The sequence below is a fragment of the Scomber scombrus genome, chromosome 12, assembly GCF_963691925.1.
Source record: "Scomber scombrus chromosome 12, fScoSco1.1, whole genome shotgun sequence".
Classification (NCBI taxonomy): domain Eukaryota; kingdom Metazoa; phylum Chordata; class Actinopteri; order Scombriformes; family Scombridae; genus Scomber; species Scomber scombrus.
Genome location: NC_084981.1, coordinates 11,477,369 through 12,012,358, shown reverse-complemented (window position 1 = coordinate 12,012,358; position 534,990 = coordinate 11,477,369). Strand labels below are relative to the sequence as shown.

General features: G+C 38.4%; 2 protein-coding genes across 5 annotated transcripts; one reads left to right on the top strand and one right to left on the bottom strand.

Moving 5' to 3' along the window:
* Positions 1-6,863: 6,863 nt before the first annotated feature.
* Positions 6,864-9,270, bottom strand: LOC133992289 (uncharacterized). Its single transcript, XM_062431008.1, has 2 exons — positions 9,129-9,270; positions 6,864-9,029 (listed from the first exon to the last, which is right to left on the bottom strand). The coding sequence occupies exons 1-2, from the start codon at positions 9,268-9,270 to the stop codon at positions 6,877-6,879; spliced, it is 2,295 nt and encodes a 764-aa protein (XP_062286992.1). The 3' UTR covers positions 6,864-6,876.
* A 163,246-nt stretch (positions 9,271-172,516) lies between these two features.
* Positions 172,517-429,572, top strand: LOC133991452 (neurexin-1a). Of its 4 annotated transcripts, none has more exons than XM_062429858.1 (23): positions 172,517-173,228; positions 189,927-189,944; positions 191,913-191,942; positions 193,177-193,224; positions 264,300-264,601; positions 267,118-267,162; positions 268,230-268,391; positions 273,554-273,995; positions 279,176-279,559; positions 286,868-287,071; positions 289,221-289,247; positions 295,153-295,275; positions 296,107-296,488; positions 297,604-297,794; positions 299,693-299,866; positions 301,194-301,220; positions 303,689-303,808; positions 340,942-341,123; positions 386,507-386,678; positions 393,331-393,420; positions 394,794-395,113; positions 416,540-416,627; positions 429,268-429,572. In XM_062429858.1, the coding sequence occupies exons 1-23, from the start codon at positions 172,517-172,519 to the stop codon at positions 429,570-429,572; spliced, it is 4,548 nt and encodes a 1,515-aa protein (XP_062285842.1). The 4 variants fall into 4 exon arrangements, with proteins under 4 accessions (XP_062285842.1, XP_062285844.1, XP_062285843.1 ...); XM_062429860.1 differs by lacking the exon at positions 301,194-301,220 and adding an exon at positions 192,712-192,723 and having other exon boundaries at positions 267,118-267,141; XM_062429859.1 differs by lacking the exon at positions 301,194-301,220 and having other exon boundaries at positions 267,118-267,141.
* Positions 429,573-534,990: the final 105,418 nt, after the last annotated feature.

Genomic DNA, 534,990 nt, shown 5'->3' with positions numbered 1-534,990 from the left:
AAAAGTTTATTGATATTTTTACTTAATTTCTCTTAAAAAAAAAAAAAAAAAAAAAAAGCTTTGATAAATCTACTGTCCACAACCTGCCCAGCAACAAACACACACAGTTAACAGCTAGCTGGTGAACAAAGTGGAGCATTTAGCAGCTAAGGGGGCAGATGTTTCCCTCAGGATTTGCGAAAGGAGAGTGCATATTGCTATTAAAAATCATTGTTTTTGCATGTCTGCTGGATGTGTAAATAGGCAACCATTGGCTAACATGTTTGCTGCATCAACATCATACAGCGATTATATGGCAATGTTGTTTTTATAGTTCGTTGCACTGTGACCAAAATATCAATTGATGCATGTTTACAATGTATCCTGTTTGTTACATCTGTACACAAAAAATGTAAAAAATATTTTTAAGCCCATTAAAGGACACAAAAATGTATCCTAAACTGAAAAAGACATGCTCCCTACAGCAGGCTAATCTATGAAAATAAGGCTACCTAGTAAAGTTTGAACCTCAGTACCCTGAATCATTAAACTACACACAGCACACTCAATCAAAATCGAAGAGACACAAAGGATCTCAGATATCCTCAGTCCAGCTTTCTCTTGACACACTGCTCATTTACAACTACTTTAGAGGCCGTATGTACGTTGTTCATCTAAAAATCCCAGTTAGCGTGAATTATTCTTTTATGTTTTGATTAAACCCTGCCAGTGAATGAATACTTGAAATCAGGATTTTATTAGGTCTCAGTTAGGGTTTTCTAATGACAGACGGGTCAGTTTTAAATTTAATTTTATTCTAGTAGAGTAGCTTTTAGTATTTTCTCATTAGGAGGGAGAGATTGTTTGTCCACTGTTAAATCAGCTTATGTCACAGGCTACAACAGTATACAACGTGCAGAGTCAAGTTAATATTACAATACAAATGACAAGAAAAGTGAAAATTTTATCTTTAAAAGATTGTTTTTCTCTTTGACCTATTTCTATTTACTAACAGTGAACTTTGTTTTTGAAAGTAGAAAGTCGTGCACTCTTTTTCTTTAGTCCTGCTGTGTCACACACGCTGATAGCAGGGACTATTTCAGGACAAATGCACAGATAACCATTCAGGTGAAACCTATAAACACACTCATCTTCTGCCTGCCAGTAAGGTCCAGGAGGCTTTCAATTTTTTATCATCTCAACACTTTCATCATTTTTACTGACCACAAAATGCCATTACTGGCTAATGCACACACACACACACACACACACACACACACACACACACACACACACACACACACACACACACACACACACACACACACACACACACACACACACACACACACACACACACACACACTTGCACACCTTTGATCTTATAGCCTCGGTAATTCTGATATTTCATCCTTGACCCAGTTTGAACTCAGGACCTGCAGTAATGTGCTGGACATGAATGGCTGCGTGGGCAATCTGCTCCTCCTTTCCTTCTGTTGTTTTTTTGGATCAGTTATGCTGTTGTTCTGGAGGACAGCACACCACAACTTGAGGCTTGGCTGTGTTTCCAGTCCCTGATATAGAAAGGAGAACCATGATTGTGGGAGGCCCACCCTCTAACCTGGCTGTACCCCTGGCAGCCAGAATGGGCCAGCTGGTACTATCAGCAACCCTGACAGATGACCTGCTGAGTGGATACTTTTAGCTCATGATTCACTTATCATTATACAAAACACCATACTGTATAAACCAAGTCTTCTCTTGTTACATTAGCACCCTATATTGTATTACATATAACAAAAAATGCACAGTATCTCATGCAAGGATACTGTCCAGAAACAATGAAGTTTAATCTGAAAAAAAAAACCAAATTCAATTGTGAATGGCAAATGTCAGGTGTTAAAAAAAGGCCTATTTTTACCCATTCTGACCAATTATGGCCATTGTTCAGCAATCATGCAGGAAGAAATCTGTTGTTGAAGAGGAAGAGATACTAAATTCAGACAGTAGCTACAAACAATAAACCATAAATCTGCACAGCCATAAGTTTGTGTTGTGTTTAATCTCAGGGCACAGTCTCGCTTCCTCTCCTGGACTCACTCTTGCTCTCTTGCTCTTTTACAGTTTGTTTTTGCTATCTCTGTTACAATCACCACCCACACAGATAACCTATGGCATGATGCCATACACTGTAGTTCATACACGTTCTGGGGGCTGTTTCAAGGCATCCTGGGAAAAGTAGAAAGTAAGTAAATAAAGTAAAGGTGACATTTAGGCACAGAGACTACTCTACGCACATCAGATCACAACCTGATTACTTAATGCAACGGCATGCATTTTAAAATTTTATGTAAATGAAATGTTTATTGTGTCATGATCCATTCCTCGTGTTCTCAAAGGCAAAACCCTTTCTTTATAAATGATAAAATCTACATTTTTACATCATTTACATCAGATTCTATCATTTGCTTTGTAATTTTAGTGTTTAAGTATTATTTGCTACGACCCTTAAATGCTCTTAGGTTTTTGCAATTAATCAATGATTGATTATTCTTTGTGTAGAAACTCAAACATTGAAAAAGCTTTGTTGATTAAAAAAATGTATGCATAAGATAACAGGTGAATTGATTTATTAAGTATTTGATCTATATGAACAAGTCTAGTGTAAAATACAGCGAATGTGACAACTTAATTGAATTTTATTATATTTTTTATAGGACTCAAACCAATTAAGACTCTACTAATTAAACTTCTCAAGTGTATTGTATCCTGGTACTCAGAAAGTAGATGAATCTCTTCCATGCACAGTAGCCATAAAACTCAGTATTAGGCTGCTGTCTGTTTAAATTATATTCTGTCTGTTTATATGATCTGATGTGGTATAACACATTCAATTTGAACAGAGATCAGTCTGAGCACAGATTGAATTTGAACTGCATAGATATGAATTTCTCAGGCTTACACTGCAGCTGCATTTAAATTTCTTGAATGTAGCAATTTCGAATCGAAAGCAAATACTCGGAATTGAATGTAACAGGCATTGAAATGCACCAACTTACAAACAATTACAGCAGTTTCCTCAATTCATATTCAAATTTCTTTCATTCAGACTGAACTCTAAGCGCCGAACATCTGGAAGGAACTTTTGTTCCCTGAGTGACTGGAAGACAGCTGCCTCCTCCAAGGCTGCCAACCGTGGTCTGACACTCTTCATGTAGCCAACTGCAAGCCATGTGGCACTGTGCCTTTCTCATCTCCTCAGCCAGTGAATAAGTCTTTTTAACACTCGGTCAAAGGGATGCAAATTGCGTCTTATAGCTGCTAATACTGTGGTGAACAGAGCTCTCAGACAGGTGTGTTACCTTGCAGATAAAGTTAGTGAGAGTGGGATGCTTCCTAGTATGGGATTCAATTTGTGTCATAATAACAGAACAAAATCTCCCAGTGACAATATTGTAATCAAATGTTTCACTCTTGTATTATTTTGTTTTTGAACTCATTTCTTTCGGTTTCAATTTATTTTCATTAACCGTCAACATATAGGCCTATATATATTTTTTGTTTGCTTCTAGTTAGTTTTTGTGCAGTTGTTATGCACAGTTCTTCATCAATTTCAGACATTTTTTGTATAGAACAGTACTTTAGCTTTGCAAAGTTGCAGGGGAAATACCACAACCATCACGAAACATTATTCACATTAAAAATTATTTTCCAAGAGTGACCTGGCCAAGAGTGCAGTATAAACATTGTTGCAACAATAAACACAAACAATACAAACAGACAAATACAGTAGAACTGTCACACAAAACAGTGAAAAAGTGAAAGTAAACTGGACAAAAATCCAGTCATAATGTATAACAGGTTTTGATTTAGATTTCAATGGAAATTTATTTTTTTAGGAGCAGTCAGATTTACCAAGAGTACTATTTTCTCGATCCTTTAAAATTGACAGTAATCAGCTCTGACAATTTCAGGCCCCTCTGTACATTATTCCTGGGTCCAAGGGCCACTAGTGGTAAACCTTAAAGCAAGTTTTAAGGATAGGACAATCATTGGCTGAGAAGATGACTGAGGCACAATGCCACATGGCTTGAGGTTGGTGAAGCGAAGTCAGCTCACTGTTGGCAGCCTTGAAAGAAGTGGCTGCCTTCAAGTCCATTTTAATGGCTGCCATCAGAATAAAGCCAAAAAAAGTCATGAAGAGATCTGCTCAGTTCAGTGACTGGCTGCAGCGACCCAGGGATTGAATCTCTTTATAATAGCCTGCTGGAACCATGAATGATGAAAAGTAAAGTCAACACTTGTCAAAAAGGGGACATAATACAAGACTAAAACATCCACTTTAGGTCTCCTTTAGAGTTTGTACACTGACCCTTAAATGTACTTAACTGAGGAGTCAACGGAAGAAAGAAAGACAAATGCAACTGTGTAAATGCAGCCACAGCTGACAGATGAGGGCAAGACAATTTATTAGAGGCTAACAGAGGTGACCTTGGAAAGAATGTAAATTGTCAGAGATGAATTACTATATATTTAGTTATTCTAACATATATTTTTAAAGCTTTGAGCAGATGTTACAGATAAAGATGCTTTTTTGACAGTATCCAAAAAGCCTACTTATGCCAGATGAAGATCTTGCTTCCGAGATCACTATACAATACAAAAAGATAATACACAGATAGGCCTAGTATTCTTTTTTTCAAGTGTTTATGTAGCATTCATGTAGACATGGGATACAATATATCATAAAATAGCTGTGGCACAGTTGGGCCACACTACATTTCTTTAGTCCATACTCTATACCCTTCTTTTATCTTTTATTGGATATTGAGACTTTGATTCAGTAGTTATCTCCTTAGACACATCTGCATGTGAAAATGGTTGCTTTGAAAACAAATTGAAGCCCAGAATCAATAACAGAATTGTTAAATACACCCAGGGACAGTTTATTGAGCTTTCCAAGACCCTAAGGAAAGTTTCTGATGTGCTAATTTGATCACAGTCATACAGAGCCTAAGCAAGTGTCAGCAACATGAAAGCAACTGTCGGGAAAATCCAGCACATGGAAGCTGTGGCGCACCAGTTATCAGTGAGCTTGTTTGTTTCTCTAAGGAGATAAGCATGTATGAGGGAGGATATCCATAACACCTGTGAACATATAAATGTCAGATGTGGCACAGGTGCTCAGGGTATAAGAGCTGAAGGTACGGGTTCTCTACAATAATGTAGGAAATGTGTTTTATATTGAGTAGAAGTGCCACATTAATTTTCATGTAACTCAGAGCAATTTTTGGCTTTACCTGATTTAAAATTGACACACATATGATATTCAAGCATATCATAAAAACAGCATACCACATTTGGAAGTGATCACAAAAGAAACACAGGCAATTGCTTAAATACAATCTGTGCACATTATGATACATGTACATTTCATTGCAGAAAGGGGAGGTTTTATCCACTACTATACCGTAGCAAAACTCTAATAAAGAGCAGCTGCAATCAGGTGCAAAAACTTTAGGTTATTTACATAACCCCGGTTCTCTGAGTAATATGAGTGAGATGTCTCACTATGGGATGCACGCCTCGCTGCAGCCCTCAGAAGCATTTATCTCATTACGCCAATCCTGATTGGCTGGTGAACGTGTCCGTCCGCCACAGGTAGTCCCACCTACCTTAAATAGCTCATGCGGACGGCACCACCCTCATTCAAGATAAGCACCTCTTCTCACTCGCCCAAGCAAGAAGGGTAGTCTGGTGAGACATCTCACTCATATTACTCAGAGAACCGGGGTTATGTAAATAACCTAAAGTTCTCTTTCATAATATTTCGTTCGATGTCTCACTATGGGATATGGTTGCTCCCGTATTGCCAGACAAGCTTATCGAGCGTCCACCAACCCACAGGGAAAAAGATACTCTGTTCCAATCAGGACAGCAAAACCGCGCGTGCCACGCACGGAGCGGAGACGTCCAGCATATAAAAACGGACAAAAGTGAGAGGCGAGGACCAACTCGCTGCAGCACAGATGTCCTGAACAGAAACTCCCCTGAATAAGGCCCAGGATGCGGCCAAGCCCCGAGTCGAGTGCGCCCGCAGACCCGCAGGTGTCTGCAAACCCTGACTCGTATAAGCCAAAGCAATCGCCTCCACGACCCAGTGGGACAGGCGCTGCTTTGTGACAGGTTTCCCCTTATGAGGATTAGCCCAGGAGACAAACAGCTGATCGCTCCTCCTGAAACCCTTAGTCCTGTCCATGTAAGTGCGCACCGCACGGACTGGACATAACGCATGTGACCGCTGCTCTCCAGGCGAGGCAGCAAAGGCCACAAGGTCAATAGGAGAACATGAGCCCACTACCTTAGGCACAAAGGCCGGGTTGGGCTTCAAAATCATCCTCACATCCCCCGGGTAAAGCTGAGTGCATGATGGATGCACCGAAAGCGCATGGATGTCACTAACCCGTTTAGCCGAAGCCAGAGCCAGTAACAACACTGTCTTGAGAGACAGGTGTTTCAAGCCTGCTCCCCCCAGCGGCTCAAAAGGAGGACCCTTGAGCCCCTCCAGAACCACAGCCAGATCCCATGGTGGCACCAGCGGTCTGGACACGGGGAGAAGCCTGCGCGCTCCCTTCATAAAACGGCAAACCAGCGGGTGCTGGCTCGCTGTTTGTTTCCCAAACCCCACGTGACAGGCGGCTATAGCTGCCAAGTACACTTTAACTGTGGAGAAGGCTTTTCGTTTGTCAATCAGGTCCTGTAAGAATGACAATATCACACCTACTGGACACTGAAAAGGAACGTGGCCATTTCTGTGACACCAGTCCTCAAACACTCTCCACTTACAGTCATACAGAGACCTAGTGGAAGAGGCTCGAGCACTTTGTATAGTGGAAATCACACGCTGTGGGAGTCCCACAGCTGACAAATTGAACCACTCAGGGGCCAAACCCACAGCGCCAGGCGTTCTGGGTGCGGGTGGAAAACCGTCCCCCCCCCCTGTGATAACAGGTCCCTGCGCAGCGGGAGCTGCCAAGGTTGCGCGCACAGCAACCGATATATCTCCGCCAGCCAATGCATTGCAGGCCAATGCGGAGCTATCAGAATCAGCGCGTGGCTGTGGTCCCTCACTCTGGACAGAGTGGGGGGTATCAGGGCCAGGGGAGGGAACGCGTAAAGAAGCTCGTGCGGCCAGACGTGCGCTAGTGCGTCTATGCCGAGGGGAGCATCCAGGTTGCGCAGAGAGTAAAACAGCGCGCACTGCGCGTTTCCTCTTGACGCGAACAGATCCACCGCGGCCCGACCATAACGGGCCCATATCTGTTCCACAATCTCTGGGTGCAGAGTCCACTCCCCGTATACCGGCGCGCCCCTGGACAACAGGTCCGCGCCCGTGTTCAGAGCTCCCGGGACGTGCGTCGCCCTCAGGGAGAGGAGACGACCGCAGCTCCACAGGATCAGTCTGCGTGCCAGCATGTGCAACTGACGAGAGCGCAACCCCCCTTGGCGGTTGATGTACGCTACCGTCGTCGTATTGTCCGTCCTCACCAGGACATGATGGCCCATGAGAGACGGAAGGAAGTGTTTCAGGGAGAGGAACACCGCTGAAAGTTCCAGAAAATTTATGTGAGACCGCTGGAGGTCCACACTCCAGCGGCCCCTCACTGACCGGCCCTCGTGAATTCCGCCCCACCCTGTCAGGCTGGCGTCCGTAGTGACCACCTTCCTGGACAGGACAGAGCCCATGGGCACCCCGCGGGTCAGAAACGACGGGGCTTGCCAGTGGCGCAGTGCCCTGACGCACCCCGGCGTAACCAACACTCTCCGTGCGCCATGACGCACGGGATCCAGCCCGCATGAGGCCACCCAGAGCTGGAATTCCCGCATGTGGAGGCGACCGAGACGAACCACGAGAATGGCTGACGCCATCAGTCCGAGTAATCGAAGACACAATCTGAATTGAACAGATTTGCCTGGATGGAAAAGCGCGAGACATGCTCTGAAAGCTCTCACTCGCTCCGCCGAGAGGCGCGCCGTGAAAATCACCGAGTCCAGGGATAATCCCAGAAAGATTATGTCCTGTGTCGGGCACAGCATGCTCTTTTCCGCGTTTATCACAAAACCCAGGTCTAATAGGTGCCGTGTGAGAATACGCGTATGCGCCATGGCCTCCTGCCTCGATTGTGCCAAAAGTAGCCAATCGTCCAGATATGTGGCCAAGCGAATGCCCTGCTGTCTCAGTGGGGCTATCGCCGCTTCCGTGCACCGGACGAACACCCTCGGGCTTAAAGACAGACCGAATGGGAGCACGCGGTACTCGTAGCACGTCCCCTGGAAAGCGAACCTCAGATACTTTCTGTGGGGAGGATATATTGGAATGTGGAAATATGCGTCTTTCAGATCGACAGAAGTGAACCAATCGTTCTGTCGCACCAGGCGCAGCAGGGATGCGTGTGTGAGCATCCTGAACTTGTATTTCCTGAGAAATTTGTTCAGAGCACGTAGATCCAGGATAGGGCGAATACCACTCCCCCCCCGTTTTGGGACCAGAAAGTACCTGGAGTAAAAACCGCTCTGACACTGTGCGGGAGGAACGACACAGATTGCTCCTTTGTTTAACAGTGAGAGGATTTCCTCTTGCAAAACACGAGCTGACTCTCCCTGAGCCTGGGAGTGTATTATGCCGGCGAATCGAGGGGGAACAGCGGCAAACTGCAGCCTGTAACCCCTCAAAATCGTCTTCAACACCCAGGGCGAAGCTGCGAGCGCAGCCCACCTCTGCCACCTGCGGCAGAGAGGTGAGACGCGCTGCAGCTCTTCCACCATGAGAGGTCCCAACCGCGGTGCGGTGGCGCCCTCTCGTGGTGGAAAACTGACATGGCCTCTGGGCGGTGCTGTGCACTTTGGCCCGGGAGGACAACGCAGTGACGGGGACCTCACTGCCCTCACCCCGGGAAAAGCCGCAGCTTTCCCCGGGGGTGGGACGGCAGGTGCCGCCACCGCGCTGTTTATTTTTATAGTTTTGGCTTTTATTAGCTGCGCCCTCGGCACTCGGCCCGGATGCGACAGCGGGACACATTTTATTTTCTTTATGAAAACTTGTGTGTGTGTGCGTGCTTGTGGACATGGGAGAGGGGCAACCGCTGAACCCTCTGCCGTCAGATGTCCGTCTCTCCCGGTCTGCTCTGGCACGGTCCGTGGCAGCTGGGAGATGGGGGCGTGGGGGGCCCCGGAGTGCACGCTCGGAAGCCAAACAGGTGGAGCTGGAGAACAGGGAACTTCCAGCTGCATCACCGGTGACGAGAGGGGCGGTCAGGCCGCTCTCTTTTTCTTCCTGGCCTGGTGGCTGGTAGCTTGCGCGGGCTGTGCCGGCGGAGCTGTAGCTGGGGCCGAGGGCTTCTTGAACCAGCCGGGCCGACCGGGCACGGGCGGCGGGGCGGGCTGAGGCTTCGGATGTTTCGGTATTTTGAACTGCGAAACCCGGGAAGCAGCCTGCGCGAATGATTTACGCTGCGCAGGTGGAGAGGGAGCTGGGGGCTTGCGAGGGAGGCAGAGCTTGAGAGCTTCGTCTTCCTTCTTTTTGGCTTCACACCGTTGTTGCATCGATGCTAGGGCGGAACCAAAAATCCCCTCCGGGACAATGGGCATGTCCAGGACGTCGTCCTTCTCTCTGTCTGACAGGCTGGCGAGGTTGAGCCACCGCGCTCGCTCCTGCAGAACCATGGTCCCCATCGCTCTACCCGTGGCCTGGACCGCGCAGCGTTGGACACGGAGACACAGGTCGGTGATGACCGGTATCTCCTCCCACGCAGCTGAGTCCTGAGTTTGCACAACATCCTCGCACAACTCAGCCTGGTAAGCCGTGAGCAGCGAGAGGACATTGAGCGCTCTGGCCGAGAGCGCCACCGCCTTGTACGCTTTCTCAGTCAGGGCTGACTGAAAACGGTCGGACTTGGACGGCAGGCTGGGGCTCCGGGAGGACACCGCTGACAGCTGGGGGTGAAGGTGAGCTGCAACAAGTGGCTCCATCGGAGGCATGCGGAGCAGACCCAGGCTCTCCATCGCCTCACAGTCGAGGGACGAGGCCCCGGGAACCGGGCTCCGGCTGCTGTAGGGGCGGTCTCTCCATGAGCGCGCCACCTCCTCCAGCAGCTCCGGGAAGACGGGGAGAAGTTGCTTCGTCGCGCTCTTGGCCAAGGGCAATTTCTTCCCCTCGTAGCGTGATCTGGTGATCTCAGCTACGACAGCGGGCCAGGGGATGCCCAGCCGGGCAGCTGCGCGTTTGCACACGTCGAGCATGTCCGAGCTGGGGGAGGGAGAAGCTGGTGTGCTACTCTCGTCTCCATCCCGAGAGTCGACGGAAGCTGCGGGCTTTGCAGCCCGAGCCGGTGTGATGAAGATGTCATCCTCTTCTTCATCCTCTGATATGAGGAGATCCAAGGCGCCATCATCATCTTCCCCATAGTCCAATTCCAGGACGTCTTCCTCCAGCGGGGGAACCGCGGCTAGCTCGAGCTGGGAGCCCCAGCTGGCGCTAGCCTCCGGTGTCGCCACCGCAGCGACCCCCACCTCCTCTCCGCCCTCGACGGCGGCGCCGTCGGAAGAGAGATAGGGGTCATGTCCAGACAGGCTAGCCTGGCGGGCTAGTCGTCTGCGGAGACTCTTGATGGTGAACACCGCACAGTGTTGACACGAGCCGGGGACCTCGATAGCCGCCCGGGCGTGTTCCAGCCCAAGACAGCACGAGCAGACCTGGTGTGGATCCATGCTCGATATCTTATTCCCGCAGCGACAGAGTCTGGCTCCGGAGTCTCCGTGCCCTCTGGTGTGAGGGGTTTTAGCCTCCATTCCGTGCGAGCTGGTGTGCAGGCAGGGAGCCGAGGCAGTTAGCTGGTGTGCTAACCGTGAAGAAGCCGAGAATTAGCTGGTGTGCTAATGCCCGGTGCTCGAGTAGCCGTGGTGGGGCGTCGAGAGCAGTGCTGACCAAGCCGTGGAGGGCAGGAAAGCACTGAGTTCGATCTGGTGTGACCGACGAAGCAGAAAAAATGTCCTAAGCTAGTAGCGCCCAGCGACAGAAGCTAAATAAGATCCGTCTATGGACAGTTAAGCTAGCTAGCTCTGGACGCGAGATATGCTCCGAGTGAGAAGAGGTGTTTGAATGAGGGTGGTGCCGTCCGCATGAGCTATTTAAGGTAGGTGGGACTACCTGTGGCGGACGGACACGTTCACCAGCCAATCAGGATTGGCGTAATGAGATAAATGCTTCTGAGGGCTGCAGCGAGGCGTGCATCCCATAGTGAGACATCGAACGAAATATTATGAAAGAGAACAAAAAAATTCAATAGAAAATTATGCATGTATTTTTCTTTTTTTTAATAAAAACAGCATGTCACTACTCATGTGAACACTTCTAATACTGCCTTTTGTATTTGAGCACACACTGGGCAGGGCTATGCATGTTGTAGAGTGTGAACACCGTAATTCCCTTAAGCACTGTGCGTTACAAAAGGCTTTATGAAAGAAAAACCCAAAGGACCCATCAGGAAAAAAAAGCCAAAGCTTGGTTCTGTGTGAGGAGCTGCAACCACCTAATAACAAAGCAAAACAAGAGGAACTTTGATAAATAAGATATGCTAGCTCAGTCAAACGGTCAGAAATGCCCTCCTCTTTATATTCAGCTGGGCTCTGACATTAAAGGTAGAATAAATAATAAATCTTATTTGAACAGTAGTGTAAATTCTACCAGTCTGGCACTGTTTATCCCAATGCTCCCTCTCACTTAAAAATCCCTCTTCCCTCTTGTCTGAGCTGTGGATTTTTCTTTTCTTATGTCTTGTTAGTCTGTTTTAAAGACCATTATCAATGAGATAATTATATAATACAATAAGCACACACTAACATCATTACAACTCTTCATATTATGTAAAAAAGCGACAAAAAAAAGCAGGAGTGTCATCCTCACATGGGTTATGCAATCAATCATCTATATTGAACTGCTCCTTAAGAGGTGTTGTGGCAGTTGTAGCCTTTTCTATTTAACTTGTGTTGAGACTGATCATATGGAAGTTTTCTCCTCCTATACTGCTGGATTCCAGCTTGTGTTAATTCACAGTAAAAACACCTGATGTCCCAACTGTGCACACATTCCTAGCTAGCAAAGTACGCACAATCTGTGTGTGCGCGTGTTTTGACAGCTCAGCCTCACCGAAAAATATGCTGTTTATTGCACAGAGAGGGAGTGCATTGCAGCATGTATGTTCAGCTAACGGAAACAGAACAATTGCAGATGGGCAACTGAGTTTTTATATTTTAACTCTATAACATGAGATTGAAGATTTGTCTTGTCTTGCTGCTTCTACAGTCGTAGCACTATGGAGAGAGTCAACACCCGTATCATCAAGCTTTGAGCAGAATGATCATTGTGACAAATGTCTCCATTAGTATGCAGAATTAAAGACCGTACAAAATGAAAGACATAGAAATGTGTCTCACTTAATATTATCTGTAGGGGTGGTGCCCCTTCATATTAAATCAGGAAATCTGCTCTTTAAAGTTAAATGTTTTCTTTTTCCCCTCTAATGAAGATAAGGTATTCTGACTCCGTAGTGATTCAGCATCTCACTGAGATGTCCCGTAAAGCTTGTAAATACCAATAGGGGGCCTAAATCCTGAGTTAAATAAAATCTCTCAACATTTGAATTGGCTGTCAAATGACACATATTACAGTTGACAAAAATGAAATTTGACATCTAGAATTTAACTTCATGGTCACTGACAGATTAGAGTGTATATATGTAGCAATTTTGGATGTTTAAATTTATAAGCTCTCGTTCTCAGGGGCACCACCTCCGTGTTTAGGAGGAAATATTTATTTACCTTACTTATTAACTAATTGGTTAATTAATTATGTTTAATAAATAAATACATTTTGATAAATAAGTCAAATTTCTGAACACTTCAATAGATCCCCTTTATCACTTCAAAGAATGGACACACACAATTGAGTGGATTTTATGGATTTTATTAACTACACACTACTAATAAATGATGTATAAATAAATGTAATGAATAACTTGCAATAACAAATGAATTAATCAGATTGTTACTCAATATAGCGACATGAATAAAAGATGATGGTGAATGATGAATTTGGATGGAGGATATGTAATTATGTGGAAGCTAAGAAACGTATGAGTTTTACTGAGTTTTACTTTTAACAAAAATTTTAATTTCTCGATCTGACATCAACCCTTTATTAATGCAATATTTGGATCCTACTTTCATCCATGGAGGGCCTCAGCTGTCCGTCCTTCAGAACCACATGTACGCACACTAAGTGGAAGATCTCAGAGAGCGTCGCAGGTCCGGTCGGGGTGCTGTGAGGATGATCCGGGTCGGCTGGCCTTCTTTCAGACTGCCTGGGCTGGTGGTTGTCTGACTGCCGACTTTGTCCCTCTCAATTATGATGAGTCGTAGGGTTGACAGTCGTGTATCTGCCGAAACGCTCTCATAGGTTGATGACAGATGGAGGAAAAAGTCCAATTTAACTCGTTTACTGTTTAATAACTTTCTGGAGAGATCTCAGCGCTGGCCACAAGTCAAAATCCTCAAAAATGTCAAAAACAGGCTGAATGCAAAACTTAGTGACGTGTTTACTTTCAAGGCCTTTTCTCTTTACGTTTGCTGACGAAAAATACACGATTACAAAAACTTAGAATACAAATTGGCACACAGCTAAGATATAGAGTAACTAAAGATTACAAGAATAATTTAAGGTGACAAAAGTAAGATTGTGTGTGCTGAAGAGAGGAGAAGATGAGCAGAGCAAAACCTGAAGCACAGCAAAACTGGTTTCAGAGGGTGCATCTGTTTTTTCTCCTTGGGAGGGCTTGTGTGTCAGCCAATCAGATTCATCACAGCTACTTTGAGGATCTAATGTCCAGCTTTCTACCGCGAAACTTTTCATAATCATCATTCCTTCATTATTTGATCCTGATTATGAAATGCATATTATAATACAGAACACAGGATGTATTATTCTGGCATTGCTTTGACATCAGCTTGATTCATCAAGCTGCCATTCATTAAAACCTGAAAATAATTAAAATGATCAAGCATAACACATTGTTATTCTACTTATTCCATGATAGGTAATTGATTATCATCATAATGTAAACATAACATCAATGTAACACTTTCTCACATTAAGTTAACGTTCTCGTACCAACATTTGTGTTTATGAAAATAGAAAGTATAATGACAGTTCTTCTGTCATTATACTGTGATCGCTGAAATAAATGCAATAATGGAGGTTTTCTTTAGGTAATTGATGTTGCTATAAGTAATTTGTATTGTGTTTAAACCACACTATTGACCAAGATGTATTTTTATAAGTTTTAAAACACTTTCTTTCTCTTTCACACTTTTTGTTGAGAGAGAGGGGGAACTGTGCCTTTTAATTTATGACTGGTGGTCTGTGTGACTCCAATCTGATGGTAGAAAAGGGGAGTGAAGTCTCTCCGATAAGTTATGACATCCGAAGGAGACACCCAAATCTGTCTTATGTTACTTTTATGTAGTTCTTGTCACTTTGGGTTAGGTTAGGGTTTCTTCATGGAATGTTAATGGATCTTTGTTTGTCCAAGAGAGAGACCGTGTCAGTCTCTATATCAAACCTGGTCCAATTTACTCATCTCAGGATCAAAGGCTACTCTGACCAGATGATATTCTGAGCCGTACTGATGCTGTGTCGGCTACATATACATAACATGGGGGCTTCATTTTAAGTTACAGCACTCGTCACTGGAAGCTCTGGACTAATGGCAGCTGACTTGAATTCAGAAAAATGTTTAGGTCTCTAAAGATAAGCTCCCTGTTCATGACAACTGTATGTGTGTTTAATTTTATTTCACAGGCAGGGCACTACCACAGTGACAGTGGTATTGTGTTAAGGTATTGTAACAATGGCCCAGATTAACAGAATATAGGCATAGCCATAGCCGTTACTGTAGCTGTCGCTATTTCAGTGTGTTTTCAGTTCATGAAAGTTAATTGTAACATTTTGGTCACTTTTGTTTAGTAGTATATTTTTGTTTTAATGGTTTCAAGTCTGTTTCTCATTAGCGAAAATGTGCATTGGTATTATGACAGTTAACCATTGGCTGTAAATACACTGTACTATTTTTTACATTCTATGCTTACCAAACATAAAAAACCCACCAGTCATATAGTTTAGTAGCATTTGAACTGATAGTAACTGTACTGTTGATTGTCTTATAGACATTTTTCACAAACATTTTGACATAGTAAAAGCATAGGTGTAGATTTAATAATAATATATTTATTGAAATTGATTTTACTGCTCCAGTTTCAGGGTCCCGGTATACTGGCTCATTTTCTGGCACATTTGGATGTAACAAAGGCATTGTTAATGTTATGAGTAAGCTTCAGAAACAGAGAGTACATTTCTAGAAATAAGCCCACTACTTTGATGGGTGTTATGAGTTTGGTCAGTGTGCCTGCGTTACACAAAGAATACATGATGAAGCTAACTTTCTGAACAAGTTCATTTAAGGATTAAACCCCACTTTGAAAAGTTCTACTTCTGTCAAAAAGCAATTTTCACATATAGCTACTTTTCATATCCTCCGAGGTATGACTTGCTTTCAGAAAAACAGAGTCGAATTGACGAGAGGGGGAAAATATGAACCAATGTATGCAGATGAAAACCCCACAAGGTCCAAGGAGCCGCCTGGTGTGATTGGCTCCATTAAACACACATAATTTCTGGGCCATGTACACATCTACAGACAGTTTTATGAATTATTCATTAATGTTTTTCTGTATTATAACCTTTTAAGTTGGTCTCCCCTTCTCAGATTTGACATTCATATTTAATGTTAACATATACTGTACATGTTAACTCCATCTGTATCAAATTTGGTTTAAAATCTAAACAAACTTACTGGATCCAAGAAGAAGAAACTATGAATAACCAATCATCACAGTGTTTTAGGAACAAAAACAAACTCCTTTTGTCCCCAAGACAGGAAATGTAAATCTCTGTCCTTTTTCATGAACTTTGCTTCTATCTTTGATAACGTATCTCTCCATTTGGTGTGTAGTGAACTAGGACTGCCTTTTCCTGACACACTGCATCATTCTTCCATTTAATCTCTATCAAAGAATGCAAAAAGCAGATCACTGACTAAATCCAAGTGAGATTCATAAGGGGCTGTATAGTACAAAACAGTCTTATCAGTAGATACAGGATATGACTTTCAGTGCTGTTAGAATGCCATATTAAATAAAGAAGATATAATTCAGATTGTAGGATTAACACTGAGGTTGACAGAATGCAGGAAAAAATCCCTACAAAGGGCTATTTTTCTATTATTTATCTTTTGTAATGGAATGATTTGCTGGTTGAGAAGAGTTTTGAGGTCACCTCTTTGAAAACTTTTCAGCTCAAAGTTTCAGAGCTGAAAAAAATCATTTATATGATGATACAGTATGAGATTAAAATAAAAAGAAGTACTTTATTTGCTGCCAATTTATGAGGATACAGACGTCTGAGAGGAATGGATCAGATATCAAGATGTAACCAGGAAAAATAGAAAATGATATTATTCTATTAAGAAAAGACAGCAGTAGAGTACTTTAAATAAATCATTTTACAGGATATAGCTAATTAATTTAGGGATTGAGAACAAAAGAAAAGTCTAACTGACAGAAAGTAAATGAGATTTTCAGTTGAAAGTTTCCAGATATGACAATGAATGAGCTTATCTCAACTGATTATACTGAATCCAAAACAGAGACCCAAATATAATCAGCTGGACAGAACTTGATTTATTAATTCACAGACATTTCAGACAAATGTCCTTCCTCACTGAGAACTGGCATCTAGATTGCAAATGGCCAAGAATGTCTGTGCTGTAAAATGTACCATATGATGTTTGTAAAATATGTACAGTATTTCATAAAATAACCCATTCCTCTAAGAATGATTCAATCTAATAATTCTAATTGGATAGCATCACTGGTAAATATAAAGGCAATGTCTCTCTTTAGATGCAGAGTATTCTGTAAGCAAGGGCAACAGTCTGATAATACTAAATGTCCTTCCTCACTGAGAACTGGCATCTAGATTGCAAATGGCCAGGAATGTCTGTGCTGTAAGAATCAGTGAGAGATATTTTACTCCAAACCACAAATGTCAGCCTCATAGTGGTGCAAGAGGAAAAGAAAGATCATCAAAATCATGATTCATTAGGGAGGATGACTGTTTGTGTAAAATTGTTGTGCCAATCTATCAAATAATTGGTGAGATATTTCATTCTGGACCAAAGTGATGCACCAGCCAACTGACCAACACTTACAACATTACTTGTGTTAATGGTGTTCTAGTGATATCATATGGCAAGCTGGTAAAACAATATACAAAACTGGACTTTCATCCATCTAAATCTTGTACTTGTTTTGCACAAGAAAAAACTTCAGTGGCTGAGGAGCGCTGCAAACCTCATCCTCCCTCAGTACATTAAAAATGTAAGTCTTTACTTGAGTAGTACACAACAGAGAGCTCCTCTGTTGCCTAGGAGGGGGAAGCTATAGCATGGTTATTTAGGGATCCTTTACGATTTCAACAAAGTGGAGTGGTTCACTTATTGCCTGGGAGTATTTTGACATTGAATTGAATGATAAATAATTGCTTTCACACACCCTCTTATACAACCAAGATCTGGGATAATATACATATATATATATATATATATATATATATATATATATATATATATATATATATATATATATATATATATATATATATATATATATATATATATATATATATATATATATATATATATATATATATATATATATTTGCATGTACAGTAAAAGGCAACAAGGCAGGATTTGAATCTGAAATAAATGTTTACTTCTTGTTGCTGCAGGGCTGCTGATGTGCCGAGGATACAGAGTGACAATCTCAGTTTCCCAAGACAGACTTCATCAGTCAATCTGTTTGGGCAGGATGAGGAATGAGATTGGAGGAAGTGTTACAATTTTTATACTTAACAGCATTAGTGGCAGCAGAAGCTGTCTGCTTCAACAGAAATGTGAAGTCGAAAGACTCCGAGCTGCATCTACTTGGAAAAACATTCTGTTGTTGTTCTGAAAAGCTGCCAGGATCAAAGACAGTCATTGTCACTCTGTGGCATCACCATGTTGCTGAGGTAGAAAGTATTTTCCATCCATGAAATGTTCATGAAGCCTCTACTACAAAACCTGTTCCCACTTTCTAACCTGTACAAATACAGTAAAATGTTCATCATTTGGCTTAATAATTTCACAAAATTGGGCCAACTCACAAATGTTAGTATAGATGCTTCAACCTTGCAACATTGTCAAACAAAGGGGGAAAAATCTATTTAACAAGCATGAATTAAAGATCCAAAAAGAGAAGTCACCAGCAGTGAGCCACAATTTCATATAATGCTGATTCTCTAAAGTATACATCATGTAGACAAGGCACTTTTTTCAATATTTAATGCACAGAAAGTAATATGCTGTATATTAACTAGGGCTGATGTGTCTTAACTAGAGGTTATGTGTGGAAGCATTTTAATCATTCAGCCCCATTGATGGTAAAATCACAGCTAAAGGTAAGATGGTTTCTTGACTTTGTAAATTACAACTGCCATAGAGTAATGTTAAGTTGTCACTAAAATGATGCAACGAAAGCACAGTGCCTGAACTGAACAATGTTAATTCTACAGTGTTGTTCAGGATTAGGCTACATGTGTTGTTTTTGAATTATTTAAAATGAATTACGTGTTAGCTCTAAATGATTTAAACCAGATTTTTTAAAAGAAGTCACAGCTTTAATTATAAACAAGAATAACATTACTATTTCAAATAAAGAAAAAAAAAACAGTAAAAATATTACAAATAGCAGAAAAACGCATTTCCGTGGTATTAATAGTTTATATTTAGTGCTTATTGCACCATTGTCCAACATTGTTTCAGTAAACATCTCATCTCGCGATCAATCTCACAACTAAACATCTGGTCTTTCAGTACGCATGTGCTGATGCACAGTGGTTAGGCATTCAGTTTTAGCCACTTCCTAATAATAATCATCCAGTTAATTACCTGAAGTATGTAAACATATCACATATTTTGTGTTGTCATCGTTTCAGTTTCAAATTCATCAACACCAAATCAATATTGTGCAAGGGTTCCTATAATGTGCAGTAGTCAGTATGAAAAGGTTTACAAATCTATATGTGAAGATTTGGATACCTGTGCTGTTCTTTTGTTCTCAGGAGAGCTGTGGCCTCAACTGCTTGCTCGGATAGCAGTTGGAGTAGAAGCAGGCTCTGTTCCACTGGGCTCTGAAAGTAGCGGACCGGATCGATACTTCTTTGATCAGCTGCACTAGCTCTCATTTCTCCTGCTTCAGCTCACCAGGGGGGAAACAGGCTTCTTCATCTGAATTGTAACCTTCAGAAATGGCTTTGCTGAGTTGTTGGTAAGCTGTTGGTTAAGCTTCCTGCGTCACTCGCTTTGGGCTACATTACCGCTTCCACACTCTCCTACATGGAGCTCAGAACAACAGGGATCCCACTAAACCTACGAGCACCGAAATGTGGTCTGTCACTGCCAGGGGGAATGCATGTGACATCCACAGTAGCTGCAGTTCAGAATGAAATTTCTTCCAAAAGACTGCCCCTGAGTAAACATGCCTTGTTTGTTTACACATGAATAACCCATCCCTCCTCATGTCTGTGCACTACGTCAGTGACAACAACCTCAACTGCTGAGCCATGTACAGGTTACACTGTGTACAGAACTGGCATGACCATTTATCAATATAGTGGTTTTATCTAAAAATGCAGAAAAAGGGCAAAAGCATGGATACAGTCAGGGAGATAAGTTCCAAGTCACTGATTTATTCATTCATAGGTTAATTCATCCATTCAAGCCTGGCTTGAATGAATCTAGTTAGAGTAAGAGAATTTAAAGATTCACTAACACATAAATAAAGTATTAATTATTAAACCTATCCCTGTCAACAACAATTTAAGACTGCACATTTCAGATAACTGTATTATTATTATGATCACAAATCTGTTTTCCCGGTCATTTAGTGTATGTTTCAGATTTATTGAGATATGATGAATAATTGACTGATATGCAAACTCTCTGGTTCAACCATAAGGTAATTTATTTACCATTAATTAGAATCCATCTACTTACAGTGATTGATTTTGTATGCTTATTTGATTTTTTCCCCCCACAAATCCTTTGTGAGTTATTCATGCATCTGGTTGGTATTAGTCAATATTTTTCTTACTGTCAACAAATCCCATGAATTAGTCTGCGTCACTTTACTTTCTGACTTTCCCTGCTGGTCAGTAAAATCATTTATTCATATGGAATACACACATCTTTAAGAAGAGGTCAAACATACTGTAAATGATGCCACCTTTAAAAAGGGCTCTGTATTTTCTAAAACAGCTGGCTCTGTGGTTTTTAGGAAAAGTTACTCAAACAGGAGTAAGTTGTAAATTTGTTGGGTAATATTTTCAGTTATATGTCATCCAATGTGACCGTGTGGTTTATTTATGCATGAAATTTTGTTATTTATATTATCTCTAATGTACATAAGGTTACGATATTGTAACTCTAGTTCTATAAGTAGGTGGAGCCCTCTACTGGACTCTATTGGTATTACTCTCCACCAATCACACCAACGCAATCGCCTACTGAAATTTGGATGTAAATAGCTTGGTAATCAGGACATGCACTGTAAAATGTTACCAGGATTTTACAATATTTAACTGTAATATTTCACAATAAATTACTGTATTATTACTTTACAGTCTTTAACTGTAATAATCACAATATAATACTGTAATTTAGTATTTACAGTAAATTACTGTGAAAAAACTGATACCAGGATTTCACAACATTTTGCTGTTTTATTTCACAGTAAAATACTGTATTCAAACCATCCTCAGTGATAACACAACACTTTACTGTGAAACTTGAATTGCGCTTGAACCGCGCTGCATTGTGGGATCAAGAAGAGACAACAGGTGGATAAGGGTGGATACCGAAGAGCTCAAAGGTAAGGTTAACATCATTAGCCTAAAATATTAGACAGTTTGTCACAACTTTCTATTAGTTGTGTGAGTTAGTAAATGAACCATCTTTTGGATCAAGGTAATGTCATTTTATGCTCAACTTTTTTGGCTGTTAAGTCATTTCAAAGCCGTTTTTCTCTGCCTCACAGATAAGTAACTTATATCTTTGGAAAGCTCTAAGTATGTGTTTTCATTTAATGTTCATCACATGTCATTTGGAGGGATAGTGTGTGAGTTATTCGACCGAGAATATGCGGTGTTTTCGCCGCGAATAGGCGCGAAAGTCAAAGTTAAAGTGAGCTAACAATGTAATATAACAATGTAATAAATCTGTAAAACTGAAAGTTGTCTTTGCTTATTGTTTACAGGTGCTTCTTGGGCATTATCCCTGAGATGGGCTCCAAGTCGATGAACAAACGTGGAGCCATCAATCAACATGTGAGCACACTGCAAAGAAAACTTGTTGACTTTGAGTGGTCAGTGTAAAATGTAAATATGAAATTGTTATATAGTTTACGTAAATATGTTCAGAAGTTATAAATTGTTTATATTGTATTGTTGTATTTGTTAAAAGTTGTAAATTTACGTGCGTTGTATGTGTAGGGCTTTATGTTCAGAGACAGCTATGGTAAACTGTTGAATTTAATAGTTGGATAATTATTAAAAAAGTTCAAATGAGTATTGTCTTTGTTTTCTTTGTTCTTGTTTTGACTTTTAATTTAGCAAATCCAAAGTATGTTAGTGTGGTAAAATCACAGTTAACAAGTCAAATTTGCAATATTTTACAGTATCATTTAAATTGTAAATTTACAGTTTAAAAAGTATAGGAGCGGCTGTGGCTCAGGATGTAGAGCGGTCGTCCTCCAATTGGAAGATTGGCGGTTTGATTCCCGGCTCCTCCAGTCTATATATCGATGTGTCCTTGGGCAAGACACTTAACCCCTAATTGCTCCTGTTGCTGTGCCAAAGGTGTATGAATGCGAGTGAATGGTTAGCTTCCTCCTGATGTGCAGGTTGGCACCCTGCGTGGTAGCTGCCTGCCATCAGTTTATGAATGTGTGTGAATGAGTTGTAGTGTAAAGCGCTTTGAGTGGTCGAAAAGACTAGAAAGGCACTATTACAAATAGTGCCTTTCTAGTACAGGCAATTACTGTAATTTACATACAGCAAGATACTGTGAAGTTACAGTATACAGTTGTAGTTGCTTTGTATTTTACTGTGAAATATTTACAGTACATTACTGTGAAACAAGTGCAGTAAATTACTGTGAAATATTTACAATAAATTACTGTAAAATTACTGTGAAAGTAATGCAACTAGTAGCCAGTAATTTACTGAAAAATTTTACAGTGTGTCTACTGATTACATGTGTCTCACATAAGGCAATGTCTCACTGCAGCTCCAAACCTGAAAATACATCAGTGGACAGTGTAGGAACGGCAGGGTCCTTAGGTAGAGGGCTTCGCTTGCCACATCACAGTTACCCATGGAGCCAAGCTGTGCTGACTGGTCCAACAAATGATGATACAAGCAAACGCAGCAAGAGACAGACCTGTTTTTGTGTGTCGCTATGTCAGATGGGATGTGTTTCTTTTTCACAACATTGCGTCCAACATAGCGCTCATGAATGAGCACAGTGCTGAGCTTTTTCTAGCTAGCAAAATCTGTAGATGTCTGCTTCCTTGACAGGGAAGAGAGGCCGGAGCACCAGCAGAGTAAGTACTTTCTGCATTGCGCAACCTCTGTGACCAGCTGGATGAAGCAGCCTGAACTGCTATCATCCGATGCTCAACACTAACTGCTCACTGCTGTGGCCAGCCAGAATGATTTTTCAAAATATAGCGGCTGCTGCGTCCTGCTTACTACAGATGCTGAGTGAGCCAGCCGATTGAAGAAACCGGAGGGCTGCAAGGGCCTCTTGCAGTGGGGGGACACCGGGACAGCCCTGCAGTCTCAGGAAACCAGTCCCACCACTGGTGACTTTGTTTTCAGTGGCTCCTTCCAGGAAATTTCAACACTGCCAAATGTCCGGGAGAGATGGTGAATAAAATGCAAGTTGAGTTGTCATAAAGCTAGCTGACCAGTTCGGGCGGGATAGGTGGGAGTGTCATAGGTGAGAGTGCTACAAACTCCACCACCATGGCCATAACCTTCAGGAAATAATGGCGAACTAAAGTTGGATTTCTGAAAGTCAGCAGACAGAGATGAGAGGCAGTCATCATTGTCCATTGGTAAAGCTATTCAGAGAGTCTCAGCTGAGATGTTTGATGGTGACAGAGGGCCTGACAAAGCAGTGAACTCGTTGTAGAGATGAGCCTCGAGCTCTGGCTTGTTCTTGCCAGTGGACACAGGGCAGTGGCTGCATCATGCCATTCTCTGCATGGTCCTATCCGAGGCACTTGATGCAGATGCCTGTGAGACCGGGTCATTGTGTGAGACACATGTAATCGGTAGGCATGCCCTGATTGGCTGGCTATGTACATGCAAATTTCAGTGGACGATTGCGTGCATGTAATTTGAGGAGAGTATTACCCATAAAGTCCTGTAGAGGTCGGAGGCTATGTGAGATAGATCATGTACATTAGTAATAATAAGGCTAGAGTTTAATCACTTGAATGAAAGTATCAAAATCGACATTGCATACCTAATTGTTTCCAAGTACTTAGGTTATGGCAAACATCAGCTCATACCAACACAAACCAAACACGCCAGTTGTATTTAGGAGTCAATCCTTGCAAACACATGCATGCTGAGAAACACAACATGGCAGTAAGTAGGTATTAAAAAGGAGTAAACATGATCTGTGCATTCCCTTTGATCTCAAATGAGGTTGAGTCTGTGAACTGAATACTGACTTGTCTTTCCTCCAGGCAGAACAGTTCATTTGAAAAAATAGCTGTCAGCAATCTAAATAACAGTTGTTTGTGAGTATGAAAATAGCACCTTTTACATTGCAGCCTGTGATTTATGTGAGATCAAATGTAGACCCTGCACCCGCCTGTAGTCAGTATGTGTGTATAACCAATGAAATGTCTCTCTACATTCAAGTGAATGTGCCTGTGGTGTGTTAATATCTCAGTTTCAGGTGACCCTCCTGCTTTCCTGAATAGCTGCTGTGCTGGTTCAGTGGAGTTGAAAGTCTATCTGATTTAATTGATGGAGACCCTCCAGAATCAATGAGGCTAGGAAAGCAGGACAGCCCCTCTCTTTGGCAAGCCAGGAGGCCATCAGTGGGGGAGGCAGGATGAGGGCTGTGTGTGATGTTCATGCGTGAATCTTGGGCTTCAGAGTAATGGTGTGTGTCTACCCCGGTGCCACGCCACATAAACTTAGGACCTCCCTGTCAGATCCAGACACAGGGCCAACGGCAATGCACAGGAGGAGTCTGCGAAGAACAGACTCAACATCCCAAATGCTTATTCGTTATCACGTGGGTGTCACAATGCTATGTCAGGAAAACTTTTCCAACACTCTCTTGCTTGCTTGCATGCTTTACCTTAATCTTATCAGGAGGAAAAATAGCTTTTTATAAAACTGATGATTATTTAATTCTAGTATAAAGCTTATTTCTTATGGAAGGGATGTTTTCATTATTTTATCTTTAAAATAGTATGGACAGTATAATGTAAAATGGATCCTTTGTAAACCTAAAAAAGCCACAGTTCACTGTTTTTCTAGAAACAGTGGATCTCTTAAAGTCCTTGAAGAGCAAATAGGGAGTTGAGGATCCTCTGACAGTCACACAATCGAGAGAATTACAGAGTGAGCACAATCATCTGGTTAGAAGGCCAGCAAGCAGCACTGGCAGTATCCTCAGAGCTTCTCACTGCAGTATCAGCAGTGTCAATGGACTGTGCCCAGGCAAAACATGGAGCATCTGGACAGCCTGTCACACCATATCAAAATGATCAATGAGCAGCTGCAACAAACCAGAGAACTGACCTGTTTCGCACAGGGTGATCAATCAAGAACTGGAATCAAATATGTATCTGTCTGTCTGAAACCCTGCACAAAAATTCTTAATAAAGTTGGTCAAATCAGCTAATTCATTGTTCTGGTAGTGCTGCCATCCTGACTTAACAAAACTGTGATGGGAATTATGATAGAAACACAATTCATTCGTTGCAGAGTTGAAATTTACTCCAAGAAAAAGCTGTGATTACTTGAATGAATAATTAAAGAAAAGATGTACTATGTGTATCAGTCAGCACTTCTTTGTAACCTTGGCAAATGAGTATCTAAGCAAGACAATACGTGCTATATTATACATAATAAGAGGCAAGTCCTCCACATTTAAAACAAACAAACAAACAAACAAACCAACAAAAACCCATCCCACCATCAGCAGGACCATACCAATTGTCAGTGCCTTTCAAAACTGTAACAAATCACTGTAGCAAATATAAAACGTTTGCTAAGGTTTAGGGACAAAAAAACTTGGTTGGGGTAAGGGAACGATCATGCTTTGAGTTAAAATTGCTATGATAAGGGGTGAAACAATGGTGGTCACTGTTAGGTTCTAATACTAAGTATTTCCCAACCATATGTCACTTTAGGCATTTGCTAAATGACTAATTGCGTTGTTTTTCTCTCGAGAACAGTCTCTAATTAACTTGGATTCAGGTGGTTCTTGGCTCCAATATTGTAAAAATCTCTCGTATCATCATCTGTCGCTTGCATAGCAGAACAAGTAAACTATATACATGACATCTGGCACTAACATACCATCAGCCTGAGGCTGACATGCTGTGGCGCATGTATAATTACCTGTCTGCTGTGTAGCTGGTACAACAGCCAAAAGGAAAGTGAAATAGTTTAGTTACGTCAGTGATGCTGATTTGAAAGAGAAATTACAGGAAATGTGGTTACTAAGGCCAAATTACTGTACTGGCAATATATATGTTTATTGGTCCAGTCAATGATATAATGCAAAAATGAAGCTGAAATCCAGAATGCAATCAGGAATAAAAATCTACCTTATTGGTTTCCCACTCCATGAAGCCTACCAACCTCCATAACTGATCAGCACCATTCACATTCAACCATCCATTGGCACAGCAATCAGCAATAGAACTGACCCAGCTATTTGCGAACATCTCTAACATGGAATGTAAAGCTTTCAGATAGATGTTCTTTCAATTTGTTCACGTATCCATAAGCAGATTTATGTGTTGTTCAAATAGCATCTGCTGTTATTTTAAGATAACTTCAAATGAATGTTTTTACATGTCATGAATTACATTTACATAAAACTGTAATGTCTAAAACCTTCCCTGACCTCGACGTTGGCTCTCTGAGTGGGTAGACAAATATACCCAACCTCTGCATTGCCAGAGGTGCTCCTGAGGTTGAGCTTAATGTATAAAGATGGGGGATGTGGAGAGCATGTAGGATGAGACGTTCCTGAGTTGCACTGGGCACATAAATAAGGGAGCAGCACAAAGCTATCCCCCAGGACTGCTGTCAGTTGGCATCTTAACACGCTATATACTAATGAGAAACAATGCTGCATCACGCACCTTATGCAACATGCAACACCCAGATGGATTGGTTCTTATTTACAGGCTTACAGTAAGATGAAGGTCTGCAGCATGATGTTCATAACACACATGTAGCAAGTAAAATGCTGCTATTACCAATAAAAATTGCCTTGTAAAGAGAGATGAAATGCAATAGATTGCCTTTTATTACTTGTAATAAAAGTTGCAAGAGAGGAATATATACATGGACACATACAGGACAACACACTTTACATTCTACATAATGAAGATTTAAGCTCCCTTTGAAAACTAAAGAGACAGTTTTTATTTACTGCTGAACTTTTCAAGAGAGTAAATGTAACTGCACTATACAAACTGTATGGGATGAAATACCAAATTAAGTAATGAATATGAAAATGTATGTTATCATTGCAGGATTGGGTCCATTACTTCTAACATAGGGTGTTTTTTCTTTTTTTTTTTTCTTCTTAATTTTAGCAAGTTGTCATGAATCATTTTACTCCGGGGCAGTCAAGTCCTCTGTTACTGTTACTTTAGAGGAAATTTTACATCCAGTTAAATCCAAAAGTTAAAAGACACTGACTTTGCAGTTAAAAACTTCTGAAGTGATATTACTGTAAATATAGATAAGCAATCAAAAGACTCCATTCATGACTCACAAACTAAACTGAACTAAATAAATATGAAGAAATTGCTTGCTACATAATGAGAATAGAGGTTTGAGAGACATTTACAGATAGCATATGATAGCATATTTCAGTAAGATGGCGCCGGTGAGGATGACTGCCATGCTTCAAACTGTAAATATTTCATTTTCAAATTGGTGCTCAATTGGTGCTCAGTGTCTCATTTCACTGCCTTCAAACTTGCCACCCACTGTGTTGCTATGCCTGTGACAATAAAAGCTCTCGAATCTTGAATCTCTCTTGATACCCAAAAAGACTGCACAGCTTAATGAGCAGTCATGTTTAAAGTGAACAATTTTTCCTCAGTACAGTTGTTGAAAGAGACCCCAAATGCTTCATCTTTCTACCATTATTTGGTATGCCATATTTGTATAAGATGCCAATATATAATTTTTTATGTTCTCTCTGTTAACACTAGATCTTGGCTTTTACCCAGTCCTGGTAGTTGTGGTCTTTAGATTTAGGAAATGGGCTCCAACACTGAATTAGAGAAGTGCTGTCCACAGCGTCTGACTGCATCTGTCTAATGCAGCCACTTTAGCTTGGCATATCTGTTCGGATCAAGGTTTCAGGAGCAGACATTGGTGGCAGCAAACTCCCAGTTAACATGCCTCTATGAGCCAGCGTGGCGACCCCCTGCAGCCAGCCACACATCACTGACAACATGACACAGGAAATACAAAGGCAGACGCTGAAGTACATTGAGAGGCTCACATTTTCGGCTACAGAAAAAAAAAGCATATTCAGCCAAACTAAAGCAGATGTGCCAACTAATCATATTAATCCTACATACATGAATTTAAACCTTATATAAATGTGTTGCACAGAGACACAGACACACATTAACAGCCATTCTTGTTCCCAGTGTGTGCAAATGAAACAGATTGTAATGGTGCCAAATGCAAAGAAGAATTGTAAACAACTGAGATACAACAACAGATCAAGATTAATTCAATTAATTGAATGGAGGCTTGGATTGATGTGATTAGCATAACCCTAATGCTCACTGTTGATGGGGTCTCAAAGGAACTGTTCTTGTATTTTGTTATTTGAGTCTTGAAAATTCCCCAGTGAGGCACAGGCAATGAAAAAGCAATAACTGCTTTTCACAGCTTCAGATCAGTGGAGCTCTGACGTGTGAGATGACATTGGTAGAGAGGGCTTGGCTAAGGGAGGAAAGGCTGCTTAAAGGTCCATCTTAGAACTAGACAGCAATGAATTATACTTATTATACTTTCAAGAAGGAATGTTTTGAGTCTATACCATGAAGAAACTCAGTCATTTAAGTAAATGCCCCAAAACGACATATGATTAAGTTCAAATGACAAAGCCCAGCAGCTGTAGGAATTCTGATTGGAGCAAAGGAGGAAAAAGGTGATGCTGTTATACAGCAACAAAGTCCATATAAAGAGGGGGTCTGGGCACATGGATGGATAAACAAAACATTGAACTTTAAAACAGAAGACTCTTTTCCCATGACCCTGATCACCCTCTAACCTTTAAACTTAACCTACATAATTTTAACCCAAACCACAATGTTTCTTGAACCTTAACGAAATAGTTATTTTAACCCAAACCTTTTCCTAAACTTGCAAGCTTGTGCCTAAACCTAACCAGACCTTAACCATAGTGTAACTGCCGCACATTGGCAGTTTGTTTAGTTTGTTAACCTCCCGTTTTTGGTTCCTACTGTTTATAATGGCATTGGGGCGGAACTAATTGCCGCCGGCATATGTTTCCTACACCACACCTTTAAGGGACGTACCTAGCCAAACAGCGCGAAAGAAGCAGCACAATCTCTAAGCTAGAAGTTAAAGTTAAAAGTAAAAGCACTTAAAGTAGAAAAAAACTATAAGGGACAAGGAATAAGCATACAAGAAGATTCCCTCCTTAAGTAGTAAGCAGTGGACGAGGTATGTTTATCATTTATTTATGTCTAAGAAGAATGTGAACGATTGTATTGTGTTGCATTCCATTGCATGGTTTGTGCGTGATAGTGATTTGCATACGATGTAAAGTTGTGAATATGTTTATGTAAGTTAAGTTTGTAAATGAACAAGTTAATATTGACCTGCGGGCTGTATGTGAGGTGTGTGAAGTGTTTTTTGGTGTAATGTAACACCTGTTGTGCTGCTGTAAAAACGGACATTTGCATATTGTGAATTGTATTTATTTGATTTATTTTTCTCTTTAAAGCTGCAGTTGGTAAGTCTTATAAAAGTAACTTTTTGTCATATTTGCTAAGACTATGTCCACTATGTAAAGACAGCATTACATGAAACTAGTAATCTGTAAAAAAAACAAAAAAAAAAACAGGCTCATTTAGCCCCATCTATTGCTCCTACTGCAAATTGGCAAATTGCCAGAATCCAACCAAGAACCAACCAGATCCAGGATGGTGTCTGATGGAGTGTCTGACAGCTGTCAATCACTGCTCACGCGCACACAGCCCCTCCCCCTTCCTCCTCAGCTCGGGAGAGCAGCTTCAGGAATGTAGAGAAAGTAATGGCGCAGCAACAACAATCAGCGAGGACAAAACTACCGATACCTCCGTTACCCACAACAGCATACACGGTCGCGTGCCGTCGCGCGCACGTCAGCCTCCTCTGGGGGAGGGTCTTTGGAGGCAGAGCAGGAGTGCAGCGGAGAGGGAGGGGAAGGGATCTGAAAGTTGTACTTCTTCAAAGTTACAGACTGCAGCTTTAAACCCAGTTCTCACGGGTTGGTTCGACCTGGAAATAAAACCCTGTTTTCTAACAAAGACCTCTGGCCTCGTGTGTACTACTTGGGAGCTACACATAGCATTGTCATGTCATAAAGCATTGTATTTCATCAGTGATTTGTAACAGCTCGGAAAACACTATGATGTCGTCCTGCCACATACTGCTGATGGGGGCATTGGATCAGTGTTATTCTCGAGTCCATGGATTTACTACTTATTTTGCCATTTAATTTTGAGAACCTCTTGACCATGAGAACCAGTCAAGATGGAATGCTTACTTGTTAGGCCAGACATTTGTTGCCTCTCATGGGTCTAGGGGTCATAACAAGCCACCCAGACCAACAAAGGGTCATGGGATTGGGGGTTCTTCCCACTAACCTAAATTAACATCAGAACTAAGCCTAACAGAAATAAAGCTGCAAAAACAGGATTACCGGAAGGGCCTACTACTACCTCATAAAACAAAAGAACCAACAAAAGCAGAAATCTAAATCAAGTCGTTCACAAACATAAACTGCTGCTGCCGAGGCCGGAAAGTAAGAAGAGAATGAGTCAAGGTTCCTGCCCCCTCTTCAGGTTCGGACTGACAATCTGGCAATTCTGGCAAATGACAGATGGGCCTTACCACCTAGTGGGCCGTAAGGCCGCCAGCAATGTGGGAAAATAATGATGGGAACAAATTTAAATCTGCCGGCTGCAGCCCACTAGATGTTTGAACAGAGTATCTGATTGGGGGTTACACAGTCCCAATTGTAAATAGGCTACCTATACTGTAACACAGATATAGCAACGTAGATACCTTGTTCGCGATTTGATGTGTGCCTGTGTGGTCGCCATATTGGGGTTTTGAACAGTCAAGAGTCAGAGTAAACTGCTTGGAAAAATGCTGCAGGCATGTGCATTAAAGGATTACTTTTTTACAAGAAACTTCCAATTTTATTGTATTTTACTGTTATGTAATTTAGTGTATGTAAAATATCGGTTCAGACTATCCTGAAAGTGACCTGATACCCATTATAAATAGCCATCATAATGATGGCTACATAATGAAATCATGATGCTGAATAATTATGAAAGCACTATGTGACAAAAGGTTAAACATGATTTACTTAACAATTACCTAATTATTTGCATAATTTACTTAACAGAAAATTACTAACTGTTTGTGCTTATTACACACTAGGTAATGTTAACCTAAATTAGTTAGATCTAGTAAGCCATATTTATGCTGCTAGCTTAATGCACTGGCTGTGCCATTTAGCTACAGTACATGCCAGAAGTTCTTTTGAGATGGCCTTGTTTTTGTCGGATGTTACCCAAAGATCCTGGACTATGAAAAGCTTGGGCAAGCTGTTAGATGGAAGGATTTTGAGCCAAACAATACTACAGTTCTTTGTAGCTGCCATTTCAAGGCAGATCATTTTGACAGAACTGGGCAAATTGTGTGTGTGAAGGAACGTATGATTCGGTTTTTGTCTCCAGACCATCTGAACAAGGCTAGTGTATTTTCATGTCATAAGATTATAGTGTTCTTTGTGGTAAAGTGTATTAATACATAGTGGAATGATGAGCATACAAATGATCGATTGCTAACTTAGCTGGAATTGCAGCTAAACGTGATACTCAAAGAAACATCCTTTTTTGGATTTTTTTTTTTAACTTAATTTGAAGATTCCCAAAACCAGGCCAATTAGCACATCAACAGAAGCTGGTGAGTGATGATCCCATATCTTTGTTTGAATCTCCCTAAGCACTGAATTCATCAATGTCCATAAGTGAAACAAAGCAGTTCTTTTTCCCACAGGCTCGGCCCTCTACTGGACTCTATGGGTAATACTCTCCCTTTTGAGTGCAGGGGCAAGAAGAGGAGGCTGCTGCAGAGAATAAGTGAAAGGTGCATGACAACCTCAAGCAGTCAATACTGATAACGTTAGCTCATTTAGTGACCCCCTCCAATATGTGGAATGTGAGCACAGCTTATCAACTTTGAAATTAATCAAGAATAGCTTAAGGAGTGCTACATTGTGAAACATTCATGCTTATGGCTACACAAAGATACATTTTTATGACTTTGGACACTGATGGAATAATCAAGAGGGTGGCAGAGTAGAACACACTGATGAGACTTCTTCTCACCTCCTAAGGCAGGACCTGCTATTCTATTCTATTCTATTCTATTCCTTGCTTAAGGCTGCTGTGCTATGCTGTTTTTTTAAAATGTCGTCAGCTGGTTAGTCACTCTGGGTCCAGGGTGCAAACGTGCTGCTTGTCACAGCCTGACAACAGCGATGAATGAACGTTCAAATTGTGTCTGTAGCATGAAATCATGACTGTTAAGCCTGATGTGTGAATTGAATCAGACCAACTGCAAACACAATGTCAGATGATTCACTTCTAAATAAGTCTCACATTTCTAAATCATCATAGGAAAGCTTTTGTCAAGTGTTAAAATTAAGTTTTGGCTATTTTGTTTCATGATGATAGCATTGCATTATTTCATGGACAACAATCATGGCATATGATTGTTATATTTGTTAAGTTATGGATTGTAGCATGAGAATTGGGTTGCCATATCTGTTGTCAAATGAGTCAAATCCTAAGTGTGTCTCTTGGGATGCCACATTTTCCTCTAGGCTATTTCTTGCCTATTCATTTATTTATTTATTACAATATTTACTGTACGAAGAAAGGAAGTGGCAATTTATTGTAAATGTTGTAATTTGCTACAGAACAGGTTTACCTATCTTCCCCCATTTTAACAATACACAGTCCTTGACTGCTAGGAGAACGCAATCATGCAAACTTGTTTCCACTATACCTAATTGCCCTGCTGATCTATCACAGGCAGAACAACTGAAAGAACATGAAGAGTAGGTTGTCTAACAGATCATAAACCTGTAAACTGCACATATCAACCAATTAATTAAATTATTAAAAAAACAACAACCTATTAGTAGAAACATTTGACTGAAAAGGTGATTATTTAACACACAAAATGATGATGTTGGAATATGAGGACCTAGTGAAAAAGGAGATAAGCAGCCTTTTCACAGCATGTAAAATTTCTTCAGACATCCTATTATATGTACAGCTTCCAATTACCTCTTGGAGCTATTTATACCCACCAATGTGTGAAGTTGCAAACAGTAGCTTTATATCAGTCCACTGACTTGTGTTGGTACCAAGAAGTCTTAGGAAGAAATTTAGAAGTGTTGTAGTGGTAGAATGATAGGAAGAGCAGCTGCAGATCTATGGGTTTTTCTTTTTGGATGGAAACTTGCCCACTGCTAACCTTTTATATCTATAAAGTGTAGTGACACAAAGAGATGGAGCCACTGGCAAAGACCAGCTTTTGCAAGGAGAGAGTTGCTAGAGTGTGGGCTGCAGCGGGCAAACACCAAGGCTGCATGTGCGGTGACGCGTAATAAAGACGTGTCAGAAATAATAAATGTTACATGTGATTATCAGATTGTGACACTGTTATTCTTTTACTAATTAAATACAAAAGGATTTTCTTTTCTGCAGATTACAGGAATTATAGGGTACACTAGGCAGGCAATCAAATGACCGCAGCCTTATCAAGATAACCTGTAATAATCTGAACTATTCCAACAATCCTTTGCCAAAACGTTTGAAACCAGAAGTTATAAGTCATCTTAAATAATGAGTTTTTATGTGTTTAAGATATATTTATACCAGCACTTGGAGGGACACAAGTATATTTTAGCATCAAAGACCAACTTCTTCATTCTTGTCAAATAATTTAAACAGTTTCTCTTATAATAGCATATTCTGCACATTAAATTCTTCTATTGGTAGTTTTTTTAAATATTTGAGATTGTGTGAGTAAATTAGTCTTTTACGACATATAAAGAACAATTTGGGGTTATGCATTCACATTATTTTATAGTTTGTGAAGTACATTAACTCTAAATGAAAAGTAATTTAAAAAGGTAGTCTCATTTCCACAGCCTCACCTCTGAAACTAACATACACACATATTCTTTGATGTGTAACAAGGAGCAATAAAGCCGTTTGGGGCTGCCACTTCTCTGTAGCTTGGTGAAGTGTGAGACTCCTGAACTGAACAAAAAAGACATTGAGGTTGAGGCTGCTGAGGTAGGTTGTCAGCTTTGAGGGGTGTACCTGTGAAAACTGGTTTAGATGACATTAGATGAAAGTGATTTGGGTAAAAACTCCTTTGGTGTCTCGGAGTACGGTCTCAGGGAAAGGTTCAAGTTGAAGTCAAAAACAATGGGATTGTCATACAGTGTCAAAAAGACAACGGTGCAACTTTATAGAGTAAAGACAAAGCGAACAATTTAAACAACGTGTGATAAAAGACTTCAGGGTGAAACTTGTTCCTTAAATTTTGTAGTTTGCTTAACATCATGTTTAAAGGTATGATATGTAAGAATTGGCCACCTGATCCAAACAAAAAGGGGTCAGCATATCACCTTACTGTATTCAGTGAATCTGTGCTATGGTGTTGTATAGGTATCAATGCAAAGGAGACATGAGAGCCAGCGGTAAATTACAAATGAGCTGCACAGATCAGAAAGCAGTTGCACCACAGACATAAGTTACAGCATAACTCTCAGTAAATCATAAAATGTCACAGAACTCACTGATGGTAAAACAACAGTTCTTCTGCCACACAGCACAACATTTTCATTAATTGCATGCCATTTTACAACAGTAATTCAGTAGCGGACCTAATTTATTGATATTTTTCAATATCAATCCGGCTTACTATGATGTGCTACGATGCTAAAGATGTCACTTTATAGCACAGGTCTAAAAAAAATATTTAAACTTAAGCTGCAGTGGTGTGAATAATTTTAATTACACAGTTTCAGTTCATTACTCATTCATTTATTCATGTATTCACTGTCTTTACCTGATAATTACTTTACTTGTTATTAAGAGTCATGGAGGAACGGAGCTAATCCTGGTATGCAATGGGCAGAAGGAAGAGAGGCCCTGGCTGACAGTTTGCTAGCTGCAAACATACTGTGGTTCATTTACAAGTTGAAATGATTATATCGTCTGTTGAAGATGAAATAATGTAATGTAATCTGCTGTCAAAAGGGGCTTAGGGTAACCAATCATACAAAAATAAATCCAACATTTCTGCCTTGAATTGGAAATGGAGGGACGATATGCACAATATAGGGGGGGAAAATCATACATTCATCTCAAAACTTCTACACATTCATCTGACACCAAGGGCATTTTAGATCAAATAACAATGTCTCTCCCTGATCAGAATGCACCACCCAGGAAGCTAAGATGTGACACCTGTCAGTGACAATGTGTAGGCAATGTCAGTAGCTGACTGGTTATAAGCTTTGGGCTGTGAGAGGCAGGGCTGCTGAGCCACCATGTTCTGGAGGCCTTTGATCAGTCTGCATCCCTGGCCAGTCAGATGAACAAGCACCGAGGCAGAACAGGCCCTTTGAAGATCTCAATCATCGGTTACTGATAAGGTTATTATGTTGTTGCTCTTTGCCTTCAAGGCCGTAATCAAATGTGACAGTGACTGCCCTGCTGCTGCTCCCACAGGGAGGCAATGAGGTGTACAGCAGCAGGATTTTGACAAGGGAGGCTGAGGGTGGGGACACCCAAAGAATTATTAGATGTTTTCATTTTGGTTGCAAAAATGTGGCCACCATCTGCAGCGCTAGCAACCAATTTATGCATGTGTCTGCGGGCAAAATCTTGCTAGGTGTCAGCTGGATACAGTGGAGTTTCAGTGATACATGACACATATGGCAACAAAATAGAACTAAATTTCTACATCACAGCGTTAAGAAAAAAAAATCATGTGTTTAACATGTGATATTTTGTATCTGCTATGCTTTAGAGTTTTTTTGAAGGCAATAGGTGTGACGTGTTTCACACACATCATTACACAAAATGCTTATCAAACTTTTCTCCTATTATTTCCTGTGGCTTTCCCCTCGAATAATACCTGTCCTTCAGGAAAATCAGTCTTCTAACAGCGGGAAGGTTTTTATTTTCAGTAGTACAACAATTTTAATAAATCATGAACCTCTTAATGAATATGCCACACATGTGTTTGGAAATGTGCGCTCAGTTGCCTGTCTCTCAGATGAAGTCTTATGCATAATTCTCTCTGCTGCCTCTCTGTGTAAAATCAAACAAAATCAGTCATATTAAGGGTAATTACTATTTGCACCACCATGGCTATACAGTGCTGTGTGTTGTATGTTCTACTAATATTTTTTTTAAAGGTTTTTCCTGCAGCAGGTGTACAATACTGAACAATTATCCAAAGGTTGCATGTATTTGCTGCTGGATGCTTGTTGTTCAGGCGTTCATGTAGCTTCCATGGTGCTAGCCCAAGCTCATTTCTCTTTCATCTCTTTTATATTAAAGCAAATCAATCTTTCTGACATCAGAATGAGCTCAGAGAAACAGGAGAAGAATAACAAGCATGGAAAAGACTAAGGAAAATAAGAACCAGTTTTCCCTCTAATCTTCTCCATCATACTCCTAAAATCCAATGGATTAGGCCCTGCACCCCTGAGCTCACTATCATAGAGGAGACTATTGGTGCATGAAACATCTCTTATCACCTTCATTTCATTTCTACTATTCATGCCAAGCTTTTCCAGCTTAGACTCCGATTTTCTTTAAAATGGAACACATTTCAAAACTAGACACATGCAGGAGTTTTATGAGGATGGGAGCAATATTCACTTTTGAAAATTAGTGCTTTGAAAGAGAGACAAAAAACACAGAGCTGCAAATCACTGCAGAGAACAAATAGAGGATTGTAGTCAGTAAACAATACTCTTAGTCAGAACAGACAAACATGAGATCAGGAGATCGGAGTGAAGCCAGACAGGGAAGAGCTGAAGGTCACCAATCCATCATCTGCTTGTTAAATAACTAAAATGGAAATCAAAGAACAATAAAACAGGGAATCAATAGCAGCTGAGGGATCAGGTCCACTGCTTTGACAGGGATTATCAACCAAGCTCACTAACTTTTAAATGGCAAGCAACGGCAGAGCTCTGGCAGCAGCGCAACTAGCCACAGCTATTTCATGCACATTTCTCTCCCCTCTGTCTCGCTGTTCCTCGAGGCAATGACCTTTGCAGTAATATTTCCACAGACATGCTGTTAATGGACAGGGCTGACATATAAGTATGGTTTGCTAAGTGTGACATCAAAGATTATACAACCACCACAGTCACTGACAGTGTGTTCATGTGAGAAAATAGCGCCTGTGTCTATTGCAGATTTTAGTCTCAGGGCAGTTTGTTTGCTCACTTGATTACATGATTAGCAGTAATTAGATAATGACCTTTTAATTATGTCATTGCAGCGTGAATACAGAGTTGCAACAACACAAAATTTACTAGTGCTGCTTCTGTTGATAACGACGGGCTGATTGTTCTCTTTTTCCAGCGTGAATATTCATTTGTCAGGTGAATGCTTTTAGTTTAAAACCCAATTTCTTCACTGGTAAACATTTCTGAGAATACTTTTGATATAGGTTGTGCTCAAATTGGTCTCAATTTGTTAGGTATTCATATATTTAAAACTGCAAACATACCACTGTGTTTTGGTCTTTTCATGATATCTGTGAACAAGTGATTTTTTTTGCAGCAACATCATATGTTGTGATGTGTTTACTATTATTATGCAAAATGTCTAACTTTGTAAAATACAGTTATCACAAAGATAAACTGCAATGTAAACCATTTCACATACATGTCATACATGTGAAATTTTTGAGGCATTTAAATTTTAATTCATATCAAATATACTTGTCAAATCATTTATTATCTATCTAAGGTGCAGTAATGAGTAATGCATTTCATTAAATTCTAAAATTGTATCATTTAATTTTTTATCTCTACCTAAATGCGGCTAATTCAAGTAATTTTTCATAGCCGTTACATAATTCATCCAATTTATCAAGGGCTGCTCTCTACTCCCATGAATAATGGCTAATCAATATCAGTAATGATCATTAATAGTTTGCATTAGCTTAAATCTTATACTGGTTTGGTTGAATGAGCAGCCTAAATAGGCATTTGAAAGTTGTTGAAAATTCAAACACTTGCAGGTATGGGCTTTGTTGCTCTCTCTGAAAATGCAAAGTTTGTTCTTTTACTATTGAACATGTTTACAGTGCTGATACCAGTATAGCATACAGTATTTAATTATACATACACAATGTAACAATTATTACATTGTTTCTGGTCTGTCATCAATAAACAGAACATGCAACGATAATATGACCACAGCACTCTCCTTTCATTATTAGTGTAACTGATGTTTTCTTTTTCGAACATATAATTTAAACCTGTGCAAAAACACATCAGCATATCATAAAGTCACATATAAACTGAACTAAAGTAATTTAGTTTGTTTAAAATAAAATAGGTAAATAAGTAGTACCTGGTCCATTTATTTGCTCTCAAGTTACTTAATGCGGACGCTCCAGTCAAAGTGTCCGGTCAACAGATCCTCAATATTCAAGTGAGAATGCAACACTTCAGTTTGCATTCAGTTTGATTACCGAAAACACGGAAACTTAATTGCACTCATTGTTATGCGTTGTCACTTCACTGGTCAACATGCTGCTGAATATCAATGAGCTCCTGATAAATCATGTCTGTGCTAAACACTCTGAGGAAGGGAAAGGCAATTGCCCAATGTTGCTCCAAGGACACGAAAAGCTAAATTAGACTCTAACATGTGCTAAATGGAAATAACAATGAGAATAAGTTGGAGATTGGGGTTGCAAATTGTTTTGTAACAAGCCCTTCTTGACAAATTGAGTGAAATTTGGCCCGCATTGTCTAGTTTGATATCTCTTTTCTTGTAAGGTGCATGGTTCTCATCATTTTTGTAATTTATTTTACTAAAGCTGTTTCAATTTCTGTACACTTTAAAATAGTGAAGAATCTGGAATAAATGATACTTTCCAATACAATTATTGCTGACAAGACATCTGTTAAATGCTTTAAATTTACACCAATACAGACCTACGTAAGATGACATGTGGGATGTGTTGACTATAACATTAGTTTCCAACACAACATACATCTGAGTGCTCAATTAATAATTTATTGATAGGCTACTGTATTTTGTTTCCTGGAGTAAACAAAGCTCTAAAGCTGGCAAAGTTGCAGTTGCCACTGAGACGTGTCGATTGGCTTGCAGCTCACCTTGGTGATGATGCCAGTTAGTCAATCATTTCACTCTACTAGACAGCTGGATGAACAGTGAAGTTAGACACGTATACCAAGTGCAACACTAGAGCATGAAAAGTGATTTCACCTTATTTTATAGTAGTTTCACGTTAGTAATTATATATTTAGGAGGGGAAAAAAAGTTTTCATTTAAAAAAAAAGTAACTAAAATAACGAAACAATCTTACTAATCTACCATTTTATCAATTTCCAAAAAACAGTAATTTCAACGTTTTTATTATTTGCTGTAATTGTAATGCGCTAAATGACATAACATTTAGTTTTATTGACAGTAAACTGAGACTGATATAAGGCCACATAGACATTTATAACCACAAAGAAATAAAATAGAATTAATAAGAGTTTCAGTCAGATATTACTGTACGTATTATTTAAGTCACTAAAAGCTGTTGTTGCAGAGACACTGCCCTTTTGCTGCCTCAAGTTTGACTGATGTTCAGTTTTAGTCTCTTATAATTAGTCAAAGCTAATTAATTAAATTGCACATTGTCACCAAAATATGATTAAACAATTTCTTCCTTGTAAAGTATTCAGTATTCAGATGTTTTCAGCCATGATTAGTGTCTGCAGGTCTTCCTCTCAGGCCTTCCTAGAATACACTTCCCACTGCTGACTATTAATATTACTAATTGAAGAGATTTTAGTTAAATCAAAGTGAAATTGTAAAAATAAAGGGAACAAAAATAGGTGTCTGAAAAGTAACTCCCGTCCCCAGTGGAAACTATGTCCTTGGAGTTGTGTCACTCACAAATTATAACACACAAATGATGGTCGTATGGTGACTCATTTGACTAAAATGTTACTTTGCCTCATTTTTTTCTCATCAGCGATTTTGTTTTGCATAATATCTCACAACTGATGTGTTTGTTGTTTATCACATGAAAAGTGCATCCTACAATTAAACACTTACATTTATGTTATGCAGTTGGCTAGCTGTAGAATAGCTACCTCCATATATCTGGCTTTGCAGCTCAACTGTCAGATTAACTTTAGAAACAAACAAGAAAAATAAAAATATTGTCAGCCATTTCCTTAAAATTAGGAGGCACTGTAGCAGGCACTTTGTAGGAATATATCAGGGATAATGCAGACCATCAGAGAAGCATTCAGGTCTTTGGGCCAATGGTCCATGAGCTGTTTAATGAGGACTCAGGGATTCTCCCTGCACAGCTCAAAGGGCCATATGGCTTACAGCAGCTGCTCGCTATGACTGCTGATCACATGTGGCGCTCACAGCTCAGGGCAATCATAACTATCGCACCACTTTATGGTAGCTATACACTTAAGGGCTCAGAAAATATGCAAAACACTCACATTCAAAAGTCTCAGCATCATCAAACTTTACTCTTTAACTGCTTTCTTCCTCTTTGCCACGGCACATTTTAATGTCTGATGGAATAGCTACATCCGGTATTTCCCGCTTTCTCTGTTATGTTCATTTTCCCAAATTTACTGTTGCTGCTTTGTACAGGTGTTAATAATTGATGGAACATACAATGCTTGACTTTTATGTCAATGATTCACGCTGTTCTGGGATATTCACTGTGTCTTTCACCCACTTGTTTTGTGCACAGCACAGTTTAGCGTGCCTGTCATTTTTCCAAATTTTCATCTGATCTTTTTTCTTGTAGCTGGGGAACAGTTGTTAACAGTTGTTTCTCTGATATAATGCTGCAATGATTGATGTATTCCTGTATTTTTTATGTGAAGATAGCTTTCTAGGACGTAGAGCAAGCTCACTTTCCATCAGTGCTGGAAATAAAAAGGCACATGCAGTACCTAATCAAGAATGCTATCATGCATCTACTGCGCACAATACTAAATTCAGCCTTTGCCACGCATACACAAAGCGGGGCAGGCTGTTCTACAGAATGACAATGTCATGGCTCACAAAGAGCAGAGTGCCCCATTTTCGTCAGCCAACTGTGGAATTGTAAGATATGAAATGAAAACCCCTCTCTCTTGCATCAATATAGTGCAATTATGGGCTACAGAGAAATTGCTCATGCAACCAGGCAATCCATACTTCTGTCACTTCCCACATCTCAAATGCAATCAGAGACACAATAGAGTATGCTAGATACCAGCTAACACATCTGCACACTGTCTAAACAGCATGAAGGACCTGCTGTCCTTTACAGTAAGTGACCATATGTAAATGCATTCATTCTGTGAAAAAAAAAAAATATTGTTGTAATAAAAATCATAAAGGAAAGGAAGGAGTGCATGAATACAGTAGTGGGAGCGTCACTTTACATGGTTCCTCAAAAATCATCCACCAGAGAGTAATGAAGTCAAAGCTTGATCAAAAACGTGGCGAGAGGTTAAATGGAGCAGAACTAAGCATCTGGAAACAGCAAAAAATAGTTCCCTCAAGGTGCTCAGTAAAACCACTGGAGAGCAGGGCCAGGGCCAGTCTGCTTGGGCTCTTCATGAGAACATAACAGTGATTAATGTTTGCTATAATAATATAATATAATTAAATCATTGTTTGTTTTGCCACATGAGGACACCAGTGTGACTGTGCAAGGCATTTAACAAAACTCTATTTTTCTTTTTTTTGGGTGATTTCATGTTGCTGTGATTGTTGTCAAGGGGCGGCTGTGGCTCAGGAGGTAGAGCGGTCGTCCACCAATTGGAAGATTGGTGGTTCGATTCCCGGCTCCTCCAGTCCACATTTCGATGTCCTTGGGCAAGACACTTAACCCCAAATTGCTCCCGTTGCTGTGCCAACGGTGTATGAATGTGTATGAATGATTAGCTTCCCCTGATGTGCAGGTTGGCACCCTGCGTGGTAGCTCCTGCCATCAGTGTATGAATGTGTGTGAATGGGGTGAATGAAATGTATTGTAAAGCGCTTTGAGTGGTCGAAAAGACTAGAAAGGCGCTATATAAGTACAGTCCATTTACCATTTACCATTTGTGATTCCATGCTCTCCATCTATACCTGGGTCAATGACGTATAAGGATTTTCAACAGGTCAATTTTAAAATAACTAAAATGGGAATATCTATTGCAGTAGTTCAAACATTAAGAATGTAAAGTACACATAAAGTCATATTAAAATAGTAAATTAGGTGTTTTATGTGTTTTTTCATCTCAATGAATTAGAACTGACCTTAAAAAAAGTCATGTGGTGCGACCATGATCTATCTTAAAATAAATGAATTTCCTTAACTTGCTTAAATATTTTTTTACAAGTTTTGAGCAATATAAAGTGTTTAGAAACAAATTATTTGCATGTCTATTGAGTTTTTGTAAATAATAATCTCATATTTATGTTCTATAATGTCACAGTTGACTTCTTAAATGTATGCAAGACTTATTTTTCCTGTAAATTGCTTAAAAATGATTTTAAGAATTAAAAAATACAATTCAGTTAAGCATACTGTATCAGTGATTAATATTACTGCCACAGAAAAGTGATATTTCACTCTGACTTTAATACAGTTATTGGTATTATTGGTCGCACCACATGATGAATGGTCGCACTAAATGACATAAAGACCTCATATCATTAAAAATCTATTGAAAGAAATAAAAAAAACAATGACTTTAATACAAAATAGAATTAAACCAGTGGTTTTATTACAATTTCACAGAATTTTAATAAACTCAAACATTTCATGAACATTTTTTAAAACATAAGTGCAGCACGCATTCATGGCTTTGTCATGAACAAACTTTTCATTTAACTTGACAATGGAATAAGTCAATTTTGATTATTGAATCATTTAGATCAGAAATATTTATTATCTAGTCATCATCAAGCTGACTTGATTTTATATACTGAACCTTTCCATACTGTTTTCTTCATTGGTAGCTGAGACAGAAATGCAAAGTCATGCCATACATCTATGGTGTATAATCTATTTTACTTTGGACTATTGATATATTTTATCTGCAAAAGTATTGAGATACACCTCTTAATCATTGAATTCAGGTGTTTCATTTAGACCCATTGCCTCAGGTGTATAAAATCAAGCATCTAACCATGTAGTCTGCATTTACACACATGTGTGAAAGAATGAGTTGCTCTGAAGAGTTCAATGAATTCAAGCCTGGTAAGTTAGTTTGTGAAATTTGTTCCCTGCTAGATATTTCACTGTCAACTGTAAACAGTATTATTGAAAAGTGGAAGTGTTTAAGAACAACAGCAACTCAGCCACGACTAGTGTCTAGTTCATCACAAAGATGGGGTTGAGATTATGAGCCAGGCCTTCTCATCCAACATCGATGTCTGATCTCAGCAATGATCTATTCCCACAGCCACTCTCCATAATCTTGTGGAAAGCCTTCCAGAAGAGTGGAAGCAGTAATAGTTACAAAATTCCATTTTAATTCCTGTGGATTTAAAAAGGGATATCATGAATGCTCATGTAGGTGTAATGGACACATGGCCCAATACTTACTCTATACTCTATATAGTGTAGATGAACATGCATACAAAAATTACAATCCCTCCAGGTAATGAAAAACATACAAGAGTGATATGTACTTCATGGTGCTTTATTTTTGGCTTTCATTTTTAACAATTTTTACCTTTCTCTTCTCCTAGCAGGGTACACCGCTCTTGCTGTAGGCTCAGAATTAACACAGTGCCAATGGCAAGCAGTTTTTACCTTGCATGGGAGTGCGATCTGGTAAAATAGATTATAACAGTTAGAAATAAATAATGCATTACAAATAAATGCATAATTGCCAAAGTGACATTGCATTTTTCTCATGATATAAAAAAAAATTAAACATAAACTGTTGCTTCTGAAATCTTAGAAAAAATGACTCAAATTGCATACAAATATAATCCAAATAATACTAAAATAAAAGAATTAATTAAATAAATCATTGACTGAATATAAAAGTTTCTAATCTAGGACATATCTTTCATTGAAAACACTCTGCAATGGTCGCACCACATGATATTTGGTCGCACCAAATGATATTTTCAAGTTCAGTCAAAATTTACAGGCACATAATTGACCACCTAAACAAAACAAGCTAGCTTGCCACAAAAGGTCACTATGAAATTTATAATCAAAATATATATTTGTAAAAATAACGTAATATTTATTGTTTTCTTGAGGTCATACCACATGATATCCAAATATGGCAACTACATACCAGCCATTGAAAAGCTTAATTTTTTCCATATTTTAGAAAGAGTTACAAACCTGCTTGTTGCATCCATGGGTCCTTGGCAAACTAGTGTATGATGCAGCATCCTGCCTTTGAATGATTTTCATCATAAAAGTCCCAGAGTGGTTGTTTCTTGATGGTCGCACCACATGATATTTCATAAAATCATCATCGTCAGACAAAGTTTGTTTTTATGTTATGATGGAAAAATAAATACAAATGGTTTGCAATGTTGTACAGTACTGTACAACAGTCTGGAAATCATGCCAAACAGGGCAGAAAATACATTTGAATAGATTTGGAGTAATTTCAAATAAGTTTTCATAACAGCAGTCATGGCCAGACGGTCGCACCACATGATATTTAGTCACTTTAAATAACAGAAAAATTACTAATAACTTGTGGTTTTTGAAAACTTAAAGTGAGTACATATAAAGGAAAGCTACTACAAATGTATGGGATTTTTTTTATCCATTTAAAACATTTTCAAACTGAATAAAATGCAGTCGGACTGAAAATGTAGGCGTCACGTCATTGACCCACCTGCAACATCTATGCAGGTATTCAGTATACATATATATACATACATATATATATATATATATACACATGTATTAGAGCTGTCAATGTAACGCAAATTAATTTTAACGGCACTAATGTTTTTAATGCACATTTAACACGTGCACATGTTTGTATGGAAAGCCCAAAGTGCTATTAAACGCCAGTATTTCATCACTATTTAAAATTATGTTTTATAATTTTATTCCTGGTTACTCTGAGCTAGAAAGACAGGCTACATTATAACTTAAAGTTGAGTCATATAACTAATTATTAATCAAAGTTGAACCTGCATGTGATGCCACTGGTGACATCTTACTTTAAACTCTCGCCAGTTTCTCTCCGCATATAAAGAGTTCTGCTACTTCAATAAAGCTGGTATTTGACAAAAAACCAATTCCTTCCCTGTGTCTATTCATTTTATGGCGTCCCTGTGGCTTTGGGGCTTGATACCCAATCTCGTATATATCCTAGTATATGTGTGTGTGTGTATGTATATATACATATATATATATATATATATATATATATATATATATATATATATATATATATATATATATATATATATATATATATATATATATATATATATATATATATATATATATATATATATATATATATATATATATGAGTATATGTGTGTGTATGTATATATATTATATACACACTAACCTGCAGTTGTTCCACTCCACTAATTCATCAATGCTAATTTGCTGGGTTAATTCATTCAAGGGGTTCATTAAGAAATGTAACTGAACAAATTAGCATTGACGTGTGACCCATTGTCATCAAAATGAACCACGGTGGCAGCAGGTGGAAAGATATGGACGGCTTTGATATCTCCTGACCTGGGCATAAGGTTACAAATTAAGTCAATCTTCCAGTCAAAACTCCATCAAACAAATCAAATTTGTGCTGCTTGTATAATCTTTATTTTTTCAAATTAAATAAAAAGCAGGTTTTTTGGTTTATTTTTGCTTCAAAACACAGAAAGTCTGGCAAATTTACCAGGCAGATATGAATTGTGTTTTACAAAATTCCCACACAGACATCTGTTATGTCCTTGACATTCAACAGAGTACAGCATGTGCCCTATTTATTGCCATGCATTATGATATTCCCTTTGTAGTATTCCAGCTTCGCCTGGAACAATGTATAACTCCTCTCTTTTCACTCTGTTCACTCATTTTGCAAAATAACTGGGTGCAATTAAACTGAGTATTGTCATATTTCCACACCAATAATTATGATAATTATTATTATGATTATTATTATTATAGACTCATTTTACAGAGCAGATTGCATGGATTCAATCAACATCCATACCTTTACTCTGGAAACAAGATTTAGCACATTCAGAAAAACCCGGTCTGAAGCTCACCTGACGGACCACCGAATGCCTAATATACATTGGAAATAGCTAATGTTATACTAACTGACCAATAAAGACACAGACTTGTCTCCTTGAGTTCATCAGGAGCAAGTTGACTGAGTATATCCCAAATAAAAAATATTGTATTGTTACTGAAGATCACTCCTGATGGCCCAGTTTGCTTTGACCCTATCATAACACTAACAGGAGAGTCTTTGTAGGTCAGTGATGAGGATTTTTAGCTGGGACAAATGACCTAAATTATATTCCGGTAAAACTGATACATACTGAAAAATACCATTTAAAAAAAAAAAAAAAAAAAAAAATCTCTGTATAACTTTAGAGAGGTTGACTGGATCACTGAAGCCAAACAATGTGGCAAGAAGGTTGGTAATAGTTTTTGTAGAACATCACATATTATTTGCACTGCTGCCTGGTTCTGTGGATATAAGGCAATGAATCTCTTTAGCAAAGTCTTCAATATTTACAGAGCCTTAGTTCTTTTGGGGGAAAAGATAATAGAGAGAGGTGGAAGAGAGAAAATTTGATAACTGAAAGAGGTATAAGAAATGTCATTTCCTACCAGGCAGTAATATTTCTCTATAGATTTATGTGAAAATAGTTTGGCTGCTCTGGTGGCCCAGGGCAGTATGCCTGACCTACAGTACACACTCTCACACTTCAAGAAATCAACACAGCAATGTCCAGATGAAGTTATTTCCAAGAAAGTTGAGTTTAAAAGGAGAAACTAAAACTTTAAGTTAATTAAAGCATTTTCACATAGCATTACACTTTTTAAACTTCTAAGTAATTAGAAATGCCTGATGAACTCATTTCTCAATTATAATCAGAATGTTTCTCAAGGTTATTACTGACTCAAATCTCCAAACAAAATAAACACTCAAAAATCACACGAAATCAATACAGATTGGTATAAGATAACATAAAATTATTAAATCAAAATTATTTTAAACTAAGATAATGTATAAAAAGAATGATCACTATAGCTGCTGCTCACTTGACCCTCAGCTAAGCATTTAAAACAGTGTTGTATTTTCTACAAGGAGATGTTTTGTCAAGTATGAGAAGCAATTCAATGGGCCACTTCTCAAGGGCTGCACCCAAAGAAGATACTGGAGCATTACATTTACTGAAGCAGTTTATTCAAGTGCAAATGACTAATGTTTTGAGACTCACTGTGTCTTCATCAGAGTCAAACAGTAATGGCATGGATTGAAAAGTTAAATACCCTTCTCCAGTTTTGCAGAATAGTCTCTCATTGGTTTATAAGGATGAGAGGTAATCAATCAATAAACCAATAGATTAACAGCACTCTTTCAAAAAGGGAGGTGTTGCCTCTACTATATTTTATCAATTGTTTTCCCAAAGCATTCTACTCTAGTTAGATTTAATACTTCTTTTGATTCAATTTACCACAATCCCGTCCAATAGACTACCGAAATTCAGAAGGGGTTTCTCTTGGAGGCCAAAGGAAGCCTGGCCTCACCATGAATATATTGTAATTAAGAATACAAAATGTATTATTTTATTATTTATTATTATATGCTGGTGTGGCGAGCAAAACATCGGACGTCCTTATTGTGATTAACCTGGAACAAGAGGTTCCAGAAGACCTGAGGGCCATTTTTAATAGAAAATGTAAATCATTTACGTCTTGATTAGTTATCATCCATTTTTTAACATAGTTAGCCAGCATTAATATTCTTTGCTTGCTTCTTTAAATTGTTTTTAATCATAAATGGGTGAAAAGAAATCAATTCCCGTGTTTCAAGTTTATACTTAATTTAACAATTAGATTTAACAAATCTAAAAACAAAAAGATTTAATTTCTATCTCTTTCCCTGTGTTAAATATTTTTCCATTTATTATATGTGAAGCATTTTTCCTTAAATTCCTCATAAGGTACTAAATATGAAAGACGCAAAAGAAGTAGAGTAAATGTTTTTCCTTTTTGCTTTGACCTCTGCACTGTTAGTCTGTCAAACTGGAGAGACTTCTGGAAAAAAAACTAGAAAAAAAACCCCTCAAGGTGATGGATGTTACTCTCAAAAGTATTATCTTCCAGAGTTTTAGGCTGCTGCAACGTTTTTCACATGGTAATTTCCTCTCTGATAAGTGGGGGTTCAGAAGTAGAAAAGTGACTTCTCCACTCAATGCTGATTTCACCACAGAAGCCAGATTCTGCTCTTAAGCAACTAAGAACATAAAACAGTTACAGAAACTTGTATGTAATGAAAATTCTGTCAATACACGAGAAAGTACTCGTGTACTAGATTGCGATGACAATTCAACTGTGACCGATTTAAAACTTCCACTATATTTTCCAGCACTCACAGAGATGACGGCAGTGCATATGAAAGGACTGCTGCTGTTCTTTTCATGGTAGATGTTTGAAAGGATTGTACAGAGAAGTGTTACAGAGAAGAGAACAGGACAAGGACAGTAAGGACACAAATGAATTGTTATGCACAACACTGTAACTTATTTTATGACATTTTGAAACTGATGTGCACAGTTACCATCAGTTTGTCAAGGAGTTTCAAGATGCTTTTATAATTTCCTAATACTTTTTAACATGTACAGCATCTTTAGAATATACAAATAAACCTCATGTAATGTTATGTTCACATATTTACTCTTCTATCCCTCCATCTGTTCCTCTCTTCCTCATGTCGTTGGTGGGTCTGCTGTGCATCTTTCTTCTGTAGACAGCAGGTGTCAGGTATGATTGTCGGGGGCGAAGAGAAGATCTTACTTTGTGGCTGTGGTACTCACTAGGTGGCGGGTCCCTCCAAGCCACCTAACATTCCCATACTGTACAGGATCTACATCTCCTGCCTCAGGAGGGATCCTCTGAAGATAGACTACCCCCCTTCTCTTAATGATTTTTCCCCCACCTCCCCCCACTGGGACTGTGAGTCATACCCTGTCCTTGTTACTGTCTTTTGTCTGATATCTGCAGATTACTATCTGCAGGTTGCCTCTTTCTTTTTTTTTCTTCTTTTGGATGCGTTACTGTAGAATTTGTTTCAGTATTATGATCATGATTAGTAATCATCCCCCTTTTTGCATGGATAGTCAGGATACATATTATTTGTTTGCTTCTTTAAAATCTTTTTTAATCATGAAAGGGTGAAAAGAAGTCATTTCCTGTGTTTCAATATTATACTTAATTTAAGAAATACCTGAAGAATACTTGGGATTTGGGTATTGGCTAATACAGAGTACCGATCCAATACCAGTGTTTAATTAATAAACTGTATGACTCACTGTGAGGAAGAGACCAGGATCATTCCTTTCTATCGTTCCTTACGGGTAAGGCAAAATCAGGCTTGACTTTGCTTTCCTAACTTTTTAAAACAAAATGTAGAAAATAAATATTTGTATTTGTTTAAGATGATGTAATATAATCATGAAGTAATGACTGAGTGATTCAAGTCATTTGTTTGCAGGAGGAAGGGAGTATGTTCAAGGCAGCAAATATACAGCTGATTTGGGTTGCTAACATTTAGCTTCAATGATTCAACAACATTGCTCTTGGACTGCATTATGGATATGTGACATTATCAAGATCAATGCATAGGCTAATATTTAACATTACTACACACACACACACACACACACACACACACACACACACACACACACACACACACACACACACACACACACACACACCCCGTTACTGTTATGAAAAGAGGACAGCTATTGGCACACAATCCCTGAACGGAGCGTGTGTCTGTGTGTCACTGCTAATCTGTTTAAAATAAACTTTAAAAACTGTAAATAATATGGGATTTTATGGATTGAGTCAAGGGAACCTACAGAGACATGGTGCTGACCAACCGAAGCAGGTTCTCCATCAGAAACACAGACATCTGAACAAATCCAACTTCCTAAGGCAACTGACAGTATAGCAGAAACATCACATTATTTATCGGAAAGCTGAGTAGTTTCAAAGTGACGGTGACGCGACCAAGAAGGGAATGTAATGCTTGAGGGGAAGTGAGCTTGAGGAGCAGAGCTAATGCTAACTGCCAGCCGTTGGTTAATAATGAAATGGAAACTTGACTTTTATTAGTCGCTTACTTTCATATAACCATCATGGTAATAAAGTAGATAGTTGAGGGATTTTTAGTTATGTTGCATTAGATTTAATTAGCGGAGGTGTTTAGCCATTACATTTAAGGCCATTCGTGACTGGTTTTCCCTTAGCAAGATTAGCTGCAATAGCTGGTTACACAGGCTCCTTAGAACAGCTGCTATTTATTAAAGATAGCATCCAAAACAACTTCACATAGTGTTCAGTTAGTGTACACTTTGTTGTCTTAAATTGAAAGACAAAAAAGAAGAGCAAAATGTTCTTGCTTTTTGCGTTGACTTCTGCACTGTTACAGAGACCAACAGAGACTTCTGGCAAAAGAAAAAAAAAAAAAACTCAAGGTGATGGATGTTATGCTCAAATGTATTATCTTGCAACGTTTTAGGCTGCTGCAACGTTTTTCACATGGTAATTTCCTCTCTGATAAGTGGGGGTTCAGAAGTAGAAAAGTGACTTCTCCACTCAATGCTGATTTCACCACAGAAGCCAGATTCTGCTCTTAAGCAACTAAGAACATAAAACAGTTACAGAAACTTGTATGTAATGAAGATTCTGTCAATACACGAGAAAGTACTCGTGTACTAGATTGCGATGACAATTCAACTGTGACCGATTTAAAACTTCTACTATATTTTCCAGCACTCACAGAGATGACGGCAGTGCATATGAAAGGACTGCTGCTGTTCTTTTCATGGTAGATGTTTGAAAGGATTGTACAGAGAAGTGTTACAGAGAAGAGAACAGGACAAGGACAGTAAGGACACAAATGAATTGTTATGCACAACATTGTACTTTATTTTATGACATTTTGAAACTGATGTGCACAGTTGCCATCAGTTTGTCAAGGAGTTTCAAGATGCTTTTAAAATGTCCTAATACTTTTTAACATGTACAGCCACAGGCTTATTATATTTTTGAAATTTTCATTTTATTTTTATCTGGTTTTTCAATTTGTATTTTTTATTTCAGTTTATTTTTAGTTAGTTTAACAAGTAATTAAGTAGTTTTAGTTTAGTTTTTTGTGTGAGAATTCACTAGTTTAGTTTAGTTTTTATTTAGTTTTAGTCTTTGAGGTAGTAGGAAGAAATCCTTGATTTGTAGAAGCTGAAAAGGGTGAAATAATGCCTGACACTGAGGTAAGGTTTGCTGTTTGTGGTGCAGCTGTCTGACTGTGAGCTTATATTAGCTGTCTCCTGCTTCTCTGTGAGAGCTACGAAGGTGGACTTTCAAATTAGTGGGATTTTTCCTTTTTAGCTGTATCCCACAAATGTTCCCATCATTCCTCATCACAACACTTTTACTTATATCTACCACGGGGTCGTAGTCAAAATATACCCATATTAGACTGTGACGTTTTCTGCCTGGAACAACATCTTCTTCTTTCTAGAAAATCACAAATTCTTCTTGTGCGTTATGTGGCATCTGGCATCTGCTATGCTGCCACCTGTTGGAACAAGCCCCTTATCTCAAGAAATCAAACTGAACAGGACACAGTAAAAAGAGAGACAATGAAATGACAACAAAAATGAAGCTGATTTTATCTGCAATTCAGTAAACTGTCATTTTTATTTTTTATTTCAGGTAACTAAATTATTTTTCACTTCTAGTTTTAGTTTTGGTCTTAGTTTTTGTTAACTATAATAAACCTGGTACAGCACTTTAGAATATGGGTCAATGACGTGACGCCTACATTTTCAGTCCGACTGCATTTTATTCAGTTTGAAAATGTTTTAAATGGATAAAAAAAAATCCCATACATATGTAGTAGCTTTCCTTTATATGTACTCACTTTAAGTTTTCAAAAACCACAAGTTATTAGTAATTTTTCTGTTATTTAAAGTGACTAAATATCATGTGGTGCGACCGTCTGGCCATGACTGCTGTTATGAAAACTTATTTGAAATTACTCCAAATCTATTCAAATGTATTTTCTGCCCTGTTTGGCATGATTTCCAGACTGTTGTACAGTACTGTACAACATTGCAAACCATTTGTATTTATTTTTCCATCATAACATAAAAACAAACTTTGTCTGACGATGATGATTTTATGAAATATCATGTGGTGCGACCATCAAGAAACAACCACTCTGGGACTTTTATGATGAAAATCATTCAAAGGCAGGATGCTGCATCATACACTAGTTTGCCAAGGACCCATGGATGCAACAAGCAGGTTTGTAACTCTTTCTAAAATATGGAAAAAATTAAGCTTTTCAATGGCTGGTATGTAGTTGCCATATTTGGATATCATGTGGTATGACCTCAAGAAAACAATAAATATTACGTTATTTTTACAAATATATATTTTGATTATAAATTTCATAGTGACCTTTTGTGGCAAGCTAGCTTGTTTTGTTTAGGTGGTCAATTATGTGCCTGTAAATTTTGACTGAACTTGAAAATATCATTTGGTGCGACCAAATATCATGTGGTGCGACCATTGCAGAGTGTTTTCAATGAAAGATATGTCCTAGATTAGAAACTTTTATATTCAGTCAATGATTTATTTAATTAATTCTTTTATTTTAGTATTATTTGGATTATATTTGTATGCAATTTGAGTCATTTTTTCTAAGATTTCAGAAGCAACAGTTTATGTTTAATTTTTTTTTATATCATGAGAAAAATGCAATGTCACTTTGGCAATTATGCATTTATTTGTAATGCATTATTTATTTCTAACTGTTATAATCTATTTTACCAGATCGCACTCCCATGCAAGGTAAAAACTGCTTGCCATTGGCACTGTGTTAATTCTGAGCCTACAGCAAGAGCGGTGTACCCTGCTAGGAGAAGAGAAAGGTAAAAATTGTTAAAAATGAAAGCCAAAAATAAAGCACCATGAAGTACATATCACTCTTGTATGTTTTTCATTACCTGGAGGGATTGTAATTTTTGTATGCATGTTCATCTACACTATATAGAGTATAGAGTAAGTATTGGGCCATGTGTCCATTACACCTACATGAGCATTCATGATATCCCTTTTTAAATCCACAGGAATTAAAATGGAATTTTGTAACTATTACTGCTTCCACTCTTCTGGAAGGCTTTCCACAAGATTATGGAGAGTGGCTGTGGGAATAGATCATTGCTGAGATCAGACATCGATGTTGGATGAGAAGGCCTGGCTCATAATCTCAACCCCATCTTTGTGATGAACTAGACACTAGTCGTGGCTGAGTTGCTGTTGTTCTTAAACACTTCCACTTTTCAATAATACTGTTTACAGTTGACAGTGAAATATCTAGCAGGGAACAAATTTCACAAACTAACTTACCAGGCTTGAATTCATTGAACTCTTCAGAGCAACTCATTCTTTCACACATGTGTGTAAATGCAGACTACATGGTTAGATGCTTGATTTTATACACCTGAGGCAATGGGTCTAAATGAAACACCTGAATTCAATGATTAAGAGGTGTATCTCAATACTTTTGCAGATAAAATATATCAATAGTCCAAAGTAAAATAGATTATACACCATAGATTTATGGCATGACTTTGCATTTCTGTCTCAGCTACCAATGAAGAAAACAGTATGGAAAGGTTCAGTATATAAAATCAAGTCAGCTTGATGATGACTAGATAATAAATATTTCTGATCTAAATGATTCAATAATCAAAATTGACTTATTCCATTGTCAAGTTAAATGAAAAGTTTGTTCATGACAAAGCCATGAATGCGTGCTGCACTTATGTTTTAAAAAATGTTCATGAAATGTTTGAGTTTATTAAAATTCTGTGAAATTGTAATAAAACCACTGGTTTAATTCTATTTTGTATTAAAGTCATTGTTTTTTTTATTTCTTTCAATAGATTTTTAATGATATGAGGTCTTTATGTCATTTAGTGCGACCATTCATCATGTGGTGCGACCAATAATACCAATAACTGTATTAAAGTCAGAGTGAAATATCACTTTTCTGTGGCAGTAATATTAATCACTGATACAGTATGCTTAACTGAATTGTATTTTTTAATTCTTAAAATCATTTTTAAGCAATTTACAGGAAAAATAAGTCTTGCATACATTTAAGAAGTCAACTGTGACATTATAGAACATAAATATGAGATTATTATTTACAAAAACTCAATAGACATGCAAATAATTTGTTTCTAAACACTTTATATTGCTCAAAACTTGTAAAAAAATATTTAAGCAAGTTAAGGAAATTCATTTATTTTAAGATAGATCATGGTCGCACCACATGACTTTTTTTTAAGGTCAGTTCTAATTCATTGAGATGAAAAAACACATAAAACACCTAATTTACTATTTTAATATGACTTTATGTGTACTTTACATTCTTAATGTTTGAACTACTGCAATAGATATTCCCATTTTAGTTATTTTAAAATTGACCTGTTGAAAATCCTTATACGTCATTGACCCATATACAAATAAACCTCATGTAATGTAATGTTCACATCTTTACTCTTCTATCCCTCCATCTGTTCCTCTCTTCCTCATGTAGTTGGTGGGTCTGCTGTGCATCTTTCTTCTGTAGACAGCAGGTGTCAGGTATGATTGTCAGGGCGAAGAGAAGATCTTACTTTGTGGCTGTGGTACTCTACTAGGCGGCGGGTCCCTCCAAGCCACCTAACATTCCCATACTGTACAGGAGCTACATCTCCTGCCTCAGGAGGGATCCTCTGAAGATAGACTACTCAGTTCAATTAATTAAAATTCAGTTCAGTTCAATTTAATCGACCGTATTGGCATGAAAGTTTTAAGAACAGTGTTCCCAAAGAGTAATACAATTTGTCCAAATATAAGGACGGTACAAAATAGTATGAGCATTAACAGAGATTTAAAATTATATATAATAATTTAATATACAGTATATCATAAGCATGTTTTGTGTATGTGTGTGTGTCTAGGTCATTCACTATCTCTCAAGTTTTGGCATGTTAATACATACTCCTTCACCTTGGAGTATTTTTAATTTTGATAGGTCATTAAGCTCCTTGAAATTTAAAATTTAGGGTTGAACTTTTTAAGGCAAATATTCCATATTTCATTCAATGTTTTCCATTGTAGGGGGAGGTGTGTCTCTGTCTGGTTTTATTTTGGTTGCCATTCATTTTTTTGCCGTGCTTTTTTGAGGTCACTGAGTCTGTACTTGGTTATGATTTGTATCTGCTTGCTATCTCTGACAGTAGAAGGACATTTTGCCAATTCATGATCTCTTTTTCGATCCAAATAACATTTTAATCTATTTGGCTTTTAGTTTCTTCTTTACAATGTTCCTAATAGGTTTATTTACATTGTGTTATAATCTGGTTTACTGTAATTGGTGTTTGGAAAGAAGTGTTGGTGTGAGACTGGTCAGAGTGTGCCTGAGAGGAGGCAATGAGCATCAACTGACATAGGACACTCTTTTTTGGGCTCAGTTCTTGGGGCTGGAGGGCTGGATTTATGGTGATTAAAACATTGTGTTCTCTTTTGAATGTTAATTATCAGTGTGTATCAGTCTAATTCTGCTCTACATGCATTTATTGATAATTTTCTGTGTATGTACACAATGTATCTGCAGAATTCTGCAAGTAAAGATTCTGTTGGATATTTGTCCCATCATATAGCTATGATGACTGAGTGGGTCCCATACTTCTCTAGCAAACAGTGTTTAAATGGACAGGATGACACTGGTTAAATCTGACAATATTTTTAGTCAGATTTTAATTGGAATTATTCCTCCTCCTCTTAATCATTTCTCCGTCACCCTCCCCCAGTGCGATTGTGAATCATACCCTGACTTGTCACTTTCTTTTGTCTGATCTCTGCAGGTTATTCACCAAATCCTCACACTGCTTGATGATGTGTATTTAAAATCAAGGTTGTTTTTGTTTTTGTTTTTTTTGGGGTGGTGGTGGTAGCACCGTCCTGTGGTCAAAATTCCAATATGTCCAAAACTCGAACATGTGATGGATGTTTAGCTCAAAGCACTGCTGTTCAGCCTCACAGAGCTGCTAGTATGGCTGTAGGCTCTTCAGACAGATTTACTAAGAAGATGGTGCAGTGCAAAGGTGTGCTGCGGTTCTCCTGGAGAGTTTGCAGCTGCAGTAAGATGGCAGGTAATTATGCAGTCAGCTCCTGGACTGAGACACCCTCCAAACCCTTCTGCAAGTGAAGGAGAGTTCACAGAAAATACATTTTAAACTAGTAGTCTTGACAAAAACATTTGACTCCTATTATTTGCATGATCCTCCTTTAAATGCGTATGCAATGAGAGGAGAAACTCGCCCTGCAAACACTTCACTTATCACCTGACATGCAAAATGCGACTCCAGCCAGTCTGTTAATCAATACACTGCACATGCTTGGGGCAGAGTGCATCAGATCTGCACCTAATAAACAAGCGCAAAAAGCCTTTGTAAATCTGCCCATTAGTCTTGTAGTCATATCGGACGCCGTGATGGTATTGTCTAGAAAATAACCATAAAGAATATTCTGCTATGTCTCATACACAATATATTCAAGATGGCGCCTAAGGAGAGGAACATACACTACTCTTCTTTTATAAATATAGCGTTTTGCACACAGTGTGATACTTTATATCACATGGCATGATATCAGTCATTAAATGACAGGGTTAGCATTACATTTCTGAAGTTGTTATATTGTTATATTGACCTGTGACACACAGATGGGACACTGCTGTCTTCCTCTGGTTCCTGCATGGACCTTGTAGTGTTTTAAGTCCATCAAACCTTGTGCTGTCCCTGAACCCCTGCCTTGAGGAGAGGGTACAGGGTTATTTCTTCACCTATAGCAAGGGAGGTGAGAATACCATCACTTTAATTGACTCACATTTTCCTCCTCAGTTATATTCAGGATATTAATTAGAAACTCTGGCCTGATTTAATGAAAGGTTAGCACTGGAGCAATGGCTTAATTAGTGTAGAAAAGCCCATAACCAGACTGCTCTCCTCTTTTTCCCCCCTTTCTGTCTGTAATCTGTCAATTAATTACAAACATGATGGACATACAGGAATTTCCTTCATGGTTCCCCTGAAGCACACTGTTTTTATGAGGCAGTCTCTGATTGGACTTGTTTTGAACCGCAGATTTGAAGATAGCTGAAGAGTAACATCAACAACATTCAGCAGATCACTGATCTCTAATATCACTTACCTGATTTAATAGTGTCCCTCGTGGCAACACAACAGTTCTTTAATGGAAGTAACACCATGTTTACAACAACAAGTGCAAGTGTGATTGGCAAGCTCAACAAAGCTGAGCATGATGCCTGTGCCTCTGAACTGCTTATATGCCCATGGAAGATAAAACCAGACAGGAGGTGCGAGGTGCTTCTGAGTGCTTCATTGTAAGAGGCTATGAAACTCTGGTGTCTGGTACCCAATAAGTGCCTTGGTGGCTGGTAAATTGGGTTGGTCATTGACTTTTTTCCCCCCTACTTCCTTTTAATTGAGTTTTAGTTTAATCTACATATCAAAATAATTGCACTTGTAAGTTATACATTGAGTTTATGAATGACCTAAAGAACAATAATACAACAGAGTATAAAACAAAAATGTGACAGAAGAGTGAAAAAGAAAACAAATGGAAATACAGCACCTACAAAAACAAAAGCAACCCCCCACCCCCACCCCCCAAAAAATGTGCAAACAAAACAAAACAGTTATTCACAGGTCAATGAGATCAGACAAGTAGTGTAATCTACACTCTGAGCTTTTTACACAGCTAAAATACATGATGTCCTCACCAGCACACCAAGAATAGAAATAAGAAAATCACAATAAAAATACACGATTAACTTGGACCTACAGGGAAATCCAGTTGCTTAACATACGAAATAAACCCCTTCAATATATATGTTTGATTTTTTCCAGCTTGACGCAATTTAAAATATCTTTAATAGAAAAGGTATGATATTTAATTGCAGATGTCCATCTGAACACGATTTGTCGTCTCGCTAACAGAGTGAGAAAGGCAACCATATTCCTTTTAGTTTTGGTCAGATGCAGTGTGGTTGGAAAAACCACGAAGAATGCTATCATGGGCTCCAGTTCAATCTGTAAACCACTTATATTTGAGAGTGTATTAAAAATGTCTTCCCAGAAGCCAGCTAGAGGTAGGCAACCCCAGAATATGTGAACATGATTTGCGGGCGATTGGTTACATCTTACACAGTTAGAGTTCACATCATCATAGATTCGGGATAGCCTTGCTTTGGTTCAATGGGCCCTATGAATAAGATTACATTGTATAAGACCATGCCGATCACAGATGGAAGAAGTATACGCCCTCCTGAGTGCCTCTTTCCAAACACATGTATTTCCTTGCCTAGTTCCTCTTCCCAGGCCGATTTAATGTTATTAAATGACGTGGTTTGTAAAGTGAAAATATTCCTATAAATTATTGTAAGGGCATCTTTCAAAGTAGGAAGTGGGGTAAGAAAAGTGACAAACTGTTTCAGCAGGAAGGGTGGGAAATCTGGGATCTATGCCATGAACATAACTCCGGATCTGTAAATAAAGGGCTCTAGACTGTGACCACATTTTTTGAGACAGTGTGAGTGTTTTTTACTACTAGGCGCACACGTGCGACCTGCAAATTACAAATATACTGACTTTTTTATTCTTAATTTCATGTTGGAAATACAATTAAGGAGTCCGCCAGTGTGTGTGTGAGGGGGAGAGCCCTGGAGTGATTAGTCAATTTCGCAAGTCACGTCATCTACACTCCTCGGTGTGTCACTGTGGCAGCCTGCTCGCCGGTAGTTGCCGCGGCAGCTCCTTGGCAGGTCAGTTAGACTAGGCAAGGCAAGGCAGTTTTATTTATATAGCGCATTGCATACACAGTGGCAACTCAATGTGCTTTACATAAAACAAACATTCAACAGAAAAAATTGGAAAAAAAACATGGAATTTGAGAAATAAAAATACAACCCAATCATAATAAACACGTACACCCCCCCCCCCCCCCCCCACACACACACACTAATAATAAAAACAAAGTACAGAAACATAGAAAGAGAGAGAAATAAAATACTATAATAGAGCATTAAAAATAAGATTGCAGCATAAAATAATGATTTGCTTTAAAATCATTAAAGGGACAGAGTGCAAATGAAAGATTAAAATTTAAAGTGCTTTGAAAGAGGTCAATCATAAGCACAGGAGAAGAGAAGTGTTTTTAACCTGGATTTAAAAATATTCACAGTTGGGGCTGATTTCAGTTCTGCTGGTAGTTTGTTCCAGTTGTGTGCAGCATAACAGCTAAAAGCTGCTTCACCATGTTTAGTCTGAACTCTGGGCTCCACTATCTGACCTGAGTCAGTAGATCTCAGAGCTCTACTGGGTTTATATTCTATTAACATGTCATTCATTTATTCTGGACCTAAACCATTCAGTGATTTGTAGACCAATAGCAGAACTTTGAAATCTATTCTATAGCTGACTGGGAGCCAGTGTAAAGACTTTAGAACTGGAGTAATGTGCTCTGATCTCTTTGTTCTGGTCAAAACTCGGGCTGCAGCGTTCTGAATGAGCTGCAGCTGTTTAATGCTTTTTTGTGGGAGTCCAGTCAGAAGACCGTTACAGTAGTCTAGTCTACTGGAGATGAAAGCATGAATCAACTTCTCCTGGTCTGTTTGAGACATAAAACCCTTCACTCTGGATATGTTCTTAAGCTGATAGAAGGCTGTTTTGGTGATTGATTTGATTTGACTGCTGAAGGTCAGATCTGAGTCTATCAGCACGCCAAGGTTTCGGACTTGGTCGCTAGTTTTTAGAGAGAGTGTCTCGAGATGTTTACTGACAGCAATCCTCTTCTCTTTATTGCCAAAAACAATTACCTCAGTTTTGTCCTGATTTAATTGAAGGAAATTTTGGTTGACTGGTAGACTAATAGGTTAGTCATCTGTAGTTCATATATATTAGTGCTGTCAGCGTTAAGGCATTAATCGCGATGTGATTAAGGGCCGAGCATAACGTGTTCATTTTTTAAATTGCGTTAATGGATCCTCACTAGCCAGGTTTACATGGAGACTTTTATTCATTCCGATTGAAGATTTCAGGACAACTGTTTACATGTGACGTTATCTATTCCGATCTGGTGTTTACATGCGCCACCGCATTTAATCAGAACAGACATTTTGCAGCTGCGTGCAAGCAGATTGATGTAAACATCACGTGATTGACCAAAGATGGAGATCTGTCAACTGATTAGCACAGTAGTTGCTGTTGTTTACAGTCTATCCCGGCTTCGTTCAGTTTTTCATGGACTTTTTTGAACAGTTCAGTTTTTTCTTGTTTTTCTTCCATCTAAACGTGCAATAATATTTAAGTCTTTTAGTGTTTGAGGTAGAAACAAGCTGTCCGCCGTGGACCAGTTGCTCTGCTTGGAAGCCGCCATAGTGAGGAAAAGTCACTGCGCATTTAGGCTACGTCAAGGCGGAGCATGCACAGAAAGAACAAAGTGAGACAACGTTCTGTCTCACCGTTTACATGATAACATTTTACCTTTGTTCGGTTTGGGAAAAGGAATATTCTACCCTTCTGAAACTGAATGAAATTCCATTTGGTTTGGGCCTGTTTATTCCAATTGAGGTGTTTACATGGAGCATTTTCATTCGGTTTGTGCTTCTAAACTGATTCTAATCGGAATATTAGGTTCCATGTAAACCCGGCTACTGACTCACTGTCACAGATTGCCATTATAATCGACCTCTGTAAACTATGCACAGTGCACAGCATGTGTTCATATGTCAGGAGTCTTCCTGCTGCTGTCATATTCCTGCACTTTTTGCACATATTGTTGGACTTTCCTTCCAGTAGCAGATTTTGATAGGGGTGACATAGGCAGCTGTCCAGGGTGGCACGGGGCACACACACCAAAAAAAAAAGAAGATCGGTTTTCTATCGCTCATTTGCACATCATGTCTTCTTTTTATAACGTCACTGTGTGGCTCATTAACATTGTTGTTCTAGTTTGTGAACTAACAGCTTCTACATGCTGATAAGATCTCACAGTCAGAAGCAGGAGATGGTAGGTAAGAGCAGCAAGGAATCTAACCTAAGTTTGTATGGTAGCCTAATGATGCAAAAATTAAAATGAGTCACACTTCTGAATAAACCACAATTTGTAAGTGTGTTCTATTTGAAATGAATCCAAAACTCAAATTCATAAAGTAATTTACTTTGCATTCATTTGATTCCTAATCAATATACACTGGTAAGAATTGCTTTACATTGTTAATATGGACTATATTTTTTATTTTATTTATTTTTAACAAAACAACTCATCAGGAGCGCAACATTCAATTCAAAAGATAAAAATAAAAAAACAGAAAGAAAAATTTGGGTATAGTAAAATATTGAACATGCAAATTAAAATATGATCAATTGCGATTAAAGAAAAACTAGTCATTTGACAGCCCTTGTATACATAGTTGAGATAACCACTACATAGTGAAAATATGTTCACATTTGACTGCATATGTGCTAGTTATCGTTAAAAATTGGGTGTGCAAGAAACGGATAATGAGAATAATTATAATAATAATGAACATAATAAATGTCTAAAAATCAAAAATGGTGACAATGTGAATAATTGTGTTGCAGGGTGATTTAAGGTTTGACCCTAAATTTTCTGCTTGTGCTCTTAACATTTTCAGTCAGGGGCTATAGTCTGGAGCCCTGAAATATCTTAAAAAGTAATGTCAAATTTAGCCAAAGGTTGTTGAAATGGAGCGAATATATTGTTGATATAAAGATCTCTGAAGTGGCATGGCTGGACCATATTGGAAAAGTTTGATGACAAATGGTCTTGGGGGTTTTCCATCCTGATGTCGGCTGCGGAGTGTGCTGTGGACCCGGTCCAGTGGCAGCTTGTCCTCCACATCGAGCAGCATCGTTCGCGGACCCTCCGCTCCCTTCAGTATTCCAAGGAGATGTATGTTGTTCCTCCGTAATCTGCTTTCCAGATCCTCGCATTTGCTGTCCAGGTATGTGACTTTGGTTAGAAGTGAATCGACGTTAGCCTCTAGCTCGCGTATGCAAGTGCTGTGTCAGTATCACTATGCTTCAGCTCAGATAAGGCCTCTTCGTGCGCATCAAGCTTGCTCTGTACACTCTCAATGGACTTTTTGAGCTTGTATTTGACTCATGATATCTCTGACCGGAGGTTGGTGGAGAGTAAAATGGACTCTCATTTTACTGAAGAGCCCATCATGGAGTGCAGCAGCTCGGCAGTTAGTGGTTCAGTAGGGCTAGTGTTAGCCGCATCAGAAGTGGTCACAGGCTCACAGTGGCCTCCTCTTGCAGACTGTTTTTGATCGGGTGGACAAAAATAAATATAACTTTGCAAGTTTAAATATATAAATTGGTCATTAACTCAGGAGCAACAGCACCCCCCATGGTCATTGACTTTGATGTGAAGGTCCAAACAAAAGTCCAAAGATTTGAGATACTTGGGACTATATAAACAAATCCCTAAAAAAAGTTCCAAATTTTACAGACATTGTCTTTCTTCTAATCTACGCTATGTCTGTCAGTAACAGTAACCCTAACCCTACAGTTGACCAACCCCTCTCAAATCATTCTAGACTGGTTTCTGTCTGTCTATGCAAGCAGGGAAATGAAGGTGAACCAGGGATTAAGTTAAGCTCTTTTTCTAATGTCATTCGTTGCTTCACTATGAGAAATGCAGATCGCTCCCAGATTGCAGTTTCCCAAAGCCATAAACAATGTTGAAACAGGGTAGTGATCTCACAAAGCCCTAGCGCGTTTGCCCCTAGCACTGCTTGTGCCAAGGATGGCCACACCTCTTGTGCCCTCAAACCCTGAGGTGAGCTGCAAACCCATACATTAACAAACCCTGCTCTCTCACCCTGGCTGGGGTGGGGGAGATCAAGCAACAGGGGAAAAGGCATAGAGCAGCATGTTTGGCCATGGGTGGCCCAGAATATCCACTCCAGAGGTGCTTTTATGTCCAACATGGTTGCCTCCCTCTCTGACAGGGAGGCATCCCTTGTCATGGTTAACCAGGATGACACTGACCTCAGCAGAACACCTGAAGCGAGAGTTGTCATGTCCCTTAATGGTTGGAGACCTGCCACACATTCAGTTATTTTCACCTTGTGGCTAAGGTGATGGCTTGGACACAGGTGTAATGCTGCGACCCAATGTTAAAAATCCCCCATTGTTAGAAGCCAAAAAGGTACACCAGATATTACTATAGCCTTGAGGCTGAGCAGATGCAGGCATTGTCTGAATGATATGACTTTCACCAATCCTAATCTGCCCTCCAATAGCACTGCGCACTAACACAGTTTATGTTGAGACCCAAATATTCTGTACGTTATACTCTGCTCTTTGGGATCCTTGGGATGATTTATCAATTTAGCAGACTCCCTGACTGCCTGTTCCTAAGAGTGGAAGTACATCAGATAGTCGTCTATGTACGAAGATATTCTGAGGCTGCTGTTACTTAACAGAGACAGCGCTGACTCCACACACTTGTTTTACAGATTTGTGGCTAATCACAGCCCGAAAGGGATGGCTTGGTATTCATAGGCCCTGCCCTGATAGACAAACCTAAGAAATTCCTTGTGTGTGGGGATAAATGAAAATGTAATTTGGGAGATTGATTGTCACAAACCAATTGCCCAGATTGACTTCACAACAGGGCACTCTGTGTGTTAGCATCCTCAATGTGTATTGTTGTAGGTTTCTTTAACACATGAAGATCTAATAGGGTGAAGGGATGTGCTTTTCTTCGGAATAAAGAAATAACAGGAAAAAAAAACCTTGCTGAGCCTGATTGCTTGTTTGTTTAACAGGTGTGTTATTTGTTATTAAGACTCTGAATATCCCTGGCCACTGAAACTAACAAACCATTGAATCTGGTTGGTTTCATAGCAAACTAGTCTGTACCGCTGAGAAATAGTGGACAAAACCCATGGGTGAACTGGACTGGTCTGCCCACTTCCTGAGTGGACTCTTGTAGTTGCAGTGCAGTGATGTTACCTCTGGGACCTGGAGTCAGCGGTCTACCTTCGGAGGAGCATGTGGGGATTAAGGGGGCGTGGGATTATTTTGTTTTAGGGGAAGACTATTGCAGTTGGCACTGGCTGTGAGAACGCAAGCTTCATTCAGGCATGAGAGGTTCACATACAGAGCCCTATCACCTGCAAGTCAGAAAGCTCTCCCTGTTAAAGATGTAGTCTTTAACGTTGACAAGCCTAATATGGGGGGTGTGCCCTGAACACAGTGGACCTGTCTGTCACTGACAGATGTGGTGTCATTGGAGCTTCCATAGTTTGTCACGCCAAAGTGATTCCACTGAATGACGTTAGAAGAAGAACTGTTGATATTTTTGTTATCACTTTTTGCAAAAAAAAACAGGCCGAGCGGAGCAGAGAGGGTGAACTATGAGAAGAGTTCAAATTTGACTTGAAGTAGGTCTGGTGTGACATCACTGTTTGGCAATGGCAAAGAACAGAAATGCCTCCATAAATTTGGGGAAATGCCAGGAGAGGAGCAGATTATGAGGCCATAACACAAGCCCGTCAGTGCATTTAAGTGTTAATTATTCATTTTTCTTCCCTCATAAATTTTAACTGCAAGCTTTTGTGATTAAAACAAAATATCTCCACAAGAATATCCTTTGGGAACTGGCATCCTTTAAGCCCTTTAAAGAATTGTGAATAATGATGGTGCTCTCATAAAAATGATCCCTGGAGGATTCTGTCTATTTTTACTCTTCACTACCCTCCTCAGATAGGCTGCTGTGTTTAAGTGAAGTCCATTTGTGTCCAGAAAGAACGAACAACAAACACCAGGCACTTAAAACACAACAACAACTGAACTGTATGTTGCCATAAAATATGCTACAGCCTCTGGGAGCTATAATTCCCTAATGATCAAGTTAGTGTACATTATATGAGCTCTATCAGGTGGAGGTGTATAGACAACAATTTCCTCTTAATTCGTTTAGAGGATGGTTAATTTGATGGCTATTCAAAGACAGTAATAATCCACTTATCCTCACACAGCTAATCTCCAACAAATAACCCTCCTCCCCTTTCTCTCCAGCACACACACACACACACACACACACACACACACACACACACACACACACACACACACACACACACACACGCACACACACATTGGTTAATCAGGGACAAAACATATACATATATTTCTTTTTACTATGCTCACTTGATTATCGAATCGTATATGGGTGACCTTACACTACACTTTTTTGGATTGTTGATGTTACTGTGTATTCACAGCCACACGTCTAGTGCCAAAGTTTGTCTCCCTGTCCATCAGTAGCTGCCACTAGATGTCACAATATTAACACCGGGCAGTACGCTCACTCAGCACCAAAATACCCAGACTTGAATCATCAGTATTGTTATGTAAATGCTGCTAAAGGTAAAACACTGTGAATCTAGCTCTTTTTCCTCAAGGCATACCTCCTACCTTTTTTTTTTTCCTTTTCTTCCTCTTAAGCCAGCAATTCTTTAAATGCTAGACATAAAATGTGCGGATCAGCTATAAAAAAATAAAAAAAAGACGGCAAAGAATTTCCTAAATATAGTGTTAAATGCAATTAAGTGATAACATTGGCAAGGAGCTGGCACAGGAATACTGTGATGACCCTAAGAAAGTAGGAGTGTATCAAACCATGTCCCTGCTTTATCTGCCAACCTAAAGATTTCATGTCAGTAGCAATATGTGGCTTTGATGACTTGCCCCGGGGGAGCTAACACATCTTGCAGCTGTTCCAAAGACATAAACTGATAGATGCTGATTCTCTACTAAAGCAGACCAGTGCTAATTAGCGTAATACTATGGAACGATCGTTTGTGGATTAAGCTTGTATGTGATAAGAGATTCCCTTTTGACTACATGGTGAGAAAAGGAGATTCCTTTTTGTCCACGTAGATTTCAGTCGAGGCTATTCTCCACTGAATTCCATGTGGACGTTACGGCTGTTCTTCAGAACTTGGCCACATTTCCATAACTTTTATTTTCCATGCCTGCACTAGGGTTTGCACTGACCCTGTGCGTCCTCTGGGATCTTTGATTATTCGTACCCTGAGACCTGAATGCAAAAACAGTTTCTTTTGATTGAGAGGCTGAACAGAACTATATGGGAGGCAACATGGACAGTTTCAAGGTCCGTTTTGCAGCAAGATGTTGATGTAACCTTTTTGCCTATGCAGGAGATTAAAACCAGCGATGACAGCTTTGAAGACGGGACCAACGCTGGATAGAAATCTCAACCATTCCGGTCATGACATGCATACATACTGTAATGTATGAATGCTCCAATGCCTCATAGTAAAGGTTGTTGCTCAAATACAGAACATTGTGATGTGTCCTAGTTTGAAGGTTCGGCAGTATGCATGGTGTGTTGTTTGTGTGATGGTGAGCATCCAGTGTATAGCAGCCAAACGTCGGTAACCTAATTTCACCTTTTGATTTTGCTTTCACAGTTGATGTGTCGGTCAGGAAATAGCTACGATGCAGCAGTGTGCCTGAAGGAAAATACTGTAATAAAGCACACTCTATCAAACTAGAATAATATAGTGATGGCTTTCTTCTTTTTTGAAAAATATGTAACTTAATTTATCATTTTCCTTTTTCATGGAAGCTGCCTTTTGTGTTTTAAAATGCAATTTGATGGTTTCCTTTATGCTATTCTAGTAAGCTTTTACAGCTGTAACCATTTTTATCTCCTTACAGTTTTATAAAGGACACAGATAACTGAGGTAAACAAAACAGTGTAATTTCTTTAGTCACAGAGGAAGTCAGTGTTTAATTTTTCTTATTCTTATCAACCAAACACAATGTATATAGTATGTGAATTGTTAAATTGCTCTTACAAGAGAAAACAAGTACATTTTTTCTCTGTTGAGCAGCTTTTGCATTTGTAATTATCTTTATTTGCATTTCTTTCGCAATATGGCACAACACTACTACTAAAAGTTTTTTTAAGGGTGCATAATGTGTCCACATTTAAAACATGAGCCTTTAAAAATATCAAATGGCATTTTAATATGCAATAGGTAGCTTTCATAGAAAGGGAAATAAAAGAAGACAACACTGTTTGAGGTACAATACCTCTGTTATAGACTGCACATGTGCTAATTATATATCACTAAATATACAGTACAAGATGGTAATGTTTATAAATACTTAAGTTATTAATTATGTAAAGATAATGGATTATTACTTTACATATTCTACAGTTCACCTAGCAGTACAGGTCACCTGAACTCTCTCTAATTTTAATGTCTGTATTACTAATGGAAAAGTATTCTCCATGACATAGCATTTTAAATGGACCTGACCGAATAGTAAATGAACCACATCCATCTTTGTGACACTGCATTGCAGGGTACTTTCCTCCAGAATCATCTCTAGATGACCTTGCTACTTAAAGTTTTCCGTTGATTCACCGTCTTATACCTAAAGGTGAGTTCATTTAAACACCAGCAAATCTGCAAAAAAAACTGATGATTTAAACAAATCTGTACAACTCTGACACATTAATAAATTGAGTGAAGCTAAATTAAAAAACATTTTTGTTATTTATTTTGACTCTCATCTTCAGATTATATTTTTATCAGCAATTTGTGCAATTTGGGGCTTTTTTGGGTTGTTTATGTTGCAATGTCAATGCTTGCAATGTGTCTCTGCTTACCATGTCAAGTAACAGATTGTTCTTAAAGGAAAAGGCTGGCTCAATTCTATATTTATATTTTTGTCAACTAGTTTAATGACAAATGAAAACCAAAAATGTTGCCTGTCTGATAAGCCTGATATATCTTATTCCTCTGTGCCATATCTAATTTGCCCCAAAACTATTATGACACATAAATGAGCCACTGAATTACATGTTCCTTCACTTTAATGAACATGGGAACAGTAACGCTCACTACTGCACCAATATGTATTGATCCGCAGCTGAAACAGTAGCCGACAAGGAGACACATGTAACATAAGAAAACATGCAAATTAAGAAAATATCTTCATCAATTTGACAATACATGCACAGCATTTCAAAAACACGTTGCAAATACCACAACAAACCACAGAATTGTTTCGTGATGGACGTGATGAACACATCAATAACTTGTGCAACGTTCAATGTTTTCTATCTCACCATAGTGGAACAACAAACTAAAACATTATTTTCACCAAAATGAGCCGTTCTCCAATCTGAAAAAATAACATTGGTCTCGTACAGCTGGCTGTGAGATGAGTACAAGGAACCATCTCAAAAGTGCAACAACAAAACTAAGTGTTGTGGTATAAGCAACAGGGGTCCATTGGTGTGTGAAGTGACTCTGGGGACACTACATAGTATAAGAGTGAAATTATTGAATTTTGCCCCGAAGTATCTCTTTTCAGTGTTGCACTTTTTAGGTGGTCCCTGCACACTTGTCTCACAACCAGCTTGAAGGACAGGTCGTTTTGATGAAAATTTGGTCGTAGCTCATTGTCTACCTTACTACAGCGGAAAAGAGGCTTTGTTTGTGTTTCAACAACATCTCACTTATGAGTTATAGACATATTTATTAATCGTAAGTGTCCTCAGTAAAAACTTCCATTGTCATTTCTGTAAAATGTTGAGGTATTTGCAGCGTGTTTTGTAAATGATGCGCACGTGTTCTCAAATTGTTTTGTTTTGAGTTTTTTTTCCTAATGTGCTTGTGTTTTTTACATGTATTTTCTTAAGTTGCAGCAAAAGCTTAAAGATTCCTTAAAAACTGCAGTAGCCTGACAAAATGACTTAACTTCGTTAAAAAAGCAAAGTAAAGGTCTTTTTAAAAAGATTTGTATCTTCAGTAGGAATGAACATTCCTAGTGTGTCACAGATGGGTGGGGAAATAGGAAAGTAATGAGAAATGGACCAATGCACCAGTGAGTTTAGTATTTTCATTGGCAATTAGAATATAACATATTAAACAACTTCCTTCATATTTCTATTAATGCTCATTGACTCATAAGCACAATACTGCATCAACAATTTGTAGTATTTCAAAGACATGTTTCTCTCTCTCTTCTCCCTCGATATTGTTAAGGTGATCTATCAGTTAGGCGCTGTTATCTCAAAAGGACACATACTGCAGTCTATGTCAAGAACAGAGGGAGTTACCGAGGTTTATTACTGAATCCAATTATGTCCTAGAAGCCCAAAACAACCTGAATGTTGTTGATAGATACATGTATATACCACATAAATATTCATGCTTTTAATAAGCAATATCCCCCTTGAGCAACAAGAAAATTATGAGATATACACTCAAATTTTTAAAAAGCCTCAAAAATGTTTTTCTATCACTTACCCAGAACATAACAGGTTTCCACAAGAGACACTTGTCCTGAAGGGACCAAAACTGTGATATTTTCCCCCAACTGCTATAATTTGAAAGACCTTGTTTTGGGTTTGGGTTAGTCTCAAAGACATTGCTGTAAATAGTTTACACTAAAAGGCCATTTTTCATAAATAGAGTTTGGTGCACACAGATTTTTTCAAGTAGAGCAGGTAGTGTCATGTTAAACATTGCACACACAGTATTAAGTAGCATTTCATTCTATTGTGAAAAACATCTCATTCAACTGAAAGGGGCAAAATAACAGGGGAAAAAAATGTTATGCAGAATAATGTTAGGGGATGTTATTCTGGTGGTGCACAAGGCTTCGTCTCTGTCATGTATATGAATATTGGATTCTGATTAATTGACTTACATATACATTGATGACTTACAATTTGTTTTTTAAAAAAGTGTTATTATAATCATAGTATAAAAAAAATCTGTCTTTTTCTATGTATCTCCTTGTTCATTTCCTGGTGATGGTGTGACTGAATTCCCTCCACTCTTCACAGAATACTGATCAATGCCAAAATCAAATGTTGAATAATGAAGTGATCAGGTTATAGTACGTCCATAGAAACAAGAGGTACAGCCCAGGGCATTTCTGGATTTTCTTGTGATGAATTTTCTTTTAGTTATTATAGAAATACTCTATAGAATATGATATTCATACAGGTCAGCACATTGGGTCGGATACTTTTCAGCAGGATCTATGCCTGCCCACACCCAGGCTTGAACCTGTGTTGTCAATTTCTATACAGCTTTTCTACACAATGAAGTTTCAGACATGGATATTTACAGCTAGTAAAGAATAAGAAAAATAACAAATTACGTTTCTCTGCTGAACAAGTTGACTTGGTGCTCTAATTCACCCTTTACATGAAATTCATTTTTAATGTAGATGAGTTGAGACAAATTTACCATCATTTGAAATGTGATACTGTGGCCACGCTTAATTACATTCAAATATTAGTCATAAGTGGTGGTAATATTAGTAAAATACCAATCTTGGTAGGGCATCCTTACTAGATCAAATCTTCTCATTTTGTCACTATGAATTATGATTTTTTCCTTATCCTGCAGAGATGAAAAACAGGGAGTAGACAAAATAATACCATAATACTTCTCCTAAAAGATCTTTTTAGTCACAGTAACAAGCACATCAAATACAAAGATGTATCATATTAGCTTCATTCCCAGTCAATCAAACATTCATCAGTTATAAAAGAGGTCTGACAATCTGCAGTTTGATGTCAGTTAACAAAACAACACAAGAAAACCAGCAGAACCCGAGTAAAGGCAAGTCAGGTGTGCTCAAATTGCAGGTTCATCTGTCAAAAAACTGCCAAATTATCTGTCAGAGTAATTGAAGGGAGGCAGTCTTAAATATCATAACATGGTAATACAAACTGACAGGAACATACTGAATGTATGGTATTTGTATCAGTGTTTGTTTGTTTTTTATCTATGATCTGCTTTAAAGCTGTCCAACACTTTGTCTCATCAGTCCACGGTTCACACATTTCAGAGTGACCGTATCTTGAACTCCAACTGAAGCATATGGTTCAAGCCTCAATTATGCATGGCTAAATCTTCCTTCTTTTAGAGGGAATGAGCACAGAGTGTTATTTTAGTATAAGGTGACCTCTTTAGCAGTGATAACATTTCATGCGAGAGCCCCTAAATATTTTAAAATTTCCCTTTCATTGATGTTTTACTTTTGACAAAGGTCACAAGACTTTCAACTTTTCTCGTGGATGTTTTTTAAAAGCAAAGTGTCACCACCATTTTGAAATACCTACTGTGTGACAGACTGATTTAAATATCTCCTTTTCAGATTCGCAGATCAAGAGTGGGCTGGCATCCTTTGAAACTCTGCGGTAATGTCAAGGGAATTTGTACCAGACTCATCCAATTCAAGATTTGAATAGAATGCGTTGAATAGCTTCAGCAATCCACTGGGCAAAAGCTTAAAGACACTCCAGAGTGCTGGAGGATGGTGTAGCACAAGCTCTATAATTAGTGTGCTGAGTAATACATAGTTCGATGTAGAGGCCATATAAATACAGAGAGGTGGCTAACAAGTCAAGATTCAAGTCAACTTTATTTGTAGAGGCTGGAATCACATACAATATATCCACATCAGAAATGGTTACTAACCCAGCCAAAGCTGTCTATGCTTTTAAACTCCACTAAAAAACTAATTTCACATGAAAATGTGTGACATTTTGAAATAGTCATTTCATCCAGATATTCCCTTTCCCCTGTCACACAAAATAAAAAGAACGTTTTTTTCCAAATAGCCCATAAGCATTATAAACCTTAACATCAAGTTTTCCCCTTTTATTTCCCGTTGAATCCTCTCATTCCACATTGCCTGACAATATCTTACATATTTTCTCATCAGCTTGTTCCAGCTCTTCATTGAAGATATATAGAAGCTGTATATGATGCTTACACTGAATGACATATTCAAACCCAAGAGTCAATGTTTTTATGGCTTTACTAGTCGATCAAGTGGCATACAAAATGTTTTACACACCATTTTATACACATTTCCCCTGAGAACTTAGAATTACATATTTGGTATTTGTGGAAACTTTGGGATCACCGATGGAATTTGAAATATAAATTGCCTTCTACTCATAAATATGTTTTTGTTCTGGATGTTGGAGCTTCAGAAGGATGTATGTGCAGAGTGTGATGCTAGAGACTGTGTTCACTTTCATCTGCTGAAAGTGGACAGTTTCTCTGTGTTCACCTCAAATCTGAGATTAAGGCATGTACATACAAGAATAATTTGTGATATCACAACAACTAGTTTGGAGCCAATCATGATTTCATATTCAACTTTCATCAGTGTGATGTGGAAAGTTAAATGTTCCAGTGCAGAAACACTTTACATTTTAGTAAAGTAGAAGATTCGTAATGAAGAAGCATAGATTAACTTTTTTCTAAAAGAAAAAAACACACAACACAAATTCTTCCTCAAAGAAAAGCATATTTATAATATTGATATAAAACAATAGAAGGTTAGTTTTTGGTCTTTGCCTTTTCTACTTATTTTGAACATAATTATTAAGACAGAGACTTCATGTACTCTCATTGACTGTGTTGAAAAGAAAGTAGAATCAAAGAAACTCCAGCCACACAATTAAATTTTAAAAGTCCAACGGGTCTTCCATTAAATTCCCAGTGTGTCCAAACACGTCTGCTTGCCAGCTGTTTACATATTCAACAATGCACGATAATTTAGACTCAACCATTCTGTGCAGAACATCAGCCAGCCATGAATTAATTAAGGCTTTCTGCTCTGATAAGTACCAGCCAAGAAGAGAGGGTGCTGTGTTGAGTCTCACAAGAGTGTGTAATCGTTAACTCTGTGTTGAAGGGAATTTTACTCGTCAAGTTGACATTCTCAAGAACGCCTCAACTACTGGCAAAATATGCATGCATGTCGTGCCTGATCTGAAAGCACTGAATTATGAGTTTTCACTGTAACTATTTGAATTCCTAGAAATTCATGGTTTTAATTGATTGCTGTTAAATGCTGTCAATGGTGGGGTAGCATCACTGTCAGATTATTTATCCTACCTTGGTGTACACAGTATTCAAATTAAATAATTCTTGTTTCCTTTCAGTGCAGAGAGAAATGATTGTTTGACAGATTGACAGCTTCATGTTCACATTGCACATCCAAAATGCTCTTACTGAACCTGAATAAGCTAATGGTACTAAGCAGTAATATTTCATTATTTGCTGGCTTCACTATACAAAATTCTGCCAGCATGTGTTTTTTTTAGCAGGACGACCAAGCACTTACACAGGATACTACAGCTTAATTACAATGTCTTATTTTAGTTTAGTTTTTATTCATCATTTATATAATTAATAACAACACTGTACTCACCCAGTTAATTGCTTAAAAGGAAGTTAATTGAGGCAAGAAACATGAGCTGTCACACAAAAATACATATATTGCTTAACCAAACTTATTAGAAAGAGATAAGAAAGTGATTGGTGAAATGATTGCCATTAATAATTAACTGTTTGTTGTAAACACACATCAATGGTTCCTGTTTTACTGTGCCATGAGTTATTATTTAAGAGATAAATGGTATAAGCACTGATACATATGACCAAAGTTACCTTGCTGTAGTAACCTGACTGTTGTTGAATCAAGTATTTTTGTGGATAGATTACATTAATAGGCTCAGCATCATATTAAGTGTTCACTGAAATTGCATGTTCTTGTGCTCTGATCACTGTGCAAATAATGAATTCAAAAGGGTATCAGTATCAGTGCACGCACCTGTTCTTGTGTATCTTTGTGTGTGTGTTAGGGGGGTTGCAACTCAAACAGAAGCCACTTTAATCTTTGTCCTTGAGAGTAATCTTGCCTGTGTGCAAAATGGCTCACTTTATCAACTTGGTGGCAGCCTGCCCTGCCTGGAGTCTGGAGGCAGCAGAAGCAGCGGCAGCAGTGATGCTTTCCTCATGACAGCTCTGAAAGAGCAACCAGATGATCACCTTCTCCATAGGGACCCTGTGTGCTGAGAGAGGACAAGGAAGAGACTATATGTTTTACTACTACTGATCAAAGTCTGATGTATCAGATGAATGACCTGTGTCAATAGAAATCATTTTAATCATTGGACAGTTTCAGGGCATGAAGGAAAGCAGTCAAGGTCGCTGGGTATGTTTTGATGATTGAGGAGTTTTTGAGGGGCTGATCAAGATTCTTACAGGTTTTGTTTTGATCTTGGTATCAGTGTTCTCCATCCGCATTGCACAACAGGATGAAAGCCAAGGGCATAAGGTGACAATCGCTTGAACACTAACTGGCAGATCAGTTGCAGAATTGACATTCTGAGAAATACTCTACCATTCTCCTCCTTGCCAAGAGTTAGATGAGAAGGTCAATACCACTCTTAGATTTGGATGCTAAATGTGAAGCTGGAGCTGTGAGATGGTTAACTTAGCATTAGTTTAAGTGATTGTTTTTACACTTAGGTTTTTCTACAAACTAAAACAAAAAATGTGAATTATTGAGCTTTAGAGGGTTTTTCTCCTTGGGAAGAGCTAGGCTTTTTCCCCTTGTCCAACTGGCTGATTTTCTTCTTCCATAGTAGCTTCACATTTAACTAACTATTCAATTCATTTAAGCAACGAGCATTGATTGTGAAATTTAAAAAAAGAAGCAACTTGAACTGGAACTGCTGTGAATTTTAGCCAGTACTGTTCCACTTCAACTTTAATTATCTCATCGCTCAATTAATGAACCTCCATAAGACATTACTGTCTTTTCTCTGGCATGACACCACCTAATGGCTCCCTGTAAGCACAGTACTGTAATGTTCTCTTTGCCTTCACCCAGCTATAAAAAATAAATGTGCTGGCTGCGGATCCAGTGAACCTGCTCGAGGGCCAAAACAGCTGTTTTCTTTGTTGCTCCTGACCAGCTTGCCCTCCCAGCTCCCAGCACCTACCTACAGCATGATGACTATGTCTTGACTGCTTCTGTGAATGTTTAAATTGTATTATCACATGATCTACATCTTTCTTGCCAAAATGATCAGAATGTAAATCTTAACAAAATTCTTATAGGTTAATTTCTTCTTTGTATCCTGCCTTTATGAAACAAAAGCATTTGAAATCCAAATAATGGCATGCTTGTGCCTTTAAATGCAAAGGCTGCATTAATATGGTCCATGTTGCCTGCAGCTTAGGCTAGTCATTAGCCTCACCATGTCTTACACTGTGAGGCTAAATTGGGTTAAGGAAAACACGCACACAACCAGGTTGAAAAACAGTGGAGGGCAGCCTTTAAATCAGGTCATCACCAAGGCAGAGTGTGTGTGAGATGTGCCTTTGGAGCAGATTGCACTCTGCTGGCCTGTATCCCATAACAACCACCTTCCAAAGGCAGCGGTCAAGAGCTCAGCATGGACACCCCTGTGGTCACCCTTCATAACCCCTTTTTGAGGTTAAAAGAGGGTTTGATCAAGGGATCTGCCTCCAACCCCCCCACCCCTGGTCAAATGCACACTGTGTGCTTCTTCATGTCTGAGGCTCCCAACGGGTCCTTTTTGAAGAGTGATCCCAATTACGTAGCACTGAAGCTGGAAAGATGGAACGTGTCTCTGTATAGGATCTAAGGTGTTTTGTATTTTTCTATTAACACTGAACCCTGCTGTGATTGCATCAGTATGTAAATGTGAAGCAACATTATACCAGCCCTATGATTTATCCATAAAGAAATCTAAGAATTCCTGAGCAAAACTGTAATCTTTAGCAACATATAATCATATTTACAGAATCTTTATTGTCCTTCGCTTCTCCAGACATACACACACTTAAAAACTTCACAGACATACATACACTTAAGAACTTTCTCTGCCATGTATTAGAGTATATGAGAACAAAGACAATAAATAAGTGGACTTGTAATAATAAATGGTTGGGATGAAATTAACAATAATTACATATCTTAAATATACATCATAAAAAACTGCAGCAGCCATTATTACTTAATAAGTCGTTTGTTTTGAAAGATGACACAGAATAGAATAAGATCTCTTAAAGAAGTTTTTCATTGCTGTGGGTGCCCCTGTATGTGAAGGGTCCTGAACTATTAATGTGGCTTTCCTCCTGGTTTGTAAATGGCTGCATTTATATAGCGCTTTTATCCAAAGTGCTTTACAATGTTTCTGCTGCTCACTCTCCCATTGAAACATATACTCACACACCGGTTCGGGTAAGCTACCACACAAGGTGCAGACGCAACCATGAGGAGCAATTTGGGGTTTCAGTATTTTGCCCAAAGACACATCGACCTGCTGATAGGAGTCGGGGATGGAACCCCCAACTCTCTGATTGGTGGACAACCCACTCTACCTCCGTCTCTTTGTGTGGTGGATGGATGGACTTCTTTGCTTATGTCAAAGCTATACAATTTCCTTAAAGAAAACAATCTTTGCATCACCTTAAAAATGTACTCTAAGGGCCTGATTTACTAAAGGTTTGCGTTCGTAAAAACGTGTGCAAACTTGACATCACCCGCAAAAAATGTGCAAGCTGATCTACTAACGCAGTGCACTGAGGTTTGCGTCTTTCAAATGTGCAAAATAGTATGGGCTGTCCATTTAGTACGTTTGCCATAATGAATATGTAATATGGGGCGTTTCAACCCTAGTGTGCAAAATACAGGGAGGAGAAAATGCAAATATGTTATTTAGCACGCGCATTGTGATTTACAAAACCTGAAGGTATAATTTCTGACGCTAACTGCGTCTATAAATAATACCTTTGAAGGGCAGGTATTAACCTGCTGCGCACTGCGCACAGATGACTTCTATTACTGTGGAGAGGAGGAGACGGAGGCACAATGACAGAATACGCACAGGACGGAGTTTTTCCACCTGTGTTAATAATTTTGGAGTGGAATATTTTTGGTTTTACTAACAGCATTGTCTTTGTCAGAAATACTCTCCCATATGTCGGTTTTTCTGGTAATATTTTTTTTTGTTAAAACTATACTATACTACTATATTTGTTAACCTCTTCCAGTAGAACCTGATCAAATTTCATTTTGCGCTTGCAGCTCTCTGCTCGTCCAAACTGTCCATTAAGACACGCAAAACCCTCATTTAAATACTGCTGTCTCCACCCGTGTTAGCCTAACCCCTGTTGCACCTGTTTTCATTTACGCAGTTATACTTAGTAGATCAACCGCAAAACACACGCAAATGAAACACGCAATCTATTGCACTGTGCACCCAATTTAGTACCCTTTATTTGGGATCTTAGTAAATCAGGCCCTAAGTGTTCATAAAAATGTAAGTTGGTGTCTACAATCATTCCTAAATATTTATAACTTCCCATCATCTCTACAGCTCTGCCCTCAATTGTATTTGGCTGACACATTGGTTGATGATGACTTCTTTGGTCTTGTTAAGTCTAAGAGCAAAGCACTCTCTGGACACTGGTAATAGATTGTTGATGTGATTAATGTAGGAGCTCTCTAGTTCATCGTGACCCTTGAACATTAAACCCACCATTGCCATGCCATTAAAAAAACAGAATTTGCTTCCATAGATCTGCATTTTATCTGTTTAGATAAAAAGAGTGCAGGAGATAAAAGGTAACCTTGACACCCCAATATTCAAAATAATTTCATCAGGAGTTTGTACAGAGACTCTTTGGGACGGTCAGATAAAAAAGTCTTTGATCCACAGTGCAAGGTGCCCAATGGTATCAACTTTAAAGAGTTGATTTAATGAAATGTCAGTCTTTGTCGTATTAAAAGCTGAACTAAAATGAATAAATACAATTTTGGTAGAAGCCTCAGGATGCTGGATGTGTTTGGTAACCATGTGCAGTAGTGTGCTTTGTAGGCAAATTGAAGGCCATCTAGCTGACCATGTGGATATCTTAGGCACCTACTATACTGGTAAGAGCAATGGATCTAAAGTACTTAGGTAAGAAGGGGTGACTGTTTTTAGGCACTGGAATGATTGTGGACCTCTTCCATGAGAGTGGCACAACATGTTCATCAAGCAGAGCCTGTAAAACACCTTATGGTTAATAATTGCACCTTGCAATGGCACTTCCTTTTTGAGGTCATCTGGGCCCAGAGCTTTGTGTGGCTTTATCTTCGTAAGACTGCCTGCTATGTCCCCTTCAGTAAGTGTAATAGGGTCCCAAACCAGGCAACATACAGTACATTATCAAGTAAGTCCCATGAGTGTCTTTGACTAACTTTCTGTAGAAAAGGTTTAGATCATTGGCAAAGGAGACAGTGTCTGTTTGTAGGCAGTGTTGTTTTCTAGCTTCTCTGCCCATTATTGTAATGAGACTGCTCCATGCTTTCTTTGCATCGCCAATAATAAATTGTTTCTCTATTTTGTGTCTGTGCTGTTGTCTGGATCTTTTAATAATCCCCCTCAGCTCAGTTTTTCTTTACATAATGCCATGTCTCCCTGCACAAAGGCAGCCTTTTTCTTGCTGAGACATTTCTTCATTTCATATGAGGCCCATACCTTGTTATTGGGGTGTAGCTGTTTTTTGTGGTCACAACATTATTTCCACAGAAAATATTATAGGAGTTTATTGTCTCTGTCAGATCATTTGCATTTGCACAGTTATCAAAGAAAACTTCCCAGTTCTTATCCTCAAACTAATCTCATTCTCAACACTGTGCTACTTCTCTGACAGCAGGCTTCACTGGTTTGTTCTCTGCCTTGTGTTTCGACAGCAGGTGAATGACACTGTGGTTTGACTTACCAAAACGTGGGTTGGACACCACTGTAAATGCATTGGGAATGTTGCCAAAACACTGGTTTAGAACATAGACTGTAAAAAATAAAGAACGTAAAATAATGGACCTAGCCACTGTGATGTCAAGTTTACATTTTGACAATCACCATTTGGGATTTTTGTGTCCATACACGCTAGCTGCTAGCTTGGTTAGCAGGATGCATTTACATTCTATGGTTAACTGTGATAATGCTTCTGCTAATGTTTGCTAGCAATAAACAGGCTTACCATTAATGGCATTAATACAATTTAAATGGGTGAATTATATAAAAAACACCACCCCCATTCATGACAACTGTAGCTACAGGAAATTAGCTATGAAACCAAAAGCATTTTTGTACCAGGCTGTAAATATGTTTATTTCTGCTGTAAAGTGAGGCTTTTTAACGTGTAGAACCCACTTTTGGAGCCAGCTTCAAGTGGCCAATTGAGGAACTGCACTTTTTGGCACTCTGCGTTGGCTTCATTTTTCAGCCACAGTGGTTGCCGCTTGGTCTAGAGTCTAAAGGCTGATTTAGGCTTCTGCGTCGACGTGGACCCCTACGCCATCGCCTGAGCATGCACCTCCAAAAAATCCTAACTATGCGTCGAGGCTATGAAGGCCGCAAGGGCTGTGATTGGTTTGCTTTGTAGTGATGTATTTCCGGTATCGTGAACTTCCGGTCGCCTGCCTATACCCCGCCATTGGATCAGGGAGGTAAACACAACGAAAATGGACCAAGTAGAAGAGCGTCTTATTGAAGAAGTGCAATAAAAGCATATTTTCTTCAACATTCAACAACTGTAGCAAGATCCTCTCTCTTTCGGTTGCCATTGTTGTTTACTGTGACAGGAAAAGCCGGAAGCTAAACAAAGAATCAACTAGGGACACGATAACCATTCAGGAAAGGAGCACATCCCCCTACCGCTCTGGCGGTGAATTGCACCGCGACAAAACACGACGCATTCCCTCGACGCAGAACTTCGAAAGGTAAACGACGGCGTCGGAACGACGGCGTAGCTATGGCGTCGTTGCGACGCAGAAGCCTAAATCCACCTTAAGAGTGTCATGTAGTACAGTGTATGTTTTGTTTGACAGGTGACTGGAGAGATCACAATAATTAAAATCCCCAAGTATGAATATAGGCTGATAAAGGCTGATCCACAGATCATGAGTGTTGTTAAAATTCTCACTTAACTGATTTGCTACTCCCTCATGTTTTTGCCCTGGTAAATACGTTAGAATGATGGTGATCTAAACGAATTCCCTTGGTCTGAATGAAATTGAGAGTAGTTTGTAGTCACATGGGCATACTTTCTAATGGATGTAAAGTTGAGTTGCCCAGTTGCTGTCAACAAATGTACAAATTTCCACACCAATCAATTTACTTGACTTGCGTTTGTCCAGGCCAGCTCTTTTTGGTGGGGAATCCAAGAGGTGTGACATCAATCTCATGTTTGAGTCATGTCTCTGCAAGGCATATGAAGTGCTTTGTTTAAATTCACTTTCAACCCTTTTGTATTATTATTAAAGGATTGCACATTTTATAGTGTTATCTCAGGTAGAGGGAATTGTGAACCCCACCTTCATAGCCTGGTTCAAATGCTCCTTTTTGAACTCTATTTCTTTACATTCGACTTTTTCGATTTAGGGTTAGATGCAATTTCTGAGCAGTCAAGTATTGAAAGTCTGATATCCAGCCTCCCTACGTGTCTTTGTCGAGACAGCAGGTGTTCTCTGGAGTAGGTCATGCTGTGCCTTTTCACGGAAAAGCCAGAGTTGACGGAGAAGAGGGAAAATAGGGTGAACAGGATAATCCATACTCTCACTATATCCATCACCCACGGTTCTAAAAGCTCAGTCACTCGAGGGAAATGGAACACAAACACGTAGATAAACAATAAACAATAAACAATCCACCAGGTGTTGGCATGAAGCAGCTGGAAAGAGCCCCAGCAGCAATATAATGTATATTTATTATTATATATTATTGGAAATTTCCCCTCCGGGGATCAGTAAAGTCATGTCTTATCTTATCTCATCTTATCTTATTTTATCTTATCTTATTTCCCAAGTATTGTGTAATACTAAGACAATGCTAACAACATGCTACAAATCGGTAAATGTCAGACTGAATCCTGAATTCCATTCAAAGAGCAAATAGGTTTCAGAGTCAATAAGGTTGATATTCATCTGGTGTTTATTTAGCTGAAGCTATTTGTGGGTTTCATGGCTGTGTATCATAGCCTCTGGTAAATGGAAGTGTTGGTGTGTGTGTGTGTGTGTGTGTCTGTGTCTGTGTGTGTGTTGGAAGGTGCAACAAGAACAATCACGGGACCGTTCGAAGCTTGAACATCTGTCAAATCAAAGTCACTATTACTGCTGTGCACTATTTACAGTAGCTTTGCTCCTTCTGCAGTACACTACATATGTGCAAACTCTCACAAACTGTTTGATACTTTGATCCATTAGTGATGCATTTAATACAATGGTCAGGAATCTTTGAAGCTTGAATATAAAACTATTATAACTTGTATTATATTGCTTGGTTCCCTTTGTGTTTGTTGATGTGCAATTTACACTCATGTATTACCTACACTTAAATGAGTCTTTATGTGAAATCTATTTCTTTGCCACCCCAGAAAGTAATGGCTGCTGTTACAAAGCAGCTAATCAGATAGAACATAAGGCATTTATATGAATCTTGGTGGGATTTCTGGGCATACTGAGTTTTAGAACACCATGTCTGAAAAGCATTACTGGCTTAATGACTGACTCATATCCAACTCCTCAGCAAGCCAGGCAGAAAAAAGCTGTTACAATCTTGCCACTCTGCTTTATGTTGTACAAGAATCCTGCTGTATTGGTGCTTCCCTTCACTGATTGTCCTATTCAACTACAAAAAAGTAAAATGATATCACACCAAATTATCAGTGATGTATTTTCCATTTCCAACACGGTGACTACAGTATGATAATAGCAGGCCTCTTGCTTGCTCAAGCTCTTCACACTGAGCAAATCACTCAACCAAAAGTCCAAGATACACTGCACCTGAATACTGGCAGAAAAAAAAGCTATCTACAACAAAAAGCTCTGATGTGAACTGTACTTGACTAAAAGCCACACACTGTGGATAATGTGACTATAGTAGGAGACATCATAATATGCAATTAAATGTGATTAGTTCTGTATACATGCAGTGGAAAGTCACTGCACGGCAGCAACAATGCTTTATCCTCAAATTGATGAATTATTCATTAATCTAAACATTTCCCTCTATATAGTTGCAACTTGCGAGTGTAATGGTCAAGTTGATTTGAGACAAAAAAATGCTCATCTGTATTGTGACTGTAATGCAGCAACACTGGCACTTTGAGCTCACAGGTAAAATCACTTGCCCTGATGCAGATAAAGCTTTAAAGCTAAACTAATTTAGACAACCAGCAATACTGCCAGCTCTGAGCTTTGCCTCTTACCTTAACACAGACAGGACATCACGTAGGAACCACACATGTCACATTGACTTACCACCAAGGAGGGTAAAATTCACAAAGGAAGAGCAAAAGAAGCTGAGTCAATGAACGAGAATGAGAGACACACAAATCAATAGAAGGACACAGTGCCAAACAAAAGGGTTTTCACAGACGTCTGCGCAAGTGTGCAATGGAGCATGTAGGGAGTCTATGGGAGCAACAAAGAGGGCCTATAATACCCAAAGCCCATTTGAGAACCATTTTTTGTGTGTATCTGCCCTTAAATAGTGATTTTCAGCAAATGTGAGTCGCAGTTCTGATTGATGTATGTGGGTAAGAAACATGAATCTTGTTCACACAAAATTCTATGCAAATTAAATGTTAAACAATTTTCAACAGGTTTCTTTGCAATCAATTTTTTTGTAAAGATGAACCATGCAGGACTTATTGGTTGTATTGGATGTATTATAAAAGCTGGATTCTGGACCAAAAATGGTGCCCATTCAGTCCTATAAGGATTTCTCGACTGTCATATTTGCAGCCCACTGAATATACGCAGTAGTGTTTCCCCACCCGCAAATTCACATTCAGCCCATAGAGTTTACATTGTGATGACATCACAGATTTTAAATGGCTTTTCTCCGGTCAAGGAAAGATTCATAAATATACAACCTCCATGGATCAACAATTCACAATGGAAAGAGTCACAATTGACCTTGTTTGCAGTTCAAGGTGTCCTGTCAAAAGGCCTAAAGACATCTCTTTTACAATGGTGATCTATGGCTGAAAATGCTTCTTTAGCCACAGAAATGTCGGCCGTAAAATGTTATTTTCTTATCTTTGCACAGCAGTTTCATTCTAAAGCACAAATAAGCATGCCCACCCCTTCGCAATACCCTGGGGAAAGTGCTGCATTGCTGGATTTTGTGTGAATGCAGAGGTTCATCCTGTCCACCATGACCTCTCTGCTCTGCATGTGAGTAGCTCAGCCCTGCCCTTGAATAAAAAGATACACAGACTTGCAGCTCTTTATACATGACACAGAGACAGAGAGCAGAGCAGAAAAGAGAGAGAGAGACAGCAAGGTAACCTGATCGCGATGCTACAAGTTCCAACCTCACACCTGTGCCCAAGGCTAACTCCCAAAAGAAAAACACAGTAAAATTATCAGAAAATATGGGCAGAGGGCAGGGTCTATGCAGATAAATACACTGCAACTGGGTCATAAGTGATGATTGAGAGGGATTCCTTTTGCTTGAGTCCATATATTGTTCTTTTGTTTTTTTAAGGAAAATCGTGCATAACATATCTAGATTTAGCACTTTGTATATAGACATACAGAGCAGGGAAAATTGTAAGTCAGGCAGTGAGAAATAAATCTGAAACGAGAGGCACATCACACTTCCACCTCCTTCCATGGTAAGTTAGTGCTTCAGGGGAGGTGATCATTAGGAAAATAGGAGAGTGGGTGCAGGTTGCTGGCTGAGAGATGGATAACTCTGTTAGGCATGACAGACAGAGCTGCAGTGAAGGCGGTAAACAGGTCAGACCTGTGCCACCCTTATGGGCATCTCAAACGACGAGAGCTGCAGTTATTGGTCCACTCCCCCGTTAATCATGATTAATGGAAAGGTTTAGGAAAAAAGAAAACAGTAAAGCTATCAGGGTTTGTTTCAAGATTTCATATTGCATCATCTGCTTTTGTTTCCTTTTCTTTTGCATTTGGAAAGAATTGATCTTAGTGTTGAAGAAACAGAACATATTCAGTTTTTTGTAGAAATCCCTGTTGAACTTATTGACAAGATTTTCAAAGTCATGGTAACAGCTAATACATTGTATGGATAATACCTGCAAAGAAGCAGGGTTATTATATATGCCTCCACAGTGTGTCCACTGCTGCCATGGCGAGGATCTGGGGAATTGTGCTCCTTGAATGATTTGAATAGCATTGGAGCAAGGTTTTTCTTTGCAGAAACACTGACAAAATGTATCCTTGGTACCCTCTCTAGAGGTGATATAATCAAGCAGTGCATATAAATCTATTACAAGTGTTGCAATGTCTTTTTGTACAATATAAATGCATTGTGTCAGTTATACCCCACAAAAAATGTATTCAGTCTGTATAATGTGATTATTCAGTGGTGTCTAATATCTGAGCACAATATCCAAAATGATATGAGAGACTGCTGAGAGGCATTTGAATGTTCATATATATTTGACTCACATGGGTTAAGCTCTGTCAGAGTGACCTACATGTGGGAGATTACTGTTGTATAAAACTAGCTAATGGCATCAAAACCTTTAGTATATTATGATATTAGGGTTCAAAAATATGAAGGTTAAATGTTGCAAAGTCTTATTCACCTGCATTAGTTAGCAACATTGTTTGAATAATTTTGTTTTTTTTAAATTATCTGTATATGTTTTCAGTTTACCTGTTGTTCTTAATTATTTCCACTTTGGGCAGATGGACAGATACCATGATGAATCATCATCATCCAGGCTTCTTAGAAGTAAATCCATCCTCTGAGTCACTCCCCGAATGCACAAGGATCCACCAAGATATTTTTTCTTCCTTGTTATACAACTTCATTCATTCAGAATACAGCAAGACTATAGCAAAGCATAGTGATTAAAGGTTTTTGTACACAATGTACTGTCGATAATGCTCTTCATATGTAACTGCACTTAAGCACTTGACTATTACTGGCCTAACAAAAAGACTTTTTAAAGTTGCAATACACGACCTTCAGCCTCACTTGATGTCAGCAAACAACTATTTGCTATGTAAAGATATAGTAAAGTAATGGCGACTGGAGTAGAGAATTAAACCACACTCCCTCTGTGTGTGTTGTTATCCACGCTTCTGCATTTTTTGCATGTGAGTTTTGTGAGCTGTCTGTTTCTTTTTTATTCTTTTCCCCCAACTTTTTGAGTAAATGACACTCACATTTGTTTTGGTCTGAGATGCTTGTGCTATAGTGGGCGGCTGTGGCTCAGGAGCTAGAGCAGTCATCCACCAATTGGAAGATTGGCGGTTCAATTCCCAGCTCCTCCAGTCCACATGTCCATGTGTCCTTGGCACTTAACCCCAAATTGCTCCTGTTGCTGTGCCAACGGTGTATGAATGGTTAGTTTCTTCCTGATGAGCAGGTTGGTACCCTGCGTGGTAGCCCCTGTCATCAATGGGTGAATGAGACATGTAATGTAAAAGCGCTTTGAGTGGTCAAGATGACTAGAAAAGCGCTATATAAGTACAGTCCATTTACCATTTAGTGACTGAATGTCATGTATTACAACTTTAAAGAACAAATGGAAGATCAAGTAACCTACATCATACCTTTCAATTCCATAATAATGTTGATATGCAACACCCTGGATTTGTATGATGTGCTATTTTTGTCACAACAAAAACATCTGTCTTTCCACAATATTTGCACATATATGCCCATTTACCACCCTGATCTCCATAAACTTATTTTTCACCTTGTGACATAAAGGGCACATTACTTCAAGCATTTTCATTGAACATTGGCATAAGGCTTAATTAAGAGGTGTGGATATGTTCAATATGAAGGGTAACGATGTACAGAAACAGGTTATTCATGATCAAAAATAAACAATATGCATTCTTACACAGTTAAATGATTGATGCAAAGTTTATTATATTTTGACTGGTTATTGCTTTTTGAATGTTTTTTAGTGTTTTGTTCAATGGCAGTAGTTCCTCTTTTTGGAAAATCATCAAACTGGCTGGCACATACTCCTCATATCTTGTTAGAAAGAAGCAAATCCTCATTCTGTCTCCTTGTTTTCATATTTTTCTGTGTTTTGTTGCCATGAATATGCTGTCGGAACAGGTTCTTGCTGGTGTTTTGTTGGTTGTAACTTTCAGAACATGGCCAGTGCTCATGTTGTCTTCGTTTTGTGTTTCACCTTTGGGATTTTTTTCTCTGGCGTCACTTCCAATGGCATGCCAACTCCACCTTTTTGCATTGAGGCACATATCTCCCGTTGCTGTGAGTCGTATTTGCACCCAGCGCTGTATTCAACAACCTTTGAGAACATGCCAAATTTGATTTTACAGAAGTCTAAGGGGCCTTTGGGAAATGATGCCCTCTCACTCTGCAGAAAGAGACAGATTAGAGGTAATCAGCTCCTCCCACCGTATTCAGTCTCTCACCTTTCTCTGCGCCTTGATACACTTTGTTGTTTACCAAGAAGAGCGATCCATCAAAGCCTAGGGAAGATGACACATGGGAGAAAGCAATGCCAATACACTAAGTCTATGGGAAAGTCTCCAGCCTACTGTCTCGTGAAATATAATAGAAATGCTTTTGTTTGATGTTTGACAGAATACAATAGTAAAATGAAACAATGAAAAAATTGACCATGGTGTCCCACTATGCATTATGATTACCTAGATGCCAAAACACTGCATGTTAAAACAGCTCTTACATTTAATTATGTTGAATCTTTTAAGAACAGGTGTGAGAAAGAACACATTTGCAAGTCAGTCAGCAATTACCTACATACCTCTGCATTAATTGAATCTGCGTACTGATTTAGGCAAAATAAACAGATATCTAAGTAAAATTACACAATCAAGTTTTTCATCACACTTTCCACACTGCACTCTCTCAGCAGAAGGAAACTGAAGCTCATTAGCACAGATGATCTGTAATTGATGTCTGGAATGACACCAAAACATGAGTTAATATTCCAAATCCAGCACCCTGTTGCAGAACCAACAGACGCAAGAGCATAAACAAATATGTCTCCTCTGATGTTCTGGAGGTCTGGGGAGTACTGTTGAGCAGCAAGAGATTGACATGAGAAAGGTGTTGTTTACAACCACTCAACCAACTTCTAATTTTAAGTTACTCATCAGTAGAATAGATGATGCCCAAATGAATGTGGGTGTAATTTTTAAGGGAAGGCAGGGTAACATGTCATTCCCAATAATTTCATTTAAATTATTAAATAACTCTGTCAGGCACCTGTCAAAATCTCACCCTTCCCAGAACAAGACCCCCAGCCTTATTGCTATTTGAATCATCTACATCATGTTTGTTCACACTCTTATCTGACTTCACATTTACCTAACATTTTCTTAAAACATTTACTTACAGCTAAGATCGGCCATTACTGACGCAATGTAAATTCTTAGATAGCAAAAATTAGTTAACTATAATTTAAGTATAATCAGCTGCAGTGCATTAATGTGTGTGAAAATTAGGTGAAAGGGTCAGTGAGAGGTTAGCAGTCCTTATAAGATTTCCAACATTTGAGTTTGATTACAGGTGCTTGAATAGTCTATATATCCTTGATTCAGATGAGACGAATGACACATCCAAATATTAGATGTAGGGTAGTACATTTTTATCTATTCTAATTAGCATAATATTTCATTCAATTTAATGTAAAAAGGGGAAAGGAAAATTGATTTTGCAGACTACCAGTTATAGTAGAAAATGTATTTATTTAGGTGCAAATGACCACCATTGTGTAAATTACAGTTAAAAAAGTCTTGTCTCAATATAAGTATAATTACATTGTTTTCTTTTACAACTTGGTTGTAGTTTTGACCATGATCATACAGGTTTTAAATAAACCCCTATTTTAGCTAAACTAACTAACAAAGAAGCACAATAAAATCACAACCAAAACTGTCTGGTTGAAACATCTACAGTATTTCATTCTGATTCAAAATTACTTACATACATACTTTATTAACATTAGTTTTGAGTTTGCAAGGTTTGCAAACATTTGTGCCAACTTGGCCTTTACCTTCAAATAAACTGGTTTAGATAATCTGGCTAAAACTCTGATCAACTAGCCGCTTATATGTTTTGCCCTGTCACACTTTAACATGATTTTGTCTTGTTCCAAGATGATTCCCAGACTTTGGTAAGCACAATTTATTCATCACAAATATAATGATGAAAAAGACCAGGTTTTAATGATCTACAGTTATTCTTTAAGAGCCAAAAGGTTACATACTATACACTGTAGTGTGCTGTGTGCTACCCATATTATGGTATGCTATAAAGAACATACTCGTGAAAACTATAATAAAATGCAGCTCCCACATCTCCTCCTAATGAAAATACACCTTTGCAAGAGAATCACAGAGCACGAGTCAAACCAAACTTTGCTGTATGATGAATATAAGAGAAGAAATCAGTCTAAATTAGAAATGTGTGTGATAGTTGCAGCTCTGACAGCGTAGGGGGGGCCATCAGAACAGAGCTATGGGCATAGCCTGAGGCTGACTGGAGGTATCTCTGACCGCCTCCTCTGTCCTCTTTCATCTTCTTCCCTCTTTACCATGGCCCATGCCACAGACACAGACATCTCTGTCCTGCCTTTGCCAGCAGGGTGAGGCCAACGCACTGATAAGAGCATCTCCGCACTGAGGTGCCAATGGAAATTTTTGTAATAGCTTTATTAATGGCCTGAAAGGAACCCGCTCCTCTGCAATGAAGTAATTTAAATTTTTTAATGTTTCTTATTATAGGCTTGCGTGCAAATTCAGACTCATCAGTGTAATTAATGTTTTGATGAACACGCAGAACAGAGAGATAATTTTCTTTATAATTATAAATGCCCAATCTCACCATTTCCACTGAACAAAGCAAGTATAATACAGACAGACACTGTGTACAATACTTTTTTGCTGTGTGATGATGCAGATGCAATTCTGTATAATTGAACAAACATCACCATGCTTTTGCGCAAAGTTCTGTCCTACTTAAACTTTAATGACCACTATATCTTCATATGCAGCTCATATCAAGCAGCTGTAATTAAAAGTAAAGGGTTGTCCCCAGAGGCTCGGGCTAAGTGGATTCACTGCCAGTAAAGCATTCTGTTTGTGTGAGCAAAAAAGAAACAGGAAGCTCCTTAACTAAGTAACAGGAGCATGGCTACAGTCAGAGACTGTTTAGCTGGCAATTCAGTTCTGTCAAGGAGAATCAGCAAATCTCTAACTGTAAAACGTTTACTCTGGTTCCTGTCGCTGATGTCACTGCATCACCACCGCCTCTCTTGAAGCTCTAGGAATTGGTCGAGCAGCTGGAGGTGCAGGGATAATTTATTCTCGGGGTTGATGTGTTTCATCTTATCCCTCCCCAGCTGATTGAACAATATGGTCTGTTTAATCCTCCTTTTAATGTCAAGTGCAACAGAAATATATCCTCAAAATATTTGTCTGTCACTTGTGGAAATTAGGCTTAATGTAATTTGTGATGTCAACAGACTTCAGCAGACTTCAGCTTTTCCACTGAAATAAAAAGTCTGGATCACTTTTTGGCTTTTTTTTGGAAAATGTATTCAAGTTCACAAATTCACACATGATTAATTGTGAAATATCATTTTATTTTTACAAGGCTGATTTGTGCACAACCCAGTTAATTACCTAAAATAACTCAAATGAACTTCCAAGTTGCCTAATTAGGTTAACTTGATCGATGGACATTTTGGCAAGTTTGGGTTAGAGATTGCCAGTAATGAATACAGTGGCTCTCAATTGCATTAACCTAATATTAGGGAAAGTGTACATTTCCTTATTGTAATACATCTGCATAAAACAGCATATCTATGTACAACCTTCAAGGGCAACACCAAATTTGAGATTCAACACATATAGCTTGCAGAAAGATCTAACAAAACAGCATTTTTATGCACTCTCTTGAAGGAGTGTGCCATATACCAAACCTTGCAAAATGAGTTTTCCACATGTTCCTGGAGTCACTAGGAGACCGCAGACCACAGGTTGAGAAACAATGCATTAGATGGTAATGGCTCATCAGGGCAGCAATGAGTCATACTTTTCATTAAACAGGGTTATGTTTCTTATTGATTTGACAACTTCCCCATGTTGGATTTGAAATGAAACAATGACTGTAGGGTTAAATTTTCACCTCAGGGTGCTGTTTGAGTTTGCAAAATTCGATAGTGGATGAACATTTTATACATTATTAACTCATTTTAGTACAATGCAGTCAGACAATGATCTAAACATGCAGACAAGGCGAAATAAGTTTTTTTAGGGGGCAGATGGTGGACTGTCCTTGACTGGTTGTCACATGACCTCAATCCAACAAAACATGTGCTTACAACCAAACTGAAGGCAAAAAGGAAATTAGGATGAAATGTAGGCTGCAGGTAAGTCTTATCAGACCATCAACTGGTAAGATAACTAGCATCTGCTGAGGTGTGTGGGTCATAGACTTCAGTCAGTCACTGGCTGTATTTGTGACCAAATATTATACATGATGACTTTATGAAACTTTATGTTTACTGTCTGTCTTAAATTAGTTTCTGTCCCCCAGAATTGATTGTGTATTAAAAGGTGTAAACAGTGTTAATGTGAGGTGGATGCAAACACCTTCAAATTAAAGCTGAAAGTCATGAATTCATCCTCCTCATTTTACTTCTATTCCCAATGTGCTGGAGTACAGAGCCGAAAAGAATAAAAATGTCTCACTGTCCTAATACAGTACTCTCTGACTCCACTGCATATTGATCTGGATGGCTATTACCAAGCTTTTATTGTCTGCTTTTTACCAAAATTTACAGTGTATCCTCTATGCAGGAAAATCTTTTTTATTTCAGACCTTTCTCTTTTGTGCAGCAGCAACACACAGCATCTTTTAGTGACCAAAGGTTTCTTTGTCTGTGTTATAAAAATGACAGACATGTCTGGTTGTCTGTTTGAAAGGTTACATGCTGACGGTTTAATAGAAATGCATGTGTGATCTAGGCAACAGAGCATTTCTTAATACTATACTACGTTTAGCTGTCAAAGAGAATAAAGATATCACACACTGGTTATCAAATAAAAAATCAATCATCTCTGCTTCAGTGTATGTCACAGCACCAGGAGGAATATGTACAGATTTTATCCTTTTGTATACCTGTGGCATTATACCAGTTTAGCTGTTTAGAGAAATAACAGATAGTGTACATTTAGGACACTTTTATGTATTCACTGTACTGATAATGATAAGGCTTTTCATGGTCCATTGTGTGCTTCTATTGTGTAATGTGTGAGGCACAGCTTGTTCACGTGATATTACCCTGTTGCCGTTCTTTCATGCTGTGAGATGAACAGACAGAGTGACCTTTCAGTCACTCTGCTGTTGGGAGCCAACAGAGCACTGCCAGGGTGCATGGCAAACCTTTTGTTTAGACAAGACAGCTGAATAACAACGCTGGCAATATTCTGCTCTGCTACAATCAGAATCACAGAGTCTGAAGAGAAGCGAGGATTAAATGTTTTTATACCATTAAAATCAACTCCAAGTCATGAAGATAACCCACATTTCTTCCCATTTTCATTAGCAACATTAAAGGACAAAAAAGGATCACAGCCCCATGAGTAAAACAAAGCTTGTTCTACTTAAGCCAGTTAAATGTATAATAGAAAATGAGTTCACTTGAATTTTCAAAGTGGATTGATAATGATGTGAAACAGTCTTGGCCCTCTTGCCGAGACAGCTCCTACATTAAAAACACATAATGTGACTTCTTATTAGCGGCAGTTAAAACATCAGTTCAAAAGCAGGTGAGACTTTTAAAATATGTCAGGATGAGCTGCTGCTTAGAATATACTGAAGCCCATTATATTTAGGCGCAATTGCAAGATGCTGCAAAGTAAATACCTTAAAGGGCAAGTTCAACCAAAATATATAATTTCATCTATCCATTTAGTTTCACATTGACTCTTCTTGGTTTGGAGTAGTGTATTGCTGGATGAGCTGGTGACAAAATACATTTCACACAGATCTTCCTGGTTACAGAAAGTACAGAAAGTATCATTTGAGCATGAGCTTGTCAGGAAATAGTTTTAATTGAAACACAACAAGGATAGCTGATTACTGTGAGTAATGGCATGACATGATTTCTTTTTTTTTGGCTTTTTGAAGTCTACAATCCAGCTGCCACTATCTGCTCCTTTGTACTGAGCAATCAGGATGTCTTCAAGCCTTGCAAATTCACACTGAAACTACTTGGTTGGAGATATGGCATTCTTTATAAGAGGAAACAAATATAATTGGCTGAAATAACCCTTTAAAATTAATTTGCTTATGCATTTATGAGCGAGAGGCTCACGTTTCCAAGTTACAAACATCTCTAGTGTCATTCCTCGACTGTTGACTCTTGAGGCTGTGAATATGAATTTAAGCAGACAGTGGTTTTAACACTGGAGCCGGACAAAATGCGAGATGGCTCTGCTAATAGTAGCCCATGGTCTATTTCCATGTACAGTACTCTCTCAAGGTCATGCAGAAAGGCTTTAGAGAAGCGATAGGCTGCTTATCTCCTCCTCTGGCATGACTGGGTACCTCCATTAATCAACCAGTGTTAGTTATGGAGGCAAAGCTCCAAGTGAGTGGGCAAGTCAAGGTTTGTGTTTGCATTTAAACATATGCACATACATTGTAGCTTTCCTATGATTTCAAGGTCTGCATATAATGTCGAGATGTGCTACAACCAGAAGGGTCCTATGTGACTTCTCCATATCCTTTAAAACATGGCATTTGGATAAATATTCACCCACTGTCTAGGCAGAAAAAAGTGCAAATTTAGCACTAAATATGGTAAGAAAAACATTAGACACTATATTAATTTATCCAGCATTGTTATCAAATGAAGAAGTAAGGTAGTATCTATGGCTGCATCACCAGTTGCTGTTGCAGCCTACAGAAGTAAAGTCTGTGTAGAGTGCTCGGAACAAGATAAATGATGAAGTGAGGATGTTGGGTACATTCATCGACAATACAATTGCCTAACTCTACCCTATCTCTCGTGCTCTCTCTGTCACTGTCTCAAGGTGTAATGTACTGTAAAATGGAGCTTGCTTCACTAAGCCCCCTTTATTAGTTTTTCTTTTTATAGGGTGTGATTTGCACAAATAATTTCCTGTACTCCATATGTTCGATATGGGCCAGCGCTCAGGTTTTCCTGCTTAAATTAGCACTCATGCAGTAAGGCAGAGCAGTGTTCTTGTGAGTTTGATATATACTGTACATCTGCACATGAGCAGTTCTTCTGAGCACTACGCACTTCGGGTTTAAACAAGCTAATTGATGTCATACTCAGGTCTGAGTTTGATTTGTTCTTCCTTCAGCCATCAGAGTTTTAAAACAAGAACTTCAGTATTATACAATGTTTCTGTTAGATGAACATATAGGGTAAGCATTTTGTTAATATTTCCATGGACTGCATTATTTATGTTTCTCATCCTAACCTCTTGTCCTAGAAGATCAGCAGTCTGCTGGTAATTGTTAAGAGGCCATCTACTGTATTATGAATGAGTAGGATTTGGTATTCCCCTGCTGTTCTGAGGTCTTTCACTGTAAAGTCACACTGAAGGCATGCTATTGGCATGGTGCATCTGGGCCTAGTGCAAGCTCCTTTGATCACATCTTCACAATGACAGCCTTGTGTGATCCTACTTTAAGCTGACATTGCAAATCTTAGGCTTGTGTGTGGCTACAGGGAAAAGGCCATGAGAAAGGATGAGGTTTAAATGAGGGCGGATTAGTGCAATGGATAGTACAACTGAGGGACATTCAGATGGGTAGTGGATGTGATTCTGAATTATGTATGTGCACGCATGGTAAGTATTGCAGCTCCCCTGCACTGATACTGATGAGATGCAGACTGACATCAACGCAGGGTGCATCCATGTTTTTTAATTGTTCAGATTCATAAAAGCCAAACAACTGAGATGTTTGTTTTTCTGCATTCTAAATGCAAACAGATGTGTCCTTTGGTGGGAGTGACAATGCAAAATTGTACAAAAAAAAAGACAAAAATATTTTAAAAGGATGTGGTGATACGGGAGAGTGAGAGAGAAGAGGATAGAGTTGAAGCAGATTGACTGTCCTTTGACGTCCTTCAGGGATGTCATGGTCATACCTTAATGGAGTGGATATGTCCCTGTAAAAGCTTTCACTCCACAGAGGCAAAGTGGGCTTCATAAACAGCTCATGCAGAACTGTCAGTGCTGAAAATGTTCACTTTCACTTCAGGGGAACTCTTTTTTTTTTTTATAGAAAGCCTCACAAATTCTCAAGATTTATAAACCAAGAGCCAGTCCTATATGATACTATATGAGAGACAAACACTTAGAGATGGATCCTACATCCAAACAACATCAAAGAAGTTGGTGGAGAACTTCTGAAAGGTCCACCTGGATGGTTTCCACTTTGCATGTTTGTATTTAACATTGTGTTTCACTTTGATTTTAAATGCCCTCATTCACTTCATGGCTATTTGTCCTTGTCAAATGATGTGTTGCCTTTTAGTTCACTCTTTGAGAACATGAGGCTTTGCATCAGGGCGAATCTTCTGCTAAGAGGCAGGCACTGGCTAATCTGGTCCAACAGACACATGGAGTGCACAAGATGGGCTTAATGTCCTTTTGTTTACTAAGCTCATCTACCATAAAGTAGGTTTAAACCCTTTCATCTTGAACGAAACACTTCAGCAGTCAGGAATACTTATGGTATAGAGGATAACCCCAATCATCGGCAATTAATGCTCATAGTCAGGAGGCTTCACCCAGGCTTTTGTTTATTCCAACAAAATCAAGATTCATGTCCACAGGCTCAAAGCATCCATCGTAATAAAGTGGCGGCCACAGAAATAGCATAACTGGGTATTGTTTTGATCTCATGCCTGCAATTGTGAGGCTTTGAGGGAACCGTAAGAGCCTGAAATACACCGAGGCAAACGGCAACAAAGCACTTGGCGGTAGTGGACGGGGAGTCTGTTGTCATGAGAACACAGTGCAGGGTGGGAGGGGGATGAGGAAGCTGCCTGGCTTCATTAGATGAAATAGCAGGAGGGTTTTATGTGGATATAACTGAGATTAATTGGATTCTAGTGATCTGATCAGAATGTGACACTGTCATGCAGAGTTATGAGCCAGGCTCATCTGCCAAAGCTACTACGACTCTACTTTACAGCAAATAAGCTACTTAGTCGACAATCTTACGCAACTAACAGGTGTGTGTTGAAGTAACACTGCAGCTCAAGCATTGTCAGCTGGATGTATGTAAGCATCTTTATTCCAAATGACAATTTTGACATATTTACCTCCACCTTGTTGCAGCATTTGAAAAGTTTAGACAACAAGATAAAGTTTTACTGTTGAGAGACCTGTTTAAAGACACACAAAAAATACATGAAACCAAGTAGGTTTACATTTTTATTATTGAGACAAAATTATTGAGAAGATTAATGCTAATATTAATATTCTATTCAATCACCTTCCTTCATCTGTGCTGTCCTAAAATTGAGTGGACATAGTGTTGTAAGGGCAAGAAAAATCCACATGCTGAACAAACTGACAATTGTCACTCTCATCACATCATTGCTTCGACCCTGTGGGTGTACACCCAGTCAAAATCTCTGCCAAAAAATGAAAGCATCACACTCTTTCCATGTCACACTTGCCAATGCCTCTGGTGTTTCAATGTATCACACTGGGCCTCTAATAGCATCCATCCTTTTATATTTGTAGATATTGCAATATGCTTAGCCTGCAGATATCCAGGCTCTTAAAGGCCTTGGCCATTGAATTTTCAATCCCTCCTGATAACAATAATCTAAACAGACCACGGCCACTGGAGCAAATAAACAATTAACCTCCACAGTCAACCACAAGCCCATGCATTCCCATCTGTTCTCAGACTGTTATCATACACTCATCATCCTTGCTCACTTCTTGACCTTCTGTTTGTCTTTTTGTCCAGTAAGAACACACCAAGTTGCAGCTTCAATTTCTGACAGAATAAAGAGCAACATACAGTAGTTTGTGAGTATTGCTCATTCAAATATGTGCCATTTGCTACAAACATTCATGATGCCCAGATTAATCCTACTGACTTTGGTGATTCCTTCCTTTTTGTACTTGCCAGCAGGTCAAAGTTAATAATTATCCTGTGAAATATTTCAACATGTATAATCCATAAGGTGCAGCTCTGGTGGTGTGATGCCAGAGAATCAGTATAAAAATAATAATAATAATAATGATATGCTATGCTTAAGTGAAAATAGGTAAAGGAAGTGCAAACAAACTCAGACTTCAGAGTCACTCTTCCATTTTCACTTAATAAATTACACTATATCTAGATAGGAAATAACTTCTATGACTCCTTATGACTTATACAGTATGCTCTCCATTTGATTCAGGCTTACCAAGTGACAGAGTTATTAATGTTTAAACTCTCAGAGGGCAGCACTACTGCACAATCTTTTTAGGGGGGCTGATGAAGAATCTCGAGGCAATACTGTTTTGAAATATATGAACTCTAATTATATCAACATTTGAATAAGTTATCTATCAAGCTCAAATCAGTGTAATGCATTCACCCCCACAGCATATCCTGAATGCTATTTACCACATTATGCATTAACTTAATGGTGCATTAAGAATCAATATATGTCACATTTTGTCTTCAGAGCCTCACAGGCAATTCCATATATACAGTATATTTGTTTGCTAATCATTTCATGTGAGATAGTTTGGTTTTCTTATGAACTAGTAGTAATTTAACAACTAATATTGCAATTATGTGTTAAAATACTATTCATACTATTTGGTACAAAAGAAGACTGATTTTGTTCAGTGTTTTGAATAAACTGGCTAATTTGAATGTATTTCACAGTGGAAAAGAAGTGTTTCTAAACAGTTGCCTAGAGCATGACTGATGCATATCCAAATGAGTTGCCTGATTATAAAGACTGTGAACCTTGCAGTTATAATGGTTGTAGCATTAGCTCCAGGGGTCTTCTAGCTCCAGGATCTTTTTTGCAGTTTGCAAGAAATAAACAAGCTTTAATCTCCTTGGCTCAAAATTCTACCCCATTAGAAAGTAAAGAGTTGTATTAATGCAATATGTTAATAATAAAGGCAGTGTTTGTTCTGTTTTTTGTTTTTTAAAGAAAATACCTGCTGCTGGAGCCTGTTGTTTTTCAGTCTCCAAGGGGGTAGAAGAAGTGAAAAAACTACCAATATATTTTTTCTGAGTCATCATCATCATGGGGGTGAATTTCTGTATTGATGGGAGGCACAATATGTTCTTCAAGTGGCAATACAGCTGTTTGATATACATGACAAAAACAGATGCAATCCCAATTAAGGTTTTATGGAAATTCTGAAACAACAGAGAAAAAGAAAAGAAAAACAACAACAACGTTTCAATCTTCTAGCTTCAACAGGTCGATGCAAAGTTCTGCCTGTTTGGTATGATTTGCATTGATATCATCCTCAATAGTGGAAGTAAGGTACAATCAGGCAAGGATAAACCCTGCAGTGATGCCGAGCAACTATCACAGTGTATCATTTGTTTGATCACACTTTGTAGGTGGAGACAGCCATGAATATTTTATTCATCTGTGTCTCACATGTAGATTTCTCACTTGTGACAGTGTTCATTCAAATAATCCTGAAAGCGACTCCATTCCGCTTGTATTCAAAGAGTGGATAGTTAACAAGGACGCAGTTTACTTTACAGTGTGTGGTGCTGTGCCCGGCAGCCGGAAATTCTCTGTTGACAAAGTATGGGGAGCTGCTGCAACAGTAGGGCAAGGAGGAAATTTCTTTGTACCAGCTGCCAGGGTAATTAGTTCCTCGCTGAATTATGCATCAGCAGAAGTGTCAAGCAGTGTTAGAATCAGGCAGGTACAGAGAGGGAGGATAGAGGAGAGCTGTCACACAAAGCTCATAAAACCTTGACATAACAGAAGCCAATCCAGCCATATTGGAAGGCCTAAGATAAGGCCATGAGTAGAGCAGCAGAACAACAAGTAAATGTTATTATAACACGACCAAGATGAGGACATGAGTGCAGAGACAAAAACCCAATTTATTGACAACAGCTTTAAAAGATAATCCAGCTAAATGTATTTTATGCCAAACAAAAACAAAAAAAAGTATATATTTGGTAAAACTTTGAAAAAAAAGTGAAATGTGTCCATGTGCAATACCTGTTAATCATAGTTCACAATATCACTTCAATCTGTTGCTTCATGTCATCTGGGATTTAAGAACTCCCAACATTATGCTCTAACTCCATTACCTCATACGTGTCTCTGTACATGAGCTCTACAACTCATTTCACATGATTCAAACATGGGGTAAAAACTACCTGTTGATGTGAGTTTTGACAGTATGATTCTTGGCCATCACGCCATCTGCAACCAGCGGACAGAAAGATAATGTAAAAGCCCTGAAAAGTGGAGGATTTTTATGTAAGATGTACAGGCACAAACATTTCTCAGATAATGTGTGTAACACAATAAATAATTATGCTAATATAAGTATCAGAAAATATTTTATATAAATATTTACAGTAATGAACACTGATAGACTGTGCTGAAATATTACGATTGAAAATACAAACAGCAACCTCAATATATCTTTTAATACTCCTCTGCATTAGTGCTTCCAACTTTGAATATCGGTGATAAAATGAAACATAACATATTCAAATAACCAAATACAGCAATTCATTATACTGTAACTGTGCCTAAGAGGAACAACCCTGCCTGCTTAAATGACTAAGACCGTACAACACTGACATCTGTGGTGATGAAGTGCTTTGAGAGACTCATCAAAGACTTCATCTGCTCATCTCTGCCCAGCTCATTAGATTCCTTTCAGTTCACCTATCGCCCCCATTGGACTACTGATGATGCCATCTCCCACGTCCTCCAGCCCACCCTCTCCCACCTGTGGAAAGGGGAATTCTGTGCTCCTGCTGATCATTGATTACAGTTTGGCATTCAATACTGTAATTCCACTCAGGCTGGTCAGCAAGCTCATTGGACCTGGGTCCAGAGCTTCCTGACTGACAGATCACAGGTGGTGAAGGTTGGAAATTGCACCTCTAGCACCCAAACCATATTCATGCTGAATGGACCATAAACACTTACAAACTGCTTTCAAATTTCTTTTAAACATTGATACAGACTTGAAAGTGGTTATAACTTGACACCTATTTCTCATTTTATTTTATTTTATTTTTTTAAGCATGTATTGGTTATGTGCATATACATACTTTGATATTAAATTATTTCCCCCTGTATATAACTTAATATTTTTATCATTAGATTTGTAACCCAATCTAAAAATGCTTCAGTGCAAGGAAATTGAAAGTGCTTTATATATCAAATAACTAGAGATAAATAAATAATCTCAAATGTTTAAAATGTATTTATTAAAATAGTTTAATAAAGTTAATAAAAAATGCTATAGACAGAGAAACAAATCTTTGTCGTTGTGTTGACAAAGTTCATTGCTACTCAAGTCATTTGTTTGCTTTAAGAGCAGTTTGTTTACCGCACAACTTAACCCCAGAGGTACAACGGCATGTTAGGGCCTTATATGTAAAAAAATAAAATAAATACTGGGTTAGGGTTAGGGTCGTCCCTAACCCAGTACAAACTCAGAAATTCTGAGTTTTTTCTCTAAATATTACCCCCTCTCCTCCATGTCAGTATTTTAATTATATTATCATTTTTTTTTTTTTTTTTTACATATTTGGCCCTAATACGCCGTCGTACAGAGGACATAAGGTTGTCCATCTTGACATTTTGTTTTAATTGCACTGGTTGTTATGATCTTGTCAGTCAATTGTAAAGACAGAGGGGCGGGATATGGAGGTGACCCCGGTAGTGCTAGTCAGACAACAGTGGAGTTGTGTGAGAGTTGTATTTGCTGCTGGAGAGTGTTTCTAGTCAATACTCAGTGAATACTGAGTCCTACCAACCGGCAACGGAAGGTAAATACTTCTGTTTATGTGTTTTTTTCTGTATCCTTCATCATGATGCATTGTGTCAAATACAGATGCTAATCACGATTAGCTCATTAGCACGCTAGTTATATTACTGCTATTTCACTGTAGTAGCAGCTAATGTTATTCTGTGTTGCTAGTGTGTGTTAATGTTGTTAACTAGTTTAAAGCTCAAAATGAACTCGGCATGAGATGTAAAGGAGCTTTGGGATGATTTAAGTGACTGAGAAAAAAACTGTTGTGTATTCATTAGACTGAGTACCAGGAAATACTGCTTGGACTCTTTGGAAACATCTCTCGCTCAGCTATCACTTCATCCAGACTGCTGTCGCCTGCAACATGCAACCTTGCTGTTGAACTCGTCATGTATCGCCCACTTCCTGGTCCGTCGCCCATGTGTCAACTCCGGGAATTGTAAGTAACCTCTAATCAGTGCACATGATGTTTTATTTGGTAGCTTGCATTAGCAGTGAAGCAGCCATTTGAATAAGTTTACTATGCTCTCAATCAGTGACTCAGGTCTATACAGTTTTGGTTTTGGGTTAAGACTATTTAATTTGGGTTGCAGAGTGAGTGTCAGTGTGTGTGGGTGCAGGGCCTTTAGTTAGGAGCTTTAATTTTGGTACATAAGATTAGGGCTGTAATCTTCCAGTCGACTAGTCGATTTATTGGTAGATACGTTCTGGCTCGACCAAAATTCTGATTGGTCCAACCAGTCGATTTTTTGTCGAAATTTCAGGACTTCAGTCGACCAAAATTTTCTTTGGTTGATTACAGCCCTACATAAGATAGAAGAGCAAGGTAATAACTTTTAAGAAAGTTGTAAAGTCAAAAGGGAAACATATTTAAGGTTGTGTACACTAATTTAAATATTGTTTTGGATTTTTATAATTGGTTTAAATATTTGGGTTTTCATTAACTAAATTCATTATTTGCATTTAAAAAATCATGTCATATTTACATTTCATTAAGGTGTGATGGGGTTTTAAAAGGGAATATTGATTAAACACATCACACTGAATGGGATTTAAATCAATGATTCAAATTGTACAGTCCTGCTAAGTGGACCCACAATTTGTAATTCATAATTAGGCTAAAAGTTTAAAAGCTGGTAAATTCAATTTGGTTACTGAGGTTAGCTCGGCCACCCACAGGTAAGAGTACCCAGGGCCCTGTCGAGAGCACTACAACACTTGTTAGATAGTAATGGAATAGCTACATGGGTCAAGTGTTAGATTTTGATATCCTATTACTTTCCTTTTTATATCGTTTTTTACATTTGCTATTTGCACAGTTATTCAGTTTCATTTCAGTGCTTTTGTACATGTACAATTATTCATGTGACAGATCTGTTCAAAACATCTGTGACGTCAGGGTACCTGCTTTTTGTTGAAGTCGGGGTGCATGAAATTGGCCTGTGTTTTCCAGTCAGAGCTCCGACTTCAATAGCTGTTCTATCATAGTTTTTCAAATAGGTTTGAAAATCTTAGAGTTCTGAGTTGTCTGGAAGGCAGCATCAGTAGGTGCTAAAATAACTTGAACAGAGTCTATGATGTGCTCCAGGCAGTAGAGCAGCACAGATGTTAAGGACACTCCCAGTAAGCAGCTCTCAAATGTAAGTCAACTGCTGCCATGGGAAATGCCCACACAAACAGTGGAAGCTCAGACCCTTTTCCACTAACGTTTTATCTTTTGAAAAATGAAAAATACATAATATACAAGCCTGTGTCATTTTTTAATGTATATTTAATTACACAAAAAGTGTTGAAGTCAAATTTCAGTTTAATTAAAAAAAAAAATATATAGTAGTTTGTCATTGTGTGCCAAATGTAGTTATTTCTGCTGATAATTTAGTTTCTTTGAAGACTGAAGAATTCTACTTTTTAAGAAAAAAAAAAAAAGGTGTGCACATTTCTTGGTTCAAGCCAGTACTCTCAGTAGGGTCATGTCCTGTCAAAACCTTTGTGCCTACTGTCAGAATCTAAGCCATGGCTCTCTGAGCATGCTGCACTGCCACTGTGTAAGTGTCAGTCACCTTGGTCTGGGATGGAGAGGAAATCACAGCAGTGTGAATAGGAGGAGTCTCCCTTTGGCACATAGCACAGATGGCACAACATTACTGCCTGCTTTCCACATAGCTGTCTTATTTTGCTTTTTTTTTTTTTTTTTTTTGGAATGACACATGAGAATGTTTGAAGCCTTAAAACATGAATCAACTCTTCAGTTAATAATAGTATTGATCAGGATTATTTGTCATGTTTTCAACTTACCACAAACCGTAGGATCAACTCATTCCGTGCAAGATCCATTCAGCATCATCAGATCTGACTGCTGGCCATACCAAGGTACCATGGTGTCTTTGCAGCCTAGTAATGTGTCTGCTGAAGTGGAGACGAGTGATTGAATGGGATAACCTCAAAACTCAAGGACTGGGATTGCTATTAGCTACTATATTCTCAGAGGAGAGGCGTTTCAGTCACTGTCTGCTGAGTCTTTTCCTCAGAGCCAATACACAGACACTGACATGCACACAGAAATATGTGAACCTACTCTGGAAGCAAAGCACATACTCAGACACTCAGGCAGCAGCACTGGCACAACGGCCATCACAAGCAATAGACAACAAGTACTGAGCTGTGTATTTGGTACAAAAAGAAATGAATACCTCTTACATAAACTAAATAAGTGTGAGGCAAACCCCCTCCTCATTCGCTCCCGGTGGGTCATGCTTGTTGATCTAAGGCTAACTGGGTTTCAGTTTAAGATAAGTGTATTCATGATTTCATTTCCATGCATGTCTCCAATTTGAACACATTAAATATTAAAAGTATCCATCCAGTATCTGGAAATGTCACGTGTCAGTGGTATTGAACATCTGAACTCTAGTCTGGGCTCATACTCACTGCTGAAACACTTCCTTACCGTTATACAGCACAGGATACCGTGGTATAAACACTAGTATAGTATATTCATTTAGATATCAGCTTGTAAATGACCAGTAGAATTTCAACCAGAGTGATCTTGTTTTGAAAGTAGATGTGATGAAAATCCAAAGAAATTGGATTAAGCTCCACCGCTTTCTAAATGTTAATGCAGTTATCTGTTGTGATAACGACCTGATGCTCCTCACACATGCAGACAATGCCTCTTTCAAGCATAAGTCTTTTTGTTGTCGTCGGTGTGATGCTCAGGTCCGGATCATTTTCTTAAATCTGTCTTTGCTCAACGAGTATAGGGGCATAATGTCTTTTGCCAAGCAGTACGTAATGGAGTCGGTTTGTGTTTTGTTTTGTTTACAGGCCCCAGCCTTAGTGCTTTCACTGCTATGCATTCAGTATTTTTTATTTGTGCTGTTTAAGCTGCTGATATAAATTTGTTGTGTTGCTGCATGTTGTAGAGACTGTCATTTGAGATGTTTTACATCTTTCTGCTCAATGTTGCTGAGCTTGAATCCAAAATATCGCCCTATAACAGAGGTCGCTTTTTTCCCCCACCAGTTTAGCGTCGGCTGCTCGTTACCATCCATTTCCACCTGGTTATATAATTGCACAGGCTGACATTGCAATTGCGATTAGATTAATCGTGCAGCACTAGTTCATATGCAATTAGTTTACCAGCAAATACAGTAGAGTGTGTTTGTACTAAAATGTAGTACTGCACAGGTTATGTTTAATATCAATATAACAAGGATACTTATATTTAACATATTGTCAAACTGTCCACAACCAACACAAAATGTGCAAAAATGTATTTTTATTTCACTACTTTTCCCTTCCTGGGATATAAAGCACAATCAACAAGTTTGATGTTATGTTTAGGCAAATCTCCCATTCAAAATCACATTTTTTAATAACTTATACCACATGTTTTAGTAGACTAAACTTAACAGTATGCATGGTACAAACCCTATTATCTGGTGTCACAGTCCTTTGTATTTCTCACCATCCACTGCAACCTTGACCTTATGACTTCTGTGTTGTATAAGGATGTAACACTTCCTCAATTGAAAACAATGTTGCCAGTGAATATAATACAAGCAGCCAGTGGCGGCAGGTTAATGTGGGGCACTGGGGCGGCGCACCCTCTAAATATCTAGAGAAAATCTACTTAAACATATTAAATATAAATTAATTAGATAATGCTAAATAATTAGGAAATTAAAAGTATTTGCTTGTGAAATATGCCTGGTAGTCTCTCAGCACTTGTCAGCATTCATTATAAATCGATTGCGGTAGTTTCAGAAGATGATGTTAAAGTGGAGCCTCGGAAATTAAAGAAGATTATTTTGTAATTTCTCTACAAAAACATAATTTCACAAGACTTTCACTAGAAGATAAAAAGAGGATAAAGCAGCTTGGACTGACCCGGTTTACAGCTTCAGCAGCAGGTGAGGACGAGCTGAGACCCTGAGCTTCTCTTGCTGCTGTTATGCTAAACGGAGCTGGCTAGCTGGATGTGGTGTGAGTTACTCCTTTTATTGCTTTATCTGTTTCCTTTTCCAAAGTGTCAGCACCGAAACGTTGTGGACAATGACGGGGGAACGAGACCTAAAACATCTCTCTGAAAAATGCGAACACGAAAGCTGCAGGCATCAAGACAATAGCATGAAGCTAAGTTTTTTAGCCGGCTTAGCATTGCTGAGCTCTTTCTGGTTCACCACGTCTGGCCACATGTGGACCTCCTCTATGCCAAGCTCCAGAAGAGAAACATAGATTCAGTCCTTATCAGTGGCTGCATCCAGCAGCTCCATCAGGACATACTAAATATCAGCTGGTAGCTGCATTCCTGTTAATAATATTATAAAGGCTTAAAAAGACTTTATAAAAGACATAACTATGATTAAAGTGTAAAAGATGAAAATGCATAAATGCAGGATAAGAAATTATAGAATATGTTTAAAAGTCATTTTGACTATTCATTATTAAAATAAGAAGTTAAATAAATTGTCCTTAATCACAGCAGTGTATAGTGCTTAATGCGGCAGCTATTGTCCTGTTCATACATTGCGACAATTTACAGATTAGTGAAATCAGGACTGAAGACACAACTAAAATATATATGGTGGTGTCTCTTTTTAAGCATATTAACTTATTGGTAACTTTACTTTAACTGCTGGTAACTTTAGGTGATGTAAAATGGGCATTTTGTCATGTCTAATTATGATTTTTTATTCCTCTCTCTGTGGGTCTGAGATACCACACTGGGACACACCAGGGAACATTATAGTGTGTTGTGTTGTTTTTATATTGGTTTTCCTTTCTTATTTTTATTTTTTTGCTGCGGTTATGAAGTGGTGCTACGGTTTGTTTGACGCTAACCCTAGGACCACCAACCATCAAACTGTGCCCCCCCCAAACATTTGTGTCACCAGCCGGCACTGCTATGACACTTAATTAGTATAGTGTATGTGTTTTGGAGGAGATATAGTTGGTTATTGTTAGCTGAAGTGACAGTGATGATGCTTGTTTTTGATAAACAATGTTGTCACCAGGATATATTTGGATAACTGTATACTTGGATACATTTTGTATGTAACATGGTTACTATAATACAACGTGATATCCTCATGGTAGGGATGCACACTTAAACTTAAATGCTATCTGTTGGCCACTTCAATTGGATCTTATTTGAGTCGTGAACCATGAGAGACAGTGCATATTTAACTTTAATGGTCATGGGGTTGCGGTGAGTGCAGAGTTTGCAGAATGTGAAGTGCCTGCCAACAACCACTGCCATCAGTTACGGCTGTACCATTACTTAGGTAATGTGTTTCAGGTCAGCTCTTCAGCTGGGGCTGCTGTGCTGTGTGGAGTAAGTTCAAAGAGGTGAGTGTAATGTAGTTGATACCTCTACAGTTCCGCCGTGTTAACTAAGGCCGAGGTTGAGATATTGCCTGACATTTGAAATGGATCATTTTCATGAGGCAGATCCAACACACGCACACACACACCCCACACACACACACACACACACCCCACACACACACACACACACACACACACATAGTTTTTGTGGTTATATCCGAATTGGAAAATTTAACACAATGTAATAATGTAGGTGAGATAATCTGTCTCTTCTGTCTCATGCTCTCTTTGTTACACTTCAATGCGTTCATTGCCAGTCAGGGTTGACAAATTTCCGTGTTTCCTCATATTTTAACAAATGCGTTTTCTCTGTGGCATTTCTCTTTACATTTGCTTCACGGTAGCTGAAAAGGTGTGTCTTTTGGTGTCTGTGGTGACCTTTTGCTGGAAATAAGGCTTATTTCCATAAATAAATAAGGAAAGATTTGACACTTAACACAACCTTTTACTTTTGGTATTTCTTTTTGTGTGTGGTAGTATTAGACTTTCAGTTGTTAATTCTGTTTATTCTGAATTAGATCAGAGTAGTTTAAGATTATGAATTTTTAAAAGAATAGAAATTGTTCATTTGCAGTACATTCTTATTAGGAAATTGTTGCTTTGGCTATGTGGATATACTGTATGCATGTGTATTTTAAATTATAAGTGGCTGAATGTAGAGTACTGTTTGATTTTCCAAAAAAGCAACGTTTGAAAAAAAGTTTGCCGGTATATGTCTGTCTTTTCAACAATAAGGAAAATCCAATCAATTCAGTTATATATTTGTATCCTGTCCTGTGCATGTGAGCTTAACTGATTCAGTTTATCTCCACAGTTCCATATTATAATGGGGCACAGCAGGGGTAACCTTTGGCAGCTTTCAACCACGATGGAGCTCTTTGCCATTTAGCAACCGTGTAAACCAGATTAGCTGATCATTTAGTCTTCATTGGACAGGCGGTCTGGCTTCTACTGTGTGCTCCTGTAGAGATCTCATTCTATAAGTGTTAACGGTGGGACAAGGTCCCAGAAAGACCTGAACGACAGTGTTAATCTCTGCCTGGGCCTACAGCCCATCACTGGGGCCTGTAATCTAGCTGGGGTGATGTTGTTATCTTTAGTGGAGAGTACTCAACCATGGTTCTTGGCTTCTGCCAGCTGAGCCACCATGGGTCTCCTTTTTCCATATGCAGCTTTTTCCTTCATTTTCTGACTTCTAGTCCCTCATGCTTTTCTTTCACTTTCCCCCCTATCATTTTTGTCTTTACTTTCTTACCCTGGCACATGGTCCAACCAAAGGTTGTTATTGTGTGAGCTTTCATCCCTATAGAATATTTTTATTACATCTTGGAAGATATCTTTAGGTGAGCCAAAGCAGCTCACTGTCAGGGTGACTGACGAATAGGGAACAGGAGTGGCCAAAAAGGCAACAAACAGATTGTGTTTGCTGGTATAAAATTGAAGTTTTGCACCCTATTGTTTCACACAGCATTAACAGAACTACTAAAGAGCAAATTAAAACAACTTCAAATCTTTTCAAACTTCAGTCAGCTGCCCTATGACAGTTCACAGGTTTGAGAGAGTGATGATGCCAATCCACCCCAACCACCCATCTCTATGACTAAATATAGACCCAAAGGTCAAAGTGATGTTACACTTTTAGTCTTTTTCACCTTTCTCATCAGACAGGGGATTCTCCATCATCAGCAGAGAGCCATTAAGGCGTCTCTTGCTTAATGGACTTGTCGGGAATCCATAGACAGACTGAAGATAAATGGTAAATACTAAAAATGAAGATGTGGGTGTGGGAAGATGGTGCAGGAGGGTAGGGGGTTGTCCTGAGTCCACATTGATTCACCTGTCAAATAGTAGAGTCTAATCTCCTCTCCAACAACAAATTACTTCCACATCATCACTTCCATCAAAACAACACCAAGAGCATATGAAAATGGCATATGCTGCATACCTGTTACTAAGTGATTTTAAAGTATCTAGGTTATATATTATACCTGAATGGCATATAAAGTAGCGGCTGAAGGCTATCTGACCGATGGCAATTTGCTAGAGCAGGTTTATAAATGAAGAAGAAAGCAGGATAATAGCAGTAATGCTAGTTGCTCAACATGGGCTGTTACTCTTCTCTATCACATTAGAATAGATAAACCACCTCTCTGCAAATATGGGAATCTGTTTGTGCTCCCTGTGGAATGAGTTAATGATTTATTTGTAGTCTACCCTGCAGTGCTGTGAAAAATCTTTAACACACTCTTATTCTTTATTTATGGGGACACAGAAAAACAACAACAAGGATGTGTGAGGTGATGAGGGAGGGGGCTGTTGACACCAAAGACACCAATGGTCATCCATGTCAATTCAAGCACAGAAATCAATGCATCATGAAGGTAGCGACATAGTTTTTGCAGTAAGATTTCGGATTTGCCCAGCCTGTCCGCCACTGCTCTTATTTGGGAACTCAGTGGCATTAGTATACATGGCTGCACAACTCCAGCCTGCTCTGTCTGCACACAGCATACTACTGTGCATTTCAACAGGCCTTTCAATCTCATCTCTATTCATCTCTAACTCATCTCTATTGAGACATGGCCATTTTGTATTCATATTTGATCATCTAAAAATTCATTATGCCCTTTTGCAAAAAATCAAATATATGAAATATGAGACTACAAGTTATATTAACCACAGTCAGTAAACTAACTATCCAAAAGCCAGTCATAAAAGGCTGCTTTGCCCCAACATTTCACAACAAATATCAAACATTTTTTTAATTGGCGGTATGGGACACTGGAAAAAAGTACAACCAGCTGCCTCACTTGGCAGAAGTACATACTATTTACAGTAGTTACTTTTGTGGTTTGACTCATTTCTCCAATTACCAAAGTGCTTCTTATATGCTCAAATATACTGTATGTTATGTTGTGTTTCCCATTGAAGAATCTGCTGAGTCTTGGAACCTGCTTGATAGCACCTTTCTAGCATCATCTTAATAACCTGTCTTGTCTTTCTTGTTTTGTTGTCTGTTTGCATGAAAGCTAAGCTTCAGAGTAAGTATAATTTAATTTTCTATTCTCTTTGCAACACAAGTTGGGTGTTTGCCAGTTTTAGCCTTGTGAATTAATCTGAGCTTTTTATTTTCTTCTTTTTAAAAAGTTGCTTGTAAAACTCTTTTGAGACATTGCCAAGCCACTGCCTCCTTTTCTGAGACGGTTTCACAGGCTTACAACAACAAAAAGGCACAACTGGATCCAGCAGAGGCAGGACAGCTATGCTCAGGAGAGACTTACGCTGCTGAGGTGCAAGACAGATTTAGGCATACAGGAGGAGAAAATGGATGAACTAACTACCACTTCTTTTCACTAACCAGAAAGCTAGAATAGCAGATCCCCACTTTTTCCCTTATATAGAAGCTTAATGCTAGGAGTCAGAGTCCAGCCACCATATCTACATCTCCATTGGCTACAGTGCCAGCTGGTTCCCCTTTCAAGATTTGAGTCATTCATGCCAGCCAGTGCAGTGACTTGCCTCTATCCATGCTGAGGACATGCTGAAGTACTATTCTTTGCCATCATTCCTTTCTGTAGAAGCCTTGACATGAGCCACTGCCATGTGAGAGCATCAATTCCCACTTTGTCTGGCATTCCCTGAATTCTTCTCCACATTCCAATGGGATTTAGATCTTGTGAAAAGTTGGGAAAGCTGACAAATAAGTTAATGCTCTATGACAGCACAAGCATAATGGTAGTGGATTATACCATTGAATTATCTGCACTAGAACAGAGGGCAGCTGGTATTTTTAAGTATTAATGGGTGCCAATCACCAGGGTTTGGGTGAAGACTAGGGGTGGGGGAAATTTCCGATTCTTAGATGCATCGTGATTCGAACGTGGACGAATCTGAATCGTCCAAATTTCGATTATTTAAATCTGTTAAATAAAGTAATAGCCTACAGACGGTTCTAAAATGCGGAACATCTCCGGGACACTATGGGGAGCGCACCAGGAGCAGACACGCCGCACAGAGAAAATAAACAAGGCTGACCGCAGCTACCCACCCCACCGTGAGGTCCGACCAGCTCCTTCTAATTTAAAAGCAGACGTGTGGAAACACTTTGGCTTCTAAAACGTCGACGGCGGAAGCAAACTGGACAAGAGCCACGTTATATGTAAGCTGTGTCGCGCTAAAATAAAATACTGTAGCGACCCTGCAGTAATGTTCTTTTATAATGTTAAATGTTCTGACTGAGTTAATTAAATGTTTGGGATTGAATGAGTAGGTAGGGGCCGGAGTGCAAGTGTGACGGGGACTAGGGCTGTGTGAGTGCGCGTGCTTGTGTGTGTATGAGCAAGCTGGAGGAGAGAGCAGCAGTACACAGTTGGAGTTGCAGCTAAGTCCTTGTTTGTTGGTTGTTTTGGTGTGGTTACAGCCAACAGTAACCTGTACTGTTCAATAATAAACGGTGGTTTGCCGAATAACTGCGTCGTCCTTTCCACACGTCCTGGCTGGCGGATGCTACAATACTTTGGCAACACAACAAACATGAGAATACCTCTTACCTTTGGTTCTGTACAACGAAGTTGTAACTTTCCAGTGTGCATGCATTTCCATTAGTTTAATAAAATATAATGGAAATTAACTTTTTTTCTTATTACAAATGCACCGGTTTTAAAAACTGCAAGTGATAAATGCTTATTCAGTGAGACTAAAAGAAATGTGAAAAAGTGCATCAATGATCATAAATGAAAGTTGCATCAATATTCGTTTTATAATAGAATCGTAGCCCCTGAATCATACTCGTAATCGAATCGTGAGGTGCCCAATGATTCCCACCCTTAGTGAAGACAGTAAAACTTGGAAGAGTTCACAATCCTCACTATTTGGGGAGAGAACTAGCTTTAGGATTGGCTCAGATAACAAAGAACACTGGAAATCTCAGACGTTACTTTTTAATGTTCAGCTTTCTCACGTACATCTCTTTGGCCAGCATCACCATCTCGGACAGTGGAAAAATGCAAATTGGGGTTGTGCATCTCTGCAGACAAACACTTGAGAGAAATAGAAACTGGTTGCTGTTTGTGCTGTGGGTACATTTTTAGCTGACCGTCCCAAATGGCCAAAAGCCAAGACCAATCAATGAGTTCTTTTTTAACAGGCTGGGCCTTGTGAGAAACTCTATAGGCTTGACTCCTTCACGGAGTATCCCACTGAAATTTGGATACAGTACTGCATGTATTTGCCAGGATAAATAGCTTTGAATTTTGATCAATAATCCCAGACATTGCCATCAAAATTTTCGCATCCACTTTCTTAGAGCCACTTACTTTATGAGGCATTGTCTGTAGCTGACTAATGTTGTGACAGTGTTTGCGCCCTGCTGGACTTGCATAGGTTAGACAGTTGGGCATTCAGGAAAGAGGTCTTTCCACTGTTTGATGGGGTCAGTGGGCTCCAGTTTCTATTGCATGAGGGTCTCATATGTTTGAAGTTTATTATTCTAAGTTTATTAATATTGTTGTTTTTCTACAACAAAGTCAAATTTGCCTTTAAGTTCTTTGGTTGAAGAACCTTATTCAGTAATTCTTCTCTTCTCTTTCAAATAGCTCTTGAAAGTTATGAGATTATGTGGTGGCTAGTGCTGCATGCCTTAACACAGTGACATCTTCTTCCAAAATTATTCGTGAGCATAGTGCAGGCTGTCAGTCACTGAATTTTAAATAACAACAAACAAAGACAATATTACGACCAAAATAATGTTGTGTGGTAGTACATCAGTGAAACAAGTAGATCATTAGTATGGTGGCTACATCAAAAGCTGGAGTCCTCCACACAATGCTTCATTTTACAGCTACAGATTGGTGAGAGGCTAGATACTGCCTACTACTACTAACTGCTTTTTTGGGTAAGATTTATTTGGGGACATTTTTTTGCCTTTATTTGTAAGTAGAGTAGTGGTATAGAGGCTGACAGGAAACGGGGAGAGAAAGGGGAATGGTCTGCAGCAAAGGTCAATTGCCGGATTCTAACCAGGCACGTTGCGATTAGGTGGCACATGCTTTAACCACTCGAAGTGCCCCTACTGCTTATCATCTGTATGTGCAAATGAACCTTAAAAATCCTGGCAGCTGTATCTCAATGTGGTTGTGCGTTCCAACAATTACTATTTGGTGTGTTTTTCGAGTGGGAAGATTAATTTCTGAGCACTTATAAGCACCTACTGGTTGTACTGATTTGTAGGTCTATAGAGACTGATCTTGTGGCAATACCATAAACCTTCTGTACCATAGGTTCCTTTCTGAGTATCTATACCCTCCTTAAGTCAATACACTGATAAAGATCATAAAGAATTCCAAATTGGGAGAGGGGGTTAAATCCATACAAAAAGCCCTATATCAAAAGAAAACTATCTTACGTCATGTTTTTAGCTTGAGGATGGATGACACAATAAAGTGGGGAATAAAGTATCCCTGTAGATCTGGGCCTGATGGTGATAAATGAAACTAGAAGATGTTCATGCAAATGGCACAGACAGATGCAGCATGCAATGTGTTACTGTGAAATGGAATATCCTGGTAATTGAAAACATAAGTTATAGCCTCTCTTGCCCCCTCTGGATGCCAAGAAACTGTTTCATCAAAGGAATCACACTGTGGGAGAAGGGGACATGGCTTTCGAATGTTCTGACTGTTCCAATCTAACAGATTAATGAGTCACACAGGCCTATGCCAACTCTGCCCCAAGGAAAGGAGGACACACGATGCTCCATATCAATAAAACAGACCTTTCTCCGTCATCAAATTTCACAGATGCAGTGAGATGGTCTGTGAATTGCTGTTTTGAAAAGGGCAAATTTGTGTTAGAATCTTTAAGTATAGCTTGTAGTGGCTTTTGCCAATACCACTGACTGATTCATAGTCATGATTTAAGCACCCAATTTAAGTAGTACATTTTGACCAAAGCACTATGAGATTTCGTTGAAACAGGGCAATAACAATTGCAACATCAGACTAACTGTAGCCAAAATAAAGGAACAAAGAGCATTCTGATAATTTTGCTAGTTTCAAAATCTGTGAGTAAGAAATAGTGGCAATAAATGAACATTTCCAATGATACAGTTAATAGTGACTATAATGCGCTATACTTAAATAATTCCCATAGGTAAATACTCGACACAGTACCATCTTAGTTCTTGTCATATGCTTTAAAAATGCACTTAATGTTTTATTTTATCTTGAGTGTTGTGTAACTGCTCAGTTACAGTGGGCACATAAAACTACTCAAATGTTACTGTGTACATGTAATAATTAAAATGTGTTGTGAATGTATCCAAACTCTTAAAGGGGCAGCATCATGCACATTTCTGTGTCTATATTTATATTCTGGGGCTCCACTGGTATATCTTTATATGATATAATGTGAATATGATCTATAATATGTGAGAGGACGACTCTAACAACCTTAGCAATAACCTTAGTATCAAAGGCTACCAACAGATAGTCATTTATTGGCATGCAGGAATAACTCAATATCAGTTCAATCGGGAAGTAGAGGTAATCACAAATGCTGTGCTCAGAGCATGCTGAGCGTGACTTTCAGGGAGAATGTTTGTCACTGTAATGTTTAAAATCTGTTTAGTGGCATACATACATAACTGTTTTTTTTAAAAGCACAGTATTCTATATCAAATACTTTATTAATATCTCATCCAGGTCCACATCAAGTCATGGTAAGAAATGTGATGCCTAAGCTAAAGAAACTGATCGTAAAGCAAGAATGTGAGAGTAGGGATCAGTATTACAAAGTATACCTTCCCTTGTCATGAGTGCAAAGAGCCAAACCTAGCAAACTCAGAATAGCTAAGTTTTGGCCCCACAGTCATCTTTCCAAAAGAATGCAGGATTTTTCTGCCTCTAAACTTAGAGCAAAGACATCACTTTTTAATGACCTTAGTTTTAGCAGGGGAGTTTGAGAACCTCTTTTTAACTGTCACAGGCAGAGCACTCGTGATAGAGAAAAACATTTCTCAAAAGAACTGCAGGTTATATTTACATTTGTTCTATATACCACCATGCAATATATAAAAGTGGAGGGTTGACAGTAACATATTAATCTTTTGGCTGCTGTCAAAAATGATACACCAAATATTGTGATATTAATAGATTTGACTGTTCACACACATGTATTAATTAACCACTTTATTCATTAGCAATAACGTTTCCAATTGTCAGTTGGTAATTATTGTTTAATTAATTATTCATAAGTATAAGTTTTAACACATTTTAAAATGCAGGATCCCGTTAGCTTGCGCTAACAATTTTGTTACCTTTTAGGCTGTTTATTCCTTCTTACTACAAGCTACTGTTGAGCTGATTTTGCATGCTCACATATCTCACTTTGAACCAGATGAGAAATCTCCAGAGGCGGCAGCCATCTACCTTTTTCCAAACAAGCATTTGGAACTCTCAACTGGCAGTAAAAATACGCTCACACTCATTATGTACCTCTTCACGAAGGCTTAGTCAATGCAAAAATCCTGTTTGCACTGTTTGCAACAATGCTGCTGGCAATTGTGCGACTCCTACTGAGAAGAGAGGGTTCAAACTGTGGTAACTTCAAGCCAGCGGCCTATCATAATATGCTGAAGCCGTTTTCAAGGACTGGAAACCAATGGTTCATTCTGCGTGCTCTATGTATATCTAAAGCGATGGAAATACTAGGTCTCCAGCTGTTTTTCAATCTAAATAGGTAGTGTTATGGGTTAATAATCTGCACTGAAGTGGCCTTAAGGAGATCATGACCTGTAGAGTTCTGACAGTTTTTGTATTTGTTTTTATTTTTTGACATTTTATCTCTCTGTGTAATGCAACCATATAGACAGATAATACAGTGCAGGTTATTTTTCAGCGTGTTAATGACAAGTGAAATGCAATTCCATGGATGACTCATTAATAAATGTAATCTTTATGTTTTTATCTTTGTGTTGCAAACAATAAATGGGCTCTGGAGTGTACTTAATAGCAATTCTTTAACAACTGGCAGTGTCATCTTTTATCAACATGAACGGACTCATTTTACTGAGCAGGGAGAAAAGTAATTATGACTCTTAATTGAAACTGGCAGTGAATTAGAGTGAGGAGAGAGGGATGGAATGGTCTCCTCAGCATGATGAGGAGAAAATAACTGATTGAGCTCAAATCAGAGATCCAATAAACTTATACTGAAGTCACAGTGTGCATGCTAGTGTTGTGTTCGTAAAGAATTATGCCAAGAGGGCCTTCTGGTGGATTGAACTTCACACACTCACATGCAGTCACACAAACACTCATTCACTCAACTCCATCTATCATTAATGAAGCTTACGTGGAGATAATATTGTCCTCGTGGAAGAGGATACCGTTGGGTATTTTCACACTGAATAACCATCAAACAGCCCGTCTCCACCTGATGTGTGCATTGAAATTGTTTGTCGTTCCAGCAGGAATACTTACAACAGCCGGTGAATGTGACTGCCACTATTTGTGGCAGTAATAAGTTGGGGGGGGGGGGGGTGTTAGACTGATAATCCCAGTAAATGATAGCAGAAGGGGAACAACAAAGGAGGTGTGTGCTTTTGGTAAATGCTGAGTGAACAGACATCAATATCAGGGCAAGATAGAGGCGATGGAAAACACACTGAGAAAAGCTATTAGTCCCAAACAGAGAAAAAGCAAAGATTCAACATGCAAATCTAACAACTTTCAACAATTTTCTTTTGAGTAGTTTGAGTTGCTTTTGAGTTGCTGTACTACAGAAAAGGCAGTGAGATTAAAAGTTTTATTCAATAATAAAATCAAAAGGAAAAAGCTGGAAGCATTGGTATTCTGTTGATGACTACAATTGTGGCCTGATTTTGTATAGGAGTCATTTTAGGAGTGTCCTCTCACTGGTTTTCTGTGAGGGAACAGTGACATCTCAGATGTCTTACTAGTTCATGCTCTTGTGGCCTTGTGAGTGACAGCTCTGATGTGCCCATTGACAGACACCACAGCTCAAGGGTGTGGAATAGCAGGGACTCCCATTTTCTTAAATCTCAGAAGAAGTCTGCAAAGTCAACTATAAAGTAAAAAAAAAAGATTGTCATAATAAATAAACATTTACTGAAAGTTTTCATGAATGCCAAGCATGCCAGAGATTTGAGATACAAGACTGTATCACCTACTTATTTTGCAAAACACACAATTATTCATCCACACCCATCATTATTTTAATATTAAAGCAGTTCTTTTTTGGTTAAATGTGCCATCTGTGGTAAGTGCTAGTATTTAAATGTTATTCCATCAGTTCATAATTATTATAATTAAGTTATTCTAGTTTTTTTTTTATGTATTTATTTTTATTTCTGGTGACATCTTTGGTGGAAAGTGGTCACTGCTGCTGTGTTTTGTGCAGCATTTTTCATCGATCACTTTGCATCAGTGTTGTCACTACTTCTTGTCATTGGACTGACAGCAGCTTGCACCCGCCATAACAAATAAGAATGGGCTGTCACAGTAACAATAGTAAACTCACTCAGCAACCCAAGACTTACCATGTCAAAAGAAAAATACATAATTTAGGATATGATTTATTTGTTTGTAAAACCATAAGAACTTGTAGCTATGGAAATGTTTACCTGCAACTATTGAAAAGTAGATACTCAGATCACTGCAACTGCTTGCCGATTTACAATCGACAGTCATGCATTCAGCCCAGCTAAGTGAGCTATTACAAAACTTGCAAAACCAAACTACACAAATTCCATTTTATTACAATTTGTGAGCTGCCTGCTGATTGGAGGTTTCATTTGATCTTAATTGTCAGAGTTTAGTACAGGAACTTTTAAAGACATCATCACACTATATTGGAAGATTTTTTAAATGTGTCAATGTATATTATCTGTCAAATATTGAAACAGGCTTACCTGTACAATTCACCTGATTAACATTAGCGTTGTCTTATTTAATTGAGTATTTGTTTTGCGCAAAGTCTTAAGTGAAAAATAGCCTGTGGTCCTCAGGAGGTAGATAGGGTTGTTTACTGATCACATTGTTGTTGGTTCAATCCACATGTTGAAGTGAACTGAGCCCCAAATTTGCTCCTGATAGTTTAATAGGACAGTGCCTTAAAACATGGTAGCTCACTGCCATCAGTGTAGTAGTGGGAATGGCTGAATGAAAGCGCCATAACAGAATGTCATAAATGCAGCCTATTTACCGAATTTCTTAGAGGACTTGCAGTACATCTGCTCATGTCAATGAATTGAAGGACATGTTTTCAAAGACAACATACGCAACCTGAAGTGAAGCTTTAAAATGGGATGGAAAAAATAGTTTCCTTTCTCCTGCCTTCTGACTGATCTTGAAATACCTTCTTGTGTTGAATTCACAAGATTCATAGATTCAACATTTATATCTGTGAATCTGTTTGAATTAAAATAATTTCCTAGGCTAAGTTTAAAACCTTGTAACTCATAGATAAGAAAGATCAGGGCAACATGCAGTGTTGAATCTGAACTGTTTGCATGGTTTCAGTAAGCTTTTGGAGAAAAATCTGACTTACAACATAATCTCTGCATGAGGATTTTGAATAGAGCTGCCCTACAAAGCTTATAAATACACAGCTAATATTATTGTCTTCCCTTTCAACTCACTGATTTAATGTAGTACAGGGTGATGCAAGCCCTCATTCAGTAAATAAAAAAATAAAGATTGCATGCCTGTTTTCTGTATTCCCTGAAAGAATCACATTAAACTGGGCTTTGACATTTACTGCATGCAATATGACATCATCAATAAATGTCGTACTGCTTGTAAATTGCTAGTTAAGAGGGCTTATGGCCCATTATTGGAGAATAATGTGATTAAAGCGGAACTTAAAAACAAACTGTCGTTCTTGTTCTTGGAAGTCTGTCTGACTCAGTATTCTCCATAGCTGAAACTGAATAAAACCCAGATGTATAGTGTAGGGAGGCATGTTTTCTGAGTGGTGCAGTAATCTTTTCATACACAACCACCAGTGGTCATATTAAAGAAGAAAAACCAAACATATTTTATACTTGTCTTGTCATCTCTTACATGAAGCCAACCGTAAAGCTATTTTATTGAAATAAATGTGAGTAGTTTCCTACAGCATTTTGATTTGAGTAAAAGCTGTGTGATTAAGAGTTGTAGCAGGTTTGTTTTTAGTTTCCAGAGGGGTGTACTGTATTTTAGTGTATGAATGGAACCCATGTGACCTGTGGACATGTACATGTCAACAATGTCACAGACAACAGACAAACAAGCGTTTCAGATAGTGCAGTAATACTTTGACATTGACATGTGACATTGTTGGTGCTGATCTTTTAAAAACAAATCCATAAAAATGTATAAATTATGCTCTTTTTCAACATATAAAATACATAAAATGAAAAATCTCTGATGACCAGATAATACCAGATGCCCACACCACACCACACCCTCCATCAGACAGTGCAGTTTATACAAGGATCAATATTGACGTAGTTTTGTCTGTTTTTTAAAATGTTGTAGTTTAATTTTATTTATAACCATTGTGTAATGGCATTGACAAATCATGTGACACAAGAAAGCTGCCTTGTGTCACATGGTTTGTGTTATTGAATAAAAACTGACCAATACCAAATACTAGTAATTTCAATTGAATTGCTAATACATTATAATATAAAAACCCATATTCGCACAGACAAACCTCAGTTTGTCTGTCAGTATATCATCAGTATATCATCAGAATTTGCTCATACTTTCTGCTACTTACAATCTTTACTTTGCACGAAGCAGTGACCATGAAAGCGGATGAAAAAATGGTCCCTAAAAACATCAGATGGGATGACAGCCAGAGTTGGTGTTTGCGCTGGTGTGTGGGCATTTGTGTAAATTGATATCAGGGCACTCAGCTGAAACAGTAAGTAAATGACTGCAGCTACGTATATGATTAAATATATGAAGTGAAATAAAAATGCTGGTGTGGCAGGAGTTAAGACTGGCTGTAAACTGCACTGAATGAAATGTGTCTGATACCCTGGTAAAAGGCTACCAGGAGGGTTGGCGAGGAGGAAGACTCTACTATTTTCTTTCGAACATGTGGACGGATGAGGAGTCCTGCATTTTCAGAGGGGAGAGTATGTTTTAGCTTAGAATAAATCAGGCAAAGCACCATCTAATGCCTTGGAAGTCAAACACAGGACTTACCATCAATTATGTGTACATAAGGGAGTCACTAAGGAGACTCTGAGACCAAGGTAATGTATCTGTGTTTTCCGGTTTGCATCAACACCCTCAGTGTGAGATGTATGGAGAGACGGTGTGTTTGTTGATTCTATCAGAAAAAAAGTATAAATTCAATTCTCTGGACCATTAAAAAAACAATATTTCATTCTTGGGATATTTTTTTGGTGAAAATATATCCGGACCTTGACAAAGACGATGTCCGGTGCAAAAGTAACACCAAGTTTTAGAAAAATAGGTAAAAATAATGTAAAATACGTTTCTCTCTTATGCGCATCTCTGTTTTATAATCATTCTAGTGTTATTTATTTATATATAAATATAATATGACACTCGAGAACTTAGTTATTTTTTCATATACCCAAATTCAGCACTTTTGGCACCTATATAAATAATTTTGGACTGAGTAACTGTTATTGCAGTCAATGTTATTTACACACAGTGTAGTGTATTAGTGTAAAGGTATAAAGGTGACATGATTGTACGTCTTACATCAGCTTCTTATGCACCATAATGACAAAGCTGTCAGTAGCACCACAGATGCCAGGACTTGACTCATTTAGGTGAGCTAGCTGAATCATAATAGTCATTATTACAGCAGTTGAGGAATGAGAAGTCTAATCAGTGCTGCATGCAATGGCATCGGAATGACTTGATTAAATTAGATATTGTTTCAAACAGATGATGCTTATCTGGCTGTCAGAGCATATTAGGGACAACAAGTATTGAGTGAATCCACTTTTTTTTCTGTGTTAAAGGTATCTTGTGAGGTTTCTGATGTGTATCATTACTGGAGCTGTTTTTTTTAATTTTGTTTATGAATGATGTTTTGCAGTTGGTCCAATATAGTCCTGGTAGCCAATGGGTTCCCACTATTCCAGCGATCTACAGGTGGCAATAATGAGTGAGGAGTGAGTTTTGTAAATCCCAAATTTAATCTAATGTTGTAATCCAAAAAAATACAAGAAAAAAAATAGTGAGGAAGACAGCAACTCCCAAGAGTGTCCTGCCTGATATTGACTTCATTGTCTAAGATTGATGTGGTTCAACATTTTGTCTTTGAATTTGCACCGAGTCCTCTTTTCTCTTTCAGATAGACTATCAGAGTAAAGTGTGGTGTTTGTCCCAGCATATTGACAATGCAAAAGGATTTCACCACCAGCGGTCAATAATATGCAGTCACCATTCCATCTATTAAAAAAAAAAAAAAAAAATCTTTACATATAACCAGCCGCGTTGCCTTTAAGTTAATGAAAATCCAATCTTGTGCCATTAGAAATCCCCAAGAAATGTACAATGTGTGATATGAAGGGTATCATTTATTGCTGCAAAGAATTATTTTTGTGAATAACTTAATAAAAGTAGTGAATACTGTTGATTCACTTCAGTTTAGAAATGATGTAAAACGTTTGAGGTAGGGGTGGACCCTCCGTCCCGTTCGGTACGCTTGTCGCGGTTCGGGGCATGTGTGTATTGTTCGGTTTGTTCGGTTCATGACACGTGCAACGTAAACCAGTAACCCAGTGAAGTGAAGTGAAGTTTCATTTGGCACGACGTGGAGGCATTACATTATTATACGTGAGACCTATGGAGGATGGAGGCTTTTGCTCCGTGCCAAGCTTTCCAACAGTGCGAACAGCTACTGACCTAAGAGAGCCTCACCATCTCCAGATGCAGGTTGATTAAAGCAAAGCAGCCAAACTACGCAATACAAATGGTAGGATACACAAACATGTGTGGACCCAAAATACCTCTACAAAGTAAATATCTATAGTCTTTTATTATTAACACAGCGGTTGATCGGTTACGAATAAATGATCCCATTATTAGGGCCCGAGCGGCGACTGCAAGTCTCTCACGCCCACATACTTCATCCAATCAGCTTCAAACTTGCTGGACATGATGATGGCTCCGCCCTGAACGTCCCGATATATTAACTTCCCACGTAACTCATAGGGCCCCCCGGTGGTAACAGGAAGTGAACTTAAATTCATGAAAAATACATAGTTGACCCCATCAACTTCATTCCACTTCTAAAACATGCAGAGCCAGTTGGTGAAGCTACATTATGAACACTGTGAAGCTACGAGTAATGGCGTCCCTGTGGGGGTGTGGCTACCATCAATTCCTCGCCATGAAAGTACGTTTGGCTTTTTGATGGCTTTATTGAACACGTATCATCATGAAAATTGATACACAGGTCCAGGGTGGAGACCTCTTCCATCTGATAGGGGTGTCGCTCATGTCGCCCCCTAGTGGAAACAGGAAGTGCCATTTTTTGCATCAACATTGTCCGATTTCCACGAAACTTCACATGTGTGATGAGGGACTGACCCTGAACACACATGCATGCATCCCATTACTGCCCCCTGGTGGATGAACCATCAAATGCTCATAACTCCCTCTTGCTTTGTCCGATTCACTCCAAACTTCACATGAGTGATGAGGGGCCGCCCCTGAACGCACCACACCACATGTGCTGACTGCCCCCTGGTGGATGAACCATTAACTGCTCATAACTCCCTCATGCTTTGTCCAATTCACTCCAAACTTCACATGAGTGATGAGGGGCCGCCCTGAACACACCAGACCACACCAGACCATATGTGTAACTACCTGTGACTGCCCCCTACTGGATGAACGAAACATTGCATTTTTGGCCTCCTTCCAGGTTTTTTCTCACTTTCAGCTTCACGCCACAGCCCCGCCATGCCTCAGGCCCCGCGGTGGCATGGGTGAGCGAGGGACCGCCATCGCCGCTTGCGGCTTTAATTATTATTATTATTCCACGTGCCACAGGCGGATTTGAGCAGCATCAATAAAACAGTTTCCATCTGTGTTTTTCTCTTTTATCCTGCAATGTGCTTATTGAAATAGGCTATATAATGTAGCCTGGGATAAATTACACGTTTTATTTTAGAGTTGGCTTGTTGTATTTTAGCATTGGAAGGCAAATTGGTCCATTTGAACAGGAGACGTGCAGGGGAAATAGCAGGGGACATTTCTAGTAACATGGAGCATGCGAGCACAATGGTCTTCATGTGACAGCTCTTTATATTGTTATAATCTTTTCCTTCGTCAGGGGGGAATCCCAGATCCCAGCCTGTGTCCACACTGTCAGTGTGTGTAAAATAATGCTAATTTCTAAGATTCCTTGATAAATGACTTGGTTAAAGTTAAACTACTGAGGATTTTTTTTATTACTCTGTATTGCGCTCTTGCCTTGATGACGTCATCCAGTCTAAAAATATGAGAAATGAAGTGTAAAACCCCCCTGAAAAGAACAACACAAACCTAACCGAATCGAAAACTATGACCCCAAAACCGTGATATGAACCGAACCGTGGATTTTGTGAACCGTTCCTCCCCTACTTTGAGGCAACATAAACCGAAGACCTGAACCGCATACATCACATACAGTTGTATTGTTTGATTATAAAAAGTGTTTATTGCATTTGATTTGATTTTATTGCATCATAGCAAAGATTTTTGTAAAATTCCTGTGTACATTTCTTTTTTTCTTTGGGCTTAAGATTCACGCTGAGAAGATTTGTGAGACCTGATGTCTGACATGGCTTATAATACACTTAGCTCCACATAATTCAGCAGAAATGTGCAAAGACATCATTTTATTTGACAGTGACTTGAATGATGCCAAGTCTTGAGTCCCATTTTCTATCATAACCTGTACTACAGATGCATGCATATTTTCCTCAGTGGAATGCAGTTGACTCATGTAATACACAAAGACGCCATCAAAGCCTGTTTGGTTGGGATTCAAAGGGAAAGACAGAAACCCCCTGGGAAGCAAAGTCATATGGGAGAAAAGTTAGGCAGCGCCTTTGAAGCCTGAGTAAATGAGGCGCTTTTGCTCATCTGGGGAGTGGAGGAGAGAATGAGCGAGAGGATGCCTGTGATGCAGACAGACATACCTGCAGATGGATCATTTCACAGCAAGGACAATTGCCATATCACTGCAGCAGCCTCCAGATCCAACAACTCATGTATACTCAAAGCTGTGAGGTATGGAATGAATCATGCAACAGTGCCGAGTGAATAGTGACGTCTTCTTTTCATGTGTCTTCAGACAACACTGACTGATGAACAACTGAAAAAATATCAGTAACATGAAATTTTGGCTAAACAAAAGGAGAAAATTAAACAGACATCCACAAAGCAAAATAGGGAAAATGTAACTAGCTGCACTTCATGTTATTGATAAATAGGAAATCACAAATCCACATCTTCTTAAAAGGCTTGCTATTAAATTTTTTTTTGACATATAACTGGAGGCTAGAGCTAGTGGTTGTATTACTTTGGTACTCCACACACACTATCTGTCTCTACTAGACTGTCTGGGACTGTGTGTAAATTGGCACTTTGAACACCAGGGTGCACCATGGCAAACTGCAATTGCAACCAAGCAAACTGCATCTTTACAACAATAAAAAAAAAGTGTTTGTCAGACGGCAAGCTGCTATACTGTTTATAAAGTACATTCCTGTGAGAGGGGTTGTCATCTTAATTAACTGTTGAATTAAAGTGGCTTTGTCATCAGATGACATTTTCACACAAGCTGTCATTTATGTGACAACGTGAATATTATATGCACTCAGCAACACCACTGAAACATCTGCATGAAGGGTTCATACACAAACAAATGAGATTTATGAACTTTTGTATGTTAAGAGTCGCTCATAACCTTTACATTTTCAGCACTGACATAGAAGTTAATTTAGTGGCCCAAATTCTAAGCTTTACAAGCGAAAGATCATACTTGCTGGTGGGATATGTTGTAAAGGATTAATATTTCTTAGTTTGAACCATCAGCCCATAAACAAATAAATAAGCATGTTATTAAAATGCAGTAGTACAAAATGGGTAGCATTAGTCAGAGAATGATCCTTTTTGAAGTTTCAGCAGGTAAAGCCACCTGCTAATTCACGCAGAGCATATTCAAGTGGGAATTACGGGGCAAACTTTTGATCTGAGTGCGACTTATAATGAGAGAACTGAGTTGTGGTTTCTCCACCAGGAAGAGATTTAATCAAAAACATTTCAATGACAGCTGCAGCAGAAAAGAGCAACCACAGTAGTATCGATTTACAAAATTCTTACAAATACCCACTACTGTTTAGACTCATGTAGCCATATAGTATAATTCACAGCTCCAAGTACTGTATGTTCCCTGCACTCACTTATTTTGATGGATCCTTTCCAGTGGGACTAATTATTAAGATTTTCTCGTTACACCCTGCGAGATGAGTTGTCTTCTTCCTAATCTTCAGCCATGTGACATTTGGTGTAATTAATTCCAGTTGAGCCTTCTATTTTTGGCTGGGCTGTCTCTAATGAAAGCAGGATGGTGCAGTTTTATCACCTCTCGCTAACACCTACCGTTTGGAAAGCAGAGCAGTAAGTTGGTTTAGAGAACACAAAAATCTTGTCAAGGCAACAAAATCAATCAGTCCTTTGGTACATTTACATCAGTACAATTTACTCAAATGTTTTAAATTCCTTCATTCTGTAAGGATCTATCTCATATTCTCGCAACTGTTATTTTGAATTGGAGCCTAAAAGATGACCTATACCTATTTAAAGCAACCTTGTTCTGTCTATTTTTTGCTTATTTTGTGATTTTTAAAATGATTACTAGTGCATCACTATCATTCCATGTGACTTAGCATTCTAATTGTACAAACCTGCACATTAAATGAATTAAAAAATAGAACAAATAAGAAAATAGAGATAGAGAAATAGAGAAAATAAACAAAAGAGAGAAATGAAGGGCAAAGGACGAAGAGGAAGATGGAGGGCAGAGGAAGAGCATCAAGCTATCTGGAACTGCTGAGCTGTAATTTACTTGAGAGACGACAGGAAAGATACAAGCAGAAGTCCCAGACTGATAGCTTCTGGTTATGAGGGGAGTGGAACATCAGTTATCTGGTGGCTAAGTGACAGAGCGTGTTGATTGTACACAACACAGCCACAACTCTTCAAAGAGGAATGCCGGGTCTTAAATCAAAGAAAATTCCTGTCGTTTTTCTCTTGCCCTCCGTGGCAATCTATTTCTCCTTAATATTTCTTCACACGCACACAGCGACACCGCACGGTGGCTCGTTTCACACTTTACAAATGACCAGACAAAAACTTTGGCCAGCTTCACTGCACTATACGTTTTTAAAATCAACATGAAATACAGTATGTATGACTCTGAATACTGCCAGTATCAAGCTATACAAGCTGTAGAATGATGACAACTGTACCAAAATAGCAGAAAAACATCATAGTACATATTATGATATACTAACCTATATACTGTACACTTTCGGTTCACTGAATAAGGCAAACATTTGCAAGACCATTTCAAGTGAGCTCTTGACGTAAGGAGCTGTGCTGTGATATCAAACAAAAGCCAGTGTTATCCCAACAGCTACATAGCAGCAGGTAGCAGCTCCTAAGGCGGAAAGCTTGAATTGGGCTGTCAAGACAGACTTGAAGGAGTAGCACCGGGCCTCAAGCTGCAATTATCAGACTGGCAGCTGCTGATAACTGCCACCAGACAAAACAGGAAACATTACCCCTCTCTGTTCAACTTTTTTTCATTTTCACATCGTCCTCTCTTTACACCTTTGCTACCAGGGGCTGAGTGTATGTTCTCACCAAACTTCACTTTGAAATATCATTGCTTTACAATGTCTTATTAACCCCAAATGTTTGTTTTATTAATTTTTTTTATATTCCTGAACATTTCCAGGCAGTACTGATATGATTTAGGAAGTTAAAGGATGAATATGACAGTAGATCAATTCAAATTCACATTCAAAGAAGTTAAATGAGGCAACATTACAAACTTCATAGCCCTGATCATTCTTACTGTTATCATACCATAATGGACATTAGTATTTTTTCTTTTTTTTTTCTCCATATTTTTGTTCTTTTACTCCACCCATTCCGTTAAGTGGTTAGTAAATCAGAACATATTGGATGGTGCTCTAGATGATTGTGACAAACAATCCTCAAACTCAACTCCAACAAATCCGAAGTCCTCATCATTGGTCCTGACTCCCTCACCCACTCCACTCAGAACTTCTCCCTCAACATTGACGGCTCCACCATCACCCCCTCCACCAAAATCCGTAACCTTGGAGTTATCCTGGATCCCACTCTTTCCTTCCTCCCCCATGTCAACCATATCACCAAAACCGCCTTTTTCCACCTCCGAAACATCGCCCGCCTCCGCCCCAACCTGTCTACTACCGCTGCTGAGACACTCATTCATGCTTTCATTACATAAAGGCTCGATTACTGCAACAGTCTTCTCTACGGCACCACCACCAAAGTCCTCAATAAACTCCAATACGTCCAGAACTCTGCTGCACGCCTCCTCACCGGTACCCGCTCCAGAGAACACATCACACCTGTCCTCCGTGAACTTCACTGGCTTCCAATCAAACACAGAATCAACTTTAAAATCCTCCTCACCACCTACAAGGCCCTCAACAACTTAGCACCCCCCTACCTTGCTGACCTCCTTCATCACCACGCCCCCTCCCGATCCCTCAGGTCCGTCTCTGCCAACCTGCTACAAGTCCCCCGGACTAAGTGCCGGACCTGGGGTGATCGGGCCTTCTCTGTTGCTGCCCCCACCCTATGGAATTCACTCCCCCCTCACATCAAAATCTCCCCAACCCTCTCCTCTTTCAAATCTGCACTAAAAACACACCTTTTCTTACTAGCCTTCAACTCCTAGCTCCCACTGGACTCGTCATGTTTTTAACCTTTGTTTTTGTGTTCTTTCGTTGTTTGTTTTTTAACCTTTTATAACTTATAAACATTTGTTTCATAGCTTTAAATAGGGAAATAGGGAAATTGTAAAGCGTCTTTGAGCACCGCATAAAGCGCTATATAAGTTTGATTTATTATTATTATTATTATAACGTATCACCTGTTAACAGATCATGCGAAAGCACACCTGCAGTATTTGTAGCTCATTATCAGTCCAGGTAGCTACCAGAGAAAACCTAAACCACATTTTAACAATGAAGCTCCGACTTCATCATCCATTATCCATGGATTTGAAGTTAATGGAGAGAAGCTTCCCTTATCTTTCATTTAAAGTGAATTAAATTTTGGATAGATGAACTAAAGGATTAGACAAGCTCTGAAGGTGACCCTCTCTCTAAACTATTTCTTTCTTTCTGCTCACTGTGTCTTTTGAAAACTAAAAGAAAAGGAAAAAAAGATATTTCAAAGAGTAAGAAAGAAAGTATATTTTAATAGTGCAGGAATGTATTCCCCATGAACACACACTAAGCCAAAGTTGACATGCTGAACTCAAATTCCTGGACTTCATCAGGGGAGTGTGGGTGTGATTAATCAAGAAACTAAATTGAATATCTGTGGATGTGTCAGTGGTTTGTGGGTGTGAGAAGAAGGAGACTTATTGGACTCATTTGCTACTCTCCTATATTACTGTCAGAAGTTTTTTAAACTGTGACACAATCTTCTTGTTTTGTCCCTGAAGTTTTCAGTGTGAATAAGTGATTGCAGATGCTAAGTGCTCTGTGGTTGCTCTTCCAGTAAATATTATGAATCAAAATAACTTTTCTTGTAAACGGCCTTCCTACAAGTGGTTGAACTTTAAAACATTGCAAACAGATGGGATGTTACACAATGTAATATTTCATATTAGAATCTTTTCAAAAGCACTGCATTACTTTATTCGGACTGATAAAGAGTTTGTGAGTCATGTTTTCAGGCACAGGCACTGACCTTCAGTATTTTAAGCACTGTTCTATTTGAATCATCCTCTTCTCTTCTGTTCTCCCTTTTCATTCATTCATTTTTTCCAACAACATATTTGAGACAACCACACAAAAAACCTCTTGAAATAAAACAACTTTTATAAAACTTTTTCATAGCCAGAATGTCATCTTTCTGGGTCACTTTTACTTTCAAAGTTGACTCAACTCTTCTCCCGCTGGCAGGCCACACCAGACACACTGCCCCGTCTAAAGGAGTAGTCCTCATTCAACTGTCCTGGAAGAGCCTGCTGGTGTACTGTAGTTTGTGTTCTTTCCTTTTCTTCAGTGATTTCTCTGTTGGTGTTGTGGCCCAAAGACAACTTGAAAATGAAACCGCAAGTTTCCATGTATTTTTTGTTGTTGTATCTTTTTACTCTAGTTTGCACAGAAACTTCTTATCGTTTTTGAAGGTTTTCAAACACAGCAGAGTTGGGCCAGAGTGAAGAGGGAATTTTCTGTTCTTTAGGAGTATAGGGAGGACGCTTCCACCTTATTCTTTTGTCGCTGCGTTCTCAGTGTTGCACATTAGTGATGTGGTTCAGGATAGAGGTTTTTCAGCATGGTCACATGTGCCCCACAGGCATCCTCACAATACCAGAGGAGGTGTTTTATAAGCCTCATACACTTACTGTATATAATATATCATTTGCAGTCTGTTCTTGACAGAGTTGACATTGTGATACAAATGCAGTATGTTTCTACTCTACATGCTCTTCCCACAGTCCTCCTAGTGACTCAGAAAATAATTTCAACAACTCTACTGTAGACATAAAGCTCTTCTGATCCTTACAGAAATTTAAGGCTCCATCCATTGCACAGACTCTCTCATCCTCATTAATACTTCAAAGTACAGTTGTAAAAATATGTATTAACATTTCACTTTATATCTTAATGCTATCTACTCCTAGCATGATCATTTTTGCAGTATTTGCATTTGTAAGGAGATTCTTCCAACAAATGACAAGATTGTGATGCAGCACGTGAGTCAGAGTGCACAGACAGAGATGACTTAAACAAAAACTGTCAAGCAAAACTAATACCCTAATTAGACTGTGTGACCAGGAAATTGAAAACTATTTAATGCAATTTAATGCAATACACAGCAATAAAACTTATATTTAGTCATGGTAACTATGGTAACAAAAAAAATGCGACCCATATTTTAATTCAAAAATCTTCCTTCCTTAAGAGAAGTGTGATTTTAGCCCTATTTCAAAGCCCTACTGCTTGTCCATATGATGACCATGTTGACTTTCTAGCATTGTTCTATGTGGGATCTCCTTTATGTTACTGCCCCCCTCAAACTTCACATGCTCTAGAGAGCACATGTTCATTAATTCAGGCTTGCAGTGATGAGGTTGTACAAGGACCATTAATCTAAAGTTCTCTGATGTATCACTGTGGCATAGACCCCCCAGCTTATTCATATGCCCCTACAGTGGGACATCTCATTCATGCAACTTAGAGAACCAGAGTTATGGAAGTAACCTTTTGCTCTGAGGTGCCATTGCTGACAATTGATTGACAAACTAAAATCTTATTGTCCACAAATAAGGACATAATTGATGATGTTCAAATAATTGTACATTAATTACAGTACAAACACTGTCACCAAAGGCTATGATTGTTTTAAAATATAATTGAAGCTTGAATTATTAGCAGACTATCCACGGGGAAAGCATCAGATGATCGACTTGGAGGGGAATAGACTACATGGAAGCACTTCCGTAGTAATTACTATCACCAGTTCTCCTCTGATAATGCTGTGGAGGATTTGTAACTCCTTTTCTGATGAGGTCAGGTCCTCATTATAATTACTTGTTTCACTTAAGTATACACAGCTGCAAATTGGACTGCAATAACAGGAATAGTAATTAGTGTGGTAGACATTATTAGAGGTGAACTTCAAAATCAGCAGGGAGAAAATCACTCTTTCATTATATCGATGAATAAGTCAAACAAAGAGTGGAAATAAATTTACAGTAGGCAATTAAGGAGTAAATAAGAACATCGTATCATAAAGCACGTTTTCTCTTTCTGATCCATTTTTAAATACACGTTGAACCTTAGATAACTACATGAGGCAAAAGGCAGTTTTGCTTATAGAATCTCTGTTCAGTGAAAACCAGCCATTATGACTGCAAAAGTGATGTTTTGAGTTCTTTATGGTTTGGATTAAATAGCTTTCAGAACCAAACTTAGATCTGTAACGTCACTCAAGTGGTTGCTGCTCTTTTTGCAGAAGTGTAATCCTATTTCCACAGCAAAAGGCTCACTAATTTACAAGCTTAGCTGGGAAATCGAATGCTAAACCACATTTATTAGTCTTAAAAATCAACCGTTTTATTATTTTCAAATCATATCTTCACCAATTTGTATTGAAGAGTCTGTTTTGGTTTTCCTTGAGGTGATCACACACGTACACTTTTCCATTAATGTCACAGTCTTTCAGTTGCACACAGTCATATCAGGGAGCTGCCCATTACAGCCACAGTCTTTAGTATAGGTCACTTAATTAAAGAGTTTAAAAGGAACCTTGACAGTAACTGTGGAAAGAAGAAAGGGCTTTCCTCATTCACATTCCATGCTCAATTTTTCTCAAGCACGTTAACCAGCAACCATCATGTCAGAAGCTTCCAGCCAAGTAATTATCTATAATGCGGTGTACAATGTGGCATACAGCACTGTCTCTTGATCTTCAAACACTAAGGCAACACTGGCCCAAGCTTCAATTAAGATACTGTATGGCAGCTTGGCAGTTGATGAAAACAAAGAAATATTCTGATTTATAAAACTGTTTTTCTTTGACTGAATTACATGTTTGACGGTGCGAACATGTGCAGCTGTAAAGCAACTCTTTGATTCACTGACTCCTTCATTCAGCTTCTTTCTGCTCTCCTTTTGGTCTGTTGGGTTTTTCCAGTGTCCAACTGTTGGTAAGAAAATGTCAAATAATCACCTGTTCTTGCAGAATGGTTACAGCAAGAGTTTAATAACAGATTAATATTTCCTCTTTCATTGGTGGTAAAAGAATTCTGATTGGGTTATACAAGTCAAGTCCCTAAAAAACCCACAACATTTGTCTTAATCATACAAGCCAGACCTTTTTCTTGTGGTTAAAACATAGTGTGAAGGTAGATATGGATAAAGTACACCCTTACTAAACCAACTCATTATCTAGATATATTTTTGGTAACCCTTTAGATTACAGCCCACAGTGTACAACAAAATTATTCCCAATTTAATGTTTTAATGTTTTGTATTAATACTGCCTACATGTATGACCGGTACATACTGTACTGGTTATCAATTAACAATAAATCATCTCACAACACATTCATAGTTATTTATCTAATTGCTCAGTCAGAGTTTCACATCTGAAAAGTGAATGAACATCACAACCTCACACTGAGCACAGTATGTAATTTGATCCCATTTGCCAAAAAGGCAAGTTTGAGTGTAAGAACATGCATTTATTGAGAGAAAAACTACTTTGAATTGTACACTACTCGTAAATTGAAGAGATTCATTATGTTCAAAGCACTTGTGAGGATATTCATCTGTATTGGCAAGTCAAAGTTTTCCAACTTATTACTATTTTATTTTATTTTATTTTACAATACAGCACAGTTGTTGATTTTTTGAGTGAATACAATAACCTGATGACAAAACATGAATTGATGCTTGTTTGCTTTATACTTGATTACAATGGGCATACTGAAAAAGCATTGTCAGTTTGGATACAAATATAAATTATTTTCATTACTGATTGACATTTGGTTTTTAAGTTGTCTTTTGGAAGCAACCACTGGGTGCCTCTTTTCAATGAGCAACATTGTCTGCAATGAACGTGTTAGATGAACCCCAGGCTGACTTCTTTTACTAGTAGTCAGAGTCACCATACGTCTTAGTCAGGTATATTATGCTGCTAATTTCAGAACAAATTAGCCAGAAATGCCATAATTTGTCATGTGATTGTTACGATACATGATTTTGGAAATGTGTTACGAATAATGTCATTTTCTGAAATGTTTGAAATGATTAAGGGTTAATATTCCTACAAATGGTGGAAATGTCAGTGCACATTTATTCGTATTCATAGATAACAGATGCTTTGTTGTAAAATGTGGATCACTTGTGAATGTTAATTTTGAGTGCTTGCATAAGCCTGAAGATGGACTTGATAGGGATAACATGAGGTAAAACTAAAGTTATGACATGGCCGAGATGTGCTGAGGAAAAAAAAAAGTAACGTGTTTATAATGTGAGAACATAAAAGCTGAGATAACATTTAACAGTGAATTCACATGCTTTTGGTGTTGAGAGCAGAACATACAGATATTATTTTCATGCCTGACTTCATGCCTTCTGGCTTGTGATCGTGACTACTAATAGATCGTACAGAGAGCTCATGTAAACATAAAATAGACTTTATTGTAATCTGAGTGTAAATGAGAACTCACTTCAGTCACAGTGCCGCCGTACTGTACCTGCTTTCTGATGTTTTCAAGATTAATGACCCACCTGGTTTTCAACATTTTCACCGATTCCCATTGCATTTCCCTCTATTTGTCTAAATGTAGATATTGCAAAACTCTTAAAGAAATCACAGAATTGAGCATGTGTACTCTGGGAGTTTTAGGAATTTTGTTTAGTACTGCAGACATTTTTACAAGCCAGATGGGAACAGTAGACAGATGATAATTGTTTGCAGTGGATAGAAAATGTTCCCCTTTCTGAAAGAAAATATGTTTTGAATTCAAGCATGAAACACACATGGGCTATTCATTTTATAGCTTTTGAAAAACAATGGGAAAGTGTGTGTTTGCTGTTCTCATACTGAGGATTGACTGACAGTAAAATAGACTGTTCAGTAACACTTTATACTAACCATGATGAAAAAAATGGTTACAGTTAATTATTGGTCAGTAAGTGCTTTGTAGAATTTTTAATAGGTGACCTATAGAAGAGTAAATATTTGTTCACAAATAACCAAATTGAAGCTGATTTTATTATCAAGTTTAAACACATTTATGAACAAACCTTTAGTCAATCTTGGCTTACAGCACTGAACCACATACTGTATAAGCATGGTGGGATATGAGAAAAGGTTGGATGAAAAGAAGCCAACACAACATATCATTAATAAAACCTTTATTACAAAACATCAATAACATCATTTCAAAGAACATTATTTTACAAAGAGGTACACCAAGTATGACTACCAGCATTGGGTATCAGTACAGTACCAGGCAAAAGTAAGGGTTGTTGTGATTGCCAATTTCTCAGCTTTGAAGCTACAACATACCAACACAGTGCTCTGGCTGCTCAGACTGAAGCTTTAGCAGACCAACAAACCAATTATCAACCGTTAACAAACAGTAAATTATGAATTGGCCATTTGTTAATGATGGTTATTATAAAGTGGTATCCACTGTTTTGCAATCTGGTGAACTTACTACTTCATTCATCCATCATTGCATCCAACAGTTCTTTTGGAATACACACTAAAATAACGTCCACATTAAAAAGTAGACTGAAGCATCACAAATTCAGAAAACAGTTTTCAAAGATATCTCAAATCAGGTTTTCACAGCTCCTCTTAAGTCAGAAATAAGAGTCTACTCGGTGGACAGATGGCTGGAAGATATAACCTGTGCAGTCACTGGCAATGACTAAAATGAATCCCAGCCACAGAGAACATAATGTTCTATCTAAATGGAAAGAAGGATATAGTCAGATAATTCCAAGGACAAGGAACCAGGAAGTAAAGGCTTGATGGTGTGTACTCTACTCTACACCTAATGTATGTAGGTTTTACAGTTGCTTCTTGCTCTCATTTGGCATTGACTTTCAATACACGTCCTTTCTCTCTAAACCTAACACAGGTAACTATAGGGGATAGAAATTCCCTTACATGCATTAACTAGAAATAATAATAATTTAAAAAACCCCATAAGATTGCAATTCAAATGTTATTTCATTTTAAACATTACCTCTCAACTATTATTTGAATACCAAAGAGTTGATCAATCACTTGGTTTCATTTGCCGTGCTCATCAGTCACTGACGTGTGTTTTAATGAGCATCAAGCCAGGTGAAATCAATTTAAAAATGTCATAATGATTGGTAATACCGTTGGAGTGTGATGACTCACGAGTGAAAAGCAACTAATCCTCATTTTCTTACGCTGGGAGCTAAATGGAGCTCTTCTCTAATTCTACTTTCATGATGACTGACTCATTTCTGCATGTGTCTCTTTTATCTGTTTTTTCTCACACATTATACAGGGACTTACTTTTTGTCCTCATTACCTGATTCCGTCATTAAAGCCTGTTGCATTTTCATTATTTATTTATTCATTTATCTTTTTTATTTATTTACATCACAAAGCAGTGCATCCCATTACAGGAGAAGGTTTAAGAAACGAGCTGTGTGGACAGTGAGTCGATCACTGTCAGCACATGGTATGGTTTCAAAATATGTGTAATAATCTTGCTTGATGCTGGCATTTTAACATTTTGATTACGACAATGGATAGTCCACAACATTTACAATGAATACAATTACAAGATTTGTGTGATTTGCAAAAGTTTAAGCAAATGTTCTCAGAAAATGTGTTAAATTCCTCAACTGTGCTGAAATAAGACATGTTTTGGTGTCATTTTAAGTAGAAAGAGTTAACCAATGAATATAATGGAACTTAAAGTGAACAATATTACATAATTTCTAAAGACCACAAGACAAGTAAACACATAATACAAAGCCGCTTCTGAGAACTGAGCTTGATACAGAACAACACCTCTTGAGCTGGTCAGCATTCAGCACTTGGCTTAAGGGTACAAAGGACAGATGTTTGAGTCCTCGGCTTCAGGGACACTCTCAAAACACAGGGCCATCCTTATACCCCCAGACTAGAAAACTAACCTGAAGGAAAAACTATGGACAGCTTCGCCACTTACTGATGGCATTTCACATAAAACTGGTGTTTGAAATCGATACATTCTGCAGTAACAGTCAATACAGAGGTAACAAAGCGGCTTGTCCAGAAAAATCTGATATTAATATCCAGACAAGAACAAATGGACTAGATAGTGAATATAATATATAATAAATTCCTTGATGGCATAGATCTGTATTTAGCTATCATTGCAAATGTATTTTGTCATAATTGGAGATAAAATCATTTCTTCACACCGCCCTTCATTGTCTCTACATTACATTAGCTAGACTGCCGATCATTATGCTATCATTCAACAGAGCAAGAGAGAAAAGTCCAAAAATAAGTCAAGAGTTAGTTAGTTTTGAGTGCTGAACTGTGATATTGTTTTAATGTGCCTATCCTCCTGTTTGTGTAAAAGTCTATGTTTTCTTCGGGGACATTCCTTTCATCCTCATGTGGCATCATTAGCTCGATAGCTGTCCCCAGTGTAATGCGGGGAGAGGAAGATTTGAGTTCAAGTAAGAAGGAGAGAGACCTTGTTGTCACTGTCCCATAGCTGCTTATGTGACTGAGTATTTGGGGACGCTACTGTACAATCTTTACTGTAGAAGTTATTTAAAGGAATGAGACTGCATCACAAAGTGACCACGGCATCGCATCTTTTTTTTAACCGGGGCACTTTGACATAACACACGGTTACACTGTTTCATTGTTATATTAAAGTTATTCTGCTGCAGTTTGAAAGGAATTAAGTAACTAACAATGATTTGACTCATGCATACCCTCTGAGGCAAACCAAAAAAACATGTAATTTCCATGACATCCCTGTTTTTATAATAATGTTGTAGTAAGAAATACCTTGATGTACAAACGACTTATATGTACGTGATGCATTAAGATTTTTTTCTTGGTTAATTTTAGGTGTATTTGTGATTTCTGCTTTCGGCTCTAAATACATTCATGTTTAAGAATGAGGGCACAAGATAATTTCAACACAATATCTATAGAGAAGAGCATTTGAACGTTTTATAAATGTAGACATCAAACTCCAGCAATACATAATAAATACAAGTTGACAGTATGGGTGTGTGAGTGCAGTGCACGTCAGCCACCTGAAGCTACAGAATCTGCTGTTTTCCCTTTCCCTTCATGGTCTCAATAGGGAGAAATGCTCAAGCAATTTTATACCAAAAAAGATACTGGAATTGCAGTTTGCTACCTCATTTGTATAAACACAGACCTTGCTGTGCCACTTTTGCCACCTCATGCAGGAAAGGCTGTTTGGAGCAACACAATAACAAAACACAGACAAACAAATTCTCAGGCTGTTTTTTTTTAATCACCTGACTTTGATTTTCTAGCAAAGGCCATTGAACATGCATGAGCAAAGGCTAAAAGACAAAAAAACACCTAATGATGGGAACACATAATCCAGATCTCTACCAACACCCCACACTATGTCCAAATAGCTAGTTTCTACAGAATATGTAACTAAGTAGGCTTTTGAGATGTCTTGCTAACCAGACAAAAAAAAAGTATGTCAGCACAACCTACTTCCACATTTGTAGATGTAAAAAGATGAGGACACAGGCATTTTGTTTGAATCTAGTTTTATTTATATCAGCACTATTTTCTTTGGACGCCCATTTGACAGATATCTTCTTGAGTTGTTGTGTATGGATTCCATTTTATTTACATTTTACACCTAATTAGGTCTTTCATCATGACTGATGTCAGAGTCCAACCTCCAAGCTGGCCCCAGATCTGCAGTACGTACGAGCATCCAGGGATTCGGTGCAGCACTCTCTCTTTTATTTCCAGCATTTGATTTCTCCTCCAAGTTTCAACAGCCCTTGCATCTCTGCAGTTAATTAGCCTTGATCAATTTCTCCACTGACGCTCTTGCTCTGTGCTGCTAATATCTTACTTTTGCATCATTTTTTCTTTAACCCTACATACATACTGTTCTCCATAGCACCCATGATATCACCACTAACGCAGTCTCTTCAGATCACTGTACTTGACCTTATTTGCTTTCTTTTGCTCATCAAACACATTGTTGGCACTGAAGATCTATTCATTTTCTCTGTATATGCTGAATTAAATCCATGGTTTAATCAAGCCAAATGAATAGTGTTAATATGTTACACATGCGTCCACAATCTTATTTCATCCAAGATCTTTTTTCATTCATGTTGCAGTAAAATCTGTTAAAAGATGACAAACCTCCTCACACTCTCCTATCTCCTTTCTCTATAATTATGTGAGTCACACAACAATAATCACACTTTTAAACATTTTCAACTGTTCATTGCTGTTTGTATCTTTTCATTGACTTTGTTAGCATCCATACTGTCTGCAAATATCATTTCATGTTGTAAAATGCACTCAAATTGCTGCAGTCACCACATTTGTTTTTTAAGATTTGGATTTCTGACCAAAGAAAGTGTTCCGAGAAGATTTTATATATTTTTCCTCATCTTCATAATGACATTCTTATATAAGCATTTTGATTCATGAGGTTCATGCTTATCAAGTATAGCCTCTATGTTTTGTTTCTATAAAAACCTTCTTCATGTAACTGGATGGATAATGTAGCCCGAGACAGGAGGCGATTAAGGCAACAGGTGGCGAGTAAAATTGCATTTTTCATGTCTCACTGTTATGTTAAAGCTCACATCTTGTGTTTCTTTTACACCAGGAATTTCACACCTAATTTCTTACCTACAAAGAAATTGAATTCTCCATAAAGAACCTGCTAAAATAAAATATGGTAAATGAGGCAATTTAAAGGTGTGGGGGAAACATTGCTATATTTATGCCGTGTGTTTCTCCTCTGATGGTTGGGTCAGTGTGCCATTCAGGTAAATGTGTGGATTTTCTTTTTTATAGACTAATTTTAACTACATTACAGTTGAATTATGCTATACAGTGTAATAAGTGGTTGGTTGTCTAATCAAACACTATCGTAACACATGATCATAGCACATTTTATATATTTATCAACATCAGCCAGCCCCCCAAAATAACATTACCCAGCATGCAAATAAGAGCCTATAAGCCTATTATCTGTTGTTATTTTGTCTAACTGTAGCCCAGACTTAAGACCAACCTTGTTTTTAAATTATACAATGTATTATGCGCCGTTGTCGCTCAAATGAAAAGGTCTAGGCTAGATGCAGTGTCATCCTCGTGTATATGTGTATATTACTTTACATGTGTAAAGTTTCTGTTTTTAATGTATTTGTTACATTGTTCTTTAGGTGTTTCCTGTGAATACAGAAGTGTATTTTTGATGCTGTGTGCATGTAATGAACAGAAACTGAGAGTAAAAAAAATGAGTAAACCATGCAGTAATGCTAACACGAAGCACAGGGAGAGAAATAGCTGAAAAGGATGAATGAGGAGAGCAGGCTATAATGAGAGTTTAGCTGCAGTTGAGTGCCAACAAGTTACTTACATTGGTCTATGACGTGCAAGGAAACAATAAATGGCATTAGACCATCAATTCCAAGCGTACATCTTTTAGACTGGAACAATACACCATTGATATCTATTGAACATCCCTGCACTTACAAAACTGGTGTCACAGTTTGAAGCGTATAGGCTGCTGACCAAGTGCTGTATTTCACGAGTTAGGAATAAGAATGTGTGGTTTTTTAATGATAAATACAATTGTGCTGAATGAATCAAGGTTGATTATAGGGGTGTTGAAATTTCATTGTTCCACAACCCCCTCTGATATTGGACCACACCTTAGTGCTTGTTATGTAAATGAAGACTGTTTTATCATTTTGTAACAATTAGCTGCCACTGCAGCATTATTGTGTTTTAATCAGTGAATTCTCAGCAGATTCAACTGTGTGATATCTTTGGATGTTTTTTTCCCCTTGTTTGTCAGCTGGTATGAGCTCTGCCAGCTTTGTGACCTTTGTGTCAACCACAATAAATACATGATGGAGATAAAACAAACCAGGATGGTGGGCTTGTCCTCTTAGGTTTCTTTGTTGGCAACAACATGAAAGCTGCTTCTGTACTGAAGCAAACATAAGATCACAACATGTTTAAATGTATGATTTACTGCACCCTGTGCATTTTTTAACACTAGTCAATACAGTTACAACTGTTACAATTCAGAATACAATTTACATATTATATGTATGTATGTAAATTATCATTATTGATAATTATACGATTTTCTCCCTTTTTGTTAGGTTAACTAATCTCTCAGGTTGAGAAATGTAAACATGGTGGCTGTCGCTAAAACTAACTGTACAAAAATACTTTAATCATAATGTAGAATAGGTTGCGGTAGGCAGCTGGTTAGGAAGGTGTAGCTGTCTCTGTGTGGTGTCTGTCAAGAAAAAGGAGTCACGTATTCTTTTCAAGATATTTATTTAGTTTCCAAGGTCAGTTGTGCAGTCCAGTAACTTGGTATTTGTAGTAGTGGGTGTAAGTATACGAGCTGTTGGTGTGTGTGTGTGTGTGTGTATGTGTGTGGTTTAGCCACTCAAACACACAAACAAGGAAAACCAGGAGGTACACTCACAGACACACTGGAATTGAACTATACCATATAGTGTATATCCTTACAAGTCAAACAAATTCACCCATTGTCCAAAGGGAAACATTTCCCATCACTTTGGGTCCACTATCTAATCACATTTTTCTACACAACTTATATGCTATGTATATGAATTATAATCGTTTTTGTAGTCAGCTTCTCAGAAAATATTTAAAAACCATATGGACTGTGGTTTAATCTGACTCAGCAACCTTTTAAAGAGTCATTGCTTATATACTGATAATCTGCAAAGCTTGAAAATGGACATAAGGAGAATGGAAGTCATTGTCATTCACCCAAAAATAAAATGGAAAAGAAACTTTGCAAGTATAGTAATATGTTTTTCTTATTCTTTACCTTACAAGAGTTGTAAACCCAAAGCCTCCTGAGAGGAATAAAAGCTAAAAGAAACACTTAGATTAGCATATATCATAGTAGAAATGGCTGCATATGAAAATGAAAAAAATAAAAATAAAATTTCATTTTACTACAATTTTGTTACAATAATAACAAGGCAATGTACTTGCAGTGACTGTAATGTTTACCTCTTCAGACAGTGTCACTTCTTACCCTCCCCATACTATTACAGCTGTGTAAGAAAACATGTCTACTAACCTCAAGGAATTCACTAAGTGGAATTTTCACTGCATGGATGTATCCCCAGCAATTTCATGTAGTGGACTGTGTCAAGGGAAACCGCAAAGCTTTTTACACATTAAATGTCCTGCTCCGTAGGGAATGGGGGAAAAACCAGCGAAACAAGCAGCCAAGAGCAGAGTGAACTCTTCTCACTCGCAAGAAAGGGAATGATGGGAAGGTCATACAATAAAAAAATAAAATAAAATAAAAAGTTCTACAGAGGGGGATACTATAGCACTACAGACTGCTCATTAAAAAGTAACCAAATATTTATTTTAGTTTATCGGCAGAGTACTCTGTAATCATCATACTGCTTGAGGCAGTTTGCTTTTTCAGAGGTACTTGTGTACCTTGCACATGCCAAAATGTAGCCAAAGAAGTAGCATTTTTGTAATTTAGTAGCACATGAACCTGTCAGGTGATTTATGTTAATGTGCAAACAAAGTTATGTTAATGTGATGCTAGAGGGAATCAATAAAGGCCAATTATAATGTGTTGTAGTGGAGACAAATTGTATTTCTTATATGAAATATAGGCAGATTTTCACCACTACACAACCCAGCTGGGAAAAACCCACTTACAGTAGACCCATCATTAAAATTTGAAAATGCCAAAATATAGTGCTAATAATTGTTCCCTTGGTTTTCAATCAAAGTTGACCAAGACAGCGCAATCTGCATGTTTATCCATAATGAATATGTAGCAGAACAGACAGACGTGGACACATGTAAAATGATCAATAGTTCGTGCCACTACCTTCACCCCAACCACCTTGTTCACTGTGGGAGCAATAGGCTAGAAATGACTAAACTGACCAATCAATCAACAGCTCAAAGTAACATTTTGTTTTCCGGTCCCCTCATTGCCCTAATCATCATCTGTTCCTTCTTCAATCACTCTCACCCCACAAAGCCACAGAAGTCTGAGAAAGGTAAAGAATACTGAAGTTTTGTGACAGATCCACTAGTATCTCATCCACCCTTGTTTACCTTTCTTCCTCTATTGACACAACATACAAAAATGGCCTTTCTCGGCTAGAACTCCAGACTTCCCCCCCTCTTTTCTATTTCCTTCCCACATGCTTTCACTGAAGCCTAATTACAGGGTGGACAGAGTAATCGATACAGGAGAGAGTGAAAGTCCCCAGCAGGCAGCTTGAGGACCCTCTTACCTCTCTTCAGTCGACCCTTCTCATACTTGCACACTAGTAAGTCATCTTGACTTTTTGCAGACATTAGACTCAGGCCTGCCTATTCCCATAGCAGATGCCATACTGCATAAACAGAGGAAGTGCATTACACTTTACCCTAGGGCGGAGCAGATACATCTCTTGGAAAAAAAGTAGGTAAAAGCTATGTACATGTTGTTGCAATGCAAACTATAAAATACATTTATTTATGTTATGTGTTTTTATACACCCTGTTGTCATTGAAATGCTGCTTCATCTGAGGCTGATAAGTTTAAAAGATTGTGGCAATACTAACAGTTTAGCTGCAGTATTAAGGTGCATGCATTTTCTTCTCTCATATTGTTTGCCATCTCCCCTAACTGTTACTCTTTCTTCTTTGAGGATTAAAAAAGAGTCGCACAGTTAAACATTCAGAAAATCACCACTAATTCATTCTATAGAAAACAGAATACTTAATGGATGGATTGTGTATGTCCACCACTATACCCTACTATATTCCTTTTCTGGCTTTTTTTTCTGGATAAGTATTGAACATGAACATTTTATTAACAGTTAATTGGCCAACATTTGCAACGTTTCGAAATCCACAGTAGAATATTTTTGATCATTGTGTAGAAAGAAAGAATAAAAAATACATAAAATCAACCGACTATATAAAATATTTGTTGCTTCCATTGGCAGGTTATGTTGGTCTGAAGCTCAGCCTTGTTCTAATTAACTCTGAATGACCTTTATTGTAAGACAGAATTTCAATAACAGTCATTTGAAACATGTACCTTTACAAAATGATGGGGTTTAATTAGTTGAGTTCATAGGTTCTCAAATAAAAAAAAAAATAAATAAATAAAAAACAAGAACTTTGTTTTAAGGAGGCAAACAAGGCAGCCTTGAGTCATTTTAGTTGATGCATGATGTCATAATTTCTATTTCTTGTTTGTTGATAACAGTTTAAGGAGTTAGTTTTTTTTCTTTCTTTTGTCCAAAACTCAGCAACAGATGAGTTATTCTGCTTTTAACTGTCACTCAAATAACACACGTACGCACAAACAGTGATGTACAAAGCTTGTTTTGACATTCACTTGGACATTGTGTTGAATTGCTTTTATGCAGGTGACATTGTAGTCTGCACGATTCATCTATTGTAGGCCTTGGTTGGCGTGTTGCTATAGAAACCTCAGCCAAATGGATTTGTTGTATTGTGATGTCCTAAGGTAGTTGCATTTTTGCTTTTATATGAAAATGTTGATAGTAATTCTCTTTTATCTTTTAAGCCAGAACAGTGTTTTGTTGTCATCAGATGCTTTTCACAGTACATCACTCTATACCTACAGAATTAATAGAATTCAAAACGCACCATGAAGTGTCAATATAGTAGAAAAGTCACATTCAATTAAATTAAATATAATATATAATAAAATAATATCTAATAATAACACAGTGAAACTAGATCATGAGATTGTGACAAATACTTGACTTTTTCCTCTGCTTTTCCTGCTTTTATTACCAGCAGTCAGAGGAAAGTAGTAAAAATGAACCAATGAAGCTTTCTCACCAGAGCATCTGATGATTCAGAGAATTTGGATGCCTCTTGATTTAAATCTTTGCAACTGAACTGTAATTCATTAAACCAGGCAAAGGCACATACATCTTGGAAAGGTAATTCTATATGAACAATTAGCTTCTTTCAGTGAGAAGTGAAACTCCTGTGGGTACAGTAGTCAAACATCAAGTGGGGTAATGGTTACAAGTAATCCAGTTTTAACAGGTTGCCTCCCCAATTATATCACCCCAGATTCATCAACGTCCTTTCGTCTATTTTTAGCACGGGTGATTCAAGTGTCTCATCTCAGTGAATCATTGCTGATAGTGAGCCTCTCCCTTCTCATTTGGCTTCCTCTCAGTCCCCATCTTTGTTCTGGCCATGTCTTGAAGGCTGAACATGGTGGTACTGACACTACAGGATGAGAAGAGAGCACAAAGCCAGAGCTAATTAAAGTAGGCAAACTTCAGCAGCCTTGTCTCACTCTCATTGACCTTTATCAAAACACTGGCATTCATGTCGGGCAAATGCTGGCACATTGCACCAGAAAGCAGTGTACAGGAAGAGGTAAACAAACACAGCCTCATTAGATTGCACCAGAGACCGTCCTATCACCGTGGTAATCTTGTGATGCTTAACAATTCCGCACATCGCCCTCATCACCACCAGAGATTTTAAGCTATACATGGGTTAATGGAAGCATCACCGATGCCAATGAATAGCAAGTCATGTTTCATCACTAGATACAAGCAACCAAAAGTAAACAAACTGCTTTAAATACTTAATCATATGACCTTCATAATTGACTTGCTTTCTACCCACTATCACTCTTTTATGTACGTTTTTTTTCTGCTATGCTTCTTCTCACTGTCAGTTTACTCTTTTGTCAACATATCTTACGATGACCTTTTTATTTAATACAATGTTAACAGAGAGCTGCAAGAAAAAGGTTTAGATGTTTACAGCATTTGACTGAATTGCTTCGTGCCTTTGACAATGCTGGCGTGAAGAGTGTGAAGAAGACTCAGAAACAGGATACCGTACCGTAAAAAAGAGGTTTATTTGGTGTTTATTCACAAACAAAGTCGACAACAATGTAAAAGACAACAGGTGTCATTACAAAGTATGAGCAATAATTCATCATTTTTCACAAAAATCACTGATATCTGATATTCTGATGGGGCACATTGCAAATACTAATAATATGGTGCCACTGATGGCCTCATTAGTGCACTGTAACTGACTGATCCAATGCTTAAGTCATAAATCATATTGTCCACAAGGGCCTTAGCATGCAATGAATAATTAATTTAAATTGAAAGAATTAAACACAACTGTAAAACTAAGAAAATAAATGAGGTTGAGTCATTAGACTCACAACACAAGCAACCCACAAGAAACCCACAAGCCGCATTTTCTGCCTGCGTGTAGTTACTCTTTGAGGGTACGTCCTCCAGCATGTCAGCTGGACGTCAACAGCACCTTCTGAAGCGTTCCTGTAGTCGCACATATGCTAGCCTACAGCAGCCACAATTTATGCAAGTTATTTTAGCTGCAGTATTTCTGTTTTCATGCCTTTACTCCTTCTCCGGATCATGGGGAGCTAGAGCCTCTTGAAGAGCAGCATAAATAAACACAGTCATACTTGCTGTGAGTCCTGTGGGTAATTTAGAATATCCAATTCACCTGATCTGCATGACAAAACTGCAGAGGAAACGCGAACACCCAGAGGTAATACACATGAACACACAGGGAACATGTAAATTCTACACAAAAAGGTCCCAGTTGGTTGTGGTTGTGTTCAATCCCAGAGTATTGCTGCTGCAAGGCAAACTGCAGATCCCAATGATGTAATTAATTCTGTAAAATATAAATTATGCTGAATTGCCCACCTGAACCATTAAGATAATTACAATCTAGCTATTATATAAAGTTTTTCTAGATTTCTACTACATTTGACCTGCTTTTTGAGTAACCATTGAAATTGATAGCATTGCGTTGACTGAATTTTGGAAAATTTGTAGGACGTATGCAGAGGCAACTTAATGAACTCTCACCATAGCCTCATTAGTTTGCTTATTGCACTTATTGCTTATAGGATACAAGGTGCAATGCAATTATTTTTTGGTGGAACAGAGCAAATCTGACTGAAAAAACCTGAGCATTTCACAGACTATCTGCATTGTTGGTGTAGATTCAAGTTTATTTCAACTATAGTCAGACAAACTAAACACATATCAATAAAATGACTCACCTGTGGTTAGACTATTCAGTTATATGACTTTGGAAAAAGTCACAGGAGTGCAGGGTCTGACTGGAGGAAACAGTATGTGGTTGCTCCTAGTCATGCAGTCCAGGCGGCTGAGGGAATGAATAGCCTTTCACCTGGATTCAGCACCTTAGCCTAGATATCACTCTAACCTCAGCCAGCCACCACTGAAGACTTGCCATGGGGAAGAAACAACTCACACTGTCAAAACTATGTGTCACTGAGCTTGAGTCATTCTCTTCAAGCTCAGAAAGTGATACCTCCAACAGATGCAAGTGTGTCAACTGAACTCTTCCTCCTCATTGGTGTATAATAAAACGCTGGACAGGCTCCAACATGTCCAAAATTCAGCTGCCAGGGTTCTCACTCGAACCAAACCCTGGCAGCACATCACCCCCACACTCATACAGTTGCCCTGGCTTCCTGTTAAGTTCTGCATTACTTTCAAACTTCTCCTCACCTACAAATCTCTTCATACCCTTGCACCCCAGTACTTAACTACTCCTCCATGTTCACCACCCTTCACAGGACCTGCGCTCTACCGACTTGGGCCTCCTGTCCATTCTCCGTACCAGAAGGCGAACCTTTGGGAGCAAGGCCTTTAGTGTGGCAGCTCCTACCTTTGGAACTCGCTCCCTCAGGACATTCGCAAGCTAAATGTGTGTTTTTGCCTGTAGTGTACGTTGTTGTCTGTGTTTCTTGTAAAAGAAATTGTGAAGCGACCTTGGGTTTCGTGAAAGGCGCTATACAAAATAAAGTTATTATTATGTTTCTTATTTGAGTTCATCCAATGATCTATTTAATCTCTCTGCTTATTCTCTTTCTTTCACATCATTTTTCGTTAGTGACAACCGCATCTGGGTATCCCAAATCAAGGACACAAAATCTGAAGTTAGCAACTATGGTAGGTGTGAAGTTAATATTACACACACACACACACACACACACACACACACACACACACACACACACACACACACACACACACACGCACACACAAAACATGCAACCTTTCGCCATGGCAACATATTTGCAGGGCTGTCTAGTTATATTCAGGGAACTGTTTGTACTTGCAGACATGCAGAGCTGTATATTTGTGTCTTGATGCTCTGCATCTTTTGGCTAAGAAAAGATTTAGTAGGAGATGACCTACAGCCTCCTCTTGTTCCTTAGTTATTGTTTCCATGATTAAATGTGTTTATTGATTTAAACATTTCCCAACAATACAATAAATAAGCATAAGGCAGTACAAAATGGCTCTGTAAAAGAAAAGGTTACCTCATTTATTATTATCTCCAAATACTGGACAAAGATTCTTACAGACTTACATGTTTTGTGTGGTGTGAGGCCATGTACACTACCAAACCAGGCCTTTACTTGTCCGCATGAAACAGACAGAAGCAATTGAACAAACTGCTTTTTTTTGTTTCATATCTTAACACAAAGGCAAGGTTTCGATCTATTTTTCATGTTATACTCAGCAATTATTTAAGAAATTAGAGATGCATAGCTACACACACACACACACACACACACACACACACACACACACACACACACACACACACACACACACACACACAGACACAGACGGACAGAAAAAAACAATAACAAAAAGACTCAAAAGGCTCAGTCCTTGTGAAACATTCCATGAGTGCAGAGCAAAAATCAAGCATCTGAAATATGTTAGTTGTTACAACCCTAAGGTTTAAGGTGCTGACCATGTACCACAACATCCCCAGTTCAAGTCTGAGCCTTTATCTAACTCATCCCTCATTTCCTGTTATCTCTCTACTGTGAATTCTCAAAAAGGTATCTATGTCCACCCAAAAAATACACATCCCTACACACAAAAAACAAACAGAATTAAAGCTGCGAGCAGCGTTGGGCGGGAACTCGCCCCCTTGCGCATGTCGGGCCGCGGCGAAGCGGAAAGGTTTCCATCGGGTGCATTTAGACGCATTCAGACCCGGGCATTTATTGGAAACTGCAATAAGTAGATACACGTTACACACACGATCTCTCTCTCTGTCTGTGTAGACATTTAGACTGAGCAACTGAAATGAACTGCCACTTTGATGAGTCAAACAGGAGAGGAACTTATTTCCAGTGAAACCTGTAGATATGTTTGTAGTTCATGCTCATGTAATTTGTGTTTGATCTAGACTTAGACAGCAATGTCAGTGAAATAGTTGATAGACTGCACAGATATCTAAAATCATAATAATACAGTCAATAAACTTGAACTAGAATCAAAAAACTTCATCAGGTATCATGACAAGTTTTCACCACTGGGTGGCACACTAAGACCACAAATGAACACACAGTCGTTGCCATGGTAGTTAACGACTGCAGAGCATTGGCAGAGAGAATGGAGATGTGGGATTGAATGGGAGAGGAACAGGGTGCACATGTGTGTCCGCAGATCAAAAAGTGTAAAACATAGCCGGACCAAATTACACACATCTATAGATGAGACTTGTGGCTACATTTCGACGTTTGAATGAAGTCTATAGCTGAAAGTATGCAGGAATAATATATATATTTTGAAAAGCCTGAAAAATCGTCGAAAATCCCACATGTAACGGCAAATTGTGCACTTCCTGTTGGATTTAGGTCAGGGGTGTCAGCGCGTGATTTGTAGGTCTTGAAAAGACAAACAATTGAGTTTTGGTTTGATCTTTCTACGACATTCCTATCAGGCGTAGTGGCCATTTTACTGTTTCTAGGTGGCTGAAAAATCGTCGAAGATCCCACATGTAACGGCAAACTGTGCACTTCCTGTTGGATTTAGGTCAGGGGTGTCAGCGCGTGATTTGTAGGTCTTGATAAGACAAACAATTGAGTTTTGGTTTGATCTTTCTACGACATTCCTATCAGGCGTAGTGGCCATTTTACTGTTTCTAGGTGGCTGAAAAATCGTCGAAGATCCCACATGTAACGGCAAACTGTGCACTTCCTGTTGGATTTAGGTCAGGGGTGTCAGCGCGTGATTTGTAGGTCTTGATAAGACAAACAATTGAGTTTTGGTTTGATCTTTCTACGACATTCCTATCAGGCGTAGTGGCCGTATTACTGTTTCTAGGTGGTGCTAGAGCCGTTTTACTGTTTCTAGGTGGCGCTAGAGAGTGCATTTTGGCACGTTTGGGGTTAATTTTTCCATTTTATCAAATTTATGGCCAGACCTGATGTGCGTGTTGAATTTGGTCTGTCCTGGAGCATGTTTAGGTGGTCAAATTTAGGGTCAAAGTGGCATGAGACATTCCTCCCATTCATTGTCTATGGGAGCGTTTTGGCGAGGGTTTTTGGGCACTTGACCTTTGAGGGCTTCTAAAATCCAAACCGGACGAGTAATCGAAAAGTTGTTCAGATCGTTTGTGCAGCAGGGTGTGCTCAGTCAGCTATTTAAGTTTGAAGCCGCCACGATGAACGCCCTCGGACAAGATAGCGTTTGTAGCAGGCCAAGAATCGTCAAAAATCCCACATGTAACAGCAAATTGTGCACTTCCTGTTGGATTTAGGTCAGGGGTGTCAGCGCGTGATTTGTAGGTCTTGATAAGACAAACAATTGAGTTTTGGTTTGATTTTTCTACGACATTCCTATCAGGCGTAGTGGCCGTTTTACTGTTTCTAGGTGGCGCTAGAGAGTTCGACGTTGTTTGTTTTTCCATTTTATCGAATTTTTCGCCAGACCTGATGTGCGTTCCGAATTTGGTGAGTTTTGGAGCAGGTTAAGGGGGTCAAATTAAGGCGCAAAGTGTCGATAGAATAATAAAAAACGATACAAATTCAATAGGGTCCTTGCCTCCAGGCAAGGGCAGGACTCCTCTGGAGTCCTCGCCCTCTTGCCTTTCGGCTCGGTCCCTAAAAAGAAAGATACAAGACAAGTGGGTAAAGCTAGAGATGGTTAGAATAAAACTTCAACTCTTATATTCTGTATCCTGTGTTCAAAAATGTTTTAAGTGGCCTAGTTGGCTGCTATTCATGTCTGTCTGATGAGCGGTTACCTTTGTCAAACTGAATATGAATGGTGTATAGGGAATCAATGGATGAGTGACAACATTATGTCAAAGAATCTGAATCATTCTTTTCTTATTATTTTCTACAATTCTGCTTAATACATAGTCTCCTGTATAATATTGTATTTGATTGACTGATATTAATTTCAACTGTGTTGTAGCACTACAAATACGGCCATGTTTTTCCTCTAAATTAATAAGGTACCATTTCAGTTTTGCTTTTGATTTAAATGTGACACCTTGTATATTACTGAATTATACAGAGCCAGCAATTGATATCTCCATCTTGGGAGCTGATGGTACCTGTTCACATTACATAGTGTCCTTAGTGTAGGGATTGGAATTTAGGAAGCTTTTAAGTGAGCTTTTAGACAAAGCCAGCATGTCTCTTTGTGAATCACATCAAGTAGATAGGTATTCAATAATTCTGGGGTCTCATTAAGTGTTGGCAATTTACCTGCTGTAACGTTTCAGGAACACATCTGCAGTGAGAGCCCCTTAGCACACCACAAGTCTGGAGTGCAGCACAATCTGCAGCAGCACCAGCAGTTATTGTTCATGCAGCACCTCACCCTGGTGCCCAGTGCTTCACAATTCTTATTCAGAGAGACACCTCGCAGCTACCACGCCTCCCATCCCTTTGCTTTGCCACTGACAGAAAAAGAGAGGAAATCAATGAAACCCAGGATCAATAGGACTCCTCCATTGCCAAGCCCATCTGCCCCCTTTTTAAAAGATGATGTAAAGTTCAATACTGAAATAGCTGTAGTCTGACATTAATTCTTTGCAGCAATTGTTGGGATGCTTCATGAGCACACCTCCATCAAAAGTGGCCAAAAAAAAAAAAAAAAAAAGCCCATAAATGCTCGATGTTTTTCAGAAGTGTATTCGGTTCATACCTTAATCTATTCTACAATGATTTTAGGTCTTTTAAAATTGAATTTACTTTTAACGTGTTCCACCCAAGGAGACACTTGAGCGCCCTGACATTTTGTCCAGGTAGCTTCAAACTCTGTGATTAGAGACCCAAATGCAGAATAAATGTGTGGCTCTCTGGGATGCATTTCCCCTGAAAGGACACTCTGAAAGAATAACATTTTTAAGAAACATACACTGCAAAATATCGACGAGGATCATTTGGTTTTCACTTTCAGCTTGTCAAGCACCCATTATTTTCTCTTTTTGCCTGCCTTTTGCCATTCAACATTCTTCACAGGTCAAAATTCATACCTCCCCCCCACCCCCCAAAATTATCTCACTCTCCCTTTTATCTTCATTGTAACCAAGCATAGGATTTGTAACTGTTATCTATTTTATGCAATGAGAGATGGTGTAGTGTCAAATTTGACTTTATTTAGAATGAAAGAGAAGGAAAAAGAAAGATCACACAGATACTGTCGAGGAATAATTTATATCAGTGGGACAGTACACTTAAAACAACACACAAGTTGTGAAGAAGTATAATTGCTAATCTAAATGAAGAAAATGTTTTGATTATGTCCATTCATCCATACTCTACTAGCTAAGTAGTTGTTATATCTCCAGTTTATTCACTATAACCAGTCAGAGAAGACTAGTGTCTAGTGTTAATTAACTTGGGAGTTATAACAGGTTCCAAAGTTAAATTTTTCATCATGATGGTGGACCTACCCCTTTGTTTATATTTAAGATATATTGTGCCTTTAAAATTAGGTGCAATTTTCATGCTGTGGATGCCGAACACAGGGTTTAACATCTGTTTTTTCCCCTGAAGAGCCCTCAGCATGCTTTTACAAGTTATCAATCATGTATGACATATTGGGTTGTCTACTTTCTTTCACCAGTTTGAACAGCTAATGCATATTATTAAAATTTAATTAAAACACAAAGTATGCTTTAATACTTTAGTTTTGAATACTGTTATCTAATAGACATAAGTGTAACAACTATTTAAGTGTCCCTATCCTGAATCAGCAAATTGTCATGCACACACAGTCTCAGTCCATAATTACGTACGTTCTCTTGCACAGTGCCTACAGGGAAGCCTTTGTGAACTGGAGTGACCCAGCCTAATTTTTTCCCCCTGCTTTTATCCCTTGAGGCACTGACTACTTCCTGTGTCTCCTCAGACAAGCTGTGTAAAGATATGGCTACAGGTGATTGATTGAATAATCCTTCACAGCCCTTATCTCAACCTACTTCATCACTCCATCCAACCTCCAGAGCAAATCTCCATATCTTCTCATACTAAAAGATGGGCTACAGGTGAAAACGCTTCTTACAACTCTATCTCCAAGCCTCTCTCGCTTTTTTTCTGTTGCTTTTCACTTGGCTTTATTCTTCTTTTCTTTTTGTTTTTCCCCCCCCCTCACACACGGTTCAATGAATTCACACATGCTGCGTGTCCTTGCTGAGAGTGCATGCATTAATTAACAACATGCCATTATATTGTCAAATAGTCTTGTCTGTAATTTATAATCTTCTGTGAAATGTGTCCCTAAACACGCTATTAACACGCCAAACTAAATGTTAAAATGTGTAACCTGGCAGACTGTCTATTGATGAAATCAGGGTCAAATTATAAGACTGCTTTTTTCCCCAGCTGTTGACCTTTTTTCTCCATTATGCGGTCTTGTGCCAAAGTCTGTTTTTTTCATTCTTGTTACAGTGAAGACAGACAGTACAAATCAATGCTTGACTCCTCAATTTAACCTTGGAATGTCATTAGTGTCTGCACATTAAAGCCAGGCTTGACTTGAGCTAATTTAGCTAAATGAGGATATCTCCCTGCTGAGATGAAAAGATGAAGCGGAACCTTGACAGCATGACATTCTTACCTACAAGAATGACTATGGATTAACAGTTAAACACTTTTGGCTATAAAACACATGGCAAACATGGTTTGCAGTTTGTTTAATGATATAAATGTTATGGAAAATTATATTCATAAATACTAAACTGTTTATAACATTGAAATGAAAGAAAATGACTGCCATCAGTTTGAAAACAACACATTTTGACTGGAGCCAGCTTATCATTGTGAGTCTTAAGAGGGGGACATAGCTAGCCTGGCTTTTTTCAAAGTTCAAAAATACATCTGCCATCACCTAAAATTGGCTAATTAACACATTCTATCCCATGCATAAAACACACAAGTTTTCGGCATCTAGCAGAGATGCTGCACCGAGGTGCTGGATGGATGAAGTAAGCTGTTGTTTTTCAATAATAGTTACAGCTTGTATCTCCATCTTAAACCAACAATGGTCATGTGTGTGTACAAATTAAATCAGTGAGACTCAACTTGTTAATTAGAGAGTTTTACATGTGCCAGTAGCCATACTCTTAAAATGTATCATAGCCACTATAGCTTTTTCCCCTTTGGGTTCAGTCTTTTCACTTAGCCAACAGTAACTCATCTAATTCTCTGGGAAAAAAAGCAAATGAGCATTTTGCCATGAGTGTTGATACACAAGTGATAGTGCTTTAGTGTGTATTTATAGCCTATGGAGGATTGGATATAGGAACATAGCTATATGAGGCTTTGGCTTCATTGGCAATACTGGCTAGTAAGAAATATTCACCACCGAAAACATACAAAATCTACAGATTTATCCTTTAAGTTGCCTTCAGACATGTTCTCTTCAACTTTTGAGTTTAACCTGCTGATTCAGAACATAATCAGTATTTATCATCTGGCTGTCTCACAACAAGACATTCACGCTCCCACTTTTAGACTCATGTTCACTCTCATGTCTTATCACTCCACATAAAGAGACACCTTACTTCATTTATATGGTTTGTATATGCACTTGTGGATAATTTCTCTGTCACCCATATCCATCATTGACCAGTCTCCGTTTGATATTTTCATCTGTGTAATCTTGATTCCAGCTGGGCTGCCAATTGTTCTCTCTGTCATTCTGTGTGGAGATCTTTTTTATGCCACCACTAGATCTGTTCATCACATGGGTGAGCTCCTCCAGCCTGCTGCTTGGCAGACACTCATTACTGCCAGAATAAGTCTTGATTAGAATAATGGGAAATTAAATATTTTAAGAGGAAAGATACCCAGTCTTTAAAGTCTCAATCAATTTTATAGATACTGTCAGAGAATTAAATGAGAGAGAGATAAAATTAGCATTTTCCAACTCTATCACTAAAAGCCTCCCTTTTCCTACAGCAACTTTCCAAATACAGAATCACAAATAGATGGGAAGTAATGAGTATTTCCAATGTACATGTCTTCATTAAATTATTATATTTTGCTCAGAAGCAGGAAGTCTCTTCACGTTATCAATCTGTGCATCCAGTGTATGAAGAGCATACATCAAAGAAAACATTTCTATTAGCTAGAAATATGTATGTCATGTACACAATGTGCCCTATTCGCAAGCTATATTATATTTTATTATTTTCTTTAGTTTCATGCAGGTTGTGTCGTATCGAGTTGTCTCATTGGTACGTATGCTGAAAAGTTGAGCTTGTGTCTGTTTTTTCAGGTGTTGTACCTGTAGCAGCTTGCGAAACAAACACTTTGATGGGTAAAGATTTACCTTTCATTGTCAACAATAGTTTTAAGAGTGCCCATGTTCCCATATGCTTGAGCTGCACTGAATGACCTGTCAGGGAATGATAGATTGTATATAACCCCAGTTTTCTGAGAGAAAAAACAAAAAAAAAGATAAACAAAGACTACGCTCTCTAAGACACTCTAAAAGGATTTGGTGAAGTGCAGGGCTGAAACCAAGGAGAATAAATGTGTGTACTTGGCATGAATAAAGAAAAGCTACTGTATATGGTACGTGTACCCAGATTCACTTGAATGCTTACTTGTGCTATGGGCGTGACACTGGAGTGTTAGTGAGAGCACACTCGTGGCTTTGCTTTTATTGCCATTACATGCATTACAAAGACGTTTCTACCATTAAGTCCACACTGAGAAAAGAAGCACTGCTCATTGTGCTGAAAGTTACCATCAAACATTAATACTGTAAAATGGAATATATGGAGAAATGATGCAGAAGCTGCATGTGCATTTATAGTCACATACATGTTTTCAAAGACTGATATAGTGGGTCTCTTCAGAAATCATTACGTTCCCACTCCCCCTCTCCCTCACCTCCCCCAGCAATGCCAGATAGGGCGGCAATAATGAGCAGGAAAAAAGAGTGCCAGTGAATGCTTGAAAATAAATGAATGAATAATCATTTAATTGAATTACTGTGTATAATAACCAAGCAAATGAGACAGTGCGCCCAAGTGGTGTACATGAGTTGGTAGACACGATACCGTTATTATTGAAGTGCTCAGCTTTAATCTTGACTTTTGACAATGAGGAAACAAGGAAATGTCAGACAGGTACATGTGTGCCTAAACAAACAGCATATTTTTCTCTCAACTGCTAGTGCTATGTCCATTAAATAGGCGTATGAATGTGCCTCCAAGGCTAAATATATTTTCTTACTCATCTACCTTTCCTATAGTGTGTGACATGAAGAAGGGTGGTGATGGAACAACCTCAGTGGATAAACTGATAAATAATAGCCAAGGTTTCTCAGCTCATTTCCTTTGATTGACTCAAGCTTACACTTAAGAGGAAATGAACCTGGGCAGGAGTGACAAGCCTATTCGGAGTAATGCATTGTGACATCAAGACTTCAGATTTGTGCTTGCTATCTGGAAAAGCCACCATCCTCTGCCATAGGAGTGGTTAATGAAGTGTGTTCCTGGAACCTGGTTGGCAGTTTGACGAAACCGCAGAATGGGGCGATCCTCTTCCCTTCCCCAAAGAAAGGACAGCGAAGTGCGATGGTTGCGAGGCGGCTGATTTTTCTTCATGTCAGCAACGGACATGTAGAAGCAACCAGTCTTTACTTTGCAGCTGTTTAACACTTTTAATTGTGGTTCCTTCTTGTGCTTGGAATACCCGTCTGAAATATGAAATTACTTCTCAGTTAAATCTTCGAAGCTGGTTGTTATGCTATTTCAATTTCAGGGCTATACTTTCTGCATTTGTAGCTACTTGAATTGTTCCTTAAATCTGTTTCTGAAACACATTAAAAGAGGATTCGGTGTTAGAATACATTAACAGGCTTTAGTTGAGCTGTCTCTCTTGATGGGCAAAACCATTTTCATGATGTTGTTTAGACTATTTCCAAATGATTGCCCTTGAATGTCCTCTCTCCTGAGGTATACTTAGGGAGGTATATATAGTTAGAGGAGCACTGCGGTTTCGACATACTTCACCACTAGTTTGTGTTTTACTGGACTATCTTAACAGACAAAAAAGTTAAGTCTTTTTGTTAATGCATTAGGTTACTGAGGCATGTAAAAGTAATTTCTGCATTAATCCAAGAGAGAAAAGAATTTAGGCTGATAAGAACCAATCCTACTGGCCCACGGGTGACAAAGCCTGTTTGCCTTAGAATAGCAGCGACAAGACAGCTCAGCTGACCTTGTGTTAACAATATTGGAACATTTATCTGTATACGCTTTAATGCCAATGCTAGGAGGCTTTTTTAGGTGTTGGTTGACATTAAATTAATCTGTATATGTGCAAACCAAAATGCTATCAAGATTTGTTGTCATTAGCAGAACATAGTCCTGCTGAGCCCAGCTGCTGGAACAGAGAAGCACACACAAACACACATGCATCTCATAAGAGTGCATACACATCAGATAGCATTGCGTTGGTGACTTTTGGCCTTACCTGTAGCCCATAAGCTTACACTTGAAAAAAATAGATGGTTCAACAGCACAGACAGTATTCAGAACCTATTGGAACCCACTTTGACAAATATGCATCAGACCTCGGTGGTCACTACTTAAACCCGTGCAATATTTATAACATGCTGACACTGTGAATTTTCCCACATGAGTTTGCATCACACATTCTAACCCCTGTAACCATACAAGTCTGTTGTAGACCTAAATATCTATTTGAAGGGCAATGGACAAGCAGTGCACCCTGCAAAGTCATCAAGTATGCCCAAGGTCCAACTAGCTCTCAGCTGACCATATGGCCAGTCGACTCTGCATCCCTGGTCCCACGGTGCTCCTCATATTGTTTATAATAAATTATCTTGAGCTTAGAGAATGAGCTCTCAGCAGCCACAACTGTTACACAGAGGGTCAGAACAATTTAAGAGAGAGAGCGAGAGCAGCAAACTACAACAACTGCAACAAATTGACACAAAATTTGCTTGCTCAAGAAAAGGTTTCTGAAAAGCTTCCAGTGGACAGTGTCCAGTAGACATCCTAGCTGAGTGTTATGTATGTTTAACTTGTATAAGACATTTCAGATCCTACTTCATTTCAGTGCTGCCAGTTAGCCATCGACCTGCCATCGACAGAAAAAATTGGGAAAAAACATGGAATTTGAGAAATAAAAATAAAACCTGTCTCTGTCTTTGAAATTATCCTGAGCTGAGACAAACACTCTGCTACCTGTAGTGTCTACCCCTTATCATACGTACTGTACTCTAAGGGGTGATCACTGCTGCTAACAGCACTCCTATGTTTACTATGATTGGGTTTTATTTTTATTTCTCAAATTCCATGTTTTTTCCCAATTTTTTCTGTTAAATGTTTGTTTTATGTAAAGCACATTGAGTTGCCACTGTGTACGCTATATAAATAAAACTGCCTTGCCTTGCCTTGCCTATACAGTAACTCCTCTGTGCTGAAAGGACAGTCAGGTGGTGCACACTGCAAACAATGTTGTCCAGACAATTGGGTTTTCTATTTAAAAAACAAAGAAAAAAGTTTTTAATAATCATTTTACCACTTAGCTTCATTTAGTATGAGGTAACTTGTAACTGTAATGCTAACAGTGCTAGCCAGGGCAGCACAAAGCAACAAGCTGCATGTTTAAGCGCTCCTGTAACAGTGACAGGGCTTCACAACAAGAAGTAGAGACATGGCCTTGATGAATTGTAGCGATAGTTGCATTGAGAAATTGTAATCTGTGGATGAATGTCGTCTCAGCTGTGCTCTTTGCAGTGCCTCTGAAAAGATCCGGGAGCAATTTATGGCTCACTTGTATGAATGCTTTGCTGTTTCTTGAACTGGAGCTTGATCTCCATGAAACCTTGAGAGGTTTTGAATCAATGAATCAATGAGTCAGTTCTTCCCATCTTTTACAATTACTACTAGAAGGTTTATGTGACATAACCAATACGTACTGATAAATTGTTCCACCACTGAATTTTACTACCAGTGACATTCTGCATGGTGCAAACTGCTTCACATGTTTCCACAACAGAACAGTACACAAATCATTGTAGAATTAATTACTTCCATTAAGAAATTTGTATTCACTTCTACCATGGACTCTGTATTTCACCCTATAAGAGAATTGAATTTCTTTAAAGATGGATGTATTTATCTCCTGTCCTCAAACACAGTGTCACACACACTAAGGCAGTGGGCTTTGCTCCAACGCGGTGCGTTTCAAAATAGCTTGCTGTAGGAAAAAACACATGATCTAACAGTTTAATGAAGGGAAAGACAAGAAATCTTTAAGCACAAGAACAATAGAGCTCGGCAGCCATTAATCACTCATTCAGAGTGTGTCTGCCTGGTGGTCCCTTTATTACTACACTCCAGTCACACCAGCCAACTGAGACATCTTTGAATCATACCGACAACAAGCTGCTGTTAACACATTGTTTTAAAAATCTCAAGGATGATCTCTTGGGGGAGCCTGGCTATGTTGAATTTCCAGTCATCAAAATATTAAAACCTACTCAATATTAAATTGTCAATTCTTAACAATGTCTTGTGATTACCCCACTTTGAACTTAATATACTGCCAAATAATACACTGTGAACAGTTCTTACATCTGTAATTTGACTGTACACACAACCTCAGAATATTTGAAATCTACTCAAAAACAAGGCTAAAAGCCTAAAGACTAAAACAAGTTCAAAGCTGTTCAAATGTGTAATGAGTATAAGTGAAGTAAACTTTGAAAGAAAATATCAAAAAACATGGTAAATTGAATAAACTATTACTATTACTATTATGATAAATCTTCTAGGGGCAAAGTATTTTTTTTAAATTATCTTAGTCTTGTGTTAAATCATTTAAAATGTTCATATTTGACCTTCCATCGCTTTTCAAAAATTTGTCTCCATATTAAAAAAAGAGACAGTACTGGAGGATACATTGTTGCAATTTTGCATCAGTAGCATTTCAATATTAGCACAGTTGGAAAATGCCTCGGTATACTACGTTTGTCAATTGCTGTGGAAAATTCAAATGCACATATAGATATTGCACCATACATGTTGAATGCAAAAAAGAAATGTAAGTTACCTGCATACAGAGAGAGTAAAAAGAAAAGTCTGCACACCATAGGAACTCCCATCCAGGTAACCTGGTGTGCAGACTTTTCTTTTTACTCTCCTTGTAGTTGGTTTTTGGTCCAGCACCCATCCCCAACTGGGTAGCGGATGTGCGTGTTGTTTTGTTTTTTATAGTTACCTGCATACAGCCATGATGGCTTACTGTCTGTGTTATTCTCATACATGAAATACAGAACATATAATGCATGACAGTGGCATGTAACTTTTATTATATGTATACAGTACCAGTCAAACATTTCTCATTGAACATGTTCTCATTCAAGTGAACAGGGAGGCGTGTCCATACTCTTGACTAGTACTGTATTTGTGTCATTACATTATTATTTATTATGGGTTTTTCTTAAAGGTTTGTTCATTTTAGATTTTTTTTGACATCTTTGGACTTTTTCACAAGAAACATTTTAACTCGTACATACTGTACATTAGTGATGGATTTAGAGTATTATTATTATAATAATCTAATTGTGAAATTAACATCTGCTGTATGTAGAACATCTTTCAGTTACCAAACAGACGTCTTGCCTCTTTTCTTACATGCTGAGGATTTTGTTTCTTGAGAGTTTGTCATGGGGAGGTAAACCTGCTCCACAAATAAGCTGCACTTGATTTACATTAGCAACTTCTTGAAATTAAGTATGTAGTGGCTCACAAATTTTACCACAAACAGACAGACTTTGTGGACCAAGACAAAATTCACACGTGTCATCACTAAACATACAGTAAGAACATAAGAAATAAAACAAATGCAGTAGATGCACTTTTATCCGAGTCTTCCCTGCAATCTCTAAGAAGTTAAACTGCGGTAAAACATCCCTTAAATGGTATTTATGATTTTATTTAAAAAAAAATCATCTCCTGTTGTGAGATTAAATACATTGAATACACTGTTTTGCTATTTTAGGGGTGTTGAGTGTGCATTCAGAATAAAGCCTTTTCTATGGCAATAGCGCTGACAATCCCAAACGATAAGGCAAAGAAGCTGCCATAAAATGCAGGGATTACTATTTGTGATCAGCAGGTGGGTCAACATTCTCATTTTATCAGGCCATTTCACACCAGCTTGCACTCCAATGAATATTATTCTGCATTATCATATGCTTTACAGATACTGGCCTATGATATGGCTGCACCCTTATAACTTCCTTCCTGGAGCGCACTGGTCTCATGAACTTTGCCAAGTTTAGCTTTGTGTAAGACTCACAGTTCAGTAAAGTCTGGAATACATTAAGATTAGAAGGATTGAATCATGTCCATGGAGACTCTAATCTTGTGTTGAAAGATTTTAATAAAGGTCACAGAGACATGAGACATGAAACATGAAACGACACCTGGCGGACAAAAGGCATTAATGATGCATTCTGGACAAAATTGAGTTATTCCAGCTATTTCTGACCAACTCAAGAGGATTCCACCTAGATGTGTGTACAATTAATCCTGTCATGGTTGCACCTGATGGCACAAGATAAAAATAAGGAATGATGTTGCATGCCTCTGTGAGGATTAATGCCCATTTCCTGATATGACCAAGGTCATGGTTTGCCTTAATACCTTTGAGGATTCTTGTTCAAATCCATTATTCATCAGAAATGTGCAGGAATTACACCCACAAACAGATATTGTGAGTAAACAGTTGCTTGCATGTTTATTTTCACAATAGTTAAGAAAGTCCCTAAAGCAACACCGGCAGAAGATCTCATGAATAGTGCAGATAAGAGCGGATGAAGACCTGAGAGAGGAAAATCAATCTTTCATCTATCATGAATACAGGAGCATTGTGCTGCCTGAGATGATCTCTTGTGATCTACTGACCCAATCTTTCAAGAGGAATTTCTTCGGTTGTGGAAACATGCAGGACCGGTTGGCTTGGCATGAAGATTAAAAAACAGAGCTACAAGGATAATGCTGTGTACTCGCTACTCACTATGGGTGGAAAGCAGGGTCAAGGGGACCTGTGTATGCCAGACAACCTGCAGAACAAGACAGATCGATACATATACCTGTGTTTGGAGAGTCACACTCAACAGTGCACTATACAAGGCACATGTAAAAACCAACAGGACACTACCACTAGGAGTTACCAGTCAGAAACTTAAATATCTGACGCATAGGGGCTGTAAATACAGTACAATTAAAAAAAAATCACAACTCGCATAACTGCACATGTGTATCATAACAACCTATACAATGTATTGATTCAGGATTATATAATGAATATAATTATGTAAAAAATAAACAGTTTATAATGGAACATGGAATTCGCAAGACATTGGCCACTAGCAATGTTTTTTGCTGTTCTAGTTTCAGACGTTTTTTGTTTTTTTTGGTAATGTGTATCTATTGTATTGTAATGTATTTGCATTTTCAAACTAGTGTTCTATATGTATATATATATATATATATATATATATATATATATATATATATATATATATATATATATATATATATATATATATATATATATAGCCTATAGACAAGACTAGGCTATTCTGAAGGGTCATACATTAAGCCTATTTTTATGTTGGTAATAAGTTATCCAATGTTTTGATACATAGTATTCAAATGGTCCGGCATGGTTGTAAAAACTATTGAAATCAACCTGCTGCACTGAACCCAAACAATATATGAAGACAATCAAAATGTTTAAGTGATAAAACTAAACTTGTTTGTTCAATCAATTCTATACTATGGAATGTGCATTGATAATGTATACAAATGTTAAATCATGAATTATACAAAACAGAAAATGTAAATACTGAGGAAAGAAAATAGCGAGGATGGAAAATCAATTAGTTCAGTAATCCCTGGATCATATGTCAATAAGCAACGAGGCAATTTGTTCCAGGCTGTTTGGTCAGGCTTTGAAATCTAGGTTTTAATCAGATTTTTGGCATGTTAATGCTTTTCTCATGCATCTTCAGTAGGGTCATTATGTAAGAGTCAATACAATCAGTAAGCTCATTCAAGCTGGACATGTGACCAGGTCTTTGTGGTCCTCACTCCTGTTTCATTAATTCCTCTAAAATGAAATTCAGTTGCAATGTCCTTTTCCCTCTCTTCTAATCTAATAATGGTAATGATACAGATTTCTAAATTCAATCTGCTTTAATCTAGGCGATACAGATGCTCTCAATAGGGAGAGAAAAATGGTCCCAGCTGGTGAGTGGTGAAACTGTTATGAAAAAATTTAGCCACTTTAGAGGGATGAAGACTCATACGTGGTGGATGCATTTACTACAAAGACAATTTGCGCCTTTTCAGTAAATGTGCCTCTGCCCATTGTGCCTCTTTATATGTAATGAGATTGTTTTGTGGCTTTACATGTGAAGTTAATACTATTAGACTGAATTAAAACTGCTATGTGTACAATAAATTAATTATATCATTTTTCTTTGAAATAAGATTAAAATCTAGAAAAGCCATATTTTTGGGTTCATAATACAAATTGCTTTTTTATATCTAAGGTCTCATATTGATTTTGTGATTTTAGTATGTGTAATTGGTGACGGTGCACACTATTTAATTCAATAAAAAGATATTGAAGAGGAAACTCTCTGAGCTAATGAGCTTGCTAACGGTCAGTTAGCCTGTTCCATTAAAGAGCCTCCATGTATGTTGAATTAAGAAAGATCAGAAACATTTGCATGTTATTTTTTGGATTGATTGCATGTTCAAGGCATCTGTAGGTTATGAGAGAACTGAGCTGGTCAGATGAAGGTTTAATACTGTGTATTGACAGAATCATGTCAAACTTAACTAATTTAAGGCATCCATGTTTTCTGGGTTTTCAGGCACTTCCATATAATTAAGTGCTGAGTAAGATAATGACATGAACATTACTCCTCCATCTGACGCAAGCTTCTAGCTCTGACTCTAAAATTATTCCTTTCCAACTTACACGTGTCTCAGAAGGTGACAGTCACCTCAACAGCAATTATTTATTTGCCTGACTTCCACAGAGACTTCATTTAACTCTGAAGAGTACATGCTGACAGTCTCAACAAAACTAAGTGACTTACCAAAGTAATCCATGACAGGGATTTGATCACATTACAATATACAGGTGTGCTTATTAAAGTGTATCATATGATCATGATGAGCTATACCTGGCAGTACAAACATCTGTTTAGAGACACTGAAATGCAAATGAGTGCAATGGTGAAGGCAGAACAGTGCACTGAACTTGTAGGCATGGATCAGTGGCACAGAGAGATTTGTTTTAATTAAACATAACCTAGTTATGTTACTGTGTTTAACTCCATGTTCACCGGTTCTTTTCGTCTTTGTCAGTTTTTATCTTTATCCCCAGCTCCACTGCAAAGCCAAGAGAGCAACTACATGGTTTCTGGCCTATCAGGCTGCTAATCAGCCTGATAAAATGCAGCTGTGCCTGCTGCCTGGCTGATCCACCTCAACTCTCCTCCTACAGCCAATTCTTAAACCACACCTCTCTGCCACAACCTCACTTCAAAGAGAGAAATCCAGAATCTACCTTTTACAATCATTTGAACATGTCATACCAGAAAAAGCACAGCTAATAACATAACTCATGGCTGAATTGCTTTTACGTGTGCAGGTTTTAGGGCCCTCACATTTTGCATACTGGCTTACTGGGATACGTAAATGGTAGAGCGATATCCTTAATATTGTTAATGCTATTGACACATGCACTTTTCCCAATTCATTTGCAATCATTCAATTGCAGGTTAAATGGTTCTGGGTTTGTTTTATTTACTGTACTTATGATGGATTCTTATGCTTCATCTGCAACAAAATCTTCATGAAAAAGGTAAGTAATATTCCCGTGCAGGTGTCGCAGAATTGCTGTGAGTAAAAAATTGTCTGGGAAAACATAAATTTGTCAGGGCCCGGTTGTGTTGTAATGTATTTTTGTAGGTTTAGTTTTTGTCTTGTCTACTTCCTGTTTTATTTTGGTGTGTTTTCCCTTGCCTTCCCCTAATGTGTTACACCTGTGCCTCGTTATTGTCCAGGGTATATATGTGGTGTTCTCTTTCCTTTCGGTGCCAGATCGTCTTGTCAGTTTCCTGTCAGAGTTCCAGCGTTCCTATCAATATATATAGTCTTAGTGTTATCGACCTGCTTTGCTGTTTGGATCCCGAGTTTTGCCTCGCGATTTTATACTTATGCCCTATGTTTTGGATTTCCCGGTTTTTGACTTCTGGACCGATTAAACTACTGAGAACTCTTCATCCCTGTGTCCCTGTCTCTGCATTTGAGTCCACCTGGTCTGTGCCTTACAAAATTAGTTTGGGACAATATTGCTTATCATGTTGGTCCTGTAGGGATCCACTGCCCAGTAAGAAACTGTTAAAAAATATCATGGTCATTTACTTTTACCCAACATACTATGTACTTTCCTCAAGAAATGTATTTCACTCATCAGAACTCTGACCACAGTTATGTGCTTGTCAACTAGTACGTTATTGGAATTATTATTAACATGAAACAGTTGAATTCAGGGGATCCATTTTAATAAAGCTGATTGTGTATTTTACATTTGATGTAAAAACTGGGCAGCCAAGCAATATAAACCACTGACACAGCAGGATATGTAATCTACAGCATACACATTTTTAAAGTAGATTTTTCACCTAATTGAGTCCAACATGGCTTATGTTAATAACATGCTGCAAGAATGCTACTGAATGCTACTGATACTGGCACAAATTTGTATGTTAGGTTGTGAACCAGCCCAACAGCCCCAGGATTTACATCCATACTTGACGATACCGCACCTCGCAATTTACGTCTGTTGCCAACACTCAGTGCCAGTGCAGGAAGTATGCCCTTCATGTAGTAATGTGAAAGTGTGTGGAAGTTTGGCACGTAGTGTGTTAGGCTTTCATGCAGGAGACATTCCATCACAGGTGCACAGGTTTGCATTTTTATTAATTATAACCATAACCTTAATTTATTTGCCATTACCACACATTTTCTTTAACCATATACAATGGTTTTCGTGAAACTTCATACTTCCACTCCACTACATTTACAATGTAAACAAATATTGTACTTTCTGCGTAACTATATTTATTTGACAGCTTTAGTTCTTTTTCAGATGAACATCCAACACATTATTAGTAAATGTGAATAGACCATGATATTTTTGAACAGTTTCTTACTGGGCAGTGGATCCCTACAGGACCAACATGATAAGCAATATTGTCCCAAGCTAATTTATGTTTTCCCAGACTAATAATAAAAAAAAACTGTATATTTACTCAGCAATTCTGCGATGCCTGCACAGGAACATTACTTACCTCTTTCATGAAGATTTTGTTGCAGATGAAGCATAAGAATCCATCATAAGTACAGTAAATAAAACGAACCCAGAACCATTTAACCTGCAATTGAATGATTGCAAATGAATTGGGAAAAGTGCATGTGTCAATAGCATTAACAATATTAAGGATCTCTCTCTACCATTTACGTATCCCAGTAAGTCAGTATGCAAAATGTGAATGCCCAAGTTTCCAACTTGGGAGCTTAGCTTAGCTTAGATTTTTGACGTCTTACAAAAAGCAGTGTGTAGTCAGGGTCACTTTTTCAGATGTCTATGAGTTCTTAACAGCTTCAATTATTTTTTCCCCTGTAATCTTCTCACATGGTTTCATTTCAATAAATGTTCAAATGATAGAATATTTCACCAAAAATCATTCATCATCATCACCATTAATCATCTCACAACCCCTGAGATTTATTTGGTGACCCTTTGGAGGTTGTTCTAATACATTTACTAACACTGACAAACTACAAATTAACCAAGAGTTGTCAGCACAAAGTCCTATTGAATGTTAGGTAACACATTATGCTGACCTGTCATCCTGCATAATGAGTACCATATTTACTGCCAGGGAACAATAGATTCAAGTTTATTCAAGAACAAGAGCAAGTCTATGCTTTAACATATATTTATCTTATTTGGTGAGTCAAAAGAGCTAGTAAAAAAATGCTTGTACTTAGCATTAATTAAGAATGCAGCTGGACTGCATCTGCCATAAATACTTCAGATGGTTAGCATGAGAGGATGGATATTTTATGGTGGGTGTGCCCACTTGACTTTTTTAAAATATGAAACGGAAGTACAACACATCGTTTGTTTTAGATAGAAACTGACATGCTTGCGTGTTAACACGGTTACCAAATACAGATGTTACATTATTCGACATGTGCTCCGGTCCTTAGCTGTTTTTATGAACAACAGACATTTATATCCATTTGTTTGTTTCAGCTTTTTAATTCATTAACTCCCACCAGAACAGCATTGTATCTAGTCTAAAGAAATCACTCCAAATGGGCATGATTTCAACCTCATCAGGCAGGTGACTAAATCCTTAAACTAGGTATAAGAACCTACATGATACATTGATGGTGGGTCAAAAGGTATGCAACTGGTCTCAAACGATCCCAATAAGTGCATGTAATGGTACATAAATGCAGTTCTCCTTTACCTTTTGGGGTGTTAAATAAAAAACAGCCTACTCCAGCATTTGGGCAAATATATACTTTATTGTATTTCTCACCTGGAGTAGATGAGGAGATCAATATGTATTTTGTCTTTGTGCTTTCAGCAGTGAGACTGGTCCAGGAGGTGTTTAGCTTTGCTTGGCACAAAGACTGGAAGAGGTGCCAAATGTTTTGCAACCAACAACAGTTCACAGAAGTCATGGTTGATTTAGTCAAACATGTGCAGCTATTTAAAACTGAAAGTATGAACCATCAAAAAAACAGATGGTAAGCTGGCATCTTAAATTTGGAAACAATTGAATTAAAGGTCCAGCAGAAGTTAAAAAGGACAAGTATAGAAGTGTCTTAAGAAAAATCCAATTTTTTGATGTTTAACAACTGATTTTTCTTGTGCCAAAGAATTTAGAAGGTCAGAAGTTAGTGGCCAAAACTTGAATGCTTTTTTATATCAGCACCATCTGGCCGATTGGTGAAATGTGTAATGCCTGTGTAGTCGTGACATTTTGAAACCTTTCAGAAATGTCGGGCTGCTGTGTGTCTTGGTTTCTAAGATCCAGTTACATTATAGAGGAAAAGCAGCAGAAGAGGAAAATTACAATTCAGTCTGTAACTAAATACAATTCATGTTCTTGTATCATTAAGTAACGCAAGAAGCCGATTGATTTTAGTTTTCGAATTAATTTTAAACTTTTGTAATCACCTCTGACACAATCTTTGGATTACTTAAGCAAAATATGACTAATTTATGAACAAAAAGCTGCCGTATCTTATCCCAGTATACACCCAGAAAGCTGGCACCTCTATTAATTTTGAATGCACCTTTCTCTCTGTTCTCCTCAATCTGTCAATATAGTGACACAACAAATGTAACCTCAAAAGTAAAAAAAAAAAATGTTTTTCTCAAACCTTGGGTGCTACTGTATCTGTCCCTCACAAAAGGCAAAGTCCTACCTGTTGTCAGTTATAACTTCAAGGTTTTTAATTGGGGAAAAAAACTGATGGGTTGGAAGTTTGCTCTGTAGATAATCCAGTTTCTTTGTATTATGAAAAACACATGGCACAGCTCTTAAAATTGTTTCCAACCCAGTCCCCCAAGTCCTCTTATATGTTTTCTAATGTATTCAAATACATACAAGTCCTCTGCTTCAGTTTATGCATTTACTATGCATGTTGTAAGCTTGCAGACTTCCTGAAGGAATTTATTTTATATAAACCAATCTGATGTTAGATTATTACATACTAAGCCATTCACATTTAGCCCTCTAGCTTGAAATTTCAAGAATATTAAAATTAACACTCATGAAATTGGTAACCTCTTAGCTACAGCTGCAGCTAACAACAACAAGCTTTATGAACAAGTGAAGTGAAATGTGTGATGGCAAGTGTTTTATGCTGTATATGGAAGGTATATGTGGTGAATCATTTATTAAGCACTTTTATTAAATGTAAAAATCGACTCAGTGTAAAAATAGTGCCAACATTAAGACAGTCTTGATGATACAGACACAACTATTTGAACTGTTCTTGAATGTATGAACTAACAGGTTCCACTTTAATGACTTTAAGACAATTATAAGGTGTGTGCACGATTGAGTGTTTAATACATTACACTGCACAGTGAACAGTTTGTACCAACAGCAGACCATAACATGAGTCATTCTACAGTTTACAAGTCAAAATAGCTCTAGATTGATTTGATCTCTGTTCCTCATGATAAATGTGCACCATTGTTATTCATATACAGCATGTCAAAATGTAACAGTGGAATCAAAACTTGACTCAGCCTAGATAAAAACACTTTCAAAAATATAAGCAAAAATACCAGTAATTGTTTTCTTTTTAACAGTTTTGTATGAGACAACAATGCTAACCTATCACTGTGCTTTCCTTTAAAAATGTGAGAGACTGATGTCAAGAAACACACAAGGTAGCCTCTCACCACTGAACTGAAAGACTGATTGCACTGCAATTGCACAAGACACAAGTGCGGAGTCTGCCTTGTGTGGATGAAACATGCATCATGCATGCTTGGGTAACTTGGGTACTTTGATAATGTGCATATAAATTCTGTTTAAAGAGGCTTTATATACCAGGGGAACAAATAACATTTTCAGGTGTTTCTTGAATCATTTTTATAGCTTTATAGCTCCTAATCAATTTACCATTCTGTGCAAATTTACAAAACAGAAAAATACCAAATTAGATGCATTATTTAAATTGTATTTTCTACAGTGATTTTCAAAACATGCAAGGATCTGCTTGTTGGAGTGGTTCCTTCAACTGGAACCAACCAGAATGAAACAACATTGCTTCATGCTTTTACACAACGTCTAGAGAGGTTGCATAGTGAGTGCAGCTTTCACTGAAGCTGCTGCCCCTTCCCTGCTAACATACTGCCTTTACTACACAGCCCATGTAATATTGTTTTACTCCTAAAATACAGTATGTTGCAGGAAATTATAATGTCTGGAGCTTGAAAGAAGGAAAGAAACAAAAGACTACTATAGCAACTGTAAGATTTTGAGAGGCTACAAACATTAGTAAATGGTAGACCCATTTTGTAATGTCTCTTTTTCTTATTAGAGAGGCATCATTTGAACACAGTTCTAAACTTGTTCAGTGAGTGACCTTTCCTATAATATCCAAACAGAGCTAATGATAGTGTGCCATATGTGGATCTCGTCTTTTACTTTTGTATTTCCTGTCACTGAGCTGCTATTTTGTTCTTCAAGCTTTAAGTGCCTTGTTCAAGGACAGCTTGTTGATGTGTGCTTACTTTACTCATTCACAGCACTATGCTGCTTTGAGGTTTACTAGAGCAGTATTCCCGTCACCAGCACACACACACCATTAGCCTCAGTCTTAAAATTCAATTTTTTTAGTTCTGTGGCTGAGAGCATTCATGGTTAGGATGGTTCTGTTTATAGTAGCCTACTGTGGTGGATTAATACAACAGTGTTTTTAAAAAAAAAAAAATAGGATTTGTTTTTCTTAAGCTATAAACAAATCCAAAATAAACACAAAAACAAACAAACAGAAAAGGAAAAGAGGACCACAAACAAATATTGCCCCTAAAAAAGAAAGAAAAAAAGTAAGTATTTGCTGAAGAAATCTAGAAAACAAATGCTTAGTTAACTCTGGTCATCTGAAGACTACATGCATGGACTATAGCTGCAGCATGAGCTATAGGGTTATTTCCTCCTTTATTATACATAGAATGTGAAATACATTATTAACCTCCATAGAGACAAGCCGGAGAAGGTAATAAATATACAATGTACCATAAATATGCCATAAAATAAAGTACTACTCGAGAAAAGGGCATTAAACACCCTTTGAGCATTTCATCATTCAGCAGGATCTCATAATAACCTCTGAATTAAGAATTCTCGGTAGGATGTTTTCATGTGTGTGTGTGTGTGTGTATATATATATGTTGTAGTTTGTTTGAAATACACACCACTTGTGCTTCACCTAAACAATCTTTTAATGCTTCCCACTTTTGTTTCTTTAGTGCAATCAGTGAATGAGTCACCGCAGTTTCCACAAGCCTTATCTCCAAAGTTGCCCCCCTGTCATAAATGTGCACGGATGGATGCTTATGGAGGCAGAGGCGCTGTCCAAGGTACTGCATTCAGCCCCTCCCCTGTAGACATCACGAAAGGCACGTGATCTGCTCTGTCTGTGGCTCCTGACAGTCGCTGGATAAACTCAACAGGGAAACCAGATTGCACCTTCTCTTCCACAAAGATAACTGGATTTTCGCTCCGCACTCCCAACCTACTCCATCCGACGGTTTCATTTTTTTTTCTTTAGTTGTGTTTTTTTTTTCTTTTTCTGAAATCGGAGAACAAACTTGGCGGACGGATATTTAAGGTAAAAAAAAGAATTGTACCACTAATCCTGTAAGGCGTTTTTTAGAGGAGTTAGAGTGAAAGTGGAACCGTCTCTCTCTCTCTCTCTCTCTCTCTCTCTCTCTCTCTCTCTCTCTCTCTCTCTCTCTCTCTCTCTCTCTCTCTCTCTCTCTCTCTCTCTCTCTGATGCTGTGATTCACTTGAAAGCAGATCTTGATGTGAAGGTTTCGCCGGAGTGGATTTGAGGTACTGGCTCCCAAACAAACCCCCCAAAATGTGGACTTGTGATTTACAGGCGCTCAGCCCGCGGACATTTGCATGAAATCGCCTTTTTTTTTCTTGTTCCAACTATTTAGGGTCCCGTAGAAGTAAAGGTGTATCATACGCAAAGGTAATAATAATGCATCATCTTGTTGTTGTTTTTTAAATTGTATTTGTTCTATATCTACTTGTGTGACACTGACCAAAATGCCGCAAATATGGGCATACAATAACAGTGTAATCATAGTGCGCCCTTTCCAGCTGTCATCCTGGGTAAGATGTTAAGGTATGGGGCATATTAATGATGGGATGATGGCGAAAATTGGTTGTCCCGTTTCGGCAAATTAAATGAATCGCTGAATTTTAGAGAAGGTTGTTAGTTGAATCATGATGTAGCGTTTAAACGCCTGACTGGTAATTATTGCCTTTTTGTGTTCATGGAGAAGATGTTTGAGCCTGTTTAAAGTGCTGTGCCTAAGTAAAGCCCCGCTTCAGCCCCGTACAGCGGTTACATTCTTCTTTGAAATGCAAACTAATTGCAGAGATTTGACATCAGGTTATCGTCTTTCCGTCTCAACCTTTAACTCGTTTGGTGTTTTATGTGGAAATGCAGAATTCGCCTCGCAGTTCGAGTGGAAAATAGTGACGAGGGAGATATTATGAGGAGCAGATTTTGGGGGTCTGGCTGAGACCCAGTGGCAGCCCGACTGGTTCGTTTTACACAAACCGACCATTGTGAATCAAATGACGCACTTTTTCTCTTGTTGGGTCTTCAAGAGAGGCCAGGTCAGTACATACTGTATATCGGAATGCGGCTGATAATGGATATTAAAGGTTGGAGAAGTTGTCATGAGTGTAAGAAGTAATATTCCGAAAGAAAATGAGTTGTTTCCGCCTTTTTATTTTATTTTTTTTCATTTTTACTTTGGCATGTCAATTTCCTCTTTTATTTTTATTTTATTTATTTTTTAGATATGCGAACATCTGGGTGCGATTAATAATGCAAGCTGTAGACCACAAGTAAAAATTTGACTGATCGTTTTATCTTGTAGTGGATGTGGACGTTTTTTTAATCTTCGGTGGAGTGCATGTCAGAAGGCAATGTAACCGAACCACTTGGCCACTGCGATGAATGAATGCGTGGATTCAGCAGTGATTGTCCACTGCTGCTGTTTGCTTCCTGGAAAGCCCCGGTGATATTAATGTAATTATATGTCCTGTGTTTGTTGTAATAGGCCTCTCTGCACACAAGTGCCTGATTGGCTGTCATTCTGCCTTAATCATAGTATTAACTCTGATATTTGATTAAGGCTTTGGCCAAAGTGGATTTAGAAATAGATACAGTGAAAATGAGGATACCTTATTGAACTTGCTTTTCTTTTGCAGATAGCATTGGGACTGAGGACTGCCTTGACAGACAGACTGCATCTTTTTGCTGAGCTTTATCAGCCAACGTTGCTCCATATGGCATTTTTTCACATTGCTACAGAGGATGCAGGGTGAAAAGCCCCGAGCAAGGCTTCCAGATACCCGCCAAAGAATTCTGGCATGAACATGAAGATTAAAGCTGCCATTTCAACTCAAGTGAAACCGTGCACACTCTAACTGGCACCAGAAGGGACTGTTCCATAATTACATAAATTAGACCGAGTGTGCCCAATGGATATTTGAATCACTGTCACTTCGCCGTACATAGCCATGGCAGAGAGGACCTTTAAACAGTTCAAACTATTTTGGTGTCGACAGTGAGAGGTTTGGCCAGTGGCCTGGACAGCTTGAGATAATGATATTTCCTCCAGGAAATAAGTGTTGGCCAAGTTTATTGCTATGCAAATATATTATAGCATTTAACATTTTGTCTTACAATGAATCAGTTTACATCTGTACACCCATGTAGACAGTCAGTTATATGCAAGTCTACTCTCTCACACTCAAACCAACATACTTCTTGCTTAAGCAAAGGTTCTTACAAATATATTTAGCCTTATAAGTACCTACGCAGAATTTGTGATCTCACAATGATTTTACAAAAGCCACATGGAGCCCATATCTTATGGGTTGGGCTGCTCATTTGTTGCTATGTAGAAATAGGCACTTGTCTAGAATTTACAGGTGCTGAGGGGCAGTGGGCAAGATTTCCAGTGTGGAATGCATGTTGTGAAAGTGAAATGAGTTTCAATATGAAAACAAAGAGTTCCCATGGGCTGCTAGTTTACTTTGACGACGAGGGATTTTGTGACTTTTTAGAACTTCTCATACTGAATGGTAAACTAAGCCTTCGTTTCTCAATCTTCTGTGCCGAGCCTGCAACCGTCCTGTCTGACACAGCGGTCAACGACAGCCAATGGCACGCAGTTACAATAAGGAGAAACTTTAAGAACACAACCCTTATGGTGGACAATGAGATAAAATGGGTTGAGGTGAAGTCAAAAAGACGGGATATGACTGTTTTCAGCCAAATGTTAGTTGGTGGAATACCACCGGAATTACGGTCTGAAGCGCTACGACTGACATCACCTGCAATCAAGGATCAGCTGACTTTCACTGGATGGATAACAGATGTAAAGGTCAACAACACGGAGTCTGTAATGATCGACAGTGAAGGGGTCTTAAAGGACCTCTGTGGTACAGCCAACATATGCTTAAATGGAGGAGTCTGCAGTTTAATTAACAATGAACCAACATGTGACTGTTCTCAGACGGGCTTCCAAGGGAAGGACTGCAGTGAAGGTAAGACATGGATTCAGTTTAAACCATACAGTCAGTTCAACACCTCCTCTGTAGCCTTTTCAGTCAGCCACTACATGCACAGATATTTATGTATACAAATACATTATGGCAATTACTGTCATCATCAGTCCTAAAGTAATGATTTCCCTTCCTCTATTTGGCTAAAGCCATATGTTTGTTTTAGATCTGTGCCGTGTGCCATTGATCTGCAATACAGTTGTTTGTAAGGAGTGAATCTCCTGCAAGGCCTCATTAGCAAAACATGCAGGTGTTCTACATCCCCAAAGGTGTCTTCCATTCTTATCAAACAGGTCCATGGGGATTGGTTGACCTATGAAATATCTCCAATGGTTTACGTCAAATGCAAGAACAGGAGTAATCAGCTGCAAAACAGATGGAGTAAACATGAATTATATCAGTGATGTCATACAGTTTAGTCAGAAGCATAATAAACATTTGCAACTGGCAACAACTGAGATTTTTGTGAAAGTTTCCAGTAATAGCAGTGTTGAAATAACAATAATACATACTTGAAGTAGGAGAAGAAATGGGTTCTTAGTGAAATCACACAGAAATCTGATCTATTATAATCGTATTGGATCATTTTCTGGGATGAAAAAAACATCATCTGGACACTGAGAACTTTTAGTTTCAGATTATGAATGTCAACCGAAGCATGACAAAGCAAGGGCGTCTTTAAAAACTGTGTCCCTAATTTATTTAATAATCCTAACAGATTAAAAACAACTATTTACTGCAGGAGAAGAAAAAGCCAGAGCTAGAGACCAGGCTAATCAATACACAAAGAAGACATGTGGTTCTTGTGAAGTAGGAAGAATAATATTACTCTGTCCTCGACCAATATTGTGATGATAAGATCAGGATCTCTTTTGGGTATCATCCGTAGCATTGCTTGTAATGGAAGTGTATTAGTATTCAGTTTATTCAGTGCAGTGCTTCCTACAGGTTGGCAGTTTCTGCTGTGGTGGGGAGGAGCGGGTTTGTTGGTCAGGCCGAGTGTCGATGGGGGAGGTGTGTGAGTGTGTATGTGTTGTTTTAATTATCTTCTTCCACTTTATCAAAAATACTGGTGGATTTATGGACTTATTTATCACACTGGCTATATACAATTATTTACATTTCATTTAAAAAGCATCTATACTGTATCTTTATTCATCACATACATATTTTATTAACAATAAGCTCATTAGGCCAGCATTAGATAACTTGCTACTGCAGTATCAGATATTGCCATCTGATTGCCATTAGTTACTGAGGAAAATATGAAATACCACTAATTAAAATGTCGTCGGCACACTGTGTAGATGATCTTTCATTTTCTGCTGTACTGTATTCATGTTTTCTTGACGGTGTTAACACAACATAAGTGAACACAGATCATATGCACTGACTGACACATTGAATTTTGTTGTTCATTAACAGGCTTTAAGCAATGGATGTAAATACACCTTTGATTATTTTAATTGCTGCATATCAGTAAAAAACACCCAAAATAAGCCTTGATCAGTAAATATACAGTACATGCACATGCCACTCAGATGGTATAATTATGCTCTTTTAAACTCTTTAGTTGCAAACTGCCTACATTCTCTAATCAAAATATTGTTAATGGTTATGCATGTCCCAGTTTAGAGGAGTAGTGTTTTAAACAAGCAAATTGTCACAACTTGTGTAGAAAACTCTGTTTTGAACCTTGTAAATCGCAATTCATGTTGACTTCTCTAAAGGCACCACCTTTTTTTTCCTGATATGTAAAATGTAGGCCAATGATGAACGGCTCATCTCAGGAAAGCTGTAGTAGTAATTGTTGATGTTTTTTTATATAAGTGCATAATAAATCATTTGCTGATGATAATGCATTAAGATATCTATAAGGTTACAATTTATTGTTTTTGACCAAACATTTATAAGATACAAGCCATATGTATTGTTGACAAAATAACACCCATAATAAATATTCTGGGCATTAAGAATATTCATTTTCATGTGTATAGCTATAATTATTAAGTATAACTTAGTGTTCTGTCTTTTTACCACAGAGTTATTTCCAAAGGTCAACTTAAAGTGGGAGCAGGCTGAAGCTATTGTAATGATGTGCAGGAAAAAAACAGTTTGAGTACCATTATTGTTTGGCACAAACTCCTAGGTGAAAGAAAGAGGTAATATTAGAAGAAAACATAAGGAGAGAAGTGTGAGTTTGTTCGTTCATTTAGTCATTATATCAGATAGTAATAGTAGATAGCAAATCATTCACGATGTGTTAAAAAAAATGAATTGGGTTGGTGGCATGTGTATGTTTTTACAAAATGATAGAAACTGAATAGCGGAGATGGAGATAACATTTTCTGTCCGTTGATTTCCATATGAAAAATGTGATGGATACTGATTGAGTATTCTGTGGATATAGGGCTGGCAGCTTAGCTTACTCATTTCTAAAGGGCTTTCTTCTAGTGTGTCCTTTTGCCTGTGCAGTATCCCACATTTATCATATAGCAATAAGACAACAAAAATAGGTTGTCCACCCAACAAATTATTATGAGACATACAGTAGCTGATGATGGTTACCAGGTAAAACAAAGCACTAGCCTCTTCCTCTTTTAGTTGAGCAATGGTTGACGCACTTCCTTTGTGGTGTGAATCAAGCCTTATTTTCTGCGGAGATCATAGTGAAAGTGAGGTTTATAGGGAATCAATCTAAATGGTGATAATGTCATTATTCTATAACCATTACACTGTCCAATCAATTGGTTAGTTTACTTCATGATGACAAGTTAAAACAAAAAAGTTGTCTTTTTCCCCTCTTATGTTATTTCCCTGAGAGGAGTTGGGTTATAGTCTTTCAGAGTATAAGGTCAATAGATAGTAATTAATTGCAAAGTAATTTAGTTAAATCAGTTATGATTAAATTGCTGCTGTCACTCAAGAATAGAACATACTGATTCACTAAGTTATGATATAGACATAAATTACATAAACTATGAAGTCCATTGGCAATTGCATCACATTTTAATAAAACAAAACACTGGTTTTAGATGATTAAAAAAAATTACAACTAACAGTCCCCTTAATACTATGAAAGCATATAAACACTTCAGATTAGATATTTCAGTGTCAGGGTTAAGTTCACGGGTGGTTCTAAATGAGATATTGCTTTGAAATCTGTAGTTTGTTCTTTCATACATCTTCTGTATTTCTTGTGTGTGAGTATGTCTCATTAGTCAAGAAATTACAGGAATAGATCCACATTTTCACACCAGGGTAGCTGCTGATGTTAATAGTTTCATGGCCATGAAATAATTAATTTGTTTTATCATTGCATCTTTACGATGAATGATGTAAAAGATATCATCCTTGTGCTGCATGAAGGGTGAGCATTTATTGTTTAAAGAGGTCAGTGTAATGAATATACCATGGTGCTGGTTACCAGACCCATTATAACCACGGAGCTTAATATTAATGTTTCAATTTATGGTCTAATCACTTTCCTTGTAGTGTGCTTATATGTACTCATATAGGGGAGTGTTATTCTCTCCTGGACTAGCTTAAATACTTGAAGTTTGATGAAGTCGACTTTGTTTTCAGCATTGTGGTAGGTGCATGCCTACTCCTGTTCAGGTAAATAAATCATATACATAGAAAGATTAGATTTGAAGCCCTGAAAATTACACTGTTCATCTTAATTTAAACTCTGCTGCAGTGGCAGTGACAGGCGGAGTAGGAGTCAGTTTTTCCAAATGTAGGAGTTGTCCTGAACGGAGAACTCATTTTGGGAGTTTGAAGATGGTGGGTGACAGAACACCCAGAAAGAGAGCAGCATCTGAAACTCAACATATAAGTCTATATTCATAGTTGTCCATCTGCTCTCTTATTATATTCATATCTTGCCTGAATTACAATGTCAAACCACAGAAGAAAAACTACATGTTACTAAGTGCCTAATAGTAAAACTGCCTGGATGTAACAGAAGTTATTATATTCACAATATTAAACAACAGAAACCTAAAAGACAAACAAGCAATATGTCAGAGAGCTGTCTTGTGGCATCACTCCACACATGCAAAGCACAATGTATGATTGAAAAGGTTTTGCAGTCATGCTCCTGCTCTGCCTGACTTACTTAAGCAAAACCTGTAAGTAGTAGGATTTCCACATTGTTGTTGTACACTTAGACAAATTATATGTTTCCTTGTATTAATATATATATGAGCAGGTAGTGTGCGTGTACAGTATGTCAGTTGATCAGAGAAGCTGCAGAACTGTTTCCATCCACTGTATTGTGTGTTTTTGTCAGCTAGAGCCACTGTATTTGGCACCAGACCATATAAAACTTGGTAACACTAGCTGCAATGAAGAAAGACTAGTAGTTCTTTATAGCTCATTTCAGTGTGGCACCAACATTGCAAAGCCAGATTCAATTCCCACTGGAGTCATCCAGGCTGAAATTGTATGAACTCAAGGTACCTTGAGTCACTTTGGATGAAAGCATCCACCAAACAGTAGCTTTGCTGCTAATTCAGCATTCTAGCAAGTACTTTTGTTTCCTCCACCCTCAGGTAATGTGGTATCACTGCTTGTTTTCTCACCTGTCTGAGCTGTGCAGAGGAGACAAGCAACAACAGCAACACATTTCTGAGCATGGAAAACCAGAACATTCATTGAACATAGTGATTAAAGCTAGTGTGCTAGCCAGGATATTCAGAAATAAAAGGTCTAATCACTGTCAATCAGAAATATGTATTCATATTGTAGAAACCAAATTTAACTGTAAAAACTAGAAATCTAGCTTGGCAGATAATACATACATTAGCAGCAGACAGACCCTCTGTTAGTTTACCTAATGCCCATACAGTGATTCAACCCTAAAGTACATTGAAGTTTAAAATGTACCTATCCATTAAATCATTTAAAAGCTGTTGTATTACTTTGATCAGATGAAAGGATTACAGGCTTTGCCACCAGACCTGTCAACTCTCCCTTGCCCAACCACAAGCTTGCACATTGCAGCGTGCACACACACAGACACACACACACACACATAAATCCTTTTGATCGGTTAAAACAATTATTTAAATGCACTGTTCTATGGCCACTAAGTTCCCAGAATTTGTCCTCTTGTTTCTCATTAGAGAAATAACATAGATGCATTGCATAGCTCCATATCTTATCCGGATAAATGGAATGATGTTGTTTATTTCATTGTACATTAGCTAAACATAAATCAGTCCCTGTAAAAAAGTAGGGCAGACCCCAACTAAGACTGTCCAGTATTTTGTCATTTTGTGCATTATGTAATTCACAGGATAACTCACATTGACTGGAATACAGTAAATAAATAAATGTGATTGCATTTTACTTAATTTTTATGATTTTAGCTGAGCATAGCTTCTAGGTGGTTGAAAAGATATAGTTAGAAATCCCTGAAACTGACGTCACTCATTGCAGCACAGACAGTCAGATAACTTAAGCCACTTGATTAAGCTGCTAATGGTGATAGGGTACCAAGTAAGACAGTAGCATACAGTAAATTAAATCATGTCACACTTATTTTCACATTTGTGTCATAATCATCATCTTTTTCAGAGCTTTTTAATCCACAGAACACAGCTCCATTGCAACAGATTTCCTCCTGACTGCGATATGAAGGAATGAACAAGACAATTTGATTTCTTATTACTGGTATTTAAGGTTTCCTCTTAAGACTGAGACATAATTTACACATTGAGGAATCTCAATGTTAGTTTTTTATCACAATGTAAATATTTCAACAATCTATGCTTATCCAGACAGTTTAACTAAGCAAATGGGGCATCTGATAAGAGCTGTTACAGTCACTGTCTCTTAGTGGAGGAGTATAATCACATGCTCCTGCTTATACATTTCTTTATGTTTAATGTACTATATGTTGAATGTCTCGATAGTGGTTGTTTGACTGTCTGACTGTCCTTTAACCACAATTTTAAATGTGATGACTTTGACAGAGGTAATGTTTTACATCATCTGTCACAGCTGACAGCACTTTGTATGTGGAAGACAAAATGTGTGAAATACTTGCAAGTTGAATACTGGGACTGGATTGAGGGGCATTTTTTTCATGATAGTCTACGGTCTACATTTTCATCAGTCAGTCATAAAGTGCACTTCTTGCCCAGTGAATTGGTGCAATTTTTGGCTGTTACTGTGGCTCTAATGTAATACAGTATGTGCAGGACTATATATTACGTTTTTTCTACTTTGCTTAGCCTGATTGAGCTCCCCAGGGAAAACAGAAAAAAATATGGCTCTTAAGCAGCTAATCCTTGACTATGTTCACCAGCTAGCTACTGAACATAGCATAGTGTTTGATGATGGGAAGGTATCATATGGTACCTTGCATTGCAACTGGATTCGTAATGTCATGACATCATGAAATCATATGAGAATCCATCTTGTCAGGATTAAAGTTATGTGTTTGTGTCCAAACCACTGGTGGTTGAGACCAATCAGCATTCTTAATCCAGCTGCCTCGCAAGATAAGAAGGTGATAGACAGATGGTTCAGCCAATCTCCTGGCAGGTATTTTTTGAAAGTGCCTGCCCTTTTCCAAACAGTTCCCATGGATGATTATCAGATGGTTCTGTGGAACACACCATCTGGCGCATCAGGTTAATCATTTTGCTGAAAACAGCTGTTGGTCAGGTCATTATTTGTCACAATAAGGAACACCTTTAAAGTACACATAGTCATTTTATGCATTGTTATTGCAAAATGTTATTATAGTGCAATCATGATAGAATTTGGCAATCCTGACTACTGCAGGACCACAGTGGCTTCAAGTATCCAACAGCTGAGGTTGTGCAGGAAATTTAGTGAGGCACTGTAAGACTGTGCAGCATCTGAACTGTGTATTTGTTTCTATATGGGGAATCAGATCAATTCAAAGTGAAATTTCAGTTTGGTTGAGGCTCAGGCTCTATGCCTCAAGACCTGCACATTTTGTTCCAAATTGTTTCCCCAAGGCCATTTCAACTTCACACAGTAAGAGCAACAACAGAGTGAAAAAATAGGCTGGGTTATATTGGATATTGGACTATAACTGCAACCGCACTGAAGAAGAAATCTTACTCAAAATTAGTTAAAGGTACAAGAATGTGTATTGAATGAATACAAAGATGGATCAAGTTCCAAAGCTAATTGTACTGAAAAATATGTTGTGTTTGATCATAGTATTCTGTTTCCTGGCACTGGCAAAGTTAGGTATACATTGAGCACTGGATATATTAAGACATTAAGTCTTTGAATTTCAATCAACTTCTAATAAAAACAACAAAAATGCTCCTGCACACTGTTAACAAATATGTAACATGAATTAAATAGCTAGTACGTCAGTTTATTAAATTCAGTTATTTTCTTGTGTTTGACGTCTTAAACTTAGCACTATAAATTTTAGCTGATTTATATGGATGCTTTCATGTGAATGACATATCTTTTTTAAGTGTTCCCTGTGTTCACGTATATTAACTGAACTGCTCTGAGAACTATAGGGAGATTTGAACAAGCGCTCCCTTTCAGGCATGTCTGTCATTGTATGAGCACAAACCATGTGACCTCACTGTATCTCTGAAAGTGTCATTCTGTCTAGAAGCCTCCTGCAGCTTCACTCAGACAAAAGCAGATTAATAGTGCACTGCTGTCTCTGAGTCCAAAGACAGATATTGGGATCAAAAGATTAGAGGGATTTTCCCAGAGGATTTTTGCCTTGTTTAAATACAACTGCTCCTGACTGTCAAAGGGTGTTTGTGAAATTCTTTGACACCAAACTCCTCCTTTAATGGGATTTGTCCCACAGCAGAGATAAACCAACAAGTCCTTAAAATTAAATAGCCACAGAGGTTGTTTGACCATGCAACTCCAGAACGACCTGTTTTCTAATCAGGCACCTCTATCCATAATTATTAGCAGGTCAACATTAAAATAATGAAGTTTTATGATGTGACTGTCTTGTGGTTAAGGTCTGGTTAGGTTTAGGCATAAAAAACAATTGGTTATAGTTAGGGTAAGATCCTAATTTGGGTTAAAATAATCACTTGACGTGTGGTGTGGATTAAAATGACAATTTCCTTAAATTTAGGCAACCGTTGTCAAACACCACAACAATTGTAGTTACTTAAAAAAAACAAGAAAACAGTCCTGACTCATGGTTGGAAATGAAAAGCAAACAGTGTTCTGCAGCAAAGTCCACTATGTCCACTTTTTTGCAAGTTAGGCTCTAACCAGCCACTCAAACCAGCCACTCAAACCACCACCTATGAATATGGAAATTTGTCACCTTAAATAGACGTCATCACAGACTTCTGCGGCTCATAATTACCACAGGCGCTAGATGGTGTCTGTCATCCTTATTTAGACCAACACTTTATGTGGAAGAATATCTGACTTTTTGCTGGATGAACGTTGAAGAGAGACAGAATAAAGCTGTTTAGAGGCGAACATTTACCTCTTTATATTCCAGGTGGTAGATATTTTCACTTTGAACATACATTACCTTTGATGCTGCTGGTTGAGTGTCATCCTACATGAGAGTAGTCTGAAACACACAAAAAAGATGGAAGTGCACTGTCAAAATCTGAAAGCTGTCATGCCAATGATAAAGCAAAGGAAAAATCAGTCTTTATGAATAGTTTGTATGACTTTGAAGCTTTTTGTGACTGTAACAATGAGCAAGAACTGTACAAATAAACATGACTTGACTATAGTGTTGTCTGGGTTATGTGGCAAATTTTGAGGGACTACCTGCTCCTTATCTACAAATAAGAAGATTTTACAGTATATATTTTCCCTATCTATACATCTTAAAATCACTGAAATAATGATTAAAAACAGTGCTGCAGTCAAAGCAGATGTGTTTTCCATAAATCATTGATTGCATTTTTACCAGGGACCTCTTTTTACTGTCCTGTCTTTGTATCATGTATAATAGAAAATAATGTAGCTTAGTGTTAATAGTACAGCTGAGCTGTATTTAATGCTCATTGTGCTTTATTAATTTTTTTTTAACTTTAGCAGGAGAGCTGCTTCTCAGATAGGGATTTGTCACAAATCAACTGTGAGAACCACAACCACACTTTCCTTAAGCAACTGCTAAGCACATTTAGCTAGAAAAGGTGTTTGCTGAGCATTGGCACATATTGCATAAACATGAAGCTGTGAGATCTATTAGAAAATCTTACAAATAAGCTGAGCCCATACTTACAAACTTGTAGTTTAAATTGATTTCTTAATTATTCTGCCAGGCCTTATACTCAAGTGTTAAACAGCTACTGCATGGCCAAAAGATTTACTCCACATCTGTAATACTATCCTAGATATTGTCAATCCTGGGATTAAGGTTATTAGAACTACTTTATAAGCTGCTCTGATTATCCTGTTGGATCATTCCTACCCACAAGATGTGAAAGAATGGTGAGGTCTTTAGCACATCTGCTCTGCGAAATCCACTCTGTGTGGTCTGCCTCTATGGATTGGACTATTGTCCACATGTCATCTGTCCTGAGAACCTTGAAGTTGCTTCATAATTTGATGAATTAAATCAATAACATTATTAGAGTGTATTCAATTAATAATATGTTTTAAAAAAATAGATAGTTTGTGTATCCCATTTTTATTTTTATGAGAAATAAGTGGTTACACCTATATTAGTACTTGTGATATGATAGATTGTTGGTCACCTCAGCCACCAGGACACATTATTTATATGCTAGTTTTCAGCCTGCAAGATTGTGCAACTCTCCTAGAGTTATTTGACACTATCCTATTTTGAGGAACTGAATGTCAACAGGGTGATCTCATGAAAAGGTGATATGAAGAGTGTATTGTCATAATAGTATACATGTGGCACTGTTGACCGACTCAGCTGGTGAGAGCAGAGATTGCACACTTTAGCTACAGCTGTGGGAGCTATCCATTTCCATCAGCGTGGCTGGCCACTCTGCCCGTTTCCTCTCTCTCCTCTCTTACTGTTGCTTGAGGAGGATAATGAGGGAGATGGTGAGTTGTGTAATACCACTAAGATAGATGCATTAGGTTTAGGCTGTGGTACTAAGAGATGGCCCCTCACTTATACTCATTACTCTTGATTTGGTCCAAATTGCAATTTAACAACAAATCAATCCTCTGGTAGCTCTGACCTTTGCTGTGAGGCTTTTACATTTCCCCTTACAGCGCCTCTGTGACAGGGGATTGTAAAGCAGCCTTCCTGCTACTATTTTTCAAAGCTCCAACTGTCTAAGGGGCTGACAATGAACTCAGTAGCTTCTGGTCTTCTTTGTTATTGCATGTGTGGTGGTGACATTATATCTCTGATTAATGCTGCACAAAAAAGGAAAATGATGTGTGTGTGTGGGGTTTTTTTTGTAAGGGGAGACCATGTAGAGAAGTTCTTAAATCCTTTTCTGGAAAGTCCAAAAAGTACAGATAGCAACAAATAGCAACCTGTCTTACAGAAATTGTATTTATTTATACACTTTGCAGCAGCAAATGTATAATACTGCCTGGAATACGTTTTTCAACATAAAATATCAAAGGAAATATCAATTAATGTATCTGGCAAGTCACAAAAATGTTGACATTGTATTTCATTTTTTTCCCACCAAAATATTAGATTTTGCAATAAGCTGCAATACCCACTCATAGCTACAGTGGTATGATAAAAGATCCCCAATTGAAATAGTGTGTGTCAATAAATTAGTGGAAAGTGTATTTTAATGTATTATTTGTCAATCATACAATATGAAACACATTTTTAAGCAGTTAGCTCTTACTTTCAGTAACAGCTGTCAACCTGCAAACTTCTCTGCAGCATTTTTAATACTCTCAATATAACTTTCAGCAATGATGGTTTCAGTTTTTCCACAATGAAACTTAGTTTTAGCTGACCTACTTTTTCAAAGCAACGCTGGCATGATAAACTGCTTCAGTTTGAGGCTATTTAAAATGGAATTGAACTGCTTTCATTATGAAGTGTCAGTATGCTTAACAATTCATAATATTGAACATTATTTAACATATCACATCTCTTCATTTAATTACACAGATATTGTACATATCATACAATGTGCCCTTGTTTGAGTGATACCTTGCACCTTCTAACTGACCAGTCCAATGACCAAAAAGGCAAAAAAAGAAAAAAGGTCCATTATGGATGCACAAAAGAACACATGCATTTTAAGATGTCAGACCTTTTAAGTTTAAGTTAAAGTCTGACTTTAAATGTTTTATCTTTAGAATACACAGCACTCCAGGACAAAATGAAGCCATTTGTTTAAGAGCTGCTACATTACACACACGATTACACTCTCTTAAAACATCAACAACTACAAAATGCCCTCTAAAGTGACCCCACAGTTGGGTAAAATACTCTCTAAGGTGCCTGCACAAAAGTGCAAACATACCTAAGTTCTGTAGCCTAGTTATGGGTAAATTAAAATGAAATGCCCTATAGAGGGCCTCAATGTGTGACAGTCTGGAATGAGGTGTCCTCACGGGTGCCCTTTCAGTGAAAGAAAGTGTGATAGTGTCCCCCAAAGGATGCCCAAAAGCGAGAAAACACAATAAGCCCTTTAAATGAAAAGGATGTAATGGTGTGCCCTATGAGTGAAGTCCTTCCAGTTAAGAACATGAGATACTGTGCCCTAGAAGATGCCCTTACAATGGAGTTAACTGGCTGTTATGGTAAATATCAATGCATCCTTGGCTGACCTTTAGGACAATAAAGCCTTAAAAACATGCTGTAGCTGTTGTAGTTGATATTATTCCATTCAGTTGATCTTGATATAGTACTACTCATAGTCAGTGCCGTCTGAGCTGTAACCTTGATACTATGAGAATTTGTGAAGTAGGTCATACAGCAATTCTATTTAGCATTTTAAGAAGTCTGTGGAGTAGGTTTTATTATGGATGCATTTTAATGTAAACTACATTTTCTAAATTAGTTTAATATGTAGGCCTGTCCAAAACTCTATAACCTGCTAAACAATATGCTAAATTGATTTGGCACAATCAACCTTGTGGTATAGTAAAATCTTTGAGGTATAGTAAAATCTTTGAGGATGTCATTAGAGTATTTTTCATTCAGATTGTGTTTACAACCCTTTAGCTTGGATTAACTTGCATTTGTAGGGAGGGAGATTAGCACTGGGTTACCCTGTGATTATGGAATGCCAAGAAGAGCCAGAAAATTGAAGATGATACAAATGGATCTGCAAAATGCTATTAGAGGAAGCAAGGAATGAGATAAAGTACGTTTCCATTAGTCATTAGCAATTTGAGGGATTCCCAGTATAACTTAAACCTCTGCTTAGGCATGTTAAAAAGTTTTAAAAATGTATCCTACCATGAAATCTGGGAGAGAACCTGTTGAGTAATCCTCGTCACAGAAACAAATAGTGAGGAATGAGAACATGTTCCTTGGTAGGAGTAAAAAATACCTTACTGGTGCAGTTCTAGTGCTGTATGTCAGTGCCTTTACCACCCCAAGGAACTGGAAATGCTTGACAAATAATAGTGCTGCCTAATCTTTCAAGGATGTTTGCCAGTGCTATGGCGTGGAGGAAGACAGTATTGTCACTGAACTTAAGGGTGCTCCACTCTTCCTATGCTCTCCTTATCAGCAGTGTCCAAGCTATTCTTACAGTATGTGTGTTAAAGAGAATGATGTGGACATAGTCTTCCCAAAGCTGACAAAACTCCTCAAAATAAATGCTACATTGCCAGTGACAACTGCATTAGTCAAGCACTCATTCTCCAAATTGAAGCTCCCATCTTAGAAAGTGATGTGGAAAAGGAAGGTTCTTAGATCTTCTGTTGTCCATTGGGAGGGGCACCTCAATTGGCCATAACCAGGTCATTCACTTTTACAAACTTTTCTTGCTTTCTTGACAAGACTGTTCAAAGAAAACTAATTCTCAATATGTTAATAGTTCCATCTTTTTACTACAGATGTGTTTGAGAAATAAACATAAGACATGTTACACATTCCCTGTAAATTGTATTACAGAAATGTTTGCAAAACAGAAAGCAAATCCTTTATTAATACAGAGGTTTTGTTTTCCTTATATACTGAATCACCATATAAAATGTTAAATGCGACCTGTTATGCTTATTTCCAGTTCTACATTTTAATTCTGGGACTCCAATAGAGTAGCTTTGCATGATTCACACTAAAAAAAAAAAAAATCCTTATTTATCTTATACTGGCTTTTAACACACCCCCTCAGTTCAGCCTCTGTCTGAAGCAGACAGTCTTAGCTCCTGTCTGTTTAAAGCCTCTCTCCTGAAGTGTTCAGGGTCAATAACCATATCATTTTGGATGTGTCACTTTTAAGCTTGTTCACAAAAAGGGAGTGATTGTTTTAAAATATCTACTTCAAAAATTGTAAATTTATAAATCCACAATAATAATAATAATCCAATCAATAATAGAGATACTGTATATAAATAATTCCAATAAACCTAAAGCATTGTAATACTCATAACATTAAGAGATGGCCAAAGTTTGATTCAGGCAGACAGGATGTTCTAAGAGCGTCAAATGGAAGATGGAAAATGAATTGTTTCTATTACTGGATGTTGTGTCTAGTGGATTTGACATGTTCTTTTATGTGAAATGTAATGTCACCCTTAGTACATTTCCCCTGCTCTGCCCATGTTTCATCACCCAACAGAATTCAGACACATTGCAGGACAGACATGGATGTCTTGATGACATTTTGTCAAGCTGGCTGATGGTAGGGAGCATGGTGTATAATGGTGGATTGAATGATGGTAGTTTGTCTTTCCACTGACTGTCACTTTGGCATGACTCAATTGTCACAGTGCTGACCTCACAGTCGAAGGTGATGTTGGGATTGAGGTTGTGTTGAAGCAAAAAAAAAAACGATTTATATATTTATTAACATTCTTTGTTTTTCCTGTTGTCGCACACCATGTGCTGCTGTTCAACCACAATCAGCAGCACAAGATCATCACAGATGCAGATCGTCTGATAGACAGTTAAGTGCATTTTGGTGTAGTGTTACCAGCACAATAGCACTGGGATCACTTTGTCAAAGGGATTAAATGGATTTACGTTTTTGGATTAGGATGTAACCAGCTGGGTACATTTGTGAAAGAAAGTTTGTGTGTATGTGATAGGGCACTCGTTTTAATGGTCCCTGTCAGGTGATACTGCTGTTAAAGGAAAGCTTCTTTTCTTCTGAATATTACCAAATGAAACCTCAGTTGTGGCCACTAAAGATGACAGAAGTTGGATCAAGAATTACTTACACTACAGGACACAATTTGCAGAAATGGTACAATAGTACAACCCATTTATTATTTTTCTTATATACTGTATCTTTCAGAATTAGGAAATTGCTTTTGTGTCTACTGTACATCTAATTCCCCTATGTTAATATTTAAGGTGTGTGTTGATCTCTCATCGTTAAGATTATGTGTTCAGATCAGATTTAATAAAAAGATAGTTATAGTTATATACTGCATGCCTCTCAAGCTTTCTTTACATATCAGGATAAAAAAAAGCATTGTACCTTTAAATCAGATTTTAATTTGTTTTTTATTACTTGTAATAAGAGGAAGGGAATCACTTTAATCAATGTTAATGTTAATTTTCTAATAACCATAATACACAATCTAAAAATATCAAAATAGTGCTCTTAAACAGGTCACTCATTTAAATGCAGTGCAATGAATACTACTGAGATGATTATTAAGTACTGTGGTAAAAGGTCTAAGTCAGTCTTTGGGGTCTTGACATAAGTAGATGGTCTTCATTTATTTACTTTTCTCTTCTCATGTGGTCACTTTGCAGCTACCAGCTTCATGCTTTGCTTTGTCAGAATGCTTTTTCAGCAGCGTGCTTCTCATCATCAAGCGACTTTTTGTGAACAAAGTGCACTTTCTATTCTCTTTCACAATAGAATCTCATTTATCTAGATGTAAAAGCCTTTGAAATTAGGAATGTGATCCACATGATACATGGATATGCATTTGTGTGTGCAAATTTCATGTTTTGTCAATTTTAATTATTTTTTTTCAAAAATGTAAAAGATTACATTTACCAAATATTCTCCATTCCTGAAGGTTCTAGATACATGAGGCACTACTGTAATTGATCATGTGTGATCTACCACTATTAAAAAATGTCTGCAAACCAAAATTCACAAAATTTAAGTAAATTGGTCATGTTAACTTGTCATGCTAGCGGACGCAGCAAACTGTTTCATTGTCTTGTAATTTGTTCACAAAATGATGATTTGGATTGGTTTTGTGCATGGTGTCTGATTTGGAAGGGGAACCAGTGGTGATGGTAAGTTTATTGGTCAAATAATCGCTTGAATCTGGGCAAGAAACCATTTTAAAGAGGTAGGAATTTGTTTTGAAGTGGAAATTAGGCTTTGATGCCAGTCTGACCGCATGGTTACAATAACTGAATTGATTTCAGGATCTTAAGACATTGCATGCTAGTGTCTTCATGATTTCAGTTCATTATTGTTGCAGTGAAAAGTTGAACTTATAATTTTAAATAATAAAAGACTAATATTCAGTTTGTTCTTACATACCAATATACTGTGTGTACATATAGCGTACGTATATACACACATATATGCAATGACTGACTGACTATTTTTGTTCTTTTCATAGGCAGGTAATGGGCCCTACACACTCATTTAATTGTTTTGCACGTTTCCAGTCACATCATTTTGTCAAATCAATTTCTTTTCCCACTGCTAGCATGATGTTTGCCACACCTGTTTGCTATTACCAACATCTAATTCTTCTCTCAGTCCCCTTTAGTCGAGTGACATATTTCACATGGCAGTTTTCTCACCTCCACAAACCTCACTTTGATTGCCAAAAGTAGTGTTAAGGCCAATTTTATTTTGTTGGCAATCTTCTTTTTGCATTGCCAATAGCGGCTCACTGGTTATTGCTTTCAGTACTGTGACAAAATCACCTGAATAGATTTCCAGTAACACTAGACCCCACTGCCCATTCTGAAACCTTAGAGGCCTTGCTTTACAACAGCCAACTCTATTTATTTAGGTTATTTTCTTTTGCTGTGCATTTCACCATAGTCAGTGTAGAACAGCTTTACTAAGAAAAAAGAAAGAAACGGCTCAGAAATTCCATTGAGTCTTCTTAATTAAAAAGTTGTCGATACCAAAAGTCTTTCATGCTAAAAAACAAACAAACAAACAAACTTCAAATAAATGCAAGATTTGATGAGCATAGCACAACATGATGAACCAGCCTCAAGCCTCAAGAAGATGTGCTTTACAGCCCCTCAGCAGCTCATGCCTAATAATCAATACTGGTACTTCAATCTTCTACTGTCGATGTTGGTTTTTTCTGCCACCAGCCAAGGATTGTTTGGGAGAATTTAATTCTTCAAGGTTATATCAAATATTCAGAAGGGCCAAGCTCATTCAGTTACAACTCTGTCCTGTATTCCAGGTCAGTGTGTGAGCAAAGACAGGAAAGGCCTATGCATAAACTAGCATTTCCTCTGTAGGGGTTACAATAGGTCACTTGCATGTGATGTTTAATGCCTTGCATGGAGACGACATGCAACGGCCAGTATTAGTCTGCATGCTGCTTAATGAATGTCTTCCTCTCTTTCTCTTTACCTGTCAGTGCTTCCAGAAGACAACTATACTGAAGGTGGGTATTTTACTGCAATCACTGGTTTCCATTCTTGCAAAATTGTGTATGTCTACATATTTTCATGGGCGAGGCTCGTCAAACAAATGTAAGCACATTTTTTAATGTCGGGCAATGGTGTTGGTAGTATTGAAGTGGTAAGTCTTTTTAATCAGGTTTTGATTGTTCTTGTAATATTGGGCATTTATGTTCATTTTTCAAAAAGCCAAAACATAAGCGTATCCCATTTTCTTTCATCAGTTAAATTGTTCTTGTATTTAAAGTGAGCAATATTGTATTGCTTTGTCTCCTCTTTTAGAAGGGAAATGGGATACATCACTTCTGTCACATTTGTATGAACCGATATAATCACTGCAATAATTATGTGTGTATATGCTGAACAAGATATGCCTAAATTGTGTTTTTTGTTCAGTTATGAAAGTCATGGACTTAGCTATGTAAATATATATAACCCATTATTCAAAACCTTGTTTGTTTATTGGCCCAGTGGTGGTCCCCAGGCCTCAAAATCCTGCTGGTTTTCTTTTCTACCAACCCATAATTGGTTGGTACCTGATATATTTATCAGGTGTAAAACAGTGCTTAGTTTGATGGCCTCAATAACATATACTGTAGGAAATAGATCCGAAATTAAAAATTGATCTTGAAAGGCTTTGGTGAGAAATACTGTAATCAAACAAATCTTTAAGGAGTGTGCCCTAAAACACAACCATCATTTTTAGATTGCACTAACCACACGGCACAGTAAGTGGAGCAAAACAGAACCACAACTGTTCATTCATAAGTATTAATTAAGTTCATTAAAATAAATCATGATACTGATCAGTTGAATCAAAGCCCAATATTCATTGTTAAGTACACTGAAATATTTTACTTGCCAACATGATGTAATGCATTGTGTTACTATTTAGTCATTGTGATTGCTATCATAAGCTGATGCTTGGTGGTAGGCAACAATTTAGGAGGTATGCATTTTTTATGGGGTTGAAATATGAGTAATGCCTGGTTGGGAAAGTACTGACGCAGAGCTCCTAACCATTTCTAGTGAGACTCTTGACACAGTGCTAGTGAAGGTTGAAGGATTCCATGGAGACAAAATGAATCATTGTCCATCTGTAGCTGAAATCACTCATATTTTCAAACACAGACAGTTTACTGTGGCAGATAGAAGAACAAACTAACAGAAAGCCCTCAAATATATTAGCTGGCTGCTAAATTAAAGCCTCTTCATATAACACCAGCTTGCATTGACCAGGAAGATAGCTACCTAGCTGTCAGATTTGTTAATATCAAACAAATAACTAACAGCACTTCCAGGTTCAAGTGCTGGGGTTAAATTGCATCACTAAAAATATATCACCTGAATGCCACTTGACTTGAGATGAGAGATGGAGCCACCAGCCTATCGAATCCAGTAGTATTCTCGGTTTATGTATTGATATGAGTCATTTATGTGCATATTTATTAAACTGTGTCAATGGAATGAATGTAATCCAAATAAACTGTTGAAGCAATTTGTACTCAAAATGGTGCAATTGCCAGATCAAGTCATCTACTTTTTATATCTTCAAATGTTCTGTGGGTAGGTTGCATTTTGTATATGATGAGGTAAAACCGTATTCAACTATATTTGCACAGGGATTTGCTACTTCACAGTTAGGTGGGATGATATTATTTGCACTTCCTATCTCGGTAAAAAAAAAAAAAACATTCAGCTTGAACTTTATATTTCTGAATGATTCCTAGTAAGTGACTGATGATGCATTACAACCTGCTTTGGTTGACTGAATGCTCATCATGGTAACCCTGTCTGTGCACCCTCCTCTTTCTCTCCGTCCCACTCTTCCCTATATCCCAGCACTCAAGTAAACACAGACATCTACTCTGAAAGAGATGCCTGCTTGTCAGTGTCACACAGCTTCCCATGATCCCTTTTCTCTGCTGACTGTGCTCTTGTTTTCCTTTAAGGTCTGGCACACCTGATGATGGGCGACCAAGGTATGATCTCTGTTCGGTTTTCCCGTCATTCCTCCATTCTCCCTCCTGCTCCCATTATGCTCAGAAATGTGCGTGTCTCCAACTCTTGTGCAATGCTCAGGCTTGAAGCTTCATATATGGGCTGTCATTTCACTCTTTTTGAATGACCTAGTTGATTTTCATTCTCCCAGTGCAGGTTTTTTTTTTCTTTATTTCTTTTGCATATGACCCCTTTTTCAGGCTCATTTGGCTTTCTATTCCCCACTCTTGTGGGTAGCTGTGTCATTTCCCTCCATATTTTTTTCTTTTTAATTATTCACATATACTGTACACCCAGATGTTTATGATAATGTGGTTAGAATAAAGGGACATTTACATTAGCAGTTCTAGGGTATAATGCATGGTGGTAGAAAATAGCTCACTGAATTTATATGATAGACTTCATCTGTCCTCGCCACTTTAACGCATGTTGCGAGTGTCTGCACAGATGGGTTCACCTTTCTACCTTCATTTTTTCATTTGTGTGGCTACTGCATATCCTTATCATGCAGCACAGCAGGAATGTGAAGTGTCGCTCTTCTCTTTCTACTTTCTTTTGTTCGTCCCATTTACAGTCACACATTTCCTCTTTTATATTTGCACAAATATGTTGCCATCAAGCCTCTTTCCCCTCCTATCCTCTGTCCTTTTCCAACTTGACCATGACACTTATTGGTGTCTCCTCTCCTTTTGTCCTCTCTTTTTGTCTGGAATCTGCTTTCTTCATGGAACATTTCATCAAATCTCATAGGTAAAAGTAAAGGTACAACCATTTTAATTATCTGAATTCATGAAACTATGGCAGCAGTGTTTGTGGCATTATATACTCATGCTGAATGAAGTATATAAGGTCATTGGCATTTGAAAAAAAAAAAAAAAACTTTCTCAACTATTATTGAAAACTTTTCAAGGTAGGTGCTGCTTTTGCTTTGCATTCACACATTTAAGCTGTGACACCTCTTTCTTTTCTGCTTGATGCATGGGAATCATATATGAGACTCACATGGGCATATGAACACAATAGCTTCTGTCCTATTTCCAGTACAACACCATCACCCAGGGGTAACTACACTCTTTTTGATAAATAATGGGTTTGGGGTTATGGGTGAGGCTTGATCATAATGTTGTGGGCCTCCCATCCTGGCTGTGATCCTCACCTCTTCTCCCTGTGGGGTAAGTGGACTTCTGATCTTTGCCATTTGACTCTCCTCCTCAGGGCAGAGAGGGAAAGCTTGGCATCTAAGGTCCCTACTGAGCATTCAAGGTAAAACTTTGATTCTTTCAAGTTGGTTGATCAAGCAAAGCAAAAATGTAGCAAGTCATTAGCTTGCTGAGGTGTGGGGAACTTGAATGTCCATTTGTGTAGTTTAGCAATCAGATAGTATAATAATGCAGGATACTTTACAATTTGTAAGATTATGATGTTCAGGTGTTCCACCTACATACTGAAAAAAATACATTAATTGATTTGTTGCTCTTGTTGCTTTGACATATACTATGTTATTAGCACGCCTAGCTTTGCAAATTCTTGTAAGCAGTTTTACAATTTTTTTTTTTCCTTACACCAAATAAAAACTATTGTATCATGTTGAATACTATCTGTTATCATACTTGTGAAGCATCATCTGAACAGGTAAGTCTCCAAACTGTGCTGTGGATGTAAAGTGTTGGACTTTGCTTTCCTCAGTGTGAATAAGAATTGCAGCTATTTTAATTTCAGATATTCAGCTGCTAGCTTCGTTGATATATGTACATATAACATTTAGTACCACATGTTTCTCACTAACACACACACAAACACACACAATTAAATGATTTCCCGTGATCAGTTATGTTATGTGTATGTGTGGGATTTGTCATTTTCTGTGTTCTAAGGTAAGTGTCATTTCTATAGTCTAGTAGTTGCTTATGGTTCTATAAATTGATGCATACACATTGGCTTTACATGCACCCGTGAGAGATATACCTCTAACACTATGAGAATAAAACCTTCACAGCTTATCAATGGCTTCATTTGAAGGTTTGTCCTGATACATTCTGAAGGAGATTCACATGAGGATTTGAAGACAACAGTTTTAACATTGTGACTTACAGCAATGTAATTCCATATTGCATTTTTGACTTCAAATGAGAAAAGTTACTACTGTAGGTAATTCAACAACTATTATTTTTTTTGCAGCTAGAAGGTTTTGTAAAATCCTTCGAGTACCTGACTTGTTATAAGTGACCCAATTATGTTGAAAACCCCCCATAAATCACTACTCTGTGCAGCACTTAATGTAAATTCAACTGCCAATTTTCCAACTGTCACAGCATTTTGCAGCATGAAATATATCCAAGTCTCATTATACATTTGTGTAAATACTTTGTATACAAGGACACAAGGCTAAAATTATATAGTCTGTGACAAGTGTGTGTAGGTGTTTGTAGCATACAGTACATGGCTTCATATACGCCCACAGGTTTTTACCAAACATGCTTGTATGTGGCAGAAGGCAAGCCACAGGGAGTGATTGAGACAATGCTGATGAGGCACAAATCGTAGCACAGTGCTTCTAATTTGGGCCACGGTTAGTTGTCTCATGTGTCGTACAGTGTGTAACCTACACAGTTCAGTTATTTACGTGTGGTCACAAAAACATATCCCCACTTGAGTATTAAATCTAGGAGTGAGGACAGTGCCTGTATTCATTGTTTGCGTTAAGCCTCAGAGAATGTTGTGTATTATGTTGGCCCCCCTGGAGGTCCTCTTTTGTCATGTTAACCACTTGTATGGTTTATCCTCTGTTTCATGGCTGGTCCTTTGAGGATGGGCTAGTTTATGTGTGCTGCTCTTAGCTGGTGTACTGACTGGATTCCTAAAACCTTGTTTTCACCCAGTTCAGGGCGTACAGTAGGATAAGTCATAATACCGCTGGCACACAAATCACCCGGGTATTTAATTGCTGTCAACACAATGAACTGCCATGTGCAGCTTAAGAGGAACTGCAGGCTGTGCAGACAGGCTTACAGGTACAAATGGGCTATTTCTAAATTAGTATACTTTCTAATGTAATTGCTTTCACTTTCTGAAGATGGAAATTGTACCTTTTCATTATACCCTGCATATTCCGTGGATTTCTGTGAAGTGGGCAAGCAGATCCCTTTCCTAGCTTGTTTGCTCATGATGTGCTACATTTTACATGTCAAATTAAATGGATGCCAAAAAAGCACTTACATTTTTTTTTTTTTTTATAAAACAGAAAGCCAGTACAACAGGGCCTTTAAGTGGGTGTCACACATGACTCACACTGCACAGGCCTTCAAAGAGTAAGTTTGTACTCATACAGCACCAATCAGCTTCACAGCACAAGGGCTGCTGTTTAAGTCTGTTGGCATATTTTTATATCTTATAATTTTCTGCTAGAGTTGCATGAGCTGATGTGAAAATTGGACATCAAATTATCAAATGTGACACATTAATAGTCATAGCTATTGTAGCTGCAGGAGCTAACAAGGTGTGGATATTACTCATATCCTCACACACCAAATCCACTGAGGTTTGCGGGCTTTAACAGTACAAATTCGTACAGCTGACATATGTAGAACAACAATTTGTCTGTGTGTGTTGTAGTGATAAATGTACATGTGTTGTTTATATGTTTTATGGATAAAACCCACACATAAGACGCAAAATACAAAACAATGCCAACAACACAATTTGCTCTACACATAGCGGCATTTATATATATTAGCATTAGAAATATGAATAAATCAATAATATGCATAAGTGCATATGCAAGATATATTTAAGTCAAATGTCCATGATAAAACCAATGTTATATAAATCTCTTGAGATAAACAAGTGCTATTGCTCAGTTCCACTGCTAGTGTCATACAGTATATTTTTAAGTATTGCCCGTTTACTTCTTCACAAACTGTGATAGATGCTTTTATGTCCAATATTATGCAAACCTTTGCAATCTGCATGACTACAAAGCTCTTAATGACACAAAATTTCTATTTTAACAACTCCATTATTTGATGCTTAAACTCACTTGAAAAAATAGCAACACTGGCAGCATATATGATTTTGCAGTATTCTGGGCTTTCTAACCTTCCATCCTGCTATCCAGTTTGCTCTGCTTAAGTAACATATTCTCTGTGACTTGTTTGAAAGGATTACACTTACCATCATCAGCCATGGTTGAGAAATTCCTTATGTGTGTCAGTTGTTTCTGAAATGTGTTGCAACTAGGATTTGTATCCAAGTCTCGCATTTTACTGGTGAGAATCACATTTAAGTGACTTTGATGTCATCTTACAGCCATTAAATGAAGATGTCATGGATTTTAAAATGATCAAAGAAACCACAAAAAACAGTATTTGTTGTAATCCTAGTTCACTGATAAAATGCCAGTGTGCTTCAGACTGATTTCTGGCTTCAGTTGCTTCTGAAAGCACTCGCAGCACACTGCCCTGCAATAGAGGAAATAGCTTTGATACTGAGTCGTTTCCATTGTTTGGTGTGGTCTGGTATTTTACAAGTGACCTCACGAGGGTTGCGTATGGGAGTTGAGAGTGTCAAAACAGCAAGTGAAGAAAATGCAGTGGAGCAGTGCAGGTTGGTTAAATTTGGGCTCGAGTAAAGGTTTCACATTCACTCTTTCCTTTACAGTTAGGTTGACAGGTTTGTGAGACAAGACGTACAATTTGCCAGCTGTCACATTACTGCAACATACTTTTACACTTATAGAGGTACATGTCAGTCAGAAACAGTGACTGTTACGAAACACAATGAAAAGGGTTGTCACACTATTATTACTGGATATTTGGATCTTACTTATAGGATATTGGATTGAACCAAAAGTAGCCAATTTGAGGCATGTCGAACCTTTGCAATGAGAACCCAACAAGTTATTTTAAATAGTGTCAGAGTGCACCTTGTCAAGACTTGTCTGCTTTCTTTATCTGACAGGTAACACAATACCATGTGGTGTGCATTGAATCAACAACAGATGTTGCCTTTGTTGCTTCATATGAAACCTGGAAAACTGTCAGTGAAATCCTTTCAGCTCCATTGATTCCAGCTAGATAACAATTGCTCAGCTTTAACATTAGATATTAAACAGGTCTGTCCGTTCAGTCATTTCTTTTTGAGTAAACACTAATCTGCCAGGTGAATGGTATGGTCAGAATTAAGATAGCCCTTGCGCCAAGACTCCCTTACTGTAAGTGAGGGTGCCACTGACTGCTCATTTCTGACTGTGTTGATTAATACATCTCCTACACGGCATACTGAGAGTTAATAGCACCTAACAGTGGGTGGTCATCTGGACTCCCATTGTGTAAAATGTCAGTGGAATTTCTTTTTAGAGAAGCTGACTCAGAATGTTCAACAAAAATCAAAACCTAGTATAAGGTTGGTCCGTGTATGATCATTTCAAACAACAGATACAAGTTGTGACACTCGACTGAGGTGACTGGCGAATATAACTTCATCACTCAGTCAGGGACAGACTTTGGCATTTGTAGGAATGGCCCTGCTGTTATTATCCAGCCAAAACCTCATTGAGTTTATCTTCTTTGGCTTGGCATTTGAGTAACATCATCGCCACCTTGTCTGAAAACCCCAGTGCAGGAGTCTGACTGAAGCTCATATTGCATAAAGACGTCCTCTATTAAGCCTCTCTTATCCAGCAGCGTAACTTTCCAAATATGACCTGCCCTTATATTTTAGTGTTGTGTTGTAATTTCTGTCATAAGTCGATTTCACATATGAGCACATTCTCTGGACATTGTACGCATTACAGCATTTTTAAGCTTTTCACCAGAAATACTTCTTTTATTATTATTAGTTTCAATGTTAAGCGTTCAGGCCCAGTAAAAACAATGAAGCTTTGCTGGCCTGCTGTGTTTATCCAGCACCAGCTGCATGCTATAAATGTCATCAACATGCCTATCCACTTGCTGTGAATTCTCAGGAAAAATTACCTGCTCTTTTCACACATGGGCTCAATCGGACGTTACATGGACTTTGTACTTGGGAGCTGGCAGGGTAAAGTCTGTTTGCGTTCACACATGCAGCTTCCCTGGATAAAGTCTGGAAAATTGCAGGGTTGCAGTGCATATGTGAAAGTGGTTATAGTCAAACAGCTCTTTAAAGATAATCTCACTACGAAATAGTACAAACATGGAGGTAAAAAAATGTTTACCATAGCATTATCTTGCAAGAGTCAGAGTTTTGCTTAGTTAAAGGTTTTAAGTCTCAGCAAGTATTTAGAAGTACTCAAGAGGTCATATAAGCATACCTTTATTTTTGCATGGAGAAGCAAGTGTTTTTTTGTTGATGACCGAACTATTTTTTAAAGCTCATCCCTTACTTAAATGTGACAGTCATTCTGCTAAAAGTGAGAAAACTCCTCCCTTGAATATCTTAAATGCCAAAACATTAATGCACTAAACACTCAGCTACAGCTTATAGACTCCTCTGGGCTGATACCAAGAAGTGTTAATATTGCTCTTGCTAAAAGGAATTGGTAGACAACCACACAAACAAAGTGTCCACATTAATTTGCATTGAGCCAAGTGAATGCCACTGAAATGCTATTAAAACTAATTTCACACATATGATTACTCATGTTCTCTCATAACAATAGTGTGAAAGAAAATTATGAGAGTGGGGGTGAAATGGTGATGAATAACTGTTGTTGCAATAACAACAAATTCAGCTCACCCACATGAAATTGGAATGTGATGCTCATCCATCTACAACACTTGCATTGGCACTGAACATAATCATTGGACTTACATCATGACCTGAAATGTCCACTAATTCCCCACATCTAGGCTAAACTAATGGGCATTACATTATTTACCGACTGTAAGCAATAAGCCAGAGCCACCTGGTCTCTTTGTGAAGAGTGAAGCCAATGCACAGTGCCAGTTCTAGCATGGGTGGTGCCCTAGGTGGGATATGAAAATGCGCCCCTTACCCCCTCAAAAAGGGTTTCAAAATAATGTTAGAGATGAGTTGATTTCTAATAATACCTAAATATCAAATTCCCTCAAATCACCTTGTCTCATCCAATTTAAACTATTTTACCCTTAATAAGCCAAGGAGAAAAAAAAAGGTTTAAGTAGGCGAGAGAGGAGTCCAAGCTGGTTTCTTGGAGAAAGCTGCATTTCTGTGGGAGGAAAAAAAAATAGCCTACAGTATCTGAATTTTGAATTTACTCAACTTGAACATTGATATACAGAATCCTGAATGTATTGCACAGCATCCCAAATACATTTGCAAGTGATGATGCTGGGTTAAAACGCCAGGGGAGACATAAACAAATCTTTTGTAAAAACAATAAGGCCTACATCTGAAGGCCTGGTTCTCTTATTACTGTTGACTTACTTAAAGGATATTGGCCATTGATTACACAGTATGTTTATAATCATTAAGACAACCTCCAACAATAACTAATGCTACTAAGGTGCTAAATGACATTACTGAAGTGCTGGACTTTGGCATCGGTTGGCTTTTATATATAAATCTCTCCTTGGGCTGGTTTCTACTTATCTGTGTAACTCCAATGCGTAAAAATCAAAATTGATATGACCTGTGCTCTCAAAATATTCTACGCATGTCTATGCCCAGAGTTAGAACATAATCAGGCAAAAAAGCTCGTAAATATGCCTCCCCGTCTTCGTGGAATATTGCACAGAAGGACCTGAAATTGTCAGAGCTGATTGCTATGGAGAAAGTTAAATCAATTTTAAAGGATCAATAAAATAGTAGTCTTGGTAAATATGATTACTGTAGCAGCCAACTCTGTTAATACCTGTCAGAGCATCTTTTCATGTCATAGAACAATTTTATTTATCAATACACAATATATATATCATAATATATAACATATATGAATATATAGTATACGTGTACACCTCCATTATCATGTAATATGACCAAAGCTCTCCCTGGCTGCAAATAGGCACACTATGGGATTGACATGTAATGTAATGTGACTAAAGAACCAATCTAACTCCCCTTAAACAAATATCATAACTATATAACTATACATATACAATAAATACACATACCTATGTACTGTACATCCACAAGGAAATGTAATACATAATAACACACACTCATGCTCACATACATACACATAAACAAATTTTGTTAAGTCAGCATATCTACAGAGGTAGATCAATGGCCAAAATAAGTAAACAAAGAGAGAAAAAAGGAAAACAGAGAAATAGATTAATAATAATATCAATAGTCATAATGGTTGTATTGATAATAAAGATTATATAAATAGTTAGCATATAATTAGCTGAGTAAATCGTAATAGTGTAATGCGGTCCAGACTGGGCGAAGATCGTCCACCAGGTACAGGGAACCGCCTAGGCTCACCCATGGCCCATATACCCCACAACTCTCCACGGCAAAGCATAGCATGTTGGTTAAGTTGAGATACCTACTGGTGTACCTCACCCATACATACACAGTCAAGGGACAAAAGAATACCTACACTTCCTAACAGCCCTTTGGTGCTCCATGGCCTTATCAGCCACAGCACTAGGACATCAGAGGAGAGCAAAGTAGGACACAAGCCATTTAATTTTGTTGTGCTTTTTTATTCCCATCCTTACCCAAGACTTGTTGTTCCCATCCCTTTAGGAATTTAATGTTTTGTGGTTTTCTTTCAGATGTTAATCTTTATTCTTAATCTTTGCCATGGAGCTCTTACTTAAAAAAGAAACATGGATATGTAAATATTGCAACAAAGTAGAAAAAAAATTGCTCTGATTTATGTTTGCGATATGCAGGCGGGAACATCGTGGTAGTTACTGTAGTTACAGTAGCAATTTTATTGTCCACACTATGGCAAAATGTCTTATGGAGTTCAGAGATTTCTTTGCACTCACAGCTTACTTACTTCATACTAATTTACCTTTTTCATGCCGGCACTGCCCCGCGTCCTGGTTCTGTATACCACCCCAGGGCCATCAGTGTTTGTTACAAACAAGGTAATTGTACTTGATGGGTCACAAAGGCAGTTTTCACTGCAACAGAGATGAGGAAACAGACTCTTTTGCAGTGTAGAGTAAAAAGGCCTGTAATTGCCTGGAGTGAGATTTGTGTATCTTGACATGGCAGATTGGCAAGACTGCACTAAAGCTCCACAGATTAGTACATTACCACAGATTCAGCTCCTGAGGGGGAGGCAGGAAGACACACAGAGAGAGTGAAGGACTTAAAGCAGACAGAGAGAGGCATTTAAAGAATGAGCACAAGGAAATGGGCAGAGAAAGGGAGAGGGGTACTTTGTGGAAATAGAAGCATGATAAAGTGGGATTATAAAACAGAGGCATGCGATTATAATAGACACTGAGGGAAAATAGTGATGGAGTGAAAGAAGAAAAAACAGACTGTTGCCTGAAGTTAAATGAGAATGTTTTCTTTTTGAAGAAAATTAAGTTTATTTGTTTTGAGCAAACATTTATTTTCATACATCAGACCTGCCTGCCTGGCTCCCTGATAGACATGTTTTGCCTCTTTGTGCCAGTCTCAGCTTCATGGCCGGCATCATCAATCAGATAGTAGTCATCCCTTCACATCTCCAAACTGTCATAACAAACAGTTTTTCTCAAGTTGGAGGCAGGTTTCAACACAATTCCTGTTGTCTTGTGTAGATCATCAATGATAATAAAATTCAAGAGTCGACTTTGGATTAATAGTTATCAATGCCTTTTCCAAAGAATATTTATTATAAAGGATGACAGGTGTATAATTTTTCCCAACGTAAAGAAAGGGCGAAGGAGTATGTAGAATAAAAAGGTTGGATCAATATGAACAAGGCTCATCTGGCTCGTGGAAGGAGATCTGCTCTAGATCAATACTGTTGGTCGATGCCAGTGAGAGACTGCAGTGATGAAAAACTCTTTTTCTTGGCCCACAGAAGGGAGTGGATGAATCTTAGCAGAAAATAGATAAAAGGGAGATACCTATACCTCATCTGTTCACTGTGAAATGCATCCTTTGCATGTTGGTTTGTTTAGTTATATTTCAGCTTTTTGATCATGGATTATGGCCATTTTACAGGCTTCTACTGGTGGAATGCTGCCAGGTGTTGTGATGATTCACTCTATAGGGTATGAAATCACTTTTATCATTTCAGCTTGTATTATAAAATGAAATAAAATGTACACAATACATGTTTATAGAGCAACGTATAGTGCTGTAGCGCTGCTTTGTGTAGGTGATTTATGAGTGCAAGCCAGTGGCTTAGATACCTTCTAAGAGATTGTGATTCCCTACATCTTTAATGGTTCATTCATCTTCTGCCATTATAATGTCTGCAATATGTTCCTTTCTAGACATGTTGGAGAAGAGGGATCCAGTGTGACTAATTTATATGGAATCATTCACATTCCAATACATATTCATTTCAGCTTCCCACAACTGTTTCCCTGTCTCTCATTGTGACTTTATACTGTTCCATATGGAGATAAATAAGGGTTAATAGTGTCAGTTGTGACAAATGTGTGTTTCATTAATCAGAAATAAGACCAAGATTAACAGATCTGGTAAATAGATTGTGGTCATCACAGATGCATTTATCTGTCCAACAATGAATACCCTCCAACTTGAATAAATGTCAACTTAACAAATACATGCAACCCATCTTAAATGAATGTCATGAACTCCACACAGACTGTATATTTTCAAGTTAGAACTGCACTGGCCTTTGTTATTTTTGGCCTTGACTTAAAAAAAAAAAAGTGTGGATGTGTAGCCTTCACGTCCACTTCATAATCTTCAGAGCTGATGTGGTAAATATATTCATAAATGTTTTCATATTTAAAACAATCCCTAAAAAAGTCACAAATGGGGAAAAAAAAACCTTCTAAAACCACCAACAACAATGTTGCAGAAAGTGACCTAAATGTTATTATCTCTTTCAGCACTGGAAGGTAGTGGGTGTGACTGAGCGACACAGAGTCGGTCCCATGAAAGGCAGTTGTCCAGTTGCATTAGGGGAAGTGTCTGTCTCTCCTTTAAAACTAGTGCTGGAATTGTCCTTTTAAGTTTAAATGCTTCTTGTGCATATAGATAAAAATAAAAGTTTTTCTTTGGCATTTATTGACAGATGACACATGGATTTGTTTATATGTCATAGTGTGGAGTTTTTAGACTTATCTTCTTATAACTCCAACTAGATTAATAGCTTTTAAGCACATCCACATGGATTTACCCAGTGGAAGAACGGCGCAAACATTAAAGCAACATACATTTTGGATTGAAAGATGTTAGAACAGTCTCCAAAAGTAACCAAATCAACAATTTGATGTGAAAACCATGGGCGGGTTGTATTTATATGTAAGACTTGATATAAGTATGCATTTGTGATCACAGTTTACTTAGACTGTTATATGTTAGAAAATGTACCGTATCATGAAGCACACATTTGTAACTTTTGAAACTGATTAAGTACACAAAAATAGCAAAACCAATGAGCCTTCAGGAATCTCAGTGGTTTATTTTAATGAGTTAATGTTATAAATTAAATCAGAACTTTAATATTATCACTCAAGTTATACAATATTTTGTGAATATTTTTGTCTGACTGGCCAAACCCAAAAGTGCATGCCTTTTCAATGATGCATTGCGAGGAAATGGCAAGGCTCCCTGTGGGAAATTGAATAGTCCATTTCCAATCGAGTGTGCCCTGGAAAATCCATGGGGGTCAGTGACAATTTGTCTCAGGAGGTCTGCACTGAGAGTCATTACGCTCAAGACCAACATATCCCGAGGGACAGAACCATTCTTTAAAGGGGACTTGCATTCCCTTTTGATATAAAATATTTCCCTTCTCTACTTGTGCTGCTCTCTCTTGCAAACAGGTATGAATATTTTTCCTCCGTTCAGAGGAGTAATATATGAATTGCAGGTTGCATAACAGAATATTAACACACAATACAACACGTCCTCTATCATATTAGGCAGCATCTCATTAACCTCTATTTTTGGGTATCTCATCTTTGTTTAACAAATTGCTCATGTCCCTTGATTAATTATAAGAAAAGAAGTATATCTACTCCACTGTGGAGAGAAATTTTGCTGCGGCTCAGATTAAAGGTTTCATGAATTTTAATGGGCAAAATGTGCTGCTATCAATCAATATAGTTTGCTCATGTTTTAGCAGGAGCAAGGTGACTGTTAAGCTAATGTTTTGTGATATGCAAATCTGAGATAATTTTCTCAGTTGCTGTCGTATGACTTCATATCTTTCATTCATCTTTACTCGCATTTGCTTGTTAACCACACATACCTGTTGTAATTGGGGATCTTGGTAGGCTAATCAGTTCCTCTGAGAAAGTCATTTAAGGACATCCTGGGTTTGCTAATTTGTCAGCTGGACACTGTCATTGTTATCTCTGTGGACAGAGCAAGTCTTTGCAAATTGTTCAGGGATGGTCTCAGCTGAAGGTCTTGTTGTCATTTATCAATTCACTTTAAAAGTCGAAACAGTTATGAATGAAAAAAGAGCAATTTGTGGATGGGGTCAGATAAAACTTGCCTTCAATTCTTTGTAAATCACAGCTTTGTTTTAAAGAATACAAGGCTTAGAGTTTTTGTCACTTTTTTCGCCCCTAACTGCAATATTTGAAGTATCTATTTATCTCTTAAACCTGCAGTGCAGAACTTTTACATATAAATGAATGTCTGTTACATTCAAGCCCTTGCCAAAGGAGTTCACACAATGCTGATTAAGCTTATCACCAGCATATAAATCTATTTCACAGTATACATAGTTTTTAAATCATGTTGGGCACAGCATCCTTGCGCTGACCATTTGGCGGTTATTCGTGTGGCTCCTCTAGACTTTTTCAAATGGAATGGAATGGATCAAATTCTTTGCAGAGGTTATGTCATGCTCAAAACAATTTATCCACTGTTTTACAGCCACAACAGTAGGTTAAGGCCTGTGGTGTACTGGCTATCAGGCATACTAGGACAAATCCTGGTGAGCCAGTGGCGCTTCAAAAAATATAATATGTTGTTTTTGGGCCAGTCAAATCATCCATTTTGACCAGCCCACTCTGTGTGCCTGCCAGTTGGGATGCACATGAGAGAGTACTGCATGCCTGTGTCAAGCAATCACAGCTTAGCGCCCCCCTTTAATCTCACTGCCAGCAGGAGGAGACAAAAGTCCCACACTCCTGTTTTATAGACTTGCCTTAATTATTTCACTTAATGAATCGGATAAAAACAAAAACAAACAAACAAAAGAAACATAAAAAAAATTGTGGCTTTATACTGTTCCATGTGGAGATAAATAAGGGTCAATAGTGACAAATGTGACAAATTTCATTATACAGAAATAAGACCAAGGTTAAATCATTTTGTAAATAGATTATGGCATTTATCTGTCCAATAATGAATACCATCCACCTTGAATAAATGTCAACTTTATAAATACATGCAACCCATCTTAAATGAATGTCATGAATTCCACACATATTGTATATTTTCAAGTTAGAACCGCACTGGCCTTTGTTATATAATATATACATGTTGAAGCCATGTAGTTGTTGGTTTTCCAGCACCTTTATTTCCCTTTTGAGCTCTGTAGTAGTGTCATTTACTGAAAAAGGTAGCAATGGAGCTCCGAAGGACACATTAGGTTTACATTTAAACCATCCTGCTTTATTAGTGAATAAATTAATGTTTTTCACTTCGGATGTAGCAAATTAATCTGCCCCTGTGTTATTCATTTTGCCCTCCATTCTCATTTCCTGCCTTGGCTTTTTCTCTCCGCTCCCCGGAAATCACCTGTGCGGTCTCTACACATCCTTAGAGAGAGAGAGCGAGCCAGAGAAAGACAGTGGGAGATTACACGACCCCACTTGATCCATAGCTGCTGTATCAATGAGTTTCTGGGTATCAGCGCAGTTTCAGGTTTGGTTTGTGGACCACGTCACAGCAACATCCAAATGTCAGGACTATTCCTGCCTTTCAATTCATGTTGTTTATGTTGTTAGAGGAGGTTCAGAAGAGCACGATGTGGGTTTCAGTCATTCTGAAACAGTGTATCCAGCTCATACACTGGGCCCTAAAAATATCAAAGATTACTTCCTTTGGACTGCTTATTATGAAGAGTTGAGATGTCAATACTACTTGACATCTGACAATAATACTACATTCATAATATAGCACATAAGCGTTATCTTGTACAATAATAATATTTGTATATAATAATATCTGTGAAACTTTGGGCACTGGCAATTTTAAGATTAGTTTAATCACTAAAATGCAAGTAAAGGTTCTTTCTACGTACGGACATTTTTTTTTTTTACAGACAATCCTCTTCATAACCTTTGCCTTGCTATTTACATGAACAAATAAAGTGATGATTGAGAATTTAAATTGAACATATTCCATGTGTGTACATTAGGAACCAAAGCTAGAGCAGGACTGTTGATTTTTCAGGATGATTGGGTTTCAATAAATAGATTGGTTGTTGATTTTGGGATACAGACATAATTGTGCCTGATCCCCTTGAACTTGTGATCAGATTTGAATCAATAAACGTCATCCCATTTTAAATTTTGAATGAAATATAATTCTGGTTATTCATTTAATATTTTGCATGTTCTGCCCTAACTGAGCAATCAAGTCCTGACAATGTGGTATTTGTGCTGCAGTATCATTTACAATCACATTAATGCTGCCCTGCACACTTTTCCTAATGATCAAAGTAACAAAAAATGCAATTTGCCTGAAGTCATGACATGTGATCCACTGGAGTTTAGGTTTCATATTGCAGATAGCTTAGAGCTAATCATTATAATACGGTCTTATTAGCAGAATTGACAATTACTGTAAGTGTGTCCATCCTCATGAGATAAAACTAGGAATTCATCATCCACATCTTGTGTCTATTGTAGCATTTACATCTGTAATGGAACTAAATGTATCTTTTGCAGTTATTCCCTGTGGTGTTTTAAAAATAAATTTTTTCCCTTACTGATCTCTATCACAGTGATAGGTCTGTTTTGTACAACTCTTCAAATCTTCCACTACAATCAAGCTGCTTGAGGACTGCTCATTATGTCACTTTGTAGTGCCTGTTGTATCAGTACATTGCAGCAAAAGACAATATAGGTGGATTTGAATCTTTCAACCTTCATTTCAGCTCAATAGATCTGACCAATTACTGTCAGTTAGTGTTAGTTATACGTGAACTCTGATGTGTCTTCAGTGTATAGTTCTGATTTTTACCGGTTTGAATTGTCATCTCATTTTCTTTTTCTGTTTTACAAGAATCCATGTTTAATAGAAGCAAATGCTCTTTAGACTTCAATAGAAATACCAATGAAATATTTGTGGGAAGTGGAAGTAAAACATTTTGATAAAATACTAAAGGCTGCATTTAGCATTGATTAGTACATGGAAGGCTTTTATCTTACATAATATGACATTATTCTTTGACCATGATAATTGTTGGTTTAAAAACCACATTTCCTCCCTTAAAATGTAATAATCAAACAAACAAATCAAAGCAAAACCAAAAAACAAAAGACAAATGCAATTGGAGTGTTTATTTGAGAACTCATTTCCATGTTTAAAAAGTAGAATCTTATATAAAAACAGAAGCTTTCATACTTATTAGTGCTTGATAAGCTCTCCGCCGCCTGTGGGGAATGACATTATGAACTGTAAATATATTGCTTTCAGATTGCTCTGCTGAGGCCATAATTCCCCGTCCCTGGGCTCAGGTGAAGGTCACCGGGGAGCTGTCAAAATGTCCATGTTCCCTATGAATGCACTACCACAGCAAGGCTCCCAAGAATTAAAGTGGCTGTCTGAGTCAAGCCAACCTGAATCATTAATTTTCATTTTCGTTCCCAGTCAGCTGTTATTTATCCTCGGGTTTTGTAATTTTGAGCTTGTTGGATTGGGCCAGATTTTCCTATGAGGCAGTGCAGTTGTGATGGCAGTGGGTACATCATTTTGACTAGGTTGGCAATTTAGCAGCACAGTTAGCCTTTACATTTACCCTGAGAAGCATAACAGCATTTCTAGTCTTTTTTCTTTTTTCTTTTTTTGGTAGCAAAATGAGATGAGTCAGGATCAAACAAGAATTATCATTCAAATGTCATTATTGCATAGAATAGTCTTGGGTGTACTGATTTGTGTGATGATGTGAGTGCATCAGATTGTACAATGATGTTTATCATATTTGTACCATTATAAGAGAATATTACCCATTAGCTCTCCTGAAAAAAGGCTTTTTTGGCATTGTTTGGATGTGTATGTAGGAAAGATTTTACATATAAAGAGATATTATCAGAGAGCATCACAATGTGGGGCTATGCCAGAGGGGAATCCCAGCCACAGTAATTGAGATCACATACATTTTCCCTACTTGCGCAAATTAAATTCTGGTGTTGAGAACAGTCACCTCACCCACAGGAAATTAAAAATCAAATCAATGCCTAAACAGCAGCACAGGAGTGCTATGTTCATAAAATGTCTTTCATATCCTGGGTCTGACTGGCTGTTATCTGTGCATTACAGTTAAAATTTGGACCTGTAACTGTGAGACACCAAGTCAGTGTCTCAAAATGAAATTTAAGGGGAAAAAAGCAACTTAATACAGTAATTTAGCTTCTTACATCAAAACATATAGGCTTTAGAGCAAGATGGAAAAACTGTTTAAGTTGAGGAAGAGCTTGTAAAATTTGTGATAAAAAAGATACATGGAGAAATGTTACATAAACATATCCATAGCTGCTGTAATTAAAGTATGTTGGCATCAGATATGGACACACTGTAGATGTCAAAAAATATTTTTAAAAGCTGTACAAATTCTGCAGTTTTCTTCTTTACCGGAGAATTAAGGCCCCTCTTTAATTTTCACAATTGTACTTATGATATTTTACACCCACCAGCCCATAATGCAGCAGTTAGAGATTGAATCTACCCTATATGTGTTTTTTTATTCATTAAACAAATAGGCATCTTTGAAAATTATTTTTTTTATCCTTTTTCATTTTTCATTTTCATATAGAATTAAGCAAATTGAACATTCAGTTTGAAAATGACTGGTTTGAAATGAAGTGATCATGTTTCCCGTCACATATAGCAGAGCAAAAGATATGATGATTGAATATTTATAATTACATTTTTTTTTTTTTTACATCATGTGGTGTCTTTTGTTTTACACTATTGTATATTACATTATAACAATCTCAGTACGTTTATCATAGGTACAATAATTATAAAATTAACATGAATCCTTTCGAGAAAACTATATTTTCTCATGACCCCCGAAAAGGAACATATTCCAAAAACAAAATTATAAAATGATTGACTCATAAATATCGGGTGAACAATAATGGTTTTGTCAGACATTTGATAAACACTTAGTTTTGAACATGTAATCAGCACTCAACCTGTGAGGCCTATGTCATCTTGCAAAATTAAAATGATAAGAGTAGCTACAGTTGGAAAGTTTCAAAAGTGATGTAAATCAATTATCACCTTCCTATATACATTATTCATTAATGCAACAGTTTCCACAGCATTAAGAAAAAGCATAAATGTGTAGAAACATGATTGGATAGCCTTATGGTGGAAGAGTAAACAAAAAGGCCTTCAAAAAACAATATTTCTATAAACTTGTCAGAATTGTGGTTCTAAGGAAACATTATACGTACCATTTAACAGTACTGGAGCGGGATTTGCTGCTAAGGTGTAATTTAGAAGTTGTTTCAGTGACTAAAATAGGCCTGCAGATAAGAGCTGAGGATGCCTTGCACATCATTAAGTGTGAAATATAACAACACGCCCCTGAGCTGCCTACTGTTCCCCCGGAGAGACGACAGCAAGATAGGGCTCTGCACAATTATCGCTGAGAGAGCCACAGACCTACCTTCCTCACATTGCTTCATTTTAAAACAGCTCTGATGGAGAGTATTGCAGTATACCACTACATGAAGCACCAAGTAACAAAGGTACAGGGTCTTTTGAATGCTGTTTGTTCTCTGCTTTGCTAAAGCCATGATAAAGTTGATGCACTTCCGATTTGGTTTCTGTTCCCCCTAAAGCTCTCTTTGTGCATGAGCACAAATGCATGAGCCTAGAGTTTGCCTAGAGGCAGATCATCAGTAATTTCACACCACTTTAAGCACTTCCTGGATAGAGAAAAAGAAACATTACATTAGCTATGAAGATACCACTCTGTAAAATTGAAAAGTAGCCTCTACTCTTGCTAGAAGGCAGGATTTTGCATTTCCCTGCCTCATCTTCCCTTATTATACCTTTGTTTGCATGAAAAGCCCAATTACTATGTTGCTTGTAACTGTGTGCTTATTATAGAGGTTCAGTATGTTTGGCTGGGAGTGTTTGCAAGCTAGCATCATTGTCATTCTGTCAGCTTTTAAATATAATCAAATATCACTTCAGTGAGTCATTTCATTACACGTTTGGAACAGCAGAGTAATTAGCAACAATATAACACAACAGTAACTGCAACAGATCCAATCAAACACCAACTTTAATTTATTAAACATTATGAGCAGCTTCACTGCTCTATCTGAGAGCCCATCTGCATATGTCATTTCAAACCTGGAATCACTGTCACTGTATGCAGCTTCACAATGAATAGGCAATGAATCATATACATTACACAGAAGAAAAAAAAACTGAATGCTGTGTTGCCACTGGTATTTTCCAATCTTTCCAATATCCCTCCCATTGCACAACCCTGGGGATCTGGAGATGAGTAGAAAAAAAGCCTCCTAACATTGTGGTTTTTTAGACTGCTGACAAGCTGTTCTGTGGCTATTAAATCCATTTCTCACTGTCAGTGGAGCTGGAGCGGCTTGGATTTGAATGAGGCGATGCTGCTGCCCCTTCCGCTGTGGGACCTATGTATGCATTGATGGCGATATAGAGTCCATAGTGTGCATTGTGTCACAACTGATGTATAGTAGAATTGTTAGGGAGCTGAGGCTGGGAGAATGTAATATACATGTATTGATATTTAATATTCATAACATACTTTAAGGGTTTAAATGTGTATTGTTATGCAACAAGAACGATCATTAACTATTCTAAGTTGACTATATTTGCCTTATATTTTTGCCCATTTTGACAACAATGGAAACACAGTCATGTTAAAACATTTATCTGTTTACACTATCAAAAGCTGAAAATCAATCAGTCTCCTTCAGTCGGTTTTCCCCTCACAAGAAATATCTGCTCTGCATTACCACACTATCAGATGATCAGATTATTCCAACAAGTAATTTGCTATGTGTAAAAGTCAAAATCAGTCCATTACAAAACAACTCATACGATAAAAAAAAAATTCTAATCTGCCACCTCTATTCTCATGATTTGTTTAAGTTAGGCTACTAAATATTAGAGAAAGATCATGTTTATGGTTAAAAGAAGAACTGCTTGGTTAAAGCTATGACAAGCTTGTCTTCATAGTTCAAAGAAAGCATGTTTGGCAGTTGTGGGGTTTTAGTATGCAAACTGGTGTCAAGCACAGACCCAACCATCCACCTCAACCTCCTCTCAACACTCCTTTGCACTAGAATATATTGCAATTTTTCATTAACATTCAACTGTATTAATGATGCTCCATTCAGAACACATTCATTCATTCATTCATTCATTCATGCATTTTCCATACCACTTATCTTCTAGAGGGTCACAGGAGGCTGGAGCCAATCCCAGCTGTCATTGGGCAAGAGTTGTTGTACACCCTGGACAGGTCACCAGTCCATCACATGGCTAACATATAGTATAGGCACTTTAGTGACCAATTGACCTTTAAACGAGGATTCTGTGTGTCTTAATGGAGAGTTTGGACAAGCAGGAAGCCCACAAGCGCAAAATGTAATGTGATCCAATGGAATTAGATGTTCTAGTAATCTAGTGGAACACACATAGAGTTACAGCAACAACACAAAAATTACCAGAAAAAAACGCTATATGGGAAAATATTTCTGACAAATTCAATGCTGTTAGTAAAACCAAAAATATTCCACTCCAAAAATATTAACACGAGTGGAAAAGATCCACACTCTGCATATTCTGTCATTGTGCCCAGCCAGTAGATACCTGCCCTTCAAACGTATTATTTATAGATGCAGTAACTGTCAGCAAAATTACCTTTTTGAATTTGGTAAACCACAATGTGTGTGCTACATTAACATATTTGCATTTTCTCCTCCCTGTATTTTGCACACTGGGGTAAAAAAAGCCCAATAATGCATATTCATTATGGCAAACATACTACATGCAGAACGCTTAATATCTTGCACATTTGAAAGACGCAATCCTCAGTGTGCCTTGTAAGTAGATCAGCTTGCACATTTTTTTGCGGTTGATGTCAAGTTTGCACACGTTTTTACACACACAAACCTTTAACAAATCTGTCCCATAATCGTACTGTAATTAAAGTTATTCATTCATCTAAAATCTCATAACTTGGTTAGATAGCAGTCTTACCTTTAAATCTCATGTGAAACAACTACTCTAGCTAAAGGAGTACTGAAAGAGGAAATGGGTTTCTGTTTTGATAAACCTTTTCTCTGGAGGACATAAACACTGTTGCACAATCGACCATCATGTCTGTGCTTGGCCAAGGAGATATCATTGCCCAAACAGCTTGATGAAATTCACCACTTTGCCCTGTGTTTCATTACAGAACATAGATATTGAATTGATCACTGTGTACTTTACCAGAAAATAGGCTGGTCGTCACTAGCAACAAGAAGAGAATTAAACACTTTCCCAGTATATCCTATCTCTTCCAATTCAAAACTAAGATGAGTAAATACTAAACTTGGGAAAACTGACTTCCGGTACCTAGCATGTTGTGTATGTGCAGTACATTATAGCATGTGAACATTATTATAATAACACAAAAGCTTCAAATCCCTCAGTCAGTGATTAATATGAGGAGAAGAGAGCTGACAAAAGATTTCTGGTATCAAAATGATTGTTATGAACTTTATCTTGAGTCTTATTTGAGAAACAAATGGCCCTGTCATCAAGAACACACCATCTATAATTCTTTGTCCTTTTTTCCCCCCATAAACAGTTATTCCGCCTATGCCGGCCTTGGTGCCAGAAGATAAATAAGGGGAATTAATTTGTGTCAGGATGACAGGAAAGCGCTGCTCTGTTTGGCAGGAAAAACAGAGCAGAGGGTGTTATTAATGACTAGACATGTGGACTGCAAGGACCACAGTCGCTCAGAAGGAGGTCAGGAGAGAGGGAGGAAAGCCAGGGGGACAGGGAGGACGAAACCAGGGTGCACACACTGGAATAAAGAAAATATTTAGTTAAGTGGCGGATCAACAGAAGGAACTCGTCTTTAGAATGTTAGAACACCCACAACATTCCCAGCACTCATTGTTTGTCCTAGTTTTTAATGTCAACAGCCTTGCACCAATTCGTGCTGTGTGATGATGTTATATAAATAATGGGCTCCTGACTGCTGACTGGGGAGCTGTACTGTGTGGGGTCATTGGTCAGGTCTGTGGAGGTGTGACCTGACCACCTAAAGCCTTGAAACATGGTTTTGGAATAGGAAGCAACATAAAACTTCAACTAAGTGTCTCTGAAAAGTATTATTTTCAATAGAGTTCAATAGCTGTCTTTTAATTGCTAAATTATCATGTGGATTGAAATATTACTTGGCAGTTCAGTTTCATCATTGTGTAATTTATCATTGATCATTTGAATAAATGTTTCCTTCTCTTCTTTTAAAGGCCCTGAAAACATATTTGCTCTATCAGTGTCTTACTATGACTGATGGGATCCTATACAACCTTAATATGCTATCATCTGCAAAATTATATCCCAAGTTGGAACGGATTTCACTAAAGATATTTCTATATATCTTTTTGTTTAATGTGCTCCTCACTGGTTTTAAGTTGGCCGGGCTCAGTTGGATCCATATAAATTTTTGCTTATGCTACCACACCACTGATCAAATCTGATCCAATCACATCCACACCTCCCCATCCAGTCCTGATGAAGCAGATTAACAGAGTGTTATCATATCTTCCTTCTTTTATTAATAGATTTTTTTTCTTTTTTTGCCAGATGTATGAGTTTATTGTGGTTCACCCTTTAATATAATATCATTAAATGGACATTCAGGGTTTCACCTCTAATATGTGCACAGCTTGTATCAGCAGATGCCAGCTGGCTTTGTTGGTTTTTGCTTATGGTGGTATGATGAATGCTGTGCTGTGTACTCATGCCTCATGTTTTATCTGCTAGAAAGTTTGATTACAATGTTGCATAGACATGATATGACCTGCAAATATATAATGTGGTGTGTTTTCAATTGAGAGCAGGTATAGGAAAAAAAACAAAATACTGTTAAACTTGTGTTTAATCTATAACAGTCTAATAGTGATGTAGTCTGGGTGATGTTACTGAGAGGAACTGCATCACACTCATGGAGGGTGTGCTAGTGCTTGTGTTGTGGTGTTAAACGCTACCTTGTGACTTAAGTTCATGCAAGGCTTTTAAAATTTAGCATGTGGTTAGTAATAAGGTCTTCATGAATAAATGCATTTCAGAATACTATATGTGGTAGAGTGTGGAAAAGTAGGTTCACCATTATTCAAAATGAACCTTTGTATTAAGCAGTTTTCTGGTTAACCTGCTGCCTCAGCTGTTTGAATGGCTGCGACTGAGCCAAAATACTAAGTTGCCCTTCCAAATGTCAGACATTGCTCCTCTATACATTAAATATAAGCTTGAGCCGCTTTCTGAGCCTTGCTGAGCCTTGTTCTTACACATATATATATGGAAATGTGCTTAAATTAATGTGCTTACATTCTGTGTCTCTATTTGAACGTAGTGAAACTTTTCTTTTTGAAAAATGTGCATGTTTGTGTAAAGCTATGGCCACAGTGTCACTGCTGGGTCAGCTGATGTAAGAAGTCATTATGAATGTTAGTGAAACAGTGGATCACTCCCACTACACAAAAACAATTGTAACTTTTGGTGTTTCCTTGGTTACATAGAAGGCAATAAAACTGATACCATGAAAACAATGGACAGCCTCCAGCCAGTGAGATGTCAGTACTGACCCACGTTGTTAATGTTAATGAAACTCTGCAACATTAGTAAGAAAAAGGATGATGCAATTGTATACATTTTCCACATGACTCTTTTGCAAAGAGGTAAACTTACCAGTTCAAAAGTTCAGGATTTAATACCAAAAAAACAACAAAACCAAACAACTCTTGAACTAACTGCATTGTAAACACTGTCTGTTTTTGAAAGGAGTTGACTGGAATTTATATAAAACATGTTAAATGAGTGGTAGCTGTGTCCTAATCAGAAGATGTCACCATGTAGGAATATTGGATTTTAACAAGCTGAGAAAAACTACTCACTACTCATTATCTTGACTTTACAGCTATCCCTTAGTCTCTAGATATCAAACTTTTTCTTGTGATCTCACTTTACTGCTGTATCAATGACAATAATACATTTTGTTGACATCGTATGATAGTTATACAAAGTAAGAGTGAACAAAGCTGCTGTTGCCTTCCTGTTAAAAGGCTTTAGGCTGCAGTATGCAGAAGTTGTCGGTAGCTTTCAGTGTATTTACATGCAGTACCAAACCAAGCATACACTAAGATATGCAGACATATACAGTAGCTACTGTGCACTTGGCAAATAGGTATAAAAATAGAGACCAAACATATGGGTCAATTATCTGTAATAACATTGTTTTCTATTGTATGTCTGTTTTTCATACAATGTGCAATTTGTCAGTTAAGTCACTTTGCTTTGACTTTTTTTTTTCCTATTACATATTAACAACTCAAGTAGGTATGTCTAAACAATTACAGCTAGAGTCTGTCATTGAAATTAATTCTGCCACACTCACGTTAAGTACTATGAGTGTGGAAAACCACTTTGCTAATTGTGCACGCCACTGTGTGATATGCTTTTTACAATATAAAGGTCAAGCATGCACTTCACATTGGTGTGTGCGTGTGGGTGGCTGTTTGAAGATAGCATCTCCAGAGCATCTTCAGCCATTACACCCACATCGAGAATACAAAGTGGTCCACAAAAGCTTGGCTGACCCTGGACGCATCTAGCACCCATGCGTGTAATAGAGACTTATTGTGCTTTTATTTAGCCTTTTTACAATGTTATATTGTCTGGCAACATAAAAGTGTGCTGAATTCTACAAATATGTGATCAATTTGTCAACATTAAGAAACTAATGATAATTTGCTGAGATGACTGCCTCTGTTTCTCAACGGGAGAATCTTTATATTAGTGAGTGTGCAGGCGACCGACTGTGTGTGTTTGTGTGCACGAGATGATCTGACAAGAGACATGGTTTACATACCCAAGATTGCAGGGGTCTTGACAAACATGTGATTATTCCTCAGTAATTAGCTTGCTGGCATCCCTGTGGTAAAAACAAGGGTGGTAATTATGAGGAGAAGGTCTTGGGACTGCTGTCTGCTTCACTTCGAGAGACATAACTCACAGGGGAATAAGACAATGAGACAGGAACAGGAGGGCATGGGGGAAGGAGGGGTGGCATGTGTTGAATGTGTCCATGCTGTCATAGAAGACAAAACAGTCTCCTAATTGCCATGCAAGGATGCTAAACACAAGATAGGGATGCAATGATGTGGAATTAAAGGTACTTGTTAACTTAACCTAAGTGAGTGATGGGGACAATAGTTTTTGGCAGTAGCACACTGTCAATGTACATCCACTAAAAGTACTTGTTTTTGCCACTGATGTGCTTAGATTGTTACTACATGTGTCTGACAACATTACGGAAATAACCATACAGAGAAATAAAAGGCTATTCTTTACCTTTCAATTGGTCTGGGTCTGTTTGTTGCTGTGTCTAACCAAGTCTCGCTCAAGGAGGAGTTTTCTTCAGAAATCTCACGAGAGATGAATTGTCGAAATCAGTTTAATATTCAGCCATGACAGAGTTGGACTGAGGAGTGCTGGGGGGAGTCTGTTGTGTTGGAGTACAGCAAGTATAGTTTAGTGTTCTTAAGATATTTTCCAAGTCTTGGCTGAACATTTAGCTGAGTTTGACTCAACTCTTGCAAGACTTCTCTTTGAGTCAGACCTGGTTAAACACAACAACAAACAGACCAGATGAAGTGAAAGATCAAGAAAAAACATTTTATTTCATAATGATGTCAGACATTAATAGTAATCTGATCTTGTCAGTGGCAAAAACAGGAACTTTTAATGGATGAACATTGACAGGACATTATTGCCCCAAAGGATTACAATGCAGCTAGTTTAGCTGCTGCATGCTGAAGCAATCTTGCTGTCTTTTAGAAGTCAGTTCTTCTTTTACAAAAAGCTTTGGCTTCGTCCAGATGGGTGGACCATAAATAAAGGAGTTGAACTAAAAGGAAACTCAACAAAATCCACTCTAAATTTGTTGAAATGTGATATAGTTGGAACAATTTTACTGCTGCACTAGCCAGTAAATTTTCACATTTTGCTGTTTATTCTATTTGTCAAATTCTTGGCTCACAGTGTTCAGCCAGCTGAGTGGTACACGGATGCTTTCTCTAAGTCAGAGAGCCAGAGGGTCACTGGGGGCAGATGAAGATCCATCACAGGCTTGACTAGTGCTGGTTGGACCACTAGACCACCCCTGGACTCGCAAGGCCCCAATTGCTGCAGTTGCTTGGCAACCCCTGCTGTAATTAGTCCTGAGATGTAGTGCCTCAAGTCAGATGCTCACTCCTCACTGCTAGGTCAGACCGCAGTAGAAATAGAGCCACACCTACACAGGCTGCGTCTACTCTAGTGAATTCATATTATAGCGCTAAGCACATTGTCAGCATTTGAGCACAGGAAAAAGTTTTCCCTAATGGCTATAAAACTAATATCCTTGGACTTACTAAGAGAGCAAATGTCAACTAGTTGTATTAATTTTTTATAATTGCTTTTAGATTAAATAAAAATGCTCAAAAATATATCCTTGTATCTAGAAATTCGTAAAAAATAAGCTATGCCAGCCACATGAAAGGGAAGCAGAATAAAAACCCTTTTTTGTTAGTTGTATTTGAGTACATTGCTTTAAGCATTCTTGATGTAACAAAGTACACACAAAGTCAGCCAGTAGCCTATTTTCCAGTGTGAATAATGTAGCCTAATAGATTTTAATTTAAAAATGTATAAATAACAATATTTTGTAAGCATGGGCAAACAGTGGAAAAGCTTCTCTAATATACATTGTTTTCTCTCTGTAATAAAAACTATGTCTGCTGATGTAAGAGAATTGCAATTCTCATGAAGCCATAGTGACGCATGAGTATTAAAATGTACATATCTTATCACACTGAAATATTGCTTTAAGCGTGAAACCTGACAAATGAGGTACTGAGGAAGCTAAAGGCCACTTTTGGCAGACTGGGGGGAGAATGACCCACGCAGCAGTGGCTGAGAAGGCAAATGGGGACTTTAAATAAAGACAAATTGCCACAGCCATATTGTGGTGAGATTGCATTTACTGATGGAAGAAGAGAGTAACAGCTCATTCTCTAGAGATACACGTGTATAAAATAAATCATGCCGCTTGCACACAAGAGTGACAAAACTTCTAAATGCATGCAGTGCAAGATGTAGTGAGGAATGAAAGGAAGAGAGAGATAATAGGATGAGACTGGATGAGTGAAATGCAAACAAGTATCAGTCTACTGACTGCCATATAAAAGTGCAGTGCGAGTGCATGATAAATGTCAAGTAAGATGTTATGCTCATACTGCTGTTGTAGATGAAAGTCAAATTAACATTTTCAGTCACACTTGAATACTATTTCAACAGCATTTTAAATATCACATTTTAATGCAAAGATACTCATAGAACATGTTTGCTACTTAAAGTCATATTTACAGCACTTCTAATACATCTTATTGTCTTGTTTTTTGTTGCAGTGTCTGGCACTCCTCTAGACTTTGATATTCCCTGTAGGAAGCAGTGATAGCCAAGTCTTACCAATGTGAGAATTAATATTGTATAAAGCTGGTGTTGAGGCACAGGGGTTATTGTGCAACAGTGTTTGTTTGTCAGGTATGGATTTAAAAACTTCAAGCATGGCGATTTTCCATATTTTTCTTATTGTCAAACAAACCTCATGTGAAGAGCCTAACCAACAGTGAACTGATCCTCCATTTTTCAAGAAACTTTTCTCCAGAGAGTAAACGTGTTATCACTGTTATTAGACTTTGGACCCGTTTCTAAACAAACTAGGGCAACCTCTACCTTTGGGGCAAAGGAACGGCACATTGATGTGTTTTTAATCATTTTTTGGACAACAACGGAGGTGTACAATATATTAGTCTTTGGATACACACACAATACTTTTATGTGGGATCAGTTCATTGTTGGTTTGGATGTGCATGTGAGATTGTCCCTATCATTCAAGGTTCAGTTGTAAAAGCCTGTAAATGCTTAAGATGTAAGATGCAAGTCACTGTAGCTACTCTAAATGGTTTGTGTGCCAAGCAAGTAGCATTAAAATTGTGATATTTTATAATGTTTTAGCTGCTATGAATGAAACCATAAATGAATAGTAATATCTGTATTTGAATCATATTTAAATGTCACCTGTAAAAGGGGACTTGAGTTGTAGGACGTACATAAAGATATCGTTTTCATAAGAGGCTTAATATCACTGAAAATACAGCAATAAGTTCGCTGAGTTATCGTGGATACAATCAGTTTGGCATGAATAGTACCCCAGCAATGGTGAGCACACCACAGGAATACATGTTTTCACTGGTAGAATCAAAGCAGACTGTTGGATGGATTTGACTCGTTTTATCATTAGAGAAGAGGACAGTGTTTGAGTCCAAACCTTTTATTAATCTTTCGTAATCCTTTTGCTATATAGAGCGCTAAGTCCCTCATCCTTTTCAAGCTAGCATTTGTTGCACTAGCCTCAATGTATTTTTTTAATGGAGGGATTTTTTCATTACACTCATTACATTCTGAAAAACCAAAACATGATACAGGGCTATTTTGTCTTCATTGTATTTCTAAATGGGGATCTAGTGGATAGTCAAACTTTTAGCAGCTGTGTAATTTTACCAAGATAAAACAATTATTTGGATGGTGTTTAACAACCTCATGATGATGATGAGGTTTTGATGGTGCAGACTCGTGGGAACTGTGGTTGTTGAAAGCTAACAAAATCATTGCTGATGGAAAAACCCCTGTATTGTGTTAGAGCTTTTCAGATAGAGGGATGAAAGAATGGAGAAAAGTTTGGAGCACCAAAAGCCATTTGTCAATTCACCACCACTATGTTCAGCTGCCCGCTAACTTTGCTCTGCTCTTATTGTTACTGGTTAGGTGCAGTAGTGGATTTATTCAAGGTTTTCCCTGTAAATAGCTGCCTGCTGTTCCTGGAAAGAGATTGACTAGAGCAGTGAGATTGAATCAAAGAGAAAAGTTGCAGCCTGTAAAATCAAAACTATTTATCAAAATATAGTAAAATGCTCTGTAGAGCTGAGGGGAAAGTCACCTGATAATCCCGTGTAGTATCAATGTTCATACTGTACATAGTAATTTGTTGTTTTTTTGATACAAATATTTGGGCTGCCAAAGTGAACGCGTTAATAACGCAAAATACATTTTAACGGCACTATTCTTTTGATGCGCAATTAATGCATTCAAGTTCTGTTTGACCCTTGGCCCGGTTGGTAGTTTTAAAGTACATTTAGATCAAATAAAAAATGTGCGATTAATCGCAAGTTAACTCAAGACAATCATGCGATTTATCGCGACTAAATATTTTAATCGATTGACAGCCATAATAAATATATTGATTAGAGGAGCTTTAAAGTACTGCATTGCTAATGTCCATATATTGTAAGCATATTTCTAAAAGGCATCCCCAGAAAGCAGGCTTTAAGTCACAAAGACATCACATGTATTGAGGTATTCTTCCATTTTTTTCTGTGTCCCTAGATGGATAACAAGTCATTGACCTGGGCTTGTTTGGTAGTAATTCATGAACTGCGACCCGTATTGGTGACCCATAAAACCTCGGCACAGTATCGGGAGGTCATTCCTGGCTCAATAAATTCCAAGACCAACCACAGATAGAACTGCAATAAAACAGAGACAGCTCATAAACCTGGCCCTGTGGACCTAAAATATTCTTCCCTCACTGGTGTTTAAACTGTCATTTTAAGATCAGACTCTTGTCTTGTGCCATTAAAATATTCAGAGAGACTGTTCTTCCTTTTTCTTGTACCCATACACAGAACTGCATTTATTTGCTATTTTTTCCTGTATGTGATACACCAGCTCTTTGGTTTTGGTTCTGCATACATTCTATCTCCTTGATGCTGTTCATATTAATGCCCTTATCATGTATCAAATAAGTAACTATGGTTTAGTTAAAAGCAAAGAAAACGTCTCTGGAGTATTGTCTTTTCTTACAGTCCATTAAGCTGTCTTATGGCCTTTTGCAGTGTGACTTTGATAGCAATAGATTTATTCTGTTTTTATTTAAAGAGATATTAAACAAATTTCCCACAATGTCCATGAGTGTAGGGCTCTGTGTGACATGAACACTGTGACCCACATCTCTTCGCAAGTGTTGCTGGATCCCACTGGGGACTTTTGACATTTCCTGATGTGTTCCTTTTACTTATTTTTTTTCTTTAAGCCATGCTCCTGACAGTTCTGCCTCCTCGTTATTTCAGAGCTTTGCAGTACTCTGCTTGTGTCCCTTTTTATATTTTCTTTTTCAAAGGCCCACTTTCTGACAGCACATCTCCTCCGACGTCCTCATGAATTGCTAGTCCACTAGTGAGCAGTGACAATGAGCACACCATATGGAATAGATTTATGAGGACCAAACCTTAATAAAGGGTGACCCTGGGAGCCACATCTGGCATTAAGCACCATGTCTCCATAATTTACAGCTCGGACTATATGGGCATGCTCTCAATGCTATCTAATTCAGTGCTTTACATTTTAGTTTATATACACTGTCTGTCTGCTTTGAGCAATTGCCCATTAAGATTATAAGGGTCAGATACAGATTTAATTCATTATTGTGACAAAGGTACAGTCTTGGCTGTTGATTGATTTGCAAGTTAAATCAATATGCTAATATTGGAGTACTGAATATAATTAATATGGAGTAAAATCCTTAAACTTTGCACCATGTTTTATGGTTAATGCCAAACTAGATTCAATGATAGAAATACAACATAAGTAGTTGTGGGCAGCTCTAATCTAAAACATAGAGAACCTGCACTTTTTCATGAGTCAACAATATGCAACATTTTTACGTGAGGGGTTTGATATGGTTGTTTTAATACATTGTTTTCATTTGAGCCCTCCTCTATTGCCCTTTGATTTCCCCACTTATGTCATACATCAGGAGAAAGAGAAAAACAATGTTTCAGCCATGTAACTTGAATAGGGGAATCTGTACGGTAATTGAGAGTGTCTTGATTGTCTGTTGTGTCCTGTCCCTGACTGCACTGTTTGTTTCCTGTGATCCCTGTTGTCTTCCCCTCTCTGGTGAATTGCCTGCAGTAACAAAGGCACCAGTGTGGATCCCTTCCCAAGTTTGTCCCCTGAGGAGCTTCATCTAATGAGCTTCATACAGTATCCACTGTGAAGTTGGTGCTTTTACCTTGAGTTGGGATTTATCCTCTCCACACACAGCAATGAGCCTCAGGGCTACATTGAATATAGAATCTGTGTTACTGCTACATGATGGTATAATTATAACTTTGGTTTAACATTGTCAAGCATCCTCTTGGAGATATGCATATGGAACACCAACTGACATTAATTATGTGTTTGCTTGATTTAAAAAAAATCACATTACACAATTGTGTGGAGGTGTTTTAGTGATGAGCAGTGGGTACACTTAAGTGGGAAGGATTTGAGTGATGTAGATTAGTTTGTAAAGCAGTCAAGCCTATCACTAGACAGGAACATCGGTATTGGACGATTCAGCCAAACCCTGTAATGTGATTAGTGACGTCCAATGGCAATATTTTTTTGCAAATCTCATTTTCTACAACACCTGCTCATGGTAACTATGACATAATTAAGGTTAGAGTAAAACTTTAGTAATAACAGATATGGTTAAAGCAAGTGAAGTTAAAGTCAGGTGAGATGTCCTCCCAGCACTTCTTGCACTGAACATTGGCACTCGCCGTCATCCGATAAGGAAGTAATTACTGGGCTGAAAGAATACTTTTTGGTTGGAGCAAGCAACATTGACTAGTGATGTTTTTCTTGGCTGGTTACACCATTGGTTGCCCGAATGGTTTAGGCCTAGTCTTGTTCTATTCTCAGAGCCTTACTGATAGTGATCCATGGGGCTTTTAAAAAAGTTTCATCCAGTGCCTGGAAGTGACACTATAGGAAGTTGTCTGAAACAGAAAGAGTTCATCTTCTGGACAGCATGAACTTGAACAGCAAATATGCCAGTTAGAGTTTAATATTTCTTTGGTATAATGGGAAATGTTGGCCCATTAGTGGTGCTAGGTAAAAGTGAGAAAGGTGACTAAGAATTCTGGTAAGTCATTTATACTGTAGTTGTATATATAGTTATACTAAACATTGTCAGTAACCAGTGTGGGTGAAAGTGAACTCAGTGGAGGTGCTTGGAGAAAGGTCTGAGGATCACCAAATTATGACCAGTTATGATTAATGGATGCAGATAGCCAATGACATGACAGTCTGGCAAGTTCTCTTTGAGATATATTGTGTAAAAAGTAAAAAATAGAATCAAATTATAGTAATAATACTTACACATCCATACAGATCAGTGACTGCTGTCCTTAGTCATGTTCCCAACTTTTAGTGCTGTTTTGACTCATTCTTGAGCTGCAGTGAGAAGCTCTTATCTACACTTCACCATAACCTTCCCCAGGGTTGTAGCCAACTAATATCGTTGCCTGGGTTTAGTCCAGGATAAAGACCTCTGCACTTCGACTCTCTTGGTGGCCACAGTACACAAAAACAGAGCACTATCTCTCTGTCAGCTCAGCCAATAAATGGAGAAGACCATTGTTGTGAAGCTTTTAGCCAGCAACCTGGGAAGTCCCATAGCCGATGACATTTCTAAATGGACAAACAGAGCAGTCAGGGTGACAGAAGCACTTACTCCACAGAGACACTTCGATTCCCTTTCGTTACTTTTGTTCGCTAAAGGCTTCTTTCTGCACAAACCATATTTATTGTGCTTCTGTATTGTTGTGCATATGTTACCTTTTGTGCATAGAGGGAGTTTGATAAAAGGTTCTTTCATTATAGTTTAGTGTTTAGAAATAACAGGATGGTTTTAAAAGGGATCATACTAAAAACGTATAGCATCTTGCATCAAGGTTTTATGAGTAATCAGAATTAGTAATTGTAGTTTTGATTTACTTCTACATTTAGTATCACTGCTGAAGCTAAACATAGTTCTCTTTCACCTCAGTAATCACCTTTGTTTTAGACCTTATTTTATTTAGATCACAGGAAAAAGAAAGCTTAAACCTGAATATTTATCAAAGATATTACACATCTGCATATTAATTTGTGAAAATGTTTTCTTCAAAGCTGCAGACATTTAGCTGATGAACAGACACAACATATTACTGTGAAGGTGCACCATTGACAGGCTGTTAGATGGATGTATGCGCATATAATGACTTTACTAATACTGTGTAAGGACACATTACTGGTTATTTACACTGCGAGTTGACAAAGCTTTTTATGTACCATGAAACACTATTGCTCATGATATAAATTGTAAATGTCTCGGAGAGCCAAATTTCATCTCTAAAGCTCAGTTTTTGTTGTTAGAATAAAATAAAACCACCACTTGAGAATTCAGTTCAGATTAGTCTGATATGAGCCGAACAATAAGCACATTTTTAGACGATAAATGCAGCGCTCCAAACTCCTAAACACTGTTACCAATGATTAATAGAGGTGTAGAACTATAGATTTTAACAGCAACACAACACAACAGCTGCATAGCCTATTTCTTTCCTAAACTTTATGTTTTAATAAAATGATGGTCCTGGTTATTTTTTATTTTTTAGAAATGTGATGTTTCCACTACAGCCAGCATGTTTTTCTAGATTTAAATATTATGCTTTATCTGAAGCATAGAAATCCCAGCGAGGTGTGTCAATCCAGTCAGGTGTGGAAAGAAATCATGTATATATCTCAGCAAGCAGAGAACTGTCAATCATTGATGTACTTAAGAACCTATTTCTCGAATGAAGTGATGTGTGGAGTTATCAGAGGACAGTAAGTGTAAACTGTGGAATAGTGTTGTGATGCTAAATTCGTAGAGATGGCTCTTGGATAGCTCTTTTGTTGTGGCAATTTGTATTTTTTCACTTTCAGTCGGTTAATTTGCATTATAGTGTTTCTATATATCTTGTTGTTAGTTTGTATGGAGCATTACTTTAGTTTTTTACAGACAAGCAAGCCCATTGAGAACTATAACTCATTGTTTTGTGTTGTCTTTGAAATGCATTATCAGACAGTGATCAGCCTTTGATTCAGTTCACCATATTTTTTCATGCCTAAAAGACTATTAGATGGTTTATGTGTGAGTATATATGTGTGAATTTCATCATTTATTGTCTTTTATAGTGTGGCCAGTCTCTTTTGTCTGCCATGGGACATCTTTGTATTCTGAGCCATGTCTGCATTGATGACATCCTTTTGATTATTTATGATGTTTATCCTCCCTCTTGTGCACTTCCTGTACCCATGGATCACAGGGAAAAATATCAGGACAATTATGGGAAGTGAACCAGCAAAGTAATGATCTCCTTATGAATAATGAATCTACTTAATGGTCTGAAGTATCACTGTATGTATACTGGATGACTGGAAATGTAAAGTGATGGAAACAGACAAGATACAATTTACCTGAAACACTTAACATCATGCAGTGTAAGAAGTACAGGTGCCGAATATTTATTTCATAGTGTGTGTGTGTGTGTGTGTGTGTGTGTGTGTGTGTGTTGTTGTTTTTTTTAATAATTAATTGTGTGTATGCTTGGACAGTTGCCCCACACACTGCAGTGATATAAAAATAGTTAAAAAAAATAGTAATAATAGTAAAAGATCCTGAAGAAATCACAGACTTTAACTACTTGTCCCTTTCTGCTGATTGAGATGATATTGTTTAATTGTTTTAATCATTATCTACTAATAGGTAGAGTTCATGCTGTTTAATTAATACTGAGCTGCAACACCATTTTATATTAAAGAGGAAGGAATGGTGCTCGACAGGAGGTGAACATGACACGATGGACTCTCTGCCATGCGCATTGCTGAATAATGCACAGCCAAACCCTCAAAATAAACCCTCCTCAGCTCCACTCCCCAGCCTCTTCTCTAACCACTGTCTAGAGCCTAACCAACAGACTCAGCTCTGAATAAAATATACCGGCTCCCTTCTCTGCTGAGACCGAGTGCATGTGCAAAGGGGGGACATTAATTGAAATCACTTTTGGGACATGGTTTGTGTTTGTGACCAGCTGGAGACTGCACTGATTTTTTGAGCATGAATGAACTGCAAAATCGGACTGTGATTTTTTATTTTATTTTATTTTTTTATTTTTTTGTCTTGGATTTATGGTGATTGGCCTGAGTGCCATAGCATGCATGGCTGCCCCACAGACTTTTAGCTCCTGATTGATCTGAGATGTTGACAGACAGCAGTGTTTGATTCTGGTCCTGTTATCTGTAATGTAGCCGAAGCTCTCAATGGGCTGACAAGATTAGAATGCATTACTGTCAGAAAGCTGGGTGCCCTGGGGCTGCACTATGCTTGTTGAGTGTTAATGACTCAGACTATTCCTCACCAGTACAGGGCATGTTCTGACAATCCACCTACAGTCACTTGCATCCCAATCAGCACAGCCTGTTGCCAGAAATAAAACAAAGAATGACAGCTGATTTAACTTGATTGATTGGTCTGCTATATTTAAAATATTACTGATATTGGGTGTATTAGATTTACACAGCCACGTATGGGACCTGCTGATAAACCAGTGTTGCTTTGAAAACTAAATTACAGCTCATAAGAAAGCTCAGGAGCCTGCGTGTCTAAGAGGAGGCTATTAATCATTGCGATTTTTTGCGACCCTAGCCATGAGATGTTATTGAAGTTTTTGTCTAACCACTTATATCCAGGTACTTTGTGATTTCTGTTCTTACTGCTTTAAAGTTGGCAGACTTTTAAAAGAAAATTGAGTTTAAGTGTCTACCTATATGTATATGTATTTGTGTCTGTGTGCTTTTATTGTCACACAAATAGGCAGGTAATTTGTACTTAGAATCCTGTCAGAAAGCTGCTGAGAGGTCCTTGAGGATCATGCAATGGGGAATTTGATTATTAATGCTCAGGTCTTTAATAAGTGCCCTGGGGGAAATTAATATCCACTTAATACTCTGTGGCAGGGGTTGCTCATCTAACATACTGTAGTGAGAAGTGAATGTTGCTGCTCATACTGGAGGCAGGAAAAGACCTCTGCAACCTTTCATAATGTATATTTCTCAAAAATGTCAGCCTTTTGACTCCAGGGACTGACAGTTTGTGTCTCACCTTTTTTACAAGTGTCCCTTGTAGACATTGAGTATTGTGTTTTAAAAGCTCCCTACTGGATACCTGAGTATGGGAAATCCAATAACTGGATTTTGCTTAGTGCTCTTTATTGACCGTCTCTTTACACATGAAGCTTTTTTTGTGGCATTTCTACAGCTTCAATGAGGAGTCATCAGCATGGCTCCATTAGCTCTCAGAGAATGGTTGCTTCATAACTTGCCTTGACTCTATGCAAAACAGATACTGTATGTATCTGTGTTTATGGGTAACCCATATTAAATGGTAATTTGCGTTGTAATGGGAAAACACTATTATCGCCCTAACTGGAAATGGTTGGAAGAAAGAAATTGAAGCAACATGTTGAGTCTAAAAAGGGTATCATCAGGAGATCAAATACAAGAAACAGTCAAACTACAGTAAAATCCAAAGCAATCAAACCCTCATTTGGATGCCACATGTATTCAGCTGTTCAATATACAGCTCGTTACATTTTGTTTTGCACAGGAACTTCAGTGTTTTCAACAAGATGAGCAGTTTGCTGTAAGTTACTTAGATACAAGTCAGCTGAATTCCAGCCTTGACCTACATCATTGAAAATTATAAATCTAGCACATTCAATGGCTAAATGAGCAAATATATATAGTTAATATTCTTTGAAATAAACACATCTAATAGTAATCTAGCATACAGCTATTTCAGCTGATATTGCCTCATGATTAACCAGATGAGGTCAAGATTTTCATTCCCATACATCAAATATTTTATCACTGTGTAAACTGTGTTGTATAATGAAATTAACACAAATACATGCCGTTTATCTTGTTAGTCTTTTGCATGCAAGCTACATTTTAAAATTAATCAATAACCTGAAGGCTACAAGAATCAAACAAACACACAAACAAAACACTTTTAAATAATTATTATTTAGTAAAAGTAAAAAAATAATTTTGGATAATAATGTCTCATTTTAGTTATGCTTCAATAAAAACTAAAACAAAGCATTCACAATTTATTAATTTTACAATTGCTTTATTTAATTTCAGATCAAAAAGGTAAAACACATTTTAAAATTCATCAATAAACTGCAGGCTATAACAAACAAACAACAAATAATGAACACATTTAAATAATGTAATTATTGTAGAAGAAGAAAACACACACACACACAATATTTATTTGGTAGAAAAAATTGATATCAATAATACATTTTGTTTCACATCTCAATGTAAAAGCGTCAGAGTTGGCCAAGAGGCTAGTTTACATCTGTAGTCCCCGGGTAGGTCAACAACTTAGCAAAGCACAATAAAAAAGAAAAGAAAAGAAAAATAAATATTACATTTTGGAGTTATAAACAGCACATGATTAATAAAAAGCATGATTAAAAGCAATGTCCACAATAAATTCTGACGATGATACACACAGAAGCTTTGTTAAGTTCAGTTTGGGTACAGCTCTGGTAATCTTTGAGCCAGTAATTTAGAGTGTTTTTGAACAGTGAAAGGGCTGTGCAGGTCCTTATATATTTGGGGAGAGTTTTCCAATAGTGCATGGCTCCAACAGCGGAAGCTGAATATCCAAACATACACCCTTTTTTAAGGAACAACACAGTCCCCTCTAAATGTGGACCTCATGGCTCTAACATTGTCCTTTCTGGCCACAAACCGGCTCAATGGTGGCAGAGAAAGATTGTGTAGGATTTTTAAAAATATCTGTGTGCATAAAAATAACTGCTGTTAAATAAGAATTCTGAAATATGACAATATATATGAGACAAACTAAACCAGAACTGAACATAGTTGTAAGTTTTCATTCTCACTTGTTATTGCAACAACGGACAGCAAACTTGAACACCAATATAGTCAAAGTCTTCAGTATACTCAGGGGGGCAACTATACTAAAGTACTGCATGAAAGCTGAAGGGAGATGATGAGGGAATGGTAAGCTCTTGGTCTTTTCAGCCACAGACTTACAGGCATTTTCTTACCAAGTCAAAGAATTGTGCCTTGCCCACCTGTTCAACAACAAAGGTACGCAGGCACACTACACACAATTGGCACACACGCTGTAGACTTTTAAGGTTCACTATCCATACACTGCACTCAAGCACTTCATGAACCTATTCGTTGTTTTGTTTTTTGTGTGCTTGCATTTTACACAGCAATTCTTCCTCTATAAAATCTAGCTAGCTCTAGCTCATGATATGACAGCCTGAGTATCAAAATATGTAAACAATGAGCGTTGCTAAGAAACTGGCGTGGTATGAATGTTGAGCAAAGCATTATAAAGTGAATTCTATGAGGGATAAAAAAATGACCCCTCTGTGGTTATAAATTTTCTTTTTTGTTGTTGTTGTTTTTATCCCCCACCTTTTATGATCCCCTAGATGACTAATAAACCCAATTTTATGAAAAGTAATGAACTGAGTGATGAAGGGTTACATACTGTATATCTGAAAACATCCGGGGGTTAAAAATTACCCCATGACAATTCTAGTGTTAACACTAAAACACCAATAAATTTGCACCAAAAATCACATTTCTTCTCAGAGTCATGAGTCAGATATGAACACAGAGACATGGTAGCAATACATTTAGATTCAAAGTGACTTTAACTTTACAGGGATGGTAATATCTCCAACGTCCATTGTGAATAAACATGAATAAATCCACCCAGAAATTACAGAGAAATACAATCCTTATAACCTCAGATATATGTCATAATTATCCCTTTTTAGAAGTGACCCAGTGTAAATATATCAGTCATAGCAGTGCAAACAGTAATTGTGTTGGCTAATTATGTATGACTTCTGACTGTATAAACAGCACATGGCAACATTATAGTCTCTGCATGTATCCCCATTATGGGAATTGTACTCTTTATTAGTACTCTTTGCTGGAGCTTTAGACCTTGGCATGAGTCTACTAATGGTGGCATCGCAGATGTTATTCAGAATCTTTAAAACACAAGTGGAATTTAAAATGAAGCATTCGGCACTGTCCACCTTTGTGCAGTATATAAAGATATACAGTTTTGCACAACAAAATTCCTGTCACATACTGTGTAATGCTCAATATTAAACTGGTGTAGTTTCAGTCTGCAATATTTCATGGCCTTCCACTGTGTATGTTTCTACATTCAGAATCATCCTATAAGTGCAGTCAGGCTGAGGTAGAAGTAGATAATAGTAAATACTGTATGGAGCCAGGAAAAAACCCTGTTGCTTTTTAAGGGCTACAAACTCACCTGGCAGTGAGAAGGCATGAAATGGAGAACTCAATAGGAAAACACCATGCTATCCCACTTCCAAGATGCAGAATGCTAGAAAGGCTAGGGTCAGAGACATAAAAGCAGCTATGTATACAATATTTACCAATATAGAGTATCAGCGCTCATGTTTATGAGCAAAGGCTGTAGAAAACAGCCTTTGCACAGAACTTAACTGAGGTAAAGTTGGTTGTTGATGCTGATGTAACCATGGCATGGTTTCCCCTCAGGCCCCTGTTTATGTGCATCAGAGGATGTACAGTATTTCTCAACATGTAAATAGCTTCTCCCAGTGGGCATTATAAAATTGCAGAACATGTGATGCATATGATGTCACCTGGCTCGGGTTAGGAAATGTATTTTTAGAGATGATCTTGTTTTATCGCAATTTTTAACCTTATGAAATGTCATCTGTTTTTATTTACACTACTGTACAGTAGCTCAGATTGAATTCATGATTCTGATTTGCTTAAGTGAAGTTTAATTGTACATAATGATGGCCTAGGAGTCTTTATCATGCTGTAATGCACCACACAGTATTTCTGTGCAAAAAACAGGAACACAATTATTTTAGCTTTATTAACTCGCTTAGCATCTAATCACCTGAGCTGCTAACCTGTCTCCCTTGATATGAGGGTGATCCGCCTCTCCATTACAGTCAGTAGAGGCTAAGTAAAAGGTGAATGACAAGATTTATTGCTTGACTGAAATTATTGAGAGACCACAATTTAGTGGTGATTAGACCCCTTCATGAAACTGTATTTGTGGGGTCATGAGTCCATGAAAAGGGTTCACCCAATTTGACAGTTCTGTGGCCCATATGAAAATATTTACCCCTGTCATTTGTTCCAGCGTTTGTTACACTGTGTCCTGGCTGGGTGGAGTTTACTGGTTTTATATGCAGTGTTTTGGATTGATGGTCAAGGGCAGGGCTGCCCAGCTTTGTATGTCTTTGAAAGAACACATTGATTCAGTTGCTGGACAGAGTTTAGGATATTTTTTTTAGATCAGTGAGCTGCTCTATTTTTGTAGAGTCAACGGTAATCTTCCCAGTGACATCTGTGCTGATACGCTGGTTACATATTTGGTCTAGCTCATATTAATTAAAATAACATATCTAATACCACATTATAGACAACTGTCATCTGAATGTTAAGTAGGGAATAGGTGTGAGCAGGTTGCATTATGATATTAGTATTACTGCACAGAAAAGGTCAGTTTTCACCTTGATTTGTGAGTCCATCTCTTCCTTCACATTAGCTAATTTTGGCATTGCTCTATCGTGTAATACTGCATGTACACACCACTGATGAGACCAGGAGAGGACAGAGCCTGAAGGCCAGAAATGGAAACAAAAGGGAGCAGGGTGAGAAAAATGTGTATGCATCCATGTGTGTGTGTATCACACAATGTCCTGCAGGGCAGCGGCAGGTGTACGGGAAGGATATGAGACAATTTCTTAATCCTCTGGAGACAGATGTGAGGTAGAAGACAAGCACTCTATCTCTCTGTACTTCTGTATTATTTATTAATTTCTTTATAACTTAATTAAGTGCCATAATGAAAAATGGAAAATTAAACCTATAATTCTAAAAATATTTTTTTTAAATAATAAAAAAAGAGCAAACTGATGGGGGCGGGGGTCCGGATTAATTTCCTTCACAAAACATAAAGGTGTTTAAGGTTCATAACTCTTTTCCTTTCTGGTCTTTATGTACATATTATTTTTACAAGTAGAAGTTTTAGATGTGGAACCTTTCTTATTGTAGCGTATTTGTATTTCTCATCTGTCATCTTGACAGACAGTAGCAGCAGGCGGTGTGATTATGAACTGTTCACTCTGGAGTCTGTTTGCTCCTCTCTGGAAACAGAGTGTAGCATCACACTGAGCAAACAGCGGCAGAAGATTCTTTAGACACTACAGTATGCAGGTAAGACAGCAGAAGCCAAATGGTCGGATAGAGACAAAGTGAAAAGCTCGCTTAATGTAATGATTTTAATCGAAAACAATGTGCAGTCCGAGTCGCTGCCAGTCAAACACTTTTGGTAATGTGCTAAACAAATGAAAAGAATCTCAGGAGATGAATCAATTAAAAGAATTTAAAAATATAGTACAATCAGTTTAATATAGTGAGTTTGTAGGGTTTGTTGCAGCCTTTTTAGTTTGTATTGTTGGGATTAGTGATGTGATGAATAAAGGTATAATAATTAAATCCTTCAAATCAATGCACCAGGATTAATGGCTAAGATACTGTTGCAGCAGTTAAATGTTGTATTGGGCAACCGTTTTGAGAAAATCTCAGCCAATTAAAGGGTTTTCTCTAACAAAAGACTGATATGCCACACAGACATACAGCACTGCGTCTGTGTTCAGTGGGAGTTTTGGAATGATTTATTCTGAAGGATCCTTCAAATGGTGACAAAATCCTCCTTGAAGTAAACTGAAACAAATTGCATTGCATTATATTGTTGTGTATTGCACTGAGACAGGGGGGAATTGAATCATATCAAACTGCCTGCCTAAAATATATTATATGTGCGCTGAATTATTGAGTCTATATTGAGGTGCATATTGAATCTGTCACAGGCGGAGAGATACACAGCCCTAGAAGTGAATTTGATTCTGGTCAGGAATCATACTTTTGCTTCTAAACTGTGCTGATTATTGAATTATTTACATTTTGAAAAAGAGGTTTTATCCCACATTGCTGACCTTCACTTCATAATAAAATAAAATAAAATAACTGTAGCTTAAATTAAGCTGAAATAGCTGCTTTGTATGTTTTTTATATATATACATATACATATTATATAACATAAACCTACAAAGGATGCTCTAGAGAGGGTATAAAACCATTTATGCTGTACTAGGGAGGCTGTGCTAATATAATAGTTCAATTTCAAAACGCTTCACAATATTACACAACACTCTCTCATAACTCATTCATGTGTGATTAAAATGACTGTTTTGTATTGCTATGGGTCCGATTCATCAGTTTCATTTACAAGGATAATCTACAGCCTGTGTGCAAGGCTGCTATTTGTAAGCATTGTTCGTGCTGCTATTATAATGACACCATGGCAACATACAGTGGAGGGTAAAACTGACCTTGTCATATTGTGTAACAGAGAAGGACAATCACATCATTGATCTTTTAGTTAGAAGGCCCACTGCAGAGACACAACTGCAGGATTCTTCCAATTTCAGTTATTCTTTACCGTTTACATTTTCCCACCCTCCATGCCTTCCTCCTCTTTTAACCTCCTCTTCAGGTGTCTGTTTTCCCATGCAGTGAGGTTCTCTCTTTTGCCCACTGGCATAATGAATCACATGGCATGGCACTAGTTGGCGGGGCCTTGTCTCCTCTCAGCTGCCTGAGGAGCCATGTCAGATCGATGTAGCAGTCACCTAGAGACTCCTTCGCATTGTGATTAGAGCAGCCGACCATCCACCCCAACTATGGAGGGCTCCACCACAGGACTAATACACACTTTTTCTCTTTCTCTCTCTCTCTCTCTCTCTCTCTCTCTCTTTCTCACACACTCACTCACACACATACACACACACACACAAATGGACGCAGACTTAAATACCAAAGGTGATGCAGCAGTCACACAAGCTTTGTCACAAGGCTTCAGTATGTTTGTGCCCCCAGCCATGTTTCCTGATGTTAAGCCGCTCATTAAGCTCAAACCCATTCCCCTTGAACACAGCACGCTGCCAGCCATATTTTTTTAATTAGTTTATTTAGCCTTCCTTGTGACTCAAGGATGAAACTGCCCTTCTCTACTACTTGGCTATTCGTTAGTGCTTTACTTTACTATGCAGGAGCTGTAAATCTGGCAGTACTTCAAATGACATGTAACTACAAAGGTGACTCCAAGATTTGAAGTTCTACTGATATGGTTCCTGTGTAGTTGGACAGCGATGAAAATGAATTCCAGGAAAACAAGATAACTTTGAGTAACAAGTGGCAAAATCATTTAACATTTGATAATTTAATAATATTTGGAGCAGATAAATGAGGCTTGAGATTGCAGTGTCTTTGCCAACCCATTAGCTTAATTATTGTATGCACAGCATTTTCCTTCCAGATATTTAATTGGCTCTGTCTTCTCAAGCCATTTCTCTTTAGTGTAATTATTTCAGTGTATTTGCTGTTTGTTTGTTTTTTTCATTAACTTGCCTTAACTTCTTCTTACCAAGTACATCACTTGCTTCCTTCTTTCTTAACAAGAGTTGTTTTTGGTCATTTGTTGCATGTCCTGCATTGTGTCAGAGATGTGTTCTTACACAAACAATAATACAGTGTAAGTCATTATAACCACAATTCCAAGATATGTTAATATATTGGTTCTGACTAATGGAGAAAATGCCATTACTGCATGGATTTGTATTTGTAGTACACAAGTTGCCATGGTTTTAAACCAAATTAAGTGCTTGGCATACAAAGCAGATGATTTTAGGATTTGGGCCCAGGTTTGAGTCCTGTGTCCTGTATTAATTAGTTTGAAGCTACAAAAAATGTTTAAATTATGTTGATAAAAAAACAAATCAGAAAATTAGATCAGTATAGACATCATTTTAAGGAGATGGTTGAATCTTTAATGTGATTGTATTATTTTCATGACCTGTTATCATGCTACCTTACAATACTGAGGAGTTTTCTTATATTTTCCTTCCCCTGAATGCACTGGTGTAGGACACAAAGGGCTTCCATTTCACATGACCAGTCACAACCTTTTTGGTGTAAAATGTATGGCCTGTAAGCAAAACAACAGTTACGCTGGAAAAGCAAGCGTCTGAGAGAGAGGGACCTCATGCAGAAAAATGGAAAATGCAAAGAAAAATAATTTGTCAATATCTGAACACAGAGGTTTTAAAACCATTGACGAGAGTTTGTGTAAAGTGTCCTTCAGGATTGTAGCTCTAAAGATGCTTAATAAGAACAATTTCTACTTGCTGCCACTTTTTTTGAAAGCAAAATAAATGCATTTATGACCAAATCAAAAGATAATGGTGAAAATAATCAAATGTATATACTGTATCTTCACAATTATGCATCACCAAATGAAAATGAAAGGTCAGGTAAGGGACAGCTTTGAGAGGTTACACTGAGTAATGGCCAGTAATGCCAATTAAAAATACAGCTAATATTTATATGAAATATGTTAAATGTGCTGGGTGTTTAGCAAAGCTGCTGGCTGTTGGAGCCCTCTGCATGGTGATTGTGACATACAGTAAGGGACAGGCCTGCCAGGAGGGTGCTCTGGGTGAGTAGGCGGGCTTACTCTCCCCCCCCTTTTCCTCCTCCTGTCAGTAGCACGCTGAGATGGCACTTTCCCCCACAGACAGAGGGATTGAAAGGGATACAAAGTGCAAATCAACTCCCTATCTCAGCTGGCAAGGGTTCATCTGTCCATCACTCTAGTCTACAAGTGATCTGCCTCTATTTATTCATAAATCCTACTCACTCTTTATTCATTGCAGCCATTTTGTTTCACAAGGTCTTTGCAGAGGCTCAGACATGCTGACACACACACAAACACACACACACACACACACACACACACACACACACACACACACACACACACACACACACACACACACACACACACACACACACACACACACACATACACACAAACAAACACACGCCTTTTAAGCTCCAGTATAAGATTGCATCTCAGCCGTGGCATTTTTCTGATATTATTGAACGTGCTAAGGAAGTGATGCGATGCAGACTGATGATATGAGAGGGAATTGTGAAATAAATACCAAAAAGGATTCTCCCTGAGCTTTACCGGTGTTAAAGTGCACCCTATCATTATTCAGCAGCGAGGAAAAAACAGCATGCCAATTTAAAAGCCCTGTTTATGGACTTCCATCAAATTTATGGCTTCATTTACAATCTGCAATTGAGGTCTGTGACAAGCTGTAAGGGAGCATGGCCAGACACAGGGCTGCAGGGAAGCTTTCCTCTATCTGCATTCGAAATAGGGACCATAAAAATAAACAGACTGTACACAATCATACAAGGTTAGCCCTGCTCATGGAATTAAATTAAATTGTGTTGTATGTATGTTGTACGTTAATTTCTGTGTTTTTAGTAGATTTGCCCGACTAAGTTATGATGTTTTTACAGTTTCCAGGTGCATTTACTGTATAAACGTTGTGGTTGTATTTCACTCTGATGAGGTGTCATGATGTGTGATGTACTGCTATTAGAAAGCCACTGGTTGGAAGGCGTGGCACATTGTTTTACAGTTCAATTTCACCCCGTCAGCAGCCCTTTGATATCACAGCTGTTTGTTTTAGCTATGAGAAGGATCCTCAGCCTTGTATGACAAGAGGGCATATTTCCTCAGCCTATCATCGAGAAACCCCTGGCCCTGTCTGATGATGTCAGCACACAGTTTGGTGTGGGATACACTCTGAAGTATGATACTCTCCAGTCGGGTGGCTGCCTTCTCTCCCTTTATGGTCTGCTGTTTGCTTGTGCCCCTTTCACCATCCCTCTGTCTTGCCTTAGTATCCTGTTTTTTTTGTTTGTTTTTTTTATGGCTGCTGGCCTGTCCTCTCTATCAGCCCTGCTTGCTGTCCTGACAGTGAGCTGTGGTCTGCAGAGCTGCTGAGATGGTCTGCATGCTAAGTTGGGAGGGGATGGAGGGAGCTGAGGCCAAGGCTAATGTAGGTGACCTTGTGGCTGAAGGCACAGACAACATTCACATGGCTGGAGAGAGACAGAAGGATAGAGACATCCATCACATTTTTATTAGCTCTTCAGAGTATTGCCATTTACATTACACAGACCAATAAGCACACATTTTCGGCATTTTTGTCATGAGGCAGAGTTGCGCCTTACATTCAATATTTGACATTATTCTCTGCAACTTTTTTCTTTTTCCCCTTCCCTTGTTTTCTTTGCCTTCACACTACCAGCCTCTGCTGTGAGTAATGAAGTTCCTCCCCCTGGCACAACGTCATAGAGTGCATCTCTTTTCTCAGGGCCTGGGGAAAAGCTTGGGCACCCACTACCTTGTATGAATAAATTCTCTGTCAACAACATTAATCTACACTGTAATTGGCCAGCACTGCCACAGCAGCCCATGTTTTATGAGGAGGCGCACAATGGAAAGATTGACTTGCTAAAGCTGCACATTCAGTGGTGTAATCTAATGACATGGCTGTGTAAATAAGCAGTGGGAGAGACTCACAGATTACTACACACAGCAAGGACCACATGACAGTGAACTGGGAAAAATTCATGGTCTCCTGTAGAATGATTATCCTGTCGAATTATTCTTATATAGTGACATAGAGTTACTGTTAATAGTGTACATTTTGAAGGAGCCCAATGTCACTAGAAATGACATTCATATAGAATGTGTCTGCTGCATGTGATTTATGTACTGTATAATGCCAGTGTTTGGTGTTAGTGCAGGAAGTTGTATGTTGTTTATGTAGCTGGTGATGTTGATCTGTTGCTCAGTGTGTCTGTTGGTAAACCACCTTGGTTCAGCCTGAAATAACCCAACAACTACTGCATGGACTGCTGTGAAAGTTTGCATAGACATACTTGATCTTTAGAGGATGGATTATAATGACTTTGCTGCTCTCGTGACTTTTTCTTTAGAGCCTCCATCAGGTCAGATTCTTCACTGAAGTTAAGTATCACAATATCTACCACATGGATGGTCATTCAAATTTGTACACATTTGTATCCAAGGTGCCCAAGGGAAGTATTTCAATGACTTTGGTGATGCCCTGACTTTTCCTCTAACACCACCATGAGGTTGACATTCATGGTTATGAGAGAAATGTCTCCACAACGATTGGATTGGATTGGACGGTTTGCCATCAAATTTGGCAATTTGACCCCCTAAATTATTGTCATCAACATTGTTTTGCAGCTGAGTGGGTTATTGACACTCTGATACTGTACTCTGCAAAGCTGAACGTTTTGCTGTTGCACAGTATACTTGGTATGATAAATAATACTTTATTATCAATTTCTTCAAATATTTATTTTGAGAATATGTCAGTTTATAGGACATGAATTTCATCTTTAGATCTTCATAATTGGGAAAAACATCTGATGTCCACAGCAATAGGCATGAACAGTTGTGCTGTAAGGGAATAGTGTTGTGATAACAAAAATGTGTTTTGGAGGAGAAACCGTAAAATATTTATCAACCAAGTCTCTCACTTTGAATGTTTGATGTAGCTGAAAGGCATTAGCATCCTTCTGGTAGACCAGCAGTGGAACTGGCCAACCCATATTTCAATTACTGTCCTTCAGAAATATGTGTCCAAAAGGCAGGCTCAAAGAAAGCAGGACAATTAGATTTACAGAAGGGACACACTATGAATCTTTCATAGAAAGAAATGCACTTTAAATTAACTGGGTCTCTTATAAAAGCCTTTTTTTAACTTCAATGTCCATCAGAGAGCCTCTCCTACTACTTTATCATAACAGATTGTTTGAGCTGACCTGTAAATGTTAATTAGGGAGAAATGAGCTCCAGCCAGTTTGCAATTCACTGGACCATGTCTGTGGATCCGATACCTACTCTTAAGTTGGCCACAATACGTTGCAGAGTCACTCCTTTTGTGGAGGAATGAATCAAGGTAATGGGGGATCGTAGCTCCAGGCTGTCGACTCAGGGGCCATATTTATGGCTTAAGAACCATTAGACATTGGTTTGATGTCACTCCTGGCTGACAGACTGCCACCCTGAGGTCACAGGAGAAGGAGAGTCTTAGCTTCCAAAAAAGGACCCGTAAATAGACAACGAGAGCAGAGTTTGCACAAATGAGTTATTGCCTCTACTTTTGTATCCCTTGGCACTCTCAATTTGTTGAAGCTGCTTGGCTATTTTAATCTTCGTAATCATTGTAGTAAATCACCCCCGGTGGTTACTGCTTCTGCTATTTGCCTGTGGTTCCTGGAGGGAGACAGTTGTCAACACTTTAAATGTTTGTCATCGTTTCCAAAACACACTACCCCAGTTTTGATTGTTCACTCATCCAGTGAGTGTTGGATTGGCTCAGGTTCAACTCCAGTGGAGAATGTTTTCTTTTTCTTGCTATTCGCTGTCATCATGTTTGAGCATTCACAATAAACTGAAGCAACATTTTTCTGGCTGAAACTCTAAGAGAGTTTCAGTAGTGATAGCTATAATTTTCCTCAGTGCAGTTAATTTCCGAGGCTAAGATCTTGTGATGGTATGAAGTGGCTATATAAATAGTTTTATAACAATGGATCAATTTACTATTTGTAATTTACTATTTGCAAAAGGTGTTACTCATAGTGACCAACCAAATTACTTATCACCTGACTCTGCAATTCCCCTCAGCTTTACAGAGCTTCATAGCCTCTAATTGATTTGGTTGGCCCGTATGTGACTTGCTAAAGCCACTTGCTGTTTTCAGTGAAATAGCTCTAAAGCCTGTTGTGCACTACCTGCACAGCACCAAATGACAAACAAAATGTGTGACTAGCACATAAACACAGCAGTTTTCAGTTTACATTTAAAAATATCAATATTCTTCTCTCAGATCCTCTGGAAGGTTGTTCCAGCAGCTTGTAGCATAAATGCTGGAAGCAGCATCAATGTTTTTATTCTGCTTTGTAAGCTAGAAAGGGAAGATCTTAGGGGCCTTCCTGGTTCGTCAACCAAAAGCATTTCTGAGAGGTAGTCTGGTGCAAAGCCATGTAGTGCCTTAAAAACTAAAAAAACTAAAATAAAACAAAACATGTAACCAGTGTAAAGAGTTTAAAATAGGCATAATGTGTGCTCTCCTTTTTGCATTTTTGCAGCAGAGGTTTGAATTAATTGCAGCTGATTAATTGTGTTCTTCAGGAGACAGAAAGGTGAATGTCACTATAGTTTATGTTTCATAGTTTCATGTTTTTCAAATGATAAAATGCTGTTTTTGTGACACCCAACAGAAGAGCTTTGAAATTAAAAATAGAATAAACGTCCTCCTTCTTGGCTTGGGTTGGGTGAGTCCCAGTGCATTTCATTTGGAGGCCAATTTCTCTCTCATAGCCTTTAAAACAATGATCTGTACTTATGTTTATCCTGGTTGAGTTAAAAAAAAAAATCTCTGACATCCACGTCTTCATATCTAAAATACAGTTAAAACATGAGTCAGTTAGCCAAGTGTCTTTAGGAGACACAGTCTCATAGAGCTGAGTGTCATCAGTATAACTGTGAAAAGAGATACCATGCCTCCTGATGACACTCCCCAGGTGTAGCATGTACAGATTAAAAAGTAACGACCCTAAAATTGATCCTTGTGTTACCCCACACATAACCTCATAGTATTTGGAAGGGTGGTCATTTATAGATACACAAAATGTTGTTCTGCAAGGATATGAGTGAAACCAGTCACAAACAATTCCATACAGGCCAAAAATGTTCACTAAATAAAATAATCTGTTGATCCACAGTATTAAAGGCAGCACTTAGGTCAAGTAGCACCCAAACTGAAAGCTTGTTGCTGTCAATATTTTTTCTGATATCTTTCACTACTTTTAGCAGTGATGTTGTGATGTTTCCTAAAACATGATTGAAACATCTGTGCTTAAATTTAAAAAAGCACATAGCTGATTAAAAGCTAAAGTCTCTAAAATTGGATTTAAAATGTGAGATTTGAAATGTTTAAAATTTCTAGGTGTAAAAATATCCAAGTGCCCTTTTCTTTAAGAGCTTTTACTATCAGTAGGGAAGACACTGCACTGTAGGGAGTGATTTACTATGGTGAGGATGTCTTCAGATACAGAATTAAAAATAGTATTAAAAAGGAGAGCATGAATTGTGTCAAGGGAACACATGGAGGGCTTCAGTTCTGTTACTATTTTCCTAAGAGTGTCAGCATAAACCAGGTTAAAATGTCCTGACTTGGCATCACTCTGTATAGAGGATATAGGTAAAAGGTGCAGTCTGCTGGCAGTTACCAGATCTAATGTTGATTTTTTTTTCCTGGAGTATTGAACCAGGAGGCTCAATACTGTAGTTAGTTATTGGATTTATCAGATATTCTATTGCTTGTCTATTTAGTGAGACCTTAAATGTAAAATGCTGCACACAAATCAGAGGCAAGGTTTGTGCTTTGTCTCTAAAACTATGTTCTGTATTCTCACCACATTTGTGCAGTAATAATGCACCACAGCCTGAGCCTGTGCCTTAGATGTACAGGCTTATTGACAGTTAAAGCCACTAAATAACTAGCTGCATTGATTAGTTACAATTGTATATCATCCATCTCTGACAAGGGTCCCTTGAGAAGAGATCAATACGCTTTGCATACATCACTCGCATACTATAACTATGAGACATTTCAGTCAGATGGACAAAACAACTTATCTATCACCATGCCATGTTTCTTTTTGCGACTTTTTGCTTTTTTTTTCTTTGTTTAAAAAATAAATAAATAAATTGTATTAGTTGACCCTGATCACTCTTCCCTCAGTCAGCTTGAGGTCCACAGACCCTCAGGACTGGAGGCAGTTTGGAATTGCAGTCCAGTGAGACAGTGCCAGGCAGCATCCAGGGGTTAATGCACTGTGATGGCTCTGGGTTCATGGCACCAGTATGGCTGAGTGAACATCACATTAAAGCACAGTGAGGCTAAACTCTGCCTCTCCAATGCACAGGCCACAGATTGAGCTTCTTGCATCAAAACACATAGATGGATACAACTGTAAGTAAATATAACAAAAGACAGGCGGGGAGATAAGCTATTATTCTTCTGGTGTTCAGAATCGCCTTGGAGCCTGTAATGCCTCAGCAAAGGGAACTTGTTTCTTCTTCAAGGGTAGCAAAGTGATAGAGAGTGGTGCAACAGTGAAATGTCAAAAGGTGGAGGGTGTTAGCTGGCAGGAAACCTCCAGCAGCAGAAGTCTCCGATTGATCCCTGTGGCTCAGCTCCATCTGGCTTTACGCTGACCATGTTAGTGGACAACTGCCACAGCCTCATGGCATCATAACACTGGCTCATGTATGATAGTGGAGGATGTCTTATCTTCAAGTGAATCAGCTCTGTCCTTTTATACACATTGTGTGCCAGAATAGCCTGCCAGGACAGTATGAGCCGTTTAGCTCCACATACACCAAAGAAGATTAGGACTGTTATTTAACAGCATGTGTATTTGCATTGCTGTATTAGTGACAGTAATTATCTAGCATTGTTGTTGCTGAAGTGAGACTATGTCACTTTTGCTCAATGTTGACCTGTTTGCTCACATGCAGCACTGCAAATACTAAATTTTTTGGTAACTGTAGCATGAGTAGAGAAGAGTCTACTATCATTACAGTTACAGAGAAATATCTGTCTGAATTTGACTAATGTCAGCCACCATACAGTACTGGTCATACCAGACCAGGTAAGGTTGAATTAACAAAAGTCCTGAAAGTATTGGATTGAGCAAATGTTTTATTGCTTATGAATTTTGTAAGAGTTAGGATGTGTTTAATTATTTAACACATATATAGTCTTATCTGTGGTCATAGAACAAAGTTAGTGATTTCCCTTACCTAACAAACAGCCTTTTTTTATTTCAAAATTCAAACATATCTAAGGAAATCTTTTGTGTGAATTTGAGAGAAGACCATATGTTGTCCCAACAAAAGTTATAAAATGGCTAAAGTTGTTAAGCAGTCTTCTATGCTTGAGGTATTCAACCTCCTGCATCCCTCATGTTACAAACAGTGACGTGCCATGCTGATAGCCTTAATGAGCAGTGCCGAGTGCCCCCAGCCATCCCATAATGAAATTTGCTCAAGGCGGAACAGACCGGAGAGGCTTGGCAGAACATTGAGGCATATGGCGGAAACAGCGGTGATTTCCATGGCAGGTGGCTCGATGCGGCAGATAGGTAAAAGGCTCAGTCACCCTGGGCTATGGCCCTGATGGAGAGTGCTAGAGAAGGACTCTCCAGAAAGTAGCACACAAAGCATGATCTTTTCATTACACTGAAGTTTCTGCCAGAACGCTACACACAGTGTCACCAAGCATGATACACCAGATCAGGTAGAATTATAGCTTTTCATTCTCCGTTTAACATTTATTCTATGATCCTGCTGCACACTTCAATATACGTGTGGACCACACTGACATTGTTTCATGTAAAGTGGGGGAGGAGACTGAAACAGACTGGAACAGTGTACTTTGTCCCCTGTCCCTCTTTGGCTCATATGTACTACTTAAAAAAAGTAGTCTCTTGAGCACACTTCAGAGGAACAGAAGCAACCCTGTTCTTTTAATTAATTTGTAAATTTTCAGGCTTTTATATTGCTATGCTGTAGAAATTGAGTCCTCCCCTCAAGAGAGGCTCCAGAAAAGGCATGGGATCACTGCCACAAATGTGCACATTTTTATAGGATGTGTAGGCCTGTTTTGCATATTGTATGCATGTCAGCTTTTGTATATTTATTTGTTACAGCAGAAGGAATAAAAAGGAATTAGGCTATGCATGTACTGAATCATTCCTTTTCCTTCAAACTGCTGAAACAAGGAAATCCCATTAAGTCCCGAGTCTCTTACAGGATAACACTGTATGAGTACAAAGCAGACAAGTAAACAGAAAATACACATACACAGACTGAGAGAGTATTCCTTTGACTTGTAACAAATTGCTTTTTTTTTTGGCTTGGATCAACCAAATACATTTTAAGCCCGAAGCCCCCACCCCCCACCCTCCCCATACCCACAATGCATGTATGGCATGCACTGATCTTTTCCCATGGTTAAATGGTTAAAACCAAGAATAATACTTTTTTTTTTGTCTCAAATATTTTTATTGAATTTTACATGTATCACATCACATATACGTGCATGCTCATACATTGTACATTTTTCAAGTGATTCAACATAAACATAAACATTCCTCCCCTCCCACTAGCCACATCCACAAACTATGATTCCTGAGGAGTATTATTCCTGGAGTGTTGTAGGGATCTGCTGGAAGTCAAGTATTGAGTTGCAAGATACATAAATAATAAAAATAAGATAGGTAAATAAACAAACAAACAGGATGAGTAGACAAATAAAGGTAAATAAGTAAAATAAGGCAAATTTAGACACTGAATGATACAGACATTGTAACTGACAGAAACGGACAAAAAGTAAAAAAGGAAAGGAAAGAGGGGCAGATACTTCAATCTGACTTAAGGTTCTCAAAGTATTTCAGGAAAGGTCCCCACACCTTCTGGAACTTCTTGCTGGAGTCACAAACTGAATAACGGATCTTTTCGAGGTCTAGACAGGACATGATGTCCCTTAACCACTGAGCATGTGTAGGCGGGGCAGCATCCCTCCATCTTAATAGAATCGCACGCCTAGCCAAAAGCGAGGCAAAGGACAGTGTGCGGCTTTTGGTTGGGGTGAGGCACGTGTCAACTTCACCAGTGGTGCCGAAAAGGGCAATCAGTGGGTTGGGCTCTAGCACAAGATTAAGAATAAGGGACAGGGTTTGGAAAACATCCCTCCAGTATTTCTCCAAGCTTGGACAAGTCCAAAACATGTGAATAAGCGTGGCCTCACCTCTCTTACATTTATCACATAAAGGATCAACGTCTGAGTACATACGAGATAATTTGGCTTTAGATATATGAGCCCTATGCACCACCTTAAACTGCAACAGGCAGTGACGGGCACAGAGAGATGTTCTATTTACCAGCCTAAGAATGGAATCCCATACATCGTTTGACAAATGAAAGTTTAAATCCTGCTCCCAAGCAATTTTAATTTTGTCCAGAGGAGCCTGTTTTATGCCCATCAGTTTGTCATAAATGACCGATATTAACCCCTTGCGCGATGGATGCAGACCAAGTAACATATCAGCGGTGGTCGCAGTAGTTGCCCCAGGGAAACTAGCCCTCTGAGAATGGAGAAAGTGTCTTGCCTGCAGGTATCTAAAAAAATGAGTGTTTGGTAAACCAAACTTTTCAGACAGTTGTGCAAAAGATGCAAAGTTGTTACCAATGAAAAGGTCTCTAAATTTCTCTATACCCCTCCTGTGCCACTCCTGGAATGCAGAATCAGATAGTGAAGGTTGAAAGAGAGGGTTCGACAGAATAGGACTAAAGAGAGAGAGGTCATGGAAACCGAAATGCTTCCTGAACTGGGCCCACACCCTCATTGTGTGCCAAACCGTTGGACTATCAGTCCATTTACCTGGGGGGAGAGGGAGCGGGGACCCAAGCAGAGCCAAAATGGAAACATCTCGGACAGAACTCAACTCCATCCTCGCCCATGTTGGACAGTCAACTCGATCGAGATAGTGCGACCAGAAAGTAATGCAGCGTATATTAGCAGCCCAGTAGTAAAGACGGAAATTAGGCAGTGCCATACCTCCATCTTTTTTGGATTTTTGAAGATGGATTTTATTTAGTCTAGGTCGCTTGCCCCTCCATATATAGGCTGATATGATTGAGTCCAATGAATCAAAGAAAGATTTGGGAATGAAGATTGGTATAGATTGAAAGAGATATAAAAATTTAGGGAGGATGTTCATTTTAACAGAATTGATCCGGCCCACCAGGGACGTGGACAGTGGCGACCAGTGCATCAAGCGCTCTTTCACGTGATTTAGTAGAGTATAAAAATTTTCTTTGAAGAGACACTTATGTTTCCTTGTAATTGTAACACCAAGGTAGACAAATGTATTTTCCACAATCTTAAAGGGGATGCTGGTATATTTTAAAGCAAGTGCCTCTGTATTCACAGGAAAAAGTTCACTCTTGTGTAAATTTAGTTTGTACCCTGAAACATGGCCAAATTGAGCAAGTAAGGATAGCATTACAGGTAAAGAGGTGTCTAGGTTTGAAATAAAAAGTAAAAGATCATCAGCATACAGAGACACTTTATGTTCAGTTCCCCTCCTTAAGATCCCTGAAATATCCTTGCAGCTACGAAATGCAACTGCTAGAGTCTCTATGGTCAGATCGAAAAGCAATGGGCTTAAAGGGCACCCTTGACGGGTTCCCCTATGAAGATTTTAAGGTTGGGAGCGTTGAGAATTGGTAAGGACAGAAGCCGTTGGGCACGTATATAATAGTTTAACCCATCTAATGTAGTTTGGGCCAAAACCAAATTTTTCCAAAACTGCAAATAAATATTTCCACTCCACACGGTCAAACGCTTTCTCTGCGTCTAGAGAAAGGACACATTCTGGAATGGCCTCTGAAGGAGAGTACAGAATATCAAATAAACGACGTATATTAGAATAAGAATGACGTTTTTTTACAAAGCCAGTCTGATCCTCCAATATTATCTCTGGTAATATACCCTCTAATCTACGGGCCAAAACTTTTGGCAAAATTTTGGCATCAACATTTAGTAAGGAGATTGGCCTATAGGAGGAGCACTCTGTTGGGTCTTTACCTTTCTTTACAATAAGACTGATGCAGGCCTCGTACAGTGTTGCTGGGAGTTTGCCTTGCTCAAAAGAATCTGATAACACTGAACACAGATGAGGGGAAAGTAATGAAGAAAATGTCTTGAAAAACTCTGCTGGGAACCCGTCAGGTCCAGGGGATTTCCCAGACTGCAATGAGGAGATAGCAGCAGCTATCTCTCCCTTTGATATAGGCTCATCTAACCTAGTCTTATTATCATGGGTTAATGTAGGGACCTCTAAATGGTCTAGGAAATTTTCTATCAGCGTACTGTCATTTGGGAGGTCAGAAGTGTAAAGTCGGGAGTAAAAATTCCTAAATGTGTCGTTGATTTTAGAGGGATCTGAGGTGATGTTACCATCATCCATCTGGATTTTTGTGATGTGCTGTTTTGCTTTAAATCCCTTCAGCTGATTGGCTAACATTTTACAAGACTTGTCACCATGAACATAGAACAGACTTTTGCTCTGTAATAGTTGGCGTTCGATTGAATGTGTTGAGAGGAGATCGAATCTAGTTTGGAGTTCCACACATTTTTTATATAGTTCAGGGTTCTTGATTTGAGCGTATCTTTGATCCACTTCCTTAATTTGAATAGATAGATCTAACCGTTCTTAGCTCTCTTTTTCATATTTGCACTGAAAGAAATAATTTGTCCCCTTAGGTAAGCTTTCAGAGTATCCCAAATGGTCAGACTGGAGGTTTCAGATGATGCATTTGTATCAAAGAAAAAGGTTATCTGCTCCTCCATAAATTTCACAAAGTCATTATTGGACAGTAAAGTTGAGTTAAAACGCCAATGTCTCTCTGCAACAGGGAGGTCAGGAAGGGTCATGGACAGTACCACTGGGGCATGGTCAGATATCACTATACTCTGATAATCACAGGAGCGGGTAAATGGGATCAGTTGATTGTCAACAAGAAAGTAGTCAATCCTAGAGTAGGTATGATGGGAATGAGAAAAAGAATGAATACTCCCTCTTGCTTGGATGAAGATACCGCCATATTTCTGTGACTCCATAGTTGTCTAAGAAGGACTGAATAAGTGATGCAGATTTACTCATTATACCAGGGTTAGAAGAAGACCGGTCGAGCACAGGATCGAGCCAACAATTAAAATCCCCACCAAGTATGAGAGAGTATGAGCTCAGGTCAGGAAGAGATGAAAAGAAACCTTTTAGAAAATCCACATCATCCACGTTCGGAGCATATACATTGGCAAACACTACCATAGTATTATACAGCCTCCCTGAGACAATAACATAGCGACCATTTGTATCTGATATTACGTTATGGTGTTCAAAGGGAATATTGTGGCTAATAAGAACGGAGACCCCTCCGGCCTTAGCCTGAAAAGTAGAGTGAAAATGCTGCCCCACCCACCGCGACATCAGACGTGAATTGTCAGAACCACGAATGTGTGTTTCTTGTAAAAAAGCAACGGCTGTTCCAAATTGCCTGATATGCGAAAAAACCCTTCTCCTTTTAACAGGGTGATTTAAACCCTTGACATTCCAGCTCAAGAAATTTAAGGGGCTAGCCATTCTCCCTAACAGAGAAGATGGGTAGGAAAGCACAGGTAGTATCAATACTCCAGGTATCGGTCCCAGGATAACATAACAAACTCAAAAGAACACAGAGAGTATGTGTGTGGCAAAATATACAGGCATCAAAAACAGTGTAGGTACTGAAAAACCCACCCCCCACCCCCCCTTCCCACAACAAGACAGATGCCAGAGAACATAGCAGCAAGCTCTTCAAAACTTCCATTATCCACCTAACAGAAATCTTCCTGTAGTACCATCTTCAGCTCCTTCATTATTATTCTGAACATAAACTACGCTCCTATGTTAACATCTCTTTTTGATAAGAACACAACCCTATAGGAGGAGAAGCAACACCTCATTGGGTCTCATATGTGGCCATGAATAACGTACAGAGGACTACACATATAAATTGTTACTTTAAGAAAGAAAAAAAAACGAAAAAAAAACACTCTACAGTGAACTCTACAGAGTTATTCCTACAACGATAAAATAGTCTGTTGAGTTTAAAAAAGAGGAAAGTACTGACGCGCTGGCTTAGGTCCTCAGAAGCAAGCTCGAGAGAACTCAGACGCTGGCCGTGGTCTTCTACAGTGGACCGAACTTGGTCGAATTTCGTTTCCAGCAAGCTGAAAGAGGACCTGAAGTCTGTAGCTAATGCCTCGCGGTGCTGGCCCAGTAGCGCCGAGATAGCCTCCATCGTTAAGCTAGTCGACGAGTCGTCCTTTTTTCCGCCTTTGCCACTCTTTGAAGCCATTTTAAAGTAGGTGCGAGTGAAATAAAACAATTGCGCAAATTCTTCAGTAGTTTGGTTGTGAAATAAATGGTTAAAGGAGTGAAAAAGTTAGAAAGGAGCAGGAGCACGTATGCGTTGCGTCTACCCCATGCGGCTGCCACAGGAACTCATCCACAATAATACTTTTAATGTAAATGATGTGTCCTGATTCTAGATCACCCACACAGATAGTAATTGAGTTATGTAAACCATTCGTTATGGTTTCAAATATAAGCAAACTAAAAGTCTTTTCATGGATGGATTTATCATTTTCATTACATAAGCATGAAAGAGATTTTCTTCAGAAGAAACATGAAATACAGGCTGAATGTGTGCCATGTGTGCAACTTGACAACTCAGTGCAATCTTTTAATATGTTTATTCATTGCACTCCTGATTGGATTGGTATACACTTGAATTCAATTAAGATGTTATACAAATTGCTTCCATTGGAATTTTAGCAATTGTTTTGATAATTAGATAAATGCCTTTGAAACCATGTTTTGTAGGCATTTGATAGGTAGCAAATACATAACTGGATGTGGTTCATTAAGTTGATGCAATGTTGTGAAATTCTTTGGGAAAATGTATCATTACAAAGAATCAAACTATGCTGCTGGGTATTGTTTATCAGTGTTTGAAATATTGAAGCATCATCTTTATCCTATTCATGGATTATATTTTCAGATTCAATTTATTATGATATTAAATACATTTATCAGCCATGGTAGGTGATGTTATTTTTAACATTATAGTAAAATGTACTATTATACAAATAAATAAGACATCAGCATAGACAGAAAGAAGAATGGTATGGTATGTCAATTGTATGATATACAAAGCGTACCGTGAGGGATTGTGAGTAAAATAAGAATAAAAAAAGAAATATGACAAAACATTACAAAACAAACGTGGGATTCCTGCTATGATGTGTCCAAGATGCTGAAATAGTGAGTCTGAGTTCCTAAAGATCCCTATAGACCCCTGATAGCAGAAATATGGTCTCCTCTACATGGATGTAGAAACGACAGATCACCAAGCTCAGAAATGCAGTTTGGAGCCAAATACATTCCTTAAAGGTAACCAATACAAATCACAATGAATTACTGAATTGCTGCAAAAATCACATTGCAATACAAAGATGAATATGTTAAAATCAAGGATATATAAAAGACTTGAAAACAGGAAACAAACAGCCAAAACTAGAAGCAGCCCAGGGGTATAGAACAAATTGGACTCTGAAACATCATATCTGTGTTGGATGAGTCACTATGAAGGATGTGAACCCCCTCTGATCAATTCATAGGACTGACAGGATTGACAGCGACCAGAGAAAAGAGCTGTAACACAGTCAATACTTCTCAGGGTATTGCTGCACTGTGATGACTGCTCTTGCCGATCACATGCATTTATTCCTGTGGCATGGGCTGTTGCAGCTGCCAGCAGAATGCAAAACAGAGTGGCTATGCAGACGCAAGCTACAAAGCAGATCTATTTGTCACTACTTTGAAGGCTTAGGAGGCAAAATGCAGGATCATCTTTTTTCTATCCCTCTTTCTTTGCTGTTTTCACTCCTGATAGAGGCTGATCTTTATCAAGCTCCTGTAGCCTTGACTCCTGTCACCATAACTGGCTACGCTCTCCTTCATCACTCAGGCCTGTTGACAGCAGAGTGGCAGCTGGACAACCCATTATGAAATGACCTTGGTCTAGTGTCAGCAGGGCCATAGCGCAACTGAAACAGTAACACCCCAAAGTGAGTAATTTTCCCTCCATAGGTCAGCATCTTTGACGACGGACAATCTCCCACTGTAGATACAGGTTGGGAGGGGTGTTCTGCCACTAGCAGTCGCTAAGGTGATGGAGGGGGAAGTAGGGTTGTGAACAAACCTTACTGAAGACAGCAGTGTTAATGTAATAAGATAGATGGACTGATCTGATTAAGCAGACTGAAAAACTGAGGAATAGATTAACAATAGCACAATTGCATCTTGCTTTGCATCCCCTTGCAGGGCTGTTTAATTAGTCTATATACTTATTTATCTTCTTACCAGTCTGGATTTCATTAGAGCCTCGAGAGTGCTTTTTGTTTTGAAGCTGAGCTGTGATTCCTCATCACCTGTTAAGTGAAAACAATGTGCTGTAGTCTTTATTTTTAGTACAACCTTAGTGAAGTTTTTTAGCCTTTGAAGCGGTGTGGTGACAGGATGAATGCTCCTCATGTGGTATCAGACATTCTACTTGTACATGTAGCTGTGTTTTATCTCCATTGCCATTGAGTGTTTGGCTCAGTGCAAACACTTTTGCCTCTGGTTCTAAGGGTACCTTGATGTGATCTTGTTCGTGGCTGGGAGGCTTTCTATGAGAGACAAAGAGGAATGTATTGTCTTTCCTTGCTCAAATAACCCTCTGTACAGTGCTGGCATCACTAAGAGGTTATTGTGGAGAGATGTGTTGATGTTAAATATATACAGTTGGGTCTAGGGAAATTCCTTAGCTTATAGTGTTGCATCACATATATGAAGTGTTCTACGTCTGCAGAATATGTTTGGGACAGTTGTAACCCAGTCTGGCAAAAAAAGAAGAAAATAATTGGACAGCTGCTGTTTGTATCAGCTGGTTTGCATGAATGCATTATCAAAGACAAATCTAACTGAAAATAAATATTACAACGCATGTCGAAAACTGCCATCCTCTAGCTAACAAGAACAAAAACCCCACTCTGATGTCGGTGACCTTGCCCAGCAACTCATCGAGGTGATGCTGTGATTCTGTCAAGCTCCAGTGTCCTGCAGCGATTTGTTCATTGGAGCACATTTTTAAACACGCAATGATGCTGCTCAACGTGCTGTGCCGTGTTCTCTCACCACAGGGTTTACACACGTAGACTATTGGAAAACCTCTGTTGAGTGACCGCTCTGAATCTGACAAGACAACACCATTTTTTTAAAATTAAAAATTAAAAATTAAAAAAGGCTGTGCACACAACACTCTCAACTGCAGGGCGCTTTGTTCCCTTTTCTAATCTGTGTAAGAGAGAGCTGTGCTGATGCGCTGGGAAGATTTAGTTTAGATTCAGGATACATTTATCTCAAGTTCAGCTCACTGCACCTGAAAGAACTGGTCCTGACAGACAGGCACCTTCGCCAGTGTCAGCGTATGAAAGGCACGAATGAACAATCTGATCTCATTGTGATGACTTTGGAACTGAAAGAACAAAAGTGTATACTATGTACTACTGGAAGACATGCTGGGAAGTTGCTAGTAGAGAGACATCAAAGGAAGACTCAGTTTCTTTACAGACTACACTAGGTCTCTTTCTTTGGTTTTATTTCAAAGATAACAATTACCTTTGCCTAAATTGTAAATGTCCATTATTTACCTTTTTATGCGCCAAAGCATTTGAATGTTCATCTTCATTTTCACCTCTATATCAGTAGTTTACATAATTGTATAGATCATTGAATGGCATCTGTCTTGATACACAGTTGGGTTTATATTATAGAGGAATGTTTGAAGGTGATACAGTGAATCTTTGGCTTACATTCAAAATCTTCAACAACATTTAGGAAAATATATATTCTGTATTTCCACATCTCTACTCATCGCCTCATCTTGTGGGAAATGAAGGTTATGGCAGTGACCCTGATGATGATGACATTCCAAATTATATGGCTTAATTATTCTTGGCTACTCATAAAATACACCAGCAAGTGTTTCCGCCAGAGCTGCAGTAATTTTACTTTTATTAAAGTCTGAGCGAGTCTGACATACGATGCTGCAGTAAATCTTTGCTAGAAAACGTCACATCCCTCACTTTGCATTTCCGGCAGAGCAAATGCACTTGAGTGCTTTCACTGCTGATGGTGGTGAATATTTTGACAACATAATCAAGTTGAATCACTCTGTCTTGTTCTCTCCCTGTTTGCCTCTTGTTTTTTTCTTTTTGTCTCTCTGAATTAAGTCACATTGGGCTTGTCTGTCATCTCGTGATGTGTGGGAGAAGTTTTAACCTACTTAATTATTCTGTGACAGGGATGTGCACATCTTCACATATGTTATGTATGATTGTATGTGCAAAAATGAGCTTCTCAAAGTGTTAAAACATACTAGATGGATATAATTATGCAAGAACAACAAAACCAATTAGTCAACAATCCAAATGGTAGATAATAGTGTAATTCCTAGCTTGCACGATTAACAGCCTATCCAAGGGCATACTGAAGCTTTGTAGCTTAATACTTAAGTTGATGCATTGTATGGGCAATGAGGGATGAGGATGGAGGATAATGATAAGAAAGTGTCTTTGCTGATGTGTCTGCTCACTATCAAGGATTCATGCTGTGTCAGACTGAGAGTGGATCTCAGTGCCGAGAGCTGGGAAGACAAGAGCGGCCCTGCACCGAAATCATCCTGAGACACACTGGCAATGTAATTAGCACATGAATTATTTCTGTGCAATGACATGCCTCAGCGCCTCTTGACTTTGCTCTTGTCGGAGAAATGTATCCATATATATGGCCCAAATTAGACATCTGCCAAATGCCAGTCCTTTACAGTCAGACAGAGCTTTCCCCCACTCCAATAATCAAAAGTGGACACTAACCTCTGCTGCTCTATTGCTCTGCACACTTTAGGTTTGTGCTGGCAACCTTGACAAGGTTAGATTCAAATTGAGCAGCTTGTTTATGGCTAAGATTTATTGGTGCTAGCACATTTCAACTATGGCCCATTCAGAAAGAAAGCTGCTATTAAACCTTACTACACACCTGTTCATGCAAATCATTTGGTTTAAATTGTAAATACTCACTCAAATAGTATGATCATACTGTGTGATAAATTAGTGTTGAGGGGTTTTTGATGTTTCTGATAGGAGGAAAAACAAATATGTTTATAGTGTCCTGTCCTTTAATTATATATAGTTAAGTGAAGTGGTAACCATACATTAATATCAAAATGCTTCTCTTTTGATGAGGATATTGATCCCCGATCTCTCCAGGGCTTATATTATTATCCTCTGGATTTACTCAGTAGAAATGGATTGGGCTTTGCAGATTAGTATTCAGCACATTACACTCCCTCTTCACTATAATGCTGTAGTGATTCTGTAATGGGCTGAGAGCAAATGAGAGCCTTGCAGCTGGGCGTGTGCTGTTTAGTATGTGTATTCATACAGTGTTTGTTTGCCTGAGTGCATGGGTATTCACATGCATATTTGCCTGCCTGTGAGTATTTGTGTTTTGATGCCCTGTTAGATTTAGTTGTCTCTTGTCGGATATTTGCTATTTCTGGTCTTGAAGAACCAGAGACACTTGACTTCTACCCTATCCCTGCTATGTGCATCGGATAAAAAGAGGTTCCTGTATATCCTCAAGAGATTGACTACCTTGTCTCTTGCCAGGGCCATTAAGTCCTCAAGATGCTGCTTTTGGAGGAGTTATTTGTTAAATCCACTCCACAGAAATGTTGTAGTTGGTAGGGGAGTGCACAAAAAGATCTAGTTTAATGGCCCAGCTGCCAACTATAAATGTCTGCCCGTTTTTATCTCAGACATATATTTGATCTCGAGTATCTCCTGTAGTTTTAAACAAGAAGCCTGCTCTTCTTTTCTTGTCAACCCTCTAGTGAATCCCTTTCAGCCTTTTCAGTTGAGTATCTAAAGCCTCACACATATCACTTATTTTGATACAAAATTCTGTGATTATGATATTGATGGTACCCTTGGACCACAGCCTGTTCTGCAATGCTATCAAATATCTTAAAAGCATCGTGCAAGGAGAAAATTAGACATCACCACAGAGGGGTCAGTTTGAATAAAATCAAATATTTTCTCTGGCATGCAGATTAATGTGGCTGGTGTGGCTCTGCACATAAAAACCTTGTTTTGTAAGCTGTCCGGAATACCTTTTCTGCTGAGACGAAATTGCAGTTTGGATTTTGCAGGAGTCTCTATTGTCATTAGAATTTCATCAACTTTGTACGTCAGGAGAAGATATTTTTCAGTATGTGTGCCCATGTCAGTTCTGTTGTTTGTTTACTGTATGTTTGTTTTCATACATATATGAATGTGCGCACAGGTGTATGCATTATCTCCGTTTCCCGTCCTTGTGGGAGCTGATCCCAGAGGAAGGTTGCCTGCACATCTGATTGAGACGCTGCCAATTATAGCGAGTAGACATGGACTGTGTGTGATTTGGCTGACACTGCATTGACTGCAAGGCTCCTTGAAAATTACAGGATAAATTACCATGAAGTCATATCCCCATTTAAATACTATACGCAGCACATTATCAGTCTTTATTAACAAGAGATGTTGATAAAGATATCGGGTAAAAACAGGATGAAGCGTTGACCTTCATGGCAGCAGTAAACAACTCATTTTTCTATAATGAACAGTCTAGCAAGCTAATATTCAGTGTTGACTTTGCTTAGCTCCCTTTCATGGTTAATTTGCATTTTGGGTAGAGGAAGAGCTGCATGATCTAACAGAATTATAGGAAGGGTAGTTGCTAACTTGGTAGTGGCTAATGGGGATCCAAATAAATAAATAAAGAAGTAAACAAATAAGTGGAAAATGACTCCAATGTACATACCATGATAATGTAAGAGAAACAAAAATCTTTCAAAAAGTGTAGAATTTAAGTGTATTTGCTGCAGATATAAAAACTAAATGATCATTACCATTATCGTTGCCATGACAATTGCTGTTTTTTTATTGCCCAACTCTAAAACCCAACACATACTGATGCACAGTGACCAGAAAAAAGTCTAATGAGGCATTGTTCACTCTTTTATACTGCATCTGGCTGTTTCTCAGAGGACGCCTCCAACCTGAAATCCCTGTCGCCAGCTGTTAAACATGGCACTATCTCTGATGCTGTCGGCTGCAACTGTGTGGAAATCATTTGGTGTGGTGATTGCTCTGCATGACTGTGTAAAAGCCGTAGAATATGCAGCTGATTTACGGAGCCAAACACAGCCTTTCGTGCATATACCTCATGGTATTCCCATTTTCCAAGATGATAATATAACTGTGCACTCAAATTCCAGTGGTTGCAGGCTGAAATGCAGTTTGATTGGGGAGGTTCTGAAAAGCAGTAAGTGAAATAAATCTTCAGCTTCTTTGTCCTTCCAAGAATTGGAAGGAATTGGCTTTCCCTCTTGAAGTATGGTTCAATGTCTCACTAGAAAGGTTCAGGATGCAGCGTGACAGAGATCCAATGACATTTTAGCTGCTGTGAAAGCAAAGAATAGCACTATTCATTATTATAACCTTGCTATTTTTTATTTGAGGAGTTTTTTTCCACTCTTTGTCTCTATATGTGATGATACACCACTCTTCGTCTCTATGTGATGATACACAATTTAAACATAAAGAAACAAGTCACAATAACAACACAATTAAAATAAAACCTGTGTAATAGGGATGCTGACTTTTTCCCCCTAACTTTCAACAAAGGATAAACATAATTCTGGTATAATGTTTAGAAGCTATAGTTTGGCCACGAGACAAAGCTAATCAGCTTGACCTCTTTGCTACCTGTGCATATTTGAGAAATAATATTTTGCCACTGCACTTTGGTGAGAGATGTGTCATCCTTCCTTTCGCTTGCATCATCACCCATAAGAAAGTTTACATTTTACTGTTAATTTCATAGGTTATGTTAAAATGAGCTATGAGCTAACTAATGCAGGATTATTTGGCTATCAAGCTAGTGTGTTCCATTTATTGCCTCACATCAACCCTAACGCTAACCCTACCCCTAACCCATCAACGATTTGTTTGTTTTGGTGGGAGATATTCGGTGCTGTCTTTGTATCCTAGTCATGTGGCTTCAATTCTGCGAATGTTTGAAGTCAAGAAAACCATTCAAATACAGAACTCCTTGGACCAGTTAAGTTAGGGCAGAAAAACATGACCCTTGCAAATCTAAAATGTTATCTGCCAAGCAACAATTTGGCAGTGGGTAATGTTTGACCAACATGTTTGATCAGCTGTATGTCAAGAACTGTATATACTTAATTATAATAGAAAAAGACAGATAAAATTGGACAAGCAAAACATCATAGCATGCACACTCTCTCATTCATAAATACATACACCAATAAAAAGCACAAAAAGATACACAACACAAATGACTATCATCTTGCAGAATATGAGCTGCATGTTGTAAAAAGTGCCTAATTGACGCCTGCTTCCAACCTTAATGACAAGCTGAATGGTGAATCCAATTATGAGTAAATTTACAATGGACAAAGTGTTTCTGCAGGCTGACACCGGGGGAGGAGACTCTCTCTGAGCACAGCAAGACATCCTTCATTCTCTGAATCTAAATGACACTGTATGTTAAGTTAGCACAGTATGGTGTCTGACAGAACTTAGTACGTGTAAGCTCACACACACACACACACACACACACACACACACACACACACACACACACACACACGTTTACACATGCTGACACCTGCAGTTAAATGCCTGCACACATTTAACCGAGCTCAATGTGATCAGCAACAAAAACACTTCAGCTTCACATAGACTCTTTTTGACAAATGAACAACAAGAGCCGATATAAAATACATCAATCAATAAATTGGGAATGTCCACGTTGTAAGCGGAGAGCCCTTTGAGACATTTGAGTGAGTCTTTTGAATGGTGTGATAATCATGTAATAAAATATGTTTTCAAAGAATGCAGCACTTCAGAAAGTCTTCTCTCTGTCAAAGTGTAAGAGGCTTAGGTCGGCTTCATGGCGCTAACTTCCTATCATTTTAATAGGCTGCCAGACACTAACTTCTGTATCATTTTAATAGGCTGCCAGTCAAACAAGGAAATGGAGAGTGAATGGGAACAGAATGAAATCCTGTGTCAGTCACTGAGCCTTGCCACAGACGATTAAACCACTTAACTCTCCACATTGAGTGGCTTCAGCATCCAATTTTTACTTATGGTCGATATAGTTCTTAAAAATCCACAGGTGTTTATTTGGAAGACTTTTTTTTTTTTTTTTTTTTTTTCAGAATCGTGAACTTCTTCTGAACCTTAGAAAACCGAGGGTGCCACAACAAGCTCTTTTTACTTCAGCTTGTTACTGAGAGCTGAAAAAGGGTATTTCTTGTTGTGTGAGGCAGATGCATGTTACAGGGAAACCGTGATGTAGAGTTTGATGCTGCAGTCACAGTTAATGCTGGGGACTGTCATGAGCAAGATGACACCACTGCAGACGGGCAACGTAATTACTGTGTCTGTTTTAGCAGTGCCTGTAATACTCCCTCCCTCCACTCCAAATAGCTGTGGCTCCTGCTCGCTGTGTGTCACCTTGTTTTCTGTCTCTGTTGACACTGAGAGACATTATTGTCCAGCTTGTAAAATATTTTTTCCTATTAATATTGATATCAGAGCTGCAAATAACTATTTTCATTACCAATTAATATCACAATTTGTTCCTTGATTAATATATTAGTTGTTATTTCTTGCTTTTGGGTCTCATGTGGCTCCGTACAGTCCAAAGATGTCAATTTTTCTATGATGTAAAACAGAGAAAATTAATAAGCTGCATTTAATAAGCTGGAACTAGGAATTGTTTGGTATTTCAACTTTAACAATTAATCAAATATCAGATTAACGGCTGATTAATTTTCCAATAATCAATTCATTGACTACTGTATGGTTGGTTTGCATGTTCCCTCATTTTTGACAAATGTAACACTTACATCATCAGCTCACAAATGTCAGAGATTGGAATAACAATTAAAGTCAAAGCATCCTCTGATGTTCATTTCATAGGTATTTTTTGTCATATCCTGCCAAGTCTTTTTCATGACTTGTGTCATGACTTGATGTTGACAGGCAGTGTGCTCCCCTAGGTGCAAGCTAATTTAAAAAACAGCCATAGAGTAGAAGATGCCAGATTAGTGTCAGAGCAAAGTGACTGATGAAGAGCCTCCTGGTTGTCCCCTCATATGCTGGCGTTGTTGTATATGATGGGCTCATGCTTGTGGCCCCCTTGTTGCTATATTATAAATCAGTAATTTGGTCCTACATACTCAGCGTCTTTTAACTGAGGGTTAAATTATACCTTTTAGAGAGTTATGCTGCGTCAGTCATTGCAGTAAGGTACACGTAGCTTCGTTCACCACCATAACTCTTTGACTCTTTGTGACACTAATTTGATTTGAGTGGCGAATAATTGCATTACTTCCATCAATATGGGTAGTTTGTTCTGCACCACGTCCACAAATGTAACGTGACCATAGAGAATGAGGTTCCCAAATTGCTCGAACAATTACATGCTATTGATTGACAATTATTTATAAATCAGAGGACAATCCTGAATTTGGAGGAGATTATTGGAAAATCAGTGTTATGCACAGTTTAATTTGCTGGATCGGCTTTGAATCTATGAAGAGAAACGGCTGATGCCTTTTAAATCCTGTTCATGGGAAATTTGACAACTTGTGGACATTTTCGTGCAAATTGGTAGAGGTTAAAGACACCAATATTACGTTTTTGTTGGAAAAAAATGATTTAGAGTGAGTGACTTAGAACAACAGACTGTGACAATTTTTTACCTGTGTGTCTATTTATGGCCTTTCCCTAGGAGATACACTTTCACTCTGTTCATGTCTTTTCTATCCTCTGTTCTCTAAAAAAAAGAAGAAAGGAGCTGGCTCTTATCCATGGTCCCATTCAGTGTCATGACTCAAGGGCATTAAGGTGCCAGCAGCTTGCTGTGGTTTGATTGACTATAGACCGTAGGACGGCCCAGAGAGACAACTGGGACATGCCCAGATACCCAGGAGAACACAATGACAAAAAAGTAGTCTTCTTCAAGATCAAGTAACACTTTTTTTTTCTCCTGGAAGATGACACATCTGAGTGACACGGCTGCTAAATATTAACATTGCAGGTTGCTATGCCGGCTGTGATCCTGGGTTTGAAAAAGACACAAGAGAATAATACATATTGCTCAGTTACTTTGCTGTGGCCTTCTTTCCTGGCTAAGGAGTTATACACTAAATATTCAGGACACTCTTTGCAAACAGTAGTCTAATGAGGTAGATTCAGGTGGAAGTCATTATCTCTTAAGCCTATGTAAAGGGGATAATTGTCAAAAATGTCAAATTTGATTCTCCGAACGTCCTTACCCATCAAGGAGGTGGGGTATATTTGATTTATTTGTCACTTATTTTACACGATCCTGCTTCAGAATGTATGTTTTCAGTGAGCTGCACGACATCTCCTGTCTCCTTTTGGCACATCTGTGTGTGTGTGTGTGTGTGTGTGAGAGAGAGAGAGAGAGAGAGAGAGAGAGAGAGAGAGTGAGAGAGAGAGAGAGAGAGAGAGAGAGAGAGAGAGAGAGAGAGAGAGAGAGAGAGAGAGAGAGAGAGAGAGCGTGTGTGTCTTGGTATCTGCCAATCCCTGTCATGTATTTTGAGTAGAACAAAAAATTAATATTTTACAGTCTTCATGTCATTAAATTCAAAGCTTTGGAGTTTAAGCAATGTTTGATGTTGTTTTTTTGTCTTTTAATATATTATTTCATATGTTCCTGTTCTTTTGCTTTTAGATGTTTTCAGCACACTATTTAGGTTACTTTGACAATGGCAACCACTTCCAGCTTTCAAGCTGATTATCCACCACCTGTCCATTTACTTAGAGAGCTAGATTTTCTTTTCTGGAAAGAGCCATTGAATGATGGAGTTACATTTGAAAGGTGGCCAGAAAAGTGATTCAAAGGTTGACCTGTATTTTTCTGCTTGTGCTGAACGTTTATGCCCAACATTACAATAGTGTAAATGTACCCTCCTTGCTACAGATTGTTTCTAGGTCTGTCTAAGCCCTACTGGTCATAAAGCACTTTCTGTAATTCAGCTTAAGGTTTAAAAGAGACAGAAAATACCATGCAAACTAAAGACAAACTCACAGATATGATTCTACAGCAAAAGAAGGAATACAATTTCTGTAATAAAGTGACTCAAAATATGAAAAGACTGCCAGAAGGAGCCAGCTGTGTGCTTATGAGATGACTACCAATAGTTGCCAGATGGAAGCTTGAGTGCTAGCTTGGCCTGACACTTGACTTGGCTGAGATCATATGGTGAAATGCCTCTGATGCTTGACAGACAGAAGTCATGTGTTGCCAGTCAGTATTACTGTAAAAACAGTAAGTAAACCTTCCTCAGTAATGTGTTTTTTGGTGGTTAGCCAGTTATTTATTAGAAACATTAGAAAAAATGTGATTGTTGTTTTAATTTGATACAACTGAATTGGAAATATATAGCAGCAGACTTGTGTTCATAGTGTTCTGCTTCATTTAGACTTACATATATTTCAATCAGAGTTAGCCAGACTGCCAGTGTTTTATTGTAAATAGGATGTATGCCCCTAGCCCTGTAACTGCCAGTGGGCAGAGCCCCAGATGTTGTAAATTTATATCAGCGCCCCTGCTGTACACACACAATTCATTCTCCAGTAGTTAGGGGAATTAACTGTGAAGTGCAGGCATGGGGATGTGTGGAGAGAGAGACGAGAATGACCCTAAACTATTGGCTCTATTTGTTATGTGGTCCCCGAGCTTGTGGAGTGGGGATGGGTGGGTTTAGTAAAGAGGGTATAGGTCTCTCATTTTCACTGATAGAGGGCTCAGACATTGAGGGAATGACAAAAGAGTAGTGAGATCCAGTCAACTTCAATTATGACCCCTTGTAGTTTTCCCAGAGGTGTGCTATATTGCTTTTAAGGAGGAATCAATGAGGTGACAAATTGTTGTGGACAGCAACCCCTTTATTTGTTATATTGTTGTATCCATCCCTGGATACTGCTGTAAGTGTGTGTGTGTGTGCGCGTGTATTTGCGGGTGTGTCTGTGCTTGTTTGGCAAGCATATATAAATATGCAGCACTCCCCATTTATGATAATTGAATGCTTTGGTCCATTTGTGTTTTGGTGGTTTATTTTCTGCTTGTGGCTTTAATGGCTTGTTATCTGTCTAAACCTGTTTTTAAACACTTTCTAATGGCTGTTCACATGCATCACCCAGTGACGCTCAGTGCCAGTTTGTTTTTATGTCACAATAACACTGTTAAGGTTTTTCTCAAGGTTATTTTTGCATTTGAATTCCCTGTCATATCTGAGGATGTCTGATGGCTGATGAATGCCGACTTGCTCGAGCATATGAAGGAGCATAGCTCGTACGTAGCTTAGTTAATTGAGTGTTTTTAATGGAGGGAGGGGACAATCTGAACCTGTCACAAGAATGCTGTCTGCTTGGACAGTTATATTCTGCGAAACTGTTGGTGAAGAAAGTACATAAATACAAAAGCTGGGAGAGCCAGGGAACCGAGCATTACAAACCCAGATCTGGATTAATTAACCATTTTTTTGTAGAAAAATATCAATAATGGTTCATAGAATATAAATGAATTCAAACTGCAGTCCACATCTCCACTGAGACCCAGCAGACACTATTCTAATATGGTTGTTGCCTGGAAAAAACCCCAAACATAAATATATTTGTGATTTGAATTGTCCATTGAGCTTTTTTATTTTAAAATTTTCAAATCAGAATTCATGTTGTCAAAACAGAGGAAAGCACTACCATAAGTGAATCCCCTCATTAGTTATGGTTTTGGGAAGAAAACAGAAGCTGGTATAGATATCAATCCAGCGAGTAATGAACCTTGCAGACAGCTGACCACTGTGAAATGTTTTGTCTGTATATAAAAGTGAAAAAAGATGTCTCAGCTGGTGTTTGTCTAGCCTGCGTGGTATCTTGAGAAGCTTAGTGTTGTTTGCTATTGCCAGCGCTCATATTGTTCAGCTTTAATTGTTTGAATTTCTAGTTCAAATGTGTGAGTGTGCATGGTTCTCTGCAGTCGACTGTGCAGCTGAAACAGTAAGTTGTGTGTGTGTGTGTGTGTGTGTGTGTGTGTGTGTGTGTGTGTGTGTGTGTGTGTAGACTTTAAATCATCTCTTGACAATAATGCATGGAACATGATTGATTCAGACATGCAGCAGGATATGTTTCCATGTAATAAGGTTGTACGGTGCTTTCATATCGTACTGTTTTGTACGCCTCGGTTGCGTGTGAATGTGGAGTGGGATCAGACAGGCTGACATGAGGTGTACTGTGAAATCACCTGATGAGGATGGTGTAAATCTGCCAAAGCAAGTTCTGTTAGCAGTTCAGGCTGCACGTGTGTGTTCGCGTTTGCTATTTAGAGCACCTGTTGTGTACAACTGCCTTTCAACATGGCAGTGCAAAGATTCACAAACATCTCAACTTGGTTACAAATTAAAAAAAGTATTTATTGTAAGAAGCAGTGCAGTCATGTATGATAAATCAGTGGAGTGCATAGTACATAGCACAAATTAGACTTTTTAGTACATCTAGATTTAGAAATCTAAAAAGAAGCAGTTGTCTAGTACTATATATTTAGATACTGTACTGTAAGTGTGGCTAAAGTGCAACACATAATGAATAAGACCTAATACAGTATAACACCTGTGTTCTCTGGCTAAGGTAGGTATTAAAACACACATTTCAGCCTGCCATTTCACTCCAATTTCAGTGTGTTCATTATTTATCCAACATTTTTGAGACATTCTTTCTCACTTTTTTCCAAACAGCTTTCCAACAGGCACCCAAGAGGCCACCATATTAATGCAACACATTTCTCTTTCTTTGTCTCTGCAGGAAAAGAAGAGTATGTTGCAACCTTCAAAGGATCTGAGTTCTTCTGCTACGACTTGTCCTTGAACCCGATTCAAAGCAGCAGTGATGAAATCACATTGTCATTCAAAACCCTTCAGAGGAATGGACTGATGCTGCACACGGGGAAATCAGCTGATTACGTCAACCTGGCACTGAAAAATGGGGCTGTTTCACTCGTCATTAATTTGGGGTCTGGAGCCTTTGAAGCTCTGGTGGAGCCAGTCAATGGGAAATTTAATGACAATGATTGGCATGATGTCAAAGTAACAAGGAATCTACGTCAGGTAACAGTACAGAGGGTGATGCAGAGACTCAGTAAACAAATCAAAACAAATGCACTTAAATCATTACCATCATACAATATATTATTTTTTTCCAGACATTGTAATTTGATTGCTAAATTAAATCTTGGTGGAGATAAAACAGAACCACAAGTGAGCAGGGACATCTAGATGTGAATCGGGTTGTCTATTAAGTTACAGTTTGAGGGAAAAAAGAAAGACATTGCCTTTTAAATGGCATTCTAGTCATTCAGACTCATTCATTTAACAACATATGAGTAGTATTACATTTTTATTATCATTTTATTCTACCATTTTAAAGTTTATAGCATATTACTATAACTAAAGTATCCTTTAAAACAACTACAATTTTCACAGCTTTTCAATGTTTCAGTGAAATTGAAATATGACTGAACTCAAATGTGAATAATGTTTAGAGTTCTGTTAAAAAGTAGTTGACTGCAGGCCAAATTTTGATTACTTTTCCTCTACTGAGTAATGATTTCATAAAATAATGGAGAAAAACTGATGCATATATGGGCATTAAATCAATATGCAACATTTAAACACATTAGACTTCAAAGACAGTACAGTTTTTGGACATTGTAAACAGATACATTCTCCAGTGGCAATATACCCCATAAATTTGGGACTGTGTAACCATGTTACATCTCCTAAATCTCACCAAAAGCAAAATGAATCAGATGGGATGAAGGAAAGGTGTGAAGTCAGTGACACACCTGCAAGAACAGACTGTCCTGACAAGAATTATAGAGGTCAGTGAGTGTTTGTTGCACTGCAAATAGATTAGCTATCACTGATTTGTACCAGGTTCACAGTTCTACAAGGTCTGCTAAATGGTGAGAGGATACAACTCCCAGTCTGCTAGTGCCACCACTGTGTCAGCTGTTTGTTTTAAATCAGCATATCCCTGCCTAGCTGGATGTTCGGGACTAACACCACATCAGTTTCTGGGTAAAAGCAAACATGGCAACATGACTATATGGCATGGATCTTTCAGGCTGACTCTAATAAATCAGTCACCTGGATGTACAGCTATAAGAGTGAAAATGTATATTATCTATGTATTTAGCAGATATAAATCCAAGTAGGAACTACCTGAACAACCACACACAAAATGGGTTCATCAATGGAAGTGACAGTACCAGTATTGGTGCCAATATCTTGGACCTTGGTGAGAGAAATCCTGCTTATATTGCTGCATAAATTGTTTTACAATCAAGGCAATGGTGGTGCTTTTGGATGTGGTTGACGGCACACCTACATTCGATGTCAATTGTGTAGATTACTTGCCAAGGCCAGTGGGGCATAAGGGCCATCGGCTCATGTAAATGAAGAAGCCAAGTGAAGGCGTATTGCATCATAGTGCTGTCAGGGTTAGAGTTTGGGTAGGTTTCGGTTACAAAGTGGATCCAAAGTTGGCTTTTAATTGCCTTATGTAGAGTGTAGTGCAGGCACAAATATAGCTTGTCAAATGTGCCCAAAAAGTACATAGAACCAGTTAGACTGTTCAGCTTGTATTACATAAAAAGGCACTTTTCCCCCTAAAGTATTATTTTGGCCTACATAGGGTACCTGATGAGATTTCTAAGGACAGTTACACAAACCTTTTAAGGCAAACCCATTAAGACAAAATCTCTAGAAATGTTCCTGCTCATTTGGTGGGAAACGTTTGTCTTCACTTGAGAACCAAAGCTGCTTCTTTTGCATAAATCAGTAAATTGATTATTGGTAAATCCAAGGATTTGGTCAGCTTGAACATTCACTGCATTCAAATTGTGAAAGAAAACCAAGCATATTGAGTGCATGCTCTGTGGGGGAATCGGAATTGCCATCCTCCTCATTCTGTGTCAGGGTCTTCTTTGCTTTGTCTCATTGCAGTAAAGTGATCCTAAAGTCCATCAATAAGACCAAAAGGAGGTACAGTATTGTATGGGCGCCGGAAAGTCTGAAACACCGGATTGGTCTCAAGCCTAAAATCAAGTACAAAAGAACGGAAATATTAATACCAATAACATAAGTAAACCTTTAAAAATGGTCTTGAACGTAGGACTTTGTTAATCAGGGTCAACTGATGTGCTTTAGGCATTCCTTCTTATGAACCATTTGATGTCTGTCAGTCATAACCTTTTGTCAGGACTTGGGTAAGGGAGTTCTTACTACTCAACAGTCTGGTCACATACAAAACATGGTGCAAAAACACCATGAATAACTTGGTTGAGGTCACTGGTTGAGCTCTGGCACCTCGTGTGGAGCTTTCTTGTTATTTCCTTGGTCTGCTTTTTTCTTGTTAAACTTATTTTGCCCTTTTATCTCTATGTTACTAACATGCTTTGGAAACAAACTAACATCATTCATGGAATGTGTCATTCTACTAACAGTATGGTTTTTGCCGTTTAACAATGTACTAACAGTATTGACCATCATATATTATTTGAGTAACAATCGTTATTCTGTTCACAGTTTTTAATTTCCTTTCTCCCCCCTTTTCCACAAAGCACTCAGGCATTGGACACGCTATGGTAAACAAACTACATTGTTCGGTAGATATCATTCTAATTGTTTCTTAGTTTGGGTTTGCCGTGTGTTTCTTTTCTTTCTTTTTTTACTGTAGACGTCATTTACAAAAAAAGGGAAATTGCGGTTGGTACTCTTCTGCTTACTTTTCGAATCCTTTTTAATTTCTTGGTCACTCATTGGTTTCACCCTCTTTATTTCACTTGTTTCCTGTCCAATTCTGTTTGATCCACCTTTTTAGGAGCATCATTTCGAGCCTTTTGCATCAAGCTGTGGTTTATAATGAGGACCCTCTCCTGTCTGGCTGGCCTGATGCTCTTTGGCTCAGCCAGTTGTATCTCCATTCACTTTGCATGGCATGCACTTTGACTGCGTGTTGCCAATGTCACACTGCCCATTTGTCAACATGAACGTGACAGTCGAGCTGTGTTTGTCATTGGTGCTTCTGTGGTGCTTTCTTATTTCTCTTTGTGGTTTTGCAGTGTTTCGGCATGCATCTGACACTGTGGCAAGTGTCAAAATACTGATTCTGTATCCCAGTCAAACATTTGGGAAAATGTTCTTTTTGTATGCAAATAAGCAAAAAGAAAATACAAATGCATGCATGCTATTTTTTTCCTCAAATACCCCCAGTCATTGTCCTATACTAAAAGGTGATTGTGCTTTTCATAGCATGTGCTCCCTCTCTAACCTAGTAGCACGTTCTGATTTCTTTTGTAGAACGGCTGGACGTACTAATATGGAATTTAGTTAAACTAACCTGGATAACATTCTACTAACACCATTTTTGTGTCTGCTAAAGTATTTTAAGTTGCATCAGGGCAATACTAACACTCTAGTCTGGGCAGTTCACTAACACTCTAACTCAAATAGCATTCCTTTGGGGGCTTGCAGTCTTCCAACCAATCAACCTGGTAAAAATAATAATATACAACAAGAAAAAAGACAATGAAAAACAGACATGAAAATGGGTTTCAGAAAAAAAAAATATATAGGGAAGTCTCTCATAGACAAGAAGAAGGAAAGGCAATACCATTGCAGTATGTAGGCTGTCTGAGTATAGCGTGTCCTTTCCCTGTGCTTTGTTGTCTAGGTAACAATATCCGTGGATGGGATTCTGACCACCACAGGATATACACAAGAAGACTACACCATGCTAGGCTCTGACGACTTTTTCTATGTTGGAGGGAGCCCTAGCACAGCTGACCTGCCTGGATCTCCAGTTAGCAACAACTTCATGGGCTGCCTCAAGGAGGTAAACACCACTTCTATGTGCACTCACTCTGAGGCTGGTGGGTGTACAGGATATGACTGGCTTCACCTTAGGACTCCAGAAAAGGCCCTTCCACCCACACACTGACCCTGTCTCATCCTTTAAACTTGTCTTTAGTTTTTTTTTTTCTCACACAATCTCACACAAACTTTATGTTGCCTCTTCTTCCCCCTCAGTGCACTCATAATGTTATACATGCACACACACATGCACACATACTGAGGTGCATGAAGTACTCCCCAACCACACATGTAAAAGCTCTGTCTTGGAATAGGATTTACCACAGACTTCATACAGCTCTGTCAGGTGCACTTCAAAGAAGAGGAGTGATCCTGAGATCAAGTAGCTGAATTTTCATGAGCAGTCAGGCAGCTAACACACTTAAAGAAAACGTTGCTGATTTTCAACCAGAATTATATCATCACAATGTGGGTAGTATATGCAAATAATCCTACATGTTGCCTGCACTCAGAGTTCTCCACTCATTTACCGGCAAAAGTCAGCTGGGTGATGCAAAACACAAAATTTGATGGACTCCAAAGATCTGCCTTAGACTACAAACCCTGGTTACTCATTTCCTGTAGTTGTACCTTCAAGGGCTGTCAAATGTGGGTCTCCGCCTACCATGTTACGCCAGCGTTAGAGAAGCAACCACCACTGTAGCTACGTTACAGCGGCGCCGGAAAAACAGGTGCTGTAGCTGGGGTAACTTTGTGGCATATCGACTGGATACTGCTGTCTGCACCGTGTTGCACCTTTTTTCATTTACACAGTTGTTCTTAGTAGATCACCCGCAAAATGCACGCAATCTATTGCACTGTGCACGCAACTTAGAAACCTTTATTTGGGATCATAGTAAATCAGGCCCTGTGTGTATGCATAAATACCTTTTCCCTAGAGATGAAGCAAGTGAGGTGGAGAAAGAAACACATTTTATTTCATTTATTTTTGCTGGTTAATAGGGATTTCAACAGAAAGCTTTTTCCTTCAGGAGACACCAGGTATACAAACATACTGTATCTACCAGGCAAATCTCCAAATTACTGCAACATGAGTTGTTTATTTATTATTTTATTTCAAAAGCTGTTTCTTCTTTTCCTCACTTCTCCATTCTTTATTTCTTTTTTATGGCTCCCCTTACTCCTTGGGTGTCCTACATTTTTTCTCACCTCAAGCGCAGACTGTCGTCCTCAGCGAACCACTCACAGAGGTCTCTGTTTAATGAGCAGGCAGGGTGTGGAACTCATGTCTACACACCATGTATAGCTCATTAGAGGTCTGGTTGTTAAGGGGACTGTCTTAGTTAACTGCATGTCTCTGAGGTGCTGTGGATGTGGTGACAAAGGGAATGGGATTGGTGTACCCTAAGCATGGTCACCCACACCACTGAGTCTCCCTCCATGCTCTTGGTCAGACAAACCACAGCAGCTGCTCTTACTATCCTGAGATAGTATGACTTTAAAATATGGTGCTGAGCTATGATTGTTCCCAGGAGATGGGAGACAAACAGAATTCACCCTTTTATTTGCTCCTTATTCCTTATTTACCTTAAACAGTCAATGCTGATGTCAATACCAAAAAAGACATAAGAGCGAGAGTCTAAGCCCATATATTGTAAAATCCATAGTTAGTTTAATTTACTTTGCTTTTAATTTGTCACTGATGCTTTTAGTGCATTTACAAGCTCTCTGCTTCATCTCATCCAGCCTGTTGAATCAAACAGAAGCCCCATCTCAGGTCAGCTTCTGTGCAGGTCACAGTAGCATATGAGTGGTGGTTTAACAGCATGTGCTGTGGCCCCTGATTGATGGCATGTTCCCAAGTGGCTTGCTGCAGCATCCGTTTGCAGATTCCAGTCTAAGTTACCATGCCTGCCTGTGGGTTCTGATGGCAAAACAAACGGTGGTGCAGTAATAGCTCAGTTGTCATAGCCCTAGCTTGATGACAAATTAGTGCAGCACCACTAGTGCAGCACTGGTTGTAGCTCAGTCCAAAGCTCCTTTGACTCTGAAAGGTGCCTTTGGTCTTGACTATAAATAATTGATTTGGGTTTATTGGCTGTATCTGTTGCACCTTTAAGTCTACATGACTAAAGTATAGCAGGCAAGTCTGTAGCCTTGCCTCAGAGATATAATCTTCTATTCTTCTACTTTTCTTTTTACATTTACATTATTTGTTCTGTCAGGGGCTTGTTGTCAAATTACCTTTTTATTCTATTTCTTTTTCTATGAAATTGTTTAAACATTCCAGTTGGCTCCTTCTCAGATTTGAGAACTGTGTTTTCTTTTTTTTTTCTTTTTTAAAGGAAGATAAAGACTAAATAAGGAAATAAAAGGCTGCCATTATCTGTTTCCTGTTTTCCTTGCAGTTAAATGCAGTCTGATACAGTTATTTGCACAGCATTTACAAGAAACTAAGCTTGAGCTTCCCTAACGCTGATGCACTGCTACTAGCCCCATCTACCTTAAAAGTTAAACACAGTAGATCTGACTCAGTGATAAACATAATGCTCCATGCAAATGCAATCCCATTGGAGGTGTCCCTGTTTTCAGGTGAACGCTTAGCGTGACAGCAAATAAAGGACATGGACAGTGTTTTCCACAGCTTTAACTCATTTGATTTGGCCCGTTGCCAGCAATATAGATTTACCATTGTAAATAATCTTTTGTTATGTAAATACATATGCACATTGCTTTAACCATAATGGAGCTATCGGTCACTTGATAACTGTGTCTACCAATTAGCAGTGCTGGAGTTGTGTGGAAGAGATCATTGACTGTTAGTTTCCCTTGGGGGTAGTTTTTAAATATTAGTTGCTCCTTTGTCCCTCTGCCTGGCTGTCTGCCTTTAGCTTTAAGTCTTATTTGCTTTGCTAACTGATTGACATATTATATCAAGATCCTTTGAACATGTCTGTGTTTATCTTGGTGGGGACATTTTGAAAAAGCATGACCATACTGATGTTTTAATGGAAAACTTTTGACATTCATCAAAATGTTAATTTGTTTCTTATATGGAAATTGGAGACAACCATACAGATGGAACGTTGTTGTTACAGCTGCCCTTACACCAGTTTCTCTTTCATTACACAGATTGGATAATAGTGAGGTTATGGTTGTATCAAGTTTTTGTGAGACTGTTGCCAATTACAGGAGCACTCCTGTTTGATTTCTACACGGTGGGCCTTGCAGTACCCCCTATACACATTGTAGCTTTTTCTCAGTTTTATGAAATATGTTTTGATCAATATATTTGAAAAAGTACTTCAATCCGTAGTATTAAAAAATAACTTCAAGGTAAACTTCCCTTTATCCTGTAATTCAAACTGTGAAACAGGAGATTAGATAAAAAATTGTTTTACACACAAATGGAGTTAGCGAGTGAGACATAGGATAGTACATAACAATGATCAGATTTGCAAATGGCTCAGCTGTTATTTGCACTGTACCATAGTGATTCTCATCCTTAATTGGAAGTTTAATGACATTATGGCTTATTTTTTGCAATGAGCTATTGTCTGTCACTCCTGTGCCTTAGTAGTACAGCACTAATGCACTTCATTTAACCAAGCTCCCCAATACCAAACCCAGTCTGGCTTACAGTGTCAATAAATATGAACTGGAGGCTTCTGTTTTTTTGTTTGTTTGTTTTTTTTTAGTTGTTTTGTATTGTATTTTCCCCCCTAGCTTATGTACAGATCTTGTCATGTGTGCATACATTCTGTTTTAATTCACTTTAGAGAGGCTTATCCATTATCTGCCCACTTTTATTCTATCCACGGGCTGCAACAGGGTCCTTAATCAGCATTTTATTCCACACCTGCAATCAAGGCAGCAGTTTTATCAGATTTATCTTTCTCCACCTCACTTTTCACATAGAGATGTTACCTGATGGAATAATTTCCTTTAGCCATTATCACCATTGTCTAAAAGTCCAAATGAATTTCTCAACTATGTACATTTCACCCAACCAGGCTACAGTAGGCGTGTATTGTGACAGCTGCAAATAAGGAGCAAAGACAGCAGGAGGATGTTAGTGACATTTGGTGCCATGTAAACACAGTTCCTCACGCATAGGTAGAATTGAGCCATGCAAACCCTGCTGATTATATACTGTCCCAGGGGGGTGAAATGTCTCATGGACAACTGCTGTTTTAAGTATTTTCTATACATATTTTACACTCCTTTTTCTTCATGGCTTCAATTATTTTTTTTGTAAATTAATCATACACACAAATAGTATATTTCCTTTAGCATTTACACCCTATAAACTAGGGCTGCACGATATGAACAAATATCTCGATATCGATACGATACTCAACTTCTAAATGACTTTGAAGAGGATAAGGATTATAGTTGATTTATTTTACAGATGGAAATAAAAATCTCTCATTAAGCCTTTGCTTTTTTACGCTGAAGCTTAAGCTGCTGCATGTTTAAGCCAGCGTTTCAGATTTAGATGTTTGAGGCTGAGCTACAGGGTTGAGTGGAGGTATGTGGGGAAGTTTATTTGTGCTGTTGAACGTAACCACTGTGAAACAATCAGAAAATAACGTTTTATTGATCTGATTCACCGGCTTTCTGCCTACCAGCACTCCCTCTATTCATTCACTCTCTAGCTAGCTCAACTGCAGCTAACACAACATCATCCTGTAGCTGCTCACTGGCGGAGCAACTCTGTCCCCCTATTCCGTGTCTGGACCTTTTATACAGAACAGCGAGGTGGAATAAAGTTGTAGTATTCCCGCATTGAACAGAAGCGCAACGAGAAATGACAGCAAACCGCAGCAGAGGCTAACATTAGCTGCTAATCTTTCCTGTCTCAGCGGGGGCGGAGCTGAGTCCTCCGTGCAGTGGACACAGACATACAGGTGGAGAGTTGTCACAATTTAAGTCAGTCATTTAACAATTTAATCCGCATTAAAGAAGATAACATCTAGTTTTATATCCCTTATATCCCCACATTTGATATCGTCCATATTGTCACTTTTTGAATACTAATGTTGCACGTTCATGTCTAGATAACGATATATTATTCAGCCCTACTATAAACTGAGACTCAAAATCATTCTCGCACTCCATAGATAAATATATTGTAGGCTGTGCACATGACTGTAGACTTTCATGTCTCTCCTCTCTAATCAGGTTGTGTACAAAAACAACGATGTGAGACTCGAGCTGTCCAGGCTGGCCAAGCTGGGTGATCCCAAGATGAAGATCCATGGTACTGTGGCCTTCAAGTGTGAGAATGTGGCCACTTTAGACCCCATCACATTTGAGACACCAGAGTCTTTTATCATCCTGAACAAGTGGAACGCTAAGAAGACAGGCTCCATCTCCTTTGACTTCCGCACCACAGAGCCCAATGGCCTCCTCCTCTTTAGCCATGGGAAGCCTAAGCAGCAGCCAAAGGATTCCAAGAGTCCACAGACTTTGAAGGTGGACTTCTTTGCCATTGAGATGCTGGATGGCCACCTGTACCTGCTGCTTGACATGGGCTCAGGAACCACTAAGACCAAGGCTGTCAATAAGAAAGTCAATGATGGGGAGTGGTACCATGTGGACTTCCAGCGAGATGGCAGATCAGGTAACTTTCAAGTCCATTTCAAATGTACAATCTTAAGACAAAGATTATATACCAGGAAAATGTGGGCTCCAGTTATTACATCAATGTGTGTATCTAAGATACCTAAAACATACAATAAAACCTTTAGCAGAAACCCAAAGCTGGAGCACTGCTGTGCACCAGCTGTTTTACCATCTAGATCAAGTATTTAACTGAAGCAAAAATGTCACTGTAGAGTCACAGTTAATATTTCTGTGAAATCAAATATCCATAACAAGGCTGAAGCTAGTCACCACTTAATAAAATCTATAAATCTTCATCTGCTTTTTTAAACAGTTCTGGCTTCAATGGCAGTAACCTAACTTCAGATGGGGTGCTACCCATCTGTCATATGTCATGATTCTACTCATGATTACCACAAAATAATGTTGTCCCCTCTCCCATTGTGTCCTCTAAGCCTTGGGTTGCACTACTGTGGTCCCTGTTGATTTGCTTATCTAAGCAGCAATTTGTTAGTATGTGCTTAGAGCCAGGGCCTTGCAATGTCATGCTGCAAATTAGATATACTCCTTGACCATGTTTTCCACTCCATCTCAAGAGGTGGAAATTAGATTAACTGTTTCATTACCCCCCAAAGCAATTCTTGGTTGCGGTTCTAAATTGAGCTACATTGTTAAAATAGCAACTGAGCCCATGCAAGTGCTTTGGGGTTAGATTTGTTTGAATTCTAAATTCAACTGATATAATTATTTAGGTTTTTTTTCTCCTTTTTTTGTTAAATTAAATGAATAATTATATTCTACTACCACATAGTTTAGGTGACTGAATACAGTAGTATACAGTATGGAGTGAATCCCGCCTCAGTTTAGCATAAGAGTGGAAGCAAAAACTGTGGGTGACTTCTCAAATAATATACATTTACAGTGTTTTGTTATTGTAAGCCAAACTATAAGAAATACTGTCTTGCTAAATTAGATTGTGTTCATTATCTGTCTAGCCTCCCATCATCCACCCCCACATGCAGTACACACATTCACAGACTAACACACACACAAAAGCTATCGAACATCTTTTTTTTTGTTAGTGGAGCTCTCTCTACTCGCTGTTCTCTCTGTCTACTCTGCCTAAGTTTCCATGGAAACAGGAGGAGGTCTCTCCCAGGACTGAGACAGTGCTGTGCTGAGCTTTGCACTAATGACATTTCAGAATAACTTTTCTTCCTCTCCTCAAGTCTAAGGCATCAACTCTTACATACTGGAGTGCAAAGGGGGACAGAAAAAGGTCTGCAATATGACTTCCCATGTGAGAAGGGTAACAAAAATGGCCAGAACGCAGAAACACGGTGTACTCACCGTGTTTCAAGATGCAAAGCATATTTGAAATTCACCAGCTCTATTTCATCTTTGCTCATCCTTTAAAAATCAAGCCAATTAAATTCTACAAGTAAGCAGTCCTCCTAAATCTTAAAATTTTCCATCTTGAGATTTCTATGAACGAATGATGTGTGCACTGCACCTCAAATGGAAGCATTAGAATTTTTGCACTTCCTTTGTACTGAATAGGCCTCATGTGATTTCCATTCCCACAGGGTACATGTAATTTTAATGGTGCATTAAATAGCAGATTTGTGCAAATAATATGGTGTAAAAACTTTCACAATGGCTATTCCAAATGCAAATTTGTATATACATTTTTCTATGATTGATGCACATTGCTATTTGGCTAAAAACTAAGACAAAGCTATGTGAAATCAAGAAATAGTTCATTTGTGGCATTCAATCATAGCCAAGATATCATTCAACTTTAATAGTCTGCATGTGAAACTCAGTAAGGAAGTCCACCCCCTCATAGGACATCATGCTTGCCTCGCCCGTGTTTATAAACCCCAGTGCCCTTGTGTTACTGTATACTGTACTTTTTAATATTTCATAGAATTAAGGTACAATTTTAAAATGTAAAAAAAATAATTTACTAGCCCTTTAAGCATGAGTCACGGAATATATGGTACATTCTGCTTTTTATCTGCGTGTCAGATATTTTATTAATACACACCACCAACCTCATCACTCAAAACAAAAGTGCAACACAACAGCCAGACATAATTATCTGAAGCTGGGTCCTCCATGCGCAACACTTAATGCAGCCATGACAATAGTGGATAATGATCCCTGCCCTATTTAGTTTAACCAGCACTTCCTGCAGGAAGCAAGCGTGTAAATGGACTCTTGCTCTCATACAGCATCTTCTAACCTCAATGCATTAGAGACGCTAAGAGACACTCTGCTTTTAAGTGAGGGCTTCTGGGCTGGGAGTGCTGTGGGTCACTCATCAGAGATATTACATGGACATTGCTCTGTTGTAGCCCCACTTCCTGCCAGGACACGAACACCACTGCTTCACACACAAACGTGCACACAAGCAGTTTCATGCACGCACACACACACATACTGCAAACAACACATCCCCCATCCCCACAGCCCACACTCAAGCTCTCTCTACAGAGAATCCAATCACATAGAGAGATTTGGCCGTATCGTCCTAACTGGATTGTAGTAATCCCCTGTCTAACATGTTTTGGGGATGTGTGAGTGGGGTTAGGGGACATCATGCCAAGTTGAGCCTGGCTGCTGATGCAGAAAGTGCGAGAAAGATCTGAGCTGTCATTTAGACCCCTGCCTTCAGATTTGATGATGGAGTACCACTCACGGGTCAGGCGGTGGAGAAAGCAAGGTAGAGACAGAAATGTGGTCAGATTGTTTTTAAGTTGGCTGTAATGCTGATCTTCGTCATCATTATTCATCGCCATTTATTGCCCACATCATCATTTTGATCATCTCCCATACTTTACATCCTGTGCTTGTTCCTCAAGATATTATTCGCTGCCGTGTTCCCCCATCTGCTTTCTTATCTGTCATCATATACCCCTCCCTCATCTCCTTTCCAGACATCTTTATCTCCATGTTCCCATCTTGTTCTGGATCCATCTCCTCCTCTTTTATGCTCTGTAGTATTCACAGAGACATGTCCTCTTCCCCTTTTGGCAATGAATAATGTTCCAAACATAGTCCTACAATGTGTGTATGTGTGTTGTTTCCTATGCTGCTAGCCTGGTGATGGAACATGTCCCCATGGGATTGTATAGTGCCTTCTGACTTAACATAGCTAGACTGTGTTTACAAACGTCCTTACAGGACTGTGACAAGTAAGCAGAGCACTCTGAGCAGATGCCTGAAAGATGCTGACATCCTTCTCTTGTCTCTCACTTACATCAATTTAGACATACATGCTTACTGTAGACTTACAACATCCTTGTTTGCTATTTAAGACTATAATGACACCCAAGTATAGATGTAATAAAAGCTATCGAAGCCATTAGAGATGACCCCTGAAATATTTACTTTGTGAATGTGTAATTCACAATATAATGTTTCAAACCAAATATATATCATACCAAATCTAAATGTTACACATAACTGGAGTGCAGATACTCCCATCACATATTACACTGACCACACGCTCATTCTTCAGCTGGGCACCTGCTCTACTCCAAGAAAAGTTTCCCCGCTAATGAGTTTGATGTAGTGAGCTCGTTAGCTATAACCTGAAGGGAGCTGTTCTGGCTGCGTGACGGGTGGCCCTTGCCAAGTGTGCAAAGCTTGGAAGTCACAACAGATGTGGCTGGAGAGAGCAGGGGCAGTGGGTGGCAGCAGGGAAGTGTTGGAACAGATGCCTGGGGCCAAGACCCCGAGAAAAGAGCTGGAACATGTTAGTGGGACCAGGTTAATCATTGTGCACTAGGTCCTTAGCTGTCTCTCTCAAGCACTTTTGCAAGGAGGCTGGCTCACCTTGGCAACAGAGAACATCCTCAGATAAGACTAAAATAATCTCATAGACTGTATTTAATATCTTTATGTGGCAGCTTATGTTCAGATTAAACAGATCAAAAGTTAAACAAAGCAAACCAAAATGAAAATGTGCTTTCACTGAAAGACACTACACCCAGATATTTATCATACATATTATTAGTTTGATATGTACATTCATGCATGCTAATGGTAGCTGTAATGCAATGTGAAAGGCCCAATTTAATGTCTAACGTGTCTCCCAAAATGTGCCAGGCGACCCTGCTGAAAATTCATGTGTGGCTTAGGGCTTGTTTCCCAACATAAACAGTTTGATGAGGAAAGTAACTTAAATTCCCATTCCACATGCAAGCAGTTAGGACTCTGCCATTTAGCCGAAGGCAATCAGCTAATAGCTCCTTCATATCTGTCATGGCATGCATCTGCCACTCAAAATGCAAATTATTATTTTATAGCAATTTTATTTTTGAGCATCCTTAGCCCGCTATTTCTCCGCCACTCTCCCCAGGCAGTGGCCTGCGCGGATCCTTAGCAGCATGGTATATAGATTACTGGACGAGGATGCTGGCAGTGAAGGCAGCGACCATTAATTAAAGATCCACAATGGCTCCTGCACTGAGAGTAACAGATCCATATACAAATTAATCACTCGGTCTGAGTCTCACAGTAAGGCCTTCCTTTCCACAGCTTTACAGTCCAGTCATGTCCACTGTTGTTTACCGTGCTCCAGATCGAGAATTAAACCTGAATGAGAGCGATAAATCATGGTGGGGAAACACACAAACTCTCATTGCAGGTTTATGTGTTGGAGAGGCAAACAGAAGGAAAGACAGGGTAGGAAAAAAAACAGCCTGCAGTCCGTTAATCAAGTTCAAAAAGATGGCTACGATGTTTTTTTGTTTGGTGGGCCGAAATGATAGAAGGGGCACCAATTTTTCTTCTCCTCTCCTTTCTTTTTTATGACCACGGCTTTATAGATAAACTAGATTTATTATGGGAAAACCAAGGAAAATGGAGAGGATGCTCTTAGGGATCCCATATTAGGCTACTAATAGACTGGCTGTCCTGTGATTAATGTGTCTTATCAACTCTCATCAGTCATTATAAATGAAAAAAATTCCTGACCGTATCCAGATGGATAACACTAATTAAGCAAACTTCTTCATCAAACCATCTTTAAATAGGTCTTCTCTGCATATTATTGTTAGAGCAGGGCAGATAATGTCCTTTGGCATCTAGGTTATCACTTGGTGTTATAATCTGCCCGCCTGGTAAATAACCTCATATGCTTTCAAAAAAGGAAAAAAAAACACATACCCTATTCTATCTTATTTTTAGGCACCATCTCTATCAACACCCTCCGCACTGCCTATACAGCCCCTGGAGAAAGTGAGATCCTGGACTTGGATGACAATCTTTACCTTGGGGGTCTGCCAGAGAACAAAATGGGCCTGGTGTTCCCCACTGAGGTGTGGACAGCACTGCTCAACTATGGCTACGTGGGCTGCATCCGGGATCTATTCATTGACGGACAGAGTAAGGATGTCCGGCGACTGGCTGAGGTCCAGAAGGCTGCTGGGGTCAAACCGTCCTGCTCTAAAGAGCCTCCAAAACAGTGCTTAAGCAACCCATGCCAAAACAATGGGGTCTGTAGAGAGGGCTGGAACCGCTATGTGTGTGACTGCTCTGGGACTGGATACCTGGGCCGCTCCTGTGAAAGAGGTAGGACTTGTTTTTTTATCAGTGTTTCTACCCAGCTGTTAGGAAGCAAATGATTTGTCTCTGGTGGGCATAATCTGAGTTTGTCTGTGTGACATGCTGACGATATCACACAATGACACACTTCTACCTGTCTGTGCATTGTCCCTTGAGATATGCATGGTATGGTAGAAACATGAATATAGCTGACATCAAAGGAAACAAAAAAAACCCAATGGTTTTAATCATATCCACTATGGTTTTAGTATTTTTTTGTTTGATTGTTTGAAAGATACTGCCTTTCAAGTTCAGACAGAACATCGTCACCAGACAAAAACCTGCAGGTTGTCTTTTTATCTACACTGATGGTTGAACATCAGTAGCTCTCAAACACCAAACTGAAAGTGATATAAGACAGGAATGTGTGTGGGGATAGACAACCACAGAGAGGCAGACAGAATGAGTAGAAGTATGAGAGTGTTGACTGGCTAATGTTAGACCACGTTGAGTGGCAGGTGACTGATGCACCACTGAGACACTGCTGGTCACGTCCACCATGCACACCAGTCTGTAAATTGGCTGTCTTCTGCTAACCATTTGGCTCATCAAACCACTCGCTCATGACCAGGCCTTGTGCAGAATACTTATCCTTCTCTCTGCCGGGGAAGAGAAATAGGAGAAGTGAGTGTCACAGTCACATATTGAACTCTTGAAGCGCCATGTTTTAACTAACTCTGAAGGAGTTTGTTTGATGTAAAACATGTTTTAAGAGGTATACAAAGTGCATTAAGGAAAGATATTATCCTCTCAAATTCCTCAGTGGTGTATATTTTTGGTAGAATTATGTGTATAGCTTTGACATTATAACCACACAATTTACGTGTTTGGCTATAATTAGAGCTGCATTTTCTTAAGGTTTTGCTGGGTTTTCTTAAGTTTCCCTGGAGACTGTCTTGCTTAACTGGCCTTAACACTCTGCTGCACATGTTTTTTGTTGTTAAAGCATCCCAAAAAAAAGTCTTATTGTAAGGACATTTCTCTGCTCTCGACATTAGAGAGATTTATGTTTGTTTTTGTGAATGCAAAGCTCAGCATGGTTGTCACCTCGCTTTTCTGCCTCGTCAGCATTAGCTTGTCGGCCTTTTTGACCAGAGGATTGTCCTTTGACCTCTTTGATTGAAATCTAGCCCAATGAAAACAGCCAGCTGTATGACGATAAAATCCTCCACTTGCTAATATGATCTGCACTGAGGCAATTATTTTCTGATTAAAATGGGAATTTCAAGCTTATTTACATAATCAGACTATGTCATGTATAGTTCATTCACTGATGAGATTTGCAATATTATATGAACAGTATTGGATTCGGGAGTAATGGAAATCAGTTGAGAGTCTACAAATATTATTATTCACAAGTTTTTAAACTCAATCATAGATGAAGTGGTTTAATGGCATGTTTATTTTGATTTCTTGAATTAATGATAACCAAAAGCATCAGCTGGAGTGGATATTTACTTAATATAAAGCTGCTCTATGCTTGGAATTTATGGTGAATATCATATCAGCACAAATATTACCCTAGATCAATACAGTATTTACAGTATATCCTTATAAATCCCTTAAAGCCATGATTACGCTCAAGTGGTAACTCTTTTATGTTGCAGTAGTATGAGTCTTCATCATGGAAGCGGTAGCAGCAAATGAGCGAAAACAGTTAACATATGCATAATCGAGGCAAATGTCAAAAAGAGCTGAAGCATGTGACACCGTTATCACAGTGTGATGCATCTGCACAGGAACGACAGCATAACAGGTTCTCTCATCGGAAAAAAATTAACTCTACTTGGAATGTAACACATCCCACGCATGTGTCATCTCTGCTTGGGCTTATACATCTCCTCTGAGCTTAAGTCATCCACCCTATAAAATAATGTACCCTAAATATTCTGTGATAGCGATATTTAATGTGTCTGGCTGGGATGCAAATGATATAGTTGGATGCTGGTAGAAATATGTTAAGTGGAAGCAAATAATCCAATACCAGAAGGATGTTGTATGTGTCCCATTTGTAGTTTCTCATGAATGTATCTTGCATATGGTGTAATGTAGTAGATGCTAATACAAAAAAATATATATTTAATTTGAGTGGAAAAAACCCAACAACAACAGGAAAAAAGAGAGAAACTGAATCTCCTCCATATCTGATGAATGTGTCAGTTAAGCTTGGCTCTGTGCTGCTCTGATTTTCCACATGTGCACTTCCATTCTAGCTAATTGTTGACAGGAATTAGGGTATAGTACATGAGGGAGGTGGAGTGGGCATGGGATACAGATCGTTTCACTTCAGGAAGATAATTACTTATCCAGAGAACGTTATTGAATTCAAAAAGATATAATCCACTCTGACTTCATCTGAAACTAAAGCAGGCAACTTTTGTGTTTGAAACAACTCCACAGGACATGCTGCATGTTCCAAAGGTCTCTGCCACTATGACCCTTCTCCCTCCTCCTAATTTGAGCGACTTGTGACGTCTCAGCTCCTATGTTCAGCTCTTCTTGGTTTCTGGCTATCTCTGCTCTGTGTGTGAGACTGACATTGGCGAGAGTGTGAGTGGGAGCAGTGGTACGGAGGATGGGCCCTGGCATGCTGCCAGCTGTTTTGATGGCTCCAGATTGCCTCTGCGCTGGTAGGATGAAGCAAGCACCAGCAGGCCGAGGAGCTGTCAAAAGAATTACCCCAGCTCTCACTTATCCATGCATGGTGTACCACCCGGTGGCAAAATACAGCTACTGCATATGGTGGAGGAGGAGGACGGCAACGAGTGGAAGGAACAAGAGGTGGAGCTTCGGAAGAGAACCATAGAGCTATTCGCCCTATTTTGAGAGATTTTAATTAAGCAGACAAAGCAATTTTTCCCCCTGCATCCCAAATGTCTTCCCCTTCATTGTTCCTCCAGTTGCTAATTAGCCCAAATATTAGTCTTGCAGTGTGAGGTTAAGGCAACCTCCCAGATGGCAGAAGGTGCGTGGCAGCACATGCACATATTCCCTAATGAGATATGACATGCTGGATTCCAGCACTGACAGCGCTTGCATTATTTCATATAGACAGTGGCTGCAGATGAATGTTTACTTACACATACCTGCAATAAATAAAGGTAGAAGCTAGAGATCAATGTACAGATCGATACACACGTATGCTCACTGTGCACCATGTGTGCTGCACACACATTTAGTTTGCTGACGTTTGCGTCATGGAAGCAGAGACTTGCAACAGTCTACTTTCCAGTGATTTTACCTGCTCATCAGCAATCATTTTATGAGCTTAAACTCATCTTTGTTTCGGTGTAGTATGCCGTTATTGTGGGTCACTCTTTTGGAATACATTATATTTTGAAGCTTGAATCCATATTATTGCAATATATTATTGCCAGTTACTACCATACAGTAGGTGTAAGACACAGTGTTGTAAAACATAGTCCACAACAGCAATATCAACATCATTTGAACAAAATACATAATACTGTTATGTAAATTAGTACAACTATAGAAAAAGTCATTCTTTGAGCACATTTATTGCTTTTCAGAGCATGAAGCCATTTGCCACTGGTCCGATGCAAAAGCCAAGAGGCGCAAAATGTTATTGCATAATTGTGAAATGCCCTTAAAGAGGAATATGACTGAATTTTTAGCATTAAAACATATTTCAGCCATGCCCTTTGACAGCACAGTGTGTGTTAGTCACCATTCACCACACTTGAATCTAGTCACAAATTAGAGAGAACTGGTTCTCTCACGCCCTTGAGCCATGAACACAGATGTGCAGAAAATTGGTTGAAAAACATGGAAAATGTGACTGCAAGAGTACTGTGGATGATTTTCTAAGGATTTAAGCATGGGTTGTGGAATTGACGTTTGGCAAGGAATGAAGTACATGAAAATATCAAAATTGTTTAAGTACACAATCCTAAAGGAAATATTCAATTAGTCTCACAGTCTTTGTCCAAAGACTATTTTAAAGCTGTACATTAGGGATTTTGATGGCTGGTTTCTACAGTGTCTGATAATAGGTCTTAAGAGACCTTGAAAGCACAATCAAAGACCAAATACTGAAGATTAACTTGTAAAATCATTAAACCAAGTGGTAATTCTGCTTTAATACTCTCTAAAGGCTGGAAAAACTGATTTGCTCATACTAAATCTTTACCATCTTTGTATGTATTTCTGACAGCAGTAGTTGAAGCTGCAGATTCTACCCCTATGAATGGACACACTGATCCATTTTCAAGCTTTGTTCTAATTTCCTAGCCCTAATGAAGCTGGAGTATGGCCACAGAGCCAAACTTGGGACAGCAGATGTGAAGTTGGCCCAGAATGATGCTGTCTCTTTCTGTATGGAGAGAATTGTTTCCCTGTCTCTGAAAATCCACTTAGCGGGCAGGTTGTTTTCACACATTTAATAGCAAGTGAGTCTATTTCTTGGAATCTGTATACTCAAAGAAGGCTGTGGTGAAGAAGACATGAGCCACTTTGAATTATTGATGATATCTCTGAGCCATTTCCTCCTGTTTATTAAGGATGTTGAACATACATCTTTGCCTATGGCAGTTGTTTTCTGGCAAATTTTGAATTGGATTGGACCTGGTACCCTGTTACTGTGGGACATCACAATCCTGTGACATGCAGCTGACAGCTCTCCCTTCCTGCAGAGCCTATTCTCCTTCAGGGCGAATGGAAGGAAAACTGTGTTCTGTCTGCCATTACTCCCCCTTGTTAGTAGCACAGCCTTATTTGTTACTTCTCTGAAAGCCCCCCCCCCCGCTCCTTATTTTCTGTGAAAATCAGAAAACAATGTTGTATTGTGCTTTACAAGACAGAATATAAATGCTTGGTTTAGTTTGGTAAGCTCCATCTCCCCTCTGACAGCCTCCTGTTGGGTTGGCACAGACTCAAGCTCCGGCATCATTCCTCTCTATTTATTTTGATATTAAACATGGGAGTGCCATTAAAAATGATTGGGCTTTCAGGATTGGATTTTTGACTGGTGCTCACTTTGCATTAGGTTATGAGTCCCTCACATGTCAGTCCCCATATTGTCATATCTGTCTGGACTTTTCATATTTATGAATTTATAGACAACCTTCTTATTTGAATTTCAGCAAAGGTGACATTTTGGATGGGATGCAATGTTAACACTAGTTGTGATTATGTTATATTCAGCTATTCTTACTTATTTATGCATGATTTAGAGATGTTGCTATGGAAACATTAAGATAATTACTTTTTATTCTCACTGTGATTATTGGTAGGTGTTTATTTTCATCATAATGGCATGTAATAGACTAGACTCATTACATACGATAAGTAATTAACAAACCAGAGGTGAGACACTGCTGTACCCTTTTAAAGGCTAGATATTTATCATTAACAGTGTACACACGTGTTGGATTTTTTTTCTTGTGTTTTTTTTCTTGTGTTTCACTCTGAGAAAGTCCTTTTTTCAACGGTAATAGATCCTGTATGAGGCTGAGGCATTACAAAAGGGGATAGGATTTATGCTGGAGCAGGAATGCTATACAGAGCATCACTCAGATCTGTCAGTCATTCTTTCCCAACATACATTTGAATAACAGAGAGTTACTGTTTATTTGTGTACAGTAGATTGTAGTTACTGATATAGAAGAAGGCAAATACTTGCTGTAACTAGTAAATGCTCTCATGGGGTGTACATTCTAGCTAAAATTACAGTAAATATCAAGGGGGAAAAAATATTTTTCAAGTATTAGGGGCTTGAACAGTTTCTGCTCCATTTTCCTGGCATCTGCTAACAGTTTCCAAATGCAGCTCTTTGCTTTAGCTGCCTGGCAAGAAGCAGACAGTTTAGCAGTGAAGACTCGTTTGTCACACGCCCCTGTCATCTGCAGCATACCCCAGGAGGGCGTGGAGAAATTGGATTTGGGTGAGGAATGTGATGGAGTCATCCCAGGGGATGGATGTGACATTGGCTCTGTGTGACGAGGAAGTGGTGATGAGGTGGTGTGTGTACATTGGTACCCTATCACCCCACTACTCTCCGTCTCCCTTCCCTCCAACTCGGCTTCTATCTGTCTCGGCACTGCAGCTGCAGTAATGGCTTTGTTATTGGGTTATGGTTTAGTTACACTCTCGGAAATGCTGTTAGAAACTCCTGCCAGCGTTAAACAATCTCCCCAGCATTTCTCCAGACGGCCGCCTAATGCTTTTGAGTAAATGCAGTCACCCCAAGCAGAAGCTCAATATTCAAGGTCCACAGACTATTACAAATCTGTCGCCGTTGATATTTTTTTCCTCGGTCAATATCAATTTGTTCTTTTGTAGTTTGTCACTATTATATAGCAGATATAAAAATTGTGCCTGCAATGCTGCCACTTGTCTAGAAGAACATTAACTCTGTGGGTTTATATTGATTGAGTTACCTTTATTTCCTTTCCAGTGAGATGCTTTTTTAACTAGATCTTTATTTATTTGTCATGATGTGTTCATTGCCTTCATTGCCGCTGCCTTCCTTTTTTTCTTTTCACTGTTCTAGCATGTACCTGCCTCCGTACACTATGTTAACACTGGTGGAGGCCACTACCTAAATTGGCACACAGAAGACAGGATTGGAGAGTGGGGTAGTTGTCAGCTATCATACACATTTTAATGTGATGCCAAGCTTGTGACAAGTCTTTACAAACTGCTATCAAATGACATTCTGTGTCCGCGTACGTCATTTAGGAGTTTTGAGTTGGTCCACTGATTCATATTTGTAATGTAAGTAGCGTTAAATGTTGGATTCATCACCAGTCAAAATGACTTGGTCTCAGTGGTTGGTGAAACACAAATGTCTTCCTCAAAAAAACCTGCAAAGCTCTTGTCTCCAGAGACACTCCTTGAAGACTGTCGTCATCCCTGTGTTTGTCAGCTTCATAGTTTAATCATTCCTCTGTGAATGGAGTGGATGCTGGATGACAAGTCAGTGCAGGCTGCTAAGCTTGCTCAGTATAAGTACAGCAGTATTGTAGTTGTAGAGGCTGAATGCATCTGTGTGACAGACACATAATAGGTTTTCTATTGCTGTGTTTGGTGACCTCCACATCACAGAGTTGTATTCGGATACATATTCCCAGCTTAATATCTTTCCCCCTAGTGCATTTCTTTCATCAAGATTGAAAGTCGTAACACTAAATTAGATCCACAAATAGGACATCATTTAAAGCTGAGCTGACAGCCCTGGTCATTGGTTTGCTGTAAAACTGCTGCACTCCATTTTACCGATCACTCATCTTGTTTTCTTCCTTGTTCTCTTTGCAGAGGCGACTGTCCTCAGCTACGACGGCAGTAAGTTTATGAAGGTCCAGCTGCCGATGGTGATGCACACAGAAGCCGAAGATGTGTCTCTACGCTTCCGCTCCCAGCGAGCCTATGGCATCCTAATAGCCACCACATCCCGGGAATCTGGTGACACCCTGCGTCTAGAGCTGGAGAGCGGCCGTGTCCGCTTGACTGTCAATTTAGGTAACGCCTCGGCCATACACCGAATGCAGCAGCAAAGTCATGTATCAAATAAAACTTTGTTAAGCTTGCCAACACTTTCAGATGCACACAGCCACATGCACCCTCTCTACCTCACACAGTAACTTATTAGATATTATTAAGTTGTACGTATTCGGAATAGAAGGAGATGGTGTAAAAACTTTCAATGCAAGAGTCTGCGGCTCTCCGCTCACTGCCAGTTGAGCACACAGCTGCCATTGCCCAGCAGGGAATGCTCGCTACACATTCAGTTAACTAACCTTAGATCAACATCCTTATATGTGTATTGGTCTAAATGGAATTGCCTTTATAGTGCCCACACTACTGGATTCTTTCCTGGTGCTGTTTCGTTTGGAAATATATTCAGTTATCATTCTTAAATGGAACACAATAATTTCTCTGAAGATGAAAGATGTCACAACTCCTCTCAGCCAGTGGTTACCTAATGCCTGCCCTTAATTGTGGGCCTGGCCAATGCTGCTCACATTTTTTTTAGTTGCTTTGTTTGTTTGTTTTGGGGTTTTTTTAATCATCAGTTCATCTATGCACTTTAATCATTGTAAGAGGAATGCATGATTGCACATAAACCAGCAACTGTGCCGTAAATGAGCAGAGGAAAAGACTCTCCTCACCTAGAGAAAAAAGAAAAGAAAATTGAGGACAAAATGAAAGACACAGACGTTTCTAGTGTGTGAGAGTTTGTGTTTATGTGTGTATTTGCTCAGGAAAGAATCCAATGATGCCTGTGAAAAGTTTGATATCTCTCAAACAGAGCAATGCCGCACAAATGATAGCCATCTATTTCTCCTTTCCACTGGCTAAACAGAAATGGGCTCTATGCAGCTGTTTAGCGATGCATACAAAGTAGTAGACAGTCTGTGTCTGCTGTCAAGCACAAGGAAGCATGTGTCCCACCAAGGAAGACAACAGCGCCACACATCGACAGGGCTGACATGTCAGATCATTGCAACTGCAAAAAATATGCCCCAAAACAAGAAATCACTATGTTTTGTTTTCTTTTGAATTGTCTTTGACACTTTATAGAGATTTTGAGTTTGTCCCTGGCCATCAGCCCTTGAAAAGTCTGTCTTCCTCGTACCTCCTATGAAAAGCAGAGCATTCCCTGTAAGGGTAGGCTAGTGCTGGTCTCTGGCTGTTTGCGACCACTTTTCTGCTGTGGTTGACAACACACGACAGGCAGGGCCAAATGGGAAAGAGGGGAGGGGTTCAATCTGGGTCACCTTTCTCAGAGCACAACACGAGATAAGCCTCAGCAAGCAGGGAGGGGGGAAAAAAGAAAAGAAAGAATATATATAAATATTTCTATGTCACACATGATAGAGATTACGTTTATTTTACTTACTTCAAAATCTATAATAAAGCATCACATTTTACAAAATGATGTTTTGAAGGTTAAATGTTCAAACTCCACTTGTAACTAGAGCTGTCAGATAAATCTAATGGTGTAAAGTAATATTAGCAGTAGTAAGTGCAATATTTTCCTCTGAAGTGTATTGAGGTAGAAGTATATAAAAAAAAAAAAAATAGAATTACAGTACTTGAGTAAATTACTATGTTTTTTTCCACCACTGCTAGCCTTGCTTATAAAACCTGCAGGAGCAGTGAAAGTATTATTTTTGCCTTGCACATTCATTTATTGTAAAGACTGAACATGACTTAGTGATAGACAGCTAAGAGACACATAGATCAAGAAAACTGAAATATCCCTCAACTGGCCCTGTCTGACCCTTGCCAAAATCTGATGCTCTCATTGAAGATATCATCCTAAAAATAAAAGGACATTCTCCAGATTGCAATATGTAAATAAAATATTTGGTTTCACAGATATGCACAGAATGTCATATAATTAAACTTTCAGCTCTCATGATTTTGTATCATACATTGCTGTAGCCTATTAAGTATTCCTGTAAACCATGTAATGCTCCTCTGGCGCAACTACGCTGCAGTGCTTTTACCAGCATGATGCACCTCAGGGCCATGGTTGAGAGCATCAGAGGACGGACAGTGTCCGTGTGTGTGTCCCCAGAGGGGTGGACTGTATGCTTTAATGATGTCTGCAGCTGTAACGTTGAAAGATGAATTTATCTCTCATCTATTCTTCCCCATCTAGATTGTATCAGGATTAACTGTACATCCAGTAAGTTGCTGTTCACCTTTCTTCTTCTTTTCTAACTCTAATGTTTCTGGGCATTAATGTTTTAGTTCCTACCACAGAAGTGCTTTTAGATTTCAAGTTATGTAGCTGTTTGATAAAGCATGTGTGCTATTACTTTACTGAAGGCATTTATGACTGTGACATTCAAATGTCCCAAAGCTATGGTGACGGGAATTTAATCAGTGCACTTAAATATCTGACTTGCACCTTGTACTGACATACATGTTATCACACCAATTCCAAGAGCTACGGATACATAAGAAATGCTTGGTGGTGGTGTGTGCGTCAGCTGTCCAGGAGAATGATGAGTACTGGGGAGGAGAAGGAAGGAGGCTTTAATTAATGACTAACTCAAATATTGCAGTCAGCTGTGATTCTAAACCCTGAGTTGTTTCTAATTAACGAACCTTTTCACTCATGAATTCAAACTGATATTAAACGCATGCTTTGGAAGCACAGGTATTTTAGACATGCATGATTTCCCTGTCTCCTCCTTGCATTTTTTTTGTTTCCTTTCTACTTCAGTATGTCACAGTGGTTGTAAATTGATGAGGCCATTCAAGGCACAGAGGAAATACAGAGTGTGATTTTATTATTCTCATTAACCTGCCTCACAGAGCAGAAAAAAAGGGATGAAGTAGAGAGAATAGATCTTGTTGTGGGATTCATGGCAGATATGTGTGTGTGTGTGTGTGTGTGTGTGTGTGTGTGTGTGTGTGTGTGTGTGTGTGTGTGTGTGTGTGTGTGTGTGTGTGTGTGTGTGTGTGTGTGTGTGTGTGTGTGTGTGTGTGTGTGTGTGTGTGTGTGGGTTTGTCTGTGTGCTTCAACAAAGAGGTTACATTACAATATTTTGGGAGGTAAAAATCCCTGACATTTATTATTCAGGAACTGTAATGAATTAATAATTACTCCTCTGGAGTCATAATACTCTAGCCCTCTTCCTGTTTCATGATTCTGACGTGACAGACACACTCTCAGTATCAGTAAATACCAATATAAATGAGACATTTTAATCTCTATTATACAGATCATAGAGTGCCAGTTCCACATACAGAACTGTATATAGGGACAAACTGTTTTCCCTCCAAAACATGGGTGTTGGATGTCTTTCTGTGATACAGTGTTTGAAGGTCATTGTCTGATGAGAAGATGAGACTTGCACAAAACAAACGCCTCCACACAGAATCACGCGATGTGACCTCTAGACATGCTTCTGTGAGCCAGCCCTTCTTAACACCTTTCTAAATGCTAAATAGCATTGTTCATGCATCTTGGATTGCATCCCTTGTTTGTGTATGCAAATAAAAAGCTCTAAGCTCTAATTCCCCCTTCTGATGCTTTAAAAGGTCATTCTTGGTTTATGATAATGGTGTGAAGGTGTAATCTGTGCATACACTGAACATCAGTACTATTCTAATATTTACCAATGTTTGACTGGTGTTTATTTCTATATTAAGTTATTTATGTTTCCAAAAAAGACTTCCATTTTAATTAAGTTGCATTCATCATTTTGCTAAAATCGAAAAAGGAAGGAGAGTCCTATTTTGTACATGCTGGTGTGCCCTAAATAACATATTTAAGATGTAGGTTTAATATAATAATTGCTTTAGACACTAACATCAAACAGCCAAGTGTAACATTAGGGAGTCTGGATTCTGTTTGACACAATGTGTTAATGTAGGTCCTTTATTCTAACTAAAAAAATAAAAAAAAAGTCTTAAATGACTAAGTAATTCATGTCTTATTAGTTATATATTAACATGCAGGTCTATAGTGTGAATTGTTTTCTGCACATCACTAAAACACAGAAAAATACATTGGTTATATAAACATTCAAAGGAGATGATCATAAATATTTAAGTAAATATAGTAAATCTTTAAGTAAAATAAAGAAGAAAAAGTAGGGAACAGCAGATCTTCCTTTTATAGATGCAGACTTAATTGTGTCATAAGAAAATGTTTAATTGAAGTTCTTGGAAAGAACTGTGTTACGCCAGTGCATTTACATTTAGAAAGAGTTAGTGTTTAATTATCTTTTTGGACTAGGTTGTTATTTTGCACTGTGTTATTTTTGTCCTATTTTTTTCCAGCATTAATTAATGTGTCTTGTCAGGCGCGGTAGCTCTGGTCAGCTTGGTGGATGAAGAATTTCAGCACCGACTCAAAGAACACATCACTGTCAATTAGGGACCTAGGCTCCCTGGGGCTGCCCAGAGCTGTCTGAAGAAAACACTGCCACTTTGACTTAAACACTGTTAACAGGCACTGAGTGACAACAAACTAAAAATATGAACTAAAAATATCTTGTGACAGATTGGCTTTTTTGTCTGCCATTCTGGTCCTCTATTATTCATTGACCTGAACTGCAGTATAATCACAATTTACAGTGTAGCCAGGATGCGGTGATGAGAGCAACTTTATGTGATTATTCTTGCCATGACCTTCTTGGCTAACATTTCAAGGCAGTTATTCTCTGATAATTGATCTTATCCTTGCATCAATCTTTCATTGTTGACTTATTTAGTGTAAAAGAGATACAAGAGATTCGTTTACACCTGTGTGCAAAAAAAATGATAGATGAGAGTGGTGATTTGAAGCAAGGATGCACAGGGGGTGAGGATTATAAATACAATACATCCTGCCTGCTTGTTAGCCAAACACATAACTTTAGATGATCTGTAATGTACATGTCATAGAACAATGTAATTCAATGTGAATTCAGTACTGCTTGCTAGATGTTTGTTGTGGTTTGTGGTGATTTTGTCATCTAGACAAAGAATTATTTGATGATACTGTAACTGTTTTCTCGATCACTGCAATTTGATTGCAACCCAATTATTCAGTTCATTGATTATATTTCAGAGGATACCTTGAATGGAATAATCAAATGTAATAGAAGAAGAGTGTTTCATATGAATTATTAAAATAGATTTTCACCCTCTAGCCAATTAGAATAAACATTTTAATTGAAGAATTGTTATAAACAGTCATCATGGAAACAATACAGTGTTTAAGAATCAAGTATTTCCCCAAGCTTTGATGTAATACAGTTTAATGGCGCCCTCCACTATGCAAGGAAAGATAAAGTCATTAAAAACATGACATGTATAGAGTAGATTGCATGATCCCATTGTTTATTTAGGGAATAATAGTTGTAAAAATCATTAACGTATTAAATTGTGATACGAAGTAAATGTGATACATTTCGTACCAAATAAATTAGAACTTTATGGTATTGTTCAAAGTTCCTGTGTGCAGACCAGTGAAAAATTGAGTATCCAGGGAAGGGAAAAGGACAGTAAAGTTCTTCAAGTTAAGGAGTAATTACAGGGATGCTCTTTATGGTGCCAATAAATGAACGATGTTTGTTCAACGGTTCTTGTAACAAACATTAGCGACTGAAATTAAAAGCTGAGAATAAACATTAAGCATTCCCCATAGTAACAGCATGCTGTCAAACCAGCAGGTAGTAATCATAAACATGACATAATTATGCAGTTATTGCTAAAAATACTCCAGTTTCAGTAATGAGATGGCATTTAGATCGAGCCATCTTGTCAACTCTTTCACTACTAAGCATTTTCAGATTATAGAATAAATAAATGTGAATGCAAATGGCATGAAACAGCAGTTTAGTATTGATTGCCACCATTTATTGTTGTAACACTACTTAACCTCTGCTTCTTCAAACATTTTTGCAACGGGTTTTCAGTTAGCAAGGCATTGATTCGACAAGCAGGTCACCTAGCATGGCCTACTAAGCTTTCCTCACCACGTGCACTGACTTTGATGTCTGTTTTGACGGTAATCCAGCAGTAGTGGCCTGCTGCTTGGTCAGCGAGTCCCTCTTCCCTCCACCTGGGTGAGTCACAGTTTCAGGGCAGGCAGCACCAATATCTGGCTTGTCATCCAGCCAGCCAGAGCTGATTGACTGGATAATCACATCTTCTCATGCTGCCCTCTGCCACACTTCTCCTCTGTTCCCTTGGGCCTGAAGTCAATGAGGCAGGGAGAGATCACTGTAGATCCATCACTGCAGATAGATCACCATCAGTGAGGGCACTAGAGATGGCTGGACGAGGCACACAGTGGACTAAAAGGCCCTTCATGTCTGTCCAGCAGCTGGCGGCTTAGACCGCAGCGCTACAGGCGTAATCCAGGCCCCACAGTAGTGAATGTTGTGCAGGAATGTGCTGCTTAATACGAATGACCTCTTTTCCCCTCCCTTTTCTTCCCTCCTTGGAGAGCAACAAGGACAGGATGATGGAAGGCAAAGATCAAGCATGCTTTCAAGTCCAACTCCATCCCATTATTTCATATCTCTCCTCCTTAATCCCTCGCCAGTCGTCTGGTTTCAATCCTGCCCCAGTGTTTAATGCTTACAAAGCAGAACTGTGCCTCTGAGATTGAGTGTGTCCCAGTACTTTGGCACCCTCAGATTTGCATACACATTGCATCGGGGCTTTGAAGATTGCAGAAAAGGAGGAAATAAATAGCCATAAATGGGTTCAGGGGAATGAACCTGGCACCCATCTGAAATGCGCCCCACAGTGGGCAAGGTATCCGGAGCCTGGGGATTTTAATACTGTCACAGTGGCACGCCCTCATTGGCCTGTTTGGTTATGTGTGCCCAGCAGGGAAACATCAGAGCTATATAAATTCAGAGATCCTCTAAGGTAGAGGCTGCATGAAAAAATAATGTGTTGCCCCAATTGGACCAATGTTGGAATTTCTTAATGCAGAAATGCATTTTGCAGCGATTTTTTTCTCTGCTCATGAAATCACAGAGATACTGTGCAGTTGCTCTGATTTATCTGTGATTCTAATTTTGATTTTCACTCCTTGAGGTGTTTGCCACCGGGATTCTGTGTGACACCTCAATTACTGCCAGCCAGCAGCGACAAAGTTCATGAAATATTAAAATGTTGGTTTTAGGATTCAGTTATGGAATGAATCATAGACCTGCACTGTTGTTGTAAGTTAAATGGTATTCAGCTAAATGACTATTGGGCATTATTTATGAATTTAATGAAAGCATTCATCGATGAATAATTTGAACATACAGTTTCCATAGGACTACTAACAGTACTAGTTACCAGCTATTGTATCTTCTGCTTTTCCAAAACACATACATATTATCAATGCTTCTGATAAAAATCACATTCTGTATTTCCTCGCTTTTGTTCAACTGGATTTCCAGGGACATCAGCCTCTCTGTTTTGATTTAAAAGGGTTTTTTTTCACAGCCAAGCACACTGCTTCCATTATGCAAGTATTTCTTTCTGTATTACTATATTTCATTTCATGTGGTGGACATGAGCAAAATCAAATACTGGGTTGCACTGTCGCAGGTAAACAAGATGGAGAGCGAGGATCAGTTGTTAAGAGCCTTGCTCTATTGTAGCCTTTTGGTAGTTATTTGCTGCCACCAAGTGGCCTGATAGAAAATGAGAAAAAACTCAAAGGAAATGACAGAAAAAGACTAGAGGAAAGTCTAATTTGCGCTTGTTTCTTTAGTTAATTAAAATTACAAGCTGCAGTATATTTACAGCAAACAGTTGATTTGAATACTGTTGGTAATAATAATGTGACATCCTGATTACTTCCTCTCTGCTCTTGGAAAATGGTGTTCAGTGAGAATTCAGAAATGTGATGCCCTATCTAATGGTGCGATCAGCGCAGCGAATGCAAGTCAGAATGATGCGTTTTTATGGACCATTAGCTATGCTAACCTTAATGTTTTCTGTCTTTTTCAAACTACTTAACCCATCCACTATGTCCCTCCTCTCTCTCTGATTCTGTTCATATCTGCTGTTTCTCAGCCTTTCTGTTATATGTGGTGTGTATGCATGCATGTGTGTTAACCATTGTTTGGACTGTCCTGCAGGCAAAGGTCCAGAGACTATTTTTTCGGGTCAGAATGTGAACGATAATGAGTGGCACACGGTACGTGTGTTCAGGAGGGGCAAGAGTTTGAAACTGACCGTAGATGATCTGCCGCCTGTGGAAGGTACTTCTCAAACTCCGTTCCTGTAACTGAGTAGTATGTTTCTCCTGTACATGTTTATCTTCCATTACACTTGTTGGGCTGTCATATTCTAGGTAAGACACATGTTCTATTACTGAAGAATAAGCAGGACTTACAGTGTATTATACCAGAGTGTGCTCTGGTAGTTTTGATATTTTGCAGGACTTATTTTATGCATTCCAATATATCAAACTCTTGTAAAATAATGTTCAATTAAGATGACTTGATGACCATTAAATCTAATACTCAGTAAAAACAGCTTAACTTTGTCATTATGGGAGAATGCACTCCGTTTTAGTTTATGGTAGTTCATTTAGTTCATTTTAGAACAAATATTTAGAGGGAAACTGGTCTGTCTTGTTCGCTGTCAGCAAATACAAACTGTGAAAACATTTTGATTCATTTTAAGACGTTCATTATGTTCATTCATGTCTGCACAGTAACTTGTCCAACAATACTATCTAATGTTCAACCGCAAGAGAGTAGCTGATATAGCTGAAGTTTTGCTTGCTTTGACTACAGTCTGAGCAGAAAAACGTAACTTCGGAAAAGACAAAACATTTTAAAATAAATTTGCGTCTATTCATTTACAGTTATTGTTGTGCTGTTTTTGCATCTTAAATGTAATAACTGTAATAACAGCTACTTAGTTTTTTTTGTCTCCTTCTGAAATTATTATCAGGCTTCTTCATCGACGTCCTGTGGTGTTACTGTCATCTTTAAGATGATGTGTAGTTGATACAGTCATCGCCTCTTTAATTGTCCCTCCCCTCAATAACACCCTTTCTCCCTTCCCATTTCTGCTGATCAAAGGTCAAATGGCGGGTGACCACACCCAACTGGAGTTCCATAACATTGAGACGGGCATAGTGACAGAGAAGCGCTTCATGTCCATGGTGCCGTCCAACTTCATTGGCCACCTCCAGAGTCTCTCCTTCAATGGCATGGCCTACATAGACCTCTGTAAAAATGGTGACATTGATTACTGTGAGCTCAATGCCATGATTGGCTTCAAGAACATCATTGCTGATCCTGTCACCTTCAAGTCCCGCTCCAGCTATGTGACCCTCACTACTCTGCAGGCCTACTACTCCATGCACCTTTTCTTTCAGTTTAAGACCACCTCCTCCGATGGCCTCATCCTGTATAACAGTGGGGATGGAAATGACTTCATTGTGGTGGAGCTGGTCAAAGGGTAAGTGGATACCAACAGCAAGTATGATTGCAGAAGCTTTGACCGATACAACTAGAGTACATCTGGTCACATTCACAAGAAATTCTGCTTTGTTTATTCTGTTACATCTTCAAGCAAATTAATTGAATTGAATATTGCTCTGGCAAAAGATCCCCCGTCAAACACGTTTGATTTTGTGTAGGTCTTTTATTTTTGTTCATCTGTGGCTGCTGTCACATGCTACAGAAAATACACAATACCTTATTTGTTGGAAACACCAGGTGTAAAGACCAGCAAATAAGAAAAGCAGACAGATTTAAACTATGTTGAATTAGTTTTGTATGAGTAAAGCATGGTGTTTATGTAAGAATCTCTATATAATGGATTCAGGTTTTAACAATGCAACTCTTTATGCTATATGACAGTTTCCAAACTGAATATAATTTGTGACAGATTTTAATGACATTACTATGGGAATTCTTTCTTATCACCTCTATGCCAGAATATTTACTGAAAGAGCTTTCGGCTATTACTGTTCTTTTTAATCTTCATGAAGGCACAACAAATACCCAACATAAAAGGGAATCAACTACACAAGGGTACATTTCCTATTGCTAAAATGCAGCTATAGAATGACCTTCTTTTAAGTAATGCCTGAAGTTAAAAGTATTATTCAGTGAGCAAACATTAAAGTCAAACATTTTAATTAAAATGAGCATGCAAATCATAAACTGCCTGTAGACCAAAGAATTTAAGACCAATTTGTTCAGCACAGCCTAGAACCTTTGTATATTCTGCAACCTGCCAATTACATATCCCCATGTAAGACAGCTGCACTGTCTGATACTGTCATTTCTACACAGGATTGAACACACACACCAATACCAACAACATGCACTCGCTCCAGTTTTCAGAAGTTCATTATATTTTTGCTACTCCATAATTGTATTATTTACATTATAGTATGATGTCTTCTGTCTGCTAATCACTTGATGACATATCAAATGTGATAAAAAGTGTCACAATTTCTAAACTTGTCCAAATATATATATTTGAATTACAGTGCCATGCATTCATGTTCTTTCCATTTCTGTCTGTGGTTGACTTCACTCATGTTGTTAAATATACGTTTCCAGGTACCTGCATTACGTATCTGACCTGGGAAATGGAGCCCACTTGATCAAAGGCAATTCCAACAAGCCCCTGAATGACAACCACTGGCACAACGTCATCATCTCCAGGGACACCAACAACCTCCACACTGTCAAGATTGATACCAAAATTACCACGCAGACTACCACAGGAGCAAAGAACCTGGACCTGAAGGGTGTGTATGGATAGTGTATTTTTATACTTTTTTAGATTGCATTAAACTGGGGCAGCAGTGCCCTAGAGATGAGAGAAGCTGGTTTATGACTGATAGTATTGAGTATTCATTGAGTATGCATCCCACTGGTTGCACCAGCGGGATAAATACTATTGGGGTCAAGTCAAGTCAATTTTATTTATATAGTGCCAAATTATAACAGAAGTTATTTCAGGGCACTTTTCATATAGAGCAGGTGTACAATATTATTTACAGAGACCCAACATTCTTCCATGAGCAAGGAAAAGCTCCCTTTTAATGGGAAGAAACCTCCAACAGAGTTGGGCTCTGGATGGGTGGCCATCTGCCTGTACTGGTTGAGAGAGAAAGATGTAGAGGAAAGAGAGCATACAATGCAATGACACAGTGCAAGTCCTACATAGAGATGTATTAGCAATAAGAATAAGAATAACTGTAGAAGTGGGTGTTGAGCAGGATCACAGTAGAAGTGGGTGATTTGCAATCACAAATCCAGATTCAACAACCCCAGTGGCAGAAATACCTGCAGAAAGCAACGTGAGGAGAGAGACAGGAAAGAACAGAACTACGGGAGAGAGAAGATTCAAAGTTAGTAAAATGCATTAAGCACTAAGTAAAATGTATTAAGGGTTGAGAGGAGTTCAATGCATCATGGGAAGTATCCCTGCAGTCTAGGCCTTTAGCAGTAAAACTATGGGCTGGTCTAAGGCAAGCCTGCGCCAGCCTAACTACTGTATAAGCTTTATCAAAAAGGAAAGGTCTTAAACATAGAGTGTGTCTGACTCCCAGACACACACTGGAAGATAACCCTGAAGACATGTCCTCCCATTCTACTTTTGGAGACTCTAGGAACCACAAGTAACCCTGCATTCTGGGAGGGTGTTCTTGTGGGGTAATAGGGTTCTATGAAATATTCAAAATATGATGGTGATTGTCCATTATGGGATTTGTAGATGAGGAGAAGGTTTTTAAATTCTGGATTTTTGCAGGGAGTTAGTGCAGTGAAGCTTAAATCTGAGACATATATGATTGCTTTTCCTAGTATTTGTCAGTACAAGTGCAGCTGCATTCTTGATCAGCTGGAGAGTCTGTAGAGACTTGTTAGGGCAGCCTGATACTAAAGAATTGCAATAATCCAGCCTGGAAGTAACAAAAGCATGGACAAAAACCTGCATCATTTTGAGACATGATATACTTGTTTTTTGTAATGTTACATTGGGGGAAAAGGCAGTCCTTGAAATGTGTTTTATGTAGGAGTCAAAGGACTTATCCTGATCAAAGATAACTCCCAGATTCCTTATGGTGGCGCTGGAGGCCAGCAGCACCTGGCTTTCTCTCATCATTACCACCACTGAGGTGCCCTTGAGCAAGGTACCCATCTGTTCAGCAGCCAACACCAACAGTGTGTGTGTAGCAGACAGTTCATAGAAAAAACGATTCATGCTCAGCAGACCTACCTCAGATTAAATATATTTGAAAGAATCATCTGCAAAAACCTATATAACTGGAACAATACTGACATAATTAGAGCTCAACTGGGAACATTGTTGGAATGTATTGTTATTAAATATTACTAATGTGTATGGCAAATTTATTTTTTGGGGCATGAAAAAAATTGATATGTACAAATAAATGTCTACACAAATCACACCACACATTAAGGACTGATAATAATTAACTTCCTGTGCTCCTTCACTTGCATAATGATAGTTATTATTATTAAAGATAATCCAAACTGTCTATGCAAGCAACTATAAAGCTGCCTAAAAAATACATTCTTTTCAAGACTTTAAAGTACTGTAACATGCATATGTTGTGTTATGTACCATATTATATGTCCACTAGGGGTCAGTATTGTCATATTTCTCAACTCTGTACAGGTAACCTTTATGTTGGCGGGGTGGCCAAGGAGATGTTCAAAGAGTTGCCCAAACTGGTGCATGCCAAGGAGGGTTTTCAAGGTTGTCTGGCATCGGTTGATCTGAATGGGCGGCTCCCAGATTTGATGTCAGATGCTCTGGACTGTGTGGGGCAGATAGAGAGAGGATGTGAAGGTGAGTAGTGTCCCGCTGTCTCTTAGACTCTGTTGTTAGTTACCCATTGCTGTAAAAAGTTTTTTTGTTTGTTTTTTTGTCCCTGAGAGTTTACATGGTGACACTAAAACTCTTGGTTTTATTATTGATGGATGTTTCTGAATGTTCTTAATTGTTTTGGTTTTCCCTCACTATATCAGATCTATCTTAGGGGGTCATTGCGACGCCATGTCACAGAGTACTGCATTGCTGCTTAGTCTTCTCAGTCTCATGCTTGTCCAACAAGGACACACATACACACATAACACACATTGTAAAGCACACCCACCAAGGCACTGACTCTGCCAACCTGTGGCATATCATTTAACATCCATAAAGTGTGTTAGTATTCTGTTAGAATGCATCAAGCTCTGACACTCCTCCACAGGCAATCATTTCTGTTTCACTTGGCCATAATCTGATTATTCTCTCCGCCATATTTGTACTGCCAGTGTTATTTCCCATTTTATCCCCATTCTGTTTTGCTCTATGCATGCTTGCTGGATCTGAGAGTTTGCCAGAAGCAATCCTTTTGAATTATGTATGAAGCCTTTGTTGCATGCATGAATATCATTTGCCCAGTCTAATGTGTGCACCACATCCAGAGACAATATTTGATTTATTTTTCAACGTCACTCACTTAGTTCAATTTCGCAATTCATCCACTCTCTTCTATTGAGTACGCAACTTTTCATGTTCCAACATTACAAATGTAATCAAATTCAGCACCCTGTGCGGGTCTGTCAAACTTACTGTTTTCATTTTGTGCCACACGATCAATGTTCACTCTCAATGGAAAATGGCTTTTACGATAATAGTGGTGATGGAGTCAGTAGATAGAATTGGTGCTGATAGTGTTTAAATAACGCAGGGGTCAATTCAGAATATGCATGGGAAGAAATAGCTTCTTTATCACTTTAAATTTTACTGAACATAATGGATAAAGCATATCCACTTCCCACAATAATGACTTAACTACTACACATTTCTATTCATATTGCTGATGCCATTTTGAGAGCAGTTGCTGTTACAGTTTGGTTTAACCTGGCTTCCATTATACAATACAATTTCCCCCCACTGGCTCTTCCTGAGGACAAACATCCACGTCAATCTTCTCTCTCTCTCTCTCTCTCTCTCTCTCTCTCTCTCTCTCTCTCTCTCTCTCTCTCTCTCTCTCTCTCTCTCTCTCTCTCTCTCTTTCTCTCCTACTTCAACAGTTTCTGTTTCTGTTATTCCATCTCTGACTTGGTGCTTTACTAACAGCTGGTATACTTTGCCTTTTCCTTTCCTATTATTTCGCTGACAAAAGTTGCATTGATGAAAGCTGACTTGCAAGGTAGATAGCTCTGTCTGTTTGATACGGAGTCTGCTACCCACCTCTCCTCCCCCCACTCCTTTGCATTTGAAATGCCTCCGCCCCCACTTCCCCCCACTTCTCTCTACCTCCACACTTTCCACATCTCCCTGAGCAAGATGACTGCCTAGTTTGCCATTTACCCACCTACCATACAGAATGGGCTTTAGTCCCATAAGAATACAAGGACCATTATCATCTTGTATCAAGGTCTATGGGGCTCACATTTTGATTTGCACTCACACGTTGTATGTCATTTTGATTGGACATAACTTTGGTTTGGTTATGTTTGATTTGTTATGTATGTTTCCCCACATTTTTTGTGAACATACACTACATGTGAGCTACAGTATATTACAGGTTTGCATGATTTATTATAGCCAGCATAACATATTACATGTTTTTTTTCTGCATGAATTATTTAAAAAAATGTTTTATTTTGTTATTGAAACATCTGTCATTTTTTATGTTTCACATGGGAATAAGTGAGTCCCATGTCTACCAGTGCCATATTCCTGTTATAATCGTTAACACTCTATTACTACATTTATAAATAGGAAGTACTGTATGTGCCACTGCAGTCTTCAGTCTTTTAAGGTTTAACAAAATGCTGAAAAGCAAATAGCACCTCTAGATAATAAATGGAGCTATCTATTTTCTTAATAAATAGGAATATAACTACATTATAGTTATTAGTTTGTAATAAACATTAAATCCAAACTGAATTAAATTATTTTCTATGTCGTATGTACATAAATAGAAACTAAAAAAATATGATTTTATATCTCATTTGTTTACGATTCTGATACTTTTGCTAGACATATTTATGCCATTGCACATCTGTTGTGTCATTGTTTATTCATAAAACAAGTCGAGTTAAATTAGAACATTACATTTATGACACATTAGATTGTGATGTGAAAGATTTGGCAAACAATCAATCAGATCATCAATGTACCATGTAGCTATGTGCAAGTTGAATTGATTTGTATTTATAATTGTATTTTTGGAACATCTGTAATCATGTGTTTGTTTTTTTCAAAATGTACAGTATGTATTACATTTTGCATTTTTTCAGCCTTGAGTGGGCTACAGCAAATGCTTAAACTATTAACCAGTTACCATAGCTACTCCAAAGGGTGAGTAGCAGTGGCCGCGGCTGTAGCTACACATTATTCAGTAGGCAGCATGTGAAGAGGAGATTGTGATGTATGCCTCTATTCAACTGTTCAGCAACATCTTTTTTTCAGATCTCACAAGAGTGAATACATACATCTAAAATAAATACACATATCATCATTTTAATTAGATAAGTGATAGGGAAGTGATCATTTCATGCATGTAGAAGTACATGTATCATTATATGATGCTCTTTGACATAAGTACAGTGCAAATGTCATGATTAATAATCAGCAAAAATAATAAATGTGGTCAGAGTAAAATTCTACTACAAAACAATACTGCAATGGGAAAAAACATGATTACATTTTGATTTATTTGATTTAAAACAATGTAAATAACTTGCCAGCATCCATCCATACTAACCCTTTTCCATTCCATTAACATTCCTCCACCAGCTCAATTAACACAGCATCGCTGTCATTCAAACAGTCAGTACAACAGTCCGTACAGCTGCATTCTTACTGCACATTGGCTCAGTAAGAGAGGGTAGAAGAAAAAAACAAGAAGATTAGACACATGACTGTTAACACATATTGAAAAAAAATGTATCTCATGGCTTCTTTTCAGGCTACTGTAAAAGCACAGTGGTAAATAAGGGTCCTTCTGCTAAATAACTGATTTGTCTTATGGTCCCTTTCATAGCTGGTAATAGTATGCATCCTGATCCACATCATCTCCTCAGTTTGAAGAAAGCATATCTGTAATACAACGTTTAATGTTTATGTATGGTGTAAACATAATCAAGTAACCTCAGATCTAGACACATTTTAAATACACACCTCTCTACATGTAGAAGCAAGATGTAAATGGAGATGCAACTTAATGCCTATCTTTCTATTTAACATATTGTATTTTGCTTTCTTAAATCTCAAAAAATAAATTATATATTAATTTCTAATGAAAGTTTAATCCAACCATTAAAAGTATTTGAATGTATTTAAATACCTGAGGTGGTTTTTTTTAATGCTTTTTTGTCTGTGGGTGAGGTTTGTTTGTCTTTATATTCTGAATACAAATAAATTCATAAAGGATTCAGGCAGTTGGCAATCTGGACATTTGCAGTGGTTTTGTAGAAAGAACATGATTAAATGCACTGCTGTTAATGTGTTTGCATAGCATATGCGTATTTGTTTTGTATATGCTTAATTTCTTTTGCAAAAGGCTGTTTTGTTTTGCGTGCCATTTAATTTCACTGTAATCAAGCTACAGACTACTTGCTTATATTATCAGAGTCTGCTCACTCTGTCGCTATTTGTCTCCATGCTCAGGCCCCAGCACTACGTGCCAAGAGGACTCTTGTGCCAACCAGGGTGTGTGTCTCCAGCAGTGGGAGGGCTTCAGCTGTGACTGCACCATGACGACATTTGGAGGACCTCTGTGTAATGACGGTAGGATTCCAGCTCCTGCTTCATAACTCTTTGAGTACAACTAGTTTTTGCTTTTTTGTATTTTATTTGAGTCCAACAAGTACATAGTAAAATACATTTTGGTAGACCCTGTGTAGTTTCTCCATAACAACAGATGATGGGTCTTTGCATTTCATTCAAATCACATCTCACTCATCTCACTGCATTAGATGCATAGATGCTTCCATCTGTTAAGCTAATTAAATGTGTCCAGGAAAATCTTGGTGTCAGACATTTAAAGGTGGGCGTTATCATCAACAGCAGGGCTGTTTTTATCCCATGATTTCACACAGCATTCGTATTCCAGCTCATTATTGTTTCCTGACTGCATGCTATATTTGTCCTCACGAAGCACACATTTTGCCAGAAATGTTTGTGAAATGTGCTTTGTAAGCTTTTACATCAAAGTTATGTTCCAGACAGACTCAACTGTTTGTGATTGATATATCGTAACTCAGTCAATTAGAATAAATCTTGTCACTGCTTTTCGGGCAGAAACTTCCACATATGTGACATCTGGCTGACATTTTTGTGAAGGCTCTTTAAAGTTTGAGAGATGAACCACTAGAGGGAGCAACAAACATTGTGTTCTGCTAAATAAAACATCAAGGCAAAAAGCAAAAAGATGCATTTAATGCTTTTTACAGTTTCACCAGAATGTATTCTGTTGATGAGCAATGCACTGACCTATACCAATTAGAACACATACACCATAGAAACTCACACAAACTTTGAGCCACATGATGCAGTTTTAAAGGTTCTGTGAAATTAATCTCCTTTAAAGATAGTTAAATGGGCATTTGGTTTGAGGGACTGTGTGTCATTAATGTTTAGCGTTTGAAAGAACTACCCTAATGTCCGTACACCTTTAGGAAATGGGCTACTTTCTTATGCAAAACATGCACAGGGGATTTTGTTTGGTCATTATGTTCTTCTGCGGTGGATCACACAGTAAGGGGTGAATGGGCAAAGTGCTGAACTGCATTAAGGAAAAAAGAACAGAGTGGGCACTCTGGAGATGACACAAAAGTAGAGGAGACAGCACCATAAATGTTAATGCATTCTGTGTCACTTCTACCAGCTTGATAAGACCTCATCTTTTGTTGTCAACAAGAAGTGTTAATAGATTCCTGTGCAGCCTTATACCATGAACATATCTGCTGCCTATGATAACACTCAAAGGATTCTTCTGTCCGTGAGATGTGAGTTCGAGAGTAGCTCATCAGGGGCATCGGCTGAACTGTTAACCAGGCTGAGGCTGAGAACATTTTTTAGAAAAGTAATTTTAAATAGACTTTTGGTTAAAAAAAAAATTATGATGTGAGCTGGCTATACATTTATACAATTTATTGGAGCAGGGGGGAGGATTTTGATTTAGCATATAATCAGCACATGAATATTCCAGCCACTCAAATGTCTAAAAATGATCACCATATCAGATGCCTGCTATGATTAGGCAGACATGATGGAAAATCCCCAAAACTCATAATACAATGGCAATACAATGGCTAACTACTCAGTAGGTCAGTAACTAATAATTTTCTGCAAAATGACTGCTGATGGACTTACTTGATATGAACCACAATTTGCACTTCTGTGGCACAGATACTAAAACATGAGTATGTATTGTTAACTGATTCTTCCTGAAAAATCAAGATAATGACTGCATTCTGTCTTTTTAAAACTGTATTATCTGGTTAAATTGATTGAGCAGAATTACATTATGAAGTACAACTTTGTTAACTAGTAGGCCTAACTATGGTCTAATTGTATCAATGTAACTCAGGTAACATGAGTTCTTCACCTTTCTATCCAAAACCACATAATGTTTAATAACCTCGGGTTGTTGATTGGGAAGACTTTAAGCAGCCAGTCAAAATACACTACAAAGTGTGAGGACAGAACAAAGGCAATGGCAGCTTTTTTCCCCTTGTAGATTAAGCACAAACTGATGAGGCGATCTCTGACTGGCCATTGTTCATGATCGTTCATGTGCACTTTCACTGACACTGACCTGCAGTAATGTGTCTGTGACACATTTAAATCATTTAGATTTGGTGTTCATGTCCTAGTTTAAACATTTCTTGTGATTGAGCCAACATCTTAAAATAACTAACATTATCAGCCCAGCTAGTGGCCCTGAAGATTTGTTTCATGGAAGCTGTGGTAGGCTGTGACATAATCAGAAAAAAGGCGGGGCACAACTAAGCTATCATTGCTAACGGCTTAGCTGGCTACACAGCAATGCAAAGTACATTAGCTGTGTATAATTATGCTCTGTGCATTATATTTATGTAACTTGTAACTCACAGAAATGACAGAAATTTAAACACCTTGTTTTCCTGTCTCAGCATGAAAGGATGTTTGTGCCACTGCTTCAGTTTTAACGCCTTTACCAGTGGAGATTGGTAAGAATCTTCGTATATCTAATTTTTACCCACACTGACTGACCATGTCAGCTAGCTTTTGGCATAATAGCCTCATCAATTGAATAATTGACAGATACCTGTCATCCACTAAGCCACTATGCCATGTACTTTCCTGTCTACCTTCTCTCATTGGTCTTGCCTCTATTTTGTTCACTGAAGATACACAATTACAATGGTGTTGTCTTCTTTAGTGACAAACCCTTCAAACTGGAGAATTATTCGAGGCTGAAGAAAAAACCTTGTGTCTACAGCTCTGAATTCCCAGACCAGGGGATGCCCATGTAGCTCGTCTTGATCTCAGCCCTCCTCAGCTGGTTTTACTCTCCCTTTCATTCCTCAGACCGTGTATGAATCAACAGAGGAGTAGGGCTGTGCTGGAGGTATTGAGGGATATATTTGATGGCGAACTCCTAGTGAACCTTCCTTGAGCATTATAGAGATAATAAATGCCGTTTGGAAAAAAAATTTCCTTTCTTCCTGTCATACATATTCATCTCTAGCTGACCCATAGACCTAATTTACAGCTCTGGGAGCAGAGTGGCCCACAGGACATGTATGCATATATTTTATTTGAGCAAAAGATCTCTATACCTGCTGAGTGTAGTTACTGAAACTGGTCTCAATCTGCCTGCTGACCTGACAAAACAATAGGATGGATCAATGTATAGGCTCATGGGAAGCAATATGTAACCACAAAAAATGTGGATGAACTGAACTGGTCTTCAGAATAGTGATGTAAGGCGGCCTTACTCTGCCAAGGAAAATCTATGAGTAGAAAAAATGAAGCCAGAGATGTTTGGGTTTTATCTGTGTTGATGGATTGTCATGGGGATAGAGGAGGAAGGAGCGGCAAAAGAACGAGAAAAGCAATTCTGAGGAAAATATCACTTTTTACCAGATATATTTGCATAAGCTGAAATGCAGGCAATTTACAACAGAGCGATGGGTCTCTGAGAAAGCAACTTACATTGGGAGCTTGCTGTATTTCTAGATATTTCTCTAGTGGGTAGTCTTGGCACCTTGCCTTCTTACAAGGAGAAAAACTCCATTTCACAGCCCTTGGCCCTACAACATTTACAGCCAGGGTGCAGGGTGTCAGTCCCAAATCATAAGGGAGCTATTATTATATCTGATGGAAAAACACTGTCTCAGTGATCAGCTTAAGTCAATTTAAAATGTAAATCCTTCTGTTCCAAATATTATTTATTGATAATTGTGTGCAGTTATCTGTAAATCCACTGTTAAGCAGTTTTTTTTCTACAAGATTAAATCACTACATTCAGCTATAATGCAATCAGTTTGGTTTTATTTATTGTCCTTTTTTTGTTTGTTTGTTTTATGATTTTGGTTAATACATTGTCAATTACTATTTTAGGAACTATTACCTTTACATAGACAAATAGCAGCTCTTAGAGGGTTTTTTTTAGTATTTATTTCAAGATGATGATGTGAGATGATATGATGATATGTTTTTGACTGACAAAAAAACCCCCAAAACATTTGTTCATACATTCTCATTTGATTTAAATGTATACGAGTGTGTATATAATTTAACCAAAAGTAAATTAGGGTATAAAATCTGAAATGATGTATATTTTCCTAATTGCTTATTTGTTATGCAGTATTTGATCGTTTACAATCTCAGCTCAAATCACTGCAAAATACTTACACAAAATGACCAAATGTTTGGTAAATGAGCAAGTTGAGTGGCAAGTCCTTTAAATCCTTTAAACACATACAGCTTTCAAACTGTTTTGTCCTATGGGGAGATGTGGACTAACATATTGGGTATTTCAATATCCCATGTTAAAAAAGTATCTTTAGTTAAAGAAAGGATGAATGTATATCAGCCTTTGTTTGACTATCTTTTCAAGTATTTCTACCTTTCCTCAACAGTCTGTAATAGATCGAGCGTATTGCAAGTGCCTGTAGCCACTTCTACTTTGCACTGGGTTTCATTTTTCAGAACAATCGACTATTTTCTGACTGTGCCTTGAATGTGTTATGATAAAAGTATTTCAACTTTGCAGTAAAGCGTTGCACCTTTCACTTCAGAATGATTGGCGAAATGATGACACTGATCTTAAAACAATCTTTAGATCATCTTCTCCCCAACACTTCATCCCAGTGATGTGCCAGTACTTGTTTTGAATGAACTATGGACAGAGTGTCTTAGAGATGTATTTATAGAACCAATTATCCCCACTGGATACCCATAGTCAGTGTAACTGGGAATGAAAAGAAAAATAAAGCACACAAAGCACAGTGGCCAAGATGAATCAGATTTCTCTCAGTTCATCATGCATGTCTAATGATTTAGGACAGTTATGAATGGTGTTAAGCATGTATTTGGTCTCATCTACAAGCACTTTTTGATGCCAGTAGGAATAAATTGGCATGTAGAACATTAATTAGCTATTCCCTGAGACAAGAGACACAAACTGTATGTATGTGTATGTGAAGTGAAGTAATTGGTGTTTTTCTACGTTACCATGCAGAAATTACCAGCGCCTTCCTCGAAGCTTAGAGTGAGTTAATATTGCCATATTGCATTTTGTTTTCTCAGTAATGTCCACTGGGGCTTGAAAAAGTGTTCTAGTTTTCATTCAGAAGCTGGCTTGGCCGCCGCGTGTGTGTCTGTGTTTATGAGACTTAAACTCTAGTCTAGACCTCCTGAGGGAGTTTGCCTGCAGTCGTCAAGCATCTGAGGATAATGTACAGAGACAAACACAATGGTGTTTACTGTTGACCTTAAGTGGGTCGAGAAGAGGCTACAGCCACGGGTATGCCTGGCCTTCACGCAATTTTGGTATCGCCTGGTTGCTCTTCTACCCAGTCCTATAGCCAGAGCTATTAGTGCCATGTCAATATTGTATCAACAATGAAGGTTATGTGTGGGTCTAGTCTCCATTGTCTCTGCCCTAGGGGCAAAGACAAGCTCATCTCATTGATTTCTAATGTGTCTGAGTCATAGCTCATTCTTGTGTCTTTGTACCTTGAGAATAACCTGTCTGAGCCCCTGGCTGGTATCTACTATATGATCTGTAGCGAACATGGGTCTGATATTTCTAGAGCACATACAGAAGAAGGTAGAAGGATCCTATTTCTGTCATGTGCCTCCTCTTCTTGTGGTCTAAAAGACAGCGACTCTGTAGCACGCACACTGACATATTTGTTGCGTCTCTTCAAAAAAGCAAGAATACAAATGAATATTTTAAAAAGGTGCTCAAAATCTAGGAAATCTAAGAAAGGTACAAAAAGAGAAAAACAATCCACAGACTGTATTTTCGTGACAGGTTTGAAGTAAGGAGATGCTATTCCTAAGGAAGTACCGCTTGAAATCAAAATGTGATGAGGAGAATAAATACCAGCATGCTCGGCCATGATAAAATTAAAAACAAAACAACACAAACTGTGATAATAAGCATAAGGTGAAACCACTGAACACTGATGCAGTCTATTAAAGTTATGGAATGGCATCATGACAGTGCTGTAGCATACATCAGTGTTGTCAGAAGCAATACCAATTTTACTATGATTCTCTGTCTCCAGTGTCTAAATTGTCCCAGTCAAGTTAGTCAAGAATAGCATAATATAATTTACATGAGCAATGATTTGTCCCAGTTAAGTCTGTTGCAAATATTCAGGTATGTTCATAGGGTTTCCTTTTAACACAAAATAGGACACTGGTGTCACACACACACACACAAGCACCCAGGCAGACAAGCAGCACAGCAGACAATTGTGTCCCATCTTACTGTGCTGGCACGCAAGGATTAGACCACTTAGTTTGGTTTCAATCAATACAAGGAGACTCCCAGTCCAGTACTGAGGCCAAGGGGGGGTATGAAGCACTGGAGTAAACAGCCTGCTGTCACATCGAAGTAATGTTCTCTTTGCCCTGAATGTGGTCCTCTTTTGATGCAGCTCAGCGAAACAAATCTATGGATCTGAAAATATTTGGGCTTCAGTGTGTATTGAACGCTTGGCCTAGCTTTGAACAGCCATTGTGCCCCAAGACATAAGAGAAGCAGTCTTAAGTGCCTCTGTGTGTTCACTTCAGTAGCCATCCTCTCAAATGTGCTTACAAGAATTGCACCACTTCAATGTACAATCAGGTGACTATTCTGTGTTATCTTTTGAGAAAATATGTAAAAAATAAAGAATTAATTTCATTACAAAAAGGACAAATTTATGATCAAGTAAGTAACACTCACTTTTCGTGTACACATGCAGTACAATATATACACAAAACATCATAAGAGTCATTGTGGATATAGTATGCTCATATTAACAGTCTTAAATAATAAATTTGATGATGTTCTACATTTTTCTTGCTGTGAACAAATCCCATGAATAGACCAAAAACAATGATTTGGTAAGCTTATAATACAGTATGTGCCAGCCCCTGAAACTGCAGCAAATAGGAGGATGTGGATCAGCACTTATTTCTGTTCTAGATAGAAACAAAGTTGGACTATCCCTCAAGATCACAGAAACATTAAAGGATGATGTATTATTTGTTCCTGTTTTTGTCCCTGTTACTTTCAATTCATCCACTTCTTTCTCATCTTAACTCAATACTAGTGGTCACTATCTGGCCTAATTATTTTCAATAACTTCCTCATGCTGATTGGGTTGAATTTAAATAGGTTTCTGTGCCAGGAAGCAGTGGCCATATGTGGATGAAGGCTGTTGGCATGGAAACCAGGTCTCCTATCCCCCCACAGTGGATGTTGTAACATGTCTGTAACTTTGCTCAAGCAGTGAGGTCTCTGCAGGAAGCGGTGTAGAATCACTAACATCTTTTAGCTGGCATGGTAGAATACCAAAGGCTCATAAGTTTGACTTGCACACACAGGCACGACTTAATAGCTCACTTGGCTGATGGTAAACCAAAGCATACAGCTGTGAGGAAGCATGTCACTTGCTTATTATGTGATGTAGCTTCATGCTGGCACAATAGCATTAGTATGGAGGAGCAGCGGTGTCTGACATATGTCAGATTGCTTCATAAGACCACGTCGCTGTTCATATGGTGTGACAGAGATCTGTTGTGCCCTCAACAACTCAAAATCAGCTGGAGATGAAGATTTTTTAGAAAGTTTCAGGACAATATTTTTGTGTCAGTGAACAGCATGCGGTCAGATCAGATTTTAACACAACTGCTGCACACATTTAGTTGCCTTCATTGTAATCTCTGCTGTAATCAGAGTCTCATCTAGAACTCGTTGCAGTGCAGTGGTGAGAACCCAGTCTTTGAGGTGTTTTTATTAATTGGTAGCCCAGAGGGGCATGTTGACAGGAAATAAGAAGCTGTTGTTTCTCCACAACAAAATACTAATTAAAGTGGTGACTAGAAGACAGAGTGTCTGGTAAACTACCCTGCTGGGCGCTGCACTGACACTGTGAATATTCCCCTCTCGCATAAACTCAGGCTATTGAACATGACATCCAGGATGACTGCGGCAAGAATCTAAAACATCTCTTAAAAAAAAAGATTGTTTGCTTGTACTAAAGTATTTAAAAAAGTTTAGATTTCATCAGGTGACTTTCTGTGAATGATTGCAATGAGATGTCATTTATATGAACATAATATTGATTTTTGCTACCTTGACTTGCAAATTGAGATACTCATGGACATTGTGATTTTCCCAGTGGCAGGAAGGAGCGATGTATTTTTTTTTCTGTACTTAGAAACAAATGATGAATATTTTTGGTATTCACTGTATTAGAGAGTACTCTAATTAACAGTATCAGCATGTGCAGAGGCAGAGAAAGAGAGAACTAGATCATTTCAGTATTTGGCGAAAGAAGCAAATTTAGTTCTTACTATTACTACCAATTCAAATACTAACTCAAAGAAAGAGCCTTCTACAGTTTATATTTTGGACATCACACCTCTGATCTGCTGAACATACTGTATGTATGAAGTTTAAAAAGGCAAAAAGAAGGGATTAGCCTTGGAAAAAAGTTTTTGCTTGTTTTGTCATTATTTTTTCACACTGTACAGTAGTCTTATCATGTAATAATTTGAAAGACTTGGTTAGATCTTCATTTTTATTAGCATTCCAACTTGGAAAATACAGACTGAACGTTCAGACGGAGTTCCTGTAATTATTGGCATAATGACAAATCTATTATGTTCTCAGTGACCTGTCAAGCAACAGGTTGGTGAGTTAGAGAGCTCCAACTGTGACCATGGCTCTAGAGTTACTCAAACTGGGGCTCCACTGCACCAACTCCTGCTGTGACATTGTCATTTTGACAACATGCCACATGACAAGTCTGATTGAGTATAATTAGCTGTGCAATTAAAGCTTTACATATTCTACATTAAGCCGTCTAAATTTTGAAACACAGTTTTAGTGCGAAAACGATTTGCGTCTAAAACAGGTTGTTTTTGAAGAGACCTCTGCACACAGTGACATATTCAAATTACTAAATCCCTTCCTCTTCATCCTCTTTTCAGTTCGCAAATAGCAAGCACCAGAGGTAGTGAGACAGACAGCCCAGCTGACCAAATAATAACATGTGGTTGTGATGTTGTTTGACAAAATCAACATAAATGTAGGTTAATGACAACAGCTGTGCTGGATGATTGCTTATATTGACAAAGTGTGACAGAAAAAGTTAGAAGATATGCAGTTATCTTTTCTATCTTTGCTGATTACTCTCCTGAGTGCTGATCCATTCAGTCTCTCCTTCTCTTTATATGACAGAAATTACAATATAGTTGTTCAAATTTACATTTGCATCCACATTATTTATTATGTTAACCAACAGTCACTCCCAAGTTGCTGAACTGCAATGACAAAATCATTATTTTTTAATTGACGTCATCTGACAAAATGAACATAAATTCAGATTAATGACAGCAGCTCTGCTGCTACTGTATATTGACATTTAAAATGAACGAGCACAGAGAAAGTTAGAGGCAACTAAAGGTTGTCTTCTTAACTTTACTGGCACACAGCCCTGACCCTCACTGAGCAGCTTACATCATTGTTTTGCAAAAGCTTTGTTTACCCCAAACACACTGAAGCACCAAGCAGGCATTTTAAGATTTACTCACTCTGGAGGCTGTTTTGGAAAAGCTCTGTTGGGGGGGGGGGGGGTTGTACTGTTTTAGACTGGACGGAAGCTGCTTACAAATTGACTTTAATTTACTTTCGGTCTTCTCCTCTTTTATATGCTAAACATATGTAAAGGAAAACAGAACAACCTGTTGCCTTATTTATGGACAGAAGAAGCCATGGATGAAGCTGATCCTCAGCAGGTTGAGCAGGTCATCCTCCAACTGCAAGGTTGATGGTTCAGTCCCATCTATATGTCTAAGTATCCTTGAGCAACACACTGACCCCCAAGTTGGTCCCGATGGACAGGCCAGCACTTTGCACGGCAGCTCCACAGTCATCAATGTGTGTGAATGGATGAAGGCAAAAATTGCAAAGTGCTTGTCCAAAGGTAGGACAGTGCTATGTAATCACAGTCCATTCACCATTTTGCCATTTATCAGTGTTAAGATGTTCACTTGATGAACTTCACAAACTATAGAGCAGGTTTTGTTTTACATTTCAATGAGACCACTGCATTTCTGTTGCTGAGGGATCATTTATTGCTTCATGTATTGCCTGCACAAAAATTCAGCTTCAATTTTGTTGACAGCACAAAGCAACTTCATCTGGCAACACACCAGTTTGGCCAATGTACCTTGAAGGAGAACATGACTGATACACCACAGTGTTGTGTCTTTGCTTTTGGTAATCATTTTGCACACCAAGACATCCCATTTCATTATTTTACAGTAGTGCCTCTGTTGGTGTGAAAGCCCCCCAAGTTTCAAATTAATTGCAGACCAGGATAAGCACTCAGACATGTTTGGTAGATATATTTAGATGTGGTAAATTATAGGACATACTGTATGTCTGCAGTATATCCACAGGAGTATCTAGACAGAGTTGTAAAACACATTCACAAAGATAATGAATAAGCCTCAGTTTCAAGAGGAGCATGCCAGTCAGTCTTTATAGCAAGCAAACAACTGTTTAGTATGTCTGAGCATAGCTGTGTGCTCCAAGTAATATTAAACATATGCACAAAGGGATAAGACAATGCAAACTCTTCCCTTTTTCTCCATTATGGGAAGGTCAACCAGTCCTTCAACACTGTCCTTGACCTCATCTGACTTCTTAAGTGTTTATGCATGAAAGATAGACTTTATGTGCAGCACTACTCAAAACAGGCTCTTATCTGTAGACAGCTAGGGCGGAGAGCACACACAGATCACTCACTGTCTTGGCCAAAGTCAGTCCCAGCGATACAGCTGTCTTGACTCAGTGATTTAAGGAAGAAACCTGCTTAATAGGCTTTAAAGATACTTTTTACTGAATCTTTGGTGCTGGGCTGCCACCCACAAGCACCCTTGCAGAACATATCACTGGATGTTTCCCCCTTGCCCACTCTATTTAAGAGACGTTGTAAGAAAGGGTGTGGGGAAAAATGTTCATTAGAAAATATATTTGTGTGAACCACACTTTCTGTGATTCATATGAAAACAATAGTTATTGGGTTTTTTTTCTTTCATTATGGTGAACTTACATTATATTACATATTCTACTAGTAATGTTTCTAATATAATGGAGCATGTTAAATGTTTTGCGCAGACAGAAATCTAGAGGTGGTGTAAGCTTAAGTCTAGATCTCAGTTGTTTTAGGACAAGGGACTAAATGCAGTGAAACCTCAATACAACTTCATGCAGACAACTCAAGTCACGCTGCCTCACTGACTTTGTATGTGACACACTTTTCACAAAAATGCATTGCGTGCTGTACTATAGGCCATTGGCTATTTGTAATCACATACCAAGCATTCATTTGGACATTAATGCCTCTGTATACCCTGGAAGGGTCAGCACTGGCAGCTTCCTGCTCTGCTTTCCATTGGATTTTGTTGCATCATTAGGTGTCACCGTCATGGAGAATGCAAGAATATTTGCTTCTTGAATTCAGCTAAACATTTGTGATAAATACATTTGCTCTTACCATATGATATGGTGAGAGTAAAGTTATTTAAAATCTATTCCTCCTCCACACTGCAAAGCAGCACAGTAAAATGTGCATGCATTTATTTTGCCAATCAGGCCATCAAAACTCCTGTTCTTGGCTGTATAAATTACCATTTTACCCAAGTATTGCATCTAAAAACAACAAATGTCAAAGCAGCAGATCTCCATACAACCTGCGACATGTGCCTGCCACCTAAGCAAACCACAACCAGTTTTTGGTAAACCAGCTCTTTGTTGGGACTGCAGAGTGGTCCTCACTGCCTGTCAAAGTATTAGATTCTTTGAAATATTACTTTTATAACATTGGTGTATGGGATGACATTGACAATACATTGGGCAGCCCCTGCCTGTGAAACCTCCTCCTTTCTTTGAATCCTTGTCCAAAGGCACTCCTTTCAAGGATCGCTCTCATCCTGCAGTATCGAAGAAGTTTCATCTCACCACTGTTTGGAAACCTAGTTGGCAGTGGGAGGAACTGACCCAGTATGTTCTACTCCCTGCAGCTGCTCAAACGTACTGTTCAAAACAGTATTCTGGCTTCAAAATAACAGTTTCTTTTACCGAATCCTGCATGGTGTTCTTCTCCTGCTTTTGTCCGTCCAAGGCTCACCCTTTGTGCTCGCCTACCGTGCATCGTTCAGCTGCTCCTCTTCACCTTTCTCCACTCCCACATCTCCAATGTGTGTTATGTGGTTCAGAAGCATCAGCCATTTTGAAACCACCTCAACTTTGTGTCTTTCACAGGAGCAGTTCCACCAGAACAGTTTGCCCAACACAACATATACTACCTTGCATCACCTTGTGTTTCAACACAGCAGCAAAATGCCTCTTAATCTCCAGTGGTGCATATTTCTAACAGAAAAGCTTCATTTGTGAAGCCTGTGTGAAGTACAGCATCTCTGATGTCAGCCATAAAGATGAGAGCCAGGAGAGACCAAAGAACCTCTTGATTGGTCTGAAAGCTCATCTTATTCATTGTATCTCTGTATCTTGAATAATTTGATGTTACTTGAATGATTCAAAACACAGATAGGACTATAATAATACACAGTGACTGATACTTGAAATGTATGAGTATGACATCACATGTCATGTAATTGAAGTTAAATTGAGTTTTAAGTGCATTTTGGATGAAGAACACTGGGAAAGAAGATCAGTTGTAGTAGTGCTTCTCCATGAAGAGGGATCCTCACTTGAATACAACTAGTACTGTTGAATGCCTTTGTATTTAAAGCGCTATATTTCCCATGATGTTTTCCAACTGCGTCTCCAAAGAGCATGATTTTTTTTCTCATGATTTATTTAGTACTTTTATTCCAAAAGGAATGAACTTCATTCAAGAGGAGGCAAGAGACTTTTGAGAAGAGTGGAAAGCTGTTTGTTTATAATTACTTTCGTATTCAGAAAAATCCTTTTTTCCCCACTAAACCACTTTGTTATCCCAGTGAGGAGTACAGCAACGGGGGTTCATTAACAAAGCAACTGTGGTCTCCTGAAAGCGTCCTTGACCTGCTCAGGATGAAGCACTCTGAGAAAGAGACTGATCTACTTGGGACGGATTTCAGGAGAGACAGACAGACAGAGACAGACACAGTGGCCCGGTGGCCCACTGCATCTTGGGAACTGTCAAAAGAGATAGAGAGAAAGCCTCCGGAAAGCTGGCGACCTGTGACCCCTCATCTCTCTTTCTGACAGTTAGGATTTGGTTTATGCATTCGCAAACACATCACACACCCACTCACTGACACACACGTAAGCACGTACGTATGCATGGATTCAGATGCACACACACACTCACACAACCTTTATTTGCACTTACGTACAAGGTTTTTTGAATGTTATTTCCTCTGCGCTGGATCTTAATGTGTATTTAAATGGATTTATGGAAATGACTAACACTGTTGTGGCATCGCTTATGCATTAGGAGAAAAAAATGACGGTTCGTCACATCAGCCAGCTTCCAAAGCATCCCTCGCCAGCAGAATTCACTCAGTGAAAGGAGTGAAAGGAGCCTATTGGCAATACAAACAGCTCAGTGTGCAATGAAAAAAAAAAATACATCTGTTTATCTTCCATATATGTAGTTTGGGCCTGATCCAGCCCGGTTAATGGAAAGGATGATGTCTGCATGTACATGTGTGATTGCTGGTATATGATCTGTGTGTATGTATTATGTGTTTATGATAAAGAGAAAAGCAGGATCATTATTTGACTATAACCCTGTCACTGGGCTTTTATAATAATACATTGTGGTATATAGAGCAATCTCTGCATTATGTTGAATAAGTTACAACTCTATTTGCTTAATACTAATTTTCTTTACACCACAACATAGAGCCACTCCCTGAAACCAACACATCCAGATAAAACTGCTGCAGTATGCAAATAGAAAAACCTGACAAAATAACTTTATATATTAACAGGTTTCTTAAATAAACGTATTTTTTTCATTTCATATATATTCAGGGCTTCATGAAATTAATTATAATACCTAAGTCATTTGAAACAAAATTAGAACAAGAATGAATGAGAATTGATGTCGGGTTTTTGTTTCTTTGTTTTGCTCTAAGTGAAAATGAAGCCATTCCATTATACCACCATTCACTGCCATTTGCTGATTTGATTTTACAACACTAAATGTGCATTATTTCCTATTAGAGGGCTGTTTTATCAGCTTGAGTGGTGTTATTTATGTAGTCTTCACAGCTTGCATAATGAACAGCGTGTGCAGCACAAATCTCTGCGCATTGCACACAGGAAGGGGTTGCTGCATTTTACATAAACCGTGACATTTGAAGTTGGTGTGGCTGATTTTCCTTAGTTTACACAGTGCGCGCATGTATGCTCTATTTCTTTAATGTAATAATCGTCGGCTGTGTGACAGCGGCGCATGCACGACTGATAGATGTTTGTAGAAAGAGCTAATCACCTAATGAGGAGGGTAGTCATGGGTGGGGTAATAATTGCAACCTCCAGCTACAGGGCTTTGTTGTACGAGGGCCAGCCAGTGAGTTAGATGAACTGGAAACCAAGTCGATGCCTTTTTGACCTGTGCAGGTCAGAGTTTGCTTCACTCACTCTAACTGATACAGTAGAGTACTCTGACAGACAGGCACCCTGATGTAACATCCTCAGCCAACACAAACAGTATTGACACTCTGGCCTCCATCATAGTTGAAATACAGTGTAGTTGTGTGTTTGTATTGAGCGTTGACTCCCTGTATCTGTCTGTTCTTATCATGTCACATATCAAAATGAGTAAGACAGCACTGTGTTTCTATTTCCGTACACTTGCACACATTAGCATCAGTGTGGGCTCCTCTGTCTCTCTCTGTAGCATTTTTGAAGCATGTTTAGATGAGTAATGACATATTTGATATTCACAGAATATATCTCAGTGGTATTAAGTGCTCAGGGTTAATATTGTATGTCAGTGTATGACATGCAATATTAGTGTTGAATACCTTTTGTCTTTGTGACAAAAAGATGATGAAAAGGATTCTGTTGTGTTGTGTTAACAGTTGCTTGTTCTATTGACTGTGCATGAAACACAGTGACCAACCTTACACAGTAGATCTTTTGGTCCCTCATTGCTGCTTTGTGTCATGGAAGGAACTTTAACCACATAAACATTTTATGAAGATGTTACAGGAGTTCTATGCAGCCTTGAATACAGTACTAGTATGATGCTCACTATAGTATATTCTCCATACCAGTGTATTCCCCAGAGATACAGACCTCAAGGCACCCTTTTTCATAGGAACACATATGTTGCTGTGCCTGACACAGATGTGTCACTCCAGCACAAAACAGGTATACCGGGTTCATGCATGACTTGGCCTGCATGCTTGATCTGCTCTCAGCCAACAGTAGCATCTGATACACCAAGTTACACCTGCTTAGAGAACAGTGTGTAAACTGCTGTGATTGCCCCATGCCTGGACCTTTCAGCTTGCCACTGACTGTGTTAATTGAAACAATATATAATGAGATATATTTTCCAGTGATGGCTACAGTAAACATCATAGTAGGAGGAGAAACATTGCTGCCAAAGTGGTTTTAAGTGCCTGTCCCTCTGTAAAGGGTCTCTTCGTGTGTGATGAAGTGTTGCATGATGGCCCTTTAACTGATTTAAAGGCCTTGCTCCAGTCAGGTTAGGTACTCTTAGGCCACCCATCTGCAGCTCTCCCTCCACTATTCCTCCACTCCTCCAAAATCATCTCATCAGCTCAGTGCTCTGTGGTTGCAGTCCTAAGTGAGTAACAGAGACTACTCTTGTCCTTTTATGCTCTTTTCCTCTCCAAGGGACTATTACACCCAAGACCAATTTCTTCTCCTCTCACTGATCACTTAGTATGGGAGAGGGTGAAAGTCGCCCTCGCTTTCCAACAGATTTCTCCCCTTTTTTCCTTTTCTCTTTTTAAGTTTCCATGGCTTTACTTTAGGATTTTCACCTTAAAAAGAAACACAACAGAGGCATGTAGATCCGAAGGGGGCAAATGTCTTTCACAATCCTTTGGGTCTTAAAAGGAAACAAAGAAGAGCCGTTTTTGGCTCTCTGTCAAGAAGACATCTCACTAACACGAAAAAGAGTCAGAACACAATAGGAAAGCAAAAACTCTTTAATGGTGAATGTTTAGTTGTGGAAGAGGATTTTCTCATTTTGTAGACAAGGCCCTGCAAAATCATCTGGTTAAAGCAGATGAGATGTGGAACTGTGCTTTACATATTGGTCCCAGGTATTTGCTTTTGTAGGCAAAATAAATTTGGTTGTAAATATTTTCCTAAATCTGTATGCATGGCCTCTTAGTTCCTGTTTCTCATCTGTTAGATAGTCAATTTGTCATCTGAAATGATTAGAGCAGAGTGCATCTTTAGTGATATTCTAATAGAGGTGATCTTATAAGAATTGTTCAGGGTCAGAGCAATTTATCAGATCATAATTGTATACTTTTGCATGCACACTAATAACCATTTAATGGCTTCTTCTTAAGTTTTAATATCACGGGTGATTGGATATTTTTTAGTTATATTATTCAATCATGTTGAATGCCGAGGACTCTGTTTCAGTGAATATGTCGAACATAAGCTGCTTGTTTTGTTGAGCTTTTGTGCACTTTATAGGTCCGCCACTTGGGGGCACAAATGGACAAGTAACTAATGATAAACCTGATAGAGGTATCATCTCACTGCTGATGTCATTAACTTTAGGTGCTGCATACTAACACAGTGTTTCCACTAAATACACATTTCAAACTAAAAAGAAGGTGCTATATTGTGCACGCATAACACTTTTATGTAACGGAATAGCAGGCTTTGCAATTTAAGATCTCATTTTGTTTCTCTGTAAAAGTTTGCAGTTAAGGACATAGTAGGTCGTTGTCCTTGGCAAGCAGCCCTGATAGATTGCCTTATTAGGTGTAATTATGCAGATTGCACTGCTGATAATTATAAAAGTGTAAACACATTCAGCAGGAACATTCCTTTTCACCATTGCAAATGAGAACAGAGCAGTGGTTCCATGCTGCTGACTTTTTAGCACCAGGTGGCTGCACCAAGTTATTGAGATTCTACAAGGTGAGATCAACACAGTTGCCTAATATGTGCAGCATCTGTTTTGTAGTTCAATTGCTTTATTTACTACTATATAGGTACACAATACCAGAAAGAACATAACATATGAGTGATTCTCATCTGTCCTCACGCCAGATGACAGATCATATATACTGTATCTTATCTGTTATATTTATTGTATTACAAAAATATCTGGTCTGTTTTTCTTCTTCTTCTTCTTAGATTTAAATTTAAATTTCAACCATAATGCTTTAAAATGTCATATCGGTTTGTACTTGGTAAATGAATCAAGTGAATTGTTCACTATTAATGTCCACTTTATTGGTTCTTCCTCTCCTCGCGGTTTCTTTCATTGTCTTCATGTGAGCAACCATGTCAAAAAGAAAATGAAGAAGGACATATTATCCGCTGTGTCACACTGGCTAAGTTGGCTTTCTTTTGCCATGAAATGCCTGCGTATTCCCTGTAAACCGTAAAGATCAGCTCAGCAGTGCTTACAGTTTTTTTTTTCCTTTCCTCCCCCCCCTGAAGCTTAGAACACTGCGTTTCGAAGGGGGGGGTGTTGAATGGCCAGTGTGCAAACAGAGGCAGGGACACTGCAGCTGAGCCTTGTGCTCTCCAGTCCTGAACTCTGAACACTGAGCACACTTCCCAGCTGAACTGGATTGTGTTTATCAGTAGGGCTTTTATGTCCACATGTTCTCTACATTTCTGTTACCCGCGCTGCACACTGAGTCTGAGATCAGCAATCCCTCTCTTGTGAGGAATGGTCTTTTATTAGCAGGCAAAGCATACTTGCCCAGATTCAGCACCCTCTCTGTGGACAGCGCTCAGTGTGTGTGTGTGTGTGTGTGTGTGTGTGTGTGTGTGTGTGTGTGTGTGTGTGTGTGTGTGTGTGCATGTCTGTGTGTGTGTGTGTGTTTGTGTGTGTGTGTGTTTTCATATGTGCGTGAGAGAGAGAGAGAGTTGCCTATGTGAACTGCAGCATCATCACTCTTCTAAAATCTTGCTAGCGATATACTGCAGAGTCCGGTAGGTTGAAAACCTTTCAAAATCAGTTTTTCTGTAATATGGAGGTACAAGGATTGGGTTGTACTGCTTGGCTTCAATTCTTTATATTCACAGGATTATTGTCATGCAACTTCCCAAAATTCAAAGAGAGTGAAAGAAAGAGAAGAAAAAAAAAGAGACAGGGAGAGGAAGAAGAAGATGAATCTGGAAAGATGAGATGATAAAAGTAGAAACAGAAATGAATCGAGTCTATCCTGCTTTCTTTTTTCCTTTTTCTGCTCATGAATGTCCGCACAGGAGAGTGGATTGAAAAAGACTGAACAGGGAGAGGCTGTGAAAGGAATCAGGGCTGGGGGACATAGCTTCAATTCCTGCTATTCTACCTAAATAGGCTCTTCCTCTGCAATGCACTCAGGCTCCAGTGATTCGCTATGTGAATGCTGCCCATTTGCATAGCCACTCTGCCTCCCGCTTCCTGGCTGGCTGTTGAGGCTCCCCCTCCCTCTGTCCTCCTCCTCCTTCTCCTCCTCCTCTCTCCGCTCGTCCTCTTGCGCACATCTTCTGGAACAGCGCTGCCGATGCTGCCTGTGTGTGTGAGTGTGTGTTCCTGCCCAGGGCTGCTCTCTCAGGTGCTGTCGTTGCTATCGCTTGGTCTCATTGAGAGCACAGATCTCTAGATGGGGAACGGGTGCGCTACTTGGCACAACTTACAGGTGCGATCTGGTCGTCTCCCGTGCGCTGCTGCAGCTGTCCGACACATGCAAATGAGACTCGGATTTAACTATGGTCCCATTCCTCTGGACATCCTTTGAGACCACTGGAGGAGGAAAAGGAGGGAAACTCAGAATGTCTGTCTTGGTTTTCTGAAGAAACACACTTTGTACAGGTGCTGTCCATCTCTTCTCAAGTTGGCTTTCTTCTTTTCCAGGCAACTGTATTTTTTTTTTTTTTGGAATATTAACAGTTTTTGGTGAGAAGATGTTTCTAATTTTATGAGGGCTTAACAAAGAGAGGAACAGAGAATTGGGGAACTAGGGGAATTGGAGCAAGCTGGGATTTCTCCATTGCTGTTTGAGGTTGCCCTAATTTCTTGAGTGAATGTTTTTGATTGTTTTTCTATGATGATTTGTGATACTTCCTTACCTCCCTGGGTGCTGCTACGGATTTCCTAACTCAGTGGAGAACAGAAAAGGGCTTTTTTCCCCATAACCGACATTTTGTGTGGTGTCCCTTTTTGCTTTATTGCTTTTTTTTGTGCTTTTTTCTCTCTCTGTGGATCTGCACAAGTAGTCTCTGGGCATAGTGAGATTTGGCAAGGTGAGAAATATGGGCTGTAAAGCTCACTGAAGTTCCACCTCGATCCGAAGCCTCATCTGGCCACTCAGGGAAGATGTTCGGAGGCTGGAGAACACAGTTTACTCCCCTGAGGCCCGTAGCAGAGCCCCTAAACCGGAATTCTGCTTCACTGACCCACCTGGCCTTGTGGATCACTGCCCTGGCCCTGGGCTTTGTGGCAGGGTCAGAACCAGGTGCAGTTGAGAGTCTTCACCACATTCACCTCTCCCATGGAAACAAGCGTCACCATATTGTGCCTATTGCTATCCACAGATCACCTGCATCCATAAGAGCAGGGCACAGTAAGTATTTTGTTGTTCATTCTTTACGTACATTCCTTACTTTTTGAGCAGTTTTGTTTTTTGATTTCATGACTGCTGCATTGAGCAATCCTTATTCCCTTTATAGCAATATGAGCCTAAAATACTCAGTTTTCTGGATATTATTTATTTTTGTTTGTAAGAATCCCCTTCCCAAGACATGCACATCACTCTGTAAGACACGGAAAGTCTAGCTTAGATACATCCCCTTTTTTTCTGTCTCAGCAAAGTGCCCTCTGTATCCATGTCTGAGATTAGCCGTATCCCTATCTCCAGATGCTCCACTGTGTCCAGATTAGACAGGATTAGAACGTTGTGGCGCTCCATGTTGCCCCCGGGTGTTTCGAAGAGACAAAGATGTGTTGCCTCCAGCTCTGCAGGGCGTTGAGCCGCTCCTGGCCCCTGCCCAGCATGGAGCGTAGATGAGGCCCCTTTACTCATGTGTGGCAAGAAGGTTCATGACATGAGCTTTAAGAGAGAGGAAGAAACAGAAAGAGGGAGAGTCTCAACTATGAGGAACTGGAATGACCTCACCCCAAGTATTCATGGTAGACTGCAGTATTCTTGCCTCAAAATATGAGAACATTTTTGAAATACTGCTGCCTTTTTTTTTTTTTTTTTTTTGCAGTTCTTGTTTCCACTTGTGTTTTTGTGAATTTCACCTAAAGTTCAGAGCTGATGTTTAAAACTGTGGCACTTACAGGACCCAAAATACTCATATTCTTTAGTCATCATCATACTGCTCAGGCATTTTTGAGTGACGTAATCATACTGTTGTAACACTGACGTAATGCTGAGGTACCCACGATTTCATTTAGTAGACAGTGTTTAAAAATTTACCAAATATTTACACTGTAATATTCTATATTCGCCAATATTACACTTTAGCTGGACAAGGCTTTGGGTTGTGAGTGATAACACCATTACAGAGCAGCTCTGGCATTTTGAAAATGTTTTTTATTGGACACAAGACAAGCTCAGAAACAAGGCTGGAGCCTGGATCACTGGGCAAAGTTAGACCTGTATGAACAAGGGAGTCAGAGCTCCTCAGTGATGATGAGGAAGATGGGATGTTTGCCGGCCTACTGAGACAACAAGAGAGGCAATTAGGCCACTCTGCCGTGACCTGTCTGTAGCGGACAACACTCAGCTCGCCTTTTGCTCTCCCTAAGGACCCTGGGGGCATGTGGTGCTCTCAGGCAGATTCCATGACTTAATATCATAGTTATTGTAGCTGCTCCTGTGTGCCATTATTGTGAGATAGCTCATGGGGGCCAAAGAAAAGCTTTCTTCTTAACATGATTAAAATTTTCGTTGATCAGCGCGCAGAGGGTACATAAATGCAAAATGGGAGACATGCTGTTCAACATGGTACCTGGCTCCAGGACAAAGCCTGCTGTTGTAAAGCCCCAGTGCTGTTGTCTTAGCTGTGCTGCAATAGCTTTAATTTCCATGGGGCTTGTTCTTTACATGGGGTGTTCACTGCAACAATTAAACGTGCACAGGTCTTTATTCAGTCAGTCTCATTTGTAAAGCAGAACAGATATGATTCAGTATTTTTTTGCAGTATGTTTTGTGCTTCATATGTGTATTTGTTATGTATTAAACATCATAAATGAGCCTCATGTTGTCTTCAGTTGCTCTGTTTCTCACTGTTTATGTCTGTTTTTCTCCCCGCCCCTCTGTGTCTCTTTCATAGCTTTTGGTGTCACCGTCAATGTTAAAATCTAATCCTATTTGCAATACTTATGTAACTGTACCTGCCTTTCACTATTATTGTCACAGTGCATTAAACATTGTCTCAAGTGATTAGACTAAACAAAGCTAATAGCATGCTGGCAGTTTCTTCTATATGCAAATTGCTACACTAAACATGAAAATTCACTTTTTTCCCCTCCATTTAACATGTAGCTAAATTTAGTAACTGTTTCTGCACTAATGGTGGACTGCCCATCCATTTTAGAAATATACATCAGCATACTGTAAGAGAAAAGCACCCTTTGTTTCTCTTCTGTTGAACTTGTATGTCTGTCATTGATTTATGTGGAAAGAAGGAGAAAATTACCATGGCCAGGATGTATGAAATTGAGTTGGAGTGTGATGCATTGTTTGTTTAGGGCTAGCAGTAATGAGGTTCAGACAGTATCAACTCTGAGTAGCAGATATACCATTCATCATGAATAGACTCCCAGAGGTGATAGTCTTCTTTCCCAGAGATGGATATGATACTCAATATGTTGGCTAACTAGGTTATCATATTTCCCTCTGTACCTGCTCTTCTTTTATAATTGAGGCTGAATAGATGAGACGATCTGATCAATCGGGAAAAAAAGTGTTGTAGTGTTTAAACAATGAATCTCCTCAGCAGTTAGCAGAAAAATGGAAACTGGCTTTCGATGCATTTGCTGTTTCTAACTTCTACTGAGTACAGAGGATAGCAATGTGCAATGATTTGACAATTACATGGCTGAACAAAATATACAGTACTTATACACTTACATGTGCTTGCTCTACCCATGTGCACTCTGTGTGTGTGTCATCCTCTCAGAATCTTAGACCATATGTAGGGGGGAAGTCAACCTCCAGATTCATGATGGTTATGTGATACACTTAACACGCCTGCTCCTTCAACTACTGCACATAGGGCTTTTATATTTCAAAACTTGTTGCTTTGATCAGAGTCGGTGAAGCAATTTAAGTGATTATAATCATTTTAAAGCTCTCCACCTTCAGGGCTAATGGCCAAACGGTATACAGACAATGCTCTTCTGTGTTGGCACTGCTGCAGATGAGCAGGAGATTGGAAGGGGGTCAAGGGAAGAAATAAAAAAGAAAGTAGGGAATGAAGAAGAACAAATCACTTGTGAGATGGAGAAAGTGAAGAAAGTAAAAGAGAAAGAAAAAGAGAGAGGAAGAGAGAGTGAAAGAGAAGAGGGATAAGAGTGGATGGTCCCTCATGTTGCCTTGCTGCCGGTGTGTTGTGGGCTTGTATAATATAATTACTCCCATGTCTCTGAGCTGATGTCATTCTGCGATAGTGTGGGGATGACAGTATCTCTGCTTCTGTGAGGCAGTGGAGATGATAGCTACCCTGATAAGGATCTGAGTACATGTTCCTCTGCTCTAGAGGGAGTACAGGCAGTTATTGACCCACGGAGGAGAGAGTGAAGACTGCAGTCGTTTCATTCTCTTCTTCCTCTGATGTGTGAGAATGCAGACTCGCTTTTTTGTATTAGTTGTGTGTGTTTAAGGTCTTGAACCTACTTGTATCCTATGATATGCACTTGCTGCGTTCTTCTATCTCCCCCCTGTTGTCCCTCCTCCCTACTGTCTGCGCTTCATCTCATCCCGACCACCTAACCCACCCCCAGCTCCCTTGTCGGTCGACAGAGCCCATCCAAGCAGACAGAGTGGGCAGCCTTTTGCGCCTGCAGTGGTCTTTGTGGTTTTGGTGGTGACCAGGCTATGGTTGGCATGAAGGGAAATGAGACCTGACTGTGCGTGCGGTGGGCAGTGAGGGGTCAGCTGAGTAATGTGTCCACTTTCGGATTAGAGACTTAAAAGACATAGAAGGAGAGAGAGAACAAAAGCCCCTTCCTCTTAACTCAAGGGGATGTCTGCGTCCCTCACATGCTTAGGTCTTGGATAAGTTTGAGTCAGTTTACCCATAAGGCACTCTGTGAATCATCATCAACAGGGTTGTTTCCTCTGCCATGTTCCACTTTCTTGTTCATCCTGTCTGTCTGTCTGTCAGTTTACACCTCTGGCTTTCTTTTTTTTAAAGGTAATCTTATAAGAATTGCTTGAAATGATAAGTTGTCTGGCCAGTGTCTGTGGGTAGTACTCCATCCATTTCACATCTAGCAAGTGTGAAACAGAAAACCTGTCATTTTGCAACAAAATGGAAGAAATATGTGTACTGCACTATTTCCCAGTGTGCATTGTTGATTTCACACATACATAGCTGTTAATCCGACACAATACAATTGCATATTGCATTTGTAATGGGAAAATTCAATTGTAACGATGACAAACTACACTAGATGCATGAAAAAAAAAATTGTGTTTATTATCAGAAAGATTATATGAAAGTAATAATTCTCATACAGAGAATTTGGTTGTTTTAACAGCAGGATACATCAAAACAAGACCATGACAGATAAAGTTGTAGTGTTGTAATGTGAAATGTAGCAACATGACACAATCAATTGGCCAGCAGTGGTTACAAATTTGTGAAAAGGTAATAAAATAATATTAATAATAAAGAGTGCATTTAAAAAAGTGTGGCAATGAAACAAATAAGAGAAAAAAATCAGTACAAAATGTTGAAATATAACTGTTCAGCCACTGCTGGATTTTTGCACGACACGGTTCGCTGTACAGAAGACAGGAAGCATGGAGTGGTGATGCAGCTGTTGCATGGGTCGAGGTGTTAAAGGTGCTAATGAAAGACTTCAAATAGTCCTCCACAGTCCATTCTGATTGACTCCATAAATGCCTCTCCATTTCACAGGGGAACGGCACAAGAAAGCTGGGGGAAAATTTAAATAAATAAAGTGGAGATCAAGAATGCAAAAGCGCACATTTTTTATCTAATCTGAATTGAGTTTAGTCACCCTGGAGAAGCCTCATTCTCTGTCATCATAATGAGGCAGCAGCTATCTCTGAGCCAGTCAAGCCTGCGTAGACACACTTATGCACACTTGCTCACAAATGCACACAAGCTCACTGCATGCACAAAGAGCAGCACTCTCCCAAATCATCCTCCATCTCTTTGATCACGTCGAATCTTTGTCAAAACAGAAGAGTGTGAATATGGGTAGCTGAAGCGATATGTACATTTGCACACGGGAAAAGTTTAATTTGTAAAGTGTAACATATCATGGGCTAGAATTTAAAATGGGTCATAAAGAAAAATGTGCACTTGGAAGGTATAAAAGTGATTGTCCAGACATACAGTAGTCCCAACAATACAGTTATAACTCCCCTAGTGATGGATTAATTGGTTCTGGGAAAGGTCAAAGGAGAAAAAAACAGAAGATGGAGGGTGAAATATTTCAGCCTTTACAGCTTGATAACCCCAACCACAGGGGAGGCCAGAGAGGATGGGTTTCTGTGGCAGCCAGCTTTCAGAAGACGAAAATGTATGATTGCCATTGATCAACCGATCGATAATGAGCCTCTACTTAAATTTCACATGGCTGTTTTGGGAGGGGAAAAAAATCCATCCCAGGGCTCGTCTATGTGGGTAGTTTGATTGACAGCGTTATAATTATTCTTAGCTTACAAATAACAACTGTACAACTTTAATATAATGTGTATTGGCTTAATGAAAAATTAAAGGTTAAAAAAATGATGGCTGCCCTGTTTAACAATAGGAGGCCACAGTTGAGACCAACCATGTCATGACTAATCTTTTTTTTTTTTTTTTTTTGCAATTTACAATTGCTCACCTGCAGCAGAGTGGCAACAGAAAGAAAGCTGCCCCCTAATCCACTCTAATAGGATTGTGTGGGATTTCACCTTCCTCATTGCTCCCTCCATCTCTTAGAGCCTCAGGCCTGCTGGCAAGGGCTGATAAAAACATGCCTGCCTAACACCTAAGTGCAAGCTAATATTAGCATATATTTTGCAACATAGTGTAGAAATACAATGCATACCCACGCACATTCCTTTTTTCCTGCCTGTTATATATTTATTTGTTGGTAGATACGTGGCATCTGTGTGAGATAGAGGACAGCACAGCTCTCTTATGGTGCTCCTACATTGCCTGTTGATAAGGGGGAGGCAGAACGTTATGCTGTATATAAATCGCAAAGGCAGTAGTTGTGCTGCACAACAAAACTCCCTCTCACACGCCTCGGCACATCCGCACATGTAACACATGCCAGCGCACGGATGAACACACGTGAACTTTGAGGATTATTGATGTTTATTTCTGGCAATATTTTTTTTCTCTGTTATTCTCCAGATTCATTTTATTGTATCATTTCCATAACATACCCAGCTAATTAAATAATATCTCACCACTTAGTGAAGGCTTACTTACAAAGTGAGGCTACTCAGCAATAGGCAAAGCAGATGTTTAATCCTGCAATTAAGGCCAAGGCGTGCTTGTCTCCTGGGCATGGCTTACAAAAAGAGTAAACAGTAAAAATGAAGCGGGGTCATGCAGGGACGACGGAAAAATTAGACATATGAGGAACGGCCTTGTTCCATGGGTAAAAAACCATGCAATAGTGTCCACATATTGATATGCTTTTAATGTAATATAAATAACTGATCATCTGGTGTAAATTGCCCACCTGTTTGCCTGTAAATGGTTGATTTATATAAAATGAAGGCCATAAAAATGATTGCATTGTATGCAAACTGGGTGTGTTGAACAGAGTCTGCAGGTTTCTGAAGTGTTGTTTATGCACTACTTTTGAGCTACCGTCTGCACATGTATATTGCCTCGGGCTAAACAGTGATTTGTTAAAGAAAAGGGACAATGGAGAGGGTTTTACCATCTCCCTTAAAACGTAAAGATAGCCATGTGGATGTATTAAATCATTTCAAAGAAAGCCCTCTTGCGGCACAAGCTTTTTGTATTTATGCGGCTATAGCATAGACTGCTGTATAATTTTCTTTTATGAATAGCACTACTGTAAGAGTGTGTTCAGTAAAGCACAGTAGCTCTGTCTGATCCTAAAGCAGCCTTTTTGTGAGAGCGGTGTTTGTGCTGATGCAGGTTGGGCTGCATATGGTGATGGCAGCCAGAGTTGTCTCTAGTCTCAGATCAGAGCTCTGGCCCTGGACTCTGTTTTCTGCCTCACTTCCACTGTGTAATTATCCCCCACACTTGTCTTTTTCAGTAATTAGGACTGCAGTCATACTCCACATCTGTTGGCTCCCTAATAGAGAAGACAACAGCTTCTAGAAACCATTTGGAGTCTGTGATGTTTGGTCCATGCTAGCACACAGACCCACTGAAACTAAATAATGCACTGATGTCTGATGGCACAGAATCCGTCAAACAGGCTTTTAACTGGGAATGAAAAAGGAGAGAATCGACTGATGCCTGATTTTCTTTAAGTCTAACTTTGATATGTGTTTTCACTGGAACGCAAATTAAACGCTGGATGCAGAAAAATCTCATCAACAAATTGCTGGCAAACAAAATGGCTGACCTGAACTGAGAGAAAGGGAGCATTGTGTCTGAGGAGCAAATGAGGCAAGTGATGATGAGAGAGTAAATTAGAAGCTGTCGATACTGTGAGACACCTCTATCAGAGCCAAGGCTGTTGGCTGGGGAGGCAGATTTGCAGCTGGTCAGGGTAACAAAGGGCCCGTTTGGTGTATTGGTCCATTAAGACACTGGGTCTTGTCAGCTCTGCCTGGATGGGCCATTCTGCTCCACAAGGCAGGGGCTCATGTATCACTTAGGGCTTAGGGGAAGTGAGCATGGTAGAGGAGGGGGCAGAAGGGTGTGAGTGACACTGGTCGACTGAGCATTCATGGCATAATGTTACCAGCCCAGGGGGCAGAACTTTACCTCAACCATGAATTGATGGTCCCCTGCCATGAAGAGCGAGGGTGGTCGGTATGGCTACCCCGGGGCCCCGTCATGATGAGGTGCAGGCTTATCTCTTCAGAGCAGTGTGAGGATAAAATACGGTGAAGTAGTGCAACAGCATAATGCAGGGTAAGACTTCTCGATGGACAATTTTCGTCAAATTGAAGATTGTATCATTTTAGAGCTGCTTAAAGAATTGCTTCACGTTTTCTGACTGTATCTTAATACAGTACTTGCATGCTATATGTTTGTTAATTGGTCACTGTAATTATTCATTTTGTCTATATTGGCCACTAGGAAATTCCCTCAGACAGAAGGGCTCATTCCATACAGAAATTGTAAAGTTCAGCTGCAGCTAAGATGAGGCTTTAGTAGTCTGATTTAGTAAAATAAAATTGATACAAAACTGCACTAATTGTACCAAAAGTGTTCTCTTTTTGGGGAAATCAGCAAGCTGTCAGGGGGAGCAACACATCCTGGTAGCCCCATATAGGTTTGTTCCCGGCGTTACACGAAAGTCTGTGACTTAATTAATCAGACTTTATTTGAATAGCACTTTTCATACACATACAATGTAACACTACACAATACGAACACAATACAACTGGCATGCAGTGGTATACTGCCTCTGCAAATGTTTTAATCACACCTTATCACCTCACACTATATTTTGATAGGTGTAACCAAAAGATGTATTTTGTGAAGGTCACAAATTCTAATAGCATTGACCACATTCTGTGACACTAGAGGATCAATTACATGACACAAGCCCAATGTGGCCACCAAAGTTTGTTCAGGTGAGGTGAGCATGTTCCACTGAAACTTGCACACTAAAGATTGTCGTGTCATAGCTGTCAACATTTTTGACCTTCTATGCATCCAATAATTCTACTGGGTCACAATTTTTTGCTTAGCAGCCACAGAAATGTGTGACCCTATCTACTGTAAATCCACCATTTTTGGTAGCATTAATCCTCCCCGGATATACACGCTTGTTATGGTAATCTGAGACTGCTGAAGCCTTATATTTGCTTAGGCTGAACCCTAGAATGCATTTTTGTGCAAGGACTGTGGATTTTGTCCCCCATCTTTGGCTGTGTAGTCGCATTAGTTGCTTCACAGTCAGTTGACAGGAGAGGTCCAAGACACCATCCTTTAAGTATAAATAAAGGTAGAGGGGCATACAATTGCAAATGGGTTTCCGCTATTGCCCTTTGTGGTATAAAATAAAACAGAACTACTTTCTAATCAACCCTTTTCTATTATCCTTTTTCTAAAACCTCTCTTTTCCCCTCCCTCTCTTACTCTTTGATGTGGTCATTTCACACTGTACTCGCCTTGAGGTCTGACTTAAGTGCCCCTATGTTTTCTCTCTCCGCTGTTGATTAGGTTTGTTGCTCCTATGATTTTGGAGCTGGCAACTTACACCCTTAATAAGGATGACCAATCATGGGGGCAACCAGCAATGCCCCACTTTTAGTCTCCACTTAATTTAATTACATCAAATTAGCAAAGCAGTGAAGAGAGAGAGAGAGAGAGGAGAGAGAGATGAGAGAGAGAGAGAGAGAGAGAGAGAGAGAGAGAGAGAGAGAGAGAGAGAGAGAGAGAGAGAGAGAGAGAGAGAGTGAGAGAGAGAGAGAGAGGAGAGAGAGAGAGAGAGAGGGGTGGGAGAGAGGGGGGAAAGAGAGGCTTAATCCTTTGCAGTTTATGAAGGCAGGTTGGACACTGTCAGCTGTCCTATGCAGAAATACTGCTTTGGGATTGTCTTCATTAGGAGGAGCTTAAGGCTCATAGGTCACTGGATATTGTTAAAACAATACTGTGGAAATGAGCTAATTAGAATATTTGACAAGTCTAGCGTAAGGATTAAGGGTGATTTCGAATTCCTAATTTCTTGCATGTAGCTTTGTGTTTTTAAATATATGTTTGCCTTAGTACCACTTATCATTTATCAAAACAGTTTTTAAGTGTGAAAAAATGTTGTTTAATTACATTTATTATCATCAATGAAGCATCACATTTGCTTATACTGAAGCACTCCATTATTTCAGCCTGTTAGAATGAAAATGGAGCATGCTGTATTAGCATAGGTGCATAATTATATCTCAGTCTCAAACAGCAGGTATAACTGAATACCCTATCAGCCAGCGGTGAAGATTAAGTCTCTGGGCAATGAACTGTAAAAGTTTATATCGACTGTGCTGTATATATGCCAATATGCCCAGACTTATTAAGCCAACACAAAGTAAGCAGGCAGTCTGCGCACTGGGTTGATTTAGCACCTCTGTCCACTCTGCTTTCTGCTGACTGCAAAGAGAATAGCTCAGCTCCTGCCTTCTGATAAAGACTGAAGGGGGGATTTATCACCTTAAAAAAAAGAAAAAAGCAAAGAAAAACAGGGAAGGAAGCAAAGCCGAATGTGGCAGAGTGTGCACAATATTTTATGTTAAGGGTTAGTTTCATGACTACAGCAGGTATAGACTATTTCCCACTCCATTCTCTCATATGTGTGTGTATATATATATATATATATATATATATATATATATATATATATATATATATATATATATATATATATATATATATATATATACCCTATCCCACCCTGCATTTATAGCAAGATCACAGTGATAAACAATGATATACTCAATACTCACACTCCTGTACTGTAATCCTGTTTTTATCATGCTGAGGGAATCCTAGCCCCTCACGTATAATTCAAGTGGTCATATTAAAAGTTTGTTTTGCTGTCATTTCCGTTGTACATAGCGCAGGATTGTTCCAGCTCCAACCTATGATGAAACCTTTTTCTCATGCCTGCTGGTTCTGTTCTAACTGCCTATCCCATTATAAGGAAGGCAGTTGTTTGTGCTGAGAGAGGATTAAGACAAGTCAACAATCCATAGTCTTTTTAGTCTCCCAAAGGCTCTGCTCACACACCACTGAAGATAGAGAATGGCTTTTTCCAGGAGCAAAGCTTGTAAGTGTGGTTTAAATTGTTGAAAGGACCTCGCTATACTGCAATGGAACAATGAACAGATATAGAAATAGAGATTGGGTTGGTTTGGAGGGGGAGGGGGGCAGCGGAAGGAAGGGAGCCAAAGGGATCTATCTGTATCCACAATACCTCGCTTTCCAGCTTTCATTGTCCAGCTGAATTTTCTTCATTTGTACCCATGGGAGAGACAACCAGAGGCTGTGTTTTAACTGCAGACTCCAAACAAGTGAAGGAGCAATTGCTCTCATGTTTTTTTTACTTTTTTGAGCTGCTGTTGTTCACTGTACTTAATTATTCTGACACACACAGGCTGCCTATCAAAGGTGACAGGCAATTAATCACCTTGCAAGTCAAAGTATTTGGTTATGTCATCTACAAAAGTGACACCTGACAAGAGTGTAACTTTTTTCCTCAAGGCATCTGTTTTTCTTTTCTTTTTTCTTTTTTTTTACATGGAGCATAATTACAGGGTAACGGCTTTAATCACAAATATTATTAAAAATACATTAAAAATAATGATTATGGCTCATTTTAGCCTTTTTAAAATTGCTCATTTTTAATGACATATTTAAGACAAAAGCCATACCCCAAAATACACTAATTAAAACTAATAAGTGTAAATTGATTTCCGGGGGTCTTTAAAGAAGTATTGTAATAACTGTATTTTCCATCTACAATGACTCATAATCCAGCATACTACAAAAGGCATATTCATCACACTTTAAGACCCTTTTTTTAAAAACAACACAGCCCATCGTGAAAACACTAAAACGATGTGTAAATCTCCTGAAGGCAGAAGCTAGAATGAAATAGGTATATTGGTGTTTCAGATTACGCTTTAACAGAAACTCTACATTACTAGAATGTGAGGAAGATCAGTTATGTAGAACTGCTGCCTTTGAGCAAAAACATTATACTTAATTCACTTAAAAATAATAATTAATTTGCAAAATGTTCTTTTAAATAATGTCCATCTCGAGTTAACCTCTTTAACCCAGTTTTTATTTTTATATCTCAGTGAATGCAGCACAACACCCATGGCACAGGTTGTAGAAAGGGACTTGTGTGATCAGAAGTTCCCAGTGTGGCACTGTTGGCAACAGGGTGGAAAACATTATCTGTAGATGTGGTTTTCCTCGCCAGTCAAAGCAGTGCGCTCTGTGCCACAATGCTCTGGCAACTCTGTGATGTAGAGAGCAGTACAAAGGGGATCTACCACAAAAAAGCTCTCTCATGAGGAAACTCATGAGAGTCCTTGTGCAAAAAGAACAGAACTGCCATGGGCAAATATACAGCATTTTAAATCTAATTAGCTGGAGAGAAGATAACATACAAGGTTGGTGTCCTGCTCTAGTCACAGGAGCAGGAGCAGGACATTAGGTGAAGCACTAAATGAAGGTACGTCCACTAGTCAGTTCCTTATTCATAATACAGTTACACATGGATATACTTAAAATGAAAGAAAAGCTATTTTTTCCTACCTGGGGGAATTACATCAAAGTCAAATTGGCCTACATATCCACAAAGAGACTTTGTAAGCTTAGTTGTAGGATCTGTACATGCAGACAGGACTAGGTAGATGCATGAAAAAGGCACAGAAATGGACTGCAGTGTACCATGCGCCTCTGACATGTACCAAAAGTTGAGTGGGACAAGCAAAAATCCCAGGTGATCGTTAATACTAAAGCTCCTCTACTCCCACGCTGGAGCTGTAAAGTTCACAGCAAGAAAAAAAAAAATCCTGACAAAAATGTCACTTCACTAACACAATGCTGCACCAGGTACTGACAGGCAAGTGCACTCCTCACATCTACCCTGGGAAACATGTTCTGGTGTACAGAAAGAGATGTTTTACATTTACAGCAGGGGTAACAGTGAACAAATCCAAAAATAACAGTATGAAATAAATTGTTAGAATTCAGTATAGTGGTGATAGTCACTACTGAACAGAAAAAAATGATTTCAGATGTTTAAACACAAAAAGAAACATGACATTATAGCAATACAGTGCACACAGTGTTAGTTTGATCAAACAGTAACATATTTTTTGTTGATGTTTTTAGAAAGAACTTTTGAGAAACCTACCAATGAAAACCACATGAAAGAATTAAACTTTCCAGATTAACAATAGTCTTGGCTGCACATCATGTAGCGGTACACTAGGTGCATTTCATGGATCCACATTCATTAGCAGTCCCTGGAAATAATTGCGTAAACACAGTTGTAGCTTTTCTTTTACAACCTTCATAATCACAAACAAACACGCACACACAGGAAAAAAGAAATGTGAATGTCCTTGATATCAAGGCTGAGAACTGCTAGCCCTGTATTTTCTTGTGTCTGTAGACAGAGTAAACAGATAGACAAAGACATTGACATTTAAATGATCAAATCATTTTTTTTTCCAATGAAGTTTGAATAATATTTTTTGTCATGCAATGAAGCCAGTATAGGATTGTTGCTGTGGATCAAGCATATAGATAGATATCAGCCTATTGGCATCATTATTTTGGATCATGGGGTGTGATGTACCATTTAATTGTACACTGAGGCAGTGTGAACGGTGGCCGTACTTGACTGTCTCTGTAATTCACAGCTTTGCAGTCGCTGCCAAGTTAGAACAGGCAGCTGAAAAGACATTTAATTAGCTATGAATTTGAATGGTTTTACTCATAATTCCCCATACTATTTACCACCTCATCTCCTCAACTATTAGACCATTTAATTGTACCAAAAGGTGACATACAGTGAGAAAGGTAGATCAGGGGAGAATAAAATTGATCACGTTTACCCACAATTTTCCCTCACGGCACTACATCTTCAGGAGCATTGATTGGAGGTAGCTCCTTTACCAGATACCGATAGTGTTTGATTGGATAATAGTGTCCTCATAAATCCTGGTAATGATTTCTGTAGAAATTGAAATGGTAATCCAATAGACATCATTAAGCTTCTTTTAATTGTACTCGTCCCAGAGGGGGGGGGGGGTTATCCTTAATATAGAATTTAGCCCACTTAAATGGTTTTGGAATCTTCAAGATGTACATTATGTAAATGTTCACCCACTTATCTCCGTCACTTGCACAAACAAGTTCGAGGGCTCCGTAGATCTGAAGGATATTGACCTCATTAATCTCATTTCCATTGTAAAGATCTACCATAAACAGTATGTCCATGTGTATATATAAGCAATATAGACAGAGTTGAAAGACAGTTGGAAAAATAAGTTCTGTGAAATTCCATTCAGGAGATTCATGGAAATGATCAAGAATTAATCTGAAAAAGCTATACTATATTCCACATCTCATATAATCTATTTTTGCACCACAGTCATTACGGGAATCCTTGGCAGCAAATAGAGAGAAATGCAAGTGCTGGTTGCTGACAGAAAGCAGATCCATAATGTCATCTCCTTTTCATATTTCCATCACAACTATGTAATTATGATTGGATTCCTCCCCAGTTTCTCGGCAGAGGTGGTAATATGAGGCTCGTTATGATGGCTGTGTTGGAGGTCAGAGGAAAGACAGTCTGTGGGCCTGACCTTTGCTGAGAAATAGAGTCAAACACACAGCCTTTGTATATAGCTGCCACCCTACAATTGCTACACTAAGGCACACAGCCAATATAATTTCCTATGCTCACACCTATCCGCCTCTTCATATGACACTGCACAGTTTATTTAACATGCAGTGCTCGGAGGCCAGGTTGCTATACGCTCCTGTTTCATTACAGCAGAAATAGATTGAGACATTGAGAAGTCAGCGCCAAGAGGGCTCTAACACACAGGCCATGTTTGCTATCCTGCAGTCTACTATCCCACACACCTCTTTGGCCAAATGCAGGAGAACTCCAGGGATGGTGCTACATTTTTAATGAAAGCAGAGTGTTTGATCTGCCAATGTTTATCGTCTTTGATGTTAACTGACACAGCAGAGAGCAGCTAGCTCTCAATGTAATCCAACATGAGGATAGATTAATTCATTATCCTTTAACAGAGGAGGCTTGCGGTTGAGGAGTTCATCCTGGAGGTCTGATCATCTGTACAAGCCTTGAGTACGACTCACCGCTACCTGCTCGAAACACCTCTCTGGGGAAATGCGTATGAATGTAGGAGATACAAATGCGTGTGTCTAATGGGAATACCTGATGCAACAAAAATCTTAATTACACTCTTTCTCAGCTATTGAATAGTTGTGTGGTGTTACACCTCTAAGCACTTTGTATCTCAGACTCCCCTCATTGTACCTAAACCTTGTCCTTTCATTTGTTTTTATCAGACAGTGGGGGAATAGGGAATAAACTGAAACCCTTGTCAAATTAAAGAGACAACAACGGGCAAGTATTTCTAGGACACTACTGTATCTAATGACTACAACAGATCCATATCAGGCCCTGTGTCCCAGGAGAGTGCACAAATAACAAATATGGAGCCAGTGCATAATTACTCCCACCACTGGAGGCACGTGTCTGCTGATTTCATGCCACTGCACAACTGTGTAGGTGTGCATTAACCATGTTTCTCCATGTATCTTAATCCTCAACAGTCCCTCAAGGAGTTTTCCACTATGCTCACTCATGCTCATATGGATTTTAGTCTGCTTTACCACATATTGGCAATCTTATTATCTGCACTCTCTGAGTCAGTTTTGGAACCATTTATGTAATCTGCATGTCACTGAGTAGTTCGTTTTGTTGACCTTTGGTGGCTTGATGTGAGGGTCTTGCTGTTTATCCATTTAGCTTAAGGGTGTCACTAGCAAGATCTGCTCACCAGTTCACTGAAATGAGCAATCTCTATATTATAGTGAGGTTTTTATGGAGGTCACCAACAGTAAATAAGCTGTCAGTGGGATAAAGTGGGTGTCAATTCGTATGAATAGACAGAGGGGGAAATGGATGCTTAAGGGCCCAGTGAGTTCCAACACTGACATGGTTTAAAAGAGCTTAATTATAATAAGCTGGAGCATGGAGCAAGTGTTTGGTGGCTTGGGGGGGAAACTAGGAGAGGTGACAGTGACAACAGTCCAGCATGAGCAGCTACATGAACTGGAGATTGCTCGGTGAGTAGGCCAACATCAGATATGCATTAGTGGAACAAGACTGGTTTTCGGCTGTATCCACCAGACTTCATGAAAAAGAAATGACGCCTGTCTCACAAATATATTACACATAATGTATTTTCCTTTGTAGAAGTCATCAAGCTTCATAACGCTTTATCCATTAGGAGAACAAGAATGCTTACAGTGTTATTTCATTACATTTTACAAATGCGAGTTATGCTTTATGAAAATAATAAATCCCGCCATAGATCTGTATGTCCCCACATCATTTGTTAATCACATTATTCTTAATTAATGATGCAATTCTTTTTAGCTAATGGTTGACAGTGTGTATCGACTGAAATGAGGGAATGAAATTGGAAAAGGAACTTGAGAGTAGAGTGACGTGCTTAAATCACTGCGCTGTGAATAAAAGCCAGAGGGAAGAAAACAACAGAAATATATAAATAAATGCAAAATTTATCGATAGTTTTACATCCTCGTGAACTGGTTTACAAGAAAATATTGGAATTACAGTCACAATGATTTATAATCTATTGTTCAGGCTAAGGCTGTTTAACTCTCTGCCCCTATGAATATTAACATACTCTGTCTCTCTCTCTCTTGCTCTCAGTCTCTCCTTCTCGCACTCTCTCACACACACAGACGTAAATGCATCCCACACTAGCACAGCTCCTTGTCTAATTTTTCATGAAGATAGCTGTTTTTATGCTAATCTGACAGCTGCATTCATTTTCAGGCATTCTCACAGGCATTTATTTCCCAATCTCATACTCATTCGTTCACAGTCGCACATGCATATACACACTTTCTCCCACAACTATACTTTTCTGTGTCCTGGCAAAAAGGAGTGGGAACAGTATCCTAATGAAGATTTCTAATTAGAAAGTAATAGAGACTTATTTGATTGAGACAACTCTGAAATGATGAAGTGTCGGATGTTTAGCAAGCATCCAAACATGTGTTATTAGACATGAACAGTCTCCTACTTTTACAAGACTGCTTCCTTATTTCCAACCAGCAGTTTGACTAGGTCACTGGCATAATGCTGCAAGGCTCTTCTCAATGAATAGCTAGTTAATTAGAATGGCTCGTTCATCTTCCAGGTCATGTTCAAACCTTTCACAGGGCTGCTAAAGACAACAATGAAATGCAGCAATACAGGAAATAGCTGGTTTGGAGGTCACCAGGAGGGCATAATTGGATCAGTCAGTCAATAATGCTGCCAGCTTTGTCTGCCTTTGAGGCTGCTAATGAAGCGCGAGAGATGGGGAGGTGCCCGTTTGGTATGCTGGTTACCTGAGCACCAGAGACTTGACTGCAAATTCTCTAGCATTCACTTGCACCTCTTTCCTCTAGAGGTAAAACAAGTAGTGACAGTAAAACTGAGTAATTGTGCAGCATCATGAGGAAAGCGGCACTGCTACCTACTTCCCTCATTTCAGCAGAATTTCCCCATGCTCATGAATTGACATGAGTGTACTTAAGTCCTCAGATGGGGCTGAGAGCTGTTCAAGAGTGATGTTGCTCAGTGCATTGCTCTGCAAATCATTACTCAGCACAATAAAACACTCCAGACTGACAGTGCTCTGTACACACGACACTGATGCCTACTCTTCTAAGTTAATAATGTTTGTGTTGACAGTCAGTTGTTGGTGCCTGTTCACCTGCAACCAAACATTACAAGGTTGAAAGTGGGGAATACATTAATAATGTCTTCTATTTGTTCTTCTCTCTCCCTTTTTTTTTTCTCTAGCGGGAACAACGTACATATTTGGACGAGATGGTGGACTGATCACGTACACGTGGCCGCCAAATGACCGTCCCAGCACGAGGGCAGACCGGCTAGCCATTGGCTTCAGCACACACCTGAAGGATGCTGTCTTGGTGAGGGTGGATAGCTCCTCTGGTCTCGGAGACTTCTTGAAGCTTCACATCGTAAGTGAAAAACATGTTAATTAGCACACTTTCAAATGCAGTAGATCACATTACACACACTACATTGCACATGTAATGCCTATGTTTAATCTAATAGCAAATTAGGTCATTTTAATTTACTGAAAAGCACAACATGTATGTCCAATGATCTTGTGTCATAAGAAGACACCCACACTTGCTTACCACCTCTTGTCTACGTGATATGGCCTCAGTGAGCGTGCAGCAGGAACCCAGGGAAATGGTGCGGTAATAAGGGTTGGTTCCATACAGGGCATCTCTGACCTGGACATAATTCTGCCGGCTGCCACATGACCTTCCTTTCGCTAGCACCCACTTACTGACAACAACACTGATGCTGGCCAGGAGCATACAGGCACACTGCACATGTAAACTCATACACACACACAAACATGAAATTGGTCTTGAAGTTTGCCTCAACCCCAGCTGCCCACACACCGAGATTCACACGTACAGTAAGCACACAGTGACATAAGCAGGCCTGTCCTGAGGACACAGAGCAGCCGTGATGTTGTTCTTATGAGACACCGCCATATACTCGTTCTGCTTAGAAGTGCTTTTTTGCTATGTTTTTTCTCCTAAAACCCTCAAGGCCAAGTGATATCTTCCCCCTTGTTTTAATCCAAAAGTAACTGCACAATTAAAAAAGACACAACCTTTTTTATGCACACCGTTCATTACCAACTGCCGTGCAGGGACACAAACAAGATGTTCAGAAGAACATAAATTGGAATATGGGTGCGTAAGGACAGATGTGTTCAGTCCGATGTGCAAATGCTTCACTACAATGTTTTCCGCAGCTCTCTGGGCTCCTCTCCACCTGCACAAAACACCTGAACAAGGATAAAACAGGCGAGAATACATTGTTTTCGTATGAGTGATGGAAAATGTCTTCTTCAACAATTTGCATACACAGGGCTCCTTTTTAAATTAAATGGCACAACAGGGCTTTGCTAGGTAGTTCTTCCCAGTGCACTGAATTAATATACATACAAATTTGCTCACTTGCTTGTACATCAGTCACACTTTGTGTCTTATTTCTGAACGATATACACACTTCTGCAATTCATTTGAATACTGTCTAGTTAATTCCCATTTCATGCCCTTGTGCACTGCACAGTTACTAGAAAGCTGCAGCAAGTGAACACCTTGAAACATATGTTATGTATATGCCCAAGGCTCCTCTACAAAATGTCTGTGTCTGTTACACTAGACCTAATGCACAAAGAGACATTTTCTAAGGCAAGACATAGGTGAAATCTCAGAGGAAACGCCTCTCAAGAAGACGGTTTCAACTTAACTGCGGGATTTAGGTTAACTGCTTGTGATGCATGTTATAGGTTAGAGACCAGAGCCACATAGACAGGAGAGGTGTGTGTGTGTGTGTGTGGGGGGGGGGGGGGGGAGATCATGCAGCTTACAGCAGATGCATGCGTACCCTTGTTGATGAAATGTGGAGCATTCCATTGACATTTTTGCAGGGAGAAAATGTTGATAAGGCATGTTCTTACAGCAGGGGCAGTGGGTTGTGAGAATCCCCTCTCCTCTCGCATCAGCAGTCACTTTGAATGCCTCCTCTTATTTATTTATTTCTGCACATTAATCTGGGGGCTTTGTGAAATGTTGCATTTCATTAGAAGATGAGAGAAGCGTGAGAAAAGGGAGTTTTAAAGAGACAGAAAAGAGGCATGAAGAGCGGCATGAAGAGACAGAGGGTCAGGCTGTTGATCTTTGTTCATCTAGCTATTTAAGATGAGCGACAAGGATAAAATGTAAAAAACACAAATAGCTCAGTGGAAGCGTATTATTCTTTTGGTACAGTGCACTATGAAGTTGCTACAGTATAGTGTTAACCACAAATGAAGCAGCATATTAGAATATTCTGTCAAATAATATTCTCAAAATCATGAAATGATGATTTGACTGAATGATAAAAAGGTCATTAGTGTAAGAAGTGTGTTTAAAAAGACCAGAATTCAAGTCTGCTTGTCGTACTTCAACAAAGTATAATAGACTGTAACATTTAATTGTCATGAGGGATATTTTATAAGCTTTGTGCTGCAGCTAAATGAAAGAATAGCAGGAAATCACAATACATTATGAATTTGGAATACTTATGATGCTAACCCTCTAGATATGTGTTTCGTGCCTGCCTCTCCCTCATTAATTACACTGCAAAGGGCGTGTTTTACAGTACTCTATTAAACACAATGAGCTGTGCAGAATTACCACTTTGATGCATTTCTTATGCAAGAATAGCAGCACTCAGCTAGTCACCTGCAATAACCTTATCTAGCTTAACTGTATCCTTAGCGGATCACACTGTAATATGAAATAATATGAGACTATAATGACTTTGTGGCCCAGTTTACTATAACACTGCGCTTGGAGAAATGCAGTTTCACCCGCCTTGGTCAGACGGTCTTATTTTTAAGAATAAATACATTAAATTAGTATGACAGAATGATGATTTCCATTACTGAATATGTATAAACCATTTTTTTTTTTTTAGTTAGTAGTTCATTCAGAGATGCATACTTTCCAAACAACGTATTATAAGGCTGATTCTCAATGGTATTCCCCTCATTCCTTTCTGATACCTCAGCTCTGAGCAGAAATGTCTTAGGAGGAGTGTATCTTCAGCTGTATGAGATGGGATTAGACCAGATTTCAGTATTTACCCCCCTCCTTCTCCATCCTCTACATCCCTCACCCCCCTAATCTCCTGCTCCCATTTCATGATGACAGGAAACCCAGCGGGGCTTGAAGGACGCCATCGCAGCTCACACTCTCAAGAGGGAATTTTCTGAGTAATATGTGGAGACTATGATTTAAATGCACCTCAAAGGAATTGTGATCCTTCCCCCGCCTCTCCTTTCTATCGCAGATAAAGACAATGACTGTGAAGTCAGCGAACCATCAAATGTACGACAATCACTTTCCTCAGGCTCATTACTGTAGTGCACACGGAAGGAGGACTGGATTCATAATAGTGTTTCTGCCATTTCTCCAATTACGATTATTCCACAATCCCTTTCGCTTTTTCTAAGGTGAAGCATATTCATGAGGCTACTTGAACAAGTGTCCCACGTGGATATAATACTTGTCTGTACATGATAGTATGCCCTGGCAAAGTATCAATGTATATATAATTAATTGCACTGTAGCTGAGAGTCAAATCCAGGAAAATATTCACAATGATATTATGCAAAATAGGGAATTATGGATGTAATGATCCTTGGTTAGTATATGCAGCAGGGTAATCCATACAGAAGAAGAATTGGAACAAAGTTTATTAGATGTTGGTGTGCAGTACCTTCTCTTTTAAACATGCTAATACGTTTTACTGTATAAAGTCTGTATAATTTCAGCACAGAATACTAGAGGAAGTTCGTTTGTACTTTGATGCTGTTAAGGTATTTTATCCCTCACAAGGGAAGTATTATTTATTTTCCACACAAAAAAGGGCGGATGTCTATTATTGGAAATCCATCTTTACATTTTTAGGAAGCCATTTACCCAGTGAAATTGAAGCTTTGCACTTGTATTCTTCTTTTATTGTTGTCAATGAGCAGCGGTGTTGTCAATCAGAGCCTCTCGTTGGTCTCAGGGAGGGCCCCCAGGGGCCCACTGAGCTTGTTTTGTGCTATCACTCAATCTCTGTGTGGGGGTTGGGGACTATTCCAAGTACTTTCTTCTTTCCCTTTTCTAATTGCATGCATCCCTTTAAAAAAACAAGCAATGAAGGCACTCTGGCAGGCTAAGGCAGCGACACTGTGAAGTTAATGTATTCCAGAGAGCTGAGAGGATGGTGGAGAAATAATGACTTCTCTGGTGTAGCATTGCTCCCCTCGGTCCTCCTTTAGCTGACTACCAGAAAGGGGGTTCTTCTTCTGATGGAAGACACCTTTAATTGCAGTTTCAACTCCTGCACTCTACCCTATTAATCATGTAAAATGGCTTGAGAAGAGAGACTAAGAGACCCACTGTTTCAAGTAAGAAAATATAATCTTTTATGTGTTTTTTCAGTTCACCTTACTGTTGGAGTTCTGAGTATGCACAATCGCGTGCTTCATTAAGTGGCAACTGCACAGTCTGATTTGATGCTACAGGTGAGATTGTTACCTGGGAGAGGTGAAGTAGGTCTCAGGAGAGAACCAATGTCACGCTATACCCCATACTCCTATTAAAACACCTGCTGGGATCTTATTCTCATCCACTACTGCTGTTAAGGTCTCAGACCCAGTAATTACCTCCCATGCTCAGCCTGCACAGAGACATAGAACAGACCTGCTTGCAATACCCACAGGATTAACTGGGATACAGCTTTTCTGTGTTGCTTGCTTGGTCAAGGCACATCAATTAGTTATTAGCCGACTACCAGATTATCTGACAGACACCATATCATTTAATAAATTATATTCATATCTATTATATAATAAAAAAGAAAAGAACTGCAACTACAAAAGCTGTGATACTGAACATGTGTGTGGGCACATAATAAGTGTTTGATTCCATCTCCAGGAGAACATTTGAAGTAATTTTATTTGTTAGGTGTTGTCATTTCAGTTTAGAAAATCGACTTTTTCTCCACATTATTTTATCAGCTGTTGCTATGGCAACAATCCCAGTATAGGACTGGGATGGTGCTTTAGTGCTATGGTGATTATATGCATTTTTTTCAGATTCAAAATATAAAGGGCTTATTTCTGAATACCTTTTAACTAGAAAATATTAGGTCAAATATATATATATAATATATGGCTGGACTGTGTATGGTCAATGTGTGAAATTGTGGCCTGTTTTTTACAGGGATAGTCAGTGGTTTTGTCTACAATGTGAATTCCTGGATATTAAATTTTCATTTGTAATTTTCTGTAGTGGCTCCAGTAATATTTTCTGGTAAAGTTTACTGAAATAGCATATCATATGAGATGGTTAAGCTACATTTGAGTAAAAAAAAAAGAAGCTTCTAAATGCATTTACAAGAATAATATTTTCCACTCATATCTTAAGATGTTTGATTTGAAAAATAACTTATTTTAATTTGAACTATTGTAATTACCTATCTGTTAACTCCCCCTGCTCTTTATCTGTTTCACTCTGCAGATTTCTCTCATTTTTTCACTCTGCATTGTTTTGTCAGTGATGGTTATTTGGGGTGCTTTAACTGTGCGCTCTCGCTCATGCTTCTATGCGCCTTTTTTCTGCCTTATTCCTGGTCGATGGTCATGGAAGCTGTGGTGGAAACTGTAAATTAAGTTTTTTGACAGCATTTTGGGTGCAAATTCAGGAGGCTTATCTCCACAGTAAAATCAAGCACAAATGCAGAGCAGACACCACACACTAAACTGATATAACAGCTACATGAATTCCACATTTTACCTGCAAGACTCATGTTTTAATGCTGTTGTTCATCATTTGTGATGTGAAAAGGCCAAAGAAATTAAAAGCTAGCATCCTCATTTTGGTTCAGTTATAAAATCCTAACGCAGCGTGCGTCAGCCAGAGAGCCGATCACACTGGATGGTAGAGGAGGAGACGGTAGAGACGCTTACACACATCTGTTGAAAAAGGAGTGCAGCTGACTTTAATGTACCAGAGCTGAGGACGTCAGAGCTAGGAGCAAGAAACACAATCACTCTGCATTATCTGCACTTCTGTCGCCCGCTTCCATCATCTCATTTTGAAAGAGCAATACTCAGCCAGCTGACCAATGGTGTAACTCATGGACATCCACAGTTTGGCACAGTTCAGGCATGGTTCATGTCCAGAAAAATAGAAGACAAACCTAGCGTGTTTTCCACCTTGAGCAGAATAGTAAAACTGAAGAATTAAAAATAAAACATGTTACGGATTTGGAAATTTACTAATTTATATATATCCTTCCACACACTGCTCCACTGCAACTGTACATAAAATATGTAAGCTCAGCCAAAGTTTTCCGGTATTAGAAAAACAGTGTCCAAACACAGATTTGTTCCCAATGACATTATTCATCATTGAACTGTCACGCTCTAAAGAACTGAGGGTAGGAGTAAACACATCCACCTCACAAGGAATTTGACTTCCCATGGTTTGTGCTGACGCAAGTCACTCTTACTTCTGGAGTTTCCCAGCTTGGATGATATCTTAAGACAGCTGGAGCTGCCAACCTTCTCCACTAAACGTCAAAAGGTCTAAAAGCAACAGAGCATGTAATTTGAGGATCATCTGTAGAATAGCACCGCTGGGAAGGTGCCCAATTGTATTTTGTATTTGTTTTGTCTTTAAATTGTCAAAAATTATTAGATTTTTTCCCTCTGCTTTCCCCCATACTAACTATATGTGGGATCAATTCTTAAAAGAAGAAATTATAGTAATCATAGCTGCATTTTTATCAGCAACGCATATTAATGAAGCTCCCTGCTGTAGCCAGCTCTTCTACATTTAAATTCACAACCAAAGGCCATACCGCACCCCCTTTCAATGCTTTCCCCTCATATCACTGAGGGTCAGTGAAACCAGATCTGCCAATAGTCAGTATGTTTGGCCGATTGCAGTGCAGTATGTGGAAAAGCTAGGCTAATTGCGCTGTAATGGTGAGTTAATAGCTGACCAGGCGGATGAAAACAGCAGTGAAAAGAATGGATGGGAGAGCTTGATTGACCTCATTTAGTCCCTCTGTGTTGATTCAGCCACACAAATAAGACCGGGGAGGGGACACCAGCGAGACACTTTGACATATTCCCATGCTTTTATATGGTTAACATACAGAATTTGAGCTGTAATTGTTTAAAAGGCGATGAATAGTGTTAATAGTATGGTAAAGGCGCTGGTAAATGTAGCATTGATTTTATGTCCGCAGTGACTGATTTTGGCAAAAGCATGAATGCGGAGTGAATAGCCTCCTTTCTCTTTTAGTCATAGACAGGGCAGCCACTCGGCTCAGATGATGTACCTGACCTCAAAGAATCAAATCTCATCATCTCCATATTGAGAAGGGACAGCGCTAGAATCACCATTACTCATCTTTCAGTTCCAATCATTTCTCAATTTGTTCAAGCTCTTTGCTACTACAAAGCCAAGTGGTCCATGAAGAGGAATGAGTGTATGTGTGTGTGTGTGTTTTTGTGTGTAAAAGAGAGAGAGAAAGAGAGAGAGAGAGAGAGAGAAAGATGTGTATGAATGTGTATTTGAGTGTGCAGGACAATAATGTGTCTTCAGTTTTATTAGTGTAACAAATCACAGTGAGTACAGCTTGTCATTCTCAAAGCTGTACATCAATACGTTATGGGCTCGCCTCATACAGAGCAATATTGCCATGGCTAACATGGGGTAAATTTGATTTTCATTGTCAATGTTACACTGTCAGGCATGTTCGCTTTTATCTGGGTTACAAGGTTAAGAGCATTGACATTCTATTTGTTATTACAGTGCGAAGGATGAATTTTGTTTGTACTGGCTCAACCGTCCCTCTAGATTCTAGTTGAACACGTCCCTGTAAAACCAGTAGCCTATGTTACCTTTACCACCATTCACATATGGGCATTATTCATTATTTTCTTACTCTAAATTTAAGTTATGCCTATGCACATGTGGATATGTATGTGGTGAAAGAGAGAGAGAGAGAGAAAGAGAGAGTGAGCATGTGTGTTTATATGTGTGTGTGTGTTTGGGACTTGAGCGCCACAGCATGGAGTCACCACAGTCGTTGACTTTTGACACAGCTGCCCCGGGCCTCAGGGTGGGATAAAAATAGTCTCACTCTTTCTCGCTCCATTACAGTGAGCAGAAGTACAGTGCCTCCAAATGAACACATATGGAGCGCATTTTCTCTAGAACCTCTCTGTACATTTTTATCTTGTCATCTTTCCTTTTTTTTCCTCTAACCTAATGTTTTAAGTCAAAGTCAAACTGAAATTTAAACTTACCTCCCCCTCAAAATCAGCAGTTTTCTGTTTGTTTTGAGTACTTCATTGGCAAGTACTGTAACAACCAAAATTAATAAATACTTTTTTTTGCATTGGCTGTGCCCCTTACATCAATGTTTTCTGGGAGGGGTGTGTGAATGTTTGATTCTGAGTAACGATGTTGGAACTTGTTATTTGATTGGTGCAATATCTGTGTAGACAGGCAATAAAAATAGTTGATGGATGTAATATCGCTTCACTTTCAACTGCCACACAGGCAGTTAACCAGCTTGGGGGCTGATGTTAGCAGTACCGTCTTGATATTCCTTATGTTATACATGACTTCATACATTACTATGTGTCGAGTCACAGGGTGATGTATGGAGTGCTGAGGTTACGGCACTTACCTGTTCATACAGGTTTTGACTGCTACTTACAGTGTGTGATGAATGCACAGCACTGCAAGCTGGCAACATGAGCCAAAAGTAGTGTCTAGTGATAATCAATGCTAACGTAATGAAGCAATCTAACAAGTTTGCACTTTCAAAGTGAAACCGAAGTTCACCTTCAGATTCAAATACAAACTTAATAGTAGAATCTTTCCTCCCAAATGTTGAATGTTTAGAAGGGACAGGCAGCTTAAATTGCTGAAAGAAGATCTATGACATTATCACGTTAGTAGCACACCACGTTCGACAGTGTGTCTCCTAGCAATGGCTCACCGATGTCAGTCAACCGTTGCCGTGGGAAACACACACCCAGAAGCTCATAGCTAAGACGCTATTTCTACAAATATCTCAAAAACAGTTTTATCTTGTTTTACAGCTGTAATATTATTATAGTTTGTACATCCAAAGTGACAAGAATCCTAAATTCAGTTTGGTTTTAACAGAGGGGGATTTGTGTTTCCTGGTAAATCCAACATAAAGTTTCAAACAAGTATACACCTGTTCCTCTCTGTAGATCTTCCACACTCTTTCACATATACCCTGTATGCCAAGCCGGCCTACTGGTGTTTACCAGGGTCAAGTTATTTTGGACCACGCACTCTGTCAAAGTCTGAAATTACTTATACTGTTACTTACATATAGCCCTGGTAATGAAACATCTTACAGGGTGCTTCTCAGCTAATTATTCCATAATTGTTGTTGGTACCCTGTTGTTGATGACTTCCACAGTGCTTTGTGTGGGGCTGCATGAAATATTAAACAGACAGCCGTGCCTTGTTCTGGTCAACTTAATTACCTTTTTCACTGCTGCACTGCTCTCATCTCCAGCCCCTTGTGCTTTCCATCGAAGCCTGTATAAAATATAATACACACACAAGCATGCTGTTTTTAATTATGTGCTGCTGTGGAAACATTTCGTAGCATGCCACAGTGGGAACACTTGTGTATGTTGGTGGTCTAGCCTTGTTAACTTTAGTTCCTGATTTATTTATTTTCATTTAATTTATTTACCTTTATTTTGCTTTGTTTTCTATATTTTTTGTTATTCTTATTTTTTGTATCTTATCTATTGTATTTTTCTGTCTGTAGCTGCCAGTAATAAGAAAACGATGTTCTATTTGTGACAGTTCGCTTTCACCAATAAACCACACAAACTCATAAAACATTAAGACCAAATGAGCGACAGGAAGCTACAGATTGAGAGGCAAGACATATCGTATGGACGTATGGAATCACAACTGAAACCAATCTTGACTGGGGTTGGTGAAGTGGGGAACTGTATCTGCTTTAAAAATGTCTCAGGCTTCTGGGAGAGCAACCACATTGTCAGCAGAAACACTCATCCTCTTCTTGTCCCCCATTTATGAATAATGTATTTAATGACCCTCCCTATATCCTCCATAGCTACTAGTCAATATTTCGCAGGTCCAACTGATGGACACAGAGACTTTAACTCCAATTATACTGAGCAGCACTTGACATTTAAGTTAAATATTACAAGACACGTTGTGTATTTTCTTCATCGTTATTGCTTTTAGGGCAGACTGTCTGGCCAGGGTCTTGTCTCTCTGCTATAAGGGAGTTACATTGCAGCCAAGCACTCTTACCGAGCCTCTGGTCATAGATAACTTATTTCACAACCTCATCAAAGGAATAGGTTTTGAGTGTGTGTGTGCGTGTGAGAGAGAGAGAGTCTGAGTGAGTGCACGTGTGCATGAAAATATTCCTCTGCTATAATAAGAGCTGTGTGGTGAGGACCAGCAGTGCTGCCTGTTCAGGAGCAAACCGTCCATGACGTGTCAGCAGCCTGCATGTGCAGAGCACCTCATACAGGAAGATCAAACAGACAGGCACATGTTGTTCCTTTGTCCTCTTCTATACCTCAGGTAAACACATGAGGTGAGAAGAGCACCCCTGGATCTGTGGCCTCATTCTGCTCAGTTTATCAACCATGCACCACACTTTATCTCAGGAGAAAAGAGAGATGTTCAGGGAGAAGGTTGAGTCTTGTTTATGTTGCAGTAAATGTTGCACCATAGAAGAGGTGTTAAACTTTATGGCTCATTCTGCAGGTCTTCTAAGTAGTTGGTATGAGTGATGGTTTGGTTTGCTTTCCCCAGAAGGGCGAAGCAAACACCTTGACAACAGTAATTAAAAGTGCATGTGAGACCTAATTCATTTTCTTCTCTTCGTCTCCTCCCTTCACTTGGCCTAATAAATCAGTTATGCTTGAAGTATCTGCTTCGTCTTAACTCTTTAATTCACCAGTGCATTTTGTGAAATAGCCTTGTGTCTGACAAGGAGCTTCTATAAAAGATGTAGAAAATTGTTGTGGGAATTCCATGTCTCTGCTGGATCCAGACTGAGCTTAACACTTGAAGCCAAAGTTTTAATCTGCCTCCACCACTGAAGCATTATAATGTCAGGTGATCAGGTGTAAAGCTAAAACAGATCTACAGTACATGCTGTATGGGTTGTTATTGGTTATGCAAAGGCTGCTACAATCATGCTCCACTTTGGATGGTCTACAAAAGTAAGAGGCTTTTGAGGAATGAAGGGCACTCCGTCCTCCCAATGAAATGAAAGCATAACTATCTTGAGAATAGTTAAACATAAGATAAAATCAAAATCAGTTGGACAAATGTAGTTCTGTCTTATTGTCCAAAGCCTCCAAAAAGACACCTTTGTAATCAAAACCATATGCCTCAACGTCCACTCTTTCATCCATGTAGTCATTTCTGAGGCAATTACAGGCCAGAAATCCACTGTTATTTATATGAAAATGTAACTGTTATTGAGCACCACCGTCGCCTTCCACCCTTCTTTAGTCAATAGCAACACAAATCAATGGCCAGCCAGTCAGCCAGTCTGTGTGTTTGTTTTTTAATCCATAAACATTCACTCCATAAACTCACAAGCCTTGGTCGTTGTGGCCATTATTATGGTATTTTCAAGCTGGAAGTAATTGTATAATCATTACCACTCCATGAAATCTTAATAGGTGCTGTAGATTAGAGACAAAGTGATGGCAGGAGCCAGGAACTTGTGACTCCATCAGTAGTGAGAGATGGCATTGAAAGTTCCTGTACCTATCCGGAATTAACTTTCAGCCTTTATATTGCTTGCTGTCCACCATAATGTCTATTGACTTTTGTTTACTTACATAACTGTGTCATCAGAATGGACATTTAACATGTCAGTAATGATCACAGGTTTATGTTTTATTTGATAATAATTCAATTGAAAAAATATGGGTATGAATGGCAGGAGGAGATAACAGTCCACCAAAAGGCATCAGTGGCAGACATGGTAGTGGATAAACAATTATTTAATCTTGTAAAACACCCAAACAACAAATTATTCTTATCAAAATTGTACAATTTGTGACAAATAAACGTTATCATGCATGTGTCAAAGGTGGATGGTTGACATTTTATCAAAGGTAGTGCCTGACATAAAGGGTTGATATCTCTCAGCCCCATTGGGGACTTCCCAGCACACCCTGGGAAGAGGAAAAGGCAGTGGCGGGAGGACAGACGCTGCAGTGAACTACTCACCCACAAGGCCTTATCAGCCTGTCGTATTATTTCACCACAAAGAACCACAGAGGGCTTATCGCATAGCCATCTCCCTGATAAGGTCTGCTGCCACAAACAAAAAATAAAAGACAAAAAGGAAGGTAGGAGGAACAAAATGACAAAGCGGAGTAAGGCCTCCTCAGTGTGTTGGCCTTTTATTACCTTTCCCTGCAAGATGACTGATAAATACCCAAAGACAATGGAGGAGGGAAAGACGGAAGATAAGTTGGGGAACAAGAAAGGATAAAACTGAAAAGATAAAGAGTGAGGACTGTGTAAGGGCCCAAATATTTCATTAAAGGAAAAGTCTGATGTTGGCACAGGGGGTTGAAGAGGATAAGATGAAATGAGGAAGGTGGTAGGATTAAGTCTAGAAAAGGACACAAGCACACATACACACGTACACAAGTTACCTACTTGTATATACTGTTTCTCAGTTTTTTTGTGTATTGGGAATACTACTGACAGGTTGTCAGGTGCAGCATTGTCTTCAAAACATCTGTGACCATTTGTTACTGCCTCTGTGGCCCTCAGACATACACAAGCACTGCTGGAAGTTATTCAGTATGTGTGACTTTTTTTATGATTCGTCTCTCTCTTTTTTTTTTAGAGAGATAGCCTGGCATGCATGCAAAGATCTAAGTCTGTGCAGACACCTGTGACTAAAACCAGTCAGACATGACTTTTTCATTGGTCTTTATTGAAATGGGCAATGTTACAGTCAACAGCACAAGAAGGCTCAAATTGAAGTGTTTAGGAGCAGCATGTTGTACCTGCTACCTCTTCCCTGCCTCAGCTATGTACACCACTAGGCGGAGTCGCAGGCCTGCATGGACACAGGGATCCAGACAGTTCTAATGCATAACATTTATCATCATGGCAGTAGTGCTTGCCACCCTGGCCCGATCACTCCCCTTGTTATAAACCACAGCTCCCGAAGAACGCTGAATCAGTAACAGCCGGAGATCAGATCAGTACTCATACGGCGAGTATTGCGTTGGCCCAATTTTTATGACATATTGTTGGCCAATTTGGGAATGGCTTGACTTCACTTTACTGCCCAACATAGTTTATTACTCCATGTTTTCCATGGTTGCTTGTTTAAAGGTACAGTGTGTAGGATTTAGTGGCATCTAGTGGTGAGGATGCAGATTGAAACAAATTGGTTACCCCTCCCCTTCCAACCATGTAGGAGAACCAAGTAGCTGTGAAACTCGCAAAACATGTGAAAGACCCTCTTTAGAGGCAGTGTTTGGTTTGCCCATGCTGTGCTACTGTAGAAACATAATGGTGAAACATGACAGGCTCCATGGAAGAGGGCCTGCTCCGTACGTAGATATAACTTGCTCATTCTAAGGTAATGTTAACACAACAATTCTTATTTTCAGGTGATTATACACTAATTTCTGCCAAGTCTTTTCCGCTAGATGCCACTAAATTCTAAACACTGGACCTTTAAGTTTTAGATAATAGACAATGACTAAAATTTCAGGGCAGCCCCCTAGTAAAGCCTAGCGGGTCTATAAGGCTTTGCAGGAAGCCATTTAAGTCCCCATGAAATGTTTAATTATTTGTGGTAGTTCTGCTGAGGATGATGGGCAACCTCTCTTATGCTGCCCGCCAGTGCTGAGGACCATGAATTTTCAGTGGACGCCTAGAAAACAGAGTTATAGTTGGCTGTGAAGGACAGATCCCATGGCAGCATGTGCATGCATGTGTGGTGTGTGCGTGTGTGTGTCCTTGTGTGCGTCAGTGAGTGTGAATTGTTCAATAAACTCATCACAGGCCTCATAAAGAAAGCTGACATTTACAGCAAAGCACAAAGGTCAAGGAGTTGGGCCTGATGAGATCATGATGGAGGAAAGGCTGTTTTACCCCAGCCACCTCAAGAAATGAAGAAAAGGGCAGGAGAGAAAAATGAAAAGGGAGAAATGAAAACAATTGAACATAAGCACTGATATTAGATGATTAACTAGAGGAAGATATTTAGTGATCACTTAGACTGATGATTTATCATGCATCCAAACAGTAGCTGGTAGGGCCAATGTGGACAGACAGTCTGATAATGTAGATCTAATTAAAACTCCCAGAGTGGGACCAGAGCGTATGTCTCTGCCGACCCACACACACCGGGCACAGCCATGTCCTCATTAGCACCAACAATGTCACTAAGCCTGGCCAACAAACACACAGACTTAAAATGTGGTAGAGAGCAAAAAGTGCCCTTGCTCTGTGTGTAGCCTAGTGCTTTGAAACTATCCTGATTTCTAAAACCAAAGCCTGACTGCTAACGTGAGCTATGTCTAGAGATGAAGTTAATGAAGACAGTAACATAGATGGGAGGGAGCCATGGGGCTTCAGTCTTTGAAAGAGCCCCAGTTCTGTGTTTGGGGACTGAAAGTGTTGCCAGATTGGCAGCAGAACCTTATGGGCCCCTCATACCTTTGATGAAACACTGAAACTGGTGAGGAAGAGCTGACAGACACACTCCCTTTGGCCAAGTTCTGTCTTTTTTTCTGTGTATCTGTTATCTGACTTTGTCAGATCTGTGAATTTTTGTGTTTGTGTGTGTAAGAATATGAGAGAGAGGAAGTAAAAGAGGGTAAGTGAGATAGAGAGACATAGAGACACCATGTGTGTCTATGTGCCTGCTCCTATGTGTGTTCTGGATGAGCAGTCATCTGATGAACTGCCGTGCCACGACCAAGGCTTCTGCACGTCGCAGCCAGGGAGATCCTGTTGTTGTTGTTGTGTTGGTTAACAATGCTCTCCCCCAGCACCACAACTCACAGAGCAGCAGTAAGAGGCTGGCAGACCCTAATGGAAACGTCATCTTCCAGATAAAAGATGGCCCAGCTTTGATGAGAGGGGGAGTTATGGGAGGTGTATAATAAAAGAACCATTTCCAATCGGTATCGAAGCCAATTTAAGAGTGCTGAATGAAGACAGACGCTGTCATAGACAAACCGAAAAGCCAACAGTCACTCATAGCAGTTCTCCTGTTTGTCAGAGGGACCTTTCAGTACAGTGCTCCACACTCCTGCCTTGAATGAGACAGGCAGAAAACTTAATCCCAAAGCTTGATTTGGAGATCAAAATCCCAGTGTACATATTCCCTGACTGATGTTCTGCATAGTCTATAGAAAATAATGCACTCTATTTTCTATTTTTCTAACCCAGGAGGTATCGCTTACTGTGAGTGCATTGTGATTATTGGTTGGAAAAGTGAGCAGAGCTCAGAAATAGAAAATTTGCTGTAAATGGAAAAAAATATTTTATGGTGTTAGCTGTACTGAATCATGTGACCGGGTTCCAAACAGGGTGTTGATAGTGTAGTCATTATAATAAAAGAACAATTCTTTGGTGCTTTTTGACAGACCAGGTGCTGACATCAATCTGCACCAAATATGAATGGTTCTGAGTACTTTTTTACCAGCAAAAACTGACTCTGCTGGCAACAACAGCTCTGTCCTAATTCCATACATGCTGCCGTTTTAACCAAGGAATAAATGTGAAAAGAGAGAAAAAAGTAAAGAAACAGTATACTACAAGAAACAATGAAATGGTGCTCCAGAACAAATGAGCAGACCATCAAAAAGTAGAAAAAATACTGACTACAGGGAATGAAGCACAATAAAGCACGATTTCTGCTGGATTCAGTGCTAGGACAAGATACAGTAACTGCCATGTTTGAGGCAATATGGGAGATAAATACGACCAACACTGACTTCCAAATAAATTATGTAGCCCAATATGGTTGTTGTTAAGTTCTGTTTCTATTCTCCCAGTTCTAGTCATGTAATTGCTTGCCTCTCAAACTTGGGCGTGAACATATAGTTGGTTTATATAAACATGATGCCGGTTGTCAGGCCCAGCACTGACACCAGCACCATTCAAGAAAGGTCTACCAGATAGCGGCTCCCGCCTTTAATCTCAACCTACTCCATGCTTCTTTTTGTCACTATCTCAGACCACAGGGAGCTGGAGGAGGAGCTGTGATATCAAGTCAAAGTATTCCCTGTCACATCTCCCCAGTATAATAATAGGTGAACTCCAACACAAGCCAGAGAAATGATTATGCTAATGCAAGCTGTATAAACAAGCATAATGCCTATTTTCCATCTACCCAATATAATCATATTTATTAATATAATTGCTTTACCAAAGGGGGAATGATCTGTGTAATATGCAAGCATGTTTACGAAGTAGCTATTTTTCATATTCTGCTATTCATATACCTTGTCTTTGCCCACATTTGCATATTTATTGCCTCAAGCCTTTGCATAAGTGATAGTCCCTCAAGTGTGCAAGATGGACAGGAAATGCTTGCAAACATACCGTCTTTGATGATTGTGAATTGAGTCGGAAGTTTTTCACTAAGAGAGATTCATTGTGCTGTCAAGTCAGCCATTTCAATCTGAAAGGATTAAAAGGTGTTCACTAGGTGGATTGTTGGCGTGTTGCCATCTTTTTTTGTGGAAAAGCAAGTCACATATCATGTTTTGCTTCACTCAGGTAAATGCAAAATATTTAACACTCATCATGTCCATTGTGTTAGAACAAACTGTACTCAGGTGGTGGCTCAATCTTCCAGTGAATTGTGAAATTGTCAGTCTTAGCATGCACTCTCGTTCTTTCAAATTGCCTGCCTTCTGAATTCCCATCCAACTTCTTTAAGATGGCATTCTCCATCGCAGATGTGTCCCTTTTTTTCAAAATAGAATTGGCATTAACTTCCCTTTTATCTCATGTTTTGATCTTTATTTCACATATTTATGGAATCTGTTTGATAGTTATTATCATCCTGTCATGCAGACTGAGGAGTTTGTCAAAGAGAGACAGGCAAGACAGCAGGGCAGGAGATGATGCTGCAGTGAGGCAGCCATCTTACAGAAGAGACTTATCATTTCAAAGGCTAAAACGTGTAAGAGTCACAACAAAGACAAAACAGCAATTTTCAGCAGCTTTCCCTGTTGCATGTCTTCTTCTTTCTTCTGTCTCTCTGCGCTGCAACATGCGGTAGAATATGGTAACTGAGTTGCAACTTTCCGTGTCTCCGTCCTTCTCTGTCTCTGTAGCTACAGTATCTGTCTTTATCTCTATCTGGAACTATTAGAAGATTAATCAGGCTGTCTTGGCTCTTCTCAGACGCGCGCTGCTGATGGTGCTCTTCCGCAGGAGAGGCTGGTGGGTGGGTGGCAGCCATTAGAACATGGTAGTACTTTGATCTGCTGGGCGGATTTACAAAATTGCACTTCTAGCTTCATGTCGAAGGGTGAAGGAGTAGAAAAGTGCGAAAGAGAGCTGTTAGGTGATGTTTTTTTACAGCCAGTTTGGATGTTAAATGTGGCCTCAGAGCACTTCTTGTCCTGGGTTTTTGTTAAAGAAATATTTATAGGGACCAAGCACATTTTTGGGTTGGTAGAAATCAGTTTTACTATACTGTTTAAAGACAGTCCAGATCCACTTTCATCTTTTCATGAATTTCCAAGCAGCTTCCTTTGTGAGGTACAAATAAGATAACTGACTCCTACATGCCCTCCATATTGCCAGTGTAATGATTACAAAGCAATATATCTCATGTAACTGCCACCCTACCTCACACACACCTTGCTCTGTCAACCCATCTTAATTAGCAGCAACGATAACGATCTGTAGTGAATTATTGTTTTTAATTATACAATTTTACCGCCTCTACAAATAAGATCAGTGTTTATGGGCTGGATGAGAGGCAGTCAGCAAGGAATCATTTACTGACAATTTTACCCTCCAAGCTGAAGTGAGGTTGAATCAACATGCAGCCAGTGAAAAGAGAAAATTAAATCCAATTTCCATTACCATGATATAGTGATTACATCACATCAGAGAGTGCCCTATAGCTAAGTATGGAAATCTGAGCACATGCATGTGCAGGCCTACCTTGAGCACCCACTGACAACAACACATGTCTCTGTGCAAATCAAGTGCACCACACACATACTTAGTCCCTTTTCTCATATGCTAACACACACACACACACACACACACACACACACACACACACCCTCATACACCCTCATACACACAGAGACATAAAGAGTGTATTGAGCCATCACTTGGATTAATGTTTGGGAGAGTGGGCTTGGATTTGCTCTCGCCATAACAAGGCTCCCTCTGCTTGAATATCCAAGCCTTCATGGCCATGTTACACCTGGATGGCTCTGCTAATGGAAGCATTTTATTAGACTTGCATGCAGCAGGCCTGGCAAGACCATCCCTCTTTATTATTCATACAGCCCTCTTTCCAGATTCCATGCTCATTTTAGCCCCGTGACCCCTCCATCAGGGCATTGCGCCAGCTTTGCTGCATACACACCAATTGGTGAGCAAACTCTTTTGCATAGTTGAAGATGTGCTAGGACATATGTGTGCACAAACTTGTGTTGGGAATGTAGATACAGTCATTGTTGTTCCTTGCTACTCGTGCTTTGCTGTCACTATCACAGAACATTAGTATAACCCTATTTATCCCCCCCCCCCCAAAAAAAAAAAATATATATTTGTAATAGGTCTGCAGGAAATTGTTATATGATGATAATGACGATAATGCTACACCTCCCATTTAGCTTATAGTTTTTAAATGTCAATTAAATGTGATCACCATTAAACAATACCAGGTATGATAGCAGATTGACTGGTGTAATACATTTATAACCTACTCATTGTTATACAATAGGAAAACGGCTGAACTCTGAATGCAGCTCCAGTAAAATACTTCTAATTTGCTCAACAATTTCCAATGTACAAAATAATTGAAATTTAATTTTGCCTCATCCTTACTGAGTAGAAGAGCCCCTTTAGTCAGTACAAAGCAGTAAATTGGAAATCTCTCATATGTACTTTGTGATTTGAATCGGCAGCCCATGTTTTTACGGTGAAAACAGATCATTCCCTAATAGCTTCTGGCATAACAGCCCATTGCTCTGACTAGCGTTGAGAAACAATTCCTGGCTGCACGGTAAATATTGTGAGGGCCATTCAACCAAATGCAATATCACAGAGCAGTGCAACAGTGGAAGTATTTATTTGAAGAATTGATAGGGTAGGATATTGGAAGGCAACATTTTGGCTGCGTTTGTGTGTATGTTTTCATGTGTGCACGCACACTGGCTCCAGAGCATAGGTGGATGGGCCAGGTTATATCAGAACCAACACAGATCATTACACATTCAAATGTAGCAGATCTAAGTCAGCCCACTTAGCTTATCAAAACCTCTGCGGTGACTATACCAAGCCCTACTCCCTCTTCTGGGTGTTTGCATGGGTATGTGTGTTTTGTGTGTATTTGTCTGGAACAGCTGGATGAAACGTTTGAGGCTTCATTGCCAAATGTCACAAGTGGTCCATCCTTCTGGGGAAATAAATTGGCTCTCTTTTAAGCAGCGAGTAGTCGACAGGAACAGCAGCATATGGTGAATATCGGACAACTTAAGAAGACAGTTTCTCCTCTGTTTTGGCTTTTCTCATTATGATCTGGACAGCACCTTGATGATGAATGTGTCTTTGTGTAGAATTGTTTTTGGGGATAAGATAGCTGTGAGCAACTCATGAATCTTTAATGAGAAGTGGAACATAATCCTTGGCATGATTTGTTTCTCTTGAGATGGTGGTTAATGTCATTTACCTGAGACCCAATAACTGAGATAGTTTATTTGGGAAGAATACTTAAAGTTTGTTATGGGAGCGCAGAAGGTCAGGATAGCAAGTCAAGCTCCAGTGAGCAGCAACACAGACAACCCTATCTGCTAAATTGTTTTAAGACTAACCAACAATCTGTAATCACAAATTGCTAAATATTTTCAAGTGCAAATTAAAATATGTCATTTAAGATCATACAACAACTGAATAAAACAAAAAGCTGAACCGCAAATATGTAATTTTTGAAAGAAATGATCCAGGAATAAGTGGAATAAGCTTTTACTTTGCGTTACATTAAAAGACATTAATGTGACAGCTACTTATGCAAGAGCATATGTTTACTGAACTTAAAAACTCAGTTAACATCAGCGGGGCGGCTGTGGCTCAGGAGGTAAAGCGGTCGTCTACCTGTTGAAAGATTGATGGTTTGATTCCCGGCTCCTCCAGTCCACATGTCGATGTGTCCTCTGGCAAGATACTTAAACCCTAATTGCTCCTGTTGCTGTGCCAACAGTACGTGAATGTGTATGAATGGTTAGTTCCCTCCTGATGAGCAGGTTGGCCCCTGCCATCAGTGTATGAATTGGTGAATGAGGCATGTTGTGTAAAAGCGCTTTGCGTGGTCATAACGACTAGAAAAGTGCTATATAAGTACAGTACATTTACTGTTAGCCACCAAAAGCAATAAAAGACTAATTTCTTACACTAGAACTTTTGTGGAAAACACACTCTTTAAAGCTTCAGATATTTCATTTTGAGAAATTGTGTTTCTGTGATACTCATTATTTAAGTAATACAAGCAACTATACACATCACATCTTTAAGGACAAATTTGAGATCATTCTAAACGCTCTTCAATTTTTTCTGTAGTGCCCTTGTTTTTACTTAACACAGAATTGTTGCTGTTTTTATGTGTGAGATGATATTTTGATAACAGTATAATGTTGATGTTATTATTATATTCAGATTTTACCAAATTGAGGCTCATATGATGGTTGTGTTTATGACTTTAGTGGCATACATGAAAACATGCGCATGCAATATGATTTTCTTTTTTTTGTGTGTCTGTGTGGAAACAACCATAAACCCCCAAATGTGAATAATATAAAACTTTGTGTTTTCTTCACAATTCAGTGGAGGTAAATGCTATATTGTACACATTGGTTTCTGTAGTTAACCGGGCTGAGAAGGCCAGATAAAGCACTAACACACTGACAGTAAATATTCTCACACCCAAACCAGCCTGAATGAAGACTTCCACTGATCACATGACAACTCGATTGTATCTGTGGTAGTATTGACCCTTATTCCTAGTGCCACACTGCGCAGATTAATTAACACACCAGACATTTTCTACCTCAGAGGCATTGGTTACCGTTCTGTATTTGAAAGTGTGCAGGATCACTGTTCAGCAGTGTTAATCCTTTTCTTTAGTCATCATGTGCAGGTAAAGATTTTGACCTTAAGTGGCTTTCATATTTGCCAGCCACTGAACCATCTGCTACTACACAAATCACAAATCTAACATACGTTTAAACACACCTCTCTGTGCTCCCTGTATCACATTTTGCATCACGTACAGTTGGTTTCCAGTTGTCTTGCTATAGGGTTGCAGTACTGAATAATTCAGTGTCATGGCTAAAAACGGTACAGTACAAACATTGCTAAAGCACTTGCTATGCCAGGCATCTTTTCATCTTATATGGTGCATAGTAAACATTACAGCATAGGCCTAAACACTGTCCATTTTCTTCACTCTAAAAGCTTCAGAGGAACACCTTTACCTCCTGTTTGCTTTCTTTATTTACCTTACACTCTGCCTTTTCATGATACAATATGGGTAAAGCTCCCCCATCAAAGCTTTTCACACTGGGATGGCCCTTCTGTCGTCACCTTACTCGTGAGACTGTGGTTGGATCCATTGCATCCACTTTTCCACTTTTGCTTTTTTCTTAGTGCACAGTGCAGCCACGACTACTAAAGTCATCACAGCAGTTTTAGTGGGCTTGCCACGCTACCTCCCTGTTGGATTCAAGGGCATATGGCTGTTTCTTATGGAAGGGAAGACTGTGACCAGTGAAATTTTCCTGTCTTGCGGTGTCTGGTATAGCACTTACACAGCCTGGGGAAAGGGCAAAAAATAGCACTAAAAATAGTTTGGATCTCAAATCTTGTAAAAGTGTAAAGTCAGATGACTTATAGTATGTAATTCTATGAAATAGCATCTTAGCACTCGAGTGCATGCCTAAGATTGGAAACTTCACAATAATTTGTGTATACATGAGTGACCAAATCCATGAAAAAGACTTTGCTCTCTTTGAAGATATTGTATACAATATAATGCCAAGCACCCTAGCCATCAGCACCTTCATTTATCCATTTTTCTTAACATGTAGTTGAACCTAAAATCTGTGCATGTCCTTACTTTGCTTCTGATGATATAATATAAAAATGACAAAATAAAATCATTCTTAATGCATTTATTCTCCTTGGCCATGTTTTTTAGACAAAGTATATATATATTTTTATATCAATAATTCATGATGGCTTTGGGGGTAACAACCTGTTGGTTACCTTCTCTGTTGGTGTTTGTGCTGGTGGAGTGCATTCTTGTTTCATTACAATGCTCAATATTCACATTATTCTTCAGTTCTTTCCAGTTCGCATTCAGTTAGAAGTGTCCCTCCATCTATTTTTGAAGTTCAGCATATTTTGTGCAGGAGGCTACCTGGGGCTGAGGCAGTGTAGCAGCAATGCGCAGCTGGGGCACTACACTTGCCCAACAGGAAGATAAAGACCTGCCTGGACTGAAAGAAATGCATCCATTTACTCAGTCTTCCTCAGTGCTAAATCTGTATACATATGAGCGAATAACAGTTTACACTTGTGTACGTGCACTTATGAGCATCATGGGGGGACTGGGTATAGAGAGAGGTGTTGTATGGATAGAAATAGAGAGAAAAAGAGTGATGGCACAGGCAAAGATGTATGCTTGGCTGGAGAAGTTAATAAAATTGAAGCTGTGTTATGATGAATAAGGAAAGGGCCATAAAAGAGAATGTATGTAGTGAATCTCCTTGGCGAGCAGTGCTGAACAGCCTGGTGAGCGCACCCAGGGGAAGGCTTTTTAATCTGCAGCCCTCCCCAACACTCTGCGCTGTACAGGAAAATGGGCCCACATTCTGTTTGAGCTTCAATAAGACAGAGATATGGAAACCATCAGCTGGACATTGACAGGAAGAAAAGAGTGAAGCTATGGTAAAATAACAGAGGAAGGTGAAATGAATGTGATTTTGCTTAGGTACGGCATGGAAATTTGCTGCCATGAAAAATATTTCAGTGAAGGTTTTATATCAGAGCGCCAACTATTGTCTTAAAAGGGAGGTTATTGGATGCACTTGTGACTCACACATCCACACCCACACATCCCCTGTGGTTATAGAACCGGCTTCTGGTTACGAACACCTGATTGATTAGAAATACACATGCATCGCTAATGCCTGGAAGACCCAAGAGCAGGATGCACTCTATTATATATAATTTACATATAGCTCTTGTGAAAATGAAACCACTATGCAGAGATGTAGAGGAAGGCACTGAATCACGGATTGCTGAATGAAGAGAAAATGGCAAAGTGAAAGAAAACAATGCCCTTATTTTTTGATCTTGAAAGGACAAATGACTAAAACATCATCCAGTAGTAATGCATCATGAAGCAGCAGTGTGACACACTGTACATACATTTTTCAAGCCTTTTGCCGCTGATGAGCACCTTGAAACAAATTTAAGTATGTATTACTCTTCTTATTATACATAGTCACGTCAATGCAGACACTCTACACTCCACTTAAAAAGAGAAAAGGATTATCGGTCTTTCTTTTGCACTGTGTTTTAACCAAACATATCATTGCTGCTACACCTTCTGCATCTTTTCAATACAATGCTTTATATTGGGACCTTTTAAGGGCACATATAAAAGTTGAAGTGAAATGAGAATGCAGTCTGTTTCTAGAAAACCAATTTTACCAGCTATCTAATTGATTGATGTGGTGTAAATTGAAGAGGTGTTAAAAAAACAGTGTTCCAGTCCATGGTTTAGGTGTTAAAAAGAAGGTAGTCTTTTTTTATCTCATAGAATTGACTGGGTATATCTTGAGTAGCTGCTTCTACAGCTTGTTTGGAAACATTTTTAGTTATCTATCTTCACAATTTGTCCTGTCATCATAATGTATCTCAAAGACAGATTTCCAGAAGGTTTGATGTTTTTCAAAACACAAAAAAACATGCATGTAAGATTTCTGTACTTTTGCTTCAAATGTTCAAATGTCTTCAAATGTTTTTATTACCTGCTTACATTGTGCAGTTTTGTCGCTCTCCATTTCACTGTGTCATTTCCAGTCTGACAAATATTGAATGGCTCTTTGTGTGTAGTTATGTATTTGAATGACAATATGTCTGACTTGTTTCCTGTTGCTGGAAACTGAGGCTGGTGAAAGGCAGAAAGAATGGTGGGGTCTTTGAAAGCGCAGCTATGGCAGCTGTTCATTTTTCGCCTGAGTTGCTTTCAGAGAAGCCAGTTACCTTGCTGATGATAAATGCCTCTGTACGCCAAGCTGTCTCAGAACTCCAGCAGCCTTTAAACCCTGACAGCCGGTGCAGCCTCAGCCCCACACACCCAGGCCTCCAACCTCTGCCTGTCCTTCAGCACAACAAATCAATGGCAGTCTTTCCTCTCTCTGGCCAGCGGCTGCTTCGGCCACAGCTGCCTACGCAAAAAGCTTACTCAGTAATATGGGTGGTAATGCTCATGTGCATTGACAGGTGAGACCTCCATGACAGTGTGATGTTCCAGGGATCATCACTGAGGCAACATGTGTAGCTGGGAAGCGGGCATCTGTGGTTGAGAGATAGAGTAATGGGTTGTGATGGGGGAGGTATTGGGATGACTGTGATTGCTATCTGCGTGTGGACTACCAGACATCTGGACAAGATGTAATCTCTGATGGAGTGATGAGGCTGACCCTATTCCTTCAGTTCAGCCTATTCCTTTTAGACCAGCTCCTGCTGTTTTCCCTTAATACCTTGAATTCCTTTTCTCTTTAGTCTCCATTTAAGTCCACATACTCTATAGTTCCCCAACTTCTGTCTTGTCTGTAATCAGATTTTTCATCTTTCTTGCCTTGCTTTGATCTGCCTTCCTCTTTTACTCTCTAATTCACTTCTCTCATTCACTCCAGTCTCTCCTTTCTCCTCTATCTTCTCCTCCTCTCCATCACCAGTCACTCCCTGTGAGTCAGGCGCTGGGGCAGGAGATTAATGTTGGTCGAGAAGCTTTGGCAGTGTCTGATTTTCTTCTTCTCCTTCTTTTTCTTTTTTTTTTTTCTATTATCAAAACTGAACTGCCTCAGACGGGCTGTATTTCTGCTTGGGTGTGGTAGTGATGGCAGCTTGAATTGCACTGTTATCATTGAAGCGAATGTGTATATCATACTAATATAAAAAAAATATACCCACACTGAACCTCATAAAAACTCAGTTACAGACTACAAAATACAAACTACAGACTCCTTCTTTCAAAAGGGCATTTTAGAAAATTGCAAATTGCAAACTTCTGCTTAATTTAAAGCCCACATGGAAACTTTACTGTCAAATAAACAATTTGTCTTTGCTCATGTAATACATCTTTAGTTACAAGGCATACATTGTTATACACCAAATGTAATGGTAGCAAGCTTTCACTCATTGGGAAAAGTGTCAGCAGCCTTTCAATTCTATTCATCCTGCCAGCTAACAGTAGGGATCAACCTCAGTCTCGGCACTGTTAATTACACATTTTTATCATAAATTATAATTCGATTTTTTTTTTTAAATTTTCATTTCTATTTAATTTCTATTTAAGAATACTTGCTGTACAGAGAACAACCAATAAGGGAATCTTTATTTGAGTGCCTCGTCAACTTAATGGGTCTTAAAGGGGCAGTCCACCGATTTCAACACATCACGATCAGTTTTCTTGTCACGAGGAGTACTCTGTAAAAGTAGCCTGTTAAGATGTATAATGTCTTCTGTTGTTCTGAAGGAAACCTTTTGAAAGACTGACAAAATAAGGACATATTAGCCATTTAGCCTATATTACAAACTGGGGATTGCATTTTTGAAAGATGTGCATAGGGTCTAATGAAAGATGCCATTATGGGAAGTGAAGAATCCAGTATTTTTTAACCTTGAGCCATTCTCTTTTAATGGCAAGGGCAAAAGTAAATTGCTGGGATATCCCCTTACATGTCCACTGCTCATCAGTAGTAGTTATTTGTGGCGTTGGACTGGAGAATACATAAGAGAGTTTATAAGTGTTATCTTTCTTTAATATTATTCTTTTATGATTTATGGCAATACAGACACTGACCCAAATAAGTTGTGCACATTTTTCTTTCTCTCTTTCTTTTTTTTCATCTTGTTGCGAACAAAAAAAAACCCTACTCCACCTGTCATGGAAATGCGTCATGCACTGCTTAAAAAAGAGCAGTGTCTGTGAAAGGTGAAAGTGAAATTGTAGGAAAAGGAAAATGCTGGGCCCAGCTTATTTATGACCTTGTTTGTTTGCATATTTATCAAAGTACACAACCCTTGCCACAATCTTGCTTCAGAGATGCACAGGTCATCTATTTAAGGAGATGAATTATGGAAGAGGATGCTAAACAGAGGATCTCAAGATAATGCCATGGTAACTACTATCTCTCTCTCAGTGTGTTTGTTCGCAGGCATGTTAGCATGTTAGTCCTATTAGCGTTACAACACTGGCATCATTACAGAGACTTTTCCGTCCTGTAAGAGACAACCGAGGCTTGCAAAGTTTGTGTAGGTGGCTGCTTCAACATGAAAAGTGTGTGCCGCATGTCTTTTCCCTCTCTGTTTTTGAAGTCCCAGATACCTTCAAGGTAAAGGAGACTGACAAGGAACGGATAAGAAACATGGAAAATTAGATTGAAAAAGAGAGAGGGGAATTGAGTAGGAGGCAAAATCAGGAGAAAGCAAAGCGAGGAGTGGAAGAAATAGGACACAGCACAAATCGAAGCAAAGTGATAGAGCAAAGCAGGGGGAAAAGAGTAAGGGCCTCAGGCTGAGAGGCACCAGCCCAAGTATCATAGTCAATTAACATCCCAGCCCAGCACTAATTCTCAGTCTATTTCAGACCATTAATTATGTGCACCATCAGTTCCAGCTCACTTGGCCTGACACAAGTCTTCATCACATTGCCGTGGCCCCTATGGGTGGTGTTTTACTAGAGAAATAGCTGCAGCTTACATTCATGATGAAATGGAGATGAAAATTGTATGGATCAAGGCCTCTCTTATGACTTTCAATTGAAAATAAATGTGATGATTTCATCAGACACTCTGTATATGCCTGAAACTAACCACTATATTTTAGGAAATGTTTATACTTAGTCTTCTACTTAATCTGCTACTTCAGCTCTATATACTATAGAATATCACCAGTTAACAGAAATTATTGTAAAGGTGACAGAGTTCTGGATAGTTTGCTAACATCAACAAGGCTACAATGGTTATTATCTACATGTCTGGATGGTACTTTGAGGTTAGAGGTGTCAGTGAGCCCAGAGGGGAGCCAAACCATGCCTGTCCTTTCAGCTGGCTGAACTGTGTTTACTATCAGTTTGGAGAAATTGCCCTGCATGCAGAAATTAGGTTAACTGTGGGAAAAACAGTATCAGCAAATTACCTTTCTTCTATATCCTGGGCCAACTTCTGGAGAGGCCAAATAAAAAGTCCTGGGCTTTCAGTCTGACGGGATTTAAGGTTTAGAAACACCTGTCTGCCCTGTTGGAATTTTGCCAACAGCAGGAGCAACTCATTTATGTTCATAACCGGCAGCTCAGAAAACAATTGACCACAGTCCAGAAAATAGGTCATCAGACTTGTAGTAAGTCTGGAACTGACATGTAAAGTTTAAATGACTTTTGTACTTTTGGCCCTGGCCAATGTTGGTATCTTCTCCTGAATCTGAACAGTCCAGTTTGGAGCTGAAATATGTCTCAAACTTTCAGAAAATCTTTTGCAGAATGAAGGAAAAATCATTAGGCAAACAAAGCCAGTGATGACATGACAGCGTCTCATTAGAAGGTGCTAAAACATTTCAAAAATAAACAAATGCACCCAGAGGATCACACTCTTTTCTTCCATCAATTTCTTGTTGATGCAATCCAAGAGCCTGCCTCAATCAATTCCCTCTCATTAGAGCAAATGTAATTGGCTTCCTCATAGTGCAACAATTAAAATATGTCAATACCTTGTCTAGTTAACCATTCAATTGCTACATGGTGTTACAAAGTCCAGTCCCCCCTAATGATAATCAATTGATGAATATCAAATGACCAGCATAGACTCTGTGAAGATGAATGAGGCAGTGACATGAACAGCCATATATCAGGGGAGTGAGTCATACATTCAGCATCACTGTGTTGCCATCAGTGGCCACCATTGTATACGGCATCAATCGATCATAGCTACAGATTCATTAAAACTGCAGTTAAAAGGAGTGGTAGATCTTTTTTTAATTTTTGTTTTACTTTATAGTCTGTGCTGCATTTTTCTCATTTAGTATGTTCAACACGCTGCAGCATCTGACTATGGGAGGCATTAGGAGGCCGATACAAGGCTGCATCAAATCACAGAGAACTGAGATGAAAGTGCCTGATCAGCTCTGCAGAGATGACAAACATCCAAATATCTGTCACTTGGTGTCTACTTGTCATCACCTTCTGGAGGGGCTGTCAGCACTACTGTCAGAGTGTCCATTGGCAGATCCCCCCCCCCCCCCCCCCCCCTCACACACACACCATTTATCCCTGAGCAGGTGTTCCTTACTGCACTCACAACAAATGACAAGTGATAATAATTGGACAAAATTCTGATATTGAGTGGGTTGAATTAGACATTGTCTTTTTTGCCTTTTGAAAAATCAATATACAGTTGCAAAGTGTCATCCTTGATTTTGATTATTTGGATCAATTTGAAACAATCCTAATGATTGCGATGGAAAGGTGTTCATTTGGAGAATGGTATCGAAAAGGCACATAGCACTCCTGCTGCCATTTTATGAAAATGTATTTGGGTTCAAGACTGACTTGCTTGGCTCATAATGACGGCTACTGGCTAGACTTGTCACCTTGCTCTGTGGCCCTAACAGGCATTTTCTTAGACACCATAATGTCAGGCTGCCATAGGACAGAGGAGGGAGATGAATTTTAAATCCTTGCACTGTGTGCAGAGGAAGCTGGCAGGTGTTATGACTGTTCATTCAGCTTGTGAAACCAAAAGGGGAGCAACCAGATTGAAACTTATTTGGTTTTAAAGCCTGGATATGTTGAAAATAACTAGATATTAACATGATAAGTCTGAAAATGTGTCTGGTTATTTCAAATTGTATCTAAATCTTAACTTCATTTTGCATGAATTGTCATTACTGTCAAGCCTTGCAAGTTAATAGCCAATAATAACTGCTTGTTAAAATATATTGAACTTAAGTTCAGTGGCTGCCTATAATTGTACAACAGTAGCAAGAAAAAGCTGGTGAAAAATGTGTAGCTGAGCCACATTCAGTCAGTTTCAGTAACCATCATCAATACAATTAAATACAAACTGCAGGATACCATTGCTCTGTGAAATTGTCAGTAATTATTTAATGCCAACATTAAAAAGTTAAGGCATTCATACACAAAAACATAAACAGCATATTGCAGCAACACAAGCTTTTCATTTGCATTTGAAATTGAATTTGTAAACAATTTTTACACATAACATAAAATGTTATAGGTTCATTTAATGTCTCTAGAAAATCTTACACGATATAATAGATGTGTAATAAAAAAGAAACATAGATAATAAAGATAATGAAGATAATATATGATAAAGAAATAGATATCAAATTACATTTGACTGGAAGAAAAGCATTTAATATTTTTGCTAGTATGTTCTGGAGCTGCAATAAAAACATATTAATCAATTAGTTGATTGAGAAAAAAAAAGTGTGAGACAATTTGATGAGAATAATAATAATAATAATAATAATAATAATAATAATAATAATAATAATAATAATAATAATCATAATAATAATAATCATAATAATAATCATAATCATAATCATAATTCACTCCTTGCATTTGTCTATTTTATTGATTAAACAATCAAGAAAATAATCAGCAGATTAATATATAATGAAAATCATCATTAGTTGCAGGCAGCCCTAATGTGCTCAGATAGAAGGCACAGTTTGCATCATTAGATTACAGACTGAGTCTGGTTAGTGTTGTTTCTGGAAAGCGTGTTGAGCAAACAACATGCTTTCCAGAAACATATACAGTAATATTAGAAAACACAATATTAAGACAAAGTATTAAAAATGTCTAGAGCAGTGCCATTTATTGCTGTATGACATCTTATGTTAAGATTAACTATATGCAAAGACACATGGGATCAGGGGAACTTGCATGTTTGTGTATGTGTGTCTGACGTTTTATTTTTGCAGGAATTTTGCCCTTCTGTCCTTGTGAGTCGCAAACCTCTCAATGGCCCTCAATGGAGAACATAGCCAGAACAACCAGGTGATCCTGTGTGATGGTGTTCCTCAGGAAGGTCTTGATCCACTTTAAAGTAGAGAAGGACCTCTCTGATTCTGCTGTCATGGGTGTGGTGATGATAATTTTGAGGAGACTGATAATCTCAGTGAATGTGCCCTGAAGGTTGCTCTCCATGAAAAACTGGAACAGATTCAGTGCACTGCTGCAAGCCTTGAACTCATCCTCATAGATCAGGGATAGTTCTGTTTTGAGCTTGGCCTTGTTCAACATCCAGTAGGCCTCTTACAAGATGAGCGTGTTATTTTTGTTACAAGCAAGGACATCTGACTGCTTAATGTTAGGGACGTGAAATAACCACATCTAAATGCTTGAGTGTTTGCCTTCCTCGGTATCTGTGTGGTGAATGGAACCTATCACTTGGCAAACAAAGAAAATCCAATTTTATTATTATTTGTATTATTACACAGGAATTGAAGAAGGCAGACAGTATAATAAATAAATAAAAACACCTTATTGAGTGTCTTGTAAACAGAAGTTACCTTTGTAGCCGACTGCTGTTCTTCTCCCTGTCCTAGTGTCTCCTATTTCTTTGTGGGCTGCTGCCGCACAGATCCACTGTGTTGCCCATGCAGAGAAGGAATAAAGCATCATCCAAAACACGAGTTATCACAACTACTCTTTCAGAAACAAACCTACTGGAGACATAATAGGTCTGTTATTGTGTACTTTTCATTCATTGTGTTTAAACTACTGTATCTACATCATCATGCTAAATGGATTTCGTCTTCACTGTATTTAAAATGCTGAAACACGTATTTATAAGCTACCCTAGTGTGTTCAGCCAGGATAAGGCACATTTATGTTAAAGACTGAAACAGTTTTCTTATAATAGGGATTTTCTCAGCCAATGGTAAATAATTATTTACCTACTCATTTGCATGCTGTCGAGGAACCCCTGGATAATTCCTTTGATGTAGACAGAGATGTTCCTCTTCTGCAGCTGGTTAAACAGCATGTCCATGTGTGACATGATCTTGTGAAACAATGCCAGGAAAGAGCAGAAATCCTTATCTTCCGGCATCCACAGAAAGTGCCCGGCCTCTCTGACAGTTGGAGGATCAAAGTTATCTGAGTCTCTGATGGTCTGGTCATCTTTGTGCTCATACACAGTGGAAGTCCCACCTAGTTGTTGAGGTTCCAATCATGCTGGTTCGCTTGAATGACCAGAAGAAGAATACAGTGAATCTACCAAGGCGAAAAAAGAAAAAAAAAAGTACTGATCCTGGGGATGTGTAATGTTGCCTGCTGCATGATGAGATTCAGCTGATGCACATAGCAGTGGACATAGTGTACACTTGAGTAGACATCCTTTCCCTTACGCTGCACTCCACCTGTGGCTCCCCCCCATCATGGCAGCTCTATCATAAGCCTACGCAATTAGTCTGTTTTCTTTCTTCCTCCAAAAGTCTTGTGGCAATTGTGTCAGCGGTTGCATCCTGAAGAGGTATGTTTTTATGGATGTTGATATACCATAGCTCAAGCACCAACTGTTAGGGGGTGGAAATGTCAGTTGTTCCATCCACCTGAATAACAAGATAATCGTCATTTTTTTTACTTCCCCCAGAATGTAATCTTTTAGGACTGATAGCATGTAGTCCAAAAGTCGGTTTTGCACAGTCTTTAAGCTCCCTTTGAAAATGGTAGCTGTCTTAAGGTGCTCCTCCAACATACTGTCAAGCAAAGCGACAAGATCTACTAAGCCCCCTGAAAACACCATTGTTGTCTGAGGATTCTGTCTCATTGTGGTGGTGCAAGGCCAGCTTAAAGGGCCCACAGAATTTAACACGGTCAATTATCTTTGATAAAACATGCCTGTTCTTCTTACCCAACTCTTCATTGTGTTTCCTCCCCCAAATCTTATGGACTCTGCCTGCCCTTGAACACTTATGTTTCTTAATCTTTTCAGATAAATGTTTCATGTCTCTAACTTCTGTAACAGTCCATGTTGTACAGGTCTTTTTTTATAGTTATCATAGGAAGCAAAATACAGAGTTTACATGACTGCATCCAGCTAGCAAAGCCTTTGTGTTGTAACAATTTTGGTAAAAGCCTGGCATGTATGTTTGGTCTTTTTCACTAGTCAGTTGTCTGATTTCGATGTTAGGTTGATGTGGGTTAAGCTCTTTGACTTGCAATTTCTCAGCCAAAATTCTCCTCTCAAATGGATTTTGGATAAGAGAGCTTATTGAATTTAGAGGCGGCTGAAATCCTGTGTCTGGAGTATCCGCGTTCATCATTGTCAATAATATCAGGTGTCCCTACTCCACTACACACTCACTCCTCCTTGGGCGATAAATTAATCGCTCTTTGGGCTTCAGATTCAAGGATGCTGATTGATTTATTTCCAGAAGAGATATTAAGAGAGAGGGGAGGCAAATTTTCCCCCATAGAGGCCATATGTTTTACTTATTGCATATTATTGGGCTTTTTTTTTCACCAGTCAAGTTGCGGTTTACATCAATCCATATACTCATATAATATTTGTAGTAAAGACTTTAAAGGGATGTAATTTATGTTTAATAGAATGTACTTAGTATATTTTACTTGTATGTGTTCATATGCATCGCAAATAAAACCGATTCTGATAGTTACACAAAGTTGTAGCCATGACAGTAGACAATGCTTCAGATGGATCCTTCACACTGATCTTCACCACAGTTTCAAGGTGGGCACCAAGATTAGTGTCACCAATTCAGCATAATTTCATCCCATTAGATATTTATGTGAAAACTTATGAGAAGAGCTATTGCTGTAACTGAAAACTATGGTTATCACTCAGCTACTTATATAGTCAACAATAATTAGATGTCAGTATAGAGAGACAGTAAGAAGAAAAAAAGACTAAGACCCAGTATATTTTATAATACTCATGGTATTAGTAAGACTTTTTTGCCCAACAATTGTCTGCAATACATAGAAGCAACTATCAGAACAGAGATATAGGGTCAGTTTCACTCCAAAATAGCTGCAGGACCCTGGGATCGAGACAATGATCCCATAGCTCTTTAGGGTGTTCTGTGTAAGTATCAGGCTCCCTTGTGTTTTGGGGAAAAAACCGGGCTAGCAACAGACAGGCATTTTAGGACTGTCTGAGAAAAACAAGACAAAAACAGCAATTCAGTAAATATCCCATTTGCTACAAAAATCACACACTTTCATGGTTATCCCTCATGATAAGTTGTGTTTTCTTCTTGGCTTATAGCAAGCATAGCCTTTGTTTTTGTTTTTGAAAATTTAAGTAGCACAACACTGTCCTGTGTGTATGACTATAAAATATTTTATTTTTATTGTGGGCAAGTAGTATAAATGGGAGACAAAAAGGATTGGTGTGGTTTTGGTCTGTAACTTTAAATCAATAATAATGTATCTATTTAAACAGTGGCATTTTTATTTAATTAGCATTATGTCAATGATGCAGTTTCAGCTCTCTTACTAACAATTCACATCACATCCATCCTCAGTTTTGATTGATTGGGGGGAAATTATTAGATCTCACCTGACCCCCTTGCTGTAAGGGGAAAACATCAAGGCTTGATTCTGCATCACAAATACAGCAACTGATATATTTCCCTTTTTTTCCCACTCAACTGCCCGACACTCATTAAACCCTACCAGGCACTGTTCAAAATGAAAATGGAGCCCGACAGCAGCTACAACAGAATTACATTTTTAAAATATTGTGAAAGCAACCACAGTCCTAAATTATCTGAGAAATCTAGGACGAGGCTCATTCCTCTGAGGTTTTAAGTAAAGCGTAGTCCTTGTCCTAACTTAACACCTCTTGTTCCAGATCCTTTAATGTATTCCTCTTCTGAGATGAACTCCATTCAGTGTGGGAATATGAAAATCAGTTTGAGCTATGTTAACATTAAAAGAAAGACAAGTAAGCGCACATGAATAAGTGAGAGGGCACAGTGAGACTCTTTTTGTCTGTCGCGTTGGAATCAGAGAGGAACAGAGGTGGGTTGAGAGAAGGAAAAAAAAGTCACAATAATACATGGAGCTGATGGGAAATAATGTTGGAGAACTTGAAAAAAGTCATCCATGAAATTGCTTGTTGCATCCTTTAAAACCTCTTGATTGATGGTGGCAATTTTAAAGCTTGGCAGTTTCCCAGTTTTGTGGAAGTATTAGAAACAAGTACTCCGGGCTTCTGTAAAAGGAAAAATGCTCCCCAAAACACTTTAACCCTGCTAAATTATAGCTATGGTCAATGTACATTTCTGGGTCCATTTTGGTGTCTGTGCAGTGTGTTTTTTCTGTTTCTTAAGGATAAATGGTCATTACAATAGACGACTACAGCTGTGGGAAACTTTACAGGGAAAGTGTTGCTTTTACTGGCTGTTATTTTTTACAGTGCATGTCCAATTTAAGCACTTTAAAGTTGGGAAAAAAAGATAGCAGTAGGGCTGTTGCTCTTAATTTAAATTCTGAGTGAAGTCTGATATTGGAAATTGCACACTGGCTAAGCAGTTGATATTCATTTTCCACCTTCAACAAAATGATGTATGAAAGATAGCATTAACCATATCTTTCTTGTGAATGACTGCTTAGATTATAACAATTGCTGTCACTGCATTTCTATATTTCCCTCATCACTATGCAACCAGCCTAATACCCTCTATACTCTTTAACCACTATCCTTGTTGCAGCTTTAGATTTAGTTTTGCAGTTTGCTCAATGAATAGCAAATCATTTATTGATATGTTTCACAGCAAAAACAACAGAATAAATTATTGCACTGTAAAAATTACACCTTACAAATTGGTTAAGAGCTATACACGTCTCTGCAATACAAATTGTATCAAATTTACATTAAGATTCTTAAAAACTGAACTGTACTAACACAGCATTTATGTTATGCTGCTTTCACATGGATTTAGACAGACAGTAGACAGCAAACCAGAAATCATTATAGTGGACAAGAGCAGGACAATAAAATTAGGTGAGGCCGGCAGAGAATACCAGCCATGTTAACAGAAGGAATCACTGACATCAGAAATTCAAATATTTTAACTTTTGCCATCCTCCACAACAGAATTTACATCGGATGTAACATTAAAAACAAGAAACTGGACATATGGTAGGCAAATATGTCACAGTAATAAGTGTTGGGTTTTTTTTCCAGGTGAGAAAGTAATTCCCAGTATGTGGTGATTTTATCGAAATAAGGCTTGTTTGGAAAATTGCTTTGGCACTTTTGGAGATTTGGGGGAGCCGCTGGCCAGGTTTGTTTGTTTTTCTTGTGCCATGCAGAAGGGGTTATCTGCTTGAATCCATGTGAATGCAGGTGTAAAGAAAGAATACCAGAGAAAAAACATTATTCCTTTTCAGTACTGAGGTTTAATAAATAACAGAGACCTGGAAATCACTGGTTGATTATTTTCGAAGGTTGAACTATAACTGTATTTTCCAAAGTTTGTGTAAATAATCATCTTCTGTCTCATACACATTAAAATAAATTACATTTCATACGCATGATATGTAATGTATTATATATTCAAACTAATATTTTACAAACAGTATACTCCTAATGAAAAGTCCTGTATTTACTTGCCACAAATTGATGTGTGTTTTCAAGGCTCAATCAAGATCATCACTTTGGCGAAATTTCTGATGTACTTTTCTAAAAACAGAAAACTCTAAGATTAATTTATGCTGTATGCAGCAGGCAGGAGCATCTAACTCCATGTGCCAAGCGTAAGATTGCTTCATACTAGTTAATGGTGCCGTCTGAGATTTTTGGAAGACATCCACTGCTCTAAATCCCACAACATGATAGTCTTATTTGCAAGTGCTCATAATAGAAAATAGATCTACAGTATGAGAGCTGTGGTGTTGTTTTACAGGTCACAGTGCCTTCATCATTTTTTCAGTTTTTTTTTTTTACAGAAATCTGAAAAGAAACACAACAAAAGAAGTTGTGACTATATTAACTGTAGCAACGACATAGTCAATATGATTCTTGAAAATGCTCTTGCAGATGCTGTCACGTTTTCTGAGATCTGCTGGTGAGCAATGCTGCAGTGAAACCCCTCTGAAACCCCTCTGACCCCACTGATATTCTGTATTCACACTTCACTGTAAACTTAAGGCACTGAATGTACACACTTTAAAATGCAGTTTTGGTTTATACTGTACTCACATGTTAAAAGACCTTTTTGAACAAATAAGGTTTGAGAACCCTTTTTTTTGTCACAGACATCAAATTTGTCATAGTTAAAATGTGTCCCATGTTGAAATTGAAGATACTGTAAGGTGTCAGCCAGATGTTTTCTTTTGAGCTAACAGTGTTATACAAGGAGTTTCTGTCACATACTAGGCTTCATTCAGGGTCATAATCTCAAACCAATAAGCAATACAGCTCCTGATAACCAAATTCAATAATTACCATATGAAAGACAGTTCTTCCAAATAAATAATAGTTAATTTTCATATTTGGATTTGCAGCTGCAAAAGCCACCATAACAAATGACCAAATGTAATGCCATCACACTTGTTCCAGAGATGTGTTGAACAGCTTTTTACACAGATGAATATGGATAAGAATGCAAAGCAGGTGACATTGAAACAATGCCATGAGAGTGAAGTGGCAACACCATCTCAGACTTCATTTGTGTGTGCTGGTTGGGAATTTACTGGTCGAGTGGTCTACAGAGTTTCGTTTTGTCCTGCACCCTGTCACTTTCACTTCCTTGGTCATGTAGAGAGTGACAGAATACTACTAGGGCTGTAGGATTTATCATATTTTTGTTCTTTAATGAATTCCCACAGGAAACAGAAGAGCTACAGTATTCAAATGTCCAAAATTCACACAGCCAGTGGCTGCTCCCCACCATTTGCTTTGTTGAAATTGTGATGAAGTCCACTACTCTCGTGCTATGTTTAAAAAAGATCCAGAATTTGTCCCATCTCATATCACCACTGGAGTATCCAACAATGTCTGACACAGAATTTATCCATCGCTCTCCATTGCTCGACACGATTTAACATTATCAATATGTTGTAAAAAAGGAAACATGATGTTAACTGTATCAATAATCTATTGAAAATATTGTCAGCTGCGACAAACAACAGACCTAATAACAGAAAACTAAAACTATTATTCCAGTTCACATATCAGGCAGAGTGTTTGATGAGTTTGTTACTTGTGACTGTACATAAACAAAGCAGAGTTTTCCAATAATAAAATGTGTTATTTTTCTTTATAAGATCTTTTCTCCGTATGAGAGAGGGTTAACAGAGGTGAAAGCTATTCTACATTCACAGGTTCTTATTTGCAATAAATATTGAGGGGATATCTAATAAAGATAAATCTATTCCTTATTCTCTCTTTTTTCACTCCAGCTGTGTAGAACGACATGTTTACATATTTCAGCTAAATTAGCTGCTATTGGCTATAACCCCAGCGGTGACCATGAACAATTTTAAAATCTGAATCATATGGGTTTAATTTTTTTAACCCATCAGCAAAGTAAGTACCAACACTTAGAAAAAAAAAAAGACTGATTTGTTATAAGGCCGGGTTTTAAGTCTCAAACTGTGACACACGTAGAGCTATGAGAATCTTTTTGTGCCTTGAAATGTTTTATTATATAATATTGTCAACATTAATATCTACCCTCAGAGAAAAGAGTCATACAAATGTATGACTGGTCCGCATTACGCTGTATCATTCTCATATTTATACATATAACTTGAAATCCAAAAATAAACCATTTTTGCCAGTCAAGATGACATAGGTCTTATGTTGTAAACTCATTGTTATACTAGTCACCCAAATAATTATAAATTGAAAATTCAATTCCATAATTATGTAAATGTGACATAATTTAGTTGAACTGTGTTAAAATTGGGATTCTGAATTATCAGGGTGAAATATGTGTGACACATTTAACAAGATTAGCAAACCTGTCACGTAATTACAAGACAAGCTCATAGAGTGAGAAAACACAGTGGAACAGATCTCAGTAGAACAAGAAGGAATTGCATATTTATGAGAAAATATATTATTATTACAGGAAACCTGATGTAAAACAAGCCGTCAGAATAATGCCTACACCTTTTAATAAAGGTGAGCATAACTTTAAATTAAATTCTGGCAAAATTCACTCATCATCAGTTTTTGTTTTCCTTAATTGAGATCATCTGAGTAGACACAACAACATATTTGTCATGATGTATTTCCCAATCATGCTGTGTCTGGAAGTCTCGTTTTGAGGATTAAGGGTCAGTCATTGCATATGTTCCCTGCCTTCAAGCATATGTCTCCAGCTCTACCTGAACTCACTACCTTTTTTTCTTTTTTTTCATTTCTTGCTAAGGTGATTGCACTTTCCCCATTCTCCCCAAAAGAACACTTGATTATATTTGATCTTATTTAGCCAGAAAGCCGTGCTGTATGAATCGTACAGATGAAGTGAGGTGGACTCTTAGTATGCTCAGGGGGACAGAGGAAGTCCTGACGGAGAGAGGACAGAGATGAAGGTCGACTCACCCCGACTGCGCGCCAGCTGTCACAAGTGGACAGACAGGAGAATCACCTGAAACCTGAATTGATTTCTTTGAGCGAGAGAGAACGAAATTTCAGATATCTGTTGACCTCTCATGATGGAATGTGTCACAGCAGGGCCAAAGATGGAGCAAGAGAAAGAGTATAGATAGACAGCAAATGTCATTTCAGGAAAAGACAAGCAGGGCTTTTTGAAAAGCACCACTGGCCAGCTCCCATTACGGACACTCCTGTCACTTCCAACTGGACGTAAACTTCTGAACTCTGCTGCTCGTGTACCACTAATGAGAAAAAACTCTATTTTTTTTGCACTAATTTCCCAAGTGTAAAAACACTAAGTGCTTACGCATGTTTTCTTGCTACATCTCACAAAGAAGATACTGCTGCATTATACATAAGTATAAATTCATGTTTTCATATTATATCCTTGGTACTCGTTCAATAGCTGTATGTTCTGTTTTTCTCTTAGTTGCCTTCCTTCAAACAACTACTGCGGCTAGTTGATGATTTATTAACTTGAGGTATTTGATGAAACTCTCCTACAGAAAGCCACTTGATAGAGTCTCCTAGCAATGGAAACAATTTCAAGCCAACTTCACAGATAATTAGGAACTTTAGCCGGCGGACTTGTTTTTGAAATAAGCCGAGCTCCCAGCGAATGCACTTATACCTCACCACACTGGAAATGCTCCAAGGCGATGGTGAAATGATGGGGGAGGGGACCCTTGTCGAGCAACTTTGTTTCATGTTTTAGAGACTCTTTTAAGAGCTGACTAACATGCAGCCTAGAATCCATGCATACAGTTTTATCACAGTTGTGTACATGTTTTTATGCTAAATAAATACAGAAGTAAGGCATTTAAAAGAGGAGGATCTACTGTATACAGTATATATACTATATATCGGTATGCCGATGAGATCATGTAGGTTAATTGGGGCTTATTTTTATATCTCTGTGCTTATTTAAGTGGGCGATGGATAACTTGTCTGGGCAGTTAAACCTACCCTTCTGGAGTTTTTGTACAGTAGCAGTGCAGTGGAGCGCATATTTGCTCATTGGTTTCTTGCAATTTCACTGGTGGACAGTTACTGGCGGTAATGCAGCAACAAAAAGCAATGCACCAAAAAAAGACAGTGACGAAAAAAACTGCTAGCATGGAGATGAATTCAAACAAGGTAGGTTTAAATAAAAGAGAGCGAAAAACAGCTTTTCAAATGTTTTATGTTGAAGGAAATGGACTTTGGAAGTTTGTTAGACCTACAGGAAATATACAGTTTAGTGTAAAACAGGGTTGTGTTCTTTAGCAGTCCTATGATTAAAATGTTTATGTATGCAGGTAATTTGCTTTTACTGCTCCCATTCCAAATATGATTCTAACTTTGACATAAGATGTATATCAAAAAGAGTAATGCAATGATAATTAGCTATAATGAGGACAGCAAATGTATATCCTGAATTCTACTTAAATGGATTGCTCTTAAAGTAAACAATGGGGTCAAATATGTCTGAGAGCATTTTATAGATGACTTAATGGATGATAAAGATATATTATGAAAATGTAAAAAAAAAATATACACTGTGTTCAACATGCTTGTAAACCAATTTCATATGCTCTCATCTGATGTCAAAGTCTCTGAAAGAGCAGTTTATTGAGGTGAAGGGAAGGTATTGTGTGTGTGTGTGTGTGTGTGTGTGTGTGTGTGTGTGTGTGTGTGTGTGTGTGTGTGTGTGTGTGTGTGTGTGTGTGTGTGTGTGTGTGTGTGTGTGTGTGTGTGTGTGTGTGTGTTGTGTGTTAGTCATATGTACATCAGCATGCAGTAATAGTACCCACATGTGAGACAGTGATAAGGAGCCTCATGTTCACACATACAATTTGTTCATAATTGGAAAAGATAGAGAAAAACACATTGATGCATTGGCAAAACACGTGTTGTTTATTTGTTCCCTGTGAGAATAGTTGATTAGTTTTGTTTTCCTTTTTTGATGCAGCTTTCAGTATTTTATACGTATTGTAGGTATTAAGTATTTATGTGATACAGGTTTTTAAAGTTTGGGTTATCTCATCTCATGGTATTAGAGACTATAAATACACTGGAATTGATTTTAAATTGAACATACAGGCCCCACTGGTTTCAAACCCATAAAGACAATATACTGTAGGTTTGCCACAGCTCATAATATCATTAAATTGTTTGAGATATTAGGGAGTTAATGTATCATATGGCACCTCTGCTTTTATATGAGGCTGAAATTGTATTTTCTGCAACACCATAGCAGTGTGTCTATTCTGCCTCCAGGTTTGTTATGAATTCACCACCTTTCAAAATTATCTCATGCATGCATACATGTTTGCATGTTTGTGTACCCATAATTGCAGGAGGTTAGATGAATTAGTGCATAATGTACAGCATATGGAGCAGGAATACATGCCTAAAGAAAAAAAAATCCATTTTCTTTTGCCTAATTATTCCATTACCTCTGTAATTTCATTAACCAAGCTTTGCTAACAAAAGGAGAAGCAGAAGACTGTCAGAGGTAATTAAAAGATAAGGTGAATAGTACAGTCTGCTTGCCCTAGCTACATTAAGACATTGAGCTTCTACATTGAGAGCGTAATATCCCCTCAACATGTTTGTGTGCACACTTAGAGACACACACATATACACGCACCGAAGGGATAACGGAGGTGCTCCCCCACCTGCCAACAGACCCCTCACAGACATGTGCACTGGAGGGAGATGTGTTGCAGTCCCGTGGAGTCGGACTGGTGAGATATGAAATATGACGGGTGCACAATGGTTGTCAACATGAATGACTCATAAACAAGACTCACATTAGGACAGTCTACACTATAGTGTTCATTTTTGCAGAGATTGGAGAGGAGGGCCGACACCATCACAAATACCACTTCTCACTTCCTTTTTCTTTTCTTTTCTTTTTTTTTTTATGTTGCGTTTATGTGGGCTGGGGAAATAAGCTCGCTCCAGTAATCCATTACAAATGCGTGGATCATTCCGACTCGGTGTGTTTCTGTTATGCACTCGGTTTGTTTGACCCTCAAGCAGATTGTGAACAACATACCACACACATCCCCCTTTTTTTTTTTTTCTTTACAAAAACATGAAGACAAAACCTATGATTTATTTATTCATTAATTCATTATTTATGGGAACACTGTTATGAAGACACTGCTAAGTGAGTTTGATCTAAATTTTACAGCCTAAGCTGTCATTATGGGAATTATCTTGAATTACTTTTACGCATTTAACACATATTTGTTCAGATGTGATTTTGTTGCCATGATTGGAAGGGCGAAAAATTATACTACTCAGTAGTACCAATAATTTCACATGCACTTGGTCTGCAGAGGCTGTTTTGCAGCTTTATAGCTAGTAAAACAAGTATCCCAATGGCTGTATAATGACTGTGGATGGGGAGTTTTAAGGAGAAACTGACACCCTGAGTATTGCTGTAGCTACTCCACCCTCCAGCTGCAAGGATGAGGAGCATAAAAACGAGCAGATTAGAGGAGAATAGTGGATCAACTTCATCAGTTAATTAAACTCTATTGCAGCTTGATGAGCAATTAATCAAGGCAGCATGCAGAGTGTCAGGCAGGGCTGGGTTCTTCGGGTGCGGTATGTGTGCACCATACAGTATGTTCCCGGGGGGACAGCCCTGTGGGGAGCAGCACTTACCAAGTGAGCAGCCCTAAAATTGTACAGGGTGTAATGGGCTGGGTTTATATAAGCAGCTATCAATCACTCTCTGACATAAGCCTGCGCCCTATTAGAGCTCCAGGATTAGGCTACTCTCAGTGCTGAACTAAGTGAGAAACTACTTGTCTAAGTAGATTGAATTTCAGGAAATGATGAAATGTATTGGAATATTATTTAGAAAAGAATAATAATGGGAAACATGGCCTCTAAGTATGTCAGAAATTTAACTTTGTATTTTTCTCAGCCTGAAGATTTAGCTCTTATCTTTCATCAGACATCTGACTCCCTAAATCTGATGTTTGGGTTTTCGTGTTTTGTCTGTTACCACTTTCATCTACCTCTTCATATCTTTCAAGACTGTGAATTAGGCTTTTTTTATGCTATGGAAATTTGAGTTGGCAGTTTGTGACTAAATGCAGTAAATTTATTAACGAGACCATGGGGAACATTAAAAGTCAATTGAAGGAGGCTATTAAAAGCAGGATTTTAATTGGGTTGGTCCCTCCACTGAACCTTTTTTTCTGTCTCATCTTTTTTTTTTTTTTTTTTCAAGAGCAATGGTACTAAAAAGTTCTGAATTAATGTGTTCAGTGTGTGATAGTCCTTGAAAGAAAGTTCCCTTCTGGTCTGCCATCACAGATGCTATTCTTGTGTGGAAAATGATAAAAGTGTGTGCACAGCAGCCTTGGTGTGAGGTCTGATGTTGGCATATGCTCATGGTATCTGCTGCCTCTTGCAGCATTTAGTCCTAATGAGAAGCTGTCTCCGTGGCTCTGGCTGAAGGGTTTCAAAAGGGGCAGATCTCTCAAAATGACACAGATTAACACATGCGTGAGGGTTTTACTACAACATCAGTATCTACAGATCATCCAACCCACTGAGTTCTGAAAACCTGACTGAAGCTCACTACTGTGCTTTTGACTTTTTGTTGATTTGGTGTTTATGCCTTCAAGGAGTAAGTAAATTGTGTTAGTACTGTAGGTTTAATGCATCAGATTATATAATCTGTTCAAATTACATTACAAAGCATTCAATTGTCCTAGTTTTTGTAACAGGGTGTGACACATTACAAATGGTTTTAATTGCACTTTAGCTTCTGGCTCTTGAGACGGGCTCAACTCATTCTACACTTTGAGGGAGCCACACACTTTGTGTGTGTGTGTGTGTGTGTGTGTGTGTGTGTGTGTGTGTGTGTGTGTGTGTGCGTGTGCGTGCACGTGTGCGTGTGCGTGTGCGTGCGCGTGTGCGTGCATGTGTCTGTGTGTGTGTGTGTGTGTGTGCCTGTGCTTGTGCTTGTGCTTGTGCTTGTGAGAGTGAGAGTGAGAGAGAGAGAGAGAGAGTGTTGGGGGGCTTGAAAAAGAGTCAATTTGTGCATATGGAAGAGTTGTAGAAAGAGAGATGGAGATGCAGTGTAGTATTGGCTGTGCTGACTGGATAATGACATGCAGAGTGCTGCGCTGCTACAGTAGGTTGAGCCTCCAACCAGATGCTCCTTTCACTGCAGCTCATAAGCAGTGAGAGAGAGGCTGCACTAACATATGCATACATTTTAGCTGGATTAAGCAGTAAGATTCAGGGACTTCAATCATGTACTGTAAAAGAAGCTTATTAGAGTAGATATCAATCGCTTGTGGATCTAAGCAGACTGAGGCTAAATTGGGTTCAAACTTCCTTTGAGACATTTTCTTTATATCTCCATGCTTGGACTGTTGTTACGCGCTCGGTGTAGCGACGGCAGTATTTACTGCAATGTAATGATTCAGTCTCAATCTCACTGTTTGGATTCAGTGACATCCTCTCAGCAAGCTTTGAAGCTACTGTACGATGGTTGATGTGATGATTGGGAGAGGAGTCCCTAGAATATTTCGTATGACTGATGTTATGAGCCCAATAAAGAAGAAAATATACAGTGAGCCTATGTGTCCTGTTTAGATATTCTTTCCAAGTTTTTAGGAAGACAAAACTTTCAGAAACTCATTCAAGTACAAAAAATACATGTTAAATGTAGCTGCCAATCAGAGGAAAAAGTCAATATATCCTGCCATACAGTCCACATGGAGTTGTGATAAGTAATAATACTTTAGTATCAAGGAGAGCAGATGTGTTTATATACTGTATGTTCCTCTAAGGGGTGACAAATATAGACACAACAGCACTACTGCAACACTACACAGATGGACAGATGAACAAGTACTAATGACATCATGTTCGTTATCTTCATGTTTTCTGGCCTCATTTTAATGGTGTATTCAATCTACTTTTGAGTTTGAGAATATAAAAGTAGATAATACAAAGTTAACTTCAAAGGTTTTCCTCATTCTAATCTTATGTTCTTCCTTATTTAATAATCACAATTAGGCTTACCTATAATGTTCAGAATTCGGTGACGGCCAGTGCTAACCTCAGTCTCTTCCCCTTCAAACAGAACAAGGATTTTATGTTTAAAATGGACTCCAGACGGTTAATTTAATTAAGCTTGCGGTCCACTATATACAGTGCAGCCCTGCTAATGGGGTGAAATACAGTCTACAAACTGACTTCATGAACAAAGTTTGTATAATTCAATTAAGGTGATTCAATTATGTATAGTACAAATACTGTATAGTGTAATGAGTGACCTTTGTTCTTTATATGATTGAATTCCGAGAATGATTGTAGACTGAAATAAATATTTAGTAATATCCAAAAAAAAAAAAACTGTCTCTGAAATATATACTTGCTCTGTTTACACAGAACAGAGTTCTTAATTTCTCTGTAACTTTTTAAAAGAAGTAAAACAACGTTCATATAAATATGTGTTGGGCATTTCACAGTGAAGCTGTTTACTACTACTGTCATTAAAACCTAGTCTTATTTGTGTTCTTCTCTTTTCAGGAAAAAGGAAACATTGCCGTTGTATTTAATGTCGGAACAGATGACATTAATATTGAGGAGACATCAAAGTTTGTAAATGACGGAAAGTACCATATAGTGAAGTTTACGAGGAGTGGGGGTAATGCCACTCTGCAGGTGGATGACCTGCCAGTCATTGAGCGCTACCCCACAGGTGAGTGACCCCCCTCTGCCTTTAACTATATCTGCTTCTGCTTAAAGGTTATAAAATGACCCAGAGATTATCAAAACAACTATTACAGCCCTATCAGTTAGGATGTTTACGTTGACTTGGCATGTGCTTTAATTGCTTTATATTGTTCTGTTTCCAGCAGCTGTTAGGAGTAATACCAGTGTTGTTGAGGGGTTTTTTTTTTCTCTCATCTCCGATGTTTATCGCTTTACATTAATCGATGCTGTTAAACATCCTGGATCTGTGTAAAAGGTTGCACTTAAAAGCACCCATTGTCTAAAATATAAAGTGCATTAAATGGCAACCACCCACCCTGTCTCAATGTCTGCACAGTATTCCCTATATACATTAATAATCCACCTACAGTATATGTTCACATAAAGTCAAATCAATAGACTATTTACAGCCAAATTACCATTTTTAGTGTGGCAAGTAATTGTGTGCCAGTTCAATATTTATTCCTCTGTCAATACAGCTGATTGATTGAACGAAGGCCACGGGTAGACAAACCTGTAATAACAAATTAACTGTTGCTTACTCAGAATTAATTACCAGATGATCAGCTGCATTACAGCATTCTGGTTTAACTTTGTCAACGCACTTTCATATTAATCACTTTCACAGTTACTAATAACAATAATCTTTTTTCCGTTGTGTAGCACTTTTCTTAAACACAATTAACATGACAGAGGAAGATGAATTCACCAATTACTGTGCTGTGTTCTCTCAGCCTTCGATGTGTTCCACAATGAGTATTTAGTAATTTATAAAAATGATATATATAATGTCAATTATATGTTGTATGGCTGCAATATTTGTATTACATTCACAGTGTTGCAGTAACAGATAACTTACACATGAAACTGGAAAGTGTAGATTCATATTCTGGGAGATGTCTGTGTGATACTATTTTTTTTTTGTTGGGGGGGGGGGGGGGGGGGGGTAATCTGTTAATGGAAATGGAAAATAACTCAGCAACACTGGTATGTTTCTGTAGAATGTCAGTTTGTCAGTAGTATGACTGTTTTTACTTGAAAAATATTTAAATGCCACTTCTTGTGTTGTTGAAATTGTTAACCTTTAACTGCTTAAAGGCTTTGACAAAACCTACAGAGGATTAAAGGAGTGTGATGACTGTTCTGTAAAAAAAAAAGTAATGCTCACATAAAAAAAACAAAAAGAAATTGAAGGAACAGGTAATTTACTCATTGCATGTGTGCATTTACTCCAGAAGAGTGTTCCGGGGGCGACGGGACAAACACAAGACAAATTCAACCTGTCTCTTCCCGTATGCATAATGTTTGGTGACCTTTTTAACTGTGACCAGTGCATTCATCCAAATGAAAGAGGGTTGAGAGAGGGACTCAATCTTTGCTGTTTGCCTCAGGTGAAACAGGGACGCTAATGGCGTTTGACATGTCGTGGACATGGCAGAATGCACAACAGGGTTAAACGCCTGGATGCTACTATCTCAATCTTCAAACAACACCCTCAGTTCTCAAGACTCCCATGATACATATAGATGTGCTGCTCATAAACTGAATGTAATTGGTGTAAACAATTTTTTTAAAAGTTGCTATAATTGTCATTAACAGTCACTTAATGGAGGTTTTATTTATTATTAATTATTATGGTGAGCCTGTGCTCAATATAGTATATAAAAACACTGTCAATCAACATCACTGACATACAGTAGCTTTGTAGTTTATAATTTATTGGACTGTTTAATATGCAGCAATAGAAAACAAAGCCCACTAAGAATTCCATAGGCAAGTGAGTTTTATTATATTTCTCACTGGTTATATTGCATTGTAAGTAGGAGCAAAATCTGTGTATTTTGAATTCCTCATCATTGTAAAATCTAAATGGCCAGATAATAATATTAGATGAATTCCTCTTATGATAAGTGCTGAGTTATAAATGCTTCAGGGGAAAGTGACCAACCTCATCCCCACCAATCATGCGTCAGTGACAATGCCAAGTCAAGCTACCTTATTAGACTCGTTGCAGACTAATTACATCTAATCACAATTACTGCGCAGTTCCTCCCCTCATCCCCAGCACACAAAGCCATTATTCTCTCAGCTCGCCTGTAGTTTGATTAGTATCCATGTATGCCTCTAACGCACTCATAATAGCAGCCCTCAGCCACTCTTAGGCCACTCACAGATCAACAGTGATTATAATAAGAGTAGACAGCAAAGATAAAAATGATGGCTGGAGAGTGAGAACGACAGAGAGGAGGAGATTATATGGGAGGGCGCGATCATTCTCAAAGCCAGGAAATAATTGCTTCACCAGGGCCTATATTGCTGCCCTCGTAATCTCATTAAAAAGTCTCGTACTGCATATATGGGCCATTAAAAGTCTTTAGCACAATTATTAGAATCTAAAATGCAAGACATGCACGCCAGCACATAGCTAACCCTCTATTTGTTGTAGTTTAGCTCTATTCCCTTTATCCTCACCCCGCTTTCATTCTGCGCCGCGCACAAAAGGCTGGGCAGCAACAAAAAAATCTACCCCTTCTCCTGAGTCTTGGCCATGGAAGTAATACCATCACAATGGTGCTGCCAGGCCCGCAGGGTACAGGTCAGTATCCTATCGGAGCACCCAATGAACACGGGCTGCACACAAAGATAATGGAGAAGTCCCTGGCCTTATTCTTTTACTGTTATCAGAGCGTGGTGCACTTACAGAGCTCTCTGTCTCTCACTCCATTCCCCTCAGCTCTCAGTTCCCTCTTTTTCTGTCCTTTTTACCTCTATCTGTCCACCCCTGCCCCCCTGTGTCGATCTCACCCTCTGTCCTGTTTTTCCACCTTGCGTTGGGGAGTTTGATTTGTGGGATACAAGAGGAGGAGGGTTAGGTTTATCCATCAAAGCTCCATCCTATCTGCTCTGGTTCCTCCTCTGTTTTATCCATGAGCCTATTCAGTCTATTGTGCGAGCAGTCATCACTGAGCATGCTTAAAAATGGTGCAATGGCTCCCACAGCCAAAGTAGAATAAAAAAGGGAAAATGAATAATAAAAAAAATAATAGTGAGATTTGTGTAGTTTCCTCCTTTTTAATTCTCATAGCTCCATGAACAGAAGAATCATTTGCATATTTGTTCAAAAAATGTGGCGAGTGTCCTAGGGCTTGTAATAAGATAAAGCCCCCACCTTATCTGACCACTTTATTAACAAAAAAGAAAACAAGTGAGTGAGGGCAAAGCAGGTCGGTTGGGACGGCTCAGCTGAATCGCTGCTGTCTGGCGGTGGAGATAAGCTAGGCTGTCCCATACCAAACCAAATCACCACTCAGCAGCAGTCACAGGCTCCGCTCTAAGGCAGGATGAATGGGCTCTACTGCTGCATCGAAGCCCAGGGGATAGCATTGTTTAACACTCTGATGTCCCACAGTGGGGATCAATACACGATCAGACCTTGATTATATCCACACTTAATTAACCCCAGTATAAGGATAGACTGAGTGTGGCACGCGGTGCAGAGCCAAACAGATAAAGAGCTACCGTCTTTGAAAATAGAACATGTTTTTGCACAAAAGTAGAGGATTTTGGCACAGTTGCACACTGTGTGTGTGGATAAGTGTGTGTTCACTGTATGTGTGTGTGCCTTCTAGCCTGACACTATTGTGTGGTTTTCTATTAGTTCCCTTGCACTCCTCCTCAACAATTTCATATTTGTTAAAAATGTTAATAACAGCGAGGAGAAATATAAAAAGGTTGTGATTTTAAAAGAAAATAAAAGATATCCAAACAGTTATCCATTGTGGCTGTCAAGAAATTAAATATGTAAGAATATAAACAAATTAGAATTAATTAATAATGCCTTTATTAGATTTAAATGAGTGTGAATGATGTGTCCTCACCGTCCTCCCAACAGCTGTAGGCTAACTGTTCTCCAGAGCCCAGTTTGACGCTGACCTCTCCTCAAATGAGGTGTCAGAGTAGCAGCAAGCAGAGAGGTGACATAGCTAACACCCCATGACTGACAAATGGAGGTGACTAGAATTAACAAAGCCTATGAACACTCCATGACAACATTCAATTTAGGGCATTCAGAATCTAAGTAATTGCAGCTGTGTGTGTGCATTTTATTTCTTTGTTTTTTTACGTCTTTGTGTGTAATGCAATGATGAGGAATAATAGGGGGTGTAGAGCTCCAGGAGCCTTGCATAGCAGAAATACAGTGTGTTAAATTCACACACAATATGTTAGATGTTACATAAGCAGAAAGCACCTAGAGGATGGTGTTATTTGCATACACATACCTGGAAGAACATTCTTTCTAACAGCAGCAAGAATTTAAAGTGTTTCTCAGTAAATATGTGTTTTATTTACAAGATAAATCTGGTGATATATTTTTTATGTTCTATATTTTTTCTTATTGTAAACAAATTCTTATGAAAAGACTAAAACCAACAATGGATTGATCCCACTAACAAGTACGGGTATTTACTGTGTAGCCAGCCTATTCCTTTGTGCCACTGAGCTTCACGTTCTCCAAACACTATTAAAAACACATCAATGAACCACACCATTGCACTTGGTGACATTTTCCTTCATTATGATGAACATGAGCATTGTAGGTTATTTGAGGTAATCCCACACACACCGTCCTGCTAGCATAAATATTTATTAGAGCCCCACATGTTGATACATCCACTTTTCAAAATAGCCCCCGAAAATGCACAACTTACTCCTTTTTGAGTGACATTTTCTCAAAGTTACAGTGCCCAGCTGTTTCAGGAAATCATTAAGTCCTTTTAAATGAAAGTATTCACAATCAATTTGTATAGATTTGCATCTTCAATTGCAACCAGTGGACTCAAGACTGAGTGCCACAACCTGGGAAATTCACAAATTATTAAGAGATTAAGACTAACACATTATTGGTTTTGGTCTTTGTGTGAAAGTTGTTGATATTTTCAAGAATATTGTGAGCTCTTTTCATTAGTCACTATAATTATACTCCTCACTACTCTACCCAAGGAACTTGTAAGGAGTGAGAACAATTGATTGTTCAAGTGACGTTTACACAAAATCTTCATTTCAAGTAGAAAACGGTGTCCATGTGTACGTTTAAATGCAGAGTTTATGTAGGTTGCAATCAAATAGTGTGGGCATAACATGAAATTTTGATGTAGCAAAAAATGTTCTAAATGTCCATCACAGACTGATTGGGTTGCCTGAAGGTGCAGTATCAAATGTTGCTAACTTAATCACATTCAGAAATATGCATTAAATAATAAATACTGTCCATGTGTGGCTTTGTTGTAATACAGAATATTTTTCTTTATGTCAATGTTGAGGCAGAAGTGTTCCACTGAATCTCTTTCATAAGCCTTTGTGGTCCAACCTGGCGCAATCAACTGCAGCCAAATTCCATGAGCTGTATCGACAAGCTTTAAACCCCTTTTCTGTGCAGCTGATCCTCTACAGTAATTCAAGCTGATGCGATTAAAAAATGTCTTTTTATGCGTCCTCTTACCTCTAAGACCTTTCGTCAGACCAACTGTGCATCCGTTACAAGGTTACTTCCTTTTTTCCGTGTTGCTGCGATCTTTTCCTCTCTGAAGCTATTCTCCAATACATCACTGTTAGCTACTGGATCTTTTATCTGCCAGAACTGAATTAATATAGTTGATGGGACAAACATTGACAATCTGCTGGAAGAATGGAGCTAACTGAATTCAATCTCTGCAGACAATACCAAGGGAAAAGCACTCAGACACAGTGCCACTTTGCTGAACGTCTTCTGTTCTGAGGAGGGTATTGGCCTTGACAAAAGGGTGATGCAGAGTTTGCCCTCATTAATGCTAAAGTGCCCCTACAATCTTGGAAAGGAGTTTTTCTGTAGATGCACTATCCACTCCTGACACTTATTTGACTTATTCTTCGAATGTTGGAAAACAACTTTTCTGACGTCATCAAAACATAAACTGTACAATATTAACTACTCAAACTTTATGACTCGTAGTTTTTGTCAAAGCCCTTTTTGTTGAAGAACTTTATAATGTATGTATCTACTTTAACATTGTTTCTGATTCTTCTCTGACTAGATGCTCTTAATGTATATACTGTGTAAATTGTTGTACTGCAATTAGCTCATTATTTCTTGTCAATTAGGCTATTTATAAATGGGGTTGGTATTGGTAATATGTTAAAGTTAAATGGTTCTGTCCTTCAAACCATAAAAGGGTGACTTAACAATAAATTCAAATGATGTTCTTTTTGAAAATGTATATAACTAGCATAAAAGCCATTTAAAAAGATACAGAGGGAAAAGACAAGTGGGGTGGAGATATTTGGCTAAAGATTTTGTAATTGAAATTGTATAAATTTGTGATTTGGTTTGGTTGATAATATAGCTCTATTAACCTAGATGAAACATTTGCGTGCTAATTCACTTATTGTCAATTAATATAGGCCTAATTTGTTGGCTAAAATAAAATAAAATGAGTGAACTTTGTTCAAATAATGTTTGAGTAAATATTGTTTTTTTAAATATATAAAACGTTTTAAATATAAAAACCTTGTGCAGTTGTATAGCTCCAGCATTAAGTATGAACATTTAACCTTTGACCCTACAGATTGTAACCAATGAAATGTCTCTTTAAACTTTAAAGGCAACAATGATAACGAACGCCTGGCGATTGCTAGACAGCGAATCCCATACCGACTTGGTCGAGTAGTTGACGATTGGCTACTCGACAAAGGTAAAATCACTGATTAAAATTTCAAATAAAATAATTTGATCATAACCAAGTTGTAGCAATATTTTGTAAATAATAAACTTAAAAAATAAATGTTCAGTAAAACTTAAAAACAAAATGATTTGAACAGTTAAATTTAGTGTTTTATATTTTTCATAATAATGTATTTATTTTATAGATGTCAGCTGTTTTAATACGTGTTTATTGTCAACTTAAGGTTAAAGGGACTGTAAATATGAATTTAAATCCACTTACTGAAGTAATATCACCATTGTTAAAATGTCTATAAATTACTGTAGCATTTTGCTGTAAACATCTAAATGATAAATTTAAAAGATCTAGTTTAGTCATTCATTAGTTGCTATTTTTAGTGTTTTTTGAAACATATGCAGCATGGTATGTTCCTTTATTAGTGTAATTTGATCTATTCTGATTAAACTGCTAGCAATGATAAATAGAGTGCAATATGAATTGGCATCAGAATTTTGAGTCCCTTTAACAGACATTGTAAATATGTATAGGGCATTAGATCAAGGAATTGTAATATAAAACAAACTGAGTGCATGCTTTGTTTTTTTATAGTTCAATAACTAATTCATATTTTTCACATAAAATGTGAAATGAGCCCTATCATCTCTTATGCTTTTCTTTTTGTTTCTGTTTTTCTTTATGAAAGTGTTGTCATACAGTGTTTTTGCTTTCCAACCATATCTATTTTAAGTTTAATTTTCCTTGGTTGCTTTTGCTAAAAGGACCAATAGCTTCCAATTTCCTTTCCAGAGGTGCATCCAGCTTTGAATTTAAGAAAGGTCCCATCCTTACTACAGTACCTTTAGCCATTTAGAATTGTTTTCCCCCAAGCTTGCTGTGCTCCAACTATGTAAATCCTAACATTTGAAAGAAAAATTCAAGATAACATAAGCATAGTATATTGAAACACATTCCCTTAGCTTTATTAACAATTGTTTTCTATATTTGTCTTATTTCCCAGGCAATTTCCTGCTAACAAATTGTCCATGTATATTACTTTCAAGATTGTTATCTTTTCAAATGTATTACATTCCCATTATATTACTACTTCTGATCTATCTTCTTTTCTTGTTATTTCTGACTAGACTGCCCTTTTAGCAAAGCTGCATTGATTTTCTAAATCCTGTGTTTTGATTTTATGTATTTTGCTTTTCATACTGTAGGCATCTCATCATTATTACTGCAATAAATTACCAGGGTTTGTCTCTACAACCCGTAATTTATTGGTCTCATTAGCCACTGGGCAAATAATTTGTCTTTCTGTCTTTTTTTTTTCCTGTTCAGTAAAAGTGACTGAGTCCACAGTTCAACGTTCTTTGTATATATGTAACATTGCTTTCCCACAGGGCGGCAGCTTACAATCTTCAACAGCCAAACCACTATACAGATTGGGGGCTGGGAGCGAGACCGGAGTCGATCCTTTCAGGGCCAGCTTTCGGGCCTCTACTATAATGGCTTGAAGGTGTTCAACATGGCTGCAGAGGGGGATCCCAACATTAAAATCCAGGGCAGTGTGCGGCTTGTGGGAGAGTCGCCCTCCTCTATTACACCACAGTCAAGTACCACAGCCAATCGCTCAGAGACGTCCACGTCCATCATGGAGATCACCACCACCACAGCATCCAGCAGACGAGTCAAGCAGACTACACCACGAGAGCCTCAGCAGGTAAAATGGTCTTTAAATTATTCTGACTTACTGGAAACCTAGTGTGATTTTTTAAAGTCATATGTAAAATGTATGTAAGTTTTGGAGGTAGTCACGCTGAGCCATGACTAGAGTTAAGCTGACATGCTGTGAGTGTTTTTCCATTACACAACACGGCAAATAAAAATAAGTTGTTTATCTGTTGGAGGTGTGCTGGTCATCTGCAGCTCTCCATCAAACATCATCATCACTGTAGCTGTTTCTGCTTATACTATCCCTTCCTGTATATTTCTAACTGAAGTGAACTCAACAAAATAGAACAAATATTTCCATGTGTTGTGATTTTGACCGGGTTTTTAGATGAAGCTCTGCTAATTTAGTGAGGAATATGTTTAATTTCCTGTAAATTCTCAATAAGGGTCTCCTGTTATTTAGCTTTTAATATGAAGCAGTAAAGCAAGACATATTGGGTTTGCATCAATGGCAACTTAACACGACTCTAATACTTGCTGCCCCTAGCAGCTTCAAAAAAGCTGGACAATCAGAATAAAGTGGGCTCATCAGGGGCCTTACAGAGACAGGTGCTAAAATAGCCTGTTAAAAGAGGCTAAACTGAGGGGCTGCATACTGGGTCAGTATAAGATAAATAAGGAGTTTTTTTAACTATGAAAAATGCAAAGCTACTCTAGTGGAGTCCAAGAATGACATCTAAAAATGAAGCTGGAAATGAGCATAATAGGTCCCTTTTAAGAAATGTTCCTACATGTCACTTCTGTTATATGTTATGACTTACTTTCTCAGCTTGATCCATTTTAAAATACTCACAATGCACAGCAGGAGTTAAGCACATCTAAGATTAATATAATACATTTCATCATTATGCTGTTATATTGTATCATGAAGTAAATGGCTTGCTTTATTGTGTCATGTCTTTCTTCTCCTTGACCTAAAAAATGGAGGAAAATAAGTCCATTGTTCCACCATTGGGAACAGCACCACATACACGCTTTCGAGTATTTCTCCCTGTGCAATCAGATGTGGCACCGTGGTGTGTGTGTGTGTGTGTGTGTGTGTGTGTGTGTGTGTGTGTGTGTGTGTGTGTTAGAGTGATAACCATCGTAGAGGTCCTCCATCATCTTTATCTGTCCTGCATGAGCGGTGCAGCATCTGCAGGAGCATATTACTTCTCAAATGCCACAATGTGTGACTGAACAATGCAACACAAAACGTGTGTCCTATCAAGTGAAATGGCAATAAGAGCATTTCTCGAAAATGCTCCCTGCCAAGAAGAAACGAAAAGTCGTCTTGAATCTGCTACAATACAGCAACAGCCATGAATTTAACTCTTCTTTGTGTCTTAGCTTGGATTAGTGAAATATTTATTTTACACATTGTCCATGTAAGATTTAAATTCCTAGACTGCAGTGCTGCAGATTTTTACTTTGAGTCTTAATTTCATAACCAGTGACTATATTCACTGTTATCATTGCTCTGGGAATTAGCTTGCAATAAACAAGAAGACAGAATTTAATTAAGATCTAGGAATACCTGCGACTGAACAATAAGATTAGAGTTGATTCATTTAGGTCACTGACAAAAAGTGTTTGACTAAATCTGAAGCAGTCACAATGTCGGAAATGCCTTCATGTGCTGTTGGTACAGAACAAAAATAGAAGCTTCATGGCCCACAGGAAATACTCTCCTTTTGTAAACAATAAAAAGGTGACCTCATTGATAACTAAGGAACATGTGCTTCAATCCTCATGGAGTTAACGCCACTATATCTTTTTCACATCAACACAGAACTGATTCTTTAAGCTCATGGCCATTTTATATTATGTCAAACTCTCAAACAAAACCTGATAGAAAGGGGCTGAGATTTCTTTGGTTTGAAAACATGCAGACCAAAAATGTGTCCAAATTTCAAATATTCTATGATTTAGTTCCATGGAAAGCATACATAGTAGCTTATATTAAGCATCTTCGTAGACTAAAATGACCCTTTAATCAAGGTTTAATCAGCTTTTACAAATATAGTTTAAAATAGTTTAAAAAATGTATGGATTTAACTCGTTTCTATTAATCGGATTGGTCAGGAAAGATTACAGCGTCTCCAGGAGGGGGTGGGTTTAACTTCATATTGAAAAATATACACACAATCTAAATTATTTAATTTTAATTATTTTTTTAAATATTATTTAACTCTCTTCTGTCTTTGCAGTTTGCAGTTCATACACACACCTTTTTCATTTTTTCAGAAAGAAATGTTTCTAAAACATGTCTAATGCTGTGATGAGTTTCATTATCCAGAAATTACTCAAACATATTCAAACCATTTTAAATATATGTTTCTCATATTCTCATATGTATTGTTGCTTTATGGAAACTATAAATGAGCCTTTAACCTTGAATTTTGGTGAATCTATGAAGCCAGTGTTAAGCTTTACTCAGAGATTTTCACCTAAAAAAAGATACAAACAAAATGTCAAGTTACTGTTCATCCTAGAGCCCATATTATGAAGTGACAAACTCCTCCTGGGTTTCAATAATGCAGCAGTAAACAGCCCATATTACTGGCCATGTCCTAACTCTGTTTCTGACCTGAGCCCATAACAGTTTGTGTAAGGGTCTGCAGATCCTGACAAATAATACAATCATAAATATTGATCCACTGGAATGGTTTTCTCTCAGACTCAGCATGGTTCCTGAACCGTTGCAGGAGCATGTAATACAGGCGAATATCAGACAATAGACTATAATTATATCCCAGCTCCATGCAGTGATATAAATTGCCACCAAGGAACCAAGAGATTGGCAGAAAGGAACAAGCTTGATAAGATGGATGCTCGTCTTTTCAGGCCTTTTCATCTGTAGAGAAATAAAGTGATATAAATAACCATGACAATTTAGAAATGTAGTGCATTACAGAGATATGCAATATGTGCATGGCATCTATATCTATTAATGTACTTATTTTTTGCTTTAGATGTGATGTGATTTTGAATATCTGACATTATCCCTTTATGCTAATCAGATTCTGTTTGAATACTTTAATCAATAACCATGTACAATTGCAATCATGTGTATAGCAATTGGTTTTGGTGTAAGCAGTGCAGTGTGAAGTTCAGTTTTTGGGAATCAAATACTTAGGTGAATGTGTGTATTCTTTTGAACGTGTGCAGTGTGTCATTAAGGTGCTAGGTAGGTTATGGATGATGTTTTTTGGCACAATAAATCAAGAGACAAGTTATGTTGCAAACTCACCTCTACAGTAGCACATAAAGGCTTTGTAAAAAGGGAATTAGCCAAGGCTAACTGTTTTTTAGGTGTTATCTAAGGCAATCATACAGAAAAAAGGTCATTGGATTAAAGAGTTGTTCTGGGATGTAGACAGAGAGATGAATGGGGCATGTAAAAATGTGTCCATTGGGAGATGTCAGTTTGTTCAGTTTGATTCAACGTGACAACCTTCCCATGGTGAGCTCCTGCAGAAGGACATTACTGTCTCAGGACACAGTTAGAAAGACATTGTGTGTGGACTCTGTTAAAAGAGATGGTGCATTTGCTGTCCTTTCCCTTGAATAGCCTGCATTTTAATCATTGTCCAGCTGTTCCATCTCCTTTCTGATGGCAAATACAATTCAGTGAATGCTTTTATATCCTAAGAGCCAAACATTACTGGGACACGTACTGTACATATTTAGTATAGCTGGCCCCAGTGGAAATGGAACTGCTAACACTGGCCAAGACTCTACCATGCTCTACCCAATGAAGCTCAATGAAAATGGCACTCCAAAATATGTAGTTCATGCTGGAAAAGAATGTAGTATTACATATTTAGGCTTGTACAACAATGAGAGATGAGGGCATTTGTTAACTCAACATGCATACAGTATGTCCAGTTAAAGTCACCTGTTGTTAGTACCTGTTGCTTACATTGTCTTTCACTGATAGATTGTCAGCAAAGTACCACATGACCACAGGATGTCAATACTGAGAGAATACTAAAAGGGAGAGAGTTTTTTTTATTTTTTATGGCAACACAATGAAACCCGGCTCTGTAGATTAAGTGTAGGTCTTCTTACACTGGCCTACTTAAAGTCAGTGCTAATCATCATTAGTGTAATGATTTTGAAGTGTCTGGGAGACTGCTTTCTCAGGTGCCCTATCAGTATTCTGTAAATGCTCAACTGGGGTTACATTGTTATTGAATACTGAAGGCCTTGGCTTATGGGTAACATTACATCAATGTCATTATTTTCAAACCATTGGATGTCCACTCATGCTTTATTAAAATGGATATTAACGTCTTATAGCACACTGGCCTAATCAGGAAAGAAATGCACCATGGGAAAAAAGCTGATGAGTCATAATTGTTAATTTAATAATGATTAGAATTTTCCTTTTCCTTAAGGGATAATTTGATTGATTCAATTCTTACATCCTACTCAAATAAAGAGCTAGTAAATAATAATCAGGCCTAACCTTGATGTTACCTTTCTTGTGATCATATCCTGAAGTTTCCAGACTGAGATTCTACTCTTGTCTCTTTAGTGTCAAATCTTCTCAGTTACGAATTTTTTCAGCAGTGTATTCCATGCCCTTAGTGGGGGAGGTAGCTTACTGTATTGGCCTGACTGTCATGTCTTAATGAAGTGTCTACTCCCTGTTGTGGTGCCTGGTTGCATCCAATTAAACCATGATGCACTTCTGTATGCATTCACAAACAATGGACTAACTACTGTAAACGCACATTAAGAAATGCTTCTTATTTATCTTGGCTACTGATATGATTTGGACTACATTTTCCTGCCTCAGCCTGATTTATTTATTGCTCAAGAAAATTTGTGAATTATTTCCAAACAAAAGTCAGAGAGAAATTTCAAGTATACAGCACTATATGTGCATGTGTCAATTTGGAACTGTGACTGCCAAATTCACACAGGACTATAATTGGCAACATTAGCTGCCAGTGGTCTAGCACTTTCAGCATTATAGTGACCCATCTCTTGTTAATCTCCATGGTCTCCATGGTCCTCAACCAAAACTTTTTATTCAGTTTTATTTGAGATAGCTGAATTTTGAAACATTATGGATACACTGATGACTTTGTACTTTTGGGATGCTGCACAGGTGTAAGTGTGGGATGTGATTGTAATTTTTTACTGTAACTAAATACAGGTTGTGTGCAGAAAAGAGCTGGTGCACGAAATAAAGGAAAATGTCAAGTTGGAGAAATATAGCATCTAGTATTAACTAGATGATGCTTAACCACTCAAGAATAAGAGATAGCGTCCTGTGAAACTGTTACCCTCCCTGCAAAAAGGGGAAAAAAGACGAAAGCCTGCTATCTAGAACAGCCATTGAGTGCTCTTGACAGTGATGGATCTTCACCTGCATTGCTATGTATTATCAACCCTGGCCAGCACACATACAGTATATAAATCTCAGAAGCGGTCATAGTGTGAGGCTGCCATCCACCACCAGCTCTGTCTGCAGAAACATCATCTTAAGTTGGTATTGGCTGCAGCATGATGAAAAGGCACAAGAATACACCAGAAGAAAAATGTTATATATTAATGACTTGGACACATTAGTGGTTAAAGGTTATTAAATGCTCAAAAAATAAAACAACCTAAAGCCATGCTAGCAGTTATGTGAGACTGTCCTTTTTGAGCTTTGAGCTAAATGCTAACATCAACATGTTGATGTTTAGCAGGTAATATCTTCAATGTTAACCCTCTTAGTTTAGCATGTTAGCATGCTAACATTTGCTCATTTGCACTGCAAAACCTTTCCTAGCAGGGACATGTATGTGTGTACCACATTTTATGGCAATCCATTCAATTGTTCTATTCAGGCCAACATGGCATTACTTAAACACAGCAATATTAGACCTTTTCCGACATTCCATCCTTACCATGTTTCCCTTTATCACATTTTTTATGTGTGCAATTTCTGTTTTATAGCTTGTTGCTGGTGGAAATTCAAGAAATGCAGATTATGGGTCGTTCTTTGGGAGGATGAATTGCCACTATGTCACATTATTGCCACCAAATAGCCAATTGGCCTCACTATTTCCGAATTAACCCTAGGTGAAGTGGGTGTAATGGCCATTCAGGGGAAGTGAGGAACATTCAAAAGACATTGTGTGGGCCATTTCATTTGCACTCACAGAACATGGTTCAGTTCCAGTTGAACTGGCTTGTAGTGGCTCTGTTTTTCTTCATCCCCGAAACAAGAGGCAGAAACATGGCCTTTTTATAAGTCACAAGGATAAACAAAGATTTGACATGCTGCGCTGCTATACCTTCAGTGCAGTGTTTGTGTGCCTCCCAGCCTCTCTCACTGACTCTTACAAACACACTATAATAAACTTAGTGTCACAGTAATCTTGTGTTGAAAAATCTTCTGCAATTTAGTACCCAATAACTGCTCAGTCCACAGCATATCTCCTTTTATAATCATCCATGCACTATGTCTTTTTATTGTATCTGGTACTACCTTTAGGCATTGTTGTGATTGTCTTGACACTGGTAGGGATTATTGTTTTTCAAGCTAAGGCTGCAATAAATCTGCACAGCTAGATTTAATACTAATCCTGCATGCATCAATATTCAGACCTGAGACTTATCTCGGGTATTAAGCACTCCTCAGGCAACTGCACACATGCAGTGTACTAGTTTCTTTAATGGTGTTATATGATATGATACTGAGACTTCAGTTTAAGGATGATTTGGTCTTAAATTTACTTGAGATTATACCTACTTTTATATATTTTGCCATGCTAACATGGCTGAGAATGGAGTATGTCCACCACTTACCATGAAATTTTGAAGACATTCGGGTTCCCAGAGGATGAATACATGTGTTTTTTAATAAAAATGTGTCAACAAGTATTGGATAGATAGCCATGGAAATTGGAGCACACATTCACGTTCCACTCAAAATTAACTGTTTTTTTTTTTACCTCTCAACTTTTCAACCAGCACAAATATCAGGTCAAAATTTACATTTGACCAGTACTTTGGTTTGAAAAATGAATGATATTCTTATCAGCCTCAGCTGTGCGTTTAGGCCTAAACACCAAATGTTACCATGCTAACACACTAAATTTAGATGGTGACCATGCTACGCATTATACCTGCAAAACATCAGCTTGGTGGCATTGCCTTGAAAGCATATTAGCATGTGGACATCAGGATTTAACTCAAAGCATGTCCATGTATAAGTATATGGTGACCAGATGTACTGGGTTGTCTGGGATCATCCCAGTTTCAAACTGGTTATTTTAAAATTCACTACCAAATTGTCCTGGTTTTCACCACAATTAAAACAACAGACATGTATCATGGTCTGTCCCACTGAGTAGGCTATTGCCTAACCATGATATAAAAACATAAGCAGTTCACCACGTGTCTGAATTCTGTCATAGTCAAGGCTGTTGCTAGCCAATGACACTTGTGGCAGTTTGCTAACAGATGATGTAAATTAAACGTTATTTTTATATTGTAGCCTATAATGCCTTAAATAGATTTGTACTTTGTTTTGTGTAAAATAATATAGCTGCTAAAGAATGTGATGTGTCACAGTCGGCCACTTAGCTGGCAGCCTGTGCCCCTGCACACTGACAAATACCTTAATGGATTTTGGATTTTTAATTTCAGGGACAGTGCGTCAGCGCTGTTGAAAGGTGCTCTCAGTAGGTGTTCTAAGTGCTAAAATAATTGTCCCCCATCCTGATGAAAACGCCTATGGTGCATGCATAAGGGCATGCATGTGTGAATGCATAACTGTGCAGTACACGTAAGGGGTTCGGTTTGGGGGTTTGAAAATATGGTTACCCTACATCATTATAGTCTCACAGAGCCACTAGCATGACTAAATACTCTTTGTTACATTGCTTCTATGATATTCAGCAAGAAATGTATAACCATTAGCTTAAGACAACACTTGTTTAATATACTACTTTGTATATTTTGACATTGAAATTAAACTCAGGTAGACACATATGACAGCCTTCACAAGTGTGCCACAGTTTCCCTCTTTGTGACGGACCAATCACATGAATGGCAATGTATCAAATGTATTTGATTTTTTTTTACTCTTTTGTTTTGGTTTCATTACATTTACACTGCAGTTCTTTAAGTGAATTTAAATTATTTACTTGCCTAAACAGTAACTCTACCCATTCAGTTGCCAAAGCCACTTGTATTTGTTATTCCACAGGATCAACCATTTTGTGTTTATTTTCTTTAACAGTGAGATGGTCATCAGCTCCCTTGCATTTTAATTTAAATTTTATCAAGTCAGTAAACAACAGACTGCAGTAGTTCATCAAGTTGTTTTTGATTGACAGGTATACAGTCAATTAGTCAAAAGGCACTTTTATCATCAACTTATGTGGGAAAAGGCATAGGTTGTTTTGCCAGAATTGTATTCTGAATAGCAGGCAGTTAAAATTAATGTTGCTGCTCATTTTATTGCAGAATAAAGAGCACAGGTTTACTTTGTTTGTTCATTTCATGGTACTCAGAGTTACCCAGCTGTATTTATACTACTGGTGTCAACCATCTGATCGTGGCACATATACACACCACTCTCACTGCTGAATTTTATGATGAATGGTGTTTTTTGTTTTTTTCAGATGGCTTGTATTGCTTTTTTGTCCTTATTTGAGAGTGAAGAGAGAGAGAGCAAAGATGAGACAGGCATGCCACAATTCCAAATCAAGCTGTTGCAGGTAACTGGTGTGCAGTTCTGCTGCTAGTGAACTCACATGACAGATAAATGAAACACAGAGTCTCCCCAGCCTGTTACTGTTCAAGAGATGTGTGAGTGGTAACGCATCTTATTAAAATGAAGTGGTCATGAAAAAGTAAAATAGTGGTTTGAGAATGCCCAAGAGAAGCCTTCTATGTTGTCTTTTTACATAAAATTAAAATACCTATTAAACTCATCTGCTTTTGTTTATTTACATTTCCTCCTTCTGATTGGTAAAGATCATAGTAATCATTTAATTGCATTTATTTCATTGATGCGCATGATGAAATAGTGTGTGTGTGTGTGTGTGTGTGTGTGTGTGTGTGTGTGTGTGTGTGTGTGTGTGTGTGTGCGTGTGCGTGTGCGTGTGCGTGTGTTTGTGTGTGTGTGTTTTTTTTTAGTTTTTTGTTGATTTGTTTTTTGGGAGTTTGAAGTTTCAGATTCCTCGTCTTTAAAAAGAAATCCTACAAAACGAGCTGGAACTCGGGAGGCTTTATGTACAGTAGGAAGTTTGTTTAGTTAATTCTACACAGGATATTATCACAGCCAAATGTTGTAACATTAACATTCCTACACTAGGCAGAGCTAAATGGGAAATGACTGACTTGCAGAGATGATTGTACATATTTCTTCTCTCTTATTTGTGTTAATAGGAATTGCTTGTCTCATTGCAAACCAAGTGGAATGGTTTTCCTCAACTCATCTAAAAGCAGACCTTATTGTAAGATGAAAACCAGATATCTTTTTTTTTTTTTTATTTCTACATCTGTGCGCTCACCAATTAAAAACCAGAAACATGCTCAGCAGACTGAGAGGTTACTAAGGAAATACACAATGCTCCACGTTTACAGGGAGAAGGACTGATCATCAAGGATTCAGTCACGTTGAATGCATCGTATTTTATTCAGGATATTAAACCTACAGTAACTGTCTCATGGACTTAGAGACATAATGCAGTATTCAGTCTGAGTGTCAGTGCCCTATTAGGTTATGGTGCCTTCAGTTATTCGCAAAGAGAAAACATCTTTCACAGAAAGGCAAACATCTTATCCCCAGCAAACAACGTTGCAGGGGATAAGATTTCCCCTGCAATGCAGATGTATGGGATTGACCATTGTGCCACTGAGATACTGCAAGCTTCAGAAAAAGAGTGGTTACTATGAAACAGCTGGCTTTACTGACGGGTGCACTATTGATTTTTTCTAGGTTTTATTATATTAGGTCTTTTATTCCCTTTTGAAGATACCTGGTGTCACCGCCTACCCAAGCTGAAGAAAAGAAAAGCCACAGTGGATAATTCAATCGTTGCATGTGTAACAAGCACAGAAAAATGATGAGAGCAAAAACAGATTGAAAGCAAGTGTATGTAAATGGAAGCTCTCTACTCTGGTGCAGCACTTGTGTGTCTTACTAACCTCCCAACCTTGCCCCTAAAATGAACTGCGTGTTGTTGTAGGTGGTCGTGGAGTGTGCAGCCTCAGGCCTGGTCATGGGCTGTGCCCACCCAGTGCTGACAGATGGCAAAGGAGCTAACACTGTAGACCTGCAGTGGCCTCAGGGTTTGCAGCGTTCACTCCTAGCGACAGACCATATCCATCATCTTAGTCTCACCAGGGGCCATTATAGAAACTGCCCTTCAACACTGTGTTGTACACATAGAGACCATGTGACTCGCTGATCCAGACCACCTTGGCAGGGGTGAACACATACATGCCATGGTATGCCGATGTGTGTTCACATGATTTGATGAATGCTTGCATGACAGCGGAGACAAGCTTTTCTGCAGCAGGTACATAATCTGCACATTGGACAGCTGCAACCCCAGGATGCCTTGTGTTTCATTTGACGGTTTATTTTATGCTTGCTTGTTTTAAAGGTTTGCTGTTTTTTTTACAGATACCTACTTATTGCCATTATTAATATAGTCAACAAAGCAGCATCTTTGTTTTAGCCGGTTTCACTTTACTGGCAGCATTACAGAGGAGTACAGATTGTCCCACTAAGTCTGTTTGGATGACAAGAATGAAACCTACGCAGTGTGAATGTTGTCTCTGTTGTTTTATAAAGTGTTGGTTTGTGCGTGGAAGAGATACTAATACTGACAGCTTTACAGCATGTTTTATAGACCATATTGTTGTCTCTCCATGACATTTGCTGTTATGATTTCTAGAAATAGAAAGTAGTCCTGGGCCAACTGTTGAGCATAAGATACAATTTGTCCTACAGTGCATTGTTCCCACCTGCAAGATTCTGCGATCAGCTGGTTTATACATTACATTCATGAGCTTTGTGCCAACTGCTCAATGAGCTGCGCTGAGCTCTCCATTTTTAAAAATATTTTTTTCAAAAGCTGGAAGAAAGTGTCAGCCACAAACTGGCTTATACATCTTAAGGCTTATTTTTCATTTTACAAGCACTCTCAGTCATATTTTAAATTTTAATTCTCAGGAAGAAAAAAAAAATGATATGCTTATTTCACCCCAGGATAAACCCCTTAACTGATCCCTTCAGCTTTTAGAAAACAAATCTGATTGCTAAGTGTGCAAAGTGTACAAATGTGTGTTCTAGTAAAGAACATCAGTGAACTTTACAAGTAGACCTTAACTTGAGCTGTGTAGATGTATTTTATTCTAACTCGTCAATCTAATTTGCATCTACAGTATCATAGCAGTAAGCCTACAGTATCTACAGTATCATACTGTAGCAGTGTAGTAATTGAGTCTACAGCTACAGAGAGCCTAAGACTAAGATCAGATTGTACTGTACACCAATGGCTGGAATGGATAGAAGGAAAGTATGTGGAAATGTCATCATCAAATAGATTTTAAATTAAATTGAAACAACACACTGTGTCAGCAGCTTGCTTAGTTAGTTAGTTAGTTTAAAGTGCATTTATTTTGCATGCATTACCTACAGTATTTATAAGCTGCACATAAATAACTAATACATGGTTTATAATAAATTATAACACACTATAATGAGTGTATGCAGAGTTAAAGACATTTTAAGCATTTACTAATGAATTTGTCAACAACTTTAACTCGTTATATGAATTATCCATAACTTGTTGACTGTTAAACTTGATACAACTCTATGATCATATAAAGTACATCTTCATATTGTTTATAAATATAAATTATAAACCATGTGTTTATTATATTGGTTAAGTATATTCATTATATAACTACTGTAGAACTTAAGTATTTATATTTTTTTAAGTATTCATGACAGCTGACACAATTTGCTCATTAAGACTTAAAGATGTGGCTGTTAGTGTACGTTTTTGTCACCTTAAAGCAACAAAAAACCTTAAAACCTTGAAGATCAACATGTTATCAAAAATTGAGAACACACTTGCTTCTAAACAATTATAACAGGCGGTAAGGCTTTATTTGTGTGTTATCAGTCTTTATATCATTAAATATGATTACAGCTACTGTATGATGAGTTGATAAGCATTTATTAACTGTTTATACACAGTTAGAGGTTTAATTGTTGAAAACGACATTGTTAATAATGCATAAATGTCCTAATTGTTCTTTAGTGTCCATATCTGCTCATAAATGCATAAATGTTACAAACTGAGTTGTGATGCAAAGCTATATGAAATAAAATTATAACATCTGTTCACAAGTCTAAAGCTGAATTTTAAAAAAAGAACATCTAAAGAGCGGGTTGAGTCATTCTGGTATTATAATCCTGCCATGGTTATGGATTAGTGATCAAAAATCAGTTTTACTTGAGAGGCTTTATAAATGGTGCCTGTTTAAAATATTAATTTTCACTGTATTTAAACCATGTCTTTTGTTTTCTCCGTGCTGAGTGAGAGCATTGCTCATTAGTTTATGGCGGTCACGCTCAGCCCTTTGTGAATGACACATCCAAACCTGGAGGACAGGAATCTGATTATGATGATGCTCTGTGGGAGCTACATGCGACCTGGTCTGCTGTTGTAGGGCAAAGCTGCTCTTCCTCTTTCCTCATGTCATGTCTTTGCGAACGTTACACATGGGAATCAGGCCTGAGTACATTCATCTCAGCAGTGATGGCATCTATATTAGGATGACAAATTTGTTCCTGTCACCTGATGAGGGACTGGGACTGCATGTCAAGACACAGGTAAAGTCAGGAAGACAGTGATTTGTGGCCAAGCTGAATATCTCTTCCTCTCCTGTTTTCTCCTGTCTCAAAAACACACACACAGGCACATGCTTGGATTTGTCCTCTATTTTTAGATTTTGAGGGAAAATAACTTAAAATGAGGAATTACATAGTCACTTTGGATTGAACTGAACTATTTCCCCAAAATAACAAGCATGGGTGGTTTGCATTTAGATAGAGAGCAGCATGATTACAAGCCATTCTCCAGTAATTGTTATTCCTCCCTCACTTTCCAGTTTATCCTTAATGTATGATATTCCTCCTGGTCAGTTCTGTGCTCTCAGGCCAGATTACTACCAAGCGAGCTACAGGACGCGCACAGAGCACCAGATTCGATTTCAGATAACGAAAATATCAGGGCATCCAGAGGGGAAAATGCTTCAATGCCGACAGATTTAATTTATCTGAGAAGTGTGAAAGCAAGGATAAGGGTGGAGGGACAAAGTCGACCATGTACTATACTTCTGTGGAGCGGTGTTTATGCAAGAGAGAAAAGAAATGAGAGAACAAGAGGGGGGGGGGGGGCGTAGGAGGTAGATGGAGGCTGATAGTGTCTTATGAATTTCATATTAAGATTTTATCATTTAGAGCATGTAGCTAACAGAAGGCATCCAGCTTTCTCCTGTGTAATCTGCTAGAAGCTATACACTACATGGCAGCAGCTCAACGTGCTCTCTTTCTGCACTTGTCCATATTGTGTGCACATTATTTATAAGTCCCCAGTAATAAATAATAAGAACCAGGCTTAATTAGAAAATCAAAATATGAACTGTTTATCATACGTCTAGAGTGAATTATGCACCAGTCACACGTGGCTCACTCTGAGTCAGTCACTGACATGGTGGTAGTGTGACGCAGGCACTGAATGGGAAATGGACTATTAGCTTCCTCCCACACAGCAAGACAACTTTCCTGCGTACCTTGGTGCCTCAGCCGTATCATACTCCATGCTAAATGTTGAATTCACATTAAGGCTGTGTGGATGACTGTTCCTGGAAAACAAGTTGAACAGGGTCCTAAGGGGGACTTGAGGAACATCTACAAAGCAGTGCAGCAGTGCCTTGAAGCAGCCACATAAAAAGGAGTCCTCACACAGTATTGTTCGTGGGTCCCTGAGAGGGAGTATGTTTGACAAGGGCACAGACATTGTGTACATTTTGAAGCAGCTCTGTAATTACCCCACAACTACTTTCACAGAGCACCTTGACACTCCTACATTAGCCCATACCTGTCACTTGTATTACACACTCAAATACAGCCTTTCATTTTGCACAGCAGAAGCTTTCCTGAGCCTTTATACTAGGCTAGGAATTGAAGTGTCAGTGTTCACTCATTCCTGAGTCTTAATGTTATTTTAGTTACTAAATATGTAACTTAACTATATGTGTTTTTACTGTGCTGCCTTACTTGAGTTTACAGAAATTCATCAACACACTGTTACAATCCCAACAACCTTTACACAGCTTAGTAATAATGAAATTAAACACCCTTTGTAAACATACACATTACCAAACACCTGTTTCTGGATAGATTGAATCCACTAGACCGTTAATGTGTAGCAGAAAGAATCAAACATACAGTATTTTACAATCATTCCTATTCCTATTCTAATCCTATTTTGAATTATATTTATGGTTCAGGGTATATTAAAAATGTTATCACCAGTCGTCTTGGGAATGTGTGTCTCTGTGTGGAACTGTGCTTGTATGTCCCCATACTGCGTGCTGTGGGTGTACCAGGTGTGTGAAGCTGCCTCCCAGCACCTTGTTAGACTGTCTGGGTTGCAGTGACTTAAAGCCTCCAGGAAGATGTATGGCAAAACAGAAACATGTGGGTACCAGGGGAGGAGATGGAGAGCCTCCGACCATTCTTTTTTTAATGACACTCTGATACTCAGCCTGAGGTCCAGTCGCAGCAACAGCTGGTTCGTTTTAAATAAAGCAAAGCCTTTCTCCCAAAAGGGACAATGTCTCATAACTTAGCAAGTGAAAACAGCTGTCCACCCCGGCCAGTTTTATGTTATGGCATACACAAGCAGTCAAAACAGAGAGAAGCGATACCAATTATTCAGACTTAATTGCCTCTGAAAAGTGTAGGCATATTTTTTGTATGAATTCTCTTGTGCTCTGAGGAATCAAACTACCTACAAACACACTCTGTGGCCTGCAATATAATGTTATGCCTTAGGTAATTACTGACTGCTAATATGTTTTGTTGCTGTAATGTTTCCATGTTCCTTAAACTAAAGCAGAAAAGTCAGGATTGTTTATTAGAGAACAGATTTGTTCCTCATAAAATAAATGATGATGCAGTCCATGCTTTAAAAAATGGACTATTCCTTGCAAATACGTTGTAAATTGTAGCCTCTAATGTGCCTGTTCTTTAAAGTCGTCATTTAGTGACATGGGCACACTATATTCACTTTAAAACAGTTTGATATCCAAATGACTATTCTGCATCCAGTACATACCAAGAGTGAAGCTGTTTTCTTTTATGAACGTTCAGAGTTTAATGCAAGACTTTTTTGTTTGTATGTGAACAGAACATAGTGCAGTCTTATAGATCATAGTAACCAGCCTTGTTTGTTGAAGAAGTTGTTTCACACCTAAGTTTGCATAGCTGATATAATCTCGGTAACATATCAACAAAGCCTTTCCTGGGAAAAATAATGAAGCACCTGCTCTTGCTTCTTGCATATATTTTTTTGTGTATTGACTGATGTTCTTTTGGCAGTGTCTGTTTTCAAGCTTTGTTGATTCATTTGCTCAGAATTGCGGAATCTGTTGTAAATCCTTCTCAGCAAAGATACAGTAGAGAATATTTCCATTTTTACCAAGCTGGTTGTTCCATATTGTTTATTGCTCTCTGAGCAGTCTGTTGTACCACCATGAAGCCTCGCATCAGAGCTTTTCTTTCATTTTCAAACAGACCAGAGAATCAAGATATTTTGAACATAAGTTCGGAACATGATACGGATGTTACAGATATAGATATATATATGAATATATATGTGTATACATCCATCAGTGTTTGCCCCACAGCTGAACTGTGATGGCAATAATGTCATTCTATTGTCTTTTAGCCATACTGAAGTCTGACTCTGTGTGAGTCCATGATGTTGACAGCTTGGCAGACCAGCAGTAGGAAGAGTGTGGGCGAGGGCCAGGCAATACACTGAGCTGAACTCACAGTCTTAGAGGCCCACACGCCTTCATTATTCAGTTGGAATCCATTGAGCATCTGGGACTAAATTATTCATCAACATCGACCTAGTTCCAGGGTGCTAAGTTAGATACTTGGATGTCATCAGGCGTTCTCATAAGAGCTGCTGCTGCAGTGTGATAGCTGCCATGGGTAAATAGAGTGTGTGCTTGGATCATAAAGAGTACTGGCCACCATTACATTGTTATAGACTGTAGTTTTATATATCAGAGGGTTTAGGTGTATGGAGCTCAGTGTACAGATGGGGAGGAATTCTTGAGCCCTTGTTTAACCATGAGCCATCTCTATCTGCTGTCCCACTCCCTCTCTCTGTCTCTCTCTCTCTCTGTCTCACTCTCTCTGTCTCTCTCTCTCTCTCTTTTGCTGGCACACTAATGATGTGTTGCTGCTAGACTGAAGCTTAGGACAACAAACTCCTCCCAATTAGTCTGTGCAGACTACAGCTCTGGTCAGATCTGGACACTAGCAGGTCACTATCAGTGTAAATCAGTGCCAGCATGAGAAATAATGGCACAGGCTCTGTGTGGGAACATTTACCGAATACTGATTCCTCTGCTTTTAGGGGCATTTTAAACTTTGGCTTCAACAGCTGGTGCCAATTATAGACAAGATATAAATAACATGTTTAGCTATTGTATTGGCTCAAGTTGGAGTCTTGAGTACACCCTTAATATGATTTATCCGGGATTATTATGAGAGATGGAAATAAAAGAACCACCTTGTAGCAGAGTTTTTATTCTGACTTTGAACTGATAATATAGCCTGTTGTATCTATTTCTTCAGACTGTTACAGTTAAAAAAGACTAATTATACTTATAAGCCAGATATGCACCCTGTTAATTTAGGCAGGAAATCCCCAAAATCCTGTTGTCATATACAATGACACAACCTGCTCTGTTGGCATAAAAGGTAGCATTTGAAATTACAAATATTACAAATAAAAATCAGTATCTATTTTCCAGAAGAAGAGACTTTGGTGCATCACTGTAACAAGCAGTCCACCTCTGCTTATCAGTGATTTATTCCGTGTATGGTCTTGCCTGATCCATTGGGAACAGTTATTCAGTAGGCGCTTACATCTATTGGATTGTGAGCAGTATGAGCATATGGGTTGTGGATGTTGTGGAAATGGAGGATGAGACATACAGACACAGATCAGAACAGTTTGTGAGGAAAAATCTGCAGGTTTGCGTGCAGTCTTGCAGATGGAAAGGCTTTTTTGTGATATGATAATGTGTAGCAGATAAGCCATTTTCGCTTTGATTTTTCAATCAGCCCAGAATTTACTGGCGGTAAGGATTTTTGGTATTTTGAAAAAACTATTGGGGTTTATAGCAGATCTTAATGAGCAACAGATTATGGACACTGAGTAAAAAAAATATCAATTTTATTACTGGCAGCGATCACCAATATAACAAGAGGGAGAGCTTTGCAAAACAAAAGCTTAGATTGGACAAAAACAGGGCTTACTAGGGAAAACAGAAAAGCAGAGAGGCAAAAGAAAACAGCAAGCATCCTCAGTGGAATACATTACCAGGACAGTAGAGGCATGCTTCGGATAAATCCTTCAAATGCCTTCAGTGTCCTCCTGACTTTCAGCTCGTCTCCAAAGAGACATGTTGTGTGCCAGAGAGCATTCATCAAATTAGACCAGAGAGAAAACAATGTGAAAACTCACAGCTCTCCACAGAGACATGCCGACAGGTTATCACAGAGAAGGTGTCTCTTGCTCTCGAGCACCAGGGCAGCAGCACACAGCATCCTCCCAGAAGAGGAGCCCTCCCCTCCCTCCCGTTCCCTGAATCAGCCCAGCATTAAGAGGGAGGAACATACATTTAGGTGAGAAGTATACAAATGTACAGCATAAAGCCACCTGCTCCATATAGTAGTCATTAGGGAGTGGCATCAACACTGTGTAGTTGAGCATTAGCAGGGAACAGATATGTGTTTGTAGGGTTGTAGATAAAACGGTGTCCAGAAAGAATAAGACTGCTGACTAAGCTTTCGGGAGCACATGCAGACCAGGCCTCAGCCTGGACATCTCATTAAGGAGGACCGTTATCAATCCTCAGAGATCGAAAAGCAGCATGACAGTGCTAAAGAAAGCACCGAGGCGCCTTTGGCTGAGTCAGGTTGGAATTTCCACATCACCTTTAATGGTTCAAACTGTGAAAGCACCAAGGTCAGTCGATAACCTTACTCCACTATTATGTCTAAAAAGATTTATTTTTCATTGTACCTTAGCATTGCATGTATAATAACCCTGACAGCTGAAGTGTCTTAAATAGCACTGTACAGGTGCATGTTTCTCTCTACAGTATCTCTTTTTCTCACAATTTTTCTGTTTTTTCATACTTCCAGCTGTCTCCCCAGGTTTTCTCAATAGATCTCATAGGAGCATGCTCTCTGCTGCTCTGAGCAGGGGCAGATAAATGAGCTGTGCTGTAGGTTCACCATGGCTTCAGCACTTTACCGCTAGATTAATGATGCTTTGCGAGGCCTGAGTCTTTGCTTTTAGCATTTTAGATGTACCTTCATAAAATGAACTACAGGTACATCTTGTTTACTGTATAAATGCTGACATCTTTCCTGTGGGCACGCTGCTCTTCACATCAATAAACTCTACTGAACTGATGAACCCTCTCAAAAACATATATTATTTGTGGAGAACATTTAGATAAAAAAAAACATTTTTGACTAAAAATCATAACAGTGTCAAAATCATCACATGCATATCTTGTGTTGTTTAAGATATTTACTTGAGAAAAGATTTTTTTCTGGCATATGGGCCAAGCTGCCTGTCAGTTTTCATCACAGTGGCTAAATTGCATGGTAAGCCCCTCACATACCCCACATTGAATTGTCACGGGTGAGAAAGAAGCCAAGCGTTGAAGGAGGACACCATGAATTGGTAATGTTATTGGATTTCAACCAGGTCATGACCACATCAAAATGTTGACCTACACACTAATCCTGGATAGCAGACCGATGCCTATAGTAACATGTGAATTCATTTTAGTGTTGATTCAGAGGCTTTTATCCACTACACAAAGAAGATTCATTTAAAAGTATAGCATAGGGTTGATATTTTGATAAGATCAAAGCAAGATTGAACTTAGGGGTGGCTTACAGGCGCAATTGAGCTGCAGTTACACAGATCTACACATAGCCTTTGTCCTTGGATGCTGAAATGAGCATGACATTATTTTTGTGTTGTTACCAAACATCATGGCTCTCTGCCAATTATCTGAAAGTTTTAATGAAGTCTTGTAATGCAGATTAAAGGTTAGACATTGGTACCATTTTACACCTACTCAGATTACATGTCAATATTTTCTCCAGCTCTTACAAGCAAAACAAAAGGAAATATGTGGCTTCAAATTGCTCTTGCACTGTATCACATAAACAACAAAATTTAATCTCCCTTCCTGTAATTACAAAATCAAAGATGCATTTTAAAGAGATAAACAAACATCCATATTCGTTATTGGATGTCAGTGTGGTGATGGAGTTTATGGTCTCGTGCTGTAGCTCTCTGACCTGAATGAGGAGACAGAAACAAATAAATATGAACGGGCATACACCTCCACTCAGGTTATTCTATGGGGAGTTAACCTACATCTAGTACACCCACATCACATTGCTTCCTCTTCTCTGCTTGCAAATAAATCTGAAGGACAGACTTGAAGGGAGAGAGAGGAGAAGAGGGATGTGAGAGGGAGAGAGGAGAGTGAGAGTGGTAAGGTGGGAAGAAGAGAGAGGGAGTATTGATTCCTTGATTCCCGTACCTCTGCCAGTGAGTGCAGAGTGTCAAGATCTCCCGCCAGGAAAAACAAATCACAAGGCTGAAGTGATGGATGTGGCACTCCAGGATCCGGCGGTTTTGCCATCTGGATGGCCGACACTGTATATCAGCCTCATGCACAGCAAATTAAATTTACATTTGGACGGCTTCCCCGGTCCTCACCCGGCACAGATGCACCAAAAACAGCCCTCTGCCACAACTCCCTTAATGGGTTTGATCCATCATTTCCTGGTCTACTATGTAAAGATGTTGGTTCAGAATGTCGAAATGATGTTGCAGTCACAATAAAATCACATTACATACAGCCAAATGGATGTTAAGCAAAATGACATCACCTTTAATTTCCTTAAGATGAGTCAATACTAATCCAACTTGCAGATATATTTTGATGCACAGTCAAACGTCAACAAAATAATAGCACAAATTGAATAAAACTCTGAGTCCATCTTCATTTTTGTGACCTAATGCATGATAGCCCTTTATTGGTTTTCTCAGCTTGTGTCTGTCATACACATGAAAGCTCATGAGTATGACAATTTTTAGAAAACACAAGTATTACCAGGCATGCATTTGAGGACTTAAAACAATATTAGTACAAAAAGGATAAGTAGAGGTGCAAGGCTAAATGAATATCAGCAGGTTATTCTGCTTAGCAAGGCTCCATATAGCTGAACGTCTAACCCAGCCCTGAAGAGGCTGCTATGCTTAGATTGAAACGACCTTTAACGCAGAGCTGATCAAATGGCCTAAAGCAAGACTATAAAAGAACATTGCAGTATAATGTTTTACAGTATACTTTTTTTCTGGTCTTTTGTTTGCCCTTTCCCATTCTCTAATAGGGTAAAATGTATCGTGTTTGGCAGGTAAGGAAGTGCATCGAAATCTGAAATGGATTTGGCGTTAGAGTAGATGTGGCAGTAGAATAATAAAGCACCTCCATATATGCCATGATTTTTGTTTATTTCTGATGCTTACTTTGAAAAAGAGATAGAAGGAATAACTTTATAAGAAATTAGAGGAAAAAATTGATTTAAACCTTTGCTGCTCTGCCCTTTATCTTACAATCTTTTTTTTAAGCTTTCAGGGCTGGTTGTCCTCTAAATGTCAAAGGTGTTTTGTGATGGCTCTTAACAATCCCTTGAAGGGCTATGCAAAGCCACACAATGCAACGCAAATTGAGCATTTGAGTTGACAATTTTGCTGTGAACTTTAAACACTGCTGTTCTCAATAATCAGATCTTATATCTGTAACGATAGTGTTGCTGGAAAGCAGTGTAGCAGCTGCAGGAGAGCCAGCGTGTTACAGTGTTGACAGATAAATCCAGCAGCCAAACTGTGTAGCTGTCTGGATTCACATCTCATCTGCTCCGCTCTTCTTCACCTAACCCTCTGGAAACACCACTACTGGTAGCTCTGAGTGGGAGCCATCTTACCCCATTGATGCTGCTAAGCATGCTCTGCTCTCACCACTCCACTGTGTGCTTCTCTCTTTTCAGACAACCGACGACTTGCTAGTGGCATCAGCCGAATGTCCGAGCGATGATGAGGACATTGATCCCTGTGAGCCGAGCTCAGGTGGGTTAGGTTAGTCATCTCTTTTTATTCTATTTTTCTCTGGGTGTGTCACTCTGTCTCTGTGTGTCATAATATAGTCCACCCCCACCACATGCTCACTAACACACAGCATTTAAATGAGCAGATTGGAGTTCTGGTGATAGAAGGAAAACTCTTCTGAGTTTTGCTCTTCTTATGGTTACCACAGACCGCAGGATACAGCAAGCTGGAGGGTATTCATTAAGTCTATCTGGGAAACAGAACATGGTTTTACTGGTTTAATATTTTAATCTCCAGGAACATAAAATATAAATGTAGTAAAACTTACAGAAGGCAATGACTTTTATTTACATTCATTTATGACCATAGTATTCATGATCTTTTAAAGGCCCCATGAAACAGAAGTTAGAGCGTCTTTAGCTTCTGTACTGTGACGAATTCCCCAGTTAAATTGGGTATATGAGCAGTGTACAGTTACAAAAGGTATTTAGAATTAATTAATTAAATCCATTGCATTTGATTGGACTGCTAAAAATTGGGCAGGGCTTAGAGTTTAGTGCGATATGGAGCTACAGAAGACTGGTGACTCCACACACACCCAAACCTGAGAGATGATTGAATTAGACCTCAGCCACATTGTTTTGGAAATAAAAACAAAGTTTTTGCCCAAAGACACATCCTTCCTCTCTATATTGCTCTGTTAGTTAAATGTCTGTTAGTCCTTTTCATAATGTTATGAGACATGAAAAAAAAGTGTTTTTAAATAGGCTGTTGTAAATGTCTGGCCCATGTACATTTATAGGTTTTCAAATATGGCCCAATTGAATGTGTAGTTGAATAGCCCTGCATTACAGTGTGATTTTCCATTACATAGCACAACAATGGAAAATAAGTAGTTAGTGGTTTACCTGTTGGAGGTATGCTGGCCATCTGCAGCTCTTCATCAAACATCATCATCACTATGGCTGTTTCTGCTTCTACCATTCCTTATTCCTTCCTTCTATTATTTCTGAACCACTGGACAAAGAGCTCCAAATGTCTCCATGTCTTGTTCTGTCGACTGCTAATGAAGCTCTGCTAATTTGATAAGGAACATGTTTCATTTTATAAAACTGCCTCTTAAGAGACAGAGGCTGAACTGATAGGCTGCATAAAAGGCTAGTATAAGATAACTAGGGGGTTTTCCGAACTGTGAATCATGTAAAGCTACGCTAAGGAGTCCCAGAATAAAATATAGAGCTGGAAATGAGCATAATAAGTCATCTTTAATGTGATAAACAGCCGCCCCCCCCCCCCCAAACACACACACACACACACTTTGTAGCAAAGCTGCCTGTTCTTTATTTTATTTATTTATTCATTTATTTATTTTGGATGGTAATGTCGGGTGGTCCGCCCATTTGGTGGTTTTAATTGAAATGTCAAGTACTGGAAAGATTCACATTCCTCTTAGGATGAATTGTCAATATTTGCTAAATACCTGTGAAACAAATGACATCCCCATTACTAATGATATCCCCATGTTCACAATATAAACTAAGATGGTGAACATGTTAAACAATATATCAGTTAAACATCAGCACATTAGCATTGTCATTGTGAGCATGTTTGCATGCTGATATTAGCATTTAGGTCATAGGACTGCTGTGAATAAGTACAACCCCACAAAGCTGCTACCACAGTTGTAGACTCTTGTTATTGGACTGAATATCCATTAAAAAACATTGTTTTTTGGCTTCCATCCATTGCGATTGAAGTCAGCCAATGGGAAAGTTTCACATTGTTCACTGTGTTTTGAGTGTCAAAGCAGCTGCTTCACCATGTTTAAATCGTGCACCTATTCGTCTTCATCAGCTCATGGCATTTTTTAGTACATGAACAGGGGAGTTCTGACAAGCAAGAGCAACACACAGTTGTAATTATCAGACCCACATGACTCCAGCACATGATATCAAAAGGAGAGGAGTGTGTGAAGGCTGATTTTTAAGTGTGTAGACAGTCCCCACTGTCGTTAATTAAATTCTACACGAAGCAGTAGGAGTTCGTCCTGTTTTTTCTCATGTATTATTGTTCATGATAGCAGCACATAGTATCCCTTGGAGTTTATGATTGCAGCACAAAGGTGCTTCTCTTCATAAAACAACCAATATTTTTGTTCTTTAGTTTTAACTGCATGTTCTAGTACCTTCATAAATATACAATGCAAAGAAGGACTACTTTCACAGCAAAATGTCTCAAAACACAGCTGTTTTTATCAGCTCTGCTCTGACAAATTGGGATTGTAAATCTATTTGTTCCCTACTTTGCTGCCAAACTTTTAATCTCTTCTCTTTCCCTGCCACACATGCAAGGCAATTAAGTCTAACCTGAGTGCCCGCCTATGAATAGAAAGATTTTTAAATGCATTCTGAAGTGATGGGAAGCACAGAGAACAATTAAGTCCAGACCCAAGGCCCCCCACTCCATCTAGATGTGCTATCGATCAGTATGTGGTCATAAAACCTCCACTAAATTAATGTCTGCCCCAAAGCAAAGACTATCAACTTTCTTGTCTGTCTCTCTTCCTGTTACTCTGGCATTCTACTAGCAACATTAGCTTTCGCCACAGTTACTCTCTAGCTATAACTCTGACTCTCATCCTGCGCATTACAGTGATATTCCCATCGGGCAGCATCACAATAGGTACTTCCAATGTACATCTGCTACCTCTGTCAAATACCATACACAGGAGATTGTTCTGCGCACTGATTCACACTAGCAGCTTGCATTATGATATTTTTTGACAAGGGCATCTGCCAAAACATCAGTTGCGAACTGTGTGATGCTCAGGGACGCACACTCCCAGAGCAGAGTATCCCTCTCCCTCTGTGATCACTGAAGGGGATTTGACACCAGAGCTGCGGGCTCCCAGGGTGGCAGCTGTCTAACACCGTATCCTTATTAATATCTACATTCAGAACGATTCACACGCTCTGCCAAGCACTCACCACATCTCAGACGGTGTTGCTGTGCATAATGAACTGGATCCACTGTTGCTGATAAAGGACTACTTTCTCATATTACTGTTCAGCCAACTCCTTTTACTGATGAGAATATATAATTTTTCAAGCAACCCCTTGACAGTCTGTTCTGTCTGTGACCTCAAAAGCAGAGGCCAGATGCCCACACCTTTGTTATCTCTGGCTTCACAGCAAATGTATACAGCAGGATAATGTTGGTGCATAAGTGATCCCACGAGGTGAGCTTTGAACCAGACTACTATGTGAGCTATCTATGGCCCAAGGTCAGCTCTAGATCATCCCATATATCAGTGGAGTCTCGTCCCACAGCAGTCCCTATCAGCCATTGAGTGACATCAATCGGGTAAACCTACTTATTGCCATGCTTTATTTCTCTTACCTCCGGAAACCATGGAAAGCCAGCTACACCAGCAGAGCTTATCACCCGGCAGGACTCAGATTAGATCATACTGCAGCAAATTGAATCCTCCCCCCTGGTTCAGGAAACCACGGAGGAATACACGGGCCCATGATGCTGCAACACATCTGATCTGTAATAGGAGGCTGGTTCGGGGAGTGTGCATACACTCCCTGACAGCTGAATATCACTGACAACAATTCCTTGTGATGCCTATTGTGAAAATTGTTGAAGCTTTTCACAAGTTTAGCGAAATGAAATCTGCAAGTGTTTTAGCTTCCATGTGATCTCACCTAACCGTCTTAGTTAGAAAAGTAACAGAAGATATGCAAATATCTCACATAATGACCCAGCATGCCTTAAAGGGCAATTCTGATGTTATAGAAATACTGTATAAATTCTGACATTTAGCCTAAATAGGTCGACATTTTCCACAAAGAAAATATGATTGTTCATTTAAAGGCCATGATGAAGTGTTCTCCAATCATCTGGAGAAAATATAGTTGTAGGGTCGCTTGTGTGAAAATAGCCTGGTGAACAGTCTGTTGAAAGGGCGGCTCGTGCTGATTTTCAAGTGTCAACCCTCAGTTTTCATGGTAGAAGTTAATGGAACAGGTTGTTGCCGAGCTGCATGGGGTCAGATGGAACGGATGTCTCTTACCTACCTGCTTCATTTCATTGGCGTCATGCAGGCCGTTGATGGAGGGCAGCTGCTGCACGGCGACCCATATCCAAGGTTACATACTGCAGCTGCCTTTGTTCCTCATCATTTGGTTTTTCTCCTCTGAGTTCTTCTTTTTTTTTTTTTTTGCTCTTCTGCTAGTCCTCCATATTTGCTTAAATTAATCAAATTCTCGTGATTGTCAAATCAGATGTGGTCTGGTGTCCTTATACATTCCTGAGTAAAATATTCCTTGAGTAAAACACAACAAATAAAAAATCGCCTAACTTAACTCTCATCCTATCAATAACATACAAGGACTACTGACTGGGTTTCCTGGGGACCCCAAGAATAAACTACTATAAGAAACAACCATGATAGCAAAATGTAATGTTTTATTTCTTCTTGAGACATTATTAGTTATGTAATTTATGTCATCTGAAAAAAATACTGATTAACATTATTATTTTAGGAATGTTGCAGTTAATTTGCACATTTTGTGAAATGAAGATTTCAAATATTGATACAAAGTCAATGGGAACAAATTGATTGACCAGGTCATGAAAAATTGAAATAATAGTATAAAGAACCTGTGAGATATGACAAAAAGTAAACCTCAGGGGTCTGCAGTTCCCATCAGTATGATTAAACTTTAGAGCACTGAGTGTAACGTAGAGGTTTAATATTTGCTTTTGATTTTAGAATATACAATGTCTCTCTCTGAACTTAAATTCACCGATCCCAGTCTTTAATTTTTTTTTTCTATTTATACATGCAATGTAGAATACCTCCAAACATAGCATTGAAGCATTGGCATTGAGTGTTTATCTTTTACATGTTTACACCTTTACTTTCTCCACCATCATTAATTATGTAACAAGCAGTCACAAGTGAAATGCAGTGAAATGTATGATAGAAATGGGCTCCTTGTCAAATGCAAGTAGCAGCCAGAGCCTCAGTGAGAGCTCTGGTATACGCACCCTCCTACATTTCACAAATAATCTCTCAGTGTCTTTATTCTTAGCTCCAGTAGCCCTTTACTGTGAATTGCCCATAGGCAGGTTAAGGTTAATCATCTCTAGTTTCCTCTTCTCTCCATGTTTTCTAACCTCTTTCTATCCTCAAGCTTTCTGCTGTGACATTAGCAGCTACTAATGTGTTTGACATTTGTTTTAATAGATTTAATTTATGGGCAGGAAAACAATACATAGAGTAAACCAATAAATCAAACCACAAATGAATACTCTCTTTAACCCCATGGCTATGACGAGAATGCACCCAGCCAGGAGGGGAAAAAAATTAAAGTAAATTATTGTTTTAAAAGTAGCTGTGAGATTAATGAAACATTAAGAACACTGTGCTGGCTTAAGAGGTCACTGCCCACATTTAATAGGTTATTCAATCATACCCAGCTGGAACTCACTGCGTGTTCATTCCTTCCTTTGCTGAACACAGTGGCATGCACCTTGCATGCCAACAGACTGCTGCTAGCAGAGATGGTTTAACAAATAAAACATTCTTCTGAAGACTGGATGCCTATTGAATTTGATAAGAGCTCATGCCCATCAAACTAAACATGTCAGAAGCATCATTTATGACCTTCAAGCATCACGCATGCTCTTTAAAAAAAAAAAAATATTGCTATTATTGCATGTCGTGCCAATTCATGCACAAAATCTTATGGAATTTTGCCATTTTTGTTTTTCCACACTCTTTCAGTGAGGATTATGCCTTCCAAGTCTTCTTTCTACATTCTATTTTAAATTAAGTGTGTTCTCAAAGAAAACAGGATTTCACACTCACTGTCAGTCTTTCTCTTTACTGATCCCACCATATTTATATTTTCAATTATTTTTTATTTTCCTACCACACATCTTTTTGGTGTGCTGACATTGACGCTAACACAATGTGTCTGTTTATAAGTCTAAGTAGGGCATGAAAGATTTTGCATACCCAAGAAAAGAAAAGACGCCCAGCTAAAGGTCTGTTACGGTAATAATATAAGTAAGTTAGGGCTTGGAAATATTAGCCAACAATTCACAGTTGACCAATCAGTAAAATGCTTTTGGAGGATACACTAAAATGTTAACTCTGCCTCAATTGTTCTTTATTTATTTTTCCCTGTAGCAAAAGTATAAAAGAACCTTTGATCTATGCACTTACAATACTATACCATACAATACCAGAGAACTAGAATATGTATCAATAATGATGGCCATTATTTTATCGTGCAATGCAAGGTTGACATTGAGGTTAATGAGCATAAAAAACAAAACAAACAAAAAAAAATTTGCAGAAGAGTTTGTGTCAAAAATCTTTCAGAATCACAATTGTGAATTGTGAGTCTAAGTTCAGATCTGATCTGTAGCAGAGGACTGCTCAGCTTTTGTGCAGTATTGGAGTTCCTGTATGGAGACATGCCTACTATATATATAACTAATATAGATCGTAGGTTCATGTAACCTAAGCATGGGACTCTTTAGGAATCTAATCAAGAGATGAACTCCAGACTTGTGGCGTTCATGCTGACTAAGCTTAGTCCTCTTCTTTCATCTTGCCTCTTTTAGTGGAACCCCTCTAGGCAAAGGTACAGGCTTAAACTGCACCATACCTGTTACTGGGCTAAATCAAACACCTTTTAGTAATTCTCACTCGGACCTAATTTCATGCTCACTCAGCTCTCTGTTCATCATCCACCATCAGCATGAACACAGCCACTTGGGGCTCTCACATGCATGCTGTCATCAGGCATACTGCCAGCATGTCACAAGTACAGGATGGCTTGCATCACTTCTCGAGGACACTTGGATAATTAAAGAGGGAAGAGGGATTTAATAAGGGTTTTGGCTCTGCTGCAGTTGATACAGTGACCTGTCTGCAGACTGATCCCCAACTATATGACGCTTCTGACAGCTTGTGATTATAGCTGGATATGTGAAGTAAGAAGATAGTATAACACTAATCTGGCTGAATAACAGCAATGTGTCACTGAGCATGCCAACTAAGCCTGGGTCGCTCTAAAGGCTTCCCACAGCCACACCTCCCTAAGCTCTCAAAGATGCACGGTACCCGGCCATGTTTATCAACTGTTGCATACAAAATTTCCTTTTATTACCCATCATGCTAAAAATAACTGAATTCTTTAAATTACTTTGGCTGATATGTCAACACACCATCGCTGCATTGCACCCATTTGTGAAAAAGCATCATCTATATGTACTCTACAAAACTCTTTCAACCCATTACCACCATCAGTTAATGAAAGGTCAAGCCCAGTCTGTCCATTCAATATATCTTAAGTAGTCCTGGTTGCTCCATTACCTCTCAACAAACCTAACGCGCACCTGAAGTAACCCTCGGCTCCGCTCTCTGTGTTTTCCTTCATCCATGGCCCCGTCAACCTGCTCACCCTGTTACAAATTACCAAACAAATGAACCCTCTCGCTGGAGACAAATGAGGAAAAATAGTCTTTGAAGAGGACCATTTATTCAAATCCCGCTTGACAGTGTGGAATCTCTGATCCCATTCCTCTCCTTGAGAGCACGTGGCAAAAGTAAGTCAGGCAAAAAAGAAGGGGAATCACATCAGGCATTTCACAGGCTTTTAAATGACAAGTTCCATTGCACCAGAGCTAATATCTCTGAGAGGCAAGCCCGTTTAGCCGTACTGAAGAATCCAGTTAGAGTTAAGAGAGAAGATGCTATCAAACAAACCCTGCAGTTACCAGAACATTGAAGCCAAACCAATCTCAGTGTTCATGTCATTGCACTCTTCAATGCCTCTCTGTATGGCGACAGTAATTCTCTGCCAGGCTATTTTCATTTTCTTCACTAACAGTATGGATAAGGTTCATGTATGTGATCAACCAATCTTCCTTTGTTTACAGTTTTCCTCATGCATCTCAACAACAGGGATCTCAGCAAGGCTCGGTGAAGGGAAATTATTTGTAACTAAATAACATTAACTGTTGTCCTTGTGAAAAAAACAGCAAGGACTTTATGATGGTCTAGATGCGATACTGTAATACAAGTCTCGCTCTGGGATGAGACAGGGAGGGGAAAGTTATTCTGGTGGCTTTCACCCAACTGCAATCCTTCAAAAGTTAACCCCCCTGAGTTTACCTCTATCGCTGCTCCCCCGCTATGCTGCCATGAAGCTAGTCACCACTTTAAGGTCATTTTCCCCACGTCTAATTTTACCCTTGGGTACGCTCGAGTACAGCGTATGAGAACAGCCATCATTTTAAACACTTGTTTCAGGCGCTATTTCGTTCTCAGTTTATGTGCCTTCAATCTGAGGTGATGGAGTGCTAATGAACTGACAGGCAGATGCATTTTGACTGAGGTCTTATGAGGCATTCTCGAAGACCTTGTCTCGTCTGCCATATTACTTTGCCCAAGTTGAGGGAAAGAAGGTCCAAGGTGCTCAGCCAGGCACATGGGTAACAAATGAGCCACATCATCAGCTGTATCAGTTGATCTAAGGGACTACGAAAGATCCCCGCCTGACATCAGGTGGCTGTTTGATAGACACTGCTGAGACTTAATGCAAGCTAATGAGCTGTATTGAATGCTAATATTTTTGAACAAAACATGGCTGTGTCAGCACTGTGCTAAATGCAGTGTTAATCCTCTAAGTAGTGGTCACTACCCAGCTTTCTTTGTTGAGATATTAAATTGGATTTTGCAGAGAAAGATCAGAATTTTGGCAGAAATCTCTCTGTAAAATTAAATCAATATATCACATAGCTCACTGTAGGAGCCAGCAAAGGTCTCATATACAACCCTCGAGTGTAATATTGAGATCGCTCTCCTCCATCAACCTGCTATGTTATCTACACGTTCAACTTTTTGACCCCAAACAAAGGATAGATAGTAAATATGAAAGTAACTCACCGTTAATGCCTGCACACAATGCTGAGGAAGAGCCATGTCAACCAGTGGCTTTTGCCCACAAGGCGAGAGCATTCTTCACACCTGTCTGCAAGGATAAGTGGGCTTGTCACAAGCAGAGCTAATCTGTTGCAACGCTCAGTCACACTCAATCCCCCAGTGGTACTCTCCGCTTGTCCTTGAATGTCTACTGGCATTGGAAGCTTACTTGGACCGCTGATCAGTCTAACCATGGTGGAAAACATGTCAATGAATGGCAGCAGCATCTCCTCTCCTGGCAGACAGCTCAGAGAACTTCTGCCCTTTACAGTTTTCATGCCCTTTTATGTTGGCATGGACAAGATCTACCTAAAATAGACACGTGTGCCATCTGTGTGGGTCATTAGCCCATATTACACTATTCAAAACGATTTTTGTTTGAACATTAAACTGTCATTCAAGAAGAGAGATGAATGCAATCAAAAAGTGCTTTGTCTCCAAGGTCATCGACACTGAGTGAGAGACATGAGAAAGAAGAGTGAAGAGAGCTATCAGAAACATAAGGAATACCGTTCTGTGACTTGGACAGCATTCAAAATATGAATTGGGCATGCTGATGTGCAATCACTTTGCTATTCACTGCCAGAAATGATCCCCAAAAGTGTACCGTAGTACACTTTGTAGTTTCTGTTTTAGAAGGATTTTTGTAAGCTGGTTCGATATCAAAGCTGAAGAATGCAATTATTTTCTGAAACCAAAATGCTTTCTATTAACGTAGTCAGAAAAGTGGGGCAGCAAAATGGGACGTAGTAGTTAGTGACATTGAACATTTAAAGCTCATTAAAGTATTAACGGAGTGTGTGTAATGTCTGAAAATTGTTTGTTGGTGCGTTTCAGCTCCTTAACTACAAATCATTTATACTTAACATTGTTGTTGACTGCTTTCAAATGTATTTTTGGCGTTCCACTAAAAAACACATTCAGACCGCCATTGCCTTCTATTCATTTTCATATGGTACAAAAATGAAATGGCAGACTCATGAAACTGGAGTTGTCTAATCCATCACAATACACATCATCTTTGCCAAAGTGGCATTAACTTTTGATTGACCTGAATTAACTGCACAAACAAGCAGAAATAATGTAAGGTTGGCACAATTAATAAATGTACTCTTGATGTTCAATGTAAGACTTACTCAACTAAAGCAAGTTTCAAGAGTTTGCTAATAACACTGCAAACAAGAGAAATGGTTAGCTGTAATGTAAAGAATGTGATTTGACATAAATCAGACAAAACCTGCAAAATCGCCCAGCATGGTCCTTTGAATTGGCATTGCAATTAGCTGGTTATATTCACTGGAAGCTAAAGGACAGACACACTCGCACCAACAAATCCTGAAGAACCGTCTTGCATTTATTTTGTGCTTGTTCGACATTGAGGAATTGCCAGAAAAGTAGTATAGGGTGGGATATTCTGTATCATCTCATTAACTCTGCCTGCCCTTCATGGATCAGGAAGAAACAACCTTTTTATACAGGGAGAACATGTACTGCCCTCTATGCTCACACTCACAGATATTAGTTTGTCATAAAATAAAGATGTGATGAGATGAGAAAAAAGGTGATTATAACAAACTTCAATTGCAGCAAAATGTTGTTTTCCATGTCATTTCCTTTTGATGTAAGAGACATATGGATACTCAGTTCAAGTTTAGGAAGACAGTTACTTGTGTGAAAATATTACTCTGACTGCTGAAGATCAAAGGATTGAAATTATAAAGAGACAATGTTGTGGTTTCTGTTTTAGAGGGATTTTTTAAAGCTGGTTCGATATCAAAGCTGAAGAATGCAATTATTTTCTAAAACCAAAATGCTTTCTTAAAAAGTGGTCAGAAAAGTGGGGCAGCAAAATGGGACATGAGGGGGACAGCACATGAGGAATAGATTTCAATAAATATCAAATATCCATGTTAAAATATGAAAATGTAGACAGCTGTCATTGAAGATATAAAATTAAATTAGTTTAATGACTAATGACTTGTTTGCATAAATATTCATGAATATTCAGATGAATATGTGTAGGCCATTACATTCTGTTCATGATCTCTTTCTCTTTTTATTAACCCCACAAAGTGTCAATAAAAATAAGTGTTTATTAGATTGGCACTCTAGAGTAAGTGACAGGGAATTTTTAAAAAGTATTCTTTGTTTTACTTCATAGTGCTGGATTGCTATTGCTACAGTATGTTCTCATGGATCATTACACTATAAGAGTATTTCAGCACTCTATGGCCAAGGACATGGAGCAGCAGCTCAGTGAAATTTTGCAAAGCTTTTTAAAACTACTTTTAACATGACTGTCCAGTCAACACAGAGAAAATAATGCAGACCCAAATCTCAACACAGCTATTTATGTTTCTGCTGTTGTTGTTGTTTTCGTTGTTGTTGTTGTTAGTTTGTCCGGTGCAAATGCAAATCACAGCGTAACATCTTACGTCAACATAATTATGATCTGAACCCAGCTGTAAATCCCTCTTTTCTACATTTTTTTTTTTGCCCATATCCAGTGGAAACAGATTGCATTCATTTCCAATTGTTAGTGTTGAGTGTTTGGATTTCACAAACGCAACAAAGGCGGCTTAAGCAGAAATGATGACTGCTACAAAAACACACAGCAAGATGTGCCAGGAGGACTGAATAATATCAGGGGGCTGACGTGTTTTCAGAATTTGCTCCATTGAATGGCAGCATTTCAAAACAGAAGTAGGGACAGCCTTTGGCAGAATCTGCTGAGTCAATTGAAGAATTGTCTTGCCTGAAATATTTATTTTGAGTGACTATGTGGTACAGTCATGCTGCTCGAATGTATGGTGACCATTGGGAATGTGGTCTGTTCATTCATGGCTGTGCTGTATAACACGTGATGAGCTGTGAGTTTTGATGTGATGCTTCTCATATGAAGGAAATCTTGTCATTTTGGCTTCTGAATTTAGCAAATGTCTCCATCCTGCATTACAGTCTTTCCCTTTCTTCACTCTATCAAGTACAGTTCAGTGACTATCATCAGAATAATGTTTCGCAGGAATTAAAATGACGATGGGCAGTAGAATGGACAGGTAAAATTACATGTATTTAAGTTGAGAAAAATGTCAGGCACATACATTTTTTTTCAAAATTCTTGCTTTAAATTCTTCAGGGTGGTGCAGGGATGACTTTATATCATTTCCATATAATTTCTAGGGTAATATAAGATTTTATGACTGTCAAAGGATATAAAATACAGTCTTTAAGAGTTTTATAAGAATCCACATGGGGTATTTGTGTCTCATTTAAAAGTTTGGGTCCCTTTGACAGTTTTGGCTGGCAACTTGATTCTTAAATTCTTTAAGATTCAGATTCTACATTTTCATAGATTTATTTAGTTAAGACAGAAAGGATTTGTCTCGGACCCCCTTCTCTACTCAGTTTGTCACTGGATATGATTCTATTAGGCAGGAAATCCACTTCTGTAAGCCAACATCTACTTTTGGCTTCAACACTCTTGAGGCATGATGTCTGTGCTTTCATTCAACATTAAAACTGTGATATTGATCTATACATGCAGCTAGGACAAATGTATCCAAATTATTACCATAAATGTGGTTATAGTAATAAAGATAAGCTGTAAAATATAGTGAATATGGAACATTTGTGGTAATCATACCTTTGTCTTTTTTGCAGCCAATCCCACTGGTGCTGGATCAAATGGTTACCCTGGCACATCAGAGGTCTTCCGGGAATCCAGCAGCACTACAGGAATGGTGGTTGGCATTGTAGCAGCGGCGGCACTGTGTATTCTCATCCTGCTTTACGCTATGTACAAATACCGGAACAGAGACGAGGGTTCGTACCATGTAGACGAGAGCCGCAACTACATCAGCAACTCGGCACAGTCCAATGGCACCGTTGTCAAAGAGAAACCAGTCAACACCGCAAAGACCTCAAGCAAGAACAAGAAGAACAAGGACAAGGAGTACTATGTGTGATTATCAAAGCTTTGGTCTCTGCTGGACCAGTTTAGACATTTATCAAAAAGACAAATCAGGACATCGTGTGTACAGTATAATAACAAAGATGAACCTTATTTAGTCATTTTTTCCTATAAGACAATACTCTGAAAAGTAAATATGAGGAATGAAAAAATGAGGTATGAAAAAACGTTCTTCAGACTCAAGCCCTAAAGACAGTTTAAATGACTACAAGATGTACTGTCCTGAAAGAGACCGATGGTTCAATGTCTCTGGCAACCAGTTGAATAGTAACTGAATGCTTATCTCACATGTCAATCAAACAACATCAATCCCATCTGTGACTTGTTTTCTTGGGAAGGATAGCGTGATCTAACTCCCTTGTTTCCAGTAAAACAGAGGAGCACAGATGCACTTTGCAAAGGGAGATTCAGCATTACAGACTCAGTGTGTTCATTTACATTGCCTGTGTTTGTGTTGCTGAGACTTTTTCTAGAGAAAATGACACAATGCATAAATAAATACATACATAAATACGCCAAACATTTACTGTGGAGAAAAATTAAGGGGGGGGGGGGGGGGAATCAGGTGACAGTGAATTTATAGAGAAAAAAAATATCCCTGATGGATGTCCGAGGAATCAGCCAAAGTACTCACTGAAGAGGCAATGACGGCCGGCAAAGACTAATATCTGAGCTGCTGTGGTGCAAATATGAGAATGAACTGCAGTTTCTCTTGAAAGACGGTGTTTTAAAAAAGAAGAAAATGTCCATTGTGCCAGTAAGAAATCTGGAGGCCTTCGTTTGTGAACTCAAAGGAGAGAGTTCCCTCACAATTCTGGGGATGTCTCAAAAGTGATCATTCGGGAGCCATGCACGCAAAATTATCTTATTACAGTACATATGTTTATATACAGTACAACCACATCTATATGTGCTTTCTGGACTGTGACAAAGTGGTGTTTTATAGCCTGTTGTATAGATGATGCAAAATATAACTGCTCCTCAACCATTTTGGAATAAAACTATAAGAAAAGGACAAAAAAGACATAAGTGTTATTAAGTGTTGCTAGACATAGAAATTTTATGAAGGCATCTGCATTATTTTTTTTTCAATTGGATAATTTGATTCTTCCCTGTTTTTACATGTGTTCCTATATAGTTTTTATACAAATGCCAACCTGAGATAGAAGATCCCAGACCAGTAGCAGCCTAACCTGTCCCCAAAACTGCACATGATCGCAGAGAGGCATGGCATGGCAACTTGCGTGGCTCTCTTTTAAGGATACCGGTAGAATCACTGCCTTCCTCCTCCTGACTTACATGAGTGAGAATGAAGACTGAGAATATGAGTGATGAGGATGATGGATGTGGATGGTTAAGATACATTTACCTGCTGTGTGTTTCCAAGTGGTATTACAAGATTGTCCAATGTGTGCTTGGGCTCATGCGAAACTTGAGGAGAATAACTCAAATAAGTCTCCATTTCAACTGTTCTGTGTTTGTTCTGTCATTCTGTCAGTCAATTCTGCTTTCCAGAGACCTGTACTTGGAATGAGTATGAGGAAAATGCCCATGAACTATAAATGATGATCATAAATTATCTTTGTTTGCTCCTCTTTTATTTCTTCTTGAGTGTTTTATGTTCAATTGTAACTCTTCTTGTATTCCCAAGTAAAAAAAAAAAAATTATAAAAAACTAGTTTTGAAAAATCTAATGAATAAAATATTACCTAAGTGAACTTAAACCAGTCTATGACGAGATGTATCAGAGGAATGTGCAGATACCGGGATTTTTTGTGTCATCCTGCACACATTTTTAAGCTTTACTGACCTGTTTTATTTGTGTGTGTGTGTGTGTGTGTGTGTGTGTGTGTGTGTGTGTGTGTGTGTGTGTGTGTGTGTGTGTTTGTTCTTTGCTTCTTTTTTTTTTTTACCAGGTTCATCTATGTTTTTCAATAATTTAGGAAATCATTTCTTTTTCATGCCATTCCAGAGGAGGTGTCACATTCAGATTACAAGGTTTAAGGTTTAACATAAAAACTAAGCTATTACTAGACTTTAAATTGAAGTCACAAACTCTCAACCTCAAAGTGGAAATTCTACCCCAAACTCCAGTGATATTCTGACCAAGGATCAGATGCAGCACTTGACACTGAAGCATCACTTGAAACATACAGTGCATCTCTACAAGGGTGTTAATAGAGACAAGGGTAGCAGAAAGTGGCACTTGTTAGATCTACAGCTCCACGTTCTACATGAAGACTTGGTTTGATTCTCAGATAACGGGGATGAACAGCAGTAAAAGCACAAAGGTGCAGGCTGAGCTGGATTTAAACCCTTGCTGCTAACAGATGGCTCCTCAAGAGATTCCGCCCGAGTGTCACAGCCCTTCATCAGCTGCTCAAGCAGCTCTCTAATGTGATAATGTGTAATATGTGATATGCTACTGATCTCCATATGGAAATTCTTCATTTCAGTTGGCTGAGTTTTGCTCAAGGGCACTTCATCAGGGTAGGTGCTCGCTAACACATTACTACGTATTACGCCGTATTCAGACTGAAATTCCACTATTTAAAAAAAAAAACAACACAAAAAACACATACTGATGTAGTTGTTCTAAAGTCCAATTTCAAATCCATGAAAACACGGTTTTAAATTAAATTTTAAATTAAAATGATGTGATTATGTAGGACTTCATCACTTATAGTGAGAGGCTGATGGAGAAAATATGTTTACAGGGCCTTTAAATTATCCAACATCCGTGAGTTTGAAGGCTTATCAGTTCAACACTGCACAGCAGACAAGACTTTACCATTCTGTATGGCACATACACAATACATTACTTTTCTTCTTCTTTGTTCTTAATAGTGCCATCAACACTATAATTACATCACTTTACAAGGAGTGTCTGCTTGCACATAAATAATTGGCCAATGCAGTGTGACGCCAGATGAGGTGGAGCCATGTTAAACTTGTTTGCATTTTGTTTGTTTTTTAAATCCCTGATATGTTGTAAATGTAGTCTCATTGAAATGAATAAGGAGGACATACTTTTTTTGTATTTATTCTTATTTTTTTCTGGCATAGACACCTTTATTAGCAGTAGAGATACAGAAAATCATGGGAGGGGGGGTGGGCAGGATTTGAACCAGGATCCGCTGCATATGTGGCATGCGCCCTAAACTACTCGACCACCTGCGTGCCGTATTTTTTCATTTTCATATATTTTATGCACATACATTTCTGGGACCATATCCAAATATTTCTGGCTAATAATCCTCAGACATCAGTTTAAACCAACATGATACATCCGACAAACTGAAGTCAGTTGATCAAGAATATACCTAAAACATGTAGCAGTATGTTGTACATTTCTTTTTAAGGTATAATCATTTCTGTGTAGCCCATTTGGATTTGCATTTGGATTACTAGAGTGAAAGTAAAGAGACCTTTCGTCACTTATCCAGGAGGCTTCATCAATTTTACTGACTGCTAGGGAGTCCCTTTAACCTCTGCGGGTCATTCACACCTTGATGTCACATGAGAGTCACTGAAGTCACACAAGCTGTTCGGGAGTCACCAGCTCTCACGCAAAAATTAAAGTGTGAATTGCTGTGATATCCCTCAGGAATTTATGTCTGAGCAGCAGTCTAAGTAGTCGATAAGAGGTATGCTGACCCACCACCATCTCCCACCACCTCTCAGGGACAGTTGAGCCAGTTTCACATACACTGCATGCATGGTGCTCCTTACTCTTCTTTCAAACCATTTGTCTTCTCTGTGTACATTTCTTGTCTCAAAGAGTGGGCTGACATGAGAGAGTTGGCCCTCTTGTGATGAATCACACACATATACAGCAGTTGTTTTGTCTTTTTGATGTATGGGTCGGCATATTCCTTTTTCACTCGATAATGTGTATGAAATTGCTCCATTTATGTTTGCATATAGAGTGTTTTAGGTATATGTGCTGCTGTCTTAATTTTACATTTAATTAAATGTTTTTGTCCTACGTTTCTCGGACTACACAGTGAGTGACTGTGTTTGTATGTACCATGAGGAGTCTCAATTCCTGGATTATTATCTTGACCTCCACATACAATATCTTAACCAAAGGCTGCTGTTCCCTTGAGGCTGCTTAAATCTTTCCTCTCTCATGCTCATGTCATGTAGAGTGCTGTAGAGGAGTTTAGAGTGCAGCTGTGTTCTGTCTGTTGAAAACAGCCTTGTACTATAAGTAGATGGCAGGCAAGGTCGAGATGGGCAAATGCCTGATCTGGGCTAAGATTAATTCTGTTACTTAGTGTGTTATGGTCTCCACTGACTTTACAGTATGCATGTGATGTACAGCATGAGCTACATGATGACCCCAAGGTTCTGTGTCCAGTTGTATAACTCCTAAACCATTGATGCTGGTTGGCACAGTGCATTTACAATCTGTGGTTAACTGTGATAAGGCAAATGCAAATTTTCGCTAGTGAAAAACAATCTTAATACCATTTAAGCAAAATGTATATACTGGGAAAAACTAAACATCCAACTCCTAAGAGGGTTTTTAGTCCAACCACACACTTGAACAAGACTTTTTTAGGTGACAAAAATATTATAATTGACTCTTATAAACCCAAAACACAATGAAATAGCAATGACTACGCCTATAGTACTCTGTGAATCTTTAAGTCATAATAAAATCTAAACCGGTGAGTTGTATAAAAATTCACCACCGTACAGTTATTATGAACTACTCAATTAGTTATAGAGACTGAAACCTTTTTCTGTACTAGGCTGTAAACATGTTTATTTCTGCTGTAAATTTGGGCATTTTAACATGGGGGTCTATGAGGAAAGACTCGCCTTTGAAGTCAGCCTCAAGTGGCCATTTGAGGAACTGCATTTCACATTGGCTTAATTTTTCAGCCCCAGAGGTGGCTATTTGATGTCAATGACTTAATGGATGATAGCCTGAGAGGGAGTTCATGTATGTGATGGCCTCCTGGGGGTAGTGTATGGTCCTATCAATTACTTAGTGCAGTTGCTCTAAACTGCCAATTATTTATGATGAATACTGCTAGAATTGGTGTTTCATGTTTATTGCTAAGGAATTAGTACCTTTAAACTCATGTTAACAACTCAACAGTGTATCTTCCTGTATCCACAGGAATGGCAGTGACATTGAAAATGTCAACGCTCTCTTCTGTTGAATGCCTGGTGTCTAAGGAAGTGATTATGCAGTGGAGAAGACTGTTGAAACTTTTGACCCCAGTTGTTCTTCCTCTGCCTCTGCAATAGTGTAGTATATAGTCGTCACGGTTTGCTGATTCTGCAGCTGTGTTAAGATTTGCCATTGGCACACTTAACTACTTGGCTAAAAATTCTTTCTCTGTCTGGGTATCTCAGCAGTTCGTTACCCACTTGTCCTGGATGTCCTGCAGCTGTTGTCCCTCCAGCAGCAGGTTTACTCTTCTGCCCTTTCAGTGTTGCATACATCCAGATACTTTCTCTGGGATTGCAGATGAAATTTATGTTGGCAACATCTGCTGTATCTGAATTCCTCTCTTTGAGAGCATAAATGGTGATGTGGATTCTTCTACACTGAAGCTCAGGCATTAGTTGTTTGGGTTGAGTCCATAATGTCTCAGTGATTTTGAATCTCTGAGGCATTTCATTTTACAATCTGCCATTTTTAGGGAGCATCTTATATATTGGAGTTAACAGTTATTTTAGAGATATCTGACAGCAGCCGAGAAAGAATATAATGTTCTCATTGTATTTTAACCGCCTGTAGAAGTTGTTGACAGATTAAATGTATTTGTTTGTTTCACAATGAACTGGCGAAGCTATTCACTGTCAATAAATAAGGTCATGTCCTTATTGGTTCTAAAATTTTAATATTAAAGTTACCCTTTGCAGTTTTCATTGTAAGTATGAGCAGTCAACATTTTTTACCACAATGAAATATGAGTATCTCTAATTTGTGACCCGCTCAATCAAACTGAGTTGGATGTCGCAGCGGTCCATTCATGTAAAAACAAGTTTTATGTGTTTTGTTGTGTGTGTCTGAATAAACACAGTCTCAGCTTCAATATAAACTCACTATGAATGCACATTTCAAATGATAAGCATAGTTTTGAAGCTCTTAAAAATGACATGAGGTTGACGAGTCTGAATAAACTTTATTGACAGATGAGACAGATTGTGGTTGGCAGTGGAGGAAGATGGCAAGCTAGAGAGATGATGAAGACATTGCTGAAATTTTTATATTCGATTCCCATTAAAGGGTACATTTGACAATAATCGGACAGAGCTAATGTTGGATTATTTCACTGCACCAGCGGATGATAGTAGAATCTAACAGCAGGTCGACCTCCGAGTCTGACTTGGACAGCCCACCGGCTAACTTTTGCTCTGATCATAATGCTGAATGTGAGATGGTGGAAGAAGATATTCCACTCATGGCTGACCTGATGATGGCATACAACTTCTCTGATTATAGTAATGCACAAGGTCACGTGCTCTTACATGTGTCAAGGTATGTGTAGACTACCTATATAAGTGTCACCAAAAATGCTGTGTTCAAAAATATTGTGTTCATTTTGACTTGGGTCTTAATAAATTAGTTTTAATCCATGTGAAAAATGGCTGAATGTGAATGATTATCTTGAATGCCCTTTTTCTCAAAAATAAAGTTTGATGACAGCCAAACTTTGGAAGAGCATATCTCACTGAATATTTGGTGAAGAAAGATCATATTGGTATTGCCATAAAGCTGAAACACCCCTCTTTACAGACATACAGAAATCTCAAAATGTGTGTCTGGGTCAAAGTCACTCAAAATGATGGAGCAGGTCACATTTATGGAACATTCACAAAGCCATTTGTTTAATATGTTGGAACCTGCATTGCTCACATAGACTTGAGGTCTTGGACACACACACAACACAAGGTAATGCACTGTTTCACAGAGCCCCCAGTGGTCAGGTATTAACCAAGTCACTAAGTTTAGAGTTTCACATAATGGACCCAGGACAGTTTTTATGTTTTGATTGCATTCCAGATCTTTAATGATATAACTGTAATGTTATTTTGCTTAATTTGCTCTCAGTGGATTGATTGTGCACTTTTGCTCTTTTCCAGTAGTTGGCAACTCACTCAAACATTTTCCCTTCTGGTGTACAATGTATATGCAGTGCACAAAACTCAGGGAATAATGAAATAACAATAACAAGCTCACAGCTTTATATCAGCTCGGATTGTCTATGCCAATAGACGAAAACTCATAGGGTGGGGAAGTATTTTTAGCAACACGCTTATCCTTTCCTCTCATCCTCCCTCCTCTGCATCTCTCACTCTCACACACAATGTCTTTGCCCCTGTCTTCTGCATTCATCTTGCACCATTTCCCCTCTCTCACTTGGGCTCTTTGCTTCTATCTCAGCTGGATATACCAGACGTCCCTTTAATTCGACACACTAATGTAATTCGCCTTCTCTATAATCATCCATTTTCCCGTTTTCATGCCCTCTCCCCGAACTTGAGACACGTATTGTAGATTCTATTTCACAGCAGTACACCAGACTACATCAGTTTCCATTTCATTTATTCAGTATTTGTTTAGAAACCCCATGCTGCTCTGCTATGAATCAACACTGCTTAATAGATGCTACTCTCGCTGACCAGGTTAAAGTGGATATAATTACGCATGAATTTGAAAGTACAATTTAATATTAATGTTCTGAATCAAATGAAAATGAATCGAAAGTTCATGGAGCAAAAGTGTTTAGTCTTAGAAGATTATTGAGGAGCATTCATCTTGCAGGCACACAATCGAAAAACAGTGTGCTCCCTCAGAACGCTCAGTGCATCTGTAAGCACCTATTTAGTGAGGCTGCCTGACCGTAAAACAACTTTTAGCTTATGAAACACTGTATTCTCTTTTATAATGGAGAAACTTTCTAAATGTTGAAATTACAGTTGTTCATATACACTTAATTACTAAATAATAATACAAAAATAATAATGGAGTTTTTACCCATTGACTATCTGTCTTGCAGCACTGTCTAGTGTTTATTTCACTATGAGATACAGTATCTCATCTTTTTTTAATCATCCTTGTCTTCATTATGAATCCCTTTAAATGCATGCAGCTTGACTATTATGACCTATTCATATTAAAGGAGATGGGAGCAATTTGAAGTCATTATTATTATGGACTACAGCTAGTGGAAGCATCTTTCTTTGGTGTGCAAGTTGGATTAAGTAGGATGTGACTAATAAAAGTCACGTCCCAATGTGACCTCGAAGAAACTTGTTTGGATATCGGAGGATTTTGAAAGGAACAAGTGGAGATCAGAGAGGCTGAGATTTGATGTAACTTCTTCAAAAGTTTAAAAGTTTGCAGCTAGATATCTCCGATGCTACTCTGCAAAATGAATGAGACACAGGGATGTCAAATGTCTAAACTAATGTAAAAATATCATGCATATTTCTAAATAAATGACAAGCAAAAATGAGCAAAAAGCACCACCCAAAAAAGTGTCTTTATCTTCTTTTTGCAATTATTGCCATGGTTTTATTTTAGGTTCAACTTACATATTCTTTATACAGACTAACACTCATTTATATCTCATTTATTGCACCATGCACTTTATGAGATGTCTGATATCAATAGTTATAAGACAACTCAGGTTAGAAAATCAAACAGAATTAGAATTTAATTTAAAACTGATATAATTAATGGTATGTAGATTAAGCCTCCCTGTAATAATTGCATTATATTATCATGCAAACATACGCAGCTGCAAAATTACATCCAGGAAAACCACTTACAGCAGCGACAATTAAGATGGAAATGAGAGACAGGTAACTCTTACAGTTGAAAAGAAATCCCAACAGTGTTAATCACAAGGAAAGCTGTTCCCTTTATGTTATATAGAATTTTTTTTAAATTAAAACATTGTTTATACTGTGATGTAGTGTTGTGAAAATATTCAGTTCTCTGAGGAAAGATTATTTTTTCTACATCATAACATGTTTAACACTTTAATCCACAGTGTGAATGAGAATAAGCAGAAATATTGTGAGTCAAAATTCCTGGCAATCTCAGTGCCTCCCCCGTCCTGTCAGCATCGAGCCCACTGTGGAGGGGTTAAGGTTGGTGCTCCAGGCCAAACCCAGCAGTCGAGAGCCCACCCTCAGGAGAGGGAGTCAACATGGCAAGGGCACCAAACACATTCAGGATGCATAGGTGCCATTTATCATGGTTGACAACTGCACCTCTCAGTGCCATTTGGGTTTATTACCGGTACATTTCTCCCCACATAATGATGTTTTCCTTAGCACTTGTCCTCTGAGACCAGCTTCAATGAAAAACTGCAGCGGAAACATCAAGGTGACAGTTTTTATTTATTTTATTTTTTTTATGAAGTTTGCTTCATATGACTTCTAAGGACATGGAAATAAAACAAAGAGGAAGTGGAGTTTCTTACTTTGGATACAAGTTTGAGGACATGCTGTACCTGAGGATTTAGGCTGCATATCAGCATCCATGCAGCAGGGACTTAATACCTGCACACATTGGTATTCAAACCACACTCTTATTTGGGGAATCAAATCCTTTAGCTGCACAACCAGGTTTGGTTTTTCCCCAAATACAAATGTACTCACAATTGCTGAGAAATTTCGATTCACAACAACTACTTTGGATTAATCATTTGAACAAAATTCTATCACTCTACTTATCACTTATATATTATTATTATTATTATTATTATTATATACTCTTAAATCAACAAATGGTATCTTCAGTTTGCAATGAAGTGTTGTAATTGACTTTTGAGCTACACCCACACTGCCTACTTCTTCTTCATGTAATGGTGTCCTTCCCAGAAATCCTTTTTCCATTTAACTGCCGGCTGTATGTGACTGGAGTAAAGTTATATTAATATTTGCTATTGAATACTGGGTACACTGCTAGATAGAAGATATTGGAAAAAGAAAACATTTTTGTAAGAAGGTCGAGTTATCACCATATTCACCACACCAAATTCTGTACTTTTGTGCCTTATGAGTTTTTATGATGGAAAAACAAACATGAAGCAAAGATCTATTATCCAATATGAAGTAAACCTTTTTTTGCAGGTATAGATAAATGGAGCAGCTGAAAAATGGAGCATGGCTTGTTGCAGGTCATCTCAGTTTTCCTATAGCAGAATCGGTATGTAACTTTTGAATATTTGTGCGCAATACTGAATTTATAAGAAGGTCTTGTTATTTGATTATGAGGAAGTAACACAGTAGTCTAATGTTTACTGTGTTTATACATGACAAGTTTTAAATTCCTAACTGATTAACTTCTATCTAAATGTTTATTATAATAATATATGTATTCATTTATTATAATAATTTATAACATAACATAACATAACCTATAACATACACCAAATGGGCATAATGAATAGCTGTTTTTACAACACTAATGCTGACTTCAAGAGTAGCCTCATGTATACTTCTGCCATTGTAGACAGCTCTACAAGGGAACAAACTAGATAAATCAAATTAAATGTTTTTATTTTATTCAAAATCTAGTCAAACAAGCACTAGCATTCAGAGTAACAGAAAGATCTTTGTTCGATAAAAGGCTTTTAATAAGCCAGCAGGTGACTTAGTTTTCACATTTCATAATAAAAACCTCCACTACACAAATTATTGATTAAACACCACAAACTATCTATGACACAGCAAAATTTAAAGTGGACATTAAAAAGTATGACCATAAAATATGAATCGCACCCTAAAGCTCTTCTGCTGCCAAAAGCAGAGCAAAGCTGACGCTGAAGAAATCTCTGTTTTACAGACAGCCTAAACTATTGATGAGAATGTGCTCATAATAATGATATTGGTATAATAATGATATTGTGAAAAAAATGAGTAAATGGCACACCCAAATCTAATATTATCATACTGGAATAACAGATTTTGAACAGAACAATTCTTGATTGATTCATGTGTATTCAGACTTTTCATCTGTCAGAATAAAATAGGAATAAAAGAATAAAAGGACTCGTAGGTTGCTTAAGTTAAACCAGAGTTTTCTTGTAAAGTTATGTGATACACAAAGCTCTTTTCTCAAAAACTTTCCAGTGATACCAGTCTTCACTTAAAACTGACGGCAGACTCTTTAAGTATTTCTGATGTTCCATGAAGTTTTAGAGCTGCGGCAGGAGGCAGCGCAGCACAGGTCATAATGCAAATAGACTCATCCTGCATATCTATTGTCTTATCTGAAAAGCATGTGCACTTTATCTTTGTCAGCCAACTCTTAATCATAGCCTGAGAGGAAGGATCTCATTAGCACAAGTCACATTCTCGTTGCCTGTGAGATGGAGCTGATCATTATCTTTGTTGTGGTGGTGATGCTGGTGGTGGTGATGGTGATGAAGATGATGAACTGATTGATTTGTGCCAGCGGGTAAGATCTTTGTTCACAGAATTAAATATGCTCTTTCAAATGAAATTTATTTTTTGCTTGTGGGATTTATCATAATGCTGGAATCAATATTTAATATCCTTGGATCAATGTTTCGTGAGGTTTTATTTTGCATTGGTTCTGTCAGTATTCCAAGGTAATAATGTGCAACAGTGAAAGATTAAGAAAAGAGCCAATATTGCAAAGGTATTGTACCTTTGTCAGTGGAGACTATGAGTCTTTTTCCTCTTTAATCTGTCTAGTATCATGTGTCTAAATTGTAACTCTTTCTGTCTTCAGTATTGCCATTATTACCGATTAGAACTAAATGTACAACTATGGTTTGTATGGACTTAAGGAGCATAAAATAATTCAGTTTTTTTTTTAAAAGAATGAAGCAGAACTGATTAATTGTAATTATTGCTTCAATTGACCAGTTACTAAACCTAGCAGGTTAGCAACTGTAACTAAGAAGAGCAAGCCTGTCAAACGTCAGATTTCTCCACATGGGAAAAAAGTGTTCATGGAACTCTAACTTGAGAGATATTTTATAAGAGTTTGTGTTACCTTTAAAAAAATACAAAAATACAAGAGCAAGTGTAAGAAATAGATTCAGTTGTATCTGCTGCAAACACTGGCATAGCCCAGCTAAAAAGCTTACTACCTACAACGATAAGGGGGATGTCATTAGCTAACTGGTTCCATTACAAAAAATACCTCCTCAGACCTGGAATCATGTAGTTACTGTGTGCATATGTAAGTTCCTCTATGCGGGGTCTTGTTAATAAACAAGTAAGCTGGAAAAGTGAAAAAGTCAGCTAAAGAAAATGTTTTACAATCTCAGAGTTTAACATTAGCATTAGCTTATGCTAATTAACTACAGTTGATAAATTCTCCTTGCAACAACCTCTAGAAATTTGAGGCCTGCCTTGGTTTGCTTCTGTGTAAAATCAAAGACCCATTTCTTTCAAAAAGTACTGAAAACTTCAAGTGGTTAATCTGCCACTGAAATAGAAATGAACGGAAATCTTGACAGGCCTGGCAACAGTAACTAAAGGACCCAGGGCTTAATGAACCATTGTAATTGAGATCTAAGGAGCTCAACGATAATATATGTCATTTAAATGTTCAGAATGTTCATTCCTGTGTACATTAACTTCAGTTACTGTAAAGGTATGAGATGCTGCTTACTGCAGGAGTGCTCGTGGGGAATGGATGGGGGTGGGCAGATGATCGGTAATGTGCCCACAAGTTCAAATGAAATTTAAGCCCTTGCTTCCTGTGGTTTTTATTGTCCAGGAGAAGGTCACAATTTATTATTTATCTTGGGAGGAAGTATATTCTTGCTGTTGTTGCCTTCATAATTGAGTCATCACCGCCTGAAAACATAAAGGCAAGGCCATTTTCCATCCATGGTTTAATAGGATGCTCTGCAACGCTCTCCTTTCTTTAAAATAAGCAGCACAGAGAACAGACATGCTGTCAACATTGCACTGAGTCACCATAATTATAGCAAGGTCCCCCCTGTTTACAAGTGCATCCTCATGTGACTGCAGTCATCTTTGCCTCAGTCAGCTGTGCAATATGTACAGCAGTACAGCATAGCATACAAATAAGAGACTGGCACACTGACTCTTTCACTTGTGTGATCTGCAGTAGGGTGTTGTTTTTATGAAACCAGCTTGCCTAGGTTATTGATTTTAAGCCCAGATAGGCTGCAGTATTTGCATTTTCCAGTTATTTGATTTGAACTGCAAATTAAATCTGTTTCAAGGGTTTTCAGACAAAATATAGATAACATCAAACTTAACATTTCAAATTGTGAGCAAAATTATTTTCATTTCAAAGATAAATAATTTAAACACAAAAATCAACCCTACAGGATCAAATCTTGCAAACAAATAATTTTAAATTGAGTGTAAATTTGCTGACAATGCTTTATTTAATTGTGATATCTCTTTGTTGGCAGTTTTTTTTGGCCATTAGATAGCTACTGGTCTCAAATTCACTTGTTTCATTTAAATACTGTAGTTGAAGACGCTATTCCATGTACTTAGTTCCGACTATAGTGACCAAAAGTCACCAAAAGCTCTATATGTCACCTATGGCTAATCTAGCTGAGTCAGGCACATAGTGGAAGAAGCTTGATCAAATATAGAAGGTTATTGGGCTTGCGCTCCCTTCTTTCGCAGACATTTTCAACTCCACTCAAGCAAATGGGTAAGATCATGTCTGACCCCACTCACCCCTACCAGACCCTCTTCCAACAAGACTAGGTCAAAACCTACATTAGTATATGGCTCGACATTGTATAAAATGCTAGGCGTCTTTTAATTTGAAACGACAGCTGGAGGAAGTGGTGACACGTGGCAACCCAGCCCCCAGGAAGTGTGCCAGGCCTTGGCTGACGCTAATTAGACTTGGGCCTTTCTCAAGTACACCAAGTTCAGACTGGTACACTTGGTAGTTTGGACATCGCAAATTCGACTCAGGAGTACAAACTTCTGAGGACAGGAAGATGCAGTGTGATTATTCTGCAAATGGAACAGCAGCATACTTGCTGACAGCAGCAGCTCACCTTCAACACAACTACCTGACTGTACCATGACAAAATAATCTCAACTCAAAGCTCCACAAACAACTTATTGACAGAGAGATGCAGTAAATGATATTATTCAGTCTGTAATGTAGCTATAATAAAAATTCAAACTGTTATGTAGTTTACAGAGCCTAACTATCTAAATTGTTACTTTCTTACCTGACTTGATTAACAGCCCTGGAGCAAAAAATGACAACATATTTTGGACTGGCTCAAAATACACCGCTGCGAGTTGGTGTGAAATGCAAACCGGGATACTTGACTGTCCTAAGCTTTGGTGGCCCTCAGCTGTCTTAAGACAACTTCGACCAACAAATGGTGTAACTTCACTCAGTCATTGAGTCAGACACACAGCTGCATTTAAAAGGCCGTAGCGGTGCAGTCAAAAACTCCCCTAAGACTCAAAGACCCCAGTACCAGGACCACCCACCATCCCCACAGCTTCTTGCCCCAGGTGATAGCCATCGTCAACAGTAAAAGACAATAGCAACTCCACTTCATCTGCATATCTCATTCAAATTCATATTGGTTATACCGTGTCCTTGTCTGTCTTGCACTGCGGAAATAGATTTCATTTTTAATTGTTAACTGCACATATATGCTGTTTTACATTCAAATTTATGTTCATACCTACATTGGTATTCATACTTAAGTTTATATTATATATATGCTTTTTTGCACATGTAGCTCTCTTGTTTTTGTTATTTACTCTTGTTTTACTCTCTCTCGCTTTTACACTCTTTTTAAATTTTTAAGTCGACTTTTACTTTTATCTTACTTTAACATTACTTTAACCAAAATGTTTACTAGTTACTAGTTCTGATGAACTCATCATAGAAATTCAAGATTCATCAAGCCCTTAAAGGAAGATCTTTTTCTCTTGATAATTCAAGCCGAATTCAAGAGCGCCGTTTTGACTCTTTTGACCAAATTAGTTAAAGTTTGATTAGTTTTGACTTCGCCTGGCCAGCCGATCCAAAGTTATCAAGACAATAACTAATTGGGCCAGCACCAGTTCATCCTCCCAACCTGCGCCTTCAAAAGATGACCCTGAATCAGCGGCCGACAACGACTAGCTGAACAGGACCCGAGGCTACCAGAACCGGTCGGATCCAGCGGAGTTCGCCGAGAGTCACATCTTGTCTGACTTCACTCCGCCTCGACCATCTTCCAACTAACAAGCGTCTAAAAGTAGGCCAAAACCATCTCTCATTATATCAGTCTGGTGAAAGATATAGAGCTTATTGCTGACTACAGTCCAAAGTCCACATTTCCATTTTTATTCCAAACAGGTTAATATAGTAATCTAAATACCATTTAGATATTTAGACCATCTCATTTATCACTGCTGTGACATTAGTAATCTTGTTATTATCCTTTCTTTATAAATATTTCCATTTTATAATCCCTATTATTGCATTGACTGCTTATTACCCTTGTTTAGTCAAGAAATAACCCGTGAGTATTATTGACAACTGTGTGCGTGTGCATTTTATTTCTGGTGTGAATACATTCTTGGTTCCCTGACGTCTAGAATTCATAACTTTAGATATTTGACTGACTTTTTCTATTGACATCTGGACCACAAATTTCTTGTACTGGCCACTTGGTGAATAAATACATCTGATTGTGACTGTAAAGAGACCCATCATTTCCTGAAACAGATATTAATCCATGTACAGCTGCACTCTGGATGACTGACAGACATCTGAAAATAAAAAATGAAAATCATCTCAAATTATTATATATTATATATTATATATTGGAAAATATATAATATTCAATTTACCGGCACAATATAATAGCTTGCAGTGTCTGTTAGTATGTTAACTCTGATACAGTGTGGTTTGAAATGTATTGAAATGTAGAGGACTGACTTCAAGTGGGGGCTCAACAGGAAAAAAAGACTTCTTTTGTGGTATTATATTAACAAAAACAGAGGTAGTGCAGATGGTGTGCAACAAAATACTGCAGATGAACTTTATACAGTCCTGAAATAATTAGGATGACCACAGCACTCACTCAGTATATTGTCATGAAGGAAAGCTTTGCTCTAGGCTAAAGACTGTATTTATTTTAAATAATCCAGGAATATTCTTTCTGTATACTGGAGTATAAATTGTCTCATAGCTTTTTTGATATCTGGCGAAAATGAAACACAGACAGATGCACAATTCAACAGATAATATCAACAGTGCTGACCTCTACTTTACAGTCTGTTGACTGTCCATGACATAACATTACTCCACTTGGCCGGGTATTTTAATATTTTGTATCACTGAATAAGAAGTGACCTGGTCAAATTGTACTTCCTCATTCTTCAACAGCAGAGTCACAACAGAATTCTTCCTTTTATTAGAATGTAATTCAATGTAATCGAATTATACATGAGCGGTAAAATAGGAATAATGACTCTGATAACTATGTATACAGTCAAACAATACATCAAGAATTAAAAAAACAGGATAATTCTGCCCTAATGTTTTCACAAATTTTGTCAGCTACATTAGTATCTTTTGTAAGGTGTATGTAACACAGCAGGGAGCTGAATTGTGACAATCTAGTGCAGAAAAGCCATAGCAACAACACTGGTGCAATGAAGAAAAAAAGATGGAAAAAAAGAAACCCAACAAAGCTAAACATATGGCAAACAGATGGTTTTTAAAACAGTAGGGAACCAGAAATGTTATATTTTTCGTTAGATTTTCTGCACTAAGTGTCTGCCTCCTTATACACCCATGGCGACTTTATGGATGCTGGTTACATTAGCCTCAGGCTAGATGCTGTTTGAATTGTAGACAGCTCCTCAAAATGAGTGACAAGTGTGGGGGCGGGAACTTGACCAGCTGAGGAGAAGGGCAGGACTAACAATCCATTTTCTACCTCAAAGTGAAAACTTGCATATTGTAGCTAGAACTACCTGCATACAAAAAAAGAGCACTATAAAAGGTGATGGACCACAGCCAGCAGTTGTTTCTTTAATTTGTCATCTATCTCTGTGTTCGGTTCTCTTTGTACAGAAACATCTCTGGCTTAAAATTTGGTGTTATAAATGCACTGCTGGCACTTTCTCTATAAAGCTCACTGGCATTCAAAACAGTCAACAACTTTAATCTCATCTCAATTTTCATTTCATAAGATCACAAGGGAAAAAATCCTGTGGGCTTTATTGTATAATTTAATCCTTGACAGTTTGTAAGTGTATGTGAAACTGTCTTAAGGTGAAGCAGTATTATGTGTATTTTATGATTGTCAAAAAAAATCCATTCCCCTATCATAAATGGCTCAGGTTAATGTACCGTGTCAGTCTCAATCTGTGTGGAGATCCTTTGGATTAGCTGACTGACTGAACAGCTGGAACAAATCACGAATCAGAGAAAATCGGTGACTGATGCTTCACCCAGTGATCTTACCTACAACTTGTGTCACAACAGACGGGTTATTTGAAGAAAAGGCTAGTTGGTTGTTTTCTATCCTTTATTTTTGGAGATCAATAACTTTACACCAAATGCTGTAAGTCTTGCCATTGATCCATTACCACATCCTCGTCTTGCACTTCGGAGCTGGTTGCTCTTGCTGAGAGCCTGAGTAGCAAACTGTACCTCTGTTATCAACTCAAGGACATGCTCTGTATTTCCCTATTCTACAGTATGAAAGTCGTTTCCTGAGTATATAAACATCATAGCAAATGTGATAACGGCCTTGCATCCCTATGATATAAGCATACAGTTTTCAGTTGTCAGGCTTATTTGTGGTACTGTCTTACAACAGGGTGTGGATATCATCTGCTCTAAATGGCTGCCAGGCAATTCATAATGTCCGTTGTGAGTTATTTCTACAATGTTGTTATGTCCCTTAGTGAAACATTTGTGTTCACATGGTGCCATGGTGAGGGAAGACCTCGACTCATCACCACCACTACCTTTTGTAACATCATTTGATCTGAATGAAACCGTATCAACCTCAGAGCCTCACCTTTGGATCTGCTTAGATGAACAAATTCCACTGATCTTTAAGTATAAAGGTGGATAACTGCAGAGGAGTTGCAGGGGTGGAGTACTGGGGTGACTGCGCTAGTTAGCGAGACGCGACCTGGGGCTAGCAAATAAACAAACAAACAAAAAATAAGAAAATAAAATGAAGGCAGCAAGTGTCATCTCAGCATTTTTCCATTGCTATGTTTTACATGTTTGCCAAAACAGTAGGATGTCAACAATGCTGACAACTGTTTGGTTGACATATTCACTAGAGAAAACTATAAAAGGAGCGGTAGCAGTATAACAGCCCTGTCACATTTACAATACTGTATAGTGGAGTCCAGGATGTAATTAAGTGCTGTGTTTGCAAAGAGGACACAGTGGCAATCGCTTATTGCTTCTCATCATAGTGGTGCATTGCTGAACAATTAAAAAGCCATCATATGACTCCCAACTAATTACCTACAGTGTAATCTAACCTTGTTGCTTTGTTGCTGATATTAAATAAAGTACTTGTCTGTAAAATGAGGTGAACAGAGCAAAAGCATACTGTCAATATGCTTTATGGCAGAGACTGGACTGGGACCGTATGCTGCTCTTTATTACAACACAGCCATTACAGTGATACAATTAATGTTCAAACAAAAGGCAGAGGAAATGAGTATATTTACCCACATTACATATTAAAGTGAAGCGCATCACACAGCAGTAATGCAGGGTAATGTTGGAAGGAAATGCAGTGGGTCAGTGATGCATAACGCAGGTCAGGCTGTGGATGAGCGAGATGTGATGGGACCACACTTAGACCTTATACATATTACAATAATACAGCAATTCTTTTTTCCAACATGTAGGCATTAGTGTGACCAGTTATTTCATTTGAAGCAATAAAATTGGGCAATTAGGTATTTGTCATCATCGTTTGTAATATAATATTGAAGTTATTACCTATAACTATATACCATCCAAATCCCCAGAGTCATAGACAGTTATAATCTGTCTCTTTTTCTCTCTGAGTTGATTGAAAAAGCTTAAATGTGAAAAGTAAGAAGGGAAAAATAAATTGTCAAAAAGAAATGTATTTAATAATTTGATTTGATGAAGGATGACAAAAACATGGGCCGTCAAAACCATCTAGTCACTTGCTGATCATTCACACAAGGAAATAATTATTTATTTATGCTATTAGCAATAGAAGTGAAACAAGAATGTTGAAGTAATCAATAATAAAAGACGTAGGCGTAGATTTTGGAAGGACATCATATCATCATATACAGCCCCCTTAATATTTAGAACATGCACATTTTTGCATGTTTGTTCTCCTTTTCTTCAGCACTTTTACTTCCAAAACATTAATATGAACAATGAACTCATTCAACCAGCCCCAACAACAGTAGGATAGGTCTAAAATTCAGGCCAGCAAAAACTACCTATGTTTACACCATCATCATCATACACCATTATGACACAGGGGAGTGATGCAGTTGAGATAACATCAATAAAACATGACTTGATCAGATGATTTTTCCCTCTAAGGTGAAAGTGAGTTGAGTGGGTGGCTGGGTAAATTGTGGACCCTGCTGTTGTAGACCACCCTAACCCAGTGATTTCTTTTGCCTAAACCCATATATAATCTTAAACCCATAAATCGTAATTATTTTTTAGCAGTGATTTGTTTGGGACAGTGCTTTATACATTACGGCTGTTTTTGCCGGTCTGAATTTTAGACCTTTACTGTTGTTTCTTTGTGAGGATGTGTTGATACAACCACTGAATCTCTTTGTGGCAAATGTAATTTTCCCTGTCACACGCTCACGCACACGCATACACACACATAGTGTGATAGCAGTCAGACCAGCATCTCCTCCTCTCCTCTGGTGCCATGTGGTAGCAGGCAGGTTGCTAACCATGGAGGTGCCAGGACAGAAAGGGAGGTTTGATGTCAGGAAATTTTTTCTCAAAAAGTCTCAAAACTAAGTAACTTGTGAGCCACTAGGTAATGTTTCCTGAGTTTATTTTTAGAAGTGTTTGCTAGTTTGCTCACTAATCTTAAGGTAATGTTGCTGTAGCCGAGATAGCAGCAGACAAGCTAGTTCAGCACTAAGCTGCACAGCAGTTTTCCAAAAACAGTCAAAAGAATGACAGCATGTGAATTGTTGACAGTGTGGGACATTTAAACTTGAATTTCACAATTAGCATTATTTATGAATTATAGATTCAACAGTGTTAAATAAAAGATGGTGCAATGTGAGAGTAGAAAACATTTTTAGGCAACTGAGGAAAGTTTGTGAGTTTTGAACATGCAGTTTGATTTGATTATGAACAGAAATATTGCTGAAACATATGAGCTATTGAAGACCAGGGCTATATAAATGAATTAACATGAATTTGATTTATCATTGACATGAACAGGTGCAAACATGCACATTTAAAGTGGTCCCCAAACAAAAGACACAAAGGAAGACAGAATAATAAATCATGCCTACATGTGTGTTGACTCAGCAGGGATAATATTAAATGACAAAAGTCGATCTATAGTAGAATAAATATTATAATACAGAATGCATGAGAGCCTTACTACATTATATTCCATTATGTTTTAAATTTTCACCTGGTGCCTCAATTTTGTGTTACCTTTAAATACATAAATACATTTCCACCATAAACTGATGCAGAAAAGGTACACAATTGTGCATAAATATTAACCAGAATGCAGGAAATTAAGTGTTTGAAGCTCTACATGTCTTGGGGGAGAACCCACATAACCTTAGTGTGTCTACAGACATGGCTACATATACAGTTAAAAACTTGTGTATCTTCATCCAGTTTTATTTAATTATTTCAGGATTTTTCTTCCCTCTGATGAGACCATATTATTCCTCTTTATGTCACCACCTTTCAAAGCCCCAGTGCTCTTATCAGAGGCAGAGTGCTGATGGAGCAGCCAGGCTCCTCGCTGCTGTTGGGCAGCAGAATTGGTTTGGTTCCACTGAATAATGAAGTAGAATGTGTACCCAGTGTTCTAATTAAAACCCACGGTCATTCATCTATCTAATTGATACAATGCCTTGCAGTATAATTTTGTCCCAAATGTACCATTCCAGTCTGTGTTCTCTGCTCTACGAGTCTCTGCTGAGCAGAACGGCTCAGTTCCAAACATACATAGGACGAGGTCCGGAACATCCACTGCATAATATTCAAGATGCTGCTATATCAGACTTTATTGAAACGCTAGTGGCTCTGTCCTGCTCCTTATTTGGTCTGAGACAATTTGGACTACAGCAAGTCCAGCCAAAATTGTTACCAGTGATAGCATTTCATGTGCCAAACTTGCCAATACGTGAGTCCTAATCCTTAACGCCTCGAACATATAGACCCACATCATGTTGCTTGTTTGCTTTTCTCTAATAAGCACACCAACCATCCACTAGTTGTTTCAAATTTTAGAATAATTACTATATTAATTACATTTTATTTGGAATAATTGGGCTAACGATACCCTACAATGGTAGAATATAGTTACCCTTTTATTTACATGTTTTCTAACTGGATCATCAACTGGCAGGGATGTTGACTTCTTGCATGATGTAGCTTTAGGCTCACTCTTTTAGCATTTTATCATGTAGCCATCAAATGCTACATGTTAATTAGGTAGCTAGCTAGCTAGAGCCGATAAAATATGCTAGCAACCAACATTTTAACTAACAGAACAAAATTAACAGGCAGCAGCTGTAAATTGTGGGAAATTAAAGGCTACTGTTTAAAATTACTATGAATTTTGAGCAGTAAATCTGCTACTGTTACCACCATGTGCGTACCGTAACGGAAAGCCTGACAGCTTGATAGCAACTGTAAGAAGCATGATTTGTTTCTCCTAATTACGTGCATCAAATGCACACATATGCAATACTGTACACAAACACACACACACACAAACAAACACGCAGGTTATCTGACACCAACATCCCAAGATTAGAAACAAAAATGTATCCGGTGCACAAGCAGCCTTTGTTATGGTTAAAGGCAGAATAATGTGTTTTCTTCCTCACGTAGAACAAATAAGCCTTTAGTGTACAGTGTATGACAAAAGCTAACATCACCTACTGCTGTTCACTGCTACTCTCACACAGAACACTGTGATGAGAAGCCTGAAGCTGGAGGATGCAAATCTAAAAAAAATCGCTAAATATACTTATTAAAAATGTCATTGAGATATGATATACAGAAATATTCTGTGAATATAGACATGTACAGAAATGACATGTTGGTATGTATGTATAAAGTAACATGTTCATGCCCTATTATGAACTCTCATCTTTGATATCCTGTGGATAACTGCTCTCTCTGATTAAATGGAAGCTCTTGGTAGCCAAGCTCAGTCCATTGTTATGAAATATATATATTACATGTTGATTATGTATTTTTTATAACATGTAATTTAGAGATAAGGAGACGGTGGAGTGTGTAGAAGGCAGCAGAGTGGTAGGAAGGAGCTGACACCTTAAGTGATGTTTTGTGTCTATGCTGTAATCAAGTATTCAGGATTATTCCAGGGCTTTTCAGAGTTCCAAGAACACTTTTCTTCTCACAGTAAATGGGGGGAAATGTATCAGAAACATCTTAAATGTATCCTCCCTTGCACCAGTAACCACAGCAAGAGAGAGTGTTCAGATAATAAACCCCATGCATTACATATCTTGGGTCTAATAAGAGAGCACATCTAGGTGGAGCACAATGCTTAAATTAGATCTAATATATTTCTCTTGGGAAACTGAGAGATGTGATATTGTGCTAATGATGGATAATGATGTCACAGTGTGACTAGTTTGTCTGAGAAAATTTAAATGTCATTCCTACAATAATAAAACAGTTTGCTGTAGGTTGATGCAAATGAAAAAGTCAAGCCAGAAATGAGAGAAAGACTTCAAGCATCACTGCCGCCGACGTTGTCATTGTGTGGCCAACATTGTGGATAATTGGGTTTATTTACAGTACATAAAACTCTGCTTTTGTGCTTTTTCTACTACATTACATTGAAGCTCCATTTGGATGAAAGTCCCCTTGCTCATTTGAGGAAACAATAATGAATGTTATGTGTGCCAGACTTTATGCAAAATAATAAAGTGAAACAGAAGTACATGCAATGGCAGCTGTAAGCCATTAAGTACCTATTTATGGCATACCTTAGAGCTCCAGTAGGACTTGCTTACATCTATTTCTTCACTAGACTGGAATCTGTCTTACTCCTATAATGAAAGGTGTTCTATATATGAGCTCTAAAAGATAAATTAGCAGGCAATGAGCTTAACCTGGTTTCATTATATTTCTGTGCACAGTACCTACAGTACTTGAAAAACATTTTAAGTAATATAATTAGATGCAGAAGGTGTAACATTGCCATTACCCGTCTGTGACAGCACTGCATTTTATGACTTGAAAATTGCACAGGAAACCATTGCAGCAGACTGAAATGTCATCACAGGGACTTTACTATTGTCCCTGAGGCACTCCATGTGTCTGTTTCCAAAGAAATGACAACAGCCGCAGCTCCTTGGCTATTAGGAGTAAACTTTTCACTTTAGCTACTGTACCTGCATAGTCAAGATGTTATGAAAGCTTGATATACTCACAAACATGGTCAGTACTCAATTACTCCAAATATTTCAGCCTTTTCATTACAATTCAGGACAAACCAATTACTGAAATGTCTTGTCTATGTGTAATAACCACACCTATTGAATGTGTTTCATGATGCTAACGCTAATTAAGGTGTAATATAGAAAGACATCAAACATTCGGTACTGAGACTGTACACACACACACGCACACACACACACACACACACACACACACACACCTATAATTATAGTTACTGTATAACAAAAAAAAATGCAGCTTGCTAGTCACATATAAAGTTTGAATTAGGGCCTGTTGTAATTTTATGTTTGAAAATTCTTGACTGATATATTTTTGAAACAAATTGCTAATGTTATATTTCACTTCTAGATTTGTCTTAAATGTATATTGACATCACAAGGTAAAAACATTCAGTGACGACAAAACATATTACAAATATCAAGCTAATATTAGGAACAAGTAAGTGCATTGCATTCCATTTCATCACTTGCTTATTCATTAACTGGCTTTAAATAAACAGTACTTACTTTCTCTGGTTCACTATGATCACTGTCTTGATAAGTTTTAGGAGAAATCATACTGTAGTTTCCACATGATAAATTAAAATACACCCCCATTCCTGCCGCGCTCCAATTTTGTAATTCCCCTCCCATATTTTCCTTTATTTATTTGTAGTGTTAAACGCAGGTCTGTAGTGGAAACCAAAGGCACCTAAACAACATTTGCCCATCAATGCAATGTGGGCGTTTAAAAAAACAAACCCTCAGTGCTAAAGCTAGCAGGCAGACCGAAGATCATTTGAATGAGACAGACAAATTAATTTGAGTTTAGAGGTTGAAATATGATTTTGACATATGCAGCATCTAATAATAGTAATTTAAACAAAATACAACAAAGTAGCAAAAACTCTAAAGTTAAGTTTTGTTTATTTTAATTGACAGTGTTGTTTTAACTGTCCAGTTCGTCTAGTGTATTATTATTATTAATGTATTAATGTAGTTGATAGAAAAGGGTGACTGCTGATTCATTCCCACTTTGTGTTGTTTGTCCACACTTACTGTAATTATACCATAAAAGTTAAAGTCCTGCTAAATGCTATGTCAAGTTTTTAAAAGGAAAGCCTTTTACGTTTCAGACTGAATGAAGGAGACAGGAGAAGTGAGGCAGAATTTCAGGATGCAATGCTGTTGAAAGAAAAACAAAGAAAAGTATAGAACGGATTAAAGATAATTCAAGGTTTAAAGAAAAAAGTTTAAAGAGGTGTTAGGTGATGGAGAGATGAACACATTCAAAGAAAACTACTTTATCTAGATGAATTACTGTTCTGGTAAATATTTTGAAGGCACAATCTGTTTGCAAAATGTCCAAATTCAAATCCAAATGTAAACTAAAGGGCATCTCTGCTAACAAAAGTCAAAGCACAATACTGAAACCTGCTATAAAAGGATTTACAAGTCTTTTAATACAGCCACTAACACTACAGAACAGCTCTGTTAATATGATGTTTTATTAAGCTGTTAAAAGGTTGTTGACCTCAGTTACTGACCCTTAACAGAATAGGTGAAACGCCAGCAAAGAAAAAAAAAACTCCCATTTCCCATTTATTACAAAAGGCATATTAGGAAACAACCATGGGTTTTGCAAGGTGTGTACGATTGGCTTTAGTGTTGGTCATGTTGATAAAAAATAATGTTAACCAGCATACAAGATTTGTTAAACATAAAAGCAACCAAGAAGCCACAAAGAACATATCAACAATCCGCTTAATTGTAGAAAGGCAGGCAGTACATCCACATGGTAATAATACCTCTAAAGCTGAAAGAGGACATTTGATAATGTAAAATTATAGCAGCTCCTGGAAAATCTCCCTTACTTTGAAAGCCCAATGTTGACCAGTATGTCATGTTGTAAATCTAAAAAAGTGCTGACTGTTGTATTACAAATGTTGTATGGTAAACAAAGAGGCTGGCGCCCTGTCATGGTCGGTTTACCCAGGAGGTTTTTTTCAATCAATAAATTGGCTCTGTGATAAAATGACGACAATAATAAACACAACGGACAGTAATAATAAAGACAATAGTAGTGCATGGATGCCTAATGAAAGCTGACATGAGGTTTCATTCATTGATTGCTGTTCATTTACCATGTAGTTATAGATATGAAGAGCTTGTTTAGGTGTTATGAAAGTTTTGTGAATTGTATTAAAGTACGACTGCTCTTGCTTGTTTGATTCATTACGAAGGCCAGCAGCACAACCAGCAGCTCTTTTAGCCATCAATAAGGCATACTCTGTGGGCATCAGCCAGACCAATTTATTTCTAATTATTTGCTCAGCCATGCTTGTATCAAATGGGGCAGCTGCTAGTTGGATAGGTTTGAAACATCAGTTGAAATTCTAGGGATCATCTTGCAAATATTGACACGGAAGCAAGCATGAATAAGAATATTCAGTATATTGAGAGTAACATCTGTCAGTCATTTCAAGCTTTTAGGCATTGCAGGCATGTTGCCTACAGAAATCTCCTGGTAAGCAGCCTATGCTTAATTCCACAGTACAAATACTCTAATGTGTTCAATTACCCATGATGCACATCTCAACTCTTTCATCTTTTAAATGTCACTGTATTATAAGCAATGCTCATGTTGATGTGTACTCATAAATCACTTGTAGCCAGAGGTGGCCCAAAAGCTAACATGCTGCTTTGGGGTTAGGTAGAAACTCATCCATAATTTCCCAGGATGCAGGGTGAGGGGTGTGGGCAGGGGAGGTTGCTCCTGCTAAAATGCCCCGCGCTACAGGGGACACATGTTTACTGACAGCCCCACAGAGACTGCGAACAATCACCTGCTACCACACACTCCTTTAGGGGCCATGCTGTTACATTAATGCATGGAGCTTCATCTCATTATTCATAGCTGCTTGACTCCAGGGGGAAACTGTTGGGATGGAGCTGCTACAGTAGCAAATGGATACCGGGTCATCTTTAGCATTCCAGGTGGTATAAAGCCAAAGGGAACACGGCCCATAGAGAGAGAGCACTGTAGCTTTGTGTCACGCAAAATGGAAGACATGTTTAAATTTAGCCTAAAATGTACTGATTACAATATAATGAATATGCTTGAATTTAATGTGCTTACCTTGTCTATTTGCCTTTCTTCTGGCTGAAAGTGAAAATAGTCATCCATGACAACAATTCAAATGCCAAAATGTATTATGGATAAAAACCCATAAGTCAATAAATAAATGCAATTCAGGACCTTAGAGACATTCAAGGACACTCATTTGAAAAGCATAGCAGTTCAATAGTTGTCTCTCTTCAGTAGTTTTGAAATGCAAATAAAAGTATTGATACATGGAGTAAACATGTCAATACATACTAATTAAATATTCCTGTTTTACTCCATCAATTTTTTTTTCTTTCTGCCTTAAGATGCACATGTTTGGTGGTTAATAAACAGTGTTGGACAGTAACATATTACCATTACCACTAATCGACATTCTGGGTGTTGTTTGCTGCCAAGAGTTAGATTCATGGCTGGTCCAGGATGCGTTAGCTTGGCACAAGGGCTGGCGATGTGGAGTAATGGTTAGCCTCCGAAGTAATGGGAAGAAATTGTCCTCTCAGTAGCTCCAAAGTTGACTTATTTATACGTTGTTTGTTCGTGGCTTGCTCAGAAGCGGCTCAAGGAATTTTCATCAACAAGTACACTGAAGACCTGACTTTCTTTCACCTCCTTGATTATGTTGCTGCATACCATCTTGGCCAAACAATCAAGAATTTCATTTTCAATGACCTTGCTTGCACATTTTGTATTGCCACTTGCGTTCATGCTTTCTGTATTTGAGGGTAGTATTTTTCTATTTCCTGCAAAATTGCTAAGAAATTGCCTCTGTTAAGCGACCCCTCAGTTTCTATATGGCCTCTCTCCACAATGCAATTGCAGTTAGCAAGAATACATCTGCACTTCTTTTTCTTTTCTTTTTTCCTAACATATTTACAGTTCTCTTTCTTTCTGTTCTTATTTGTTAGAATGGGGCTTGTATGTACCATTCATGCATACATAGCACTTGTATGTTCCTTAGACTTTGCATTAAGCATAAACCCAGCATTTTCATACAAGGCTTTTTTCTAATGGCATTAACCAAACTTGGTGGTAAATGCAGATTCAGGGGCAACTGGAAGGGAAAAGTGAAGGCACGCATAACAAAAACTTGAATCTTGGCTTACTGATTATTCTAACCATTTATAGGACTGGTATCAAGTGTCAAAAACGACCTCATCCAGTCTCCTTGGAGCAACCGGGGGAATATCTTCAGTCATGGCTGGACAGGATTCTCTCTCTCTCTCATTTTATGTGCTGAGAAAAGTTGTAAAATGTAATCTTAATAGAGAGGTTTTGATACAAATATTGCTTGTGCTATTTATATATTTTGTTTGCCTTTTTAGCTTATCTTTACCAACATTCCAATAATTCTGTAGGGCAGTTAAACATACCATTGGGTCCATTGGGAGCAGCAGTAGTTGGGGCAGATGGCAGGGGCTCATTGGTGCCTTCTTCATGGGTGCTGTCCTCGCATCCTCACATTTAACTCATATCACAGCATTTCATTACTTTCTGCTACACTCATACCCAAATTATAAAACTTTTCACCTATCAGCCAATGTATTTATTTTATTTTACAAGAAATGCAATGATATAATAGCACAAGCATTCATAGGAGTTCCAATCAAAATTATGAAACCTGCAATTTCTTCTTCGCTTCTCTGCAAACAGGAAATAGAACTAGAATTATGTGAAAGGCTAGAATTTTTTGTAGAGCATAAATGTCAACAACGCCATTTAAAAACAGTGCACAAAGTTAACTTGCTCTAAGATTTATTCCCCCATTGTCTCTTATCCTCCTCCATTAAAGTTACATAGTGCAGTTTAAACTCTGTGTCTATTGTGTAGTAAATTGTGTACAATCTTCAAGCAATTGCTGGCTCACTGATCAGTACTGTGCTCTGACCTGTTTCGGGGTCTTGCTCTGTACTACTCTGTGTCTGACCCTGGTCCTCATCTGACCTACTTGGTCTGACCTGATCCTGGGGCTTTGGCTGAGAGTTCTTTCTTTAGAAGTTTTGGATCTCTAACATGTTCCTTGCCTCCTATCTCAGTCATCTCTAAACAAATGAATGTATTAAATGTCTTTTTACCTTCATTCTTGTCTTTTTAATTTGCACTTTTTGTACTGTACTGCCTTGATGACATGTTTCATTGTACATTGCTCTGCTCTGTATGATGACAATCAACAGAATTGAATTGAACTGAATATAATGTCACAATTCAGTGGCCACAACTGTCAACTTTTTTTCCCAAAGTGGAATTTCATACAAAGAGCATTTGAACTCATTCTCAATAGTATCTGTTGTTGAAATGTTGTGCTTTGCAACTATTCTTTCTCAACATTTATCCACATGATTTCATTGAAGTTTAATACTCAACATCTAAATGTCAAACCAAATTTAAACTTGTTGATGATCAAACTGATTGGAATTGTGGAATACTGTTCATAATTTGGCAATGTGTCAGACTAAGATGAGATAATGTTCAATGTCTTCAAAATCTTCAAAAGAACATATTCACATTCATGTTAGATATCCTTCCAGGGTATTTGTTAGCTATAAGGTTGTTGCAGACAGTCGCAGGTTGTAGTCTTGGTTGTACACATTACACACTGTAGCTTACTATAGTAGTTCTCAACCTTTTTGTGCCCGAAAGGTAAACCAGAATCACAAGGTACACCAACGAACTGTAATCAATAATGCAGATTTTTCTAAAAAGGCACGTATTGCCATTAGAGATATTTCCCCTACATGGCACAATGACAAATTATTAAATCTGACAGGCAGCAATGACATCATTCATCAAAAATATGTAAGCCTATTTATATTAATCAGTAACAGAGTTTGCAAGAGTGTGCTACATAATATTTTTTGATTACTTTAAATAAGAATAGCAAAAATAATTATTATTATTTTGATAAGCTATGGTATATTATGATTTGGGGATGATATCAGGGCCACTTTTTATAAACCGCACAATGTCAACAACAGCACAAGCAGCACTATTATATGGGCGTAAAAGGCATCTGATTAACAAGTGCAGATATTGTATAGTATTGGTGTTTATTAATACTTATCTGAATTAATCAAGTGTAATGATCATATCACCAGCACATCTAATAATCATAATCTAGAATTTACAGACTGCTAGAGGACTAGTGTGGACTTGGGCAACAGAGATCAAAATAAATGGGGAGGGAGAGAGAGAAAGCAAGCATGTACAGCTCTGGTGATACAAAATAGATAGGGCAGTCAGAGCAGCCATAATCTGTAATGGCTTTAGGGTAAAACTGAACAAAAATACTAGCTGAAGCATCATGTGGCTGTATCAGGACAGAATGTGGACTGGAGACACTGAAAAATAATTAATGCAGCTATCTCATTAACATAAAAACTTCAGGGAGGGAGGGAGGAAAGGAGAGTTACCAGAATATCCTGTGCAGCTAACATTATCTTTGGAAGGGATTCTTTGTTTTCAAGAGCATCAGTTAGCATTAGTGAAGTTAGCTAACATAATATTTCACTGCACTTTTGATGGACTATTGACACCAGATTGTGTGGACTGCATTCCTTGTATCATAAAAAAAATGGAAGATAAGATTTTGCTAGCAGCTCATTTAACCTGACATCCTGTTGTGACCTAACATCCTTACATTTGAAAGCCAACGTATTAATTATAACTAAAGCAAAACTGTTTAAATTGAACTTACCATTTGTAAACTGCATTGGAACGTTTAACTGAAAAGTTGTGTCCCGGTGCTTGCATGTGTTGTTGCAGAGAGTGGAGTTTTGTTTTATTATGTTTCGCTGATAGCAAAACAATTCTCCACTTAAAAGCAAAGCGGGACAGACAAGACATACAGCGTACAGGCATGGTAAATGCTGTATCACATGGGGTCATCTGCGTTTTGGCCAGGCTGGGCTATGGGATCTAGCATCAACCATGCAGGACCAGTGTCTCAGTAGAAATGAACATACTGGCCAAACACCCACTCCACAGCGAGGTGGAAGTCAGTGACATGGCAGAATGTTTGGGGTAGCATCTAGGGTGGCCAGTCAAATTGTAGGGGTGGCACTAGCCACCAAGACACCCCTTTATAACTGCGCATGGGCTTCCTAACATTAGCCACTATTAAGCCTACACTCAAACATCATGGGATTGTCTAGAATTGGAGGAAGGCCTGTCCTGGGGCAGAATATCGGCCCTGGCATTTGGCAGGTACCCATGAAAAAAAAAAAAATCCTACATCCTATTTTGTATTCAATTGTTTGAAAATGGTCCTCATATTGTGAAACCATCACATTACACATTTTGAGGATGCCTTATTTTCACTCCTGCCACCTAAAAAGAAGCTAAACTTGTCAGATGTCACTATTTTTAAGTTACATAACATAGTGAGGGTAGGAATTTGGCATTAACAGCATTAATAATCTTGAAACCTATTTTTGTTATACTCTGCCGGAGTCGAGTTCACGGAATGAATGTTTAGCTGACAAATCTGCATTTGAATCCATGCCATAATAATCTAAGCTGCTTTAAAGCAAATCAAGGATCCTTAACAATGCCAAGTAAATGTTGTCTTCAATACTCTACATGTTATATTCGTCCAACAGAAGGCCATTCACTCAAATTGAATTTGATTTCTTTTCAGAATATCATTGTAGGATAAACCACATGGGCATATACTTTTATTGTATTGTATTTTATGGTACTCTACTCCTGGCCACTCTGTTCTCCTCTCCTTTTCTTCTTAACTTATCTCACTCTCAACTGCGCTTATTTAATGTATTCCACTGAAAGGAGAAAAAATATACATAATATAAATATTTTAAAAAAATATTAAGATGTCTGATCATAAACTTAAGATGCAAAAAAAAAAGATTAAATGCATATCTTATTCTTTTAAATCTACTCCTGGCATCTCTGCTCTCCTACTCCTCCTCTGTTCTTCACTCCTTTCTTCTCAACACATTTTCATCTCCTGTCCCACTTCCTCTTAAACTTCTCTCTCCACAAGTTTTCACATCTCATTTCCTATTCTCTCCTTCATGTTTGTCTTACTTTCTCTTTCACTCTTCCCTTTCTTCTCTCTTCCTCTCTCCTTAAATCCATTTCCACTCGTGCCCTCTTCTCACCAATTCTCCATTCCTCTCCTACTGGTTCCTTGTCACACATTTTTCTCTCTCCTCTTAACTTCTGCTTTTCACTCCTTTCTGACACCCCTCAATTATCTCTCCTCTTGTCCTGCTTCCTCCACTCTGTCCTTTTCTCTTCTCTCTCTCACTCATTTTCTTAGCTAGCTAGCTAACTAGAAAGTTTGCTCAGAGGTGACACAACTGAATGAAACACGACACACACAGAATGATTGCTCCATTGACTTGTTGGTGCAGTCAGAGAGACTGAGGGGAAATGACACAAAGTTGACATTATTTGAAAACCCTGAAAGATTCATGACTTTTTACAAAACATTCAGAGCTGGAGCCCAATAATAGCTGTCAATAGCTGATTGGTTCAATGTTAGCTAACCTAAAAAATGGAGGCTCGCTGCTTGCCCTACAATAGCCTACATCATGTCTCACTTTCTATTTCTATGTGTGCGGAATAAGTAATGCATCAGTCTGGATACTTAAATATCATGCTTTTTTTCTGTCATCTATATGCTGTTATAATGCCATGGCTTCTGGCTGCTCTTAACAGTCTGTTTGCAAAGTTACCTCTACTTCCCCATCAAGCTGACATCAGATTGTTTGCGCCTGCACATAAATGGCCATCCATTTCATAGTGTTCATTGCTAAGGTTGATCCACAGGTTGTTCTGGTTGTCCACTTACATATTTCAGATTGGATTCCAGCTCAAAAACAAATGATTGTCATTGACATTTGAAGTGAAATGCTATGGAGCTGAAGGTCGTCGGTTTAGAGGAAGCTTTAGTAATCTGGCCAATCAGAACAGATTGGGTTCATCGGGAGGGGGGGTCTTAAAGAGACATGATCTAAAATGGCCTGACTAATGAAAGTAAAGTAACAATTAATGTGAACAAATTACTTTTGCTGTTGAGTGAAAAAGTAATGCATTTTATTTTTCTATGAATAACACTGTATTGGTTGCATTTTTCAAGTAACTTTCCCAAAAAAGCCAGAATGTGTCAACCTCATTTTTAAAATCACACCCATTTGCACAGTAATGTGGTGGAATGACTGAATGTTGCATCCCTTGTGTGTCCTGAAAGACTTCTTTCTTTGCAACATCAAAGTGGAAACTATGCAAAATAAGCTTATTGAATGAAAAGAGAAAAAGGCAGAGAGAATCAGGTTGACTACAACGTCCATTACCTCTAACTTCAGCTTCATTGATATTATATGAGTGGACTGAGAACTTCAAAGGAAGGCTGGGTCCGATCGATGGTGCAGATTCCAGGGTATTATGTTGACTCTTGCAGCTGGCATCAACAACTTGGAGGAAGAAAGGAATGATATTTCCTTCCCTGCTCCTCATTCCTACAGAGTAATGGACTTTCATTCCTCTCTTCTCACTTTAGCCTCCCTTGTCATTCTAAAATACCTGTATCTTTTATCCAGTATGGTCACGTTATGCTAATCAATCACAAGATGGATACATAGACTAGTCTGTTGTTTCGATTGTTGTTTTTCTCAACCCAGTTGAAAATGAGCCTTAAGCACTGTGTGCAAACACAGAGGTGGATTTCACTGCTTTGTGGTAGAATTTAAAATATTCATAACTTATACACCATACTTTTGGCTCTGCGAGGGAAAGGCATGGAAACTGCATAACGGTCTCAAGCCTTCTGAAAAGATAGTGTGAAATAGAAAAAGCGAGTCCACATCCTGAAATGATATTTATAAATCACAGCAGCACATTCGCAGAAAATTCCAAGAATGGATTGAAGCAATCCACAAGTTGTGCAAACTAAGCATCCTCTCCACACTGTATATGGTCTATGTTTGAGGCTGTCATCAGCACGCCGCAATGTGATAAAATGTGATTATATTCCTTGGAAATTTTAAGTTTTGTATCTTCAGGGTTTTTTTTCTCTGTTTACCTGCTTATTGTTTCATCTCAAGTAAAATTTTTGGAATTCAACAAAGATAAGTACAACAAAGTAATTCCCTTGGTTTCTATTGTTAAAAATATAACCCATGTATTTTTATATCAGATACTCCCTAACAGTTTTCACTCGTGGTTTGTTTTACTGAAACTGTAAACTCAAGCAAACATATGTGCCTGCTTTTACATGATGTTACAAACACTGTGTTTTCCTACTTCACAAAGAAAGACTTAAGGACACAACACACTTACAAGCCAGTGAGGAAATCCCAGTGCAGCTTCAAGGGGAAAAGTTTCTGACAGGTTCATTGGGGGACCTGGATGTGAGCCCAAGGGTTCGCAGGAGCTGCTTAATGCAAGATTGTTAGAGAACAAGGATGAACTCTTTGACGCTGAGTCTGGAGCCAAAAAAAGCCAGGCCCTCAGAGATAAGAATGGAGCTATGTTACAGGGGTGAATATTTTAGCACGTCATATCAAGATAATTCTTTTTATCTGTCTCTCTCTTTTACCTGTGGACAGAATCCATTTAGGCAGTGTACCTCCTCAAAGTCTTCTTGGTGGCATCAGAGTCTGGGCTAATGGTTAAGCATGGCACAAAGTGCATCTGCCTGTCGAGGTATTCTGCACTTTCATCTGTCTTTTGTATGCTTTCTCTGTCTTTAATAGTCTGAGTACTTTGCCTATTGTCCTACGGATTTCTAAGTGCCTTTAAGGGCCCTTTTAGTCACAGTATGCACACTGCACTGTAGGCCAGGTATGCTGCTTAAGGTACTTAAGCAATTAAAGCCATGAGAGCAGAACACATATTTACCTAAATAAAAATAGAATGTGCTTAGTATGTATAATTGTCCCTGTGTAAGGCTTGCTGGTTAAATCTGCAGTGGTTATACTAATGAGTGTCACCACAAGAGAATTATGGTGTGAGGTGCAACAAAAAGCCTCAGGCAGTCTCTTCACCCACTTATTAATATCCGCGATCAGGCTATCGGGCTAAATATGGCCTTACTTTGTTCTCAGAAAATCACAATACCTTAAAATCATAGCTTGCAGGAGTATTGGATATTTCCAAACAGATTTACTCTTAAGTTGTTGCATGGATGAGCTTTATATGGTATTATTTATGTATTAATAACATTGATATTGATAACAGGTATATGGTATGAGTAATAAAGCGCCAACATGAGTATTCTGTGAGCAAAATAATGTGTAAGAGCCATTGAGCTGTAACAAAGTAAGGATGAGTAATACTGATTCTGCAAATTTTGTAATAGGCAATATTCCTTGTTGAACTGATCGTTTTTTATATTCAACAGATTTTGCAGTGCAGTTGAAGCGCCAGTTTCCTAGAGACCTTTAAATAGTCTCCAATGCTGGATTTGAGTTCTCTGTGTGTCTGATGATGTGCGAGTGCTGACAGGTAATTGTGGATTGAAGACGATGAGTTTCAGATAAAAGCAGCATTTAGATTTTCTCACAGCTGTGATGGAAACCGTTGTATTGCTGTTTTACTGAATATCTTCTCAACCTCAAGACTTTTTGAGAGGCCAAGGCTAAATTTACCTGCACCCATGCAGAGCCTGTCTCATCATGTTGTTATATATAAATTGCTGCTTTGAAATGTGGAAATGCAGAGAACAACAAACTGACTGAAATCACTGAAAGAAGGAAAATAAATTAAATCGACATCTTTTGCATAGAAATTGTGACAAAAATGAACCTACTTGAGGGTCAGTGGGCAAACTCAAGAGCCGCTTATTTTGGTTATGACTCGAGGCATTTCTGGTGATAAAAATGAGTCTGGACTGTATCTAGACTCAATTTGTGTAAGGTTTTGTGAAAGTATCACACTACCCCACCATACAAATGCCAGTTTTAAGTGTATAACGCCCTACTGTAATCACATTCAGTCATCCATTTCTGCTTTCCATTCCATTTTTAAAGTAAAGGAAATTAAATTTGGGGAAATATTTAAGAATCTCTGTGTTTAATTGCCAACAGCTGGCTGCCTGAGCTCCAGCAGAGGAGTGAGAGACAAAGCAGACAAAAGTGCTGTAGTTTAATTTGGGTGGACAATGTTTTGTTAGGAGTGTTACTGAAGAGTGAGGATGACACCACTATCTAAACAGACTGCAGTGACATTTGCAGGAAATCTGCTATAAAGTTAGCAAACGGATGTTAGCAATGCACTTTTTCTTGGTGAATGTTTGTTTGGTGTCTAGTTCAACAAGCTAAAAGTGCAGGACAAGACGTGTTCATGGTTGTAAATTGGATGAGAAGGAATCTTTTGCAGCAAAGCTCTTGTTTTGTGCTGTTTGGCTGTTTGTCAGTGTAATGTCTTCTCTGCCTCTGATTGAACACTGACATCACTGCATGCAAGTTTGGTTAAAAATGGCAAGTTCCCCATCTGTGTAGACAGTGAACTAATGGTATTTTAATGAATTAAAATTCTAGATACTGTGGTTTCAGATTTTTTTCAAAGTTCATTTGTTGAAATTTTAAAAAAGTACAGTTATACTTTTAACATTTTGGTTCCCAGCTTTAAGGAAGGTGCTGCAGGCAAGGCAATCAGTCTGTAAGTCATCATTTGATTTTGAGCTGTAGAAAGTGAGACAGCTTAGCAGATCAATACTACATTCCCTCTGTGCGGTGAATCAACAAATATACCCAAAGGATTACAGAGGGGATAGTTGTACATGAGTTTGATACAGTACAAGTGAATTGTCTATAAGTGAATGTGGACACATACAGCATATGAGCATTTCATATAAATATTATATTAGTAAGTACCAGAACCAGAAGAGGAACACCTTTCAAGCATGACTTTTGCCATACAGCCACTGCATGTGCAGGCAGTGTGTTGTGTTTTTTAATCCATTTCCACAGAGTTGTGTGGAAAGATTTGTGAACAGGCAGGTAACAGCTTTGGATTACTGTGCAGAATATGGCAAGCTATTTAAAATAAACTATTCCCTTAAAGATGAAACCACATATCAGCATTAACCAATGAGCTGAGTCTATTTTTATCATGCTGCTGATAACAGTAGAAGGGTAAAGATGAATGTCTATTCAAGGTGTTAGAAACATATGCTTAAAAAATGGATCTATCGGATACAAAGAAGAGAGGCTATCAAATATTCAGGTGTGATAATCTTCCAGGAAGCTGTTGAAATTACATCTTCCAATTTATCTGTCTCTTTCTTCATATGTTTTGTGAGTTATAAGAATCATAGTTGTTAATCAGGTCACGTTTTTTCCTTTTCCCTGCTCAGCCAGTTGCGAAAGAAATGTGATCCAATATCTGAAATGCGATTTAATGAACCTTTTCTATGCCCAGTCCAGAAGACCGGGATGTAGATTACTGTAATGAATAAGAGGATAGAGCTTGCTTTGAGGGAACGTCACCAAAATGCAGATGATGTCTTGAAAGCTGTTAAAGTGAGTTTAATTTATCACAGTCTATTACAGCATGTACAAGCTTTCATGATCAAGGCAATGACCCGTTTTTCCAAACAACTACACAGCATGTGGTTTGAGCACACTGTGGGAGTAAAAATGTATTGGGCTTGATTTATCAAGCAGTGTAGAAATTTCTACAGTGAGTTCTGCTATAATATTGTGTAATCTACAGCTTTATCTATCTCTGCATTATTTGCATTAGTTTTTGCTTAGTTTTACATTCTCTCAGTATTAACTGTTTTACATACAGTATGCACCATGATGTGCATGCACTGATATTTTTAAATCTTTAAGACACTCATTTAACACAGATAGTTTGAATAAAGGGACAATAGGGATATATATCATTGCATGCTCTTCTGCAATTGTCAATCATCCTCAACTTCGAACCTCTTGCCTGCCTTCTTTTGCTTTTAATAAGGGGGTTGAGGTTTTCTTTCTTTGCTGTGAAAAGTATCACTGTCACTGTGTGCCCCTGTGATCTGTGGCTTCAGGTTCTGTAGTCTGCTCAAAACTTTGTGGTTTATGGTAAGAGTAGAATTTCATCATCTTGCCTTGCAGGTTCTAAACAGTGCCATTCTAGTAGCCTGTAGTATCTCAAATGTCTTCAGCTTGTATGCCTTGGAGCCTTCATGGAATTCCTCGATAGTCAGAGTTATTTCATGTGTGATAGTAGTCATTGTCTCCAGATTCATCTTTATGTCTCTGCACCATGACAGTCATAGCCAGAGGCATTATGTTTTCGGATTGTCCATCTATATGTCCGTCTGTCCCATTCTCGTGACTGTGACATCTTAGGAATGCCGGGAGGCACCTTCTTCAAACTTTGCACAAGCGTCCACTTGGATTAAAGGATGAACTAATTCGATTTTGGTGGTCAAAGGTCAAAGGTCAGTGTGGCCTTACAAAACATGTTTTTATCCATACCTCAAGAATTCATACCCTAATTATGACAAAGTTACACACAAATGTCTAATATGATACAATTATTTAATATCCAAAAGGTCAAAGGTCAGCTTCACTTTTACATCATTATGTTCAGCAAGAACACTTTTCTGGCCATTATTCAGTGCCATAAAACTCCACTTGAGGTATTTCTTGTAAAACTTCATTTTTTATGGATCTTGAGATTCTCATGAGTGGAGCCAGATTAAACTAGGCCCCAGTGACCCAATTTGCAGCTTGTGAATTACTTTTTCTATAAAATGGGCATTTTGCTTTCTATTCATACAACAGAATACCAAAAATTACTTCATAGCCCCTTCCTCAATGTAGCCTTGCTAGAATTATTCATAAAAAAGCACACAAAAAAGACTCACGCAATAGGCCTTTGTGAATCAAATAGGCTTACACTTCTTACACAATCAACAGCAGTAAAGAGCATCGCAAAGCCAGACAACACATACTGCAGATGGAGCAATGTAAACACCAGAGCTAATGCAGCTCTCAAACACACAGCAAGTGCAATTTTCTTTTTTTACACTGTGTTGCACAGATACACAACACAGCAGTTGCTGACATTCTCTTCTAGAGAATGGGTTTGCAACCCATCAGTGACTAGTGACTGTAGAACAAGTGTATTGTTGTTCTCACCTATTTGAACCGCATGCTGTGAGTTTTGAGCTCTACAATGTCTTACACAATATGCCCTTGGTCCAGTTTCTATGCTTGGTCATTGTCAGAGCATAATATGGCCTGATTCACTTCTCAAAGAGTTTTTTTCTTCTTCTTTTTTTTTTTTTTTTTGGGGGGGGGGGGTTGCTCATGAAGAATCCAGACCGAGTATGTACCTATAGGCTATACAGTTGGTATGCCCAATTACTAGGTGGCACCTTGTATCGGTGTTAAGTTGCAATAGCTCTTATGATTTGTTTTATTAAGCTAAACCTTAACCGAACAACCAAAACCATATTTCTCACTTTATTTTCACGGTTTTTGTACTGGTCAGAAGCATCTAATGGGGTCAAGTTTATAGTTTGCAGAGGAATTTTCATAGCCGCCATGGTTGTTACACATTGAGTTGTATGGGATAAAAATAAAGTTTGATTTTTGAAATTTTAGCTTTATTTTTGTATACTAAAGTTTGGTGGAAGTTTGTTGTGGCTATAAACTTACACAACAGTGATGTGAAAGATCTGAAAATAAACTTCTCAGTGTGTATATGCTGACACATCTTGGGTGCACAGTGACACAAAGTTCAGTATATGCATATTCATAGACTGTTTTCAATCTGATTTGGTTTTTCAACAAAGTTCAGGTAAAAAATCCAGAGTATTTCTATTTATCATTCACTGGCATCTGCACATGAAGAGTGTTGTTAGATAATTATTCTTTCATGTTGTCTTGATAGTTTTGATATTGGAGGGCGTGCTGCAAACAACGTTGGGCTAGTGTTAGGGATCTTTCCCAGCGGGTTGGTCATTTTGGTTGTATTATAATCATCTGCTTGTATCGGAGAAGAAATGTTTACCTCCCTTGAAAATCCACAATAATGCTCATGTTTTCTGAAAGCTGCCAAGTTTGAGGTTTAGCTCCTCTGTGCTGTGATACAGTATCAATGGCAGAACTTATTTTTTAGATGCTGTTTGAATGCACCCTAGAGTAACATTGTATGTGAAGTGTAGCACCTCAGAGTTTATTAAGGAATTTTACTCAAATGTCCTTACTTGTGAGGTGCTTAAGATTTTGTATATCTCTACACTGGAAGCCTATGGCAGTGATGACTCATCACAAAATGGTTGCCAAAGATTTCCAAGCCTGGCCTTGCTTGCCTGCCAAATTTTTATTCGTATATAGTGCTGTACACATCCAGGCACCTGTCCAGGGTTTGAATAAGGTTGATCCAAAGGAGACTCTGTTTGTCCCATCAGCTTAAAAGGTATTTCTGATGGCTCTGCAAAAAAAGGCTATTTCAACTCAAGCAGCCATAACACACTACATTTGCCTTTTCCACCTGAAGTCTCTTTTAAATCACTGACATATTAGCAAAACGCCTACATTAGCTGCAAGCATAGGGCAGACTATTATAGCCTAGCAGCCCTCTCCGAGTATACAAAGTCAAAGGCCTCAGTGTTAGGGTGCAAGTAATATCCATTAGACAAGCCAGCACAGTTGTCTGTACATTTATGTCATACGACTCTCATATGACTCTCATTCATATGATTCTGATTGGTTTAATCTAATTTGCATAATGCAAGGCAGCAAAGCTTGCAAGGTTGTTTTGGGGTCGGAAAGATGGAAATGAACTGAGGTTAATATGAGAACATAGCTACAGTACATTTAAGTATTGCCTAAGATATATTTATAGGCTCAGCTCTTTCCTATAGCACACCTACCACATCCAACCTGTGCACCTTGAGAGAGTTTTGAGCTTCATGCTGGAAGCAAGCATTTGCTGAAGTAAAAAAATATATATATGAGGGAGGATGTATATTGCCTTTGCCTCATATGCAACCACCATCTTATACAGATATTTTGGGGGGGTGTTAGGGTATTTGTTATGCTGAGGCTGACAGCTGAGCCTGGCAGTTTAGACTGATAGTTGAGCCTTGTGTGCCAGTGTGGAATTGAGTCTGACTATCTAAGAGTTGTCCTGCAATGGCCTCTGTACAGAGAAAAACCAGACTTTTTAAAAAATCAAATAAACTTGTGGTTTTGACAGTTGACATTGTCTCTCCAGCATCTGCCCAACAATTTTGTTATCTGGTGTGTTACCAACATCACAGACTCATGGCTATCGACTTAAACTCAATGATTTATTTTTTACAACGTATTTACTTATTTATTTAACTGTTTCTTAAATTATTTATAATTTATAAACGTCTGAACTTAGCTACACTCATGCATTATCAATGATCTGTGCTAAAAGATTTGTTTCATATCAGATAAAACAGCTGTACAGTTGTTTGGCTTAAACTGCTCACCATGTGCAAAGTGTTAAGTCTTATTTAGTCCAAACAACTGGTTAACACTTCCACTGCATATTTGTCATTCTGGGCCTTACTTCTGTTCTCATAACACATTCTCTTTAAAGAAATAATAATTCATTTCTCTCTTTTAGAAATGAAAATATTTATTTACTGTAGGAGTCAAACGATTTCAAATCGATGTTCCACTTGACTGGCCTTGTGAGAGCAAGATTTAAATTCACCTTTACATGCTACAGATTAGAATGGGTATATTAGATTTTCTTGAATCTAATATTATGTTTGTAATTATTGTAGATATGGCTTTGTTCATCTGCAAAACATGAAAGGATATTAGCATGATACATGATTCTGCTGTGCTTTGGCCCACTGGTTGACTGCCTGTTTATTCATGCATTAATCAACCATTCCCTATGAATTTGCCATTGGGTTTATGTTCTCCTGTAAACCTTTGACCTGGGGAGCACATCAGCTCCTCCATCCTCACTTGAACCCAAGGTGGACGATTCCAGCAAGGTCAGTTTTTTTTTCTTGCCATTGATCACTCTATAGATCAGTGCCAGCGACCAATGAAATGTACAGTCAAGGACTGCTAAATCCAATCACTGGAAGCCAGAGGGATTCAATCATTCCCTGCATCGAAGGACTTTATGATTTGGAACCAATTGACTTGGTTGTGGTGCTGTAAAACAAAGTGGATTGTTCAGATATATTCAGCATCAGGCCTTGGTGATTAAGATGTGAGATTCAGCGACACAGCAGAACTAGTTTATGATTACTGGATTAGGAACAGAATCCATATTTCAGAAACGAGGGTGTCAGTGCTGTGAAAAATGTCATTATTTTCTCTTGAGCAACTGTTTAGTTGGGAGAAACAATTGTAGAGAACAGACTGAAATGTAAAACAAGCAAATTAAATCAAACCTTAAACATTAGATTTATTGCACTTGCATAATAAAACACAATACTCTAGAACTAGTGAAAAAACAATACCCTTTAAATCTTCAATGTATGTGTTTGTATAACAATTACAACAGCTAAAGGGAGAGGTTTAAAGGCATAGCTAGTGACAGGTAGGGATGGAGAGGCGAGAAAGACAACAAAGATAAACTTGTCAAAAAATCAAATTGTTGAGTTCAGGAACTTGTTCCCCTGCCAACAGAGAGTTAACGTTGCCTGGTTACCCGCTGCAGTGTGGAAAGTTGGGAGAGAGCAACAGTCTTTGTAAATTGCCTGACTGTCTTTGGTGACCTGACAGCGGATCTCTTCTGGTTTGACAGCCTCCCAATAGTGCTGGACATCACTTGATTTTTTAACTTTAGCTCTGACACTGTTTTAACTTTCTAAACTGTTTATACCTGTTTTTATTGTGGGGATGTTGTGTTACTTTACATATTGGTTTTTCTATAGTTTGTTTGCGCTTGGATGGATATAACACCAGTGCTTTTAAAGTATTTTTTTTTCTACTGAGATATATAGACCCTGCTTTTGGTGACATAAATAACTTGATATCTTATTATTATTAAATGAATCGTTTCAAACTCTATTATGTTTGTTCACTAATGTGTTTATTTCTTTTTGGTGACATACTTGGAGTTAAGCAGTCATTGTGGTCATTGTGGTGGTTTTGCACATCATCTGTCAGATATCACCTGTCAGTCAGACTGTGTGGGAGTACACTGTGATGTATTGTATGTAGAGTGTCTGTTGACTGAGGTTTCTGTAGGTGTTACTCCTTTCTGTCTGTTTAACCATGTTGGCTATTGCTGCTCATGTTTACCCAGTTTCTCTGTTTATTCCAAACAGGCGTCTGTTCAAGCTGCTGCTCAAGTGAGAATATATCGCTTCCAGTACACCTGAGGATTTGTTTTGTAGGTCCTACACAAACCAGATGTCTAGACATGCGATAGGTGATATGAATACTCAAATAGCTGAATCCTTCATGCTTTATCAGGGTGAAGCAAGTGAAAAAGCAGATTTTATACATTTATACATGAAAATGTAGCAGATTGTAATGATATTTACATTTGTCATGTGAAAATGACAAAATGATTTGTGATTGTCTTAGCACATTGGTATTTATTAAAAATCCAGTGGGCCAATGTGCCCACCGTCCATGACCTGTACACATCCAGAGTCAGGAAACTGGCTGGGAAAATAACTACAGACCCCTCACACCCTTGACATAACCTCTTCCAACTTCTCCTCTCTGGTAGATGCTAAAAAAACACTGTATGCCCAAACAACCAGACAAAAAAAGTTCCTTTCCTCTCGTTGTCACCCTGATGAACAGTTTTCAGTCCCTGTGCTATAACCCTGTAATAATATAATACCCACTGTACCTCTAGATTATACATATTTAATTCAAAACACAAAATCTATAATAACATGTATACAAAGCATTCATTTCTGTATATTTGAGCAGGATGTGTATATAGGCAACTGTACATATCCACCCCTATGCTTATAAAATAACATCACTACTTGCACTCTTCATACATTTTGTGTCCTGTTCACAGTTAACAGAAAAGGTTTCACCTGTATGTAGACAATGTATGTTGTTGTCCACTTGTTTTTATATTTATGTTTCTATTTCTTCACCCACTTGAACATAATAGTGATATTTGTTTTTTTGTTGTATAACCTTTGTTGAGTTTATTTTTCTTAGCACACTGAGAACCACTAGAAACTGGAGTCAAATTCCTAGTATGTGTAAACATACTTGGCCAATAATGCTGATACTGATAATTAATACATGAGTCTTTAACATATAAAGATATAGAAGCATGTTGTGGGCCTCTATGAACAATATGTAGCTTGTGAAATGTACAAAAATATTACCATATTTGAATCTATGACTGTAGATGTTGCAAAGGAATAACTACATTGCTTAACAATAGCACACTTTCATGGCGGGCAACATACAAACTTAGTTCAATGATGAAAAAATCGAAGTTATTTTTTTTGACTGTTTTCCTTTTTCAGTTTTTTGTAAACCACAATCTCTTAGCACATGTCAAAAATTAAAAAAATGTTTCCTTTTATATTGCTTGCAGAAGCCCCCTATACAGCACATTTTTAGAGTGATTGATTTCATGTTTTCAAGGACTTATCCCAACATATTGGAATAGGTTTTACCTTGTAAACTTAGTGATGCTGATACTGTACTTGGAGAGCAGTGGTGATTTCTGTCATTTCATAATGGCAACATAGTTGTTTAAAATGCATTATTCTGAAGTATGTTTCTTAGTAGATGCTTCACTATATTCTGTCCTTCAATACAGACAGAACAACAGTCCAAAAGTATTCATCTATGATTATGTCATAAAAGTGCAGAGATCACATTTTGTTGTTATCACATACAATAAAAGAAAATATTTGCCAGCTATAAATGGATTCAAGGAAAAATGTTCAGTCGACATTGACTTTAAAGAACAATCAGAAAGCACACTTTAAAGGTTTTGTGACTGAAAGTGTCTTAAAAACAGAGTCACACAGGCATGCAGTAAAGTTCAAAGTACTCCTTTAACCCCTGTTAAGGGAATCACAGAAACATTAAAAAAGCCAAGATCACTTCATTTTACTCTTTCATGTTAACCTATATCCCAGTGTCAAAACAGTCAATAAATGTGTGTTCATCCTTATGACTTGTAAAATTTGAAATATGAGAATGGGAATCTACCATGCTGTGTGAATATCTATGCTGAGCCTTTACATCCAGTAGTTATTCTGCATATATAAAAACGTGTTTGTGCTTGTAAGACTTGACAGAATATTGTGAATTCATATGATATGTTGTAATATTAGCAAACTGCCCATTTGTCCACGTAATAAATATGTGTTTGACACTTCGAGGTAACAGTATTATATGACAGTTTTGAAAATAAAATGTATTTTCAAAATGTATATTTATAGTTATTTTTTGTCAGATTTTTAAAACAACGCCAATAATTAATCTTTGAGTCTGACTCATTTTCTCATCGCCAATGACAGATTCAACAAAACAGAAAGGAAAATTCCATTGTGGGATCCCAATCTGGGGATAAATAAAAATCCCAGCCAATTAAAACATCACCATATCAAACTGACTTTCTGTCCCTAACAAATGCCATTGGTTCTCACACTGCATTATATCCTGAAGCTATTTCCTGTTTTTCAAAAGAATATTCTATTACAATGTAAATTCAATTACAAGGCATAAAAACACCACTTCATGTATTTCAAGTAAGCAAAATGAATTTATAATTTCATCACTTAGTTTTCTAAATTTTCTATAAATTATAAAGGCTATACATTTTAAGTCTACTTCATTTTTTGATGGTCTACAGTATTACTGGTTTGAGACAAATAAACAGAAGGTGTTCACTCACATAAGTGGGTGCAAAGAAGCTCACAGTCTCTGAGGTGAGGATGTATGGCTAAAGATTGGACTGGTCCGCCAAGAGTATAGGGTCTTCTCACACAGTCATTGTTTGCATCCATAGGATCAATTGCAATCTTCTTTAGCCTTTGCCTTCTTTACCTTCTTGCTCCACTTTGACATTGTCTGAATCCTCAAGAGAAGGCAACACTGACAGAGAGTGTAAGCCTCTCACTATCACAGATGGAGTGTTGCCTTGCGAGTGGGAGGAAGCAGAGAACAAGCAGACAGTGAGGAAATGATGCAGCGTTACAGGAAATAAAAGACCTGGTGTGATAAAAGGTAGGGGTGCTAGAGGAACATGACCAAACACAAACAACATATTTCACAAATACGTTTCTAAAAGCTAGAATCAAAGATTAAATTCCATTTTTTTAAATGGATTCCTTTTTAACAGTGAAAATTGAACTAATTAAAAAAATCATGTTAGTTGGTAAGTATTAGTGACTTTTAGACAATGTTATTTTTTTCAAAATGACTTGCAGTTTTTAAACACAAATGGAACACAGCGTAGTTTGACTCTCTGTCTGCAACATTTTTGGTATTTTTGATTGATGTCCATGTTTATTAGGTCAGATTGGTTCCCCAGCAGAAACTGTGTTGATGATTATTTGAGATCTCCCTTAAAGGAGAATCTTTTTCCACCAAATCTAATTGTACAACATTTTTAATGGTCAATTCCTTTAAGTCCAACTGAAATCACATTTAATCATCCCTCTTTGCAGTCAAAAATGTCGTTTTTTTATAAATAGTAATAGTTTTGTGTTATTAGAATGGAGATAAAAGGGTCTTTGGAAATATCACAAATGCTGATTTTTGTGTCAGCCAGCTGGAGGGGCTGGGAAAGATTGATGACATTAGCTGGCAGGCTACTGGTGTTACATTGTACTGAACAGAGACAAAGTCAACACACTGCCTTAACTACAAGTCATGGAAAGACACAGTGACAGAAGCCGGGATCTTGCAGAGTAATGACCAAACCGGCATCTAACCAGACCAAAGTGACATTTTCAAGTATGTTTACATGCTGTTTAAGAGTGGTGGAAAGTAATAAAGTACATTTACAAAAAAGTACTGTGCGTGCTTACTTTGAGATAATGATTATTTACATGATCTGCTATTTTATATTTCCACTCCACATTTCAGGGAGAAATATTATACTTTCTACTCATCTACATTTATTTGACAGCTTTAGTTACTTTTCAGATGAAGATTTGACACAATGAATAAGACACCCATTTAAAATACAACACATAGTTAAAGATTAAACTATTGGTTTGGCCTTTGACATCTTAAAAAAGCAGTATGCAGTCAGGGTCACATTTCAGATGTGTATGAGTTGTTAACAGCTCCACCACATAGTGATGTGATCTAAGCTTCTCACATGGTTTCATTTCAATAAAAGTTTGAATGCAGTAAAATGCCTCACTGAAAAAATCAAAGATTAGAGAAAAGTCCAAAAACTGAAAACAGATTTGAGTATCAGAACTTTGTTTTTACTTCTTTCCTCTCCCACTGGGCTGAATTGGCTATCTGTTTATAAAGTACATATTGATGCTTCAGTATTAATAGTGTAATGATGTCATATATTATAATAAGTCAGAGGGATGAAATTGGTACTTTTACTTTAATACTTTAAGCACATTTTACTGCTTGTATTAAATACTTTTACTTAAGTAGATTTTTTAATGCAGGGCTTTTACTTGTAATGGGTTAGGGTTAGAGTATTTTTACATTTCTATGCTGGTACTTTTAAGTAAAGGATCGAAGTACTTCCTCCACCTGCAGCAGAACATCTTAGCTATCTAGCCTGCTAACTGGCATTAGTAGTTCCCTGGTGAATGTTTGTTTGGTGGCTTATTCAACAAGGACAAGACATGTTCATGTTTGTTAGATAGGTGTGAAAGGGGACTTTAGTAGGAGAGCTAAAGTGGGCTGTTGTTCAGAGTCTGTGGCTCTTGTTTTGTGTAGTATGTATGCTATCAGGCTCGATGTGACTGCTCTGGCTATGATTCAATGCCTCGTTGTTGCTTTATTCTAGGTTTTATTTGTTGTATCGAAATAAGGACAAGCACATGGATGAAGAAACAGTCTTTAATTAAAATAATGCAAAACTGGTTGGGCACAATCATGAACAAATCAAAATCATGAACATCAAAAAATTAAAGATATAAATTCCTTTCCTCTTTTTTTCCTCAAAGGAGAAAACAGGACAAATAATTTGCAAAGCAGATAATGTGGTAGTAATAAAAAAAGGCAGTTTAATTTCAGTTGGACTTTAACGTAAGTGTCTCCGACTGAGCTGCAATTTAGTGCAAAACATCACAGAAACACCTTTAAATTCAGTGTGTGGATGCAATAACATGAACACCTGTATAATATTATGCAATCCAGTACAATAGCTCTGCAATAAATACTGCCTTTGCAACACTTATAATGTTCAATTTATGACAGCAGTGTTGCAGACGTGCTGAAAAATTGAGCCTTAGGCTTCACGAAGGTGGTATTTATTGCAAGATTATTGTGTTGGTTTACAATATGTTGTACAGGTGTTCATGTCATTGTCCACCCCCGGCATCCTCTGCATATGCACATCCTAATTACACAAGTATGTTGCCCATTGGAAGAGCCGTAGGATGCGTGACAGCACAACAGAAATTAATTCTAAATAATATAAAACTTTCATAGGATATAGGTTTTTATGTTATTTATGTCAGACAAAGCAGCTCAGGGCGATTTTTCATTATTGCAACGATAACACGGTTTTGTTTCCTCACAGAGAAACACTGACTGCTCCATACATGTAATGTCTCATTGTTCTTTGGTGTTGCTTATACTGAGGTAGCATTCATGAGTCAAATTAATATTGCCACTTAGTGTTCATCACTTATTATGCACAATATAATCAGCCAATTACATTCATAAGAGTCAGTGTTGATTTCCATTTACCCAGATGTCAATTCTTCTTTGTGTTTTGTAACTGTCAAAATTAAACCCAAAAGTGATATTCAGTTTTGAAAATATTGAATCATCTATTCTCAAATAAGAGGAAAAACTGTCAACCTGTGTTAAGAAACTCACATAAAAAAGACAACATTTTCTCATATGATCTCAGAACTTGAGTATAGGACTTTATGTATAACCAATGAATGTATTTTGTAAACATGCTGTTTTATCTCACAGTGATCACATTAGGTGTGTCTCTACAGAAAGTGTCTTATCAGAAAGAGATTCAAACATCCATCCTCCTCCAATGAAGAAAACAGGAGTCGCTCCACAGCTGATGTTTATCACCGTAGGAAAATGCAATGTTTTTGCCATAGGCTGTACTCTGAAGATAACATGATCACTTTGAGTAATTCCCCATGTTCTTATTTCCCCCTTAAAATAATACTCATGTATGATAAACTGTAACAAAGAACAGCCTAAAAATGAAGGAGTGATTTAGCAGGAAGGGATGATTCAATTACAGTGGAATTGTGGTGTATTATAACTACCAGTATAACATTATTTCATAAGTTTTCACAGACATAGGTAATGACTGATGTTTAGTAACCAAGGTAATGCATCTTAAAGAAAAATATCCCATTTCTTCAGAATCTTTCTAGTAAGTAAAATAACACCAGCATTTTTAAACTGTTTAATTTCTGTAACTGAGTAATGTGGTAGAAAAACACCTTCTGTAATATCTGTTCATGGCAAGTGTTTTATGGTTAACAGTAATGTAATAGGGTTGTAATGGCAAACCTGGGAAACAGTTTTCCAATTTCGGGGAAATTAGGTCTGTTAAAAGGGCTAACATTAATTGCAGGGCTTTGACGAAGCACAAACTCTAGTCTCCTGCATGAAACCACCCTGACCTCCTTTTAATATAGAAAGGACTGCATTGGCACCCAAGAAGGCATTGGACATAAATGTTGAGGTGCAAATATGTCCAATATGGATTTCATTTTTAGAAATACTGGCCTGCTTGTGCTTCAAGTGAGTACAAAAAATATTTTGCCAACCTCACTCCAAGTGCTTTACATTGTCTAAACATGATCATAAAAAACGTATCACACCAACGTTTCTTGGGGTGCATATTTGGTCATTTAGATGTGAGGACTTGTTTATTATATACTTTACATTGTGATAGAGTAAACATGAAGAGTAGCATAGAGTGGAATTGTGCAAGAAAAGTACATTTCCAACCACATTTCATGGAAATCCAATACTTCAGTCATTCTTGTATGAATACACTGCTGAGGAGATTTTTCAAAAGATTCGAGAATAAGCTTCTGCTGCAAGTCAAGCAGTCTCCCTGGGAGAGGAGGCACTGGAAGAGGTGGTGTCAAGCCCATAGAGATTTTAAAAAGTATATGCTGCAACAAATATGACTCTGTGCAGGTTTTTTCTTGAATCCCTGGCTGACTCCAAAGTACATACATCAGAGAGTGTGTTTGTGTGTGAGGGTACTGCCTGATTCTACTCTCAGACCTCTCTATATCGTGAAACTCTGTTTGTTGGACAGTTTCATGATTCAGAGGAGTCTAAGAGGAGAACCATGAGGCAGAAAATACATAAAAGTTTCTGTACTCCGCTGCTGATGCTGAAAACATTGTTGGCTACATTTGCTGCTTTTAATATCTGCCTGACAGGCTGCCAACTGACTGATGTATCTCTGACCACAGGAGCTAATGGATGAGCACACATTTCCTGCAGTGTAACGACAGCAAAACTTACGTTTTCCTTTTTGGCATTCCACATCAGATTCTTCTCCCCACACCTCATTTCGCCTTTGAGGGCGGGGTTTTCTCCTCGGTCACAAATCTTGAGCTGAATTTTAATGAACATATGAGACATCTACCTTCTCAAAAATATCCCTAAACTCTGCCCCTCTGTAACCCTGTCAGATGCAGGTACACTTGTCCATGCCTTTACCTCCTCAAGACTGGACTACTGCAATACACTCTTCACAAGGATCCCTGTCAAGAGCACCAATACATTCAGAACAGCACTGCCAGGATCCTAGTTTCTGTTTTCATTGTACTGGCTGCCTGTCTCCTTCAGGATTGTCTACAAAGTCCTGCTACTCACATACAAACCATCAACGGACATGTGCCTTACTACCTACAGGAAACCCGCACCCTCAGATCTGCTAGCAGCTTGCTCCACCAGGCCCCCACTACTAAGCTCCGCACCATGGGGGTCAAGCCTTCTGCTCTGTTGCACCACGCTTGTAGGACAGCCTTCCTAACCATCTGAGGACAGCACAGACCCTAGACTCTTTTCAAACAGGACCAAAAACCTTTCTATTCAGGGAGGCTTTTTTATTAACTCTTTTTTTACTATTTTCTCTATGTTGTGAGTTCTCTGTCATATTATTTCTATAGCACTTGAGTTCCACTATGAATGAAAAGCCTGGTACAAATTAAGTGTACTATAATTATTATTATTAGTAGTAGTAGTAGTAGTATACATCAATATTGCTACCACTCATATAACCTTAGTCAAAGAATCTGATTTATTCCTCTAAATGTGAAATATCTTGCTGGACAGATGCAGGGAACAGAAGAAAAATATCAATATTTCATTAAGTGTGCACAAAAACAGTTTAAAAATATCTGGCGTCTGCTTGTTAGTGAGGTTATAAAATGTCCTCAAGCCTTTTTGAGAAAAAAAGCTGAATAATAAATAAATAAGTAAAAAATAAGGTTCTCCTTTTGCATTTTTTGAGAACCCAATTGAAGTTGTGTTGTGGAAAAAGAAGTCTCTGGAAAAACACATCTAAGTATACCCACAACCCATGATTATCCTTTGAAACAATCGTTTTACTGTATAGGTCCATTTGTAGAGGAATAACGTTATGACCAGTAGAAAATGAATAGACACACTCAAATTTCCCTTCAGTTGACAGAGACAATGTATTTGTTGGCTCTAAATGGTTCTCTGGACCATTAGGAGAGGTTTCATTTATTCTGCCTGGGGGTTTGCACAAGACCCAGATACGCTTAATGATATACCCACACTACACTCATGCTGTGAGTTTTAAAGCTGTCTCCGACGAGAAAATTGGGGTTTTAGTTATTACTCATGTCCTCCTTCACTCACATCTTCCTGGCCAAAGCAGCAGTGAGAAAATGCTCACGAACACTGCAGCCACGAAATGAAGCATGACTTTTGACAGGGCAAGAGGGGGTGAGAGTAGATGTCAGGGTGGGAGAGGGTATTGGGGGGTGGGGGCAGGATTGAATCTTCTGAAATTGGGTTAATGTACTATGAAGTGTCCCCTGCACAACTCATGTGCACTGAGATGCCAAATTTGCGCAGGATCCATTTAGAAATGTTGTTTTAGGGATGGGCAGTGGCAAAGAATTGAGACAGGAAGGAGACAAAAAGAAAAGGGACTACCCCCCCTCGTGAACCTCTGTGAGTCACATTGAGACTGGGAAGATTGAGGGAAGAAAAAAAAATATATATATAACAGTAGTTTATGACTTTGACCTGAATGTAAATGGTTTTCTAAAGGACCTTTGTTGAAAATGTTTTCTGTCAGCTCCATGTTTACATTCATTTTGTATTGTTTTTCCTATGCTTTCACAGTGGAAGTGAAAGGAAAAGTGTGTTTGAATAGGGAGATTGATGCCTTTCCATCAACTATGTTCCCACATACTGAGCTGATTTTTTGTGCAACCTGACATCAAGAGGTAGTTTAGGTCTCCTGTACATGCATCCCAATTGCTAAGCTTCGCCCCCCATTAGTTGCTGTTGCCATGCCTGTCAAGCTTTTAGTCCTTGCACGTCTCACATAAAATGTGTATTAGCTATGTTGGCCCACAGCACATATATTAATTTCACAATAACAGCTCTAAAATTGTGAGATGCCTATGTTTTTTGGGGGCTATTTTTTTATTTTTCTGTCTGCTCAAACGATCAAAATGGCTAGCATTACCTTAACCTTATGTCTAGATGTCAGAGCCCAATACACATGACTAGAGTGACGCACATTAAATGGAGGAAAATAGACTTGAAGCATAATGAAAGCTTCAGGTCATGGTTACCTCAGTGAGATGCTGCCACAACACAAGCTATAATGAGACTATATACTAAAATATCTGTTGCATGTGATGTTAGTATGAAAAACACACTTGACAGATAAAGATAAAGGGTTATTCTCAGTTGAAAATACAATATTTTTAAATGGTGTCAGTGAATGTTAAGTTGAGTGAATGTATATATAGATTGTCAGTTATTAAGATTTTTGCAGGCTTTCTATCATTCTTATGGTGGTTGCTATGGACACTGCTCTTACTGAAACCACATAGTTGCATGGTTTTTTCGTCATTGTCTTTGCATAGTACAGTTATCTGTTATGTTATTTGTGTTATTGTATGTATTTTTAGGTTAAAAAAAAAACATTAAAAAAAGGAAGAAGAAGAAGAAGAAAAAAGTGTGCTCCGGGGATGAAATATATTTAAAGCTTTATGGTTGGTTGACTGGAGGACCTTTCCAGAAGTATTTTCTTTACTCTTCAGGTTTTCTTTTAATATCTTTAACCTTTCTCAACACAAAAACACAAGCGTGTACGATGCAGGATTTGGTTTTGGTGAGGTAACTTCACATTTAACTCTAGGTTTTCAGTCCTATGATCACAATTTCATAGGTTAGGAAAATCCAGAGTTGACTCAGCTAGTTAATAACCGGCTCCATAGTAGGCTACTGGTTATTTGGACAGCCAATGTAAGACTCAGTATAGCAGATAACAAAAAGATATCCAGGGTATGTTTAATTTGCTTTGTAGTATAGGCCATAATTTCCCCCACTGGATGTTACCATAGAAACTGCTCTAAGATCAGTTGTAATTACAGGAAAGTTAGACGTTAATCTACTGCAATTGTTAACATATTGATAAGCATTCAGGAGGCAGTTTAATACATGCACGATGTGGCTGAACAAACATTTTCAATCCACAACAAACAAGCTGCTTAAACACAGTTTGAAGCGCTGCATAACTCCTATCGACACTAAACAGCAACCCAAAACCCCATTTCTAGAAAAGTAGCTTTATTATCTGAAATAAACCAAGATTTTACTTTATCCTAACATAGCATAGATCATCTAGATACATTACTAGTACAAGATATTTAATACATTCAGTAGATATTTCTTTTTATGCCTTTATATTTACAACCCTACTCTGCAAGAAGAACTACAACTATGGTGCTGATTTGTATCAAAATGCATGGTGTAGAAAATAAACTGTATTTTGTAAAAAATATATATTATTGTTTTCCTTACAATTGGAAATTGGAAATAGTGAATTGAGAGTACACTGAGAGGTAAACACATATGTGTAATCAGATTTTAAATATGTTATAGTTAAATTGGTGAAAAATCCATTTGAACCATATTATATCTATATTTGGCAGTGTCCGTGTTGTTGACTATACTCACGTCATAGCTGAGATCAAGAGCTCAAGAGTCCCATGTCTGCAGCCACTTTTGTTGCTGAATTATAAGTCACAAACATGCATCATGGTCAAAGTTCAATGGTCAACATTTCAAAGCAGAAGCGATGTACAGTCTTCAAACTGACATATGTAACTCTCCAGGTTAACCTTTCCAAGAACGTATTTGGTTTAGCTCTACAACATTCACATTTTTTCATTTCATGGACACAAGCCATCCCAGGCCTATTTCAGACAGTGATTTGAAAGCCCAATGTATAAAATAAAGCTTATTCTTTCTTTCTTTCTTTCTTTCTTTCTTGTTCGCTTGCTTTATTGCTTTTTTATTGAAAATTGTGACCAGAATGAGTCACCTTCAGAGACTACAGACTTGGATGAAGGCCTGGTAGGTCAGGGTTAGGGTGAAAAGACCTTCCTGTTCTCATGAATACATAGGCTACTATTTACACAACCCAGAAATAAAAAAAAAAACCCAACATATTTTTTATTCTTGTTTTTCATTTTTATTTATGTCAGCATGACATAGTCCATTCAATTAGAATCTGTTTTATTAGTCAATACAAGCATACAAAGAATTTGTCTGAATGTAATAGTAATAATTTTGAAACTGGATATAAAACTTGAAATTAAATATTGACAACAGAAATATGGACTGTGAAATCGACAAAGAAATGTATGAACTACATGAATGTACAAAGAAAAACTATCAAATGTGACATGTGCATAAATAATTAAATTATATAACAGTGGCGGATGGAAGCAATGAACAATGTAAAGTCCTGTTTGATGAAATATATGAAAGTGACAAATGCAAGGATTAAATGAGGGATGTGAAATGTAAAGTCCAGTTTGATAACCCCATCGTCATCCTGTTTATATGGCAATGGTACAAGATTTGATGCACACACACACACACACACACACACACACTACATTGGAGTGCTTTATTGGATGACGTGACTCAACATTAATTGAGGAAGACACTATGTTTTAAGAAAGATGATTTCATCTTAAATATTCTTGAAAAAAATTTAATTAAATGAGCACTATCCCATTTTCCAAACACTGGCTATAAGAACCATTTTTTTTAACAGAGATAGTGGCATTTGGATTCGGGTTGCAGCAGATGGCAGGAATTTAAAACAGAATGAGGCCCACTGATGGCAGACAACCTGAAATATCAGTCATATGCACCAATTGACCCACAAAACAATGCTCTTCCCTAGCCTTCCACTATCACAAGTAACACAAAGAAACATTATTTATCAGATTCAAAGCAGAAATTATTAAAACGGATGGCTTAAAATCAACCTGTTGTATTGTTGAGTTACCAAGGAGACTTCTGTGTTTTTGTGTTGAGAAATGTTAAAGATATGCAAAGCTTCAAATTCTGGCACACTAAATCAATTTTTTGACAGTTACATAAAATAATAGAAATAACATAACAGCTTAGATAACTACACAATGCAAAGACAATGATCCAAAAAACATGCAACTACGTGGTTTCAGCGATAGTTGTGTCCATGGCAACCAGCATATCAATGATAGAAAGCCTGACAAAAGTCTTCATAACTGACAAACTAAACATCATATACATTCACTGAATGAAGATTATGAAGACAAAATGCAATGTTATCAAAACTCAGAAGGAAATGATGTACTTTTCACTCCACTACAATAATCTTGTGATGATTTTATAAAATAGAATATATTGTTACAGATTTTACTACCTTGTCAAATAGTATATAAATAAATAATCAGCACATCAGCGTGTTTCCGTTCCTGTTTCCTTGAGGTAAACTGTTTTCTGCAGCAATGATAACAAAAGGTCAAGTGTTTGAGACTGCATTACCCTTTTGATAATTTATCATCCATTCAACGCTTAACTGAACAGTTTGTATCATTTAATGTTTCAACAAGAAACTAAATGTTCTTCTCTGTGTAATTGTTTTCACAGAGCACAAGGCAGCAAAAAGCTACAGGTACATATCCTAACTCATCTTTTTAAAACTGAGTGTAGGTTTATACAAGTATATTATGTGTAGATTGACAGAAATAAAAACATGGCATTTAGGTTAAAGACTCCATATTTTGTCTCTCTTCTCCTTTTGTTAGATTAGAAAAGTTTTGGTTGGGTTTTATAGTGAGTAGCAGAAAATTCAAACTTTAGAAATACTTATTCAGTGTATTTTTATGTTATTACTGTGTAATTTTTCCTGATTGATGGCTTAGAAGTGTATTATTGACTGGTGATTGGAGGCTTGACAATTGCAGGCTGAGCTGACCACACTGGATCAGACAGCTGAGGGAAACAAAATCAAATATTCTTACAGAGCCAAGTGAAAGTCTGACTTTCAGATTCAGAAAATATTGCAGAATGGGTGTTTTTTTCTTGTTTACATTTGTATGTACATACATTGTATTTATAACAGATTCCCTACAATGCTGATAAGAGAAACATACAGTGCTGCTCCTGCATACAAGATTTGCCATAATGTGTGAATGTTGACAAAGGACACAAGCAAAATTACTCATCTTTCCATGACTTCATTAAGTGTCGGTATAATGAGGCATCTCATAGATAGTGTTTCCACGATAAATCTATTTGCTAAATGTGAAATTCATTCAGCGAGATGCCTCTGTGTGAATTATTACAGATAACACTAATATTGTAAATAAGATAAGCTTAATAAAATGCAGTGTACATTTAATACAGCAGTCTCTTTTTGAAGCAGCAACTCGTCCTTCAGAAAAAAAAACTGGTTTGGATCAATATGGAGAGTTATTTGGGTTTCACACTTGAGAGATTTTTCTTTGATTGTGATGGTCATATACAGTGTTATTATTGTTTTATCATTTCAACAAAGTTTATATTGCATACAGCACTAAAACAGATGGTCTTTATTTTGTGCTAAATGTACATTTGATTTGTAGCTATGTGTATATGTTTGGACCATGTAAAAAAAGAAAAGAAAAGAAAACTACATTTTGCCTTATTTTCACCTCTTTTTTAATTCAGTGGTTTAAGAATATTAACACCTGTTTCCTACATACAATTAATAATGCCACAGTGTAAAAGTCCTCATTCAAAATTAATGAATTGAGTAAAAGTATAAAAATATTGTCATAAAAATGTGCTTAAAATCTTAACCACTACCACTTCTTCCTTAAAATAGGTTAAAGTTGTAGGTAATTACAATTATAGATTGCACATTTGTTAATTATAGGCTACTGTATGTTATATGTGTAAAATCTGAATCTACAAAGAAACTAGAAACAAACAGTCATATAGATGTATATTAACTAGAATCAAAGGGCTGCAAAGAAGGGACTTCAACCCTTCCAGTAGACGTGCAGTAAAAAATGTAAATATTAAAGTTATTGAACTGACAGTATATGATTGATTGTTATAGAAGGTTTCCAGAGGTTCATAAAGAATTTAAAATGAGCTCTGCTTTCTCCAGCTATCAGTATAATCATGCTTAGATGTTCATGCATTTATTACAATAAGACAGAAGTATATAATATAACTCTAATTGGAGTCAGTCTGCATAATGAGTACTTTTCTTTTTGCTCTTTATTTATTTTACACTTTTATTTCAAAAGATCAAAGATCAAGATCAAAAAGAAGCTAGGTCACTGTGTAAGAAATTGCAGATTATATGAGTTAGAATAGCAACATGATTTCATGTTTTATATTTAAACATCATAATAAATCTATAGTTACACTACCATGCCTAATTGAAAGGTCTATTCTTGCTGTGTATGCTTGATGACTGACAGGCTGCAACATGTGTTTTTAAGTGTGAGTGTGGGACACTTCTGAGATGTCACAAAATGGATAGACTGCAAATTAGCCAGGTTTGTTGAATATTCATCATTTAGAAAGAAAAACACATATTTGCATTTGAAACATTCGCACATCTGGCACTGCACAAACATCGAATCTAATGTTGTTCACTGTATATCATGGTATTATTGTGCTGATCTGGACAGTACATTTACTAAATCTAGTGACTCTGACTAAAGCCAAAATCTCAAATGATGACCTTCTTAAAATGATAAATGTCATGTCTTACACGGAAAACATTAAAAACAAAACAAACAAAAACAATAAAAATCAACTGTTGTTGTTAATGCTGAATTTAATTACCTATTGTGACAATGCCTTCAGTGTAGCTATATAAACGTATGATAATGAAATTTGTTTTCAACTATCCAAAGGAATGACTGTCCGTTTTCCACTATCAATAATAAATGAAAGAAAGCAAAGAGGGAGAACATCCCTAAATCCAAGTCAAGATCCCACTTTCACTGCCTCGACCTTTTCAGCTATGTTGCCTGCTAGTTAAATCTCTCGGTCGCTTGGGCAAAATTAAAGAATAGAAAACTACTTTCCATGTGCAGCACACAGCTGCGCTATAAAGACTCAAAACAGCATGAAACTGAACAAAACAGCAGCATCATTGTGAGTTCAGTTAAGGTTACACACCAGAGATCCCGGTCCTAATCCTGATTCAGTTTAGTGCCAAGGTGTTCAGAGCACCACAAATAATTTCTTTGTTTGTACTTTGAACAAACGGGCACAGAACACCACAGCATTGATCCTTCTTTGTATTACCTATTTTTCTCAGCTGGAAAAATCTATTGCCTTTGTGATTACTCTCTGAACCTGTACAGTACGGAGAAGCCCGTTCACTGAGGCCATTGAAAGTCACTGTGGGAAATGCAGGAAATCAGTGACTGAGGCAAAAGTAGAGCAAACTGTTTGAGGGGAAAATGGGTTCGCAAAAAAAACAAAACAAAAAAAAAACCTACAACACTTGTCGTAATAACTCCCAGGAACACACTGGATATCACAAAAACTGATGATTGAAGTGAACAGTGTTCAGATTATATAAAGGCGATTTTTTCTTCTTAAAGGGAAATCCAATTATGTTGTTGACCTTGGTGGAAAATAACTGCTTGTGTTCAACGATGACACAACCATAAACTCTGAAAACTCAAACACAAGGCTACAATAGGAGGCTAACATCAACCCAGCTAGTCACAGTTCCTATTTTAACATGAAATTTATTCACCAGATAATTTCAAAATATCAAGTAAGGAAATCCTGTAAACTTCTATGAGTTGGTATAACACTGTTCGCCTTGGAGTTATGACCAAAGGATGAAAAAAAGAGATAAAACCTTCAATTAAACTGTAATACACACACATGAACAGCAGTGAGCTTCCAAATGTATTCCCTTCACTAATTTATTTTCTAATTTATTCCCGTTTATCTTCGTCATGAACATAATTGGGGGAATCGGAGTGTTTGACATGCTGTTATGGTTTAAACCCCAAGAGGATTTGAACACTGCTGACTTTAGAGACCCAAACATATAGTCTCGCTGCCTTTTGTTGCCTGGAAGGTAGCGTAAAATTGTTTTTTAGAGTGTTTCTGCTTAAAAAAGAAGCCTAATGTGGCTGAAACAACAATACTATGAGAGTAGTGGGAGTGAATCAAAACTGTGAAGTTTCTGCCCGTAAAACCAAAGGAATGAGCTGAAAGAAGCTACAAAACTCCAAGTATTTGGTGATTCTCAGTGGGTTCATCATTACAAGTGATGCATTTCACATTTCACATACTAGTTTGTCCCATTGTTGTTTAAAAAAATATTGATTAAAGCTTCTTTAAAAATTCTATATGTAGGGGCTTTAGAGAGTGGAATGCATGCAGCATTGGACTTCAATCCTAGCTTTTATGGTAGTGATTCATGCAGACTGCGTTTTACACAGCTATCAGATTGATCTAGATGTCTCACAAGAGTCTTCAGTAGTTTCTTAATTTCTATATCTCTATCTCAGTCCGTGTCCATCTTTGTCTGTCTTGCTCACTCTCATTCTGCTCTCGCAACTGTTTCCCCCCACTGCGTTGATAACAACCTCCACAAAAATACCCTGTAGAAAACACATCGTCCTTGATCCGAGATTGCAGCATCCTCTCTGTTCAAAGGCATTACTTCCTCTTTCAGAGACTTGGTTACCAAACAAGAGAGAGAGATTACAGGGTGCTTTATTGATTCATTGACATAGCTTAGGCAGTCCAACCTTGGATTTGTCTGAACTTAAAGGTGGAGCATCGCAGTCTATGAAGAAGCTCTGTGGGAAAACAATACCTGTTGCTAAAATGTCCGAACCTTTGTACTTGTTTTTTTTTTCTTGTTCAGGAAAAATAAAAAAGTTGCCTCCTTCAGTTGAATAACGGTTTTGAAATTGTTTTGGCTTGCTGAAGTGTTTGCAGCACAGCAATATCCACAGTCAGGGCAATCAGAAGAAGAAGATGAAGTTAATGAAATTTTTATCATGCATTGCAGCTCTCATTTTGTGCAAATCAACTGTGCTTTAAGAAGAATATTTGATTTATTAATCTAAAACTATTGTTTAAAAGTTTACTTTAACCAGAAATTCTTGTGAATTTTAATTTTACAAAACCACATACCTAAAAGAATTCTGATGATTCATTTATCGGTTTGTATGGACTGCTGTGATATATGATTATACAGTGATTTATATTATGAGACAATATATACTGAATGTGAGATGTGACTGTATAAGCAGTTTTCTCAAAGATACATTGCACGTGGACTGTAAATTAGCAGCCACTAAGCTGAGATCACAATGAAATGAGTTGATAATGACTTGTATCATTGTCATTCTCAATGTCACAAATGCACAGCTGGGCTCCACTGAATAGTTATTTTGTCTTGGCAGCATGCACACGTATTGCCTAAAGTAGTTTAATCTTTTTCACAGTTTTCCCATTGTCTCCAGTTTCTATGCATGCTGTGTTTTCAGTCGTTTGTTGAGGTGGGGCGGATTATAAGTACAAAGAAACAGTGCAATGTGCCTTTCCTGCAGGCTGCACTTCTGAGTCAGGCCTGAGAGGGAGAAGCCCCCTGCTACGATCCTCACTCTGTCAACAATGCGGCGTGTGTGTCTATTTATGACATCTCTCTTTCCTCAACTTTCTCCTCCCTACATGTTTTTGAGGAATGCAGTATGACACTTTGGATTTTTTTTTTTTTTTTTTGGGGGGGGGGCTGTATTTATGAAGGCAAGGTTGATTGAGCATGTATGCTCTTTCAGCACCACCTGCACTCATATTCATTCAGTTACACCCCCCGAGAGCCGCCCTGTGAAACTGTTCTTCAGCTGTTACAGCAGCTAAGAGAGAAGAATTGGGGAATATATATCTCTCAAGGGCATTTCAGGATCAGCATTTCTTGCTGTACTTATGGGATCTTTATGGCTAGAGACATTCTGTTTTCTGCTATCAATAATAACTCCATCACTTAACATATTTATGTTCAAGTTCCCGTTCAGTCCATGTTGACTGACATGAACGGGAGGCTACACTCTACACACAAATTATGTGTCGGATGTTTAAAGGCTGATTCTGACATTAGTTTTATTAGATTTGACAGTTTGTTGTTTTTGTGGGTTTTTTTACTACAAGAAAAGGGGGAAAAAAAGAGAAATTCATTTCAATTCTTCACTGGAACAAATGGGAGATACAGTTAATCTTGAACCTTTAGGGTTCAGGGTCAAATTTGACCCATTTTTACATTTGAGAGCCATAAAAACACCTTATACACATTTATTTTAGGGGGACTTTTCCTAATGTGACCCTGAATATACAAAAACATTCATCATATTTTTATTTTTGTGCAGCTAATACACTTTTTTGTAAATGTTTTTTGAAGAAGTTCAAAAATCAGCATTCAAACATGTTTGCCCTCTGACAGCTTCACTAAGAATTAATCAAACATGTATTCATGATTGATGGGGAATTTGTGAATGTGAATTGGTGTGGAAACACCAATTATGAGTCGGAATATGAACAGTATGTAAAGGTTAAAGGTACTAAGTAAGAATATTTTTATCAAACCAGGGGAAAAGAATTACAAAAAATGAAGAAGAAAAAATAATACTCAGAAAATTTAACAGAGCTTGGTTGGAGGCTATAGTCAAAAATGTTGTAGGAGTGTGAGATCCAACAAGAGCTGAGAACTCAGTATTTCTCAGATCCTGGCTACTGCCATGAATGACACTACCTGAAAAACCTAGCACAGATGCTCTATAATGTTTGCTGTACTTTTTAAATAAAAGGAAGATGCATAATACATAAAAACACATAAATATGCTGATCAAAACACAGTTCAACTTCAAGCTAGCCTATCTAAAAAGCCTAAAAAGCCTGAAGTTAGCAGTCTAGCCAACTGATCTGTCCCTGAAAGATCTGGTTGTTTTCTCTGAGATGTTGTCAAATCAAAAAATAAGAGGCTATGAGAGGTTTCAAGTATCCCACCTTGGTATTTTTTAAAGACTCAGCACACAGGAGAAATGGGCAAACAGGGAGGAAATGTGTTGATTGGTGTTTCTCCTTGAAAAAAAGCACTTGAACGAGAGCTACACTGGGACTCTGAGGTTGTATAAATGAATGCAAAATTGGACGGAAGTGAAAAGGACATGAACAGTGATGTAGCCACCTCAGCTCATTAGGACTTTTCGCCTGCAGCCATAGTGGTATAAAACACTGTAACACCTTCTTTATTAATACACGCATGATACAGTAGGTGTTTTACTGGAAGTGCCTCTCCAATGTCGGCAACGTTATTACATGTAGCAAACAGTTGGCACATGGGTCCAAGCGTCGTCGTCCCCCCACCTCCACCACCCCCTCCTTTCTGTGAAAGTGTCTCAGCTCTCAGAGGCAGGATGCATAAGACTTCACAGCAGAGCACAGGTTTAAATTTAGAGGTGACTAAAAAGTGATGATGCATAAACTGTGAATGTTCATAAAATGCTGTTTGCACCACCTGTGCCTTGTTATTTATTTACAATCACAGTGACACTCACAACAGAAGTAGATATCAGCAGCACAGGATACAGTGATAGCGCTGCAATTACAACATGTCACTTTTGTTTGACAGTAAATAAATGAATGGCTATCTACTCTCTCTGGCATCAGTCTTTTTCCTTTCAAGTAATAAAAGCTATGCTGTCCAAAAGTCAGTGCAGCGGTGATTTGCTAACTTTCCATAAAAATAAAAAAAAGAATAATGAAAATGTAACAATTATCTACTAAAACAATAGTAACGGAGTGTAATAACATGAATGAACAAAAGGGGTTTGCATTATTCCTCGCATTTGATAAACATAAGACTTCGTCGATGTAACTGTCAGGCGCTGTCAAGCAGAAAATATCCTTTGGGAGGCTGGTAAGCTTCGCTGAAACTTATCCTCGCTTGATATAAAATAATGTCTCGCAAATTACCAGCAACTTCAAGCTGAAACCTGATTAAGAGACATTTCCCAGTTATGAAAGATTAAATGACTAAAATCATGCGAATATATCAAGAGATCAAAGGAAGAGCTTTAGTTTGATGAAAGCTAAAAGTGTCAGTTGTGGATGAGCCAATGGAGAAGGAAGAAAGTGAAACTCTTGCCAAAAGCTCCAATGAGAAGATATTTCTCAAAGGGTAAGAATCAGATATTTTTAGAAGTCAGACGCTCGTGGTCTTCACAGCATCATCAAAAGCAAAGAGAAAGACTGATTGAGAAATTAGATTAAGAAAAATAACGTCAATATAATTGAATGCATTTGACTCACAACAACAACAGTAACCAAACTTTACTTTTCATTTGTATACACAGTGGAGAAAGTTTAGATTTTTGTCATCATAGGAAGAAATTAGTTTAGATTATATAACAACTGATGTAATGCCTGGCTGGCGTAATGAAATATAATGTTTTCCAAGTTAATCACATAATCTAAAAGTGGAAGAAAATATATGTTATTGTAGTTTGACATAGTGTCAGATTTGTTTGCTGTTGACCCAGCCTGGTAGTTATCTCCCGGTTCTTTCTCCAAAGAACATTGTTTATTTCCTCTGGTGAACCTAAAATGATGGCTTCTTTCATCTCCTGTCAATTCTCAGCCCGTTTTGTGTTGTTGCATTGTAACTGTATATCACGCTCCCTCTAAAAACAACAGCATTTTCTATTGCTGTTGTGTTTATTTTGCATGATAATGTGTTTGCTATCTTGTGATTAGATACAGTGAGGAAAAGCACACTACACATTACATTCTGCAGTCCATTCACTGTTATCATAGCATATCGGTACTAACGTCAGCATCTTCTAATCAACTGTGAATCTCTGATTATGTTTTTGCTTCTTTTACTTAACACACTGATTTAAAATTCCTAAATATCCATCATTTTCCTAACTTTTTTGGCCCGTGACCTTACAATGATGTAAGACCTGTTTATTTCCTTATAAGTAGTTCAAGAATGGACCTCTTCTTAAAAGCCTGAAGAGGTGAAAGTAATCAATATTATACAGAGAAAACAAAAATGATTGCTGGTCTGTTAGGTTGTATTTATTCACAGTACAACTGGCTGATTGGAATGGCATTTGTTTAACAGGTGTTTGGTCATAAACCAAAATATTGGACAAAAATAAATTTTGACTTGAAGATGACCTGATAATGCCTTTAGGTGAAAAGTCAGGGCATCAATACAAGTTAATGGGATTCATCCTGGGCAAAAGGGATATCTGACCAAAGTTCATGGCAATCTAATAGTAGTCAAGACATTTCATTAAAAATGAAAACAGTCAACCTCAAAGAGGCGCCCGAGAAAAAGTCAGTGCAACATCAAAGTCAGGCTGTATCGCCTTGGGGACCATAAATGTCTGTCTAAAATTTAAGCAATCCATTGAATAGTTGTTGAGATATTTCAATCTGGACCAAAGACTGACTGAGCAGTAGACCAACATCGCTATCTCCAGAGGTATTTCTGTCACAAGGAGATCAGAGCAGGTAGACCCAAAGGCAGGAGAGGCAGGTAGACCGGATCAAAAGCAGAACTATTTATTGAAAATCAAAAGAAACTGTTGCACAAAAAACAGCAGACTGCTCTGTAAAAACTGAAACGAAAACAGGACTTAAATACCAACTGAACTAACGAGCAGATGCAGTGCAGGTGGGGAGAACACAGAGCAGAGCAGGGTGAGATGCAGGGCAGGTGTGTAGAAGGGGAGTGGGAAAAGAGGGCTGGGGAGGAACACAGGAGGCCAAACACATAACGGAAAACCAAAAACACTATCCTCTTCATAATAAACCGACATGCATAGAACCGCCACAAAATACACATGAACACAACAACTTCTCTTACCCAAAATAAACAGAAAACCAAAAAACCTTCTTAATTACTGCGGCTGATGATCTGTTTTGAGTACTAACCAGAATAAAAACAAACACAGATTAACTAATAAAGGCAATTTAAATAATATAATGTCAGATAGTCTTTGTAAAAATCCAACTCAAATTAAGCCCTCTCCCACATATTCCAGTCCAAACAAATAAGGGGAAAAGTCCAAGGGTCTCTGGGGGACAGGTGGAGAATGGCAGCTAGACATAGACCGTGACAGAATCATAACAACGTCACTAGCACAGCTAAAAATAAACATTTTGTGGAACAGAAATACAGAAATATCATTTCTACCCCTAAGATAGTTTGCTGGCCTAACGGTCCACATTATAAATCTGACACTTGTTCAAACAGCACTTGATCGCTAACCATGTTAGTAAACTAAACTTCAATCTCACCAGTTTATTTTACATTTTAAATATGAGAGGCACCAAGATGGTCTGAAATTCAGATTCAAAAGATGTGTGTTGCACCTCACATATCCTGCAAAACACACTGTATCAGTTTTAAGCAAGTGTTTAGTTTAAATAATGAATTCCTATCCCACAGACAGCTGAATCTATCCATCACAGAAACAAAGTTGGTGCATAAGCCCAGAGGAGATATTAGCCTGTGAGAGCAGGAACATCTGTATCTCCTCTATACATCTCATGTGCTGATGCAACCATTTCGCTAATCTCCACTCTGATTGTGGAGACTTGCAAGATATTTAGAGAGGAGCAGCTCCATGTAGCGAAGATTTTTGTTGCTTAAACCCTGAACCACCTCTGCACATTATCAGAGGACAACATTAATTGAGACACCATTCCCACTGACATATTAATGTTGAAATGTCTGCAAGCCTGTGCTTGTTAATCACCAGCCTTTGGCCTTGAGTGGGACCACTCAGTATGAGCCACATAAGGAACAAATGGAGGTATCAGAGGAATAAAAAAGAAATCAGCAGATAAAACTTTCCTGTGGATAAATAGCAGGTTTTAATCTGCAGCTTCTCAATCTCTTCAGTAAACTGAAATCCTATGCCACATACACACTCGCAAGTGATGACTTAGCTGCTGCCAGTGTGAAGCCTCAATTTGTACCTGCAACTACATTTAGGATCCCATGATGAGACCTTTGGGTGTTTTACTGAATGAATGGATATTGTTGAATGCACATGCTGCATTCACTGTCCCGCAGACTTCTCCTACCATTCAGCACAGTCAGAGGTTTGCGTCTTGGTCCAGCATGACATCTCATCTTCTTTTTTTCTTTTTTTTTCTCTCCTCAGCTGTAAAATGGCTTCAGCCTCCATTGTCCAGTCGACTGTGTTTTGCTGTCTATCTGTCAAGGAGACAACTTCCTCCCTGAGACACTGTCATTGGTAATTATGGCCTGAGATAAACTCTGCAGGAACAGCTGGAGCCAGCTTCCAACATACAGCCCCAAGGTCAAGCTCTGAAGGACACACAACAGAAATGGGCCACTTGAGAAAAACAGCCATATAAACTGAGTGTGCCTGAGCCAGGATTCTTTTCCCCATTGGGGATTTAATTTAGCTTCTTTTAAAATATGTCATTGTCTTTATAATATAAATTCTGACAAACGTTCCTTTTTTATTGTCAAATTTCCCTACTCATCTGTCCCTCAACATCTCTGTTAGCCGTGTAGTAACAGTTTTATGAAGCTTCAGGTGAACAACTGTAATCAGTTTTATGCCAGCGTCTGTGATGGAAGATATTTGGCTCAGGACTGAGTCAAAGACTGTGCTTTACTGTCCCGGGCTGGGCAGCACTTAGAGCTGGGAGCTATAACTCTGCCCCCAGCTGACAGATAAAGTGAGCAGGTAGTAAATAATAAGAAGCAGTAGAAGACCTTGGAGGTGGCCCCTGAACTAATTTAATGTCCCTTCTTCTGAATTTAAATTAGACTGTAATCCACAACTGCTTTTTCAAATCAGATAAATATGCTCTCAGTGCTGCTGTACTCCTGGGCTGAAATGCAGCGTGTAGGCCGATGTTCACTGCTGTGCTGCCTCATTTTGCACAATAGGAAACAAAGTAAGAAATAAGATACTTCATCACAGATTTTGATTCGTCGGAAGGACTCTCGGTAGTATTAAATATTTATGGGATGAGGCTTTCTTTCAATAACTACAAAAACGTCTCTGTCATCAATCTTTGTCATTTATCAGACGAGTGCTCACTTTCACTTTGGAGAAATGAGGAACTTGGGCGTATAGATTTCTATCTGAAATCAGTGGGAGAGAAGTAGAAATCAATAATAAGGGTTTGTTTCCGGCAACATTTAGAATAAAGAGTGAGTGGCACCAACCAGACGTCCAGAAAGACAAAGAGACAGATAATGTACGGAAATGATCTGTCTCCTTCCGTTGATGTGTTTCACTTCAACATGCTTACTAAACAAAACATTTCTGACAGTTACCCCGGGGACACATATCGAAAAAAGTTAGTGATGCATTTCATTTTCTGGGAAAAAAGATAAAACCAGCATATCTGCAGACCTTCTGTCCTCATTTGCCTTCAGGTGCTTCTCAATCACAAGGGCAATAATTCAAGTTCAAGCGTAATATTTAATATATATTTTTACAAGTCTAATTTTAGATGAATCTGCTCTGAATGCAATCAGATATATAAATGTGAAGGTTCTTTCATGATATTTGATGAAAAAAACTGCTCAGAATATATGTGAAATATAGATGAGCTTTCATAATGACACCTGAGCAAACACCATCTGCTGAGGAGGACAATGAAATGTGGTTGAAAGCATTCACAAACCTAGTAAATTGACCTTGAGTCAATATTTTCTGGCCAACCTCTGCTTAAAGTATTCTTCTGTGGCTCTGAAGGAGATTTCTAAAGTCTGTGTGTCATAATGTCATCAGGATTATCTCATGAAGACTACAAATTTCTAAAGGAAAGCCTGTGTTAGAAACTTGGAGCATGTAGTATGAAAGACTCAAGCGTTTAACAGGCAAAGAAGGTCTACTGAAATATGCTGTTGAGTTGAGCATTATGGGAACTACAGGATCCAATGTTTTTTACTGTAGATCTTGAGAGTAAATGTGGGGTAGAAATATTATGGGGTAGAAAAGTCTGCAATACAAAATCACTGGCGTACCCCGTTGTTTTGTTTGTTTGTTTTTGTTAAACTATTAGGAACATCTTTTTGGAGAATTGATATCTCATCTCTCGTCATCTGTGATTATCTCTACATTTCTTCTTTGATGCCAGGTATAGTTTAAACGAGGAACATCTGTACACTATAATGCTTTCACAATACATGGATTAAACCTGTAATTGTACAGGATGACAACAGATGGTGTTTCTATCATCTACTTTTCAGTTTATATCTGAATTGATGGTTTCAAGAAAAAGCAACTGTGCAGAAATATAAATTAACTGAAACAACGTACTAACATTGATTCATGAGTATATACTCAAGATCCACAATCTTTTTCAGGAGCCTTCTAGCAGGTCTAGTCATCCTTAGCTGATACTTTTGGCTCAGATTGAGTAGATGGTGGTGAAATGCAAAACATTTCTTATTTCAATTTTTTTTTTTAAAGGTTGTGGTCAGGGGAAAACTATAAGAAGAACTGATGTTTTGTAGCGTTGAGATGTCTGAGCAGCAAACCAGGGCCGCTGTCATGAACAGTGCCAGTCTTTGATGCCTGATGATACAAAAGACAGTGGCATGCAATGGGGTCGCAACGGTGTTATTATGCAAAAGAGGCAGGTCAAAGTAGTGTGAGAGTGGCAGAGAAAGCATTTTTGAGCGTTCAGATGGCCCATGAGGAGACAGCGAGAGGACAGTTGATGTTAGCATCCCTGGCCACCTGCTGCCTGCTGTGCAGCGAGGAGTCCAGCGAATTCCTCCTCTAATGAAATTTGACATACTGGAGATGACAGGTGCCATGACAGCACTCTGCCAGGATACAGTGGAAAGGGGAAGGGAACGTGAATTCTTATAAGTTACCACACCTGTGCACCCCTGCTCCGCTGCTCCAAGGTGAGAGAGAGTGCGTGATGGAAGTGGTGGTGATTTCTAAGACGACAGGTGATACATCATTCAGCAGTGGGTCCACGGAGGTATACTCTCAGCAGAATAATGTCAGGTGTGAATGACATCTGAATAATCGTGTGGCATTAATGTATGACTGTTGAATGGACCTTGACCTGATGTAGTTTATACCTTGTAGATTGAGGTAAAAATTGTCCTCAAGAGAGCAGAGCATCAGAAAATTGACTGCACTCATTTTGTGTACCTGTGAGTGTGTATGCGCCCACACACGTATTTATGTGTGCCTGTGTGTGTCTAATTTGAATGATGTTTCTGTTTTTACATGTTTTCAATTGCGTTGTCAGGTCTACCTAATTAATTCGCCGTTGGAGTCTGTCTTAGTGAATCATTTATCTCCGCTCTCATTTCACTCACAGATACACACCTCAGTTTCTGTCTTGGAATTGTCACCGTGAGAAACTCGTGGTCATGACAGACTTGACATTTCATTTGATTTTGCTGTCTGTCTTTCTGATGTTCCAGCAGTCGGCTTGTGAAATTATCATCAGCCTCTATACACATTAATTCTAAAAGAGAAAAAGCTCTTAAAGCAACTAGCTCAGGGCTTTCTTTTTACTTTTTAATAATATATCTGTTATGTCTAAGTTTAAATTTGAAGGTTGCCTTATAAATATGTAATTTCATTAGTGTTTGAGGGAGTTGAGAACATGTTCTTCTCCTGTAAGTATTAAGTCTTATTAATGAGTAGCTGGAGTCTACGGGCTTGCAGTGTGGCTACTTCATTCATGGTCATGGCTCATATCCAATGTGAAAGACAGCTCCATAGTAAAAACAGGCCACCAGACGTTGAAGACACATATTATGCGAAAAGGGTGGTTACTCGAGGTGGTGCATTAATGCACTGGATTGTGTAGTGTTTTTAGCATAATGGGAATAATTGGTAGGTCATATGCCATGCCATACAACTCCATTACAAAAGCCTACAAGTATCAAAACTTACATACAGTATCAAATTTAGAGCCATTGGGTCCAGTATATTTCTAACCCACCATATTACAACTGATATATGTTTAGATTTTGTTTTTGTTTTTTTATTCATGTATGCACAAAGTTGAACACGCAAAGCCAGAGAAAGACTCTAGTGCAGATGTCCTGTGGGCAAAGAGTAAAGAAAAAGCCTAAAAAACTCTTTCAGAGGATGAGCAACCTTAATTGGAATGAATAGAAAACTGTCTTGGTACACTGTTTCCACTTCTCATAATATATCCATGAACTGCACAGCTGCTTAGCATACACTGTACTGCCAGAATATGAGCTCTGGGATCTCAACAATGCGAATCAGACTTTCCAGATGCCGTTATTAAAACTGTACTCAAATTTAAATTAATGCATTCACCGTGTGGACCCAGTGGAAGTGATAGCCTTCAGTGACATGACAAGTGAAATGATGAATCTAGGCCAACTCTGGCATGTGATTCTAGCTGTTATACTTTCTGATGCCATAATCTGCTTGCATTTGGAACAGCATGCAGTGGTGGATATTCAGTTTTCTCATGTGACACACTCAATGATGTATAGAGGACATTATATGAGGCTACAAATGCAAAAATAATGGCATGAATATTTTTCAGGTAATATTTCAGGGATAATGTTTTCCAAGATACTGTTGGCTAGAGATTCTGACTATTCTGGTTCATTTTATTAGTTTTAGTTTTAAAACATTTGCAGTAAAAAGTCTGATTGTTGTTTGTTACACATGTAAGCACAATGTGTTTTTGTGCATTTTTTGTTTATTCCAAATGCTGCTTTTGTTTACCTGAAATCATTTTAATCTTCTTCACCCATGCATAAGACAAGTTCAAGTGTGTTTGCTCCTTTTTTATCCTGTTTACTGCATTTGATTTACATGTTTGTAGAGCAGCTGATTTTGGTGTGCTCACATACTTTGAGCTGCTAGAAAGGAGCCTTTACAGAGAAAACGTACACAATAATTTACATGATGCTGAGTATGCAGTATACAGTATTTTAAGGGGGTTCAGTTTCACAATACATATGTTAATGTTCACATCAAACACAAATTGTTATCAATCATCTGTTTTGGCTTCTATGTTTATGATCAAACTGTTCCCCTATCAGTTACTACCTGAACACAAAAATATTAGCAGCATCAATTCTAATGTTAGCTGTTTAGCTAGTCAGCACTGTTGATTATTTAACATTAAGGCAAGAAAGTCAACAAAGATGCTGTTTGTACTTGCACTATTTACAATATTGTATATAATATTGTGTAGAGAGGACAGCTTTGTTGGTTTTTGAATTCCACGTGACAAATCCTTTCTTTGAATTCCCCTGAGAAGGAGGTGAGTCTTTTTCCAGACTTTTGGATCAGTCCTTTCATCTCTCACAATCTCACAGTTGGGGGTGATAGAATTGAGGTTGGCCAGATCTAACACTGGGTTCTCAAACTTTGAGAGACAGATGGCTTGACAAGATAAGGAATGAACAACAGCACGAAAAACACTGAAATTACTTCTTTTGGGTATTTTAGCTGGAGACTGGGAGACTGAATACACACCCCCCATTCTGTTGCTAGCCTCTTTCTCTTTGTCAAACACACACACACATACACAAGTTTGTGCAGCTCTCCTTGTTAGGACATTGCATAGACTTCTGTTCATTGTGGACAGCCTAACATCAACCTTAACCTAACCTCAATTCACACCTTACCCCTAACCAGGACCTCAGAAATTACATTTTGCCTCATTAGGACTGACCCCTGGTCTCCATAAGGACTACTAGTCCTGACAAGGTCGATGTTTATAAAGGAAATGGTCCCCAAGAGGTAACAAAAATTGTGCGCAGAAACACACACCCACACATGGATGCAGCACATGGCCTGGTGCAGTCAGATCAAAGAGAACTGAGAGATTGTGTAACCCATGGAGTCAAATGTATATTGTCTAAGGACAATTATATTAGCATATTAGTATGTGTGTAAGACTGCATTTTTAAATTTTATTGTGTAACCAAATTGGTGTTTAACCTTTATGCTTCTATTAGCAGTCTGTGAAATGTCTTCTTTCATTCTTCTCTTGTTCTTCATCTAAAGTGTGCACACAATTTAACCTTTTTCTAAACAAGCCTTAGACTACCTCACTACCTTACAAGTTCTGTACGTAGAATTGTGAAGCAATTTACATGCATTAATCGTTATCTTCATTGCCAATGAATGAACGGGTACTAATGCGACTTAAAAAATTGGACCTTCCAAAACTTTCTCAGTTGCCTGTTACAGCCCGTGGACTGATTTCTTTTTGGATTACCCGGGCCGGATTTTCTGTGGGCCGAGTGCCTGGCTGACTGACATAATGACACAACACAACAAAAACAGTGTTATCCCACTAGAAACACCCTGCAGATATTAGCTCTCCAGCTAATGAGACGGCTAGCTGCCCCTGTCAACCACTACACATTTCACAATAAAACACTGCCACAATGACCCATCACCCACTCCCAAGCACACATGCTAAAACATGATTTCCTCAGCAAAGGAGCAGAAAACAAGCTCCAGAGTAAAAGCAGAAAATGACTTACCCCTTTTGTTTTTTCTGTTGGTAGTCCAAAGGTGGTAATAAGCACACATTTCACAACAACACTGCAGTGTGTTGCTCCCCAGCCACAGTGCATTGCTCCTCGGTGACAGCGCATTGTTTCCCGGCCACAGCACGTCACTTCCTGGCTACAGCTCACTGGGCCCACCGCTGTAGTTAACACAGAAAAAAAAAAAAGCTAGAGGTTTGCGGGTCAGGTCAGGTTCAGGTGGTTGATCGATGCATATTTTTGCAGGTTGGGCAGTGCAGATTCGCTCTCACCAGTCAGCTGCCACAGCACAACAGGAGTCTCTGTGTTTATGTGTGTGCATACAGTAACGTGGGGAGAAGGGGGAAACATCACCTGCAATAGTCTCTTGCTACAAGCATGCGTTGGAGCAACCTTAACGGCTACAGGTGTTGCTAATGAGAAGGAATTTCTGTTTCCTGCTTTGCTCACGTTTTTATTGTATTTTCCTTTTGAAATTCTGTTGACCGGTTAACAGAAATGCCACTGTTTGATAAGTCAGTTAGAGAAGTCAGTGTAGCCACCAATATTTATTTGAATTCAGCCACAAAACCACAAGGACTAATCAGAAGCCGTATTGCCGGCCCATAGCTCAGAGAACCGGGACAGCGTCATCAGCCTGGAATGATACCAGAGGACCTGCACGTAGAACCCGCTGTTGGGCCCTTGTTCGCTCAGCCACTAACTGTACACCTCACGGAAAGGCAACACCAGCAGACTAAGCACTGTCACAACTTTGGATTCAGCAGGAATCGTCTCATGTCAAAGAGGCAAAATCACCACTTTCTGTGACTAAAAGTTGATGTTGAATTCAAATGAGAAACATCTTAGAGAAGTTGTTTATTTCTCTTCTGTCCCATTTGTATTAATTTAATTATTTTCTTCCATTGAGTATACCTTCTGTTATTTGTAGACATTTAGCTATTTTATTTCAAAATTTAATTAGAGGATAAACCATCATAGAAGATGCACCATGTCATTCATGTTCAAGGGGGTTGGCAGACAAAAAACATGGAAGTTAACAACATTTAACCAAAAGAAAATACATAGGTAATAATAACAATAAATTAAACGATCCAACAACACAAAACATCAAAAAGGGAACATCATCAAGGACATACACATACACGTAAGTGTAACAACCAGAAGTAGTTTTTCTTTAAAATTAGATAGTCTCTCTATAACATAAGACAAGACAACATACAATTTGGACCAGCATCTCAGAAGTCTAAATTCGCTCAGGAGAAATGGGCATCGAACAGCAAACTGGACACAAAACACAAGACGAACTGTTATGAATAAAAAGGTAAGTAACACAATTTATTTATTTCATTAATCAGTTCTTTTTCTCTTTCTTATATTTTCTCAAAAAAACAACATTTACCTCTTTTCTTCAGATATAATCAGGAATCCACCTGTCAGGTGAGTATATAATTATTATTAATTATTAATTTAGTTTTATATTAAGTGCTGAATTTATTTCAGTATGATTAAAATGTATTTGTTTAGTCTTTTTTACTAATTAAGCTATAATTAAACTATTTATTCCTATTTTGGTCTCTACCTCACAGGTGGTTCATTCAACCCTATTCTTCCCTTTCTAAACTCAACAAAATAAAATGCTAACAAAATAATAATAACAATAACAACAATATCAAAAACTCAAAGAAACAAAACACGACATCAACTTTTTCTATCTGGTTCAGGGGTTGGCTCGCCACTTCAGCACTACTGTAATGTTCATTACAGGAACCAGCCGAGCTGAAGAATGAAGACCTCTGATAGTTACAATGCAGATGATGATGATGATGATGATGACTAGGATAAAGGGAATGACAAGGACGAAGAGGATGGAGCAAAAGAAAGAAGGTTATGAGACTGAATAATTCAACAAATTGTATTTTCCTCCTAATGGGGGTGGTGCCCCAAATTTCTTAACAAGTGCACATTTTAATATAAAAGTTGTAATATTCATACAATTTTATATATAATATGTATATTGTATAATACAAGGCTAATTAAAAACAATTAGATTCAGATCAAGATGTAACAGTGTCAGTGTTAACAATATTATTGAACTATGCGGTCCTACAATATATCAGCTATTACAAATGACTTGTAGAAATCCCATGAAGATGTAGCAGCAGTAGCATCTCCTGTGTGTTTGTGATAAACCACAAACAGCCTGCTGACAAGTTATAACATGGTGACAATTTTCACACTGCCAGATCATACATCTGCTGTCATCATTGATGGAAAGCACAACTCTGGACTGCCGATCCTCCGTATTAACTGGTTGGTCTTAGACATTTTAAAGAAGAAAGGAATTGTATCACACTCACTATAGGAAGCTACTGTTTTTTTGTTGTTGTTTTTTTCTTTAAAAAAAAGACCAAACTGTATGTTTTCTTTTGGATTTAAGAAACAAACTCTACAGAGAGCCAAGCCATCACTGAATGACACTGATTATCTGACTATGACCCACCTCTTCAGTATTTATTTGTCTCTCCTCTCTGCCCACTGCTTGTTGAGTAAGAGACCTTTGCAGCTATGAGACATTGAAGATTTGATGTTAACTCATATATCTATACTGTATATATATAACCATGGGGAAGAGGAAAGAAGTGCATGAAGAAAATAGTTCACATCCAGTCTCCTTGGGCATCGTCTCTCTTTTAAAAGGAGGTGTTGATGTGTATGCCAGTGCATTTGGTAACCATGGCTACATGACGACATCAGAGCCACACTCAATCTTTATGATGTGCATATAATGAGAAGATAGACAGTATGTAAGTGAAGTGTGGTCTGCAGCAAAGTCCAAGTAAAAAAAACAAGTGAGCAAAATGAACCGCCATATGAACAGCATCTGTGTTAAGTAATGAACATTATTTTGTTTAATAACACATGAAATAGCTCAATAATTATCTATTTAAGCTGTTCTGATTAATTTGTCATAACTAACAGTTATCCTCACATCATGTGATTAGAGACATACAGTATTATATCTAACTGCTGCAGAAGATTAATGGCACCTCCCTTAACGTCCTTGTTTCATTTTCCAACACAGAAACGTTAAAGAACTAAAACTATTCTTGCCCATTTTAAAACTGTTTTCACTCCAGCTGCAGAAATTGCTTCATACATAATACATAAACTTTTAGTTATTTATTCATTACAACTGTTAGCATCGTTACAGATACACACTTTTTATGCAGTCCTCAGTCTCCTGGCTCCTTTTTCTTTGCCATTGGTGTATGACACCCGCTTCACTTTTTTGCTTTTTTCTCTCCTGTTAGATGTTGATTTATCTATTTCAATTTAGATATCAAGCTTGCCATCTAATGAATGATGCATAGTGTTTTTCTTGCCGGTAAGAGTGTATCCCATTAATGCATTTCTGTCTAGTTTTTACAATTATAATATACAGTACATGTTAATACCGAAAATATGCCACCCTATTAGGAAAGAGTGTGAGGCATACAGTCAGATAAAAATACTGGATTTTTGTTGTTTAAGAGGCAACAATGCATGTTTTACAAATGTATGGGTTTACATAAAAATACTGTAACAGAGCAACATCAATTTAATACTTAGAAAGAAAGAAGGTCCAAAGTACTTCTTCAAAGCACTCTTCTGGCAAGAAGTTTACAAGCCTTTATTCAGATGGTCATTTTATGGTGAAATTCTTAAAAAATACAGACAATAGAGCTAGGTTGCAACCCACACTTAGCAGCACATACACCCTGAAGAAGGCTGTTTGTGCCGTTAAGCGTGGGTTGTAACCCAGCTCTATTTAACATGCAAAAGTATTGTCCATGTCTTTAAGAAGTTCATCAAGAAATAGCCATCTGAATAAAGGCTTTTAAACTTTTTGCCAGAGGAGTGCCTTTGACCTTCCTTCTTTTTATGAATATTTGCCATAGAGAGAGTGAAAATGCATATTACATTGGGTATTTTGTTTGTTACTCATTTGGCTTCCAACCTTGTTTTTTTGTCTCTTTTTTAAATCAATGAACATTATACAAAAAAGAAGAACACAGAAGATCATTATTAGTTGGAGAAGAATTACCATGTTGAGTAAGTAATTGTAGCTATTACAGTACTTAAATAACAACAAAAATATCTGAATTTGTCATTTTCATCTGCTTGATGTTTGTACATAAAAGCATAGATTGTGAGTATCATTTTCCAGTTAATTTTGGCATGGAATTTGCTAAGAGTGCCATGCATCAGCTTCTCTCGTACTCTGAGAATGAGGTTACCTATCACTGTGGGATATGGTCTCAAAAGTCATGCTTTTATGTGAATCATTTCTATTTTTATGAAACCAAAAGGCCTCCAAACATCCCAAGGTTTTCCACCTTCTAAAATGTAATGGAGCAGACTGTTCCACAGCAGTGACTATGCTCTCCTGCTTCAAGCATCAACGTGTCTGGACTTCAGCAGCTTGCTCCTAATCAGTTTCCTGACATACTCTCCCAAATTATTGAGTATCTCTCCACTTTCGCTGTCCATCCACAAATTCAAAACCTTGGCTGTCACACAAAGCTGCTACAGGTCTCCTCTCCAGCCACTATTATCCTTCCACCATTCTTCACCATGCGGAGTATTGCTCTGTTCAGACTGAACTCCTCAACTCAATGGCTTTCCAGTGGAGGAAGTACATTGTTACTCCACTAAAAGATATCCCCTCTCACAAATCTCCCTTCTCTATTACTGTAATATGCACTCAGCAAAACAACAACAAAAAGTTACATAAAGTGCCCTTTGGCTGTTTTTCTTTTTCTAGACCTTCTCTCATAGGAAAATTGCCAGGGCACTGCGTGTCTTGATTGTTGTACCTTTTACTTTGAATTGCTTGTTGTGTTTTAATTGAGGCAGATACTATTTTAGATGTAATTGGCTCTGAATGTGAGTGCAAACACTGAAATCCTTCAAGTATCCCGGAAATGTGACTGCTATCATGCATTAACTATCTGGTACTCATTTAAAGTTTTACAGCATGTCAGGAGTAAAGCATGGATTTCACTGATGTTATTGATCGTGTGTGTTGCAGTAAATGTTTCAAGGTGACTCATTGTGAGCTCATGCTGGGGAATGCTTCTTTAAAAACTGTCAACATTCTGACAAGAGGAAACACTGCTCTAAGTCCAAAGCTTTGTGTTCGTATTCACCCCTTGGACTGCCAGGCAGAGTAAATATTTTATTTTGACATTTTTTCTAATTCTCCTTCCCACAATAGCAAGCTGTTATTGTAGCAAAATTATGCTGCTACAAGCAATTATGGCTAAAGGGCTCCACAAACTGGGCTTAGTGAACTATTGTTAGAATCATCAATCCCTTCAAAAATATGAGATTTAATGCATGAGAGGTGAGACTTTTCATTCCACTCTACTGCGGTGAAGCTTTGTCCAATGCATTTGTTTGGGGCTAAGGTATTGTGTTTGTTGGCATGACAATTTATTCCTGGCCAGCCTCATTTAAATTGTCCCAAAGATAACATGCTTAACCACACAATGCCGTATTGCGATTTGCCATACATTTGCAGCTGTAAGTTGTTTTTTTTTTAGTATTATTATTATTATTTTCTAGAAATATTTGCATTTCAGAGAAACAATGCTTGAATTGTGGTCTCATGTTATTTTGTATTTAGCTATTGTCATGTTGGAAACATTTCTGGAAACAAGGGAAGAGACGCCAAATCGTGTCCATGTTAAAGCTTGGATGCACCTATGTGTTCTGCAGGGTCCTTCTGACAAATACACTTTCAAAAGTAGATCTTACTGTGTTCATGTCAGCATCCTTGCCAGTGTGGAAGAAATTACTTTGACCATACGGTATAGCACCTCAATCCATTAAGGAACTCTTCAGACACTTATAGCTATACTGTTTATTATCATTGTTAAATTATATTACTATCCACAGAGGAAACTCCTGTCATCAGCACAGCATTGGTGTGATAACTCCTGCCCTTTTTGTTTAAAATGAAAAAAAGCCCCTTTTTATTGGCATTTCTGCACTTTTTCCCATACTATGTTGCCTGTATCTGTCATCTGGCCAAGGAAGCCCTGAATGATAGTCATTTACCCCAAAAGAGGTAAGATAAGGCACTTGTGACTTATATAATATTTGTGACGCCCCCAGGCTGAGCACTGACCATGAGCATACTGTATATCTATGGTCTTGGTGCTTGCTGTGCCTAACATCAGCTTGACTGTCTATGCCCCAAGTGGGTTAGGATTAAGGTTCTCGTTTTCAACCCTGCTGCTAGAACTGCCCACAGGCATGAGCACAACCATTTTTTTATTTGTCCTGAAGGAAAGTCAAGATTTTGGGTCTCCTCAGTCTGCAGGATCAGGCCATTAGGAGCTGCCCCCCTGGTACACCCCAGGTCATGGTTTCACTTTAAACTGAAAGATACAAGAACACACTGCTGCCTCAGCTCTCCGTTGTAAAAATAAGAGTTACAGATATAGATGGTGCACATCTATATCTTAGAGTAGCTAAATATTTTCTTGAGTTATTAAGTGCTTTTTGTGTTTTTCTGTGTCACTTATTTTGAGATGACAGGTGTTGATGATGTGCATGGTGGTACACTTGTGGAGCTGATATAGCTCTAGGGGCGACTGTTCATAACTAGAGTGTTACATTAATTTTGTATAAACACTGGCACAGTGTTGATTTTGACACTCAGAGTTAATTAACACTGATGTTGTATACAATGGAGGCCCTGAAAGGTAAGGTAAGAGGGTTTTTTTTCCTTTTCTGGCACATTTACCTGATTTGAAAGACTCACTTAAGTAGTGAGTAATTCACCATAGTAGTGCCAATCAGGACATAATGGTAAAACTGTCAAACTGTTCGTTCACATAATGATTTTATAAGCTTGTGTATTCCATTCCATTTCTTTTATTCATTGTTTCATCCATCAGATATACCTGCTTATCAGTAAAGGGCTGTATAGGGAGCTAGTAGTAGTAGTTGCTGGTAAATTGAGTGGTGATGCAACCATTCATACATACGGGCAATTTAGAGTCACCAATCAAGCTAAACTGTGTGGTTTTGGATACCCAAAGGGGAATTACAGTCAGCCAATAGGTATACTCCCAAATGTCCAGCTTTAGAGCTTTACAGCCTATCCCAGCATGCTTTGAGAGGAAGGCAACAAGACACCTTGGACAATTCACAGGTTTTTTTTATTTGGTTATGATACATGTCTATAAATGGGCTTGTACCAGCTACGTGTGTATTAGTTATGTGCATTTAAGGCAGAGCGTGTTAAAATTTATATTTATTCAAACCATGAATATTTAGGACCCAAGCACTAACGGTGTGAAGGCCCTATTGAATGTGCAGGAATAATTATTTGTATTTATTTATTTTTTCTTGTTGTTGTATTTGTGATACACTGATTTTTTTTTTTTAATGCCCTAGTAAAGGCAAGCCAAGGCAAGGCAGCTGTATTTATATAGTGCATTTCATACCCAATGGCAACTCAATGTGCTTTACATAAAACAAACATTTAACAGTAAGAATTGGAAATAAAAAACATAAAAACATGCAATTTGAAAAATAAAAATAAAATCCAATAATAGCAACAACATGGAAACATTTAAGGATACAAATTTAATAATAAAAAAAATAAAATAAAAGCAAAGTACAGGAAAATTGAAAGAGAGAGAAATAAAATAAAAACTAGACTAAAATAGAGCATTAAATATAAGGTTGCAGCATAAAATAATGATTTGCTTTAAAATCATTAAAAGGACATACAGTGCAAATGAAAGATTAAAATTTAAAGTGCTTTAAAAGAGCTCAATCATTTTACATCAAGCCCAGGAGAAGAGAAGTGTTTTTAACCTGGATTTAAAAATATTAACAGTTGGGGCTGATTTCAGTTCTGCTGGTAGTTTGTTCCAGTTGTGTGCAGCATAACAGCTAAAAGCTGCTTCACCATGTTTAGTCTGAACTCTGGGCTCCACTATCTGACCTGAGTCAGTAGATCTCAGAGCCCTACTGGGTTTATATTCTATTAACATGTCATTCATTTATTCTGGACCTAAACCATTCAGTGATTTGTAGACCAATAGCAGAACTTTAAAATCTATTCTATAGCTGACTGGGAGCCAGTGTAAAGACTTTAGAACTGGTCAAAACTCGAGCTGCAGCGTTCTGAATGAGCTGCAGTTGTTTAATGCTTTTTTGTGGGAGTCCAGTCAGAAGACCGTTACAGTAGTCGAGTCTATTGGAGATGAAAGCATGAATCAACTTCTCCTGGTCTGTTTGAGACATAAAACCCTTCACCTATTCACTCTGGATAAGTTCTTAAGCTGATAGAAGGCTGTTTTGGTGATTGATTTGATATGACTGCTGAAGGTCATATCTGAGTCTATCAGCACGCCAAGGTTTTCGGACTTGGTCGCTAGTTTTTAGAGAGTAAAGTGTTTCATTAATTCACAACATCAATGTTAACATGCTGGCGTTTAGCAGGTAATGTTTACCATGTTCACCATCTTAGTGTAGCATGCCTGGATGCTAGCATTTGCTAATAAGCATTAAACACACCACCTTGTGATGGTGCAAAGGGAAATGTCAGGAGATCGCCAAATTCATTGAGATATCATCTGGGAACCATGATTATATGTAAACATTTCATGGCAATCAATCCAATAGTTTTTGAGATATTTTAGTCTGGACCAATGTGGTGAACTGACCAAATAACAGAGCAACATAAAGTCCTTCTAAGACATGAAAAGGGGTCAATGCAATGCTATCTGTGCTAACAGCTACTAACTACATTTTGTTTCCTTTAGATTAAGAGATGTTTTCTTTTTATAGATTTTACCATTGACTATTTCAAACTGGGGATCAGTGATCAGAGGTACAGTCTGTCAAGGATGGTGATTTCAGAGTAATTAATACAAACAGCAGCAACATAACATTTTGTGTTTTGCAGATTATTTTTATTCATGTGAACCTATGTGTTCCAGTAGAAATAGATAACAGAGTTTGTGAGCATATCCATCCCTATGTGCCTATTTAAATTACAAGTGTGTACATATGCATGCATATATTAATGAAATTCTGCAGTATCATTAAGACATATGAAAGTGTACACTGTAAGGATTATTTTGTACTGTTCAATTGTCATTAATGACTCCTTTATAGTAAGTTGTTCACTGAGGATCTTCATGAACATAAACTAATTATTTACCAATATAAGGAAATGCTCCACATTCTCACACAAATATTCCAAACAGAGCTCTGAGTTATAGATGTAACTTTCATAGACTCAAATTAAACTCACCAAAGCTACAAGAGACCACAAGAGCGTGATTTCCATCCCTTAATCTCCAATGTTTGTGACTATCGGAGGTCATGCATATTTATAAAGAGTGGAAGCCCCAAAGTAATGAGTATGCCTAGCATTTATCTTGTTACTGTCATTTTAGTCTGTTCACAAAGAGGCAGGGGCAAAATCATGAAAAACATATCAACTAGTAAAAGATAAAACTTAACAAAATAAAGCAAAGGGAAGTCTAATCAAAATTTTAACACATTTTTTACATGATTTCAATTATGAGGGCACATTCAAGCATAATGCACGAGAAAGCATGGATTTCAAAGGAGGTGATGTTCTTATATCATTGTTTACCTTCTAGATAGTCTAGGGGCCAGTTTTCTCCACCTCTTCAAGTGATTGATCAAGAAACGTCTTTGACAGTTTGATGGGAGCTTGAGTGATGTGCATCCCTGACTGTATCCCACCTGTCAGGGTGGAATGAATTGTCCATCCTATCAAAGATCACCTTTGATCTCGCTGGTGGAGATAGTGGAAAGGCACGAGCATAGGACTCGGGTGAAAAAGCATCAAATGATGTTACAAATGTCCTGAAAGAAGACGAAAAAGAAACACTGTGCTGTGACTCCCACACCTTATTTCCAGTCAATCTCATTCTATGGAATGGCCCACTCTTCCAAGCCATTTCACATGTTGAGTTTATGTGATATGGTTTAAAGGTCTTTTATGAGATTCTCACATGATATGTTTATAATTGGATATCTTGTCAAGATGCCCCTGTGACTGACTCAAACTATAATCAAACCATTTTGCCTTCACAAGTAAACAAGACTGTGCAGATGTGTGAACAATTTTAAATCAATAAAGAGTGAGTATGACCTCTTCAACCTTCAAGTGGTCATGTGCAGATATGTAAGCAAACAGATTTAGAAGTGTAATCTGTCGTGGGAATTTGCAGTGTTTAAGTTTCCAGGCAGACTCAAATGTGATTATCCCAAAGACAAATGTTTCTTCTTGGTGCAGAACCCCTCTCAACCTCACTGCTTGCTAACAACAAACATGGGGAGTAGGATGAGTCTGGATGCCTGGCTTACCACGTACACAGACTAGTGTTTGGAAGCCCTGATAGATAAGAGTTTCATGGCGCTGCTTGAAAGAAAGGCAGCGACGCATCCGGGTGGTATAGAGGTAAAACACTCGCCCACCACTGTAGGGACCTTGGTTCAATTCCCAGCAGGCTCTGGCCTAAAACAAAGGACAGCAAGGGATCATGTCCCTGTTGCAGCTAGCATCTCAAACTGGGTGGACTCTCACTCCTACTGAGTGGTTTCACTCTCCCAGTGAGAATTTCTGTTGTGACATGGTCGCCTTTGAGTTCAGTCCAGTGAACATTGTTAATGCAGGCATTGAGGAAATATTGGTTTCTTGGAGGAAAAGGAGCGCACTATTACTGTCTTACAGCTGACTGCAAGCCAGGCCGCTTGTCATTTACACTGCAGTAATCTGTTAGCATAATACAACACAGGGTGATTGAATACTCCTGGAATCAGTGACTCCTCATTCTTTTGGACGAAAGAACATTTATAAAAGCTTAATGGGCATCGCCCTCAAAGAAAAAGACCAATTTATCATGTAGTTTTAGCAACTTAGTACAGTCATAATCCATATATCTACATATGGATATGTTTATTCCGTTTGCATGTTAACATCCAACAGTTGTTCTTGTGTATTTGAGGATCAGTCTTCTCAGAAAATGCCCAGAAACCACATATGTTGAAGTGACAAAGAACTCTAGCAACTGTAATAATTATGACTCTTGTCTAAGCTCCTCTGTCCCTTGAGGAAGATGCCTAAAGTAGAACTGCTGCTCTTCCTTTGTTGAATGGAACCAGTAAAGTCGGTTTGGGCATCTGGTTAGGATGCCTTCTGCTATCCTATTGGGAGGAGACCAGGGTCAGACTCAGAACATGCTGGAGGGATTATCCCATCTGGCCCAAATCATGTCTTGGGATCCCAAATTAATCAAGTGGCTGGCGAGAGGGACGTCTGGCTTGCCTTACCTGACTACAGCCATCCCATTACAGACCCAAATGAGCAGCGGAAAATGGATGCATGGGTGGACACTGTAACATGAGAGTTTTTGTTCCTGAAAAGAAGAGATTGACTTCAATTCATTTAGCACCAAATATCGTTAGCACTCCAGGCTAATTTTCAGTTATTTTTGCTGTTGTTCTGCCTTGCCTTCTTATAGAGCTCAGGCTTGGTTAGGAACCCATAGTGCTGTGGGCCTCTAAAGCCCTTTGAGACATTGAATGTGATTCATGAGCTATACAAGTAAACTTGACTTTACTTGCTTTGCTATTATCGGAGAATAAAGGTGTGCATCCCTCTGCCCCTCAGAACCCTTTCAGCCTACACAGCCATCTAAATATCATATGAAAAATACATTAATGCCTGATATGCAGTTGTGCAGAGACCTAATGTGACATTTGCTTTTAAAGCTATTCATCACTGCCATTGCACATCACAATCAATATATAACCTACCAGGACTTTTTGGGGCCAAATTCAAATCATATGATCATTTGTGGCTGTTTTCTCATTATTGGTAATCTATAGTGATTATACTTAACCGCAGCTATCATTTTTCATAATCTTCTCATTTCATGGTCAGAGATCAGGCTATGAACTGGAATAACATGCGCACTATATATATAAGATTGGATATGATCTTATATGGCATCTCCCTTGCCTATATTTAATCTGTATGAAGGCTAAAATACTCATGACCCATGTAACAAATAACCCTAATATCATGGTGATATTAATATGTATGAGGCCATAAAAGCATCTCTTTATTCTTTTGAACGCTTTAATTTTCATTCTGTGGAGTATTTGCATATTGTGAGATGTTGTAATTTACCTTTTTGTTATCCAGAATACCTTTCAGTGGATTTCAGGCGATTCACCTGGACCTGCTGCATCCAGCTGGGTTTTATGTGCACGTAGGAGGAGAGAGCAATATTCATGATTGATGACTTTCCAGGCAAGAAAAAAACTAAAGCTGAAAAGCTAACATGTCTGGTGGCTACATTGCATTATAGACTATTGAGATTGCTGCTGGTGGAAAATCTAGTACAGTATCTCTTTTTCCTCTTCAATGGCCTGCTCCATAAATGATTGCTGGATTGCTGAGCATCAGTAAAAGAAAATGGCCTTCATAGGAAAAGGCCTTTCTTTATGATCCTTACAGAGCTGACACCAGAACCGAACCGTCTGTGACATCATGTATGGTTTTTTGCGTGTTTCTTTACAGATAAACACGTACCTGTCAAATGTAAATTACGTCATTTAAAATTTGGAACTTATAAGAAAAACAGCTAAATGAGACACAGAGATGCACTGTATATCTAAATAAAGGCTGCATTAATCAATTGGTTTTCATGTCTTTTATATGGGCCACAATCTACAACATTGCAATTATCCATGGAACTGCTGGTTGCTCAAGGACCCACATCTAGTGCATCTGTCACAGTCGGCTAATGTGTTTACCCAGCTGTGTTTCTACCAACTCCCCAGTGCTAATAGGCCACAGTTAGGGCTTGACCTCCATCGTCTCTCTTCAGCATAGACCCTGCCCTTTCTTTAGTCTGTGCATGTGACCAACACAAAGGTGAGGGTAAAGACTTGTGCTAATGAAGTAACATCTATTTATAGATTCCTTGGTTTACATTATTCAGCCTCTCCAGGAGAATACTGCAGTTTAGTCAGTCTGACAGTTGTTTTTTAAATGTTACAGGAAGAAAAACATTCTCTGATGTAAATGACTAATTTTATCAGGTGTTTTGATCTCAAAGATCACAATCTCCATTATCAAAGATGACAGAAAACAAAGTGACAAGGTAACTTCCTATATAGTCAGATTTTGTATTGCAAGACAATAAATGTAGATGTTCTTTTTTTATTTTTACCTACAGCCGCTGTGTTTGAATATATGGAGGCTGCTGAATTTTCTTTTATTCTCCACTCTGACAGTTAAGAAGGCGTCTTGGCTTTATTTCACACCACAGCAGCTTGTGTTTTCATATTTGTCTCAATAACTCCTTTTAAGTACCTGCTGCTGCGTGTTGTTTTCCCCTTATTATAGGCAAATTATGGCTCTCTCTTTGTGTATTATGAAATAGTGAACCTAATGTAGATCAGTAAACAGCCAGAGGGCCCTACCCACTTGAGCCTTGAGTCTGTCTACCTGTCAATCACATATAATTGGATCAACAAAAGAAAGACATGGACAATTTATGAACCATTACATGGGTAGAAAAATGCTAAATCAGATGGACACACATACGCATTCAGGGATGTTCATACGCAAATACACAATCAAAAAATTAAGCAGATGTACTGCTTTTGTAATGTTGTGCCGTACTATACATTAGATTAGATGAGATTAGATTAGTTAAATACTAAATGTGAAACAGCAAAAACCTAAAATGTGGCACCAACTTCTATGATTGAAAGTAAGTAAAAGTCACAAATTGCTACCCCCATCAGGATAAGAATTGTTGAGATTTATGAAGAGCAGCTTAGGTTGTTTGTGCTCCAGCTCATTTTGCGTCTTTAAATCTGTTCTTGTTATTGTTGAAGGCTGCATCATTTTATTAAACATATGGGCCAAGTGCTGAGTTAAGAGCTGTGCTAAAGCTTGATGTGTAAACTCAACCAGGACGAATGTGAATCAGCCCACTGAGAAACATTTCTGGCAACACGCAAAATATATTTTGGGATTTCTTAGGATATGTATAGGGCGACTCACAAAGGAAAGGGACAATTGCAGTGAGATATGTTATGTATTCCATTTTAATAGTAAATTAAAGGTGTAAAGTTATATGACACAAACCAGATTTAAAGTCACCCTCAGCCCGTAGTGGCACTTGAACAAAGGAGAAATAAGCCCCACTGGTAACTCGTCAGGGATCTTCACAGCCACAGCATATGTAAATCCAGGAAGTGAAGCAGTGTCTGTCACAGCTGTCAAAACACTATTCTGTCGAGATGTCATTCAGCACAGGGATGAAAAACAGACCTTGTTCTGGCGCTTTGTTATTGTCATTTACTGTAAATACACTGAAACATGTCAAATGGAATAGGCCTATTCATCATTCAGAAGTAACAAGTTCATAGCTACATCCTACCAAACAAATGCAGTTTTATACAGTAGCAGAATGTTGTATCAGCAAATACTGGTTGTATTGCTTTTCTAGCTTTCAAAACACAATTTGGGCGTCTCAAGGCACTTTAATGCTTTAAAGATGCTGTAAAACACAGTCAGATGCTAACCTGTTTTTGTTTTTTTTGGTAAACCTAGAACCATACATCTTCCTGAACCACATCAAGGAGGCATATTCTACCCATAGCTTTCATTCCTCTAGGTCTATTTTTAAGTGAAGAGTTTCCATGGCAACCCAAGGTGCAGGTATTGCTTGTTGAAAGTGGTTTTTGAGGTCAAGCCATGGTGTTGGAATTGAATAAAATAAGAAAGAACCAGAAACAACAGCCTCACCTCCAATCTTTCTTTTTAGGTGTATACTGTAGTCGGTGAGAACATGAAAGAGAAGTGTTTGAACTGTTGATCTGTATGAGACAGGTGGTAAGGGGAGGTGAGCATACCAAACTGTTGCTTGATAAATGCAAGCTGAGATTTGGCAGCCTCTGTGAGCTGGAAAGCTTTGTCTCGATTCCACTGTTCCCCTTCAGGGCGTTTTTCAAAGCTGGCCAAAATGTTCATTATGGTGTGCACACCAAACGCACAACCCCATTCTCTTAATTTCAAGGGCATTACATTTTGACCCAGTCATGAGGGGGAAATTAGCATTGTGTTGAAAGCAAAATTGGGAAGGTAAAAGATTGATTTTCAACTGCTGAAGTGCATGAGTGCCAAACAGCTATTTTTTTCTTTGCCAAAGCCTTCAGGATAAAAGAAATGATGACCTGGCTGTCAACCTGCATTTCTTGACTGCAGTGATTGTCCGGAAAAATTGGTCAGGAGTAAAGATAACCGCGTTGATGATATTGACTGCCAGCAGCAACAATGACAGAATAAAACGAATAGTTCAAACAAAAAGCCATTATATCTTTGAATCTCACAAAGATAAAGTGCAAGTGTCCTTCACTAAAATCTATTCTGAGTGTGAGTATCATTCATTGGTACACAAAGTCATACACTAAAGGAAAAATCCACCAACAGATGTTCACCCTGTTTGATAACAGTCAAATATTCAAAATTACAGTATCTTCTTTTGTGATCCTTTTAACATAAAACAACATAAAAAGTCCAGTATTTTCAACCCTCTCTCCTAGAAGTAAGGTATTAGTAATTAACAGAGATGAATGTTTTGAGAGAAGTGCAGTGCTGTCTTTTTTTAAACAACATACAGTAATAAAGAAACATGTTTTAATTAACTTATCTGCCAAATGTTCATAACACAACTACAACTTGTTAACATACTCATTTTCAAGACAAAATCCACCCTTACAATACAATATCTGCTCACTGTAACCAAAGTACGATTACAATTCACATTTTTTATGGTAATATAAAAAATCACCTCCCTCTGACTTCAGTGTGGTAAACAAATTCACTTCATTTGAGAAAACGCTGCCTGTGAACAGCAACCAAGCAGTGATTACATTTGCCGTCATAATGTAATTGGGGAAACTGTTACAGTACATAAACATCATCTCTAGGAGACAGGGTTGAAAATACCTCATTTCCCCTAAGGCTTAAAACCTGCATTGAGACATTTTTATATCTTAAAAAACATTCCATGATACCACTGTAACTATAATATAATGCTTCACATTTGCCATGGTGGTTAGGGAGAGTCTGCGTGATGTGGATTTCGTTATTTCGACAAAAATGTATGAACACGTCCATGTATATAATGTAATGTTAACAAAACAGAATGCACCAGGTATGCTGTCATTTTAGTACACCTGCTGTATCTGATCCTTTAGTGGCTAAAACAACAGGTATCCTTATGTGATAGCAAAGGTTTCTTCTCTAATTTCAAACGCCAAACTTCTTAAAGCAAATGACTGAATCATTGTGAGGATAGCATCCATGTCTACACTTCACTTGAAATCCCTTTAAATAATCAATGTGTGATGTACGTGCATTCCAGGCAAGTTGCACATGTGCAAGTAGAAGAAGCTTTCATTTCTCCTCCGTAAAATACATCTGACAGATACCAACAATTAAAGCAAACCACCACAACAGTTCAAACTGATTACATGTTACTGTGATCAGATCTTTAATGTGTGTTATACAATACTACTGATCATCTATCTATGACATTCATGTTTCATTTCTGACACACTATGTCGTGTTGAACAAAGAAGTCTTTGCTCAATTATTCAGGATGCTGATACTGGAACAATGTTTTAACCACTGATGTTATCCAGTCTCATTATGATTGTATGTCAGCCGCATTTGGATATATCTGTGTGCATAGATGAAAAAAACACCAAACAACAAAAGGGACAACTGTGGCTCAGTGTATAACAGTCCGTTTATCCTTGAAACCTCAATCAGAGGTTACATTTTAACCTTTATTTTTTTACACATACAGCTTTCAAACACTAAAACAGCTTAGACTCAAGTGCTGCTGTTGTACCTCGCTTTTAGACAAAAATGTGGGGTTCAAACTGACTTGTTAACGTTGATTGCAGAGCATCAGTGTGTCCAGAAAGAAAAAGCTTTCTTCAGAAAAGCAAAATGATGGATACATACATACATTCTGTCCAGTGGAAAACCTCTTGGTTAAATTACTGATTTATTTATGTTTTATGTATTTAATGTGAGGGAGGTTAAAAGCATGATACGCTCACACATCTGTTATGATAACGCCAGATGTGAAACTAGCTGCAAGTTTGGACCTGAAAAGGAGAAATACAGAGGGAATTTTGGCAAGGGTAACTTGCAAAAGCTTGACTGTAATGCAGGCAGTCACAGATGAGACATAAGCGCCTCATCTCTTTAACAATGTATTCATGTTGGAGGTTTTACTTGTCCAGAAATTCAGTGTAGTTGTAGATATTTTAAATAAAAAAGCCTGTCAGGAGTTTTTCATGGTTACACGCAACTGACATTTTTGAGTTCGGCTACTGGTCTGTTAAGCTTTAACCAGACCAGCATGAGGTGTATTCAACATGAACAATATGGATTTGTAACAGTTTCAGTAGATTATTACGGTCATTTTGTCTGTTTCACCACATATTTCAGCTTTTCCTGTTTTGCTGTTTCCTATTTGGATCATGTTTACCCAGGCTGCCAATGCTTCTAAAAGGATACTGTATGTACTGTAGATCAGTGCTTCCCCAGAAATGTAGTGTACCTTGGCTTTTCACAGTGTTATATTTAGTCAAAGAGCATTATGAGTCATTGCCATTGTTTTGCTTTGCTGTGCCTCTTGTGTTGCTAATCTGGCCAATTGCTAAATCTCTGTGATTGTCCTGCTGCAGTGAATCAGTCAGTTTCCAGGTATAGAATTATAAAAATAATTGTGTTCTTCTCATGGTAATCTTATCTCCCTTCGCCTGTTCCTTCTTTCTTTTTCTTTTCCCTGCTTGTCTCCCCTCTCCCCATCAACCCCACAAAGGCAAGAGTATTAATCAAAAGAACTCTGTCTCCCTATTCCCTCCTAATAAGTAGAGAGTGAATGCATGGCTGCCTCCATCACAAATAGCAATGAGACCTTAGACTCCATTACCACGGGTTTGTTAATTCATGAAGTGGGTTTCTTCTTGCCCCCTCCTCTCAGAGGTCTCTGGTTTCACATGGCCTTTTTTTTCTTTATTCTCCTTGATTCTTGATATATTTTGTGCCCTCGAACTTTCACTCCTCTCATTTCATTGTCATATTTGAAGCAGAAGAATATCATTCCGCTTGGGAGTGCTTCAAGTCCAAACCATGTCTCTCTTCATAATTCAGCAGCGTACAAGGTACAAGTTATTTCTGGACATGCAGGAATAACAGAGAAGCAGTCGTGACACTTTGAGAGCCTTCTACCTGCTAATGTACTTATCTAAATGGCATAAGGAGGAAACCTAACATCATTCAGCAATGTTTAGTCTATGGACTCCATGTTGTTCTTTTTTTAGGATTCCCAGCCTCGATTTTTTTCCCAACACTTTGATCTGAAGAAAGAAGGCTTATGTAAGAGCGCACACAGTTTTCAGTTTTGCAGATTTCATGCGTTTCCTGCATTACAACTTAATTTAATTGGTTAATCTGTTTCAAAAAAGAACATTTATATTCAATTTTATTATATTCTGATCAGGTCTAGACCTTGTATTTGCAATTCTACAAGCATTGTTTTTTCAGGGTAATTATAAGGAACCTTATTAACCACGTGTTTAGGCACGGTGTCAGTTTAACCAATGGCAATAAGTGTGCAAAAGAGGATTTTTTTTGGAAATGTTGAAATGTCCTCTAAATGATGATTATGATTATCTCTTTCACAGCCATTGGCATCTGCATTTATTTAGTTTGATTGATTAATTAATAAAAATTGTTTTAGCAGTGCCAGAACGGGCTTGATAGATGATGGCAGGCACGCTAGCTAAGGAATAGCTAAGAAAGCTAAAGTAAAGGTTCTGGCATTCCAGCCTTCTTGTACAGAAGAGAGAGACTTTGTGTTTTAGAAGGATCGTGCATATACTTTATGTCTTGATAATATTTGCCCAACGTTGAGTGTTAAACACCATTTTGAGACCAAACACAAAAAAATGTTCAAGGATAAGGCAGACCAGGCTGAATTCATCAAACGTGCTGTGTCAAACACCCTCAAAGTCTTTGCCACTGCTAAAAATCATGCTACTGAAGCAAGCTGTCGTATTGCTCGTTGTATTGCAAAACATGGAAAGTCATTCACTGACGGCAAATAAAGAGGCTTTCCTCTGTAGCTCAGGGGTTTGTTTGATGGCTTACCAAACAAAGAGACAATAAAATCAAAAATAAAAGACATTTCCATGTCAGCCAAAACTGCTAAGCAATGCATTGAAGAAATTGCAAAAAAAAAACAGCTGGTTTGAAAGAAACCATGGTATTTAGCAACACACTTGATTAAAGCGTGGATATGAATGAAAATATGACAAACCATTTGGCAGTCATGGCAAGATAGTGTGATTTGACTATAAGGGAGGAGCTCTGCTGCTTAAAACCTATATCTGAAAGAACAAAAGATGAGGACATGGCCAAAGTTTTGTGGAGCATTTTGACGAGCTAGGGACTGACATTAGCAAGATTTTTGCAGTGACAACAGATGGTGCCCCTGCCACTGTCGGGAAACAGAGAGAAGCGGTCACATTAATTGAGGAACAAGTCGGTCACCCGTCATGAAACTCCACTGCATAATACACCAAGAAAACCTCTGTGCAAAGATGTCAAATTCAGATCTTAATGAGGTCATGGCTACAGTGGTGAATGTTGTTAACTTCATAGTTAAGCAATCTGCTCTGACACACCAACAGTTCCAGTCCCTGCTCGAGAAAATGGATTGCTCATACAGATATCCCTCCACCTAGCAGTTAGGTGGCTAAGCAGTGGAAAAGTTTTGGAGTGGTTTGTCAGCTGCTTTGATGCCATAAAGGCCTTCTTGGCTGAAAAATGAAAATACCCTAACCCTAACTGGAGGGCAAGAAGTGGTTTGTGAAATGTGTGTTTTTCAAAGATATTACTGGACACCTCAACAAACTGCAAGGTGCAGGACAAACTGTTTTGGACGTTTTCGATACATTGGCAGCTTTTGTTAAAAAGCTAGCAATTCTTTCAAGTGACCTCCACTTTCCGCAACTTCACATATTTAGGGGAGCTGGCCACACAGCAAAGCATCAGCACCACTGAAATATGCAAGAAATATGCCAATACATCAGCGAGTTTAAGTCAGAGATCACAACACGATTTGGGGAATTTGTGGACCCATGTTCTCTTTCGTGACCTGATAGCTTTGATGGACAAAAACTGGATTTATCTCTGATAGACTGGCTGGATACACAGAACATAGTAATGCAGCTGATTGAGTTGAAGAGTTCAACATTGTGGTTGACAAAGCTAATTGAGATTATCAGTATCAGAAACATGAGAAACAGAAGTGAAATCCTACTACTATTGTTTGTGTTTTGTAACTTCATGGAAGGAGAAAGGTTTTGGAAGCTAACCAATCAGAACAGAGTGGGCTGATTGGGAGGCGGGCCTTAAAGCTGCAGTCGGTAACTTTGAGGAGAGAGAGGACTTAGCGTTAAATTTGAAGAAGTACAACTTTCAGATCCCTCCCCCTCCCCCGCACTCCTGCTCTGCCTCCAAAGTCCCTCCCCCAGAGGAGGCTGACGTGTGCGCGACGGCACGCGACCGTGTATGCTGTTGTGGGTAACGGAGGTATCGGTAGTCTTGTCCTCGCTGATTGTTGTTGCTGCGCCATTACTTTCTCTACGCTCCTGAAGCTGCTCTCCCGAGCTGAGGAGGAAGGGGGAAGGGCTGTGTGCGCGTGAGCAGTGATTGACAGCTGTCACACACTCCATCAGACACCATCCTGGATCTGGTTGGTTCTTGTTGTCCGGTCGCGTTGGATTCTGGCAATTTGCCAATTTGCAGTAGGAGCAATAGATGGGGCTAAATGAGCCTGTTTTTTTTTTTTACAGATTAGTAGTTTCATGTAATGCTGTTACATAGTGACAGTCTTAGCAAATATGACAAAAAGTTACTTTTATAAGACTTACCAACTGCAGCTTTAAAGAGACAGGAGCTAAAATGTTTCAGACAGAGATTGAGCTGCAGGGCCTTCATAACAAGCCAGTATAAGATAATTGGGAGTTTGTATTTAACTGTATGTCCCCTTATGCACTTAAAAAAAAAAATATATATATATATATATATTTATATTTATTTTATTTATTTATTTATTTTTATTTTATTTTTTTTAAAGTGTAACTTGCACAATAAAATAGTGTTTTGTTTTGTAATTGTCTTTTCATTATTGAACAATAAAGTAGTCTTTTGCTTTATCAGTGATTAATAGAGAAGTGCAGGTGAAGGTTATTTCTTTTTTTTTTTGATAGTTGAACCAGCTGTTCTTAATACAATTAAATCTATTCACTGCAGCCTGTGGCCATTGCACTTCAGCCTTCCTGCTGTCACTGACATAGATTAAGGGCCCCAGTAATATTTGCAGAGCTCATTTGCACTCTGTGTGGCACATGAAATTGCCATTGACTGCAATCTTGCAAGCACTCAATGGCCTCACATCGACAGTGCTTGTTAAAACCGCACCATGAATAAGTCCTAGGATAGGGACACACGCCTCAGGGGAGTCCGAGATGGCTAACAAGCACATTAGGTATGACAACTATGTAGTGCCCATTGTTTACACCCACACTCAAGGCGCATATAGCCATGGACCAACACACAAAGACCTAAAACTGTAATGTTGAGGGAAATTGGAGAGGGAGTGTACAGAAGTGAGTAAAATTAGCTTATTAAGCAAAACACTTAACGCAGGCTGCAGCCTCCAAGTTACAGATCGCAGACAACACCACTGCCAACAAAAGATCAGGTAGTCAGGATAATGATTGTAAAGTGGTTTTGAGGTAGCAATTAGCTGTCAGCCATCACAATAAGAGCTGCTTGTCTTGTCTGATAGTCTATAACAAAAGAAATCTTGTTCACACAGTTCCTCTCTCCACTTCTATTCCTCTGCACTCCTCCTCTGCACTCTGGTGCATTGCCAGAAAATCAGATTTCTCACATGGGCAACTTTTCTCCTACTGAGAGATTATTTCAATAAAAAATAAACAGTCTTCCCCCGCAAGGAATGATCACAGGCCAAATGATCCACTCAGAGAATGTGGCTTTAAAAATGAATAATGCATATGTTCACCGTTGAATTGTATCTAGCTTACAAAAACAAAAAAGGGGGGAAGGGTAGGATGTCTGTCTTGCTGCCTATATGAAAAGTGCTAAAGGGTCAGTGATAAATAAGGGTTAGCAAGTGTTTTAAAAGTATGCATCATGTTTGTCAAAATGTACATTTTGTATTTATGTTGGTTCCATGTTATTTATAATGACATTTGCACAATTATTTACAAAATGTAAGACTGAATGCGTCTGAAAATGTCAAGTGGTGTAACTACGAAAGAATGAAAAATATTAAATATGTCATCCACCTACAGTGTATAGGCATGTGTACTCATGAAAATAATTACTTTATTTTAAAATATCACATGAAAAGGATTATTTATAAATTTAAATTGTATGCATTTTTGCAATAATAAGCAGGACATATGTTGGTAACTCTAATCTCTTTTCTAAATTATCTTCTGAATTATCTTTTTCAAATTGTGTTAAATTGACATCAACCAGTTAGCCTGATCATGTTGCTTCTACAGTCAAAGGCTTTTGTTTGAGGACTTGTCAGTCCTTTTGGGTCGTTTCGCACTCAAATGTATCGAACATTAGAGTTTCTTGTACTACTCTGGTGTTTGTGATTTTGTAGTCATAATTTGTCCCACCTCACATTTATTTGCTGTTGAAAGGAACATTTTGATACTGGTCCAAATTCATTAATGCAATTGTCATCACAGTTGACGTTACAGGGTGTTGGGAGGTTTCCCTGGAGATTCCCTGTAGTGGTGCTGTCCTGTGTGCATAATTTATTTGTGTGTCCAATAGCGGGAAATAGGTTTTTTGGGGGGATGCAATAGTTTGAAGTATATTTTGGTGAAGTAATTGTTTGGACAGGGTGGGGTAGTTTGAAAAAGGAAATCAGTGTAAGGTAAGTGTTGTCTGGCTGGTGTACTGAGTTACTTTGACATAAACGGGTGTTCCCCTGTCAGGTTCAGTGGCATTACCCCTTTTGATTGCATCTTGTTTGTTGTTTTACTTGCGCTGCAAGATTGTGGTAAGAGCATTTGGGAGTGCAACCATGTATCAGGCGATTGTCAGTTTCTGGTTGTTTTCCCTCAACAGTGGGCTTCAGTGTGTAAATTCCCTCCATCAGTAACAGCATGACCAGGGCTGAGTTTAGATTGTGGTTAGGCAGTCAATAAGAAGGGGGGAATCATATGCTGTTCATGCCATAGTCTTTGGCATGTGTACCAGGGTAGCCTTCACTATTCATTGCATCGATTTCACACCCTCGAGTAAGTATGGTGAGTGTGGAGGAATTTTTTGCTTCTCCTTCAGAGATTTTAGATCTGTGCACAAAGGAGCAACTGCTGAAGATAGCAGAACATTATGATATGGATTTTGGCAATAAATGTCTAAAAGAATGCGTGAAGGCCAGTTGGAAATCAAATTTATTAAAAAAAGAAGTTTAGTCAGCATCATAAACTACTGATACTTACAGTAACAAAATTGTATTAATTCTTGTAATAGAAGTCAAATGTTGTAACCAGTTAAACAATTTGATATTTCTAATTAAACATCAAATTTGACAGTCATTTATCATGGACACCTATGTAAGTAGGCTACATGACCTTGGTGTGTATATTTAAAAATAGTTTAAATTACAGTTTAAATTACAAAATTGATCGAAAACTGAAATTTTAGACTAGGTTTAGAAAAAAATAATGTATGCAAATTATTTGTGAGGTTATTTTCAAATTGTAACCCTTTCCTTTTCAATTCAGCAAGACCATATGGACACAAAAAATAGCATAATATCATTGACCCTAGGCCATCAAGAAATTTAATAATACTGCATTTTAAGAAAACTAAATATGCAGTTAAAGAAGGGAAATGAAAGAGTTAAAAAAAAAAAACAGGTTTTGTAGAGGGAGGTTGTGGCTGTTCACACTATTTGGTTAGAAATATAATTAAATGTAATCAGGTAAAGTATATCCAGGCTTAACATAAGAATATTGTTTCATTATTCTATTAATAATTTATAAGATTTCATTGAGTTGTTTCAGCAAGGAGATATTGATATACAGCACTCATAACATCAGTCCTGGGTCAATGAAGGATAAGAGTTGCATTAAATATGAAAAACAATTTAAAATGTATATCAAAGTGCACCCTGTAAGAATTGCTATTGTTGGACACAAATGAGCTCAGAAGAAGCCTAAAATACATTTGAAGATAATTCATTATCTTCCTGACTCCTGGATCTTGATGCTTTTAATTAGCGCCTGTGCTCTAAGATATTGTGCTTGCAACTGGAGTCTTCCCTGTAGGAATTGTATTCATCAACATCTGCCCTAACTCTGGCATTAATTACATAAACTTAAATTATCAACAAGCCAGTTTTAATATCGTACAATCAAACCCCAGGTGATCGTGTAGTTTTGTACTCAAAAGGCTCGTACAAATTCCTTAAAGCAATGAAGGATTGTTTTTAAAACGCTGCATTTTCCCAAAGCCCAGAGAGTGAGTGCAGGTTCAGACACAGTAATTGTTAATAATGTTTTTTGGTTTTTGTTTGATTTTTGTTTGATTTTTGGTTTTGTGTCATTTGCAGGTTGCCTTTAAAAATAATGCCTTTGGTGATGGAACATTTGGTGTCAGCCAAATGAGTCAATTTGGCCGGCACCCTGCACAATTTCTATTAAAGGTAGAGTCAGTCATTGCTAAAGAGAACTATGGCTGAACTCAGAGGGATGCATCAGGTATAGAGTCACTTCACACATTGTTGTCTTTTAAGATTGAGATGTGTATTAGATTAGAAATGCTAATTTCCCCTTTAATCCTCAATTACATTTAGGTAGGTGAGGATTATTTGGCACAGACAAAATTGTAATTGTAACAAGAAGAAGAAAACAGGAGAGGAAATTATTGTCACAATCCATCACAAAAACTCAGGATTGACATCCTAGAACTTGAGTGGTATGTATTTTGCTGTGCTTTCAACGCAATATGTGTTATAAATCTGGTTATTACCCTTATTAAACATGGTCCGACTCTCTCATCTTTCCAGAATTGTACTGTCCATAGGCCCCAAGTGTACCTAAATGGACAATTAATAGTTGATTACAATAATGCAATTACTTTTTTCAGTGACAAGTAGTACTTATAAGGGAATACCATTTGAAATTCAATATTAATCACAACCTTCCATTACTTTATTTTACTAACATTTTTTGGGTGGCTTGTTTCCTACTTCTTAGTAGTAGTTTGGTAGAGGATGTTATCAGTTTGGTCTTTATGCAATCAGTGAAGAGACCTGTCTGGTACGTGTCTGGCACAGGGGCTAAAAGCATGGGGAGGTAGCTATCCTCTACCCAAATAAGGAGAAATGTGATTCCCAAATAACTTCATTAAAGTTATTTTATTTTAGGTAGATGAGAAAATCAATAATCAATACCATTTATATTTGTCCATTAAATATGAAGCTACAGTCAGCAGCAGGTTAGCTTAGCATAAAGACTGGAAACAGGGGGAAACATCTAGCCTCTGTCTGAAGGTACCAGCACCCCTAAAGGTCACTTATTAACTCATTAATAGTTATATCTTGTTTTGAGATATAATGTGTAAAATCAACGACTCAAATTTTCAACAGGTTATGTCCCAGAATATGGCTTTATCTGAAATATCTACATATTTACTACATAGTGCACTACATTTACCTTACATTATTTGCTTTGAGTGTCTGAATGCTGAGTGTGTAAATGTATCCACTATGTAATGGACAATGGAACGACAAAAGTACTGCTCACGATCCCTCAACGTAACCCTCCACATTTTATGGATGCAAACGTTACTGTGGTGCAACTATACAGCTGATGGTGATGATCCAAAATGAGAGTGTACAGAGTGTTTATTGTCTATCATATAGGGAGGAGTGAATGAATGAGTAAGGGAGTGATTTCGGTCAAAGCCCTATCTCCTAGAAAGATGCAGGTACTTCCTGAAAGTACCATTAGTTGCCTGGCAACCTCATGGTGAGGATAACAAATGGAGTTATCTACACTTACAGATAAGTCTATATCACTTCTTTAATGGTGCATAAGAGCACACGTTTCAGCCGTTTCCTCAGCGTTAGTTCTTCTGTTCAAACCTCATGGTGAGGACAAGACTTCAGCAAAATGACTGCTCCCTGTCAAAAATAAATAGTCCAAGAAAGCAATGTGTTGCAGTGTGTTTCTGAAACTATTAAAACTCTCAAACTACTTTCAGTTCATCAAAATCTACGGTGAGTCTGTTGGGAAAATGAAGGTTCTGTTTGCTTATGTCTCCAGAGACTAAGGAGCCGATTTATGGATTGCATACTCAGAGTGACATACTTTCTGAGTTTTCACTTATTGCATTTCAAATTACCGCCACTGAAGAACACATTCCATGTATTGCATTTTCACTTTATTTTATCTTATAGGGTGATTTCTATCTTATGTTACATTTATGTTTTGTTTTACTTTTACATGATTTGATATTTTAACTTATGTGTATTATGGAGTGGCCTGTATTGTATTTTCACTTAACTCTTATTTTGTTATTATTAAGAAGTGGGTTTTATTTTCCATCCTATACTACATGGGTCCTGAGGTCAGTGATTGGTAGATTTGAAGATAAAAACTGTTGTGTGTGAAGACATTTTCAGGTAAGCTGAAAGAGCCTATTTCAGTTACTCTAAACCAGTGGTGAGTCTGTGTCCATTGGGAAAGCAGAGCTTCTGTTTGGTTACGGCTTCAGAGACTGAAGCGCTGATTTATGGAGTGTGTACACAGGGTGAAACACTTTCTGAGTTTTCACTTATTACATCTCAAATTAACACCAATGAAGCACATATTCTAGGTATTGCATTCTCATTTTATTTGATGTTATTTCTATTAATGTTACTAAGTGGATTTTACTTTTAATCTTAGGTTATGTTCATGTTGTTTTTTTTACATGCTTTTATGTTCTTTCCATGTCCTTTTCACGTGAAGCACTTGGTGCATGTAATTTCTTTTGTTTTAAAGCACTTTGATGTGCATTTCTTGTATGAAAGGTGCAATACAAATACATTTATTATTATTACCATTCTTCTTATCATTATTATTATTAGTAGTAGTAGTAGTAGTAGTAGTATTGTTGAGTAATTATAAAATGAATTAAGGTATTTCTTAAATGACACACACATTATGAGTGACTAATGATAATTTCTAGTAACTTGCCTAACGCAGACTATTACGGTATCTATGACTTGCCTCAATTACAAAAATACACTGATTAAATATTCTGTTTTTTAGTGACAGTAACAGGAGTATAATTAAAAAGACGGCCTAGTACAGATCCAATTATGTTAATTAGTATATTTTTTTCTAGAGATGCATTTCAGAGTAAAATTATTTCTAGACAACTGCAGCCAATGTAAGAGGGCAGAGGGGGACCAGCCAAACCGCCTGCCAAAACAGACCATTAGCAGCTCATACACTGATCAAACCCACATCCCCATTATCTCAACCAGCCTCTTCATTTCTCATGCAGAGCCATGTTAATTGTCACTCATATCTCCCATCTTTAAGCCACTCATCTTTATTCAGCTGATCTGATTACAGTTTGCATTTTCAATTAATGCCACAACCCAGACAGAGAGAGGAGAGAAAAAAGCCCAAAGAGAAGCTGATTTCCAGATTGAGTTTGAAATGTGGACTGATTGCAAATGAAGTGAACAAGAGCTGGATGCATGGAAAACCGCCAGAGATGCTGCGGTCCACAGCTCTGGAGGAGCACATCTGGAGCCCCTCCAAGTGCCCTGGGGGCGTCGCTAAGAGGAGCTCCTCTCCCCGGCTCTGTCAGAAACAGCGAGGGGAGAGGGAACATTTAAGAAAATAGGAAGAAAAGAGAGAGAGGGTTGGCTGGAAGGGTATGATTTGTACTGTTGAACAGCTGTTCCTTCCACAGCTTCCTGTTTTTTCAGCCCTAAAAGAGACACTTTGTCATATATCCACAATAACTAATGCAGTTTGCATCTTTATAAAGTATTCATATGTCACTCTGCTCTAAATTACTATATTAATGATTAGTGATTATTTTTTTGTTGTTGGATCTCTTTTAAAAATGGTCAAAGCGAGAGATCGAGCCCCTTAGAGGACAGTGAGTGTGAGGTTAGAGGCAGAGTGCAGGCAGAAATAGTAAAGAAGCTCAGAGCGAGCAGCACATCCTGTGTGAGCAAGAGGTGATGTGGAAAAAGGGTCTTTCTGAAGGCACAGAAGAAGATGCCTCATTTGGATGCAGTTAATTAGAAAGGTTGATTGATTTGATGGCACTGGCGGCGCGACAGCAAAGTGCACTGGTCTGTGAAGGAGTCCACGCTCAGGTCGATATTTAGGCCTTCCAGGGAAGCTTTAATAACAACATTAAAGGCTCTATGAAGAAGCCTGTCTCCTTTTTGTGTTTGTCTTCCAGGAAACAGTCCGCACATGATTACACAAAACCTCTTCAAATAAATTTCTGTTTGCTCTCGCCATGACTCTGCTCCACATAGCAAGTGAAACACTGCAGTGACTTTAGTTTACTTTATGCACTTGCATCAAAGAGCATTGATTTTATTTGAGAGACATAAATAAACCATTTTAATGAAATACTGTAAAAGACACGCGGTTGTTCAGGAGGATATGAAGCCCTTCTGATGATGATACACTTCATGCCACATCTATCATCACCTTGGGACTGAGTTATGGATTAAAGCCAGACACCCGATGAGCTGCTCTGCTCGGAATCTATACATTATAATCTCTACTTTTATTTCAATGTTTACTTGCATTTTCCAACTTAACTTTAACATACTGGGCGTACTGTCATATGTGAATCTAACTTTAAAGTTTTTTAATCAAATAATTATTATTTCATATTTCATTATTTCTTCAGTGGAAAAAACTAAAAACATTTGATTTAATCTGTCAATTCAAATTTTCGTGCCTAAGAATAAAAATCTGCAGCTGCTGGGCTTATCATTTATCTTATCAATTTACAGCATAGTTGGAAGCAACATTTCAAGAGCTTTAAAACGTACTGCAGGTATTTTAAAGGGATGAAGATAACTGTTACTGTATTCGGCCTCAAGAATACAGTAACGAGATGCACTTCTATATGTTAGTGACCGCTAAAAGGAAGAGTGCGATGTTGTTGAAGTTTCTCATAGCCAGGAGATACGGAGGGAGTGAATGTTCTTCTCACCTTCTGTTCACAATATTTCATCCAAACTCTCAAAGCAGGGACTCGTTTTTTCATAGCATTGTCCTCCACAGCGCTTCCTGCTTTCACACAGCACTTTTAAGATAGATAAATAATGTCTATGAATAATATCTGTGAATAATATCTGTGATCTATTTTCCATGATTGAAATACAGGATAATAGCTTTTATCATTTCATTATTAATTTTGTTTGTTTAATTACTTGCAATTTATTTTCTGCAGCCATGGGGTATATATGTAATAATATATATATTGTTTATGTATATATATATATATATCATCATTTTTTCTTTTTCTTTTTTTCTTTTAATAAGTGACATTTTAGGGAAGGTTTTTATCCAACAACAACAATATGCATGCGCACCTGAAAGCAAAGACAGATAGACAGAGATGGTTATAGATATGCTCGCTCGCTCGCGCTCGCACACACACACACACACACACACACACACACACACACACACACACACACACACACACACACACACACACACACACACACAATCAAAACGATAAAAGTCAATCATTTTCCTCTGACATCCAAATTAAAACTAAGCGTCCCCCAGAGGATTGTATTACCGGAGTGCTGCATGCTTATGACAGCTTCATCACAGTGGTATGAAATGCAGACCATGCCAGAGGGACACTATTGTTTACCCCCAAACCATTACCAACTATTCTATCTTATAAATCATTCTTTGCATTCACTCAGCTCCACGCCCTCTTCTTTTTTTTTTTGTTCACTGTGTGTCTGGTGGTTTATTAATACTAGCACCCTTCATGCTCGGCTGAACGAGATGAGCCCCAGACTTCTGGCATCATCCATGCACCTTGTCATGCGGAATTGATTTTGCTTTGTTGCTTTTGGGCATCTACAATGTCCAAAACTGTTGGCAGATGCCTCATATGTATGTACAGTGTAGTGTGCTGCTTATGTAACAGAGCCCAGTCTGACTTTGGTTATGCTGCATATATGACCAACATATTTCATCAAACACATTTATAAAACTGTAGCAAATTTTATGGATTCAATATTTGAATATTTGTAATTTTTATGACCAAGTTTGTATCATTTTAAAGTGTTACTTCTATTACTGTCCAGTTTCAGCTTTGTGTAGTGAAACTGAATTGAGTAATATATTTATTTGTTTCCAAGTAACTATTTTGAACAATCATTTTTGAATTTTTCTGCATTAGCATCTTGTAAATGTACGTCCACTAAAAGTGCTTGCTTTTACCACTGACAAGTGTTGAACAACATTATCGCAAGGATCATACAGCTTATTTCTTAACCTTTCGCAATTTGCTGTTTCAGTGTCTGTTATTATGTCTAACCAAGTATCACTTAAGGAGAAGTTTCAATCTGAAATCTCATTAGAGTTGAGTTGTTCTGAAAATCCAAAATCAAGTAAATATTCAGCTGTGACAGAGTTGGAACAAGGAGTGCCTGAGGAGTTTGTTGTTTAAGTTACACAGGTAACAAAGTTATTAGAATCTCATTAAAATATTCTTATGAATGCAATTTAATAAAACGATTCAGACTCTGATTCTGAGAGTGAGATAAAATACTTAAGATTACGAGCTGCTCTAAGATCAAGGGCTTCAGCTTGCCTCACATGCCTTTCTAAACCACTGAATGTTTACATGATCAATCCATTTTATCAGTGTTGGCAGTCAATATTGTAGAGGCAACCTTAGTGTCAAATTCTTCTTCCAGTTCAAGGATTTTGTACTACATGAGAGCAAAACACAGACTTCAACAGAAATGATGTTTTTATCACTATGATGTTAGATAATTTACTGATCTCAAGTCTGAGCCAGATACTGCTACTGCTACTGCTGCTGCCGAAAGTACACATTTAATGCTTCTCATTATTTATTAATTCACATATAATGCATCAGAAAACAAATTCTCAAACTCTGTGTTTTCACTTCTGTCTTCAGTGTACCGTACACGTCCCATGGGACAAAAATGGTAAGTTAGTATAGCGGTGACTTTTAAAACCTGTAGTTTATTTATGTTGTTATATTTAGTCATATAGCTTCTGAATAGGTTGAAGATAGGTGCTGCAAAAACTGCTGGCTGCTTGAGCCAGCTTTTTGTTAATTTCTCTCTGAAAACCTTTGTTTTGCTGAAGTTATTCAGGCAGGTGAGAGCTAATGTCAGCATGATGACCGTTTAAAAGAGCTGATGAGATATCGGCATTCTGTAAAGGCATGCATGTTGATTGGCTGCTTATTCTTGATGCCGCCTGTGACCTTTCAAGTCAATCAGAGAAGAATATAGGGAGGCCCTACATGATGCTTTGGGATGTATTGACTGTTCTCAGCAGATGGTAAGAGCCATTTCAAATCCCGGTGGAGACTGAGTGGTCCTGCGCCACCCTTTGTTCCCTCACACACACTCTCACATACACACTTCAGGGCTGACACGATAAAATCAATCTTGCCGTGACAGTGCTTCCCCCAGCAGCTAGGGGCCTATATTTATTGGTCTAAATTAGGATCTGACCCAACACCTTTCTCTCAGAGGAGACAGGAAGTAGTACAATTTTGGAAGCAAATACTAGACACTAATGTCGACAAAATGAAAGTTCCCCAATGGATACTAACAATATATGTATTGCTGACTGATGTGCGAGCTTGCCTCTTTAATCCTCAGATACATCAACTGTCTTATATTGATAGGTTGGTTACAACTGACAGACATAAACGGTTAAAATCTAGTGTTTAGTACATATATTCTATGTGTTAAACAAATATTGTAGCTTATTAATGGTCATGATTAGGTGCAACTACAGCTCCACTAACAAGGTATCATAATGCTGTGGGACCTTGTACCCTGGTGGATACTTACTGCTATCAGTGGCGAAGTGTTAATTAACTCAAATAAAAGTGGAAATTAGACTTAGTAGATTTGACTCTTTTTTTTTTATGTATCCACATGGGAAAAGACAGCCGAACAGA

What these genes read in the sequence shown, in the direction of transcription:
- LOC133991452 (XM_062429858.1), top strand. Translation starts at nt 172,517, where the DNA reads ATGATTTTACAAAAGCCACATGGAGCCCATATCTTATGGGTTGGGCTG. An exon ending in CCAGCGAGATGGCAGATCAG is followed by an intron (nt 273,996 to 279,175) that starts GTAACTTTCAAG and finishes TCTTATTTTTAG; the next exon opens with GCACCATCTCTATCAACACC. An exon ending in ACTTCTTGAAGCTTCACATC is followed by an intron (nt 341,124 to 386,506) that starts GTAAGTGAAAAA and finishes TTCTCTTTTCAG; the next exon opens with GAAAAAGGAAACATTGCCGT.
- LOC133992289 (XM_062431008.1), bottom strand. Translation starts at nt 9,270, where the DNA reads ATGCAGCTGGAAGTTCCCTGTTCTCCAGCTCCACCTGTTTGGCTTCCG. An exon ending in CGGACATCTGACGGCAGAGG is followed by an intron (nt 9,030 to 9,128) that starts GTTCAGCGGTTG and finishes ATCCGGGCCGAG; the next exon opens with TGCCGAGGGCGCAGCTAATA.